General features: G+C 40.3%; 1 protein-coding gene across 1 annotated transcript; it reads right to left on the reverse strand.

Moving 5' to 3' along the window:
* Positions 1–93,770: 93,770 nt before the first annotated feature.
* Tmtc2 (transmembrane O-mannosyltransferase targeting cadherins 2) lies at positions 93,771–450,148 on the reverse strand. The gene is made up of 12 exons (XM_051206397.1): positions 449,934–450,148; positions 294,429–294,999; positions 263,131–263,959; positions 250,542–250,656; positions 224,888–224,973; positions 224,257–224,441; positions 223,015–223,093; positions 208,935–209,056; positions 178,503–178,584; positions 160,700–160,814; positions 147,849–147,912; positions 93,771–93,965 (listed from the first exon to the last, which is right to left on the reverse strand). The coding sequence occupies exons 1-12, from the start codon at positions 450,014–450,016 to the stop codon at positions 93,786–93,788; spliced, it is 2,511 nt and encodes an 836-aa protein (XP_051062354.1). The 5' UTR covers positions 450,017–450,148; the 3' UTR covers positions 93,771–93,785.
* Between the last annotated feature and the right edge of the window lie 126,568 nt (positions 450,149–576,716).

Consider the following 576,716-nt stretch of genomic DNA (forward strand, 5'->3'; position numbering starts at 1 on the left):
ACTGAACCTGGAAGTGAATGCTTTCTCAATCCATTCTTGAGACTATAGATCTTCAGCTATGATCAATCTCAGCCCTCCATGAAACCCTGAAGTGGAAGACACAACTAGGCTTTGTCTAAATTCCTTAAATGTAGAGATTGTAATGTAATAAGTGTGGGTGTTTTAAGCTGCAAAGTTTGGGTCTAATTCGTTAGTAATGAATGAATAACAAGACAAATGAGGGTTTTTGTTGTTGTTGTTGTTGTTCTGTTCCTTAGAAACAAAAGAACCTAAGCTGAGACGTGAAGATGCAAAGAATAAACATTTTTCTGAGAAAAAAATAAAAACAAAAACAAAACAAATAAAACAGTGAGTTTTTTTCATAAATAAGATTATTTTACTGATGTTTATTTAATGAGTAAAATTTCCCCAGGCTGAGTAGAAAAAAAAATAGCCATTTCAGGTAAAAGAAATAGTGATCAAAACTTTTCAATTATTTTTTCATTAAGTGATTATTCAGGAAATGACATGCATCCATCAATGCCAAGAACATGGGGAGAAAGACTAGAAACTACAACAGAAGATCAGTTAGATGGAGGAGCGACACAGCTCTGAGTCAGGCTGTGGAAACTAAATCCTTTTTATGACTATGAGAAACCAAACTAAACATATGTTAATAAGGGAAGGAGGGATTCTACCTTAGTTCTAAGGTAGAATTAGAAGGACTTTCTTTTCCTTTCTTTCATTTTTTTCACATTTGCATAAGCAATGTAATAGCAGGATTTAGTTATAACTAGGAATGTCTATTTTGATTCCTAGATATGCAAATTAAAATCAGTCCTACTTTAAAATATCAAGCTAAGTGGTCCTATACAGAAAGCAAGTCAATTCACATTTAGTAGCAGTCAAGATATCAGAAACCGTATGAACTCATTACTGTGAATTAAATACTAAATATGGGATGAATAATGAAATGGGAAGTTAAAAGATTACAATTTTTAAAACAACATGTGTGCAACTCACCAGGTTATTGGGGAATATATGTGTATATACATATATGCAAGTAGCAACACTTTTTAAAAGGGGCGACTATAAGTTTGAAAGAGAACAAGGAAGGGTTTGGAGAGCAGAAATGGAGGAGACAAAGTATGAAATTATATCATAATCTCAAAAAATAAAAGAAAAATGGGGAGATGATGAGAAGAAAATGAGGCTGAAGGATTTGAGGTTGAAATTCACAAACACATTTTTTTTTTACTCTAAAAGAAACTGTGTTTTAAGAAATAAATTGTTCTTCTATGACTAACTTTTCAGGGTGCTATATTTGCCTAGCAAAATTCAAAGAGCTGCCACTCATTCAAAATATATTCTTAAATTTTAGAAGATTTTAGTTGAAGCTTCTGTGAAAAAGAAAGGATTTAAGCATGTGGATCTGTACATGGCAAAAGAATAAATATTAAGGTGTCCATTTGATGCTATACCATAGGTAGAATTACCGAACACTGAGAGATATTTTAACAAAGAGGTCAATTCAGACCTCTGTATTTTGAGGATGAACAAAGGTTGTGATGGACACCACGTCAATTTGTCTTTTTCAAAAGTCTGAGCATAAGTCAGAGAAGAAAAAAAAAAAAAAAAAGAAGCTAATTTGTGAACAAATGTGGGAAGGGGTGGTTTTATGTTATTAAAATTAATTATGTGCAATTTTGTGTTAAGGACAGTCGATTACAGCTCATATCTGAGGAGAAGGAATCAATACAGAGAAAATGGGAAATCTTACAGAAGGAAGGAATCGATAATGATGCAAAGCCACAGAAGAGACGGTGTGGAAGGAACTATCATTTTTTTAGACAGAAATAATAGAAGTCAAAATCAGTAAAGGTGTACTTTGGTGTGGTGGAGTCACAGACAAATTTCAGCCAGTCCATTTTGCTTCAATCAAGACAAGAAGGTCATCCTATAAGAGTGGAGTCAAGGTTGAAAGGAAAAACCTTAGAGCAAACCGAAATGGCTTCTGTCAAGATCAGAAAGGGAATGACATGGCATAAAGCTGTCAAACAAAAGTTTTTGAGAGAAAATAAAGAAGCAGATTTCTCTACCGGGGTTAAAAAGCAGAAGTTATCTGAGACTTTTCACTTGAAATTAAACACATGTAAAATGGCAAAAATATGAAAATGTCAACAAGTCTTAAAAGCAATATTTGCTTTCTTCTCCCAAGGCCTTGAGATGAGTACACAGATCACCGGTGAAATGATGACATTAACGGTGAAAATACTCTTAATGGTATCTTGTTGTGGTTTGAATGGGAATGGCTCACATTGGCTCATAAATCTGCATGATTAATCCCCAGTTGGTGAACTGTTTAGGAAGGATTGGGAGGTGTGGCATTGTTGGAGGAGGTTATGTCTCTGACACAGAGCTTTGGGGTTTCAGTAGCCTATCAGGCCCAGTCCCTCACTCTCTGCCCTGACCAGAGAGCTGGTTATAACATTCTTAGGTATAGCACAGCACTATGTCTGCCTGCCACTGTGATCCCTACAAAGATCCCTACAAAAACACTGACAAAGAACTGTCTAAAGTTGTAAGCAGACCTCCAATTAAATGTTTGCTTCTATAAGTTGTTTTCTTCATAATGTCTCTTTACAGCAATAGAATAATAAGACATTAGTAAAAAGTCTATAATCAGAGATTCCCTCAGTTTCTAAAAATAGTACAAGTTTAAAAATACATTTGAGAAAATGCATTTATCTTCAAAGAGACACATCTTCTCTTTGAATCCCTTTGTATTATCAGCAGACTCATAGCAGGATCTTTCTAAACCTATTTTTTATACTTAATTCTGTCATCCATGTTTTATTCTGATAAATAGGGTCCTAGAAGTTCTAAAAATGTATAGGTTGGAAAGGAAACAGTTGTCATCCTCTTGATTTAAAACAACATACAGATGTTTCTATTACAGCAATCTCAGATTTGCGATGATGTCGCTACAGCACTAAAGCAAAAAACATCCATTTCTCCCAATGCCCAGGAAAAGTCTTAACAAATCCATTCCACAGATACAATTGCTAAGAAAACATCTAAGCATTCCTCCAAGTACACTAGAAGCAATTATGAGTGTAAAAGCACAGTCTATCATAATTACAATCCATAGCATCTATTGATTAAAACTGTTCCCTCTATATATGTTTTCAGAAAGGATCATTTACTTTTGGATAACTAATCGGTGTGTTCTCCCCTGGGCCCAGCCCCCTCGACATTCCTCAGTTGCCTGCAGTTCCTTTTGTAGAGTTGAGCCTCCTTGGCCCACTTTTTTATTGTCCTTGTTCGGCTCATATTTAGGTAATCATGCTGGTGAGACTTTATGGGTGTGGCTTCTGACAGACTGAGTAGGTGTATTCATGTATCTAGGAATACATATGTACATACACAAACTGGAGACAGACAGGAGTGGACCTGGTATACACAGTAGTGAACTCTAACAAGGGACATCTGAAGTAATATACATGAATGTACATACACACACACACACACACCCAGAGAGAGAGAGAGAGAGAGAGAGAGAGAGAGAGAGAGAGAGAGAGAGAGAGAACACAGAGATAAATAAAATAGTAATAATCTTTAAGAAGTTAGAGATTAGGGCAGTATCTTCCAGTTAGTTCTGAGACCCAAAAAGTAACTTTGTAGTTTGTTGTTACCCTTGACTGGTTTTAGATATTCATGTCCGAAATTACCAGTTAAGGTCACAACTGAATACTTTCAGCTCGTCCAGTAAGAGTGTCTGGGTTAAATCTTCCAAACAATTAAATTCAAAGGTGGAATGTTGGCATCTTCAAGAAAAGCTTAAAAGTAGAGACAGCCATGCATCCATGCCTCACAAACTGATAGCTGCTTTTCTTCAAAACAAACAGATCTCTCCTCATGGGTCCAACGGGAATTTCCAGGGTAGAAACCTGTGCTTAAGAATGTGGCTAGTGAAAAGGCCAAATGGTGAGGCCTCCTGGAAGAATGCCATCTCCAGCTGGGGCCTGGAAATCAGCCCTCTTCATATAGAATATATTTCGAAAGAGCAGGACAATCAGGCTAAATGTCACCTTCATTAGTCATCCTCTGGTGTGAGGGACGCAAGTGTAAAAACTGTATTAAGTCTAATTTCCTGTGTAGGTGAGCAGGAACTGCGATGCTCAGGCACCTCTCAGACCCACATGATAACTAAAGTGGGCTCCATCCTCATGTGCTCCAGCTAGGTAGCATTTTACAGCTTCCCCGTCCCGCCTCCTCCTTACACACACTATCCAGAAGGAAGAAAACATGAAAAATCCAATGGCCCGTAAGAGGCTAGTTAGAGAGAAAAGAGCAATCTGACATGTTCTGTCTTACCAAATGGTTAGCAGAAGCACCTCAGGCACCATCTAAAAATGAATTCATTACAAATTATAATTGCTTAATCCCCCCACTCTGAAATAGAGAAAGACTCTAATGGGACACACGAGAATTATATACAGCTTGGGAATGGACATTCAACCCCCACACCATGTTTTCAGGATTGCAAGTTTTGTTTTTAATGGTCCAAGATCATTTATAGATGGAGACAGAACTATTACCCATTCATTAACAGATGGACAATTTTGACTGAAAAGGCAAGTATATGTTTTACTTGTAAAGGTGATTGTGTTCAGGGACACTATTTGTAGGAATGTCTGATTGGATTCAGAACTGACTGCTATCTTAATAAGCAAATTAAAGGCTTCAATCTGTTTGTGATTTTCTGTGCACACACCTGCAATTCAGAATTCAGGCTGAAATTCTAATATCGAAAGACATGGAGTTTGGAGGCATGGCCTCCAAACTAGGTCATGAAGCAATCCTGAGTGGGATACTGCCCCCATAGAATGATCCCAAGGGAGCCCAGTCAGTCTCCTCTTCCATCTGATGTGGGAAGATACCATGGTAGAGATCAGAAAGTTCTCCCTCACCAAACACCAGATCTATTCGTCAGACTTCCTAGCTTCCAGGACTATGAGAAAGGGTAGCTTCTGCAACTATAAGTGAAGAATTTCTGTTGCTTTTCATCCCGGTTTATGGTTCTGCAATAGAACCGTGAGAAACTTTGCTGAAATATCCACTCTTGCCAGTCTGAATACTCAGAACTTCAGAACAAATCCTGATGTGAGTCTCTCCTCTCAGCCCTCTCCTGCCTCCCTCCCTCCTTACCCCCACAATACACACCTTGAGCCAGTAAAGCCAGCATCTGCCCTTAAATATAAGAGTTTCTGGTATTTTGGCTTTCTGACTCTAGGACTAATAAAAGGAGTCCCCTCCCCTATTGATTCTCAGGCCTTTGGAATAAATGATACCATTACCTTTCCCATGTCTCCACTTTGCAGACAGCAGATTGTGAGACTTCTCAGCTTCCATACTTTGGCAAGCCAATATCCATAATTGATCTTTTTTATACGTAGCTATAAACCTTGATTGATTTTGTTTGTGTGAGACCCGTGACTGATTTAATCTGGTACCAGCGTTTACTCAATGCAAAGCAAACTTAAATCGTCACATGTAATGGAACAGAGTGAAAATCGAGCATAACTAGTTGTGATTTAAGAACACACACCACTACCGTGATCACAGCCTTCTAAAACAGACCTTATAATAGTGTAACTAAGGAAAATCAGTGAGAGTCAGTGAAATATATTTTTGTTTTTCCAACATTTTTCCTTCAAATTCTAGATACTATTAAGCCTGGGGATACTAGGCTTTCTCACGACTTCTAAATCCTGTACTCCAGTGTAAACGCAGCCTGATAAGACAGGCAAACACAAAGCTATGGCTATGTTGTAAACTTTTCGAAGAAAACAGGTGACTGGTCATATTTAGCCTAGGGCCATGTCTTGCCAAAGACTTACACCGGCTCTCCAAAGCATGAAAATGTCCAGATTGCAATATGTACTCTCCAAAAGACATCTTCACACATGCAAACACATCTGTATGAACAGGTAAGCATTGCTACTTGTGGTGTTACCAAATAGAATATGACTCAAGGATTGAAAGTAAGCTGGGGTTGTAACTCAGGGGTAGTATTCTCTCCTAGTATCTGCAAGCTCCTGGGTTCAATTTCCAGCACTTAAATGAAAAAGAAAAAAGAAATAGACATACATACATTTGGGCTGGAGAGATGGTTCAGAGGTTAAGGCACTGGCTGCTCTTCTAGAGGTCCTGAGTTCAATTCCCAGCAATGACATGGTGGCTCCCAACTATCCTTAATGTGATCTGGTGCCCTCTCCTGGCCTGCAGGTTTACATGCAGGCACAACCCTGTATATCTAACAAATAAGTAAATACCTTTAAAAAACTGAAAGTAACATTAGAAATACCCAAATACCAACTTGTGAACAATGATACAATAGGCATTAGCTTATGTACTTTGTGGGGTAGCTTTTTAGATTTTTTTTTTTAGCGTATGAGTGTTTTGCTGACATGTACATGTATGTACATGCAATATGTCTGCAAGCCTAGTGCTTGCAGAAGTCAAAAGAGGGTTGGACCTCCTGGAGGTTGTGGATGGTTGTAAAATAGCTCGGTCCTGCTGCTCCATCTCTTTAGCCTGCATAGTTTGTCCAAAAAAAAAATTAAAAATGTTTTTGTTGTTTGTTTGTTTGTTTGTTTGTTTTTTTGAGACAGGGTTTCCCTGTATTGCTTTGGAGCCTGTCCTGGAACTCAGCTGTAGACCAGGCTGGCCTCGAACTCACAGAGATCCACCTGCCTCTGCCTCCTGAGTGCTGGGATTAAAGGCATGCACCACTAACACCAGGCCAGAATTTTAAACATTTTGAAGAAAGCAATAAAACAGAAAACTAAAATAATCCCCCTCTAGAAGCATTTACTGAAGCAAGAGAAACTGATGGGATTTTATCCCTTGTGGTATGGGAGGAAGGAATGCCCTCACATGCCTCTGTTAGTTTTATTGACCAACCACACTTTACCACCAACTGCATTACTTACAACTATGGCTTTTATAAGAAAAATCAGCTTAAGTTCCTGTCAATTAATTGCGAATAAAATCATCAGGTACTACAGAGAGATAACCAAGCTCTTTATCTGAGACATCTAAACCAGGTTCAAATATACTTCTACAAAAAGGTGCTCCTCAATGAATATCTTCTTTGATTTCCAGTTACATTTTTCATTCACTCTACTACCCGTTTACTGTGTTAGATACCTTGGTTATTGCGGCAAGCAAATGCCTCATAAGCCACCTTGTCAAGAAGTATGGGCTCTGTCTCACAATTCAAGGGTACAACCATCCATGAAGGACACGGCGAGGTACTAGGAGAGTCATTGTAGACGCAGTAACATAAGAACGCTTACGTCTCAGATCTGGAAGCAGGCCGTGGACCACAACTACATACCTTAAGATACGAACCACAAGATCTACTCCGAAGTAACCCACTTCTACTAGGTAGGTTCCACCTCCCCAAGATTTCCCAACTTCCCAAAGCTGCACTGCAAGCTGGGGACCAAGCCTTAAACACAAGAGTCTGTGGGGGAAATAAATACCAGATCCTAACCTTATCATTCTGCCTTCAGTCCCTTAGGCTCATTGGCATCCCATAACGTAAAACTTAATACGAGTTCGAAAATCCTCATGGGTTTACAATTCCAACCCTCTCCGGAGTCCAAAGCCTCTCCTGTGATCAAGACCATCTCTCATCTACAAGCCCTGGTATAACGAAACTAGTTACATCCCAACAGGCAATGGTACACAGGACAAAAAATGAGGAAGCAGCAAAGACAGCTCTGACCAAAGGAAAAGAGAAACACAGTGGGGGAGTGGCCAAACCTTGAAGCTCCATGCCCTGCATCTGGGGCTTGTGATAGAATCACGTGGGCTCCAGCGTACTTGCATAGACCTGCCCTTCAAGTTCCACGGGCTGTGGAAACTGTGGCCTCTCTCTTGGGCCAATCCCACTTGGTGCCTACAGATTTCCTTGACACATGTCCAGAATTTCTAGCATTTCCACTGTCCTGGGGTCTCGCTGCTACCGAGGCTTCCTTTGAAACTCAACACAATGGCCTCTTGTTGCCTCTGCACAGAATCCAACCCTGCAACACATTGGTCTGGTCAGCTTCCTGGAATGTCAGAGCAAGCCTCCGAGACACTGTAACTCAAATATTTTGCATGCCTGAAAATCTAGCACCATCTGGGCAATGCCAAGTTCTGCCACCAGCTTCAGATGTTGGCAGCAATACCGTCTTCACAGCAGCGGCGACGGCTTCCTTGTGTCATTGCCCACAAGCAAGAGAAAACAATGATCTTGATGACCCTGCCTAAGCAGGATGCGCTGAGGTTCTCCGTGTTCACACACTCATTTTCCAAATACCAGTTTTCTAATATGGTTGCGTGTTTATGCCCAGAGTTCTCAGTGGAAGAGGCCTTGCCTCCAAACACCTTACATCTTGTGCCACTGCGTGTTAGTCCTGGATGCATATTAGTGGTGCTAATCTTTCCCAATCCGTCTTGTCCTTCACTATGCCTCAGAAGATTTCTCACACCTTTTTCATTAAATTTCACACTATTTTCCCCATCTTTCTTCAAATTCCCACTATAAATCTCACCAAAGACAGTAAGGAATAACCATTCCACACCATGTATGTCTTAAAATCCCCTTAGCCAAACAATGTATTCCGTTCCTCTTTAATTCAGGCCCATGAACTTTACCAGGGCACAGAAAGGATGCTAAAATGTTGTCTAGCTCATTGTTTCCCTCTTAAATCTCGTGAACCAGGCTTCCTCTGTCCACGGTTTCCCCCAACATTTTGGTCTTCAGTGCTGTTACCAGTATGACCCACTATGCTCTATTTATTCTGTTCAGGAGCTTTGCTAGAGCACAGCCCCAAAGCTTCTACATCCCTCCCCCAAGGCGCTCACAAAGGCCTAAGAGCCACAGAGTTAGGTTTCCCAGAGCAGTAACAACAGCAATCATTGCTTGCTAGCAGTTTTCTGTGTCAGTTACTTTTCTCAACATTGTGAACAGAATGCCTTCGTAAGAATCAACTCAAACTCTGCCACCAGCCAAAGCAGTTATGATGTCACCTGTCACCAGATGTCTTTCCACTGTCAGCTATGAGACTTGCACACCCCTCCAAAGTCCCTGCCAGGCATAGCCCAGTCCCCTGCCTCTTGTTCCTCTCTCTCCTCTCTTCTTCCTCTTACTTCTTCCCTGTATGTCTGTCTGCCCGTCTCTCTCATGTATCCACTTTGACACTGCCCTTTACTCTTTCATGCTCCCTCTCCCCCAATAGACCTCTTGCAAGAAGGAGGAGGAGGAAGAGGAGGAGGAGGAGGAAGAAGAAAAAGAACAAGAAGAACAAGAAGGATAAAGAGAAGAAGAAGAAGAAGAAGAAGAAGAAGAAGAAGAAGAAGAAGAAGAAGAAGAAGAAGGAGAAGGAGAGGAAGAAGAATCAACTAAAAAGAGTTGCCATTTATCTGAGTTCGTGATTGTTTGAGAGTTCAGTCTATAATGGCATGGAAGGTGTAGTGTCATAAGAGGGTTGAGGCTGAGAAAGCAAGATGGTGAGGCTGCTTAACTGCATCTCAGATTGTGGAAGAGAAAAGACCAGAAGCAGGACAGACTATAAACCTCAAGGTCTTCCATCTCCCTCTCCCCAACCCAGAGACCCATTTCCTAAAGTCCCATTCCACCTCTCAAATGCTTCAGTCTTTGAAAACAGCACCAGCACTTGGGACCAAGCATGGAAACATATGAGCGTGTCAGGAACATTTTATACCTAAGCCCCAGAATTTACCTTGTTGGCTCACCAAAGAGGGTCTACATATAAAGTAGGCATTTATTAATGAGCCATTTACCTCGACATGCCTTAATGATAAAAGAGATGGCTTATATTTCTGTTCATATTGGAGGAATCTTAATGACGCAAAAGAAAGCTTTCTTGCCTTGGTATCAGTATAGTGTCATATACCAGGAAGAATAAAAGAACGTCTCAGGAATGCTTGCTGGAGGTAGAATCAAGCAAAGTTCATTGTGGTCAACAGTCAATCGATTCATAAGTAGAAATTGTTGGCCACTCCCCTAAATAACCATCTCTATACTTCCTTTTCTCCTTTAAGAGTCCCTGTTGGGATACTGGGATACATCAATGTGACAAAGAAGAACTAATTAAATACCCAAACAAAAGAAAATGCAGTCAATAAGAAGCCTAGGAATATGTGTAAACATTTGTAAGCTTGTTTCCCTAAAAAAAGAAGTAAAGTAAAATTTCCCTACCGCTCCATTGTCTCGTCATGTCTGCTTGGAATTTTCTAAATCATTATTCAGCCAAGTTCATTATCATCTAAACTTTATGACAACCTGAGATTCTCGAGCAAAAAGACAAGATTCTAGTGACCATTTCACATTTACCTTTCATAAGAAAAATGACATAACACGAATAAAATTCAACAAGAACCTTTGTATTGTAAATGGAGTGACAATTCAATTCAGCATTTAAAGGCTTTGAATGATTTAATCGTGTTTGAAATTATCTTTTTTTTTTTTTTTTTTTTTAAGGGAAAAAAGTTCTCCTTTGTGAAGTAACACACTTTTCAAATCAATGTGGCCAAACAGCAAGGGAGACATGGCAGGAGGATGGAATTCTGTCCCTTCACTCAAGTGTCACATTGTCATTGTGAATTAGAATAATGGATTCAAGGGAACTCATCTCAGAAAACTGCTATAGTGAATTCCTTTTCACTAGAAAAATTGTTCCCTAGCCGGATTGTCGGTACAGGTCTGTAATGCTAACACGTGGGAGGCATAGACAGGAGAATCGGGAATTATGAGGTCATTCCCAGCTACATAGTAAGTTTGAGGCCAGCCTCAGTTACATGGGACTTTATTCAAAAATACAAACTAAGAAGAAAATGACAAAGACAAAGCGTTCTGCCTTTGTTTCGCTGTCTTTGTTTGATGCACTTTCAAAGGTCGACTCAAGCAAAGGAAGTATAAACTTCTAATACCAATTACTATAAAGAAAATTCAAAGTTGTTAGCTGGTTGGTTTCTCTTATATAAATTAGATAGCTTCTTGAATTTGTGTTTATTCAGTGACGGTTTCCTTGATTTCTAATTTTATTCGTTTTATGGCAAGAGAGAATATGAAATTTGTATCGCTTAAGCGTATCTATCAGAAAACTACATGGCTGTAGACAGCTTTTGGGTTAATCAGAAATATTTCAACAGTGCCCCCTCCTTTCCTGTGATTAATAGTTTTTCCTTTTCCATTGATATTGTTTCTGCTAAACACGGACTTTAATTTATGGTCTTCAACCCTTAGGTGGAGAATTACAACCCTGCAGTTGTAGACATAAACTTCTTTGTGCTGAGGCACATCAGAGGATGCTACTATCTTTGTGCTTTGGACCTTTGAGTCAAATTTCTCAGTTTCTCTTACCCAGAATTTTTACATGGAAATAAAAGGATCCATAATTCTTGAATCCACCAGTCACCGTACCCTGGCTTCTCATACATCAAAGTTGGCAATGAAAGGGACCAAGGTTATAAAGAAACAGAGAGGGTGGAGACTATCCTAGGTGTTGGTAAATAAATGATGTTTGCAACATGGTCTCCCTTGGCATCTTGTGATGTTGATTTTTGTAGTGTTTATAATGGATGAAAATATGGAAGCTGAATACAAGTGTATCCAAGCATATACCAGGTCACGCACATCAAAATTAGAAAGAATGAACAGTGTAAGAAGTAAATACATAAACATATAAACTTGGATTACTGACTATCATTTTTGCCAGGGAAACATCACGTACAAATATACAATGCATCAAAAGTAAGAAAGAGCTGTTGTTAATTATTCTAGAATTTATTCTTGCCTGATTTTTATCTAAATCAAGTACTAGTCTGGTTTATTATTTTAGATGCCCTTTCTCCTGTAGAGGAGGTACATATTATAAAAAGGGAGGCTTTTATTCTTATTTTTATGAAAATGAATGTTCTTTAATCACAGTAAAGAGGGGTGAAAATATATTTAAAAGCAAACTTTTTCTTACTGAGGTTAAGAATGATTGACATTTTATGGTTTTTTTTTTTTTTTAATTCGGGGTGTCAGGTAGGGTGAAATAGGTAGACTCTAATTCAGTCTGTCCTGGAGTTCACTGTATAGGTCAGGCTGACCTCGGTCTCATAGTGATACTCCTGTCTCAGGTTTCCAGTTTTATTTAATTCATAACTTTCTTAAAATAACTCTTCTCTAATTTGTAGAAAACAATGGTAAAATAAATAAGATTGAGCTCGTGACAATCATGGCAACTTGACAATCATTAAATAGTAACTACCTGGTAAAACAGAGCTATCTTGGATTCTGATTTTACTTATGATTTAGCCTCCAGTTCACAAAGTGAGTGACAGACAAGGAGAATGACAATTCCAGTCTCAAATTACTGCAGACAGCATTTTGGTAACAGCTGAACAGCATGTTGGGTAATTTAAGGTTTGTCTCTAAGAAGCCTGAGAGCCTTGTAAGGTTAATATCAATCTTCCGCTTTAGCCAAAATGTGACAAGTTGCATTTTAACCCAAATTAGAAACAGTTTGAATTAAGAACCACGTGCCTCCTCTCTTTTTCCTTCCTTCCTTCCTTCCTTCCTTCCTTCCTTCCTTCCTTCCTTCTTTCTTTCCTGCTTCTTTCCCCCACCCCATCCCTCTGGAATTAGGTAAACATTAGCAATTTCCTAAAGCAGTGTTGCTTCTCTCTCCTGTGTGCCACTGTCCTTTGAATCTGATGCCCTGTAAAACACACTCCTGTCGGGACAGCAGCAGATGACAGGCCTGCTTGTCAGTCCTTCTCACAGCCAGGGCGGGCTTCCTGGAAGACAGTTCCATTTAACCCTCTCCTCTGTCTCTTCAACTCCTGCTTGATTCTGTGTATTATGTCTTTGTCTGCTGGATCGTTAGAGGTCAGCCACTGTCAAACCACTGCTCCAGGCCTTGTGGTATCTAATTTCAACCAGGTTCTGTTGTTCTCCTTGGGGATTATTTCCTAATGTCTGAAATTATTTGTGATTATGACAATTAGGGGAGATCTAATAGCATCTAGCATGCAGAGGCCCCAGGATGCAGCCAGGACTCCTACAATACACAATAAGAATCATCTGACTACAATGTCTGTAAAAGCCAAGGGAAAAAAAAGTCCTGAGCATTTTGAGTACTGAGTAAATTTCAGAAAAATACGAAGTTCTATGCTTTCCAGGCTGGTAAGATGGCTCTCAGTGGATAAAATCGCTTGCCACCAAGCCTAACTTCCTGAGTTTCATCTCTGGCTACCTGTCACATCTGGGAGGAGAAAAAGGACTCCTTGCAGATTGTCCTCTGACCTCCATACATGTGCTGTGCATACAAGTGTGCAGGTATACACACACACACACACACACACACACACACACACACACACAAATGGACATAATTTTTTAGAGATGTATGCTTTCCTAAAATCACAAAGCACAAGCTGGCTGCAATTGAAATGTCCTTTGTCTGGGGCTGGATGGATAATAAACAGATGGGCTGCAGCTTATTATTTCATTCTTATGGAAAGCTCTGACTGACAATTGTCTTTTGTTATTCTATTTAATGAGAACTAATCTATTAATAATAAGTACAAAGGAGATGTAGGTCTTTTCCTCCAAAGTATGGTATGAATGGGAGAGCAGACAAAGACAGCAACAGCAGTGACTGGTCCTGAGTAGGCTGAGCATCACTGATACAGGGTTTATTTGTCACAAAGAATGTTTAATCTTATATAAATAATCATCTTCTATTCGAAAAGAAAAAATAATTTCCAAGTGAGCTTTTCTCTTTCTTCTTAATCCTACACGAAGCTGTTGATGGCTTGGAGTATTAGCTTGTGACCTGTCAGCTTCGTTCTTATTTTAATTGCTCATTGGCCTCCCTGCTCAGTTCTTACCCACAGTGTAGACCTTGACGGACTTTTGGATGCGAAGGCATTTTCTCACTTTCAAATTAAGAAAGTCATTTCTTGACACAGCTGTGCTGTTCTCCTACTTTCCATAAGAGTGTTAGAGTGGAGTGCCTTTTGTGCTGTGTTTTGATTAGCTGTCTCCTCTGCCCTCCTATGGAGTGAGACCAGAAATAGATCTGCCAGAGCCATTGTGACCCAAGTCAACAGAAGTGACCCTGTGGCTATGATGGAGGGTTACTTCCTTTTGACCTGTCTGGCTCCATCAGGCAGGAGATGAGAGGTGGGAAGAGGATGGGAAGCTGGTGATCCAGTGTTAACAAACTTACCAGGCAGTATTGCTCTCTTCTCACGGTACTGAGGGCTGCTCTGCTGCCTCATAACCTCTGCTAGCCCCATTCCCGTTAAGATTTTGATACACATCCATTTTTTGTGCATTGTATTTTATAAAGCTTTATGACATATAGTGTATGTGTATGCATCAGTGTGCCTTCCACCCCTCTCCTCCCTCCCCCGCCCCTCCATCTACACTATTGTAAACTTCTTGCAGGGCAGGTAGCCATGTTCTCCTTCAAAGATAATTCTAGAAATTTTGTGTCCGGAAAGTCTATAAATCTGGTGGTTACAGAATAAATAATAAAAGTATGCTTTTGAGGGCTTGGGGAGATGACTCGATGGCTAAGAGCACTACCTGCTTTTCCACAGGACCCATTTCAAGTCCCAGCATCCACATAGTGACTCACAATTGTCTGTAACTTCAGTTGCCACAGATCTGACCCTTTCTAGCCTCTGAAGGCTCTAGGCACACACAGATATGCACACAGCCAAAACAATCATATATATGATCGTGTGTGTGTGTGTGTGTGTGTGTGTGTGTGTGTGTGAAGTAGATGATAAGATGAAGGGCACGGCTAATGTAAAATTTGTAAATCTTTGAATACCCAGGGAATAAATTTGCTTTGAATCACTTGATGAACTAGCTAAAGGTATCAGAACCCATGTAAGGTGCTAGGGAAACAAGCATGGCCCTCTCTGAAGAGGGCCATGATCTGTTAGAGAACACAGATAACAAACCATCACTAAGGAATGTGCCACCTGATGAATAAAGATAAGTACTACCTACAAAGGCACAGGGCATCATGGGAATGCACATGACCAGTGGTCAGTCCTGCAGAAGGAGTAGGAGAACGAAGACTCGGTTACATTGAAATTGGGCCTTTAATGGGATGGGAGGTGTAGCTCACATAATCAAGTGTATCCTAAATTCTCGGGGTTCACTGTGACAACACTGAGAGACGGTGGAAATTTAGGACAAGGGACACATCGCATGCCAGACACAAATACTGTGAAATGTTTCCATTTGCCCCAACACAAGTCTCTGGCATCATATGCTCCATCATCCTTTCCAAGGCCATACCACAGACACCACCTCTGCTCAGTCCTGAACTTCGAACCTACGACTAAAACTAAGAGCCAACTAAACATTTTCTTATGAGTTAGCCGCCTTGATTATTTTTACTATGTAATAGAGACCTGGACAAATGCTCAAGGAAAACAGTACTTTAGTCAAAGAGAAGACAGAATTCCATTGCGTGTTCTTATTTCAAAAACACGAACATCTTACAGTCTATCTTTCTTTTTTTTCCAGAGAAAACTTTCTTTTCTCTGCAAACCAAAACCTTTATTTACCTTTATTTACCCTTTTCTGGGTGTTACTGCCCTGTCAACCTCTGCAACAGATACAGTTGGCCCCCAAGAAGTACTTGAAGGGACCTACACACACAGCAGGGTTGCCACACCTAAACACCTGTTTTCACAGACAGATTCTTTATTAAGTGGGGAAGGAAAGTTAAAAAAAAAAAAAGTGAATGCTTTCTGACGCTTTCTGACTCAGGCAGAGAAGCAGCAGCAAGTGATTTTTGCTCACGTGATTTTTAAGAGGACAAAGGGGAGGGCTGGGTTAGCTGGAAGGGGCTAGGGTGTGTGGTAGGTTTTGATTTGGAACATTAATTAGGTGAAGCAAAGGGGGATTTTGATTGCTGTACGTCAGTACTTTAAAAGCTGGACCTTGGTAGTCAGTTAGCCTCAGGAAGAGGAAGTGGCCAAACAAGGAAACAGACTTAGGTGGTCAGCTTCAGGAACATACTCTAACGGTTTTTGTGTAGCAAGGCAGGCAGAATGGCGGAGAAAGACAAGACCTGCCAGAGCCATGTTTGCCAACATCAGGCTGCCTAGACTCCCTTTGGTACCTACAAGGACGACTGCTCCATAGTCCCCCTTCTCTGTCTCTTCTATATTCTTTCAATTGTTTATTTTCTTTCAGCCCTTTCTTGACTACCCGGCCTCAATTTCTCAGAGATACCTTTTGCTGTTTTTAACCACTTAGCTTCTATCTCACTAATAAAACATGGCTGTTGACTCCTTAGTGCTTTTCACCAAATGTCAGAGAAAAATCCATTTAGTTTGGGGGAAGATCTTTGTTGTTGACCATTAGTTCTATTTCACAATAGAACAAAAAAATCATAAAAAGATCCCAACTTTCTAACTAAATATTTTGTCTCTGCCTGAAAAAAATGACTTAGAAAACTCGAATAGAATAAAATGCATACATTCTAGCCAAGGCAAATTTTCATTCATAAAATAAGGCTTTCTGTGAATACCAATATATCTATAATTTTCTTGATTTGCATTTCACTAGTCAACCTAGTTTTTTATTTTTATTTATTTATTTATTGTCAGCTTGACACAGCTTTCATCATCCGGGAAGAGTGGACCTCAATTGAGAAAAGACGTCATTTAATTTGTCCTGTAGGCCAGTCTGGGGGCATATTCTTTTTATAATGATGGAAGTGAGAGGATCCATCCCACACTGGGTTGTCCCAGCCCTGTAAATGTGGTCCTATATTGTATGAAGATGCAAGCCCAGTAAGCCATGGAAAGCAAGACAACAAGCAGCATTCTTCCGTGGTGGTTTCTGCTACATGTCCTGCTTCTAGGCACCTGCCTTGAGCATCTGCCCTGGCTTCTTTCATGATGGACAGTAAAGTTGCTTTGGGACATGATGTTTGTCAAACAATATTGAAAAAAAAAAACAAAAACTAAAACACACACACACACACACAAAACTAAAACACACACACACACACACACACAAACTTAAAAAGGACATTGCCTAATTCAGTATCATAAAGCTTCCTATCTTTATTGTTTCCTAAAAAGCTAATATTATTATCTCATAAACTTAGGCCTTTGATCTCTGATGGTACAAGGCAGGGGCCCACTATAAAGATATATACTTTGATATAATTGGATCAGATACTTAAATTATGCTTATGTACTCACATTTGTGATACATTCCAATCCAAGGATCTACAAATGGCTCATTCATAAAGGTACTTGCTGACAAACAATGACAGCAATCCCTAGGACCCACAGAGCATAAGGGAAGGACACACTCCTGCAAATATGTACACGATGGTGCACTCACACACACACATGCACATATACAGACAAAGGCACACAGACAACATAAATAAATGTAACTTAAAACTTAGATCTGGGTTTGGTGCGTGACCTTTCAGTTTTAAGGGGAATATTTGTAGCCTAAATTTTGATGATGAGTTTAACACTTATGTCAAATGATGGAAGGCACTACACTGGAGGGTTATGGCTTCTCAGCCCATCTCATCTGAAGTGAGGAAAACATTTTTGGAGTCACAAAGGCTTGAACAGCTCACAAATCACTCTCAAAAGCACCAGTGAGCATGACTGCAAAGCAGGAGAGATGACAGGGAGGAACTGTCAAAGAGACATGAGCACAATTGGGTCTTTAGATGGCCACTGTCAACGAACCATATGATCAGTATCAACGGCATTGATATTTGAACAATTACAAATGTCAAAAACCTGTAAATAGCAATTTAGTCCCAATAACAGAAAATAATACCCTTGGCTAAATCAAGCAAGGCACATTATGCACCAGCAAAATGTAGGCAGTTCTCAAAGCTAATACGAGACAGAACCAACAGAGAGCTCTCAGTCTAGACAGATGGAAACTTGACCTCAAGAAATCTTACTAGATATTGTTAAAGTTCTGTTTCTAGTTTTAAGATTTGGCAAATAAGCAGCCATACAGAAGATACCCATCTCTAAAGGGAGGTTAATGTGCCTGCTTATGTATGTAAATGATCCACAGGGTAAAGATAAAATTTAAGCATTTCATTTCTGTTGAAAAGGAGAAAAAGCAATGCTCACTTGTGTTTAACTATTAATATGACTACAAATAGATCCTTGCATTCAGTCTATAATCAGGTAATTTTATGTCTTGTAGCAAAATCATCCCAAAGAACAAAAATGGAGAACTTGACAAGAACGTTGCATTCTTCAATTAACTTCCAATTCTAATACAATACATGCATAATCTGGACATGGGTTGATGGAATATATTACCAAGTTCTGAGCAAACTGACAAAGAACACCTTTATACACGCCACTGCTAAGGAAGGGGAATTGAAAGCTGAGGCTTTTAGAACTGTTTCTCCTAATCTCAGAAACAGCATCTCTTCAGCCACATTGAAGAGAAACGAGGATAAACTGATGAGCACTGACAAAAATAAATAAATAAATAAATAAATAAATAAATAAATAAATAAATAAAAATAAATAAAAAAAGAAGCTGTGTGTGACAAGAATTTTCCTGGGGAGATGCTACATACATCTACTCACCCCAGAGAAGGAGTGCACACCAGAATGAAGTACAGACACCAGCAATGAACAACCTGGTCAACTATGATGAGTTTTTTAAGGATTCCTTACAGGAGTATGGGTAAAGAGTTACTTACAGGATCAGAAATGACCCAGAGACAGCTGTACCACCAAATCCCACCGGAGCAAGGGTGACAAATGGCACAGCTGTGAACCTGGAGCACACTGCATGGCTATAGGCAGCTCAGCAGACTGAAGGCTGTCCTTTCTAAGACACTCAGTTGCTCTAGACCTCTTCCAGGTATCCCTGCTGGTATCTGATTCTTCCGGGGAGCTGATCTTGTCTCGGAGTCATTGCAGCTTTGCTTATGTGAGAATGCTCTTTGTAGCTTAGCTCGTCTAAGAGTAGCTTGTTGTAGAAGATTATTTTAAGGTGTGCGAATTTTGTTTATGCTGTGGACCGTTGTTTAATGTTGTAAAGATGTGTTGCTTGTGTTTAGGTTGTATGTGTTTAACTCCATGAAGCTGTGACTCTGCCTGTCTAAAGCATTGGATGGTGAAATAAAGATCCAAACAGACAATAGCGAGGCAGGAGAAAGGATAGGTGGGGCTGGCAGGTAGAGAGAACAAAAAGAAGGAGAAATCTGGGAGAGGAAGAAGCAAAATGGAATGAGGAGAGGAGGATGTCAGGGGCCAGTCACCAAGCCACTGAGCCACGCAGCCACTGAGCCACACAGCCACTGAGCCACCTGGCCACTGAGGCACCCGGCCACTGAACCACCCGGCCACTGAGCCACCCAGCCACTGAGCCACCCAGCCACTGAACGACACAGCCATTGAGCCACCTGGCCACTGAGCCACCCAGCCACTGAGGCACCTGGCCACTGAACCACCCGGCCACTGAACCACCCAGCCACTGAGCCACCCAGCCACTGAGCCACCCAGCCACTGAGGCACCTGGCCACTGAGCCACCCAGTCACTGAGGCACCTGGCCACTGAACCACCCAGCCACTGAACCACCCGGCCACTGAACCACCCGGCCACCGAACCACCCAGCCACTGGCCACTGAGTAAGAGTATAACTAGGACACCCACTTCCAGGTTTGCAAACTTATCAAATGCCACCAGTCCCTGGGCTTGAAAACTTACCAATCTCTAAGGAGAAGAAGAAAACAGTAACAACAACAACAACAAACACCAATCCTTGGGCTTGGCTTGAAACCTTACCAATGCCCACCCTGGAAATCTCTACCTTGGAACATTCCTCCCCACCAAAAATCCCTTTATAAGCCTGTCTCTTGCATAGTTCCATGGTGCTTTCCCCCAGAACAAAGGCAGCCACCCTCTTGTGTCTCTCCCAATAAATCTCTTGTGTGAGGTTTGTTATGTGGTATAACTTTGTGGTATTCTTTGTCTCACAACTGCCAGAATATCTTTCTCCTCAGAGCTATAACACTTCATTTGGGGAAACTTCCCCCCAGGACTCTAACATTTGCATTGGGGAAACCTTCCCTCTCACAGTCAAATGCCTACATGCCTACACTGGGAAAAGTTTACCCCTTCAGAGCTGTAACTCTTCAGTCTGGGAAGCCATTCTTGGAACTGTACCATTTACAGGCTGTGGCACATATGTGCATATGGGGGGGGGGGAGGGAAGGAAGGAAGGAAGGAAGGAAGGAAAGAAAAAAGGGAGGGAGGAAGGGAGGGAGGAAAGAAGGAAATTTCTTTTCAAGATTAGGAACCATAGGAATCACTGTATTGGAGAACATTGCATAATAGAGATTATTTCCTCTCTTAAATAATATAGTAGAAATTCACTGTTAAGGGGGAGAGAGACAGATGTGGGGAGATAAAGAGAGACAGAGAAGATTTCTCTGTCTGTGTATGAGTATGTGTGTCTGTCTGTATCTATGTAGGGAACTCTGTAAAAACCCAAGAAAGGCAAATTCATTTCTCTTGCATTTTTGCCCATTTATAATATAAAAGCAAGGATGAAGTGAATAATTTCTAATGAATTACCAACTCAGTGACAAAATCCTGGTTTCCGATGTTCAAAATCTCCTACTGAATAACAGCTTTTTTTTTATTGTATTGTAATAAAATGACAAGGAAAAGCACATTTTTATAAAATAAATTGAAATGTATATTAAAGGCCACATCTCAAGAATAAAAATCTGATCACTCATTTTACAAGCACTTACCACTGGTCAAATGTTAAGCACGCTGATCTTGATCTCAGATCGACATAAAGATGAATAAAATGGTACCACTGATGCTCAGAGATTCCCAATTACATTCATACAAAATGTTGTAAATAAACAATGATAGTACTGGCTGTTGTTATAAAATGATGACAGGAAGCTTCTATTATTGTTTCTTATTTCTCAATGAAAGTATTAATTTTCATAAGCAGGTACAAAGGGAAGAAATTAAAAAAAAAAAAACATTCTAATGATGACCCCCCAACTGAGTGCATGAAGATGTTCTTCTAACTCTTTAATGGTTGTACTTTTCTTGGTCAGCCTGACCTTGGTAGCCAGGACTACAAAATGTCAATCACAAAATGGTAATCTGCCTAATTTACCATATAGTTCTTTATCATAGACATGCTGTAAGAGAAATATTCCTCATAAAAATAGCCTGAAATATAACATTACTAAACAATATAAAACACAATTTTAATAAATCGTATAAGCAAAACTATAACAAGCTTTTAGGGGTTAGAATGGTTCTAACTTACATTGGGGCTTTTTCAACAAGGTAGTAATAGTTTGACCCCTAAGATGAACTTAAAAGATATTGATGAAGTTTAGAATCAGAGATTTTTTAGGAGACACAAGTGCTAATCCTTGGTCTTTGCAGGCATGAATAGAGCATACCTTGTATGTTTGGGATGAACTAATGAAGTCTGAAACGAAAGGCATAAGATAGGCCAATAACATGAATACTTGTCAAAGGAGAACGCTGGTGAGGAAGTGTAAGACAGGCGACCAAAACTGTCCGCAGTTGCATAAGAGTGAAGACTGAAGAGAACCATTTATAAAATAGACAAGCGTAACTGGGCTGCATTAGCATGGAATAATGATTTTTTTTAAGGAAAAGATGAGAGAACAGTCATTTCTTCATAACCATTCAAAAAGTATTTTTGAAAAGACAGTGGGGAAGTTGAGGCAGGGGGATCATGAATACCAGGCTAAGCTGTTCTATACAGGAAGAAAACATCTAAAAGTGTGTGTGTGTGTGTGTGTGTGTGTGTGTGTGTGTGTGTGTGTGTGTGAACTGATCTAGAGATATGTAAAAATATAAGAAGTATGAGTCTGCAGGGAAATGAGCAGCATTAACTGGAAGGAACTAGGTGTACTTAGTGTCATCAAAGGACAAGTTCACAGAGTCAAGGAGAAAAGAGGTCACAAGCATGGTCCAAAGTCAGGAGGATTCCGTGACGACATGGAAAATGGATGGGAGAAACAGAAAGAAATGACTAAAAAGCTCATAATAAAGTGGTGAATTTTGGTAGAAATGGAACCATACAGCCAAGTGCGGATTAAAGTTCTTAAGAGGAAAAAAAAAATTAAAGGAATTTGTAATGTATGTGTATTCATAAATGACAGGATGTAATCATTACAAGGGGGTAACCATAAACCAAATGCAATAATCAGACACTGGCGGATTTGCATACACATATATAAGTACAAGTCCAGTACATATGTAATGTATGTACTACTTAGCATAAACCATGTATCTTTCTTCCTTGGTTTGAAAGGATTCATTCCATCACTCATTGTTTCAAAGCTGATCTTGAACATCACTTTTTTTTTAATAACTAAAATTCCAATCAGGAATATTCAATTGAACATGAACACTAGAAGGAGTATCACATCTGATCTCAAGACAACTGTGCTAAAATGAGTCTTTCTCATTAAAAGGATTTGAGCAGGTTCCTCTTCTGATCCTTCTTTACTCATTTCTACCAGAAGAAGTTGGTAGGAGTTGACAGGTGTGTACTGATGAGATTCAGTTAAGAAAACTTTTGCTAAGTCCTTAACTTTAGATGCTTATCCTTGAGGTGAGCTAGTCAGGTTGAACATGTGTATGTGTATTGCTACTCAGTATAGCAGCTCTATATTTATTTTTCCATTTTTTTCTGTGTTGTAGTTTAGGAATGTGTTCAAAGTGTCTCAGTGTTGTATAAATGCAAATGATTTTCCCCAGTCCAGATTGCTGCCTTGCTGTGACTAAAAGCCTTTTAAATTCTGATATCTTTATTTCCTGAGTAGTTTATTATTTAAGTCTATTCTGAAAGTTTTCCCTGTAGATGTTCACAGCTTGTGTATGTGAACGATAATAACTCTTTTCTCTAATTTTTTAGTTAAACTTTTGGTTAAATTTTGATAAAAGTTAATGTTTTATACCACATGATATAAAGTGTTAAAAGGAAAAACTAGGCTCTTAATTGAGGCTAATAAATATTCATATGGCCAATCCACACCACTACAAAATGTTATTGATACGTTCTGAATCCCTGGTTATCAAAAGTCTGCTGCCGCTGGTGTAATATGCCAATCAACCCAAGTTATTAAATGCAGGTTTAATAACAGAGCAAAGCAACCCCTGGGTGACACTCTGGATAACAGTACAGGAATCACAAGACAGACAAGGCAAAGCTATTGACCAGGCTTTAAATAGCTGGTAGGCCTGGTCTCTGGCATCTCTGGGGGAGGAGTTATGTTTGTCGGGGGCAGGGTTTGGGAGAGAGAGAGATGGGGGAGAGGTATTGAGGTGGGACTCCCATCAGAACATTCCAGACTCTTTGTGTATATGTCTGCCAGGGGCTGGGGTAGAGCTTCCACCAAAACAGTTATGAAAGTAACCAAGGCAAAATTAAATCTCCATTGAGTAGGTATTTCACATGCTCTCTATTCAGATGAATGGATAATTAAGAAATTATGCCAGGTAGTGGTGACACATGCCTTTAATCCCAGCACTTGGAGGCAGAGGCAGGCAGGTCTGAATTCAAGGCCAGCTTAGTCAACAGAGTGAGTTCCAGGACAGCTAGGGATACATAGATAAACTGTGTTTCAAATAAGAAAAAAAATTCTGAAAATGAACCAAGTAACAGAAAATATTAAATTGGGCAATTTCGTTATTTCTCTCAACTCAGCTTTAATAAAAATACCTGACTCATTATTTTGATAAAGCTTATACTTAAGTTAGTCACCATAACAAGAATATTTTTAACACCTTAAAACTCATGTATCTATACTGAAATCACCATATAATACACATAATTGATATAATCACTGCAAAACATTCTGGACACTTACATTTTTACTGGATGGGTTTAGGGATGGGTAAAGAGAGGTAACCTATTAGAACAGATGACATATATTTGCCCTGGAGGATACCTGAGGTACATAGCTTTGACTAGGACGTAAAAAAAGATAATTTCTTAGTCTTTCTATTTTTTTCCATTTGGCTTTATTTCACTGAAAACCAAACAAAACAAAACAAAACAAAAATCTTGAAGAAAAAAAAAACTGAGGTAACATTTCTTTAGAAAACGTCTAAATAATACAACGCCTCTCTGTGCAGCACCATTGAACTCCCAATATAAGGCCTTTGTGTCTTAGAGGAAATTTTACATGTTAAAGAAACCCACTGCTAACTAAATTGCCTCATGTGCTGCATTGTGGAACAAAGATAGTGAACCGGAAAGAAGAGATGAATTTCCTGGGGCCATTCCCTCTTCACCGAGCAGTCTCCGCCAGGATGTTAGCAAATACATCATCCTTTTGTTAACTGTGGGTAAATCGTTGGTCCTTTTCCTGGCTTGTCTTCCTGCCCCCTTCTTCTGTCTGGAGGGCTGGGTTTGTTTTTCCTGACAGCGCTTGGTGATTTCTAAGCCACCACAGTGGTGCCAGCCCACACTGTGAACGGTAAGTGAGGAAGAAACAATCTGGCTGTTTTAACACTTTGCAAATAGTAACTTGTTTCTGCCGCTTGATTTCTTGCCCCTGGACATCCCACAGTCAGTGTGATAATCAATACAGCAAGAGAGAGACAGCCCTCTTCATCTCCTCCTTGTGCAAATTTAACTCAGATAGATATTTCCAATCCAAAGGACGTCCCAAAATAAAGCTTTGGGATTTTGTTTCTCACAGTGAGAAACCCATTATCTTTCCCAAAATTTCCCACCAAATGCCTGTAAATCCCCCCTTAAAACGGAGATGCAGACTATAGACTGTAACAGCAACCCAAAGGCTTGCCCTCCCTTGCCAAATCCCTTCTTCCATCCACCCCATCTTTTGTTTTAATGACTCCAAATTGAAAAAAGTCAATCAAATAATGTAAATTGCAGATTTGAGAACCCAACATCTTCTTCTTTCATGGCTTGGATATAGTGGACATATTTATTTGAAAAATACAGAAACAATCCTTTTTGTGTTGCACATGATTAATAAGTGTTCGGTAAAGTCACCTCTAGAGTAGACATTTTCTAACAGCCAGTAACTCTTTTCTAAATATTTTTGTTAGGAGTCTCAATGTCTGATGTGCAATTCAGTCACCTGTGATCTTATTTGAATAGACATTAATGTCCAAAGACCACATGTGTTTCTAACAGCTTGTATGTCAAGTCATCTTACTTTGGGTTTTCTTGCTGTAAGGAGACAGTATGACGATGATAACTCTTATAAAGGAAAACATGTCATTGGGGCTGGTTTACAGGTTCAGAGTTTTTGTTCCTTATACTCATGGAGAAAAGCATGGTGGCTCACAGGCAGACATGGTGCTGGAGAAGTAGCCGAGAGTTCTACATCCAGATCATCAGGCAGTGGGAAGAGAGAGAGAAACTGGGCCTGGCTTGATCATGATCATCTGAAACCTCCAAGTCCATCCCCAGTGACACACCTCCTCTGACAGGTCCATACCTACTCCAAGAAGAACATAGTTCCTAATACTGCCACTCCCTGTGAGCCTATTGGCAGACCATTTTCATTCAAATGACCACAGAGCCTTTAGCTTGTAAGAGCTAGAATCAAGCACTTCTATGAAACACTTTGCTTCAAACCGCATTACTACAAAACACACTATCAAAAGGTCAGTTACTCTGAGACTTTGAAAGCCGTCTCTGCCCTGGGTTTCTCTTCCATGAACAGCACAAAGCAGCCCCTGGACAGTCACTTCAGAAAAACCCAGGGAGAGTGTTGCAAACTACTTCACCGAACAGAAGCACTGCTCTCTTTGTACGCTATCTTCTGAGACTCAATACAAAGCAACAGCTCTTGAATTACTGTACTACGATAAGCACTAGCTCTTACCCTGGGTTAATGGATAAATTCTAAGAATCTCAATAGGATTCACTTGTGTGCTTTCCCAAGGGTTATAAAATCCAGCTTACTTGAATCTTGCGGGGTTTTGGGGGGGGGTATCTCATGCGAATAAAAGTCTGCTTTGCCAACTCAACTACTAAAACTATGCACACACATATACATATGCATATACAAGCATACATATTTTTCTTTAAATAATCTATACAAAGTTTAGAAACTCAAAACTTGACACAAAAGTGGTGGGGGAATAAAATATACCATTTCAAGGTGCACCTCCTTCTTGAATAGTCCCTGGCTTCCCCATTCAACTTTTCTCAGGTCCTCTATGATTTCATTGGCTTGATTTAAAAACTGTATCTACTCTGCCCATGTTTTAAATAAAGGTAATCTTTCCTTTGTAGTAACTATATTCCAAAATGGGAGTTGGAACCCTTTCTGAAATTGTAAATAAAATAAAAATATTTTGTAAGATCCTATTGCTGATGATACCACCAGTTTGCTTGATACAGAACAAAGAGAAATCAGGCTAGATCTGCATGGGTAGCCTCTTTTCTGATGGCTAGCATTCACAGTCCTTGAGAAATCAATGGTCACAACAAGCTGTAGACACCAACCTGACAAGCACACTGGGACAATAGTGGTATGACTGTTTTGCAGTAACCAACCACTACATTTGGATTTGAAACCCATTCCTTGGGAGCAAATATACACCAGGTACTGTACATCCTGTCAATAGCCAGCATCTAGAGAGGTCCCAGGCTCCACAAGAAAATTTACCTCTTATGTTTTGCTTGAACATGAATACACTGAAAATGCCTTCAAATCATTTACAGTTAAACCTATAGAATAGTAATTCTCTCAGCCTGAGTCAGAGAAGCCTCATTCTGCAGAGGGTGATGTTTAGTGTTAAGAGTCATAATTTGCCAAAGAACTGAGAGTGTTTGCTCTTAAACAGGACATCTGCACTACCCCCTCAAAGGCCTAGAGAACATCAAAGAAACAAGGGGCAGAAAGATTTTAAGAGCAAGAAGACAGAAAGAAGAGTTATAAAACATTGTTTTCTGGAGATGGCATGGCCATGTTAATCATGAACACACAACCAGTGTAGCTATATGCACAACACCCCCTTGCACACGCATACACACACAAACACGTGCACACACACAAACTCACACTCATGCATGCATGCACACATATCTGTAGGAGGGGGATTTGGGGAGAAGGAAAGGAATTAGAAGGACTTGGAGGAAAGAAAGAAAAGGCAATAGGAGAGGAAGAAAGGGCAAGAAGGAATCAATATAATCAAAGAACATTGTATTCATGTGTGTAATTGAAAAACATTAATGCTTTTATAAAAGAAGATAATCATTTTTGGCAAACAGAAAAACATACAAGTGAGCATTAAATAGGATCTTTGTTAACACAAATATTAATAAATAATCTCTGGTGAAAGTTGAGTTATAAGTGTTGTCTATAAACTATAGTCTGCCTTATTTATGCATCACTCTTTACTGCTGTGGAGAGAGATGTGTGAAACAAGGGAGTATGATCTGTCACATATACTGGGTGGTGGTGGGTGTCTTTAACCCCAGTACTTGGGAGGCAGAAGCAAGCAGATCTCTGAGTTAACTACAGGGTAAGTTCTACAGCAGTCAGGGGTACACAGAGAAATCTACTCTTGAAAAACGAAACAAGAAAAGAAAGAAAAAACAATAATCTGTCAAATCTGAAAGACAGTAAAAAGTTTCAAGATTGGTAGTATTGGAAAAGCTATAATTATATAAGCTGAAGGCTTCAGCACCAGATGTATAAACCAAGGACATGACCAGTCCAAGGTATGGTTGAGGGAAGGTTTTTTATTATTATTATTTTTAGATAAGAGGAGAGTACAACCAGAGGCATCTGGAAGTATCTAAAGCCTGGAGAGAAAATAATACATTGAGCATGGCCAGCAGACTCTACTGAACCATGAGAGGAGAGAAGTGGGTTGAGGCGGAGGGGGGGGGGTATAGAGAAAGACAGAGAGTGCAGACAGAGGAGACCGAGAGAGATGGGCAAGAGAGGGAATCAAAGGACGGTGTACCGTGAAAGCCCATTGCTGAAATAGTGGGGTGACATGAGAAGGAGAAGCCTGGAGAAGGGAAGTCAATGAGCTAGAGAAGTTTAGTGCAGAGGGAGGGTGACAGGAGCTGACAGGATCCCCTGATTGTTGTGATACTGAGTGAGCCTGGAGGCCAGCATGCTCTTTGGTGTGCTAATAAGCTCCACAGATAGCCATTTGTCCTGACTGACTTTCTTCTGGACCTGACAATCATCATTACCATCTACAACCGAACTAACTAGGGTATCGTACAAGCCATGAATTTTAGACTGCAATTGGTAGCAATTTAATAAGCTCACAAAAGTCATCTTTTTCTTAGCGGTCATAGGAGGAGGGTTAAAATATTCACAGCGGGTAACACAGAAAGTAATATTTAATGAGATATGTCAACTTGTTCGTCTAAAAAGGTGAAAGATACGATTTGAGAAAACACTTGGAAAATCTTGAAACTCTCTAGCTGGGGTAAGTAATTCTATTCTACAGGAAACATGCAGAGTGAAGTGCTAGGAACTACTTTAGCAAAAGAGAAGACTGTGACCAAAGAAGTTTGCTAAATTCAAATTATTTTTAAAATATATAGCAAAAGCAACAGAAAACTTATTCAAGACTGAATTTGTCTTGATACAGCATTAAAATGCAAAATGGTATTCAATCAGATCTTCCCTCCTAAAATATATGAGTGTTTAAAAATTATAATAATTTCTCTATTTTTTTTATGTGACAAACATGGATTCACTAAATTGGCTTACAGCACTTAAGGGTGAGGTCATACACCAGTGGCTGTCTGCATAGTAGACAGGCTGAAAAATAAGTGGTTTCTCAGTCTATACATCTTCTGTACTCTCTGTAGTCCCCATCTGGCACTAAAAGCCTGGAAGATTCCTGTGGAAGATGTGGTCTTTAGTACACAGAAGCTGGGATCTGAACCAGCCAAGGACAGAAACACTCACGAGAAAAACCGGAAGCTAGGTGTCAAGCAACAGTGTTTTTTACTGAGATTTGCTTGGATTTCTTTACACTTACATGTGGGCCAACCATCAGAAGATGCCACTCACTCCAGCAAAAGGATTTCTCCCCACAGTTAACCCTTCCTATCAATGGGAAGGGTTTGTTTCATCTTCCAACTTTCAGGCAAGATTCCAATACTGAGGAAAGTCAGGACAAGAACCTGGAGGCAAAAGCTGATGCAGAGACCATAGAGGAGCACTGCGTACTGGCTTGCTCCTCACGGCTTCTTCTTCAGCCTTCATTCTTATACAGCCCGGGACTACCTGCCCAGGCTAGGTACTACCGACAGTGGACTGCATCTTCCCACATTAATGATAATTACTATAAAAAAGGATAACCACCAGACTTGCCTATAGGTCAATCTTATAGATGTATTTTCTCAGTTGAGAATACCTCTTCCCAAATGACTAGTCGTGACATTAATTAAACCAAAGAAGGCTTTCATCCCAGGACATGGGAATACCAAGAGACACCTTAACATAGTTTCTGCCTCCAGACACACCCTTCCTCACTTCCATTAATCGTGGACTCTGCCTTATACCAAAAACATTTACTGGTTGCAATGGTATGGATGTGGTGTTTCCTTCGAGAGTTCATGTGTTAAACATTTGGTTCTCAGTGTGGTGTGATGATAGGTTGGTAAGAGGCAGAGCCTGGTGGGAGGTCCTTACTCAGATGAGAACGTGCTCTCAGAAGCCATGTGGACACCAGAACTCTTGTTTCACAGATGTACGTGACATCTTATTGCCTAACTCCTCCTGTGAGTACCACTGCTTGCAGCCATGAGGTCCTCACTAGTAGAGAGCCAATGCCAGTATCAAGTGAGCCTTTGAACATGCAGAGCTGTGGGCACTTTTGATATACAGTTAGCCTGCCTCAGATACTGTTATAGTCACAATAATAGAAACAGATGAATACAGCACTCCTAAAAAATTAATTAGCAGCTAGCTTTCATATACATTGAACTTAAGTGAAACTAGAGAAGATGAGATTTTTGATGTAGTACTTAGTTTAAATGGATGCTGGTAACGGCAGTCCCAGCGCCTTAGTTCAAGAAACTCAGTCTGAACGTAACAGCTCTTTCTCCTACAAAACATGGAGTTGAGAGAGCCATGCTTAACTGAGAGTAAGGAGCAACTATCTGATAGCCCAAACACTTCAGAGCGTTGTGTACACGAGAAAAACAAGACGTTTCCTTTTCAACATCAGAAACCATGGTCGAGGCAGCCCAAGAGAAGCATTAACCGCACATAGAAACTGAGATTGTTTTCCTTTTCATTCAATGCAGAAGGCTGCTTTTCCTAGACACACCGGTGGTAAGAACACCTAAGACCAGCATGCAGAATGGGGAATGTAAAAACAGAGGGGGGAAAAAGCACCAAACGAGTTGGCAGGAAAAGAAAGGAAACTCTCAGAGGCCAAAACAGCTAGCAAAGTACAAACCCATAAAGCAAAGCACTAAAAACCAACATTCTCCAGAGTTTCATTTTAACGGTCCATGAGCCTGACTTAGTAGAGAAAAGGAAAGAGGGGAGGGGGCAGAGAGAAGGAAAGAAAGGAAGGCCTGTTTCTTGCGAGTTGCAAAATTAGAACAGATATTCCCAAATAACCTTGGACACTTGAAACGCTTCCATTCCATGGGAGAAAAAGACAGCTTGACCTGTCCAACACTATTTCCTCTTCCTGAACACTGAAAGAGGCTATGCTTCCCACTCCCCTCTGTAGTCAGTCATGGGCTGTGAGGTGGTACTCTGGCCAGCAGACTGTGGGTGGAAATGCTGAATTCCATTTCCTGTCATGGCCCTTTGTAGGTAATGGGTTCCAGATAGGACCGGAAGGTAGCAGGACGGCCCACTCTACCTCAGACTTGGCCTAAGGAGATGGGCTTCCTTTCCTAAGCTGCTAACAAGATTTGGGGTTTATTTTTTATTTTTTTTAAACTGGATTTAGTCTATCTTGTTCACTATACTAAATGAACCAAGAAAAACAAAGTGGCTCACAAAGAGAAATAAGAACAGAAGCAACTGCCCTCACACTGGTGGGAACAGTGTTGATGGAGTGGAAAACAGTAGCCCATACAGAAAAAACGACAGGGTAGAGTGCCCCAAGTCCCTTGCAGAATCAAATTCAAATTCTCCCCTAGGGGACAAATGTTAAATCTGGGCTCACAAGCTCTGAAAGATAAGATTGCAAGGATTATGATATAAACAGAAAATAAGCCACGGGAAACACTAGAGAAAGGAAAGCACTATTCTTGGTAAGGGTTCCCACAGTGAGAACATGAAATCAGCATATATAAAATGGCTTTTATGGTTATTTTAAGAAAATATTTAATCGAAAATACATTTGAGCATTAAAAGCATTAAGTCCCCCCCACCCCCAAATTAGAAACATACACACATAAACAAATCTATCACAGTTGAATTCCGGAACTCCCAATGAAACACAAGTTTGACTCATGAGAGAACCAAGGAAGCCGAAGGCGAGAAGTCATGACCTAGAACCCAGCATGGGGAGACAGGCAGGCTGGAGGAAGGAAAAGGAGGCAGTACAAACCTAAGGTCAATGTAAACCATAGAGAAGTGTTTGGATTTTTATAAAATGGAATTGGCCAAAAACGAGTTCTAAAACTCATATAACATTATACATTTATTTTTTTAAAAAATAGATTTGACAGTAGGAAAAAAGTAAATAGAGAACTATTGAGCTTAAAGGGGAAGACGTCAGCAAAGTTCTGAAAAATGAACAAAGCATTAGAGGAGATGATGAGGATTTTTTTTTTTTTAATTTATTGTTTTACATGTCGATACCAGTTCCCTCTCCTTCCCTACCATCCCTCCACCCCAATTCCACATGTAGGGCAATGCCATCCAGGTGGGGTCATGTAGATCTGTCAGGTCATTTGAAGTAGGGACTAGGGCTTCTCTCTCTTGTCTCTAGGTTAAGGCAGTTATCCCTCCATGGGGGATGCGTTCACAAGGTCCTTTTGTGCACCAGGGATACATCCTGGCTCCACTGTCTGAGGTCCCTTAGACTGCTCAGTCCTTCTGGCTGAGACCCATATTCAGGGGGGCCTGAGTCAGTCCCATGCTGGATTCCCAGCAATAGTCTGGTGGCCCGTTAGCTCCTCCTTGTTCAGGTAAGCTGTCTCTAAGTGTTTCTGCAACCTGGTCTTGTCTTCTCCGTCTGCATCTGGATTCTAGTTCCACTCAGTGTTTAGTTATGGGTGTTTGCTTCTGTTTCCAACAGGTACTAGATGAGGGCTCCATGGTGGTGGATAAGTTAGTTATTGATCTCACTATCTGGGAAGGACATTTATGGTAGCCTTTCCATGGTTGCTCAAATTGCTAGTTGGCGACAGTCTTGTAGGTCTCTAGACCTTTTTTAGGTTCAGTTTTCTCTTCAAACCAATATTGGCTCCCTCTTTTATGTTCTCTTTCTGTCTCTCTTCTGTCTTCTATTCCTACCCTGACTCAATCTTCCTAGTCACACGTGTTTTCCTCTCCTCCCCCTCTCTTTCTCCTACTTCTCTCTCCATTCACTGATGATGAGAATTTTAAACTGTTGTTATTGAGGGGTTTTGCTTGTTCACAGCAGTGAGGAATGGAAACCATGGCCTTGCAGGTGGTAGGTAGGTCCTCTGCCACTGAATGTTCCCAGACACAAAGCACAGAGTGATAGAAACCTAAAATTAATATTTAATTGGCCTTCTAGGACGAGGGTGACAGAAAAAGAAGGGTGGATGACTAGAGACAATTCCAGAAATGATAAGACTAAGTTCTGGATTAAGAAATCCAAATATACCCTAAACACAATTATAAATAAATAAATAGAACAGCTACACCACCCTACAGTAAGATCATTCCAGAGAAACCGAAGAACACTAAATATAAAAGGAAGATAATTAAAAACCCAACATAAAGGACACAACTACTACAAAGAACTGACATTTAACTAACCATGTATTTCTTAACAATGGAAGAAGAGAGAGAATTAGATTAAGCCTTCAAAGCCCAGACAGGAAAAACAATTTTCAGTATATACCCACTTAGACCATATTTTAAGAACTGGGATAAATTAAAGACATTTCGTGCAAACATTTACTGAAAGTTCTATGACCAACAAATGTTCATTAAAGGAACTTCTAACAAATGTACTTTGAGAAAATTGATCTAAGAAGAAAAGCTAAGATGTAAAAAAGTCCTGAGTGAAGAAAATGGTAAACACATGAATAAATCATTGAAATATTGACTGTCAAACAATATGTGGATATGTTGGGAGGCAAAGGCTAATGGCAAAAAAAAAAGTTCCCGATTTAGAATAAATTTAAGATAATGGGCATTTTTGCTGCCATAAGTGGACAAAACTGGATAAATTATATATGCCATATTTTTAAAGGATCAGAAAACTTCAGAGCAACAATATGAAATTCCAGAAAAAAGAAAAAGCCTTTCGTGGGAGGTAGAGGCTTATCTTTCTTTGCTCCGGGGGCATTGCTGCTGCCTTGCCTGTGTGCAGACGCTCAGGCTTGACTAATAGAGAGCTGGAGGCTGGAGGTTGGAAAAGAAAGGAGACGTTCTATGAGTTTGTGGGACTGCTAGAGACAAACCACATCCACAAAGGTCTGCAAATACTCTTACTGATTTTTCTACAGGACAGTGGTGGAGCACGTGCCTTGCAGGAGGCTGGGGTTGGGGACAAAGCTCCCAGAAGATGTCTAGAAATCTTAGGGAAATGCCCGATGCCAAGCATGTCACCAGTCTTACTTTTAAAGGAAGTTGCTCTATTTTAGTCACAGAACGTATATTTAAAAACAAACAAAAGCCTGGTTGCAGTGTTCACAGCATTAATAACTACAAGACAGAGCTTCACTAGCTTCAGAGGCAAAGGCCTCTGCATGGAGATGGGAAATGGCCAGCCTTAAAAGGGGGAAGAGAAGTAGACTAAGTGTCTAAAGAGGAAACCCAAACCCACTTGTGTGTGCCTGAATGGACTGAGACGACAGCTCCTCCTCCCCATCCCCACCTGCCAGCCCAGGAAAAGGAGAACCTCCCTGGTATCTAGGAAATAACTAAGACTGCAAGTGAGAAAATAGGAGCATCCTTCATTGGAAAGGGAGAGATGACTCAGACACTTCCGTCAGAAAGAGATTTAGAAACCTTAATACACTTTTTTTAAAACTGAGAAATGTGAGACCATAGAGATCAGAGTATAGAGAATTTGAGAGAATGGAAAATATTAAAGGAAACTAAGAATAGTCTATGTAAAAGGAGAAGCATACATGAAGCTAAGGAATTAATAGATGAGTCCAAGATCAAACAACACATCTGGAAATAGGACTGTCAATCATAAAATAGGTGTGAAAGTATGAAGAAAAAAGACACAGAAAGACAAACATGTATAAACGTGAAAACAAAACAAAACAAAAAAACAAAAACAAAAAACCCCCGCAACTTGTCTTTGCTCTGGTATTCCACATAAAAGACCTTACAAAAAATTTTTTCTCATTCAATTTTTAACATATTGTGATATTGTTTTTAGTTTCTACCAACCCTTCCCAGACCCACCCCGTTCTTTCTGTTCTCTCCAAAAACAGAAACAAAAACCAATAAGAAGAAAGAAAAAGAAAAGCCCAAACAAAACATTACCAAACCAAAACCTGCACCAAAAAAAAAAAAAAAAAAAAAAAAAAAAAAAAAAAAAAAGAACCAAGCAACAACATGAAACATGGAATTTCATGTGTTGTCCAACTATTTTTGGACATAGAACCTGTTCTTGACAGTGACAGATGTACCCAGGGACACTCCATTTAAAAAACAACAACAAAACAAACAAACAAACAAAACTGATTTTCCCTTTGTCAGCAGTTATCAATTGCGAATGGGATTCTATGTCTTGAACCTGTACAGGTCCTCTGTGTGCTGCCTTAGCCTCTCTGTGTTCCGATGTGCACCAGTCCTTTTGTGGGTGGAAGAGACTGCTTCCTTCTGGTGGTCCACCACCTATGAGTCTTAATATATTTTTACTTTCTCTTCTGCATAGACCCCTGAACCTTGAAGGGAAAACTTTAGCAAAGACACCCCATTTATGACCAAGTGTTCCAAAGTTCCTCACTCTGTATCCATTGTCCACTGGTGGATTTCTGCGTTAATTTCTCTCTACTGCAAGAAGCTTCTCTGATTAAGGTTGAGGGATGCACTATTTGTGGGTATAGAATATGTCATTAAGGGTCCTTTTATTGCTATGTTCCTTTAGCACGATATTAACAGCAGACAGTCCCCTTGGCCCGCGACCAATCTAGTCTGAGATTCTTGGTCAGTTTAGTGGTGTCAGGTATGGGTTCCATTTCATGGGGTGGCTCTTAAATCCAGCACAAAAAGTATGGTTACCAGCATAACATTTGTGATACTAGCACTCCGGTGTATCTTGCAGGCAGGTTGTTCTTGTAGGTTCCAGGGTTTGAAGCTGGCAGATAATGATGATTCCTTCTATCTTTTGGTAGCTTGCGGAGTACGAATAATAAAAGACCCAGAGACTGATACTGAAGTCCAAACTTCAAGCTGAAGATTAGCAAAACAAAGCAGCCAGCCAGGAGCTCTTACCTCTGTGTCAGGCTGAAATGGCAATCCTGGCTCCAGGAATCCTCAGAGTGCAATCCTCAGAGGCAATAAGCATATGGATTCAATCTTCTGTTTGCAGACTTCAGAGATTTAATTAGGTCAGATTATTTCTTTTCTTGCTAATTTTTTTCCCAGGTAGTCTCCCTTCTTTGTGTGCTTATTTGTCCAGAGGTCTTTAAATTATTCAAGATGTTGTTTTAATTTTCCTGGAAAGACAAAAACCAAACCCTTCCCCAAACCTAACTTTGGGGAAATTTCTAACCTAATCTTTATCAGTTTTGACTTCTGGTTTCTCCTGAAATTTTTGTTTTACATTTTAAAGCTTTTCTATCATCCAGAACAGTATATTTTCTTAGATATTGGGTTCTTTAATTGCTCTGAGAATGGATTTCCATAATGACAGGTGCTGACCTTGCTTTTAAAGGCCTAATTATCCTTTTGCATTGAGAATTAGCATTTTTAAAAGCCACAGTTTCAATTAGAATTTTTCTAGCTTCTGTGTCTGATATCATTCTATTTAGTGCTGAAGCCAGTCTTTGTAATGGTGAAGGATTCCTTTGGGTGCTGTATAATTTTTGTAAATGATTCATTTTTCTTTCTGACTTCTCCATTTCTCTCCCAAGCATTCAAACCTACTGCACAGCATAAAGCCTAGAGGTGGTCATCATATGCACATTGCCTTTCTAAAGTAACACATGAGCAATAAATGAAGTTACCCTATAACGGAGGAGACAATGCCCCAAAGCAGAAATCTTAATGCTAGTTTAGGGGTGGGTTACATAGTGTTTAGTCATTGGCCACAGGAATCCTATGACTTCTTCAAATATCACAGGCTATTTCCAAAGATAACAGTCACCCTCCACAACTTGATGTTGACAGCCTGTTGTTGAGGATGACACTCACATATGTCATCAAACAAGAACTTTTTATTAAAAGAGTTTGCAAATTTGCAAATTTCAGAGGCAACCATGTCAGGGAATGAGGTACAGCTGTGATGTAGGAGAAGCTGAGTTGAGCGGCAGTTGAAAGACATCTCTGAGTTCTCCAAGATCCTTGCAAGGATTCTGGAACCAAAAAGGCCCTTCAGAGATGTCTCAAGTGAGGCCAGAGAATTGGGCATTTTTACTCTTACATGTTCTGTTGTGAATGCAGTTGCCTCTAGGAGGAAGCATAAAAGCAGTTCTGTTCTGCTTGGCAGAAGGCCCTGCCATGCAATGGATTCAGCTGTGAGTTGTCAGCAATCCACATTCCTAACAGCTGGCAATGTTAGGAATAAGCGGGGCATCTGGGTGTCTCGCCACAGCCTCCACTATAGTTCACACCTGTGTACTCAGAGCCACCCTTTAAAATAAGTTCACCCAGCTGGGAACAACTCCCCCAGGAGTCTGGTCTATCTCTTTTTCCTGTATACATTTACAAGAACAAAGTTCATGGAAACATTGTGGCCCTCACCACTGCAGCTGCTCCCAGAGCTATAACACTTTCATTGTCTCCCTCTGTTAGTGGCTGTTTCAGTCACCCTTGGCTAGGACTTCTGCTCTCCCAGGTGGCTTCAGCAGTGAGGCGATACAAACACTCATTGCTGAGACCCCCTCACCAGAACTGTTTCAGGGCCTGGAAGTTCCAGAACTGGGTAAGAAGGAGCTGAGAAGACGGATCGGTAGGTAAGGGTACATTCTGCTCAAACATAAAGGCCTTAGTTCAAGTTTCTAGAACCCACATAAAATCCGGGCATGGTTACACAGCACTGTAGTCATGCTGAGGGGTGGGGAAGGCAGACAGCATGGTTATTGGGGCTTGTTAGCTACAAGTACAGAACCAGGTTCAGTGAAGGCACCAAATACCCTCCTCTAGACTCTGCAGGGTATACATGGCTATGTACACCCACATGCAAACATGAACACATACCACACACATACTACACACACACACACACACACACACACACACACACACACACAGAGTTCAGAGACATCAAAGGGTCTGAATCTGAATCTGAATCCTTAGGTTCCAAACTGCTTTTTCCCTCATTTACTGAGCTCTTCCTTCAGAAGACGGGGTCAGCCATTCCTGCCACTGTGAAAGATTTTTTTTCTTGCTCAGCAGTCTCCAGTCTCAAGACTCAAAGTCATCGAGAAGAAATCACAACATAAAGTTCCATCGGGGTCAAATTGTGTGGCCTATTGGGAGCCTTCTTTCTCTGGGAAGGCACATCTCTCGCCTTTCTTTGGTTGATCCCAAAATAAAAATCTGTGTGTGGATCACACAGAGTGATGGGATGTGGAGTTCTTCCCATATCCTTGGATGCTGGTTCCTTGTAGTCTAATTATTAGAGACAGAGTAAGTTTTAATGGCTGATAACTAGGGTGTATATGCATACTGTGTCTTCAGTTTGTACCATGGATTCTGACAACAGGCTCCAAGCCGTCATCTCAGCTGCTACATCTTTAGAATCTCCTTTTATTGCTTTATGCAATTTGGGTGTGGGTTGTAGGTGCCAACAGTGAGTGGATCCTAGGTTACATGCTCACTATGGCAGCTCCTCTGTGTTGAAGGAGCTTATAGAACTGGGATTATTGTGCCACATACCCTGGCAGTGAATCTAACAAATGCTAACACTCACAGTGGTGATGGCTAAAGCTCTGCAGGCAAGTATGACAAACAGTGTGTGTGTGTGTGTGTGTGTGTGTGTGTGTGTGTGTGTATTCCTGCCACTGTACATCAATACTTCTGGGATGTAAGGAATATGATACACTCAATTTCCTGATGGCTAACGGTTGTATTTGGTATCCTATTTGGAAAGAAGTATTTGGAGGCACAATAGAATTTTTTAATCCGGCAGGTTATACATCAGTAGTAGCACTGTGAAGAGAAGTCACACAAACTCCACACACACTTTCACTGTGATTTCATCCAGGAGCAGAATGAAGAATGATGGAAGATGGTTGACGGGGATCAGCAAGGGTATCCTGTTTTAGTTATATGCCATTTCTGTTATTATATTGTGCATTTCTTCTCGATCAAATGTAGCTTTCAAAGTATGTGCCCTTTTTGTGAGTGCAGTGTTAAGCTTTCTCAGTACAGAGACCGCAAAGGACATTCAGTCACACAAGTATTCCTGGGGGACTCAGGAAGTGGGTGTGAATTTGCCTGGGGTACCAGCCAGTATATCTTCCCTGAACTGCTTCAAAGCTACTTAAGTTCTCATAGCATCTGCCCTCATCATCCTATACACCATTTGTCTACCATGTTATCATGTACTGGTTCATTGCTTGGCCACCAACAGTGCTGATAGGATCTGATGAGCACTGAGGGGTATGACCCTTGAAAGATAATCAACACCACGATATGACACATACCATAAAATCTCAGAGGCTAGGCAAATTGTGAAAAGTTTGTGAGATCCACTGTAAGAGTGCCAGGCTATCCTTTCCAAAGAAAATATTAGCCCAACCCACACCTAATGAAAGAGTTGCAGGTATTAGTAGGCATTTTCAGAGTTTCAAGGCAAAAGTCATATATTAGCAGTCTGTTCTAGGTGTCTATAAACCTGAGAACAGTAGCCTGAAAGAAAAGCTCTGCATTAGGTCCGACCATGGTGAAGTTTGTTCCGATTGGGTGAAGTTTGTTCGGATTGAATGTTATCACCTTGAACATCCAATGATGCTTAAATTTTTCAGAGCGAGTAGAGCACTGACCAGAAACTTTGGGCAACCTAACTAACTACAGGCACCACAGGGCAAACCCACAAGCAGCAGAAACAAAACCACCATTGTCTTCAGATGACAGTTCTCATTGAGGCACTGCCCCTGATTTCTGCTTCGCCTTGGGGGGGAAAATGAGCATCTGACCACTGAGCATCAAGGGAACTTGAGATGGGAAGTGAGCTATCTTTTAACTGACCCACAAAGTCATAGTTTGGGGTTGCACAGCATCCACTGAGGAGAAAGTAAAAATGGACAAAAGCTATGATGTAACTGGAGCTTTTCTGTCTCACCTGCCAGTCCTGCAGCGACTTATAAAAGAACCATTCAGAGGCTACATATTAACTTGGATTATTTGGCCAATGGCTCAGTCTTATTACTGGCTAGCTCTTACAGTTAAACGGTCCCATTTCTATTAATCTATGCTTTTTTGCCACATGGCTATGATGTTACCTCATTTACTACATGTCTTGCTTCCTCCATCTACCTGGACTCCATCTTCTTTCTAGTTGTATCTCTGCTTGGACTCCCCACCTGGCTAAATTATGCCCTGCCGTAGGACAAAGTAGCTTTATTCATTGACCAATTAAAGCCACATATATTTGCAGCACACAGAAAGATATCCTGCATCACTATTGAGGCTATAGCAGGTCCTCGTGGCAAAGAGAACGGAGTGAACAGCTGTGCAGATGCCCTAGCACCTGCCCGGCTGTGTTGCCTTCTCTGCCACAGTTCATTCTCACAAAAACTTCTCTGTGATCTCCGTTGACTGTGGAGATGCACAGAGGCTTTGTAAAATATTACAGGAAAATAGTACATAGTCATTTAACAGGATGCTAGCCAACAAAGGAAATGAATGGCTTAAGGAATGCATGCATTACATAGATCAATATGTAGGTGAACACATCTGTTGTGACTGTTTATACAGAAGGGTTTTAACTAACAGTCAAAATGAAGACACCTAATAAGAAAACAAATCAAAACAAATGACTGATATAAGCACAGGATGTGGATCCCTTACCTAGATCAGATGGGGTGAGAAATAACAGGAGATTCTTTTAAAGATATGTCAGGTTCGAGAAAACCAGCAATATTGTATTTCCCAGGCTTGTGATGGGCACATCAGTCATTACTATTTTCTTCCACATTATTATTTTTTTTCCCAAAGGGTGAAAAGTTTGCAGATTTCCAAATAAACTCTTTGAGAAGCTTAAGACACAAACGAAAACAATAAAACCTGATGCTGAGTTTGAGGGCTATCCTTGTTGCTTCTAGGGATAACTATGTTGGGGAGCATTACTGTGCACCCTCACTGTACTCCTTTGTACACATTTTATATTTTCAAAAGGGAAAAAAAAAAAAAAGAATTTGAAGGCCAAGTAGGAAATGATTCCTATTCCAATTTTCTACTTAGCGCCACTCTGATGTATGGACCCATTTGGTTTTGGCGCTTCCTGCCGGCCGGCCCTATGTTGCTTTATGGGTCTTTAGAGACGGTCATACTAAATGTTCTCATGAGGTAATGACTATTCCCAGCCCAGCCCTGTCAGCTCTATTTGGCCTTTCTCTTTAATCACCCCGTCATCTACAGATGAATTCCCTCTGCCCCAGCAACCTTCCTGCTTCAGAAACTTCGAAGCATTTTTCTTCAGGGTTTATTCTCTACTTGCGTTACTCTAGTTCCTCTTACCGTTTGCTGTGAGTTTTCAGGCCCCATCACTGTTTCTCTCCTTGCCTCTGAGACAATCCCATTTACTGTTCTTCTTTCCATTACCTTCCTTCATGGGTGCATCTAAGCACAGATGTGGGTCTTTCGACTATACAAGAAAGAGAAAATTGAGACGCTATGTGAGGACCTCCTTGATGGATACAAAAAATAAAAGTCCATTAAATGAGAAAGTTAACTCTGACAGCTCCCACTGGCTTTGTTCTCATTTCTGTTGTTGTTCAATCACCTATTTCTGTAAGCTTTTGAAGATACAGAGCTTGGGGCTGGACTAATGGCTCCACCAGGAATCTGCCTGGTCTTGTGCATAAAGTCAGTCATGGTGGCAAACTCTTATAATCCCAGCACAGGGGAAGTGGATTCAGGAGTAGCTGGCCGGCCAGGCTAGCCCAATCCAGGAATTCTGGGTGTGTTGTAAGACCATATCCCACAACACACACACAGTAGAGAGCAATTGATGGGTGGAAATAAGTCACATTTTAAAGTATGTCACTTGTTCATTGCTGTGTTTCCACATCCCTAAGAAATGATGTATTTGAATATTCTTGAAGCCAAACCAAAGATAGCAAATGTGTTGAACTAAAAATATGATTATTTAGAATAAACCAAACCAAATAAGGGCAATAGTACCTTTGTATGATGATGTCAATACACCATAAGAATTCAAGCAAGGAACACATTAGGGGAAATCTGAGGCAGGAAACATTTCACATCCACATTACTGAGTGTAAGATGCTCAAAATTACCAGGGTGCTGAGAATAACTGCCATGTTTTTGCCCATACTTTGGAGAATTACATGGGACCTATCAAGTACTTCAGTATTAACAGATACTGCAGGTGTGGTATTTCTCTAACACCATTGAAAACTCATAAGTATTCAATAAGAATTAAGAATAGAACATTTTCCAAAACATCTGTGATTCCTCAGATGTTACCTTTTCCCCAAATTCCAAGTATCTTAAAAAGAATAAAATATTTATTTCTATTTATGACATTCTCCAAAAATATTTTCTCAAAATACTTTGTTGTTAATAGAGACAATGTTTACAGATAACAGTTATGTAAATACAATAGCATACCAAACAGAAAGGTTTTTAATTTTTCTTATAAGAAATATATAAAAGCAGCTGTTGCTAAGATACTAACATTGTTATGTGAAGGCAGCTGACCTTAGAGATAAGGCTGATTATTTAATTATATTTCAAAAGATCCTCACTTCCTGCCAGGAAATTTGTATAGGTCAAAATAGACTTTTCAGGAAAAGAACTATGATTAGGCAATTAACCTTTTAATCTGTTTAATAGTTCAAATTCCTCTCATTTCAAAGTTATGCATGCAGTATGATGAAGATAATTGTGAATGTTTAGAGGGTGTTTGTGAGTGATAAAATATGGCGTGGATGTGTTCGTGTTTATCTGTGTGTGCCCATGAGTATATATGTGTGTGTGTGTGTGTGTGTGTGTGTGTGCGCGCGCGTGCGCGCGCGCGTGTGTTCATATGAGCACAAGAATATGATAATTAAAAATAAAAAAGACAAAGCTTACTAAAGCAGAATAACTCGAGATATTTTTCATTAACAGATTTGAGTTCATTACTATTAAATGACAGAAGTTCAAAGTAGTAATGGATATTAATGTATCTGGGATTTTTAAAAGAAATATATATTACACTTTGATAAATAAAATTACTAACCTAATTACCTCATATAATCTAGCTAGTATGTGTATAGGTTTACTTACGACAGAACTAAAGCACAGTGTGTCCTCTGGAAGTGAATGAGAGAAGAGGTGGACACCCCAAATAATGTCAAAACAGAGTGACAACCTTTATGCTCCTCTACATTAAGTCATTTTTTTCCAGCGTAGGTAATACTCAAGTGGGAATTTTCTATGCCAAGAAAGTAAATAAACCGAATCTTTTCCCCATATAGCATGGCTTAAACTTAGCGTTAAGAACTATATTTATTGTACTATGTGAAATTAGAGGAGTTTTTATATCCACAAGAAATGTAAACTTCAGACAGGCAGATTCAATGATCAGGTTTTAGTCTGTCTTGCAGAGCCTATCAACGAGATGGCTGGATGTGACAGGGGTTAGGCACAACCCAAGCCATGAGTTGAGGAAAACCAGAAAGCACCAGTTCTACTTTCCTTTAGGGATTGGCATGTAACATGAGAAAAGATTGTTTTTAAAATTAAAAAAGAAAATGATAAGATAAAGTTAAATTTCCATTCTGGTTGATTTTCTTAAATATTTCATGGGCAAGAATGTCCACACCTGTTTCAGAACAAATCAGCAATAAGGGGTAATTCATGGGCAAGAATGGCCATACCCATTTCCCAGCAGATGAGTGATGGGAGGTAATTCATTTCCACTTAGCTTTTGGGGGCATAGAGAACATTATGGGGAAAATCTGTTAGCCTTGCTGTGATTTAGCTCAATGCACAAATTCCTATACATTGAATGCAACACTAAAATTACAGTTAGAGCAAAGTAGTTGTAGTCTTTAATGTCATGTAACTGTCTAGCTGTAAAGATGAATGGTTTAAATTTTATAGAAATAACTCAGTGGATATTTTAAAAGACACCATTGGGTATAACAGACTATGTACAAGATCTACACAAGGAAAATTATACATTTTAATGAAAGAAATAAAAGAAAAATAGGTGGAGACATAATCCGTGTTCATACGTAAGAAAGTTCAATATTTCCATAATGTCAGTTATTTTTATTCATAAATTAAACAGAATCCCCAGACAAATTCTGGAAAGTCGTTTTGTGATGATGGGACCAACTGGATGGAAAGCTAATATGAATAAATTAAGGACACAGAAGGTATCATAACTAGAAGGAGCCACATATGAACATATATACCCAGCTTTCCCCCAGACATCAAGTTCACTGACACTTTGATCATACACTAAGCAGTCTCCATGACAGCAAAAATAATGGTTCTTTATAAGCATCTGCATGTACATTATTTAATCATAGTATCCCAAACAAGCTAAAGGAAATATGATCTGTGAAATGGCTGATAAACTGAGCACCCTTGAGATTCCAAACTGCTCTGTAACAGGCTATAAGAGACTAAAGAGGCAAGACACAAGCTATAAAAGACTGTAATCTAAAACATAAAAACAACTATTCAAAACAAAACACTGCATTGCATCATGTTTTACTCTTTTGGCTTTTGTGGGGTGGGGGTGGGGAGCTGCCACCTACCACCCAAATAACTCACTCACTGAGTCCTATTCTTGATTATGCATGCCCAGCCTTAGCTTAGCTTGGTTCTTGCCAGCTTAACTTAAAATAACCCTTCTACCTTTTCCCCCCGGGATTTTATCTTTCTCAATTTTGTGTATCTTACGTTCCTTCTTACTCCTTGGCTGGCTGGGTGGATGGGTAGCTGGCTGCTGACGTCCTGTCCTCCACTCCTTGTGCTCTCCTTCCTCTCCCCTTCCTCATTTCTCCTACTTGTACTCTGCCTGCCAGCCCCGCCTATCCGCGCTCCTGCCTCGCTGTTGACAGTTCTGCTCTCTATGAGATGGCCAGGTGTTTTAGACAGGCACAGTAACACAGCTTCACAGGGAGTTAAACAAAGGCATCATAAACAAAAGCCACACGCCCTAAAATAATATTCTACCACTGCAACGAAAAACAAGCATTTTAATAAACCAACTCATTAAAAAGTGGTCCAGACACCTGCATAGATGACTCAACAGAGAAGGGACTGAACAAATGGGAAGCATGTGGAAAATGTGCCACATCTTTCAAACATCTTTTACAATTTCAGTAAGATGAATGTCTAACCCCGAGAAAAGACGCAAATAAAAAAAAACACTGACACTTACAACTGGTAAACATGTGGAACAGTGAAAAGTCTCCTTCGTTTCTGGTGGGGGGGGGGCGGGAATGGAAAAACAATGATGAAGCTCTGGAGGGCAGTTTGCAAAATTCCTACAAAACAAACTCTCGCTGTAAGAGCAGCAATTGGCCCGTTTGTGTTTACTCAAATGGGCTAGATTCTCAGAGCAGACAGAAGCCTGTACATAAACTTGTAACAGTCCCACTCACAAGTGCCAAAACATGGGAGCAATTGAGATATCCTTCAGTGGGCCAATGTTCAGATCAAATGCAGTCCATCCAGACGATCAAATACTATTCAGTACTAAAGGAAAATGAGCTAAGGGTCTGGAGAGTCGACCCAGCAATTATGAATCCCCTTTCAGGGAGCCCAGTTTTGGTTAGCACATCCATGTTGGGTGGATCACAACCAACTGGACACTCAAGTTTCAGAGGACCCGATGCCCTCATCTAGCCTCTGATGCAACTGTATGCATGTGATACTCATAAAGACTAAAAGTCACACACATGCACATCAACAAAAATAAATAATTTTATGAAAGTGAGTGATGACAATTATAAAATAAGCTTAAATGGAAAGGGACTAAGTAAAAAAAAGCCAAGGGGAATTTATGTTAAGTAATATACTGATTATATTCACCTCCCATAAAAGGAAAAACTCTAGTGAAGTGGTTAAGAGAAACGACAGAAAATGGGAAGGACTAGCTCAGTTGACAGTGTTCTTGCTTAGCATGCACAGAGCCCTGGGTTAGGTCTCCAGGACTGCATTAAACTGGACATGATGGTGCATTTCCATAGTAGTCACTTAAGAGGTTGAAGTAGGAGGCTCAGAATTTCATGGCATCCAGAAAATAATTTGACACCAGCTTGAGTTATATGAGATCCCACCCCAAAAGACATCAAGGGAAAGAAGGAGGAAAGAGTAGAGCATGTAGAATTATTTATATCTGAGAAATTATTGTGTATTGTGTACTTTTTTTTCAAAGCAAAATGAACTCTAATGTAAATTATCAGGCTTAGGCAATAAGGATTTATCAATGTGGATGCCAATAAACGTATCAGTTTGGCTGAAGGAGTTACAGTGTTTGAAGATGCAGGCAGGAGGAAACAGGGAATTTGGTCAGAAAACTGTATTTTCATCAATTTGTGTGTGATTATAGAATAACATCTTGTTGATAAACACTACTGGGGAGCTAAAGAGATAGCTCAGCAGTTAAGAATGCATATGGCTTTCACAGAGGACAACATTCAGTGCCTAGCACCCATTTAAATAGCTAATAGTGAACTGAGACATTAAATGCTCCAGGAATCTAATGCCCCTCTCCTGGCTTCCAAGGGCACGACACTCATGTGCACACACACACACACACAAACACACACACACTCACACACACACACACACACACAATTAAAAAAAGAAATAAAATAAAATATTATTGGAACACAAGTGATGAGGGGAACACAAGTTTTCTTAAGAAGTAGTTTCAAAGCGAAACAAAAGAGATAATGATAATTAGCTAAGAAGGGTAAGCACAGAACACAAGTGATGAGGGGAACACAAGTTTTCTTAAGAAGTAGTTTCAAAGCGAAACAAAAGAGATAATGATAATTAGCTAAGAAGGGTAAGCACATGGCGTGGGGGGGCAGGTAGAAGAAAGTACATGCCCATCTTATACTGTGTCTCATATCCATCTGCCCTTTTTTTTCCTCAAATAGTAAGATAATTGTACATGTTTAGGTGACAGATTCAGACACAGGAACATTGAGAGGACAAGAAGGTGACTTTTGAAGTAGGTGAATTCAAACTTTGAGCTGGGTATTTGCACTCCAATCAAAGGAAAAAAATTTCCATCCTTTCTAATAAATGGGTAGTGCCAAAGTGTCATGAAATTTATACAGGATAATATTGACCAAATAACATTAGACTGGGTGGACCATTCTGTATTTAAGAAAGAAAACTTGACTATTTTAAACATGAAGTATTGATGTGGAGATAATGAAGGATACCATAGAGAAAATTGTGTGGACTATTCTTATTCTGCCTTCATGAATAACCTCATTACTGTGTATATTTTAAAAATCATACATTGTACAAAACCGTGATATATTCTTATACTTAGATATGTCTCCTGGTAAACTAATTCCACGTTACATTTCATTCATTAAATTATACTGAATTGGTCCTAGATTTTTTATTTTCATAAAATTCACTCTGACTGTTTTATAAGATAGAGTGAGTTGACTATTGTAGTAGTGTCCCATAGTTGGGATGGACATGACTACTTAAGCAAAAAGAAGACCATTTCGTAAATCCGCTTGCTACACTGACAGAAAATATTAACATTAGCAGTTAACATCAACTTTTAAAATCTTTGTAGTAGATCCAGCCTATAACCCTACAATATCCTGGTTAAAATAAATAAAAACAAAATAAATAAAAAAGTTCTGAACATATGTATAGAAAACAGATATTCATGATTTAATTCCCTGCTTAAAGAACTAAAAGTAATGCTTAATCCTGCTTAAAACCTTATTTTGACATGGAACGTAGCAGATTAAAGAATATAGGATTCAGGATTAAAGAAAACTTGGTTTAGATTCTGGCTTCCTACCTTATTAATTTTATGGCTGAGTAATTTATGCAATTCCTCTGAACCTTAGTTTCCCGTTAATATTTAACTGAGGAACATTAGTATTTATCTCTGGGCTATAAACCCAGTAGAGACATTGGTACATAATAGATGTTTAATAAGTCATAATTACAATTTTCTTGCACTGCTTCTAAGTTCATTTTGAGGGCAGATGAAATGTTTTTCACCATATATTTTCTGCTGTGAGTTCCCTCTACTCACAGTGAATCTCCAAAACCACACTAGATTTCATTATCAGCTTAACTAATCAACGTCCTTAACTTGGTAGAAAACTTAGGTAACCATGCAGAAGTGCTATTTCCAAAACAAATCAGTAGGCTATTTTATTCTGGGGCAAAAAAAAAAAAAAATAACCTCTATGCATTTTTTCCTAAGTTGTAAAATGATGACAAAACATTCTTAGGTTATCATTAATAAGGGTGAAAACTAAAATAACTAATTGCTTCAGGTTCTCAGTGCAGTTCCATGTAAGACATAATTTGTCTTATTTTAATAGAAAGCAGTGCATAATGGAATGATTAGTTATATTGAAATGTTAGTTTTTCAACAGGCTTCTGACAAAAGGTAGAAATGTGAAAGGGACATGTTGGAGACAGAAGAATAGCTCCAATCTCTCTTGCCTTTCTTCCCTTCCCCTCTGCCCCCTTCATCTCCTATATTCTCTCTATGTTGCCAGAAAAGCAAACTTGAGCTTGGCAAACATAGAGACTAAGGCATGGGAATGAAGTATGTGATCAGGAAACCTCTCCCCTCCTCCCCAGGTAAGATATGAATAAACCTCCCCTGAAGGTATTACTTGAGGAACCCATATGACTTACAGAGCCTGGATGAAGAGTTATTTACAGAACTGTGGATGTCTCTGAAGCAGTGACACCAGCAGGGAACAGTCAGTCAAGAAAAGTAAAATGGATTTTTTTTAAACCCATTATAGATTCTCAGGGTCTTTCCATGTGGAAATGCATGTTGCTACTTTCCAAGAATCTGGAAAGTATTTATATACTTGACAACTAAACAAAACAAAAACAAAAAACAACCCATTTTTTTTTTTGCCAAAACATTATAAAGTACCATTATTAATAAAACACATGCAAAAATATTGTGTCCTACATTTCAGAACTTGAGGTCCATTATCTCTTTTTACAGATAGAATGGGCTTAAATGAGTGAAGTATCCCAGACCCAGAAAGAAATGTGGTCTATATTCATTTTTATGTAGATATTAGCTATTGAGACCATAATAACTGGAAGTAGGAGAGATGGATCAACTGTTAAGAGAATTGTTTGGTCATGAGTTCAGTCCCCAGCAACCACATGGTGGCTCACAACCATGTCCAGTGGGATCTGATGCCCTCTTCTGTCATAAAGGTATACATGCAGATAGTGTACCAATATATAAATTAAATAAATCTTATTTTTTTTAAAAAAAAAAAAAAGGCAATGATAACTTAGGTACAGCTCATAGAACCACAGAAGTTAGGTATAGAGTAAGGGCCTGGTGGGGGGGGGGGGCAGAGATCTCATTAGGACAGGAGGAAAGGAAAACAGAATTGATAATTATGGGGTTAAACACAGCCCCATCTGTCCATCTCTTGTCACAGAATGAAGCTTCCAGTACCAGAATGGGATTAAATCCATCCACTCGAGTTGTTGGGCAAAGAGGTCCCACAGGAATCCCCAAACAACCCAGGCTGTTGTCAAGACTATAGTTTGTGGCCTACAAACTGATGGCAAGGACCCATTGCCAAAAACAACACCTACACAACTCAGTGAATGTGGGAAGGTCAAGCAGATGCCTACAAAGAGCCTTCCCACTTACATGGCAGTGCGTTTTGTACAAGAAAATACTCTGCATGCTGCCAGAAGAGAAACATAAACACCCACTCAGCCACAAATCCTTGGGGTGACAAAGGTGTCCTGCCTGCAAGACAGGCTAGCGCAACAATGGCACAAATCTTGTGGAAATAAACAACTGATGTCTCATTTGACTTAGGACCCACTCACAAGCTGGAACTCATTCCTGAAAGTGCTTGGGTGACTGAGAACCAAGACTAGGTAGCTCAGGGATCTAAGGAAAACCCAAATACTACTGTGGAGCAGCAACAACAACAAAGCAATAAAACGACTCCCTATGACATTCTGCTATACTCATAGATCATTGTCTTGCTTGGCCATCTTCAGAGAAATTTCTTCCTGTAAAGATGGGAACAAAAACAGAGACCCACAGCCAGAAATCATGCGGAGAATGAAAGACCTTGGAACAGTCAGCTTTAAAGAGGATGTCTCCATCAAATCCCTCCCACGGAGCACTGAGGAAAAGGAGGCAGGAAAAAATGTGTAAGAGCCAGAGGGGATGGAGCGCACCAAGAGAACAAGGCCCTTGAAATCAACATGAGCAAAGTTTATATGAACTCACAGAAACTGCAGCAGCACATGCAGGGCCTACACAGATTTGTACCAGGAACTCTGTCTATGTATTATGGCTCCCAGTTTAGTGTTGTTTTGGTATTCCTGAGTGTAAACAAGTGGGAATCTGTTTCTTGTGTCTGCTCTTGGGCTCTTTTCCGCCTGTTGTTTGTTTTGTCTGATTCCAGTGCATTGGTTTTTGTTTTATACATACATACATACATATATATATATATACATATATATATAGTGTATGTATATACACATACTATATATATATATATATATATATATATATATATATATAGTTAGTTTTTATTTTATTTTATTATGATCTTGCAGAAGCCCTTTTTTTCTAAAGAGATACAGAAAGGGGGTGGATCTGGATGGGAGGGGAAAAGGGAAGGAACTGTGAGAGCAGAGGGAAGGGAGACTGTAATCAGGACATGTTATGTGAGGGGAAAAATACATTTTCATTAGAAGGCAAAAGTTTAAAAACCAAGAAAAGATCTCAAATGCTCTTATGAAAGAAAATGACCTTGTTAAATATTAACTCTGCTCTTGTCAATTAGCACGTTCTTGGGTAACTTTCCTCCTGTCTTCGGACTTGAGTAGCTCCCTTCAGTTTTCATCTCCCGCCAACATAGTCTTTTGTTTTAAGGTTGATTACTTTCATTAAAGCCATACTGAAGTATAATTGGCCCTCTATACCTATACAAAATATACATCAACTTCAAACTGGAATACTCAGAAAACCAGCAAAGTACATATTCAAATAAAAGCAATTGCTTTTAAAAAAATGAAAGTATAAAATGTAGTTTTCTAAGGTGTGGCCTTAAAACTTTTCTTGGTCAGAGAGGAGCTCTTGTCTTTGAAAGGCAAACCACAGGACACTTTGTAAAGTGTAATCGTTTTCCATTTTAAGACATCCAACCTCATGCATTTTAAGAGAATAAAATAACAATAGAGAAAAGCTTGTCTGCTGTGTATCACAATATAGAGGGAAGAAAACAAGTTGTGATACAGAAACACGGGCATTTTTCCTAACTAATCTATCATGTACATGCAATCAGGGAAGGCAATACATTTCAAAAGTCAGTGTTTATCTCATGAGGCATTTGGATGGGAAGAGGCTATGATGGATGCACTATTCCTATAATTAGAAAATTGAAGAAATGCTTATTCCAGACTGCCTTCTGCTTATTTTATTAGATAAGCTGATTAATGAAATTATAAAGAATTAGTTCAGTGCAGATATTATATTAAAAATCGGACATTGCAATCAAGCTGCAAGTAAAAGCACATTGTCTTCCATTTCTCTGACCTGTCCCCAACTCATTACCAAAACCACAGGGTTGTGGATAATTACAGTATAAGAAACCATTGGATTAGCATCATCCAAACTGAAACAAATAGCTTTTGTTCATGTTTCCACGGCTGCATGGTACATAGGAACACAGCCCAACTAGTTACACACACATAAATACTTTTTGCCAAGCTCTTTGTTCCTCAAAATGTATCTGAGCGTTATTTCACAAATAACTCTTTGCATGCACATTCTGGGATTCCTCTATTTGAGAAGCATTGCAATGATGCATTACCACTATTGCTCTGTGAGAACTATTGATTCTTCTTTTCCTGGTCAATCCTTTCTCATGTCAGGGGTCTTTTGATACTAAATTCCCACTTTTGGTTCTTTAACTACATTCTTGAGACAACTTCAGAAGAGACAACTCCTTATGAATGAAGGTTTTCGCTCTATGTGTGAGGACACCTATGTTTTATTTTTGAAAAAAAAAAAAAAACGTTGTGAAATTGAATTCTAGGATCACAATCCTCTCTTAACAATTGAAAATAATTTGTCTGGACTTCTCCATTACATTGTTGAGAAATTACCTGGTAAATCTAATCCTGATTGCACATTTTTTGTAGGCAACCTCTGTCACTTAAACTATATCCCTTGTAAGCTGTGTTCTAGGTTCCCTCTACACTGTTTAAGAGGAGTTCTTTCATTGATCTTATGTATGATTGGATGGAAGTTGTTAAATCTAAGGTTTGACATTTCATCATTTTTTTTTTTTTTTAGAAAATGTCAGCTATTTCTTTCTTCAATACACTTCTGCGCATTTTCTCAAAAGCTCGGTTGTATGGGAGTATGTCACCCACTATTACAGGTATGAATGCATGTTCTGTAACAGCCTCAAATCTGTTATTTACTATTTCTCCCACGTTTATCATTGTTCACTGTGTTGCTTCACTTCAATTTCTCTCACAAACCCAATTTATTTTAAAAATTCAAATTTGCATATAGGCACGACAATATATATCATAGTGAAACTCTTATTTATTTGGAATGTTAATTGTAAAAAAAATAGTAGAAGTAACAAAAATGGGCTGGATAGGTGGCCCCAATGAAGAATATTTGTTGCACAATCATTCCAATCAAGAGTTTACATGTCAGCACCTGCATTTTAGTCACATACCCCACAAACTCCACCCATGGATACACAACAAAATAAATCATTCCTTAAAGTAAAAATATATTCAGACTTGTCATGTTGGAATATCAGAACCAATGGTTTTGGAAAACTGCCTTTATGGCCTAAGTGACAAGAACGTGCATTTAATGGAATTTTTAGGGGAAGCATGGTGACACACATCTGGGATCCTAGCACTTTGGAGGAAGAAGCAGGAGGATGAGGAGTTCCAGGCCAGTCTTGGTTATTTAACAAGTTTAAAGTCAGCGTGGGCTACTAGAAAAAAAAAAAAAAAAACCTAAAAAATTCAGGGGGGAAAGCACTGATTATATCTAATAGCAAATATATATGTTTTAAAAATAATCTTCATGTATTTCTCTAAGATATTAGATACTTACAATTTTTATTCAGGGAATATTTTTTTATTACTTTCTGTTATCAAAACCATGTAGCTAAGACCTTACATATTTAATGTAGTGTGTTACCTCTGTACAAATGGAAAGAAGGACTTTGAGACCAAGATCACTGGTAATTGTGATATAGTGCCAGCTCAACACAGCGAGCTAAAATAGTTTTTCCAAAGTTGATAGTACAACTACAGTTTCCAAAACTTTAAATTATACATGGACATGCTCAGATTGGGGAGGCAGGAAAAGAGAGGGGTTTGCATATATGGCCAGAGAGGGAGGTGGGAAGAAGGGAGCGAGGGAGGGAGAGAGGGAGGAAAGAAAAGAGGAAATGGTTCTTTAGGTTCTACAGTCACCTGAACAAAATTGTACATACATCTAGCATGCTCCATTTTATAAAGAGAGGTAAGAACTATAATATGAGTTCTTAATCTGTCTAGATAATAAAAAGCTGGAGTCACATACAGAGGGAAATTCTGAGAGTCCAGAGAGAAGGAGCAAGCCACAGCACACCTTATCTCCTAAGTAATGATAGATACATGGTTAACTGATTCCATGCCTGACAACTTTAAGACAATTGCCTTGTTGATACAGAATGTGACAAAAATCAAGAAATAAACCCAGGTTGATTTTCTCCATGTCAACATTGATACAGTTCAGTTGCCATTATGATTTTTAGAACTTCACTTTCACTAAAGATTTTGCTTGCCTACCTGAGACTTGCAAATTTTAATGGCCTAATTAACATTCCTTGAGCAGAAGGATTGAAGCCATCCCATAAATGCCTTCCAAGGTCAAGGTGAAATGGATTCAGTTCTCTTGTGTTATTAGGGACCTCTATCACTAAGTAGTGTTCAGGCTAACTAGAATTTGGAAAGTGTTTAGTCCTAGATTGTTGGCACAATTTTTTGGCTTTGTTCCCAGTACTTGGGCTCTTCCTGAAAACTTAAAATCAGTAATAAGATGGTCCACTGCTGGATTCCCTCCGTCCTTAAACTTAAGCTGTCTGCTCCATGAAACAAAGTTTGTTTTGCTTTTAAGAAGCAAAGCTTATGATTGTGTGTTTTATTTGTATCCCACCTGAAAAATTTACAGCCATCTTTGTGCAAGAACAATAGATTCTTGTGGAACCAGTCAATTCTTTGTTCTGTTTCCTCAGAAAAATCAAGCCTCTGGCTCAACACTTTTTTTTCATTTTTTTTTCTTCCTGCATAGCATTCTCTATAATACTAAATATGTTTACCATGATAAGAGGATTCCAACAAGGACTTGCCACAGGCAGTTGTCGTAATTTGAGTGAGTTTAAGTCTGTGGATGTGGATTTTGTTCTTGGCTTCATCTCCCTGCTAAGTTGCTGACAGGAGTTTGTGGCTATTGTGACTTTGGGAATAGCCAGCTCTGAGATACTCTATATTTCTCATTTCGATGTCTGGGGCACCCACAGGAGACATTGCCTGTACTTTCAAAGTTATTCTTTCCCTTTCAAACTCGTTTCTTTTCTCATGTCATCCCTGTAATTTTTCTTCCTCTCACTGTTTCTTATTGTTTGCCTTTGCTGTATTTTCTGCAAGCAAAAGCATAAACTTTCTCTCCATTGTGACTCTTAGATGTAATTCCACAGAAAAGTAAGCAAGCATGATGAGATTGCATTTTCCACAAAGTCATTTAAGGATTCTCCCCTGGTTACATTGAAGGATGTGAGCAGAGCCATCCCTCTGTCCTCTTTTATGTGAGTCTCAATAGATAGTTTCCTGCCATTATTCTTGAAATCCTTTGTGGAAGTGGGCATGCCTAACGTATAAATAATAACAATAATTGGTCATTTCCTGGAGTCTTCAAAGAAATTATCTGACTTTAAAATACAAGTAATATCTTCTTATTGTTAATATGAATACTGAGACTTTCATAAATAGTTCTCTTGTACTTTCCTAAACTCAGAATTACTTGTTATAATAGCTGTTAACCAATGTCTAGCAAACTTTAACAAGTACACTAGTCAACTCAGAATCTTGATTCTTATTCTACAGCTCTGGATTGAGCCTGAGGTTCTAGATTTTTCACACATTTCCAAAGGACGTTAACATTACCGGTGTGTAGAACACACTTTAAAAGGCAGGTGTCAGAGGGTCAGAAGCAAAGCCCTGGCTCTTTGGGCCATTAATACCTTCTTTTTGGGAATCAACTACATAGATATGTGCTTTGTGATATTTCGTTTATGATCTAACAAAGCTTGCTTGAAGATCAGAGTGCAAAGCTAGCCACACCAGGCAGTGGTGTCATACACTTTTAATTGCAGCAACCACACTACTAAGCCATAGAGGCCAGGCGGTTGGTGGCACATACCTTTAATCCCAGCACTAGAGAGGAATATGACAGGAGACAGGACTCAGAGAGTCTGCAGTCAACACTGAAGACAGGATCGCCCCCTTTTGGTCTGAGCCTTAGTAGAGGTAGGGTAAGAACTCTCTAATGGTTGGCTGCTTTGCTTTTTCTGACCTTCAGTTTGAACTGTAATATCTGTCTCTGGGTTTTTCTTATTCATGCTACATATATGGCTTTCACATGTTGCCTGTCTGTAAGTACCTATGAAGATGTTGTTAACTTCAGACTTGATGACATAGCAGTGCTAGGAACTAGTTCCAGATACTACTGGTCCTATTTTACAGAGGTTCTCAAAGGCAGTGCTTTTGTTGATAATAAGAGCAGAATCAAGGTTTTCTTTGATTTCTGTGAATTTCTTACAGAAGTTGTCTTAGAGGAAGGAACTTGCTTTTCCCATAGTCATGTTGGGCTGGTTACTCTTTTAATGACAGGGTATAGAAATGCCCTTTCAAAGGAAGGGAGATGTAAGAGTCTAATTTTAAAAAACAGAATCAAATTAGCATCACCTTGTCCATTTGCCTAAAACAAAACGTAAATAAATTCAAGGATACAGTCACCTTGTTAAATTGGGAAAGGCAAAGTAATCAGGAAATAAAATGAAGCTTCTCTGTCAACACTGTGATTTAGTGGCTGTCATTACTGGCCTCTGAAGTAGCAGGAGCAAATCATTTTTAAATGTAGAAAGCCAATTATCAGTAATGAAATATAGTTGAATAACAATTAGTAATTCTTCTTCAAGGTATGGTAATGGATTGCAAATAAACTTCTCGAAGAAGCATATTCATTGTGTAGTTCATTAAACACTCAAGCACACGCGTGCGCGCACACACACACACACACACACCACTTTAATTGTCAGATCCCTTTTGAGTCAAGTAGTTCTAAGTGATATTTTAGCAGGAATTCTGACAGCTGGGGAAAAACCACCTGCTGAGTTACTACCTCTTACCCAAATTGAAAAAACAGAAATGTGAAAGTATGATAAACTTGACTCGAGAAGCAAAATTTCAACTTAAGAAATCAATTAAATTAGATTAACTCTACTACTGATGAGAGAAGAAAACCAAGTTTATTATTTACAACCGCCGTCCTTGCTCCTCTCCTATATTTCTCTTCATAGAGAAGAAATGTTAGGAGAATTCACTTGCCCTACTGTGCTGAGTGATAAACAAGAATTGTTTTGGAGAATTTGGGGGAGTAAGAAGGTAGGTGCACAGCTAAATCATAGCTAAATTGTTCAAAACAAAGCATCACACAAGAGCATGAGGATGGAGTTGTTTTAAGATAACAATTGTGGAAACAGATGTGACAGCTGCCAAAGACAATGAGGGGAAGTCATTAAGATAGACATCAAAGAAGGTTTTGCAAAGCTATGGGTCATGGGAGGCCATTTCCGCCCAGTCTAGGGATTTCAACGCAAGCATCATTGATATCTGACCCAAGATGAATCCTCACTGGCCATTCCTCTCGTTCAACAAGTTTGATGGGAGTACCACCCACCATTATGTTTGCCATCCAGAAATGTTTTCAGCTATCCGTCAATGAGGAGATGGCAAAACTCATTCTGCTTCTGTAACTGAAGACAGAGCCTCAAGATGCCTGCTAAGGTCTACATTAGTCATTTGTGCTTAGCCAAAAAAATAAGGTGGGGGGAGATGTAGTGGAATATTCCCTTTTTCTCCTTCTGTGGCACTGACCACACCCATTGGGGGGTGGAGCCAGGGACAGAAGTGACTGGTGGAACTAGGTCTGAGGAGGAGCCTGAGAATGCTCTCTTGCTGGCTGAATGCGGAGAGGAGACATCCAGTGGAACTTGCTAGTGTTCATCTGTCTAGGTTGTAAGTTATTTCTCCCTGAATAAACATCTGTTCGGCCTAATTGTTTATCCTGATCCTTATTAAATCCCAATGGGGGTGTATTTTTTTTAACTTACTGTTATTTCTCAGGAGAGGTATAAACAGATGAGTAGTGTTAGTTAAATGGCAATGAGTTTCTCATGTTTAACATACATGTGTCAATATCTGCAGTGTAAATACACCCCCAATGACCAGTTTCAACTTCAATATTACCGAATGGGCTAGACTCCAGAACCCTGAAGACGAAACATGAATGACTGAATGATGTAGACACGTGTTTTATTTCACCCGCCCAGAGTCATCCACTAGTGAAAGAAAAGTCAAGAGGCTGGGGGTATATTATCAAAAATGTTTTGAAAACACTAATCCATCAGGGACCAGCCATCTCAAAATCATTCCCTTCAGTTCTTCTCATCTTTTACTATGTAGACTAATGCCTGCCACTGAAATCAGTACTATTAGACATAGCCTGGCTGGAGACATTGTGGCTTGAACAAATAATTACTTTAGGAAAATAATTTACCCATATCTCATTATATTATTCCTCTAAAAGTAATAAAGCCAAGGAATATACACTTAGATTATATGTTATCATCTGAGATTTAATGAAAACATGTCTCTGAGTATTATATTGGTACAATAAGCCTCACATTAGACAAGAGAGATAGCCCACAAGTTTATAACAATTCGTTACAGTACGTATATAGAGACACAGTGTGCCAGACCCAGATATTTATGGAAGCATAATATATTTCATCAAAATGAACTTACTAAAAGTATATGTGTGTCATATTTTACTCTATAGTAAAGTTTTTAAAAAATTAAAATATACTTTCTTTTTTTGTTTGGTCCTTCCTGGTCCCTCCAACCCCCCCCCCCATGTCCTTCATCCTTCCCTTGAGAACGTAAAATTTCCATAGATTCCTTGTCTTTAACTTATCGCGAGAAATAGCCTATGAACCCTATTAGAGATATTAGGAAATCTAAAATTTCAGAGGATTGCAACACACTTATCCCAGGGCCAAAGTCTGCAGTCTGTGCCTTACTAAATTACCCCTGGGGGTCTCCATAGAGAATGGGGAAGATGATTCCTTGCTAAGGAAACAGTGTTGGAAAAATATATTCCACACCTACAAATATGAAGTTGAAATGCAGTTATGACACATGGAATGATAAAGCCCCACCCAAAGCCATCGGCTGTCTAACAAAAATCCCGGGTCCAGGCAGAGGAAACCTCTGTTCAACTTGTTCATGGGAGTCCACGAGACTTGCAAACAATATAGGATATTGTCATTGCCCTTGCTTGTCTCTCAGAACTTAAAGGCAAGTCCCTATTGCTGAAGACAGGACTTGGATAAACAGAGCTGAAAGTGACCTAAGAGTCTCTTTCCTGATTGCTAGGTCTCCTTGTGTCAGAAGATGCTCTACAAACTGCCAAGGGAGAAAAACCATCAATAGCTCTACCAAGTTGTAATGCCTATGAATCCTAACAATGGCAGACAATGGAAGATATCCCCAAAGGCACAATAGCAGCACTTTTATCTGAATGGTAACCAACAGCTGTCTGATTGGACTTATGGCTTGCTTAACAGGTGAGAGGTCATGCCTAGTACTATAATGGGAGCCAAGGATCAGTGACCAGTGAATTCACAGGACTTAGAGGAGAACTTTACAACCTCTGCTTTCTAAGCCAGTATAATTCCTAACTGCATTCTCAATACTTAACCTTTACCCACAATAAGTGTAGCTCTCCCCTCCATCACAGAACTACTTGCTTTTCCTTTTGCCTCACACAGAAATCTACAACTGGTTAAAATGAAGAGAAAAAATTAATCGTAGAATGCCGTACCCCAATTGACTTATAAAGCTCAGAGAATTGTGTGAAGAAGACACAGAAAGACTGTTAAGAGCTGGAGAACCAGGAAGGCTGCTGGTAGATATTGTCTGCTAGACATATAAGGGCAGCTGCCTCTGTGAAACCTCAACAATATGGTTGTCTAAGCAAGACCTGTTGGCATGCAATTGTTGGCCTCAGTACTAGATGATAAGCTTTAGGCAATCACTGAATGCTGAGAGTGGTAGAACCATATTCTCCAGGGACAAGCCCCATGACTTACTTAGGGTTTCTATCTCTGTAATAAAACATGATCCAAAGCAACTCGGGGAGGGAAGGGTTTATTTTGTTTATGCTTCCACACCATTGCTCATCACTGAAGGAATTTAAGACAGGGACTCAAGCAGGGAAGAAAGCTGGAGGCGGGAGCTGATCAGAGGCAATGGAAGGGTGCTGCTTACTGGCTTGCTCCCCATGACTTGCTCAGCCTGCCTTCTTATGGCACTCAGGACTCCCAGCCCAGGATGGCATCACCCACAATGGGATGGGCCTTCCCATATCAATCACTAATGAAGAAAATGTCCTACAGGCTTGTCTACAGCTGGGTGCAATAGAGGCATTTTCTCAATTGAGGGTCCCACCTCTCAGATAACTATACCTTGTGTCCAGTTGACATAAAACTAGCCAGCACACTGCCAATGTTCAATCCCAAGCAGTCATGCCTTAATACACACACACACACGACCAACATTAAATGGAATCAGTAGATTAAATATATATGTATATACACATATACATATAAAATAAAGAATAGGAGGGCGACTGTTCTGGAATTGATATATAAAATAAGATTATTTTAATTTAAATAAAAAAAAGGTTACAAACTTGAGAAGAATTGTGGGGTGAAGACACAGGAGGCATTAGATGGAGAGAAGAAGGGATAGGAATTATGTAAATATAGTAATCATATATAAAATTCTAAAAAAGCATTAAATCAAATAACTTGAAAATTTGTTATTAAAATTTTTTAATTTATAGGCTGGTGATATAGTTTAATTAATAAAGGTGCTTGATGCCAAGCCCATAGACCCGAGTTCACTTGCAAGCACATCCAATAAATAAATGCAAAAAAAAAAATTTAGTTGTTGAGTTTAAGGCTATTTCAACATATTTCATGACACATAGAAATATCTCTATAATGGATCTAAGTAATTTTTCAAATGAAGCAAAACAAAAAGCAAAGATATACTTTGCAGGATATTTGTCTGAGGTTAAAAATAACACATTTTAAGACAGAATGGGTTGAATTGTGGTTTACTTATGGATAGAATAATTTGTAGCTATTGAAAAGCATAATGATCATGCCTAGGGTAATTTGGAAAGAAAGATGGTAAAATTTTGCTGTAGGATGATCCTAACAAAATAAAATACACCTAAAATAAAAAACTAGAAGTACGAAAAGTCACAGTGATACTGACGAACTGTTGCCTCTCCCCTGAAGCAATGACAGTAATTTTTGTTTGTTTTGTTTTGTTTCTATTTTTTAAAAAAATCTTTTAAATTCTATGGTAATTATTCAACGAATACAAATGTGAGCTAAAATTCCCAGAACAAAAGCCAAACCTACATTAAATATTCCCAAGGCTGTCTATTTAAAGGCTGTAATTATGGAGAGTTATAAAGCTACGGAACAGAGTCAAGTTCTCTGTTGTAGTCTTGGGTGGGTGTCTTTAACAGTCTTTCATTCCCTACTGCTGAGTCAGACCCAGTTAGAGTCCTTGTGGCTCACAGGTAAACCCTGGACTATGTTGACAACACTACTTCCCACAGAACCAAAGGCTAACAATGTCATTACATATAGTCTAAACACCATGGCAGAAACAGCTCAACTTTGCTGAATCCTACTTCCTTGATGGTTCCCCTAATATGTTTTCTTTTAAATGCATTGATTTATATGGCTCTGTTTTGTTTTATAGGAAGTCCATGAAACTCCACGTCGAAATATTACTAGGGGCAATCTGAATCCAGGCCCACTTATATATAACTCAAGGATAATCTCTTGTTTTCTTATTATTTTACCTTCTTTCTCCATATATGTATATTAAAAATGTGTATACAACTTATATATAATCTATCTAATGTCCATTCTAAAATAAATTTCATAGGGACAGTAAAAGTTCGCAGCAAATGGTTTCTGTGCTCTCCAACATTTGAATATAAACTTTTCAAATACAAGCAATATACCATTGATAATTCCTTTCAATCACGTAACACTATGCTCATTTAAATAAACTGCGTAGTTGTTATTCAGTGATAGAACACATTAATATGATTCAATATATGAATTGTGTAGAGCTGATAAAATACTGCTGTAAAGGATTCTCATGGTTTGCATGCCATGTAGAATTGTTAATATGAAAAGATATGTTCAGAAAAGGAAAAGATTACATGTGCATTCCCAACTCTGTTCATAAACTAATCAGATGCTTGAATATGATTTTAAATATTTTCGAGATTTTCCTATGATTTATGAACTAGTGAGATGCAGAAGACAAGTGCTTAGCTATGAACTTCAAATGCTGAGCTATTAAATGGCTTTTTGATTGAAAGCCACTACTGTTACCATCAGTAACACATTATACAGTCAAACCCATGCCAATACAAACCTTAATTGAGTGGTTTTTAAGAACTGATGGTATGATAGTTCCTGTGAATATGATAATTGGGAACAATATGAGAAGCACTCCTTTAGTTTGCAAGAGTTTAAAGTAGTTAGGGAAAATGGATTGAATTTCTCTGTAGATAGTAAATTTCTCAGTGAATCGGGTTTGAGATTTATCTTTGCTTCATATCCTCTACTTTTCCTCACTTAGACACGGACAGCCATATGCTGCGAGGCACCAATGGCCCCAGGTAAACAAAATTTAAATATATAGATACAGCATCTTTCCAGGTCTGAAAAAAAATTCAGACATAGTAAGTCCAAAAAATCATAAAATTTTTTCTTCTTTCAGATTGATGTTAGAATGTATAGCTGGAAATTTCAGGTCAGCACCAAAAGTGTGCTGTTATTATGATGATATCCAATGGGCAAATATTAAAATTATGATCCTCAGTTTCTTGAAACGTTGGGGGTTCTTGCAGATTTGTAGCCACTATGTAAAATGACATAATTAAATCTCTGGTCTTCTTTACCTGGTTTGAAATGCTATACATAGCATTGACACAAAGATTCTATTTCTATGTACCTAGATATGTGCTTGTTAAGTTAAACATATCCATATGTAGGTAAATATTAACTCCATACATTTTAAAATGTGTAGTGAACATAACTGAAATGTTCATTATATCAGACAAGTTAATATAATATAGCATCTATAGTAGAAACTCTACACCAAAGTCATAAAAATGAATGAGGGCTATATCAATTATATGCTATCATAAAGGAACTGATAAGATACATTGGAAATCATAGAAGAAATGTTTTTCAATTTATGTAAACCAGAATTACACATCTACACATCTGGTTGAATTTTGTGGAAAACACCTGAAGGCATAAAGATACAGTAGAAATCCCAAGAGAAAGATAAGAGAGACCTATGTGGATGAAGACAGGGTATCTCCTACTGTCTTCTCATTTGCATTTTGACTTCATTTGATGTATGGGTGTTACCTAATCCTGTAATAGAGCCTATACATATTTAACACTGTAGTGGTTATCTTATTTTGTAACACAAACCAGAATTCATACTATGATCATTCTTAAACACCAAACACAAACACTATAGGAGATACAATAATTTGGAGAAACATTTCACACTTCAGGTCAACAAAATTTTACCAGTCACTTTGTTGTCAAAGTCTCTATTAAAAACTAGTGACATTACAGACGGAATGTATATTTCTCACAATGAGAACTATGACCATTCCAGGAAGTAAGTGTAGCATATCCAGGAAGTAAGTGTATCATTTACTTTATTAATTACTTTATTAATACACTTGTATGGGTGTCTATTATGGAAAATATAATGCTGGGCTGTTGGAAGGTCTGACTTGTTCACAGCCATATTTTTCAACTAATTTTGCTTGTATTATTGTTTAATAATTCAAATGGCTGTGGAAATTTAAACTAACTTTTTTCTCTTTTTCTATCTTATGAATTTTTGATAATTTCATACAACATATTATTCTTATCACATTCACTCCCAACTAACCCCCCCCCCAACTTTGATCAGTTCCATCCTCACCTTTTAGGTCCCCCAACTTCTTGTGCTTTTTTCTTGTTTCATGTGTGAATAACCCATTGACTCAAAATTTTGCTGCCTATATTCTCCTGGGTGTGGACCATCCAATGGAACATGTTCAACCTACTAGGGGCCAACCCCTTTCCTTAGAAGCCATTAACTGCCAATAGCTCCTGTGGAGCGATTGTGAACTCCTTCCTCCTCTATGCTAGAGTGTTAACTGGCTTGATCGTGTGCAAGAAATTACAGCTGCTGTGACTTAGTGATTCCTGCTATATACAGAAGACAACTTTTCCCTCTGGTCCTTCCTGATCTTTGGCTCTTACAATCTCTCTCCATCTGGCCTCTCTTCCTTGGTGGTCCTTGTGACTTGGAAAGGAGGTGAGAAACAAATGTTCCATTTGTGCCTGAACACTCCACTATCATTTAACCCCTGCACTCTCACAAACTGTGAGGGTGAACCACTGCCACCATCCACCGCACAAAGGAACTTCTCTGATGAGTTCTAAGAGCTACACCGATCTGCAAAGTTCATAATTTCATTTCTCATTGCTACTGAATAGAATTTCCGTTTATATATATAAACGTCACAGTTTCACTGTCAGGTGATAAACATCCTCAGCTGATTACATACCTTAGTTATTATGAATAGGAAAGCTATGAACATGGATGAGAATGTGTCTCTGTTATGGGGACTAGGGTCCTTTGTATATATGCCCTGGCGTGATATAGTCGGCTAATATAGTGGCTCTATTTCTGAAGAACTATAATACTGATTGTCACAGTGTTTGCACAAGTTTTGACTCCCACCAACAATACATGAGGGCTCCCCATTCCCCACACCATTGTTTATTGTATTTTTGTTTTCACAATCTTAGTCACTGACTATGGTGAGACAGAATCTTAAAGTGATTGCAGTTCACATTTCCCTAATGGATAAGGATAGCAAATACTTCTTAAAATGTTAAAACATTTTCATTTATCCTTTCTGGTACCTTTGTTCAGGGCCCATTTTATAATTAGGTTGGTTGTTTTCTTAGTGTTTAGATTTGTGTGTTTCTTGCATCATCTAGACATTAATCCTCTGTCAGCTGTACAGCTAGCAAAGATTTCTTCCCATTCTGTAAGCTGATTCTTAATTCATTTACATTTTCCTTTGCAGTATAAAATTTTTAAAATTTAGTTTCAGGAAACCCAGCTTACATAGGTCTTACTTTGTAGGTAACCAGGTTCCCATGCAGAATATCTTTATCTGATCCTACATTCTAGGTTGTACTCCCTGCTCTTTCTTCTATGTTTCAGAGTTTCAAGTCTAATGCTGACATCTTTGGCCCATTTGGAACTGATTTGTGTACAGGGTGAGAATTACAACTAACAATTGACTAAACCAGTGTGAGTCCCAACTGCATTCTAAATATTTATCCTTATGCCCACAAATAAACGTAGCTCTCATCCCTCAACAAAGAAACTTCTTTTTGCAACAGATGGAGGTGGTTACAGTCAAACAACTGATCAAAATGCAGAGAACATGTGGGTATGCAGAACCCAGCCCCCATGATCCATCTACAACACAACCCTGCAGCATCTGATGCTCAGAGAACATTATATATCATATACATTATTCTGTATTGTGCATCATATATCATGTATCATACACATATGTATACATGATGCACAATTGTGTATATATGCATTTAATTGTCTATATAATATATTTGATATATATACACATATGTGATATAGAAAGAATTAAATTATGTATTACATATATACATACATACATAAAGAAATAAAAATCAATGACCATGAATTTGAGAGTAAAGGGGTATGTACATTTTAGGGGGTGAAGGGAGGAGTGGGAAAGGGAATAATGATGTAAATATATTTTAATTCCAACTAATAAAAATTTAAATCTAATATATTTCTGTTTAGAATGTGATAGCAATTTTAAATTAATAATAGGGGAATTAATATAAAGAAAACTATATTTACTTCAGAAGTAACTGCCAAAGTATTTTAACATTTTTAGAAGATAAAATCATTTATGCCCTTTCCTATATAACCAAAATTAATAAAATCTATATTAGATATTTATGATAAATTTAAATTTTAGAAAGCAATACATTGACTTTTAGGAGTGAAAAATTACAAAAGGAGTATCTCATTATTCTTTCAATTTTTAAAATGCATGTTAAAGGTTGAATTGCTCTCACTATGTGAAAATTGTATTGTTAACTACTAAGTGCCTTATTACTTAGATCTCTTCCTGAACTTTTACATGACAAAATATTAAAACAGAATTTAAGTTTAATTGAATTTTCTCCTTCCATGTTCTTGATAGATGTTTAGGTTTGAACACTAAGACTATGATAAAACTAGCAATTGTGAAATGTTATTTAAATCATGCTATATTTGTATAATTTAGATACTGCTTTAAATATACCATTTATTTTTTTTAAAAAAGTGTTAGGAGGTTGGAGAGATGGCTCAGCAGATGTTCTTGAAAAGAAACCAAGATCAACTTCCATCACTCATGAACTGGCTCAAAACCATCAGTTCACTCTAGTTTCTGATCCCAAGTGCGCAGCCCTGAAATCATAGCTGGCCTAATGCCCTCTTTTGACCTCCAAAATCACTAGGTATAACTTTGGTGCACACACATGTGTGCAGACAACACACGCATGCACCAAAAATAAAATAATTATAAAAACTTCTTTAAGTTCAAGCACAAAATAGAAAAATGGTTATAATTGAGCTGATTTCTTTCTTAGTGACTTTTAGGACTCACATATGAATTATTGTAAAGGTCAACTGAATAAGACTTAAAAATTCCCCGCAACAATGGCAATGCAATTCTACTAGATAAGCCAGTAAGTGAGGGAATAAAAATATGATGAGGTTAAAATTATGGCGAGCACTGACATGATGCTGATAAAATGGAAAAGAGGCACAGCGTCTACTTAGGGGGTAAGAGAATCTATCTCCAAGATGAGGACACAAGAAATGAAAATTGAAGAATAAGAAGCCAGCCATGATAAAATTTGAGAGATGGATGCACAGAGTGAGCAGAGGAGAATGGTGAGTGAGGATGCATTCCTGAGATAGAAAATGTTGGCAAGGCTCAATTTGTATAGTTGAGAGAGGGAGGACACCATGGTGAGATCTGAGACATCCAGAAGCATAGGTCAGATCTCAAGGGCATCATTTAAGATACAAGGAAACCCATGGGAGACCTCAAGAGAAGTCGTGTGATTGAATTTACACTCTGAGGTTGCTCTTAATTGCTTTTGGGGAAAAGATAGTATGGAGCAAAGGGAGTAGGAAAGATGGTAAGGAATCCTGGTTGCTTTATACTGTGATCATAGCTGTGGGATTTGAAATTTTTCTTATGATAATTTGACATGGATTGTTGGTGGGTCCTTTGCACAGATGTTGAGGAAGAGGCTGAAAATAGGCCAGGCTCAGATTTCTAACTTCAAGGAGGTGAATGATAGAGTCATGTACAAACAATAAAGTGAATAGTTCTAAAAGAAAGGGTTGGAATAATCCATTGTATCTGGGTTGTGTGATGTTTAATGCTCTGCAGGACAGCCAAATGAACGTGACGCTTAGGGGATGGTTTTGAGGTATGCGTATTGTTGTAGGATCATTTTTAGGATCTCTCCTAATGATCAGGCGACATGCCTATTATCACCCATGTCACAGTGTGGCCACTTGAGTGTTGAAACATTTTCATGTTCATGAGTTTCCTCCAGGTTTGACAATCATCATGGAAGTCACATATACACATGTGACTAAATGCTGGGAACTTAAATGCCAGGATTGAGCTTGTACATTTCCAATATTACTATATAACCTTATTATGATATTCTTGGTATTAATAATCATATGATCTTTATGCCCTTCTCATGCTGCCAAACAGCTGTGTCAACTACCAACATTGAGATTATGATCTGCAAAGCCTTTTGACAATCACCTAATAAAACCCCTCTATTCTCTAGGATCCAGACAAAGTTACTTAGAATATAGTTGTGTCAAGGCTTGGACTAGAACCTAAGTTGTCTGACTCCATGACTAAGTGATCATTCTATTGCTTGATATTCTTCAGATCAAAATCCAATAAAAATTGTTCACTTCACTTGCTTGGCATAGATATAACTAAAACTTTCACAAAAAGTCACACTGTTTAAATTACAGACTTGCTTATGAAATAAATTCTCTTTGAAATTAACAAAATGTGAAATACTATAACACTACTTTTTAATTTACTCACTCAAAGGACTTCATAAATTAAATAGGAAAAAAAATCTACATACACTCAACATTACTAAATGTTCTTTGGTTTCCAAGGAATTCTCTCACCAGGCCTTGAAGCACAAGCATTTATGGGGGAGAATGAAGTCATGTTGCAAAAGAAAACATTGGGTCTTTTGAATTCACAGAAAAGCAAATGTGTGTCAATATGCTGCAGAGTCAATTGGACTGCGGTAACCATGGTAGAATATTCCTCAGTGTTCTCAGACTTCTGAATACATAGTTTCCCTGATTATGATTACACCTAAGTGAGAGTAAGGAAACTGATACGCCATAAACTGCCACATTTAAAAGGCACTGCTCTCTTTCTAGTGCAGCATTAATGAGATCTATATCATAGACAACAGGAGCTTTAGTTTGGTTTGATGGTGTGTGTGTGTGTGTGTGTGTGTGTGTGTGTGTGTGTGTGTGTGAATGTCATGCATACAGGTGTTCTGCAAGGCCAAAACAGAGTGTTAGAAGCCCTGGGGCTGGAGTTACAGGTGGTTTTGAGCTACCTGTTGTGAGAGCTAAGAACCAAACTCTTGAAAAACAGCAAGAGCTCTCATCCACTGAGCCATCTCTCCAAACCTATGTTGTTCTTAAAGACTTTATTGTTTAGTCTTGAATTGTAATTTACAGCCCTACAAATTCAGTTCTTTGTTTAGGCCTTAGAAAAACACAACAAATCACAAAGTCCGCAAATCCCTCACCACACTTACAATAGTGCTGCTTCATAGTTCTGATCATACTGATGTCTGTTAAGAAAGGACATGGGGATCCTGAGCCTACAGACTGTAGATTTACACATGTGTATGACATCTGGATTGTAACTTGTTTGTATGAGGAAATGAAGTGTCTCTTATGAAACAATTAACCCAAGGGGACTAGAATGTGGATGCACATTTGTGGTCCAAGGATTTTTAATATCACCATGAGTTGAAAATTCCCAGCCTCAAAATGGAAGTAAACTAGAACAGAAAGCCTATTATTTTCTTATCCAGAACTCATTCTGAGTCTACAAATGCTGCTTCCCAAACCTTGGGACCCTCTCCCCTCTCTCCTTCTCTAGAGGTGGTTTTCTCTTCTATCTCATTGAGAAAATGAAACATTATCTTTCCACTACCCAATTTAGTAAGCATACTTTTCCCCACAACCATCACTCCATCCTCTGTTCTTACAGAAGTGTTCCTTCCCATTTACTTTTCAATCACTTCAATAATGACCCAGCATTGAATACTTAAGAGAGATTCCATCTACGTTGGGGAAAACTCGCCCATTGGTTGTTTTCTCCTTTTATATTTAGTTTCTCCTTTTTTAATTAATCCTTCCCAGTGGTATTTAAAATTTTCAATCTGGCTCATATTAAAAAAATAAATATAAAGAATAATAATTCTTTTTACCTTAGGCCCTTCTTTCATGGTTTCTGCCAACTTTTGCTTCTTCTTAAACTTCCTGACAAGTTCACTCATGACTCGTTCCCGGGCTATCTTTTCCTCTCACTCTGTATATTCATCCTAATTAGTTTGAACAGCGCTCTCTTCCTGCCTTTAATAACACATTCTTATGGCTCTCCAGTTAAAATTTGAATTCAAGTTTCAGCATTCTATATGGATTTTTGGTCTCTTTCCTATACATCCCTGAATTCTTGAGTTGGAATGCTATCCACATTAATTTTGAAGACACTAGATTTATTACCTCTGTTTATCCACCAACCACGCCTATCTTGTGCCCTTGTTAACATCAACAAATAGATACCAGGTGACCAAGTTTTCCCGGAAACTTGTGTTATGTGTTTTCTTTCCACTCCCGTGCCCTTATAGCCAAACATCACATTCTTAAAATTTTTTTACCTTATAAGGAGCTCTGAAACTTGTCTGATATGCTTGTTATTCTCCTCAGTCAAAGTTGCGAGAGTAGTATAAGAATTTCACTTCCTATCCACCTTCATGGGTACATCGTGATGCTATAGCCAGCCTGCGCTTTTACAGTGCCATTTTCTAGCTCAGAAATTTTTAGTATTTTCTACATTTACTACCCATATTTGCTTCCATAAATAATAGATAGTATTATTCATTTAAAGTCTATGTGAGATATATACTACGCATTCCCTTGTAATGAGCCTTTTTAACTAAGCATGTTATTTTTTTAGTGGTATGTTCATCAAATCATGTGTTCCAAGGCATTTTCCCCAAGCTAATGGATAGTGTTTTATTATGACTAAACCCAGGTTTCTCTATTCATCCCTCTACTGAGAACTATTACATTAGTCCTACTTTTTCACTGCAATAGACAGTGCTGTGATTAGGTTGCCTGGAAATGTCACTTGTGCAAATGTCTGAAAGATTTTTTTTTTTCTAACATAGATATCTAGAAGACAAGGTGAAAGGTCAGGGGATTGCACAGTTTGAGTTTCAGTAGATACTACTGTTTCCTTGCACAGGAATGGTATAAACTTACTATAGGATGGTGAGTACCTCGGGGGAACTGAGGGAGGGAAAAGGGAATATGCCTTCAACGTTTACATAAATGGTATCTCCATGAGCCAGAAAGCAAATATATCCTATGAGGCTCCACAAATGTATAGACTTGTTACTTTGTGCTTTTATAGTATTTCATCATTAAATTTTTTAATAGGACTTGCAATGGCTTCTTTTTATCTAAAAGTGAAATCAAGCCACTTATCACAACTTCTGGGATTTTGATGTGGTCGCCTGGCCTTTTCAGAAGGTTGTTCTCTCTAGGAATGCAAAGCCCACCACACTCGGCTTTCGCTTCAGGCACCGTTCTTTTCCCTTCATTTCAACACAACCATTTGTTTATATAAGCCCTGCTCAGCTTTGAGGCATCTCAAATACTACCTTCTTAGAAATCGAAGTTCCACTCATTGTTCCTGTCCACAGTCATTACTTTCTTCTTTTCAGTGACCCTGTACGCTTAGCTGTTTCTCCCACTTAGCTTTAAATGGCAATACTGTGATTGATCAATTATCTATTTCTATCATCCTTTTAGACTTTGGTCATTTAAGGGTAGAAATTGTGCAAGTTTAAATCAAAACTGTTTCTAATCCTTAGAATAGGCCTTGTCCATAGTGCACAAGGAAGCATCTGTAAGTATTTCTAGCTGGGATATGCTGCATCCTCTACCTGCTACATCTCTGCTTCTGTCCTCTGAATCATCTACTGGGTGCTTCCTCTACGAGCTGCATCCTCTACCAGCTGTATGCTCTGTCCCTGCTCTCAAGCTCCAAAGGCCTAGGACAGCTAAGGAAGGATTAATGGGACTCTTTTTTAATCAATAAAAATAAAATAAAATAATCACATTACACAGATTTACAAGAATCTAAAAGCATAACACAGCAAAGCCTTGTAGTACATGTAACCTTGTGTGCTTGAGTTAATACAAATTTAAACTACTACATCTGTTGTCATAGTTTATAGGGTAAACATACATTGAACACAAGAATTAAACCACAATTGGACAAATTAGATCTTGAATCGAACACAAGATTATTTAGGGGCAGAAGTATCAACCATGGCAATCAGAGAAGAGACCAGAATGACAGGTTCATGAGCCTTAATTTGGGAATTCCATTTCCAGGCTGGGGAACAGAAGTGTAAGTTGATCATAGTGTGTAGGGGCATGGACACGGTCATATTATACAAGAATTTGAATGTTTTGTTAACAAATCAACACATGAAAATTAGAAAAACAAGATATGGTTATGAGGTGGTAGGATGGGATATCTATCTGTGATAATAATTTACCTAACATATAAAAAATCTGTTAAATCTTCAAACAAGGGTGGGTATGTGGCAAAATATTAAAAGATGAGTTTTTGCAAACAATTTGTGGGTTTCAGTAAAAGCCATCTGTGGCTGCACTTTAAGCAACCTAGAGAATACACATTAATACTGTGTATGTACATGAATCTGACTAGATGTGTCTAGAGACACCTATCCCATGCACCTGATGATAACAAAATGGCTTTCATCTTCATGGCAAAACAAATCACTAAATTCACCTATTTTAGCTAGTTGCTTTTGCCTTTCTGCTAATTTGATCATGAACAGAAAACCATTCTTGGCTATAAGGCTGCATTGGTATTGGAAACATATTGAGGCCCCTACCTCTGGCTTCTCTGCCTCTAGTGCTGTTATAAAATATATTACTTTCCTTGCCCTCCTCAGACATTCCCTGGGGCCAATGATCTGGACCCTATAATTCACTCAAGAACTAAAGTTATTGTCATGGCAGCAGTTATATCCCTGAGTGTTTCAACAAATAATTCACTGAGTGCATCTGTTTCCAAAAGATCTGTTCAACCAGGAATCTGGTTCTTCTTGAAGACAGGGCAAATATTGCCTCAAAATTGAAAAGGTAGTTTATCATGAACCAACTGTTGGGATAGCAGAAACAGAAAGACAAATTTTAGTATATAAACATTGATGTTCCTTGTAAATGTCTGGTCACTGGCAAATTCATTGCTCTCTTTCAGGGAGCAGGAGAGAGAGAGAGAGAAATCTCAACTTGGAAATAAAAATATTCTGGCCTTTCAAGTGATTCTTGCAATCCTCTAAGAAAAAGGCACAAATTCCAGGTTAATTCTGGGGATGATAAAGAGATCCAGGCTTGACACCGGATCTCCACTCAGTCAATGTGCATCCACTTTTTCTTTATGGAAACTTTATAAGAGTATGAAAGTAACAGTCCTCAGCATGTGTCACTCCACCAAGCCAAATCAAATTCAATGTGACATTTGTAATGTGAGGAATAGCATACCTTTCAGCAAAAATAGCGTCTACCCCTGTGGTTTTGGAAGACTTCTAGACTTTTTAATCCAAGTAGTTCCTTCTCTTTGGCAATGCTGTCCCATCATCTAAAAGATGCCATTTGTCCCTCAGTTTATTGAACAAACAAACCCACACTAGATCATTCCAGGCAGTCAGTCAATGAGGCCTGGAGACTTTGATCTCAGAGTGAAGCTAGAATAAAGGAAGCATTATAAACATTTTAAGGCATCTAGATCACTGTCTCCCAAGAGAAATCTTTGCTGTCACTCAACTCAACAAAGTGTCTGTCAAATGTACCTACTGAACTGTCCTTTCATGATGGTCTTGTCCACTTTGAATATAAGTCACACAAAGGAGGAAATCATATCTTGTTCACAATGTCCTCGACATATGGAAATATTTTGATAAATACTTGTTGAGGTACTGGAGATGTAGGTCAGTTATAGATGACATGCCCAGTATGTGCAGTAGTCTAGGTTTTCTCTCCAGCATTACAAAACGAAAAATAGAATATCTATTGAGTAAATCAATGTCAAATAATGGATGCCTAATAGAATTACACAACACCTATAATCCTAGTACTAAATAGACTGAGGATGGCTGTTGGTGGAGAATTAAGGACCAGGTTGGACTGTAGAACAAGACTCTGCCTAAAAATACAAGTATTTCTACAGCTTGATGGAAGAATTTCAAGAAGATGCTTTCTTGAGAGACTTGGGGTACCAAATATTACTTAAAGCAAAAAAATAAAATAAAAAACAATAAATGAACCAACATTCTTCAAAACCATATAAGGATATATTCTGTATCAGGAAGAGAAAGAAAGCCTTGTGAAAAGTTCACTTTGATTCCACTTGGCACAGCTCCCCTGTTTTTGAAACACACCCAGGTCATCTAAACACGATGTAGTCCTGCAGGATAGTCCCCTTGTTAGTCTATATGCTGCTAATTTTCAACATGGTTCTTCCACGTCTTAAGTACAATTACAATAACTAGCATTTTTTTTGGTCAATTGATAGTTCTACTTATTGCATAAACTGTAAAATACATTACAAGCATTTCAAGGGTGAGGTTATTGCAAAGACTCATAAGTAGTAATTTCACAGTAGTGTGTGCATACATAGGAAAGAGAGGGTGTCACAGTGCTACCAGACTTTCACACCCTGTCGGTGTAGTGGCAGAATAATTAGAGACATGCCTTTGAAATTCTAAAATATAAATTGATTGGTTTTCAGATGTTTTAGTGCTAGTACCATATTATATTGCCTGACATTTGGAAAGAATAACGTCTTAGGCATTTTGTTTCTATTAGTCTAGAGCAGTTACATAAACACAAATTTCACTTTATATTTATTTTTTAATGAGGAATCTCTGCTAATATTTAGACAAATAAGGCTGTGTTGAGGAAATATATTCTATGTTTAAAGAGTGGACATAGACAACATTCCAGGATGGTCAAGGACACCTTTATTGCTTCTTAATGTTAGTATTATTTTACCAGAAAACCATAGATACTGAATCTATTCCTTATTCAAGAACTAAAGAAAAAAGACCACTGACTCTGTTCATCTCATGAGGTTACCAGTACTTAGAGTGACAATCTTAATTTTGAGGGTTTGTTCCTACCAGAGGATATGATCAAGCTTATTATGCTTGGATGCACAGAAGGAAAACAATAGGATGTCAATAATAATAATAATAATAATAATAATAATAATAATAATAATAATAATGACATGTACAAGACTTCAGGGAAAAAGAAAAGGATATAGAAGACTAGAGGTCTGATGAGATGTGGAAAAGAAGATGTAGTGTTGCTGGGAGTTTGATGGAATTTGGTGGCAGTTCCTCCCAAAAAGAAACAAGAAAATGAAGGGCGTGGTGGATAACAATATTGACCTTTGTCACTTCTGCTCTCCAAGAAGGCGAAGGATCTGTTCTCCAAATTTCTATCCTCATTTCCAAGTTTCCAGAAGCCTCCCAGGATTCCATTTTATGCATAAAGTTATTATCCCCGTTTGTATCTGGTCTGTTGTAAATGCTTGTCATAATGACTGCTTCTTAATTTAGCAGATGGTTGGAACTGTGTAATCTTTCTCAGAGGAATTAAATATGGTTATGTCATTTCCCAGGTTGATTTAAAAGATGTAACTTGAGATCAAGTAATGTTTCAATTTCAGTATTAGCTCAGAATCATTGACATAAATATTTTCTTTTCTCTGCTCCTGCAATTTTAAAAATTGGGGATGAACTGGGTAAGTCTTCTAATATTTCTGTGTTTGATGTATTTAAATAAAGAAATAAAAATAAATACCTTGTTGTACTCCAATCCCATATTTTGCTACAAGATTCATCAGAATTCCTCCAAAAAGATTGTCCTGTATCCACACAGAACTGTTTCTCACCTACGGTCACCCAGTATACAGTGTGTAGTAATTATTTCTCACATGGGACTGGTCTATGTGAGCTCTACAATGAATGCCTTCCGCTGCACTCAAGACACAAGTGGTGGATTAAAAACAAAGAAGCAACAACCGACAAACATTCCCAGAATCTCCTGTCTACCCAAAATGCCACTGGTGCATTCTGGGCAATGGATATCTAGTTGCCATCAACTAGAGCACACGTTTTAAAAGACAGGAAACTGAAAAGGGAGAGATTGTTCAATGTTCCAGATCTGTTTCTAAGTAACAATATCTGGGGGCTCTTTCAGAAAGCTAGCTTTTTCTAAACCAATATTTCACTGAACCAAAAGGCTTATGTTTATGTGCCATGCAACTTTTTCTATTTCCAATTTCTAGGCCCTTCCAACCCCCTACTGTTCCTGTTAAACTTTGCTATGGATACAGCAGGAAGCAAGTGGGAGGGGGCTGAATATTTGAGGGTATGCAGAGATGGTTAATTTAGTCAGGGAATCTCATTATTATGCCATTATGCCTTGTGTACAAAAGCTTTCTTCTTAGGGAGTAAAGGATCTTAAATTCAAATAGGAAATAAGCTGTACAATCCCCCTGTGCAACGGTAATTATATGAAAAGAGACAGCCATCTTCTAGGCAACACTGGCATTGTAATGCAAAGTTGTTAGGGCACGTGGGTTTGCCTTTCTGTCTGTTACTTGCTAATCTTTTATGGCCTGATGTAGTACTTGCTTCACAATTACAAATTATTGTCATGATGATGAATGGGATGGTGTAAACACACACATATATATATATACACACATAACGTAAGTATGTTGATGTGGGGGGATAGCTCTACATTAAGGATGTTTGTATACAAGGCATATTTATAATGTAATCAATAACCCATCCCTTCTCTGCAGGAAAGATATCACGCACGGCCATCCTTGTGTCCTGCTTCAGACTTGTCTATTACACTGCTTCCCACCTTGGTACCCTGGGGAGATACAGTCATGGAGGAACAGATGCACTCCTCTCCCTGTGTAGGGTGAGCTAAATGTCTGTGTTACATCATGAGGATGGCAGCTATCACTGTGGTGAAAATTCATAGCCAAGCTTCGCTGAAATTGGTTTTCAGCTAGCGTTCAAGGAGAGAAGTTTCTCTGAGCCTAGCAGACAGGTGGGGGTGTAGGTTCAACAGCCATTCAAACTATTGTTTTCTCTTGATGTTTTGTTCATACCTGCCATTAAATCCTGGGAATTTTACTGGTCCTTGCAATTGTTAGAATTCTACCACTTTAGGAAGACATGGACCATCTTTTGGGGTACTGAGTGACTAAGTCAGAGAGTACACGCTTCTGCTAAGCTTTTGGTGTCTTGGTAGGGTTTTAGTAAGTGTCATTTGCTGTTTTTATATGATCCCATTTCTTTTTCCCTTCAGGTAGTAGCCAGGAAGCAGGCAGGGTCACCATGGGAAGGTCCGCCTGTCCCGATCCATTGATCTCTACAGGAGCCACCCCACACTTGAGCATTTCTGCAACAAAAAAGGATGTTTCCTCCTATAAATTTCAATAATTAATTCTAATTTGAAAATAAATATTTTTTTCTGATACTTTCTTGTAAGTTAAATTTGCTTTTTTTTTTTTTTTTTTTTTTTTTTTTTTTTTTTTGGCTGCCCCTTAAGAGAATTCCTATCCTGTTGTGAAATAATTGGGAGGGAGAAAGAACATTTTTGTTTGTCCCAAATGGATATGAAAGCAAGGCAGAGCTTTTCGTCTCCAGCATGTTCTTTTCTACTGGTTTACACACATCTACATCTCTGATGGCGCTTTCTATGCACTTCCCTTGGGTTTCTAGTTGTTTTATACAGAGAATGCAATCAGCTATATGATTTACAGATACATTCTAGCAAGCATTGGTAAAAAGCTTGATGGTTATTAAAATGCCATAAAATGAGTACATCTAAAGAAACAGTAGGTAGCAAACCTTAAGGATCACTTTTCTTCAGTGTCTTGTTCTTAAGCAGCAACCATGGTAGAACATCTTCACAGAACTGTGGCTACTGTGGCTACTGTGGGTATATATGCATTATACTGGTTGATATCTACATTTTGTTCATCAAACAGGTAAGGAACCTAAAGAGGAAAAGAGCTTAATGAAATCCCCAAGGTAGGGTGGCAGAAGGGGCCCCAAGCTACTGATCCTGGGCTTTAGCACTTGATGTTCAGCCACAGCATAGAAAGGTAACCTGAAACCTACTTTGTTTCAAGTATGACAAGATGGGACAAAGACAGCTGGAGGTGAACATGAGCATAGTATACTGATATCTATGTTTGAAAATGTCAGAATGAAATCCATTATTTTGTTTGCTAAGAAACTGACAAGAACTTAATCGTGCAAATTAAAACAAGTCAGAGCTAGAAGAGAGCACACAGAGAAACCTAGACTCTGGGAAACCCTCTGGTCTTCACGCTGCTCTTAAGGCAAGCACACTACCATATTGTCAGATGGGTTCCTGTTTTTATTTGGGGCTCCACACTTAATCCTGGAGTGTTAAAGAAACCCAGCCAGCCTCATTAGTATTCCTTTTTCAAAATTACCCACTTTTATTTCCCATTGTATAACTTAATTCTTCGTCTGATATAAAGTTCTTAAAAATCTTCTTTGTTTTTTGTAAGACAGAAAAAGAAAGACCCCAGTGTGTAGCTCTGTAGAAAAATGAAGAGAGTACAATCAATCTGGAATAACTTGAGGTCATAAAAATGCATGGTATTTTGAATATCAGATGATGGGATTGGTCTAACTATTTATAGTTCAACCCATTTTGTTTATGCTAGTATTCTCTTACTTAAAGGAAAAGCAAAAGGTGTATACCACTTAAATTCAGGCTTTCTGTTGTTTAGCTAGCAAATAAATTCAAGAATAACTCCCAAATCTTATTTTTTTTTTAAAAAAAAATGGGGTTATAGTTTAATTAATTTTTCCCTTCCCTTTCCTCTCATCAAGCTCTCTTATATAGCTTGCCCTACACTCCTTCAAATTAATAATCTCTGTTTATCAATTGTCCTAAACATATGCATATTTGTATATGCATATATATTCCAAAGTATCACCTGCTCATCTGTGCCTATATAATGTCATTTATACATATGTTTTTAGAGCTGACCATTTGGCACTGAACAACCAATTGGTATGCTCTTCCCTGGGGAGGACTACCTTACCTGCTCCTAGCTTTCCTCAGTTGCCTGTAGTTCTTTGTGTAGGGCTGAGGCCTCATGATTTTTTTGTTATGTTTGTTAGTGTCCATGTTCGGTACATGTCTGGGCATTCATGTTAGTAAGTAAGACATTTCAGGTATATAACTTCAGATGTTACTAAGAAACACAATCTCACAGCAAAATTCCAGACCCTCTGGGGTGCTCTACTTTTCAAAATACCACAGTATACTGAAAATCCAGAGAGGTAGACCCAGGCTATGGCGATAGGTGAAACCCAGGGTCACTTTGAGTTCTGTTACAGGACTGAATAGCTTGGTTTGCTCTGATGTTTCTATTCACTGTACCATTGTGTGGCTTGATCCCAGATTGATTCCAAACCCAAGACTCTGCTCACTTCCTTTTTGTCCATGTGTTGTGGTAGCAAGGTTAACTCTCTGAAAATAGGTTGTCTAGTTTTCTTAGGCTTTGACTGAAATACTGTTGGAAACCTCTGCTCTGTCTCCAAAGTCTGCTGTTTTACTACCTCAGGTGTACCCTGAGCATCTTAAGTTCCTGAACAATGGAAGGGACATTCTGAAGGGCAGGGTGGATATCTCAATACAGTCCTCCTTCACTTTTCCTCATGCTGTGATGTTTTGATTGTTGCCTCCCCTTCATCACATGGTTTTCATGCAAAAGCAAACACTAACATGTCACACCAAACTTGATAAATCACAGAAGGTCAGAGGATAATGAATGTGCCAACAACAGTAAAGTAAATGTCTTCTTTTTAGAAGCAGAGACTTTGACATGGGTGTATGTTACAGTTTGACCATTCACCATGGCTCCAGAAGACAAGTATGTTCCTTGGCTCTTGGATCCACCCATTGAGGTGTAATTGGATCATGAAGGTCCTGACTTAGTAGATTTATCACTGATGGGCTCCTAATTTCATGACATGTCTGGGAGGGGATGAAAGATTCTAGAAATTAGGACCAGTTGGAGGATACGTCCTTGTTGTCTGTATCTTGTCCTAGATCTAGTTCCTGTTCTTACTCTGGCTCCCCTCCCCTCTCCATGCCTCTCCCTCTGCTTCCCACTCTCTCTGTCCTCCCTGTCCACCTGGATGTAGGTTGTTTTCTCCACTACTTGTTGCAGCCATGAAATTCACTATTGCTTCAGGCTCACAGCAATGGTCCTAGCAGACTGCAGACTGAAATCCCTGGAACCATCAGCCCGAGCAAGTTCTTTCTCTCCTTTTAGTTTTGTTTGTTTTATAAGAGCCAGAGTACCATATACCCTAGACTAGTCTCAGAGTCATGGATACCCAAGAATGAACTTGGACGCCTGATCTTCTGCCTTCACCTTCCACATGCTAGGATTACAGGCAAGCACAACTACACCCCGAATATGTGGCTCAGGGGATTCAAACCAGAGCTTCATGCATGCTGGATACGCCCACTGCTGCCTTACACCCTCAGCACGAACATCTGATAAGTTTAACAATATATTTAATGTGTTCTGACAGATGGGCTGCCGATTTCCTTTCACTAAGTCTGTTGTCCCCAATAGTGTATGTAGCACTGTGACACACACTAGAGTGGCGAGTGTGAATGAGACATAGTTTCTAATACCCTTAGTCATGAGGGAAATGTAAGTGAGAACTCTTTTGAGATTCCATTTTACCTTAGTCAGGGTGGCCATCATAAGAAAACCAGTAACAAGAGATGCTAGTAAGGATGTTGGGGAAAGCAAACATTTACTCACTACTGGTGGAAATGTAACTGATGTAGCCACTGAGAGAATCAGTAAGTAGATTTCTGGGAAAAAAAAAAAAAACCCTAACTAGCTACCATGTGATCAACCTGTATTATTCTAAATAGATGTTATGGTGTATCAGGTATGGACTAATATACTAATCATCACTAGAGAGATGTTATGGTGTATCAGGTATGGACTAATATACTAATCATCACTAGAGAGATTCAGGGTGTAACGGGTATGGACTAATATACTAATCATCACTAGAGAGATTCAGGGTGTAATGGGTATGGACTAATATACTCATCATTACCAAATAGGTGTTAGGGTATAATGGGTATGGACTAATATACTAATCATTACTAGATGTTAGGGTGTAACGGGTGTGGACTAGTAATATACTAATCACTTCTAGAAAGATGTTAGGGTGTAACAGGGGTGGACTAATAGAGATGAGGCACCTGACTTGGTTAAAGGTATATGGGGATGAGAATGCCCTGATAAATGCAGTGAGGCTCTCCTGCTTTGAACTATTAGAGATGACAAAGAGAGTGTGCTCATAAATGCTTTTCCACATATCAAGGTAATACTGCTGAGGATGCTAATGGACAGATTCAAGTGTGCCTGCGACTGTGGAGAAAGACCATCAGGATGAGTATGTGGGACCACCCTCCTTCCACAAGTTCTAACAAAATTACAACCAAATACACTCTGTTCCTAAAAGAAGGGAAGAGGGAGACAGATTAGTAAGGAAGACATTTTCTCACAAGCCACTGAATGCCCAGGGAAAAACGCCGTAGACATGGAGGCTAATATTTCTCATGAGCATGGCATCTGGCAGCCAGAAGTTCTTGGCCTTGATTCACCCACTGAGCAATTCTTTCAGGGACCCTAGGGTGCTGGCTTTTACTTTTACATCCCTCACTTCATGGTTGCAAGAGGACTGATCTCACATCCATATTTCACTTTCATATTCAAGGCTGGAGGGGAAGCTGAGATGCCAGCCTTTCTAGAATTCCTCTTGGTGGGCTACTGCTTGTATTTTATTGTCACATGACCAGTGCCAGCTGGAGCAGAGCCTGGAAAAGCAGGAGACAGAAGTATCACAGTTGGCTTAGACCAGGGGTCATCACACTTTCTGTAGCAGGCAGACAATAAAAATTGTAAGCTCTGTGGGCCCGGAAGTTAGTCACAGCTATAATCATCTAGTCTCGCCATGGTAGCAAGACCATGTCTGACCATGTTCTCATAAAACTTTATAATAGTGAAATTTCACACAATGTCCACTTACTGTAAAATGTGTTTCATCTGTTTTCAACCATTCAAAGTGTTTTGAACAATCTGAGATCAAAGGCGGGGGCCCTGATTTGGCCACATGCATGTCATTGATAGACCTCCAGCTTACACTTATGGCAACCTATCTCTGGGCTCCATAGCACGATACGGAGAAGTTCATCACACAGTCGGTATGTGAATGGCTGTCTGTAGTGGAGAAACCTCTATGGGAAAGACAAATAATAAGGCTGGAAAAGGAGGGGGCAATTTTCATTTTCTATGTGAAATAGAACTTCTGTAAGTCACCTGACAGCCAATCTAGGCTGATGGGAGATGTCATTGTGTAAATATGTTTCTCATGCTGGTTAATGAATAAAGCACTGTTGGCCAATAGGAAAGCAAGAAAGGCAGGACTAGGAGACAAGGAGGATTCAAGGAAGTAGCAAGGAGGAGTCAACATAGAGAGACTGGAGAGAACATAGGTCCTGGTCCAGTAAGATGAGACCACGTGGAAATACTTAGATTAATAGAAATGGGTTAATAATTAAGACAGAGCTAGCCGACAAGAAATTAATACCTGGCCAACAGCATTATATCAAATACAGAGTCTCTGTGTATTATTTAGGGCTGGCACCGCAATGTGACCAGGCCGGCAGGAAAAACTACTCATAACACTAGGCAGAATATTTTATTCCATTCTCTTCCATCCACTTTAGCATAGAATCTTTTCTTACACAAAATCATATCTGCCTTAAGATCTGTGGGGTCTATATTCTGTTTCGCTGACAGTGAGTTATCAGTGACCATCTTTTCATAGAGTAAATGTTTTCCAATCAACATGGCATCCATTAATTCTTGTGCTATATTTTATGAAAGAAAACCCTGAAAATAATGAGTGAAACTACATTCCACTTTCATAAATTTTAGTTTCCTTCCTGAATTTGAGTAGTGAGGAAATACAAGTGTACTCCTGACATAAGAAAAGATATTCTGTAGTTGAGTTTGGCTTGGACTCATTATGCACTCACTTTTTACAAGAGAGAAAGGGGGGAAAGATTTGTAGGCAGAAAAAAGTTTCCCTCTATATTTAATTACAAAGACAATTTTCATTATAGCCTACTTACAGGAATACCTCTTAGCATGTTGCCAACAGTATCTCAACTTGTTTATCCAAAGGTTATGTGGGAATCAGAGCCTTTTGATATTAATCGAGTAATTTGCAAGTGTTGCTAGGGAAAAAATGTGTTATACTAAGAAATGAAACAGCTCATTAATCAAGTTTGCTCTACTGAAGATAACTTTAGGGTAGAGAGGGGGCAAGAAGACACTTCAGATAAGAAATGGACCTTAAAATCGGGTTTGCCAAAGTCTTCTGCCCAGAAAGTACTTAAGTAAATAGACTTTAATCATGTTACACATTGTGTGTGTGTGTGTGTGTGTGTGTGTGTGTGTGCGCGCGCGCGCGTGCGTGCGTGCGAGTGTGTGTGTGTGTGTGTGTGTGTGTGTGTGTGTGTGTGTGTGTGTGTATTATTAACTAAAAATCCTACCCAGCATGCCAAATTCAAGTTTTACACATGAACTAATTTATCGGTGTTCACTTAGTGTCTCAAGGAAAAGATGCTAGGTAGACAATGGGTTTTCTTAAACATGTTTCTTTTTTATTTCGATTTTTACTGTTGTTACCACCAGAGCATACTTTTGGTAGCTTTGGGACTTGTTCTCTCACAACTAGAATTAAATTCTGCCTTAGTAGGTTTAAGAGGTATTTGTGTAAATCTAATTAAATAGCACAGGTTGTAAGATCAGGATGCAAAAATAACTCGTTTTTAAAGGAGTAAAGGATGTAAGAGTGGAACTTTTTCTTTTGCAGCATGATGAATTGCAAAATTCCATTAGCCAAACCCAATGAATAGGGTGGGGGCAAAAGAAATGAATAGTTAAGTGTGAAGAGCCAGGCATTATCTGACTCTGTCAGTATATTAAAGATTAAAGTGACATGGAAGAAAAGAGAAAGGTTTTACAATATTGTACCTTATTGTTCATTCATTTAAAGTCTTCACTCTTATTAAAATAAAGGCTTTAATACAGGGCACAATAGAATGTTTAGGTCTTCAATAACTTTGAAATATTTTAAAATTCCAGGAAGAATATTGGTCTTGAACATGTTCAGTACATCTATCTACACTAGGGCATGCTGCTGAGAAACGATATGCCTTTTAGAAGATCTCAGAGTGACTCTCAGTGTGACACCACCTTTAATAACAACAGAAGACATATTTGTAGATGTCTCTGGAGGCCGAGTAGAAGATAGATGGATGGTGTACTGGCTGGTTTTGTGTGTCTACTTGACACAAGCTAGAGTCATCAGAGAGGAAGGAGCCTCAGTTGAGGAAAAGCCTCCATGAGATCCAGCTATAAGACATTTTCTAAATTAGTGATCAACGAGGGAAGGCCTGGCCCATGGTGGGTGGTGCCATCCCAGGGCTGGTGGGAGCGGGTAAGAAAGCCAGTGAAGCAAGCCAGTAAGCAGCTCCCTTCAGTGCCCTTTACATCAGCCACTTGGGATATACTGCCATTTGAGTTCATGTCCTGACTTCTTTCAGTGATAAATGACAATGTGGAAGTGTAGTCCTAATAAACCTTTTCCTCCCCAACTTGCTGTTTGGTCATGTTGTTTGGTCGCAGCAATAGAAACCCTAGCTAAGACAGACAGTTTGCCGGAATAGCGGCTGGTCAGCCTATTCTTACAACCTCCATGAAGAAATGGTCAACCCCCCACCTGTCAGATATTTTGAATTTCAATAAAAGCCATACTTCCATTCCTAAATACCTGCTCTTGTTTTCCAAAATATGTATGAAGGATTAACCTAGCCCAAAGGCTTCCAAGTTTTAAGAAAACATCTGGAAAATCCACTTTTCATGGAACAGGTCTGGGCTGAGAGGCCTTTGTAAAGCAAATTAGAGACTAAGCTAGACAGTGGAAGAGATCCATGGTGTTTGGTAGAAGATTAATGTTCATGGCAACAGGTAACCAATGGAAAATTTAGTATGACCTGAGCAACCAGAGAGAATTAGAAGAGTAAGGTGATTCAATATTTAATTTTATGGCATATATATTTGAGTAAAACTACCATCACTGAAAATCTTTCAAATCAGTCCCACACTCATAGCCCTGGAGAGGATACTTAGTAGTATGCTTGCTATGTGAGCATGAGGTCCTGAGTTCAGGTTGTAGCATTTAGTTCGACTTTGTGACATGTGTCTAGAATCCTGGCACTGGTGATGACAGAGACAGACTGATCCTTAAAGCTCTTTGGCCAAGGAGTCTAGCTAATCAGTGAGCTCCATCAAAAGCAAATAAGATGGTCAGTTATATAGGAAGACATCCCTATATTAAGTACTCACCTCCACACCCATACGCATACACACTCATGTAAAACAGTGCATATATACAAATAACATACACACAGTACATACACGTACACATATGCACACAAATATGAAAAGCGCCCACTAAGGCCACTGCAAATGACTTTTTGGAATATCAGAAACATAACCTCTGGACTAGGAAAAAAGAAAGAAGGGAAAGTCTAGAGAGAACTTCAGAGTTCCTTTGTCAGAGCTACAGGCTACGGGAGCATGGAAGTCACAAACAACAAACAGCTTCATGATCTTATTGAATATGTGTTGACCAAAAATCTAGGTCAAGTTCAGGTAACTCATGCCTGTGAAAGAAAGCCTCAATAAGGGTAGCAAAACAAGTAGAAGCAACTGGTTTTGTATCTCTGGTATGGTCAGAAAAACAAACAAAAACAAAAACAAACAAACAAAAAAAAAAAAACCCAGTAACAAAGTAGTTAAGAAAAACGTTATTTTTGTGTACTTGCCTTTAAAAATAAACACCAAAGTAATGCTCATCTCCTTTATTTTTCATCACCTAAAAATATAGTTGGAATTAGTTTCCAGTTCAGGATGAATGTCTTTCCTATGGAAACACCTTTCGGTCATATCCTTACTTCAAAGGTGAGCCCCTAGAGCACATTGCTCATGTCCACGTCCCTCTGGCTTTGTACTGAAACTGTTACAGTCTGAGTTAGAGTTGCTGATTCTCCTAGGATATCAATTGGGTCAAGCCAGGGAGTCATTATGACCCTTTGATCCCTCACTTACAAACTGAGAAGTAACCATGGCCCTCTATACTCGCTCACATTGCTTTAGAGCCAAATAGAAAAGAGATGGAGATTTCAAAAGGGTAAAACACTCTGAAGGAAAAAAAGTGAAACAAAAGTCTTACTGTAAGGGGGAAACTAACAGTCTCCTGGCTTGGATTTACAACTGTGGAGGCCCCAGAGCCCCAAATCCCAGGAAACACACTCAATGACGCTGTGGTGGGTGGGACAGATCCCACCCACGGTTCAAAGCTCAAAAGCAAAGGAAGGTAATATTGCAACATCCCGGTGGTTTCAATTTCGTCACTGTCTCTGTGTGTTCCTTCCTGTGTTAGAGAACCTCTGTTTTTTGATCAGGCTGATCTTCCCGACGCAAAATGAATTTAAATCCAAGATTCTTGAAAAGCAGTTTAGAATTTATACTGAGGAAGACTTACGAATACGGGTTTGTCCCATCTCTCTCTTTTTTTTTACCCCCCACCCTTGACAAGCAATAAGAACAAAAGAGATGATGAAGGGGGATGAGGATGAAGATGAGGAGGATGGTGGGAGAGGGGAAGAGGAAAGCAGGGCCACCCAATCACAGCACCAGTGTGTTGTGTCAGGAACAAAAGGCTTTAACAAGATGCATCAAGATGCTCCTAGCATCATCCAAAGTGTCTGGTTCCATCTTCTTTGGATTTGTCTGGATTTAGCTCATCTAAGGACAAAAAGCTTTGCTCTTACACCAGGCCTCTGCTAATCAACACATTTCAAATGATGTCTCTTTTCATCTCAGTTTCAGCTGGGGGTGTGTCAAGGGTGCAGACACTTAAGTTTGGAACTGGGTTCAGCTGTAGATTTCCTAGACACATAATGAGTGTTGGGTGCACAGCAGGGAGGGAGGGAAGCCAGGCAGTGGAAAGGATGGAAATGAGCTAGTGACCACAAAGACGGGAAACAAATGGATTTTCCATTATCACTTTGCAATATAAAAAATAAAAAAAAAGATGACATACTGCTTGGATTCGAGCATTTTTGCCTGGCTCCCAGGGAGCTCTAACTACTGTGCATAGTCCCCAAATCTTTGATTTCACAAAGAAGAGTCTAACATACGGCAAAAGGGGATTTTCAAAAATAACCAATCATGCCCAGCTTGGTTGTGCCACTAGAATGCCGCACACTGAATCTGTCTTCTGCAGCGACTGAGTCATGGCCGCCAAGCCAGTCAGAAGAAACTGACAACTACGCCATCACAAGAATGGGATCTAATAAATGGGTGATCCACCCAATGGGGTGATCCACCCCAAAGCCGTCTGTTCCATTTTACTGAGGCCATCTCTACTGATTACAGATAACTCATAAATTTATCCCAAAATAAACATTTTATGCATCCTTCCAGACTAGAACTGGCTTTAGTTAAAACTCTGGGTCTCCTTCTAGGTCAGTGGTTCTCCGTTTGGGGGTTGCAACCCCTTAGGGGTCACTAAGATGATCAGAAAACACAGACGTTTATAATAACAGTAGCAATTATAAAGTATGAATGCAAATAATGTTATGGTTGGGGTCACCACAATATGAAGAACTGTATTAAGGGTTCGCAGCAACAGCAAGGTTAAAAACCAATGTTCTACTTCAAGATCTTCTACCGGCTGTGCGAAGCTCAGGCTCTGCATTATTGGGGCTAGCATGTCAGTACTTCCTGCTGCCTGGACTCATTGTACATGTGCCAGCTTAGTCAACTGACAGCTCTAAACAAAGATGTCTTCATAAGTACACTGCCCAGGCCTCCTGCTCTGAAGATATGACTGAATTATCAGAGCATCCTTTTGGAGCTAACTGAGAAAAACTCAACTCATAGTCACTGCATCTTGAGCAAAAAAATTATTGTAAACAAATACAATCCCAAATAATAATTGGCCCACCAAAAAAGAATTAGAACAAAGTAGCCCCAAGTAAGTGAAACTAACTAAATGAATATAAGCCTGCTGGATCTAAGGTAAAGAAAGAAAAGGACTGTTATAAAAATTGCATTTCATAAATATTATCAAGGTAATTGGGAGAGCAACTTAATGGAATGCAGTAGAATATAGTACAACCTGCCAAAGCATAGAATGAGTAAATAACACAATGGTACAGGTGCCAGAAACATATTTGATAGCACAGGATAGCTTTGCTCTGTGTGCATGTATTCGTCCGTGTTTGGATACAAGCGTTTCTGCACATAAATGAAGGCCCAGGACAACCTCTACAGCCAGTCCACCCATTTCTGTTGTTATTGTTAAAGGCGTATTGGGTCCTGGTGATGATAAGCAAGGATGATGCTTGCTTTACTATAACATCACCAACTCAGCCTTTCCAGCAAAACACAGGCCTTTGAAACTGAATTTTAGTGAGCGTTCATGAATTATTATTAGTATAGAATAGGCAAAGTAGAATATAATCTATTGCAAAGAAAAACAAAATGTCCACATACAGGTTATCACAAAGTATTTGAAAGAAAAAAAAGGGATAAAGTAAATGAAATATACCAAGATTTTTCAATTGGTCCTATTTATTTAAAAGTAGGGGTTTTAAAGAACTAAAATTAGAGCGAGAGGTGTCATTAATTGCGAAATGAGACTACAGAAAGGAAATGACCCCAGGGTTAAAATCAAAAGTAGCCATTTTGCACATCCACCCCCATCCCCCCCCAAACCCCACCAACACACATCATCCACTCCTCTATTCCCTTCTGTATCAGTTCCTGATCTTCTGGCTTTATACTACATTACATGAGAGCATGACAGATGTGTCCAGAGATGACAAGATATTTTAATTCATTTGTGCTGCTTTGAGTATTTATTTATTTATTTATTTATTTATTTATTTATTTATTTTGAGTAAAACTGTTTGGTTTCTCTCCCAGTACATATTGAAAATTACGATCACTAGGTGCTCAAATTTGCACAGAGAAAATTCTCAGTCGAGTTAGTTACTATGAGGGTTCTAGGATGGAAATGGGACACCATGATAATTATTACAAGTCTTGAACTACTACTTGAAAAACAGACCCTACCCTCTCTGTATTAACGGACAGCTTTATCTTGAGTTGAGTGATATGCCTGTCAGATGCAACAGAGGTAGGAGACAAATGTATTACCAGTCAGATTGGATAGCCAGCTCTAGTCTAGAATTAAACAGGTTTAACACTCCAGCTTCAGCTACAGTTGTGTGGTTCATCCCCATCTTTGTCCTGCAGTCTCTCTACATCAGCAGCAATGCAGACGTGGTAGATGATAGGGCAAGTAAACTTCTCTAGTGCTGTCTCCCAGCTCTGTCAGAAATGTATATATGGCCAATGCGTGCCACCCCAAGAAACTTGTGCCAGATCACATTTTAAATATTTCCTAACCTTCTTAGCTTGGGATCAGTGCTAACAAACTTATCACATTCATTATCTGGTTTGTGTGTGTGTGTGTGTGTGTGTGTGTGTGTAGCTTTTTCACTTAAGGTTTTCCTGACACGTAAAATCCTTTTCTAGAGAAAAAAAAATTAAATAACACGGAACGCCAGAAGTCAGTTGTAGGAAGTGGAAGGAAGGTCTGAGAAACCAAGAAGAAAGCTTTATAGGAATTTCAGGAAGTTCACAGGGAACTGAAATCCCACTAGTACTCTGGGGGAAGAGATTCGGGTGGGGTAGGATGTAGCTCAAGCCTCTAGCAGCAAGAGCCCAAGGCCAGTATGGGATTGAGGGGCAGACAGACTGAAAACTGGCTCAAGGGCTTGTCTGCATTCTGCAGGAAGACCACCCAAAATGACAAAGCAAGATAAAGTCCCCGAACACTTGCTTCTCCTTTGCCTTGCAAAAAAAGCATAAATTAGCAAGTTGCATTGCAATTCAACCCTCTCTCCTTAAAGTATCATAGCCCACACATGCATAACCTCTTTTCCTAGAAATTTTCCTTCATTAATTTTTTAAACGGTAGGATGCAAATGCTATACTACCGGATTGTTACAGCACTATAGTGTTTAAGTGAAAAACCATATTCTAAAGGTGTATACAAATGAGCTGCCACTATTCTAACACATTAACTACCCACAGAAACCATTTCTTCCCTTGCATTAGGAAGAGTAGTCAAGACTTAATGTATTTCCTTTCTTTTCACTGGAAACATATACTATGTGAAAACTGTCATCACCCTGGTAGAAAACAAATGGAGAATCATTTATTGCCTACATCAGAACGCTTTACAAGGTGAGCTTTCAAAAGGTATCAAGTAGCTTGAGTAATTAGATGGGATTTTCATTTATGTATTTTATGGTCTTCTACTCAGCAATAATGTGCTGGGCTGGAGAAACAATGTCAGAAGAGAGACATGGTCTGTGCCTCCAGTAGCTTTTCAGTACAGATGAACTGATGTTGAGACTAAAATCAATTGTGCAGTTATGCCATTTACTAAGGAAAGACCTCTTAGCAATCCAGTGTTTTATAGCCATTTGAATGAAGCTACTAACTAGTTTGGGGAATCTAACACTGTTTAACTTGTAAGCCTTCTATTCCTGGGGCAGAAATTAAGTGGTGCCAGTTACTGATCACTGAATTCTCACAACTCATTGCCACGATACTGTCCTTTTGTTACGTCTTTTAATCCTCACAGTCATCTTCAGCGACAGTGGTATTATGAAAGGCAACGAAATAGCTAGGAGAAAGCCAAGAGCTGGAGAATCTGAGTACCAGTTTTGATACAGTGCCCGAGTGCAGAAAATTATCGACAGAAACATGGAACAACTTGGGACAGGCTTGCTGCTTGTGAGGGTAGTGACACTGGGCAAGCTAATTGCTGAGAGATGATTGACACCACTCATGCAGTTTCCTGAGCTGTAAAAACTACTGCCCCACATATCCATTGGATGCTCAGCACACAGTGCTTTCCAGAACAAGACTCATCAGATGATACTGCAGGAAATAGTTTATATACATCCATGCTGCTGTAGATGGAATAACATGTTCAACAAGACCACAATCCTCTGCTTGTTGGCCCTTGGTCACCTCAAAGCTCCTTACCATTGATGCTTGAGTGTGCTGTACCTACACTTCTTAGCAGAATAGGGTTGTACTTTTGCAAAAGACAAGACCTGGATAACCAGGCTTCTCACTACGGCCATTTTTTTTTAACCCAATGATTTAACTGATAGAATGAATTCTCTTTCCAATGGTTCTTGTTTTTTTTTTTTGTTTTGTTTTGTTTTTTTGTCATACTCCATTAACCAAAACAAAACAAATATTGTCATCTTTTCTGAACACATAAAGCTAGGTCATTTATTATTACTAGAAATTATTGATTATATGGTATGTGTTTGTGTGTGTGTGTGTATGTATGTATGCATGTATGTATCTTTGATGCTTAAATTTGACTCTTTTTAACCCTTCTTCTATTACCTAAAAATTCCAAAATGTATAAATGTATGATGAACATCTTAGGGGCTAGAGAGATTGCTCAGTGATTAATAGTGCATCTGGCTTATCATGGTTTGGATGAGAATGTCCTCCCTGGGCATACACATTTGAACACTGAGTCCACAGTAGACGGCGCTGTTTGGACAGGGCTAGGGGATGCAAACTTGATGCAGAAGGACATCACTGGAGGAAGGCTTTGAAGTTTCTAACCCTCTTGCCATTTCTGGTGCTCTCTCCCTCTCTGCTTCCTGTTTGTGTTTTAAGAGGCGAGCTCTCAACATTTCCCTTCTTGCCACTGTCATTCCATTCACCACCATGGCATTTATCCCCATGGAACCAGAAGTCAAAAGAAATACTCTCTCCCTTAGGTTGCCTTGGTCACAATGTTTTATCAGAACAACAGAAAAGTAACCAGTGCCCTATTACTCTTTCAGAGGCCCTGAGTTTGAGTCCCAGCTATTGGGGCTAATGCCTTAAGTACAGTTCTTGGTGATACAACACCTGTAGACTGAAGGCACCCGTGCTTGCATGCACATAATGCTTCGCACATACATGCACACAGACTAGAACATGAATGAATCTTTAAAAGATAAGTGTGGCGGCGCAAGCCCCTTGGGAGGTTGAGGGAAAATAACTGCTTCAAGCTTAAGATCAACCTTGGGAACTTTGTGAGATCTTGTCTCACACAAAACCCAACAAGGACTGTCAGAGTTTAAGTGCTCTTGAAATGGAAGGCTTCTGAAGGAGGGATACACAATGCCATTTGTTATCAATGCTTTATTGTTCAAAACAAAATGGAAATTCTCTGGCACATAAAACAATTATTTCTACAAAAGGAAAGCCTACAAATCTTGATAATTTATACAAATAACAGTTTTTCAAAAAATAAAATTTTAATTTAGTAAACTTGTCTTGTGCTCTCTGTTTTTAGCACTGTCTGCAATGATTCCCCCCATAAATCCCTGAGCAGAGTCATTTTGATCATGTTCTAACAACCCAACCCCTTCCCTCCCCGAGTCGGTCAGTTACTACGTCCAGCCCTGTAGTGAAAAGTGTCGGAGACATGTAGGTATTAAAGATCCATGCATTTTATGATGCAGGCCCAATTATTGACACCACTTGGAAGCTGAGTCCTGTGAAGTGTGGCTACTGTGTATTCAGTGACCCTACAGGAACCAATTGTTGGAAAAAGAAACAGTAACAATAAAGATATAAAATGTAAAGACTAGAATGCCACAACAACTATTTAAATAAATAAATGTTAGACACACTGAATTTATCTTTATAGCCTTATATTAAATTCTTTTTTCTTCCTTTCATCCTAATTGCCAATGCATTAGAAAACGGAATGTATACTTCAACCCACTATTTTGGTTGATCAGGGGTTTGCTGTTGTTAATGCTAAATATTATTCTGACAACATAGTGATTTAGTTATAATTCAACTTCTGGTCCTTCAGTGAAATGTTTACAAAATATTATACACATTATAGAGGATCTTCTCATGAATCTCATCAAAAACTCCCACTACATTTGTCCTTCTCACAGAGAGACTAATGTCATAGGACCACTACAAATTCTTTACCCACTGTATTCAGGTACATGACACAATGTATAATATAGGGAAAAAACATAGTACTTTTTGCAAGTCCAGTTTCCCTTTAATAAAATCACTGATCATATATGTATGTATACATAAATTATAAAAGGGAAGGAGAAAATGCTAAATTTTAGTTGTGAAAAAACTGGCTTAACAAATCCTTTTTTTGTTGTTGCTATTTTGCTATGATGGATAATAAATAAATAAATATGTAGGGTATACAATAGTTAATTTCTCTACAAAGAAGTTGCTAATGAACTAGTATTCCAGGAATTTAACTTTTAGTAGCAAATTTTATGAACAAGCAAAAAATTTTTTGTTTCATTTTATAGTTTTTAACTTATAAAGTGGTCATTGAAACACCTAATAGTCGTTAAGGAAATAAAATACTCAGTTTTCTATTGGAAAATACCTTTCGAATGAGAAAAACATTCGGCAGAAGACAAAGATAAATGCAGGCTGATGCTTACCTCCATGGCATCTCAAAATAATTTATTTGTGACGTTTTTCAGAAAGAATGAAATAAGGTAATCTAAAAGGACTTAACTATATTGCTGTTTAGGCATCTGTTAGGAATTGATGGGCATTTTACACCAGCTCTTTCCAAAACACAGAATCATTGAAACCAACTCTTCTTCTGTCTGTACTCAACCTTCACTGACTCACGATGACCACCACTGTCTAAGGAAGCACCAAGGACTTTGCCTTATATAGTCACTATCAGGTACCAGGACTGGAACACTCACAGTGTCCCTTTGTTTCGGCCTCAGTGAGCATGTGCATTAACCAGTAACAGACACTGTAAATGGTAATTGCAAAGGAATGAAGAATACAGTGACATCCACTCAACAGTTTTGGAGGAAATACTGCCAACCAACATCAAAATGAAAATAACCGGGACACACACCAAAGGCCTCCCCAGGCCCTCTCATGTCACCTGCTGAGAGCTTGACCCCCCCACCCCCACCCACCGTGGTGTTCTTTCGGAGACACAACAAACCAAAGTTCAACAGTGGGAAGGAAGCCTAGGTTAGTCAGACCATAATGTGTTTACGTGAACGAAAAAGGAACGACTGCGGATTCTGACACAACGTGAAAACCGGAATTTGATAAGCTTCAGAAATCAATATGCAGGCTGTCCCGGAGAGGGAAGACAGCAGAGTAAGGACAACCAGAGGCCCACTGGGATTCACACTATGCTTTACTCATCCCCTGTTCACACTTAACCTTAAGAGTTCACTGTGGCTGGGTGGGCTCTCTGACTTCCTCTCACAGTGTTTAAGGAACGATATAGTTTCACGATTCTCTTTCAAAAGCCAACAACCTCTGCAACTGAGATTTTCTCTCCCTTCTAAGAATGCCAGTACAGTCTACAGGTAACAATGTAACAATTAACATCCACCAGGAGGTTTTCAATGTTCCCCTTTTTGGTGTTAAGGGCTATGCCCAAAGCAAAGTGGATTGATTCTCCCAACAGTGGCAGCAACCGTGACGACCTCTGTCCTGGGCTTGAAGTCTGCCTTGAACATTTATCACAGCACTGCTGGGAAGTTCTGTCCGTTAACAAAGTCAGCTTTGACAAGCATAGGAGAAGATCAGTCCTCATGGGTCAGGTTTTGGAGGTCTTCAAACCTTGTTTTTCCATGATGTTCCATAGCTTGCGGAGATTGGACTGAGTGATGGCATCGTCTGGCTTGAGTCGCAGAGCCCTCAAGTAGTTGGCCTCAGCCTTCTGGAGCCGGCCATTGAGGTGAAGAATGGCTCCCAGGTTCATGAGGGCAGCTGGGTACTGTAACAAAAACAGAGGCGGTGAGTGAAAAAAAAGGCCATTTCAAGATTTCCTTCAGGGAAGACAAGGGGCTCATGCAGTGAGCCCCATTTACAGGGGCATCAGAAGGAAGCAATTTTCCAACTTATACCAAGAGAGACAGGGCTGGGTGGTGATGGCCACGCACGCCTTTACTCCCAGCACTTGGGAAGCAGAGGCAGGTGGATCTCTGTGAGTTCGAGACCAGCCTGGTCTACAAGAGTGAGTTCCAGGACAGGCTCCAAAACCACGGAGAAGCCCTGTCTGAAAACAACCAACCAACCAAACAACCAAACAAACAAACGAATGAATAAATAGAGACAGGAAGAATATACATCTCCAAAAAGCTGGACAGGCAATTAGGAAAAGCATCATTTTTTTTGTTTTTGTTTTTTGTTTTGTTTTGTTTCTTTAATAGCAAAGCATAGGTAACATAAAAACACTGAATAACCTAGTCAGACTGATTTTTGGGAAAAAGAAAAAAGAAAAAGAAAAGACTTTCGATGTTATGAGGTCATGATGGTGTATCCCCTCATCCCTGTAAAGAGTTGGTGGATGTCCTTGGTGTGCTGGTACTTTGCTTGCACATTAACAAATAAAGCTTGTCTAAATATCAGAGTGTGGAGTTAGCCACTAGTTAGCTATAGGAGCCAGACAGTGGTGGCCAGCACCTTCAATTCTAGTACTTCGGAGTTACAGGCCTTTAATCCCAGTGCTTGGGAGGTGGAGACAGGAGTGATATGGCTGGGCAGAGAGAAGACTATAGGGTGGGAGGAGACACGAGCTCAATGCATTCAGTCTGAGGATTCCTAAAGACAGGATCATGCATTCAGCTTGAGGATCCTTAGGGACACGATCTCCCCCTGTGTCTGAGGATTCAGTAGCAGTAAGAACTAGTGGGTGGCTGTTCTGCTTCTCTAATTTCTTAGAGCACAAACAAAATATCACATCTTGGCTACATTGTGAGAGCTGTAGGCTCCATTTAAAAATAAACAAATTTAAATAAATGCAGTTTTAGAAAGAAATGATCTTCTGAAGAATCCTCAGATATAGGTTAGTAACAGAATGCTTGCCTGGCATGCTTGAAACTCTAGGTTCAAGTCCCAGCACCTCAACATAAAAGCAAAGCAAACCAGCCAAAAATATACTCCAAGGATGAGTCAGGAAAATGAGTGAAAAGTGAAGAACCTATGTCCATACTGTCCATATTCTTGGCCATATTCTAGGCTTTCTACGTGTAAACATTCATCTATGAGATTTACTGATATTTTCAGAGTAGAAGCCCTGAAAACAAACAAACAAATAAAAAAAAACCCTAAATTTAAATTGAATATCTTTCCCAAACCTAAACTAAAATATTTCCCAAGATAAGGATGTTACATTTGAAATTTTTAAATTGAGTTTTCTAATGGTGAATGTTGATATAAATTTCTAAAAAAATTATGAATTTTAAAAAAATCCATTTTTTATAACTTGTTGAAAAGTATTTATGGAAGAAAAAATATATCTTAAGTAATGGTTATACCGTGGCAAGTGAAATATAAAAAACTGGTAAGAATTTTTAAAAAACAAAGATTATGGTATCCATAGTTTACTGCAAAGATTTGTGTGTATATGTGTCCAACTTCTCAGATATCTGCTAATGAAAGTATATAGTATTGGAGAAAATATTTTGCTTGCTATCTACAAATATAGAGACTGCTTCCCTGTTTGTATCATTAGGAAGTTCTTGCTAATGGAAAGCAAACTTTCTGGCAGCTACATAAATGCATATTTCAAATATCAGATAAATAATGTTTATATGCTATGACTGTGCATTCATTCTGAAGATAGTGTCAACCATTAATTGTCCTTCACTGTGCAGAAGCCAAAGATAATTTCCAAACATTTTATGATTTAGTATTTTTACAATGCATGCATTTTTTTAAGTTGAATTCATTTGACCCTACTGTTTACAGTGAAAACAATTATGTCTAAACCAAATCAGTGCTGGGAGAGTAGAGCAGCTAAGAGCAAATAAAGGGAAGAAACTACAATGAGATTTCGGTTAGAAGAGATCTGGGTTGAGATCTTGCTTAACCACTGTGATATTGGTGAAGTGGCTAATGGCCCTGTACCCCAATTTTTTATTTTTGTTAGAAATACATGAAAACAGTAAAAAAATATCCATATGGTAGAATATAGTCGCAAGGTAGATACTCTACAAATGTCATGGTTATTTTCCCTAGTCTGTCATATGCTTCTTGGTAATTTTCATAATTTTGGCTTCACTGGCTAGATAATATCTCTGTTTATACATCATATTCTCCTAAATTCTAAACTACTAGCCATTACTTTCAAGCTTTTCTACATTCTTCTTTTCCTTTCCAAAAATAATATCACAAAAATAAGCTATGCCTGACTTTCACCAACCTTTTGGTTAGGATGACTTCATATTTGTGAAGAAAAATATGGTCACTCTCTAATTTTAAGACCAATTCAAGTACACCCAGCTCTAAATTACATGGCAGCATAAAGGTCTACACTGGAAACCAAAAAACCCCACCTACTTCATCTTCTAGAGGAATTTTGTTATCACACCACTGTTATCATCTCAAGCTCCTCGACACCTGAATACATCTCTGAATTCTGTCTCCTCACAGTGCTTGACATGACTATCAATAAATAGCTACTACACTTTAGTATGCATGCATTCCACAGCCCAAAATACTAGAGATGCTAAAATAGGCTGGGAGAATCACTGTTGGAAGCTGCTTCTTGTTAACCAGAAGTAGAAGCAACCCAAGCACTGGGCTGAAAAGAAACCAGATGGCTGTGGGACCATCCGTATTTCTGCAGTGTTAGCAATGTGTCCCTATCTACAGTGTGCATGCCTCAAATGGCAACACAGGGGGATTATAGGAAACACTCGGGGATTATGTATTCTGACAGTTTAGTTCACAGGCCAGCTCTCTCATACAGAAATGCACATCTGGACAAGCTGGGTGTGGTCTTGGGACCTCAATTCTTGTCCAAGTGTGATGACAGAAGTATTCCCTTTATCTGCGTACTAGATTAGATGAGAATAAAATCACAATGCCCCCCCCTTCCCCTGCTCACTCTACCTTATCCCTTCAGAGTTTCAAACCCAGATCTCTTCCTGAGTGTCCCTGAACAACACACCCTGGGGGCCCCCGACTGCTTGTGTCTGCATTCCCTTCCCAGTCTTTTTGAAGGTGTTCCTCTTAAGAGACAGAAATGGCAACCTTTTGGGATGTACATGACCCAAGCTACACACATATATATACTGTATTATTGTTTCTAAACTACAGCCCAGGGGTTTCTTCTGTCCTTAGGAATTATCTTCCTACCATAAGCTGATGGGTACATATTAGTATTTAATATTATTCTCAGAAAACACAATAAGGGAGCTAAATCTGTTTGATGAATGATTTCTGAATGCTAATTACAATGGTGATTTTAGAACTTGGTATTTCACATCATAGCATGTTTTTCATGAAATAAAAAATAACCATAAATCTATATCATGTAGTTGGTGTGTTATGGTAGGTCAAGGAAAGTCATTTTTATATGTTAGTTGCTTTCCTCAAAGAGCAAAAAGATCTGTAAACTAGCTATGTGCATACTTAAGGATACCCATAGTTTAAAAGATCACATATTTACTTCTAATCATAACATTTTATCATGGATATAAATACCTACTTCAATAGGGAAGCTGCTTCGGAAATTAAAAAACCTGTGTAATATACTGCAACACTACATTCCTGAGTAAATGGTAAAACGTGACTGAAGTAATGGACACTGGCACCTAAGTAACTACTTTGAAAGTGTCAACTGTGATTTGGTCATAAATAATCTTAAGTCTTTGCTAAAAGCATATAAATAACAAGGACAAGCGGTTTATTTTCGCAAGCCTGTCATGCGTCTCCTTCCTGTGTGGTGGGCTGCTGTGGCTTATTGCATGCTCAATGTCCTGAGGAACTACTAGTCTTCTGGCCATGCAACTGAGTTCAAGAGTCATCTGGGAAGCACTTCAGTGCTGGACAGACAACCAGAACTGCTGGCCCCACCTATGGAGTCAGAATGTGAATTTTAACGAGATCCTCGCGTTCTTTTAGTTCCATGAACATGCTAGGAGCACTGTCGTCAAGGTCATTTCTGGATCAAAGATGCTATCATTTTACAACACTTACAAAGGAATCGCTTAGGAGTGGTCTACCCCTTAAGAACAAAGTCTATCAGATCATGTATCTATCCCCTTGTAAAGCAGAACTCTCCTTTTACTCGTAAATGTTCAAGTGAAATTTTATTCACAGAGTTGTAAATGCTCCAGTGCTAGCTAGAGAGTACAGAAGCAGAATGTGGTGGATGTCTAAACAGCCTGCAAGCCTCTTCGGTTGTGGAAACAAATGCAAGAATTTCGGGTGGCAGTCCACCTTACTACACACTGGCAGCTCTGCGCTCTGCCGGCTGAAACTCATGGCTTGGGGATGAGACACACAACCCCAAGTGCCAATGTCTGCCCTCACACACATGGTCTTCATTCAATACAGCCGATGAATTTTTCAGCATGTTAACCATGGCAGGCAGCAGCTTACAACCCTGTTTAACACACGGCTCCTGGCTTAATACAACAAATGAGGCCACCTCCTTCTTCACAAGCTAGAACAGAGGACCAGATCTTGGGAAAGCTTCCTTGAAGCGGGCAGATGCTTTCTATCAAATGGGATAGCTGGCTGCCATGTGGAGGCAGCATCGGACATCTTTCTCAAGTCTCTAGAGAGTTGTGCCATTATTTTACTGTGGTCTTTCATTCTCTAATGTTGGTGAAGGAAGTTAAGATGATGGACATCTGCTGAGGTAGCATGGAACAAAGACACAAAGATTATGGAGGTCTAACTATAGCCTTGAGATCCTCGAAAATTCAAAGGGTGCTTGGGAGCATGAGGTAATTTTTGTTTTTCTATCATCAGCATGTCTCATCATGTTGGAAAGAAACTCGTGAAGGAAGAGTCCTGGTGACATAAGTGTGTACAGAATTGAGATTTCTGGATTCTCTTGGGGAAAAGACTAAGGTGTACAAGACTGGGGAGGCCTCGGAGGGTCCAGAGGAAGGAAAAGGCTAGGCAGTATGTATTCCCTTACACCCTGAGGCTAACTCCCTTCTCACAGGAGAAACTATGGGAGTACCCAACATTTCCAGCTATTAAATGCTTTTATTTCTATCTGTTTCAATGATTCATTTCCAAAGAATCTGCTCATGTTGCTAAAACTGTAATTTGTATGTTTACTGCTGTGTGAACTAGACAGCATTTGAGGGAGAAACCCTGGCATCAGCATGACTTCCTCCTCCTAACCCATATACTATGCGATGAAGGAATGTCTATATTTCCAAGACACCTGCCTTCATATTTCCTTTTCAATATAATCTGCAAACAAACAAATTTACATACTGAAAGTTATTCATGGATTCTTGCTCCTTTTTCAAATAGTTACCAAATAACTTAATGATGCCATTCAAATGCATTAGGCTGAAATTGCTTACTCAGCCAATTATTGTAATAAACATTATGAAACACATGGACAGAGAATTCTTGCATAAGCTTTTATGTATATTTAGCAGATATTTAATAAAAAATTACAGATGATTTTAATATAGGTCTTGCTGAAAAGCTTAATGTGGACTGAAATGATACCAGATACAGGAGATATTATTCTTCCTGGTTTTGCCCAACTGGTATGCTTAATGGTCTAATATAAAAGCAGAATCCTAGATACATCATCCTCGATTCCCTACTACTATGTACACAGGCATATCTCAACTGTTAAATTTTGGTAACTTGACCTTAAAATTGCTCTTAACTTCTTTTCCCTTGGAGGTTAGGGGTATAAGTCAATAGTAGAGTGTTTGCCTAGCCTATGTGAGGCTTTGGATTCCATGCTAACAACTACTAGCAAAAAAACAAAACAAAACAAAAAACCCAAAACAAATAAACAAAAAACAAACCAAACACTAAAACAAAAACAAACAAAAACCAAAACAAAACAAAACAAAAAACCACCAAAACAAAACAAAACAATAACAACAACAACAACAACAACAACAACCCCACAAGGGAAACACACATCTATTTTCCTTTCTTCCAGCGTGGTACACTTTTTCTTTAATTCTATACTATGCAATTATTTTGACCGAAAAATATGAATAAATAATGGGTGGTAGAATCAAAGATGAGTCAGCCTTAAGCTTTTTTTTTTTAAATTATTTTGAGTATATAAAACATTCTAAGGTCATAACAAACAGAACCGTGTAAGTACAATTGATGGCCCTATATGCCACAGAAGTTTGTGCTGTCCTCCATTCTCTGTGTTAGGATTCTTATCTGGCTTGAATTTGCACAGGTCTTGTACATGCTTGCTATGAGGCCATGTGTGCAACTGCACTAATATAGTCACCCATCTCTAAATTTTATAGTCTTTATGTCCCCTATTCTGTAATTACCCCTTAGCTTTGGAATGAAGAGATGTGACATAGATAGGTCATTAATGGCCTCTCATTCTTTGCACCTTGATCCATTGTTGGTATCTGTGGTAATCAACTATTCCCAACAGTTTTTCTGATGAAGGGTTGAAAGTTGTGCTATTTTATGGGTGTAATAAGTCATTAGGGGTTTATTTAATAATATGTGCATTTAGCATAATAGTAGCAGATTCTAATGTAGGGTCTATGGGATGTCTAGATATGGTTTATGGTCTGCCAATGATGCTTGGTATGGGTATGTGTTTCATCTTGTGGATCAGGCTTTCAATTCAGTCAGAAAATAGTTGGTTACTCACATGGTGTTCATGCCACTACTGCACAAATAGGCATACATTTTCAGATTATTTGTTATTGGAATTCTTAAGCATTCACCACAGCTGGGTAAGACTGATGGTTATATTTCTTCTCAGCAGTATGTACAGGACATTCCAGACCATGAAAGCTATACAGTACGGATGAAGTTCCCAAGTGAGTACAAGCTTGAGTTCTCCATGTTTTATAAACCAAGTATGTAGTATATTCAATAAAGGGGGTCTTTGTCAAGTCTTGGGAGGTAACCAAAAGCACTGGCAATAACCTGTGATGCTTCAGGGTCTATGGGATCTTAACAGAGAGTAATTCCAAAAGAGGTAATGAAATCCTGGCATTTGGCTTTTTTTTTTCCTAGTCTTTGGGTGCCTGGTAGGGGCATTGCTGACATGTAAAGAGTTCAACAGCACTCGGTGACAAAAAGACGGCATCTTCAACAAATGGTGCTTGTCAAACTGGATAGTTAAATGTGGAATAATAAAACTGAACCTTCTCCTTATACTGTACAAAACACAACTTCAACTGTATCAAGGATATCAACATAAGATCCAATACCAGCCGGGTGGCGGCAGCACATGCCTCCATACCCAGCACTCAGGAGGTAGAGCCAGGTGGGTTTCTGGGAGTTCAAGGCCAACCTGGGCTACAAAGTGGGCTTCAGGACAGCCAGGGCTATTACACTGAGAGACCCTGTCTTGAAAAACAAAACAAAACAACAAGACCAAATGCCCTGAATCTGATAGAAAAGAAAGTAGGGAATATGGTTGAACCCAGTACAGAAAGAATGTTCTGAACACGGTCCCAATAGTGTGGGTATTATGAACAACAATTAACAAATGGCACTTTATGATACTAAAGAGCTTCAGCACAAAGGAAAACATCATTCAATTGAATATACAGCCTATAGAATCTTTGCCAGCTATACATCTAACAGAAAGTTCATTCTAGAGTCTACAAAGAACAAAAAGAACCCTAAATGTCAAGGAAACATACAACCAAATTAAATGATTCTTAAAAGATAAAATACAAATGGTTAGGAAACATTTTTTTTTGGTTGTTGTTCAATATCCTTAGCTATCAAGGAAATGAAGATTAAAACTACTTAGAGATTTTGTCATACTCTGGTCAGAATGGCTAAGCTAAAAACCAAAAACAAGACCAAGCCAAACCAAATCAAATGACAAATGTGCAAAGAGAATGCTTACTCAGAGGAAGGGAGCAATCTGCTATATCCACTGGAAACCAGTGTGGCAGTTCTTCAAAAACCTAGAAATGGTTACACTGTATGATCCACATTGATCATCTTTGGTCATATACCCAAAGGACTCTATATGCTAGTACAGATACTTTGTTGTCCATGTTCATTTCTGCTCTATTCACAATGGCCACCGATGGAAATAGCCCAGATGTCCATCAAACAATGAAAGGACAGCAAAAATGTACTGTATTTTCCCAAAAGGAATTTTACTATTCAGCTATTTAAGAAATACAAAATTATTTGCAGATAAATGGATGAAGCTGGAAAGAATCATTCCGAGTGAGGGAACCTAGATCCAGAAAGACAAACACCGTGTGTTTTCTGTCATTTGAGGATGTTAGATCTGAGTGTTCACATACATATGTTTCATTTGGAATACCCAGTGGAGGCCAAGAAATTAGTAAAGAGCTATGGAATGGAGTAGAAATAGAATCCAAAGGCATGCAGTTAAATTAAAATAATGGAATAAGAAGGGATGAATTGGGTGGGTAGGGGAGAACAAAACAGAGAAGGGAATAAGGGGAGGGATATTTAATACTATATAACTTTGAGAAAAGATGTACTGCCATTATAGCGGTATAGCATCACATCCTAGCAGGGTTTCCCAATGGAAGAGTATGGCCAGGGGTAGCAGCTAAAGTCTGTATACACAGCACTTGGCAAGCTGAGGAGAATAAATTTTCAGTTAGCCTGAGATATAGAATGAGATTCTTTCTCCAAAATATGTTTTTTTTAAAAAAGGAAAAACAAATCATATTTCCATTTCCCAGCACTAGGGCAGCCTGGTCTACAAAGATACACAGAGAAACCCTGTCTCGAAAAACCCCAACCAAAACCAAAACAACAACCAAAAAACAAAACAAAGAAATCTGTCATAAACAAGACAGAGGCTCTTTCAAACAGGTTCACCGTGTGTGTGCATGTGTGTGTGTGTGTGTGTGTGTGTGTGTGTGTGTGTGTGTATGTGTCTGTTTGTATGGGGGAGTGAGTGAGGGTTGGAACGTTGGGAGCCATATAAGGGCCTTTGGGTAGAGAGACAGCCTCTCAATAGCTCATAGTAATCAGGCAAAGTCCCAGGTCACAGGAGGAGGAGACCGGGGTCATTGGCGGTCTAGGCAGAATACAAAATAAACTGTTTTCATGACCTTTGTCAAGTTGCCTTGCTCTATGGCTTCCGGTTCATACCCACTAAAAAAAAAAAAAAAAAAAATAATAATAATAACAACCAGAAAAGAATTCAGGTCTAGGGAGATCAATAATCATCCCATTTTCCCTCTCATGATGCTCACATTTCTGCTGGCATCTTGTCCCGTTTCTAAATTCTACCATCTTCATGTCTTCTCCCTCCTTCAGTTTCTCCTCTACTCCAGTATGTCTCCCACATACACATACCCATTTCTAACTTAAAAGGGGGGGGGGATGTTTCAAAGGTTTTAGGAAAGAATCCAGGAACAGCATCCCTGGTTCTAAGCAGTCTTTTAAAATCCAGCATTCAAAGTGAATCCTCTCTGTCCTTTCTTTCCAGGCTATGTGGACTTCTGTTTCTGTTAAGTGCTCTATGTTCCCCTCATAGAAGACTCCTCTGACAATGGCCCTCTTCCTTTCTCTCAGACAAACTGCTCATTAAAACAAACAAAACCAAGCCAGAGAAGACAGCCATCTCTATTCACCGCTTACTTTGAGGGTTCCCATTGTACTGCCTGCATACATCAACGGCAATATTACCACAATGAATTATAGCTGCTTGTCATACACACCTGTCTTCTTCACTGAAGGGCAAAAAACTCATTGAGTTTATTTCAATTGTCTTTATACTGCGGGAGGTAGGGACTGGAATAAGAATGAAACGCTCAATGAATGCTTGCAGAGATTCCGTATGGTCAAGCAGAGGAAACTGTCTGAGCCATGGTCAATCCTATAGGAGGGTCAGTGTAATCTCACATGCATTTACTGGGCTCCTATATGTCAACTTTCCTGCTAGACACTAGCTAAGAAGCAGACAAAAAAAAAATAAATAAATAATAAAAAAATAAAACACAAAAAACAAAACAAAACAAAAAAAACTTTTATTTTAACACAGATGTGGAATTAGTTCACTTTTAACTTTTAGCATACCCTGGTACTTAACACAAGCAAGTAGGAGGTAAATCTATATTACCTTAATGCTGTCCCTCAAATTTAGGATGTACATAAAACTGCCAGGCATGCCCTGAAGTAATTGCTAACAGGGACCACACTAGAAGGACTCCCCATCCTCAGGTTTCTGTCCTGCTCATGATGACAAACACATCCCTTGGAAGGTAAAGGAAGATGAGTCTAAGTGGAGCACAGAAGATCTCGAGGGAAGTGAGGTGAAAGCTTTTATTTCTGGGTACAAGGCCATGAGACAAGGCGCACTATTTGGCTGCTGCAAGACTTAATACATTCGAAACGAACCTGTGCATGACTTTTTGCAATTAACGGGTGGCATCAAAATCCCTTTCGGTTCCTTTTATTTTTTAAAAGCATTTTTGGCAGACTGCTAAGAGCAGGGGCGAAGCTGGACAGTAACCCTCATATACAGGAGCCTGGGTTTCAATTAATTGGGAGATTAAGCTGACAGCAGTGACAGCTACAATGCTAACCCTTCTGTGACCAAACCAACTTCAGGGGAAAGTGAGTGATAAAAATGCAACGTGAACACAGCGTGCAGAAGGTGCTTCACAAGACAGCATGGTGAAAAGAAAACCATAAGCAACACAGTGTTTTCCATTCAGAGGGAATAGTTCTCTGAAGTAAAATTTTGAATGAAGCATCAAAGCAAAAACAAACAAACAGATCATAGAGGGAGAGTAAAGGCAAATGGCTCTGAAATCCCACAATGGCAAGACAGAGCCTGACAGGTTATATAAATGATTCATTTTGATTCTCAGTTTCGATGTAGTATTTGTATTTATGAACTAGCTTTTGAATAAAACAAAACAGATATGGTTACAAAGAAGATGCGACACTGCATTAAGGGAGTAGTTTCAATCTGTCAGTGACACATTTTATCCTGTGTACTCAATCTGTGCTACCTATATCTGCCCCATCCCACAGGGCAGAACAGGAATGTTCATTTAACTTTTATGACTGGTGTGATTGCCACAATGTGGCACGCTATTCATTTTGATGGCAGTCAAAATGTCAGCAGCTGTGGTGTGAGGGTGAGCAGCAGTCACTGTAACGGAATCATCTCCAAGGTAGTGGTTATCTCTAACACTCTAAGTGCTTCCCTTAAATGAAGAATCTGACTTCAGATATGACTTTTCACTAGAAAAGATGCTACCTCGGAGTTGCTTTTCCTAATGTCCTTAGTTTCAGAGGGATGTTTTTCACAGGTCACGGGGCTTGCAGCATTTGCAAAATGCAACTAGTGCACTGTTTATTTTGATTTGCAGCAAGAACAATGCTCATCGCATGAAGGCGAACTACCAAACTTTTGCTCTTCATGGAGATGAGAGAAGGGATAAAAACAAGGAGAAAATAAGAAATTTAGAAAATAATCATAGCAGACAAGCACCATCAATGTGTCCAGAACAAACAAACATACATACATAAAACCAAGCCCTCATTTACCTAGATAAGTACCCCAAACATTGTCTTTCCTTTAATTTCTTTGCCTATTTAGTTACCTCTATCTTACATTCAATAGTTTTATCATGAAGAGGGAGGAAAAGCATGCATATACATTCTTAATCATGGTCACAGTACAGAGTATTAATTCTAGATGTGCAGGTTGTCTAAATCTGTATTTATAAAATAAAGCAGGAATTTAAATATATGTGAAAAATATCATACTGATAAGTTGGAACAACTCAATAAATAGAATATTATTAACTCATGTTTCAGAAATACGTTGAAAGTTGGTATTTACATCTAAAATTTTTTTAAGAACTTAGTTATCATGAATGACAGGAAAAGAATCTCACTTTGCTGGCCTTTTTCTATGTGAATTGATTATCTTTACATATATAAGACAATCAGATGTGTGTATGAGTGTGGGCATATATGTTTATCATGTTTTTAGACACATCTTATTGACATAATCAAAGGTATGCTAGAGTGAGGATTCAAAAAGCAATCAAATATAGGAAATTATTTAAGCCTAAAAAGGTCACTTCCTCAAATTCACTTTCATGCTTTCAACACACTGATATTATGGTTTCTGCATCATAGAAATGACAGATTTGAGTAAGACTTAGTGTAAATATTCACTGCTTAGAAGTATGGACGTGAACCCAACTAACAATCTAAGCAATAGTGGAGAGGCTACCTTCAATGCCATTCCATGATAATGAGATTGATGACTACCTAATATGCCATCCTAGAGCTTTCATCCAGTAGCTGATGGAAGCAGAAACAGAGAATCATAGCTATACACTGAACCAAACTCCTGGAATCCAGTTACAGAGAGGGAGGAATGATGGGCAAAGGGATCAAGACCATCCTGGAGAAACCCACAGAAACAGCTGACCTAAACAAGGAGAAGCTCATGCACCCCAGTCTGATAGCTGAGAAACCAGCATAGGACCAACCCAGACCCCCTGAATGTGTTGTTAGTTACTGAGCAGTCTATGGGGCCTCTGGTAGTGCATCAGTATTCAGCCCTAGTATACGAATGGACTTTGGGAGCCCATTCCACACAGAGGCATACTCTCTCAGCCTTGACACATGGGGGAGGGCCTTGCTCCAAATGATGTGACAGACTTTAAAGACTCTCCATGGAAGACGTCACCTCTCCTGGGGAGCAGGAAGGGGATGGGCTGGGTTTTGGTGGGGGGGGAACAAGGGAGGATGGGAGGGTGAGAGAACTGGGATTGACATGTATAACAACAAAAAAGGAAAAAAAAAAGTATGGAAGTGAGCACGTCAGTAACTTCAAAACAAGATTGAAAAGGTTAGGCTCATGCATCCTGAAGCTTCGCTAAACCTCAGTGGCTTGGTGTATGTCTTTTCTGACGTCAGAATGCAATGCTGGTGACTGACTGTCTCTCTCCAGGATGTGCCACTCCATGGCCTTCCTTGGGATGTATACCCAGAGGTGACATGGGGAGACCCTTACATCTGTTTCTGAAGGGCTTTATTCACGGTGTAAGGGTCCTACTCTCAAGCGCTAATCAATCAACCCTCATTGATGCTCTCTGATGTTGCATCTCCAGTCATACCAGGTCAGGATTTCAGCATATCTGGAGACAAACACATATTCAGTTCACAAGAGGCAGGAAGCATAACTTTGTTCCCCGTTACGGAACAGACACCGACTACAATGTGAACATGCAGGATTAATTGGGGGTGAGATTCAGTCTGAACAGCCACATTTCAACGCGACACGAAAAGGCAGCAAGTGTCTGCTCACATTAAGAAACGTGTGCTCCTAAGCAAGCTAGCCACAGCCTTTATGTACACAACAACTGGAGAGTATTTCTCATGCTCTAAGTAACAATGAGCAGATTAAACATCAACAAACCCGAGGAAAGCAATTCCTCCCCAAACTACAAATCCTCCTGGGGCAAAAATCAAAGGTGAACACTGCCCGATGCATGGTACTGTATCTGCACGTTCCTAGCACCAGGGCTTTGTTGATGCATGCTTGAAAAATAGTGATGCAAGGTCTTTCTTTCCACATCATTTCAGAAAATATTCCACCAGGACACACCAGTTGAGGTGAAGCCATGCTTCACTTCAAGCCACTACATTTGCCAAAGTATCACAGCTGCTACAGATGTAAAATAAACAGATGTAGCAGTGGATCTACACTCACGAAAACCAACGGGCACGGAGGTAGCAGAAATTCTCCCATGCACAGTACAGACCCAAGCACTACCTTAGGCTCTCTCTCTCCCTGTACGTATTCTGCAAAGTCAAGTGAATGGCTCAAATCAGACAGTATCAATCACCTCCTAAATAAGGCATGTCTAGTTGGCATCGCTTCTAAATCTGTAAGATGTTAATAACTGAACTGATTGACTTGTTCTTTTTCCTCCATTTTCTCATATTATACAGATTTTATGATGGTTCTACAAAGTCAATCTACTAACGTCTCATTGCTTCCTAATTTTTGAAAATTCATGACTTTTTGAGGGGGCCTTTCTTCCTTGGAGGGAAAAAGAATGTATCTATGATCTCAAGGAATAAGCTTTCCACGAGGCAGTCACACAAGCCCAATGTCCTAGCACTTGTTAGCTTCAAATACATTGACTGGTTATATCTGCACCGATCTCAAGGAACTAACATGAACCTTGGAAAGGAAGGCAGAGCCACTAAATCATTTCAGACTCAATTAGAAACTTCAGATTCAGTTTCTATACCAAGTTAGGGAACCATAATGATTATAAAAGTCTGTGTCAAATACATTGCATGTGATACATCCCTACCCTCTGAAGGAAGTAATTTTGTATGTACAGTGTAGCAACCTGAGATCTGACATTTGACTGGGTTACCACTCTGCTACTCCTCATTGCTACCTGTGTGATTCGTGTCTAAACAAGCAAAACACAAAAAGCATGTCTCCAGAATTGTAGGAAGGCTATATTTTTCAGTTCTTGCTACTAGCTATTAGTTATTCTTGAGACAAATTACCTTATGAATACTCGACTAGCTATCTAATTAAATTGTAGGCCATTTATGTCATAAATGTTTAATGTCTGCTGTGCAGAATAATTAAATCCAATTGCAGCATCTTGCAATGGCTTGTAGAAATTAAGCTATGCTCCAATGCCTGTAATTTGATATTTTTATTTAATTTACTCAAAATATAAGTTTAAGAACTTTGCTAACTCCTTGGTTCCACCCAAGGGAGGAATTAAATACTAATTATAGAGGTAACATTCTTGGAAAATTAATGCTATGCAAACCTGACCTAGTACATAAGTGGTCTCCAGCAAAGGGTTCAGGGTACAGGTGAGTATAGGTCCCCTTGACTCCAAAGCTTGTTCTTAGGGAAACAGGTACCATGGACATCTTAAGAATGAGAGAAGTGAGGTTTGGGGCATCTCTTACCACACAGATTATAGGGGGAAAAAAAGAAATTTTATATTGATGGAAAAAATGAATATGAAGGTTACTGAAATGCTGTTTCAGATTGTAAATATTTAAAATCAAGTGTGTCCTGCAGTTCTCTGAGTATGAGTTTCTTGTGGGTTGTGGTATTGCATGCTCTTAATCTCCAGAGGCAGAAACACGTTGCTCTCTGAGCGTTCCAGGTCAGTGTGGTCTACATAGTGTATTCCAGGCCAGCCAGTCACATAGACCCTGTTCTCAGAAAATGAAATGGTGAGTTCTTTTTAATGATTATAGACCATCTGCATCTTTTCCTTTAAAATGCAATGTCTTCACTCACTAATCCAATCACTAATTACAGAGCAGTTTCTACATGGCTGACTCAAACAGTACACAAAGAGTGGAAGTGCCAGGTCTCATGGTGCTTATATTACCTCTCTAATACTCAAATATTATGCGTGAACACCAGAGATACTATAATACACCCTGTCTTAGTTGGGTTTTCTATTGCTATGACACCATGAGCACCACAATTCTCATAAAAGGAACCCTTTGGCTTGGGGTAGCTTACATTTTCAGTGGTTTAGTCCACCATCACCACACACGGTGGTGTGCAGGCAGACATGGTTCTGCAGAAGGACCTGCTATCTGTTGATGTGCAGGCAACAGGAAGTAGTCTGTCCCAATAACTGTGGCTTGAGCATATTCAAGGCCTCAGAGTCCACCTTCACAGTTATACACTTCCTCCAACAAGACCTCACCTACTCCTCCAATAAGATTATACCTCTTAATAGTGCCTCTCCCATTTGGGGGCCACAATTTTCCCCTAACTGCTACATATACTAAGACTAAAAAATGAATTAAGATATGTGTTTAAGGAAAGAATGGGTGGGAAGGCCATAAGTTAGTCTTTAAATCTTGGCTGACTCATCTTTGACCCCCCAACAATATTCCAAAGAAGAGTCCACAATGTACTCTCATACATCCACAGACAGTTAAAAACCACAGGGGATGAGGACTGAGAGGAACCTGAGTTGGAACATACTGGAAATACAGAAAGAACATGTTTCCAGGAGGAAGGAGTAAGCATCAGTCAAATGTTTCTCACAGGACAAGGGATGTAGAACTGAGAACAAACGCATGATGAATGGGCCAAATGTGTGATGGAATGAAGCTCAAATAAGAAGAGGGTTGCCTTAAAATGAACCTGAAAAATGATGCAGTTGTTAGCTAAAGAAATGAGGTCAGGAGCTAGTCTTACTGCTTTTTACAGGTTTGGAGGAAGAATATGCTTTAATGGGAATGGGAACACTGTTAAAATGTGAGGAAGAAGGGAGGAAAAGAGGGAAAGAGAGAGGGAAGGAAGGAAGGGGATGGAGGGATGGAGGGAGAGAGAAAGAAAGAGGAGGAGGAGGCAGTGGCTTTGGGAATGTTATTTATTACCTGCTAATGGAGAGTTTCATTTGAATTATAGGCATGGGCACTTTGTAATACCAAGAGAAAAGTATCATTAAGGATACAGATGATAATGATGGTTAGGTGTGGTAACAGATGTTTGTGGAAGCCCACTGGAGACTTCTGAACATCTAATACTAGAGAAGATAAAGAAACAGCTTCTAATATGACCCCCCTGATGGACTCAGGAGAGAGTCTAGAATTCCGGGCTTGAGAATAAAAGCAGAAATAGTTATCCAAGAAACTATGAGAAAATACCAGAAACCCCTAGAATGATTCCCCAGAATAGAGGACACCTGATATGACTGATAGTGATTTTTCAGGACATATATCTTTATTTATATTTAGCTTTAGAGTGTAGGCATGAAGTACACAGAGATGGTGTTGTCTTGAACAAACATGCGTGATTACGTGAGAGGCAGCAAAGGAGAGGGAAGAAATAAGGCACTGTTATGAGTGAATGAGCTTGGAACACAATGTAAGTACGAAGAGATGGGAGGATGTTCCAATGAAGCATAACGTAATACTAGCCATTTCCATGTACTGTTGCTTGCGTGCACTGAGTCAGTGGTTCACCAGGGAAGATGACGGTTAAGAATGGGAACAACTGGGACTGGAGAGATGGCATGGCAATTAAAAGCACTGGCTGCTCTTCCAGTGGACCTGGGTTCAATTCCCAGCACCCACATGACAGCTCACAACAGGTCTGAAATTCCATTCTAGGGGATCTGGCTCCCTCACACGGGCATACCTGCAAGCAAAACACCAATGCAACCAGGCAAGAGGAATCTCTGGGAAGGAGGAGGCTTGGAAAACATTACATGGTTGTGCAGTGATCCAGGCAAAAAAAGCGATGTAGTCACACACACAGGCAACACGGAATGAGAGAAAATCTGAGCGCGCTGGGAATTGGGGGGGGGTGACTTCTGTAAGAAAGACAAAGAACATGAAGGAGACCAGTCCCGGTGGTGTAAAGGAAGAAAATTTCCAACGGGCTTGACTTGTTCTAGTAAAGTAAAAAAGTTTAAAGGTAATGGCCACTTGTTGATACCTAACTTTAAGCACTGAAGAGCTAATACTTATGCCTTGGAACTCTTCACCTAGGAGGATACTGCGATATTTGCATTATAATTATGTCCTACATGTGTTTATGTACTGGTGAATTTATATATTCATTCTTGGAGAATTCCATATTTGATCACATCCAGCCTCAACTCTTTGCCTATCTCTTCTCAGGTCCAACCTCCCTACCACTCCCAACCTCATGTCCTCTGTTTTGTTTTTAATGACCTACTGATTACAGTTTGTGTTTTCCACACACTCATGGGTATGAGGCTAGCCACTGGAGCATGGTCAACCTGTCGGAAGTCATGCCCTTAATCTCCACCTCTACCCAGAAACGTGAACCGTCCACAGCACCTCCGTTAGGGGTGGGTGATGATGAACACTTTCCTCCCCATGCTAGAATGCTGGATGATATAAACTCATGGTGGCTGCATGCAGGCAACTCCAGCTTTTGTGAGCTGAGGAGTGCAGTAGATAAATGCATTTCTTCATGTTATTATTGGATCCCTCTAGCAGTCTTGTGGTCCAGGGTTTACACTGTTAATTTTCTTTGTACTACAGCAGCTGGCTTAAAATAATACTGATGACATTTTGACTTTGTGACTATTCAATAGCACATAATAGATTTAAAAAATGAATTTACATATCAAGTAAAACAAGTTATATTGTACTTGGGACTTGGTGATCTCACACTCATTAAAAGAGTAAGCTACAATGTTTAGTGGGATGGTTCAGACAGCAGTTAGTAGCTACAGGAAAGGAAGAAATAAGATGAGACTAAGATATCAATGGGAGGTAATTGGAAAAGGTTACTTTTGGGGATAGATGGTATGCTCACATGAATGCCTTTTTTTATTAAGTACATTTGCTTACACATGTTAGTATGTTTGTGGGTTATATATATTCCATTCAATACTATAAATGTTTAATTTTACAATTATTCTTTAGGATCACACTGCCATGGTACTTCCCTGTTGTTGTGAGGTACACTGAAGCCTGTGTTTCTGGTAGCATCCCTACGCTTTTGTCAATACCACAAGCACACCACCCCGGTCAATGTACTCCACAATGTTCATCTGTGTCTGCACCATGCTTACTGCTTGGCTTACTCACCATCTTAGAGTATCCTTCCAGATGATTTTTATTCTGCCCAAGATAGTGCATTTCAAAGATCTCTTCACCAAAGGGCTACTGGTGGCAAGACTTTTCAGTTGTTGCTTATCTATGGCCTTATTCTACCATCATTTTGAAAGATAGCTCTAGCTGGCAAAAGTATTACAGAATTAGGAACAAAATAGTTCTTAATTTCCTAAAGTCTCATCCCACAGTATGATGACTTTCTCTGCTGTCCCTGTTGATTATTGATTCTGGTTAAGTTGGCAAACTCTACAGATATATTTCATTCCTTCTGGATGCTTTTAGATTCCCATTTCTACCTTTGGAATTCTATAATACCAGTCGGGGTAGGTGAAGGTAGGTTTCTATTTATTCACTTTGCAACACATTATGCTGTGTATCATATCACTTTCAACAGTTCACTACCTAATTACACACTCAAGGTGACTGAATAGATGTTAGGCCATTTTACTGTATTGCCTTCTTTTTATCATTCACTACTGCAGATTAGAATCAAGGTCAGAGCATGACACAGGCTAGGCAAGTGCTGAGTCACCATGGGTCACAGTGTCTCTCCAAGCTCTTTTCCCCTTGCTCTTCCTATCTTCTCCTTATACCCTCATCTTCCTTTTTGTGTGGAAACCTAGATAACTGGCTCACAGATGTCTTAAATATGCTGCTGTACTCAGGAGCATCTGATAGCTTTCTAACCCCTGAGTTCTGATAGCACTAAGAATCAAGCCCTGCCTCCAGACCACTTACTTCCCACTTCCATTTCTAGGCCCTGGGGACACAAGTGACCAAGCTCTGTTCTACAGGAAACAAAACAAAACACCAAGATCAAGTCAAGTAATCCCAGGAATCCCTGAGCTTGCCCCAAGATCAGGCCACCCAGGAAAGCTCTGCCTCCCATAAAGACACCCTACATTAGGCTGCCTCCTGCTCAGTTCCTGGCTGCTTCTCTCCCAAGCACAGCAGCAAGCCTCCTGTGTCTTTCCCAGTGAATCTCTAGTGTGGATTTTCTTGGCTCTTGGCTGCTAGGATACATTTTCCTTCAGAGCTGTCATGCTCACACCTTTCCAGATCAGAATTTTCAACGTAGTCACTCACAGATATATGTTTCTGATAATTCCACTTTCTGTAGTCCTTAGGAATAAGAATACTTTGCTTCTACTGACTGAACATACACCGAATATATCCATCTTGAAAGTGGAAAAGATTTTTAGAGGGAACTAGCATTCTACCATCTACCCAGGAATCACAAAGATTTGTGCTCTCCTGACAAAAGTCACTGAAAGGGCCACAATGTTTTGACAATTAAGAGTTGGCTCTAGTGGAACGTTAGGGTGCTGGGCATAATAGTAAGAGGTTAGTCAACAATAATGGAGAAGCTGTGCCTGAACAAAGGGGAAATTCAAAGGGAAGTGGTCTTAAAACATTTTCTAACTCACAGGAAGACTTGGACTAGCAAATACAGATAAGCAACACAAACGAAAACACACAGACAGCTAATAACATGCTGTGACATCCTCCTGGAATGATGTCCACTTTTGGAAGGACTCTGCTTTATTTTGCTTACAACTGAGAAGCCTGATAAACTCACAGTTCATTTATCAGAAGTAGCAAGTGAAAGTTATTTTTTCCCAACAGAGAAAACTTATCCTATGCATGACTGTTTAGCATTTTGACAACACTACTCTGTGATAATACAGGGCAATTTCAAGTCAACGCTATAATTTTAGTAGAGCTATTCTACCTCTTGCCAAGACAAAGTCTAACTCCATCCTTACAAAATGAGAAGGGATATGCCTTCCTTCATCTTGCTTCTTCCTTTATCATCTAGCAGCAAATTATAGAGCAAGGCCTACTGAACCCATAAACTGATATTTAACAGACTAAATATATTTGTGTCTTACTTCACTTAAGGGAAGAGCAAAAACAGTCTACCTTCCCCACTGCCAATACTGATGTCTCCAGGATAGATAAGGGACTCGTGTGACAGCTTTCTTTCTATAGACCTATCACATCACAGCCATTTTTGTACCACAAGTGACTGAAAGCGCAAGCATTTGCACTAGCACAAAGAACCACGGCATTCATGAAAGCAAGCCATGTACACATACCTGCCACTTACAGTAATTTTGAATTATCGTTATAGCATTAATTTGTTACCTCCTTTCTACATGCAATTTCCCCAGTGAAAGCATCATTAGCAGGCTGCTGTTAGCCTTAAGCATCGCAAACCATTTGATTCTCAGGCAATTGTTTATTCAATCAATATTCACGACATTCAAAAGCCATTACATCTTCTCTTGTCATCTGTTTGTAACGGGCTCCGAAGTTATCTCCCATTAATTGAACAACAACTATCTTCCATTTGTTTGTTATTTTCATATTTTCAGATCATGCATGTCTTTGTGAATGAGTCTCATGACTGACCTAGAGAGATACAGGCCCTGAGGGGGATTAAGTAAGTTGTTCAAGATAACCTAACTAGTGAGATGGAAGCCAAGTCCGACGCTCAGTTCTTCCAAACTATTTGGTTGCTCTTTCTCCCTATGATAATATTCTAATTTATTAAGGTAACGATATAGCCATGACTTTCATCTTGACAAGCACTGGCAGTGGATCCTAATATCTGGCAGAGCATTTGGACCATTATCTGAACCTCTAGTACCCCTCAAGCATGATTTAGGGACAGAAGTTAAGGGAAATATACAAGGGAACAAGGAAAATGTTATTTTGTGACTGTGCTACAAAAGTGTCACAGTGTTTGTTGTGGCTTCCAGGCTGAGGACACACATTCCATTTCTGCAGGGGATTTGGGACAATAGGAGAGGGGCACAGCTGATCACACCCCATCGGCAGTCAGCAAGACGATAGGGGCAAAAATTGGGTCTCAGCTATAAAACCCAGGCCCGGTGACCACCTTTGTCCACCAAAGCTTTGTTGCTTGGAGGTTCGACATCATTCCCAAATGGGAGCGCCGTCTGTCAACCAGTGCGGTGTTCAAGCACATAATGAGGGACACATCACAATCAACTCCCAACAGCGAGGCAAAAGTACTGAGACATGGTGAAAATTTGTACCTATATCAATGTTTTTCATAATTTTTCTCAATAGGGACTAAACAGCATTTGTATTCAACGGACTATTCCCAATGTTGCCTTTATTACCTGCCTCCTGCACCCTAAAGAGGAGAATAAATCACTATCTATTGAGAGAAACACAAAAGTAATCTTGACAATTGGCTTGCTGCTCATAGCAGCATCCTTAAAATCATAGTGCTTAGATATGTAGGAAAAACAAGCGTCCAAGAATATTTAATTATGCCAAAACTCAATTCCATTTTTTTCATTAAATATAAAATAAGATCACAAACCGTTAAGCTAAATGCTTGTTATTGTAATTCACTTCCCTTACAAATTTATTTGTTATTTATCAAGTTATGCAGAGCAAAGATTGTTTTGAACTGTGATCAATGTTGTTTATAGCTTGCTGCTGAACTATGAAGAAAGCAAAGATTATAAAAGATGAAACTTGGTACGGTTCAGACATTCCAATAATAAGACATTGTTAAGTAACCGGGGGCATCAAAGTGTGCTGGTTGGACTGTGCTAGATTTCAGAGGTTTTCTACAGCAATTTCAGTGTTTCCTTGAGTCTTGTGGCTTTTAATTGCACCCTAGTGTTGTTAATAATGAAGACAGCTAGTGTTCCAGACAGGGAGGCGACAGAACACTCTCATATCCATCACTGTGTACAAACACTGTGAGATTCCTTCCAAACCCATTCCTCTTCCTAACTGCCACTGTTGTAAGAGGGTGCTCTTGTTGAAAGCAAGAAAAGTGCCTTACCTGAAAACCAGAGGAAAATGTTCCCAGAGACACACTACAACCATACATGTGAACACATTGTCAAACTCTGCTAGAAGGAAGGTCTGTGCTCAGGACGTCCTGGGGTTTCCTTGCCATTCCCTTACTATCAACTTGTTAATTACATTATCATATCAGCTTCCGAATGGAAAAACAGACCAAAGTAAGGCTGTGGAAACACCTGGCCAGCTTTCTATGGCATTATGGGAAAAAGAAAGTGATAGTAAATAATTTTAAAAACTACACATAAAATATGAGACAGCATTTTATAGCACCACTTATGAAGACAGCAAGTATACCCTTTTAGTTGACAAGTATAAGCTTCCAGGTGCTATTCCTTTATTGGAACAAAATCAGAGGGTGCAAATATCAGGGATATAAATATGTGCAAGATAACTGGAAAGGTGGAAAAAAAGCTGACATTATTTATTTGGAGCTATAATGTACACATATTATATACATGTATATTTACATATACATGTATTACACATATTCTATACATGTATATATAACATGTATATATTGTATATTGTACATATTACATTAGTATATCATATACTACATGCACATCTTACTATCTACATACATATATATATATATGTATATATATATATATATGTATATATATATATATATATATATAATATAAACATTTGCTGTGGGGAAAGTATGTAGTATCAGAGAATAACTTCTGGGAAATGGTGTTCTCCTTCCATACTGTGGGGCTCCTGACACTGACTTCAGGCCATCGGGTTTGGAGGCAAAAGTGCCCTTCACACTCAGTGAACTCACAAACATTTGAGGGCATAAGTCTGTATACGTACACGTGTGTCTATGCGTGTTGTGTATTTGAGATGATGTATCTATAATTCCGGGTAGGCTAAATGTGTCTATGTAGCGGAGGAAAATCTTGAGCATCTGATCTTCCTGTCTTCACCAGCATTACAGGCATGTGCCGCCATGAGTAGTACAAGGTTTACTTAAACGTGTGAGATGCCGTTCAATTTTGTGAGTCTTTAAGTTGAAAACCAAGAAGAAAACGAGGGGGAATCTTTTGCTTTGTCTCCTTAACTCAAGAAATACAAACGGTCAAAAATGCCTTTGTGTACGCTCCACGCCCCAAATGCACTCATACACACAGAGGGGCGGGGACAAAGGTATCTCGGGCATTAAAACCCCAAGCCTTTATTTGTAAATTAAACCGTTCTTCCTGGTGCTAGAGGAATTTGGACTCTGGGAGAAAATAAAGTAAATCAATAATAGCATAAGGGTACTGAAAGAGGCACATGTTTGTACTGTAGATCTAAATTGCAATTGTATATTTAAAGTGCAAAGGAAGGTGTGCACACTAGGAATTCTATTATGGCAAAGAGTCAGGTCCTATTCATTTGTTTGCCCGTGGGGTTGCTTCTCGTTAGTTCAAAACTTTACGTTTTCACTATAAGTCTTTACCATGAATGCCAAAGAATAACAGCAATTGTGTTAAGAAGGCAACTGGGTTTTTAATCAAGAAATTAGAAGCTCCCTTGGAAATAGCTGAGATAGGAAAATATCTCGTATTTTATTGTTTTGCAAAGCAGGAAACACGGGCACAAACCTACGTCTTTATGAATGGATGTTGGCAGTAAGCAAATGCAATGATTATGAGGTAAATCTCATTTTTCTCAGGAATGGGGACAGATCTTCCATTTGGTATGGAATGGAAGCTCCTACAGACCTTATCAGCAGGCTTCTGTTCTCCTACCATTAGAAACAGTGCTGACACACACAGAGAAGACAAGTGGTAAACTGATTCTATATGACGTCATCAGGCCACAGTGAAGGGTAAAATATATGGGCAGAAGGAGAATTAACGGAATGAAAGGTTAAGTACATGGCATTCCAGAAGATCATGTACTCAATGTGGACAGTAAATGGTGACGGGAAGTGGCAGAGAGACAGAGACTGATTGACAGAAGAAACTAGCAGTTATAATGGCAGCTTAGGAAACCACAGTTAAGGTGGAGAGAAGTTACAAGTTTTCACATACTTTTTTTTTTTACAAACTACTATTCAACATTAATCTAAGGTGATAAAAGGGCAGATTAGGACAAACTATCACTGCATGCTAGTTTCTGAGTTTTCAGACAGCATCGGAAGAGATGCTGAAGACAGAGAAGGATGAGGTTTAGCCTGAGGCATGAGCAAGCCCGGCAGAGTGGCCACTTAAGTGGAGGCCTGTGTGGTACTTGATGTGCAGGACCAGAAGGAAGAGATGCTCAGACACAGAGGATTGAAGTCACTCATTCTCAATGCATCCACATCTTCTCAGTGAGAATGAACCATCTGCCTTGAGAGCAGAGACTACTGCACCAGCTCCTGTCTCTAACCCATTTCCCAAAGATGCCTCTCCCTCTCACATTGAAATCACTCAAGAAGTTTCTCTCCATACACATAATAAAACTCAAAGCATTTCTGGCCTATCATTCTCAACCGCCCCCCATGTCCCGCTGTCTCTCTCTCTCTCTCTCTCTCTCTCTCTCTCTCTGTGTGTGTGTGTGTGTGTGTGTGTGTGTGTGTATTTGTGTGTGTGTGTGTGTGTGAGAGAGAGAGAGAGAGAGAGAGAGAGAGAGAGAGAGAGAGAGAGATTATGTGCTTCTGCCTTCTGTCTCTAGTATACTCTCCCTGTACAGTTCTGATTTCTATTCCAAATTACCTTCCAGCTTGTCTGGTATTTTCTTAGTCATGTTAAATCTCCTCTTTTAAAGAGGCCAAAAATTGATTATTCTATCCAAAGCAAACCTTTTTTATTGTACCTTTTTTATGTACATATAGATGGATACATGTTAACAAAAAATAATATTTGTGTGTCCATTTACTTATTTGAAACAGTGTCATGTATGCTAGCATGGCCCCAGTTGTGCTATGTAGTAAAGAATAGTCTCGAACTTCTGATCCTTCCAATTCCAGAGGGCTGGGGTTACAGACACATTCTACCACACTTGAGTTTTACACAGTGCAGGAGATGGAATCTGAGGCCACGGGCATGCTAAGCAAGTACTTTATGAATGAAGCTGCATTACCAGGTCCACATCTTATTGCTTATGGCTTGCCTTTTATATCCATTATAGTAGTTACTGATAATACTACATACACTATGGAAAACTGTCTGAATGTGGCAAAAGTATATTGATAATCCAAACTTGAAAAGTATATAGATATATAAGTGCTTCCTTATAGATGTATGGAAGGTACTGGCATAATCTGTGAAGTGCCTATAGGATAAACTGAAACATTGCAATGCATGTTTATGTTGGCTCAAAGAGCATACCTTTGGCAAATGCAAGGTTGCTCTGCATAGCTAGGTATCAATGGCAAACTGCTGTGATATCGAGAGCGCATCAATTGTGACTAAAGATTTTCAAGTAGTCTTCTCCTAACGTCCATTCCTATTACTGAGAAGACAGAGAACTTGTTCAACAAGACTGTGAAAGGGGTTTCATGCAGGCATATTTTAACCTTCTTGGGAGGCCAACTACTTTATAATATATGTCTTAAGTGCAAAGGGGAGATATGGAACATAAATTAATTTGTTCATTAGAGTGGTTTGTTAAGCCTTGCAAATACGGTAGCATTGGTAAAGTCATTATGACAAAACAGCAAAGCTAGCTTTCTCTTCAAAGCTATAGTCATTCATTTGCTCTCTTAAGCTTTGCTTCAGAGTAACAGCCCCCCATCTCAAGGCTATTCAGGCTGCAACGTGTGGCACCCTCTGGTCTCTTCCCCACATTCTCTAAGCGAAATCTTCCTCAACCAGCAGTACAGACTCTCCCTTAACACAGACATAGATCCACCCCTCCACATTCTTGAAAGAAATCCCACTTTCTCACATGTAAAACTCTGTTCTCACTGTACTAACATTTCAGTCTTGGTGTTGCTTTAAAGTTGGAAATCACAGGATATCCTAATACCTCTCCATAGACTCTAGGTTTATATAACATGCTCTAGTTGCTTTCCATGAATTCTAGCCCATGGCCTTAAAACCTGTTTCTCCTATCTTGACTTCACTCTTAATCTTTAGGCTCACATTCAGTTGCCCAATAGGCTTCTAGGATATCAAAGAGTCAACTTCCAATACATCATCTCTCAAGGAGCACACTGGACTATGGCAGCTGAGGCCTTCATCACACTGTCCTTCATCTGCCTGATCTTGCCTCTCTGAACCTCCCAGCTCTATGCACTTGAACTGAGAGCTGCAGTTACTTATAACACTAGTTAATGTCCAGGTCTTTCAAATATGAAAACACTCTCAACCCTACCTTTTCCTCACAAAATGCTTCTCTTCCTTCGGGCATCCTCTTCCCAAAAGGTACTTTCTCAAGACTTCAAACCCCCTCACACCCAAGCAAACCTAATGGTACCCAGTGTTCCCTGGGGAATGGGGATTAGTATGCATGGAACTGCACAATCCATGTTAGACCAGCATAGGTGTAAAGAGTTTCATCTTTCACGCTGTATGTTTGTTTTTTGTTTTTTGTTTTTGTCTCAAAGACAGGGTTTCTCTGTGGCTTTGGAGCCTGTCCTGAAATGAGCTCTTGTAGACCAGGCTGGTCTCAGACTCACAGAGATCTGCCTGCCTCTGCCTCCCAAGTGCTGGGATGAAAGGCGTGCACCACAAAAACCTGGCTTCAAGCTGTATGTTCTTTAAAGGGAGGAGCTATAGCTCCCTTACCATGGCACGGCATCAATTTTCCCCAAGTGACTGGCAGTGCCACCCTCACCTAGGTTCACAAACAACAGCTGCTTCCATAGAACTCTTGAACTTGCTCACATACACTCCAATCTGAGGATAAAAGTACCAAGATGCACCCTTCCAACCCAAAACATCGAATGAACTCACACTCACCTTTTAGATAGGAGAGAATTTATGACAGCCGCAGAAAACTCCTGTCTCACATAGTAGAGCCTCGTGTAAACCTGTCCATTCAATGGTCTCATGGCAACATAAACAAGTTTTCAGCATTCACCGTAAGCCATACCTCAGGAGTGTTCATTTTGTTTCTTTCTCCGTCACTAGGCTCTCTCCACCTACATGCTAACTCCTAGAAGAGGATGTGGCATACAAGTGGTACCCAGAAAGTATTTACTGGTTGAAGGAAAGAAAGAGTTCCTTCTGTCTGCATAGTTTGATGAGACATGTGTCTTTTCTCTCTGACACCGAAAGTATGAGAGAGTTTTCCAGTGACCTGTTCTTTCCATGCACCGTAACTTACCTCCTATGCTGTTCAGGTGAAAGGAAAATGAGAGTTTTCATTATGGAAACTCAGCAGGAATGAGCTTGCCATAACTCTTCTATCACGAACCTTTGCTACCTTTCTTAACTTGCCCAGAAACAAGTGCAGCAATAAGCTGACAACTTGGCCAATACAGAAAGTTTGTAGTAAGCGTTATGAAACAATTTTCATACCTTTTCTTCCCTGTTGTCTAATACATTTGGGGATTCGTTGGAAATACTGTTTCCTTCCCCGAACCTGGCAGCTCCAGGGCACAAAAGAATTGGAAAACTCCAGAAACATCTTGAGGTTTGTATTATACTTTCATTTTTCTTTGCTCTCTCTCCCCCTTGTCCTGGCCTACACCCACTCCCTTGGTCAAGTTCAGAAAAAAAAAAAAAGCAGAAAATGTAAAACTCCAATTTTAAAATACCACTTTATGGCATTAATTTACTGATGACAGGAAAGTTAGCTGTACATCCCATGCTTGGAAAGGGTTTCTTCTTTAGGGCTTCATTGTTCATTACCTTCCTGAACTGTTCCACATGCACAGCCCCAAAATGCAACGCTGGAATGTGGGAATAAACACTGCTCTGAACAGACCAAGAATACCGGATGGGCAGCGGAGTTACGAGTATTTTTCCCAGGCAAGTACACGGGCTCTACTCCAGTACTGACTTACTATCTATCCTGAGATTGTTTCTACCAGTTTCAAATAGCTGTTTGAATGACCACATAGAAAGAATGCTTGTGGACTTTTTCCCCCCAAGGTGGTCCCGCTTGGATAGGTGGGTCCAGTGTGCTCAGAGCAGACCAAGCTCTGAGCAGACCAGGGAAGTTCCCTGGAGATGGAGGGGTTGTTGGACCCGCACTCTGGCCTTTTTTTTTTTTTTTTTTTTTTTTTTTTTCAGACACAGATCGTAGGGATTATACTTGCTTGCTCAGCATTCTGACACTGAGCTACACCTCCATCTCCAGCCCTTGGTTTTTGGAAGAGCATCTCACATGTAGCTCAGGTTAGCCCTGAAGTTGCTATGAAGTCCAGGCTGGCCTCCAGCCCTTGTTTGAAACTGAATTTTCCTCACATGCTTATTTTACAAGATCAGGGCCCTTCAATGCCATATTTAGTCATCTGCAATTGGTGTAATTGGATACTATTTTGTTGCAGGGATGACTAATAAGGTCTACATGACAAAATGTAGTTTTAATCCTGGTTATACTAAAGAGGCAGATGTTATAGACAGAAACCTGCATCTGATAAGCAATGGAAACAAACAAACAAAAAAAAGTGTCGTGGAGACTGTGGGTTAATCTCCTAATCCAGTATGATTTTTCCCCTCTCTCTGGCTACATGCCCACCAGTTAGAAGCATACTTCTTGGTGTCTCTCATGGCTAGTTTTGGCTATTGTATCACTCGGCTGTGTGGCAGTGAGAACAAAGACCCAACACAGACAACATTTGAAGCTAACAGATGTTGATTTTGACTCACAGTTTAGAAGATTCAAGTTCACGATCCGGTGACTGCACCGGTCTGCATTTCTGGCAAGGATGACTCGTTATGTGGCGGAAGCAAGTGCTGGAGTGAGAACCATCATCCAGAGTGGCATAAAAGCCCCACTCCTGGGAATTCTTTATTCATCCATCTATTTTCAAAGCACGGTCTCACTATGTAGATAAGGCTGGCGTGCGTGCTGAGGATACAGGCATGCACCATCATTATTAAGATCCTTATTCTTCAAGACATGCATCATTTCCAAGTATGACAGACTGGGAACCAAGCTTTTCCTAGTGGATGATCAGGGGACACTCGTCCCAACCACAGCAGCCACGCACTGCAGTATTCACCAGGAAAGCATGGACTGGGTGTTCATAATGAATTGACATCTATAACTTGCATAAAGGAGACCTTTATCTGCTAGGCTAAGTCATGACTCCAGTCAGCCCTGTCCATGACAAAGACGGTAACGAACAACCGAAATAATGGGAAGAGCACTTAGGCTCCACCGTGAATGAAAGGAGTGGGGAGGGACCACCCTGGAAAAGAAAGGTGGGTTAGGGGTACCCCGAGGGAGAAAAATGCCTCTACGTTCAAAAGAGGTTTAGTAATTTCCCTTTATCTTGTACAAGCCACTATGTGCATGTGCACAGCTATTACGTAGCTGTTGTTCTTTCTCAGAATAGGCATATAAGCCATCATTAGCATCACAGCAAAGGGATACATCACTTAACTTCTCATTTCAGGTAACTAAATGCAGATGTATTTCCTCGTGGAAACTTACAAACGCTCTGCATGATTCTTACACGGTTGCTCAATGACTTAGATGGGATCCATAGGGAAGCCATTTTAAAGATTCCATAAGGAATTAGAATTTTAAACTGAGAACTAAAACACAAAGTCGGTTGGACAGAGTCTTCTTAAACAAGACAGGTTTCTCAAATGCTGAAATGAAGAAGAAAGACATCCTGAGAATAAAACCATGACAGAGGGAAATGGGAGACATACAGGAAAGACCAGTCTCCCAGAGGAGAAGAGAGCAATACACAAGCATGAACAGACAAGTTGTCACTGCAGCAGCCGAAGACGCAGCCTGAGAAAAGAAACAAGGTTTGTTTTTTGTTTTGTTTTGTTTTGCTTTGCTTTCCAGGTTGATAATAAAAAATGGACATTTTTCATATTTTGTGATCTTTTCTGTGGGATTATGAGTTGCTCTAAATATTTTTGAAAGTTATTTAGTAGCATAGCAACTATTCAAATTTAAAATGTGCATCTTTCCCTCACTAGTCACACATTTAACATTTTATCTTAGGGAAAAAAAAATGTGTCGAAACATACTATAGGAATGTTTTCACAGCACTGCCAAGGCAGTTAAAAAAAAAAAAAAAAAAAAGAAAGAAAGAAAGAAAGAAGAAGAAAAAACAAGTAAAAGAAATGTTCATCACTAGAGAAAACAATTGGCAAAATGATGTCAATAAGTTGATCATCTTACCTTATCGAAAACAGCCTTGGTTCTGCATCTGTAGCTTTAAAAGCTCATCTAACATTAGACTGGTGTTAACTTGTGCACAGGAGAATTAAACAAGGACACCAGGGCTTTCGACCAGGTCAAGTTGGACACTGTTATGTTTTGGTGACTAGCAAGCCACCTAGATCCTTAAGTTGAACACATTCGTTTTCTACAAAACCTCTCGTACACTATGGAAGTGTAAAGAGTTTGCTCAGTGACATTGATACATGAAAGGTGAGGTGACCCTGACAGTCGCAGTATGCTGAAGTCTTGGGGTATCTGCTTTGTAGCTGATGCATTTGATGATTTATAAAGATGCTCCATTTTTTTTTTTTTAAATATTAGGTGCAAGAGCTTAATCTGAGTGAGAGCTGCGGTCTAGAATTTGCTCATCAGACATCACTGTGCAGTGAGCCAGGGAATGGACTTCGGAAGAAAGTATGCGACATTGGGATCATGGTTAGGATCAGGAAAAGGCAACAGGAAAGGAGAGGGAAGAAGGCTCTGAGACATAACAGGCAGGACGCTTCAAAGAAACTGAAGGAGGTGAGGTTGCATCGTGTATCACTACCCGGTTAGATTATGGTCAGGGGCTCTGACAAGCAAATTCAAGATCACAGAACCTTCTCACAGAAAGAGCTTAACTTTGCGAAAGGACTTTCGCTAAGTTAACTGTTGGAATTTAAATGTGAGGCAGTGGAAACAGCGCTTCCTATATTAAATTACAGCAAATGGGTTCTCTCTCTAAAGGGGACGACTGTGACACTCGTAGCAGGGTACGCTGTTAGAAATAAGGGGCTTCGCAATTGTATTTCATTGCATTTCTCCAAGTGTAATTGGTTTCTTTCTCTTCTCCTTCAGTCAGCACACGGATTTTTAGCAATATCTCTGTGATGCAAACCACATCTAGCAAAGTATGACTAGATATAATTTTACTTTCCTAATGCTCCTGAATATTAGATATCTTAATGTCACACTCTAAGCATTCGGGCCACAGTAACCATCTTCTGTAATATTAAGAGTATTCATCACCTTCCTGACTTCATTATTCATATAATGTGGTGTGAAAATGCAGACAGAAAAAAAAATGGTAAGAGTGGAGACAAGAAGATGCTATTTCTCACCATTTCTATCACGCTTCAAATCAGAGCCAACTGCAATCTTAGCATATGAGCATTGAGTCTTGAAAGTGTGGGGTGTGGAGAGCACGGGCAGAAGCCCCCACCCCACCCCACCCCACCCCAAGATAAGATAGAAGTAGGCCAGTTTACCTGTTCTTTCCCTGCCCCTGGCTCCAGCAGACTCCCCCTGCTGGCCACACCTGCCAGAAAACTAAGTAGGCTTCCTGTAGACCTTGCCCTCCCCTCCTCCCAGAGTCTCATCCCCAGGTCTGCAGCAGAACAGCCTTGGCAGACTTCCCTGCTACCACACCACCCCAGTACCCATCTCCTGTGGATCCACACATCTTCCCCTTCTAACCCCCCTCCAGTAATTCTCCCTGTTCCCAACTCCTGCCCAACCCATAGGCCACGCCTACCAGAAATCCAGGCAGGCTGTGACAGACCACCTCTTCTTTCTCTGCCCGGCAGTTCCAATGCCCTAGTCTCATCCCAAGCTATGCAGCAGAGCACGCAGGGCAGGCAGCCCACACTTCCACAGCCATCTCCTACAGATCCCACAGATCTCCATTCTTCTAACATTTCTCCTCCTGCTTGTTGCTTTGCCCCAGCTGTAAGCTCAGCAGCCCCCCCCCCCCCCCGCTAACTCAAGGGCTGCTTCTCCCCGGGCGACAAGTAGGCTGAAGGTGGACATACAGCTGTCCTCCTGTCCCTGAGGACCACTCCCCCAAAGTCTCACACCAAGCTCTGTAACAGGAAACTTGGTGTGGTCTTCCTTTCCCTCCTGGAACCCATCGCCAACCAAAAACAAAGATCCTCTTCCACAGCCCCCATTCTCCCAATTCATCTCATTATCATCCTAGCCTCCATCATTTGCAGGAATTCAGCCAAGCAGAACAAGGATACAGCCCCCAACTCCAGCAGATACTTCTGCTAACCCATTATGTCACAAAACCTGCCAGAAAATCAACTAGGCTCCCCACAGATCTTCTCTTCTCTCTGTTCCCCCAGATCCAGTTCCCCAGTCTCATTCCCAGCTCTGCAGCAGAATACACTTGGCAGCCTTCGCTGGACCCTTCCTATAGATCTTCCCCTTCTAACCCTCCTCTCCATACTTGATATTTTGCACTGGACCCCAACCCCAGCAACTAACTTCTGCTAACCCAAGGCAACAAGTAGGTGGAAGACAGACCCACACCACTCCTATTGCTCCTGAGATCCAATTCCCGCACGTTTCATCCCCAGCTATGGAGCAGGAAAGCTGTGGACTCCCTTTCCTCTCTGACCCCATCCCCAAAGGATCACAAAGACTTTCTCTCCCAACCTTCCTTTCTTGAACTCATTCCAGTATTCCCAGACCCCAACACCATCAGGCACTCCCTGTGAACACATCCGCTGAGCAGGACAGGGAACCAACCAACATACACACTTTATATTCTCTTAAATCCCAGGGAGGAAACAGAAAGCAAAGAAGAAAACAATCAACAACAAAAACAAAAAAAAAAAAAGACAGATCAAGAAATCAGCACCTAGACCTATAATCACCCCAACTCAAATGTCTAAACACCAGTGGAAAAACCACAGTAACAGCCTCAGCAATATATCTCCACTAGAGCCCAGCTATCCTACCATACTGAATATTCCATCAGAGCCAAAGCCCAAGAAAACAACCATAAAACCAACTGTATAAAGATGATAGAAGTCCTTAAGACATTAATAAATCCCTTAAATGTAGTAAACACAATGGGAGGAAATGAACAACTCCCTTAAAGAAATCCAAGAAAACAGACAATTGAAGGAAATTGATAAAATTGCTCAAGACCTGGAAATGGAAATAAAGAAAACACAAACAGAGGGAATTTGGAAAATGAAAAATTGAGGACTCTGAACAGAAACTACAGGGGAAAGCTTCACTAACAGAATACAAGAGATGGAAGAGAGAAACTCAGGTGTTGATAATACAACAGAAGAAATGAATACATCATGCAATTAAAATGTTAAATATAAACAATAACAACAACAACAACAACAACAAAACTCTAGACACAAGACATCCAGGAAATCTGGGAAACTGTGAAAAGAGCAAAACTAAAAAATCACAGGAGTAGAAGGAGAAGAATCCCAGCTCAAAGGCCCAGAAAATGTTTTCAACAAAATCATAGAAGATATTCCTAACCTAAAGAACGAGATGCCTATACAGATACAAGAAGCACACAGAACACCAAATAGATTGCACCAGAAAAGAATTTCCCTTAGTACATAATAATCAAGAAACTAAACATATAGAACAAAGAAAGAATATTAAATGCTGCAAGGGAAAAAATAACTTCTCAATAGAAACTCTAAAAGCCAGAAGGGCCTGGACAGATGCGCTGCAGACTCTCTGAGAGATCACAGATGCCAGCCCAAACTACTATACTCTGCAAAACTTAATCAACGTCAAAGCCCACTTTCTGGACAATTTTAATTGGGTAGTAAATTCCCCACATTGTTTCCAGAAATCATAGAAGAATTCTATGAGAGGCCGTATAGGATCTTTGCAAAACTAAGTTCAAGAGAGATGGTTAACTGTGAAAATGCTATTTGGGGGCTGGAGCAATGGTTCTCTAAGTCCAAGTGCTTGCCTCTAAAGGATGGTGAACATACAGTCAGATACAATGGCTCACATATGCAAACCCAACACTTCTGCTTTGAGATGGGGCTTGGGGACAGGAAAATCAGCTCCGGTGTCTATGGGCTGGCTAGCTGGAGGAAAGACCGGAGACCCTGCCTCAACATGGTAGAAGGCAAGAAACTGATTCTTGAGAGTAGTCCTTGCATCCCCACACCCTCGCCATGCATGCACCCATGCTCACGTGTACGCATCACACATGCATAATATTAAAATTAATTAATCAAATACTTGATGTCTGTCCTACATCACGCAGAACTTTGCTTTTGATAGACGAGTAGGGAGTATTTCCAAGAAATTAGTCACTGCTCTTGAAATAGGTGAATAACACCATTATTTCCAACATGGGTTTGTGAGTCTGATTACAAAAAAAAGAAAATAATAGAACAATAAAAAATAAAAAAAAGGAAACAGAAGTCCCAGAGAGAAACTTTGAAAATGAAACAATCTCTAAAGCGATGGAGACTGTCTGCAACTGAAATTAAAAACAACTTAAAAAGTATCTATGCTGTCTCTCCAGGGCAAATAGAACACTATCAGAAAAGGGTAAGGCAGATAAAAGACAATGCTTGGTAAACACGATCTACTGAGAGGGATGAGAATAAGCTGATATTACAAAGACATTTTCTCTTAAAGGTGGAATTAACAAAAGGCCACCATACTCTGGGATTTCCTGCCCACCCCTTTCTTCAGGATTTTTACAGCCAAGGACCTCACAGAAAAACTCATAGTATATGTAAATTGGGCAAGGGATTAAAGCATAGCTCATTTTCAAAAGAAAGACTGCTGATTCGATGACCTATTAAAGAAGCATGCAAGGAACCCTGGGTTTCATCCCAGCAGCTAAGAAGCTCAGCATGGTGTATTCGAATATTCACAGCGTGGAGACAGGTGGACTGGATGTTCCTCAGGAATATAGAGAATACCAGGGCAGGCTTGGTAAGACTCTGCATCAAAAAGAAAAGAAAAACCCAAAAGGAACAGAGCAAATGATAGGACCTGGAGCTCAGTCGAGGCCATGGCTTCCATTCTAGTCCCTAACACCACACACAATCTGGCATGGTGGAATCTGTGCTTGAATTGTCTGTTGAGGGATCCTTTGAGGGTCAATTGTTTCTTTTGTTTGTTTGTTTCTTTGTTTTGGTTTTTAATAAAAAAGCATACCACTAGCCAATTTCAAATCATCTATGAGAGTAACAGAATCAACCTCTGTTGCAATAAAGAGTATTTTCAAGAGCGGTATGAAGCCTCTAAAGCGTGTTTCCCACCAGACAATGGTTGTGTAGATAATAATAAGTTCAGTCTGTTATGCATGCACATCCCCAAAGAAGGTATCTAGAGACTTCTGTTCACTCTGCTAGATTTGTTTTTATTTTCACCATGGGCTGATTCCAGAATTGGATTTGTGAACATCAATCAGGAGACCTAGCCATATGAACAATTCCAAACCTTACGAAAATGACTTCCTTTATGATTACCCAGGTTTGGTGGCACGAGCCTTCATTCCACCCATTGAGAGGCAGAGGCAGGAGGATCGCAGTTTAAGGCTACATTGAGAGACCTCGTGGGAAAGGAATATTACTTAAAATGAGCAAAGACTCTACATTCAATTTACCATGACAGCTCCTGATGGTGAACGACAGATAAAAACCAGAGACCCAGGGGAAGCATATCGCAGATAAGGAGAGAGGATTTCGAGTTTCTATATCCATCAAGAGTTGAAAACCGACCTCGCTTTTGAAACCCTCTTAAAAATCACTTGATTTCCCTTGAAGCACCCTGTGAAGCACATCTCAGTGTGCTCTTGGCAGTCAGTGTGGCTGTGTTTTGGTTTAATTTCCATCTCTGTAAACGATCACCAAGCTGGCGCTGAGCATCCCATGTTGTGGTTGGCTTCTACTTCCGAGGCCAGGCTTTATTGAGGGACAAGAGGATATGCACAGCATGTTTAAAACGTTACATCTGCGCTCCACACCACAAGATGTCTACACCACGAAGCACAGGAAACCGCACGCAGTGGAGAGAGTCTTCTTATGAGTGCCTCACCGGCGATAATAGAGGAGCTACAGCATCCCAGGTGTATTCTGGGAAGTGCGATAAAGAGAACCAGGTTTCTGCCTTCGTGGACTCATGTGTGAGAGCTGAGTGGTGGATCCCGCCAAGATGTAAGGAAACACAAAGACTCCAGATGGTGGTAATGTTGAGGAACAAAAATAGACAGGATCTTAGGATGCAAAGATTGACTGACATGAGGTATTAACCACAGAGGCTGGGCAAGCCAATCCGCTTTTAGATGGAAGCAGGACTGTTGGGAAAACAGGCCAGTTAAAGGCCTAGAGCAAGGGTTCTCAACCAGTGAGTTGTGACTCCTTTTGGGGGTTGAAAAACCCTTTCACAGGGGTCACATGCCAGCCACTTACATTAGTTCATAACATTAGAAAATTACAGCCACACAGCATCAACAGAATACTTTTATGGTTAGGGGGTCACTACAACGTGAAGAACTATAATAAAGGGTCACAGTATTAGAAAGGTTGAGAACCCCTGGTCTAAAGGGAAGCTTTCTGTTGTTTGTTTTTGTGAGCTTGAGACAGCAAACTCCAACTCCTTATTGTCCTTGGAACTGAGCAGCAGGTACAATTCACTTGCTAATTCATCCTGGGTTAAGAACATATAGACAAATTCCAAATTCCAATAGTGTAAATGGTGTAATGCTTTCTATGGGAACCTATATATAAATACATTCATTCCTGTGACCAACAACTTAGGATAACTACTCTGAGGAAGTAGTTATTACTTCTACTTGTGCAGTGGGCACAGAGAGCCAAGGCACACAAAACAACTCCTGGAAGGACTCAAAGCTAAGGGGAGACGAGGCTTTGGTTAGTACCAACTGAACCAATGAGTCCAGGCTCACCTACTAAGTGCAACTTCCTACCAGAACATCTACATCACATAAGCTCACGAGGAGCTCATGGTACAGACTTGCCTTAAAAAATATGATGATTTAGGCAAACTATAGCAATACTCAGGGGCCAGACATTAATATATGCTGTACATTCAGAAAGGGAACAAAAGGGTTTCGCATGAGATGTCATGCTGGAGGTGGACAGCTTTCATGATGGCATCACACACAAATGCAGCCCAATATTCAGTATATCATCAACTAGATGCCATTCATACATACAGGACAATGAACACTGACTTTTTGAGATGTAGCATAACTGTATCTAAAAGTTAATCTGTACAGATGTCAAGGTTCACATTACTTTATGTACAACTATTGTGTCAAAATGTTTAGTGCAAAAGAGCTTTGATGCATTTGATCCCTGGCCAGACAGACTCACCAAATGGGGAAGAGAAAACCAAAATCGGTTTTGACAACTTGAAGTGACGAATTGCTCTTTGATGGTCAAACTTCAGTGACTGAGTGTATTATAATACTTGGCATTTATTTGGCTCTTACATTCTTGACCCCAGCTTATTCCAAAGCCATCACTCACATATGTTCATCTGGCAGAGCTTTGGGTCTTTTATCGACTGTCATCACATTTTTTTTTTTTTTTGCACATCTTAAGTGATAAGGATGCATTTGAGGAAGTACATTTCCATTGAGACAGATGAAAGTTCAGATCAAGTTTTAAAAGAACGAAAATGTCTGGTATCTTCATGCTATCTGCATCTAGTTCCTGCTTCCCAAACAACCTTCGCCATGCTCAGCAGAACTGGGTTCACCATATGACAACAACTAAGTACCCAGCACTCAAGAGTCATGGTCACTAAGTACTCACTCAGTACTTAGATCAACAAGAGAGTACATGTCAAATCCAACTCAGTGAAATTTTTGGAAAGTGAATTAAAAACAAAAACACTTCATTTAAGTGATTTGAAAGCCTATGACCAGGTTAGCATATTCTAGGGTGGGACAATGGCTTGATGAGAGAGCATTTATCTAGACTATAGAACGTTCTGGATTCCATCTGCAACATCGTAAAAGAAAACCAAAAAAACGTAACAATAACAGTCTAAGTAGGCTGACATTGTCCTTCAGGGGCCAGTTTTTGAAAAGGTAAACGCATACTAGTCTGTCTGCAGTTAAGGGATGTTTGTTATTTATTGTGTATTAATTGTGTATTTTTATATTATTGTGTATTTAAATATTTTATCTCATATATGAAATCACAAAAAAAGTTTAGTGTATGTGCCGATTCTAAAATGCATCTCTTTATTTATCATAACAAACATATGGCACCATAATGTGGTGTGAGAGTTAGGTTATTCTGTCACAACCGCATAAAAAAAATCAGTAACAACCTTTTCAAAGAAAGAGCTAGTTAAGAATCCTTTGTACCAAGTACCCACCTTTCCAAACATTATGCCAACATTCACTAAACCATCCGGTCAACTTCAGATTTTTCTGAGGGTTTAGCAAAGAAAAGGAAATACATTTTCTTTCTAAGAATTCTTGCGAGAAGCATATTTCCTGTGACTGCATGAGTCATTCTAAGGAATAACAAGCAATATGTCTCGAGCAATCCAAAATAATTTAACTGCTAGGGTTTTTTTTTTTTTTTTTTTTTTTGTGTGTGTGTGTGTGTGTGTGTGTGTGTGTGTGTGTGTTTTGTTTTTGTTTTTTGTTTTGAAGTCCTTACTCTTTGAAGATGCAATACAGAGAGTGGTTGAGTTCTTACATTTTTAGGCATTGTTTAAGTTGAAAGAGATGCAGTGGTTCCAGATACAATAATTAAAAAAATAAGTGCCAAGCATTTTGAAAATGGCAAATATGTATTTGTTGTGTATAGGAGTACAGGGACCTCACGGTCTGCCCGTTATGTGTGTAGAGTCTATTTCAGAAACCGACACTCAGTAGACATCACTTTTAGCCTTAAAGTATGTGTATGCCATTTCATTCTCCAGTGTCATTCCCAACAGGACCCATGAACCATGCGCTGTGGGGGTGCAGTGAGGTTTCAACTTGAAATACCCTGCAGAATGATCATGTGTTGGAAACATGTTCCCCAGCGGTGGCCAGTATTGAAAGGTGGTTGGATCATGAAGGTGCTAACTCCGTGAGTGATGAGCTCAGCCGACTAGGCTAGGAAAGAGGCATAGTTAGAGTGGGTGGCTAGGGGAGGTCTTTTGTCAGCCCTTTCTCTTTTCTTCTTTTTTAGCTACAGAGGGAGGTGCAGGTTTCCTCCTCCATATCTTGGAGCTATCATGATGTAATTCCGACCTCTGGCCCATAGCAACGTTGCCGGCCATCTGTGGACTGAAACCTCTTTATAAGGAACCGCAAAAAATATTTCTACATTCAAACTTTTTTTTTTCTTTTGGTTTCTTTTGAGACAGGGTTTCTCTGTAGCTTTGGAGCCTGTCCCGGAACTAGCTCAGTATACCAGTGTGGCCTTGAACACACAGAGATCCACCTGCCTCTGCCTCCCTAGTGCTGGGATTAAAGGCTTGAGCCACCACCGCCTGGCCAAACTTCTTTTCTCAGGTATTTGTAACAAATGTCTAACAAAGATGGATAGATGCATGTGCTAAAGGGGCTGTGAATTAACCTCAAGATTCTGTCAATTTTCTCAATTGTACACTACCCCAAATGGTTAATACCCATCACTGCCAAAACTCAGATCACCACATCTTAGACCAGAACTAATTCACTATTTCAATGCCTTAGATTGTGTGATAGCTATTACATTTTTCATGAAGTCACACATTCTGAAACTAGATTGTTTATATTTTCAGGCTGGCATTATTTGTTTGTTTGTTTTGCTTTTCTTTTCTTCTTCTTCTTCTTCTTTTTTTTTTTTTTTTTTTTTTTTTTTTTTGTAGGAGCCCAGGCACGTCCCACGCCTCACCTTCATTCAAAATGGGGCGTATACTGTTTTTAAAGATAAGATCCTGCTATGTAGCCTATGCTGGCCTGAAATCCACTGTTCATTAAACAGTTTAGACTGACCTTGAACTCCAGAAGTACACTATTTTCACACGACCGAGATCTGAAATTTTAATGCTTTAACCAGTACAGATAATACCAGATTTTTTTTTTTTTTTTAAAGATAGGGCCTCACTATATATCTTTGTCTGGCCAGGAAATCAGAGATTCTCCCATGCCTTTGTCTCCCAAGTACTGGTATTAAAGGCTTGTGCATTACACTTGGTTTGACATTAATGGAAAAAAAGTATTGCTAATTTTCTGTCATCCAGCATACTCACATTTTCTTCTGTGTAATAATTCATAATGCACACAGAAATACATATCTATAAGACTAGGATCAGTCAAACAACCTTCTAAATGATCCCTTTTCTGATACCGAAATGGGGTCTGGTTATGACGACAAGCTGGCCTTGAAGTCACAATTTTCCTGCCTCGGCTTTGTGAATGGTGAGACAACAGCCCTGGACCATCACACTCAGCTTGTAATGTCCTTATTCTTGTTTAGGTGAATGGTCCCTTTTCATCATCCAGTGCTCATGGTTTACATGAACTCAGATGTAATGATAACACGTCTAAAGCAATGATATGGTGTTGCAGTGCGGAGGGTTGTAATCCATCATCTGTTCTTCATAAGCGTTCCCTAGATATAGGAAATGTTTGGGAGTTATGGTGCCAATTAGCATACTGGAAAATGAAATGATAATGTCCTATTATGTGATGAAGGGATCACTAAGCACACGCATATGTTTCCAGTAAAGATTTCCAAGACTGATTAAAGAGCACAATCCTGTTTGGGTAGCAAAACAATTCCATCATCAAAACCCAAGGAATCCATCATTCCCTGTGCTAGCTTAGGAAAACTATAGGAAGAAACAGAAAGCAGCCTGGGGAAGGACAACTCAGAGTAGGTGAGAAATTACAAATTCTAAATATCAACCTCATTCCCCACGGGAAAACTGATAAAGTAAGACAGCCATGTATCTCATCTTTGCTGTCTAAGGAGACTGAACCATATGAATGCATTTTTGAAATGCTTTGGTCCTCTAACATTTACGTGTTAGTACCCTTCACATATAACTTTTATTATTGCTGGTATCATTTCAAAATTATACCCAGTGTCAGTGATTATTGGAGATTATACGATACTGTCATTTTGATTTCTTGCCAGTTTGGTGCATGTGGTTAAAAGAAAGAGGCAGGGAGAATGGCCAAAAATAGCACAGGCAATAGTAGATAAAACCTAAAATTAACAAATAAGTGAGTGTTGTTAAAAAGAAAGACACAGCCACTATTTTCTGGGTCTAAAGTGTTAAATGCACTGAATATGTGAAATAATTTTCCTCAGAGGAAATGACATTGGTATCTGGCAAGGATTCCAGATGCTCATTTGCATATGTCTTATCAGGTTTCACATTCAAATTAATGAAATGAAAAACAAAGTAGAACAAGGAAAGATTCCATAAAGAAAACCCATGGACCTCTTCCCTGCATCAAGACTTCAGCAGCAAGGACAGAGTATCTTAAACTTGTAAGAAAGAAAAGGATTCTTGTTTTATGAGTTTGTATTCTAGATCTTGCTCAGGTCAGTTACGTCACAATTTCAATTCCAATGCTGATCAGCTCCCCGGGTGACTTAAGCAATTAATGTTTAATGAATTATTGAGAGAGAGGTTCATACCTATCATCTGGTAAATCATTCCAACCCGCCTTTTCAAAACTGTTCCTCTCTAAAATTCCACATTACTAAACTCAGCAAGTTATTTTCGAATGAAAGCAATTTAGTGATTAGGAGGCCATTTCAAATTCTTTCTTGTCATGGGGTCTTTAATGGCACCACATTTGCTCTTTTTAACTTGCCATTTATACTTCAAGGCGGAAATGCACACATGTGGTAAAGCTGCATTCTTAGGAGCTATTTCAGTGAAGATCACTTAAGAAAGTGACACACACACAAACTAGAGATGAAAACCCCACAGGAGTAATGGGAGCTGCTCAAAAGACATCCAACAACAAAGACACTGAATTCCCTACAGTTTTCGCTTTGTGACATAAATATAATGCAAGTTCCTGAACACATTTTTCTTTGTGTGCGTGTGCGTGTGTGTGTGTGTGTGTGTGTGAGAGAGAGAGAGAGAGAGAGAGAGAGATGCATGGAGTACATGCACATATACATGTTTGTGGAAGTCAGTGTGCAGGTGTGAGTATCTTCCCCCAATTGATCTCTGTCTTTGTGCTCTGAGGCAGGATCTCACCTCAGACATGGAGCTCAGAGGTCCAATTGGGGTTGGCTGGCTAGTGAGCATCACTAATTTGTCACTGTGTGCCCCTACTTCAAAGCACTGGGGTTACAGGTGCACACCACTATACCCTACTGGGCTCTGAGGAATTGAACTCACATCTCAGGGTCTGTGCTGTCAGAAGTTTAGTAACTGGGTCTCCTCAGCTCCTGACGGGACCTTTTCTCCACATCCATCTTCTGCTGCTTTGATGTCAAAGGACCTAGCAGTTGTGTACAAGCCCAGGATAAACTGCGATAGCACATGCAATTTTAACCTTTCCTAAGAAAGGTAGCTCTTTTTTCTCTTCTAGAAATTATCAAAACTGTAACTGCCATGCACCTAACCACCTCAAGTAAGAAGAGACAAATATTTAATTCTGAGATTGTCCAAGTAGCATGAACTTTAACAGCTCAGACTGGGAAACCAGTCATCCAGCACGACAAAGACTGTCTTGGGCCAAATCTTAGACAGGCGCCTTTAAGGGCTCCCTTTGGATTAAGATTCACCCTTCGGTTTTATCTTCTGCCTGCCCACTCTAGTTGTTGCAAACGGATTGATAAATCTCTGAGGTAGGAATGCTGCCCTTGCGTCTCATCGCTTCAGCATCTGATTAAACTCCTACCCTCACACTGGGTACCAGATCATGAGAACTGCTTTCAGCATCAGTCCCACCGAGTCAGAAGCGGGAATCCTCTTGCCTTGGGAGTTTTCTAGTGACCTTTCATCCACTCACAACCTAACTCTGATGAACTATATAGACGAACGAATTCTTTTCCTGCTGTCCATCTTAATCCACTGGTAGGGACCCTCGCAATGAAAGACAGGTTAACAGTCAAGTCCACATCATTAATTTGGAACAGCCTTTATGTGACAATCATAAATAACTACAGTGTTTTTAAAGCTAGATTTGATGAAGAGAGAAAATGTAAAGCAAGACTGGAAAGGGGAGTTTGCATCACGTCCAACAACACCGTGTAGGCGAAGCTTTGCAAGGCCTGTTTGCTCAGAGGGTGCACACTGCTTCCTCTGTGGAGATGAGGGTGCTCACTCTCCTTCAACAGGGAAGGTTCCTCTCATGAGAACATCTGATGAATTCAGGGCTGGGGTTGTTAGTAAGTCTATTCTACATGTGCCCGACTCGCATTCCTTCAGCATAATGAACTCAGGATAATTAATGGCCTCGTGTTGGGAAAACACTTCTGGAACCACACTGCAACAAATCCTCAGACGTCTCCTGAACCATGATCATCTTGACACCCATCACAACTATCTTGGATAAAGACTTCCTTTCACCAGAGTTGGCACACAATGCCAAAGCCATGTCTTTTAGAACACTTCTCAGAAGAGCTTGCTGAACTATGAAATCAGCCTAGATGTTCACCAGTGGATTCATGGGTTAAGAAGATACGGCACAGCTACATAACAGCATATTGCTCAGCCACAGGGAAGGACAAAATTACATTGTTTGAAGAAAATCAGACAGAACTACAGATCTCATCAGAAACATGAGACATGACATGTGCAGAAGGGACTTTCTGAATCCCCCAGTCCTGGAATAAATTCACTATTTCCTACAATTAATAAATGCTAACAAGGATGTCTTCCTTCACATTTTAAAAGTATATATATAAAAGTATATATATATATATATATAAAAGTGTATATATATATGTATATATAAAAGTATATATATATATATATATATATATATATATATATATATATATTTCATTATCAAGGACATAGGACTGAAAGGGAATGAAGTTACCAAGCTATGGATTTTCTGGAATCTGCTTAGCCAACTGGTTTTTGCATAAAGTATAACTTTTTCTCCAGATTAAGATTTATAGGACCCAGGAAGGTTAGTGAAGGACTCAGAAACAGTAAACTGTTTTTACTCTATACCACATTATGATATAGCATAGAGTTATTACTTGTATATATTGTATAAAAATGATATTAATATTAAATGGTATAGAATTACTACTATTAATTACAAGCAGGATTAAAGACTTTCTAGCAGACGTTTGTTCCTGTTTTAGTGCACATTAAGGGGGAAAGGGCTCTATGCACCCAGGGACACAAAGGATAAATGCCTATAATGAAACAGTAAAGGAGGCAGCTGGGGAGGTGACCAAAGGGAATAGTGGAGGATGTGAAGAGCCTCTGCAGGTGGCAGCCATAATTCTCCCTCATCCCCCCAGGTGGGAATGGTGGCCAGTGTGGTCAGAACATATGAACTTTCAAAGAAAGCAAGAGTCAAATTTCTCAGAGAAGGGACTGGATGTAATTTTAGTGTGTGGTCCCATGACTCACACAGCCACAGCAACAACTCCACATGCAGGGTACCAACCCCAAAGAAATGGCAGTAAAAATAAACATGCTTAGAGAATATAATTAAATGAAATCCCCCAAGGTTGGATGTTCCTTAAACTAGAATACTCAAGTTGATTTTCCTTCTTAGAGCCAACAGCTACGTAAATTCCTACCATTATTTCTTACCGCCACTGAAAGGTCTTTTCTGTTGTGAATCTAACAATAGTTGCACACACACACACACACACACACACACACACACACACACACACACACATTTTTCACATTGTGTTTAAAATTGATTGCATGTGCACTATGAAAAACAACAAAACCTCCTGAACTGTAAAGTTAACTAAGATCATCCCAACTATCTTGCTGCAGAGTGGGCTGCAACGTGCCCCCGTCAACAGCAAACAAACGGATTGCACTTACCACCAGCGTCTTCTAATTATGTGACTTGGAAAATCAGATAAACAAGAGAAAAAAACTTTAGCCACTTCAGAGGTACATTCTTTGTTCTGGTTTATCTAACATTTGCAAAATAGTGTGCAACAAGAAGAAACAAAAATGTAAGCAAAGAGAAATGAATGCACCAGGAAGCTAGACTTTGTAACTTGTCTGGATAAAGTCACAGCACTGTGTAATTTGGAAAACATGATCTCCAGGGAGAAAAGTCTCCATGGAGATATGAGCAGAGTCAGATTAAAAGTGATCCGAACATAAGCAGCTTTCAAAGAACTGATCAGTGATTCTGATCCTGCTGAACTTAGACAAGAATTTGTTATTTGATTTCTAAAATGTACAACCATTACAAATACAGAAGAAAGCTATTCATGAATGAAACAGAATAAAAGAAAATGGCAACTAAATTTGAGAAATGGAAGTGTATCAAAGTCTTTGTTTCATAGTATCTACAGGTCAACTCAATATAACTAGATTCAGATATGGGGACAAACACATAATTTTTTTCCTTAATTAGAATTACAATTACTCCCTTCTTTAGTTCCAGTACTTGTGCTCAATTCTGCACCACCCACCTTCTTCTATAAGCATATTTGCTATACAAAGGTATTATCAATTAAAAGTAAACTATTACAGAATAGGTAGGCCATCCAACCAAATGCACTGTCATAGTTAACACATTTCTTTAAAATTCTCCCATAGATCTCATTCTGAACTCTTGTCATATAATCTCTCTCTCTCTCACACACAGAGAGAGAGAGAGAGAGAGAGAGAGAGGGAGAGAGAGAGAGAGACACACACACACAGAGAGAGAAGGGGGGAATGGCAGTCCTAGCTTAGCTTTTGTTTTTAAATTTTAAGTGCCTGGGAAGGTAAAACTAATACATGATATTTTTGATTCGATAATCCAGGAGACATTTCATTTTCATACAATGAATAATATACTTGTAAAGTATTTATGAAATACTGTACCAATGAGAAATCTAGAGTATGCATAAAACATGCCACATATGTCAGAAGGCTGAGTCAAAAGTCTCCTCTCTCAGTGATTTCAGAGATCCCTTTAGAGGCATCAAGTGACTTATTGCTTAAAAGCACAGCTCAGCAGGCAGCTATGGTTTGTATGACTACCCGAGACCTCAGAGAAATACGACTTCTTGTGTGCCTCAAAGCTTTCAGAAGCCCACAGATATTTCATCTCAAATCCTGCCCTTCTTTACTTAGGATTCACAAATAGCCAAATGGCTAAACTGTATTAATTTACTCTATACCTCCTCCTCCCATACTGTGTGAGCTCAGCTCCTCTCCCATCAAGTTTTGCCATCCAAGTGTAATTCAACAGATCACATTCTTTCCTTTTTGTCTCCCAGACACAAATGAATCCTTTACGGCTTCGGATTTTTGTTACAAGTTTAAGTGTGTGCACTTCCACACAACTGTCTTTATTCTGCAAAGACTTTAACATGTTATGCCATCCTTCCTTTTTTTATATCTCTAGAACTTTCTTACAGGACAATGTTTAATGAGCCTTGTGACTTAATCTTCCTTTTCCTCACACCTGAACATTTCCCCATCAACAGTATGGAAATGGAATCTTGAAGGCCACCAGAAGCATCATATTCTCTGGCTCCGTGGACATCCATGTCCTTGTTTCCCTTTGCCTCTAATACAGCAGCACTGAATTCATCAGCTACGATTTCTAAACCCTGTAACTGTCGTTGATGCTTCTATTACCTTAAGGCCGGATGCAGCAATTCCCAGGGTTGGGAACTTGGCTTTTTCCTTCCCTTCCATGCCTTCCCTGACTTTCTTCATTTTGCTGGTACTAAGTTACTTCCTGCAGATGACTCCCGTATCTTCGCCCTTAACAATATACTTTTCTCTGGATAGCTTCCTGGAAGGAATGTCTAACAGAAATTTAGAACAGGGCTTGGGAGACAGCTCAGTCACGGCAGTGTTTGCCAAGAAGACAGGAAGGTCTAACTTTGATCTTTGGCAACCCTGAAAAAACTTAAGAATGAGTGTGGTCATCTCTAATGCCAGAGCTAGATAGGTGCAGACATGATCTCTGCAACTTGCTGGCCAGCTAGTCCAGGCAGTCCCTCTGAACAGAAGCGCTACAGGTTCAGGGAGGGAATGTGCCTCAGAAATTAAGGTGAAGATTGATAGAAGAGGGTACACAAAGTCAACTGCTAACCTCCAAAACCTCTCCCATACATGTGTGCACACCGGTACTTGTATGCACCACACATATACAATTTCTGGTAACTATCACTTACCAAAATTAAATCAAGAACAGAAAAACTACTTAAATAGACCTATAACCCCCAATGAAATAGAAGCAGTCATCGAAAGCCTTCCAACCAAAAAAAAAAAAAAAAAAAAAAAAAAAGCCCAGGGTCAGATGACATCAGTGCAGAAATTCACCAGAATTTCACCAGGAAGAGCTAATACCAATACTCCTCAAATCGTTCCACCAAACTCTTTATATGAGGCCACTAGGTACCCAAGTCTCACAAAGACACAACTAAGAAAGAAAACTACAAACCAATATCCCTAATGAACATTTATACAAAAATACTCAATAAAATACTGGCAAACCAAATCCAAGAATACATCAGAGAAATCATCCACCATGATCAAGTAGGCTTCATCCCTGATTTGCAGGGATGGTGTAACATAGGAAAATTTATCAATGTGATCCACCATATAAACAAACAGAAAAAGAAAAACCATATGATCATCTCCCTAGATGCTGAAAAATCCTTCGGCAAAATTCAACACCCTTTCATGATAAAGGTCTTGGAGAGATCAGGGATAACAGGAACATACCTAAACATAATAAGAGCAATATACAGCAAACCAACAGCCAACATCAAACTGAATGGAGAGAAACTTAAGCCAATTCCTCTAAAATCAGGAACAAGACAAGGCTGTCCTCTCTCTCCATATCTCTTCAATATCGTACTAGATGTTCTAGCTAATGCTATAAGACAACAAAAGGAGATCAAGGGGATCCAAATTGGAAAGGAAGAAGCCAAACTGTCTCTATTTGCAGATGATATGCTAGCTTACATAAGCGACCCAATAAACTCTACCAGGGAACTCCTACAGCTGATAAACACCTTCAGCAAACTAGCAGGATACAAGATTAACTCAAAAAAAAAAAAAAAAAAAAAATCAGTAGCCCTACTATATTCAGACAACAAAGAGGCTGAGAAAGAAATCAGAGAAACATCACCCTTTACAATAGCCACAAGCAACATAAAGTATCTTTGGGTAACACCAAACAAGTGAAAGACCTATATAATAAGAACTTTGTGGCTTTAAAGAAAGAAATTAAAGAAGATACCCCTCTGATGATCTTATTTCTGTCTATGGTGTTTTGTTTCCAAGTTACCTAAATTCAAAATCTGAAGCTCTTATGTGAACAGTTAATCTTCCTACTCAGATTATGGATGCTGTTTCTATTCCACTCTATTCCTGCTTTTACTCTTGACTGCCATAAGCTTAGAATCATCTTTCATTTGGTCCCATCAAGGCTGGGTCTCTCAATCCTATTTCCCTGAACATAATATACATTGTCATGTCATCTTAACTACTGCTTTCATTATGTCATTGTCAACATCACAGATTTCTGATATTTACATATGATGCTCAATGTTTTCATCTGTTTTACACGAGTTATTAATTTCCTACTGTTCTCTTTGCCTCTTCGTATGAGTATGAATCCATCCCACTGCCAAAATTATTTCTCCTCCTCTTCTTGCTGAAATATCCTACAAAAATTCTATCATTCCAAGCTACTTTAAACATTCTTACTCCAACTTTTAGATCAACTCAAATGAAAGTAATTTCTCCTATCCATTTTTCTTTTAGCACCCAGCTTATATCCCCACAAAACCCTTATTAGGTAGCATTATTTACTGCCCTGATAGTTGAGATCTGAGATTTACATGTTCTTTCCTCTCCTGCTTTCTTACGTTACATTGTATGTTTCCCAAGGTCAGAGTTAAATTTTTGTAACTTGGGAACTCTATTCCATTAGACACAAAGTCGTATATAATGTTGACATTTGAATTAAAATTGACTGGAATGAGTGTAGTCGATACATAAAAAAGTCTGCCCTGAAAACCCAAGCACTGGTAATTTTGTCCTATGGACTCCAGAGTGGATGAGATGTCAAGCAAAGCAAAGGTAGGTGGCTCTGTCCCATACAAATTCCTCATTCCTCACATTCAATCCTTTCATCCCCAAGATAATGCAGATGTTGGCTTCACTCCCAATCAAGGAACAAAGTAGTTTCCTTTAAATGCTCCCGCTAGTTCTTGAGAGTCAGCAGTCTGGGGTGTGCACAAATGGATGGGGGAAGGTAGACAGAAAACGGCTATCACAGAGTTGACTGCATGCAGAGCCCAACTTACTTATAAAAATGAAAACTCACAAACCCTAAAATGCCAACACCGATGAAACCTGTTTTTATTGTTAAAGTGCCTTAACATAATCTACTTTTAGAGAGATTTCCCCAGCTTATCAACTAAGTAAGTTTTTAAGACACAGCATGCCTCGCTGTAGGAAACATTATCTATGGTGTGTGCTGTCAACCATTACAATTCTCTCCTCACGCACGTCAGTAAGGCAGCATAGTGAACACTGCTGAGGCAGACACAGCTAAATATAAAACTATACACTGCTCCTAATCATCTACATTGCTTTCATCGTTTCCCTGTTTCATCACCCGAGTTACACTGTGAAAGGTCCATCCGTTTCAAAATAAATTATGCAGAGCACTATGCTTTTGTAGAATAAAAAGGCAGGGCCTGGTAAAAGGAATGAAATCAGTACTTTATTAAGAAAGACATAGATCTGAGAAATAAAAGTCTTAAAAGAAAGATTGTTTTGTAAATTGTGTGCACGTGTTCGGGTGGGCGAGAGTGGAGGTTGTGGCCACGGGTAGAGTGCCCACAGAGGCCAGAAGAGGGCGGTGTCCCTGGAGCAGGAGCTGAGGTTGTGTTGAAGTGTCTGCTAGGAGGGGAAGTCGTGTCTTTAACCACTGAAGCATTTCCCCGGCCCCACCAATCACTTTTTAAAGATGGCGGTAATCCCAGGCATCACCCAAGCCACCCCCTTTATGCTGCAGTTAGGACCTCAATGTAAGCGCTGTTGGATTTTCAGTTGCCTCTCATACAGCATCCTGACGAGGACCGTGGTAACCGTATTTACTGAAGCAAACACAAGAGAGACTCCATGAAAAGTGAGAGTAAGATTGGCTGCTTGTGTAGATGAGTACGCTTAGAAAGGACAGGAAAAGGGGGCCTTTTAAACAGGCAAGGAGAATTGGTATCCCTTAGCTCTCCTATCGTCAGGTAACTGACAATGGGGTTTGTGTGCAGGGAAGTGTGTCCAGGCCAAGAAAGCTTTGATGAACAAAGGGAAGGGGCAGCAAGATAAATGTTAGGCAGGTGCTTTTATTTAGATCAGATGCAGGCTTAAGTCGCTCAAATAGTTCTCCATTTCACAAGAGAATTGCATTATTGGCATGGTTTGTAATTCCATCATTCTGGCCTCAGTGACACTTTATGTACGTCAACCGAAAAGCCAAACGGTCAGAAAATTAATCGGGAAAAATGCACATCTGTTGACCTATTAATTATAGTATCATTTACTTCTTGTTAAACTGTGGACTTTATAGCAAATCCCATTAAAAAGTATTCCTGCCAGACATGGAAAGAATCATTTGAATAAAAGGCATTTTCAAAAGCAATCTGTAGCACATTTGGGATGAAATATTGGGGGGGGGTCTCTTGGGGAAAAGGGCTTTGCATTGAAGATTAAATATCGATTTTATGATTTGGCTAGTCATAAAAAAAAAAAAAAAAAAAAAAAAAAAGCAAGCCCTGAAGTCAGGCCTGCGGTCTCGGGTACCTAGATGCCTTTTTCTGTTTTAGAGGCTCGTTAACTCAGACACTTGTTTTTCCCTATCCCATCATACTGTAATAAAGACCATCCTTCAACCAATCATACAGCAAATATAAAAGTGACTCCAGTAGTTTGCACATGTTTGGAACATACTGAGCAACATAAATGGAGAAGGATAACCTTGGTTGCTTGCCTTCAGTGCTACAGTGGGGCCTTGAGACTTCCTACTTAACACGCCCATTTAAAATTCTACACAGAGGTATCAAACGTTTACAAAGGTTATGTTCTGTTGCTTTTCTAAGCCCAGGACTGCTTCAGCTTCCTCCAGACACACCCCACTGCCTGAGAGATGATATAGTTTCCTAATGCCTTCCCTTTCTTCTGTCCAGATATTGAGTTCCTGATAGGGAGGCTCTGTGTCCTGCGCCTAACGTAGTACCTGATACTTAGTAAACACATAAAATAAGTAAGCGAGATGACTGCTGTGCTGCTTTGCCGGATAAATGATGTGCATTTCCTCTCATTGTCCAGCCTCCTCACCCCCGCCCCTCTAAAAGTCATTAAGCTTTGCAGACAGTAGGCTAAATGACAAAGTAACTCTAAGCGTTAGCTTCTCCACCCTTCAGCACTGTTGACGCCACCAAGGCAACTGCGAGCTGCAATGGGCAAACTCTCGTCACGTATCTAGCAAAGAGTGACCAGTGTACAAGAAACTTTAGCTATCATTGGACTACTTCCTCCTGTTGGAAACCGCTTGGCAATTCCTCAGTTATGTGGTAACTATGGGAAGTGGTTCAGAACAGCCCTTGCAGAACATGGTGCCTGGGAAAAGTGAATATACGGGCTTGAGTAGCGCGCAGAAGCTCCATGGTCCTATGGCCTGTCCCTGTTCTCTCCCGTGATGGAAGCGCTAAGGCAGGCATTTACATCTTTATCTCTGGAGAGGGACACAGTAGAAGCTGAGCAGTTGGACCTTGCTGTAGGCTGCCTTATGCATTACTTCTCAACCTGCCCTTCCTTCTATTACTTCTGAATCACAAATCCTAGTCTGCCATTTATATTTGAACAACAATGGCCATAAACAAAACAAACAAAACAAAACAAAAACCACACAAACCTTCCTTCTCCTCCTCTGGCCCTCTCCTTCTTTGAGTCTTCATTTCTGAAGATTCCTTTGTCATAAGCTCTTCAATAAATAAGTACGCTTTTGTTCTGCTAATCTGTCTTGTTATTCATTCTCAACCTATTTCACTGAGTTTATATTGTAATATATTACTATTAATGAAACCTGAGATTTATGTGCATGGGTAAGCTCATCATGGTTAAATCTTACAAAAACAAAGAAACATACAGGATCCTCAAAAGTCTCTATTCTCTCAAGACTATACCTCCATAGGAGTCACAGAGCTGTATCTATTTGTTGACTTCAGAGTCTGGAACCTGGGCCTCCTTCTCCAAGCAGCCCCTTTACATGTATTTGCCCAATAGATGTAACACAGTAAAGAAGTAAGACTGATCCCATTATTTGTACTGCACCCACACATGGACTTGCATTACTGTTTGAAAATTGCATTTCTGAAATGCATGGTCTACATTTGGAGAGCAGGGGAGAAGGTTTCGCTGTTGGACAGTGGTTCAGAATGCATATGAGAATAAATGTCCAATACAGGAATTCAGTGCTGTGAAAAATCCTGCTTGTCAGCCTGCTATAAAAGCAGCTCTTGGCTGCCTATAAACAGTAATTCTATTCTAACAGTAATGGTCTAATTTCTATCCATCTTACTTTCTGGAAGTGCGACTACCCAGGGAAAACTTGTAATGAAAACATTATTGATAAACTTGCAAAGCCGAGTTACTTTAAAAAAAAAATGAGGATTTTAGAATATGAAGCAGATACACAGCTGAAGGTTTAAACGTGGTGGAAGACAAACACTAAGTGTTTATCATAGAGAACACAGGAAAAAAAGCTTCCAAGGAATTAATCTGAAGAGTCACCCAAATGAAAGGTATTTAGCAATGATCAAACAAACCTGCATTGAGATAACGAAAGGTAATGGTGGTCTACAAAGGGGGAAAGAGAGAGTTCTGGGGGAGACAAACTTGAACCGCATGAGAGGTGTGACATTAGAAGAGGTGCACAGTGGACGTTCAAACTGCGAACCCAGGGAGGGAAAGGAAAAACAAGGCAGCATGGGTGGCAGTCACCACTGCACGCCCTAGGACCACGCCATCAATGATGGTGCCCACTGGGTAAAGAACTTACATTCGGTCTCAGTCTGGCTGCCAGGTCGTAATACTTCTCAGCCGCTTCGTTGAGGCTAGCTTGTCTGTCAAAGAAAAGACAACGTAATTATATATTAAGATTGAGGTACTGAGCATCAGTGACGCCAACTTAAAACGTATTGCCACAGTGATTAAATAGTATGTTCCCATAAAAAAAATAAAATAAAATAAAATAACTTACCATTATTTTAAAGTATCACAAATGGTATCCTAGCATAATCCCATTTGGGTAGGTACTGCTAATTTGTATCTACATGTTTGTCATAGGAAGAGATGATTTCCTTTTCAAGATAACTCAAATACATTTAGGTTCGCCAGTTACAAACTGATCACCCAGGAAAAAGAATAAAAAAAATCAATTGTCAGAGTATTTAGCTATGATTTAAAAAGTATGTTTATATACATGTATGTGTATTTGTGTAAGTTTGTGTGCACCATGTGCATGCAGGTCCTCAAAGAAGCCAGAGGAGGGTGTTAGATCCCTTAGAACTGGAGTTAAGACAGTTATGAGATGCAGTACACTGGTGTTGGGACCTCAACAGGTCCTTTGCAAAAAGCAATAAACACTCAAAACCACCAACTCTTCAGCCCCTAGCTGTGCATTTTAAAAAGAAACATATTCAACATTTGAAAGATTTAAGAAATTACATATTTATTTTACACACACACACACACACACACACACACACACGACTTGGAAACAGAAAGAGAACTATGCAGGGAGAGAGATGAGGATGGTATTGCCGGAAATGAATATAAACAGAATATGATGATGTATGTAATTGTGTTATGCTAACTAAAATTAGTAACATTTTGAAACAATGTAATTGGGTTTGGAGATGGCTCACTGGGCAAGGTGCTTGCTGTCAGACAATGAGGACTCAAATTCAGGTTCCTAGCACCCACATACCCACATGGTGTGGTAGGGCATTGCTGTATTCCCAGCACGGGAAGTAGGTACAGGAGGATGTTGCATGCTTGCTAGCCAGCCAGCATAGCTAAGAGGTGAGCTCCTGGTTTGGTAAGAGATGCTGTCTCCAACAATGAGTTGGAAAGTGATAGGGGAGGCCATGGGATGTCTTCCTCAGGCTTCTGCCTATCTGCATATGTGTGTACCTGTATGCATACACAGCACACATCTGAATAAATTTGTTTTCACTTCTCTATTTCTCTCTCTCTATGCACACATGCAAACACACCCATGCACACATGCAAGCACGCATACTGATGCTCATGCACCCAGACAGATCTCACAATATTTCTCTCCTTGCTGTATGGGAACCAGTGTGGGCACATGATCTAATCTCAGGTAACTCATTGCTCCCACTTGAAATTTTAACTTAGGGAATTAAAAAAAAAAAAAGAGAGAGAGAGAGATGAAAATAAAGAAAAAGTGGAAATAAAGAGAAAGATCAAGGGACAGTCAGAATTCAATCATAATGGTGCAAGAAATGAGGTTGTGGCCAGGCTAGACTTTTCCCATAATTACAATAATATAATAGTTTATCACAGTTCATAGCCACTGGGTTTAGACTATTTTTTTAAATTAACATCTTACAGTTCATACAGACATCTTTTGGGGGTTGTACTGAACATTACACTAGGGCCTTCCCTATGCTAGGCTGAGACTCTATCCAGCTCCAGTAATGGGTTCTCTAGTGCCCTCTGTAACCAGAGAGAGTCTTCTATCCCAGGAGTAGCAGAGCTGTCATATAGAAACAGAATTCACCCCGAATCTAACAGATAAACTTGGTTGCTGCCAATCACCAAAGACCAGGTTCAGTCAACTTGTTGGCAGGGGACACCAAATGTCAACTAGTCATCAAAACATAATGTTCATTTTCTTCTCCCTCTTTGGACCACGCTGCTTCAGCAGGCCAGCCCACATGGCAGATGACAAGATACAAGAAGCTCTTCGACTGAGCTCTGTCTAGTCAATACATGTGCAGATTAAAGATTAAACACCATGGGAAGATGCCAGGCTTAATTTCAGATGACACAGAAAGCATTAGCAGTGGAAGGACACCAACACTAATGGGCTATGCAGTCTGTTTTAAAAGGCAATCTTCTTCTTAGAGGAAAGGCCCAGTAGGTAAAGGGTTGCTACAACCATGGGGATATGAGTGTGGATTCCCAGAACCCATATGGGTGCCAAGTGGACATGGCAGTCTATTTGTCACCTCAGTCCACAAAAGGAGGAGATGGAGAAGAGCTCCAGAAAAAGCTGGCTAACTACACATACGCAAACTAGTGAGCTTTGGGTTCAGGTAAGATACCTTGCTTCAATATAGAGAAGTCAATTGAGGTAGGCATCCAACTTTAGCTTCTAGCCTTCAAACATGTGTGCACACATGTGCCCACACATATGCAACATGCACGTGTGCATTTATATACATGAAATACACACATACATGGAAAAAAGCAGAGAGGGATAGTGTTCTCTTAAAGCTGTATGGTTAATAAATCTTTCAGACAACAAGAAGACAGAGAAAGAGGAAACAAACAGAAAACACGAGTTAAGTCTCTCAATTAGAGAACCAGAGTCAGGTTTTAAAAAAGAAAGCCAATTGGCCTCTCTTATTAAATTGAATTTGCACTTTGGTCAAGACACATAAAAAGCTAAAGACATACCCCATGCAGACATATAAATTATAGAAATAACTAGAGATAAGATCTCTCTGGAGAATCAAGCATATCATGCTAATGTTTGAAGGAAAAATAATCAGAAACACTACTATGTTTAATGGAAGTTATAAAGAAAGTAAAGAAAAACCTCAAATACAAAACCAAACCTTGAGCCAAGGCTGTGCTAGACTTGTGGCATGTTACAATGTGTCAATGCAGTTTATGTTCTCATAAATGTCAAAGTTCAAACTCAATATGTCAAGAGAAGTACCCAAGTCTGGTACGAAACAGTAAAACTTCCCTTACTAGAGTATTTAATGGAAGAGCCTTCCACCAAATTACAGATTCACTTGGGTTCAGATTCATTTGGAAATATGAACCAGAATTCTTCAGGTCATGCCCTGGAAGGGTTCTCTCCAGAGGAATATAAAAAGCATGGAGGTAGGAAATTAGAGGAATTTGATACTACAAGGAAATACATTGCTCTAAAGTGAGATCAAACAATAGATAGCAAGTATTAAAAACATGGCCACTACTAACAGTTCTTTCCAACCTTCAACTCACAAGGCAGACACTGATTAAAAGAGAAACCAAGGTCTCCATTCGACAAAATGTTTCTAAGGTATCAAAGCAAGTGGATTTTAAAAATGATTATGAGCTTTTACGGCATCAGATTTTTCAATGTGTAAATGTGAAATGTTTCCCTGTCAGCTCATTTGTGAATACTCATTTCCTCCAGTGGTCCCGAGGCTTGGGAAACCTTTGAGAGGAAGAGCCTTTTCTTTAGGTGCAAAGTCCTGGGAAGGGTCTTGAACTTTCCTATTACTGAAGAAGGTCCTGTAAGTTCTCTGCTTCCACATTGTAGAGCTGGTATGTGTGCCTAGCACCACAAACTCCTGCCGGTCTATGCCTTGCCAGCCATGATGGATGGTAACTCTTCAAACTGCAAGCCAAAGTAAACTTTGTCTCCTCTGAGCATTTTACCACAGCAATAAAAAAGTAACTAATACAGTGGTTAATGCTCACAGGAAACACTTGAGTTAATTCAAGCTAGAATTACAGCTGATAACATTCTAAAGGAAATGAAAAAAACAGGATTTATTATATATGTCATGGACATGTACAATTAATTTGCACTGCAGAACTTAGCTTCTATTATTAAAAGGTCTCCTTTTTATTACTAATCAGAAGGTACTTATGACAGCACATGGAAAATCAGGGGAAGGAATATGTCAGTTTTCGGCACAGAACGGCCATTTATATTCCTGATTTATTCTCTGGACCAGAAAGAAAAATCACGAGGAAGTGCTCAAAATCCATTTTATTGTATAGGATATATTTTACACTCCCTTCTGAAAGATAAGTCCTGGGAATACTTACCAAGCCTTAATTGCAAAAAATGACTAAATCATTAATGAGCATTTGAAAGGTGAAGAAATACGCATATTCTGTCCTGCACTTTGTGGAGCCTACTAAATACCATCAGGTACCTCCAAAGTAGGATTGTTAGGGACGGGGTTCAAGACTTGAATCTCCAAACAGTGAATATACACCCATCTAAAGTAGCTGAAAATTACACACTTTTCTTACATGCTTATGATTATTCGTCACTCATTTCTTTAGTGTGATGAACATATACAACGTCTATCTACTAACTTTCAATTTTGTTTAATGTCTATAATGTCTTGAAGTAATTATTATCAACAATGATATAAACATAAGGGAAAGTAAAAATAGTGCCAGATACTTTTTTAATTTCTGATCTTTCATTTGGGGGGATCATAGTTATGTATAGAGGAACCATAATCCCTCACATGTTTTCCCAGAAGTACAAGACTCAAAAAGCAATGTGAAAATAGATGGCTCTATGATATCTGCCAGGCAAGATGCAGACAGCCTTTTATTCTGGCTACAGTACACCCTACAAAGCCAAAAGTGAAGGGGATGGTGAGAAAGAAAATCACTCATCCAGAAACTACACTCAGCCCAGATGGGCAAATCCCTCAGTCTTCACATGAGCGTCATGTGAAGACACGTGACTAGAGAGTAAAGAAATAATTAAAAGAACAACAAACACAATGAAGGGGAAATTCGGAAGGAGGCCCCCAACTCATTAACAATCTCTATTCATCTAACATGTTGAGCACCTCCCAACTTCCTCATCACCTCTGGCCCTTAAGGCCAAAAATGTTAAAGGACTACAAGAAAAACCAGGGTTATCTGTCAACTGGACTATTTAGTGACGGAATTCCCAATAGATGGTCAGTAAAGGTGATTATTTTTTTAAGTCTTTGGAATCATTTTTCTGTCATCAGTGAGACTCTAAGCTGCAGAACAGTAATAGTAAAAAGACCACAAAGTTCATAGTTTGTATATTGCAGAATTCTATTTTATGTATAAGACTGTAAAACTTACATCAATAAAAATACACACAAATTTTACTTCTTTAATTTCTCTCTCTGATGTTATTTGGTAATGGAAACACATTTTTGAAACAGGCTTAAGACCATTAGTCATATATAATATATAAAAGTGATATGGGGATCACAATTAATAGTTGTGAATTAAAAATCACTTAACATGTTCAATGCCCATGGTTTCACATTAAATATATTGCCAAAGGTTACATGAGAATTTTTTAAAAGTGGAGACACATTTGCTCGTGTAACATAAATGTAGTTGGAAATAATAGATCAGCTTTGCTGATTCTTGTCTAGCATGAGCAGACACTTACCTTTACAGCATCCAAAGCAGAGCTACACTTTAGTTTCCGTCTATAAGTTGTATAGAAGGAAAGGAAATAAACCTGAAACAGAAGGTGCATGTGCGCGAATGCACACGTACGCACATATGCACTCACGCACACACAGAGTATGGGACATCTTCAAACAGCAAAGCCAGAGTCTCACATATGTAAAAAATGATGGGACAGGAGCATCTATGCAATGAAATATCTGAAATAAATTGCTTAGAGACTCCTTGGAGAAAAACTGTCAAGACAACAAAAGTAGTTATAAGATCTGTAAGTCTTTGTATTTTAAAGAAGAGAGCAGAGATGAGGAAATGTATTGAGACGAGACTGTGTTTTTGTAAATGATATAATTTTAAGGTTATTTTTGCATTATGCGTATGTCTGTGTGTGTGCATGTATGTTAGAAGACAACTTGAGGGAGCCAATTGTCTCCTGATGTGTCGGTCCCAGGTATGTGACAGATCAACAGCTTGGGCATCAAGAGACTGCCTACGGGGCAAACCCACCTAATCCTCAGGATGTAATTTTAGAAATAGTCCATGTGGGTCACACATCTTATTATGTCCCATTAACCTCTGAGTCCTTCTTTTGTCCCCTCCCCTTCCCATGGTCTCAAAGCTTTCAGGGGCTGCTAAAGACAGACTCAAGCCTGGATATAGGAAGAGTAAATGATGTTTTATACTAAAAATTCCAAGGGAGGGAATGGCTGATAACGGGAACTATTATCTTCATACATAATAAATTATCACTTGTGTTCTAGGTGGATTTCGGGTCAGGGAGAGGTCACTGGCAGAATGAAGAGATAAGTAAGAGGACAAATTGCCCATAGTGGTGATAGATGAAGCAACATTGTAAGCATCTCCTGGAACTTGTTGCAAACATAAAATCTCAGGGTCCAGCCAAACCCACTAGATCAGAACATGCATTTTCTGAAGGACTGTGGGTGATTTCTTCACTCAGTAACATGAGAGAGGCATTGAGTTGGAAGTTACCCACCTGCATCAACTTCATTTATAAAATGTTTAAAGACCTTACAACCCATAACAATGCAGATTAAGTAGGATTCTACTGAAAAATGGGTCAGTGGCACATGCCTGCTTGCAGCATGGAGAGGTATGTATAGGCAAGAGGGTCTAAAGTTCAAATTTAATTTCCGTCAGTTAGGAGAACTCAAGGCCAACCACCTGCATCCAGCTACAAGAGAAACTACCTCAAAAAAAAAAAAAAATGCACCTCACCGGAACCAGCACAATAGAACCAACCTGTTGGCCTAGGTGTGGGTGAGCCAGCCCCTAAGTTGTTAGCATGGAACAGCTGTCCCCGTTACTCATCTGTGGCAGCTGAAGTGAGGGAGAAACATGCTCCCAACCCCGGCATCAAGGCCTGAGTCAGGTGGAGGAGGAGCTGGCCCTGAGGTCATAGAGTCAGGAGAGCAGGTCCTGCCCCTCGCCAGCTACTGCGCTTGAGCGAATAGCTCCTATAGTACTCCTGGACAACACAGTCACACCAGAAGGTGCAGGTGTGGGAGAAGAGACCCTGAGGACATTACAGCAGGAGAACTGGCCCCGCCCCTTGCTCATCATGGCAGCAAGGCATCCGTTTGCCAGGACAAAGCCGGGGAGCTCACCTTGAGGGGTGAGGATTAGGGAGAGGTGGTGGGCTGACCAACTCTACAACAACTTAGTCCCAGAACCTGGATTGTGTAATGGTCCACCCAACAGCCACCTGACTTGTGGTCTGCTGGAGCACAGAGGGGCCCGTGCTACAGACCCAAAGCTGCAGAATCTCCATGACACATGATAAGAACAGGGTAACCGAGAGGAGCTCCAGTGAGGGCCCAGCCTCAATAACGTTGCAGAAACCAGTGGCCTTGAGCCAGACAAACGACTCTCTGCAATGAACACTTGCAAATAAAGATAGATGGACAAAAGGGTTCACCAAGTGTCTCACTGTGTCACACTACTCTCTCTTCAATGTTATTATCTTTGGGGAGAGGCTCTAAGCATAGAGGGTAAATAAATACTAAGGGGTGGGGAAGTGAATGGGATAGAGAGGTACGATGGGAAGACACAAAGAATGAATAAAAAGGGGAAAACATAAAGAAATCCAGCACATAAAAATTGCTGAATCTACAATTTGAAAATGCCATGAACCTGCCATTGATTTGTCTCCTCCCCCCCTTCCCCCCGAAAAATAAAAAATAAAAAATAAAAAAGCACCTAAACAACGTTGAAGCCATACCTGTCTTGGGGAATGATCAAAGTGTTTTCCTTCAGACACCAAAATCTCTATATGCTTGAGGTCTTACTACACAAAGAACCCGTGCAGACCTTCCACATACTTTAAATGACGGCAATGCATCATAAATGCAGACAGAGGGTGCTAGGCTGCATCCTTTGATCGTTACTTTCTAAACAAGCCAGTGTACATATAACACATGTTCCCCTCAGATTTTCTCTCTGTAGTTAGTAGACTCGACAGATGCAAAACCAAGGGATATTAAAGACTAACTTTGCATTGGCCTCAAACACAAATGTATGCACACACATGCTCTGGAGCACCCTCCCTGTCCCCCCCCCCATGCATATGGAGAGAAAGAGAGAGAAAAAAATCCAATATTGTTTCTTTTTCACCTTAGAATTTCCATTTCATGTCCCCTCCAGTAACACTAATAAAGAAGTTATTACCTTTAAATTCTATGTTTGCTATGTTTGTATATAGCATATAATCAGTTAACACTGTGCTGTTTGAGTGGAGAAATTACAATATAATGATTCTTGCTCATATATTCATTCTGTTCTAGAAATTAGGAAACTGATGGGAGATGTCATTCTGTAAATATGTTTCTCGTATTGGTTAATGGCTAAAGCACTGTTGGCCAATAGGAAAGCAAGATAGGCAGGACTAGGAGACAAGGAGGATTCGAGGAAGTAGTAGCGAGGAGAGCCAAGATGGAGGACAGAGAGAGAAGAATGCCAGCCCCTCTCTCCGGTAAGATAAGACCATGTGGAAGTACTTAGATTAACAGAAATGGGTTAATATTTAAGACAGAGCTAGCCAATAAGAAACAAGTAAATAGCCAATAGCATTTATATCTAATACAGCATCTCTGTGTGTTATTCAGGGCTGGTATGGCTGTGGGACAAGACTGGCAGGAAAAACTACTCATAATAGGAAACCAATAAGAACCAGGTATTATAACACAGTTAGGACATCTCACTGCATTGGAAGCTTGCATATATATATATATATATATATATATATATATATATATATATATATGACACTTCTCCAAGTCTCCAAGTCATGTGATTGAAAACAGACAAATATTTCATTGATATAAGGTTGGAGTAATCTTTCCAATGAACTCATGAACCTACATTAGAAAACTTTACCAACAAGGATTTCATTTTAACAGTCCACAAAGGCTTTATCATCTAGGATTTATACATGTGACAACCTGTCAACTTCTATAAGTCTTGCTCCTTTAGTTAGAATCATACTTTCTAGGAAGTCATATAGTTATACAGATGAAGGACCCCCGTGATAATGAAAATACATTTATATGTAGCCAGGCTATACTGCATTCAGATTGCATCATTGCCAGCTCTGAGAAACAATGATGGGACCCTCAGGGTCTGCATCTATAATGTAAGAGTATCAGTGTACCCTCTGCAGATGTGCAGGCAGAAATAGGAGAGTGTCAGGTATGCATGCAAAACACAGTACCAGGGAGGTACAAGACATCAGAATAAACACTACTTTCATCTCTCATCAAATAAGATCAAAAAGAAAAAGGACAACAAAACTCTAATACTGAAGCCTATGCATCAGGAAAAATGTGTTTTCCTTGCTTCTTGACTTCTTCTCAGATACCAAATAAATTCACAACTCTCATTCCAACATCAAGTTCAGAGGGGGAGGGGGGACTGAATATGCCCCTTCGTACAAAATATTTTTAACAGAATAGTTGATTCAATTGTTTCCTCTCACAACTATGTAGACAGATTCCATTGAGTTCAAACATTCTAAGTTCCTTTGATATGTCCCTTTGATGATAATCGATCCGCTTTAAAAACAACAAAAAGAAAAGGTCTCATCTGGAAGCATCTACTAGCTCTCAGGTTTTATTTGAAGACCTAAAAGTGTCACTATGCACTTGGATGTGCATTAAGTGAGACTGTGCATTTGTGATCGCCATCCCTGTAAACATAGTTGATAATTAAGTCACAACGTGGATTCTATGTTCCCAAGCAAAGCAGGAGACCCAGATTCTTTCATCTCCTAACTTCCTTCCAGCATGTGACTCGGGTTTCACCAATGAAATGGAAATCTCAAGAAAATGGAATCCTGGACTCAGAGAATGCTCTTCCAGCTCTGAGTGGTGGTGGCACTGGCCCTGCGTGGTAAACTTTGCTTAGCCTAAGGGCAGACAGGGTAGTCAAGGATTATTTATGGCTATGAAGAATAGTGTTCACCAAACAAAAGCTCTGGAGAAAAGATTTGGTATCAAAATCAGCTCAGAATGTGGAACTCCCTTGGGATACTTCATATATAAAATGACATTAAGCCAAAATATTGATTACTTATGACATATTGTATCAAAACTGTATTCAAGAGGAAACCAAAAACATTTATGTGTACTTTCAAAAAAAAATTCCTGTATAGTCTTTGATACTAAAGACGAGATCAGAAATCAGTTTGTACAGAAAGCATCTGTGATGGCTATTCTTGGTTGGCAACTTGACTACTTCTGGAATTAACTAAAACCCAAGAGGCAGGGAACATGTGCAATAGATTATTTCTTAATTAATCATTTGCATTGGAAACCCTACTTTTAATCCAGATCTTCCGAGGTGGGAAGAAGATCCACCTTTAATCTGGGCTGCACCTTCTGCTGGTGGCCTATATGAAGGGCATGGAATAAGCAAGCATGTTCTCTTGGCCTGCTTGCTCTGGCAGCAATGAAGGAAGTCCATTCCTTCATTAGAGCCTACTTCTTTGGGACTTTTGTGTGTACTGAAGACCAGATGAAATATCCAGTCTTGTGGACTGAACACCCAGTAGATTCTTGGATTTTCCATTGGTACATAGCCAGTATTGGATGATCTACACCACAGCCTAGAAGCCAGTCTAAAACTCGTGTGTGTGTGTGTGTGTGTGTGTGTGTGTGTGTGTGTGTGTGTGTTCTTCTAGAGAATCTCAACTAATTTAGCATACAACAAAGACTGGCAATTCATTGAGCTGAAAAACAGAAACAGTCCCAGAAGCATCTACCAGTTCAGTGGGGTACTGTTAAGCTGCTATAGTCACATGCAATCAATCAGTCCAACAAGGTGTTGAGTGACTGTACCTTAAAAGGAGTGCAGAAAAGTCGAAGGCTCTAGAGATAAAAATGCTGTAAGACAAACTGCTCATTGGCACTAGCAAGGTAACAAAGAAAAATCTACATGTGATATATACATAAACTGTACATGTATGCCGTAATAGTCCTATAATGAGTTTTCATTGATGGATTCTGAATTCCAGGTAGTAATCTTCTATGTAGCAAAGTGTCTTGCAGATGAGTAAGATGATTTAACCTATACCAACGTACTCTCCTACACCGGCAATTGCTTACCATGATTAAGAGGCCAGCATTGCATTCAGGAAGTGCACAAAGAGCTCTCCACCATATCAACACTTAACTTCATCCTCAAATCAAGATTCCTTTAAAAAAATCATTCATCACCCTTACATTGAAGATACCTACACTGGGTATAGTCTAACTCATAAACATATTGATACCTAATTGATTTTTGGTTCCTAATTGCATGTCACCTTTTATTGCTTCTCTTAGAAACAGGGTCTCATCTGGCCTCAGTTGGCCTTGAACTCCAAATGAAGGCAAGGATTACCTTCAACTTCTGATCCTCCTTTCTCCACCTCCAGAGTGCTGAGATTACAAGCTTTCACCAATATCCCTTGCTTTTATGAAGTCTGTGGGACTTTGACAAACATAACTATCACACTCCCAGCCCTAGATGCCAGATTTCTTGGGTTCATCCAATAAGAAGTACTTTTGTACTGCTAACATTAATCCAGAGTGAGTTTATTGAACAGACATTCAATCAGGTTTACATAGCCCTTGAACCAAGGTATTTAAAAACTGTTAAAACCCCAAGGAAGAGCACAATAAGATATAGTTTTAATACAATATAATATTAGTCTTAATCGATAACCCAAATTATCTAAAAATATTTGGCTTTAAGTATCAGTTTCTTGTGGGGTCAATGGGAAATGGATTTGGTCACTAGAAAAGTACCACACCAGTGAAAATGTTGATGATGAGACTCATGACAGATGAGATGATGACAGAACTGCATCTTGATTCCGTTGATGGGCCCAAACGATAAATTTATAGAAACACACACACACACACACACACACACACACACACACACACACACCCCACAGGTACAGATACACAGTATTGCTAGCAGACTATCAATGTCAACATACTCACTCTGAAAAGGTACTGTGGTTTAGGAAGGAATTACCATGAGGACAACTGAATAAACACCAAAAGATATTTATATTCATTCTTACTACTGTATGTGAATTTATGGGGTTTTTCAATAACAAGTTAAAGCGAGGAGTAGTCCTCATTTTCTATGTGTATATTTATATTTGCGGAGAGGACTGAGCACAGAGACCTCTGTGTAGGCATCACTCAACAAAGCTCACTGGTGGGAATTTAAGGAGCAGAAATTCAGAGTATGGACAAAGACCACACACACTAACAAATACTATTCTTTAAATTGTTTGACTCTAAAACAACTCTTTTGGAGGTTCTGATAACCTTTTTATCTTAATATTCACAATGAAAATAGTTGACTTTAAAAAAAAATCCAAGTCTTGCTGCTGTTGTAATTAGCTTTTGAAATAACTCTTCTGAAATGTAAGCCTTAGTGGCTTAACAAAGTATCTCTTCAAAACATCAATAGTGCTGGTTACTGAGCCATTGTATTTTATGTATCTTAAGTATATTTGTATTTGATAATTGTTCCCATGGTCAGATATTACCATGTCACATTCACGAATGCTTATTATAATAACAAATATAAGAACATATTTGATTAATTGAGATGATATTGGTATTTGGGAGACAAGTAAGGAGACAGTTATAAAACTCACACATTTGCAAATCTCCTTTTGTGGTAAGTTTTAGAGGGAAGGGAAGAGGTGGGTAGAGAATCTCGATAAATTTCTGGACCCTGAAGCCCATATTCCTTGCTCAACAGACAAAGAGATTATAATGAATGAACTGGTTCTTATTAATTTTTAGCTGGTTATGCAGTGTGATTCATTTTAAAAATGCAGGCGATAATGGTGCAGTAGGGAAATTAATATAATGGACTGCTTCTTTCAAGCCAAAGCATCATTCATGTAAGATAACAGAAACAAAAACTAACCTGAGCATGTGGGCAGCATTGAAGACGACGTCAAACTCAGTGCTGTCAAGTTCAGCTGCCTTCTTGGCCATCTCGGCTGCTTCTGTGAGGCGAGACTCTTCCAGAAGAAACTGACCTGCAAAATAAAGTAAGCGAGCTTCATTCAAAAACATGACGACTTGCAATAATAAATAAGTGTGATGGAAACAGTGATCTGAAGCCAAGATTTAATGTCCTTCACTTAATTTACTCATGTTTTATATGCCTTGCCCCATAATTATAGGGTATTACAAAGATTCTAAATTCCAGTATGCTCAAAGTATTCTTCTTATAAAGGAATCTTCTATAGTCTATTTAAGCAAGAAGAAAAATGAGCACAAATATAATAAATGTGAGTCCTGTCTATTTTAACTGTTAGTAACTTTACAATAATACACAGACTTGACATATACAACCAAGCAGGTATATCCATCTGAGATAATCACTTTTTTTTTTTTGCAGAAATTATTGAAAAGACATAGAAGGAAGACTTGGAATAACTCACTCTGATTTATACTTTGCAATGGAAGTTGGATAAATATGAAGAAGCCTGAATTTCTGAGACTATGTCTTTGGACCAGCTTTGCAAGGACAAGATTGTTTCAGCTAGTTAGTGCCTAAAGCATCTTAAAAATCATGCAATGCCATCCTACAAACTTCCTATACTGTTAACATGGAAAATAGGTTAAGATTTAAGTTCATGGATATGTAACGAGAGACAAAAAGAATTTCTGAGAAGATGACAATTTATCAAGAGAAATACTAATATAAGATTGATTTTATAGAGAGACTGAAGTTAAGAGTGAATTGAAGGGTGCTACAGCTATGTTGACGCCATCCACGTACCCTCCAGGCTTATGAGTTTATGCTCTACTCATCATTTGTTGTTCTGAGTTTTACTGCTTGCTTGGTGATCCAATTTCTGAAATTAGGAACTAATTATGGAGATGATTAGAAAGTCAAGAACTGCCAATAAAAAGCAGGAATAAATGTATCAAAGGACAAATGCTTGGGTAGCTGTTGGAAAACCCCACTGAGAAGTGTTCAATAGTAACTGCGGCCTTTAATCTAAAATACCTGTCTTAACGTAAAAAGGAGAACTAAGTTTTGAGAAATTATTAAAGATTAATAGCCATTGTTTAGTTGAAGCATGTTTAAAAGTTCAATCATGGTAAATCTAGTTGGGCAGTTGTACTTTCCAGCACTTAGGAGGTTGAGGCAGGAGCATCATCAATTTGAGGTTACAATGCAGAACTGTATTTCAAAATCATTAAAGAGAAAGGTCTAAAAATTATACATAGAAAACATAATACTCCATGATGGTGGATAAGTTAGTCGTTGATCTCACTATCATGGAAGGGCATTTATGGTAGCCTTTCCACTGTTGCTCAAATTGTTATTTGGAGTCGGTCTTATAGGTCTCTAGACCTCTCCCTAGGTTCAGTTTTCTCTTCAAGCCAACAATGGCTCCCTCTTTTATGTTCTCTCTCTCTCTCTCTCTCTCTCTCTCTCTCTCTCTCTCTCTCTCTCTCTCTCTGTCTTCTATTCCTACCCTGAGGCAATCTTCCTAGTCGCACACGTTTTCCTCTCCTCCCCTTCTCTTTCTCATAGTTCTCTCTCCATTCACTGCCCTCCCACTTCCCATGTGCTCTGGGGGATTTGCTAGTGCCTGTTGGAGGCAGAGGCAGACACCCATAACTGGACACTGAGTCAAACTGAAATCCAGATGCAGAGAGAGAGGACAAGGCCAGGTTGCAGAAACAACATAGAGACAGTTGACCTGAAGAAGGAGGAGCTAATGCCCCCCCACCAGACTGATAGCTGGGAATCCAGCATGGGACTGACTCAGGCCCCCCTGAATATGGGTCTCAGCTAGAAGGACTGAGCAGTCTAAGGGACCTCAGACAGTGGAGCCAGGATGTATCCCTGGTGCACAAAAGGACCTTGTGAACGCATCCCCCATTGGGGGACACTCCCTTATCCTAGAAACAGGAATGAAGTCCTAGTCCCTACTTCAAATGACTTGACAGATTTACATGACCCCACCTGGATGGCATAGTCCTACATATGGAATGGGGGTGGGGGGATGGATGGGGAGGGTGGTCAGGGTGCATGTGAGGGGGGGAGAGAGAATAAGAGGGAGGGAGTGAGGGAGAGGGAACTGGGATCAACATGTAAAATATAAAAAATAAAAATAAAAAAACAACACAGTACTCAAAAATGTATTGTATGTACTAACTATATGGTAAGAAAGAGAAGATGTAAAGAATATATTTTAAAAAACACAAAATAAGAATTAAATCATCTGCAGATAATGAACAATATCTCCTCAATTATGGCTTTATAAAGGAACCAGACTAAATACCTGTAATGTGAGTAATTAAGAATGTGGATTTAGATATTGATACAGCTAAAACTACTGGAGATACCCTAGCCCAATTGAAAAAGGCCATTTAATTTTTTATCATGCTTTATTCCTTTAATAGGAGACATTGTAGCCATAAAAGCATACATATTGCTTGGCATCACCAGGCTTGCTTGTGAACTCTCAAGGAAATGTTAGCTCAGAGGTTCATGGCATCAAGCTACACACTATCCCCTAACCTTTTTTTTATTACAGTGGCTGGTAGTCAAAGTCAAGATGGGTAAGATATTTTTGCCCCCAGGCAACCTAAAACAGGTCATGCATGATGGAATGTGTGTTCCAATGATGGGTAAGGCTAGAAGGTGAAAGAATAAAACCTAAGACAGACAAAGTCATCTGTCCTGTGGCAGAATCACAGTTATTAGTTAATTAAATTTAGAAGGGAGCTTGTCGGTGCCCATAAAAATGTCTCTGATTCATCTTGACTTAAGGTGAGAGAGTTCAAACATATCCTTACTTTTTCAAGGTTAAAGTCATAATATCTAAAGGTCTAAGATGTGGCTACTGAAGGATGTTTGGTCTAATGTGTGGATGTCTTTCCCAGAGAACAAGAGATTTGGTCTAAGGTGTGATTACTCTCAATCCTCAAGGGCAGATAACAAGACCAGATTTTGTCTATGGTTTGGTTGCTAAATGTTTGGAGAATTAAGGGAGAAAAGTCTGTTTCCTGTACATGATAAAGAAGTCTTTTGTAATTTTTCTCTTTTTGATTGGGGTATATAAGAATGAAGAAAAATAAACTTGGGGCATTCAGTATTCACTGGATTGCCCTTGTGACTCTATGCTATTTCTATCTTTTCTTTAGTATCTTTACCTACCATTTCCTCAACCCACACTCCCACTTCTCAGGAACAAATCAGGCAAGTAGGCTGGCTCTGACTGAAGCTCCCCAAAGATGGGTTTCTACAGAGGGCTCCTCAATGTGTGGCACAAACAAACCAGGGTAACTCCAGATTGGGACCACAATGTGGGACTACTACAGATGGCAACTACAAATACCTTCCAGTTAGTTATGTAGATTAGAGTTTGTTTTGAAAATTAAGACAAAGTATTAATTTTTACCTACACTCAATATAATATTTAATTTAATAAATGCATAATTGACATTTTAATTATTTATGTAACATTTAAACAAAGTGCAAGGTGTAGGATTGCTAAGTTTTATTTTTTCCAGTCAATCAACTCTGAAGTATTGCATGCATTTATAGGGAAACACACCATTGATTGATCAATGAAGGTCATTGTTTTACAACTGGACAGGGGTAAGAGGAAACAACACATTAGCCCTGCTGAAAAACAGAAAGGAAAGATAGAAACAGAAGGGTTTACAGCCAGCTTTAATAAACACAGTGAATTCAGTAACAGAAAGACTCAGTTTATAAATGATGCTGAATAAAGCCATTTAAGCTTTGACACAGAAATACTCATTGTTAATGTAAAACAACCAAAAATCCAAACAATATATTATTATGTGAATTCAAATGTGCCTTCCTTATTGTTATGTAATAATACTAATCTTCAAATTACTTTTGTCATACATTTTATACTTTGTAAACTGTTTACAAAGTCTATAAACTAACTAAAATGCATAATCTTATCCATATAAATGATTATGGTTAAACTTCCCATTTAAACATTTTATACTAGAATATATTCATATTAATATTAAGAAATAGTACCATAACATTTTAGGTATGTATTTTTATAATTCTGCCTCTTTAGGTAACGAATCCCAAAAGTCCACTATTAGTATTTTGATGAAGAAAACTCATAAATTATTAAATGTGGATAATAGGGATTTTCAAATTAATTAGAATACCTGAGACAAAATTGAATGAAATTAGTTTGCTATGTGACTCAAAATCACTTCTTTGGAACACTGCCCAGAATCGATGGGAAGTTGGGTAGTAAACATTTAAAACACATAGAACCACCACAAAAAGGAAATAAAGTTGAAGCTGGCCTTCTTTCAAATAATTATCCAAACAATCTCAAATGACACATTATTTGGAGCCTTCATAATAGCAGAATTCCCTGGTATCACTTCTGGGTACTTCACCAATTGCTACTCACACTGTCACCTTTTACTCTTAGTTCTATGACCAAACTAAAGACTGAATCCTCCAAACTGGTTCAGCTGCCCATATGGTAATCTATCCCTTTATGTCAGTCATTTATTTTTACCCCTGGAACATCTCACCTCTGTGTTTTCTTGCCTGCGAAGGCTATCCCACACAAATCTCTACTTCTAGCTTGCTTACTCCCTGTATGTACGTCTTTTTCATTTTTATGTCCTAAATATGTTTTTCTCATTGAAGCCTTCTTTGACACATTTCCAATAGTTGCCAAAATTTCTTACGATTTATATTCACTATAATCTAATTTACCACCAAAACCCAAAGAATTTCAAAGAGTATAAAGGACTGATATTAATTATACTGGGACAAGGGCATGCACAAGAATTGTCCCCATATGGCTGCTTCAGTTACAAGGGGAGTGGGTATCCCAACCCTGTCATCTTCTGCACAACTGGAAAGTGAAGCATTAGCAAAATCCTGCTCTGAATTACTGCCAGAGGAGTGATGGTAACAGCAGGAGAGACAGAGCTGCTTTTCTCGAGTCCACCAGGGTGGCGACTGGAGCTCAAACTGAGAGAATATTACCTGATAGAGCCAGCCTGCTAAAGAAGACCAAGAAAGCGAGGAAGGCATTCATTTCAATAAATCTATTTACTATGGTAAATTCTGTAAAGACTGCGCAGCTTCTTACATTTCCACTTATAGCAACCATCACCAGATAGTTTCACATGTAGGAGTCAGAGGTAGACTTTGGAATCTCCATAGCAAACAGGTCCACAATTGATGTTGATGCTGCACACTTTGAGAATCCGTGTGTTACGGTAAATCCAAAGATTGTCCATCACACTGTTGACTCCACTATACATGGGATTAGCTTGCAGGTAGCTTGAGCTGGGGTGAAAATAAGTTACAATAACCTACACCTGGCCATTTCTCCTCTGTTATGGGGCATGATGACCAGCTTTCACATACAGGTACCAATTGGAAAGCACATATATAGGAATGACATAGTCAATAAAGGTATGTTTCTTCTCAATGAGAACAAATGTAAAAACAGATTCTAAGAAATCACTTCTTGTCTACATACAGTAGACAAGCATATTTGGCATTTGATAATTGAGTTGAACAGCAAATAAGTCACAAACACAGGCACAGGCGCTCACACATATCCCTTATGAAAATGCATACTATTCTTATGTGTGTATTCTTCCTATAGTTTTTTTTTTTTTTTACTTCTTTGGTTTGTAAGTCGTCTAATCAAGGTTGACTATTCTCATTTTATATCACTGTCTCAAATCAAAGCAAAAGGGGGAAAAGGAAATGAAAAACCAACTTGAAAATTATAAGGAAAAAGTCTTTGTGTATGGGGAAAACAGGCGATGATTTAAAAAAAGAGTCCGAGTCACCACGCTGACTGACATAGGCTGAAAGAAAAGCAACCAATTGACCCAGTCCCAATGCTTTTAGTACAGGAATTGTACAATTTCCTCTTTGAACATTTCCCTCACATGCGGAACCATTTAAACTATTTGGTAGATTTTGACCAAATTTTTAATATGAGAAGCTTATGAAGATCAATCCTTCATTAATTCCCGGACTTAAAAAGCTCTGCCTGTGAAGCAGAAATCAGTAGAAATGAAAGCGTCAGGATCAATGATGCTTTGTAGAACTTTCACATACAGACGCCCTAAATTAATTGGAACTGGCACTTCTTGCTAAACCACCTTGAAAAGTCCACTTTTAAGATCAATCCAACACAATTAAAGACCCACAAAAGTATGTACTAGGTGTCTTGATGACAATTCTTTTTAAGAAAAGCAATATAGCATGCAAAGATTTTTATTTACTAGACTAAATCACAGCATTTACATTACAATAGTTGTTCACTGAGGAAGACATATAGTTCATGGAATATATTCAGAGTCATTTAATTCTTATTACTGTATCAAAGCATGATCTTATTCAGAATGAGTGCCTTAACTTCTTATGTGGTACCCACATTTCTGCCCATCACTCTACAGAGGACTCTTCAAAACAGCAGTCAGAGCAATACTGATTAAATGGAGGTTCCGCTGTATCATTTCATAGCTGATCACAGAACCCTGAAGTTGGCCTACACAAGATGGTATTATCATCTCTACCCTCTCTTGTCTTACTATTCATTTAACACACTAGGAGGAGAACGTTCCCTGTTCTATAATATTTCCTATGACATTTCCTCCACCAGTATCCTATTTCCTGTGTATACCGCCCCCCCCCCACCTACTTAGCTCCTGGAAGAGAACTATTTAAACAAATTCATGTTTAATCCAAATAAAATAATGACAGGCCTTTGTGGCTAATACTTTATAGTCAATAATCGTTTTGAAGGTATAGTTAAGGAAATGGCCACAAATCCTAGGCATATCACAATATCAATGATGAATGGTCTATGTATATTATGCCTTGAACTTAGGCAATGGGATACAATGACATTGGTTTGTGACCTCTGAATCTCCTCTAGAACATAACAAAGTAGCCCGAGCTTGATTATCACTTGAAAGATGCCTTAGATCCCAAACAGTCTAAACTATGCCATGCATTTCACAGTTAGTGCTATATTATAGTGGGGAAAAAAAGCCTCCATAGTCTGGGAACAGGAAGAAATAACATCTGAAAACACAAAATAGTTTCTCCTGTAGGGTTATCCAAGACATCTACATTATGCTTACTGCCCGTAAGATAGGTAGCATTACTTGAAGAGGAAGGGCCGCTAAGAGGTAAAAGAATGTTTCACTTCGAAACAACTCAACTTCTAGAGGAGGGAGGAGAGTTTGCAGACAGTTCAACATGCAAATAGGAAGGGGATGGGTGCAAAGTGGTAAAGGCTCAATGCATCATCTCTGACAAAGAGCAAAGGGCAGAAGTAATACTACTGACTGGCTTCACCAAGAGAACACAGCATCCAGATTGTGACACGACAGGGCCATCATTCCAGTGGCAGCCATGTGCACCTCGGGATATCTTTTAAAGATTCAGATGATTGCAAAGCAGGGAGAACAGGTGGAAACCTTCAGGTTCACTGATTTTGCTGACATCTAGTGGTAACAAGATGAGTAGGCAGAGGGAACTGAGGCAAGTAAGTCTTCCCTGGGGGTGTTTTCAGTCAGTAAAGGAAAGAAGTGCAGTTCTGAGAGGGGGTTGGTGCTGACACAGTGGCCAGGGTTTAGATTAGCTGTCTAAAGGAGAAGGTGCTGCAAAGATGCTAACAGTGCATGAGAATCAGACCCATCGGAAATATGGAGTCTTTTCTCTTTTCAAGCCCTGCTGAATTATCGCTCTAAGCCACCAGTTGCTCTTTAAAACCAACTGTTCTACCCTGTCTTTGCTAGCTAGCTGTTTGCTTTGTTTTTATGCACTTGGCAGCCTGAGTTAACAAAAGCTCTGTTTACAGAAGTAACGTGATAAATGTGCCATAGTCACTGGCCAAGAACACACGTGGGCCAGGTAACAAGGAAAAGATGCCCAGGAGAACAATCTGGACATCGTAGCATGAGGTTGAGAGGCCCTGGATTTGTCCCTAGGTGAACGCGAGGCCAGGAACCCATCTTTAATTGGACATGTAGCAAGGAATGTGTCCAGTGAAAAAGAGATTAGAGAATTGGCCTGCCAGGGCCCTGGGCTCAACTGGAAAGGAGGTCAGGAAGGTGAAATACATTGCCAGATTAATGTCTCCCATGACTCTTTCCAAAAGGGTTACGGCATGTCCAAAAACTAGTCGTGTCGTTACGACTGTCTGATGGGAAGTGGGGATTAGAGCGTCATAAGGAGTTGAGAGGAGCTAAGAGTGAGGAATGGCAAGAGAGACAGAAGGGAGGGCGGGATTCCCTTCGTGTGTTTAAATAAAAAATACATTCAATAGGGAGTGAGTCGGGACAAAAAAGTGAAAAGCCAAATGGGAACAAAAAATATAGGTCCACAAAGAGCTTTTTCTAAAATCTGCCATATTTTGTCTTGGGAAGATGGAGAAAAGACCATTGCTGAGCAAGGGCTTAGCTTAACCAGAGGTGGTTAGCCTCCTTTTGTTAAATGATGTTACCTATTACTCCAGCGAGCAGAAGGGAGATAATTAAGGAGGATAAAAGAATTCAAAGGCACCTGCTACAGCCACTAAGGAAGTGACCATACGATGAACTTTTCCAGAAAATTCTAGCTTTTATACTTTAAGAATAAACTTGGTGAGCAGGTTACATGCTACTCATTTTATGAAATAAGTGAATCCCCATAACCAGCGAGTAGCCATTATCTTCCCTTAAAAACTAGAACAGGATCAGGCACAGTGGTGCGTGCCTTTAATCCCATTCAGGAGGCAGAAGCAGGCAGATCTCTGAGTTCTAGGCCAGTCTGTTCTACAGAGCGAGTTCCTGGATAGCCAGGGATGCACAGAGAAATCCTGTCTTGATAAAAACAACAACAAAACAACAAACAACAAAAACTAGAAGGGAGTTTGGGATAGGTTGGACCACACCCATGAAGCTTAGACTGCTACTGAACCTCACACAGAATTCCTTCTCCATTCTCTGCCTATCCCTAGCCCAGGGCTTTTCTTGCCTTTCTAGTTCTTTAGCTCCCAGACAAAAACAGATTCAAAGTGATATGGGCACACAGTGCTTAATTCCATCCCTTAGCAAAGCTGGACCTCATGAACCCTTTAAATTATACAAAACCACAATGGATCGTCCCATGAAGGGGGAAACAGAAGTAAATAGGATTAAACAGAAACACAAAACCAATTGAAATTCAGTCTAGACTTTCTCAGTGACTCATGGGTTGGATAAGGTTGACTGCTCCTACCTGTCCTGCTGTGGACAGGGCTGGAATATCCAGTTGGGACTAAGACTCTTAGGTTTTGAGTATTTTCCAAACAGGCTCAAAAAAAAAAAAAAAAAAAAAAAAAAAAAGATAATTTTACTGTTTTAAGAGTATGTGAGATGGTACATATGAATTCCTCAGTGTTCTAGTTTGCTTTATGGTTGCTGGGATAAAACACCATGAGCAAAAGCGACCTAGAGAGGGCAGGGTTTAGTTAGCTTACATGTACCAAGTCACGGTCTATCAGGGGAAGCCAATGGAGGCACTGAGGCAGAGCTGGAGACAGGAAGCAGGAAGTGAATCAGAGACCAAGGGCAAATGCTGCTATAGGCTCCTTTTCTCATGGCTCGCTCAGCCTGCTTCCTTATACATCCCAGGACCACATTTCTAGGGACAGTATCACCCACGGCGGGTGATACAGTAAGTACATAAATATTTTTGTAGTAGTTTTTTTTTTTTTTTTTTTCCTGAAGCATCTGCATAGGATCTCATCTAATCCCTCAAAAGCCACATTTAGCATGGACATGGTTCTGTATACTTAACAGAATGAGGAACTGAAGTCACTAACCATTGTGGACATTACTCCGGAGGATTTCACTGTCACGTCCACATTAATCATCGATCAAGAAAATGCCCCCACCACAAGCCGACCTACAGATCATTCTGATAGGGTTATTTTCTTAACTGAGGTTTCTTTTCTCAAACAACTCTGCCTTGTGTCAGGCTCAAAAAAACCTAAGCAACACACTCAGGAAGAAAAGAAAAATGTACTGTGAATATTTATACAGTTATATAGTATTTTATAAATTAGAAGCTCACACGATATTAATACATACATGATGAATTAATCGTACAAACAACATTTAAACGAGAATTCACGTAAGAGTCTTTCTGTATTCTTAACTTTCTATACAGTACTTTACATCTCATCTCCATTACTTATGACTGTTGTAAATTTTCTGCTGTTTTTTTCTACATAATACCAGGAAAACAGAGAAAATTGGTTGTACTTTGTATACTATTACATATTCCTTCACAAAAGGAACATGGCTATTTTAGAAAAATTGAAAGTGATATCATGAAGAAATCCATTCAGGGTACCTGACTCGAGCCTGTCTGCTTCCTTCTTGATGTCCTTTCCTTATTCCTCTCCCTACTGCTCAGGTTCTCTCCCTACCATGACAACCTCAAGATATGGAACCTTTCCTTGGGGTCCATGATGATACAATAATGAGAACGCCACAGTTTCCTCTTTGTTCATAGTCTTGGCCTTCTGTGTGCAGGCATCAGCATCAGGTCGTCCTGTAATTCTACGAAACCCCCTAGTCCTACTCTAGACAAAACAGTAAAATGCGGTGGGCTGGAACTGGTGTCATCTGTAAATGTTGTCCTATTAGTTTGTTCATATGAGAGTTTTCTCCACTGACAAAGGAGGACATGGCATTTGGCATTTGGTAGCACGGTGATGGGTTAAAGGTATTAACTGGCAGTGAAATCGGCGTAATTTCCCCAATGGCTTGAGACTTCCACTCGCCATTCTATTAAGTGTACAGAACAACCTCCTCGACATGCCTTCCTTCTGAGGGATTAAGTGAAATCCCGCATGGGAATTGCTCAGCACAAACTACTCCAAAATGTTCATGCAATTGCCCTATTTTGACAAATTAATACATAACAATCAAAATGTATCTGATTAATTCATCTTGGAAAATTATTATTTAATAAAGAATTCATTCATGTAAAATAGCGCTCTCTACTTGTTCTTTTCTTTCATGATAAATGCTTATGTTTTGCATGTATGTATGAGTCTGCATACATTCCTGCATGTCTACGCATATGTATGTTCACAGAAGGAGGGGATAAACACAGATACTTTTCCTCAGGGGTGATGAGCTTGTGTCTGTTTTAATTGGAAACAGGACTTCTCACTGACCCAGTGCTCACCAAGTAAACCAGGTTGTGTGCCTTATCCATCACTTCCCAGGGGCATACCTGGCTCTAACCTCCACACCCTCCATGGCTGCACATATTAATCTTTTTAAAACTAAGTTTAGTTTAAATGTAGTTTCTTGGGATCAAACTTGAGTCTCAATGCTTTCAAGTTATGCTTTTCACTGTCTAAGCCATTTTAACTCAGCTATTATGTTTTAACGTTTATGTGCTGAGTTTTTTCAGATTACTGTAGATATTTGTTACTGTAATAGTCTTACCTTGCTTTCGTTTTATATACCATTTGAATGGGAGAGAGAGAATATTTAAATGTTGAACAGCTCCCTTTCCCTCCATACACTTCTTAATAAACAGGAAGCCTGGAGCACAAATGTCTTTTTTACTGATGGGCAATGCTACTTTTTTCCAAGGTTTCAGTTCTACAAATACAAGCCTGAACTTCTTCCAGCCTCCAGCAATGTGTTTATCAAGTGCCATGTTAAATATTGGGGCATGGTTGTAGAAAAGGCACAAATTATAAAAGACAACAGACTTCACTACTGTTATCCTTGATGAGACACAGCTTAATTAAAGGGTGTCAACCTCAAGCTCAGGAGTCAGGAAAAGTTGGCCAATAGGTTCCTGTTTGCTGCAACCACAACAGAGAGAGAGAGAGAGAGAGAGAGAGAGAGCATGAGGTCACCAGATAAAATTACAGAAATCTGGGTACACAATAGAGAACATTAAGCACAGAAAATACTTGGAGGAGGCACCATGTGTATTTAGGGGTGGTAAAAGACAGACTAGGACAATAACTAACTCTGGCTCCAGAGAACAAAGAAGATCCAAATTATGAGACACCAGTAATCAAACGTACCCAGTGGATAGCCCCAAGTTTGGAGATTACAAGGGCAGTATGTAAGGTTTGCCAACTAGGATAATGCAGGCCCTGGGCATTCTGAAGCTGGACATCAGCTGTCTTGCCTTTCTGTTAAACAGAACTTTAGGCTTTTAACAGCTGTGATTATCTTAGTTAAGATTTCTTTTGCAGTGAAGAAACACCATGACCATGGTTAACTCTTAAAAAGAAAACATTTAATTGAGGTGGTTCACGGAGTTACAGAGGTTCAGTCCATCATCATCATGGGGAGCATGAAAGCTTAACGGCAACAGGAAGTTGACTGAGACACTGGGTGGCATCCTGATCAGAAGAAACCTCAAAGCCCACACCCACAGTGACACACTTCCTCTAACAAGACCATACCCACACTAACAGAGCCACACCTCCTAATAGTAACAGTCCCTATGAGATTAAAGGGGGGGGGCAAATACATTCAAATTACAGCATTTGGTTGCACTGTCAGTATGAGAATCCTGAGAACATCCATAAATATATAAAATACTTTGACCTTTGCCTAGTGTTCTCTGGTCCTTAACCTAACATAATCATCATCTCACCCCTGCAATGCAGGAATGCATCTTAGTTAAACTTATATATGAAAATGATAGTAACTAGTTTGGTGACTTCCTTGCTCAGAAATTTCCAGTGTTAATTCCCAGAGGAACAATACTTCGCACTTGTCCAAGTGTTTCAACTATGATGCATTAATTCATTAATTTTACAGTGGAGGTATGTATGATTTGTGTGTGATTATAGAAGTGTATATGTCACATTACACCCTTTGGGAGGCCAGAGGCTACCCTTTGGGAGGTAGGACTCTCCTTCCAGGATGAGAGCTATGACTCAAACTCAAGTCACTAAGCTTCAGTAGAAAGTGCTTTTTCTCATGAGCCTCCTCATTAGCTCTCTTTCAACTCTCAGATCAAGAATTATTTACCATTAATTTCCTTAATCTAGTCTAATAACTATTCTCAGTACTTTTTCTTAAGGTAGGATAGGGTTTCTTTTCTGTTAATGAGTAATTTAAAAATTATCTGGGCAGTGGTGGTACATGCTCTTCATGCCAGCACTTGGGAGGCAGAGGCAGGCACGTGTATTTCTGAGTTCGAGGCCAGCCTGGTCTACAGAGCAAATTCCAGGAGAGCCAGAGCTACACAAAGAAACCCTGCTTCAAGAATACAAAACCAAAAATAATTGAGAATATGTATTTAACAGAAGTAAAAATGAGAACGTACTCTCATGCCTAAAAGTAGAGAGGTAGCTCTCTCTGCTTGCTGCCTCCAGAGGAAAAGCTCTAACACCACGCCTCTTTGCATCCCAAAAGGATGGCTGTGGACTAACGCTCCAAAACTGCAAGCCAGCCCCCAAGCAAATGCTTTTAAGAGAGTTGCCTTGGTCATGATGTCTCTTCACAGAAATAGAACACTGACTAAAACATATATGTACTAGGTACTCTCACACACATACTACTATATTTTAATCATATCATATTGGCTTCTATGTACCCAAGAAAAACATTTATAACATATTTTCTCTCCCTACATGGCTTTTCTAAAATAGCATTTTTGATTTTGAAGAGGAAATGCTTTATGATGACTTTGAGTTTTCTGGAAGACACTTCCTATTGGAGACAAACATATCCATGGAGAGTCCCTTGATCCACAACAGGCATCACCCTAAAGTTTGTGAACCAAACTTTACCAATTGTAATTGACATCACAGGCATGGAAACATTAATTTAGACAACAATATATGAATATAATGCTACACTATAGTTGATACCTTGAAATAGTTTGAAACCCATTTGCTGCACATTTATTTGCACATATAGCAAAACATTGAGCTAATATAAAAAAAACAGTATTTCATAAATTATTTAAGTGATAGAAAATTTTAGTGCTAGAAAACACCTAGGAGTCAATACCAACTTTCTAGATTTTTCAGCCCAGGATGATAATCAAAGTCTCCTTTTCTCCCTGAAAGTTAACATAGACCAACATTAATAACCTTTTTGAACCAGTTAACAACCGTTCAGATAAAACTTTAGTGAAACAGTAGTGAAAAAAATTAATCTACAACTCTTTCCTTCAGACATAAAACCAAATGATCTAAACTAGTAGGAACCCATGGCATATTTAGACATCATCTTCTAATCACCACTGCAATTCTGTCTGTCCAGTTACAATGGAATGGTACCTTCCAAATCATTCATATCATTAACAAGCAAACTAAAAAGCTCACAATTGTCCCAGAAAGTGAATTTCTCATGACATTCACTCACTGGCATTTGAAGCACATCTTTAAAGGACTCAGAACAAACACATTTCATTCAAATATTATTTTCAAGTTGAGGGAGTATTTTTTTACTCATTCAATCTGTGGGTATAAACACCCTAAGAGGGAATGAAAATTATATATATACATATATATATATGTATGTATATATATGTATATATATATATATATATATATATATATATATATATATCAGCAAGTTGGCAAGTAACTGATATGAGAAACAAAAAATGATTTTTCTTGGATAAAAATAATAAAAATTCAAACAGAACATCCTTTCAATGAATTCTGCATTCCAGATTCAGTTCTAACATGGGACACTACCGGGAATTTGACAATATACTAAGTATTGATGGAACAAAAGAGAGGAAACAGAATTCTCCCCACTCAAAATTACCTAAAGGGGGCATACTTTTATGTGTCAGCTTTCCCAATAACTCCCAACCCCAAACTACCATCACCTCTTGCTCAATACATAGCAATCACTCTTTAAGGTTTTCCCTTTTGTACTTTGCCCTCATCCCTGTCTTCTCCGTTTGGTCCATCCCAGTACCAGAAGAAGAAACGCTCCTTCGCTTGGTTTGAAAAGCCCCCTGGGCCTCTATCTAATTCCTCTGCAGCCTCATCTTCCCCTTCTCCATCTAGAGCTATTCTTCACTGCTCTAAATCTACTCTTGCTCTTGACATGGACCCATGGACTTCCCAGCTCTCCTACCACGCCTTGCTCTGCAAATAGTAGGAATGGTCTCAGAGATGGCCCATACCGCATGCTCACAAATGTAAGACAGAGCTACCCTTCTTAACAAATCTTCCACCTTCCACCTGATCACCTTCTGAAGATGACCTCATAATATTTACTCCACAGAATTTTCTGACTAGGTAAGAATGTCTTGTGTCAAGTATATACATCTTATAGGAACAAAACAAATCCTTCTCTAAGAATTTTAAGCTAAGTCATAACATTCTTAATTCTGTACACAAACGCCTACAGATAAAACTGTCTATTTGTCTATCTAACAATGCTATAAAGGAAATAGAACATATGTTATAAAAGGAAAACAAGGAGTAATTGAGGGATGCAGAAGTTGCTTGGCTATACTAAATTTGAATCATCTTTGATTTTCAAGACTTCACTCTATTGTTTGCAAAACAGAGAATTGGTGGTTAAATTTAAAACAATTTTTCAGCACTAAAAACCAAATATTAATACCGTCTCATATTCTTGGTTACAGGCTCCTTTGCATGCATAGACTGTGCCCTAACTAATCTGTCCTTTGTCGCCTCATTTGAACCTTTTCCCATTATATGTAACGGCAGGAAAAATACTATGTGTTGTAAAGTTCTTACAACAAATGACATTGTATTTCATAAAATTATGCTGAATAAAAAGGTTTTCCTTCTCAGAGACAGGAAATATAGTTCTAATTGTTTGTATAATCCTCAAGTTAAAAAAAAATGCTCCAATAGAATTAAGGAGAAAAAAAAAAAAGACCTCAATCTTTACACAAACATTTAAAGACATGAGCTAATCTCTATTTTTCAAGTAACATTAAAAATATAATAAAAACCCTGTTGCACTTTGAGTGAAGTAAATCCAAAATAAGATTCTCGAGGGAGAAATAACATCTCTCACTACCACTGGAACTAAAAACCTCAGGAGCATAACATGCCGCAAAGTACTCATTTTTAAAAAGTATTTCGAGAAGGCGAGTTAGCCAGATCTCTTAAGAATTCTTAAGGCAACTTAAGTCTGAAGTCAGTTCCCTTTCCTTTTTCTTTGAAAGTACTACTAACGGTTGAACATCAGACCTCACCTGTGCTAGGAAAGTGCTGGACCATTGAGCCACAACCCTGGCCGTACCAGGGATTTTTAATAATGGTTATTCAAACACAGCAATAGCGGGGTGTAAAGAAATCCATTGTGTGGACTCCTACCCATCGTGTGGAGTCCTACCCACTATCTGATCATACTGGGAACTGGTTCAGAAGACATATGATGTAGAACCAGTTCGAAACAAAGGAAATGTAAGTAATGAAGTAGGAAAGAGAACATCTATTTCCTAAAACGCCCTGGCAACTGTCATCTCATGCTCTAGCAAAATAATCATGGAGATAATTTGATGTTGGGTAGGAGAACCCAAAATATCAGGTATGAGAAACCCTAATTTCTAATACTTAATACTTAATATAGGAAAACATGTGAAAATAAAAGTAAATTCTGTAGCCAAGTTGAATTACTCAACTATTATCTTAACACCCTAGTAAAAGAGCAAAGACAGAGTGGCCATACAATATGACACTTTTGTATCATGTGTTATCCTCAACCAAAGCATCATGTGCCTAGATTCACAAGCATACAACAATATATACATACAAAATGCACATGTGGTTGGCTCAGTGCCACTCTCCTACACTCCTAAGCCATCAATACTTTTCTTTCGGGCTGAAAACTGGAAGAAGGAATTAATACTATAAAGGAGCATTAGCTTTATTTTCAAATGATTTCACATCTGTCCATGTTAACATTTACTACTCAATAATATCTAACATATTAAACTCAGCAGTAATTTGTTTTAAAAAATTAGTACTTTGTTTCCCATGGGATCATCAGAAGGGAAAATGCTTATTGTTATTGTTCCTTGAGAGATAGACAGCCCATCTGCAAATCTGGTAGACACAGCACATCTTAGGCCACACCAGCCAGATGTATACTTTGCTGGCTAAACACATGAGTCACCGTAATGACAGAGTGTTATGGAAGCCCATTCTGGGCTTATTAAGGCCAAAACTAAACTACATGAAACAGAAATTCCTTATATTTGTTATAGCTTTAGCTTGGCCTCACTCATAGGCATTTATGGCCTGGTATACATTCATATCTTCCAGAAAGCAAGACGTTGAGGCCAAAATGTAAACTCCTAAAACATCAAGTTGGCATGTTCCATGAGCAATACATTACTGGAGAGATGAAAAAAAAAAAAAAAGGAAGCTAATATTGTTATTATAAACGATGCCCCAGACAAAGAGCTATATGCTTTCCTGATGAGAGCTCACTTAATACTCTGTGCTGAACTTGAAAGAACTGGGAACCTGCCTTGTCCTTTAAAGGCCAATGAAATCTGCGGGAGGGTAAACAGTTCAGAGTCCTCCTGTGTGTGGTGTTGTGAATGGAAACGGAAGGATGCAGCATGAGGTTAAATCTGGAAGGAGGAAGCCAACCTGCTCTCAAAGGTCCTGGACCGGCAAAGGACTAGAATTTCACTGACAGCAGATGGGGGCTTATGGGGGAAAAGTATCACCACTCACCATAGTGCATGTAACAGTTTCCTTTGGTGGGATCCAGCTCAATGGCCTTCAAGAAGAACTTTTCAGCCTCATTCTTACGGCCCTTGAAAAACAGAGAAAATGGATGATTCAGCAACGGATTGTGGTAGATTACTTTTTTTATTTTATTTCTAACCCTGGGCACAAACAAAATGCACGAATGTCTACAGGTAAACAGTGTGGGGCGAGGCACTCATTTCTTCTAACTGAGGATAACCAAGAAGAATGGGTTGAGAATAAAGGCTGGTTTCAGGATCCTGGGAAGCGTCAAGAAGAGAAGACTGGAAATGATGCTGAGCCCAATCAATCAAAGTGATCAAAAAAGAGGCTGGGGGACTGAAAGGGCCCTGAAATTTTCATAGAAATAAAAAGGGTTTATAGAAACATCATGGCATTTTAGGTTTCCTTTGAGTACTGTGTGTGCATCGCATGAGTGTGCGTATGTGCACATGGATGTGAGGGCCAGAAGATGATCTCAGATGCTAAATATTTACTTACTCTTATTGCACGAGAATGAGTATTTTGCTAGCACGTGTGTATGTAAGTGCACCATGTTGCACACCTGAAGCCTGCAGGGGTTGGAAGGGAGTATCGAATCCCCTGAACCGAAGTTCATGCTGGCTGCCATGTGCATTCTAGGAATAGAACCTGGGTTCTCTGGAAGAGCAGCAAGTGTCCTTAGTTGTCAAGCTGCCTGGCCAGGCCCCCAACCCCTGTTCTGATAACTGAGCTGAGATACTTGCAACAACTTTACCAACTGAGCTAATGCCAAGCCCTTCCACTTTCTGTTTTGCTGTCTTTATTATTTTATCTTAATAAAGCATTCCCTCAGCTCATACTAGCTGCCACTGCCAATAGGAGGTATGTACTTGGAGGAAAAACGAAGTATACGTTCAACCATCAAATTCTATTCTGCTTGTCTTATACTAATTTCATGTAGAGGCAGATGAGCTAGGAATGGCTTTGACACAGGAATTCTAATTGAGAAAAAGTATTTGCACAGCTCTGTAAAACTGGAGTGAAAAGTCCTAATATGCCTGAGTCTATAAACAAATACTCAGAACACCATTAGAATCTCAAACAAGCTGGACCAGAGGTCACAAACCTATAGTTATAAGAGGTCTTCTGTAGTCAGGAGGCTGGAGCTGGAGGTCCACAAGTTCCACAAGCCTGTGTGGGCTACCAGGTAAACTCAAAGTAAGCTAGGCAACTTAAAAAGTCTTTGGCTGAAAAATGAGTTAAGAGGTGGGGCCGATACAGTTCCATGGTTTAGTATAAGGCACAAGACTAACTTTCAATCACCAGTAGCAAACACAAGCATGCAGGCTTGCATGGAAACTGACTGCCTCTGACCTCCACAAGAGCCATGAACACCTACACACACACACACACACACACACACACACACACACACACACACACACACACACACACTTCTCCTGTACTCACATAACAGCAAAAAACACAGAATTCTGGTCTGTGCCGAAGAGCTCTCTCCCATGGCCATTCCCTTCTCTGATCCTTCAAGTACACATTACGCTTGGGAGATTTAACCCTCAGATACAGCTCAGTGATGCAAAATGTTAAACACAGCAAGGGGTAAATGAGACAACACCAAGGCAATGAGCAATAGGCTTTAAAAGCCTGCACCATTTCCCTCTGGAGTATAGAGGGAACAGACATGGGTCCCAAGTGATGAAGGCAACACTAGCTCTCTTCTAGACTCCCATCCCCACCCTTTACCACTCACAAATGTCCCTTTGTAGGTGTAATTACTACCAAGGAAGAAACAAAGTCATGGCTTGGGGAATTTCCAACAACTATTTCTCATTGGTGCTATCACTCAGCAAAGAAGTTCTGCTAAAACAGGACTTAAATACAATGTGGCAGGACTTAAACACCACTTAGCTCACCCTCTTAGCCTTACTTAGTTTTAAGCAAATAGTGACATCACAGAGAAACAGTAACAACAACAGCAGAGAAGTGTTTCCATGAAACAAGTTTACTTTTCTTGAAATAATGTAATCCAGGCAGCTTATGAAGCAGTGTGATCTTGACCTGGTTATTGCTTCTGCACAATTATCCACTGTAACAAGGGAGAGACCACTAGGAAGATATTTCCCAAAGTTGTCTCTAGTCTGGCCCGGCAGGAATGAAAACCTATGTGGACTCTAAGGGAGAGCTAAGTCCAGGGTATGTCCAGACAGCTTTGCCAACAGTAATCATCTGTGTGTTCCTCCTCATTTATATACTAAGGTACATCTCAGGCAATGATTCATTCTGTGTTCCCATACAACTTTTAAATCAATGCTATTGCAAACAATTTTCCCAAGTTCAAGGTGTATAATCCGGGGGTTATTCTCAATCTATGCAACTTTGACTAATTTCCCTATATCCTCTATAGGACTTTTTTCAGCCACTCATTAACAGAGAAGCCACGGTGTTACTACATTCTACATCCACTCAACTGTCCTGACTGCTACTACATTCTACATCCACTCACTGTCCTGACTGCTACGCATTACCCCTCAGTCTCCATCACTAGTGATCCATCATGAGGTTAAAACTAGTGCTAACCTCATACTCAGGAAAACGGACTTAGGAAGTTCTTTCCTTTCAATAATGGCACTGCATTCAGTTAGGTACTCTCTAGCAGTCAGTTTCATCAACCACCCAGGGACTAAAACTGCAATGTTCCTTCAGAAATGTGTCACGTTTGAACTTCAAAGTAGAAGAGGAAGCCTCAAGCAAATATTCCTAGGTAAGTGTCTGTGGACTTTCCTAAGGTAAGAGCAACGATTTCACCACATTTACATTCCTTCACCAATTCTCTAACTGTGAAGCATTGGGAAGCCGGAGTATGAAACAGGAGAACAGATTCTAGACAAGCAAAGCAATCCTACACTTGTTTATCTGTATGACTCATGCAGAATCATCCCATCTTCTAGCAGTACTTTTCGCTGTTATAGAAAGGAGGATTTAGCAGAGAAAACCCTCTGCATGAGGCTGTTATGATGCTTGTATTCACGATTCATTTGTCTAAACTCAAGTGGACAACACAAAGGGCGAATTACCAAATGACTGCCTCATGCATTGGTAACAAATGAGCACTACCAATGCCAGCCAGGAAATTATAAGAGGAATTACATGTAGGAAGGAAACAGCCTCCCTTCATGGCAATACTGTTCTTTCTGATGAGCAAGTTTTTATAAAGTAAACCCATTCTAAAAATAGAACTATTTTTTTATTTAAAGTAAAAGCTATTTCATGGGTTTTTGAATTACACTATGATGATACACATAAAGTGATAATATTACCTTGGTACATTAGAAACTTTCGACAAACGTTGCCCATTATTTATATATGTACACACACATGCAAATGGGTAATAGGACATTGCCATGAATAACAAAGAACATGCTTTGCTAGATACACAGCTTCAACGCACATGTTCATTCTCTAAATCACAGGGAAAATAATATTTCAAGAATTTATAGAAGAGGTTAATAAAAGCTATCACTGGTAAAGTGCCCATAAAAATGGTATATGTGATTTAAAAAAAAAAAAAAAGGCTTTGAACTTCTTTCCACTTAAGGTTTTAAGGACAGAAAGGAAGAAATGAGCTCATTTATCAATGTCACTATAAAATGAGTAGTAAAAATCCTCATGTAGCATTCACTGGTGAAACAACAGTAGGCAGCTGTAAGGGCATGCATGCATCAGGACTCAAGGGACAGTGCTCTGTGATAGGACTCAGTTACGAAAGAAAACCAAGACCCATCATCTCCAGTCTAGATGATCATGGAGACCCCTCTTTTATGGGGGAAATATTGCACTGCCACTGCAAAACAAAAAACCTATCCGTTTTGGTTACCACTCAATGAAATACTAAATAATAAGGAAAAGAAAAACCTCATGAAAGTATCTAAACTTAAGCCTCAATCAACTGCTAGGCAGACACATTCCTGAGCCCTAAGAAAAAAGCCACAGTCATTTGGGAAGTAATACCGCATAAAATCAAATTTACTATTTCAACTACTATTAGTTTGGGGGCAGTGGGAATCTTAAAATATAGAGAAAAAAAAAATAAATTTGCAGAGCCTGGGATATAGCTCATCTGATCAAGAGCCTCTCGTGCGTTAGACTCTGGGTTCAACCACCACTGTATACAAACCAGGTGTAGTGGTATACATCTGTAATCCTAGTACTGAAGAGGGGGAGACTAGGGGATCATGAGTTTGAGGCCATCCTTAGCTACACAGCAAGTTTAAGCCCAGCCTAGGATACATGAGACCCTGTCTAAATAAATTGCCAAAAACAAAACAAAAAACAAACAAAAAAAAAACCCAAAACCATGAAATACAATAAATTGTATTGTTCAGAAACTAAGAAAAAGTGCTAAGTACTAAAAACACACAAAAAATATTGTTTACATTCATGAGAAACAAACAAAGCAACAAAGATCAGCTCCCAAACCTTGCCCCAATCAGGCCTTCATGTGTTTGTGAGCAATGAAACAAATTAATGGGAGCGAATATTCAATTAAGTTTGGATAGCCTCTTTCACATCATGGCATCGGCTTCTAGTTTATTTTGTTGTCTTATCAAACTGGTAATGCCACTGCCCCAGCTGAGAAACAAGCAGCCAGCTGTGTGGGGGGAGAAGGCTGTGGCATCACTACCAAAGGCTAACAAATGCTTTTCAACTATAAGCTGCATGGTTGCAGTAAGTACAGACATACGTTTTTACGTACAGATATACATAGGCTGCCACAACATTTCTGGAACCTCTTGCTTAGGGAATAATCTACATGCAATGTTAAAATCAGACTATCATCATAGGGTAGGCTTTAGGTTGAGTGATTAATTTTTTTAGAGGAAAGTTAGCCGCTTGGATATGTGGTTCCTAATCTTATAAAGACACTTATGATCCATCTTGTATGTATATGATATGAAGCAGAAGCAAAACTCTCCAGGGGAACAAAGAGGAGTCATGGATGTGGAGAGGGAGTATGGGAGGAATCATAAAACACAGCTGTATGAAAATGCCCTTATGTAACACAAGTCCATGTATAATAAACACAATGAAAAAGTTTTATAAAATAGTAATAAAAATTACATTTAAATTATTGTGCTAATTTTAAGCAACAAATTATCCACGACACAACAGATGTCCTTTACAAGGTGTCCTAAACCATAGTCCACAATAACAATTGCACTAAAAAATCCCTAATGACAAAACTTTGCATAGTTGCATTACATTCTGAGTTTCTTCCAATTATTTCCTGTCACAGAGCTCAAAAACCTTTATACTATTCTGAGCAGTATGACACTCTCAAAGGATACTTTGGAACTTATTATGTGATCGAACCATCTTTTGTTCCTGTAAGGCCACTCACTGTGGGTTCCTACGTAGAGGCCAGTCCACAGAAAGATCTAATAATTATTTCCAGCTTGGAGATTTTGGCTCCACACTTGATACTCCAGGGAAAGTAAAAAGGATGGAGGGTGAATTAATAATTTATTATGCCAATGTGATGCAGACTCAAATTAAGAAAAGCCCTCAATCCTAAACTACAGGGTATGCTTCTACCCTGGTAACCAGGAGGACAGGCAAATAAAACTACCAGTGTTGCTGCCAGGACACTCACTCCAATTTGTTCTCAAACTTCCCCTACATATTCCTTCATCTGGTAGTTTACTTAGGTCCATTAAGTAATTTGCAACTTTAAGAAAGCCATTTTTTCTGAGGGTTCTGGAGCCACTCTATCAAAATAGCTCCCAGGAAGGAGTTATAGGAGCCACCAATTTGTAGTCAAGTAAGACAAGTTGAGGTTGACCTGGGAACCCAAAAGAAAAAAGTAGGTCACAACAGTAGATGTTAAATCACAGGCGAACTGAATGAAGGCATGAAGGAGGATGGATTTATTTACAGAAACTGTGCCATCTCTATGCAACTGAGTCACCAGTCTCAAAATCAGCCACACCATTTGCGCAAAGGGAAGAAAATAAGTAGTTTGCAGGCACCAAGAAATAGAGACCAGAGTGCACATAGAAACATGTAAGACTTTCAGATTTTCACCTTACTTAAAACATAATTTAATACTGAGGGCGATATTATTCATTCATCAATAATGCTGCAAAAATGAGATCTAATCGTTATGGGAGTATATAAAAATAGGCATTCATACAATACTTCATTAAAATATAGTAAAATATAATAAATTCTCCCTGGGAGGCACTCTTGTGGTCATCACAAACTTTTACATCACAATTATATTCCAGAAGGTCAGTTATATTTATAGGCATTAATTTCAGGGAAACAAATGCAAATGCTTGAAGTTGCTTCCCATTTTCCTTGCAGCCTTGTTTATATAAACTCAGTGTCACCACCATAAACTTGAATGTTGGGCTCCAGTTAAAATGATTTCATGGAAACTTCTTTAAGAGAGGGGAGGTCGGGGCAATATTCTACTAAGTGTAGCACGCTGGACATAAACTGTAGTTTATAACCTAATTACAGGGTCTTAATTCTATCACCTCTACCACAGCCTCAATTTGCAGATGAGATTCCAACAGCATGTTAGACCCAAGGATTGGTCCATTGGTAGTACACGACTGATGAAGGAAGACGTACCAGAGTGTTAAAAAAAAAAAACATCAGTGTTATGTTAGTAGTCAGGACATGGGGCCATAAACACAGTCATGTAAAGCTACCGAGAGGGATAAGAGAAAGGGTCACAGATTCTACAGCGACGAGTGTCTGGAGCAGCGTAATTAACAGTAAGGCCTGGCCCTTGTGCCACTCAGTCCGGTAGTGGCATAAACAAGTGGACAGAAAACCCAGAACATTGTCAGATTTGAGTGCATTCGTGAAAAAAAAAAAATAATGCAAGCTAACAGGCAGAATAATATCTAGTTCGGAGCATCAAGTGGTTGAGACCCTTGGTGACACATGAGAAGTTCTCAAAGGGAATAAGGAGAAGGCAGGCCAGACAGAGTCAGCAGGTATATAGACTGTTAGGGACTACCATAAAACAGTAGCAAGAGATGGAGTAAATCCCATGGAAGTCATACAAATGTCCACAAGAGGGGCTGCCTTGCATGGGCCTCAATAGGGTTCCATGTTGATCTTGGAGCCTGTGTGTTCATTATGTACAAAAACCACAGTCAGTATTGGGTGCCATGTGACCTTTGATTTCTACCATTCACTTGATGTTGTTAACTAACAAACATTAAGTAGGCTCTGGAAGATGCATAAAAGGGCAGTTCATGTATGCCATACTTTGACAGGATCCATAATCATCCACTTTGGCTCAGTCCAGTTTTAGTATATGTGTTGATGGAGTCACCACAGGGATATTGTCTGATGACCTATGGACACAATACTGAGTCCGGTAAGATGGCTCAAAGAATAAAGGCACTTACTACCAAGCCTGACAACCAGAGTGCAATCCTTTAGGGTGCACTGTGGTAGGAGAGAAATGCTTTCCACAATGTCCTCCATCTCACATGCACACATGACTTACCCAATTAATAAATTAAAAATGCAATTAAAAAACACTGGAATGTTTTAAGTAGACCATTGGAGATCTGAACAAAGCCTCCAGACTTGGAGTGAAGAACTCATTCCATTCCACTATCAGGATGTTTACCCCCATGGCCTACAGGAGGGTGCCCATAATGGAAGAGCTGAGAAGTAAGGAAATGAAAAACATTTTTTTTGAGACAATGAGTGCTTGATTCATGAGACCTGGGTCCAGTATAGCATGAAAAAACACTCAAGAATGACTCTGCAAGCACTTGAAAAAAAAATGAAGGAATTATTTATTCTTATGGGAAAGATTTGTGAGCACATCAGTAGGAACAAGCATGCGTAGATGACTATTAGAGTTTTATTTGTTTGAGATGCCAAGGCAACACAGCCTCTAGAGGACTACGCCATAAAGACCGGTCATATCAAGGGCCACACACCAAGAGTGGACAGGAAATAAAAAGGCCAGATATCTGATGCTTTATGTTAAAAGAAAGGAAAGAAAGACCTTGCAAAAAGGCCAAGCAAGAGGAAGCCGTAACAACAACAAAAGCAAACCACATCACCTACCTTACAGCTATAAGTTTCTAATAATAGACAAAGGCACATCAAGAACAGCATAAAATGTGAGCATTTGGGACCCATCTTAAGTGTCTACTTCAAACCATTTCAAACTTGCTTCCATCCATGACATGGCTGCCGTGCCTTCCTGAAATCAGTTGTGATCGCCCAGAGCAGACCCACATGCTTGTAGGTGCAGGAGCATCACACAAGAGCCTATCTATTAACAATCCATCCCAGAAGTGGGGAGAGGACAGATACGGTCTGTTCTGACACCTTTGCTCTGCCCAGGACTGTGAATGGTCTGGGGGGGGGGAGGTTAGGTATACAGGAGGGGGGCAGGAGACTGAGGCAAGGACTCCTGCGTTCCAGCATCTGTGAATCATCATCTAGGCTAGGCTAGGCGTGGGACTTTCCGGGGAGGTGGCTGCCTAAGAGTCACTCATGAAAATGGAAGTAACCTCTCACACATCCTACTGTAATTAATGCCATGAAATTCATGCTTTCATCATGTTGAATTGGGCAAAACTGTTTCTTGCTCTATCGGTTTCCTATCTGTTGTGAATAGATTTATTTTTTCATATCTCTCTAGGGAAAAAATATCATATAGCCTTTACCTTTCAAAAACATGTATTCAGGATATCTGAAAATAATGAATATTTAAATTTGTCGCTTTCTCCATGGTTTTTAAACTAGGAGTAAGTAAAACTGTATAAAAATAAAGTGGCTAACGTTTATAAATGATCTATAATTGAAGACATTTAACACAGTCAGACTTCCAGGTGTGTTCCAGTGTCAACTCCCTGTCTACATCAGGTCATTTGTACATCTTCCCCTAAAGCTTAGAGGAATCGTAGATGCATACTGTAGTAGCATTCAGAAGAGATAATTAATCCGACAGGACCCAACCGTAACTCAAACGTCATCTGGGCAAGTGACTTTGTCAATTGTATTGTTAAACCAAACTCAGAGTCATGTTAGACGCAATGTCTCATCTTTAAATCTGATTCATCCATAATGTCAGTTGGTGATAACAGTAATTCAGACATGCCATTAAAATGCCCAACTAAACTCTAGTGATGTAGAAGTTTTGTTTCGTTTAAGTCAACCTTATGATTAAATTGTAGGTAAATATACTCCAAACTTGTACTTTAACGCTATGTATACATATGTAACATTTATATTAAAGAACAAAAATATGCATCTACTTTTAATTAAAATAATTAAAGTTAAGTAACTCATTTAAAAGTTTTATTGATTTCTCTTAATTCTACAAATACTTATTGAGAGCACCCAGCATGTGCCTAGAACTGTTAAATGCTAAGGTTTCTTTTTTTTTTTTTTTTTTTAATGGATTTTAATAGCAGGCAGAACTCCTGCTATTTTATACTTTGCATTTGGCCAAGTATAAAATCGCAGTTGTATTAGGCTAGACTAACATAAGTAATCAACATTGGGTTTCACCTAGTCAAAGCACAGAGGAAACGTGTCCAAAGAGACTGATACTTGACTTAAAGATCAAAGGATGTACGATAGTGTTTGAGAGATAAACAAACAAACAAAAAGAACGGGAAGTAGGGGCGCAGCAAGCAAGGACCAAAGGACCAAACCAGAGTATGGAAATCCGACTGAGAGAAGCAGCATCACACGAGGAAAGGCCCAGCGGAGCTCACCCCCAGCCGCAGTGCCATGGAGACTCTGCCTGTTGCTTTTTCCAATGATCACCTAATGAGGAGGAGGATAAAAAGGTGGGGTGGGAGCAGGAGGGACATGCCAGGGGATGCAGAGGTGAAGGCTGGATGCCCAGCGTGGGAGAAAATGGAACTGAGTATGTTCTCCAGATGGGAGAGTGAGAAAGACAGACAGTGACACCGAAGGGGAAGAATGGGAAAAGCGCAGGTTTAGGGACCAAGACTGAGCGTTCAACCATGGGACGGATAGTGATTATCCAGTAATTACCTATGGATTTCTGAGGTATTAGGGGTGTCATAAATGGGTGCCAATCACTCTGAATCAAACGGCTAAAAGCAAGCTAAGATACATCAGGAAAACTGCAGTCGTAAATTGTGTCAAGTGCTTAAAAATGGATCTAGGGACAGAGACCATTAGTGTAAGATATGTTTAGTAATTCTTGAAGCCAGAGGAAAGGGCGTAAGTGGGGCAGAAGAAAAATGGACAGAGGAAGTGCCGATGGCTATTAGATTTACTATGTGTGGCCACGAAGGGTTAGTGCAAAGTCTGCTATTAGAATGAGACAAGGCACAGTGAGGATTCACAAAAGCAGGAACACAGGAAAACCACAACATAAATTATAACTGGCAAAAGGTAAATGCCAAATTTCCTCAGTTTAACTGAAAAGTAGAAAGGTAAATGACCCAAAAATGTGCTTTGAACATTTTGAGATAATTTCCAACTATAGCCATTGCCAAATTACAAGTGCCTAGATTCTTCAAGCTCTTTTCCTTTCCTCCTAGGTACTCTGACACTTGATGCCTACTTTTGTTGTGACACTTTTGTAATCTAATTGCCATTTATAATCTCCTTTTCAATTGTAAACAACTTTGGAAGAATTGTTTAATCAACAATCCAGATAAAGGAAAGCAATGAAAATGTACAAAGAAGGTTAAATATCTTTGGCGGCGGTGGGGTGGGGTGGGATGGGTTAAAAACCCAAGTCATTTAAAAATAAACAACAGAAATTTGTTTCTCACAGTTCTGGTTGCTGGAAAGCCCCTGAAATTTTATGAAAATACATACCCTTATTGGGAAATATGCTGGATGAGTGATAGAAAGCACAGAGGCCTGTATGATACCCAGAATGGAGTGCCTAAAGCCATCCATGGCAAGAATTCCTCTCCAAAAAGAATAGCAAGAAATTACAAATTTAACCAGCATCGTGTAACCAACAAAATGGTACCAAAAGTTCATGGTAAGAGTGGCTTCCAGTAGGAAGATCTCCATGGCTAAAGAGGAGAATGCCTCTAAGGACTCAATGAAAACGGAAAACTCTCAGATCTTAGCTCATAGCAACAAATCCAAACACCCAGAAGGCCTTCTGGAGTGATGGGTCTGTTTCTTGAGCAAGGCCATAGTGTTTACTCGGCTGCTCCAGCCAGCTGCTTAGCAACAACAAGGGGTGCTTACTTCTCCGCTCCCTGGACCCTCGGGGCCACTTGGGAACCCACAGAGCTCAGAGTTGACACTGGTGCAGAAGTTTAAGCCCTTGGGGACGGTTAGGAAAGCTGTCTTGTGAGGAGAGCAAGGAAAGAGCCCAAACAACAGCTGTTTTGCAGCTGGGTCACAATGGAGAGCAAAAAAAATCCCTGGACACCATAAAAGGTAACGGATGATGGCAAGGCAATCTCAGCGCCTCCATTTGTCACTGGCAGAGTGCCACTTGTTCCGAAACCCAAATGCTCTCCAAGAGGACAAGGCCAGATGTAAATACCTCCCCAATTTCAATTCATTTCTTTCTTTTGGTAAAAAAAAAAAAAAAAATGCTTCAGCAAAAACGGAGGTGGGGGTCACCTAATTTATTTAGACATAAAATTCTTTGATGATTTACCCAGGACACTGAAAGAAAGCACCGGACTTGGAAACACAAAGCTGGGGCCCTAGGAGGCAAACAGCCAGAGGAAGTCAACTGATGTCTATGAGTTTCATCCACTTCGGCTGGGAACCGAAGATCTAATTAATGGAACTTCATAGGTCTGATCCTCACAGAAACAGAATTCATCTCCAAAGAAGCAGTGACAAATTTGGACTGACGAAACCTTTTTAGAGGAAATTTACTTTGTGCCTTGGTTTTGCAAAGCTGTATTTTTATGCGTATGAGGGCTTTGGTTGAATGGATGTATGGGTACTGTGGGTGTGTCTGGTGCCCATGGAGGCCAGAAGAAAGCCACATGGCCATCATACTGGGCCTGGAGTTCCAGATAGTTGTGAGCTGCCATGTGGGTATGGGAACCAAATTTGCCTTCTCTCCAAGAGCACGAACTACTCTTAAATGCTGAGTCATCTCCTTAGGCCCCAAGCTTTATTATAGTCTTGTCTTCTTTGCTTATTTTGTTTGCATGTTCACAATAAATGAGAAAACTGGCCCATTTCTTCGGGTTTTCTCAGCTAACCCTAAAGCTGGGATCTACGATCAAGAAACATTAATTTGGTGTACTAATGAGCTAATGCATAAAACTAGTACATCAGGAATCGAACTACTTACATTCTTCTGAAAGCAATTTCAAGGTACAATATTCTAGAAAAGATCCTAGAAAACTATGCCACATTTATATTGAAAGTATATATTATAGTCCTAAAGTAATTTGCAGTATTCCCAAAAATGCTACTTATGTTCAGTTTTCCAATGTAATTGCACCTACAGCTACTTCCTGGTTTAGACGAATTTTACAATTTTCCTTAACTCTTACTATTCACAAGATTCATTTGAAACTGGGGAATGAACTGATGGCCTTTATAGCATCACTAAGTCACCACCCGGAGTATCCATGAGTTCTTACTGTGGTTAGATACTCCTATAGCAAAGAGGGCATTAATGAAGACATCTTTCACAGCTCAAGACCTGGGAACTTGTCAAGAATAATTAAGTTTTCATTTATTACCTCTGCTTGCCAATCTCCCCCCCCCCTTTTTTTTTCAAATGCTCCACTGTCATGACGTACTGGGATTCTCCCCTTTCAGGCACGGTTCTGAGCATTTTACAAGTAGTGTCTGCCACATGACACCCGTACTACAACACACCTAAGATCCCGTCAAACCATTTTGTAGAAGAAGAGACTGAAGCACAATGCGGCTAAGTACTTTGCCCAAGGGATACACAGATGCGTGGCTTGCAGAGCTGGGTTGAGAGCCAAGGTAACTGTTTGCGCAATGACACCATAGGCAGTTTTGGGTAGATCACCCCAGGGAATCATGTGATGGGGAGACCAGCACTTGGTCGAGTGCCTTGCAAGCATGAAGACCCTTGCTCTATCCCATAGGCATAGTAGTCATAAACACTTGCAAGCCCAGGCCGGTGGGTAGGTACAGGAAGGTCTCTGGTCCAAACTAATTGGCTGTCTCAAAAACAAAAACAACCTGGACATCATGTGAGACAGAAGGCCTGAAGTTTACCTCCTGCCTCCATATGTATGCAAACATACACGTGCACCTGCACACGTAGACATGTGGATATACACGTATGCATATATACACACACAATTCTGCAAACCACTATAGCTTGCAAAGCTAAATTCACACATCTACCCATCTTTCTTCCATACCGTGTTTGAGGAAACAATAGCCATCTGCCTGGTATCACACCATGTACTAGATAAGGAAAGATAAAATTAAACCATTCTTGCTTCCACACATCAACTAACATCACAGTGGTTGTGGAGGCAGGTTCTCACCAACTCTAAGTTATTCTTAGGAGGGCTCTCATTAGTTATGTATATCGAGTATACAAGAACAGCAATGGATGCTAGGACATCAATTCTGACGGAGTGAGTCAGGGAAGGATGCAGGGGGAGGTGGCATAATAAGCTAACAGATGGCAGGAAAGCTGTCCAGGCCCCAAAGTCAAGGACTTTCAAGTCAATGCTGGAACTGGTTGACTAAAAACTCCCTCTACAAAATTCAAATTATAAGAGAGATATTTTGAAATTCCATTAGTTTAGCACATCCTAAGGGACTGGCAACCTACAGAGATTAATTGGGCACAAAATTCTCTGTAATCCTAGCACATGAAACTCGGTAACACGATCAGAAGTTCGGGGCCTGACTTAGTTATACAGTGAGTTTGAAGCAAGCCAGAGCTATATGAGAACTTGTTTTGTTTGTTTGTTGTATTTGTTCTTGGGAGGGAGGTTACAAATCAACTCAGAACATTTATCTGAAAAAAAGAAATAAAAGTGTATCTGACAACTAAATTGAGTTGACCATCTACTCTGCTAGGGATGACTTTTGAGCCACCTTCGTGACGTGACTGACTTTCTGTGACTTACAAAGAAAGGCTCTATTGCACTCAATTATCAGTTAAGCAAAACTAATTTACCTTTCCTTCTACAGTGTGGCATGACACGGGATGGTCCATAAAAGATTACAGGAACCCTTAAACTAGGTGGAAGGGAGAAAACACACGAATGCCCAGACACTGGCACCTTGCCAGCAGAATGGGGCTGGTGCATAAATACATATGACAAGCATATCGTCAGACTGGACCAGTCCCAAGACCAAGAAGCTCAGTGTTCTGGCTGAAGTACACACACACACATGTGCTTTGGTATTATTACAAAATAAAACCCTTCTTTCTTTCTGACAGTAATGTGTAATTCCACTAGAAAATGTGGCCCACTAATAGGAAACTATTGAGTGCAGAGGTATCAGGGCTCCACAGACTAGAAACTCGCAAACTGTTTTCTTCTGGATAGACAACTTAATAGGAATTTGGCTCAGGGATAGATTATCACTGTCAACTTCTAAGACCTTCTTGACCTTGCTAGGGAAAACGTGTGATGTTGGCTGCATAGGGCTCACTAAACATCAACTCCCCATACTGTCTCCATCACACTGTGCAACTTAATTGTCACCTGAATTGGCAGGTTTATCTTTGGGATGCAAGAGGAATGGATATATACCCAACCATTAGAGTACTTTTACAAAAGCAACGAGCATACAGGACGACAATTTAGAAACATGACCTCATTCTTTGCACAGATGCTATAAACAGAGCAAGCTTCATGAGACAAGTGTTGACTTGCTCTGCTTCTTAATGTGTAAGACTGTATATATATACATACATACATACTTACATCAGGTGCATGACGTCATGTCATGGACAGATGTGGAGCTTTGACGACTTGTGGAAAATTCCAAGCCATTAAATTAAATTATGTAAAATCATTTCTGTCTTCAGACAGGAGTGCATGTGTTATAAAAAGAGAGGCGTTGGTTCAAAGAAAGGAATACTAGTGCAGAATATTCCCAGGAAGTAGCCTTTGGACAGCTATGGATCTCCAGGAATTCAGTTCCTTACAGGGATACTGTAATAGCTCACGGTCAGTTCTGTAGCTTAGAAAGTACACAGAAAACTCTCAGAGAGTCGCATGATCTATGTGCCTAACCAGTACTGGCTTTTAAAATCCTCCTGTATGAAGCTACAGCAATGCTTAGAAAGAATTGGATGATGTAAAGGACATTTGGAAAGCATAGCACAGAAACTCTGTGAGCATTCAATCAAAGCCTATGTGGGTTTCCTCCACTGGACCATTTGTACCAAATCTGTTTACCTAAAGGCAAACCAGAGATATACAGGATTAGTTTTTGCTATGTTTGAAATAGCCTTCCTATAACAAACTTGCATGAAGAGCTTTGGGATCAAAAAAGTACTTTTGTTAACCAAATTGTCTCTTGTTCTGGAATGCCTCAGAAGACTAGAAACAGAATTTGCCTGTAAGGTGTAGAAAATTGAAGTCAAAATGAAGAAGGAAGATTACCTAAAGCTCAAAACAGAATTTGGAATGAAAAGAACTAGAGATGTGTTCTTGATTGAACTGGAAATATATATAAATACTCGTGACACTTTAAGGAATCTTCAACCCCTAAAAGAATGTTTTCCAAAAAGTCAATTTTCTCCAGGTTATGTTGACAGGATTTGGCAAGCACACACAGAAGTCATGAGCAGGGTGTAAAATGCTACCAATTTTACACTCAGGAGAAAAGAGTTATAAATTGGTTATGATATTACAATTACTTGCTGATCCACAGAAAAATCTTAGTTAAACAAAATACTCTTTTTCGCACCAATGTACACATCACTACTATAACATAGCACAATCCTTCACTCAAAGCTAATAGTTATGAGTATTATTAATGACTTCATTTTGAAAACTACCATAATAAAGTAAGAAGTCTTGCACAGACACCCGAGGGAAAGTTACGGTTAGAAAACACACAGAAAAGGCATTATAAAACTTTTACAGTGAAGGATAAGTAAGGCAGAATGTTTTAGAAGATGGTATGAGTGGATCCAAACACTAATGAAGAAATAAACTACGAAATTTTGGGAATAGTAAGTTAAGTGAGTAAAGGAATACAGTAACTCTGAGAAGGATTCAGGAGAACTCTTGTAGGTGCTTGTCAGTGTAGAGTGTGTACTTTTAGAAGGGTGTGGCTAAAAATGCCACCCCCAAAATCCACTTGACAAATGTTTAGAGATGTACAACATTATGGGAAATATTCTTGAGATATTTTTCTTAAATTCATTTTACGAGGTAATTGTTTGTATCTCTTTAAATAAGGGATGGAGTTAAGGTTCAATCATGTGAAACGAAATTGAATGCTTTGTTTTTGCCTACAGAAATACTTTATTACTGGTTTTTTTATTTTTGAGATAACAATATATTTAGAACATTTCTCCCCTACGATCCCTTCCTTCAAATCTCCCCATATGTACCCTTTCATGCTTTTCTTCAAGTCTCTTTGCTAATTGTTATCATATTAAATATGTGTATTCATAGATTCCTAAGTGCAACCTGTTAGGTCTGAATAATGTTACTTGTCAAGACCATAATAAACTTCAGCAAAACAACATTTTCAAATCTGAAAAGTTTGCTTCTTTCTTTATCAATTCATACTTAACCTAATTACTTCATATGGAATATACTTCCTATGACTCTTATTTCATTGGATTTATATGCCAACCTAATTTTTGGGAAAACATAAAAATTTTTAAATCCATATATAAAATCATACTATTTCTGGCTGTTACACCTCATAGTTAACAAAATTAAAGCATAGAGAATGATCTGCATTCTGATACACCTATCAAAGTGCATACATTTATTACCATAAATCCTACTCATTCAACTCAATGAAGTGTGGGGGGGGCTCATACTAAACTCATGTGATGTTTCATTCTGAGGCCACTAAAGCAAATTGGACAGCTAGAAAAATCACACTGTACTGCTCAACTGAAGAGAAAACAGTGAGAGATATAATCAATTTAGGGTCTCTTCTTTCCCAATACTGGTCACCGTTTCTATATCCAGAACATCAGTAAATCACACCTCTGATGCAACATATGAATAAAGTGAATTTATTTTATGCCCCAAAGTGTTGCTGTCTAAGGACATGACCTTGGAATTTCACCTTCCAGTCCCTTCTTACTACTTAGGATCTCCACCAACAGACTGAGGCAACAAAATGAAACAAACAAACAAAGAAAACTAACTTGGCGTTTCCTGTTACTTTGTCCCAGAAAGAGCACCCTGTTCTCTTACTACATCATCATTTGCATTCACCTTCGCCTTTGTCATTTATCCCTTCTAGTGCTTAATTTTTGTTTTTCCTTGGCTTACCATGCAACATCTGAATCATTTATTAATTCAACAACTAGCTATTGCTGTTCCTACTCTTGGCATTTAAGAGGAAGAACAGCCTGCATAGCCTGCCTGATGGGAGACACAGGCTCTGAAGTAGCTCACAGTATTCAAACATGATGAAACAGACTCAGACGTGGAATGTGAAACAGATTTTGGAGCTATCAGATGGAAGACCTGGAAAACAACTGTGAATCATAGGTTGGTGGCTCCAATTAAAACCAAGAGAGCACACAACAGCAAATGGGTAATGCCAGCAGGATGATACTGTAGAAAGAAAGAAAAGAATGCTAGAAATCAAAAGCACCAGAAAAAAAATAAATGAAATAATAAAAAAACAAAAGCACCATAAAAGACATAAAGAATACCATGGAAGTGTTCAACAGAAGATTAGCAAGAACAAGGGAAATCGTCAAGCTGGGAGATGGGTCAAGAGAAACTTCACAGACTACACACAATGAGGAAAAGAAACAGAAGTAGGGGAGACCCAAGAAATGTGTGTATATTTCCCACAAGTGGTTAAGAATAACAAATAGCAGAAAGAAAGCACAGCTGACTAGTAATGACACTTTTGCCAAAAATTAATAACACCTAACCATATGCCTAGACATCTCAAAGAACGACAAGCACACACAATTCTGGAAGTACTAAATGTAGGATATATGTATATATATATATATATATATATCCCAAAGAGAGGATCTTGAAATGGGTAACTGTATAGGAGAAGTGTAGTATCCTCCCTATAGTGTGACCAAACTAAGAATAAAAGCAGACTTCTCCTTCAAGTCATTAAAGACAACAGTAAACTATTCAAAACCACAATGTACTCATAAACTTAGAACTTTATATCCAGCCAAATTATCCGTTAAAGGTGGGGAATTCTGGATGCTATAAGACGGTAGCCTGGCATACATAACCCATAGCCAAGGGGTTACTTTTGGTGAAGGACAGCTATGAATACAGCCCAATGTGAAAACAATAATGTAAAACTTATATCAGTATTTGACAACTCATGCTGTTGAGGATGTGGAGAAAGGGGAACATTCCTCCACTGCTGGTGGGAGTGCAAAATCGTACAGCCATTTGGGAGATCAGTATGGCGGTTCCTCAGGAAAATGGGAATTAGTTTACCACAGGACCCGGCAATCCCCCTCTTAGGCACATACCCAAATGATCCACATCCATGCAACAAAGACATCTGTTCAACTATGTTCATAGCAGCATTATCTGTAATAGCAAGAACCTGGAAACAACCTAGATGCCCCTCAATTGAAGAATGGACAAAGAAGATGTGGCACATCTACACAATGGAATACTACTCAGCAGAAAAAAATAATGGAATCTTGAAATTGGCAGGCAAGTGGATGGCACTTGAAGAAACCATTCTGAATGAGGTAACCCTGTTACAAAAAGAGGAACATGGTATGTACATGCTCAAACAATTCCCAAGAAAACAGGGTTCCATGAGAACCACATTTGTTCTGAATATGGTACTGACCCTACTAACCTAATTGCTGCCTGCTAATCCTGCCTGACCCAATGGGCATCTCAAACTCCTAAAATAGTTGAAGCATATCCAAATGATAGCAGCATGTCCCCAGCTTAATACTTACACAGATGATACTGTCCATTTCATTTGGGGGACAAAAAAAAAAAAAAAAATCTGAGCCTGATTGTTGAATCTATACAAACCCTTTCTTCTTCATTATAGGACCTTAAAACGCATGGCTTTATATATGACAGCCAGCCACTACACCAGAAGGTTAATATCAAACCTTCCAAAGGTTCTATTTAGACGTGATTCCCAGGCACTGTTCTTTTCAACCTAAAACATTATTATCACTAGACACTAGATTGCAGTGTACGCTCACTCGCGTACCACATCCTGTCACTTTTAATAAAGAGCCTCCATTATGTCTTACCAATGAGAAGCCTGCAATTTTAGACCCTTAACAAGAATTATGCTTTCTACTGGTAGAAGAAATAAATGACCTGGGAGGGAAGCCCTCAGGTGCTCTGGCTTCAACTCCATCTTCTACCAGGTAAATGTTTACCAGCTAAAGGTCAAGGTTCAATCTCTTTGGTGTCCGTCCCCGTTCCTCACCCTTCTACTTGGAGTTTGCTTTATCATAACACTTCTTTAAAGTCTCCAAATCCCACCAGAAACTGTGCATACCACATGTGCATTCAAAGTGATCTTAAGCTTTACTACATTTTTTGTCTCTACATATACTCGTGTCTAAGCTCATTTATCAGTAGCCATGCTGTAATTATTTTTACTTCAAAATATGCAGACATTTCCTATCCACATCACAACTGCATATGGAATTTTTAAACGCTAAATGATTTACTTTTTAAGTAAACTGTTTACATGCTTTGAATTTAGGGATTTTACCTAGACAATGTGAATGCTTGTGTGTTCCGGCGTAATAAAGAAAACCCCAGGCTAGAGAACAATTTAAACAGTACAGCTGCATTTGAGGAAACACACTGGGACAGTGTAACATAATAGGTTACAGACACAGACCTGCACTCAAGCTCTGTGAATCCCAGCTTCCTCATAATATGATGCTGGGATCTGGTCTTTCTGTAACTTGCTCATATGTGGGGTTGATGGGACAGCGTACACACAATGACTATTTTGCTACATGCTAAAGAGTGTGAGATAACCCTGAAGATACTGGAGCAGATAAAACCACTGAAAGGGCAGGGGATGAGGAAGGAATACATTCACATCCAAACTGATATTTGCTTTGTTATATGGTAGGAAAGCAATCAAAACAGTTTTACACAAAGCAAGGAAAGAAATGCACGGCAAGTTCCTATGGTCCCAGAAACTCAAGATATGAAGGAACATGGGGCCAAGCCCAGAATAAATTGTTCTGGAACAAATGCGAACTCAATGAGTAACAGTCTGCAACTCTATGGGGCTCCTGTTCCAAGCTACTTGGACCAACAGCCTCTAAAGTAATGCGGTAAACACAAGCAGGAAGTTGTGTTTATGAGCATGTTCACAGCTGGGCTGGCTTTGAACCGCTTTAAAAGTCTGTGAAAATGAGGCTTGGGGATGAAGCTTAGCAACAGAGTGTGTGCCTAGTACTTATTACATGCTAGGTACAATCCACAGCAAATCAAAGGAAGGAAAAATAGAAACTACATACAACAAAGGCCTAAGGTGATGAATACTTCAATACTTTGGAACGTATATGGCATCTGTGGTTGGTGTTTTGTCAACTTAACTGAAGTGAAAGTCACTGGGAAAAGGGACACTGTGGTTGAGAAAGTGCCTCCAACATTGTCCATAGCAGAGCCTGTTAGGAATTGCCTGGACCAGTGATTGACATGAGAAGTCCTAGCCCATTCTGGGTGGGGCTACTCCTGACCAGATGGCCCCAAGTTTTATCAAAAGCCCATCTCAGGGAGCCAAGAGGGGCGAGTAAAGCAGCATTCCTCATCTCTGCTAGAGGTCCTGCCTCCATATTCCTTTCCTGCTGGAGGTCCTGACTGGCTTCCCTCAAGGACAGACTGCACTGCGATTGCGAAGTACAAGGGAAATAAACCCTTTCTTTCCCAAGTTGCTTGTGGTCAAGCAATCAACATAAAGAAAGCCATGGTAACAAACTATCTGTGTGTGGTGTGTGCACATACGTGTGTGTGTGTGTGTGTGTGTGTGTGTGTGCGTGCGTGCGTGTGTGTATGTGCCTATATGTATATGTGTGAGTGTGCATGTGCATCTTGTCCCTATCACGTGACTTGGATTGTTCTACTTTAATGGTAGTAAAGTAAGCATGCAGTCAGTAGAAATTTTAGATATTTTGTCTTCTCATGGGATTAAATGTACAATGGCATATTCTCTTACATTATTATGAGGAAGTAACTCAAGTCTACAGAGTCTACTTTGTTAGCTATGATTCTTGATAGTTTAAGTATATTAAAAGCTTTTGAACTGCATTTTTTTCTAGTACTAGTGGTTGTACCTAGGACCTTGAGGAGATAATCACTGCATGCTCTCTATCTACCACTGTGCTATATTTACAACTTTCATTTTAAGCTTTTTGAGATAGTGCACCTCAATAAATTGCCTCACAAGGCTTAAGTGTATAATCTTCCTGCCTTAGCTTCCAAAACAACTGTCAGCCTATCTCAACACATTGCATTTTCAATCTGTGATGGGTTCATCAACAAGAAACCTCACCATGACTTGAAGATTGTCTATACAACCATACATACAACCACAATAAAACAATCTTTTTCTGGGGAAAAAAAAATTGTCCCAACCCCTTAAAATAAAAGATACTTATTTTAAAGTTATGTTGTGTGTGCCACTGTTCCTGATACTAAATGTGTGCTTAGGCCAACACATCATTTTAACAAGCAAGATATTCAGACTTTTACATTTCATACAATTACCATAAAAATGATCAAGATAGGAACTTTTATTAGTTAGCACTAATTATCAATCTGACCCAAACTATAATCATTTGAGAAGGGTATTTCAGCTGGAGTCATGTCTCTGAGGGATTGTCTCAATCAATAATGTTAATGGATGGATGGGTGTGTGGGGATGTCTCTGCCTACTATGGGTAGCAACATTCCCTGGTCACATGGTCCCCTGTTGTCAAGAAAATTGGTTGTTCATAAGTCTGTCATCTCTCTATATATCAATCTATCCACGCATCCACACATACATAGACACAGGGCAGTGAGCATATACACATATATGTACACACACAAACACATGCATACACACACACACACACGCACACACAAACAGCATTTGTTCATGGTTTTTGCTTCAGGCTCATGCTAGAGTACTCCATGATGGACTGAGACCTGGACATAGGATACAAATAAACCTTTTCCTACTCCAGGTTACATTTGGTCAGCATGTTTTATTACAGCCACGAAATACAAGTAGAACGGAAACATACAGTAAGAACTAATGGTTCAGTTGACCTTACACTAATATATTTTCATGCCAGGTTACAAGGCAGAGTCAACGAAAGCCCTGGGAAAGAGCAGCAAGCTGCATGTCGTGAGGCCAAGGCAAGTGTCATTGTGTATGAATGGGACTTAATTAACAAATTTGAGAAATACAAAATGGGAAAGAGATGCCTGCAGAGTGATGTGGAATCTTGTGCCTGTAATAACAATACGAGAGTCTGGATACAGTATAGGAAACTATGTAGTTATGCTTTCAGAAACAAAAGCCATTCCCACAGTCACAAGTACGGGACACTGGCTTTTGCTATTGGTGTCTCATGAACAAAAGTCACCAAGTCTTTTTTTTGGAGCCCTGCAAACTACTGTTCAGTGGGAACCTCTGAGGAACATCTGCCCACTGCACGTTTTTGTGAAAGTTTGTTTTTGAAAGTTCCAAGAGAATGCTGGATTACATTTAGAACCACATTGTTTCTTTATCTCCATCACTCCAAGAAGATGGATACATTCAAGTGCCTGAAGAATTTGGGGGTGGGGGAGGAACTTCAGTTGACAGGTTGTTCTAATTGCATGAAATGAAAACTATAGACCACTACAAAAGACAAGCAAATATATATGTATTTTTGAGCAATATAATCTTCTATGCACATGAATTAAAAATTAACATGAAACAGCACATGGAAAAAATTAGCTGTTTCACATGTGCATACAGACAGCTTTGAATGCAAAAGAATTTCAGTGTTTTGATTTGTATGACTCTTGAGGCTATCTAGCAAAAGGAAACACCCTCACATTGACCTCTGCTCTACAAAAGCAGAGACATAGATTTCAGATTACCATGTTGCCTAGTGATAGTAAGCAAAGCACTTACATAGCTGATATTAGTTCAAAAAATGCTCACCCTGAATTATAGAAAAGGGAACTAATAAAATAACTATCACATTCATTTTGAATCTCAGTTTAGAACAAGACGATGACTGTTGTTTGCAGAATGCTAAATGATAAAGTTTAGATAAGGCAAACTGACATCAAAGTTTCGATGAACATTGTACTGAACTAAATTTTCTTCCATTATGTCAGTTAATGTTTCTGTGGCAGATTATGTATGATATAATGTTTTCCCTTCTCACAGAAGTAATTTTTACACGTGAACTGAATACATTCATATCAATCACCAAATCAGAATTAAAGAACTGCCTCTTACAAGGACTTTTCCACTCCAAACATGGCTGTATACAAATCACAACAAAACAAATCCCACAAGCCAGATGTTGCTCAGTACACAAAAGGAAAGCGCTTTGCCCTGAATAAAGCCAAATGGAAATAGAATTCCCATCTCCACGTAATACTAATAATTGCAAAGCACACACAGGACAGTGTATTGTGCTTCCAGGAGACTCAGAGACACCATGCAGCTGGGCGGATGAGGGGGCACAGGGCTTTCCTAGAGAACATCAAGTACTTTCACAACTGGAGTTTTATGGGGCCCAATTAACTTTGGCTAGACACAGGAGCCTGGCTTAGTGTGTCTGCGCAGTAGCCAAAGTAAAGGTTTTGTATGTCAAAAAATTACTGTCAGAGTCTCCGATGTCTTCCCTTCTTTCCTACTAATCTAAATCTGGAAAATAAGCTAACAGCCAAGAAGGTTTTACTACAATTTAAATCAATATTAATTTTACAGCCTTACAAAAACGGCAAAATATTTGGCTTAAATAAATGGAACAGAACAACGGAGGAGGAGGAGGAGAAGAAGAAGAAAAGAAGAGCCACACAGCTTTAGAAACACCTAGAAAAATCACCTGAAACACAATAAAGGAAATGGTATTTTTTTGTTGTCCCTCTCAGTGCAAGACCGATTTTAAATGCATGGAGTTAGCCCGAGGCAACAAAGTTCAAACAAGGAAAGAAACACAATCTTAAGCAGAGAAATTCAAACTCAGCTGTGTTTTGTATTTTATTTGGATATTACTGTGGTATGAAAGTCTCATATATTTTAAAGTCCCATATATTTTTAAAGAGATGTCAGCTGAGACCTGCTATATTTAAACATGGAGCCTACCAGTCACCTTAAAGCACAGCTGTCCCCTAGGGTACCCTGGGAAGTTGGTATACAGGTATAATGTTGGATCAGAATATGCCAACAGCCTTAAGTCCTCTATGCATGATCAATCACATCTGATATTAAAAATGCATTTAATTGCACAATCTAAACTGACACTTAAAACAAATATCAAAAAAATAATCTTAAGTAAAAAATAGAAAGATATAGGAACTTACTTTTGAGACGCTTTAATTAGTTAAAAATAGCATATCAATAGGAAAATCCACTTAAAATTGAAATTAATAAAGCCTTATAGTTGTATTTCATTGTACTAATCACTAAATGACTTTTAGGGCATGTTAATTAAATCTTGGATGCTCAGGTTCCCCATACACAAAATGGAATGACTGTCTCTAAGAATAGTCAAGAAATAACCTGTCCTAAAGGTACATAACAATAAAATGATGCCTAATCATACACCGTTATAACTATAAGTAGATCATTGCTCAGCCCTCATCACAGGAGCTTCTTTGGCAGCAAACTGTAGTTGACAAAGTGATCTATGGCTGCACAGCATACAGAAAGTTTGACTTTGAAGCATTCTGTCCTGCACAGAAGATCTCTGTAATTCCCCGCTCCTCTAGGCTAGGGAATCAACATAAGAGAAAAGACAAAGGGATGGATTCCCAGAAGCAGTATCTTCCAAGACACAAGAGGCCTGAGAGCCACAGGAACTCGGAGATAGCAGCAGCATACACACCAACTGCACAGGTTCAAACCAGACAACATCCAAGCATGGAGAGGGGGGAGCGGACACAGCCCCTCCCCTAACGAAGAAGCCATTTGCAATTGGCTCATGGTGGGAAAGGAAAATAAAAATAACAATTTTCTCCAATGGAATGTCAATGGTTATATCAACTACACCTCAGGGCAGGCCTTGTGCCCAGCAGTAGTTGGGCAACACTAAACAGACTGCATGCTTTGCTTTGATTTGTATGTGCTTTTATTTTGGTCTGGTTTCGCTTTTTTGTCTTGCTGATTTTCTTTTTCAGTTTGCTTGTCTGCTTTGATTTGTTATTTGTTGTTGTTTTCCCTGCTCTATTTTTGTTTGGAGACAGAGACAGCTCAAGCACGAAGTTGGGTACATAGGAATGGGGGGGGGGATGGATCTGAGGGGAGTTGAGGAAGGGAAAAGATGTGCTCAAAGTTTATTTCAAGAAAAAAGGCTTATGAGATAAAAGAAAATTAAAAATAAAGGAATAATATCCAGCACAGGACTCCAGTGATGGGTCTCTGTCTAATATCACCTCTTCCCTTCGAGTGCTTCAGAAGATTATTCGAGTGTGTACTCTGTAATCATGCCGCTCTCATCCAATTAATCCATGAGAACGAATGTGATGCTCACGGTGAACAATACATCTAAGTGCATGTGTGGACCAAACACAGCCAAGACAGTAAATGTAGAAATACCATACAATAAAAAGATCAGAGTCCCTGTTCTATGTCTACTTTCAATAGAGAGACACATGTTTCTTCATCATTCAATTACCAAGGGATGCTACAAAAATAGAGGGGGGGGGAGCTAAAGATGATCAAGAACTAAAAGATAAAGATTACAACCGCTTGAGAAATTCTGGGCAGACTTTACAAAGGAAATACAATTCAGCAGGCATCAAAAGCCGATAGATGTCTTTCCTTTCCCTTTTTCTTTTCTTTTCTTTTCTGCAGAAGAATAAAATGCACATGGTCTATAGGAGGTGCAAAAGCATGCTGGGAAAGCTTAAATCCCTTTGAGCAGGGCTTGTCAAAGAAACGTGCATGTGTGTGTGTGTGTGTGTGTGTGTGTGTGTGTGTGTGTGTGTGTGCGTGCGTGTGTGTATGTGCGCGTGAGAAAAACACTGTTCCAACTGACTCAGTCCACCCAATATAATCAAAGTAGCAATCACCAAATTTCCCTCATTTCCTCATAAAGCAGGATTCTAACATGAAATCATAATTTACAGTCTTGCCATGATACTGTTGCCAGACAGTTTTCCACCCTTGACCCTTGATGACTTTTGACACAATCAGGAGACACATCATTCCATTTCCACTTCTCCGGGGACTGGTAGCCAGCTCTGTTTAACAGAACACATAAAAATCTCAGAAGTCCCAACGTGTGGCATTTTCCACCTTGCCAGTTCAGAGGTGTATTAGAAGGCCAGGAAACCTGTAATTGGTCAGATGTAACACACTGGACTCAGAATCTGCCAAACTTTTAATTTAGAAGAAACCATTGAAGATAGCCCTGGGATTTGGCTCGATGATTAAGCCATTCCACCCAAGTCTGCATCTCACCTAATCATCAAGAAGGAAGCTATAAAAGTCTTACTTGAAGGAAATTTCAAAATTTAGGGCTGTAACACGCAAGCCTTTTCATTCTTTTCAACATGTTTCTGTGAAGCGAAATCTTTTAAAGCAGCATGCTAAAATGTATTTTGGGAAAGAAAGCCTGAAGTTCTCTGAATTGAAAAATCTAACTGAACAAGACACATGCTCTCTATATCCAGTATAGATATACTGGGTAGGCACATATAGATATACTGGGTAGGCACATATAGATACACTAGCTAGGCACATCAGCACTATGTATAGAAATATGGCCATTTCTGTCTGACCATTTAGGCAGATACAGGCCTTTTTGAGAGTGTTCTTTGAAAAATCTCAAGTTCAATACATCTGTGGGTATGCTGTATGGAAATCTCAGAAGTTCTAAATGTCTTCTTTTACACGTTTGTTTCCCTGCTTCTGTACTTGTAGTTTTGGAGATATCTCCTCCTTCAAATGAAAACAGTTCTGCCATAGTTTCTGCCTGGAATCACTTGGCATTTTCTTCTCTCGGCATTTATATTCTTTCGATAACCATAAATGCTGTATGTTATGTTACCATCTCTACCAAAGAAAACCATTCTTTCATAACATTCTTCGGACTTTTCATCATACCAATTTGTTTTTCATCATAGGACTGATGGTCCAATGCTGACCACCCAAAGCTATAAGTGAGTTAACGGAAGCTTTCATACTTCTCACTGTAGCCATTTACAGAGTGCCTCTTAATGTAGATGCAGGGAAATATTTTCCCCCATAAGACTGTGTTTCTATGGATGGAAATTCAATGAATTCTTCAAAGGGACGAGATGAGGGAAATGGGGTATGAGAAGAGAGGACGTCAAGGCGTGCTGCTGATATTGTGTAGCGTAGCTGAGAAACACTACACATCCTAACACCCCAAAAGTGACACTTGCTCAACAATGTTCATAGCTGCATTATTAGTAATATCCAGAACCTGGAAACAACCTAGACGCCCCTCAACCAAAGAATGGATAAAGAAAATATGATAATTTACATAACGGAGTATTATTCAACTGTAAGAAACAATGACAGCATGAAATCTGGAGGCAAATGGATAGAACTGGAAAAGACCATCCTGAGTAAGGTAACCCAGACTCAGAAAGACAAACGGGGCCCGTACTCACTCATAAGTGGATATCACACGTAAAGCAAAGGATAACCAGACTACAATCCTCAGCTCCAGAGAAGCCAGGTAACAAGGAAGACCCTAAGAGGGACACATGGATTTCCGTGGGAAGGGAACTTAGATGAAATGTCCTTGGTAAACTGTATGAGCTGTACTTGCACCACAGACCTGTTACTCATCTGCTTTATCATCAAAGCCTCTGTTCTTGCCTTAGAGCAGGATACTGGTTCCTAGCATTTGTGTGCACACAGGAAAAGCCCAACTCCTACGGTTATATGATGCAAATTATTACCCTGCTGCACAGCCTTTAACAGCCCTACACTATGCAGGATGCCCCTGGTCCATGTTCTTCTCCAGAAGTCTTTGAAACAAACTGATTTTTCATTGTTGTCAACACAGAACAAACTTTATTTTAACTTGATAGTTAATCTTTTCTTTCTTCTTTTTTTCTTTTTTATTTCATTTTACATTCTAACCACAGTTCTTCCTATCATCCCTCCTCCCATTCCCCACATTCCACCCTGGATCCACTCCTCCTAAAGGTGAGTTCACAAAGCCTTGCACATTAAGTTGGGGTAGGACCAAGCCCCCTTTCCGTTGCATTAAGGCTGAGCATGGCATTCCCTTATAGGAAATGGGCTCCAACAAGCCAGCTCATGCATCCAGGATAGATCCTGGTCCTACTGCCAGGGGTCCCTCAGTAGCCCAACTTCACAGCTGTCTCCCGCATATGGAGGGCCGAGCTCGGTCCCATGGAGGCTCCTCAGCTGTTGGTCTAGAGTTCATGAGTTTCCATAAGCTTGGTTCAGCTGTCTCTGGATTTCTCCATCATGACCCTGTTCTCCCTTGCTCATGTGTTCCCTCCTCCCTCTCTGACTGGAGTCCTGGAGGTCAGCCTGTGTGGGTTTGAGCTAGTTCCTCCAAAATATATAATGAACACATCAAAATATAAAATAATCCAATCAGTGGGTACAGGCAACGTTAGGGGTAAATGCCTTCAAAGTGTCAATTTCCTTCAGTCAGCTAAGAATGTATAATGAAAAGTTTGCCAGAGCCATTCTTCTTAATGTTTTTGTGCTTGTTTGTTTGTTTGTTTGTCTGTCTGTCTGTTTGTTTGTTTCAGACAGCATCTATTATGAAGCCCTGACCGTCCTGGAGCTTTCTTTGTAGATCAGGCTAGTCTTGAACTCACATAGATCCATCCACCTCTGCCTCCAAGTGCTGAGATTGAAGGTGTGTACCATTATGCCAGACTTTAGAGTCATCTTTTTTTTTTTTTTTTAATCAGCTTTATGGTGCAGGTTGACCATGTCCAAGAATTTCTGTATGTCATTTGAGCTCCATGAACTTGAGCACAGCTTGCCCTCAGATTTATCTCTGATATTTTCTTCCCAAGCAGTGGCTTTAAAATGAGTATGTTTAGAAATGTGTTTGCCCACAAAATGCTTTACTTTCTCATATGAATGCGTAGAGCATCCCCAGTACAATCACAATGCTTGAGGACAACATTGCTTTGTACCTGCTGCAGGTAATAACTTTCTCCACATTTTTATTTCTTGAAATTAATCATCCTTTCTTTATCCTTACCAACATTAGAATCCACCTTATTTGAACCCCCAAGTCATCACAAGTTGTGCCTACCATTTGTTGTTATTGTTTTGTTTGTGTGTTTGTTTTGCACATATGGTAATCCTAGGTTTGTGGGGTTTTTTTGTTTTTCTTTTGTTTGTTTGTTTTGTTTTTGAAGAATACTTGCAACAGAAGTCCTAAGTAGAGATTTTGTTTTGGGTTTTTGTTTGTTTGTTTTTCTTAATTTCTTCAAGGTCTAAGAATTGCCAAATTCCCCAAAAGTCTGTAAGTCTCTTATAGACTGCCTTTTGCTAGAAGGAATTCAAAAAGTGATTGACTGATTATTATGTAAATAGCATTCTGTCTGCCTGTTTGCCTGCACACCAGAAGAGGGAGTCAGATCTCATTATAGAAGGTTGTGAACTGCAATGTGATTGCTGGGGATTGAACACAGGACTTCTAGAAGAGCAGTCAATGCTCTCAACCCCTGAGTTCTCTAGCCTTGTAAAACACAAAATGTTTCATCTGGCCATAACTTGATAAAAATGGGCCTTAATCCTACTCCCAGCCAGTTTGATGCTAACAGTGGTTTTGCGGAACATATTAATCATACAAACGTTACTATTTAGACAACATGAATAGGTAACAATACAATCGAGGTTCTCCATTTATGATTGTCTGGCTGATACACGGAGGGTCACTACACCTCATGTCTTATAGGACTGACCTAGAGGTTTGCTTTTCTCCCTTGTCTGCTTAGGTCTGTAACAATATCATTATCACTGATGAACTGATTCACTGGTTCAGAATCAGTACTTCACGCTACTCCCATAGGAAAAAGATCAGTTTCTGAAGACTGAAAGGCAGATGCTTACTGTTAAAGCGAGCAGTTTCCCGTAGGTGAGGTGAGCAGGGATGTGGTCAGTCTTGGATCTCAATGATTCCGTGTACCAATGCTCAGCTTCTGGAAGCTTGCTTAGCCGCATGTATGCTTCACCTGGAGAGAGAATCACCAAAGTCACATGGGTGCTGCAATTCTCGCATGTCCGTGCACACTAAGACAATGAGCAGAAGAGCTTGGAATTTCAGCAGTGGGGACTCATCAGTCATAAAGGACACATATCTGACATGACTTCAACAGCATGATCTATACATACATAATGGGCCACGCTAGAGAGAAATGTTGTGAAACGTGACAATCTCAGCATGATCACAGATCCCCATATGGGGGAAGGGGTCCTCATTCTCACAAGCTGCCCTCTGACCTCCGTATGCACACGAAAACAAATGCAAGAAAAAGAGAAGGAAAAAAAAAAAAAAAGGAAGTTATATAGAATAGCTTTGGGTTTTAAACATGAAAATCCCAAATACAGATCATTCACCACCATTAAAACTGTAGTGGGTATGTGTTTAGGAGCTTTTGTGGAGTCGCCTACATTAAACACTGCTGCTAGGCCAGGTACAACCCTGCAATCTTAGCACTGAGGAGGCCGAGGCAGGAGGATTACAAATTAGAGGTTATGCTGGGTTACAGCAAGAATTTCTCTCAACAAAATCTATGTGGCTAGTGTTCAGTTTTCTTCAGCATTTTTAATGCTGATAAAAGTGAATAAAATTTACCAGTGTCATTTGGAAAAATCAATTAAAACATGACGATTAACAAGTGAGGCCACTTTTTTACACTCACAACATAAATGCAGGGCCTTTCAGGCGTTAGCTTTTATTTTTCAGCTACTAAAAGTCATAGCTAACAACCAAGCAGGAAGGGGGGAAAAGGATAAATAAATCTAAAACTACTAAGTGGTTTTCTTATTATCATCTCTAGCTCCTTTATGCTAGAGTATAAAAAATACTCAATAGGTAGAAAAATTGCACTTTAAGATAACTTACATAATTAAGTTAAATAATATAACTTTAATAGTAATGGCAAACGTAGATGCTGACCAGTTTCAGAGAACAGGAGAGACTAGTAACTTACTTTATTACCAAGCACACTTTTACAATGACCCATAATCATATCACCATTTCCATTGAGAAGCACAGTCAGGGGCTCCCTTAAACGTGTTAGCCACATCAGTTATGCGTCTTTAATTCAAGAGAAGAACTCCACTCCTTATGAAAAAGAAACACGTTCTTTCCTTCTCCACCCTGCTGTTTGGTGGCTTTTTTGCACACTGCTTTCATGACAAATGGGTCTCATAAATTGAATTGGCTCTTGACCTTTGAATGCCCTTTAGGTGGTTGGTTATTAAAAAGCCTTGCCGTCAAGCAATATGCAAAGACTGTGTGCATGTACCTAATCCTATCTGTTTCCAGTTTTAACAGCAGTTCTTAAAACCAACTAGGATGCAAGTGATGACTTGGAAATGCTTGAGGTTTGGAACCATGAAGTTTTAACATGCTGTTATTTGAGATTGACGAGATTAAGTCATGTGACACCCACACCAGAGCCTAGATTAGAAGATGTTGGAATGTTTTCAGTAGTAGTGGCATCTATAAAGGATTTTGCTGCAGTTTCTCAAGCTTCTGAAACAATGACCTTGTTTTTTAAGCTTCAGGAAGGCTGTTTCTCTCTCTCTGTGTGTAGCCTATTCTGGACTGGAACCAACGTTCTCCTAGCTCTGTTCTCCCAAGTGCTGGGATTACAGTTTGTGTGCCATCGAGCAGGCTGGCAAATGTCTAAACTACATTCACTTGGTCCTTAGTCTACACATCCGAGCATGGACAATTCTCTTCAAAGTTAGTCTCATCAAGGACTCTTAACCAACTGGCCATGGCAGGTCTGTAGACAAAACCTACTCTGCAGTTTTAAGGATCCCTCTCACTGACCATAAAAGAATGCCACTACTGGGCTTTACAGCTTAAAGAAACTAAAAACAGAGAAGTAAAATAAATATACAACTGGGAAATTCACACTTAAACCTAGGACTACCTGCCCTCCACAGCTAGTACCGGATAAGCAAACTTGGGAGAAAACAAACCCTTCTTGTTAATGGAAAATTATTTTCTATCTGTAATACATTAGCCAGCAGGTTCATTCCCTTGCCTTAGGCTCATGAATTGAATTAAAAGAATAAAGATGAGCAATAATAAACTATGGTGAACTTAAAAATGCTTCTTCATAGCCAGGTGTGGTGGTGCATGCCTTTTAGCCCAACACTTAGAAGCCGGAGGCAGGCGATCACTGTGAGTTCAGGCCAGCCTGTTCTACAGAGTGAGTCCCTGGACAGGCTGAGAAATCCTGTCTCAAAAAACCAAAAGAAAAGAGAAGAAAAGGAAAGAAAAAGAAAACAGCTTCTTTATACACATAGGTTATTTAATTCTTAACAGAGAAATGTATGGCATATAAGGAACACTTGGTCTACTACAGTAAACTCGAACATACACACACATGCCCACACATGCAGTGTCTACAGCCGATGTTAAAAAAAAATAAATAAATAAAAAAAGATGCAAAACCTAAATGCAAGAAAATTAAGGATTAAATTAGATGTGTTCAAATATAGTAACTCAATTAACACTTATGCAACAAACAAATACTTGCTACATCATTGGCAGGGGCAAGGTTACAGTTTTACAGTTTCCTCTCAAATGAACATGGATATTTATGGAGGAACACCTCATAGGTGATGAATGATTAGTAAAGGACAATTAGTAATTATAGCCCAGGCGAGAGAGATAGCTTAGCTCTTAAAAGAACTCACTGTTCTTGCAAAGGGTCTGGGTTCAAGTTCAACCACCAAAAACTGTCTATAACTCCAGTCCCAGGGGACCCACTACAAGAACAAGGTACACAGACATACATGCAGACATAGCACACATACACATAAAATGACAAAAATAAATACATTATTAATTAAGTAATCTTAGTGGCTGAAAAGCCCAACAGCCAATGTTTTCTATTTCATCAAGCAAGCAGTCACGTTTATTACTTATTGACTGCCTCCTATGAATGTCTTCAGATTACAGCAGCCTTATACTTAACACCAGTCTTGTTTTTACAAAGGTGACTATGACTCAGGCCTTAAAGAACATGGTCAAGGATTTTTTGTTTTTAAATAGTACCAAACTCAGAGGAAAAGGTAAGAGTTTTCTCTGCTTTGGGCTAGACAGAACACACAGGTTAACAGTTCTTACTGCTCTTCCAGAGGAGCAACCTTCAGTGCTAAGCACCCATGGTGAGTGACTCACAAATGCCTATAACTCCATTTCCAGAGAATTCAGTCCCTGCTGTGTGTACCTGTGAGCATGTGTGCACACACGTGTACACACATACACACATACACATATACACGCACGATAAAGCTTAAAAAAAAATCCTCTCTCTTCCCCCTATAACCATGGTATACAAATTGGATAAAAAAAAAAAAAAAAAAAAAAAAAAAAAAAAAGAAAGTAACTACAAATGAGATAAAATAACTGTGAAAAGCACCAGGAGAGGATTTTCCCTAGTAAGGGAGTGGTCCATGCATACGCTTGTAAGCTTGATAGAAATGTTGAAATTATAAGAACAGCTGAAAGACAATGGCCCCAAGAAAGAACGTTCAGGAAATTCAATAGAGAAATAGAGGTGGTAGAAAACGGACTGGTTACAGGAGGGATGAGTCATATTCTTTAGACCTATAAATTTTAACTGACAACAATGGGGGAAAATTGTTTATAGTGCCCAGGAGAAAAGAAGCAACAATGACTATTTTCCTTCTCATTAAAAAAAGAAAAGAAAAAACAAACAAGCAACCAAACAATGACATAATAGAGGAACTGAGAATAAGATTGTCTGTGTGGTGTACTGATGGAGTTCATTACCCACACTTCCTTCTGATTCCACTGCAGACAGAAGGGATTTAGATGTCTCTAGGCTGGCTTCAGAAAGAGATAAGACAGTCTCATATGTAGAACAGATAATGTCACTCCTCCTAACCAGCCTCATTTCTAAACAACCCAGGCAAAGTCTAACTTCTTAAGGTAGACAAATTGGGTTATCAGTGACGTCACGGTCTAGAGCTCACCGATTCCTGTTTCAAATTATTTGGCAACTGCTACTTACAAGTAAGGATTCCAGGAAGAAGGTGGATAAATGATTAAGATTCTGGCCAGGCTCTTGCCGATACTGTACAACTCTTGTGGTCACTTGTAACAAAAGTGATTTCCTATTGTTCAACACCAATGTAATTATTAAAGGCCTTTAAAAAAAATTTGCTATCTTACAGATAAACTTAGGTTACCCAGTGTAGACTACAATAACCCTTTACATAATATAGTGTTAGCATGTGTAATCCACCTAAGTCTAGATCTCTGATTCCAAATCATACCCAACTAACATCTGATGAATAATCGTGTTATATATCAATTTGGAGCTAAGTGTTACTTTTTTTTTTTTTTTTTTTTTTTTTTTTTTTTTTTGCTTTGCTATGTCAGAGCAAGGAAAATTCCAAGAAATTCCTTTTATTTATTTATTTATTTATTTATTTATTTATTATTTATTTATTTATTTATTTATTTCTTCTCAGAATCTGTGATGAAATAGAATTATATGCCATCAGTGGAAACTACCTGACAAGATTAGGTGGTATTCATTTTCAGGGTTTTTATTTCATTTGTTAATGTGTGTGTGTGTGTGTGTGTGTGTGTGTGTGTGTGTGTGTGTGTGGTGCTTGGATGCATCTCTTCATACCATGACATTGGCTCCCCTGGAAATGCAATGACAGTTCATTTTGAGGAGCTATGTGGGTGCTGGGAATTGAACCCAGGTCCTCTGGAAGAATAGCCAGTGTTTTTAACCACTGAGACATCTTACCAGCTCTGATTTTTCAGTTTTTACTTCAATGTCAGAAGTAACAATAGAAGGGAAGGAAATCTGGTTATCATTTTTAATGTATTTATGCCACATCTTAACTGTCAATCTTCATGACTGGTGTTTGTGACTATTTTCATCTGAACTTTCCCCCAAACTTATTCATATAAAAACAACATAGTCTAAATGACCCAGATAGGATAGCCCTTACTGGAAACACTCTCAATGGCTATTGCAACTAGCAAGGAAAAAAAATAATCACATGATTCCAAATTCCTTACTTTCTGACAATATATTTAATAGTTGAGACTGTAATAAAGGACTTGAGAGTATAATCAAACATTTCCAGGTTTCAGACTAAGGGGTCATCCGAACAGGTTAAACATGGAACTAACAGTATTAAATTTAAGAGAACTGTTAAATCCTGAAAAGTAGTTTTTCATCAAAGAAAATATACAGGCGGTATGGGAGAGGTTGGGGGTAGAACTGAGTGTGTATTACATTCGGTTTGCCTAATCATCAAGACATGGGCTAAACTTTAGAAAAAAAATTTTTTAAAGGTTCTAATTTGTAGCATGAGGTTAAATACAGGAAACCTGTGATGTGCCGTCAAAATTGAACTTGGAAAGAAGCCAAGACCCTGTGTCAATATTTCTCTTCTTCCAGCTAGAGCTCCTGGTGTTCTTCAGATTAATCAATTTCCTTTCTACTCTCAGGAAATAAATCACAAAAACAATCAATTCTATTGGATCCAGGCCAATCCAAGCCAATGCTCAGAACCTTCAAAAATCAAGGAGTGTGTGTGTGTGTGTGTGTGTGTGTGTGTTGTGTGAGTTCCTTATGTGTTGAGGGAGGTGAAAATCCTGCCCTTCAGAATACAGTCCCCTTTGGAATTATGCAGTACTGAAATACCAAAATGAAAAAGAAGACAAAGACGAAGACGAAGACAAAGAAAAAGAAGAAATAAAGAAAAGAAAACACAAAAGGGATGCTTACTAGTGTTTTAAAACAAAACAAGATTTACACCAGGACAAAAAGGAAAATAAAATGTGCACTAGCACAGGAAGAGTTAATACATGCAATGACAGTTGAGAAACAGGGTTATAATAACCTCAAGATAATGAGAAAGGATTCTCCTATGGCCTGAAGGGTATCATAAAATATTTTAAAAATTTAAAAAGGAATTTTAAAGACATGTGCTTACTGTATATTCCTGAAACAAGTAACATTTATTGATAATATGTATTATTGTGTTTGTATTAATTACTATGATATAGGGAAAAGGTTTTTTTAATTTATTACTTAAGAATAAGATTTAACAATAACCGCCCCCCAAATGTTCCATAATTAACATGTCACAACAAGTTACTGAATGGAGCAAAACCCAGCTCATTCTACTTGCTGTCATTACTCTTTGTGAATAAGGGAATGGTCTCTATCCATTTTGATAAAACTGGAACTCAAAGAAAAATAAAATAAAAGATCAATTGGAAAGTCAGAGATTTTTCTGTAAGAAGCAACTTTTTTACAACATATTGGTAAAACCATACATAAATATACACACACATCATACGGAGAATTAGTAATGTGTTTTATTTTAACCTTTACTCTTATGACTACCATTGAGGTTTATGAGTGTTGAAGTTTCCACGGGAGAGACTGAGCAGACCTCAGAAGCCTGGTCTTCCTGACTTTCTCCATAGAGCCGACCCTCTGCCTCTGACTCCCTAATCCACAGAAAAACCAGCCTTCCCTCACATGGCTCAAAAACTGACAACAGCTTCTTCCCAGAAACAAGTAAGAGATATGCTTAGAAAGGCCAAGCTCTCTATTCTCCTGTGATCCTTGACGACCCTCACCCCCAGAGAATGCCTGTTCCATATCAAGTAGATGGAAGGAACTGCACAAAAAACAAAACAAACAAACAAACAAAACACCACCAAAACCCACTAAGGATGTAACACATTGATTCTGATCCATCTGTCTAAACTGTTTCTATATGGCTCTCCTAGCTTCACCAAACCTCAGCAAATAGATACTTTCCCTTAGATCTGTGGGCTTTTCTTTCTGAAGCTTTCTACTCACAGACAAGTTATTAGAATGCTTGTTCTGCTTTTGACATACTCTTATTGGTGAGGAAAGGTAAGTAACCCTTATTTCTGTCTTGGCAGACACATACTCTAAACGCATGCAACATGAGCTTCTCATTTCTTTGATCTGAGTTTTCACGATGGGCTCTCTCTCTCTCTCTCTCTCTCTCTCTCTTACACACACACACACACACACACACACACACACTCATACACACCTCTTCCACACACTGGGTCTCCATCTAGAAAAGTGTCATCACACTCTGCAGCTCTTAGAATGCCCAGATTTTGAAAATGTAATGACTTTTGCAGTTAAAATAGTGCTTCAGTTTGTGAGCAGTCAGACCTGCATTTACCACTGGGTAAAACAATTATTCTGCAAAAATTTAAAACTATACTTTCTTCTCATTTACTTCCACTGATATGTCAGAAAACTGATTTTGCAAACAAAGCACATTCTCTTTCCTTTTTTAGAAATCACAGAATACAAAGAATATAATTAGGTATTAATTTGAGTGTATTCATTTCCTTATAATTTGATTTTTCAAAATAAATGAGCATCATTCTTTTTCTTTACCACAAACTTGCAAAAGTATGAATTAATGAAACAGGTGGGCTTCTGTGGTTTTAATAGCAATGAAATATAATCAACTGTCTCATATCATATTTCCAGGAAAGCAAGTGATATTGAGACCTAAGCAAGATCCTTAAGCAGACACACTATTGACATTCAAGTGTTTGGACTCCCCAGGGGGACTATATATCTTACTGTCCCTGTGTCTAATTGAAACTTTAAACAAAATATATTACCTATTTAATGAAGCTGAACTGGATGCTGCCCTTTGTAGTATATAGAATAATGCCTACCAAGTTGAGGGCTGAAACCATAGTAAATAACATGGATGCTATGTCCAGCAGAAAATAAAAAGTAAAACTTAAACTCCTGTAGTAACATGAGAAATGAACATCTGTAGTTTTGTGTTCATAAATTTTATGAATTTATTGTATTGATACACAGCCAAAAGTTTATGACTTCTCCTATTTTGTTGGTAGTTGACATCCTCAGGAAAATTTTCACATCTTTCAAATCTTCACTGGCCTTTATTTGTCTTAAAAATTAGAATATTATTTAGGGAGTTACAGAGATTAATACCTAATCCCATAGAGTATATAATTATAACTAAATATTTAGGACTAATGTACAGATTTCTCAAGAGTGCCCATGGAATCAATCACGAGAAACATCTCCCGAATAAAATACAGGAAAACAGGTAGCAGGAGAAGATGAACAGTCAAAAGGGAGAGAGTTCAAATCTCCTACAGTTGAAAATAGCTCCCCACATTCAGCATGCCTACCATGCTGAGAAATCCCACTTAGGAAAAACCAGTCACAGCCTATGAAGCATGCAAAGCATCATAGGAAGTTATCAATCTGCATAATCTCTGAATAGATTAAGCAACGTGGTAGGGTGACAGAGAAAGTGATAAGCAAGGGGGTGGGGAGAGAAATTAGACTATAACCCATAGATTTTTTTCAATGAAGTTAAAAACACACTATTCGGGAGGATAAGCAGGAAATGAACATTATATATAAATTCTACCGTATGAACTAACATACGGTACATAACTTACAAATTTCAGGAAAATATAAGAGACAAAGTTTGCCATTTGTCACCAGCAGGTCTAACACGACCCTCCTTTGGAGGCTTTGGGATTTTTAGGTAAGTAACAGTCGAATGATCACTGAGAGCTATTATAACACTGAAGTCTTTCATCCCTCAAGTTACCTGCTCAGAAACAGAATTCGAACCTTTGCACAAATGTTCTGTACCCAAAATTTCTCTACCAAATTAACTGTATTTTCAATTCATTGCCATTTCTTCACCGCCCTGTGAATACCCCAATACAACTGGAGATGCAACTCTCATATCTGAAGGTCTACTTTTAGAAGTGGAAAATTAAAAGGTTCCTCTCTGCTAGAAAACTGTTACATGAGGCCTGAGGGTAAAATAGTAATAATAATGTTCTTTGCATCTGAGATTTAAAACAAAGAGGAGAATATATAACACAAAACTGGAATCAGCAGAAGATGTTCTAAACACTATTGACAAAACCAATGGCTAATTGTAAAATACAGAGGCATGACCGGGAAGTTGATGGGAAAAGCCACACACTTTCTCCTAGATGATAAATGCACAAGACGTGTTACTAAGATGCACGCTAAGAGGGATGGAAATTGTGAGCACGTATGGCAAGGGTGACCCCAGGACCACACTGGAGAGTCTAAAGCTGAGTTGTTCTTATTTATTTGGTCGTTCCAGTCAGAATAGCAAAGAGATGTTTTAAGTGATTCTAATTATTCAAACAGTGATTACAGACTGCACTGACTAGATTGTAAGCCTTGTCCTCTCGTACTCCAAGCTGTATTACCAAAATGAAATGGACTAAATCACTTGTATAATTAAACTAAACAATTACTTTGCATTTAGAATGCACAGTAATTTTATTTTCGATAGTAAATAGGCTTAAAATGACCTCTGGGATCAGAAGAGCTCAAACTGATAGAAAAACAATGGGAAGTTACAAGCTAATTGAGCTTTCTATAATCCTTTAGAATCTTTCAACAACAGAGGCGCCTAAGCAGAGATAAGGGGAATGAGCCACTTAGAGGATGGAGAAAGACAGAAGGTGCTCACAACTATGCTGCACTGAAATCTCTAGATGGGCTGCATGACTCATGCAGTGGCTATTAATCACAAGCCGTGGGCACCATGTCCCTTATATCTACATGTTTTGATTTTTGCTTATTTTTAAAAGTGTGGTTGTAATTCCAGCAGTAAGGAGATGGGGGCAGAGAGATCTCATAAAGGAAAGGATGAGCCCAATTCACTGGCACCAACTGGGTACACAGAAAAGCTTCTTTGGATTTAAATCACAAACTTATATTTCTCCCTCCAACATATACTGCAATCCCAACCATAGAACTCGGTTCTCTGGGAGTTAATTTCCTATTTTGAAAAATTAAATAGATTATGTTATCAGAACTTTTTTTCTTTTTCTTTTTTTATTTTATTAATTTATTTTATTTTATATAACAAAGTCCAATTAAATGAAAACAAACATTTATACACAATATTTGGGAATTTAGGCGTTGTTCTTTCCAAAATACTTCCTGCTGGTAAGGGGCGCTGTCATGGGGGATTCGAAGAAGAATCAGAAATCCTGGCGTTATCAGAACTTTTAAGACACGAGACTTTTACCACTGATATCACATGCTACTGTTATTTACCTAATGTTTCACAGACAAAGAAAAGGAATTGAGACCCAATAAATACCTTTAGTGGGTGACAGAATAAAAGATTTTTTTTTTTATTAAGAATAGAGTGAAAATACATCATAACAAAAAAAAGAGAATTAAATCAACAGGAATTGATAACCGTGCTGGTTCACTTTCAATTATTATAGACAATAGCAAAGGGAGGATTTTGACTGTGGCTGCAGACAAAAATGGGATGTGGGCCAGAAAATAAAATAAATTAACAATCACTTGAGTTTGCTTTACTTCTCTGGCTTCTAGCTCTCCACTATGACTATAATTGTCTATGGAGTAATAATACTAAGTTGGGAAAGATCATGACAGTGAATATTCCCATCCACTCTTGGAGGTGGGCGCTCTATAGAAACGATGGATGCTGCGATGGCAGGCCAATGTATAGAGCATGCACCAGGTCAGACCTCCAGGCCAATACTTTTATATTCATAATTTTAATCAATTTTCAAATGGGAACTACTATCACAGTTGGCTTATGAACGAGAACACCAAAGCTGTATAATTAAGTAGCTTGTCAGAAACTTTCAATCTGAACCCAGGCTCTCTGGTTTTAGAGCCTACACTGAGATCTGAACTGCCATCTATCTCAACTTAATATTTCACGAGTCCAATAAGACTCACAAAATTAAAGCCACATACTCTTTATGAGCAAACTTAACATGACCTTTTGACCTGGTCACTAAACACTGTATGTGTTCACATGCCTTATTTATTTAATCAAAAGTTTAACTTTTATAGTATCTGTTTGTTATATTTCTGAAGGTTTGAAGTTCACATAATTCTTCAAGGAAGACATTCCCCTACTAGTTACTACCACACCTTGGTCCTATGGAATGAAAGCGAATAATAAGAATATATTTTAGATTAAATGTGCGCTCATATATGCACATCATGGTAAAATTAAATGAGGGATCTGAAAATACGGAGAACTGATGTTGAAGAACAAATTAGTCAACGCTGCTTTGAATTACAACAAAAGTGGGAAAAAAATCTGTTCATCCGGTGTTCAGAGCAAGAGAAAGGGCATGCAACACATACTTCTAAAATGTTCAGAAGAAGGAAAACTCTAAAGGACTATCTGGGATCTTTTAAAAGAACTTCAGTGAATTTATTACAACAACATTCTAGTACAGTCATATTTTTACATGCATTCTCTTTGCTCTGAAGCAAAGAATAGAAACACACACACACACACACACACACACACACACACACACACACACACACACCACTTAGGGGTAGTGGCCTTGAAGGGGTGAATAAGAGTATAAATATGAATACTCGCTGGTTGAATCTAAGCAGACATTACAATGCATCGCCGATCTGTAAAGGGCACTAATAATATGTAAATGTGTGAATTAGAAAACACAGTCAAGGCTGTTGATAAACTTGATAGGATAATCAGCACATGCTGACAGCTTAATGAAACTGATGAGCCCATAGAGCGGCTTATCTCCCAGGCCATCCCTTTCCGTTGTCAAATGGAGGCTAATCAAAATGTATTAGGAGTTAAAGCAAACACTCGGGGGATTTAACCCATTTGATTAGGAGGTGAATTCACTCTCGGTGAAAATTATAGTTTCCTGAACAAGCAAAACTATAAAACCTGACCAGCTGACAGATCTTCACATAAAATCAAACAGAAGGCAGCCACCATAATTACAGACAGAATCTGCGATTGGAAATTATATTAGGGTCCTCCCCTGGAAAACTGTCAGGGTGATTTTCAGAATCTGAGCAAAGAGACTACCTCCTTCCATAATGGAAAACAACACAAAGAGCCAGACAATGGCTCCAGGGACACAGTTAATCTTCTTCTGTCTGGGAGAGCTCAGCATCAGCGTTCGTGTAACCAAAGGAAAGGTAGATCCCAAGGTAGCAGCTCAAGTCTCAATCCAATTTATTTACATAAAATAATTGAATGAATTTTCTGAAATCACGAACTGTTGAGAATACTAGCACTTCCCATTAGCAATAAAGAGACCACATGCAGTTTCTCACCAAAGAGCTCAAAACCTAAACCAGTTTCATCAGAGATATATTATTTGACAAATAATTAAAAACTGGGGGGGCCGAAGTTATGAATAAAATCAAAGTAAAATCACTCTTTATTCAGATAGAGCTGGAGGAAGCAGTCGTTTTAGTATTTATTTTGTTATGAAAAAATATCCAGCATTAAAACTGAAAATCTAATGAAACCACCCAGTCTAGGCACATAGGATATTCTGGTGTGTATTTCATTCATGTGGACAGATGGTTAAATGCTTGAGAGTAAAAAACACTGTTTTAATCCCATAAAAGCTTGAAGGCAAAAGTATATTTAATGAAGATAATCATCTCTGTGGAGGAATTATACCAAAGAAAGAAATATCCTGTGTCCCCTTTGATGTGGGCATTCAAACACTTTAATGCTAGGTAGACCAGTTGGAGGTGCACCTCCCAGAGCCATGGAGTGGCATCATTAACCTCTTCTCATTTTGTTTTCTTTTTGGTTTACTGAAAGATATAGTGTGCATTGTCCCAAATCTGAACTATGTCTACACTTCCTATCATTTAAAAAAAGAATATGAGGGGGTATTTTTTGTTTTTGTTTTTTGTTTTCAGAAACACGCATTCAAGTCATGGGGCATTTGGGACTTTGTGTGAATGCACAACCAAGCAGGTAGTATTAAATTTCTCAATGACATGATTTATATTAGGTCACACTGCCTAATCCTGGTTATTGCAAATATAGGAGGGAGCTCTGGCATTATCAAAGGACTTAATTAGGTTTTATGATTGGCGGGTCTTATTTTGCAATTTCTGCTTTGGAGAAAGGGAAATATTTGATTGGAGAACAGAAGCTGTCCTTCTCATCTCCAGTTCCTGGGAAAAGTCAATGCTATCCCATCAACATGGCATCCAGATTACATAGACATTTTTCCTAGACTCTCCTGATGCACAGGGAGTTTTAGTCATGCCTACTATCAAATAGCCATGGAAACATTTCCTGATTAGTAATGGATCAATCATAGGTGGTAAGAGCTTGATAAGAATTTCCAGTTCTTCACCTCTGGAACCAACCAGAAAAAAAATCTATATACTAGATTTATATACATTCTGATAGGAAATAGAATTAGATCGATCACTCAACTCAACAGATAAACAACTGAAGTAACATATTTACCACATTCACATTCTCATTCTAGTCTCAAATACTATCTCAAAAAACAAAACCAAAAAAATCCCACAGGGACCCAAGGTTTTATCCATGAAAACAACACAAGACAAGATATATCTTTTACACGCAACACGTTTCATGCATGTCCACATCACTACAGGCTGAGTACTGACAATCTTCTGATAAAGTGAATAATATGCTAAATAAATTATTAGAAACCTGGTAATTCATTGAAGTAAATATATTACTCTACACATACCTACATATAGCCAAAATCATACATGTTATGAGATATTACAAGGTGTTACTTTTTAATTGCACAGTACTACTTAGTACCCAAACGACATTGACAGTCCCTCGCAAAAAGTATGGTATTTGGCAAAATATGTTGGGCATACTGTACTAGTTCATGTCTTTGCTCAAATCAAGATGAGGGCTCTGCCAAAATTTGGACAACACAAAGTGGGAGCATTGCTCGGTGACTGCTAATAAGACAGTAGAAATCCACTGCACGTAAACACAGGTTCTTACTTCTCCACAAGCCCCTGACAATCAATTAAAACAGTAGAGTTGTACTTACCCATCATGTTATATAAGCTCTGGGGGGCAAACTGCCTTGGCATTTTCTGAATTGCATCCTTATAGACACTCAGGGCTTCCTAATTTAGGGAACAAAAAGAATGATAAATCATCATTAGAGGACAGGCATGGGCACTGAAAATAAGATAATAAGGGTTCTTCAAAGTTAAAACTACCCATTTCTGTTTCTGAATGGTTCACTAGAGGAAAATAACTGAGCCATCCTTTGCTATCACACAGCCTTAAGTTCACGCGAGAAAACAGCCCAGTGAGAAATGCCACATAAAAATGCTTAACAAGGAACTGGATGTTGGGAATGCACTTTTAATATAAATTTTTTCAGCTCATACAGACTACTCAATAAGAAGAGCTAAAAAACATTCATACTCAGAAGTAATTCATTAGTCATCTTCCCAAGTCTATGTTTTAACTCAAGCAACCCATGGGGTAGAAATAAAGTGCCAGCCAGCAAATACATCTTCCTACTGACAGGAGTTACTGAAACCAATAAGTGAAATTGTTCTAGAAGGAGAACCTTCTTCATCATATTGAATTTGGAGGTTTGTGTGTATGTGTACATGTGTGTTGGTTGGTGGGCTGGTTGGTTTTTTTGGGACAGGGTTTCTCTGTGTAAAAGTTCTGGAGCTTGCTTTGTAGACCAGGCTGGCCTCGAGCTCACAGAGCTACACTTGTCTCAGCCTCCTGAGTGCAGGGATTAAAGGCATTCGCCGCCACCACCTGGCTCATATAGCACTATTAAGATAGCTAAGCGTATGAGGATGTGATGACAGACGACAGTTTAAGGGAGGAAGGAGACCATTCAGATGTGGTTTCTGTGAGTAAAATGTGTGGGGGATGGGGGAATCATCTAATTGACTAGACAATATCCTGCTTACTACTCCCTCCACATTTAGCTTAAGTTACATTCTTAATATTCAGAGTACAAATAATTTCTTTTTTTCTTTTTTTTTTTTTAATACCCAACATGGAGTAAAAGGGTAATGGCTCTAGAAACTGTATCTTGAATCAAAAAATGGTGAGCTGTGTGTGTGTGTGTGTGTGTGTGTGTGTGTGTGTGTGTGTGTGTGTGTGCGTGTGCTAAAAAGTCACTGCATTTGTCAACATACATTGAAATATGGCCAGGTTAGCTTTGCAGGAGACTGTAAGTGGCCCCAGGAAGGAAGCTGCAGGTTAGACAACACCGAGGCTACCTCAGAACAGGAGCAGGGCCGTGTGGACATACCTCATAGTGTCCTTGCTCATGATAGAGTTTCCCCAGGTTGTACAGACAGCTGGTTACAGAGCTCTTATGTGCATGAGGGTCCTTCAGGTTTTCATCTGGAATCTCAGAACACTTCAGGAATGTTCGCCGGGCTTCTTCTGTCTTCCCTTGGTTCATCAGAATAATGCCCGTATTTAAATACGCCGCTGAGAGGGGAAACAAGCAGAAAGTTGAGGTGATACGCACCGTGGATAAAAGGTATGTTGGCTCCACCTCTGTTCCACATTATGTTTCTTATTTATTAGAAAATATTAAATGCATGTATGGAATGGATGTAGGTAGCAATGATGGCAGCAATATCCCCAAGTATTCCTAAAAACAGAATTGTCTTTTCATTTTTTTTTTTTTTTTTTTTTTTTTTGAGCTCAAAATCTACTTAAAGGGAAGACTGGGCTATCAGAATACTTGGCAAAAAACTGGAAATGGCATTAAAGAATGAAATTCAGAGACAGAGACTTGTTAATGTTTACAAATATTTAGAAGTAAGAATGGCACGCTTCGCTGCTTTCTCTGAAAGGCTCTAACACACAAAGACAATTATTACAAATGAAAGGAGACATCTGAAAGATTCCAAAACGGCAGTTCTACTTACAAGCCAGGGTTGGCCTGCTCCCAATGGCCAGTTTATAGTAATGCAATGCTTCAGTAAACCTGCTGTTCTCCTGTAGCAGCAACCCTCTGCAAGAGAAGAGAAGAGACCGAGAGGGTCTGAATGCAACAGAAAACCACACAGTTTCGTTTTATATTCCAATGGTAAAAGTGGTCAGCAGCCCAATAAAAATGCTGACCTGGCACCGTAAAACTAAACTCTAAATGGAAGGAGATGATCTCCCGGGAGGGAAAAATCCTACACAGGTGTCCATGTAGCCTTCCCTGTTCCATGAGAATGTATTAAGGCAGATTTTCAAACAGACGTCTGTAACCAATAATCCTTGCCCTTGCCAGACTCCTTCCCCTTCCACTTGAATTGCTAGCCACCTGGATTCCTGTTGCCGGCCCACAAATTTTCTCATCCCTTCACCAAGGAAACCCTGGAAGGCAGGGATATATGCATAGAAACATGAGATGCCTCTCTCGCTGGTTGTTGCTTGGGTGATATTTGTTCACGACGCCCCAAGAGGCAAAAGGCTAAAAGCAGTGTGCTTCAATAGCCAAGGCAGCTCCAGATGCCGTAAAGGAACAAGACAAAGAACCGAAGGCCACCGATGTCTATGCTCCTTAGTAGTCAAATGAACTTGAGCTTCAGACTACTCTGCAAATTGCAGTCTACCAGGCTAAAGTACATCTTTCCTCTCCAGACCCTCAGACTCTAGGGACCTCTCGCTGAGGCTCCTTAAACAGAATTTAACCAAGCATTCCCAAACTCCACCCTTATGACATCAATGAAACTCAAGTATAACCATTTCTATGAAAATAAGATGTCAGGAAACAGAACTAATTAGAAAGCCTCCCAATGGGCCTTGGTCTAGGCCGTTCTCTTGTAAACAGTGAGTATCTTACAGACACGAGGTACATGTAGTGGGCCAAGGACTGATGTTAGGATGCCAACTGCAGACTCCACTTGGCAGCTTCCTTGGCTATTGAAAGAGGAGTAAATTGGAGGTCAGAGAAAAGAAAAAGCTATTGTGAAAACATGCGTTTGTTGAGCATCGCCATGGTTAGGAATGGCTGAGTGTCTGCCAAGGACTCATGTTTAGGAATCTGCAACCCTCAGTGAAGCCTGGCTGGCAGGTGATGAGACCCTTGAAGGATGGGAGGGACCTGAAGGGAAGAGTTAATTGTCTCCCACTGCCTTTTTAAATTGCTAAATCTGATCTCTGAGCTTACATTTTGAAGAGGTCGGGTATTTAAAAATCAACCAAATAACACCACCTAAAAGGCTGCCTACCCCCCTGGTTCTGCTGTATTATGGCTCCATGTTTCACCATGTGGACTGCCAACTTATGTAAACTTCCCACTCAACTACAGCCATCAAAATGGCTGACTTCATCTTCCTTCCTGGATTCCATCTTCCCTTAGACTTGGCATCATGTTTCCCCCCAACCCTCTGCCATTCCTGAGATCATCCTGCTCAGAATGAAACGTCTGGCTACTTGGTCATTCATACACTACTTTACAGGAGGTTGGGGTTCCTGCAGTAGGGTCTGCCTCTGCTCTTCAGAAATGAATGGTCTGCGCACCACCAAGCATCAATGCAACTTCTATGGAAGCACACTGCCTTCAACCTTCCAGCACATCTAAAAACTGCAAAGAGTATAGCAGCTCCTGCTCAAAATCACACCAGAAGTGAGACAGATGAAAGAAAAAACAAAAACAAATACCCAACATCCTCTCCTTAGATAGACAGCATCATCAGTATCAGCTGCTAACATCAGAAAGCTGATTGCCATGGCTCTTCCCTCATTGCCTTTCTTAGTTAAATGCTTTGTAAAGTCTCCAGAGCCACTGGCTCTTATACACTATGGCTCTTAGCTTGTCCCTGAAGGTTCATCTTTGTAACTCTGTCGGAACCCTTTTTATCTTTTCTACCACCAGAGTAACTGAAAAAGCCCACTAATTAGTCTCTACATAATTACCTTTCTAAAGGGCAAATATTCTACTAGAAGAGATGGAGTAAATGTGTTGGGGATGTGCATGGATCTGACTCTGCTAAAGCAGACATGCCTACTACAGACTAATGCACTTGGCCTCTTGGGATGAGCTATGCAGATACATTAGATTCTGTCACTTTCCAATTCATAAACTACACATAGGGCACAGGATAGTGTGAAAATAAAACCTTCACAATCCTGCCCTGTATCATACAGGTAATAATGAGTGACTTCAAGTCAGCTAGCCACTGTGATTGATTAGCATGGGATAAGGACCTCGCTGATCGCTATGTATGCTGCATAAAGCAAGCAAGATTCCAGTGCACACAGTGTTCTGAGATAATGAGCAGGGAAACAAATGGCATGACAATTACCACAGGCAGTCTGATAACGTGTCCTAATCAAGAATGCGGAAGGGCAGTTACACATCCAAGTAAGACTGTTAAAGGCTAGTGAGCACACATGCACACAAACAGATTAAAAATAATGTCATCAGCCTGATGTTACACAGGATGAAAAAAGTCTAGGAATTAACAGACTAACTGGGGGTTATTTTGAACGTTAGGCAAGAAGATTTAATATTATCCTTTCTCTCTCTCGCTCTCTCTCTCTCTTTCCCACTCTCTCTCTCATGCACGTAAGCATGCACACACACAATCGACCTCTCTACCTATCAATCTATCATTTATTTATCAAATTATCTATGATTATCTACTACCTATCATCTATCTATAATCTAACATCTATATATTTATCTACCACCTATCTAGTACCTATGATCTTTTTATCCATCCACATCCATACATCCATCCACCCACCCATCCATCCACCCATGCACCCACCCACCCATTTATCTATCTGAGACAGGGTCTCACTATGTAGCTCCGGCTGGCCTGGAACTCACTATGTAGACCAGACTGGCCTTGAACTCTCAGAGATCTGCCTGCCTCTGCTTCCTGCATGCTAGTACTAGAGGTATGCAACCACTACTCCCAGCTAGATAAGAAGATAAAATTTAAGTAACATACAAAGGACTTTGCATATAGTGGCAAGTGCATCAAAATGCAGACCTGGCAGTCTGCACATAATTTAAGAATTAGATTATACTTGATTTTTTACACCAAAGTCTTTTCCATGGCTATTCAAATTGGTGACACAGAATGTTTACATACTGGCCATGACAATGAACCCTTCCAGCTTCCAAATATATTACAAAGAATACATTTTAATATATGACCATGCCAGAAAGAGTTCTATACACACTGTGCAAAGTTGTCTGGCAAGCAGGTGAATGTACTTGTCTGTATGTGACAACATGAACTAAAATACCATGCAAGCGATAAATCAAAAAGAATCATACCATTTATTAGATTACAGACAACAGGGTCATTTTTATATATCTGTTGTGGGGGGGGACTATGAAATATGGCATATTTAAGGAATATTTTACTTCCCTCAATTCTCATATTCTTCCAATCTCAAAATAAGGCCAGTAATGAATTACATACACAACCTGGTGAATGAAGGACGAAGGGAAACTATCTGTTTCAGTCAAAGAAAATGCACACAAATATTTGAGCTACTAGTTCTAACACCTAAATTCTAGAAAATTACTCCTTCAAACACAGATGCCTAAGAGATGCAAGCATGCATACACACACACACACACACACACACACACACACACACACACACACACGCCGAAGTGCAGTAGTAGTAAAAGAATGTTCCTTCCTAAGACATATCAGCTTTTGGTGATGGTGGTTACTGATAATTCTAAGAATTACCAATGTGTGTGCAGAATTTCTTCCAGGAGAAAGCTTTATCCATCTTTTCCTCTAACGTCTTCTAACAGCCTTCCTTCTAAAATGCCACTTAAAAAATAATCACAGGAGTAATATAACTTGATTAATGAAAACCAGTCATAAAAATAACTACAGTGGATTGGGCAGAGTTAAATGCACAATTAAATATAAGTGGCACACAAATCCCTAGTTGGCCCTAAACACTGACAGAGACAGAAGGAAACATTTATTTAGCACAGTGGTTTAAACCAAGGGTGAGTTTTCCACCCCAGGGAGTATTTGGCACTGTCCAGAGACTAAAAAGCATGGTTGTCATAACAGGGGAGCTGGACACTGAAATTTACTGAGTATTGAGCAAGGGTGTTGGCCACTGGCATCAACTGGGTAGAGGGCAGGGGAGGGGGGAGGGGGCTGGCCACTGGCATTAACCCTGGCATTAACTGGGTAGCAGGCAGGGGGCTGGCCACTGGCATTAACCCTGGCATTAACTGGGTAGCAGGCAGGGGGCTGGTCACTGAAATTAACTGGACAGTGGATGGGAACGCGGATACCAACCACTTACCATGAAAAGGCAAGACTGCCTCCCCAGCATAGAAACTGGGAACTACTGTTAGTTTTTAAGGGAAAGTGACTGCAACACATTTCTTTGTGAATAAAATTTCTTTGCATACCTATCCACCAAACACACTGTTTAAAAGTAACATAAAATATAGAAAGGACAATGAAAGGATTTTTTTTCAGTAAAAATACAACCTATCATTGTTTTATGCTGTTTTAATGAGGAAGAGAAAAATTACTTTAAAGTAAAAACTACTTTAAAATAAAAAATAAAACTAAAAACCATGCCCTCCTTACCTCTGACAGTACAAGTGAACAAACTGTCAGTGTCTGTATCTAATCAGGCTGACTTCCAGACACACATGCTGGATTACCCACAGTACATTCATGTATCAACACTTCATACTACCGTCCATAAATACATGGAGCCTAGTTACCCCCTTCGGTGTTAGCAGGGGATTAGTGTAGGATTCCTCTTGGGTACCAAAAGCTACAGAAGCCCAAGACCTTTACACAAGGTGATAAAATATTTGTATTTAATGTGTTCATAGTCCCCCATTTCTATGCGGTATTTGCAATGTCTAACATGATGTAAATGGAAGTAGTTGCTGTACTGAATTTCCTAAGTAAGAATAACAAGAAAATATTTGTTCAAAGCCCGTAACAGTAGCAAACACTTTCCATCTCAATATTCAAGAAGCAGAGAAGGAGGATCAGGAGTTCAAGGCTAGCCACACCTTACACAAAGAGTCAAGGCAGCTCTGGTATATAAGGCAGCCGGGGTAAAATGCTGGAGTTCATTACCATGTGACTTTTTCTAACTGATTTCATCTAGTGGTTGGCTGAATCTATAGAAGGAATAATCAGAAATACTTAGTATTGATTATGGTATGTTCCTGCTATAAACTGAAACTTATTGTTTTCAAAATACCATTGTTTGAAGCCGCAGTATTCTAGAAACTTGATTAAGGAAAGTCAATCAAAGTTGTGACAACAATTCCAAAATAAACCAAATGGGGGAAAAATCCACATCAATGTGCAAAGAGATATCTCAGTGAGGAGAGACACTTAAGAGAAAGTTGAAGGACTTGATTTGATCCCGGTCACTCACATGGTTGAAGGGGAGAACTAACTAGAAGTTTTTCTCTGACCTCTCCAGTCAAGCTATGCCAAGGGCATCCTCCTCTCCAAATAAATAATAAAATAAATGTTAAAAATCACTCCAATCCCCACCTGTGACCTTTTGCCTTGAGTTCTCCAAAGGGTCTTTAGAAACATTTGAAATAAAAGATTTCCCAAAGTTGGAATAAGTAAGATCCATGAGCATCTGAATACTCAAGTATTCTGTAATATGTGGCCTACCTTGTGTGCTGAAGGCTACACAAAACTCAAGGGGACAAGGACCCTGCTGAGAACCTTCCACATTCTCACTGATGAACTAGTACGGACAATTAATTAACTGCCATTTCACTTTTTTTTAAATAATTATGGCAAAATCCAGAGCATTCCTAAACAATGTCAATATATTAAGCTGTGCCAGCCAGCCTAATAGCAAACAGTGAATAGGTAATTTTTGATTTAATTGTTCCATTAGGAAAACAGATATGCAAAGTATCACAACAGTATGTAAATTGTGCCAAGAGAAAGAACAGCCTCTTGGGAACCCACCAAATGAACACTTTCCCAAGATGTCGGATCAGGTGAAGTTCCTAGAGAAATCAGGAGACAAAGAAGAAAGCCAAGAATTTGGGGAGCAGCATTCCAGACAGAACAGGCATGGCTATGAAACGCCAGAGTCACAAAGGGTGGCATTTTAAACCTAACAATAGCAATAATCACGGGCTTTGTGGAAATTACACGACATAATCTATGTGGGAGGAAGCATTCGGGAACACGAAAGGGCAAGACAACTGACAGTTAGGACTGAACAGCTGACAATAAGCTGCAGCTGGGAGCAGTCTTACTCCACCCTTGCCATCAGCCTGGGGACAATATTTACTCACAGTGTCTCACACCAAGTGTTCTAGAAACCCATAGCTCAACTGCGAAGAAAAATAGCATCTTCATCTGCAGCCGAAAGAGTCTTCTGAGAATGATTTCACTTGATCATCCCTTAACACACATAGGAGCTTAAAAATTAATGCTTTGCCCCCCTCTGAGTCGCAAAATAAATTTTTACATCTTTGTTCTCCCCTGAAGCAATTTACACGTGTGAAATGTCCTAACAGTAATTAATTAAGCCATGTTTGAACTTTGCATTAACTCAAACTCCTTAATCAAATTTGCTGATTTAGCTGCCTCTAATAGTGAGACTTCGTATCATTTCATTGTGACATGAAACCAGGGATGAATTTCCTTTTTTTAAAAAACAAAAAAACAAAACAAAACAAAACAAAAAACAAAAACAAAAACAAAAAAAAAACTTCTCACTTTTAGACAATGAGAAAAACAGGACACTCAAAAATGAATCTTTGCCAGGCAGTGATGGCACAGTCCTTTAAACCCACCACTTGGGAAGCAGAGACAGACAGGTCTCTGTGTGTTCAAGGTCAACCTGGTCTATAGAACGAGTTCTAGGTCAGACTCCAAAGTTACAGAGAAACCCTGTCTTGGAACATCCCACCTCACAAGAAAAAGAAAAAAGAAAAAAGAAAAAGAGTCCTTAATCTCTATTATTAAATGAAGTGATAACTAACAGCATGACATATAGTCATAAAACATGAGTGCCTGCATAGTCTCCTAGATAAGCTGGAAAGCAGAAAAAATTATCAAGTTCCTACATGGCTGTAAATGGAAGCAACTCAAGGTCGTCCTTAGTAAACACTGTAACAAAGGGACTTAAGTCATGAAATGACATATTCCCTAAGTTTCTAGGCCATAAGAATGAAGGCACACACCTCCTGTGCTAGGCACTGAGTAAGCAAAAGGAAGTGCAGTCATACTAGTGTGCAGCAAGGTTGGGTGACAGCACTAAACCCCCAAAGCTTCCAGGAACCCACACAAGTGTACCATCTACCCAGCACTTGGCAATACCTTTATGGAAGCTCTGTTAAGTCCTCACTATCCTGCTGGCTATAAGCTAGATATCCAGGGCTGAGAATGGCTGGGAACATAATAACAAGCCCAAGACATTGAGCCACATCTATACTAGCCAGCGGCAACTGCATGTCCCAACTTCCTGTCACGTGACAGAGAAAGTTATTTCTGGTTCCAGTTTCTAATCACCCACCTTCAACTTTTTACCAACTGCAAAGAGGCTATATACATTAGTTTTTCAGTTTTTATAAATTATATGAAGCCACACATAACAACAATATGGCCAGTATAGGAAATTTTAAATAAAATTCTCCATTATATCTGAAGGCATACAAAGCATGAGTTGTCTAGGTTTGAGTAATAACTAGATTAGGCAACAACCAACTATAATCAAACGAACTATGCCATCATAAATACGTAAGTTAAGAGTAAAATAGGTGCATGGAATTGGAATACTTAAAGTAAGCTTTTAGACACAAACATGGTCAGAATTATTACTCTTTGCCCAAAGAATTAACAACACCAGCAATATTTTTAATGTCAACTGATCCTCTCAAATTCTAGAAAGGAGGAAACCCAAGGGAACTATCAGATGGAAGAGAATTTTCTCTACGGGAAAAGACTCCATGTGCTGTTAGTGAGTAACCACGAGCTGAGAACACTACCTGGGCTTCTGGAACCATTCCATCCTCACGGCCGCCACATCAGCTCTAGATAACATTCTATCTGATATCTCAACATGAGGTTCTCCTGACTCAAACTTTTTTCTCCAAATCGAATGTTCCATTTTACCCCCCCCCCCCTTCCTTTAATTAAATGACTGCAAAGACATGGGCAGGGGTGGTGGTAGTGGTAGCATTTTTTAAAGACATTTTTGCACATGATAGTACAAAAGATGGAAATGTATGCCCAAGAATTCTTAACATACACCTTTTTACTTATCAGAAAGTATTTAACGTGGCTCCTATGACAAACGAAATTGGATATTAAGCCACTGTTACTGCACATGGTTATTGTACAGCATATGCATTATGGGCAAAATTAATAGATGAATTTTGCTAGAAAATGTTAAATTCTCCTAGTATGGATAAAGAGTAAATTTTTCTTCTATACTACTCTCATTGAATGGCAAAGAATGTAAAGAGGACACGTAGGAAAAAAACAACCAACCAAATGCCACAGAGTGAACAAACAAAAGCATAGGATTCGATTACATGGTCCTCGAAATTTGGAACATGTGTCAAAGTGTGTCATCTCGAAAGTATCACATAACTGCCAAGTAGGTTCCAGGAAAAAAAAAAAAAAAAGTCTTAGCTTCCTCTTTGAGCTCTTTCTTTTGAAACAGAGCTCTTTATTTATTCTAAATTGAACTTCATTGAGTCGTTGACAGCTCAGTAAAGTACAGTTCTGACATCTATTTCATAAGGAAGATGTTTTCTTATAACCTGTCAAATATGAAGCAGGGGATATCTAATCAAAAGTAATTGTTTAGACATAACATACACAGCCTTTATCAATTAATATTAGAGAAGAAAAGAACAAAGCAGAAACATATCCTCACTGTAGTCCTTCCTTTCAGAAAACAAAACCAAACAGAAAGACAAACCTGGGCACTCTCAAACAGAGCATATCTTACAAAGGTATTTCTGGGTTAGAGTTTGAACAATGAATCTAAACATCTTTATACGCTGTTATAGTAGATTCTACGCAAGATGCTACATGACTACTATTTTAAGTAATTCTTACAGGAAACATAAAAATGCCATCCCTCCTTCAGAAGAGGAGCTCAAGGACCAGAGTAGCTGTGATTACTGTCGGATCTCTAATTCAGAGAAATGTACTATATGCTAACACTGTGCAATATTCTGTATGTCGGTATTCTGAATTACTGAGGCTACAATTTTCCCTTAGATGTCAAAACTAACAGCAGGTATGAATAGCAGGAATGCACAAGCTGGAATCCCAGGAAGAGAACTGATACTGGGTGTATGGTGAGAAGCGTTCCAACCACGCTTGTGATTAGGAGCAGGACAGTTTTATAGCTTTTTAGTTGTTTTCTCTGTAGGGGACAGAACACAATCCTCGCTTTCTACCTCAGCTGAGAAGACTCAACGTGGGGACAAAAAGTTTATCTGGTTTTAAATTCGGCTGTTTCCTTGTTCTTATACATTTATCTCAATATTAAGAAGTTTCTACTCAGCCTTTCTTGGTTCCATGTACTTTGTGCTCCTTAGTTACTGGTGTCTGCTCTTTTTTTTTTTTTTTTTTCCTTCCTCTTGCCTTCCTTTCCCTCCCTTCTCCCTTCTTCCTCCTTCTTCCCTCCTCCACTTCCTTCCTTTCTTTCACTCTCCCCCTCCCCCCCCCTTGTCCCTCCTTACCTCTCTCCTTCTTCCTGCAGGAGCATTTGTGATTTGCTTCATGGGCAGGTAAACTGAACCCTCCAATGACAACCTTTAATTGGTCGAAAACTGAGTCCAAGCCAACACACCCAGAAAGAGATATTTTGCAGGCAGGGGGTCATCGGCACACACTAGACCGATTTCTTTCTATAGAAAACCTCACTCGCCTATGAATGGTGCCTTAGCTTCACAGAGAAACAGCCAGGAAGTAATTGGAAACAGCATAAAATTAACATCCAACAAACTTTTCAACTTTTCTTACTGTAGGGTTGTATCAAGTTTCTAAGCATACTTTATTTAATCCTTCCAAAATAACACTGACATAATCCAATTTTACAGATGAAGAGGACAGATTAAGCAATTTTCCCACGGCCCATCATGGGAACCATCGGCAGAAGATCTGAACCGAAGACTGCATTAATGCCCAGCCAGCATCAGAGTCCCTTCACCAAACTGCCTGCCAGGCATGTGGGTGACAGGGGCTTTAATTTTTATAAAGGGAAACTTTTCCTTCTTCTAGGTCCCTCTTTCCTATAAAAACAAACGCTACTCAGTAAGCCTATATATAGTCAAATGCCCTACAAAAGAAAATTTTCCTACCCTTTAAGATCATTTTGGAATTTAAAACAAAATTGAGAATTGAGACGCACTATGCTCCAATGATTTGATTTAAGCCTCCATAGCGATTCGCTTGTGACTCTTTGCTATTTATGAGGGAACCCAACATGGCTGTTTACTTAGTATGGGAAGACACACTTCTGTCACTTGCAGGGTTCCCATTGATCCCATCGGCATGTAGGAGTCCAAGAGGCACGGGGAAAGCCTGGTCTCCTCAGTAACTCGCGGTGTACTTAGACTATTGGTTTATTTATTCCCTCACCCAAACTGTCACGGAAGGCATTTAAGGATCAGTAGAGGGTATAAATCTTATTTGAAAAGTCGTCACAAAGCAAGGTAATTAGTATTATGATAAAGCATGAAAGAAGACATACATAGCAAAATGGAAGGAAAAGAGTAATAAACTTGTCTGTTTGGATAGCAAGATAAAAAAAATCTAACATTTGTGAACTTCTCAGGAATCAGCATGCTCAAATATATATTTCAGGGAGTAAAAAGCTGCAGGGACTTCTTCCATCACAAACATGATTATAATCTGGGTCAGAGAAAGCTCCCTGAGTACACTGTGATTCTGGGTAATGTGTTCACTTTAATTATGAATGTTCAAGAATGCAAGCGTTCGCTTTGTTCCTTTAACAAATATATGTATGTATACACATGTATGTATACATACATGTGTATATATTATACATTGTATATACAATAGATATATGCACATGCATGTATATTATATGTATATATGTATGCACATATACATATATACATACATACATACTTGAGGCAACAAATTACAAAAGGCGCAAAGGAATCAATATCACACAGAGTAGCAGGAATAGGAGTTATGTCACATGGGCAGGTCTTGCAGGGGCAGATACTAGTGGGGGGGGACAGGTTCCGGTGGGGGGACAGTATGCAGAAATGATAGATCCAAGACCTGTAAGGAAATGGCAGAAGGCTTGAGGTTACAATGGAAAATACTGATTAGGGAAACAGTGGTTAGCACTTATGTTACCCTCTTGCCTTTATTATCCATCCTAATCTCCGCTGGGTGGTGAACCGACCTGCTGCCTAGAACCTCAGCCCAAGAGGAAGGTATTCACTGAGTGTGCACAAAAGGTGTCGTCACTGAACACACGCTCTCTCACTTGCTAGGTCAGGCTTTACCACTTAAATCTATCCCCATTATACTCTACTTCAAAACACAAAATGACAAAGCAACAACAAAAACCAATCTTTTCAAGTTTCCCAAGCTTTCTCCCTACTCTCTATATAGCAGGCAGGCTTTGAATTTGCAATCCTCCTGCCTCAGACGAGTACTGCCACATCTAGCTCCCATTTGAAAGATAAAACAAGGTATGAGAATTGGCTGGTTTTCTCATCTCACTGACTCATCATTTGTTGCTTCATTGTTTCTTCTTATCTTTAGAACATAGGCATTCGCTCTGTAATTGACTCAACTTCATGGTAATCATCTTACCTCAGGTTCTGGGATTAGACGTGAACACTCAGCTGTGCCTGGTCCCATCAATAATTTCTGTTAGAATTGTATTTGCTGAGATTTAGGACCCAGCTTACACCCCAGGCTGGCACCCACCACGAGAGCTCATTTTCAAAGATTGAGAGATTCCTCTAACAGTTTTTACATCAAATGACAAATGAACAAGGAACACTATGGGGAAAATCATAAAAACTACCAAATATCAGGAAAGTCCAGTGTCTCTTTAGAATTCATGATAGCTTGCATATTCCCTTAGCTAAGACTTTTCACTAAGAAATTGTCTGACAGTCACATTATGAGACCCAGACTAGGCTTGGGTACCCCCAGGTGGCATGGCCATCTCCTTACACTGTACTCCTTACAACAGGGCAGAAATGGGATCACGTTCATCCAATCCCTATGACCTGACATCCCATCTTAAAGACCACAGGAGCAAAGCAGAACAAGCGAGAACCATGATTAAAGGTGACGTAGGTGTGGAGTCAAAGGGGCATCACTGAGAAACTGCTGCTATTCTTTCGAGGTCAGAGAGAGAGGAAGGAGGATACAGAGGAGAGGACAGATTCTGAAATAATCTACAGTGTATCTTTTACACATAGGATTTGAGGAGAATAAATGTACCTAAAGCAACTATCGTATGTATACGTATAACTCCAAGTTAATCAAGCACTCACTGTGGGCTAAGCACTGCTCTAGAAAGTTTGTAAATGTACTAAAATGATGCCTTTTGGAGTTCACATGTTCCTAGTTAGGAGTCATGCTTGTGTGTCTATGTGGGTTCAAATGTGCATGCATGTGTATGTGTGTGCATGTGTGTGTGTGCGTGTGCATGTATGCATGTGTGTTTGTGTCTGTGCATGTATGCATGTGTGTTTTCTCATGCATGTGTGTATGTGTATGCATCTGTGCATGTGTGTCTATGTATGTGTGCATGTGTATGTTCCTCTGTGTGTGTGTGTGTCTGTGTGTATGTGACATGCTGGAAATGGAACCTGATATCTTTCACATGCTACACACATATTGTACAATCAGAATGGATTGCAAGTTGATTTTTTAACACTCTAGAAAATTAACTAGGGACCTATATTCTTTTCTAACAGACATATGCATAGTTGCACAGTGTGATTTTTATATTTCATACCAATAAGTGCAATTAAAAAAAGAATTAAAAGGGGGTTGTGAGTGTGAGAAAGGGAGAAGAGGTCTTGCTGTAAACAGAGTCAGCTTCAGCCAGGAAGCTTTATCTCAATAAGGTAAGGGTAATCTAGAAGCAAGTAAGAATATATAAGATAAGAAATATAATCCAGCCTCAGGAGTGAGTGCTATCTCGCATAAATAAAAAAATGTAAGAAATAAATAGCAGATAACACAATATTAGTTTAAAATTCATTATCAGCTACACATCCAGATGCCCTCAAACTTCTATTATACTTTAAGCAACTTTACTATCATGTAAGAAAAACCTTAGTTAGGCTCTGTATAACAGAGAGAATAAATTAAGTGTCTGACAATGTTACTATAATTCCCGGTGTGCCTAGAAAATAATTCTTAAGCCACAGTAATTGGAAATCTGCAGTTGACTGATTGGAACTACGCAAATAACAAATTTACATCTGTTCATTTTTCTTCGAGAGCAGAGACGAAAGACACTGCTTTTCATAATGCAAAACCTCCTTCTGAGAAAACTGAAATTAATTCACTTAAAATTCTGCCGCATATCATCTGCACTCTCCGCATGAACACAATTTTAGGAAGAACAACAATAGAAAGGCTTCTGGCCATGTAGGCAACTTCCAATCAGTTTTACAGTTAAAGTGAACAAGAATCAGTCATTCAGCGTGTGCCTGCAAGCTGCTATATAAACTCCTAATGGGCCCTTCTATTACAGTACCTCAGTTTCACCTGCACAGCTTTGGAGGGAAATGACTACAAAACCAAAGATCTTTTAATGATGTATTTCAGGGGGGAAAAAAAGTGCCCCCATTCATTTTTTTTTCCATTATGGAATCTAGGCTAATGTCTTTTTTCTACACAGCTAAGATGAAGGCAGCACAGCCCAGCCCACGTGGTGCTATTTTGCAACGGCATCTGAAACTGCACAGAACAGGAATAAGCAGGGGCAGGACCCAGGCTCTGTCCTTCTCTTTCCAGGCTCGTGGTTATTAAAAGATTCCAGTTGCGATGCTTGCTGGAGATGGTAAGACTGAGAGTCCAGTAGCGGCTCCAGACATGGGGACTACCGTCTGTACTCAGCACAAAAGCGTTACACGGATGAGTATGGAGTGAGTTGTTAGATACAGTTCTGTTCGAAAGTCTGTGTGGGGCACCAGTGAACTGCCAGAGATGCCGCCCTGTACCAGCAATGAAAATATGAATGATGGACATCTCCAGCTTTCATGGCGCTTTCAGTGGACATGTAAGTTCTTTGGTCATTGTGCCCAAGCATCTCAGAAGATGAAATCCTTCTCCGAGATTCCCTGTGGCTTTCTTTGTGCAACACTATCTTCTCTGAATACTTTATGTAGAAGAATCAAGACCCAGGTATTGACATCACACATCATGGGTATTTTTTCTTCGTATTCTTATTCTATACAATCTGTGTCAAGATGCTTAAATACTGACTTTACCTGTGGTTCCTCAACAGTCTTTGTGTTTAGACTATTATACATTATACAACTGTATCCCAATAAAAGTCAGTTTTTCTTCACACAATTATGCAATTTTGACCCAAAAGTGTACACCCTCCCTCTAAATGTTCTTAGGAAAGCTATAAAAATGAATTCCAGATGCTTGCAGGACAGCCAGGAAACAACTAAAATTACGCAGGCAAAACTCATTTGACCCTTCTACTAGATTTCCCTTGTCTCTCCACTGTGACTCCCATCTCAGTTTCCCTTTTCCTTCCAGGCTGAGTTAGGATGCTGCCGGCCTTGTTACAACACATGGTATCATCTGGAATAGAAGTAACTTTCATCCAGGCACAGTTGGTGCATTCTTGAAGCAGGAGTTCAAAGCCAACCTGCAATTGGAGGCATATGCTACCATTCCCAACATGTCCTCTGTGTGTGTGTGCGCGCGTGTGCGTGTGTGCGTGCGTGCATGTGTGTTAAATGTTCACATCGGCTTGGGTCAATGTACCCATGTATGTGCAGAAGTTGGTGTCAGGGATCTTCCTCAGTTGCTCTCCCATTTTATTCTTCAAGGTAGGGTTCAACAATGGACAGATATAGCCTGTTTCTCCCACTTGACTCCTTCAGGGATCCCCCGTCTCAGCCTTCCACGGTCAAGATTATCAAAGAGCCACCACATCCATGTAATTGTTTGGCAAGGGAATCATCTCCCCAGCACTGACATATGATGTTAAATCCAGACTTCAGGTACAAGCTACTTGAAGACAGAAGCTTTACTTTCCTTGTGAGCTAATTCTTACATTCTAACCCAATGGCTGTCATTTGGAAAACAGTCAGTGTTTGCTGGGTGAAGTTATAGATTATGATCGTACATATGACGAATAAAAGGCAAAGGCTCACAGTCAGCCACTCTTTCTCAAAGAAAAATAGGGTGGAAATCATCGATATTTGTAATAGGTGTTACAAGGATTAGGCACTTTAAGTATTAGGAAAAGAGTTTTCACCTCAACAACAAAACCATAAAATCAACTCACAGGATGGATGTGCAAACTAACTGCAGAAAAAGATGGGTCTGAAATGCATACGTGTGAATCGCAACTTGGCTGACCACCATAAGGCCCCAACAGAGTAAAAGTGAGAATATAGTGAGATTGTAAAGGCAGATTTATAGGGGAAAATACCCAAAGTGTAATCACAGTTCTTTCTGGAAAGGGTTTTACAGGGTCAGGCCTCCTGAAGCTATGACTTTATCATCCAGGACTCCTTAGCCTGATGACACCATAACATACACTTTAGTTTTCAGCATGCTAATATAATACACTCATTAGCAAAAAAGAGCAATTCCCACGCAAACTGCTTACACTTTGATCCTCTCTGCTGCCTGTGACTATACAATGATGGAAGCACAGGTACACAGGACTTATTCATCTGCCTTTTATCTTTCTGTTTGCATAGAAGTCTACTGGAAAGTGATGCTTAGGCAGCTTCCCACCAAGCACTTAGGCACGTCCAGATTCCTTTCTCAGAGCCCCACAAAAACTAACAGAATACCACTGAACATGACAACATGCACTCTCAAGTAATACTCGATTTACACTTTTAACCCATGATCATCTGATTTATAACACCATGAAAACTGAAACAGAAAGTCTTTTATAGTGTGTGTGTGTGTGTGTGTGTGTGTGTGTGTGTGTGTGTGTGTGTGTTTTAGTTGACCTGAATGTTATTTAAGCTCATCTTTTCCACATAATTGACTCTGACTTCTTTGCCACTTGAAATACATATGGGTCATTATATATTAATTCTCTTGTCTGAATCAATAGCTGGTATTTTGACAAGATAGGCTTACCTAAATATTTGAATACTGTTAATCTTTACAAAAACTCAAGAATGGATGACTGAATGGTAAAAAATATACTTAAGAGCATTTCTGGGTGATGCAATCCCATGAAGCATGCCCTACTTTCAAAACTCACTTATTAAAATGTTCAAATTTTCCCAAATCAATGCTACAAATGTGTTTTTATTGTATATATTTCCTATGAGGACAGTTAGAATTCCAATAACTGTACAAATTAGAACAGAAAATAAATAGAATAGAATAAAACTACCATACACACACACACACACACACACACACACACACACACACACACACACACACAAAACTGGATTCTTTGGTGTCTTTGGTGTCTTATTGAATAGCTTCTATTACTAGTTTAATGTTTTACAAGATCACATTTGTGTATTAACTGTGTGAGGAAAAGTATCAAGTGAAACAAAGTGAAAGACATACTTGCTCTTAGCACATAAAAAAGCACGTCTTTATAATTCCCAGCTTATTCTAGGGAAATACCAAGGGCCACCTGCGTTGATCATCCACAGCATTTGCTGACTGTACCACAGAGAAATAATGAGAGTAATCCCCTTCGCAATCTCTTTATGTACAACACACAAAGCAATCCTGGAAACACATTATCAGGAGTCCTCCACCATTGGAGGCCAGTCTCCTGCTCAGGCATGCCCTGGCCATCTCCTCCTATCCCTGTGCCCTCCCACTCCAAAGAAACTTGTCAGGAAATCCTGTTGTGACCTACAGATATCTGGCCACTGTTTATTGTTCTTCTATTCATCAAGTGGCACTTCTCGGGTGCCAAGGATGACTTCTGCATTTATGCCAAGGTATCTCACAAACTGTATTCTACAATTTGTCTTCTGAACTCACAAAGGCTCTCAAAACTTAGCCTTGGATATGCAAACGGACCTCTAATATGTTTGGTATTATCAGATCTATAATGATAATTTGGTGTTCCACTGTAGGGCTTTGAAGATTTCAGTATCTGGTTGGTGGCACCGTTCTGGAAGGCTATGGAACCCATGGGAGGTGGAACCTATTTGCAGGGAATATGTGCTTGGAGGAGGGGGCTTTACCTGTCTATGGTCTCACCTCATTTCCTGTTCTATCTCTCTGCTTGTGCTAGCACTGGAAGATGTGACTGAGATGTGAGCTCTCGGTTTCCAGTTCCAGCCACCATGCCTGGCATTTGCTGCCACGAATCCTTGCAATGGTGGGTTTTTGTCTGTCTGGAACCTTAGGCCAAAAGAAACTCTTCCTTCCATGTGCTGCCTTCATCATTGTATGTTATCACATCAACAGAAAAGTAACTAAGGCCACAATCCCTTTCCTTCACTGCTGTTCCTGCTAAAACGACTTCCTCCTAAGGCAGTTTTGGGCATCATGAAAAACATAAACCACAGAAATCCATGTAAGTATGTTAGTTTCTATGGCCTGCTGAACACTCCTCTTCAAATTAAAAACCATTGCCCCAATGGAATTAAATCTCCTGATAGTGAGATGTGTGGCAAAATATTCTGCCCATACTCCTAAAATGTCTGCAGAGTTCTAATGCATTCCCCAGGATGTGAACATATGTAAAGGTCATTACAAAAATAATTAGTTAACAAGGAAGGGTCTTGCTTGATTATAATGGGCACTTTTGTAACGGGATGGTCACGTAAGAATACAGTTGAGGAGCAAAGATTCCCAGCAATGTAGTTGGAAGCTTTTATGCATTCCACCCTGTCCGCCTGGACCAGTTTCTTTCCCACCTGCCAGGTCCCCACCACCACTTACGAAATAATCACCTAGAGACTAATATATTAAATATAATTGTCTGGCCCAATGTCTCAAGGCTTCTTACAAGCTCTACATATAAATTAACCCATTTCTAATATTCTGTATTATACCATGAGGCTTGTGGCTTGTTACCTCACAGGTGGCTTCCCCTGTGGCTACCTGGCGTCTCCCCGTCTCCACATTCCTTCTCTCTGCGTCTTTGTTTGAATTCCCACCACGCTATATTTTGCCTTTCCATTGGCTGAAACAGCTTTATTCATCAACCAATAAAAGCAATGCATATTTGCAGCATAGAGACGGACATCCCACCTCACAGCAAACCACAGAGAGCGGCAAGAAACCTTTCCACTAAGGCTGTCAGAGGAATATGGTTCTCATCTTAGCTGAATGTGAACTTAGGAGACAATAAAGCTCTATTATTTTTAATCCATTCAGTTTAAGAACTTTGCTCATGATAGCCATAAATAACAAACGAATGCACAAACCAACACTAATATAAATGTGCATGGAAATGAATACAGTTCCTCAGTAGACATCTGATTGTTAGTCTGGTTTTTTTTTTTTTTGAAACAGGGTCCCACATAGCAGACTCATGTCATACTTGCTATGATGTAGAAGACGATACTGAACTCCTAATCCTTCTGTTTCCATCTCCTGAGCGCTAGGATTAAAATACTATATGATCACACTTCGTAAGAAGGTGATTTGTAAGATAGAATTATCTAGTGCCTAATCAAAACACGTATTTCAGAGAATGTGGATATGAACACCTAGTAGTAGTCATATATTTTTTTTTCCTGCTCTCATAGATATTCTATGACTTATCTAAGTAAATAGGAAATATAGTTAGAAATCTTCAGAGAGATTACAACAATGAAGATACTGCCATAACACCAAGAAACTGAATATTAGAGGTGAGGCTACATGGCACAGTATTTTTTCAAGGTGTGTGACTTTCGTTTATGCTACATTTGTTTAACTCAGTGAAGCTGTGATTCTATGCCTGCCTAAATCACCTGATAGTCTAATAAAGAGCTGAATGGCCAGTAGCAAGGGCACGTGTGTGGGGTTGGCAGGTACAGAGAATAAGTAGAAGGAAAAACGAGAAGAAACAAGAGCAGAGCAAGAAAACAAGGAGAGAGGACTTCAGGGGCCAGACACCCACCTAGCCATGGAGTAAGAAGGAGAGTAAAATATGCAAAGATAAGAAAGATAAAATCCCAGAGGCAAAAGGTAGATGAGTTAATTTAAGATAAGAAAAGCTGGCTAGAAACCAGCCAAGCTAAGGCCAGACACTCAAAACTAAGAATAAGCCTCTGTGTATTTATCTGGGGGCTGGGTGGTGAGCCCCTCAAAAAGCCAAAGGAGTAAAACATTGCACAAGAAGGCTACCATACATTGACAGCCATGCTTTATTATGTGTTACAGTATTAATCTGTTCGCAAGTCTTACTTTCTGAGGGAGCTGATCAAATGCTCCTTTGACATACTGAGAGATCCCAGTTTTGTTTTGTTTTGTTTTGTTTTTCCTACTTTTAAAATTAAGACTTTAGTAATTGAATTGCAGTATTAAACATCTTGCCATTAATCCGGGACTGAATCCCACCTGCCTGCAATGTTTTAATCTTTAATATGTGCTACATCTACTATATTAATTCTAAGACATGCATGTATTTGTATTCATAAGTATGACTTGTCTATTGTGGCTTCTAATTTACTCTGTCTTGTTTAGGGATTATTTTAATTTCAGGGTGAGGCTGGCACACCATCCCTTTATATAATGTATTTAATTTTGCCAGGTTTTGCCTTCAGTAAAACCTAGCTTTCGAAAAATAAGAAATGTAATTAGTGAGGAAGTTCTATCTTCCTTGAGGATATGGAAGAATCCACTTGCAAAAACGCCTTGACTTAGTCCTTTCCTAAGAAAATTTTTAATATGTTTCTTGAACTTTCCCAAAGTGGTAGATTCAGATTCCTTTTTATTCTTTGGCCCAAACAAACCAGCTGTATCTTCCCAAGAAAGAATATGTAGAACCTGTATGTGTTTATGTTGTGTCATTTTAAGCATTCAAATGTCTGTTCATAATAACTCTTTATTCCCTTCTCAGAGGTGCATGTGACATTTTTCTATTCTGTCCAAAATCACCCTTGCCACGAGTTTCAGATCTTGTAAAATTCCTGCCCATCGCTTCTCCAAATTCCAGTTTACTGATATTTTCTTTCCTTTTGAATCAGAAAGTTGTTTTCTTTTTCCTTTTCAAGCTTCACAGATGGGATACTTGGATTCTAACAACATAGAACAAAGGCAAAATCTCAATTATCTTCAAACATGATCTCTCCATTAGGAAAGATAATCAAAAAGATAATAAAAAAAAAGACGATACTGCCTTAAATTTATTATCTGCCTTCCAAAACTGAATGAATAAAGAGAAATTCAATGTTCCACTGAATCACCTGTTTAAAGAAAAGGCTGCCTGGGATAAATCTATACCAACAATGAAATGGCATACCTATTTTCAGCCAAAAAAAAAAAAAAAAAAAAGATTATATTTCAGAAACAAGTGAGTCATACAGTAAAAAGGTTGAAAGTCAACTATGTATTAATGAAATATGATAATGTAAAATCACTCAACAATAGCTCAAAGGGTTTTGTCTCTGAAAATAAGTTATACTCTAAAATGAAAGACAACATGCAAACACAGATCTGGTAAAACTAGTTTAAAATAATTTCTTGGGTGAAACATGCAATGTTAACAACTTGGAAATATGAATAAAGAGTTGGCTATAAGCTATACTACATGCTATTGTCTGCTAAGAACAGCACAAAATGACCTTAAACTTCACACTACATGGCTATTTCTATAATCAAGGGCTGACATCGTATCACATGCAATAATGAACAGATACGTAAATGCTTTGGAAGCATTTCTTGAAAGCAAAACTTGGCACAGACACACAGTCCCGCTGCCAATGCAATCATGTTTTTATGACAGAAGGTCAGGAAAGTCAGTCCCTGTGATAGAAGTAACTTGCTGTATTCTATTAGATTTAATTCCAAATAGTTTATTTCTATCTGTAAAGGGGACTTGAATTACTTATTTTTGGAACTTGAAATACGCATATTGAAGGGTTTGTGTGGGGTCGGTCCTCACTTTATGCCTGGCCATCAAGAGTGCAAATGTGGCAATGGCACAGAGTCAGAAGAATGTATATTCAGATGACAGTTCATTATGGGTGTGACCTTACTCATCTCTAAGTCTCACTTGCCTCATCCTTTCACTCCATTCAGAGAGCAATTGGGATGCCATATAAAAGAACTAAACAAGAATGTTGTCACACACCACTGCCACTGCAGGGAGTGGCCCTGGACATTTTCAAATATCATTTTATAAACAGAGAACATTACCCTGTGTGACTAGCTCTCTGATGCCATTTGGTAGCATCCCTGAGCACACCCCCCAAAATTTGTCAAGCTTTTGCAATCTCTTGAGGCAATGTCCACTCAACTTCATACATAGCTCCATGTCACTTAGGGCCTTCTAACTTAATAGTTTCCAAACCACTCTTTCTCTTGTATTCTTACACAAATCAAGATTCAGGTGTGCTAGTTAAGATCATTGGTTAGTATTTTTAAATGAGTATAAAAATAAAATTACAGGAATTAGTAACAAGATTATATCTGACCACCTATAATCATCTTGTATCTGGTAGAGGGGTATTACCTCAGCAACTGCTATTTATATTTTAATGTAGTTATGAAGGCCTGCAGATTATATTGCTAATTAAAAGTTCAGCTGCCATAAAAAGTTTTTGCTAATTTACAATGCAAGTGGAAAGGAACATGTAGATACTGAAGATTTCTCAAAACCTCTAAAGTTCTTTAAGAAACATCAGTATTTCCTTCCAATTTATAAATGTTCATCAGTTTCAATCGGTCAACATAAAACATGTCCCCCACCCTTGTTATGGGGGACTGAGCATGAACGTCATCCATGGTGGTCAACTTGTCAGCACTGAGCATCACATCTCCTGGCAGAATCAGAAAGCATCCTTGAGAAGACTCCCAATCGATGATAGGAAAAGTCGTCAGTGTGTTTCTATGGCAAACCATTAGGTTTGCTTTTCTAAAATGAATGAATGAATAAATGAGAAAATATAGTTTTGCTTTTTGAGTTTTGTCTTTTTCTTCTTTTTCCTGTTAAAGGCCGATTTAGAACAAGAAGTATTCCCTAGACATCAGAGAAAATTATACAAAGGAAATAGATTATACAAATCAAAAGAAAACTATTAATTTTACTTTTGATTGTTTAATAGTTTCTAGACTAGTCACAGGAAAATGTTATTTTTGAACTAGTATAAAACAATAGAAAAAGGTTTGCTATTGCATACACACACTCACACACACACACATACACATTTATTTGTATCATGGGCCATAAAATTATCTTCTTACATTTTATTTATACCTGACTTTAAGTCACAGAAAAAAAATAACCATTTTTAAAAATAATTGTTGGATTTGTTCAACAAGGTAAGTTATATAGCCCACTGTTTCCTAGACATTGGTGGTATGTTTTAGTGATATCTATGCTTCTTCATCTACTCGGATAGTCACATGACATTTTCAAACTATATGCAACTTTGTGTTGAACACAGAAATTATTTCAGCTATTTAGATTAGGAAGAAAATCAAAGAATAACCAGTTCTTCGGGGAAGACAACTTAGTACAGCTTCGGGAGCACTACTCAGGCTCTTTCTCTGTTACACAGGCACCCATGAGTCCTTATGAGATGAACTCTTTAAATTACTCATGAGGCGGTATGCTGCCTACTTTTAAGCTAGCTTGACAAAGGTTAGAATCACCTGGAAAGGGTACCCCAGTAGAGAAAATGTCTCCATAAGACTGAGGTGTGGGCAAGCCTGTAGAGCATTTTCTGAATTAGTGACTGATTGGGCAGGGCCCTGCCCATTGAGGATATAGTCATCCCTGGGCTTGTGTGTCCTTGGTTCTAACAAAGTAGGATGGACAAGCCAAGATACGGAAACGTTAACCAAATAAACCCTTTCCTTTCCAGTTTGCCTTCTGTTCATGGTGTTTCATCGCGGCATTTGAAACACTAACTGAGATGGGTGGGATTGGCTACTGGAGTGCTTTTATGTTACCAGTAAAGCTTAAGCTGGATAAAATGTGTTGGCTTTAAACCTCTGCCCAACAGGGGCCACCGATGAGTAAGTGCCTTATTAACCAGTTGCCTTTATGACTGAAGATACAATATCATGGAGGAAGACGTGCCTAGCACATACCAGACTATATGAACGATACTTGACACTGGTAAGAATAATGAACCAGAGGCTATGGATGTGGCCAACAGAGAAAATAAGCTCAGTGCAGAAGCAGTAATTGGTAAGCTTACTTCATTCTCTGTATATACAAGAAAAATACTCTATCTCAAACTGTAAGGCAAAAGGTCCTTTAAAATGTACCTGTATCCATCCATCTATTTATCTATATTAATATATACATACATAGAGATAGCATGTGTACACAAACATGTTAAAACTGACATAGTCCTTTTTATGAAATAAAACTATTACACAAGTATTAAAGTCAGAAAATCATTTAAATGAAGAAGTATTGAGATGCTATCTAAGTGTAGTCATTCAATATTTCATTAAAAAAAGAGATACACATTTCCACTACTTCAAGGAAGACGATGAAGATGTACCCAAAGAAGCGTGAATCACATGGGGGGGGGCAGATTGTACAAAGGTTTTATTGTATGAGAAGAAATTCTAGATAAGGGGAAAAAAATCAGAGCCGATCCAAGTCCACACAAAATCTTCCTGCTGATATACTCATATCAGACAGCAACAGATTTGTATTCCAGTGTTAAAGTCTAGGAGGGTGAAGTCAATGCAAACATCAGAACACAAAATTCTACAGAGCTTCTTTCTATGTTTTACTTTAAATGCCTACTTCTCTATTTTTATCATTAATAATATGTCATTTACCAATACTTTTAGACTAAAATACCAAAAAGATTTAGCTAACAAGAACATAAATGTATTCAAATCTTCTAGCTTATGAGATTTTGATAACTTCTTATGCAATATTCATAAAACACAAGAAGCACGTGTCAAATTTTGACCAAGCATGGTTACTTTCTTATAAGGAACTGGTCTTCCATGAATCTATAGCAACTCTGAACAAACATTCAGAGGTGTTACACAGTCCTACCCACTCTGCCTAGAATTTCATCCACGAAAGCATATGGCTTCATGAGTCATTCAGAGAAAACTTTCCAGGATGGTCCAGACAAAAAGACAGATGAGAACTGGGAGGTGGGGAGGAGAGGGACAGGACACAAGATTAACAAACTATCCCAGAAAGACTGAGAAAAGCCAGCATGTCGCATGCATAAAGCTTAAGGGGCCACCTTCTGCATATCTCAGAGTCCCACTGAAAACAAAGACCAGAACACTGAAACTGCATCCAATTCCCAAACAGCACCAAGCACCTACTGTTAACTCTTCCTGCATCTGAGCAACCCCAGGGGTTGCATCCAATTCCCAAACAGCACCAAGCACCTACTATTAACTCTTCCTGCATCTGAGCAACCCCAGGGGTTGCATCCAATTCCCAAACAGCACCAAGTACCTACTGTTAACTCTTCCTGCAGCTGAGCAACCCCAGGGGTTCCCAGCTACAGGAGTCAATAAATCAGAAACTCTCCTGTCTTTCAGCTACACTTCTATTACATATAAAAATGCCCCAAATGTAAATGACAAACGGAAAGGATTCGAGTTTAGTTTTTATTTACCAACTCAAACTCAATGCCTCTTGGAAACTTCCATTCACAAGAGATATTTCAAAGTTGAATTAGCTCTTGAGATTTTTTTTTTCTAAGTCAGTACTGAAGGATATTTCAAATTTCACTACTCCACAAACTTTCCTATAATCATAAGTCTCTTTGAAGAAGTAGACAGACAGGCTAGGGAATAAAGAAGAAACTATACCTAGCATCTAGAATCTTTCTGCTATCTTCCTGGTTGACTATAAATTCTACAAATACTTTGACATAATCACGGTTTTAGTGAAAGAGAGGTGTATCATTTAGTATTCAATGTGTCATTTACACATGTCACATTAAAGGCTTAATTTTGAAATTCTGTTATTCAACTCAGTTTAAGTATAACATATATTTTAAGTAAAATACACTTATACTAACTCTTTGTTATATGGCATAGTATTTCAAAAAAAATCAACCACACACTAATATATATTTAAATATAGATGAGGCCTCAAACAGGGAAATCATAAATAATACCATTCACTTACTGACCTCAGAGGCTTAATTGAAAAAAAAAAAAGTTATTCCAAAAAAATAGGTATCAATATCTCCATTCCCATTAACTAACTCAATTGTCCATTCTCACAGCAGGGTTCTAAGCAGAAAAAGCAGGGCATACTCACAAATTATACAGCATGTCGGCCATGTTGCTGCGGTAGTACAAAGCGTTTCTATAGGCGCTTTCAGCTTCAGCAATCTTACTCTGACTCTTCAACACATTTCCAAGGTTACCCCATGCTGGCAAAAAGAAAAAGTAGTATTCAGGCTGAGTGTCAATCCCGTTACATATGGCTTAATATCCATCTATCAGGAAGTACCACAGGAGGTGAGCAGATCCCTCATAAAACATTTTATGGGGAAAATTTATTTCTTCTGACTCTAATATTTCATCAAGCGAGGAGATTAAACACATTTGATGTCTAAAATGATTAAGGCAATCATTATGGCTCAAAGCTGATGCACACACACACAGTTCATCACAGCGCCAAGAACAACGTTATCTTAAGATCACCTACAAAGACTCTGTGTACTTTCAAGTTTCCGTAGGGGTCTTCGTGGTCCGAGATTATTGCGTACTTACTGGACTGGAAAGCAGTAAGACATCATCTTAAAACAACCCAAGATTTCATTCAACTATGAAGGAACTGATAAATGCCACAGAACACTCAAAGATGAAAAGCACAAGAAAAGTAAACAAGATCAAAGCTACAAGGAACCTTCATATGCATCAGGACATATGAGTACAATGTTACACTGCTGAGCATAATTAAGCATACAAGATCTGTTAGAAAAGGGAGAGTAAGATGGGAATGAGAAGGTTTGTGCCCACTGACAAGGTGCGTACTGAGTATAATACTAGAACAATCAAAGGTGTCTGAAGTATCAGATTTTATGCATCAAAAACAGAGAATCTCTCCAACTTTTCTGTGTGTCTCTAACTTAAGACTCCTCAGTTAACCTTAGCTACTAAATATAATGGGCCCTGTGTCCTTTCATTATCTAGAGAGGAAACAGACCTGTCAACCTGCAAATGCTTCCACAGCAAAAAGATGACACTGAACTCATAATTATCTCCCAACAAATGGAAAGGACCACATGTCTTGTTTCATGCTTGACATGTGACATCTCATAAATGTTCACAACATAGATCTACACATGAAGCTGACACTTAATCTACAGATGAGGAAGCATTAAAGAATGTGTCAGGTTAATTCTGAAGCAGAAATTCCAATCCAAAACGGATTGACCTAAGCCTGCCCTATCCTCTAATTAACATTCTCATCCTAGGTTCACCTTTACCTGCAAAGCAACCTTCATGCACTGAAGTGCTCGATGGCATCACGAGTTCAGAGAATTCTATCATTCAGTTTAGAAAAAGAAACATTGGAAATATTACCAAATAAACTGTAAATGAGGACAGAAAAACAATAAATCATATTCTAAGTTAATTGACAAAAATACTCCATTTTTTTTTTACCTAGTATCCTTCATCTTCAAATTAATATAGTATGGCCCTGCAGAAATTCCTAATACTCAGTCTTGTTTCCAAGCCACTTCATCCCTCTCAAAATTCTGCTTCAATCAAGGATTATGAAAATAGGTTACATTGCATTTACTCTTGAAAAAGTGTCCAAATATTAATTTACACAATGAAAAAGCAATTAAATCACATCCCCAAATGAAGATGCTAGAGAAATTGCAGCCAGAATATACTAAATGTGAAGAGTTTAATATATATTACCATAGAAATAAATGCAATTTTCATTAAGTGCTTATGTCTTAATTAAACAATAGTTAACAACTGTCCCTCTAGTCAATAGCAGGCATAACTAGCTATAGATTCAGAATATGTGTATACACATTTGTATGTTCATTTACTCCATCGGAAATGTATTCCTATACCTGTCAATTCCCTTTTATGCCAACAGCATTACTAGGATCGGGCCCACAGGATGGAAAACAATTCAAGGTAATAGTTACTCTAGATGGTCAGATTGATTACACTGAGACACACCCACATGTTACTAAAGCACACTTCTGAGTCTGCCTGCCAAGGTTTCTGGTGATAATGTGACGAGGACTCTGACCTAACCAAAGACCTCAAATGGGAACAGACTGTAGGGAGATGGTCAAAGTGTGGGAGGGGGTCCTCATTGAAAATATATGTTGTTGAGTATTTTGAGACTCTGGTCCCTTCCACTGTCCTCCTTAGCTTCCATTCCAACATAAGGTGGGCTCCTTAGTTCTGTCACATGCCCCCTTTATAATTTATAATTTTCTGCCCTGCCTCAGGCTCACAGCAATGGAAGGAGCCAACCATGGTCTGATACTAGAAGTCAACCATTTAACATCTAGAATTATTCCAGTGTTTATCATAGCAATGAAAACCTAACACGTCATCCTCTAAAGGAGGAGTGATACTAAACAGCAGGATTGTACTGTGTAAGGAAAGTAAGGTTTTAAACAGTACAGCGATATAGATCAACTCCATTGTAGGCGCTTGCTCCCAAGTATGAAGATATGAAGTTGATCCCTGGAACCCATGTCATAGGAGAAATGGAAGTTGTCTACTGACTTCCACACATACATAAGCAGCATGCATGTGGCCCTACCGAAATTATGAGTGTGAGTGCATGTGTACACACAAACACACTCACACACAAGTAAATATAATACATTCTATTTGACATATTGTTAAAATACACAAATAATAAGAGAATAAAACCAAGCATGGCAGCCTCATGTAAAAGCAGGGAAATTGGAGCACAGTAAGAACTAAAGTGTACACACACACACACACACACACACACACACACTTTATTGGAGATTTCAGTACAGAAAACAGAACAATAAATAAACATGGTATTTACCAACTACAAATAACCCTGTCAGGTGAATGGATGCAAAGAAGACAGGATGAAGTTGCAATCACAGAGATGAACAGGATTCCACATACAGGGTCACTAAGCCATAGCATGCAGTCTGGAGTACGTCTCATTCAAGTTCTCAGGATGGGATTTCAGGGAAGGAGTTTCGTGACAGTCTACATGCTGAGACCTTCACAGGATGGGCTCTCGCTGGAGCACAAGAGCAAGAGAGGGAGTTGCAGATGTGAGGGGTTTGCTGCTAGTGTCCTTGCCAAGAATGCAGGAGACCTTAGGTTGGATTCCCAGCACTATACAAATCAGGCAATGGCAGTCTACAAGTAACCCTAGCAGGGAAGACGTGGAGGTCGGGCAAGCAGAAGCTCAAGGCTGGCAGCAGCTATATAAGTGAGTTCAAGGCTGCCTGAGTTTGAGACCCCATCTCAAACAAATGCGTTACTTTATCTGTAAACAAGTGCTAAGAAAGGGACACATTTATCTTCCTGTGCTTCATACGGGTCACATATTTGCAATCTGATTCTGCATGTGGTGATGGACTGTACTGATTTTCAGGACTTAGAATCACCATAGAGACACACCTCTAGGGTGTCTGTGATGGAGCTTCTAGGCTGAGTTAACTTGGGTGGGAACACCTCTCTTAAACATGGTCTATACCATGTCATGTACATGGCTTCTGGATTGAATAAGAAGATGAGTTGAGCATCGGTTTTCATGTCTCTCTCTATCCTGATTCTGGATGTGATGTGACCCAAGTGTTTTAAGTTCCTATAGCATACCTTCACCACAGTGATGGATGACCTCAAACAGAGCCGAGATCAACCCTTCCTCCCCTCAGTTGCTTTTCTTGTGTATTTTATCACAACAGTGAGAAAAAAAATAAGCAATGAACACAGGACAGTATCTATAATTTTAGCTTTTTCTACTAAGTTGCTTTAATTTTGCTAGAAAATTAAGTATTTCAAATATCTGACTATAATAAAAAGAAAAAAAAAACCTCACAATTTTCAAATCTAATTGGTAGCCCAGATGATTCTTTAACAGATTCTTTAGTTTAACAGGCAAAGGATACCCTTTTGCACCAAGTATATGAAAGTACTTGTTTAAAAAATTTAAAGGAATGTTTGAATACACGTATTAACGGTCAGGAAAGTAAGGCAAGTGTAAAGTCCACACACTACAGGAAACTAGGCATCCAGGAAGGCAAACAAATTGTCACTATCTATCAAATTAGTAGATAGAATGGTGTAGACTATCATCAATACTAATTACAAAAACACAGAAGTTCTTAAAACTAAAACGAAGACACATCTAGTGATCAATATTATCTACCGAATCAACTGTGGTGGTTCACACTTTTAAGCCTAACACTTAAAAGTTTGAAAGCTGAGGCAAGAGAGATCAGCCTAGACTACAGAGAGCATTCCAAGCTAATCTAAATTGCATGCAGAATGAAACCCTATCTCAAAACAATGATAGCAAAACTTACAAGTCAGAGTGGCAACAGGTACCTGTAAACCTAGGCATCTGGAAGGCAGAGGTCACACGATGGAGAGTTTAAAGCCTGTGTAATTTAAGCCTAAGTAATTTAAGAAGGTCTTAGAATAAAGCATGGCTAGGATATTAGCTCGGTAGTAGATACTTGCTTAGCACAATCTCAAATAACACACACACACACACAAAGTTATCATCAAGCTTCAGCAGTATAGTTTACACTATGTAATTCCAACATTTTGAGGAAACAGGGACAGAAAGCAAAGTCACCCACAAGGCATAGAAGGCAGTCACACACATTTAATCTCAGAAGCAAGGAACTAGAAGGTGGTGATGCATACACACCTTTAATACTAGGACTCAGGATTAAGAGGTAGAAGGATCTCTGTGAGTCCAAGAACACACTGATCTACACAAGATTGATCCATCCTAAAGAGAAACAGCTCACATAAAGTTGTCAGCACCTGAGATCTCACACCTTTAATTTCTGCACTAAAGAGGCAGACAAGGTCTCAGCCTCAAACATTCATTCTCCAGCCAGGTTGAGAACAGGAACTAAGAGATCTCTGGTAGCTTGGGTGCTTTGCTTGCCTGATCTTCACCTTGAACCCCAATATCTCTCTCTGGGTCTTTTTATTTGTCGTGTTACATAAAACACCTTTGGGCTATGTGCATTGCATCTTATTAGGGCTTGTTAGTTTTTACCAAAAAAACTATACACAGAGAGAGAGAGGAAGAGAGAGAGAGTTCTGCTTGCTCGTCTCTGTATTGTTTACTTCTTAAAGGAATGAAAGGTAGAAGCATTTGAAGTTCTGTGATTCTAACAGAAAATTGCTTGCACTTGATTTTCTCAGGCATCAGATGTTTTTAAAGAGCCCTTACCAATAGTTTGGTCTATCCCAGTCAAGGAGAAAGTTCCATTTCTTCTGAGTCCTGTTGTTGTTACTGTTTTTTTTTTCTGGGGGGGGGTGTTTTGTTTGTTTGTTTGTTTTATAGACAGGGCTTCTCCATGTAGCACAGGCTGTCCTGGAACTCAGTCTGTAGACAAGGCTGACCTAAAGTCAGAGGTCCATTTGCCTCTGCCTTTTGGGAGCTGAGATTAAAAGCATGCTCAACAACTGCCCAGCTGAATCCTATTATTTTATGTTGGTTTTGTTTTGCTACTCAGTAGACAGAGGCTGAGAAGATAAATACAGTCTATCTTATGGAAGCATTTATCTCACATTAGGCTCTATGAGTTACTACCTTCCTTCTAATAATCCTTCTAATAAGGGTGTTCAAAGTTTGTTCAGGTTTTTTTTTTTTTTTTTTTTTTTTTTTGGTTGTGGTGGTATCTTTGTTGTTGAATATGCTATTATTCATTTTTATATTTATATATTCACATTTATCTATAATATCTCTTAGTCTGTGATGTTGCCTTCTTAATAGGAAGTTTGTAAGTAGTTGGGTTCTGAACACAATCATGAGGAGTATGAGATGCTGAAAGCTCCCCAAGAAAGAGAGGCTCTTAGAGCAGGAGGTGACAGGTGACATCACTTAGTAAGTCGGTGACATACTGACACTACCTCCACTCTGCTCACTTACATAGCAAGTTGGCATTCTAGATTCCAGAGAAGGGAAAACAAAGACAGGTTCTAGGGAGGCCTGAAACATAGCAGAGAATGATCTCAAGCTGAGTGAAATGAGAGGCACACTATACAGCCCTGAGAGCCAAGGCAGCTGATGCCCATGCTGTCTAGTTCTACATAGGCAGGGAGACAATGAGCATCAGAAACAGACAAGCCAAAGAGGAAGAAACCCAGCATTTAGCCACTTTGTGATGAATTAAACGTGTTTTGCAAGGAAGTATGTATCAAAAAACTGACAAAATGTTTTGCATTAAATTTAAAATATATCCATTAAGGCCATCACCATAGAAAACTCCCCCTATTTAACACAAAAATGCAAAAACCATTGTCAAGTTGCCAGTCTATAGTAGTCAACCATGTGCAGTAGTTTTTAATATTCTCAACTACCACCACAGTATGAGACAGGACTTTTGGTTTACACTGTCTAAGTCAGTATCCTGTCTCCACATCCAGATACAAAGCATAAATTAGGACAGTCGCTGTGACAACTATCGCCATCCTCATTTGCATCCAATCAGCTAATGACTGGCAGCTGTCTGCAGGATCCCTGAGAAGGGCAGCAGTTTTAATGCATAATGCTTCATGAGGCTTAAAATCATATTCTGTAAAAACACAAGGCAGACGGAAGTACTTGCAAATTTTCAAAAGCTTCCACAGGAAGAAAGAAAACAAACTCAATGTGTTGTCTCGGGAATCATTCTGAGACTAGCTGTAAAGGGTTTCTCATCTTCTGCTAGACTTAAGTAATTCGAGGAATTGAAAGAAGTCTTTTTGCAAAAGATTCTTTCCCATCTCATAATTGCTGAGGAAGGAATTGAAGTCAGAATTACAAGTGCTTTGCAAACAGAGAGAAAATAAAAAGCAAAAGGCCTGGATTCAAAGAACTTTGTTCCAAAACAGAAGCCCCAGCCATGGGCAACAGTCCTCAAATACACAATCAACTATATTCCCAGAACTACCAATCATGTTTGAAAGAATCCCCTAGAATTTGGTTCATCAACAACACTTTTCCTCATTTCATGCATGTACATTCTACTTTTAAACTGAATATGAAACTTAAGGACAATGATAGCAATATTTACTGTTCAATGTATCCTTTACTAAATGCTTTCTCTCTAGGAGGTACCATCATTATTGTATATATGGCATTTTTGTCACGCATGTGTATATGTGAGCGTACATGCCCATGTAGGGATATGCCAATGCATGTGTACATGTACACATGTGATGGCCTGAGGACAACTGCATGTGTCATCCTCAGGAGTACCATACATCTTCTTTAAGACACCATCCCTCATTGACCTGAAACTTACTGATTAGGCTGAACTTGCTGGCAAGCAGGTGCCAGGGATTGATGGGAGATGTCATTTTGTAAATATGTTTCTCTTATTGGTTAATGAATAAAGCCCTGTTGGCCAAAAGATAGGTGAGACTAGGAGACAAAGAGGATTCAAGGAGAGGTAGCAGGAGAGTCAAGATATAGGGACTTGAGATGAACTCTGGACCCTCTCTCTGGTAATAAGACCACATGGAAATACTTAGATTAATAGAAATGGATTAATATTTAAGTCAGAGATAGCCAATAAAAACAAAACAATAACGCTAGTAACAGGCCAACAGCTTTATATATAATACAGTGTCTCTGTGTGTTATTTGCAGCTGGCACGGCATTGAGACCAGGCTGGCGGGAAAACTGCCCACAACAAGGGATCTTCCTGTCGCTGCGTCCCCATTATTACTGGGATGCCAAATGCAATATTACCATGCTTGGATGCTTTGACATGGGTTCTGGGAAAGACACTCATGACCTCACAATCCCAAAACAAGCACTTCACTGACTTAGTCATTCTTTAGAATACTGACATTTTTAAGTGGAAAAAACTCCAAGTTGCTTCCACCTAACGGGCTATATAGATAATACATTTAGAGAGTTAGCAACATCATGATGAGTGCTATGAGAAACATGATTAAAAAAAAAAAAAAAAAAAAAAAAAAAAAAAAAAAAAAAAAAGGCGGGAGGAGCTGTGCAAGAGGCACAGCTGTCGTTGTCAACGGGTTGATAAACTCACCTAACACACCATCCTGACAAGGGAACCTTCATCTAAGACCTGAGGAAGACGAGGGGCACCACACTGAGAGTAAGAAACAAACATCCCATGCAGATGCAATGACAAAGACACACGCTCAGTGGGCAGAGCTTATCAGACGAACAGAAGGCATGGCAGCTGCTTTCAGGACCGGAGTGGAGCGTGGGGAAGCAAAGCATTTGGACCTGCATGCCTTCTCTGTGATTGTCTCTGCTTTGAAATAAATGAGAAATGAGTAGGAAACTGTAGGGTGTGGAACACGGCACATGTTCCGACATGTCTCCTGAGGGTCACCAGGATAATGAATAAGTGAAAATTAAAGGGCTATCACAATAGTGGGTCAGCATGTTGGCCCAGAAAATAACCTAACTGAAATCGTCCCCCCCCCCGCCCCCCGTGTACTGGCAGCAGGAAAACCCAAGCAACCTGAAAGTCAGTTAACATCATAGTCACCCCTTAACTCCCATCACAAACCTGACCACCACCCTGAAATTTGGAAACAAGGCAAAGCTGGAGGGGAGCTTCCCAGGGGCAGCAACAGGAGTCAGGAAACTACTAAGGAGGTATCTGACCAGTTGGCTAACTTGTCACTCTTGTGGTTCTGATATGGGATGTCGTTTTATATTCTGCAAATATGTGTTGTCTCTATTGGTTGATGAATAAAGCTGTTTCAACCAATAGCCAGGCAAAATATAGGTAGGGAAATCCAAATAAGATGCAGAGGAGGGAGGCAGGGTCAGGGAGACACCAAGTAGCTACCAAGGGGAGCATCACCTTTAAGCCACAGACTTGTGGCAATACATAGATTCACAGAAATGAGTTAAATTATAAGAGCTAGCTAGCCATCAGGATGTCACTGGCCAAACAACTGTGATTGATATTACGCCTCAGAGTGTTATTTCATAAGGGGCTGAGGGACCCAGTGAGTGAAAGAGAAACTGGTTTTGTGGGATCAGGCACGGTAGAAAAAACTTCCAACTACAGTGGCTAGGGTAATAGTAGGGTATCCTGCCTGGTTTTATTTTAACTTGCCATAAACTGAAGTCATGTGGAAAGAGGGAACCTCAGTTGAGAAAATGCCCTGTGTCAATCTTTTGGTTCATTTTCTTAAGTAGTGAGCAAAGTGGGCAGGCCCGGCCCATTGGGAGTGCAGCAGGTGGTGCTTGATGTATAAGAAAGCAGGCTGAGCAAGGCTGGGGAGCAAGTCAGGAAGCATCATTCTCCATGGCCTCTGCATCAGTTCCTGCCTCCAGGACCCTGTCCTGATTTGAATTCCAGTCCCAACTTTCTTAAGTGAGGAAGTGTTACCTGGGTGTGTAGAGATGAAATAAATCCTTTCCTCCCCAAGTTGCTTTTGATCATGGAGTTCTATCACCCAATAGAAATGCTAGCTGAAGCAAAGGAGAAGACTAAATCTGGAATTTTACACTCAGCATCTTCTAACCAGAGGTCTGCTTTCTAGTAGAAGGTAGTGGCTAAAGCCTGTCTGGATGGGGACAGCAGAATAGCAGCTGGCTTGAGTCACTTCCAATGTCCCTCTCTTAATAGGATTAGGGATACAGGAAGAGAGGAAGGGCCAGGTCATAGTCATAAAAGCTGAGACTCAGTCGCAAAATAAAAGTATAGCAGCAGAATATTCTGAAATAGTAGTATATGCAAAGGCAAAGGCTGGATCTTTATGGAGACCAAAAAGTAGTGAGACCAAGGGTAAAGAAAGAAACTTGATACTTCTGGGGCCTAAACATTAAATATAATAAAACCCCCATCTCAATGAACATAAAACTCCACGCTGAACTCAACATTTGTGTTATAAAATACAGCACGTCCAGCCTGGAATTTTAAAAAAAAAATTACAAGGCATGATGAAAGAGGAAGAAAACAAAGGCTCAGAATTAAGGAAGATAACTTTTAACAGCCTAGTGCAGTGGTTCTCAACCTGTGGGTCTCAACCCTCAAAGAGGTCACGGCTCAGACATTCTACATATCAGACATTTACATTACAACTCCTAACAGTAGCAATGAGGTAATTTTATGGTCGGGGGTCACCACAACGTAAGGGTCTGCGTTAAAGGGCAGAGGCATTAGGAAGGTTGATCACCATTGCCTAGTGGAAGATGATGGCAGCTATGCCCAAGGGCATGTCAGTTAGACAACGTGGTCAGGTGCTGTTTATACTACCGCAGACACAGGGTGAGGAAATTACTAACAGAATGGATGTAGAATAATGAAAGAATAGGCAGGTGTGAATAACGCTTGGGTCCGGAGTCATACTAACTGGAAAAAATGGGGTTGCTGTCAAGTAACACACAGGACAGCAGGCAAGGCAGCTGGCTGCAACATAGTAGGCTGGCCAAGTCCCGCATTCATTTATTTAACGGCCCTTGTTAAAGTACCTAAGACGTTTGCCACTTGTGAAGTGCTATGAAGAAAGTATGGGGATATACCAAGCAAGTTGCTTACTAGATAGTTAACTACGGTGACAAAGAAACGGCCAAGTACTTTATACCATGAGAACACCGGTTTAAACGTCATAACCATCAGTGTGGTTAAAAATGCTTCCAAGTGCGGCAGAAACTGCTCTCTGGCCCTTTTGCGTCTGAATATTGCCCACCCTGCCTATCGGGGTAATGGTATTTGGCTGGACATTTGTCTTCCATAGAAAACATTTCCCCCATCTTTCTTACAGAAAGATGTAGCCAACAATCCCCGGGCAAACAAAGTATATACAAATTTCTTCCATGTATCATAAGAGAGAGAATGGGTATACCCACATTCTACCCCTCCCCTCCCTCTTCCCATCAGCCAAGTGCTGATGTGTTAATGAGCGATCTTAGACGACATGGGCAGGCTGACCAATTGAGATGGGCAGGGGAACAAACAAGGACCAGAGATTCTGTCAAGCCATGGCGCCATCTTATCAGTTCCCAAGCTGCATGTGTTGAGATTGCCACATGAAAGAATATAGCTTCTATCTTCCGAAGTTCCTCTTATCTGAGCCCTTTGTAATACCAGCTTAGCATAAAATTTAGCCAAAAAAAAATTATTTTTTTAAAAAAAATCCCCAGGGCAGCATTTTGATTCAAGTAACATTCTGGGGATTTTGTTTTAACTCCTTACATGCATCAGTTTGGAATGACACTGGCAACATAGACTTCTTCCAAACTTGTACAGGCAACCAAAGAAAACCTAGCTGAAAAGCATTCTGCAAAAAACTCAAACTTTTTTTTTTTTTAAACAAGTTTTTGGTTTGAGCACCACTTAGAAAAGCCACTGAAAAATTGAATGGCATGGAGGAGCTCAAGCTCAACTCTTCCTTCTGTTCTCATTAGAAACCCAGGTTGGAGAGATAGCTCAGACATTAAGAGCATTTGTTGCTCCCACAGAAGATCTGGGTTCTGCACACACAAAGGCAGATCATACCTGCCTATAATTCCAGTGCCACGGAACCTGATGCCCATTTCTAGCCTCTGCAGTCACTAGGCATGCACAGAGTACACACAAATATAGGTAGGCATTCATGCATACACATAAAATAAACAACTCTTTCAAGGACAACCTCTGAAACTTACTAAAAGTAATATTCAGAAATAATGCCTTGGATGTGTATGAAGTGTGTATGTGCTCAACGAACTCCTGGCTTGGCATGTGACACCTAAACAAGGGTGCCAAAGTCATTTCTGAGTATCTTGATCTATGGAAACATATCTCAAGTTGTTAGTAAGCCATGTCTTACATATTTGGAAGCATTTTGCCTCTTTGGTGTTTTGGGGAGTTTGATGCAGAATTGTGTCAGAAAGAGCAGGAAAATCCAAGTTCAAATGTGTACTCATAGCTCCACCGTAAAGGCTAAGAAAAAAATTACTTCAAAAAATTGAAAACTATCAGGCACCATTTATTGTGCACTAAAATGCATCGTATTTCCCCTTTTCTTTTGTATCCACCACAGTTATTAGTTTGTGTTTCAGCAAAAAGTAGATTTTGCTATGCCTATCAATTTTGAGATTGGGTAAAATAGTGTTTCCACGATAAAAGCAATAAAGGCACAATCCATAGTCTTATTCTATATTAAAAGATTTCTCTCTTAAATTACTTAAGAAACCTTGAATTAAGAACAGACTAACTGCTTGCCAGCCACAAGCACATTTAACCTCTTCAAGTCTTACAGTGACCACACCTACACTGAATGCACAATAATGAGACCCAGAGGTAGCTCACCTCCAAGTCCTGTGGTCTTTTCCTCAGGCAATTCTTTAAAAACCAGACCTACAGTATATTTAAGCGATATAAACTTGACTTTCATTCTACAATGAGACAATTATTAATACTTTAAAGGGAAGATGGTAAGCATTCTTCTATGTTCTTATGACAGTCTTTATTTCCAGTCAATACAAGTTCTGAATCTTCTGTGGAGACATAAGCATGAACACTATTGTTGCTAGCATGGAATGCTGAGTATGTGTCTCAATTGGTTTTGGACTGTCTCTTCAAAAATAAGGATGGAAGGTACAGGACTCACACAAAAGGGTCTCGTCTGTAACACGGTTTTAAGGCAAGAAACAATGCTATAAGAAGGCTCAAATTAGAAATTGTCCAGGCAAAAACATAAAATGAAGCATTTACCTTTGGCTGGGTTTACTTTTATCCCTGACCTATAGAGCATCTCCTCATTTTGCCAGTCTCCATTCCTGACGGCCGTCTTGAGTCCGTAGAAGACAATTAACATTGCTGTAGCATAAAAAACCAGGCTCTTGAGAAACCTCCTTTGGACTTTGACATAAAGAGCTCGGGCACCCACTGTGATCAGAAGGCAGAAGCCCATACTGGGAATATATAACACTCGCTCTGCAATTACAAAGCCAACATAGAAAAACAGGTTCGTGGCAGGAATAAAGGGAATTATCAACAAAGACAAGGACAGAACAACAATGTTCTCTGTGGAAGGGAGCTGAGTTCTCTGCGATATGTTATTTTTAATGCCATTCTCCACTTTGGATGCAAAGCTGGGCTTAATTTCTGAGTTCCGGTACTCCATGTCTGCGTGGCAGCTATGGCCGTTTGCATTCTGTTTGCCATTTGTCACAGCTTTCCCATTGCACTCTCTTTCCAAGCTCGGGTTCTTCAGACCACAGTAGGCGAGGAGGAGAAGTCCAGAATAGAAGGCCACAGTGTGAAGGTTTCTCCAGTCACAAACCGTTTTGAGAAGAGGCACGGCATCCATGGACCAATCAAAGCTCAGGGTGTCCGGGCACAACAACAGCCAGAGGTTCTTGGTAGGCAAGTAGAAGAAGGTGAGTGTGCGGGCCAACAGGCTGTCCGAGTCGGCTGCAGGGTTGTCGGAGTTGGAAAAGCTTGGTGGTCTGTTTCCCATCCAGTATAACCGGGCACCCAAAAGGCTGGTCCCCCAGAAAGTTAACAAGCTAACGCTGAGAAAGAGAGACAAGTTCTTCCTCTGAAAGCAAAAGAGAGGGACAAAAAAGTCAACATCTTCATCAGGCCTGCAACATGAGAGCATTTAACACGTCGAGCTGAAATATGTTTTCAAGCGGCGCTTAGATCACAGCGCCGAGACTCAAATACACAACTTCATTCCCGACTCCTTTGAAACGGGCTTAGGGAAATATTCACCTGAAAAAATGACCGGAATCCTGGCTCGTATACAGCTTGGCCTAAACAGCGTTCCCTTCCCCCCTTTCCCATTCTAAAATATCAATGACCAAAAGCATCTAAGTTCTAAGAACTCAGGGTGTAAGGTCACAAGAAAAGAGCAGGGCTAGGACACTGGCACTGCGTGAGATCAGCCTTCACCTGATGACATCCGCGCTATAATAAGTGCAGTTTCATAGGGAACACAAAGGGCAAACTGCTCAGGTCTGAAGCGCCTGGGCCTTTAGCTGCATCCACGCCAGTTTTTACTGTCTTGAATCTCCTTGCAGGAAGTGCAAATCAGGTGTTCCCTGGCCCGACTCACACCCATCCTACAGGAGTAACTTACAGTGTCTAATTACGCTCCTCACAAGGGTAGTTTGTTTTACCAATCTCCACAGTCTTTAACATTTAATAAAGGATTTCCTGACTTTAAGAGAAAGAAGATCCTGAAAGTCAGAAGACATCCATGTTCTTAATTTCCTGGCTAACTCCTTTAACCAATGTCAGCAATTCAGAGGCGGAGGCTGGAAGGCCACAAGTTCAAGACTAGCTACAGCTACCCAGATCCTGTCAGTGAAGCACCACAGGCAGAGATGCAGCCCAGCAGCAGAATTATCTGCTCTGCAAGTACATGGCCCTGTTCAATCCCTGGCAAGCAACAAGCCAAAGCTAAGTCCACAAAGGCAGTGTAGGACAGAGGAGGGGTAGGTATCACAGCCTCGTGTTCTCACACGTATTCTAGCACAGTGGCGAGGTTTGAAACTATGTTGGGGGGACGGGGGGAAGCGGTACCATTAAGGGGATCCTGAATCAGTAAGTTAATATAAAATACTTCCGTCCAAGGCTGTGGGATTCACTTCCACAGCACATGTGAGCTACTGTCTGGCAACCTGCATGTCTCTGAGTGCCTTCTCAATGAAAGATATAAAAAGGGAGAAAGGGGTTGCTTCTAATAGAAATCTCCACTCACTCACATCGAAACTTTATTCATCTTCTTAACATCTTCAGAAGTTTTAATTCCCTTTTTGGTTTTTGGTTGTTTTGTGATAGAGTTTCTCTTCTTACCCCTGACTGTCCTGGAACTCACTCTATAGACCAGGCTGGCTTTGAACTCACAGAGATCTGCCTGCCTCCACCTCCTTAGTGCTGGGAGTAGTAGAGGTGTGTGCCATGAGTCCCTGATGAAAGTTTTAATTTCTAATTTAACTCCTATAGTGTGACTCATGCATAAGTTCAAAGAAAAGCTGCATTGGACCAAGTATTGATAATAATTTTTTTTTCAAGGCAGTTCCTTACCTTGTTGCTCAGACTTACTTAATAACTCAAAATATTCCAGCCACAGATTTCTAATGTGAAACTTGTAGAAGGATTTTTTTTTTTCCAGAACTACCAAGATGCAGGAAAGCCATACAATGAGAATGCGCTAGGAATATAAGGTGTATAGCTTACAACTAAACCCTAAATAAAGGAAGGGAGCCATAGCTTACTAGGGAAATGTGTGAGACGTATCCAAGACATCAAATCGATCGCTTCTCAACTGTGGCACAAAGGAAGGGTAATAAGGAGACCTTGGCCTGGTCATTGGTGCGGGGACATTTGTGAATGGAACAAGCCCATCTAATACAGCTCTCTCTGTGGTTCACGGGAAACTGCTCTTGAAGAACACAGCTCTAACGCAATCTCCTGATCTCGGATTTTTGGGGACATTAATGGAAGTGAAAAGAAATATGTAAATCTCAATGAGACAAAAATGTAAACATTCTGCCTTGGAGTATTACACCCATCATGAGACTCATTTTTGGCAAACTAATGAGAATGAATTACTTAAGCATAAGGCTCATTTAATTCCAAATTAAGCCCTTGGCGATGATAGTGCGTCTAAGAAGAAAGTAGATAAAAATCATAAGAAAGACTCTGCAGACACAACAACCATATACCAGCTATTTGGTACCCTTCATTTACCACCATAGTCACAACTTTGCTTTTATCCATAATACAGAATTTCTCTTCGCTCTCCTCTGGCCCCAAATTAGTCCCACAAAACATGAATACAAACTCACCATGGCTTGAATATGTGCCAAGAAAGAATGGTTTTAAGTATAATTGGGAATTATCTCCTCCTATAATGTATTTATGTGGTTAGTCAAAGTTTTTTTCTGTAATCAAGCTGTCCATGACGGTAGTCTGTGTCAATTTAAAAGAAAAATGAGTTTCCCTAATAAGGAGCTTCTATATTCAAGAAGAGACATTTTTTTCACCACATAGAAAAAGATAAGATAGAAGAAATTTTAATGGCTGGTATTTTAAAAGATGCAAAAAGAGTCAAAGGATGACCTTAATCAGATTTTCTGAGGTAAGAATTTGAAGGTTGGGGGTGAAAAAACTTTTTTGTATTAAAATAGCATTTATTTATTCTGATTCTGTAACAAACAATAATGTTTCCCATTAAATTTAACAACCAACAGAAGTCATTAGAACACTAGCTAAACATATAACTTGGTATAATAAATCATTTAAGAGATAAAAATTAATTCACCTACAGTAATTTATAGATTATAATTTGCTAACCAAAAGGAGGCAGTCAACATAAAAATCTAGATATCAAACTACACTGAAGGTGTCTGGATTCCAGGTACATGTATAAGCAAATGCTTGTGTGTGTGTACACAGCACAGGCCAAGTCGAATATCCACCATCTTCCTCCATTGCTCTACAGCTTATCTTTTTTGAGACAGTGGGTCACTAACTTGCATGTACTGATGGTCTAGTCTAGGTGGTCAGGGGGCCTCTGGGATCCCCCTATTTTGCTTCTCAGAGCTGAGATTACAGCTGTGTGCCACTCTGCCCAGGACTTATTCCTGGGGATCCGAACTCTGGTTCTCATGCTAACACAGCAAGCGCCTCACCCACTGGGCCTTCTTCCCACCCTTTATTATCCCAGTTATAATCAAACTATTAGCCTACATTGGAATCCCTCATAATCGTCACCAATATATTAGTCACTAGCTGTAACACGATCATTTTATTTAGAGTAGGAAAAAAACAACTCTAGGGAAAAGAAGTCCAAGAGGATCATGCAGCATCTCAGTTGCAATGTCTGAATAACTTATATTCTCATTAAAATTTTCGTTTATGTGTATCTAAGTGACTGTTAGTAACCCTGTATCTGGATCTTTGCTTTTTAATTTAAAAAATCCAAACAAACAAAACAAAGCCTCTTGGAAACATGGGATGATTCTCGAGCTAGGACAGGAAATAGTCAAGAGACACTCAGAGCAACCTGTGTTCAGTATATGCATAGCATAAGACTAATGTCAAGTGTCTGAAGGAACCCAGCTGGAGTAACCTGAACAAAGTATCATAAGTCTATATGGTACATTTATCATGGATCTGCTTTTGTAAGTGAACTCTAAGTAATTTATATACATATTATACCTATAAAGAAGGGGAGTATAATTCTCTCTCACAACCTAAATGAGACCTGTGCATAATGACTTCCTTCCCATCAGAGTATCAAAGTAGGAGTTTTGGAAGGAGACCTCTTCGTGGCTGAGGAACCTTAGAAATCAGTCTTACAGATGATCAAAGTCAACTCTAACGGTGATGTCACACTGCAAGCATATATCCTAGACACGATGTGATGAAACGGTCACTTTTTCCCCTCAAAACTCAAAGCAGTCGAACTCATTTTTAAAAGGCAAATTCAAAATGAAGACAGCTAACTAGGAATCTTCAAAATTCAGCCATCTAGAACAAAGTTTCAGAAACTGTCAAGATCAAGACTATGAGACTAGGACAAATGTAATGTTTTCTCTTGCATGGTATGGGTACACAATCATCATGGGATGTGAGGGTTAAGGCAGGGTAGGGTTGGATGGATAAGGTACAGATTTTTGCTACTATTTTATCTGTTATCTGAATGCAAAATGGTGTTGGCAGGGAAAATAATGTATATGAGGTTGTCACTTTGCTTCTAGATTTTTATTTACGTATTTATTTTGTAGGTAAACTTGTACCTACTCTTAAAACAATGCCTATTTTAAAAAGAGTTGGAAATAAATAAATAAATAAATAAATAAAGCTCTTCAAAACCAAATGAAATTTTATCGTAGGCTTTGTTACGCCAGCATCTAAAAGCTGTCAGCAAAAGAAAACAAGTAATTTCAAATTAACGCTGCAGTAATTTTTTATTTATTTATTTACTTTTAATGGAATAAAGTGGAATTCAGGTTCCCTGACCACAGCCGTTTACATGCATCAAACTAGGTGACAGTGATTTTAAATCATATTTCAGCTTACTGTGACACGCTACAGAATTTGAAGTGCATGATAGAACCCTAATCACAGGCAAATATCAGGGGAAATGTGCTTCTAACCCTATTACTATGGTGTTTTCGTTGGCATGGTGACCCATTCTTCCTCATTAAGCTAACGTGGGGAAATCAAGCGGTTAGCGATTTCTTGCGTACCCATGGCAAGGCCCTTCTGCAGCTAACTATTTGCAACTGAAGGACCTGAAGAGTTCAATTAGTGGAACTGTGCGGGTGTGCCACAGCCCCCTAACCCGATGCAAGAATAGCAGGCTTGTGGATGCCAGCCTCTTGAGTAATCCTGTTTAGCTTCAAATAAGAGGTTTAGTGCTTCCCACCGGGCAGTGTGCTATAGTCAAATCAGGTTAGCTACAAAACAATCCAGCCTTTATGAAGAAAATATATGAAGAAAATACCCTCTGTCGCCTAAGAAACGACACTGACAAAAAAGCATGCTTCACACAAAAGTAAAGATACCTCTTTTTTAAGACTCAAGACATTTTGGTTTGTTGTAGACCTTTTCCATCCATTTAAAATATAACTGAAGGGGAAATAGCAGAATCAAAAGAGCTCAAAATTAATGGAATTTGGGAAAGGAACTTCTGTCTCCTTTCAACTGAGAAAACGCCTGGAAATACATTTCCAGCAGCACCAATGAATTAAACTGCAACATTTAAAAAAAAAAAAAAAAAAAAAAAAAACCTCTGTGTGGCTTCCATGCCACAAACTACCCCATTATGAGATGCGTTCCAGTCTCATTAATGAGGTAAGCATGGGAGACCAGCATTTTGCAAACATAAAGAGACAAATTATAATGAGACTTAACTCAGTGGGGAGCCTGCCATACAGCCCTCTTCTTTCAAAGATATCATAATAGACAGCGACTTAATGAGTGTGGGAGTTTTCCTATAGAAGTACAAAAGACACCATATGCAAAAGAAAGTTTTATACATACAAATACTACTTAATATGCCCATCTACCTGACCAGTGCTCTGAAGAGCATAATGGCCATGCTCTGCTTTTTCACATGAGGATGCTGTAAGGATACTTTGTCTTCTGCTAAAGATAGAGTAATCGCTATCTAACAGGCAAGAGACTTTGCTGTGTCTTACAAAAACAAACAAACAAGAAACACAGGCTTCCACTGGACGCCTCTTAGGCACCTTAGGTAACCCTAGTCTTTATCCAGTCAGTTTATAGAGTAACGATGGTTATCTGGATTGGAGCCACTGAGGCAATCTGAGTTTCTTGAAAGGAGGCTTTTCACATGGGAAAGCATCCATTTTATCATCTGAGTCGATAATGAACTAACAAGTCGTCAACTGAGAAGTTACTGCACAGTGCTCTGACACTTGGGGCGGAGGGCGGGGGCATCACGGCCATAATCCTTCCCAGCAGACTTGGGCAGAACGAAAAAACACAGGGCCACTGAGGACAGGTGAGGAGTGGGCTGCCACCTCCTCGTTGCACCCCCAGCTGAAGAAAATGAAACAAACAAACCAAAAAAAAAAAAAAAAAAAAAAAAAAGGGTTAGGAGAAATCTTCAAGGACATCGGGGGAACAAAGGATGACGAGATTCAAGCTCACAGGAAATAAAAAAAAGTGTAGACCATATGGTTTGTGTCCTCTGATACCAAAAATGCATTAGGAGCAGCAAAGGCCTGATGTCTGGATCTGTGGTGTCCTTGACTAGTCACTCCAGAAAATGCCAGAAAAACAAACTAGGCCTAGCTAGGCATGGATAATCTGGGGAAAGACTGAACAATAATTTGCAGGAAAGGATGGGTATCCTTCAGACAGACACACCATGTTGTGTGTCGAGCCATGGTGCTTTCACAGGCTAAAAGGGTGATCCTAGGTGATAATATTTACATTATGAATAAATGGGATCAAATCCCCAGAGCATGAACATAAACTTCAGTGTCTTACACTAGTCAGAACTAATCATGAATGGAAGGTTACACATTGCAGTTCCTCACTATATAAAGTAGTTACTTATTTCATGTTTACATAGCAATAGGAAATATTAATATAGCTGCCAGGTAGCAATGGGCCAGATGTTTACATACAAATGAATACAAAAAAAAATTGACATTCAATTTCCATTCTGATAGCATTTTTTTGGCCAGAGGCAACTTGGCAATACACATTTTTGGAGCCTGTTCCTGGTAGCTCCTCAATGGATGCAATCTCCCTGAACTGCTGTACACCCAATTCCTCTCCTCTACTTTTTGAGAGGTGAAATTCATGCTTGATCACATGCTCATTTGAAAATTCCCAATATGGAGATTTTAATGTTCAAAAAGCTCAGAGACAAACTTCCCCGAAGCCAGGAAACAGAAAACTTGAAAACCGTGCCATTCCACTAACGGTTGGTGCATTGAGCACAACTTGAATGAGACTTCAGTGTAGTCCTGAAACTTCAACTTCTTCAGACTAACTAAAGAATGAATTCAGCACTGATCAAATACCTATTTTTAGGGCCATTAAAACCCCCACTATTAATCTTTCTTTTTAAGCATACCTTCATAGTTATCATGAAAGCGTGCGATTTCAAGTGATTTCAGATTGAGGTAAAACCTAGTATTTCATCACTAAGATATATAATATATATATATATATATATATATATATATATATATATGTATATATTATACTATATTATATATCTTTTTTTAATATTATCAATGAAATGCCCCAGAATAAAAAGAGATTTACTGACTAAGTCTCTCATTAATGTTCAAGACATATTTGGATAATTCTTTTAGCCTGACAGAGCTCCAATTAGCACTAATCTTTGCCGTGCCCTAATTACTTAAAATTAAATAAACTGCACTTACACGTGCAAACGTTTTGCAAATCACCCCACATGCACTCCTCTTTTCAAGTTAACTCGTAAGATTAGACAACTTGTTTTAATAGATTATTATCATTGGATTAAGTCCAGAGAGCCTTCGGGTAACGGGAATTCTGCCTGCTTTGACAGTTGTGGTCGAGTGGACTCTCTCTAACTGAACTGTCAATCATTTCTTGACTGGCTCACAGCCCTTAGAACCCTGCTGAGAGACAAGCATGAAGTCTTGCCAGGTACATGACTGACACTCCGTGAGTTTGGATTAAGCAAAAGGGAAAGGGGGAGTGGAAGGAATCCGTTTCTTAAACCTTACTGGAACCTATTTACTTAAATGAACTCTTGTTCAAAAAAAAAAAAAAAAAACCCTTAGTTGCCCGGTCCCCCCTGCGCCACACCTTGCCGAGCACCTTTAGCTCAACAACACTCACAAGTACAAACATTTTGTGCAATTCATGCCAAGATCAAGTCAAACAAGAACAAAGGTTGAAAAACATTAACACTGTGATACAAATCCTGATTAAGATCATGAAAATGACTAGACATACGGGTCGTAACCCAAGCAGCGTTAGCAGGAAATTGTTATTTTCACATCAGTTTCCATGATGGCTATTAAACTAAATATACCTGAAATCTTACAGGATGGACTTTATTTCCGAAATCCTTTTCTTCTTCTTTTTTTAAATTTTGTGCCATGTTTTAAATCAACCTGCATGATAAACAATGCATGTTCAACCTGCAAACAAATGCAGCTCATCGGACTGATACAGTAAAGGGAATACAAACTAAGTTCTAGTATATTGTTCAGAGGAACCAGATATGACAGGGAGAGGAAGAATTGTACATAATTGGCTAATGAATCCAAACACCTGTTAAGTCATTTTACACATCCCAGATGATACCCTGGCATCTAGTGGAGACAGGCATGCCTAGAAAACATTTCATTCTATAACTGTATCTCACTGATGTGGTGGGGTAGCAATTACTTATTAATAGTAACAACACTAATTATGACTATCTATTAAAAGTGTAACCCAGTATATTTAGATGGACAACATCTAGCAGTTCTTTTACAAACACTTGTATTTGTCAACTTTGTGAATTAGTCTTTTCATAAAAAGGCAGACGAGGTTAAATGTGTTACTCAAGGTTAAATGTGTTACAGATCTCACAGCTCATTGGTAGAATGAAGAGTTCAAAGCCAGGGCTGGAGAGATGGCACAGACTGGGGTTGTAAGCACTGGCTGTTCTTGCAGATGACCCAGGTTCAACAGCCAGCACCCACAGGAAAGCTCACAGCCACCTGTAACTCATGTCCCAGGGGACTTGATACCCTCTTCGGACCTCTATAGGGACCTCCACAGGCAAAAAGACATACACACAGATTAAAAAAAAATTCAGATAATAAAAATGCAGATTAATTAAAAATATATTTATTTCAACTACGTCCTTCCGTTCTAAGACCAGAGATGTCCGCTATAACCACCAAAACACTAAGTGCCTACTCCACCCTCACCGCCTCCGCTTTTTCCAAACTCTCTTTCTCTGGCTTGAAGGGAATATTATCTGACATAAAAACGCTATCTTCACTATGCAATTGCAAAATCCCTTCGAGTCATATTTTCTTAGCATTCAGAACTTCAAAGTATCTAAAACACTACTTGTCGTTTTTCTAGGTATCAACCTAATTCACATATTTAGACCTAAAGCTGCCAATATCGTGCCGTTCACCCTGGTCTCCAGAATAAACTTCACTTCTCGAGGCTATATTAATCTCTGCTTTCTCCAAGCTCTCCACGTTTAAACTTACACCACTTACGTGAAAGACACCAAATAATGTAAAGGTCAAGTCTTCAGTTGTTACAAGGTCCACAGGGACACTAAGCATATAATCTTATTATCACTTTCTTACAGAAACAAACCTCACTGCTCCTACAAGAATAGTAGCTTTTTAAGGGGGAGAACTTGCTTTCAGTCACCTTTATACTGTATGGAGTAACTTGGCCAGGACCGGCCCATAGGAGACACACAAAAAAAGATGTGTGAGTGCAGAAATGCAAGAATTAACAAATACACAACATTAAAGGAAACGGTTTAGACAGGGAATGAGAACACTCATTGATCTGATGGAACCCAGAGATGACAACAAAGATTCCAATTCTACCTCTATGATCTATGTGACTACCCAAAAGTATTAAATGAAAAACACCACAAGCAAATTTGTAAACTATAAATGCCTCCAGTCATTTAATGGCCAAAGGTGCCTATTACAACATTTCCCTAACATTAGTATGCATTCTGAAGTTCATTTTGTTTCCCTTAATATATTCCCAACAATACTGAGGCCTGCTTTTTAAACATGTCAAAGGGGCGCTTCAAAAAGGTAAACGTCCTTGGCTTAATGAGAAAAAAAAAAAAAAAAATGTCTTCTGTGGTTTAAGTTCAACAATGAATCCTTTACCTAAGAAATCATAAAGAAATGAGATTTGTACGTTTTCCTGTGACCAACCAAAATGGCAAAAGACAAGGCCACAGGTCAAGGGACATTTCCTCAAAGTGAATGATCATTACATGCGTGGATGTATCTAGAAAATAACACAGTATCTATATGGTTTGCTACCATCTGTGCTTTTAGGTCAATCCCCAGGTAACTCATGCATTATCACCTGTTGCCAGGGGAGAAGCCTGTATGAAGAGGCTTCTTTCTCCACATTAGGATTTTGTAAAGTTGACCATGGTTGGGTCATCCTGAAGCTTTGTTTCCCTAACATACAAATTTGATATCAGTTCCTTTAATGTTTTTGCTATTTTCCCCTTTGTGGGTATCGTGTTAACTCGGGATTTACAACAAAGAAAATACGAAATTCCCTTCACTAGATAAATCCTACCCCTTATAGAACTATGAAGCTGAACTAACTTGCTAAACCATAGGACTCTATCTAGTCACTGAAAAGGAGGAAATAGTGTTGCTTTGTTGCCTGGATAATTTCCTGGGGGGGGGACATGAACAAACACCTCCCCCCATCAAAGATAAATCAACAGAAGACCAACGAAATGATTCTACCAAAGGAACAACTTGAGAACAAAGAATTATTCTGGCTCCGGGCTGCAAAGGTCTCTGTCAATGGTCATGAAACTCTTAAGCATACAGGCCTGACCTCAACGTCTTGGCAAGGATGGCATAGCACAGCAGAAAAACTCATCCTGTGACATCCAGAAAGCAGGAAGAGAGAGAGTGGAAGGGTCTAAATAAAGTACCCATTCCAAGGCACTGCCATGCTACCTGGCTCCTGAAGCATGGCTCGACCTCACAATCAAGTCAGCAAGAGACTGAAGGGAATAGCTTGTGATAGAATAGGGGGCCTCATAACCCAAGGAAGCCTCCATCGCAGCCCCTGCTGGGAACCAAGCCTTCGACCCATAGTCTTCTGGTGGCACACTTCAAAACCAAGCCCAGAACAGGACTGGGTCAAGCTCAAGTTGAGCTTTGTAGATATCATTCTTTCAGTTTTAATTCAAAACTTAATTTCCAAATTCCCTATGTTCTAATGCAGTTCAACTGCCCAATTCTTATCCTCTACAGCTGCTGTGAGCTTCTCCAGGTGGTGAGCTAGGCCTGGAAAGTAACTCCTGCTCACTTGGCCCATAGGGGGAAGTCATTAAGGAAGTTTACTTTGATTATTTTGAATACATTCAGGATCCCCAGATGAAACTCAGCGCTCAGTTCAGAGTTAACTCACTTTCAGAACTGTAGAAACGGGTGGAGAATCTAATATAAAGTGTGATTCCCTTAAGAACCTTAAAAAAAAAAAATCTGGAGTAAGAAAATAAAGGTTTGGGGCTTAGTATAACCTAGACAAACTACTGCACTCTAAATCTCAGAGTTCTTGACTATTACGGTAAGAAGAGAGAGGCAAAGCCTCATTTATTCATTTTAATTTAAAACTTAAAACTAAGAACGCCCTCTCAGCAGACATGTTAAAGACACAGATGTAATTAAAAAATGGATGTATGTAAACATCCTTTGTAAGGTGCATGCAGTGTATGTAAAATGGAATGAGGCGTGTCGCTGATCTTGACTTTTTGGGAGAGTCCGATGGCTAACACATGCCGGCTTATCGACGACAATACTAAAAAGGTCGGATGTCTGCAAACTGCAGCCATTCACACTTGCTGGCCACCAGCCTCAGCTGCGGCTCTCAGAGCAGAAGACTCGAACAAGTGGATTCTATCAGAGAAGAGCAGAGACCCCCCCCCCCCCGAGACTTTGCAGTGAGTATGGCGAGTTTTGAAGCTCGTGTTAACATTATTTCCTTGGATAGTTTTAAAAATGGCAGTACATAAAGGAAAATTAACTCCAGCACTTGAGTTTTCACATTTTTAAAATATACAATAGTTTTCATTTGTTTTTACAGTTGTAGCGTTTATACTGTTTTGTGTGAGATTAAAAGATTAAAGTCAACTTCTGGTTATAAACTCACACACCTAATGTAAAAATAACTCATTCATCAAGTACTAGAAAGGGAGGTCCACCCATAAGAGATTACATTTCAGACAACCTGTTAAGTTTTAAATCTACCGAAGACAATAGGAAAAGACATCGCCATGACAAAATGGATACACACGGGACTAACCTCTTAAACACAAATACATTGCTCTGAAACACAGTTGTCCAGCTCACACACAGTTCACACTTGGTTTTTACAAAACTTTATTTCAGGTCTGAGGATTACAGTTCAGTTCGTAGAGTGTGTGCTAAACACGCCACATCACCTTGGGTTTGATCCCAGCACAGGATAAATCAAGTTAGTGTCAGGACCCTGAACCCCAGAGAAAGAAGGAAAATCACAAGTTCAAGTCATCCTTTGCTGGCCACATAGCAAGTCTGAGGCTAGTCTGGGATGCAGAAGACTGTCTTAAGGTAGTGGGGGGGGGGAGGGTACAAACAATAAACGAAACATTGGAAATAGTGCAGGATCTGAAATTTTGCTCCTGGAAATGGTAATGTAATATGCACACATGAAATACATCTTTCTGGTCTGTTTCAAAGACAAACAAAGTTGTAAATTTTACAAAAGAAATCCACTACAATTAGTTTTTAAAAACTGTGATATTAAAAAAAACAAAACAAACAAACAAAAAAAAAAAACGCAGAATGGTATCATTTGTCTTTGAGGCCTCCTCGGGCATGTTCCTATTAGGAAAATACTCTCTTGGAGAGGTTAAAAGACTTGTTGAAAATTACACAATTAGGTAGAGGCAAAGCCTGTGTGAGAGGCAGGGCTCCTGATTAGAACTGTAGGGTTCATGTCATTATGCCATACGGCCATACTTTTCCCAGCATGTTCCCTTTATCTTGGAAATCACAACTTCTCTCAAATGTCTAACATTTTTCAGAGGCTTTTTCGTAATTAATCTAGAAAGGAAAAAAAAAAAAAAAAACAGCTAGAGGTGCAGGTCCAAATGACCTTTACATAAATCTGATGTCAATCAGCTAATGTCTTAATGGCATATTAAACTTTATAGAACCGTTCTGCCATAATCAACTTGATGTTATTGCTCTTTTAAACTTGCTCAGAAGTGATCTGAGTCCCAGAAGGTGGTTTGGCTGTATCTAAGGGTGGCCATTTCTTTAAAGGCCTAAAGAAATAGCCCAAATTCCATCTTTTTTCTAAGGGTGTTTAGCTTGTCTAAAAATATACATTCTTTTTTCTTTCCAAATAGGTAATGAGATGGAAATTGTATCCCAGATTTTCCAACACCTTTCTTCTTTGACGACAGAACACCAAGTCACAGTTTTAAAAAAAAAAACGCCAGTTGTGTGTCTGAAATACACTCTAATTACTGCAGCACATACATGACCCATGTAAAAACATATTTACACTGCACGCCACTGATACTCATTGGAAAACCAAGGGCTACAGGCACCAAATACACACACCCAGGAGAACAGATCAAATACTGACATAAGATTCCTATACTAGAAAATTATATTTACATGGGAGCCCACAATTTATTATTGTTTTGTAAAAACAAATTAAGGATCCAAGCATTCCGACCCAAGCACAACCCCTGAAAGAATACTCCAATTACTCAAACTCCATTACGAATTCGTTAAACAATAAATAAGACAGCCAAGCATATCAAAGACAGAAGTGAGCACATAGGCATTTCACAGGCACTCTAAGCAGGTTTACTGACCCGCATTGTTTGAGGTCAAAACTTTTCCCAATAGGCCTTGTTAGAATTTAAAAGTCAAACAAGAACAAACACAGAATTCTCAGTCTATGAAACAGCAGTACCTACAAGTTCAAAGTTCCTACCCTTAATTGCATCTCAAGATTAAGGCTATGGCAATTGCATTAAAGCCTCAGAATTGCGCTCAAAGCCAGGAACTGGGTATTTAATTAGAGCACTTTGATGGCATTATGAATTATGTCCCGTTAAAACTAATAAAAGCAAACAAAAAGTGCCTGGCGTGAACTAACACGAAGCAACCTATAGTTTTCATTTCATTTACTATAAACATTAGCATATTTTCCCATGGCAAGAGTAAATGTTTCTTACCATAAAGTTGAAGAACTCAAAAGTTTATAAACCCTATTTGAGTAGTATTTTTAAATGAGAATCATGTCTAGCCTCATAGGTTTTACATATGAAGTAAGGGAACAGTTTTAAATAAAGATATGCAGGCAAGTGTGTGGACAGGAGCCATGGCTTGGCATCTCAGAGGAAACGCAGGACACCAAGGAAACAAGGCCCTCTAAATCAGCAGGATCCACACACCTATGAGCTCACAGAGACTGGCTCGGCTTACACGGCTCAGTAACTGTCGGGGTCCTAGAGCTGAAATGAGAGGTGGGCAGACACCCTCATCCCCAACTCAGACTACTCTGCAAATGATATACACTTATGAATTCCGTTCCCGTCAAGGGGGTCTCATTGGGGAAAAAGGACTTCGAAGGGAAGGCTACATGCCCAGGGGCAGATGGCCGACCAAAAAAATGAGGTCAACGGCAACTTTGGAGGCCCCCTGCCTTACAATGTCCTGTCAGGGCGCTTCTTTAAAAAATATCTTATTGTTTTTGGTTTAATTTTACTTCTTTATATTTTTTTCTTCCCTCTTTTTAATCACACAGGTCCTTTGAGTAGACATCAACATCGTGGCTTCTAGTTTAGTGGTTTTATGGGATTCCAGAGTGTGTGAACAAATGGGCCTCGGATTCATGCCTTCTCTTGAGCTTGTCTCCTTCTGTTTGTCCAATTCTGATGTGTTAGCCTTTGCTGTCTCTTATATTTTATTATTGTCACATAGAAGCCTGCTTTCTAATGAGAGGCAGAAAACGGGGTGGATCTGGATGGGATGGGAGTGGGGGGGGTAGGTGTAGATCAAGAGGAAAACATAATCAAGATACATTATGTGAGGAAAAAATCTATTTCTGACAAAAGGGTGAGAGGGAAGTTGGGAAGGAGAAAGAGAGGGAAAGAAAGAACACAAACTGCTATTGTAGAGAAGCTTCCTTAAGACAGATCACAACCGCTATATCTCACAAATGCACGTACAGACACGGAGCTCACATACACCCACTCAAAACAAAGCAAATCTTAAGTCTTTGCAAACCACACTAAATAGGGTTCTCCATGGCACACATACTATATGCATCTCAACAGTGCTATATATTGTGGGAAGTAATAAGCTAATGGCACCTTGGGGCGATAAGTAGTTTCCAGCAACTCACTATACAGCCCAACCAGCGAAAACAGCAAACTCCAGGGTAAGTGAGCCATTCGGTCTCACATAAACAGGAGAGGAATGGAGGCAAACATTAGAAACTGATCTCTGGCTACCAGGAGGGGACATGCATCCACGTACATGGATTTGAACACATGTGTACATGTATGTATAAACTATGCACACACAAGAAAGCATGTGACAAATTGGTCAGTCACAATTAAAAAATAAAATTAGGAGTGATGGTGCATGCTTTTAACCCGAGCATTAGAAGGCAAAGGCAGACGGGTCATTGTGCATTGGAAAACAGACTCCATGGTATGCAGAGTGATCTAAGGCCAGCTAGTACAGCTACATAGGAGATCTTGTCTGCCCCCTTCCCTGACACACACACCACAAACTTCGATGAGATGTTTAGATGCCATAAAGGCTTTCCTCTAATCAAGCTAAATTTGTCTGCCTTACATACGTGTTTCTCTAGCACTTTAAATGAGGGTCTGCCAGCACTTAGTGTTGTAGATATGCACAGAAACTGTCTACTGCAGGTAGGTATTGGAATAAAGTAATAACCACCTTTACACTTGTAATACCCATACAATGATCTGTTTGCATGTGGAAGAACAGATTATTTATATTTGAATGTAATGCAGGCAAACAGCCCTGATCCCAATGCCTAACGAAGAAATCATTTATTTTTGTGATACCATTTAGCTCTTCTGTTTTCATTAACATTGTGCAAAAACTGTGCAATAAAAGCCCATGAGCTTTGGGGGGGTGAAAATTTTGCATGGAACTCTTCTTCACTGTGCAGAATCTGTGAATTTGTGGACAAATCACTTCACACCATTAATGTTCCGGTCTTTATCTATCCCTGTATGTGCAGTAGGTGAATAACATATTATAACACGATGTAACAGAACGACACCTAGCACACAGTCAGACTCATGGTGGTTTTATTACGGCAGGCAGCGAACTTAGAGTGGTTATTTCCATTCCTTTGTAAACAATACAGATCTAAGCACCTCCATGGAGATTACACTGCACAGTGCATGGGGATCGAATATCCTGTCCAAGAACCAGAAACTTCAGACTCCTGCTTTGACAACTTCAATTCAGCACCTTCTTGTGTTTTACAGATAAAAAGAAATTAAAGTCACACACTACGAATACAGGAATTTTATAAATCCTTAAAAGTCAATGCTGTGGGAATTACTTTTACGACATTTGTTTATGCTGCATTTCTTTAAATAATTTGTTTAATTATGTAAAGATGTGTTGCATTGGTTCACCCTCCCTGCCTAGTGCACCCGACTGGTCTAATAAAAAGCCAAATGGCCAATAGCTAGGCAGGTGGGAGACAGGAGGGAACTACAGACAGAATCAATAGAGGAATCTAGGCTCCAGATGCAAGAAGAACTAAGAGAACAGGGAGAAAAGAGAGGGACAAGCCTGGGGCCGGAAGCCAAGCAGCCAGACACAGGAAACAATGAAACGAAGATATACAGAAGGAAAGAGAAGATTTAAAAGCCCTGAGGCAAAAATGTAGATAAAGAGAAACACGCTAATAAGAACTAGCCAGAAACAAAGCTAAAGCCATGCGTTCATGACTAATAAGAAGTCTCCATGTGGTGACTTGGGAGCTGGTTGGTGACCCAAAAAGAAAAAGAAACCCGCTACAAGTCAAGAAACCCCACTACAACCCTGGAGCTGCAATTTTCAGCAGGAAAACAAATAGACTTCAGTAATGTGTACTGAGCACACTTTGAATGTCCAGTCCTGTGAGTTTGTGTGGTACTGATGTGGAGATCTGGAAAGAATAGAACAGACAGCCTACTATCAAGTAAGTTAGTTCTGAACCTGTCTAAAACTCAGCATCATTATAGGAAGAGGCCTGTATTGTGGGGTGAACTAAGCCAAAATTAAAAAAAAAAAAAAAAAAAAAAAACCCAAGAGAAAAGAAATTTGAATAAGCCCATGACAGCTACTAGATAAACCCCCAGTTTGCCAGTGGGTTTAAGTCAAGCTGGGGTACCAGGGTAGAGTGCTGAAAAAGAAGCGAAGACTCCTGGTGCACCCAGTATGGGAAGGAAAAACCAGGAGCTAAAAAGAACTAAACAAGAACAAGCCACAACCACCAACCTCACAGGAAACGGAAGCCGGGAGTTACCAATCCTGTAAAGGAACCTACAAGAAAGTTTTTGGGGATTTTATGATTTTCTTTTAAATGGCAGAATTGCAACTAGTGATGATCTAAAATGACAACTACATGGAATTTTGCTAACCCATCTCGAATCTAGCTGAAGGCCAACTGGCTGCATGGAATCTTCCATAGTAACAAATCTTTAAATATTAAAAGAGGCCAAGGAAGACATTTGCCGCCAAAAGCGGGAGACCTAAAAGGGACATGAAGACTATTCACTGTCTCTAGTATTAGCTACCCAAGTACCAACAACCTTCTGTGGACCAAAAGTTTACCCAGAGGGGAGATAGCTAGAGGCACAGGCTTTAATATTCCTTTCCTGTCATTAAACCTTTTGTTTTAATGACACTTATATTAATTTAATAATAGTGAGTAGGAGTCTCACTATCCAGAAGTGGTTCTCATATAGCCAATCATCAAAATAATGGAACACTGTTAAGTTTTCCCACCTGGCCCCCACCAGCACCCCTTCCAACCTTTCAAAAACAACAATTAATGAGACCATATCTTCTCATCCAGGAGCATTCAGTTTCATGCCACAATCTCTGGTTTAAAACAATGCACCCATGAAATGGCTGGTGGCCATCCAAATTTGATGTATCCAGTAAAACTCAGGCTGAACCCTGAAGTCTTTTCTAAAACAGTCCTCCATCCCTACATCATCTTCATATAAGATGTCCATTAAACATCAATTTTAAATAACGAATTTCCCGAAGCCCGAAGCCATTAGGTTCGTCTCAGCAAGCCATACATACGCTCTACTGAAATTTAAGTTCCTGTAAAAGGAATTTCATTTGTATGGTGTAACATTTTTAAGGGGCCCTGTGTTATCTGGAGAATTTTTCCACCGGCTAAAAACTGCCCTCGCTCTACACACCCAAGCCCTCCCTGTGAGGAATCCAGTAAAAGACTGAACACCAGCAACAAGAGGCGGCTTCAAAGCGTCAGGGGAAAGGTCTGTCATAATGGAGGGTCTGGAGTAGGCTGCTACAACATAACCTGGCAGGTCGGGGAAGAGTAGGAGCAGAAAAGAGATTAGCATTCACCTCCAGGTGATAACACTACTCCCTTCCCTCAAAGCAATGAGACATGAAGGCTGCCAGCTCCTGCATAAGGCCACCGGAAAATGTAGAGGGAAGAGGATTGGGGGGGGGGGAGCCTGGCTCCCTATCAGATACAGAAGCAACAGCACCCTCCTGAGCCCGAAGGGGAAAAATCAGGCTGCGAAATTGGGAGATAAGGGCAAGACAGTCACAACAGAGGGAAGTTAAGCACAGTCAAATAATAATAAATAAATAAATCAACTATCAAATGATAGTGTAAAGCGAAGCACAGTCAAATAAAAGAACAATCAACTATCAAATGATGGTGTTCACAACGACCCCTGAAAGGCTCTTTCCTTTTCCTTTCAGACATCAGCCACGGGGAACAGGAGGACAAGCGTTCCATTCGAGTTACTGTCAGCTCAGTGTCCATCCCAGTAACCGTTCCCAGGAGGGTCGAAAATGGCCGCAGCCATATTTATCAACAGGTCCCCAAAATAGCAGATAAAGCATTCATAGATGCAGGGGGAAATGGCAACATCTATTGCATTAGTTACCTGTGCACGCGCGCGAGCTCGTGTGTGTGTGTGTGTGTGTGTGTGTGTGTGTGATATGCATGCATGCCTGTCCATGTGTGCACCCTCATTCATGCAGTCTCCTCCCTTGTTCGTCCCTTAATGTTTCTGAAAAAGTGTGCGTCACTGAACCTGGAGTTTGCTGACTGAGCTAGGCGGGGTGGCCAGCAAGCCACGTACCTATGGATGGCTACGTTCCCCAGCACTAGGGCGGGAAACATGGCTGCTCTGGATCCAAAGCCAGGTCCTCCTCCTTGTGTGGCCAACGCTTTACCCACTGAGCCATCCTTCTGTCCCTACTACTAGCTACTTTTGGCCATCTTGTCAGAATAACTGGCACAAGCTTCAAGGAACAGTGTACTTAGTTGGCTTCTAGAGGTTTAGAGAAAAATGATCCCCTAGGTTTATACACTGGAATGCTCAGTCACGAAGGACTAGCAGGTGTGGACTTGCTGGGGAAATGTGCCTGTGGGGGTGGGCCTGGAAGCTTCAAAAGCCCACACCCAGCTCAGAGTGTCTTTCCCTCTTCCCTTCCTCCCTCCCTTCCTCTCCCCCTCCCCCTCCCTTCTCTCTGACTGTTGCCTATGGATCAGGATGTAGTTTCTCCTCTTGGAGTGCAAGCCCAACATGTGCATTCTCACGCATATATTACACAATGGAAGGACTTCCAGGGAGCTATAAGTAAGAACACAAAACATTAACTCTCAAATAGCTGACCTAGTAACACTCCACAACTCAGCAATTTCAAATTCACAAAATTATAAAGCATTTTCATGTTCTTACTTCGTAAGTAGACAAACATTTATATTTTTGGGTCTGTGTTTGTTTGCTTTCTCTTTTTGGATTTTTTTGATGCAATGTCAAGCTGCTTCAAATATCCAGTGACCTTCCCAAGAGGTAGGATTACAGTCATGCACAGCTACATCAACCAAATGATACTGCATGTAGCAAACATCTCCACATACCCTGTACCTGGCAATGTGCGTTCTGTGCAGCCATAGCCTAAAAGATTCTTGGGGTGTTTTTCTGATACTTAACTCACTGAAAACTCCCTCATCCTTAATTTTGTTTGTCTTCATTTTCTCCATGTTCTCCTTGTTGCTTTGTTTGCAACTTTACTATATGGAAATGAAAACCATGTATGTAACAAAACGTAGGTGTCATGGGTTCTCTATCAGCTCAGTAGTGACCGTGACGATAGCCGTGGCTTATTTTCCTGAAATGAAATGAATAAACATGTAGGGAAAGGAGAGGGTGGGGGATGTCCTTTGGAACGGAAACACTGACTTCACTAATCAAGGCTATAATTACTGAAGAAACACGAATCAAATTCTGAATCTATGCTAGTTCCCTTGACGCAAGAGTTCTAATCAGACCAGCAGAGCATACGGGAGCCATCTGGACACCACAGCGTTGCAAAGACACATGGAGAGAGGAACAAGAGCTCGGTGACCTTCCTGCCACACTACCATCACACACATAGGCACTACACGAGGTTCTGCTGTCCCCTTCTGAGTTCTCACTATCCTCTCTGAAGAAAGGACACTGACCGATAGGCACAAAACCAGACTGAGAACACAAAACTAAAACCCGGATGCACTCCACTGTGTCACATACCACACAGAGTATATAACATTAATGTATTTGCTGGAACAGTTTGATCAGCTCCACCCCATTGTATCTTTTAAGGACTCTATAATACATTCCTGATTCGGGCTTTCTATAGCTCAATTTTTACTGGCAAAATCAACATGAAATTAGCATTTTCATTGTCTCGGGCATGTACTGGGTGATGACAATGGATCTGAAGTCTTTGTAAAGCAAATCAAGTCTCCTGCGAAACTGACAGTCCTAAGTAGGAGTAATCCGATATCCCTGTCAGTTAGTTTGATTCCTCCTAGGCAGGGGGTTATCGGAAACTGAGCTGAATGATGTAATAGGCACCCCAGTCAGAGTGTTAGGAGAGCAGCAAAGAGGGACTTCAATGAGACGCACTATTTATTCATCACAAGATCCAATCTGGGTGTCATTTTCACTGCATACTTAACTGGATGAAATTCCGTGCTGATAGAGAATTTATTCTGTGATATAAAAAAGGGGGGAGTTCTTTTAATGCTTTCTTCTTTTCTATCTCCCTCTTTGAAAGCATCCAAAACAAAGAGGGATTCTCGTGGCCATTCCTGAGCATATCTGCACACGTTTGCCAAGGCTGGAAGAACAGACCTAGGAGAACGCCCTGAAGGACACCCTGTTTTTCTCATTAGGGGTGGAGAACAATATGCCACATACCACTCAGTAAAAAGCAAACTAATACTACTGGTCAGAAGACAAGTATTTTTATATAATGCTGAAGAATGAGGTCTGTGCTCTGACGGGACACCCACTGAATAACTGAAAGCCTCAACTCCAGAGGCTCATTGGAAGAGGACCCTTCTTTGAGTTTAGAGAAAGCACGGCCCAGGGGCCAAATGGAAGTTGCTCATCCTACACTCCTCCTGTGGACCAACCAAAGTTCGAATGCAGATAAAAATCATGAAGTGTCCACCTGCATCTGGGGAACCACAGCATGTTTTAAATGTCCCCTATCATCAAACACACTGGGTCTTAAACTGTTTTCTTCACTCATTTTCCTTTGTAAACTTCATACATCCCATCTCCCAAAACACGGCTTAGCATTCCTGTGACTTTCCTTCTGCATATGGCTCACACTGAGCCCCCCACCCCCACCCCTTTCTCTGGCTCATTTCTCCACCATGAAACGCTTGCTTCTACCTATTTCATGTAAGTCTGCTCAAGTATCTCCTCTCTAGAAGGATTTTGTTTTGGTCAGAAAGCAACATTCTCCTCTTCTATATTCCCCTGCCTCTCCCAATGTACACCATCACATTCAAGCATGAGTTTCAGTTAGCACTTACATCCTCTACTTCCAACTACACGCTACTCTTCAAAGTCCTTCAGGGCAGACCCGTATAGTGCATCAAAGTTCTGTTCCCACATCATCAAACACACTGTCTGGCACACATATGAAACCCTCTTTCATAAGTAACGTGTGGGCGTGTTCTGCTCCAAGGACTAAGACTTAATGGAAGCATTAAAGAATGTCGCAAAGGTAGTCACTTCCCAAAATTAAATCATTCAACATGAAGCTATATGACATCTGGAAGGCAGAATCATTGTAGCTGACCAAAAGGGCCCACCTACAGGAATGAAATGCCTTCGCAATCTCTGACTTTCTCAATTGCAAACTATTTCTGAATCTTGACCTTATTTGTAGTATTATCTGGTTAGCAGTGTTGCCAGCTGTTAAAGTTTTAGAGTACCACAGGTCATGAATATTAAATGCAGCAACAAGTAGACTGGGAGAAAATCCAAACTCATTTGTAAGTGCATGACAAATAGCCCTACAGTTTCAACAAGGCTAGGAAACACTGTGGCTAGATGCAGATACTGTGCATTATCTGGATTCTCACAGCACTAGGAATGGGAATAGATCCTACTGATGTCATTCCCCAGCAGGTAATCAAATAAAAATGCACACGTAGACTCAATATGCAAATACCTGCAGGTTCTACATCTCCCTTTTGGTATTCTTCTGTTCACAAAATGAAACGGTCAGATGTGGACACATTTTATACACAGAGTGTTTGCATAGTAATGTACACAGTTCTTTAATGGAACATACTCTCCTTTAGGGAATCTCATAACCCTTCAATTCCTGGCAATGAGGGTCATTTGTCACATTTGTCCTCAACATCCATCCAAAGTTTAGGTTATGACTAAAGCAAAAATGAAGCTCATACACCATGGACAATCTCAGTAATACACATGCTCTTTGGCATTAAAAAAAAAAAAAAAAAAAAAAAAAAAAAAAAACTCACTCCTAAAAATGACTCATTTTTTCAAGTGTCAATAGCTCCCATTTCCCATATAATGACTTGGCCTTTTATCCTATGCCTGTGAAATAAAGACACAAATTTAAGTTAAAGATAGTGCCCATTTTGGAAAGTGCTATCACAAGGCAAAACTAGCCATGTGTCTTAGCTAGGGTTTCTATGGCCGCGATGAAGCACCTTGACCAAAAAAAGCAAACTGGGAAGCAAAGGCCTTATTCTGCTTACACTTCCTCACTTTAGTCCACCATTGAAGACAGGACAGGGATGCAAACTGGACATCAACCTGGAGGGCGAGAGCTCATGCAGAGGCCATGGAGGGGTCCTGCCTGCTGGCTTGCTCCCCACAGCTTACCAGTCTGCTTTCTTATTTAAGCAGGGACCATCAGCCCCAGGATGACCCCACCCACAACGGGCTGGGTCCTCCGCCATCAAGCACTAACTTAAAAATGATCTACAGGCTTGCCTACAACTGAGTCTTAAGGAGACAATTTCTCAGTTGGGGCTCCCTCCACTTACATGACTCTAGCCTGTCTAGCCCAGCACACTATGTTCTAAAAGCCCAAATTATCTCACGCTATTACGAGGATTCTTACCTTGAGGTTTGATTGCATGCCCCTCTTATTTATTGTTCTCACATTTTCCACCTGTAACTGAGAGACGAGGAAGCTAATGATGAGACAAAGGATGTTTCCACTTTAAAACAATCCCAAAGATGTTAAATAGGCACAGAAACTCGCTCCGAGAATGTAATGGCTAATGCTAGTTTGTTTTTCTGTTTGCTTACTGGCTGTATCTGAACCTAGTGACATTTTAACTACCTTTCTGAGGCCCTGTGGCCCTGAAGTCAGGACCGCAATCTCTCACACCTTGGCCTGGTGGGATTTGCTGGGCCAGCCGACACTGGCTCGGCCGAAGCTGCCAAATGTACTTTTTAACTAGGTCTCAAGAGTCAGATGGGGGGGGGGGGGGTGAAAACCTGCTAGGTCAGAAAGGCCAATAAGCAACCAGCTGACCTTCCTTTTTGGCCAGAGACCCAGCAAGAGAGCCTCTCTCCAGCTGTCCCAAAGCAAAAGACCACAGAACTCCAAGTCCCTTCCTGTGTATCTTATCCATCTTCCTGGCTTCTCCATATTCACTCTGGCTAATTCCTGTCACCAAGTTTCTGCCCTAATCCAAATCTTCATTTTATTAGCACAGACCTGTAAATTCACACAACAAATTCTGGATTTTAAAAAAAAAAATTGCTTTTGCTGATTTTTATTTACCATACACGTCTTAGGATTATGGAAGGCTTCAAGACAAAAAAAGTGGGCAGGTAAATGTCTAGTATTTATCTACACTGTCAGTTTAAGCATACTTCGAGGTCCTTTGCCCTTTATTTTTGACCACACAAAACTAAGTGACAGTAACACAAGGAATGCTAAAATAGTCATTTGGTAAGTGGTCGGGGAAATTTACTTTTCTGGAATGAATGGTTTGTGCTCTTTAATTCCAGACCACCCAATGTGGGAATGGAGTCCTCATTGTGTAAAAGTCAATGTTTACCCAAATTAACTTCAACAATACTTTTAAAGGTTAGGTGTAAGTGTGAATTCCATAACTGCATACCTAATATGAGGCAGGCATTACACACAGGGCATGGGTAACAAAGTAGGTTCATAAAGCAGAACCCCACTGCTGACAACTAAAAATGATTGTTCTATTTCTGCAAATGTTTTACATTTAATATCTTCTGATCTAACTACTAAGTTATATGTTGTTAGTATTCAACCATATTATGTCATAATCACAATAGTTCTTTCAGTAAGAATTTGTAAAAATAATTTAAATGTGTTAACATTTGTAGTGCAGTAAGAACAGTGCCTGGCAGGTGGAAATATTAGGTATTTATTAAACCCTAACGAATATCTACTATATGCCAAGAATTCACACACTTACATGTGAAATGGTGTTTTTGTAAAACTGCAAAAACCACATAAATAATATGGACAGGTACCTCATTTATAAGCAATTTTTTGAAGTCAAAATGACCAAATTCAGCTATATCAAAGATTTCTGTTTGACTTACAAAGCCTTTTCATTTTATTCATTAAGAAGGGGATATGTGCACGGCACATATATCTGCACACATGTGTACACTGTGGCCAAAGGATAATCTCAGGCATCATTTTTTCAAGAGTCTTCTACCATGTACCTTAAGACATGGTCTCTCACTGGCCTGGAGAATGCAAAGTAAGCTAAGTTGGATGATCACAAGAACCCATGTACCTCTACCTACCCTGCACTATAAGTACATGCCCTGTGACCAGCTTTTGAAACATGATCATACCCTTAAGCCTTCGCCCTGGCCTAGCATTTGTTTTTAATAGTAAACAATGTTAAACATGACATCAGGTGTCACACAAAATATTTACGATTTCTTTGTTCGTAAACAAAAAAATCTAAGGCCCTACCAAATAGAAACCCGAGTGAAGGGACAGAGGAAAGAGACTGGCAGAATGTGATACTGAATTTACCTGGTTTGGGAAGGGGGCCAGGAAAGGATTTGGATATGAATTACAGAAGCAAACAAACAACAACAACAACAAAAAGCACAAACATGCCGGTCTTGCTGCTTCCAACAATCCCGTGCTTTACAAAGACAACCCTTTTCAGATTTCAGGGTTTGACTACTTCTCTAGTTTGTGGTATAGAACTGAACATGTGTTTATGCGTGATGCTTTAACATGGCCAAGGCATGTATGTCACGGAGAAAACCACATGGCTGTGATGTAGAATTAACTGATAAGATATTAAAGGCGGGGGAGAGATTATTCTTCTGGATGAAAAGGATCCTGCAGGCCATGGACTGCATGTTCTTCCAGACAGTTAAGTATATGCCCAATATAAAATTATGAATTTATTTTAAAAACGTACACTTCGGACTGCGTGGTTCTACAGAATGATTTCTGTAGGTGGCAACACCACATTTCAATGCCATGAAATGGGGGAGGCCCTGAAATCCATTTGTGTCATTTCCTCCAAAAGGCTTTCTCCTTAGAAGCATAGAAAACTATTGCGTGTCAAGGTTATAATTGTCCATAGCCTCCTCACACAATCTATGACCGTATTTACAGAGCTCACGGTCAAAGTGTGGGGGTTTTCCTCTGCATGGTATGGTTTGAGTGCACTGCTCAAATCATATACCATCAAAGCACAACTGGTACCTTAAAGAATGACGATTTCTATCACTCTTAGTTATTTTCACCACCCCACCCCCACCCCAGCTCACATTAACACCTCAAAGTTCACCACAACTACTCTACAGAGAACAGAAACTGACTCACCTAACAGAAGAGCAAGCCCAGGGCTACTCGCTGGCCGCTAGTCAGCAAAGATTGACTATCATTTCCCTTTCACTGTGCGGTGGCCTCACTGACTTGGCACTTTGCTCATTTTCTGCCTTTCCCTACAGAGCAAAGGAAACTAGCCAGCTTCAAAACTATGCAATCTAACCCTAGTGACTGTATCGTTTTTCTTGGTGACGAAAGAAGCAGCCTGCCTCCACCTTAGACTTAAAAGCAACCTTACAGAAAAGGCAAACTAGGTTCATTCCTGTTTCTCAAGGACTGGGCTATGCCCCACCTGTAACCTTAACTACACATGGTTCTGTACTGCCCGTTCCAGGAATTGCGATCGCGGTTTCGTTTCAAAAACTTGTTTATGACCATCTTGCAATGGTCATAAACATTGTTACAGGAGGTTATATGACCACTCATGACTACCTTTCCATATTTCAACCATGTCTTGGTTTCAGGAGGCCCTGTAGGACTAACGTATGGTTATAGTCTGCCCCTGTAACCCCGCCTTATTATGCCCACTAAATCCCCCATTTGGAAACTCCCTATATCAAAAGAGCTATAAAAGCTTTGTGTTCCTTATCTTATATCCAGTGCTGACTTCTTGAACTCCATCATAGGGAGAGGCAGCCCGTGTACATGAATAAATAAAAGCTGGTTTAATTGCTTGCTTGCTTGCTTGCTTGCTGTTATTTGGCCATGATGATTTGGGTCTCGGTGGTCTTTCTCTTCCCATCTTTGGAATTAGCTCTTCTAGCGTTTCAATGGATCTATCAATGAAGTTTCTTGATTCATGGATTTCTTTCTTTAGTTAATATAAAAACTTCATGAAACTGCTTCTACATTGGAACACTGAATCTGAGGGCAACCGAAATCTGTGTTCAGGGGACATGGACATTCAAATCTGGCTCTAGAATAAACCATCCTTTTATTCCCTTTGAGGAGGAGGGAGGTGGTGCACAGTATGCACTTTCAAAACAAGCCAGGGCAGCAAACCATCAAAACTGTGAAGTCCTTTCCCAAGACCTCTGCAGGAGGCATTTCTTTCCTCTTCAGTAGCAACTGCATGACTCAAGGTCACCAGAAGAGCTGCAGAAAGCTCAGATGAATTCTAATACAAATAAGTTTGTCTAGAATATTCTTAAAGTAAGAATAGTCAACAACTCTGCCCTTGAAAATATGCTAGGAAAAAGGAAATTTTTTCCAAAGAAAACTTTAAAGGCCCTAAAAGCAAGCCCTGAATTAACATATCAAAATAAGGAGCTAGTGAGATGGATATTCTGCACAGGAGACCAGGGTGTCTGCTTCACAGGCTGTCAACAGGGGGGTTGGGGAGGTCCTAGAAGCTGCAGCATCTGCATCCTCAAAGAGACTGCTATGCCCATAAAGACAAGAACCAGGAAATATATCCGTGCTTTCTGAATTCCAGTACAACAACAAAGTTTGTTATTGCTGATGACATCATATTAACAAAAAGAAAAAAAAAATTGTCTCTGAAATAAATGTCCTTTGTAAGAATGAAAATGAATTTGAGAACTCTGCTTGTAGACTTTGTGTTGTTGTCCGGCATCAAACTGTGTGCAGAATTATCCTTAAAGTGACAATGTTTAATACAAATCACAAAAGAACTTCATTTGGCTTGAATTCTCGAAGTCTAAGTGAAAAGGTCATGGTCTCCTCAGAGCACAAACAAAAGCGATGACCACACCCACTGCCTCGTAAGTAAAAAAAATTATATAATTTTTTTAAAACAAAGTAGACGATTAATAAATAATTAGAGGGCTGAGGAGGTGGCTCAGTGGTTAAATGTACCTGCTGTTCAATCTTAAAGACCAGAGTTTAGGACCCACTTATGCCTGTAACTCCTATACTCTGAACTGGCCTCTGGAAACTCACAGGCATGGAAACCCACACAGATACATACACGTACATAAACAATATTAAAATCTTACATAATAGTAGGCACCCACCCAGACACACATATACATAAATGAAAATAAATCTTAACAGTAATAGTAAATAAGTACTTTGGATTACCTCACATCCATGTTTCTCGTGCAATTCAATTTTAAGCAAAAGGGAATTTGGGGGAGGAAAAACTGGGGGGGGGGGGGGAATTAAGCAAAACAAAAAAAAACCTGCCATCTTCTTTACATGGATAAAACTAGAATCTGCAGCTTAGTGAGTGCCATAGAGCAGACTTCTAGTCCCAGCTACTGAGCAGGCTGAGGTGGGATCAACCCACTTAAAGGCTGGCCTGGCAACACAGCAGAGTGTCTCAGCTCAGTGGGTCAGCTTTGCAAAATTCTCTTCTCTCATGCCCCAGAGGAATGTGGGGGCTGGCCTGGAACAGGTGACATTTCCACACCACAGCTGAGTGCATCAAAGTCTTCCCTTTAATCAAACCAAAGGTGGGTTCTCAAGGAGAGAGGGTAAAGAGATAAGAAGGCGGTTTCCCGAGGCACCCCAACCCCCCCCCCCAGAGCGGCCCTTTATGGGAAGTTTCTTCAACTGTGAGGGTTGCTATGAGCCTGACAGGAGGGAAAAGTCTGTGACCGCACAGTGGTCAGACGTGACTTCCGCTTTATATACAGAAAAACGGGGTGTATTTACCCCACCCCCTGTCACATCACCAGTGTTGAACCTTGAGATTTCACTAGAACCTTATTCAAGTACACAGCATACTCACTTCGTACAGTACAAACTGACACCACCCGATACATCCCAGCTCGAATCTAAGGCTACCTTATGGAACTGCAGTGTGTTCACTGCACATACAAAGTTTTATTGCCCTTCCAAAAATATAACAGTTTTATTACAAAAAAACAACTACTAAAATTTTCCTACACTCATTACTCAGCACACAAATATGTCTTAGCATACTTATGTACTGGGCAGTGGTAGAAAGTTTGATTTTAAAAAGCTGCTGTCTGGCTGGGCATCGGTGGTGACGCACGCCTCTAATCCCAACATTCCTATTCCAGAGGCAGAGACAGAGGCAGATGATCTCTGTGAGTTCGAGGCCAGCCTGGTCTACAGAATGAGTTCCAGGATAGCCAGGGCAAAACCCTGGCTCAGAAAGTTAAAACAAAAAACAAAAACAAACAAACAAAAACCCTGTCGTCTGGGCTCAATTTCATTTAAAAAAAAAAAATTGCTATAGCCGGGTGTTGGTGGCTCACACCTTTAATCCCAGCACTTGGGAGGCAGAGGTAGGTGGATCTCTGTGAGTTTGATGCCAGCCTGGTCTACAGAGTGAGTTCCAGGACAGAATCCAAAGGCATACAGAGAAACTCTGTCTTGAAAAACCAAAAAATAAAAGAAAAAAAATTGTTATAATTTTAGCATGGTATTCAAAGAGTCTGTAACAATTCTTAAAGTAGCCTTGAATATAATTCTGTCATTTTTTACTAAGTATGTATATAGTGTTTTTCACATCGACAATAAAATCAACTTATCAAATCTGAAAAACACTCAGGATGCTCTGTATTCTATCATGTCATATCAGTCAAGGCTTAACACTTTGTATAAAAAGAAACTAGCACACCTCTCTCATTCCTGTGTAAATCCACTTTCCTTATATAAATGGTAAATTATCTGCAGTGAATGTTTGCTGTGTATGGACTGTGTACCTGTTTACCCACAGTCACTTAATCAACCAGGAAAAAGGAAAGGAACCCCCAGATCCTTCCATAACCTTGGAGCAGTGTATCTGAAGTCACTAAGGGAACACACAAACACTGAACCCAGAAGCAAAGGTCTTATTTAGCCTCAGGGAAAAACTCAACAAGTATACTGCTTTTGGCCTCTTCTATTCTTATCTACTAAAAACAAAGGGAAGGTGAACATGAGTCATTGTCTTAGTACCTGACTTCCCAGGGCACTACCAAAAGGGATGTTTTCAAAAACTCAGGAACAGTCATATTTACAAAAACAAACAAACAAACAAAAAACCCCACAGGGTTTCCCCTCCATGGAATCCAGCATCTAGCTCCATTGTCAGCTGCGTTATTTTTACACATACACATCGCAGGCAATTACTGGATTATATGAAATTTGGCACCAAACAAACAAAAATGAGGTGCAGGCAATAGAGATGCATACACTTTGCAAGGCAAGATTTTTCTCCTGCCACCTTAGAAACCATGGAAAGAAGTTCAGAAACCGGAGAAAACATGTTTATTTCTCCACTTGGCAGAGAAAGGTCAAAAAGGGAGCTCTATTTAAGGGAAGATCAAAGGGTCCTCATTTTAAATTCTGCTTGAAGAAGAACGAATCTGCTCTTTTTTTTGAAATGGTGGCAAAGGACCAGAGGCAATAATCACTTACTTTGTAAATGGTAGGTAAGATCTGCTTCATTTTCAGCCCATGGAAGACAAAGACATCGTAAACAGCCGAAACTGCCAAGACTGTTACTCCTTGCTCCTTCCACAACATACTGCACCCTGCACACAGTCCGGTCCCCAGGAACCAGCCCCAAGTTCTGGCCGAGTAGCCTCTTGTAGAACAGTGCTTAATGTAGCACAGCAGGGAAAGGAGAAAGAAGAGGCTGGCGCCCACATCTGCCCGTCCCACGATGCCCGCTACGGCCTCCGTGTGGATGGGATGAGAGGCAAACATCAAGCCGGCCATGAAAGTCCAGTATCCGTCCCCGAGCAGGACCTTGGAGAAGCGTGTGAAGAGCCCGGTGACAGCCGCGTGCAACAGGACATTGACAAGATGGTAGCTCCAGGGGTTGAGCCCACCCATGGCGTGGTTCAGTCGGAAAGACAGCGTGCAGAGCGGCCGGTAGGACTTGTGGCTCCCACTGTGAGTTAGAAGGGTCCCCCAGAAATCGTTGTAGAAAATGTGTGTCCACGGGGTCTCTGGGAGCAGGTCCTGATTAGTCTTGATAGCACGGCTGAAAAACAAAATACATCCATCAATCAATCAATCAAATGTCAACAGAAAAAAAATACACACTTAAAAAAAAATACAAAGGAAATTGACACTGATGAGATCCTGTCTTACTCAAAGACTTGCTATTATACTTGACAATGGCATTCCCAGTACACAGAGGTTGAACCCAGGAGGTCCTGTACCCCCTTAATGCCTGCTAAGGCTACAGTGAGGCCTCCTTTGCTACCCTGGCAAGCTGGCCCCTTCATAAGCACTGCTTTTGAAGAACAAGGGAATCCAAGGGCTCCAGAAGGGTTTTCAGCCACCTGTGGCAGCTCCCAATTGATCTGATTTCTCTAGTGGAACTCTGGTTAAATAAAAACACCGCCTCGGGGCTCCTGATTAGTGGCTGCCTGTGACTGTGCATTTTTCAGATGGCCCGACGTTGCTCCTCTTTGGGATGCATCTAGACCTGCCATCAGGACCTCTCTTTTCTCCTCTCCTCTCTTCCATCCCCTCTCCCCCTTCCTCCGGGTACATAAAAAGAACTTAAATGGAGTTACAATGGCCAAACCAGACCATATGCTACCAAGCAAAATCCCCAGCACTAGGAATGGATTGCACCCCTTTGAGTCCTTGGCCAAAGGGTTCCTATAGCTCTGTCGTGCTCCCCCAAACAATGCAGGCTACCTCCAGTGCTCCTGAGCAGACCTGACAAGAAGAACCAGTTGCTGAAAGCACTACATACTTATGTCTTCCAACAGAGAGAAACAGAAATGGGGTTCAACTAGGAACCTGGCCCCTACTGACCAGCATTCAAAAATGCTGGAAGGTACCTCCATGAACCTCTCTGAGCTTCTGTTTTTACAATACACTTTCACCCTGAAACCACTTAAGGAACACTTATATTTATCCATTTATCTTCAACACAATGAAGCAGAGGTCATAGCTTTATAGACCCACGAGCATCATGGGCACGCTGGTATAAAGGATACCTCTATATTATTAGCTGTTACTACCATTGCACAAGGATCAAGGTAAAGTCTCAAACTCCATCATAAAGTCTAGTGAGTTCTGAAGTCAGGTAAATGCAGAATTTAGAATTTAAAAAGGCTGTTAGTTATTGGTAGTTATCTACTCTCCGTCCATTACTAGTGCTTTGTACTATCTATTTATGAGAACTAATCAACATTTCTAGATGTTTAATAAAAAGACCAATCTGTTCAAATGAGATCTTAAAATTGCACAATAGGAATAGTAAAATAGTTCGTTATTCCACCAATGTATAAGCTTTTCCTCTTTTAATGGAAGGTTTTTTGAGCTGGGGACATGGTTCTCTCTCATATTTCCTTTAATGTTAATTACGATCATGTGACTAACTGTGATTTATTCTTTCCAGAAAGTATCCAGACGGAAGTTTAGCTCCCCCTCTCCCAGGCACCTCCTTCTACAATATAGACTACCACCGGGTTGCAGCAGCCACCATGGCCCAGAATAGAAGTTGCACACAGCTGACCAAAGTCATCAGAGGACACTAGCCCTGTTAACTGTCCCACTTCCCCGAGCCTACATTGAATTTCTTCTAAATTAGGAGACTGTCAGTGTCCACTCGGAACACCTAGCTGAGCCTAGATGCAGCCAAGTCCTTTGTTAATGGAAGCCTGACGACATCACAGTTGTTTGATTTTTTCCATTTTGATTTTTCAAGTCTCCGTGTATTGACTGTATATTAAATGAATTTCCATATAAACTGGCTCTTAAAATATTAGAAACAGATGTTTTTCTGGATCCATTAAATTAAAACACCCTGCTATGACATTCATCAAGACTCTAACCCAGAAGTAATTGCTTGAGACTTGATGGGTTATAATTAAAATTTAAAAGAAATATGAAAAAACTGACACACTTGCCAAACAGTGTTGTCAGAGAGCACAGAATAGAAGAAATTCAGAATGAAGCTGAAATGGCTTATGCCAGATCTTAGCCTTCACAATGATGTGCACATCTCTGCTACTGTTGTAAAAACACTAACGTGTTCATGCCAGAGCCTCCGAGCATTGTAGGATGGGGCCCTCCTGGTAACACGGTGAGGAAAGCTGGGCAATGCATTATTTAAGATAATGCTTCACCCTTGAAATGGAAGGCCCAGGAAGGATGGAAAATGTTCTTCCCTGACCCAGTTATTCTATGTCATTTGTTCAACTCTGTAAAATCATTCTCAGAAAAAAAAAAAAAAAAAAAAGTAAAGAAAAAGTAAAGCCACCTGAGAAATGTGTTCAAAGCAGCTGAAATGTCTTCTCATGATAGCAATAAACCTAGGAATCTGCAGCAAACAGAGGTAAACTACATCCACCCCTCAGAAAATGAGGATTTTGGAAAGAGGAATAAGATTAATAAACCTTATCTTACACTTTCACTGCCCGGGGGGGGGGGGGCGGGTATAAGAGTCTGAAGCACAGCAATAAATTTATACCCTGTAATGAAAACAAAAACAAAAAGCCCCAAAACAAACAAGCAAACAAAAAACCGAAAGGCTATCAATGTTAATAAAGTAAAAATGGAAGAGCAAAGGCATACCACAGCTCTGTGGAGAACATACTAGAATGAGGGAGGCATCTATCTATCTGTATGATGAAATTCTTTGACATGTGCTATGAGCCTGGGCACGAGTTTTAACTGTTGGAAATTATGACAAAAGAATGAATATGGCACAGGACAAAACTGAATTGGGCTTCAATAAATAAAGTCATGTCACACAGTCCAGTCGGTGATAAGGGCTGCGTTACGACACCACTCAACATCACATTAGGGAAGACAGACCAAAGGGGCCTTAATGGAACTGAGTGATCTTCAAACTCAGAGTACTCACTTGACACTGAGCAAAACAGATTTTGATCCATTTGCATTTTCTCCTACGAGTCTAAAATAGAAACGGTGAAAATGCCTTCTGCTATTTCTCAGCTAATGAAACACCTTAACGCAAACCTGAATTGCACGCTGGTCTGACTCCTGAGGTTGTTTTCATGAGCTGGCATCAGAAAACTGAGAAGGATATTAAAGAATCGGGAAAATTTCCACCTGGGGAAAGAGGGCGGCTGGGAGGTGGGGGATGAAGCCACACGGAGGGGAAAAGCAACACTTGGAGGCAGAATTCTCCAAAGACGAAGGGACTGGAGAGTGCCTCTTCAAGCAAAACACCCCAGTCTCTCCAGTCCACACAGAGCTCTTAACCTGCTCTCAGCTCTGGTCACTTGTGGCTCTCGGTTCTTGCTGCCTTGCGATTCCCTCGCCCCTTAGGAAATGGTGGCGAAGGCCAGCACTGCTATAAAGCTGGCGGTGGTATGTCTCTTATCACCTCAACTGTTGAGAAGTATGTGTTCACACCACTATTTCTCCCTCTTGCTGACCTTTTCAGTCTCAAGCATCCTCACAAGAGATGACCTAGCCATTACTGTGCTGAAGTGTAAGTAAAGGCCAAGTCTTGAAGCATGGGGCAGGGGCAGGGTTGGGGTTGGGGGGAGGCAACTTTGCAATGGGGTGAAATTGGTTTTCCAAGAGAGAAAGACAGAGAGAATGCCTGTTGTGAACTAAACCTGCTTTGGCAGCATGCAAACAGAAAACAGCTACGCAAGGCAACGTGATGCCAAGCCCAAGAAAATGATATTGGAGAAGCATGTCAGTGGCAGAGCCCTTGCAGGGTACACACAAGGCCCTGGGTTAGACTCCGGGATGCTGACGAGAGAGGAGTGAGGAGATGAAAACAATGCATTCTGGACCCAAATGAACACACACTAAGATGGGAGTACAGTGTGCCTTAATCTCTTCGTTCCTTGGTATTCTCTTTTGTAAACTAAAAGTAACTGGACCTGCCGTGTCAGGTCACCACGAGAGATAAGCAAAAAGTATATTCCTATATGCAACCCAAAGTGTACATACAACACGTGTGTAAGTGACAAACGTGCACATACACCCCACCACGTACTTGTGACACGTGTATGCATAATACAATACCCATACACACATGCAGATATAGGTCCCCTGTGTCAGCTGTCATGGTCATGACCGCCACCAACACTAAGAACAAACCACTGTTGCTAGTAACAATACAACCAACACAAGTGCTTTCAACACTTACTTGCATTTCAACTCTTCCAACCCTAAGGTTCAAAGCTGTGAATATTGTACTTCAAGCTCCTTTAGGCTTGAGTTGTTGAGATGCTTGCTTGCACAGAACCGACTACCTGAGTTGGACTCCAGGATTCCGCAGGGGAAGATGAGAACCTGCCTCCCAGATGTCGTGCTCTGGCCAACACACACACACACACACACACACACACACATTCATGCATGCACGCGCACGCTCGCACACACACTCACACACACACACACACACACACACACACACACACACACTAAGAGATCAGAGGACAATTCGGGGAAGTTGCCCTCTCTTCCCACCTTGCTTATGAGACAAGGTCTCTCTTATTATTGTTTGGTTTTGGAGAGTTGCTTATCTGTCCTTTGCCTTTGCATATGCCAAACCAGTTACCCAGCAAGCTTCCAGGAGCTTCTCCTGTCTATGCCTTCCACTTCCCAAATGACCGCTTGGATTATAGATACATTCTACCGAGGTCCCAGGGATCAAATTCAAGGCCTCAGGCTTTTACAAGTAAGCCATCTGTCCAGCCTGATGGCACACTACATTTCTTACTGCCCACACCTATGGGGAAGGACAAATAATGGAATCATGATTTCTCTACGAATACCAATAATATCACCTTTACTTCCTGATGGATAGTTTGCAGGTAAGAATAACCCTTCTTGGCAAAGTCCTGGTAAGGAGTACATCACACAATGTCACATTAATGTGTCATGGAGTTGCTTGCTGTTTGGCAGACCTACCCTTGCTAATACAGGTGTCTCATCATTTCCTGTAGAAAACAGCTCCAACTTACTCTCAGTCTTTAGGTCAAGGCCATCCTCAACCTCAGGAAAGGTCTTGGAATTCTGTCCCTCTGTATACTATACAGCTCTTCATCTCCACCCCTGACCGGACAACTGAGTGAAAGGTGAGCTAAACAATCACAGCCAAGATGATACCAATAACTTTGAGAATGGGATGCAACCTTGGGGTGGTTTAAAGACACGGTCTGTGAGAGTAAGGAAGGTCAACACATGTTATCAGTAACCAGAGAAAACAGGAAAACACACACTTCTTAGTACAGCTGGATCCACGTGTGCCTAAAGCCAACAGATGTACCTTTGTCATAGAGATGTTAGTCTAACACATGCAAGCAACAGTGCTATGTAGCACAGCATTATACAGTTCTCATACAACACTGCAGTTGCTCTTTTCATGCCTTCTACTTGGTGAGACTGAATCCACACACAATGTTCCCACCAACCATCTCCATCTTTCTCAGTGCCCACATCGAGTAGCATCATTGAGCCACCGCGGAACTCAAGGTTGCACATGAGGGCCCTTCTTCCCTTGTCTCTGCACCTATTTTTCAATTGTTTAAGTATATTTTGAGAGTTTTAACCACATCAGAAAGTCCCATAAATCCACCTTTTGTCCCTTTCATAAAGTCTTTATTCAGACTTTCATTATTTCCTGCTTATGCTGCTCGGCAAGCATTCTAGAACTGCCTAGCCATTTGTATCCTTATTAGGCTATAGGTTCCCGCCCCCATAGGAAAGAAATTAATACTTTTCTCCCAGTGACCATTGTATCTTAGGCATGTAATAAATATTGTTAAACTGAACTCAATAGCAATGCCTATTGCCTGCCTTAGCACTTTGATCCATTATGCATGCTATGAGCTTTAAAAGTTCCAGAAATATAACACCAACACTTCCTTCACTCCCTAAAAGTCGCTGATCATTACCTATTTGCTTTCTCAAGAGAAAGAGAAAGAAAGGGAGGGAGGGAGGGAAGAAGGAAGGGAAGGGAGAGAGGGAGAGAGGGAATGAGGGAGGCAGGGAGGGACGAGGGAGGAAGGGAGGGAGGGAGGAAGAGAGGGAGGGAGGCAGGCAGACAGACACACAGACTGACTGACTATAGCTACCAATTCACAGCCTCCTAGGTTAATCTCTCATTACTTCTACACATAAATATCCCAATGTCATTCAAAATCTACAGCATCTTTTGATGGAGGATATCCTTCTTGTATATATGTTTCTCTTATTAGTTGATGAATAAAACACTGACTGGCCAGACATGTAGATAGGCAGGACTAGCAGAATTCTAGGAAAGGTAGGCAGACAGGTACTGGAAGAGGATCCCATTTAGTAACAAGTCTGGGCATTCTCTGATAAGCCACAACCACATAGAAATACATAGATTTATAGAAATTGGTTAATAATTAAGATAGAGCAAACTATAAGAAGCCCTAGCCATCAACCAACAGTTTATAAAGTCTCTGTGTGTTCATTTGGGGCTGAAGTAGAGGGACGTGATAGAACAAGAAACTGCCACCATCAGTCTTTTCCTTGGCTCAAACTATTCCTTGTCTCGTAGGCCATATGCATTGCTTTCCTCCAATCATTACATCTTTCTAAATATGCTTCACTGCATCACTGCAGCGAGAAAAGTAATTCCTAGTTCCCTGTGGTTGAATGTATTTGCAGTTGTCTTTAGGTACCAGTGCATTCCCGTTAATAATACTGACTTCTTAGGAAGACTTCCAAGGATCTCACGTGGGATGATATACAAGACAAGTTTCAGAAGGAATGGGAAGGAACATGCATGCTAAAGAGTGGCATACAGGTGTGTTAAATATCCCCCTTCCCTTTCCCAGCAGAATAGCATTGCCCTTTAAAAAAAAAAAAAAAAAAAAAAAAAGATTGACTCTGTCAAAGAACCTATTATTCAACAGTCAGGCTATTCATCTACCTGGTAATGGTCTAGGGACATCAAAGGGCCAAACAGAAAGAAGGTTGTGCAAAATAGTAAACAAAATTCCTGACTTTGAGTAATACTCAACCTCACAGAAGCCGCAAAAAATCCACCTGTAATAAAAAACACTAACAGCTATAGTAGGACATAAAACGGACCCATGCCAATTCAGAAGGTCAGAAACTTGCAGCAGGAATGCAAGCCTACGCTCATAGAAGGGAGTCTGAAGCCGCGATGGAGCTCAGGCTATGTTGCCACAAAGGCAGTCAGTAGTTCCAAAGACCAAAGAACAGGAGAAATGCGCTAAGTTTGAAAAGGCAGCAAGAAGGAAGACTGGAACAGCATAAGTAACAGCCACTACCACTCCTGGTGCCACTGTCCCCAGTGACCCCCAATAACCTTTACAGGTGAGTCGCTTTCCTTCTTCGAACGTTCTTCTCTCCCCAACCATACTGTTAACTCCTCAAACAGAAAACACATCTTATTCACATTTTGGAAAGTAACATATAGTAGGTATCCAAGACATAACCAATAAAGTCAATTCTAATTAGACATGACTAGTATGGGAAGCGCTTCATTCACCTTTTTGGGGGAAAAAAAAAAACCGCTCAATTGTTTTTAAGTATGGAGGGAATTACCACTCTCATCTAAAAGGAGTTCACTCACTCTGAGCACTAACCTCCCCTCACACAATGATAATTAACTGTGAGAAACCATCAGGTTAATTGGCTTACCTAAATGTCGTTGGCACTCATTTGCCACTTAACCTATAATCCCTTCATTAAAGTCCCTCTTTAGGGATAAGCCATTAGATTGAGAAAGCTCTAGTTAATATGCAAATACTTGGGCTAATAGGGCAGGGGAATGAAGAAAAATACTGTAACATCTCGATCCTGTCTTGGTTTGAGAAGTGGTGTTCAGAATCACACAGAGCAAGGACATTGTCGAGAAGGGAACTCTGCTGCTCGTGCAGAGATGTCTGTAGGTCCAGGGGCAATGGGAGGCACTAGAATTAGGCTGTCATTTGTCATTACCCTTGGAACTACTTGCTCATTTGCTTCTCGGTCTCCTCCAACGTGACTGTAAACCTGTCAGGGTCAGAAATGATAACTTCATAAGCAACTACCACCTAATAAATCCTCACCATCTTGCTGTCTGGGAAAAAGGTCACAAGATGTGAGAAAGAGCTTCTTTCACAGTGAAATACAGAAGGCTAGGTGGTGAAGGGCCTTTCACACAAAGCGCATGTGTTTGTTTTCTGCAAAGGTAAATCCTGCAACTCAAAGAGTCATTTTTGGCAAATTTCCCTTCCATCCCTTTGAGAGCTTTTCCCATAAGCCATTACAGGACATTTATGGGCTGGAAAGAGAACAGCAATCCTCTCCTACCCCACCACACAATCCTCCAAAACAAGGAAAGGAAATCCATTTAAAGATGGGTCAGACAGTGACTGAATCAAAACCCAAACTGCTAGAGATTATCTTCCCATGGCTAAGGCAACTCTGTCCTCATCCTCAGAAACCATCACTCAGCACACTTTCTTCTTACAGGGCTAAGGGTGGGGGAATATGCTCTACTAAATGTTGAAGAATCCTTAACTCTCCAGATACAACAACGTCACCATTTCAAAACTTCATGACAGTGAAAGCTGATCATTTATGTTCGAACTGTAGTTAACCTAATGATGTTTCTAAATGTTATTTACATGGAAGCTATTTAGCAAGATTAAAGCCAAAGCAAGCAGAGGGAAGATATCAGGGATACTTTACCCCAGAAGTTTAATTCCACTGATTAAAAGAGTCCTCAGCTCAAATATTATCTCATGTACATCTTGAAATATTTTTTCTACTGCTTTGAGTTTTATATGATGAAGAATACTTCCTATTTAACTATTTGGTCACAAGATGCATATCACACCATCCTAATTTATCAAGGGATGGTAAGTATATGCATTTCTTTTACGGTTTTCTAAACTGATTCAGCCTCAATTAAGAGGTTTAAAACTATGCTGCGAGTTTTCAAGAAACTGATAGCTGCTTTGAAGAAGCACTTTGAAATGTTCTCATTATCAAATCAAGTAAAAAGAAAATAAAAAGAAAGAAACAAAGAACCATTTGAGTATACTAGTTTATAGCCATCATGAATTTGTCAGTAGGTTTTCATAAAAAGAAAAACTAGGGGAAGCCAGGCATATGGTACCCACCTGTAATCTCAGCACGTGAAAGGCTTTAGCAAGAAGAACACAAATCTGAGTCCACGCTGGACTAGCACTCTGCAGCCCAGGCTGGCCTTGACTTCACTGTCTTTCTACTTCTTCCCCCTGAGTAGCTGGATCTACAGGTTATGTGGCATGCGTAGTGATAAATATCTAGTGTTTTACTTGCTTGATTTTATAAACCAATAGTATGTTTCCATTACAAATGGCCTTTTAAAAGAATGTATTACAAAGTGTAAATCAATACTTGTAATTTTTCTAACTAAAAATTCCTATAGTTGAGCATGGTGGGCCATGTTTAATTTCACTATTCTGCCTGCTGAGTCAAGCAGAACACAAGTTAGAGGACACAGATGATGCCCTGTCTCAAAAACGTGTGTGTGTGTGTGTGTGTGTGTGTGTGTGTGTGTGTGTGTGTGTGAATTAACTTCATAAAATGTATTTAATACTTTCTATCAGGCACAATCATTTTTAAGACAGGTATAAGTTCAATCAGTAGGCTCCAACATCTCTGTTTTGAACTCATCTTGTTCCATGAGCTTGTGAAGAAGACAGGAAGACTCTTTGTACTCCAGGATGTGGGCATCCAGATACATTCTAAGCAAGCATGTGTTGACCACTGAGAACAAGTCCTATCACTTACAAGCCTTAATTTCCACACATTAAGTTGCTGTTCAATTTCAGAAAAGTTACACAGAGATAACGGTAAATGCCCCAATCTGCCAAGGATGGTACTGCTTCCTATTGCAAAGTCACATGTTTGAGGGGGTGTCCCCTCCCACCCCAGATGAAGAGGAAAGAAAAGGGCCTGCTGCTTAGGGTCAGGCTCAAGAAACTCCCACCCTAAACCCAGCCAGATCAAAGTTAGGAAGTTACTAAAAGGAAAAACAAAAAGGCCTTTCAAATAGCAGTGTCACAGAAGGGAAGCCATTCATATTAAATGATGCAGATGTTTGACTCATCCGCTCACCTTCTTCTTGTCTTTTCTGAATTGTGTCTTAACCCGGTCACCTTCCTTTATCCTCACCTCTCCTTCAGCCAAAAGGAGCAGCCAAGAAGCTGACTCCAGCCAAGTGTCTGCAATGAGCCTTCATATTTTACAGTTTCAACTCTCCGAAAGCTGCCAATGTATCCTCACAGGTATTCTACTTACGACATTATTTTGTGTTTATGTCATTTTACACATTACAAAATGTGCTCACGCTCGACACTACAGTGCCCACTGTGGCTCTGAGTCAGTGGATTCCAAAAGCTGTGATGTGAGAACTGAAGTGTCCTGCCTGAGACTTGGTTCAGCAAAGATTAGTGCTGCCTCCAGATTCCAGGAGGGAACCCTCTTTTCTACATACAGCTCTGCCTAATATGGGTTAGGTGCTATTCCAAGCTCCCCTAAATACATGAGAATCTCAATACTTCACAGAATCACTCACACACACACACACACACACACACACACACACACACAAAGAGAGAGAGAGAGAGAGAGAGAGAGAGAGAGAGAGAGAGAGAGAGAGAGAGAAGGACATTAAAAATGGTTGTTAAGTTAAAATGAGACTCCACAAGTCATTTCTAACAGAATCTAACTGGTATTCAAATTAAGAAAATTTGAACACTGATAGACCCCAGGGATTGGGGGGGGGGGGACACACAAGGAAAGACTAAGTGAAGATGCATCCAGAAATAATCCTTCTACAAGACAAAAAACTTCAAGAGGAGGCAGAACCGTGGGAACCTCGGTCTTGGGTTCCAGCCTCCAAAACGGTGGGGAAATACAATTCTGTTGTGAATGCTACAGGTCTGGGTAAATTTGTATTGGGAGCACTTGCAGACCACGACAGTACTTCAGGACAGGGACGCTCAGGTGCATCTCCACTCACTACCCTTTAAGTTGTGAGTGTCAATATTCATATCCAAGCTTTATTTCTCTGACACTACACCTATAACCCCCATCTCTGCTGGAAAGTTAGTTGAACTTCTTTGTGAACACCAATAAGGATTTAGGAGGTGTTTTATACTCAAGTTACACCAGAATTGACTAGGGCCTCTACCAGGGACAAAGGAGAATCTCCATCCTACCTAACGTGGGATCAATAACTCAAGGACACAAATGCTGACCAAACAGACATAAGGAAATGCCAGCGGCACTTACTTCATATTTACAGTGCAAATAACAAAGTTTACAGCGTGCGGAAATTATCTCAGCTCTATATAAAACCCTCCCAATAAGGCTAGAAACCAGGAGCCTGGAGTGGGAGAAGGAAGTTAATTCAAAAAGAGACTCATTAACCGAGAGGCAGAAGAGGACAGGAGTGTGGCTCTCCAATCTACTCCATCTAACTCTCAGACAGGCCCTGTTCCTCTAGTCGTGGACATAAATCTCCAGTAAAAAGGACATCTGAAAGTAAAATCCTGGCCTATTATTGTGTTTTGTCTGGAATCCATATATCTGCCCTCAAGAACTCAATAAAGCCATGAAAATGCTTTGTGCCATATTCTTTTAATTTCTGCGTTTCAAAAAGAAAGTCCTCTTAACACTAAGGAATCTTGGAAAACGTGAGTCGGAGGAAGGTGTTAGCTGCCTTCCAGTAACGGGTGCGAGAGAGGCAGCCTCATGAAAGCCCCATGCTAACCCATAATTTCATCTCACAAAATCTAATAGAAAACATATTCTGGCACAGAGTTTGCTGCCTGAATCTCTTTTCAGCTATAAAACAGTTGCACACACTCACACATACATCTGAGAGAGATCAGACTTGAACATATTGCCACAACACACACGCACAACATGGGAAGTTTCACCAAGACCACTTGTGATGACAGGATACACAGACATCCCTACAATAAAATCAGCCTCACGGCGAAATCAGAGAGTCTTTTGGACACAAGACTATATGAGCCCTGATGAGAAACAGGCAGGGAAGAAAACACTCTCCTTTAAAACCAGCACAGATGAGCCTACACAAAGGACCCAAACATTTGGTCCACAAAGCACCAGCAATTCTGTAATTTGTCATGCAAGGCAAGAGATATTTCATGCAAAAATGAAAACAGAAAGAGATATTAAGTTCATCATTAAAATTTACTGCCATTCCAATATGAGTATTTTCTGATCTGGGATGTCAGTCAGTCCTTGATGAAACTTTAATAATCAAGGAATAAGTTCAATTCCAAGAAGCTCTGATGCTTTTTGTTTGTGGCCTTTTAATATAAATCAACTGTAGCCGCTCAATATACATGTGCTAAATGTTATGGGAAAATGATCAGCAAGCTGCTTTAGATCTCATGTTACCAACAGACAAGTTACGGAGTGCAAGCACATGCCTTTAAGACTAGCAGAATGAGAGGCATGAACCCTTATACACTTTTGTTAACTTCAATTGCATACACAGCCTTTCGAGGAGCACCTATTTAGCATTTCGTTTTCACTGCTAAACCAGTAACCTGGTCTCTCAAAGCAAGACCTGAGATCACCTTTACTCACACCTGACCACTACTGCCATCAGTGAGCACAATCTGGACCACCCCCTCCACCACACACACCATTGCCAATAAAACTTTTTCAACATACAAGTAACCATGCTAATTAAATGAATACATGAGGCATGAAATGAACAGTACAAGAATGGAAGACGGTATTCAATCAGAGCAATCTAAGCATAACAGATCTAATTTTTCACTCCAGCCTATAAAAAGGAAACTACATTCATCTTTTATCTGAAGCAACTTCTAATATTCATGTTCAGTGTTAAAAATGCACATCCTCAAACACTGCAGAGGTAGCCAAGTCTTGATTGAAATCATTCGTCTTGGACGAGCTCGCTATGATTCCCTTTTCTCATTATAAACCATTGCTGATGAAGGTTAAATAAGATAACTAGGTTAATTCTGAAGCCTGAGGCCTGATACACAGGGAAGACCTAATAAATGACTAACTTGGGGCTGGGGAGATAGCTCAGCAGTTAAGAGCACTGGCAACTAACTCTTCTGGAGGGTTTAATCTCACTGACCACAAGGCAGCTGGCAGCCTTCTGTAAATCCAGCTCCAAGGTATCTAATACAATCTTCTGGCCTCCATTGGCACCAGGTATACACATGGTGTACTGACATACATGTAGGCAAAATACACATACATGTGTGTTGTTTTTCTGTAATTGCCCTTTAAGCTACAGCTATCCTATCCAGCGTCTCCACCGCTACCAGTGGCTAGGCCTCAATAGCTGAAGCCTGAGGAAATTCTGTTGCCTCAGACACCAACTCTTTCAAAGATACTAAGGAAAGTTATTTAAATCTCTGTCCCACTAAAGAATTCAAGATTCAAAGTTTGAGGTAGAATCTTGCTTCCCAGAGAGGCTGAATAGCAAGCAGCTTACCCGAGAATCCCAAGAAATCCTCTTACTAAGTTCTGACCCCTCCTTTAAACCCGTCTCCACCGGGCTCCTCCCTAATGGGAGATGTCATTCTGTATATGTTTCTCATACTGGTTAATCAATAAAGGACTGTTGGCCAATAGGAAAGGAAGATAGGAGGGACTAGGAGACAAGGAGGAAATCGGAAGTAGTAAGGAGGAGCCAGGATGGAGAGTCTGGAGAAAGCAGTATGCCGCCGGCTCCCCGGTAAGAGAAATACATAGATCAGCAGAAATGGGTTAATAATTAAGACAGAGCTAGCCGATAAGAAACAAGTACCTGGCCAGCAGAATTGTATTTAATACAGAGTCTCAGTGTATTAATTGGGGCAGGCATGGGGTGGGACAAGACCAGGTAGCGGGCGGGAAAACCTTACTCCTTACACCTCCCTACAACTTGTCAGTTACTTGCTGACACAGCCTGCTGACCGCAGGTGAATTTTATTTAATCAAACACATCTTCGCATCATTAAAAGCATGTTCCAGAGCGTGAACCAAAGTTGCATACCTTAAAGTAATATTCTACAACATAAGCAATTTCTAGAAAAATCAAGGACTATCATAAATGTATGTATGTATGTATGTATGTATGTATGTATGTATGTATGTATACTTTCTTCACTGCCAAATAAGAGAACTTTTAGATTATGGCATAGCCCTATAATCCAACAATTATGGAGACTGATAAAAGATGATGTAAGTTCAAGACTAGAGTCATCTTCATTGCAGGATCTTGCCTCAAAAAAACAAAACAAAAACAAAACAAAAAAAACACTACTTTTCCAATACAACTACATGGAGCATCGATTTAATGACACCCTTTTACCTTCCTCTCAGCATATTCCTATCGTGGTTTAATAAGGATCAAATAGGTGAATAGATATTTATTCAGGGAGAAATAACTTACAATATAGACAGATAAACACCAGCAGGTTCCACCAGATGCTCTCCTCTCTGCACCCCACCAGCAAGAGAGTGCTCCCAGGCTCCTCCTCAGACCTAGTTCCCCAGGTCACTTCCGCCCCTGTTCCCAACCCCCAATGGGCGTGGTCAGTGCCACAGATGCAGACAAAGTGAATATCCCACTACAATTCCCCTTTTAGTCTAAAGAAAAGATTTAGGCTTGATACAAAACTGTATACAAAACAGTGAATAACAAGTGTGCTCTAAGAAAAGGAAAATAGAGAACATACAAACTTAAGACCCACATATCTAGTCCTAGGGTGAAGTCGAAACGGGGGTTTACAACAGAGTTGTCCTAAGCTGGAAAGCTTAAGTCTAGTACCTAATATATCTAACTTGGAAGAGAGAATAATATTTGTGATAGTTTAATCTTCAACCTTATCAAGACCTGAGAAGGAAAATAACAATACTAGGGTAGACAGGAAGGTCCTTGCTACTGCCACCAAACCAGTTGGTGGTGATAAGAATGGTGGTACCCGGGTAGTTAAGCTCCGAAAAATGCCCCAGTATTACCCTACTGAAGATGTCCCTCGGAAGCTGCTAAAAGCCCTCCAGTCAGCATGTGAGAAAGCTTCCCACCAGCAAGAGATCTCCCAGGCTTCTCCTCAGACCTAGTTCCCCAGACCTTCTGCCCCTGTCTCCACCCCCAATGGGCGTGGCCAGTGCCACAGATGTGGACAAAGTGAATATCTCACTACCTATCCAACCAACACCTTCGATGTTTGTTTTTCCTACTGAACTCATGCGAAATTATCCTTGTAGTAAAATCATAAATTAAGCCCATTAAACCTATGTCAGAGCACAAAAATGATACCCATGGCCATCTAACTCCACCAGGAAGATGAATGCAAAGTTAGGTGAAGTGATCAAAAAAAAAAAAACAAGTACAAAAGAAAAAGGAGAAAGTCACAGAGTTTGATGTCACAGACTAACTAACTAGGATATTCTGGGAAGCAGCCTCGCCATAAGGATGACAGTTACAAACTATCTGAGATCATCTCTTCTAATGAAACATGATAAGAGTGCTCTATAAATACTGATTTTCTTAGGCATAAATTCAAACTGTATCTTTTCCTTTCATGAAAGCAGAAAAATAGTGCAGGCATTTCAAATCACACAAGACACCTATTTTCAAAGACAGCGCACAAACAAAGAAGGATAACATACATTGAAAATCCTCTGTATTTGAAAGTAAAAGCTGCAGATACCCAATCACATGACCTAAGCCTAGACATGGTCATGATGGCTTAAACCACAGCCTCAAAGAGTTTACAGTCAGAAACAGATCTGTGCCATGAAGGGCAATGCCATGGACTCTACTGTGGTCATTCTAGGCAGAGAAAACAGACTTTTTACATGGAAAAACTAATATTAACAGTTGCTTGGGAAGGACTACACAATAGGGCTTCCCAGATGCTGTTTTTGGCTGCATCTTCCAATGGTTTCCTCTCTGAGGGCATCCTGGGGTGACGGTCAATGCTTCTAATGGGACTAAAACTGTACTACAACTCCCCAAGGGCACTTAGCACTTTCCACAGGCACTCCTAACTCTGCTGCCTTTAAAAGGCAGGAGGTCATTAGGAAAGGTCATTTTTCAAAGCTCTAGTGAAACTGGCATTGGGCTTTTAGCTAGCCACAGAGATAAGGCATGTAGTGTTCGTAACTAAATAACCTTTCTTTAATTTTTAATGCTTGTCCATTTCACAGCTCCCAGGAGAAGTCAATGGCTTACTTATGGTATCATAAATGGCTTAGACTGTGAGTTTGTATGTGTTCTGACATGGCAGGAAAGAAAGTCATCCGTCAACTAATCACTCTGCTGAACATTTGCTAAAGGTTACAGAAGTTAAATACAAAGGCCATCTTCCTCATCACCCAAAGGGAAAGACGAGTAACAAGCTCACCCCTGACACCCTGCAAATGAGTTTAAGTGAAAATAAAGAGCATGGAGGGGGACACATGTTTTTTATTTCACATTCAGAAAGTGCACATAGGTATAAATGAGTTCAAGTGGCAATGGGTTTGCCTGGAATGTCAGAGACCATGAGGTTCACACATCTAAAGACCAACAGTTGTTTTAGAAATTAACTACACCGTATCTTAAACTTCTACACAAGTTCTAAACTGATCCAGGTGTTATCACCAGGATGGGAACAGATGCAGGGTTAGTAAATTGAACTGTGAAGCCAGCTCCACAACAGGCTAATGGGCTCCACATGCTGAAAGCCATCATCTTGGTAGGAAGCACACTCCACAAAAGCCGAACTTCCCAACAAAACAAGGGTTTCATTATCAGCATTACGACTCACAGGCGACTACTTGGGGACAAAGGCTGTTTCACACTGATTATGATTTTCAGGGAGGCAAGGATAGTGGGAAAGTAATGCAGCATCAGGACAACAAAGCGTTGGTTGTCACAGGGCTGTTGATGACATGACACCAATTCTGTCTCCATAATAAAGTCAGCACTGTCTGAATCAGCCAGGCTTGGTCTCAACATCCCATCTGGACTCAAAGGACAGTATAAATAGAAAACTGGAAGAGAATCATATAATATACAAGTGCCATGTATTTCTTTCTTGTCCTCACAGTCAGAGAAAGAGAGAGAGGGAGAGGAGAGAGGGAGAGAGAGAGAGAGAGAGTGTGTGTGTGTGTGTGTGTGTGTGTGAGAGAGAGAGAGAGAGAGAGAGAGAGAGAGAGAGAGAGTCATTTCTCCCCTATTTTCTCTGATGAAATTAAGTAGTCTCTGAAAGGTTGCAAAGAAAGGAGGACAGGGATAAACCCCATCATTGAACTGGTTGTCACAGAGCTGTTTCTGCCACTGCAGAGGTCTCCAAACAGGAAACCTTTTCAATTTATAACTCACGATGTCTTTAAAACACACACACAAACTTTGTCTAAACCGTAAGTAAGATATTGTATAATAGACGAGCGCAAACTTCAGCCAAATCCCCTTTGGTCCATTTCTTTTGCAACTACTGGAACTGAATAAAATGTCTAAATGTCGTTAAATGAGTGCAACATTCTGGAGTGTGGAGCAGAAGGGCTTTCACTGAGCGCTCTGCACCAATGGACTTTTCTAGCATCCAAAAGCCACAGAGCTTTTAAAATAACAACTTCAAAACACCCCCATTGAAATAATATCAAATTCTTCATTTTCTCTTCCAGAACTCAACTCTACTGTATTACCAAAGGAGAGCATGACATGCAGTATGAGACAAACAAACTCCATTTCGCACATATGAGATAGACCCAGAGCTCATACGCAAAACACACAGAGAATGGGCATGGGGACAGTGGTTCAAGGGCTTGAGCTATGCTCAGTATTGAAGGCTCAGAAGGTGGGTCATGGAGGGGGGGAGGGGTTATGTGACCCCAGGTAAAATCATAGGAAGGTCAGTGAGGAGAGGGGCAGCAGATGACCAACTACAATGTTCACACTAGGGAAGCTATCTAAGTACCAGGTACTATGACAGAACACATGACACATATGACTAACCACTGCTACAGTGAGCGTGACTCACATTCACAATAGGGGGGATGGAGGGGATGAGCTTACGAATGCCCAATCTTTAAAAATGTACGTTGATGATCGCTGAAGGGTAGGTGAGGTCTACCGGAAACCATAACAGAATGAAGTAACCAACACACGAAAGTTGAGTTTAGTAGGACTAAGGATTGGAGCAAAATAGAAAACGGTTCCAAACTCAACAGTTTCAGAAGAACAGGCGAGTTAGCACCTCAGACATCGGAAGGGACTAGGAACATGGAAGGACAAGGAAGTGCCAACGAGGAAGGCAATGCAGCCAAGTCCGCCACCAGGCAAATGCACTGCAAACTCAAGACTTGGGTAAAAACATTCCCAGTCAGTGATCAGGCAGTAACAGTGTAAGCTCTGAGTTTTCTCAGTGCTGAGATGCATCTCCAGCAGTTATTATGAATACCATCGCTGACTTTCTATACACTAAGAAAAGGATGCTGAAAACCTATGTTTTGCAGACCATGAAACGGACCGAGTAAATGAAGAACATTGAGTCCATCAGCCACTTCAGGATGTTTCTTGGAACGAAGTCATCACCCTCATTTTCAGAATGACTAATTAGTCAAAGTCACCAAAGTGTAGAGACCACAGTTTAAAAAAATACAAATCTTAAAAGTAGGAAACAAATGCAACCCAAGTTAGACAAGACTTTGAGCTGTTCTGAAGAGAACACTCATCTACTCTGGGGGGGGGGGGGAGGTGGAAGGAGCTCAGGAAAATTTATTTTCTTCAAATTAGTAAAACTGGACCACACCAAAGGGAACTTCAATGTATTCTATAGTTACTAAGAAGGTAGAAATCCTGGAAAATCTACAGCAGGGAGCTATATGGAAGCAAACTTAAGCATTTTTCTCTTGTGATACAACAGGGTTTCAGACCTCAAGGAGTTCCCTATCACTGAAAGTTAAAACTCAGAGACTGGATGAGTGAGACACATCACACACAGACACACACACACACACACACACACACACACACACACACACACACAGAGAGAGAGAGAGAGAGAGAGAGAGAGAGAGAGAGAGAGAGAGAGAAACTAGAAGCACTCCAAATCTTCAGCTGCAACATATTTGTAATTCTAAAGGATAGTACTTTTGAAACAGATAGTAACCCACTATTGATCACTCAACAGTTATACTGTGTGTGTGTATATGTGTGTGTGTGTGTGGGTATATATATATATATATATATATATATATATATATATATATATATATATGCACAAATTAGAATTATATGCCCAGTGAGGTGGTACATGCCTTTAACCTCAGCACCCTGAAGACAAAGGGCAGACAGATCTCTGAATGTGAGGTCAGTCTGATCTTGAGAAAACTATAAAGAATTACACTACATATTTCTCTACATATTTCTTAATTATCCTCCTTTAAAGAATCACATTTTGGGGTGTTTTCAAATATATATTTTGCTCTGCTCTTAGCATTGATAACATGGATGATATGGCACACTGTAATGGATAATCATCTTGTTGATTTGACTTGAAACCATCTAGGAGATACACCTGAGGGTCTGGTCTGTGGGTTAGTTTCCATGGGGCTCTGAGAAAGACCCATCCTCATCACTGTAGTACCAAGCCCATGGCTGGGGTTCTAGATGAACAGAAAGGGCAAAAGGAGGAGCCACCTGCCTCTGGTCACAACTGCAGACCAAGTGATACTCAGCATCTCATACTTGCTTCCACCACACCTGTTATTGGTTGTTCTTTATTTTCTCTTTACTCTTTTGGGGGCTCACCATCCAGCTCTTGAATAAACACCTGGATGCTCATTACTACTTATAAATGCCCAGCCTTAGCTTGGCTTATTTCTAGCCAGCTTTTCTCAACTTAAATTAGCTTGTCTACCTTCTGCCACTGGGCTTTTTCCTTTCCTTACTTCTGTGTATCTTATTATCACTCTTACTCCGTGGCTGGCTGTGCACCCGGTGCCTGGCCCCTGAAGTCCTCTCTCATTCTCTTCTTGGTCTTTGATTTCCTTTCTTCCCTTCCCAGATTTCTCCTCTTTTTATCATCTCTGCCCACCAGCCCCGCCTATCCTTTCTCCTGCCTCGCCATTGGCTATTGAGCTCTTCACGAGACCAATCAGGTGTTTTAGGAAGGCAAAGTAACACAGCATCACAGTTAGACAAATGCAACATAAGAGAATGCAACATAGCTTTGCACCATTAAACACATGCCCCATGGCATAAACAAATGGAACAGACCTTAAAATAATATTCTACAACACCTTCCAGCCTTGAATCACCATTCTGAGCCTAAACAAATCAGGAAGTTGCTTCAGTTGAACAGTGAGAACAGGAGCCAATACACACACCAAATATACTAATCCTTCAAACACTAAAGTGTGTGTGTGTGTGTGTGTGTGTGTGTGTGTGTGTATGTGTACTCCCTAAAATCATCACCATCTGTACCATTCCCTTAAAAAAGTTTAGCTTAATTTTTGATAATGATATCCATGCGCCCCAATCTCTTCAGCTCTCAAGTCCTGTTTTAAAGAGGCCCTGTGGATAATTCTGTTTGTACAGTGCTGGAGCTGTTGTGTTTGTTTTGTTTAGGAGCAGACAGTGGAAATCCCTTCCCCGTGCTTCCTACTTATTTGGCTGCCTTGCCCTCACGTTTTGGAAAGCAATTATGTATTTAATGGATAACAGCCTCGAGTGTCAAGATACAGCTCTGGACAACATTAAAATTTCTTCAAACTTGAGCACAAAAACCTTGGATGCATTATTGAATTTGTCAATATTCCAATTAGCCGACAGATTAGCAGCTGTATATCTGGCATACTTGTTTGGGATTTTCCTTCTCCTTACAGATCTATTTGGCAACAATATACCACACATTTTGTTTGAAGACCTCGACTGAATTGAACAAAGCCGCATTTTGAGAGGTGGAAAAATAGATGTGCCTAATTTTTTTTTTAATTCCACAACATCCTCAAGAAAGGGTCTCAACAAACAGCAGAGATCAGTCAGAGCCCCAACTACCGAAAATGTACAGCATGGAGGTTATTCCTGGCATCTGTCCATTTGACACTGCTTTGTAGGTCAGTACTAACCTGGCAAATAATCTGCCAGAACTGTAACAAGGCTCTTAGCACATGTTCAAGCTGCATAGAGAGATTCACGCCTGGCTTTAGCACCTACTTTGGTGGGTAAATGTTTGTCCAGCTGGCTTTATTGGTTTATTATGCTGCGGTCAAACTAAACATTTTCCATCTTGCTACCTTAAAAAATAAACAACTTTGTCCTTTAAAACACTTCAGAAAATATGTTAACTTTATATGTTCTACTCCATAAAGTTTATTGATATTTTGGAAAAGATGACCCCACCCCCAAAAAAAAATGCCTAAAGGGACCGTCTTAACTGAGACAAAGCCTCATGCCTAATGAGAGTAAGACTGAGAAGGAAGCCATCTTGGATGGTGCCTGGATAGGATTCTGTGATTCTGTGTCTTCATTGGCAACTTCCTTCAACACAGCCCAAACTTCACATTAACTACCCAGGGGGGCAAAAGCAGCAAAGAAGTGGGAATCTAAATCTGAACCAAAGCCTGCTCTCAGGCCTGAAGCATTGTACTACGTTCTGTCAGCCCACTTTGCTGTCTTTAAAGAAGTCAATTTCATTTCCTCAGATGACAAATTAAGTTAGAACTGTAATTCAGATAATTTAAAAACTTTCTGCCCAGATTCAAAAGCTGCTTTGAATTAGTGGCTGCCAGTGGCACACAATTTATTTGTAGTGAAGACTTGTGCCTTTCAGTGATCATTTTTAGTTTCTTTGGCTAAGCATTATAAATTATTAAGAGTCTAATAAAATTTCACTGCTGTTCTTCCAAAGACATTGTGTTGGGATTATAGAAGATATATCCCAGGCCAGAATATGTAAAAGAAACTATTACATAAGATAAAACTTAAAGCTCTTCACTAAGGAAACAAGTTACAATATAAATAACTAAGGAAACAGTACATAGTAGATTTTTTTAAGCCTAAAAGTGACACAATAAGTCCTTATAAAAGAACTGCAGACATAATTAAAAACAGCAAGTACATTTAAAAACACGAAACAGAACTGTTCACAGTATCTGGCCATGGTGTGTGTGGGATGGAGGGGAGGGACAATTCTCAAGCAAGTCTAAAAGTATAAAATATAACTATGTAACCAGTCAGCTAGATATATCAAATTTTAGGATTTTTTTTTTAAATATAGAGTAAGAAAGTAATCAAAGATACTGAGGATATTCTAAGAAAAGAAATGCTTATTCACATCGGTATCCAAGAAAAATTCACCCAGGTCTTCAGGGAACTTCCAAGTGGCAGCAGCATTGTGTCATCAAGGTGGGCCCTAGCTGAGAACACAGACCAGACACCCAACTGTGTCTGCACTTTCAAATGTTTGGCATGCCATTCAGATTCGCCAAACGTTCTTAACACAACCCAGAGCAGGACCCTTCAAATAAGCCACTATGCTGATGAGACAATTTTACGATCATTGAAAAATAATGTTCATCAACACTGAAACAGGTACCAAAGCAAAAAAGCAAGGAGTCAATTATCCCCACCACAGAGCCAGAGGACCCATTTGAAAGAAGAGGAAAGGATGCGTGTCTTCACCAGCCATTATTATCATTTCAGAAAAACAGCATCATTCTACTTAAATGAGATTTCCTCCTTAGGGCTGACTCCAGTTTGTGTCCAGTGATATAAAATTAGCCAGGATGTGACTTACAGTAAGAACTTGACATTTATGGCTACAACCATTTATAAAGGAGATAAACTTCTTGTGGACAGGAATTGACAGGTAAGTCCCTTACATTGAATTCAGGTTGTAAAACCAACCCTCACACTGCTTTCCTATAAACTACTTATTAATACATAGTAAACACATTTTTTACATCTTGTTTTGGTTTTCTGAGATGGGGTCTCACTATGTCTTTCGTGCTGGCTTTGAATACACAATATTTTCCCACCTTAGCCTCTCAAGTGCTCAGAGTAGAGACACATAGTCCCTCAGGTGCCATTTGTTTGTTTGTTTGTTTTGATTTGGTTTTTTAAGACAAGGTTTCTCTGTATAGCTTTGGAGCCTGTCCTAGAACTCACGCTGTAGACTCCGCTGGCCTCAGACTCACAGAGAACCAGAGAATGTGCCATTTTTTTAAAACAACTTTTAATCAGCTGTCCTGTATCAATTCTCTTCTTAAACATTCATTTGAATACACTTATAAGTAGCCACCCTCTAGGACTGGCAAAGGGTTCCACACTTGGGTAGTAATTACTTCCAGTACACTTTTATTTAAAAATAAATAAATAAATAAATAAAAGATACATTAAATGTTTGTTCTCTAACCCAGCTAAGCATGCCTGGGTTAAAAGAAATTACCATCCTTTTAAGAGTGGAATGACTTTCTGCTACACTGTGTCTACTAATAAAGCATAATAAAGCAGAAATAACTTTCTGAAATCTATCCCAAACTAGACATCAGTTTGTGCTATTGACAATCTTTGAGATTCATCCACACCCACACATCTTTTCCACAACTGCTATCACCAAAGATTCTAATAAATGAAGTTCCATAGCCCATTTCTCTGTACACCTTGCTGAGCCTCTTCCCAGCAGTTAACATAAAAACTAAAACTGAACAGCCATTGCCCCACAGCCACAGAGACTATCATGACACAGTTAAGATGCTACAGCAAGACAAACTCCATAATACTCAGAGTTATAGTAATATCACATCTGGCTATTGTGTCATAAGTGTCACTGTGAACAATAAACTAAAATCAATACGAAAAGACAAAATGTCACATATGCCAGTGAATCCTATGGCAAAATTCACTCACAGTGTATGTATGTATGATGTATTGGGTCAAGGAGATACTAGATCAATAAATATTTTGAGCCTACTGCTAGACAGAGGCATAAAGATACAACTATAAAAAAAATGGTAGAATTCAACTTGAAACAAAAATATGAAAACGTTGTTTCAAATCCCCCACTTATGTACTGAACGTTTAAAAACCAAATGAAGAACCCCTGCAGGAAAACAACAACAAAATCTTTGTCGGGCTGCTTTTTCCACACATGGACAAGCATCTTCTAAATGTTTTTAAGTGAACTCCATTGCTCTTGGGACAAAAAAAAACCCAAAAACAAAAAACAAAAAAACAAAAAAACAAACAAACAAACAAACAAAAAAAAAAAAAAACCTTTCACACTGGTGATCCAGTTCAGCATCATCTGATCTCTGCTCACCCTTATGGCCACTTCTGAGTCTACTCCTCTTCTAATATCAAACCACCACACACAGAACTTTCATCATCTGCCTCAAGGTCAGGCTGTTCTGACCTCCCTTCCCTGGGTATCTGTCTTTGTAAAATCCTCCCTTTCAACCATCTGCCCTCACCGGCTGACACCCTCTGCTTCTTCAAAGTTCAAGTTCCAATTGGCTTCAAGAAGCCCTCTGAACACTTTGGAGTGGGTAAGCTCCCCCTTGTTTTGCCTCAGTGAGGCCTCGCTCAATTCTAACCATTTTAGAGTAACACCTCAGCTTCACTATTCAGGCTGTAAGATCACACTGTCTTTCTTCATTCTGCTTCTGCAACCTGGAAGAGAGCCTGGCCCATGATAGGTGCGCACGTGCACACACACACACACACACACACACACAAACACACACAAACACACAAACACACACACACACCTACCTTCAAGAATTGTAAAAATGTCCCAAAACAAATTTCACAGAATTTGCACCTCATCAGATACCTTCCAGATGCAGGTACTAACAAAATTTCAAATAATACCAATCACCATAAAGGACACAATTTGAAACAAAAGTGACAAGCTTTTATCCTCACAGAAGGAAAATGACACAGAACACATGTGGGTCTTTTCTACCTTTGGGAACATGGGTGTGACATTGAGGACAATCATCACAGTGGAAGAAAATTACAGATGCTCTCATTCGCCATTTCATTCTGAACAGCTCTTTACTACAATGTGCACAGCTGCACCTGCACTGAAATCTATAGGTATTCCATCGTCAAAGAGAATCTGACCTACTCTTAGGAAGACTAAGGGCTAAGGGCAACAATGTCTTAAAAGATAAATGATTCAATGTTCACAAATGACATTTTGGTAATTCGTGATACAAAAATAATTTAACTCTTCTCATAGTTCCTTTCCCTGAGGAATAACAAAGCTTATTCATAGTCATCCATCATTAGCTATTATATGCCTAATAATTATTTACTTATTTGTTAAAAAAAACATTTATACCACATAATATGTACCAGGCACTGCCCTAAATCTTTACAAACATGAACATTATGACGTGCCTTCAAAGTTTAAGAAACTGAAAAACACAAATATTAAAAATGAACGGCATTATATACATCGTAAATAGCCCTCACATTACTTTCTAATTAATAGAAGAGGGAACATGTGACAAAGATAGTTAATAGTTGAGGAATATTTGTTTACACTGTGTGGAGATGTGTATTGCTGTGATTTGTTTAATAAAGAGCTGATCAACAGCTAGGCAGGAGAGAATGGAGGACTTCTATGCAGAGAGAGGAACTTGGTCTGAATCTAGCTGAATTTAGGTGGGTGAGAGCCAGACACCAAAGAGACATTAAAGTCAGTCAGACACACAGTACAGAGGAGAGGTAACCAAGCCATGTGGCAGAACACAGATGGGTAGAAACAGGTTAATTTAAGTTATAAGAGCTAGGTGGAGGAAAGCCTAAGCTAAGACCAAGCTTTCATAGTAAGTCTCCTTGTCATTATTTGTGAGCTGGAGGCCCAAAGGAAAGTCTCACTACAGTTACCAGCACACTCATTGCTACAAATTCTTAAATGGTGAAAATCCGTTTAAAAAAAAAAAAAAAATCACTCACACAAAGCCAAATCCTCCATAACATGAGTACTCAAATAAAAACAAAAGGCTACTCTAAAGCCAAAATTCAGACAAAACAGTAGCAAATAATCCCAGATCCAATACTGGCAGCCTGGAATAGAAGACTATTTTTCTTGGATCTAATGGTAAACATTGGTAAAAGCCCTAAAAAGCTTTTGTTCTCAAGTACATTTCTGATCTTTGAGGGCAAAGAAAACCAAAACAACCATAGTTTGGTACAACCATAGTATAATCAGGAAATGCTATGTGTTTAACATACTATCGGTATTGACAGCCCTGGTTCCATGGACAAAAACATGACTAGATATTTTATGTATGCATTGTGGCTTCTCAGTGAGAGTAGTTATAATTTGCTCTTATTATGATGTCTAATTTTTCTACTTTTGTTTTTCTGAATATGTTTTCAAATGCTATGCTTTTTTTTTTTTTTTTTTTTTTTTTGGTGAATGTTAATATTTCCACATGGGCTCTATCACTATGTCATTTAATATGGTAGTTCCCAAATACTGATCCTGAAAGTAAGAGTCTTCTGGTGCTTATATTGGTTTATTATGGCAACTCACAATCTGTAGAGCAACTCCAGCTCTAGGGAACCCAACACTCTCTGCTGTCATCCATAGACACTGCACATGTAGTACACATACATGTAGTATACAGACATACATGCAGACAAAATACTCATATATACACATATATACATATATATACATATATATATAATCATTAAATTTTTAAAATCACAAGCTTCTGAACACATAAATTTTATGATACTACTTTTTCCTCTATACAGCCTAGCAAAGTTTATTCACCATAATAAATGCTGAATATTTGTCTATTTATAAAGACTATTTCTTCCTTGATCATATCAAAGCCATAAAGCTGAGTGTCTGAGATGCCTGTCCCAGCTTTACATTGAGTGTGGTCATTGGTTGATGCTGGCCTTACATGTACCTTCATGTCTTCCAAAACTCTAGCTATTTTAAATTAATTCACTAATCTAAAATATAACTTGATAAATTAAGTCTTCAGATTTCACAGAAATTACAGTAATGTTTCCTTCTTATATTTAAAAGGTCAATTTGTGTGTGCGTGCTTGCGTGTGCATGCTTGCGTGTGTGTGCATGTATGTGCTTGTATGTGTATGTGTGCGTGTGTGCATGTGTGTGCGTGTGTGTGCATGTGTGTGCGTGCGTGTGCGTGTGCATGTGTGTGCATGCGTGTGTGTGCATGTGTGTATGTGCATGCGTGCGTTTGTGCATGTGTACCCCAGCAGGGCCTGGAACCTGCATGACAGCCTAGGCATGATCCTTCTACCTCTGGTCTCTGCCTTCTGCCTCCCAAGCGCCAATATTACATTAGTGTCAAACTACATCCAATCTCAAAAGAAAACAGTCTTTGGTGCAAAGAACAATATAAGCCCTGAATGCCAACAATCCCTAGTCCGATTGCAACTTGGCTCTGCATTATGACACAAATTCGGTCCATTTCCTTTTTGTGGCTGTAATTCCAACTGTTTCATGGCAGGTACGTGCTTGGCTAATGTGGCTTTCCTTCCTCCTGCAGTGCTAATGCAAGAAAGGAAAGAGAGAAACATTTCGCTATTGAGCTCTAAGTCTACAGCGAGCAAAAGCAGCTTACAGTTGCTACTTCAGGAGTCACAGCGAGCTTTCCAGCCTTCAATGATTTTGCATCTCATCATTGTCATTCCCTTTTTAACTTACATTTTAGAATCCATATGATCACCATGTATGACTACAGATTACAGAGACTGGAAATCACACAGAATTGGCTTCAAGTCATAATATTGGTAACTTTTAGATAAACAGGGCACAGAACAATTTGCCTCACCCACCTATAACCTCCACATCAACAGAAGGGAATTAGAACTCCCGGAACTGTAAAATGCTAGGTGTAATATGCTGAACAAACATGTCAGTTTTCAGAGGAAATATGACCAAAGTTGAGGTCTTGATACTTCACAAATATGAGTAGAGCTCTAGACAATGGGTGTGGAAGCTCCCGGTGAGCCTGCTCATCACAGAAATATTCCAATCCCCAGTTAGCAAGTGTGCACGTTACATGGTCATGTCAGAGCATTTCAAATAGCTCATCAGAAAGGCCACATACACTCAACAAGAGGGGGTAGAGAAAAAAAATCAGTCCAGCCAGTAATTAAGACATACTTTCTATCCCCACCAAAGATGTGCAATGATTTGAAGCAAATGTTGCTGCATAATTACATATGAACATAATTGAAGCTCTCCATCTCTGCAAGTCCTTTTATGTGAGTAAATGATTCGAAATGGAATGCAAAATTAAAAATATCTTTCTTTAGGCACACCATTAAAATCATACTTTGGACTCTAAAACTTTGTAGAGGACAGGCAGAATCTCCAGAAGCACAGAATAAAGGGGGAAAAGTTGCATGAAGTCATAAAGCAGAAGCACGCTCTCTCTCCATATACAGCAGAGCCATTATTGGGACATTAGTTAGCACAGCACTCTTGGGCTCAAATGTGTAAAAGTAGCATGCCAGTGTGCTCACTCACACACTTCTATTAAAATCATGCTTTTCATCTCACATCTCTGTAAGAATAAAGGGAACACCTGGATGAATACAAGATACACATCCCTGATGTCGAACCCCAGGCCACTGTGAAGAAGATGTTCCTACACCAGACTCTGCCAGTCAGTGAAAGACATTGAAAGTAGACTCGGAGGAAAAGTGTGTTATATTTAAAGATTCCTTTTGAAGTTCAAACAAAAACAAACCCGATAGGAGCAAGTGTTCCTCAATCCAAGATATTTTCTGTCCATTGTCAACTCAACTGACGACAGTCCCCACTGGAAACCATGTGTTTTGAGGCTATGGTAAAATTTTCAATTCATTATTATTTGCTCTTTTGTTAACTGAAATTGAAGAAAACCGAGATGATTCCAGCAATTAAGTAGAGAGTTATGTGTGTGTGTGCGAGGGGGGGGGGAGCATGTAAATATGTGTGTTCTATGTATGTATGTGTGCATGTATATTATGTGTGCAAATGTGTGATCTGTGTATACATGTGTGTATTTCACTGTTACCAAATGTACAAAACAAGATAGATATGTTAATGAAAAGGAATAAAATTGCGAGAATTAAAACAGAGAAAATCTTTTCTGAATCTGCTGGTATTTACACAGCTCAGTTTCCTTTCTTTTCAAATAAAGCTTGCGTACGATGTCTACTTAGAATTAATTTAAAGGTGTCATCTTGGGTTCCCACCTGTGCGGTCAAAGTAAAAGCTAAGTCAATGAGACAAGTACACACACTCCTCAACTGCCTGCACATCTGGGGTTTATTTGCTTGCTTGTTTCTAAAGCTATTTGTACACTTTTCATTGTATGGGGGGGGCAAGCCAACGGGGTACATGGGAGGCCAAAAGAATATCCCAGCAACTTCCTCAAATGCTCTCTGCCTTGCTGCCTTTAGACAGTGTCTCGTGCTATGTGCTTGACATGATGATGAGCAAAAGATTCAAACAACTGCCAACCCTTTTTAAAAACTCAAAAGCAAAGATTCTCACCAGTGATTCAAGGTTCCACTCTGACCTACCCTGGCCACTAAATTTCCTCGAACTCAAGGATGACTGTGGACATTCCCTGTAAACTAACTCATCATTATCTGCTCTTCAAAGTCCACGATACTGTGATATAACAGAAATTATAATATCCAGCCAAAATATCCATTTTAAGAAAGAGAATAAGTCACAGCATGACCAGTTTGTCATAATTATACATAAGTAACTTTTTTTTTGGGGGGGGAGTAGGTGGGAGAAGTAAGCAGAAAGGAGACTAGAAAACATACAAACAAAAAATAGAACTAGCACCAGAGCACAAGATCAGTACAATAAATGTTCACCCATCCCAATCTCAGCCATAGAACTATCTGGGTTTTCCTGTGAAGATAATGAATGTCAACCAACTGAATAAGAGTCATTAAAATATCTAAATCATACAATATTTGTATGTTTTCCAACTATAGAGCTTTACCTACCTTTCACTGAATTGATAATTATTATTAATTCAAAGGTAAACATACGTCTAACCTACATACTTTCATTTTTTTTCAAACCATAGTGAATATTACTCAACAAATCAGTAAATATTGGAAAGCCACACAAAGTACTCATGAACAGCATGAAGCAACACCTGGTAGCCTAATTATGGGGGGAAAAAAATCCTTACATTTTTTAAAACCTTTTCCATAAAAAGAAAAAAAAAAACTTAACAGCTCCTAAGTATGTAAATAAACCACAGCAAAATGCCACGCTCATCATCACCATGACACTGAGTCAATAGAAAATAGAAAAGCCAAGCCAAATCAGAAGCTCAGTGTGAGAATAGTCATGTGCATAGAGCAAAGCTGGTGGACTATGGCATCCAAGGGATGTGGATCAGATAGATATCAACTGTTCCCACTGAAGTCATGTGGTAGCCATGTTGTTGTGACAGCCTAACATCTCTGGGACTCAATTTCTTCTTCCCAAACAGGGATGACAGACTCTTCCTAAGTTATTGTGGGGTGGTAAATAGAATCCTATGTAATAAAATTTTGGCCTGGAGTGGGCAGTCAACAAGTGATATACAGCTGTTGTTTCCGCTCTATACTTCACTACAGACAAGCCCTCTTCTTTCCAGTCTGGTATTTTATAAAACTGAACTCCTGGTTTTGGCAGTTGAAATCATCACTAAATGATTCTGATCCTAATTAAAAAAAGAAAAGAAAAGAAAATAGAAAAGCCAAGATTCTTCAACCATAGAGAACCCCTACAAACTTATTAATTAGAGCATTACCTCATATCAAATTATACTAAGAATTTATGACAGCCACCAAGAAGACTCAGCAGGGAAAGGCACTTGCTGTGGAGCTCACCACCTCAGTTCTACTCCAGGCTCTCACGTGGTGAAATGAAATATGTTGCCCTCTGACTTCCACACATGAGCCATGACACGTTTACATAAACACACACACACACACACACACACACACACACACACACACACACACACACACACTGAATCATTAAATCAATGCTTTGTGTTGTTTTTTTAATGATGCTGTAATCATTTAAACTAACAGGATAAGCTCTATCCCACAATACCGAAGAAGGTCATGCACACCTTCAATGGCAGCACTTGGAAGGCGCAAGTGGGCAGAGCTCTCTGAGTTAGAGGCTAGCCTGATCTACACGGAGAGTTCCTTCCCAGGAATTTTGTTGGAGTAAGAGCCTGCTCTCAAAAGTAAAATAAGAACTAAGAAATTAAATATATATAATTTTAAAAAGTAATAAGAAAAGGTACTAGAAAGACACACGTGGATCCCTCGGAATACTGAGCCTGCATTTCCTTACCGTGTACCCTCTACACACTCACTTTTTTGTCTTCTCTAGCATTTTCCTCGGCACCTGCTCCCAGACTGTGGAATCACGCCCAGGCTGCACAAAAGGGAGCAAATGTGTCTGACCACAGGCAGACCACCACGAGGAAAAGGAATGCCGTAAACTGCAATGTGCCCAGATGCTCTCAGGACAAGGCAATTATGACACATCAGGAGAGTCACTCATATCTGCATAAATCTATTTCAAGAATATGGCACCTCCTTTTAGTACTGCTGCCAAGTCTCCATTTGTTACTGAGAATTTAAAGGAGACACATGTACTGTGAAAATCAGGTCGGCTGCATAGACACCCAAGGACACTCGGCTTCAGAGACTGATATGCTTAAATACATACACAAATGGAATACAGTATTACCTAGATCAATTATTACCATTATTGCTGATATCATAAAGTCTTCATGATCTTTGGAGATAATATCCCTTCAAAAGAGGAAGGAAAATAGGCTACCAAAAAAAAAAAAAAAAAAAAAGTGGGCATTTATAAAAAGAATTTTAGAGCATGCTCTGACTCACAGGAAAGAACAAAAAGGAAAAACTTAGAAAGCACCCCGCATCCTCATCTGCCACCTGCCCTACACATGCACACTGAAGATCTCACCACTACAGTGGCACTTCTGTAACAATGGATGAGCCTGAGGCCCGTGGCTAATCTTGGAGCTCACTTTTGGTGTGATGTGGTATATTCCTTTGGGTTTGGGTTTAAAGAATCTACTGCTACAGTATCACTCCCACCCAGTAAGTACCCTGCCCTTCAAGTATTTGTCTCCCACTTACTCCAGTAGTTTTCCTTTACTCTGGCAAATGTTAATTTTACAGCCATCACTCCTTTGCCTCTGACAGTTTATTAGATAGATGGAAGCAGAAGATTCCTCAGATTGGAACTGTGGCATCTACTTGCGCATCTCTACAGCTCCTCCATAGATGCTCATGGCTTCATCACTCATTTCTTTTAGCACTGATAATGCCCCACTGTACTGAAGACTGCTTGGGTGGGACTTTACAGAACCTTGACAGATGTCCAAGACAAAAATCAACCCCATCCTATCTGCCTCCATCTTCCCGCCCCATCTTTAGGGATGAAATGGAGGTATGTATAAACAAGCATACTAACCATTGAGCTACACCAACCATGTCAAACCCTACATCTATTTTTTAATACACAATACAAGGGTGTATCAAACAGCATACAGAATACATACATTATCAAACAAATAAACATGAAATTGAGACTTCTTAATTTATTTGAGCTTCATTTTCCTCATCCATAAGGGGAATTCTTATAGAATATTGATTAGCCTAATCCTTAGGAAAGGTTGAACTCAACTGTTACCTTGTATTGAATTCAGTACATGAGTTACATTTAAAGAACAATTTTTAAATGTGATTTACTTTACTGTACTTTACTACTGAGCTAAAATTTGTGCAGTACATATTTTTGGACTTTGGGGTGAAGCTTAAGGCTACACATAATTGCCCATCAAGTTAACAGCTTAGCATTTTAACCTTAAATGAACTCATGGTTAACATCAAGGAGGTTCAGATGTACCTCTTTCAATATATTACAATAAATTCCTAAATATAAAATTATCATAAAATTCTACAAGGCTCAGAAAGAAAGTCAAAGATTGTTGAAAAAGCTAGAAAATAAGCAATACTATTCATTTAATGTCTCAAGGTATTCACTAAGAAATACTGCTGGACAGATCATTTCTAGAAATTCAGAGAACACTCAGAATGTTCATGGAGATGTCTTCTCTCTTATACACAAATAATCAGACACCTCACCCATATCCACTCTCATTGCGACCAGTGACCTAGAAAACCCATTAACAAACATTGTCATGTCATAAAGATCTATATCCCTGTCACTCGGCCAATTAGACAGATACAGTTACACAAAAGTATGTTTCACATTACAGCTGAGTGCTCCAAAGGAAAGACTTCATATGGAAAAACTTACCTCAAGAAAGAAAAGCAAGATGATTAAAAAGAAAATGCAGTATGAATGTAAATATATATGTATGAATTATTTCAAATAGTGGTTTTTGCACCTATTAGCTTAAAAGCATTTTAAAAGTCAATGCTTCCATAGAAATTCATATTGTAAAACACAAAACAGGAAGTATGAAAGTTAAAACTAGATTTCCAAAAAGTGGGAGGTATTTTCATGACTTAAGAAAAACGAGAAATAGATGCCAAATGAAATGACATCCATGGAAACCTAGACACTTGACTACCATCTTAAAACCAGAAGTCCAGTTTCTTTTCTCAGTCCATGTTGAATATAAACTTGCTGGCTGCTTGATAGCCTCCAAGAAATACCAATCTTGGTGGAGTAAATAGTTTCTATTATCTTAAAGGTCAACACAGGCATTCAAGAACAAACGGTGTGTGCCATCACGCTTGAGCTGGCCGGGGAGAAAATGAAGATAGGCAAAGTATACTGACCCAGAGCTTAGATGTCTAGTTACTGGGGGTCATCTAATCAACGCCACAGCTTCCTTGGGAGGACAATGGAGAAGCTTTGACTCTCAAGTAGCTGGGATGCTTTTATTGCCTCACTGTGCCCTCTCTGAGGAAAGGAGCAAAGTTCAATGACTAGGGACACAGATGACCTAATGAGGAACAAGTTCCACAGGACACTCACTCAGTGATTCTTCTATTCCTTTGCCAAGAGCAATGCATTTTAACCTAACAAATGGCCTTCTGTCACTACATGCTGAAAATTACAGGATATATGCAAAACCATAACCAACAGAAATGCTGAGCCAAGTGCTGCAAAAAATATAACAACAACTCAAACAGATTCTAGCAGAAGATAGATTCTTAGACACTAAAAGGTACAAAAGGGGATCACACATAATAAACAGCCTTTATTGATCAATGGTTGCCAGTTAGAGAGAAGAAATCAGGTCTGTCTTATGTTCTATCAAAAAGTAAAACAATGTTGATAAAGTGTCACATATTAAAAATAGCTAGAGGAAAGACTTAAAGTGTTTTTTATTACATTTAATTATGTGTGTGCACAAACACAGAGAGAGACAGGGACAGAGACAAGGTTAGGGACAGGGTCAGGGTCAGGGACAGGGGCAGGGACAGGGACAGAGACAGGGACAACACAGTACAGAATGCATGCAAATATCAGGTAACAACTTGTCACAGATAATGGTCTACCTCCACCATATGCTCCTGGGAATAAAACTCAGGTCATCAGGTTTGACTACAAGCACCTTTACCTCTGAGCCAGCAAAAAAAAAAAAAAAAAAAAAAAAAAAAAGAATTCTAATGCCCTCACTCAAAGAAATGTTGGGCCTGAAGACACAGGCATGCCCCAATTTGAGCAACATACAACGTATACCAAATGGACAGAAATCTCACATGCTATAAATGTGAACAACTATTTGTCATTTGAAGTAAAAAAATTAATAATAACAAAAACTACTGCAATGCACAGTTTAAACATACACATATACAAACAAATGAAATAAAAGAAGAAATCTACTTTCCAAATTTGTCCTGGTCAGCAACAGTGGCACACAACTATAATCCCAGCACTGGGACGGCTAAGACAGAGAAGATCACAGCATCCAGGGAAGCCTGGGCTACACTGTAAGATACTACTTCAAAAATAAACAACGAAACTAAGCAAGTACCTCCACTGTTTTCTGCCCTTTGGCTCCTCCTCCCCATGCAGCATGTTGGCAGAGAAAAGGAGACAAAATCTACAGCCAAGTGTGTGGTCTACACTGAGCTTGGATCACATCTGCACACGTTTAGTTGCTAAAGGTCCTGGTGCTAAATATGACTTTGAGAGACTTTCAGAAATGGTGTGATTGAGTCTAAGACCCGAAGTATGGTCCATTAGATAGGAATTCACTCACACAGGCATTACAACGCCGGTGACTGACAGAAATTCTGATACTTCCATATCAGGTGGCAATTAAGTGGGGCAGCTGAGTGGTAATTAAGGGATCTGATTTATTTTCTTTTGTCTTAGCCACTCTGTGATGAAGTGGAGGATAGACAGCTTCATTTAGAGACTTTTTCATTCCATGTAGAAAGGTCCTAGCTCCTGTTTCAGGAGGTTTAAGTTGGGGACTAAGATGCTAAAAGTACACAATCTTTCATAATGGAATCTCAAATACCCGAACACCCCGAAATCAAGTGTTACCTGCTACATGAATTAAGGGTTGTTTATTCACGGACCCTCACCCTTCCTTCCAGGTACCTATTAGCAGTCTCAGCACCATGACTGATTCCTCACCATCCCTTTCTCTTAACGGATGTGAGATCCTTAAAGCACTGCTACAAAAATAAAAAGACATATACATGGTTTTCTACCGAAGTGTTTTGTGGACAGAAAATCCGTACAATATCCACTTGACGAAATAATTTTATGGCCCAATTCATGATCACAATTTGCAAGAATAAGCATCCTTAAATGTTGACTATAACAAATCAGATGGGTTCTGTTGGGTTTTGTTCTGATTCTTGTCAACTCTAGTGTATCTAGTTCAACAGTCGACCTAAGCTATTTCTAAACTCTGGGCTAGAAGGTGCAGAAGAAAAGTCTGATATTTCCCAGACACAATGAATCCCATCTTCCTCTCAATGGAGGATCTTCTCAAATTCTCCCCATCTATACTAAATATTAACATCATAAAGACAGTGGTTAAAAAGCTACCGCCCTATGGACTCACCCTTCCGATTCTTAAATGGATTTCCTCTCCGTGAAGTAAAAACGGCATATTGTTGGGGGTCCCAAGGTAATGTTCTACCTGTTTATACATTCAGGAAGATTCTAAACAGTAGCTGTATCATTTTTTAAAATATCTATTTATTTATTTTCCCCTCTATGCTCTCCTTTCAGTCCCTCCCCCCTCTGCCTTCTCCTGTCCACCCCTCCTCCCCTTTGCTGTTCAGAAAAGTACAGGCCTCCCATGGATATTAACAAATACGGCACATCAAGTTGAAGAGTAAGACCTCTCCTTATATTAAGGCCAAACTATCCTGTATGGGGGATAGGGTCACAAAAGCCAGCAAAAGAGTCAGAGACACCCCTTGCTCCTACTGTTAGGAGACCCACAAGACGACTAAGTTACACACCTGTCACACCATGCAGGCTCCCTGGTTGTCGTTTCAGTCTCTGAGTCCCTAGGAACCAAGGTTAGTTGATTCTGTTGGTTTTCTTGTGATGTCCTTGACCCCTCTGGCTCCTACAATCCTTCCTCCCTCTCTGCAGCAGCATTCCCTGAGCTTGGCGATATTTGCCATTGGGTCTCTGCACCTGCTGTATCTTAATGCAGACTCATGCTGTAGTTCAGAGGATATGGCAGGGAAGGGGGAGGTGCTACAAGGGCCCTGTCTATGCATTTTGGAGGGCACTTCCTGGCACCTGGCATTCTCCCAACATCTCAGAGGTGCTCAGAACTGCAAATATTAAAATAGGCCCTGACCCAAGGGTGAGGGACATGTGTATTGAATGAATGTCCCTCTTTTAAATACATTCTGTACTGCTGGAACTTACCTTTGGTGAATGAATTTTTTTAACGACTGTCATATTTGGTCATTTTTGAGCAGATTTAACCTGATGTCCTGAGGTGAATATATTTTATGTACAAAGAATAAGAAAAAAAATGGCATGGGGGTGGAAATGTGTGTTCATTTATAGTCTCACAGCTATCAATCTGAACTGTATTTACTCTAGTAGTCCCATGGTCACTTCATGCAAGTGCGCAGATAGCCATCATTGGCTTATGTAGAAGAGAAACACTTAGCTGAATAGATCTGTGATTCTCCATCAGAAGAAACAGGAGAAGAGACCAACTCTCCCCTACAACAACCTCAGCACATGCATGTATGCAGAGTCTGTCTGAACAGAGACACTAACGACGACGCTCCTCTCTCCTGAGGATGGACAGTATTGCCCTTCATTCAGATTGATTCCACATGTCAATCTCCAGCATACTAGACACTTCAGACTCGCTGGGTGACACCTTCACCGTGCAGCAAGTTAAATGTTTTGGCCTACAAACTCCCACTCCTTTTTCCTTCAGGGATAGAGCAAGCAAAAATGTATCTGTCTTGAGCAGAGCAGATGCCGGCATCAATAAAACTTGAAGCGGAAGATTTCCATGAATAAAACCACAAAGGGACTGCCTGGTGTGATCCCATTAAAATTCGAAGATAATAGAGAATTCAATTCCTGACCCTAAATGCCAGAGGAGCTGTATTTACTCCTTGAATGTTAAACGTAAGGTCAGATCAAGCCCCAGGGGAATTCTTATTTGTTTCTCTAAATTTTTGTAAAAATTAAAAAACGTGGCATTTAAAAGCAAGTCTGTGAATGCCTTCAGATGTAATAATTAATAAACTGAACACTAATAAGCCTGATACATTGCCAAAAGCATTTTAGACTGTAAGTTGTGAACCCTGTAAAGACCACACAAGACTCCCAAATAAATCACTACAAACTACACTAAGTTGAGCTAAATTTTATAATCGCCAATAAATAGCATTTTAAACCGCTTTAGAGCAACACTTGGTGAGTGTCAGGACCTGGCAGTCACCCTTATGTGAGACTGACTAAGTAAGATCACTAAATGGGACCTTTAAAAGCACGCAGTGAGAAGTGGGACTTGTCAGGTCAGAGAAATGACCATGATGATTTTAAACCAAATGGAGCAGGGCATAAAAGGCCAAGAGGGTGATTGATAGGTTTAAAGTAAATCTAAAACTTAGGCACCGATAGTAAAAATCAGCATCTTGTCTAAGTAACCAAAGTGTCTGACTCTGACCCACACAAGGAGTATTGTGTAAAAACCCAGGCAAGGCACAAAGAAATTAAAACTTTAGATGTTTTAATTAGAAGAATGTTCTCAACGTTCTTCAGAGAACAATCAGGTCAGTCAGTGCATGCCACAGTCCCTTCAGAAAATGCCACTAGTAATCAGCCAGCCTCAAAGTTGCAACTCCAACATTTCACCCTGCTTTTGTGTAGGTGCTCTGTCCTCTCCCACTGAGCACCTGTCACTTGCTTCCACATGCACTACAGACCTTTCTTTTACGTAACTAATACTCACACCTCTGTCCCTGTTCACAAGTTTCTGCAGAGTTCTGGGGTGGGGAGTTTCAAGTGGGAAATGCTACAAGGCCAGCCATCTTCCCAGGGTGAGGCACCTATGTCCTAAGCAGCCTGTTGGTTTCCATTTGCAACTCTTACTTAATCCCAACCCATTTGAACTGAAAGCCAAGCCATGCACACAGTGCTGTCTTTCGTCTCTGTTCTTTGCCCTTATTCTAATATCTAGTGATGCTGGTTCTTGGGCTTCTGAGTTTGATTATCTGAACCATCCCCCACTCTGTTTTCCTTCTTGGTCTGATCTCCCTTTCTCAGAATTTCCCCTAAATATCACTGGGATTTGATATTGAGAAATGAGACAGCTCCAGACAACATCGACTCAAAAGCCACTCGTGATTTTACACTACGAGCCAATAATACATGCTCACTCGGTGATGACCCTGCACTAAGCAACACTGGGGGATGCATCTGTTCTTACATTCCCCGCAGGCTCATGGAGACAAAGGAAACAACGGTATTCAGTCCGAATGCTTTTACCTCAATCTCTACACAGTGAAGAGTCTCTCTTCTAGAAAGATCTCCAAAAGCCCATGTCACCTCTGCTGAAAACAAACTTATCCCCCACCCACCCACCCACGCCTTAAATTCACTGTCCTGTTATGCCCTACCAGGGCTCATAATAACAGTGACTTCGCAAGCACATTAGTTAGCTTCCAATGCTGGAGACCCAGCACAGGACGTCACCATGAGCAACTTACTTTATCTCTGTAAGCCAGACTGTCTATACTTGTGAGGTGACAGTTCCTGTCCCTTACATACTGCTGTTGAGAGTCAAATGTCAATGTCTCATAACCCTGTATGAGGCAGAAATGGTCTTTATCTTTTCCCCTCTGATACATCATCAGTGTAGCATGAAACCACATGGAATACAAGCTTTTGTATTACACGTGGGTAACGAGTATTAACCAGTACCGACTGGGCTATAACTACTGGCAAATAAGAGCTCAACCAGTCTTTGAGGAAACTATGAGTTGACCCACCCATTACCATGGTAGCTATAAGATTTAAAGTAAAGTGAATCTTAAAACTATGGCAAAAAAAAAAAATATATACAAAAGATAACGGAAACAGACTCCCGTGCCCAGCAGTGTAAACTGTCTGCCAGAATGCTTTATGAACCTACAGAAAGACAGATCAAGGAAGGCGGGAGTCCCACAGTGGGGCTCAGTTTAGATGTGGCACTGATAAAACTTCATACCTCAACAAAAGAGTGGCTAGAATGGCTAGGCGTCGAAACGAATATATTATCTGAACAAAGAAAACAGAGTATTCGTCCAAAACCGAAAAACTTCAAATGGGAATGAGATCTTTGCCTTGAATGCCTGCCTGAAAGACTGTTAGCTCTATAGAGAGAGTGGCTGACTTCTCTGTGGGATCCCAAGGAAGAATATAAAGGAAGATACTGTAACACAACAAATGGATACCCTAAAGATGCCTGGAGATACAGGCTGCCTTTACATTGTGCTGGATCCTCGCAAACATACGCTTCCACACAAAAACTACATCGCCATCTGCCAGACATGTAAGGAAAATTTTAAACATACATCATCTTGCTGCAAACATTATATGGCTGGGATTACAAATATGGGGAGAACAAAATAACTTCTTGTAAATACTATTACACGACAGGGGAATGTGTGAATACATTAACCTTTTTTTCTTATAATCTAAGTTTAAAATGATGAAAATCCATCCAAACTTCACAATATCCCAGGAAATAAGTTAAATATACACATGAGCAAAATCGACTAGGAGAATCAAATCAGCTAATTCTAGAAATAGAAGACGTAAGTCATTTCACTACTTTTGAAAATTTGTCTCTAATTCTTTAAAATAATTCGATCTGCCACATTGCTTGTTTAAGGAAAGGGAATTCTTAATATGTTTTTATAGGTTTTCAAGAACTTCAGAAAAAATAAGGAAGACAAAAAGGAAAGCACAACAAGAATAAATAAATAAATAAATAAATAAATAAATAAATAAATAAATGGTGTCAAGGAACTAACCAAGTCAGTCAAGACTTAATATCTCACCTCACTTGACTTGGAGTTCAGTAAGCCTATGGAGACGAGCTTTTTATCATATATAAAGAAGAAAGGAACCCTATCTTAACTGTCTTTGACATCACTATTCCACAGGTACAGGAAATGTTCAGTAAGATAAGTTAATAAAACTCCATTTGGTTTTAGTTCTTTCTCCATTTCGGATTGATTCGATGACACCTTAAATACCTGCTCTATTCAAGCGGCTGTCTGTCCAAGTCTCCCATTAAAGGAGAGGTTGTACCACATACCAATTCCCAATTTGGCCATTACTGTAAAATAAATTCCTTACTTCCCATAGGATTTTTTTTTCAAATTCCCAAGAAATGTAATGATTCACAATCAATTTCTCTGCATAATGGATATTACAGAGAGAAGTGGTTAAAATAGCACACAATGACAGCTGGTCTTAGCCAGCTGTAATTGCTGACTTTACACTGTGTTTCAGTAAGTAAAATGAAGTGGAAACCCAGGAAGAAAAGGTAAAGCATGTTTTCCTAAAGTTTCATACGAAGATATGTTGCAGCGTAATACAGAAAATGCAAATGAGTTTCAAAAGCACAGTAATGTCACCTATACCTGGTAGGTCATTGTATATTACAAAAGGTTCAGTGATTCATAGGCTCCTACCTCATGTTTCTGCAAGTGCTTGTAAAAAACTGTATTCTGAATTCCTAAAATAATGCACACTATATGAAGCTCACTATTGAAATCAATAAGGCCTTGACATAGTTTCTTAAAATAGTCCTCAAAATAAACAATGTGCATTTTTACATTTCTACTTTTGTAATGACATGGATTATAAATGCAAAATGACACATTATGGTGTATAGGGAACAATCAAAATCAATGAATTCTCATTAAATATAAAATGTGCTACCCAAAGTCATATTTAGTTCAAATGAGCACAGTCCTTATTAGGAACAAGACAATCCCTGCCCACAATGAATGCCCAATACAAAACAGATGGTCAACAAGTATTTCCTGCAAAATAGATAAGAAAAATTACTTTCTAGCACATTAGAAATCCCACTAGAAACTATAAAGGTTCCTATTAAAAGATATCACAAACTAAAATCTGGAAATCAATCTTTTTTTGTGAAATGCTGACTTTCTTTTATAATCTTTCTATTAATGTAAAGTATAATTAGTTTCCATGCTCACATAAAAACAAAAAGAAAAAACAAAAAAAAAAAAAAAAAAAAAAAAAAAAAAAAAACAGCCTGCAATGTGAACTCATGGGACCATTGCATTTACATGAAAGACAAATGAAATCTCACCTACTAGAGATTAAAGAAAATAAAGATCTAAAAATAAAGATCTAACATTTGCCTGTAATCAATACATGCTTCTTTGACCACAGCACTTGGAAAAGCACTGACTATGTTATCTATAAGCAAGTGATCATATGTGGGTGATATATTATTTATGATTTATTAAAGTTTGCTTGAGGGTACAGAAAGTAAATCTCACCACAAACCATAGATAGAGCCAAGCAATAGTGACACACACCTTTAATCCCAGCTGCCATATCAGCTGGCCATAGAGCCAGGGGGGTGGTGGCACGCACCTTTAATCTTAGGGCTCAAAAGACAAACAGATAGTTTGTTCAATGCCACCCTGAACTACATGAAATTGATCCAGTCATAAAGAGAAACAGCTCACACAATGGTGATCTCAGCACTTGGGATCACTCGCCTATAACCCCAGCACTAGAGAGGAATAAAAGGAAGAACCAAACGGTCTCAAGGGAGATTTGCGGAGGACAAGACAGCCATTTCAGCCCGAGGTAGAGGTAAGAGCTAGTGGCTGGCTGCTTTGCTTCTCTGATCTTGAGCTTCAAACTTGAAGCCCCAACATCTGTCTCTAGTTCTTTTCCTTTCCATGCCACAAGCATACGTGTCTTCCTCATTAACTACCTACAGACGTCATTAGCATTCCCTCCCAATATCCAGACCAAAGTGTCTTAGAAAACTTAACACGGGCTCGTCCTGACCAAAATTCTGTACCCCAGTGTGGCCATCAACACCCCATTGCACTGCTTCCGCCCCCGACAGCTGTATCATCAGGCTGGACTCAGTGAAGCCCTGAAGACCCTCTCCATTCTAAATCTATCCTCTCCCCTTCCAGGACTGAACAAACCTGTGTGACTGCTGCCTATGCAAACTCATGACTGGTGCAAATGCAAGGTCTGTAGCTGGTAGAAACGGGGGCTGTGAACATACGAGGGGGAGATGAGTTAGGCAGGGTCCAATCCATGTGCAAGGAGGACACGCCCCTCTTCCAGTTTAAAAGAAAAAAAAAAAAAAAAAAAAAAAAAGCAGGTTGTTTCTATACTCTCTGGGCTGGTAACTAACTGGAGGCTTCACCCCTGAATTAGCATCAACAGAGTCTCCCAAACGGTCTTCACCATGGGAAGAGACTGGGCTGCAGTAGTGCAGGTGGAGATAAGGCCTGGTGTCATGGCAGCATCGGGTAGGAGCGGCGGCAAGGAAGCAGTTAAGAATTGCAGAGGGACCCACGGAGATAAGGGCGGAGCTCAGAAAACAGAGGACACAGAGGAAGGCAAAGGATCAGAGCCCCTCTGAGAGCCACAGGCTCTGAGTTCCGGGGTGTAACCCTGGAGCACTTTTGGAGAACTTCCAAAAGCAGAAGCTGGGACTGGGAAGGATCTCAGAAGCATGGACAAGACAAGGGGCGGGGGGGGGGGGGGTGTAGATTTCAGGACTATGGGATGCAAAGGGCTGTGAACAATCAAAGACCATGAGGGCTGCAAGTCCCGGTCACTACAAAGCCTTTCAGAGGGAGGGCAAGCTGGAGGGTTAGCTGAAGGTCCTGACACAGGAAGCCTGGGGACTTTGGGGCGTTAGCATGCTAAGCCCAGGGCAATAAACTGCTGCCTTAAGCACTTAGAGCAGTAAGCCTCTGACTCAGAACGCGCGAAGCCATGACCCTCTGGGTCTGCACAGCTGGGAACTTCAAGCTTCTGTGTTTGGGATTCAGCACCATAAAAGACTAATGGGGCTGCTACCTGACTTCTTCTATTATTTCCACACAGATGGAACAGAGTGCCCCCCCCGCTGCCCCCCACACACAGATAGAACAGAGTGCCCCCCTGCTGCCCCCCCTGCCCCCTCCAACCCCTCTGGCCACTTGTGACAAAAATAGCCAGGTCACGCTGCAGCTACTGCCTTAGGTGTCTGTGACTGTGTCTCAAAGCAATAGGATTTCCTGAATCTACCAGTAATAATATTTAAAGCCTGCACTTTCCTACACTTCCTTAAAAATTTTGCAACACCGTTGCAGATTCACCATCTCCCTACATAAATCTCTTGATCCTCAACACAGAGGTTCTCATCCTGTGGGTGGAGACCCCTTGGTGGGGGTATCCAATAACCATTTCACAGGGAGCCATCAGAAAACACAGATATTTACAATATGATTCAGAACAGTAGCAAAATTACAGTTACGAAGTAGCAATGAAGTAATTTTATGGTTGGGGGGTGGGGGGTCACCACAACATGAGGAACTGTATTAAAGGGTCACAGCATCAGGAAGGTTGAGAACCCACTGCCATGGAGGAAGTTCTCTCTGTGCAGCCAGGGAGGCCTATCTCTCTCTCTCTCTCTCTCTCTCTCTCTCTCTCTCTCTCTCTCTCTCTCTCTCTCTCTCTCTCTCACTTTTACTCCCTCAATAGCTGACGCTCTTGTCTTTTCCCCAGCCAGGTCAAATTCCTAGAGAAAGGCAGATCTGCACTTTGCTTGGTTTTCTCTTTCATGCTCTTTCTAAAATCCCAAACACAGTAATAAGGTAATGCTCAAAACTTCATTGAGTAAACGTTTGAGAGGTCTCCCCTTGGATCCAGCACAAATTCCTCGTGACCGGCTGTAAGGTCTTTATTTCCACACCGCCAAGTGCGTTCATTCACTTGCTGTTACCAAACACATGCCCATTTTAGAATACTGTCTGAGGGCTGGAGAAACGGATCTGTGGTGAAGAAGTATGTGCGGTTCTTCTAGAGGACCAGAGTTTGATTCCCAGCCCCCACATCACGTGGCTTACTGACACTTCTAAGTCCCTGTAGCCTCTAAGGGCAAAAGGCATTCACATGCACAAACCCTAACACACACACACACACACACACACACACACACACACACACACAGTTTCACTCAGGATCTGGTGATGATAAAGATTTTCTGCTTTCTCTTCACCCCTACCCAATTCACTTTCTTTGTAATAGATGGGGAAGCAATTCTTTAAAAGAAATCAGATTTTGAAAGAGACTAAGAGCTAAGACCCAGCATAATAAATTTAACACTTGTGTTTAGATCAGCCCTATTTAAAATTATCTAATGTTAAATTGACAAAGCAAAGAAAACCAAACTTTTGCTTATGCAAATTTGCACTTCCAACAATAGGCTCATGACAAGATCTATGCATTGGGCAACCCTATCCACCACAGCATGTGTTCAATGATCCTCACAGGACACCCAAAACCACAGACTGCACCCAATTATATACAAATATGTACACATCAATGAAAAACCCATAAATGATTACTCTATATGCATACATCAACAATAAACTCAGAATGATAAGTCTAAATGCACTCATCAATGCTAAATTCACAAATGATAAGTCTACACGAACACATCAATAATAAACTCACCTTTCCACTTAAAAGGAATGCTTTAACGCCGTGGTTCTCAACCTGTGGCTCACCACCCACCCCTTCAAGACCATTGGGAGACACAGATTATGATCCCTAATAGTAGCAAAACTACAGCTATAAAGTGGCGATGAAAACATGTTTTATGGTGGGGGGGGTCACCACAACTTGAGGAACTTTGTTCAAGGGTCACAGCATCAGGAAGGTTGAGAACCGCTGCTCTATGACTTCTCATAAATGTATTCAATGCCCTGTGATCACAACCTTTGGTTCCTTAAGGCTGTGAGCAAGCACCATTGGGTCACATGACCATAAGCACTGTCACCCATAAGGTCTGACAAAACCAAATTGGTACTGAGTAGCTCAAGGAGAAAAGCACACAGAGTGTGAACATACTGGGCAGAGGGTTGATCTACATCCTGCCTGGGAGAATTTGGATGCTCAATATTTCATTGTAAGAACTCAGAATGGCACATAATTTAAAACTTCACCATTCGCTTCTGGGATCTTCCATATACTATTTGGACCACAGTCTGTCTAGGTTTGTTTGTTTCTCTTTTTTTTTTTTTTTTTTTCTTCCTTTCTTTTTTTAAAGAGCTTACTGTAATGGCTCAGAAAATTATGAACTATATTAAGAGTAACAAATACTAAGGGGAGGCACACTGTGAAAGAAATGAAAAGATAATAATATGGGTTTGAACTCCTGTATCAATAGAGCACCTTCAGGCATGTAAAGGTGATCAATAATTGTCTGAAAAATAAATGAGCAAAATGAAGGAGTGGGGTCTATACTACTTAATCATTAACTTTCTTAATGCCCTGCTTCACTCTTCAAGCTACACACTGACAGCAACAATTATTTATACTAAATGGTCATTTTAAAGATTAAGTAAGATTATAAACATTAAAAGGGGCTTTGAAAACTACAAAGCACTAAGCAAGCATGTTATCTGTCATTAACATATTATCTTATAGAGAGAAATAAAATTATACTGCTGAGCATTTTTCAAGAAAACAAAACAATTCTCAGAAAAAGTTTCTGAAATGATGCATTGTGCACTAACAATATCGCCATGTATTTTCCACTTCTGAAACTTGTCCAAGAAGTTCATGTTGTTTTTAGATAATCTAGTTAATAAATTCTACTGGGAAGTATCTGGAATCTTAATGAAATTTTGGCTCAACTTTTATTAGTATTCTCTATTGCTTTTTATTCCCCAGAGGAGTAGCTACAGGCATTTTTTTTTTCAAAACCTGAATCTAGAGATGCCAATTTCTGCATCCAATTAAAGTCCATGAAAGCCATTAGTAAACAGCCTCCAATAGGACTTGAAGATTTCAAAAGGATACTCTATAAATGGCCAAATAAGTTGCAGCTAGCTATAAGTAAGAGTCAGATAACTCTGCTTTCAATTATCCATCCAGTTCATTTAAGTTTCATTTTACTTTCATTTACTTGTAATTATTCTTTCACATACTCTTTTTTTTTTCCACACTAAATTTCTATTTAAATCAGTCTGCTAGGAGATGCCACCATCTATAGTGTACTAACACCCTGTCATTTGTCTACTTACGTCAGTGGTGCTCAACCTTCTTAAGGCTGAGGCCCTTTAGTACAGTTTTCATGACTTCACCATAAAATCACTTGTGTTGCTGCATCGTAGCTGTAATTTTGCTACTGTTATGAGTCATAATGTAAATATCTAACATGCAAGACATCTGACCCACAGGTTTAGGACCACTGACATACTTTTCCAAACTTATTAACAAAATTCTGAGATGGCAAATTCCGTCCCGCACTTAATTTTACCTCACACTCACAGACATAATCTCCTAGGATTCAGAAATGGATTCATGAACACTACCTTGTGCCAATCACAGAAGCTGCCATTCCATGATGGGTTCCCCCCCTTGGATGCATCTGCATTCATATTTGGCTAATAAATATGTAACTATGAGCCTCAGTGGATATTCTTCCCCATAGAAGTACTCTCACCTGATATGAAAACTCAAATGGCATTCTCCCAACAACCCATGGTGATTAAAGGGGAATTAGCTGCCTTCCTTTTGGCTCCATTATGAACAATAAAATTTAGAGGTTTGTTTCCAACACTGTGGTCTAATAAGCTCTCTGCATCTCCAATCTTCTGTCAAGGAGTTAATGGTCTGGAAACAAACACTTAAGCACACTGGGTAAGCTACCTAATTAATGGAACCCTGGGTGAATCCTTTTATAAGGAGAAAAACTCATCTGGCAGTGAACACAAACTTCTTTCCATACCTACCCAACAGACTCAAACCTCCCTCGAGTGAGGTGTGGAGCATTTGTTTCTAGGCTATTTCTGAAATTTCCATTAGTCATTTAGAATTGGAAGACCTACAGAATCATCCCTTCAAATCCAACAAGCCTCCATCCAGAAGGCCTCAAACTGAACATGGCTGTGTGCAGAGCTGTGAAATGTACGTTCTTCAAGTATAAATAAAACACGTATACAACCCGAGTAATAGAGAATATCTATAGCCATGTTCCATTGCTCCACTTTACCTGGAATCAAAATGGATGTAAATGCTAAATGCTACCATTGCACTGCTTAGCTGTCCCCTCTGGGCAAACTGAAGAGGAACTGAACTGTGGTGCTCATTCCAAAGCAGTCACAATTGTCCACTACTTATGTCATATTAAGTTTGACACATGTGACTAGCTGAACTGTTCCTGTCTTCACCACCAATGTGCTGTCATGAAAAAAAGAAGGGATAGTCGCGAATCACACTGGTTGCTGCCATCTGATGTACCTTAAACTGGACTCAGGGATCCTGGGTTCCCTGCAATATCCTCCCCCTGCAGAGGACTTTGGATCACTGTCTGCATATCCAGCGGTGGTTGGATTTTGTTTTGCGCGCTTACATTCCTGTTTCCCCATTACAGAGCCTACATCTCAAAGATAAGAACTGTACCACTGACATTGATGCCCCCAGAACATCAAATAGCTGTGTCATGCATTAGTGGAATTAAGTCTCTCCGCCTGAAAACGGAGATCTCCATTTTAAATTGCTATCAGTTGATCAATAAGCATATACTGGGCAGTTAGTTTATAAAACATCTTCCTATTTATGTGATGATAGTCCCCAAAAAGCACTGCTCTACCCTATGTCATAACCACTTATATCCCATACAGAAGTCTTGTTCCTTGTTATTAACACCAGAATTTAATCATCATTGCTTCATCAAGTTTCCTGGGACAGTTGAGCATCAACAAACATAGTTCCGGTTTTCAGTACCAACAATTCAGGAAGTGCAGGCTATTTAGGGCAAGCGATGTGGGGAGCATTGTAGGTCTTGTAATAGCCTGCACTTCCAGACTAAACTTACAGGACAGCACATGCATGAGCTCCGAGTGTCCCATCACAGGGCTCAACCCCCTCTTAGCTCACCATTCCCAACTCCATGCAACAGACTCTCACTCTGCCTTTTCAACACTACCTCAAGTCAGGTGATTCCTTCGGGGATATGCCATGACTTTCTTGGGGAGAAATTCTTTTGCCAGTTTCAGCCTTTAAGATGGATTGGTCTTTTATTTCCTTGAAGCCCCTAATTGAGGATCAATTCTTTAGCCCCATGTCACTAAACCCTTCCTCTGTGTCTCCAGGGGATGTCTAGTACACAGTAGTGCACTTAGAGACCATGAGTAGACTACCGTGCTAACATTTTAAAGTTGTCAAAACCACTGTCTCCCTTTTAAGGGGAGTTTAATTCAACTGATAAACAAATACATAAAAGTTATCGATGTTCAGATCTGGAGCCAAACGTCTACTAAAATGCCTTGTGAATATGCCAGTGTGTGTTTCTGACTTATCCTATCCCCGTTTCTGTTATTTAATAATGATCTACAACCAACAGGGAAAGCTCGAAGCCAAGCCAGGCAGAAATATGTACCACGTTTCCAAGCAAATGCTAACAACAACAAAAATGTGTTTATAGTGGATTCTATTCTACCAGGCCCTCTGCCCTTTTGCACCTAGCTTCTCTGGGTTGTGTTTTGTAGCCTGGTTACCCTGTGCTTTAAATCTAATATCCTCTTATAAGTGAGTACATACCGTGTCTATCTTTCTGGGTCTGGGTTACCTTACTTAGGATGGTTTTATTCTAGTTCTATCCATTTGCCTGCACATTTCAAAATGCATTGTGTTTTCCAGCTGAGTAACAATCCACTGTGCAAATGTACCACCTTTTCTTTACCCCTTCTTTGGTTGAGGGGCATCTGGGTTGTTTGCAGGTTCTGGCTACTATAAATAATACTGCTATGAACGTAGTTGAGCAAATGTCACTGTGGTATGATTGTGCATCCTTTGGAGGACCCTAAGAGGGACACATGTGGAAGGCCCCAGGAAAGGAAAATAGTTAAGATCTCCTAGGTAAACTAGGATGGGAGGGGATGGAGGATGGGAACACGAGGGATCAAGAAGGCCTAGATGTGAGAGGGACAGAGCGGGACAGCAATGAAGAGATATCTTCATAGAGGGAGTCATTGTGGGGTTAAAGAAAAACCTGGTGCTAGAGAAATCCCCAAGGAATCCACAAGGATGACCCCAGCTAAGACTCCTAGCAATAGTGGAGAGGCTATTGCAGAATGGGCCTTCCCCTTTAATCAGATTAATGACTACCCTAATTGTCATCATAGAACCTACATCCAGTAACCGATGAAAGCAAATGCAGTGACCCACAGCCAAGGACTGGTCTGCAATCCTGAAGTTCAGTTGAAGAGAGGGAGGAGGGATCATATGAACAAGGGGGGGTCAAGATCATGATGGGGAAAACCACAGAGCCAGATGACCTGGGCTAGCTGGAGCTCACAGACTCTGGACTGGTACCTGGGGAACATGCACGGGACCAAACTAGGCATTCTAAACATAGGGGATGGTTTGGGGACTTGATATTTTGAAGGAGCAGAGTCCTGGCAATGGGACCAGGACCTATCCCAGGAACATGAACTGACATTTTGGAGCCCATTCCCTATGTTGGGATGCCTTGTTCAGCCTTGATAAAAGGGGTGGCGCTTGGTCCTGCCTCAATTTGGTTATGCCAGACTTTGTTCACTCCCCAAAGAAGGTCTTGCCCCCTCTGAGGAGTGGATAGAGGGTGGGAAGGGGGAAGTGGGGGATGGAAGAAATGGAGGGAAGGGAACGGGTTGGTAGATAAAATTTTAAAAATTTTAATTAAAATGTTACATAAAAAAAAAAAATACAGAAAAGCCCTGCTTTCTCCCTACACTCTAGGAAAGAAAACAAGGAAAAGTGTGGCTAAGATGCTTTTATTATTTCACCAATGAGATTAAATCATACATTTCCAAGTTCCCACATTTGAAAACACTAAAGCTGCTCCAATTGTGTTGGTTGGGGGCTGCTAGCTAGCACCTGAAAGAATTCCTGTATTTCCTCCAATGATACACTTTGAGGATAAAAATGAGTTGTCTTCTGAAAGCACAGTAATGGAAACAGCTTGAATGAGAAGAAAGCTTTCTGATGTCCAGCTGGGAGTCAAGTACTGAGACCAACTGCTTAGACAAAAAACAAAACAAAAAAAAACCAAAACAACAAAAAACTGAGTAGAGAGAGAGCATGGAGGAAGCACAGTTGTGGGAGACATGGATGAAAGAAATACTTTTTAAGGTAAGGAGCCAGATGGGTCCAGAGATGCTGATAAATGCGTGCTTCCCATCATGCCACGGGCAGCAGATCTTTTTGTTTACTGTCTTGCTAACCTATTTAGTGACTCAGACAAAAGGGCCAGATACTGTCTTTAGGGCTTTGAGAGTATCATCTCATTTCCCTCCCAAGCAGCTCTCTATAGAAGGCAGCATTATGGCTGACCAATGACCAAGATAAAGGTAGGAGATCTAAGTGCCTTGGCCAGGGTCACGGGGTTAACAGAGACAAAAGTAGATACCAAGTCAGACTCCAGAATTCAAATCCATAAATTGTCTGCTTTATATCCACAGGCATTGTATCATTATGAAATTATGCTTCAAACAAAGTGGGGCTTGGCACTCGGAGTAACTACTGCCGGGCACACTGATCAAAGATCACCAAGAGGTTTCACCAAAACCCTCACTGGCACAGATAATGCACCATAAGAAGGCACCTGCAAGACTTATTAACAGTTCAACCATTTCCCTTTTTAAAAAAAAAAAATAATCAAATAATAATAATGTCTGAAAAATGTGTCTTTGATTACATGCAGTGTCTCCAAAGAAACAATCAAGTTCAAGTGAGGTCACGGGTGTGGGCCAAGGTCCAGCATGGCTGACATCATTACAGAGCAAATGTGCACACCAGCAATCAAACGGCACAACCAGAAAAGATGGCAGCCACGACCACGGTAGTGATTCTGCAGCCTAGTAACACCAGCATTTGCCAGAACACCACCAAGATATGGTGGATGGAAGGGCCTGGAACAAAGTCTCCTCAGCCCTCAAGGAAGCCAGTGCTACTAACACTGAGTTCAGTAGTTGATTTCAGACTCTCTGGAAGATGAGTGTAGTCATTTATGTCACCCATTGGGTAGCACTCTATCTTGTATGATCAATACACTAACCACACTCCTTCCAAACTGTGGAAGACCCATGGAAACCATGCTTCTTCCTACAGATGACCTGACTGCACAATCCCTAGGAAATGCCCTTGGGTACACAAGGGGCTCACTGCTCACCAAGAAAGAGCAAGGTACAATCCCTCCTCCTTCAGTGTGGAGGCTGAATATCCCTTCAAGACAGGCTTTGCACATTTGTTCTCTAACTACCAGATCACTGCCCTTGGACTGAGATGCTCATCTGTGTTCTCAAAAGGAAAATTTTTACAATTAGAAGTAGCAAATACAGTTAATTCTCTGTAATGGTTCTCCCATGAGGATACCCTACCATAAGGATACCAGACAGATAACTACACTGGATTGAAAAAAGGGAGTGTTGCATGTTCTAAAGAAAAAGCGCAGCATCTTCTACTAGCCTTTCAAAGGAAAATGTGGGTTTTGCTTAGCATATCAACTACAGGTCAAATGACATGAAATCATTCTAGCAAATGCCATCCTCATTGTTGGAACATGTTTAAAATGTTCTTCTTACTATGTTCTTTAAATACTATTTCTCTGAAGTAGCAAGACTAACACATTTTAAAAAGAAAAACTGGATCAGTTACATTAAATGTAAGGACTCAATCACATAAGACACTCTGAAGTTTTAGGGACATCCAACAAGTACAAGTTCTACAGCATTTTACATAAATCACGCAATCAAGTCATCCATCATAATGTTGGCCCGGCTGTTTTCTACATAAGCCACTTCAAAACCATTGATTAAAATTGTGATTGAGTCAGACAATGCCAGGGCTGATAAGCACAGCGTATTATCTTAGGAAATGATTCACTATAGAATGTACAGAATGTGGAAAAGGAAGATGCCAGGGACATTCCTACCGAGGCTTTTCAAATGCCTTTTGTTTCTTCTGTCTGCCTTGAACTTGCTTTACACAGAAGCTAAGAGATATCAAGCTACTCAAAGGAAATGGTGCGTCCGAAATTTCACACATCACATCATGACACTACAGAAAGAAGCAATGCCATGTGGTCATTTTCCTGAGGAATTTGTTTCATGTCACTTGACAATCATTGTAAGACTATGGGGAACAGCACACTGCTCCACAGTAGGGTCTCGGCTAAGTGGAAAAAGTTCTTCAAATGTATGGTCAGGAAAATTCCTTGAAAATTGGGTGGGATGAACATTGTTGGTTAACATAAGCACTTAGCCAAATCAGGGATGGTAAAGGGTAGTAAAGGTATGAAATTAAATGTTTTCAACTGCCTCTACACATGTATACACACTAAATACCAACCAAATGTTGACCATTGTGCTCAGTGCTTTCAAACACATTATTAATGGGAGGGAACTTTTTGCAAGTGGGTTCTTCACTCCAGGTAGTAGTGAACAGTTAACAATGTTGAAGTGAATTTAAATTCTGTGAGACCACATACCTACTAAGAACAGCAGGATCTGAACACAGCCTTGTTTGATTTTCTCTTAAGGGACTGTGGTGACACCCAGGTGTGAAATGGCATCCTCGCCATCATCACGGCTGTAACTCATGGAAGGGCCACAATCTTAAAACACTGTGTTATTAAAATATATTGCCTTAGCAGATTAAGGAAAGAGTAAGCAAAATAAGTTAAAACAGAGTTAGCATATGCTGCAGGGGGGGTGGGGTAGTAAGTATCAGTTTTCGCTTGGGGAAAAAAAATTGTTTTCCTTAGCAGCTAAATGTATAATGAAGTAGTTTCTAAAATTCTTTACCATGTATTTATGAAGCCATTCCCCAATGGTTACAGAGATCACTCCTGTGAAATACTCTATTTTTCTTTTTTAGGACAAATAGGACACTTCCTAATTCTAGATTCAGAATGGCATGTTGAACTTGACATGTTGCTCACTGAGAGCACCTGTACTAAATACACTCTCTAAACTCTATACTTTTTTCCATAACATTAACCACCCTAACAAAGTGATTTTAGGACAATTTCTTAATTTGGCCATGGAATAGGATGACATTATTTCTCTTCCCCTAGACACACACAGACACACAGACACACACACACACACACACACACACACACACACACACACACACACGGCACTGAGTTGGTTCAAATATACATAAAAGACAAGAAATAACTGCACAATGGAGAATCACCATTAGCTTCTCCTGAAACTTTTTCGCATCTAAAACTTGAAGCAAAGGGGCACAATTTTACCATGAGAGCCTTCAGCTGGTGTCTGGATCTATTACAAAAACTTTTTTTTTTTTTTTTCCCCAGCAAACAAAACCATTCTTCAGACCTGTTTCCCGATACCTTAGTAACCAGCTCGGTCTCTCCCCCACCCCACCCCATCACTCCCCTGGAGTTCTTAACACTTTTGCTGAAATAGAAGGCTGAATTAATGTGGCCAGGTCTTTGGCTGCAAACATCTCCTCTTTGCAACAATGCCCCTGAACTTCATGTTATTAAAACCCAGCATTTTTAAAGGCCTATAGCCAGCCTCTCCTAGGCACCCCGGTACACACACTGCTCCGTGGCTAGTACCCACCTCAGTCTCTGCTGCTCAGACCAAGTCCGGTGTTTTCACTCACACATTACCTCTTAAAGGTCAAAACTGCTGACAACATATAAATCTACAGCATTTAAAAAAAAAAAAAAAAAAAAAAAAAAAAAAGCAGAGCAGGGACAATCACTTTATTATGATCTCTAGATGATCTCTAGCTATAAACCTGTTGCCTTCGTCTGTGTTGTGATTTACACAGAGAGAAAATCATTTTATCACAGTGCTAGAAAGCGAAATGTCAAGGATCCGAAATAACAGCTTCAAGCCAAGAGCAGACCCCCTCCTGCATGGATGCCCTCTTGGCCTCATTCTCGAGGCTCAACTTGTAATATCACCGTGCTGGCAACACCTGAGTTCTGAGGAGATGCACAGAAAGCACAGTCTCCTCAAAAACCATCCTCATGTAAAGCAAACCTTGCTCTAACCCCCAGAAACTAATGTCAGGCTAAATAAAGGCCATAGTATCACCACACAGCTAAGAGTTGTGTACGAATGGTAGACACCCTGCCGTAAATAAACAGGCTGCCTCACCATAAAACTGCCTTAGCTTCTGTGATTCAAATAAGCCATGAATGCTTTCTATTTCCTGAAATCCTGGGCATCTTTTGTCTATTTTCCATAAAGTTTTATTAGCCTTTCTTCGGCATTTAGTTGATTGCTTCCAACAATACAGAAAATGTTACCAAAGGCTTTCTATAGGTATTTATAAGAGTTCTGGGACCCTCTCTCTTTTCTACAGGTTGCAAAGACTATGATTTAGAGCAATTAAATAGCATCCTGTAATTAGTCGCCACTGGGGTTGATGCTCCATCTTCACCTACGAAATCCCTGAAATAGTTTTTCAAATGGTGGCTAAATCCAGCTTTACAAACTGGAATAAAAGTGGAGTAGATACGCATAGGTAAAAGTAAACATAGGTTTAAAAAAATAAAAGAGTAAATAAATATATGTGGAGTACAATCACTTGAACATGTGAATGGAGTCCCGCAGCCCAGATCTCAGAAGCAGGACCTCCTTTGACCTAACGTGGAATAGAACCAATGACATGAAACAGCCAAACAGTCAAGATGTACATTCTACTCCCTTGTGAAATGAACATTCTGTAGGTTTACAAGGCAAGGCCTGCCAGCCGCACGGAATGTCACTAACAATATGTCTCAATTTACTGTCCCCAACACAAACCCTTTTCCTTGAGTGACTTGAGAAAGACTATGGGGGAAGTGTGCATCATTTATCCTTCCCAAGAACAAAGGATGAACCAAATTTCAATGACACGTCGGAAAAGTCTAGAAGAAAGGAGTGTGCCCCAGGAATCCACACTAGCCGAACAAATTGCAAGGCTGTGTTTCTGTCCCACACGAGCTGGGGCAATGCAGCAGGGCCCCGGGACCAAGTGGCATGTGTCCTCTTCTCACATACCCACAAACCCCACCCATGCGAAAATATACAAACAACCCCAAGACTGACAGCAGACCCTGAAGCCATCAGACTGTAAAGAAGGTTGTCCTTTGAGCTAAAGCTGAAAATCAAATACGTGAGGTTTACTTTGTGGGTACAAAGGATCTGACACTGAAAAACGTCCCTGGGGATCAAAGAAGCATAAAAGTTAAGTCATTTTCCCACGTCCCATATACAGTAGATAAGCCTATTAAGAACATTGTAAGCTATGCTAATTAGTTCAAGGGTTACATATCTCTTTTGTTTCTTCCAACTGAGCCTTCAAACAGTGCAGTGAATTGTAGAGAAAGACAGTGTAATGAATCTATCTGAAAGAAAACAGCATTGGGGTTTGAAAGATGCTAATGAGATCCAGTGTTCCAACTTGAGCCCCCACTTCCCACCCCCACACCATATTACAAACTCCTAAGTCTTCTCCAACTGGCAGAGAAAGACGGCATTGGAAAATTCTTCATATGCTCTTAGTAATTCCTTCTTACAACTAATACTTTTAAAGTCAAGTCAAGTGTCATTTGAGATAGCAACACTAATTGAGTCATTTAGAAGGAAAGCACATTCTTCCACACAAAAAATATTAGGGATAAATTGCATTTGCATTGTGTCATTGGAAAGCTTAATCAACATTAATTTAATAGTGGTTTAAAGGACATGTTAGTTTCAGAGTAAAACTGCACCAACACGTAAAACCAATGATATTCTTTTAATTGAAAGTAAGTCTGAGTCTTACTTAGGATAAAAACTTAGGATAAAAAAGCTTAGGATAAAAACATTGAAAATGTGAAATATTTTATAGATGATAAATACCATTTTGAGGTCTTATGAGCCCAAGACCCACCCTGTTACATACAGCAGTGGTGTTCAAATTCTCCAGCAGGCTTTGTCTTGCTCGGATTGCTTATTTGGCCGAGTGAAGCACCTGAAAATGTACATTGCTAACAACTGTCCGAGGACCATGTCCATGGCAACAGTGGCTTCTGAGGCTAAGCATAGTGCTATGCCGATTCAACGCCACCACCAAGAGGCAAGGCAGCAGGATAGGGAGGTTAATCAAGGCCACCCTCACACATATACCAAGTAGTCAGGCTGAGCTACAGGACACCGAGCTCCAGAAAAAAGAAAAAAGAAAAGAAGCTCCAGTTGATAAAATACTGAGGTTTCAATTAGAAGAGAAGTATACAAGGAAAGATTTGGGCTGGTTGTAATGGGGTGATCTCAGAATTTTGGGGGCTGGGGTAGCAGTATCTCAGAGGCTGCAGGCCAGAAGAAAACTAAGTGAACAAAACAGTCCTGAGAATGTGAAATACGTCCTGGAGAACTGGAAATCCATAGTGTGGGAACAGACATTTTCAGGTGGTGACTAGTTACTTAGCCACTCAGACGAAAAGCCAGAGAGAAAGCACAGTCAAAGAGTCCTTATCCATAGAACAAATGGCTCACCTAAGGCCAACGCATACTCCTACTCTGAGAAACCAGTCCTATAACCTACACAAGCAGGAGTTACGCCGCTTATCACTAAAGAAAAAATTAATTAAAAGTGATGCCATAGCTTTTGTTCCTGGTACATGTCACTTCAGAAGGGAAGGAACTTAGTGATTCCTATGCAGACAAACCTCCCAGGACTGTGGAAGCAGCTACCTAACATTAGTTTCTTCCACTAACTGTGGCTGAAAGTTGGAACCAAATACAATGTTTTGACTGGCATTTGAAACATGTATCTTGAGGAGGTTTCCATCCTCCACCAGGAGCAGAATGTGCCCTGAATTCTGCCACTAGTTGCAGTGAGTGTCCTCAGAGCCCAGTAACTGTCCCTGTGCTCAACATTGGAGGTTATATGTGTCCACTCCTGTCCCTCAGTGCTAGGAAGAGTCTCATTCCACCAGCTCTCCCAAACTCCAATTTTGTGGAGTTCTACAACCCAGCCATCACTCACTACATCCCAAATATACTAAGAGGAGGAACGAGCCAAGAAACAATGACATGATTTTTTTTTTTTTTTCAAGCACAGCAAGCATCTAACTCAGCAATTTATTTCTTTTGAGGAAAATTACCACCACCCCTTCTTCTAAAGGGAATTTACATGGGGGGGGGTGTGGAACACCAGAAGGAAAGGGCAATCAAACAATACTCCCATGCCCAATGAGAACAAACAACTGGCAGTAGAGAAATCTCAAATGAAGACTCTAAAATGGCAAAGAAAGAACCAATTCCTATAGATGAAACCCTGCATCCCACCAACAAACGTGTGTGTGCGTGCGTGTGTGTGTGTGTGTGTGTGTGCGTGTATACCTATGTGTGCATGCAAACGTATGCACGTATGCATGTGTATGCTGGTATCCACTGAGGTAGAGCAGTTTTACATCTCCTGCACTTGGAGTACAATTCCTTATAAGGCATCTAACATACTTACTGGGAACCAAGAGTGGGAGCGTAGAAGAGCATCAAGCACTCTTAACTGCTAAGCCGTCTCTCTTAACAAACTTATTCTCTCTCTCCTCATAGCACACTCAAAGCTCAATTCCAGAATAAGGAACCACATGCCCATCCATCAGGATTTCTGGATACCATTAACAAACAGGTCATGTTTCTCAAGTGTCCAGGTGATCAAGAGCCTACGTTTTTTCTGACCCCATCAGAGAGTAAATGTTGTCTCCACTCCATGGAAAGTAAACTTTATTGAATGCATCTGCTCAGGGTTCATATGGAAAAACTCATCACATGAAATCCTCACTGGCCCTGGGACGGCTTATTTTCCATTTGAAATACTTTCCTGCCCAGTGTGGCATGTTTACACTTACTTGTTCTTCCCTATTCGTGACAGTCCCTAGAATTCAGCAGAGCCTGCATTTGTGCCTGCAGGATGCACTACTTTTGCCATGACACTCTTTGGAACGATCCCATTTGCTTGGCCACGCCTCCTATGCCTGGTGGCTGCAAAGCTAGAAAATTCACTGAACACCGCTTATCTCTCTGGAGACTCAAGTAAATCACTGGGGGAAAAGAGATGCATTATCACCTCCAAAGGGCAAACCTGAGCGAGCCAGCTAGGGACAGCTGGGGACAGAAATCTGGGACAGGCTCTCCTTTCAAGTCAATTTGAAAGAAGAAAGGCAGCTCAGGGGTTCAGCACTTTGGAAGGAGCCCCAACCAAACAGAGACCTGAAGAGCAGGGGAGTGCTTCCAGGGACGACCTAAGATGGGGGAGATCCAATTATAACGCAGTCTACAGTGATGCTCAAGAGCCAGCACAAAGTATGGGACACCAGTCCTTGTACATGAAAATGGCATGAGAAGGCTGTAGGGGAGAGAAAGAGAAGTAAGCAAGCCAGTGATTGTTTTCCCCGCCAAATTAGCAAGAATGCAACCAAGTAGATGATAAACAAGGGTAGAGACAGGTAAAGACATCACAAAGACAAGAGGGTGGATTGCAGGGAAACAGATTGCAAGCAGGCACAGGCAAAAATAACTGAGAGGAGAGGACTATGGAAGGAAACTTATAATCCTAAAGGTGTCTACCCACCTGCCAATCAACCTCACTGTGCTCCTACTCAAGTCCCTAGACTACCAAAGATGGCTGTAAAAATGTAAAGCCATGCATACATAAAAATCCAATAAATCAGGGAAATGCCCAGAGATCTACAAGGATGAACCCAAGTAACAATGTAAGCAATAGTAGAGAGGCTACTTTAAATGCCCTTCCACAATAAGAATTGATGACTACCTTATTTGCCATCCTAGAGCCTCCATCCAGTAGCTGATGGAAGCAGAAGCAGACACCCACAGCTAAACACTGAGCTAAAATCCTGGAATCCAGTTGCAGAGAGGGATGAGCAAAGGGGTCAAGACCAGGCTGAAAAAAACACATAGAAACTGTTAACTTGAACAAGGGAGAGCTCATGGACCCCAGTCTGATAGCTGGAAACCAGCATAGGACTGACCCAGAACCCCTGCCTGTGGGTGTTAGTCATCAGGACTGGGCAGTCTATGGGGCCTCTGGTAATGGATCAGTATTTATCCTTAGTATAGGAATGGACTTTGGGAGCCCATTCCACACAGAGGGAAACTTCCTCAGCCTAGACATATGGGACAGACTTTGAAGACTCTCCATGGAAGGCCTCACCCTCCCTGGGGAACAGAAAGGGGATGGGATGGGGTTTGGTGGGGTAACAGGGGAGAATGGGAGGGTGGGGGAACTGGGATTGACATGTAAAACAACTTTGTTTCAAATTTCAAGAAAAAAGAAACAAAAACAAAATAAATCCAATAAATTAATGAAACAACAGTTTCATTAACACATATGGATTCAAGGGTATGCAGTTTTTTAATATTCCCATGAAATTTACAAAAGCACCACTATTTCCTTTATTCGGTAAAAACAACAATAATAAAGTGTCAGAACTACCGTCTTGCCATCTTTGGAATCGAAAACTGTTGTTGTTACACTAAAGCCAACCCCTCTTCCCCATAGGAAGCAATTACTCAAAAGACACATCCAAAATGTTACATTGTCACTTCACATTGAAGACACAGCAACTCTAACTTTATTTAAGGAAATTTGGGATGGACTTTTCATGAAATAATTCAAACATTAAGAAACTAAAATGTTGGCTCCTATCTCTTGTCGAATGTTACTTCTGAAAATTACACGATCACTTAAGACTGGAGGAGTACTGTCACAGGGAAACAAGGCAAAATTAATAATAATACTTAGCCCACTGTTACAGGAAGGCTATTATTGAGCAGTTAAGAGAAATACAGAAACACAAATTCATACCAACAAGGTAAAATGGATCAGGTCAAAATTAACTGCAAAGGATGATTTCAGGAAATCTAAGTGAAGTCTGAGAAAGTTTCCCAAGTGCCAGCAGTACAGGGGATCCTATTAATTCATTTGCATGTGAATGGGCTTTGTGTTATTCAAACCCTGGAAGAAGGAAGCCTAAAGCATCACCTATGATTCTGTAACCCCATTTCCAAATAACAGTTAAAACAGCAAATAAGTGCTCATACACTGAGTGAAACACAATTCAGAAAACATGCCTAATGACCCTTTATAAACAGGAGTCTTCGCCCGATCCACAGCACCCAAAATCAGCAAGGAAAAGAAAACAAGACGCAAGCTACAGAAAATAGCAGAAGCCACCTAAGTACAGCATGAACATAAAACCCTAAAGGCAATTATACCCATTGCTACCGGGAATGGGAACCAAAACATACAGCCCCACACCTCAAGCAAACATGACATTTGATAGAATAAACTGACTGAACAAGCTCACTGTACAAACACAACAATGGGTGTGCTGAATGCAAACTGCATTTACTGCACCGTCTTCTGCAGTGTGATGAAGACAAATGCAGCAAATTAAGCACTTTTCATTTTCTCTACCTTGTACTAAGAGGAGAGCTATGCATGAGAGACTCACTTTGAAACGTTCTACATAAAAGAACCATAGCATAAATCATGAGGAAGGATGTCCTTACAAAGAAAATTGAACAACTGCTCTAACAGCATTCCTTGGCGTTGGAGTGTTTCCTTGGCAAGGTATTTACAAAGAGTCTACGGAGAAAAAAAAAAAAAAAAAAAAAAAAAAGCACTCCCATGAGCAGCTCTCAAGGGCTTCAGAATCTCTGCTCAAAGACCCCAGTCCTAGAAACTGCTGGAGACAAGGAGGTATGAGCAACATCCTGAATCAAAAAAAAAAAAAAAAAAAAAAAAAAAAAGTGCTGGTAAGAGAGTGTCTGTTTAGACATGCAAGACTATACTATCTCATTACCACTATTTCAAAATATCAGCAGATCTATTTTCCTATAAAGAACAGCAGCCAGAGAAAATGCCCCAAGTACATACTGAAGGAAATTAACATACAGAATCATCCCTGGTCTCTATGTGAACTTGAATCGAGTGACCAACTACAATAAAAGAAATCAGGTTTCCCACTTCTAGCGCAGGAAATCACTGGCGTTTCCTGAGAAGTATAGAGTTCTATACCTTGTCCACTTTACATTCGTCAGGCAAGAAGCAAGTAGCTGTGGCAGGCCAGCTTCCTGCATTATTTATATGCAATGAAAAGCATTTGAAGACAGTCATTACTGTGAGCAGAAGCTGTGACAAAAGCCACAAACCCCAAGAGGAGGCGCGATATGAACTGCGGTCTTCCTCAGTGAGAATTTCAGTATTTCCTCAAGTTGACTCAGGGAGCTAAATCCCTACTCAATACATTTGTCTGAGCAAATTGTAGCTAAAACCTGCAGAAATGAGCCAAATCGTTTAAACGGAGGGAATCTCTAGGATCAAAAAGATGAAAATTCTACAGCAGACATGGAAACAATCCTCAAGCATCAGTCCTCCAACTTTAAAGATAATCGGGATTGCAAAACAAAAGACAGACTAGGATTTAAGGTGAAAGCCAGGGCTCTGGTAGCCCCAGCAAACTCAGCTCATCATGTGTCCCCAATATGCTGAAGGAACAACACTGAAGGACACAGAAATGCAGTCCATGTGGCCTCACTGGGCAGACAATCAGAAAAAGTGGTCCAGTGATCCCAAGCCCTTCTTCAGGATACAAAATGAGATTTAGGTTTAAACAAACTGAGAACCTGGAAAGGGGGCAAAAGTCATGGTTTTTGTTGCTGTCATCGCTTTTGTTACTTTTTTCAAGGCAGGGTTTCTCTGTGCAACAGCCCTGGTCTTTCTGGAACTCTCACTGTAGAGGAGGCTGGCCTTGAACTCAAAGAGATCTACCTGTCTCTGCCTCAAGAGTGCACCACCACAGCCTGGCCCAAGGCATGCACTCTTCTGAAGCCTCGATGCAGGCATGGTCAGGCAAGCAGGTCTCAGTTCTGGTCATATGAAGTGGTCAAAACTAGCCCTTGTCACTGTCATAGGGAGATCAATCTGGCTCTAGGGTGACTTTTCTGCTGTGGGGCATCTTCACCCTCACCTGGGGGACAGTGTGTCCTATAAAGGTTTGTTCCTACTGAAATCAAAGGTGAGTGTAGGTTTAGGAAAATGATTTATCTCTGTGCCTTCAGGCTTGGGGGGGGTGGGGATTAAATAAGTCAGATACAGATTGACATGCGGACATGAAGATGTAAGGGAGACAAAGAAGGAAGGTAGAGGTGTTAGGTCTTTATCCCAGGCTTAGTTTACCTCGTAGACCCAAATGATGTGTTGTTGACTCAAGGGTCTTATGCTACTGCCCTGTCATGAAAAGTCTGCTTTACTTATCCAGTGCAACTGCCAGAAATACATACATGTAATATACACACATACATATAGGCACACATATGCATATATGTGCACTTATATACAAGACCACAAGTATTGCTTTTATTAAAAAGAAAAACTTGTACATCTGAGAGTGAACTTCCATCATCCACCAAGTAAACAGTTCTTTCCATCAAATGACTAAGTATTAAGTTTTCAACAGCTTTAAGTTTATCGTGTATGTTAATAGTTTCAAGTTTCCCTCCAAAAGATTAAAAACAGTATAAAATGATACCAGTAAAGACAAACAATGGACTGTCTTAAGAAAAGAAACTTCTAAAGGTTAAGTAGTAGTAACAATTCCAAATTATTTAGAAGATTCCTTCATTCCACACATTTTTTTTTAAGGCAAATGTCCAACAGACTATATAAAATGTATTTTCCTGTTTCACAAGCAAGAGGTCAATTGCCATCAACAGGGCAAATTAAACAAAGTAACTGATTCCCATGCTATAGGGAAGCTCTGGGCTAAGCAAAAGCTGGAGAAATCCCTTCCAGTAGCATCCTGCAACTCTGATGAAATCAAAGCAAACTAGAATTTTCTCCTCAAAGTCTGCCTCAGATAATGTTTTGCTGCTTAGAAAGCTCTTCCTCAGGCCCTAAAGACAGCTTCAAAAACAAAACCCAGTTCTTTGATTGATGTGAATCCCATAAGGATCTCCCAACTTGCTAGATCAGAAAAGGAGGGAAAAAAAACTACAAAAAGAGAGGACGCACTGCTTCCCCTCAGTGCTAATAGCCCTCAATTATGCACTCTTATTATTCCCAACTGGATGCTCAAGAAAAAGGAAAAGAAAAACAAAAACAAAAAAGACATAAAAATTACAACCTAGGGTATTTTCTGAATACACTCTCCAAACAGCTGAATCAGAATATAAAAATTAAAAACCCAACGAAGAGAATCGATAATGCCCAGAAAGCCTCAGGGCAGAATCCATCGAGTGAAGGGGCAGATTCTCCACTGAGACAATGAATATGTTGTTAACTCGCATTGGGGATAAGCTGGGAAAATTAAAAACCAAAACTCTAAAAGCTGAAGCGCAGAATTACTTGGATCAGACACTAATGACCTCTCCACATTTCCTACCCTGGATGAAAGCCCTGGCCTACAGCTAGAGGTGGCCTTATTTTAAATGTCAGAGAGAAAGCATAGACTTCAGCTCCCACTAGCCTCTGGCAATAGAATAGGGGGCCATGGTCAGAATCAAAAAGGCTAATAGAGATTAGCCTTTTTTTTTTTTTTTTCTTTTGGAGACAGGGTTTCTCTGTGTAACTCGCTCTACAGACCAGGCTGCCCTTGAACTCAAGAGACCCCCCTGCCTCTGCCTTCCAAGCACTAAGATTAAAAGTGTGTGCTACCACCACCTGGATCCTCCGTTAACCTTTCACAGCTTTGAAAACCACTATTATCAAGCCCTGGGAACAAAGCAGGCATATTGACACCCAGCACTGTTTGTCACTTGTAATCTACATCAACTGCATGTACCTCTACCAGTGTCAAAGAACACTGTGACATAGCCACTGCTCTCCAGTTGCTAGCACATGCCTTTACAGGGAGTATCCATGCTCCCAAAGAGAAGCTGACACAAAGAAATCAATTGAGGTGCTGTTTCTGTTTGGTGCATCATTTATTTTGTTTCTATTTTTGTAAGCAGTGTAAAAAAAAAGAAAGAAAGAAAGAAAGAAAGAAAGAAAGAAAGAAAGAAAGAAAGAAAGGAAGAAAGGAAGAAAGGAAGAAAGGAAGAAAGGAAGGAAGGAAGGAAGGAAGGAAGGAAGAAAGAAAGAAAGAAAGAAAGAAAGAAAGAAAGAAAGAAAGAAAGAAAGAAAGAAAATGTTACTAATGTTACTAGTTTGGCGGCAACCCAAATTTGCATCACCCTCATGCATCCTGCTCTATAAAGTGCCCAGCACTTTCAGCAACAGCTCGGTTTCCTCAGCCTGGTGACAAAGCAGAAGGACGGAGGTGTCCTCCTAGTACAGTCAGGATTGGAGAGATTCTGGTAGGTAGGGCTACCTCAAACTATGCCATTTTCCTCTTCCCTTCCATCAAAAGCTTAAACTTTAAACACGAAACCACTCCTTGTATTCTGTGGAATCTACTGAAACTGCACAGATAGTATCAGCAAGGCCCCAGAACAAAAGTCATCCCTTGAGGGCCCTGCATCTGGATAGGAAAAAAATAAATTCTATAGTTAGTGGCTATTCAAGTAGTGAGCGAGCTCTTTTTTTTTCCCTTAGATTTCCTCTTAACTCTTCTCCTGACAGATCAAAATCTTCAATGAAATCCTAAAAGTCCCCTGCTTTGGAACACACACAGTCATTCAGATACAAAGAAAACCCAGTGACTCATTTAAGAAAGTCACAACCATACACTAGACATAGTTGTGAAGCTGTGTCTCTGTCCTTCCTCATCTATGTAAGGCACATTCTGATTGGTTTAATAAAGAGCTAAATGGCAAATAGCTAGGCAGGAGAGAATAGGTAGGACTTCCTGGCATCGACAGGAACTCTGGGAAAGAATCTAAGGTGCTAGAGATTCACCAGCCAGGCTTGGAGGAAGGCAGACACAGGTACTGAGGAGAGGTAAAGAGGCATATGACAGAACATAGACTACTACAAATGGGTCAACTTAAGTTTTAAGAGATAGCTGGGAACAAGCCTAAGCTACGACTAACCTTTCATATTTAAGGAGTCTTCATGGAGCTGGCAATCCAAAGAAAGACTTGTTACACATGGCTTTACTGGCTGTGTTACAAATCTCCTAGTTTCCAAACAGTGGTAAAAAGACATTTACCTCCATCCAGCTCCTTCATGGTTATGTGTGAAAGAAAGATAAAGAGAACTAGGGAAAGATGAGAGAGGACAAGGAAGAACCCTTTCAATGGCATAAAGCCAATCTGACCACCTGCATCTGTGTCTCTCTGTGTCTCTCTCACATACTCAATGTGCACGAGTACCTACAAACACTCACATATCAACTTCTTGTAGAAAGAGCTATGAAAACGATTAAGACAGCAGTCATCAAAAGCCTTCCAACCAAAAACAGTCCAGGGGCAGATGGATTCAATGCAGAATTCTACCAGACATTCAAGGAAGAACTAATATCACTACTCCTCAAACTGTTCCACAAGATAGAAACAGAAGGTTCAAACCAAACTCTTTTTATGAGGCCACAATAACCTTGGTACCCAAGCCTCACAAAGACACAACTAAGAAAGAAAACTACAGACCAATATCCCTAATGAACATCGATGCAAAAATACTCAATAAAATACTGGCAAACTGAATTCAAGAATACATCAGAGAAATCATCCACCATGACCAAGTAGGCTTCATCCCTAGAATGCAGGGATGGTTTAACATACGAAAATCTATCAACATGATCCACCATATAAACAAACAGAAAAAGAAAAACCATATGATATCTCCCTAGATGCTGAAAAAGACTTCGGTAAAATTCAACACCCTTTCATGATGAAGGTCTTGGAGAGGTCAGGGATAACAGGAAAATACCTAAACATAATAAGAGCAATATACAGCAAACCAACTGCCAACATCAAACTGAATGGAGAGAAATTTAAGCCAATTCCTCTAAAATCAGGAACAAGACAAGGCTGTCCTCTCTCTATATATCTCTTCAATATTGTACTTGAAGTTCTAGCTAAAGCTATAACACAACAAAAGGAGATCAAGGGGATCCAAATTGGAAAGGAAGAAGTCAAACTGTCTCTATTTGCAGATGATATGATAGTCTACATAAGCGACCCAATAAACTCTACCAGCAAACTCCTACAGCTGATAAACACTTCAGCAAACTAGCAGGATACAAGATAAACTCAAAAAAAAAAAAAAAAAAAATCAGTAGCCCTACTTTTTTTCAGACAACAAAGGGACAGAGAAAGAAATCAGAGAAACATCACCCTTTACAACAGCCACAAGCAACATAAAGTATCTTGGTGTAATGCTTACCAAACAAGTAAAAGAACTATATAATAAGAACTTTGTGGCTCTAAAGAAAGAAATTAAAGATGATACCAGAAAATGAAAAGATCTCCCATGCTCTTGGATAGGTAGGATAAACATAGTAAAAATGGCAATCTTGCCAAAAGCAATCTACAGATTCAATGCAATCCCCATTAAAATCCCACCACAATTCTTCACCGACCTTGAAAGGATAATAATCAACTTTATATGGAAAAACAAAAGACCCAGGATAGCCAAAACAACCCTATATAATAAAAGAACTTCAGGAGGCATCACCATTCTTGACTTTAAGCTCTACTACAGAGCTATAGTTCTGAAAACAGCCTGGTATTGGCATAAAAATAGACAGCTAGACCAATGGAATCGAATTGAAAATCCTGATATTAACCCACACACCTATGAACACCTGATTTTCGACAAAACAGCTAAAATTATACAATGGGGCGAAGACAGCATCTTCAACAAATGGTCCTGGCACAATTGGATGAGGGTGTGTAGAAGACTGCAGATAGACCCATGTCTGTCGCCATGCACAAAACTCAAGTCCAAATGGATCAAAGACCTCAACATCAAGCCAGCCACATTGAACCTCTTAGAAGAGAAAGTAGGAGGTACCCTTGAACAAATTGGTATAAGAGACTGCTTCCTGAACATAACTCCAGGGGCACAGACACTGAGAGAAACAATTAATAAATGGGACCTCTTCAAACTTAGAAGCTTCTGTAAGGCAAAGGACACAGTAGACAAGACCAAATGGCAGCCTACAGATTGGGAAAAGATGTTCACCAATCCTATATCCGACAAAGGGCTGATCTCCAAAATGTACAAAGAACTCAAGAAACTAGTCAACACAACACCAAATAACCCTATTAAAAAATGGGGTACAGAACTGAAGAAAGAATTCTCAATAGAGGAAATCAAAAAGGCTAAAAACACTTAAGAAAATGCTCCACATCTCTAGCTATCACGGAAGTGCAAATCAAAACATCTTTGAGATACCATCTTACTCCTGCCAGAATGGCTAAAATTAGAAACACCAATGATGACTCTCATGTTGGAGAGGATGTGGAGAAAGGGGGGAACACTCCTCCACTGCTGGTTGGAGTGCAAACTCATACAGCCATTTTGGAGATCAGTATGGCGGTTCCTCAGGAAAATGGGAATTAGTTTACCATAGGACCCGGCAATCCCCCTCTTAGGCATATACCCAAAGGAGTCACATCCATGCAACAAAGACATCTGTTCAACTATGTTCATAGCAGCACTATTTGTAATAGCAAGAACCTGGAAGCAACCTAGATGCCCCTCAATTGAAGAATGGTTAATGAAGATGTGGCACATCTACACAATGGAATACTAATCTGCAGAAAAAAATAATGGTATCTTGAAATTCGCAGGCAAATGGATGGCACTTGAAGAAACCATCCTGAATGAGGTAACCCAGTCACAAAAAGAGGAACACAGTATGTACTCACTCATATATGGATTTCAGACCTAGATTAAAGGATCACCAGCCTATAATTCACACCACCAGAGGAACTAGGATACAAGGTGTATTCTAAGAGATTCATATAAAGTCCCTCACAGAACTGGTAATGGACAAGTACCCCAGAGCCCAGGGGAAGGGGGGGCAGCGAATGGAGAGAGAAGTAGGAGAAAACGAGGGGGAGGAAAGGAAAACATGTGCGACCAGGAAGATTTAGCCTGGTTAGGAATAGAAGACGAGAGAGAGAGAGAGAGAGAGAGAGAGAGAGAGAGAGAAAGAGAGAGAGAGTGAGAGAGAGAGAGAGAGAGGAGAGAGAGAGAGAGAGAGAGAGAACATAAAAGAGGGAGCCAATATTGGTTTGAAGATAAAATTGAACACAAAGAAAGGTCTGGAGAACTACAAGACTGCTGCCAACTAACAATTTGAGCTTCCGTGGAAAGGCTACCATAAATGCCCTTCCCGGATAGTGAGATCAACAACTAACTTATCCATGGAGCCCTCATCTAATACCTGTTGGAAACAGGAGCAAACACCCATACATAAACACTGAGTCGAAGTAGAACTCAGATGCAGAGGGAGAGGACAAGACCAGGCGGCAGAAACACATAGAGACAGCTGACCTGAACAAGGAGGAGCTAACGGGCCACCAGACTGATAGCTGGGAAGCCAGCATGGGACTGACTCAGGCCCCCCTGAATATGGGTCTCAGCCAGAAGGACTGAGCAGTCTAAGGGACCTCAGACATTGTCCTTGGAGCACAAAAGGACTTTGCGAACACATCCCCCATGGAGGGATAACTGCCTTATTCTAGAGACAGGAGAGAAGCCCTAGTCCCCACTTCACATGACCTGTCAGACCAAATGACCCCTACTGGATGACATTCCCCTACATATGGAATTGGGGTGGGGGGATGGGAGGGTGGTTAGAGTGCATGTGAGAGGGCAGAAAGGGTAAAAGGGAGGGAGGGAGGGAGGGAGAGAAGGAGGAAGAAAGGAAGGGAGGGAGGGAGAGAAGGAGGAAGAAAGGAATGGAGGGAGGGTGGGAGAGAGAACTGGGATGGACATGTAAAATAATAAATTAAATTAAGAAAATGCTTTGACTCCAAAATTTAAGTTCAAGGACAAGTTACTGGGGAAAAGGATTTCTATTTTGTTTCCACAGAAAATGAAAAGATGTGGATTCCTTCCAGACTAATGTGGTTTGATCAAGCCAGACCACCTGAAACAGAGTACCAGGTGATCCTACATTCAAAACAGCTGGACCAAGCAGCCTGACAGACTACAGCCAGGATTTCTAAATCTTCTTTGAATCCCCCATGACATGACAGTGCCCCTTACCAGCAGGAAGTAGTTTGGAAAAAACAACGCCCAAATTCCCAAATATTGTCTATAAATGTTTGTTTTTATTTAAATGGACTTGGTTATATAAAATAAAAAAAGGGAAAAAAAAAGAAAAAAAGGGCAAGAATTATAATAGGCCATCCTTCAGGTTCTTATAATAAAGGAGCTTTCAGCAAAACAAACAAACAAACAAACAAAAACAAAAAAAGAAAAAGAAAACGATTAAGACTGAAACACAATAGCAGCTAATCTTCTAATACCATGTATTGCTTTAAGGACGTTTATTAAGTAGCCAATCTCACTTGCTTTCTGGTATTAATCCCACCCCCAAGAGCAGGTGGTTATTTAATGAATTCAGTTCTAAGCTCAGTTGATCTTATTGAAACACTTGTAACCAAAAATTCTAATACACTCCATTTTCACTGTTAGAGAAATTACATAAATAAGTTTACCAAGCCAAGTACCCTACCACCACAAGATTTATTACAGCCATGAAGGACAAAATGAAGGCATTCTCTCCATAAACTCCATGAACCATAACGTATAAAGAACATATAATACATTTGCTAATTTCTCTGCAGTAAATGTGCCACACAACAAAATTAAAATGGGGCTACTGGATACTGACTCCGATTTGAAAGCTGTGTGATGCTCAGTATCCTAACTCCACAAGCAGCTACACACACTGTACTTGTTTATGAAGAATGGAGAAGATCAAGGTCAACAAAGTGTGAAGACCTCCAGGCCCCAAGATGTCAAAATAAAATGATGGGGGGAAAGAGTCTGTAAAAGCACCCCTGATCCCCAGTTACCCCAGAACCAGGAAGGCTGGCAAAGCTTTCCTCCAAAAGGTTGCTAAAATTCCATACAGATTAGAGATGATAGGAAATCCTAGGGCATCATGTATGAAGGCCATGGAATTGCATTGCTTTTTGTTGTTGTTGTTGTTCAATTAGTTCACAGACAGTAAATAATGACCACATAAATAATTTCTAAACTATGTAACCGGCCCTGTGTATTTTAGCATCCCCGTTCAAACTTTATTCACAGTGGGAAAGGTGCCTGAGATGACCTGTTTCTTTCAGACCCCAAAGTCAAGAACTAAAGCAATTCTAAAGAGCACCCAACCATTAGCAAACAGCATCCAGGTCAAAAACTCAGTTCTTCATTGTTTATTTATTTATGCTAATGATGTGATTATTACATATTTCTAAGTAAAAAGAGGCTTTTCCCTGGGGCCCGGAGGTCATCACTCTTAGCAGTTCAGTTGAAGACCACCAATGTGGTCTTTGGAGAGAGCTGTGCATTCTAAAGCATAGTTGTAAACAACAACCGGTTGAAGGCCTAATTAGCATTAAACAGGCCCAGGAATGAACAGCAGGATGACAAGGGTCACTTCACTAAGGAGGGGGGTCAAGCTGCCAGAGCCCAGAAATACAATGGCCAAGGTACCCATGCAAATTAGGAAAGAAGGGCAGACTTGTAGGGATGAGCGGCAGGACTGAGCTCTGCAACCTCCCTTCCATTTTCTTCTAAAAAGACAAGGGAAAAAGAAAGGAAGGAAGGAAAACCAAATGGCCCACTTCTTTGGTGCAGTGCGGCATGATATGCAATTAGTAGTCACTTTTTTCCTAGAGAAGCAAGAAATAAAAGGCAGCTAAGAACATCGCAATGGCAACCAAGAAGAATTACAGAGTACAATTAGCATCTGTGTTAGGATGGGCAGCGGTTTTCTCCCACCATAACCCAGTATTTCCACCACAAAGAGAAATCTGTACAACCAACTGCCAACTTAATTTTTTTTTCCCCACTGAGAAAAATAATAAAAGAGCAAACTACACACACATACTCTATTCAAATGTGACAAAGACCCCTTTTCTCAAGACGGGCTCCAGGACTGTTGATTTTTTTTTTTTTTTCCTTTCTCCCAGCAATTAAACTCCTGCCTTCATCACCCTGCAAGATAATTGCAGAAATTCAATTTGGAAAAGTTTGTGGGAATATTTTCAGAGTTTTGAACCTTATTAACTTTGATTTGATCATCAACCCAACTGGTTGCAACTCGTCCTATTTTTGCCGCTGGTTTATATCACATTTGTTCATGTCCAACTTGACAATTTTTTTACCCTTCATGAACTTAAAAAAAAAAATCTATATTTATTTACATCCAAGTTACTTTAGTAAAAATATTTAAAACTGTAAAGTCAATATTTTTCTGTGATAATGCAAAAAGGAAAAAGCAGTTCAAAGAATTCAAAATAAAATCTAACATTCATTATCCTAGTTTTACTTTCCAGAATAGAAACTGTCTTTGTAGCACAAGATACAAGCCAATTAAGTTCCCCACACTGGAGACTGAACCTTGAGAACAACAATGTTTCTACCTGGGATGTCTACTAACTCTACCTTTAAAAATCTAAAAATATTCAACATGTTCGGAGATAAATAGTAAAAACAGGAAGACAAAATAGAACATTTTTATTTAAATAGTCAGCTCTATTTTATGCTCCCAGTTGTCTTTACAACTTGCCTCTGAGAATACGAATTCATTTCTATCACAAACTGAACATGTTAGCTTCAATTCCTCATAGGTTAAACAACATATTTTCAATTCATATTTCAAAACAAAAAACAACTTTAACTCACTTCTTAATTTTTCTCTGTCACCCTGCCTGAAGTATAAAAGCCAATTTTTAACTTCTCTTAGAGGATGGTAAGCTTTGGATATATCGTATCGCAAGGCATCCGTATGATACACGCCTCACATATGGATATGCAAATTCTGCATGTTGTAACCTGTACAAAAGAGATGCTTACTACTGTCAAACAGCAACACGGATATTAAAATATTCCACAAAATTAACACAGTGCTATACACTCCATTTTATCATTATTCATTTGAAGCTAAAACTTATATATAGATTTGAAGCTAAAACTCATGATTCATAGACGTTTTAGAGTTCAATTAAACTCACATAAAAATGAGAAGAAGTAAGACAGATTAGTTCACTCTCAGATTGTCCCAGGAAGTCAGCAAGCAGCAATTCCCTATTATATGCTAAAGGGAAAGGTTTCCCAAGCAGAAAACAACTTGAAGTTTAGATGAATACTAATCATATAATGGGCAAAGAAGTGCTAAAAGGAAGAGAAAAGATTAAGAACAGAGAATTAGAAAAAAATAATTGCCCCTGTAATCTAAATATTTACAAATAAATGGTACTGATAAGAAGCTAAGAAACAGCTTAAAGTCTCAGCCCAACTCTGAAAGTAGCATTGTAACTAAGGGGTCCAATCAGTGTCCCTACTCTTAAGGAAACACTGTAACTAAGGGGTCCAATCAGTGTCCCTACTCTTAAGGAAACACTGTAACTAAGGGGTCCCATCAGTGTGCTTACTCTTAAGGAAACACTGTAACTAAGGGGCCCCATCAGTGTCCCTACTCTTAAGGAAACACTGTAACTAAGGGGCTCCATCAGTGTCCCTACTCTTAAGGAAACACTGTAACTAAGGGACCCCATCAGTGTCCCTAACTCTTAAAGAAACACGGTAACTAAAGGGTCCCATCAGTGACCCTACTCTTAAGGAAACACTGTAACTAAGGGGTCCAATCAGTGTCCCTACTCTTAAGGAAACACTGTAACTAAGGGGCCCCATCAGTGTCCCTACTCTTAAGGAAACACTGTTACTAAGGGGCCCCATCAGTGTCCCTACTCTTAAGGAAACACTGTAACTAAGGGGTCCCATCAGTGCCCCTATTCTTAAGGAAACACTGTTACTAAGGGGTCTCATCAGTGTGCAACTCTTAAAACATTGTAACTAAGCACTCCCAACATTGTCTCAACTCTGACACAGAACACCACAACCACCATGAAAAACCTTGCTGAGGGATCTCATCTATTGTCCCTACTTCAGCTCAACCTCTACTCGCTAGTTCATAATTTTGAAAACACAGGGACTGTAATCTTAAACTTATACTAATAGGTTTTTACAATGTTCAGCTGCTCCTGGGATATCAAATTTTTCATAGTAAATATAAGTTCATTACACTGAAAGTCTTGTCATATGAAACTTTCTCATGTGCTAGCTTTCATAAGTAACTACATTAGCATTATCTATTTAATAGATTCTATTTTATAACTGACATCAGTTGACTAAATACTTCAATCTCTCTCCATCGTCTACGGGATGGGTATCTGGCTTTCTCAACTACCTCTTCCTTGCTTCCTCCCATTACCAACATACTACCATCCAGAACTGTAACCATTTTAAATCTATTTATACTTTCTATTGTGCCGGGAGATTAGAATTCCTCGGCTTTCCACACATGAGACTCTGGTTGGGATGTTCATCTTTGTCACATTGTTTAATCAGAAAACAACTCAGCCGTTAAGTGTCAGCCAGTGTAAGAATTCCTAATCGACAGACAAGACCCATGAAAGAAACTGTCCAGACTGATGGTTTAGCAGGATGGAGAGGGGAAAAAAAGCTGAGGGGAACAAAATGCTCAACATTTAAATTCTCTTAAGTGTCCATCAGAGATAAGGGTGTGAAATAAGGGAATGTTACACGATAGTGTTCGTTAAATTCTGTGGACTATTGTAGGGGTGCTATTGGACCATATTACTAGGAAAACCTAATAAAACTTGACCAAATAAAAGACATGTGATGATAAAACTTCAACAAAAAGGTAATTCTCCATCAATCAAATGCAACCCTTGTACGCTGAAAAGCAAAAGGATTCTGTTTCTTTTCCAATTTGCTTACATAACCAGTACTAAAGGTGGATCCCACACATGAATTTGTGGGGTTATCACAACTCATTATCACTTTCTCTGATGCAGACATCACAAGGAGAAAAGGGGCCTTGGCAAAAGCTTGAAGGAACGGGAAGCAGGAGCAAATGGAGTGGGAGGCAAGACAAAGCAGGGGAAGAGGTTGTCATGCTGAGGACACAAGGGAAAGCAATGTGTCGGGCACTGATGGTGTGAATGGGAAAGGAAGCCAGTGCACACAGTGCAGAATCCACAAAGAGACATCTGGAGAAAGAGAATGTGAAGCCTGAAAACAAGACAGAAACAAGCTGAGAGAATTCGAGAAAGACATCTCTCGAGAAAGACATCTTCTCTAAACAGTTAGGACAGATAAGAGGGACATCCTCACCAGCATGCATGCAGTGTGTGTTGGCTCACACCTGAGATCTCATCAGAGGTGAATGCCACAGGACTGGACCACATGGAAAGATCAACACAGGGATGCATGACCAAAGTGCAAACCTATAAGGGAACAAGCCTCAGCACCCACGAGGCTAAATTATGAAGCAAGAGGACCACGATTTCAAGGCCAGCCTGGGCTACACAGCAAGACTGCACCCTGAAAAGCAGAAATAAAACAACTATGGACCATTTTATTTGTCTTCCATAAAGAAAAGCTCACCAAAAACAAAAGGTCTCCTGTGAAGATTTAATCTAGAAAGCACAAAGCAGAAGGAGGAGCATTTGTTCTTAGTGTAGTTCATTTCCTTCCCTTCATTACACCTTCGTTTCAGCAGAAATGCTTGAAAAATAAAACCGTCTATAACTAATTCCAATACCCAACCAGATTTTACTGATTTCACTGAGTACAACCATCATGCCCACTTTTCCAAGGCAGGCAGATTTACATTTATGCTGTTCCAATTTGGCTATTGCTGGGAACCAGCAGTCTGATGACCCCACCCCTGACGATGGGCAGGGCGCTCATGGTCATGTCATTGCTACATCAGCCTTACCTGGCTGCTCAGAGGACTCAGTTAATCAAAAGAACAACATCTATTATGTCCTCTTCTGCCCTCGTGATCCATATTCAACAAGTAATAAAGTCATCCTAACCATACCATACAACTCACAGAGCACATCGAGGCTGTGACCACAGACCTCATTCAATACAAGTCCAAATGGCACCAACTGCAATACGATATATAAATGTGACATTCCCTGGGCTTGTACAATGCTAAGGGTCATCGAGATGTCACAGTGGATTGGCTGCCCCTCTACCAGGCAATTGAAGATACGCCTTTAAAATTGTACTTAATCTAATAAATATTTACCCACCAAATTTTATTTCCCCAAACCAAATTTCCTGCAGGACGTAAAACCAAAACTATACAGTTGGCTTGAAATCCAGCCTACACTACTGAGAGGAGTCAAGATGCTTAGCTACCATTCCCTGAAGAAAAGTACTGCCACCACCATGCCATCTGGTGATGCCAAGACCCACCAGGAAGGCTCACAAGTTAGCCCTCCCTCTCTTCAGTAGCAAAAGTAACCTGAACTCAAAGCAGGTACTATTCAAAATGTGACATGGGCCAGCTGGATATCACTGGTTCTCATCTGAAATCCCAACCGAAGCAGGAGGATTAGCAGGGGACAGACTACCCACCCAGGCCAGAGTCAGAGAACCTGTGTCCAAACAAACAAACCAAAATGCCAACAGGAACAGGCCAAGATATGCTCATCAATATCTGCAATTATATCTGTAACACTGTAAACAATACACACCCTATACACAGATAACACTTCTCTCGGGAATCAGAAATTGGGTTTTATGCCTGTACACAGACAACCCAGTTCGTGTTTTATCCCCTAAATTATATTTCCTCTCCAAGTGAAAGAACATAAGACTTTCAAAAAAGAAAAAGAGGAAGAAAAGAAAAAAGAAAACCTGCCAAATCCACAACTAGAGACTTAGGAAACTGCGAAGTGTATCAATGGGACATAGAAAAATCAAAACAAGAATAACTGGAAAACGGGCTGAATTTTGACTCCTTCTACTGGCTGGTACATTTGCTCTCCCAATCCCAGTATACTGTGAGTGGGAGAAATGTGAGCGCCGTTATCTATCCCAGCTCTTATTGCTGCTGGAGACCAAAGCTGGCCTTGAGCAGAGTGCTTTTATTCTCTGCTAACAACATTTTTCCTTTCTGAAATTATGAAAAAAAAAATTGTCAGTGAGCATGATTAGTTCTTTAGAACTCCATGCATGGAGTTGTTTTACACGCCTTCTTTGAACAGTTATTTCCTGCACTGGCCTCAGTGTCCTCTGCATCAGCCTTTATTACGGCTTCTTGACAATGAGATTCTTGTTCCATTTATTTCACACAGGAGCTCTGCTTAGCCTGCCCCCCCCCACCTTAGGGTTCGCTTGCATTTCTTTCAATAGGGAAATAAGTTCTGGTAAAGTATGGTTTCAGTGCCAGTGTGGCCAGTGGGAAGATTCACAATGCTCTGTGAGTTGAAGGTTTACCAAGCGCTTGACACAGCGGACACGGGAGCTCTCAACACCACGCGTGCGCACTGAAGGCGTCCTCGTGCACACTCAAGGGCTGTTTTTCAGTAGCCCCTGCAATTCTGAGTGACCACACTCTAGCCAGCAAGAGAGGCTGTCAAAGCAGGAAACATGCTTTTCAGGGTCCCTCCTTTAAAGGGAAATTGGGGTCACCACTCCCTCCCTGGCCAAGCTTCCAGTTGCAATCACCCTGGAAGGCAAGACAGCCATCCAAGACAGACATGAGACGAACACCTGGCCTTGAGAGTTCTCAGACAGGCCTCATCAGTCCCAGGCCAGAACTCAGCCATGAGAGGCTAACTTCCGGCGTGAAACTAACTTCCAGCATACTTGCGTCATACTGTCCTAGGGTTTTCTGTTTTGTTTTCCTTTTTCTTTCTTTTTCATCACTGGCACCTCAACTGAGAGGGTTTCATTTTCCTTTCTTCATAGTTTCTCATTGTCCATCATTCAGAAAATAAAAGAAGTATAAATATCTTACTCAAAAAGGGTTTCTTAAAAATTGCCAGGGCAGCAGTGATTTTAACCAATATCTAATAGTTTACAACATACCATTTATAAATTTTATGCCACAAAAAGATGTAGGCACTTCTTATTCTTACCCAGAAAATAATTCCCTAAAGTTCTCATCTCTGAAAAGGCCAGGGGAGAAAAATTACCCCTGCTTACAAAAAATGGGGGTCTCTTGAGACCACTTTGGGGCTTAAGCATTAATATCTTAGCTATAGAAATATCCTTTCTCATTTTGCTGAGCATAAATTACAGGCCAGACAAGTGTTCTTTAGTTCTCGAGACATAAAGCACTACCTAGGAAACTCCAGCAGTCCTAAAAGATATTAATTATTTATCACATATCAACAGATATTTTATCTCAAACTGCAATACAATCAAATAACATGGGGTTGAACAGTAACAAATCACTGTCAAGCTCCTGCCTGTACATAATTTGAAACAAGGCTCTAAAACTGCCACAAAGACATAGAAGCTGCTCGTCCCTGGTGACAACCAATATAACTAACTCAGGAGTAACTGTGAGGAGAAAAGAGGCAGGACAAAGTTCAGAGGCAACAAAGCAGCATATAAATTTTCACTTGGACTCAATTTTCCCATTGAAATAACCATACAACATATAAATTATAGGAAGAAAAACTATAGACTGTATACACAAACACACACACACACACACACACACACCCCAAAACCCAAAACCACGCTTAAAAACACACAAAAGCCCCCAACTTCAAGTTTTTAAAGAAAATAGTATAAGGTACTGGGGACACAGCCCAACTGGCAAGAGAGTTCGTATAGCACACGCACAGGGCTGGACGGAATAATTTGCCTGCAACTCCAGTTGGGGCAGGAACATTAGGAATCCCAAGTCGTTTGGTATACATGAGACATTGTCTCAAAAATAAGGCAGGGTAGGAAAAGTCTAAGGGGGGAGGGGGAGAAAGGAAGGAAAACTGGAAGACTGGAAAGGCAAACAAACACGGAACAAATTTTGAACTAATTCTTAACGTCCCTGTTCTTTTCTTTAGACGTCACAGCTATCTCTCCCTTTCCCACATTGTTTCCCAGTTTGTACCAACAGGTAGAGGGCTCACTAACACTTGGCAAAGACTAAAAATACTTGTAGAATCCCAGACTTCTCTTGAGAAAGTGCATGATTTGGTTTAGCTTTTGGTTCAAGTGGGAACATCAGCTTGTATTTGTTCTTAAAGGGAGAGTATAATGTGCAAGTTACCTACCTACAGTTCACCTCCCAGCAGTACAGAATGTTCTTACCTCCTGCAAAGTCATCAGCTACCCCCTCTGTCTACAGTACCATCAGTAGGACCGTCTCCAATGATGGAAATGCTCTGCATTCAGGTAGGGTGCACACATCCTAAGAGCACCTACTGAGCTCTTGACATTTGTTTACTATGAGGACTATATTTTCTTATTTTAGTGATTTTAAGTTAGATTAACTCTTGAGGCTCCCAGCTAACATAATATATGGGGGGGGGGGGAAATAAATCTCTGGTTACTGGGATCCCTGGGCTCAAGGGTGTCGTCCCATGAAGCAGTCCCAAATTTCACGGCCGAGGACTTACACGCTGCTGGTCTAGCTTACTGTGGCAACTTAAACAGATGAGAGAGGCTGTGGGGATTGTATAAGCAAATAACAAACATCCTGATCAAAACTCACTCTCAGAAAATGCTTAAAATAGAGGTACCAATTCTAAGGCTATCTATCCAGTTTTTCTTTCAAGTTGAGAACAAACTATTGCTGTGCAATGACACACCAAACGCCGTTGCAGATATGTATATGAGGGCCACGACAGCAAAAACCCACCTCACCGTATCCAAAGGACATCTGGGGCTTTTGTTTGTTGTCGATGCTGTTGTTTTAGTGTGGCTGCTCCTGTGACTACCTGGGGGCACCTGTGGGGATCTCAGGACATTTGGCTGGAGTCAGTTCTCCCTTTCTACCATGTTGAGGTCCCGGGGACGGAACTTGTCAGGTAGCCTGGGACAAATAGCTAACTGTGGTGCCTCTTAGCATCCCCAGCACATGCTGGCCTCCTGGCTCCTCTCGACTCTTCCTGTCCCACAGCTACCCTGAACATTTCCAGCTCATGGGCTTCCCTTCCCCCAGCTTCTCATCCCTGACATTTCAGCTCTGAGCCCTCTTTGCCCTCTTGATCCTCTCTCGTTTTCCTTTGCGCCCTCCTCCTTCTCTTCATTTCTTGCTCTCCCCCCCCCACCCCCTTCTCTCATGACCTGGTTCAGTCTACTGGCCATGTTCAGTCCTCTATTCTGTCAACCTACACTGGACTCTTCCAGATGCCTCTGGCTCTACTCTCCCTCGCATCTGTAAGAAAAACCTTACCTTCAGCCACACTTCAGAGCAGTCACAACCTCAGTTTATGCAGAACTCACGTCAGAAGAGTGAGCAGGAAGCATGCTTGCCTGCTGAGACATCTCTACAACCTCAAACTATTCATTTCTGACTTCTCATCCAATAAATGTATTTAACGAGTCTACTGCATATCCAATTATTCATATTTGGGTGATGGAGACACTTGTCATTCTCTCTAATACAGCTCAGTTATATAATGATGATGGAGGTGATAATGATTAGAGTTCAGAAAACAGGCAACAAGATACAAGAAGGGGATGACTAAACTAGAACATTATAATAAGATGCTCACTTAAGTACTAAAGACAAACCAACCTTTCCTATGGCTTGTTCTTTCAGAAATGAAGATAAAACTACCTTAGGGTGGCCATGAAGTGAGTGCCTACAAAGGCTTTATGGATTAGCACAAAGCTTATGCATGCTAGAGTCTACTGAAAATATTATAGACCCTCCATACAAATGGCTAAATCCACCATGCATAGTTATCATTTTCTGTAATAGAATGAACATCTGAGAACCTAAGGCCCGTGAGACGTTCTTATCAACAATCGGCCAAGAGCCACCAAAAGAAAGCCAATTCAAATGCATATGTTTAAAAAAATTAATTGCCTAACTATTTATCGCCATCATAATAATATTAAATGGGTTACCAAATTTCACAGACCGGAGAGTTTATGATTTCCTAAGCAAACTGGAGGAAAAGTCACAGTTTAACTTGCAGTCATCCATTTTATTAAGAGTATAATGGTAAATTACTCAGGGGCACTTAAATCCTAATGTGACTGACATCCTCAGGCAAACTAAACCCCTGTTCTAGTATGGTATACTACAAGGACACACCAATGCTTCAGACTTTGAAAAATGTTACATCAATTTAAAAAAAAAAAACAAAACTCAATCATGAAAAAATAAATATAGTAAGAGTTTATATATTTCTCCTGACTTTTATGCCCTAGATACATTTAAGGAAGATGCTGCTTTGAGCACAGTAAATTCCTAGGTCACTATCATAATTTCACGGTAGTTCAGTAACTGCACTTAATCCTTCATGTCAGACTGCTACAAAAGAAACAGTCCAGGGCTCTCTTGACCCCGCAATTGGTCCTTTGTACACAAGGGGCAGCCTGCTAGCTTCAGCTGGAACTGACCTGGGCATAATACCTCAGTTCCTTCTTGCCCTCACAAGGGACCAGATCTGCACTGTGACCAAGACAGTTACCATAAAGCAATGTGATTCCCTACATCATTTTTTTTTTCCTCAGTTGACTTGACAATAGCTTCCCAGAAGGCTAACATTAATAACCAACAAACACAGAGGCAAAGGACAGCCTTTACCAACATGGAAAGTTCTAAACTAAAGAAGAATACCAACATGCCAAGTTGACATATTTCTTGAGGACATAATTACATGTAGAACCTAATTAAAAAGAACATTGGGGCCCTTAAACGGGCCCACCATCGGAAAAACTTCCAGCATCGTGAGAAGGAAATAAAGGGTGTTTGGCAGAATTCCACTAATGCAGCTTGCTTTGCAAGACTGAGAGCTGGACGTGAGGACAGGCCAGGGGAGATGGGACACACACGATTTAGCAGCACTCAGAACAGCTGTGCTGTAAGGGCATTCACACACCTCTGTGCACACACTCTGAAAATACAGTGTTCCAGGGCCTTCTCCTGTGTTACATGCAGCGACAGCAGAGACCAGGTGTTAGGGTCGGAGCACCAACACAGTCGCTGGGTGTACTTGTGGTAGCACGGATGGAAATGGAGAAGAGCAGACACAACGTTCTCCTGCCACACTTTGCCCAGCTGTGTCTTCCCCACCGCGGCCTCCTCTCTTCCCGTTCATAAATTTCAAACTAAAATGTTGGTATCTGTCAACTCGTACTCTAGCTCCTAGAGAAGGAAACACATGAAGATTCTCGGGTCAGCTAACTCCAGATGTGAAGCCATCAGAAGGGAATGGGGGCTAAATGGTAACATTTTTAAAACACACACACACACACACACACACAGAGAGAGAGAGAGAGAGAGAGAGAGAGAGAGAGAGAGAGAGAGAGAGAGAGGGGTGGGTAAAAAGCATAAAGAATCAACTCTTACTGACAGAGTCCAAGGACTGGACACCGGAAGCCAGCACTCCAGTGAGTGATTCCCATGTCTGTTCCAGTAACAAACTTTTGGGAATCTGAGAAAATGTTTTGTTTTTTTTTTACTCAGCTCAGATCTATCAAAGACAAAGAGGGGACATAAAGCAACAAAATGAAGAAGTTTTTTTTTTTTTAAGTAATAAAATGTTACCCACTGTTACATCTTAATACATTACCCAGACTCAATGGCATGAATGAGGCAGGGGTAAAGAAATTAATGAATTAGGGGGGATTGGGGGGAGAAACACTGAACAGATTGACCGCCACGAAAACAATAGAGATGTCAATGAAATTCCTTATGAAGAGGAGTGGGCTAATGTGGTTACACAGATAAACTCATAAACACCCAAGGGATACATATTCTGCCATATAAAATGTCTCTGAGAACATAAAAGCATCCCAAATCATTTTATGATGCTAACATAATCCAGAAGACATAGCCCAAGAAAACTAAAACCTAATTTCATTCATGAAGTCAGCTACAGAAATCCCCAAAACTCACAAAAAGAATCCACAAGGTATTAAATACATCATGCTGCATCTACCATAGCTTTATTTTCTTGTGTGAAATTCATTTAGGTACAGGAAAATAATTAAGAGTAATTCTTTACATCAGTGTATGAAATCAGGAAAGCCCAGAAGTAGGCAGACAGCTATGCATGCCTTTCTTCTAAGTGTAAGTTCTGTTAGAAGGGCAGAGGTGTGAACACATAAACTTATCTTTGCTTTCCCACTGAACTATTTTTAAATGTTTTATGTCGGGTTTTTTTTTTTTTTTTTTTTTTTTTTTTTTTTTTGAGACAAGAACCAACTACTTAGACCCGGCCTACCTGGAGCTCACCCCTCATTTGGCAACCCAGGCTGGCCTTGAACCCGTGTCTCTCCTTCCTCTACCTCCCAAGTGTTTGGATTATATCACAAAACCCAACCAAGGAAGGAGTATTTCTTAAGCAGCTTGAGAACTTGAACTTTGTTGAAAGACCAAACTCTGTGTACCCGTTGTACCTTGTAGCAAACTGAGCACCTTTTCTGGTGCTCAACTCATTCAATACAGGAGTATCAAGTATGTAGTCTGCATTACACAGCATGATGGACGTTATTTTCCCTGGACACATCATAGCAATCATCATCGTCTCATCCTGGTCACACCCCTACCCCTCCTCCTCCAACACTTCCCCCCTCCACAAACATACACTCACACCAGAAACTGGAACAAGAGAAAAAGGAAACCCCTCAAGAGAGAGTGCTCACCCACCTTCACGGTGGGTGGCGCATGCCTTTAATCCCAGCACACAGGAGGCAAAGGAAGGAGGATCTCTGCGAGTTCGAGGCCAGCCTGGTCTACACAGTGAGCTCCAGGACAGCCAGGATTACGTAGAAAAACCCTGCCTCAGAAGAGAAGAGGTGGCAGTAGGGGTGACAGACTTAGAAAGAGGGGATAGAGGAGAGAGAGCGGGGGGGGGGGGGGGGGGGGGAGGCTGGAGATGTGGCTTACTTGGTAGAGAGTTTGCCTAGTATTCAGATCTTCAGTAGCGCATGACTATAATCCCAGTGCTAACTAGAGAAGTGGAGGCTGGAGGGTCAGAGGTTCAAGGTCAAGCTCATCCATATAGCCAATTAGAACTGGCTGGGATGCATGAGACTGTTGCCAAAGAGTGCTCCATAAAGAGAAAAGGTCTGGTGTATAGTCTGGGATGTGGCTCTGGCATCTCTGTGGCTGAGCTCCATGATAGGAGTGGAGGGGGGGCAGGTACACAAGATCATTTTTATTAATTCATCTTTTATACGTGTACATAATACATTCTTATACTCACCACACCCTCTTATCTCCCCTCACCCCTACAAATTCTCCATTTACCATGGAGTCCCCACTCACTCTCGCATCTTTTTGTTTCGTTATTAAAGCCTTTTTACATACCTAAAGCCCTTTACGGGTCAGCATGACAGCTCAGAGGTAATGGCGCTTGCTGTGCAAACCTGAGGTCCAGAATTCCAACCCAGCAACCTGTGTAAAGAACTGCCTCCACAGATCTGTCCTTAGACCTCCACACACATGCTGCTGTGATACTCATGTACACACACACACACACACACACACACACACACACACACACACACACATACACGAGCGCGCGTGCACACGCGCGCGCGCACACACAGTAGGTCTTAGTATCATTCAGTTCCCACCCTATAAGGTTTCTCTGGGGCGATTTAGAAAGTATTTCAAGCATTTTGAGCACAAGTTAAACAACAACAACAACAACAACAAAAGGAAAAACAAAAAACAAAACCAAACAAACAAACAAACAAAAACCACTTCAGTTCCTGTCCCAGCTCTGCTGGCCTAGCTTGTGACTAATGTAAAATTAAGACAATCGCTGCTTTGGATCATAAAAGCATAGGTGTCTCTCATTTTCCTTGCTGGCCCTTAAAACACTACCTGCTCCCGGATCACCCACACAGAATAAGATACTGCTGCTGGCTCTCTGCTCCTCCCTTTGGGGAGTACACCACAGTACTTAGCTTCTTATCTGTGACCACATACACCCATCCTTGAGGTTACCTACCCTCTTCCAGTTTCCTGTTTCTCATCAACAAAAGACGGTGCTGACTAAAGCCAGGAAGAGGGGACATCTGCCCAGTGACTCAGTCCATTTCCTCCTCCTTGGAGGAGCCACAATCGACAGCAAACAGGATTGCAGATATCTAACTGCCCACAGTAGCATCTCTTTTAGCGCCTGTATTATGAGGATGCTTATTCTAAATAAGCCTAATATAAGGGTCAAATACTCAGCGTAGGAGAACATACATCTTTGGTCCCTTATCACATGTCAATTTCCCTGACAGGAGGGAATGATATAATCATATCATAATGTCAAAAAATATAGAAGTACTGCTTAAAAGCCCACTTTCCCTCTCTAGATCATATGATTCTATTTCCCCATATGCAGAAATTCTAGAATGTGTCCATCCATCTGTGTGTGTGTACGTATGTATATACATTTGTATTTATATTTTCCCCCAGTACTAGAAACAAACCCAGTGGTTTGGATATGCTAGGCAAGCATTTTAGCACAGAGTTACATTTCCAGGCTTTAGTAGTAGTCGTCGTCGTTGTAATAGTAGTAGTAGTATTACTTTGAAACCAGTTCAGCAAAGTTGACTAGTCTACCTTGAAGTCACTACAGCTCAGGAGGCCTGGAACTTGGAATCCTCTCCCTAACTCCAACTTTGAAACCGGCTGGGAGGAGTGTGCCCTTTTGCAAACCCTCACTGAGTACATCGTCAAAGGGAACAACGCCTCAAGTTAAAGTCTAAAATCACAGCCTTCCCCACAGACAGAAAACTGCTCGGGGTTTGTAAAAGCCTGTGTTATATATACATGAGGAGACCAGAAGGTTTGGTGATCCGCATTTAACAAGCTGTGTAGAAGAAGGAATGGGAAAGGGGATGGATATTGGAGTCAAGCTGGACAGAGTGGCCAGCCGTGTGGCAGAGCATTGCTATCTGAGTGCAGAGCAGAAACAATCAATGAACATTTCCCAGAGCAGTGAGAGCCACTGCCTCTGAGAGCTGAGATGCTGAAGGTTGTGTTAAACTGTTAGTGTTACACTGTAGACCTCTAGCTTACATCAGACCTTCATTAAGCCTCTGTAAACAACACCAACTTCAATGGGATTCTTACTGAGAGGTCAGTTCAGCCAAGCAGAGTCCCAGGGAAAGAAAAGGAAAGATCACAAGCAGGAAATGCAGTGGGTAATAGGTATCAAGACCCGTGCAATAGGCAGAAATTTATCATCTCGGGTCTGTAGTGGCAAAGAGAAATGTAAGCTTTCTGTGAATCCATACGGATAGGAAAGTCTCACAAAACGCCATGCTTTTGTGCACAGGAACTCAAGCTAATGCTTCCTGAGCTTGAAGACTTGCATGTTGGTTGGTGGCTTTGGACCCCAACTAACACCATACTCCTCCCAACCCTCACCATTCTTCAAACTTCAGCTGTCTGAGCATCCTTGAGCCTCATAATGACCATTCTTTAGTATGCTTACCTACCAGGCAGGCCCGGAAGAACTATATACACCTGAGGTCAGCATCAAAGGTAACCTTAATTATATCACAATGAAAACTGAAAAAAAAAAAAACAAAAACAAAAACAAAAAAGTACTTCATTCTTTCAGGGAAAGAAACCAGACCTTGGTATTCCCAGACTTGAAGGAGATGGCAGAGCTTAGGGGAGGGGAAAAGAACATATCTGCCCACTGAGACTTGGTCACACACGTCTTCACTGTCCACCGTACTGCACCCTCGAGCTACAGCGCCCCTTTCTCAGTGTGAAGGCTCGCAGCTTCTAGGTGTCAGTGGGACACCATTTTCAAAAGAAACCGAAGTCATGCGGCAAGCCAAAGCACAGGAGGGCTAAATTTTACAAAATGACTGAATATTCTCCCAAAGCTAAGAATATACAACCCATTGAAAGAGAACCTGGAAATAGAAATAGGCATGCCCCTTTTCTGGTACTTAGACACTTTATCTACAAAAACCTGGTCAACTGGCTCACCTTGACAGCAAGATGCTGAGCATGAAGATACGCCCAGACTCAAAAAAAGTTCCTTTAACATTATGACTATCCATTTGAAAATCAAACAGCCGAAAATGACTCTAGTTAATTTTTCATATGTAAATTAGTTACTTCCCAAATTATAGGCTTAATTATCCTAATCCTACAGATAACTAGATAAAAGTAACAGTATTAGTCACAGAACCAAGAAATTCAATTTTAAATACAGTCACGTTTATCCTTATCACTTTACATCTTAACTCTTGAGTTTCTAAGCCACAGGCATTAATTCATTCAAGTTGAAACTTGATGGATATTTGCAATGTATTTACAGTTTACTTGCTAGCCTTTAGGCTGCCATCTATGTTGGAGCCCACAAAGATGGCTCCACTTCATCTTGACTTAAGGTCAGAGAGTTCAAAACAGTCCTTAGTCTTCCAAGATTAAAGTCATAAGAACTGAAGGTCTAAGGTGTGGTGGCTACTATAGGATGTTTCATCTTGGTCGTGGATATCTTATCTAAATAACAACAGACTTCATCTCAAGTGTGGTTACTTTTTGACCCTCAAGACTAGATAATGAGAGATTTAGTCTAATGTGTGTTACCAAATGTTTGGCGAATTAAGGAAGAAAGTCTGTTTGTTTCTTGTACATGATAAAGAAGTCTTTTGGGTGGGGTATTTAACAATGGTGAAGAATAAACTTGGGGCATTCAGATCCACTGGATTGACCCTCTGACTCTATTCTGCATCCCTGTCTTTTTCTTAGCATTTTTACTTGCCATTTTTCAATCCAGACTCCCCCTCTCAGATACAAACCTGGCAAGGGGGCTGGATCCCACTGAAGCCCCACAAAGACGGGTTAACAACACATCTTTAAAGGTGCACTGACTTCTACTTCTAACTGAAATATAGGAGGACAAAAAGTCAATTATCCCTAACTTCTCACATTCCCAGATTTTCATAAAGGAATCACAAACTAGAAATTGTAATTACCTTTTCTCAAAACATTTTACAGAAGGCTAGAACTATACTTCACTGGTTATGGAATTATCTAACATAAGAAGTGCTAATAAAAGCAAAACAAAACAAAACAAAAGACCTCAATATCACAGTGTCCCCTTTTCACAAAAATGTATCCTCATTTTTAGAAATTTGTCAATCAAGAACCAAAGGGTGGATGGAGAGTTTGCTCAGCAGTTAAAAGCACTTATTGCTTTTAAAGAGGACCCAGGTTCAATTCCCATCACCTTCTTAGCAATTCACAACTGTCTGTAACTCAAATCCTAATGGATGTAATGCTATCTTCTGACCTTCCTGGGAACCAGATAAATACATGATGCACTTACTTAGATGCACACAAAACACTCATATACATAAAAAAAATAAGCCTTTTTTTATTTTGGAAAAAAGCAAAAGGAACATTGAACTGACATTTATAATACTACTGCCTTAAAGATTCATACAAAAGATTTAAAGGGGGAAATTTGATTGTTTTGATCATTTTATATTATTCAGGTATTTAGGGATTAAACTCCAAGATGCTTACGGGGTGGAGCATTGCACAGAACCCAGCACTTGACATCCAACCTACCTACAGTTATATATAGCTCTCTGCTCCTTCCTACAGTGGTACTGAGTATTGAGACCCAGCTTTAATATTCTCAACCCACGCTAGATGTTCAGCAAATGGCTAAATATTAACATCCAAATGATAAACCAACTTACACTATTTTATGATAACACTAATGTTTGAAATACTGTTAGAACCCTTTCCTAGGCAAGTTTGATGACAGTCATCTATAATTCCAGCACCCTCGAGGTCTTGGGAGGAGGACTGAGAGTGTAATACTACTAACAAACAGGTAGTTTGAGTTTAACTTGCCACGTGAATAATCATTCCACAGCTGCATGTGCAGAGGACAGTTTGGGGACCATCTGTGGAGGTTTGAGTAAGAATAGCCCCATAGATTCATTTTTTGAATATTTGGTTCCCAGCTGGAAAATTATTTAAGAAAGTTTAGATGTTACTCTGTTAGAGTAGGGATGGGCTTTGAGGCTTCAAAGGCCCAGGCCAAGCGCACACATTCTGTCCAATCTGCCTATCATCTGTCCTTCTGCCCTTCTCTCCATCTATAAATTTATTAATCGTGTATCAGCCATCATCTACCTGCATGTAACTTATGAACAGATATGAGTTCTAAGCTACTCCTTCATCTTTGTGATTTCCAGCCTACCATTATGCTCCCTGCCATGATAGTCATGGGCTAGCCTCTGAAGCAAGCCCCCAGTTAAATGTTATCTTCTATATGTTGCCTGGGTCATGAAGTCTCTTTGTAGCAATGGAGCAGTATCAAAGATACCATCTATGAAATCTTACATATATAAAAGGTACACTGTTGCCACCAATTCTATGACTTATAATTCATATTTTCTTTGTACATCCAATGCACAAATATCTCTACAGGCTAAAGCCAGGTTGGTCGTCAACATTTTACCTCAATGTTCATTTCACACCGGATGCTCTATGTTGATTCCTCATACTGAATGTACTAGTGCAGAAAAATGGCATGGCAGAATAAATAAAACAGAGCTGCGGGCAGGATGAGTATTGAAAACATTAGATTGAGGTTTTTTTTTTTTTTCTTAAGTAAATGGCAGAAGATTTTTAAAGAGCACAATTGTATCCCTACAAAGCTTAAAACTACATAAATCTAAATATACACATGCATATATGGTAAAAAGTACCTTTTGATAAAACAAGATAAACATAGAAGTCCAGAATGTTCTTCACTATTGACACAGACATGTGAGATTTATGTAGCAGATATTAATGTTACATGTATCCTGAAATACTATACAATTCTTCAGGAAGGGGGGTTGTCTGTCTGGCCCCCACCACCAGCAGATCTAGGAATTCAACCCAGGGTTCCATGATTGCTGGACAAAGTCACTACCACCAAGCTAATACCTTAACCTGGGCTTCTTTGTTTGTTCACAAACAAAGTTGTTAGGACCAGTCTTGGGTTCACTGTATGTTGTGGAGATATTTCTGATTGTGTTTTAACAAAACTTGCCTGAAGATCAGAGAGGCAAAGCAGCAGCCACTAGTTCTTGCCTCTACTGAATCCTCAGACCAAAGCGGCCATCCTGTTCCTAGGAATCCTCAGACCAAGCCATCCTGTCCTTAGGAACCTTCAACCTGGATGCAATGAGCTCCTGTCTCCTCCTGCCTCACATTCCTCTCTGCCCAATCATACCATTCATGTGTCCACCTCTCTAGTGCTGGGATTAAAGGCATAGGATCCCAAGAGCTGAGATCACCTCTGTGTGAGCTCTTCCTCTTTTAGACTGAATCAACTTCATACAGACCAGAGTGGCCTTGAACTCAAAGATCCACCTGCCTCTACCTCCTGAGTGCTGGGATTAAAGGTGTGTGCCACCGCTGCCTGGCCTCTATGGCTAACTAGTGTGGCTAGCTTTGCACTCTGATCTTCAAGCAAGCTTTATTTGTTAAATCACCAATAAATTGTCACCACAGTACAGCACACATAAGTCTTGGATTCTCACACCCCTGCCTCAGTGTCTCAAACACCTATCATTACAGGCCTGCATTAAGGGAAGATAGAATTTTCCATTGTTGATGATAATGCCACATTGGAAAGTCAGAGAAGAGCTATGCCCATGGGTCCTTCGCTGAGGCTTACCACTCCCAGGGGAGTTTCACTGTAAGAGGGCAGGTGCAAGGACCCTGCCAACTCAGAGGTCCTTGGGGACAGACAGATTGGTAAGTGGGAGCACAGGTCCACAAGCAGGCAGCAGAAGGTGGCAGTCTCCTGCTCCAGTCCCAGCTCCATGTCCAGAAGCCATTAGTACACCTTCCTGGTTCCACCACTCCATGTCAGCTGGGCTACGTGTTCCGTCTCCATCTGCCGGGCTCCATCATGGCCATCGGTCTCTGTGTGCCTTACAGGGCAGCATTCAGTGTGAACTACAGCTGTAACTCCAGCTCAAAAACCCGAGCACAGGTCATAAATCTGACCTCCTGCCTGCTCTCCTGGAGCTGTCTGGTATGGGCCAAGTTTTCCAAGTTCAGCCCCTCAGTCTGGATGGTGACCCATATTGCCATGGTTCCTGCCCTTCTCTGCTAGAGGTTGAATTGGCTTCTACTGCCACTTGGGATCTTGGCTAGGTCACTGCTAGGAACTGCAGAGTCCACATCTATGCTAACCTGGCCGCCCACTGGGGTTCTGATTTTCTCTTCTTTATGTCGGCGAGCAGCATCTTCAAGCTTCATTCTGCATGTCCAGGGAAATACCTCCAGCATTCTACATGCGTTATTGATGTCAGCACCCATACTAAAACACAGGACCTGCCCCATCTCAAGCTTGTTCTAGAAGTTGGATGCAGCCAGATAAACACTGTCAACCTGAAGAACACTCCTGGAGTTCCCGGCAGTGGCACCAAGCACCTTGTCACATAAGTCACTGATGTTACTAAGGTAATGGCAGTAGCTGCAGAAGGGTCTGGGTTTCTGCTTCTGGTAAAGCTGGAGGCCCTCACCTCCAGCTCTTCATAGGCCTGGTCCAATGCACTTCCTGGAGGTCACTGAGATTCTATACGCTCTTCTTCCTCCTCATCTGCACTGACAGATCCGGCCATGACCCCACCATTGCAGCCCCTGAAGCCCCAGGAGCAAGAGGATAACAAATGGGTGTAAGGACATGGACACAACCAGCTAGCTACCTTGGCACGGAAAGTGTGAGGCATACTTTCTGGACTCCCAAAGGATGGCAGAGGCAGCGTGGTGAGAATGTGACAGAGGGCACGGGGAAGCAGAGGACAGAAGTGATGCCATCCTGAGAGCTACAGATCATAGGAGGACGATGCTTCTGTTGTTGCTATTCGGTGATTCTTAAAGGACTATACGCATTTTATGTCACATGTTAACAGAATAAATGCCTCAACCTCATCTCTGCCAATGGAGGGGTGACAGTCATGGAAATTTTAGTCGTACTCTTTGTTGAGAGTCACTTTGTCACTGCTCATGGTCACAATCTCCCAGTCGACTCTTGTCACGCTTCCCCTTTGTCTTCAGCATTGCTGCTGACTAAGCTTTTACTGAGCGACTTTCACCGACGCCACGATATTTCACCTGAGACAGGAAAACGTGTGCGTGCGTGCTTTTTGTATTTGCTTTTGAGCTTTGCGCGGAAAATACCAAGGGAGTTAGGAACATCAGATGCTACAGAGTCAAGTCACCATGCCAGTAAGTGGAAAGATGGGGGGGGGGGGGAGAACAAGGAGCAGCGAGGAGAACCAATGAGTTCCCTGTTTACAGAGAACACTCCTAACTAGTGAGTTGTGAAAATAAATGCTCTGCGAGCAGGGCTCCTAAGGGACATGGAGTATATTCCCCCACGAGCACAGAGCCTTAGTTCACTCTTCAACGGCGTGACCAAGAAAAAAACCACAACACACACTGCCAGAGCGTGGCTACAGAAGAAATGAGCAAGGGCTCACATGGAAACCAAAAGTGTCAGGGAGCCAGGAACAATGGGGCTCAGGTCTACAGCCCCAGCACACAGAAAGCTGGGAGAGAAAACCTGTTGGAAACTGGAGGTTGCACCGCGTTACAGTGCGAGTTTCAGCATGAAGGGGGAAAGGAAAAAAAAGCAACAAGGAAGCAAGGAGAAGAGAAGGGCAAAGGACCGTCAGCAAACACTCAAATATGCCTAACAAGATGGTAGGGTGTTTACAAATAGATAATTTTATCCAAAAGAAAGTTACAAAAGAAAGCAAACTGCAAAAATTGATGCAGTGTTTACTCTGACTTTGAACTTGCTCAATGAAGCAGAACAATGGAAAAGCAATGCCTCACTGAGCTTGACCTCAGGGCACGGCAGGAGACTCTCCCTTGCTCCCAGAACGTCCCCAGTGGAAGTTGTGCAACTACCTTTAAAGTGGGACCCACTGATCTACAACTCCACCAGACTGCCGTCTGCTAAAGAGAACTCGGGCTGTCTACACGCTTTAGAACATGTCAGACCTGAAAAATATTAAGGTTGCTGGGTTTTTTTGGGTTTGTTTTGTTTTTTCCCACATTTTCTTTTTCTCCCTGGAAAGCAGAGTTTTCTTCTAGGAAAACAACCTGAACCAAAATACACACGACGTCTAAAAGTCCTTCTGAAATAGCGATATTTTTATTATTGCCCCTGGGACACCAGTTCAAATTTTCTTCACAGGAAGGAAATGGCCTCGAGTGAAAGGCTCAGCGAGAGCCATTTGGGTGAAGGCTGTGTGATGTTTGGATGGGTAAGTTGCCCATCTGTGTATACAGCCGGGAGGCTGCATATACTTCTGCTATGTGGGAAGCACCCTCCAGAGCAAGAGGATGCTGCTAGGCCACAGGAAATGCTATCCAAAGGCACAGATGCTGCCGTATTCAACAGTCAGTCATCAGCACTCAATAACTCCCCCAAAGCGAAGTCTCCTCCAAGGTCTCTGAGCTGGCTTTGTTTACACCCCATCACTGTTCAGGACCCTATGCTGATGCTAATTATTCAAAAGCAGACAGGAGGCCTGTATATTCCTTCGTCTCGTGCTGTGACCAAATCTGGAAGCAGGATTCCCTGCCAAAACAGCAAGGTCACATCAGTAAGGTGAGACCCTCAAGCTGCTGAGTTATTGGCAACCTCTTCCAGCCGCTTCCAATGTAAAGAGAACGCATCCACTACAACAAACAGATGGCTCCACCAGCCAAGCACCCTTCCTGTCCTTAGAAGAGGCCTACACAATGATGCTCCTGCTGGAGATAGAGCTGACACTAACCTATTAGGAGTGTGTCCTTTAAGTCTACTTCCATCACAAGGGGTAGAAACACAACCCAAGCATAAAACAGAACTCATCAGCTCCCACAAATCATAGGATAGTCAGAATGGTTTGCGCAGCAAGGCTCACAAGGACTTCAGTTTGTTTCTTTGTTTGTTTGTTTGTTTGTTTGAGACAGTTTCTCTGTGTAGCTTTGGAGCCTGTCCTGGCACTTGCTCTGTAGACCAAGCTGGCCGCAAACTCACAGAGATCCTTTTGTCTCTGCCTCCCAAGTGCTGGGATTAAAGGCGTGTGCCACCACCGCCCAGGGCACAGGACTTCATCTTACAACTGACAGGAGGCAAGACTGCAACCATCAACCTCAGGCAGCCAGCCTCGTGTACAAATGGGCAAAGAAATCCCAGGGGAACAGTCTTTCAAACACTATCAACAGAGGGGAGTGGGGGAGAGGAGAGCGAGAGAATGGGTGCTGGAGAGGCCCAAGTAATAGCCACCCATCCCAATAAGCTGCCGCTCTACACTTTCAAGATCCAACAAACTAAGCACTAAAACAGATGCACTAAGGGCTCCAAGCACCTGCTGGTGTCCTGTTGAGTAAGATTCCCAGTAACCAGAACTCAGGCTACATTTGCTTAAGTCACTGATGAATCTTAAAAAGATTTGCTCCTGCAAAGTGACTGTCAGTTGGAACACGGGCCGCCACTGCAAATACAATGGTACCCAGATGAACTCTGATTATAATCTCTACTCCACGGAGCTCTGATTGGTGACTGCTGCTCACAGACACTTGGAAAATAATTAGGCCTTGCGTGACACCTTTTTCTCCGAGATGCTTTCTGCAGCTCATTTAACTGATCACAAACACGGCTGTTCACCAGGAAATGAGTGTGGTTACAAGGTGCTTCTCAGAAATCAAACATCAGAGTGCCAATTTCCAGGCCATATCAAGGTGTGAGCACTTACATCCCAAGTGGTTGCTGTGGCATTGACTGACTCAGCGAAAGTACTTATTCAAAGCAAGTGCCTCTAGTACAATCAAAATGTCACATTTGTGGGGTTCTATCCTATAAATAAACTAGCACAGCACTTCTATTATCTTAACTAAGGGCTGCTAACTCCTTACTAACACAGGTGCCTAAGCTGTAAACTATCCCTAGGTTTTTCTTTTCTTTGTTTTGTTTTGTTTTTTCCCCCTCACTGAATTAAACTGCTGCAAAAAAGAAAAAGGAAAAAAGGAAAAAGAAAAAAGAAAGAAGGAAAGAAAAGAAAATCAATAATGGAATATGTGTTCTAGAAGACATAAAGAAGGAAATGCATTTAAAATAGTGCAGTTGCTCTTACTGTTGCAGAAGAATGTCTTTTGTTGTACCTCTGTCAACATATTTCTGACCAACAAAACGCAACGTAATGAGAATGCTAGCAGGCGCTGGGCCTTTGTGTATCTTCCAGAAAAGCAGGTGGAGATGCACCCATAAACCTCAGTCCCTTCATTCTGGTGACATTCCCATTAGTTCCTAGTGCTGGAAGATCCCAGGGATGTTCCATGATGCAACAAAACATGACCCACCCACATGCCCTAGAGAATCCATTCAATGTGTCCTCCCATCGATACTTCCTATTAACACAGCGCAGTCCCTTTCATCCACAAAGCCGGAAGAAGGCTAACCACTTTCATCACCGTAAGACAAAGGCTGGCATTTAAAATCAATTAACTTTCCCATCAAAAAAAAAAAAAAAAAAAAAAAAAAAAAAAAAAAACTAGAAAGCATTTCAGCGCTTTGAAACTTTTAAAGAGCTTTGTAAATTAATCAATTGAGCCTCCCAGAGATTTGATGCCTCTAGCTATCTCCTGTGAAAGACCTAAAATTCCCAAGCTATCCATCAGGTTTTCATACCTCCCTAGAAAGAAATGGGTTTGCATAATTTATTTTCTTTTACGGGTTCTCCCCAACTTGGCAAACAGAAGTGACTTACTATTCCCTTCTCTATTTCTCCTTTAGAAACTATTAAATCATCTAATATATAAAAATTAGGCAAAAAAAAATGTCAGTAAGCCCTTGTTAGGACAACATTATTTATTTGTACTTTTGAACTATGGCCCTCCACACAATAAAACCAGGAATGAGAAAACAGTTTCCACAAATTTCCCAAAACAACGACTCTAGGGGTCCCTGATTCCTTGGACCTCTGGGGGCGCCTACATTCATAAACACCTATAACCACGAAGACATGAATACATACATACACATGATCTTTTAAAAATTTAAGGGTGGGAGAGATGGCTCAATGGTTAAAAGCACTTGATGCATTAGCCAAAGATTGGAATCCAGCTATCAGAATCAACATAAGATGACTCATACCTCTTTTACTTCTAGCTCCAGAGGATCCAAAAAAGTCTTCTGGCCACTGTGAGCTCCCACTCACACAGACACAGACACACAAACACAAAAACAGACAGACACATACACACAGACATACCAGCACACGTACACAGACATACCAAAATTCTAAATGTTTGTTCTAAGACAACGTTGAACTTCTGCCTCAGAAGTTAACACTGTCTTATAAATTTTCTTACTGAAAATTAGCTCTCGGGGATCACACACATTGTAGGCTCTGAAGCCACATTTGCTGGGTTGCAAATTCTAGCTTTACCATTTCCAGTTACTGTACTTTTTCATTTAGAGGTTTCCCATAGATTAAGAGTTTGCTTATTTAATGATGATTCACTAAGCATCTGCCATCCACTAAGCACTGTATCTTTTGTAATTTATGTGTGTGCATGTACACACTCATATGTATGTATGTGCAGGCGTTTGTGAAGGCCAGAACAGGGTACCAGATTCCCTGTAGATCTTTTACAGGCTGTTGTGAGCCATGCACAGTAGCAAGTGCTCTTAATCCCCGAGCCAGCTCTCCAGCCTCAGAGGTATTTTATTTAACTGTTGTCCCAAGTTTCAGGCCCCCCAAAAATGACAAATTCATAAGCCACATAGTGATGATATTTGAAACATTATTTTGATGACAAGTGAGGAACCGGGGGAAAAAAAAAATCACACATATGAGAAGCACTTTGTGCAACTTTTTAAACAAAAGTAGTCAATCGCCACAAAGTCATAGGATTGATAAGTTATTTTTATCTCCTAGAACTGACTATAGCTACTATTATCTCATTGCATTCTAAAATTCAATAAGCCAGGTTGTACAAAGCACTTAGCCTTAGGTTAAAGAAAAAACCTGTACCTATCAGCTATTATTAAAATATAATTAACATCCTGATTATTTCTCTAATCTCTTTTTGCTGAAAGTTGTGGGTGGGAAGAATAGAGTAAAACAAAAAATAATAATAATAATAAATGCCTTTAAGAAGTGCCAAGTCCTATTCTGTTTCAGGTCATCTTTCGAGAACACGAAGAGAAGATGTCAGAGGCCATTGTAAGCATTATAAAGGGTGCTCCAAGTCAGTTGTTCCTTGTTTAGAACAATGGTTTGCAATTTCCAAAACTTTCTTCTTTTAAAACAAAGAGGAGTTCTGTAACTTCTTTAACCGGATAGGGGTGAGGATTGGGATGTGGGGTATAGTGAGCCACCACACAAATGCATGAACCGACTCCTACGTGTTTTCGTCTATGAACTGTTCTCTCGTCTAACTTACTAAAATGATCTCAAACTCAGGTTTCTATCTATACGGGTAACCCTAAGATTAAAAACACCAGCCTAGCTACTGCTTTTATCTGCTCCAAGGCGCAAAGGGGGAACCAGTGGGCTGAGCCCGGGACCAGCAGTCAGGAGTTTGCTCTCTACTAAACCAAACAGGAAACGCTTTATTAAGGTGAATCTGGGTCCACATACTTTTAGACATAAGAGGGACCACACAACTATATTATAATAACCCTACAGGGACAGAGAAAACTTGCTGCTGATGTGTCCCTTAGAATGTAAGTCTGGGAGGACACAGATTTCATTTTCTTACCACGTGAATACAAATGCGTGAATGTTTTTCTAAAAGGAGGAGCAGTCCAAATTAAAAGAGGCCAGCACATTCAGGAGAAGCCAGAGTGATGCCGTGGAGACAGGAGTCCCCAGGGGAGGAGGAAAGGTTAAGAACAGAAGGAAGAAGCCCTCTACCTCCTCCAGCTGTTGGAAAACACACCCTGGACCATCGTCTATCTCAGCATAACCCTGCCATCGCCATCACACACCCTGGACCATCGTCTATCTCAGCATCACCCTGCCATCGCCATCACACACCCTGGACCATCGTCTATCTCAGCATCACCCTGCCATCGCCATCACACAGATTTACTACAAACTGTACAGAGAAAAAAAAATGCATCAAGGAATTCAAATTCTGGGGTCAACTGAAATAAACTATCCTTATTCATCCAGTCCGGATATAACAACATTTAACCAACACTAAACAGAATATCTTTATCTTATAGGAAAGAAGAATAAGGAGGAGGAGGAAGAAGAGAAGGAGGAGAACGAGGAGAAGAATAAAACTACTTCATACAAACTGTACTAGACTTGAGAAAACGAAACACTAACATGTCTTTTTTCATTCACTAAGTTCATTTATGCATGAATTTCTTGTAACAGAAATCAAATGAATGCTGTTAGTCTCTGCACTTAGTGTAACTGGTCCATGGTAATATAAATAATCTGTCAAGGCTAATATTCGTCCCCTCCAAATTTCATGTATTTAAATCCCCAGCCAAAGAGCCTATATTGTGTTTTACTAGCTCTCCAAACATGCTACTTTATTTTTAATGACTTTTGAACTTTTTAAAAAATTATGGCCAGGTAGATTTAATTTTCTACCATTTGATAATGGTATTTTCTTTTTATATCAAGACAACGAAGTTTCTTGGATATAATACAAACTAAATTGCACTATATTATTTAGGCAGACCCCAAATCTGATTCACCATTCATTTTATTAGAGTTATACAAAACCTACTTTCAAACAGTATCAAGTTCATCTTCAGAGGTCTAAGGGTTGCTAATACTGAGGACATTTAAAAGAAAACTTAAGAGACAGGAGGATCTCCAGGGCTTGCTTCAGCTTTAGTCACAGATTCCGTCTCAAAGGATAAGGTAGAGGGGCTAGCAAGGTGGCTTGGCAGCCAAAGTACTTGCCCCTTAAGCAAGAGGACATATAGTTCTGGTCCCTAGAACCCATGTAGGTTCTAAATGGATGTGGTGGCCCACCTGTAACATCCTGAGAAAACTGGCTAGGCAGACCTGCATATTGGCAACTTCCGAGTTCATAAAGAGATTTTTACCTCAAAAAAAAAAAAAAAAACAAACAAAGCAGAAGAAACATCAACCTTTAATCAACATAGACATGCACACCTATACAACACACACACACACACACACACACACACACAGAGAGAGAGACCACACAGGCAAATCCACACACAGGCATGAACACCTGTACAACACACAAAGGCACATATATACACACAGAGACATGCACACCTATTTAAATTTAGCTAACTTAAAGGCCCCCAACATAAAGCTATCATTCATTATATAGCATAGTGAGAGCCAGCTGAGAAAACATTAGCTCCTACATCCAGGCGTTGGTGGCACTTACCTTTAATCCCAGCACTGGGGAGGCAGAGGCAGGTGGATCTCTGAGTTCAAGGCCAGCCTGGTCTACAGAGCTAGTTCCAGGACAGGTTCCAAAGCAATACAGAGAAATCCTGTCTCGAAAAGCAAAACTAAAAACAAACAAACAAACAAACAAAATTAGCTCCTTACATAAGGAGACAAGATCACAATCCAAGCTCTTGAGTGGAACTTGTACCACTCTTGACTTCTATCTTCTCGTGCCTACCATGAATATATTATAGCAAGTCTATCATTATGCTAATTTCAGCTAGTATTTACTTCTGCTCCTTGTAGACAGAGTTTCTGTCCTGCCCAGTCCTGCCATCACTTGGTCTCAAGTAAACACCTCGAGGTTTGTATTAATTAGAAACTGTTTGGCCAATGACTACGGCTTCTTACTGGCCAGCTCTTTCTAATTATTAACCCAAAACTATGTCTTGCCACGAGGCTGTGTCTTACCCATAAATGTTCCAGCATGTTACTCTCTTAGCGTCTACATTCCTCTTCCCAGAATTCTCCTAGTCTGGTAGCACCACCTACCTATACTTTGTGCCTGGCTACTGGCCAGTCAGGATTTGTTCATCAACCAATAAGAGAAACGTACATCCACAGCAACCAGAAGGACTGTCCCCATCAGATCTTCAAAAACTAAAGGTCAGCATATGCCACACATTAGCTGGCATGGGGGAAATAGGCACTCTCCACATGTTTGTTGGTTTTCTATTGTGGTGTAGCATATAGCCACAGAGAAGACTGAGTGTTGAGTACGCACTCCACTCCACAGGTTAGACATAGCATCAGATGATCTGCTAGGGACGCATAAAGCTAATAGCTGAACCCGGCTCATACTCGGAGACTCCAGGAAAATAATCCACCTCCATGCTTACCCTTCGCAGGTTGACAAGCCACACATTCCCCTCTCCACTCGAACCCCGCTGCCCTCAGCATTGCCAAGATGAGCAGAGTCTGTCTGTCAAGCCCTGATTCTGCCTGACTGCCTCTCCCTCCAGTGCAGAAGTAAATTCTAAAGGACTCAATCATCATTTAGGAGAAGCCCATTTGGATGGCGTGGGCAACTTAAAAGTCAAATGCCTTGGGACTTGAATCACATGTGCAAAGTCCTTCCTGGATTCCTGTGTGACTAGATAGCTGATGGCAGGGTCCTTGCGGGGGAACATTCTGAATGATGCATATCCCTATGTGAGTGCCCGGGTATACATCTGTGCTGGTTTGAAAGGAAATGGCCCCCAAGGGAGTGACATCACTGTGTGTGTGTGTGGGGGGGGTGAGCTTTGAGTTGCCTTATGCTCCAGTTGCTGCCACAGGTCACTTCCTGTTGCCTGCGGTTCAAAATGTGGGACTCTCGGCTTCCTTCCTCCTCCAGGGCCATTCCCTTCTGGCATGACACCATGATGATAGTGGACTAAAACCTTCCAAACTGTAAGCCACCCAAATTAAATGCTTTCCTTTGTAAGAATTTCCAAGGCCACGGGGTCTCTTCACAGTGATTGAAACCCTAACTAAGACAATGCCCCTTCACAACACTCAATGGCAGAGCTATTTTGTACCTTTATTACACACATGTGATGAAATAGGATGCATCCACCCATTTACACTTAATTCAATGAAGTCCTACTCAGTTGATACAAATATACAGTAGAGCCCTTCCACTCATGGGGGAATGAAAATGAATATACTCATCTCACAGCATGTGCTTCATCAGACTGATTGATAAAGTTCTCATCTTAGGAGTTTCAATATAAAAGCACTAGGGTTCAAATCCAAATCAGAGTTAGAGAAAGAATTTCAGTTTGTTTTTTCAAGACAGGTTTCTCTGTGTAGCCCTGGCTGTTCAGGAACCAGCTCTATAGACCAGGCTGGCCTTGAACTCACAGAGATCCTCCATCTCTGCTTCCCAGGTTTTCAGATTAAAGGTATATGCCACTGTTGCCCACCAAGAATTTTTAAATGTGCACATAGTTCTCGGTGACTCCCAAACTTATCTTCTGCTCTAAGCTATACAAAGCTCCTGATAACACAACACACACACACACACACACACACACACACACACACACACACACAGTTTCTTTCTTCTCTCTCTTTCTTCCTCTCTCTCTCTCTCTCTCTCTCTCTCTCTCTCTCTCTCTCTCTCTCTCTCTCTCTCTCTCTTCCCCAACCCATACAAAGGCACCTACGTTAGAGTTCTTAAATACATTTCCCAGGGCTTTCATTTATACAGTAGACAATGCTCTCTCCACTCTCCAGCCATGGCCAATCAATAGTATTCTAATTTAGGATCTGTACCTTGAAGAGAAACAAGAGCAAACAGACCGCCCACATGAAGAACACAACAAAAGAAGCAATTCCTTCTGCCTCACTTCCTGATGCAGAAGGCTCTAGCATTTTGCAAGTTTTTTTTTTTTTTTAATTCGAAAAAGAGACAGAAAATTGTTGAAAATGTGTACTGTATTCCTATGTGCTCTGAATAAGTCACCAAATTAATAGCAATTCAAATAACTTATTCTTTAACAGCTATTTGCTGGCTCTGCAGCACCATAAAACCAAATTGGTATCTTTCCCCAAGCATAAATAACCCAGGCTCTATGGAAGAGTGATGTTACATCCGCATTCAGATAATTAATTCTCATCTTCCACTACCATCCAGTTGTCCGTTACCAAAGGGTAAGTGATGTTTCCTCTAGGCCCGGGTGTGCTAATTCACAGTGTTTATTGGCAATAAGCATTAAAAGCTTCTGAGGAGCCGTTTCAAGAGATCTTGAAATTAGCTATACACACATCACAAACAAGCCTGGTATTTTCAGCTGGCTCCCATGGATAATGAAACTTCACTTAGGGCAAGGCACTTCAAAAACCATCCCAAGGATCGCTACCTGTGATGGACGTCAGGTGCACATTGAGTGCAGTCTTCTATGTGACAGGTGTCATTCCAGATACTACAAAAGGTTTGCTCTTGTAAGTGCTGTTGTCCTGTCCATCTTTGGGACAACCAAGTAAGATAAAGCATCATGTGATTCACAGTAGGAACTGCTCTAACATGGGGTTACCTGAGCTCTCCTTGAGGAAGAAAACAAAAATTAAAGAATACATAGGCAAAAAAGTAAAATAAATCCCTGGTGTGTCTTTCAAGACATTAATTGGTGGCTTTTTTGTTAGTTTGGGGTTATTTTTTGTTTGTTTGTTTGAATTTAGTTTCCTTGCCTCCTGTAATGAAACAAGGGTCTGGATTCTGAGCAGTTCTTGGATCCAAACTTAACATGGAAGATCCTTTACTATAAATAGGCCTTAACCACAAAGAAAAGCCAGTAAGCTTTGGAATGGACCTCAAAAACCAGAAGTTCTTCCTAGAAATTAAATTAGTAGCTTTATTGGCCAAAACAGATATTTTTCTGGCAAATTTATAATTGGGGGCATTTTCAAAGTAGGGATACTACAGGAAAATTAGCAAACTAAGCTGTGCTTGGTGTTTGTAGAGGATGCCATTTGTAGTATACAACAACACTTCCTGGCCACCATCCAGGCAGGGGTCAAAATATGACATTGCTCCATGTAAGAAAATAGTTAAGAGATAACAGATAACAGTTGTTAGTCTGAGTTCTGAAAAGGTTTACACCTTTTAGGGCCAAGGGGATGGATTAGCAGGTAAAGGCACTTGCTCCCAAGCCAGACGACCTGAGTTCAATACCTGAGATTCAATGTGATTGAAGAAGAGGACACATTTTAACACACACACACATACACACACGCACACGCGCAAGCACATGCATGCACACATGCACACATGCACGCACACGTGCACACACACACCACATACACACATACACCACACACACACACACATGCACGCACACACACACACACAAGCACACACACACCACACGATAAATAAATAAAAAAGGTTCCTTCTTACTCTTTACATCACCTGTCTTGCTTCTTTCTGCCCAGAATGTAGACCTGACAGTTCATCAGACAAAAATAACACAGCATGCATGAGGACACCAATCAATATGCTTTGGGCACTGGGGGAGGAAGGAAAGAGACCCTGGTTTCTTGCACTGGCTCAACAGTGCCAGACTGCTGGCCACCAGACTTCTCATTATGTGAGGGAAACAAGGCCTTGTTTGTTAAGTCTCCAGAGTCAGGTTTCCTGTTACTTACAGGCTAAAGTTATTTCAAATTCCGACAACACCTCATGCATATTCTTTCTAAGGACAGTATTGGAGGTTTAAATTCCAAAAGGTTTCCACAAGGTATGGTCCAATACAAAAATAGGACAACAAAACCTCTGTGCACATAGTATATGGTTGAAGGGGATACAGAAAATAAAGTGGGAAATCTATAGCAAAACACACACACACACACACACACACACACACACACACACACACACACACACACACGTGCCTGAAGGTGATAAGCACCACCAAATGCACTATGTCTAGGGTATTAAAAGAAAGATCAAACTAGTGAGAAATTAGGTATTAAAAGGCACCTTATAAAAATAGATTGGGTTCTGAACAATAATTAAACATAAACCCTAGTAAAGGGGCTGGATCAGTTTGTTCACCCCAATAATTCCAGCACTATGAAGGAATTCCATTAATGAAGGAATTTCACAAATTTTTAAAGGATGTATCTTGGCTAGTTGGATCTATGATGTGCTTTAGGTATATTTATATTAGAATGTCTATATTAGGGAAAACTCCCCTGGATTTGAAGATATCCTGGAATAAAACAGTGAGTTCTGGGTTAGCCTGGGCTACAGAGTTAAGACCAGTTTCAAAAAAATAAAGATTTAGTTAAAAAAAGATGTTGTTAAGGGAAGGGGGGGGGGGAAATTCAAAAATAGAATGTAAAAGCCCAATTTTAAAATCAAAATTGAAGTTGGACATGAAATGTTTAGGAAAATAATGTTATCTCCTTAACTGACAGCATGGCTCATGTAAAGGAAAATTTAATGACAACCATTTACTCTCAGTTATCAACTGCCTGGTGATTAATGTTACAAATCTGCTCTTTCATTTAATACCCAAGATAACTATGAGAATTTGTCAAGGACGAATCCAAGCATCAGAAAATGACACTTCTAAAACCACACAACCACTACAGTAGGTACTCCAAAGTGACATCTGACTATAGAGACAGCCAAAAAGACAAAACAAAACTGGCCATAAGGAATGAACTGCCCTACATCTGAAGCAATTGTGATTAACTCTCACTCATAAAACTGAGCGGTAAGGAGGTCCCGTGACCCAGGTATCAGAGGGTGAAATGGTGGTGTGAAGAGCAGGTAATTAAATGTACCTGTTAAATAGATTGGCTTCTAAAGAGTATTTAAATATAAACTTGGAATGAAGAATTATAGCATAGGGTAGAATGTCTTCTTTAGAAGACAAGTAAGCTTATGAATTCTCATTTCTTCCGATTTGAATACTTCTTGTTACCAACTATCATATGGTGGTAGTATATAATAGAAGTGTGTATGTGTGTGTGTGTATACATACATACATACATATCAGCTATATATGCAATAGCTATCATAATTTGCTTGAAAGTCCTCTGACGTAGGTCCACATCTCTCTATTACCTGGCATTCCCATCTACCAGGTATACTGAAGATGCAAAAGAGGATCCATGATACATATAAGTTCATGTAGTTCTTTCTGAAACCTTGTGTCTCTATCTTAAAAGACCTGGCTCATAAGAATGCAAAACACAGAAAGATTCACGAGGAGCAATGCTTCAAGGGGATTTTTTTTTTTTTAAAGTTCAAGAGGGCTCCCCAGGCTGTACCCACACAGCAAAGGCTGACAATTAACAGCCCCCCAAATGAGGTATAACAACATTCTTGGCCACGGTCGGTTCATGAGGCCCTCTATACGGCATGCTGTGGACCTAGAAACTTTTAGATGCTTGGTAGGAATATACATGCTAAAAACAATATCGGGTATGAGGAACAACGCCTGCGATCCTGTACTGCAGGGGCAGAGGCAAGAGGGCTGACAGGAATTTGAGGTCAGGTTGGTCTAGAGTGGGAAGTCCCAGCCAGGCTGGGCTACAGAGCGAAGCCCGAATGACCGGAAGAAGCTTCCTGGGATGCTATCATGCGGGTTCGTATAGATTTCCTTAACAAGCAAACAGAGCCAGCCCAACTCATCTCCTGAGACTGCTTGACCTGATCGCATCAACAGAGCAGCAAATGAGAAACTGCACACACTCCAGGTAGAGAGCCACCCTCCCTTTATACCACAGGGGCCCCCCACCCAACCCCTGCGGGCACATGTGTCTTGACATTGCAATGCCAACAGCAAGCAAACCGTCTAGCCCCCATTTTCTACCTAAACACATCATTTACACGACTGCCCGGGGTGGCCTTTCTATTTCGCTGTACACAAGTCCCTGTCTCTACTATCAACTGCGGAGGAAGGGTTAGATCAGCTAATCATCATTTGTTGACTTTCTCAGTAGCTTTGAGTGATTTAGCCAAACCGTAAAATTCAAGGCGGAAAAAAAAAAGCTTAAGACACGATTTCTACGACAGCCTTCTTGAGAGAAAATGCACATAAGCAATGATTATAGCTGAAATATGTATACCTAGACATTAAAGTCTGATTTAAGGCCACATGGAGATGCAAAACAACATGCAAATTTGAAAGTGACCATTTTCAAAAGCATGTGACAAGTGCCAGATTCCCAGGAGGGGCTCAATGCCACATCAAGATCTCATTCTATTCTGGAGCCTGGGGGCCACATTTCACTGGTGACTCCCACCTGAGAATTCCTACATAATGTGTGTCAACAACCAGTCTGCCCGTGACACACCTTTTGGTCTCCTCTCCAGATCAGCTTGGGACAGAGTATGTCCCCTGTGATTAGCTAACTCGGTGAACAACCAGCACATGTGGGACCATTCCAAATCCTTCGGGAGTCTGTCGCACAGGTAGCCAAACAAACTAAGGCGAGAAAGGGGTGTGGGGAAAACAAACTCGGCATGAGATTTCCCCAAGGGAACTTCGAGATAAATTTGAACGCATTAAGTGTAAGAAAACCAGTCCACTCTGAACATCAGCTAGGTCTTAATTACGCAAAGCCAGATTGTATCCACAATACAAAAGAACAACAAGAGGGACCCGTATGAGCCTTTCATACATTCTTACACTTCAAAAACCTCCAGGGTCTATGGTCCGTGTCTGGAACTACAAGAGAAAACACAGCAGTTGCTTCATAGCATTCAACATGCAGGGGTCCGTGTCTGTAACTCTGTAACTCCATGGAAATAAAGCCATGGCCGCTACACAACAGATTCTCAGCTTAAAGGGACTGTATGGCTTTCTCGTACCTGTCATTTTTAGAAATTGCTAGAATCTTCACCAATTGAGGGTATAAACTTCCCTTGCTGGGTACATAATAGTTGCGGGGTACACGAATAATAGGAAGCACTGGGCAGATCTGTACTGTAACTTCAGCCACAACCCCTGCATGTTCAAGTGTGTCGATTCCCAGAACAGAGTTCATAAAGCACTGCGTTTCTTCTTTAGGACAACCAATGACACTTGTACAGCCTAAGAAACGAGGGCTCCTGTAAGTCGACAGCAACACTGGTTCTGCTGGTTTGCTGAGGTGGAAGCTAGAATAGACCTCTTTGTTTCCCTTCAAGGGTTTTCCTGAGTCAGCCTTTGAGTGTTGCTATCTGCATTTTTCTACCTAGATAAAGGTAGAGAGCCTTGGCCTTAATTATATCCCAGCAGCTCCCAACAGACAGCTCTTTCATGGATTTTCAGTCATAGTGCCTTCCTCGCTTCTTGACCAACCTTGATAAAATAGGATTAAGTTCAGCAACAACAACAACAAAAAAAAAAAAAATCACCTAATATTAATAGTGACTTAAACAAGAAGGAAATTCATCCCATTACCTAAACATGGAGCCAATGCGCAAGAGGGCAGGTCCTGATAGCAAGAAGCCCTACCTTTGGCCCTCTTCTGGCTCTGCTCTGTTTAACTGGAGGCATTTGCCTTCTGGCCCACCTTGTCCCAGTCACTGAACTGCTATCCCAGCCAGCAGAAAACATCAATCATTTACTTCTCTCCCATTTACGTCCTACTTCTGAGGACAAAATCATATGGCCACATATTGACAACGAGGCTTAGGAACCTGACACCTCAGAAAGCAGATACGGGGCCACCCCAACTTCCTGCACAATATATGTTTGGGGCCCACTTAAAATACTAGGCATCCCAAATTCATCACTACCCTGTTTATTCCAACAACAACCATTTATCTGACATCAGCACATTCATCATTTCTTAGTTCATTAGGACAATTATTGTGTTGCTTTGATCAGTTTTGCATCACTATAAAAATGGCCACCGTGACATTAATAATAGTTGGCTCTGGTTTCATACAATAGCCTCACAATGTTCATGTAATGGGTATAATAAATTAGAATTCCCATTGCATACAAATGAAAGCCAGAGGTCAATGGAGGGTATTTTTTTCAATAGCTTTCTACCTCTTTTAAGACACAAGGTCTTTCTTTGAAGCTGTAGCTCATCCATCTGGCTAGGCTGGCTGACCACTGAGCATCAGGGATGTAACTACCCATCTCTGGCCCCTCAGCTCAGGTTGCAAACATGAGCCCAGCTTTTACGTGGGCGTTAGGGATCCTGCACCTGTGGGCCAGGCACCGTACAGTCTAAGCTTTCCCCAGCTGTGTACTGTGTCTTAAGAAAAGTATTCAACCCCTCCCCCAAGGCTAAGGAAGGGAGACTGATCAATGCATATCGCCAGATCAAGAAAAAAAAAGTGAGAAAAAACATGGATATTAAACTTAAGATTCATGACAGTAGCAAAAATGCAGTTATGAAGTAACAATGAAAGTAATCTTATGGCTGGAGTCTCCACAACATGAGGAACTTATGAAGGAGTTGCAGCTTCAGGGAGGTTGGGAATCATGACTCTGAGTTCTAAAGCTTTTAAGGCTTCAGTAAGGCAGCCCATCCATCCTGGCAGAAGTGCATTCTAGAATAGACGACCTCATGTACAGGAAGCAAAGGATAGGGAAAAAAAGGCTTCTCCCTTCAAGCCCACGTACACAGTTATCTGAAGGGTCCATCTCCCACAAAAGCCCTAGGCCTTAAAGGTCCCCTGCCATAGCGCCATGCTGGGGACCAAGCCTGTGCCACTGCCACATGAGACTTAAAGGACAATTACGATTCAAATCATCCACGTAGTACAAATGTCTATCATTCAGTGAGAGATCACAAAATTTAAATGGCAATTATTGATTTTCTATTACATTTACTTTGTATGGAGTATGGGTGTGTTTGTGCGAGAGAGGGGAGACAGAGACTTGCGGATGGCATCGATGGCTTGTAGGGGGAGTTGGTTGTCATCTCCCACTACCGGGTTCCCAGAGATCAAGCTTAGGTCTTTAGCCTTGGCAGCAAAGGCAAGAAGACCCACAGCCGCCTAGTCCACCCTAGTAAACTAACATGAAGAAGTAAAATATGAACAGAGATCTGACAATGGAGACTAAAAGCCAGGACCTGTGACGTGACTCTAACAATCCATCACAACTAAAAATACTCGTGTTTTGTTACTGCTGTTCTTGTTGCTGTGGAGGGCAAGGGGCAGCTGTGGGGCCTTTTTGCTTTGTTTTGTTGAACAGGGTTCTTAACTCCATGGTTCAGGGATGGGCTCGGTGTTGCTGAGACTGGCCTAAAACTCAAGCTGATCCTTCTGCATCAGTCTCTGATGTGCTGGAATTCCAGACATGAATTCCATGACACCGAGATTCGGTAGAAATTACTTCTATGGCTTCAGACATAGCTCAGTAAGTAGAGTGCTTGCCTAACATACACAAAAGCCTTGTGTTGGAGTCCAAGCATCCAACACAACCAGGAAATAAATTTATAATACCAGTGCTCAAAGGTGGAAGCACAAGATTAGAAATTTCAGGTCATTCTTAGCTACAAGCTCAAGAGGCTAAAGGCCAATGTAGGTTAAAAAAAAAAAAAAGCTATCTATGCTATATTGAATAATAAATATATTCTGTTCAGGATAATACAAAGAAGTCATATAAGTTAATTTCCCAATAATTCCTGTATTTTGTCCTTTCCAAACTTGTAAATCAACACAATAAAAATGAGTAAATGATTTACTAACAAACTATAGTAGGCAAAAATAACTCACACTATTTTGTTTCACTTCAACTGTTAGAAGTCTCTAAGGAAGATAAAAATAAAAATACCACAGCAAGCCAACGTCAGCCAGAGAATGAGTAGTAGGTACTCTGAGGAAGAACTTAAATTTTGTTTTCTCCATCAATGAGTTTCCTGCCTTCCTCCTCATGTACTCTTGCTCTTCCACATCAAGGCCCAAGCAGCTTTCTTCTAAACATCGTCCTTAGAGAAACATCAAGGAAGTGTCTCCCTTTGGGGACTGAGATTTAGGCATTAGAAAATATTCTCCTTCCAAAAAGCATACAAAAAAAAAAAAAAAAAAAAAAAAACAGGAGAGTCTTTGTGGGTTAATATACATGAACATGAATTCTGCATCTCAAATGTCTACAACAACAGTCAAACCTGCAGGGAAAAAAAGCTAGCCATTCATACTCCCTACATTATTTGCATATATATATATATAAACAAAACCAAGCTACAAGCCCATTATGTTGCTTACAGTAGCATCTAATTTCTGCTCATTTCCTGAGGTAGACAGGGCAGCCCTGCCACTCTAAATAAATATCTTAATAATGTGTGGCTATTAAAAGTTCCCCACAGGGTAGCTGCTTTAAAACAGTCAACAAAACTGTTGAGTCTCATGGTGTAAAAAGCCTATAGTATAGGTTCAAATTCATGTCTAATCAGAACTGCAAATTAAAGTTTTAATTATTATCATTACTCACCCGAAAATGTCACTGAAGACCTGACATTAAGAAGTTGGGAAGGTAGATATACCTCAACATAATCTAGGAAGAAATTTAGATGACACTTTTCTCTTATCTTAAACCATTGTCCAAATAAATTGATACATCTGTGTGATGAGAATTCCTCAAGAGAACAGAGAATAAATATCATGCTATCATTGCAGTTAAAAATTTAATCAAGAAAATGGCTAATGCCATTTGTTATTTAATGTTTATACTCGCTAAGTACAATTTCTACATGAAACCACCATTTCCTCTAGTCAATTAATATTATGTCCCTGATGGACCTTTTACTTTAAATATTTATAAATTCTATCTAGCCATTGGTTGCTTACATTTTATATGACAGGAATATCGGAAATCCTGGGTATATATAAGCTTATAAATGTGGGACACTTATTAGTTTGTAAAGAAAAAGAAGAATGATCTCCTGTTATGTAAAAAGGGAACATTTATGAAATGTTGGTGGCTTCATTTCACTTCAGGTTAACAAGACAAACACTTCCAATATTTTCCTTTTCCAACTCTATTCTTCGCTCAAGTCTACAGTTTGGAATACATTCTAAATAGCAAAGAGCAGTCTTGATTGGTCCTTCTCAGAAATGTTTAAATGGCAGCAAAATTTAGCAATCATGGCACTAAATATCCATCACGGGAATGCTGCCCAGACCATAGAAATTTCTAGCTTTTTCTGACAAGACTGTGTAAGGAAAACATAATGTAGTAAAGGTTTGAAATAAAAAAAAGTCATTCTGATATTATGTTGCAATTACCCTAGCCACTTACTGAAAACATGCATAATAGAAGGCAATAACTAGGGAAATAAATTGTTATAAAGCCACTGAAATCAAAAGGGAATTAAACCAAAGGCAAAACCTACAGCATGATTATTCTATGAACACTATAACAGAATTTTATTAATACTGGAAGATGTTGAAAGCAACTTCAAAATAAAAAGGCATTCTATTCCTTAAACAAGACTGCTTTATAAGATAATCACCTAGACAATTGTTGAAAATCATTTTAATAAACAAGGGAATTAATAACGAAAGATCTGCCAGGAGGGGAACCTAAAATCATACTTAGATTAATTCAAAATAATACCCAAGTGAAGGCTACCTTTGATCACATTTTCTACCCATTTATCTAACACTTACACCCTAATACTCAAAGGTCCCGCATGTGAAAAGTAAAGTTTTATGCAGATTTTCAAGGCAAACGTGGGTGACATGAGGGAGGCAGTTACTTTGCAAGAAAAATTTACAAGTTAGACAGCAAGATAATTAATTGGTACTTTTATAGATCAAAATTAAGGCAAAACACTGACTAAAAACAGGGTATGATTGACTTTTCCCTTTGCTCAGACTCTAGTGAGGCTCAGTGGTGGGTACTAATGATGGATGCACTTAAGTAATTTCAGTTGCTGTAAGTTTTTGTACTAATTTCATTTTAAATTTAAATGTGTACATTACATGACTTTATTACTGATGTTCTGAAGCCTTCACCCCATAAACTTTTGCTCCTCGCCCCCCCATTCTAGTCCCTGCACAGCTGAGTAAAAAAACCAATGAGCATCTGTCGAAGAGAAAGACATGAATTTGCCAGCTAAGCTATGTCAACATTTCTGTAAGAATCGCCCTATCACTAAAACCAGGTTTTTCTTCTCTCTGTCTCTGTATACCACAGAGGCTCTGCTAACTGGAACCTTTTTATCAATTCTATTATGCTCATCTCTAAATTCTTCAAGAGTCCTTTGAATAAAAAATAACTCTCTCTGCTGTATAGTGAAGGAAGTCCAGCCTCCAACAGTGCTGAAACTGGACACTGGTCCTCAGAAGGTACTAGGCAGACAGTAACCACAGAGCAAGCAGATCACAAGGTTTTATCCCATCTGCTTAGCCATTGTCTCCTCTGGGAAGCCATTTTAAATGCATGAAGCTTGACTTTGGTGCATACCTTCTGTCTCCTACAGAACTTGTCTTTGGTAGTTAGAATTTTAACACTACTGTGTGATATTTGCCTTTGGTACTACTTGTGTGGTTTTAGTAAAAGGATTCACAGTGCCCTGCATAACCTATAGTTTCAAGTAACTGGATCTCACCAACAACATCCACTTATACATGAAGACATAGACACACAGACAAAAACTCACAGAAAAATTGAAACCACTGAGTAGACACTAGTTGCTTAATATTGACTTTCCCCATAATCCTCAACCCCATGAGGGAAAAACACTAACGCGACTATAGTAATCTTTGAATCCCAAGCAATAATCATAAACCTTGGTTCTTTATAGAGTCAATGCATGCCATTTCCAGTAAACATGAAGCTATTTTTGTTTTCTTTAGACATAGACCCTACCCTGACCTCATAGCAATGCATTCATTATTTATCGTTCATTGGGTTTTAAATCCCTGATTTTTTTTTCCAAACCGAACCCTTTCTTAATTGTGCCATTCCTATTATCCAACCTTTTTTCTCATCTGTATTTACAAATACAACTGAATAGAGACAGTGCTGCACAAATTAATGTATTTTGAAGAAAATAAAGAGATGCTCTCGAAGAACAATTAAAATCAAAACCCTTTTCAAAAGATATCTTACATATTAGTCAGTGCCTGAAATTGTTATAATTATGCAAATTTGACCTTCTAAGACACCACAGTGGTGTCTGGTGTTAGTGTTCATACTTTGGACCTTCCCTATGACAAGGCCCTTTTAAAGCAGTTAAAAAGCTACCTGGCTGACAGCCTATAGATATCTATGTCCTCTCACAGTCTGAGCTCCAGCACAAAGGGTAGATGCTAGAAAATCCCCAATTAACAACTACAGGACTTAAGCATGTGGCCTACAAATACACAGAGCAAACAACACTTCTGCACAATGGAAATCTAAATGAGTTTGCATCTGTCTGCCCATAGCTACTGCGTCTAGGTATTCACTGAGCCTTAAAGATGAGAAGTACAGTGTGAACGGGTTATCCCCATCTCTCAATAAAACAATAGCCATAGTGGATGAAGTAACTCAGAAGAATCTATATAAAATCAATAGTAAGGCACCACCTAGAGCTGCAAAACTCCCAGAACTTAAGTGTCAATTTGAAATTACTTTCGGGGGGGGGGGGGGAACAACCAATAATATTTAAATGCCCAAATACCTAATTCTGAAATTTAACACCAGTAAAATGTTTGAACAATCTTTAAGTTCCAAAAATATCAACCCAGTAAATTGCCATCTCCCTCCCAACCTCAAACCGATTCTCAGCCTCACTTCCAGTTAGCATAAGAATGAACAGGGCTGGAAGAGGCAATAGAGGAGAAGAGAAAGGAAAGCTCTCATGACTCACAAATTAGATACACTTCCTAGTAATCCCAATTGGCTGTATATTGCTTTTGCATATATTAGCATGATCGAAGAACCACCCAGAGCCATGCAGTCACTCATTACACGCACCATTCCTTGTAAAAAAGAACCCAGTCAGTTACACATTCGCTTGGTTTATCACTTCCTAACTACACAGCCATCTAATTAATTGCACTGCACCAAGTGGAGTATCTTAGGTAGCATTCTTATTATACACACACAGCAACCGACAACAAAAGAAATACTGATTTTTCTCTCCTCTGACAAAAATAAAGCCTTAGTGAAGAAACCTAAAGCTTTGAATAAATTGATAAGTAAGAAAATTAAAAAGAAAAAAGAAAAAAAATAAAAACAGTCCATGCATAGATTTGAGTGTCTGGGCCCTTCAGACTCGAGCCAAAAAGTTTCCCACTGTTCTAAAATTTGTACATGGCCTACTAAATACTTCTCATAAATTATATCATGACAGCATGTTATTTCTGCATGCTGAAAATATTGCTGCACTCAATAACATATAATTTTCTTTCTTTAAAAGTTGAGAATAAACCCTGAACTCATACATGCCAAATCTTACCACCACATGGCCAGACACTCTGGAGCCCCACATTGGCAACCTACGTGGCAACATTTGCTCAGTTCAGTGATAAGCCAGCAATGCTTCCCCAGAACAAGGTTGCATGCCCCATCTACACAACAGAGTTTGGTTGTGACAGTTATCAAATAGTGTGCTTCACACACCGAGACAATGTACCTTTGTGTGGGTAGCAGTCAATACTAGATTCTTCTTATTTGTTCAATGTATAAACACCAATGAATCTGGCACTTTGAGTCCCAACTCTTCAACCGTAATTACAAACACATGTGTGTGTGTGACAGAGCTACAGACACACTTAAAATGATTACCTTATTGAAGATATCTGCCTCTCCAGAAGCCACTAGAAAGAGCTGCTCGCCACTCCGAATGCAAGCAATCGTTTTCAACATGCACGCACATTTAATCAAGACAAGTTATATACACAAAAAGGGGTATTAAAAATCTATCTCATTTCTTCAGTTTACTGCCCTACCCAGTTTTTCTATAATTCATTTTGATTTTATGTGCACTGATGTTTTGCCTGCATGTCTGTCTGTGTTGGGGTGTTAGAAACCCTGGAACTGGAGTCAGACAGGTTCGAGCTGTCATGTGGGTGCTGGGAATTGAACTACTGTCCTCTCTCTCTGGAAGAGCAGACAATGCTCTCAACCACTGAGCCATCTCTCCAGCCCCCTCCCCTAGACAATTTTGTCCCAGATTTTCTAAGTAGATCCCTGCATGACAACAACAGTAGAATTCTAAGGAGGCGAGGCCGAAAATAGGCTAAAAGTAACATGGATAGCCACTCTCTATCCAAGATGGCTCCATCAAACCTGTTTTCTCATGTCACAGCGTATGCTGCTGAGATGGCTCCCATCTCTCTCTCAAGCCAGTGCCTTTCACAATGTTAACATTGTGAGACTGCACAAGACAATATATTCAAGCTGCCAGGTATACAGGATACTTACTCCTCACTCCTTACCCCATTACAGTGTACGCTTTTCGACGCAGACACAAGTAGAAGACCAGGTATACAACCTCCCTTTCTTGTCTAAGGACATGTAACTGATGAGTGGCAGAGCCAGGGAGACCCGAGGCTAGGGGTCCCCAAGCACCTGTTATACTCCAGCACTGATACTCACAACAGAGGAAAAGCAGTTCTGAAGAACGATGAGGTGAGCCCAAAGTACTCTCGACTACTCTGGACTTTTCCCATTAGGAAGACTACTTAAAGAAAAACAAAACTCTTTACAAATCCCTAGTAAAGTAAAACCTAAATAATATCAACTTGGGGTAATTAGATTTCTATTGTTAATCAGGCTTTGGAGATACAAATAAGAAAATAGGCAGGCAAGACAGAAAGGGGAAAAAAAAAGTTAGGGAGAAATGAGAAGGAAAAGGAGCCCCTTACTCTGGAATGTAGTTGGTTTCTCACCAGCAGACAAAGAGATATAATTCAGTTGGTAGAGAAACTGTCTAGTATAAAAAGGCTCTTGGTTCAAGTCCCTATTGCTTATAATCCCAGTACTTGAGATGGAGACAGTAGGATCAGAAATCCAAACCTGTTACACTGGGTTTGAGACCAACCTTGGCGCCATGAGCCTGTGTCTCAAAACTAAACAAGCATTAAAAATCCCAGTAGAGTGAACACTACTTGCAGTGGAGATTGCCTGCATAGAGACAGCATTCCTTTTTATAAACAAATATTTTCAATTAAGAATGTTACAACAACAATAAACCATGCTTAAGGCTTCACTTAAGTTGACCTTCAACTGTTGTTTCTTTTCCTAGGTGTGAACTGTAATTTCCTAGGCATCTAACAAAAAAAAATGGCTATAAGATTTGTTTATATTTAAAAATAAACAAACAAAAAAAACAAGCTCAGCTCCCTCAGGCAACACTTTCGATGAATACTTTTTTTTTTTTAACCTTTTTCAGATGTGAGCCTATCCAATCTATCTACCTTAGGAACCACCTTGCCTATGATCCTCAGAGACCCTTTGATTCTTACTTCAGAAGCCATCAAAATCTATGGTAAAGACACTTACTTGTGTCTCCTGAAAAGCCCAAGCTTAGGTGCATAATATCCTTTTCCTAAAGACTTTGTGTTGTTTTTCTTTTTTAATTATTGTTATTTTTTAAGTTAATGCAACTCCACCAATACCAACAGCCACTAGTCTGCTAGAGGAATTCTGTTCCCTTAGACACCAACTCTTTCAAAGATACTAAGGAAAAAAAAAAAAAAAAAAAAAAAAACCTCAAGATTCAAAGGTTGAAGTAGAATCCTGCTTCCCAGAAAGACTGAATAGTGAGCAGCTTCACGTGAGTATCCCAAGAAATCCTCTAAATAGTTCTGGCCCCTTCTCCACCTGGCTCCTCCCCACAACTTCCTCTCAGCCAGTTGCTGAGGCAGCCTCCTGACCGCAGTTTAATTTTATTTAATAAAACACATCTTTGTATCATTACACAAATGTTCCAGAGTGTAACAAAAGTAATACACCTTAAAATAATATTCTACAATGACTTCGATTTCTATTAATTCTGTGCTTGCTTAAATCTATGCTAAGATTTTTGTTTTGTTTAATAAACTCCATCCAGCTTGACTTCATACTGCCTCATTCTTTCAATGGTGAAGTCAAGAAACCCAGCTTCACCTGAATGAGCATCTCTGAAATGAACTTAAGGTGCAAGAAACAGTACAGGTCTATTTCTCTGACTTCCACTCCAAGACCTCATCTCCATTACCAAAGTTCTCACAGCCAGAGAGTCGGAGGAGCTAGGCATGTAGCCAGAAAAGGTAGGGGAAAACAGGGTGAAATCTAGCATCCCCAGCTATTCTATGGGGGCATGGCAAATGCCACCAGAACAGCGAAGGAGGAGCAGAAGCCAGAACACTTGATCGTGGCTCTGCCACTGGGTGAAGGGCATCACACACTTGATTAGCCTCGCAAAACTATATACCCTTGAGGGTGGAAAAGGATACATATACTCCCACCAAACAAACAAAAAAGGAAGATGGAGAAATAAACATGGCATGAAGGCACTTGGCTTTCAACCTACCAGCTAGTAACTCTACTTCCCAGCTCCCCAAAGACCCCTCTTTTTCTTGACTCCCCCCAGTGGTAAAATTGTAAGTGGAACTGTCTACCTCAACCATCTCTTCCTCTACTCCTAAAAAAGGTTTTGTTTTCAGTTGTGAGTTCCCTGGTGTTAGGAATGGTCCTGCTCTATTTTTTTTATTTAAGGTTTTATTTTCTTTATTATTACTTAGGTATACGTGTGTGTATGTCTGTATATGTGCATGTGCCTGAAATTAGAGACACCCCCCCCCAAGCTGGTGATATAAGCAGTGGCAAGCCAACTAATGTGGGTGCTGGGAATTGAACTCAAGTCCTCTGCAGAAACAAGACATGTCCTTAGCCACTGAGCAATCTCTCCAGCCCCCCAGCTACTGCTTTCCTCCCCTCCCCCCAAAATGGTAAAGATTCAGCCACACTAATAACAGATCACACAGAAAACCCTAAGTATATACAGCAAGAGGAAAGCCAATGGTTAGAAGTAATTCCATCTACCTCAGTTAAAGACATCTAACAGGGCCTGGGTGGTGCTCAACCAGGAAATATTTGCTGTGCTAGCATGAGGAGAGTTTGAATCCTAGATCCACATAAAAAGCCACAGGTATTACCCTAGCACCCACGAGGCACTAAATGGAGGGTTCCTGGAGCTTGCTAGGCAGCCAGTCTAGCCAAATGACAGTTTCCAGGTTTATTAAGAGATTGTGTCTCAAAATATAAGGTAAAGTAGGTCTGAGGGAGACATCAGACATAAACTCCCCATCCACACAAACACACACACATAATACACAGAGTTATGACTAATGATATACTGAAGTGGAATAATTGCTGTTGAATTCTTTTGTTTTCTATGGTTTAATAGGGCTACTACAGCGGAGGAAAGAATCAATGTTGCAAGTCTGTTTCATTTCTTAATAAAACTGGTTTTTCAAAGTCAACATAAAAGACCTGAGGTAAAGAAGGAACAAAGTAAATGTCTGGTCTTCCTTATTTAAAAGGCCAAGCAAGCATGCCTTAGGAAAGAAAAGAGGCTTTCCAATGGCACCATGAAACTCATGGTCGAGTGTCCTCCTCTTCTGACACCAGCTAAATATATTTGCTGCCACAGATGACAACCGGAGTTCTACCTCAAGAACCAACCAGATGGAATAAGAAAGCCCACACCTGTAAGTTATCCTCTAACACCCAAACATGCAGCAGAGTGTGCACAGACGCGTGCTCACGCGGGTGCTCACGCACGCACACACACGCACGCACGCACAGTCCCCTACCTACTAATGCTTTGTCCAAATCTGGATACCTAAAAAACATCCAAACTATTCTTTGTTGATGGTTAAACCATTTTTCAACTTTCTTAGCATTACTAAAAGCTGATCCTCCCATTTCAAATCAAGTTTCTAATGTCTTGCTCTTTTGCCTTTGGAAAGGAACAGTCTTCAATTTTGAATAACTAATAGGAAAAACTTTTAAGAGCTGGAGGCAATCAGCTTACCATCATCTGCCTACACTGTGCCTTGTTGATGTTCTCTAGTTTACACATCCTTTCTACCACACCAGGAGCCGAGAGGTACTGACTGGACTCAAAGAGACTGTCTAAAGGTCATGACGTCACTCATTATTTTCCCAAGGAAAGTATAAACGGATACTGCTTCCTGCAAGAAAATGTATGAAATAACAGTGTTCAACGGTGGCCATGTGTTATCAGCTCTAATGGTGAAATGCCAAAGATTGACGATTGATTATAAAGCTCACAATCGATTATCTATCTTCTTCAAAGTTTCTACATAACAATTTTATATTCTAGCAAGTTGGCATAATTTTTACATTCCTTCTATTTTAAAAGTGGCAGGTGGATTTTTAGCCAGACAGGATCTTCCTTTTTTCCTCATAAATTATGAAGACTCTTTTTAAGACATTTTTAAAAAACATTTACACATAGACACACATTTTCTTTCCCACATGGATGTAGTACCACATGTCCACAGAAGACAGGAGTATGTCAGATTCCACAGTAGGAGGAGGAGGAAGAGGAAAGAAAGTTACATATGGTTGTGAGCCGCCATGTGAGTAAAAGGATAATCTGGGTTCCACAAAAGCAGCAAGTCTTCTCAACCATGTAGCTATCTCTCCCGCCCAACCGATGGATTCTCGATGCGTGCTGGATACCCAAATCTAAAATTCCACAACTGTTAAAGTCATTTCTGAAATCCCAGTTGACTTGTTTGTTCTCAGGGCCCTCTGGCCCAAACTTGAGCTAGACAAGACTTTCTATATTTTCTACATCTTTTTTTTTTTTTTTTTTTTTTTTGCATCTATCGTTATTAACACTTACACCAAATCGGATGCTGTTTGCAATCTCATTCTATTGATGAGAAAAATCAAAACTCAAGAGAAACTCAAAAGTCATTTTTGCACCCAGTTGGAAGGAAAAGCCTGCAGCTGGCACTAATGGGGTTCCTTAAGCCAGAAACACACACTCAATCGTCACGCCAGCTGTCGCACAGCGCAACACAGACAAGATGAGCTTGCACAAGTTTTCAGGAGTGGGCAATGATCGTTAGCCCATGCTCTGGTCTGGTAATGCAGGAACAGCCATATCACATTTTAACCACCAAAAGTCTTTCCACAGCCAAGGCCCTGAAAATAAATACAGTGGGTGGCTGGAGAGAGGGCTCGGCTGTTAAGAGCACCGGCTGCTCTTCTAGAGGACCTGGGTTCAATTCCCAGCACCCATATGGCAGTTCACAACTGTCTCTAATTCCAGTTCCAGAGGACCTGACACCCTCGCACCAGACATACATGTAAACAAACACCAATGCACATAAAATAAAAATAAATAAATCTTTAACTGAATAAATACAATGGAGGCCTGAGTTGAAATAAATTACAAATTGCTATTCTTCAAGCTGGTGGTAGAACAGCTAAACAATGTCCATTATTCTCAGCATCAAACATCCCCAGCACCAATTTATATGACTCGAGGTGTGATAACCTTCACTTAATTTCTCTTTACTTCCAGTGGTTAGGTTCCTTTTTCCCATCAATGAGATGATGGACAACTGAACTCGTACTCATCCATTCATTTAGTCATTCAGCATGTTTGGTGACTGCCTAGTCTGACTGAAGCTAGACGGTAAGTAATGGTTACGAGTAAGCATTTGCAACAATGGAAAAAAGTCTACAGCCTACAGCCTTCCAGTGAGTTAGGGTGGACACACCAAATGATACTCACACATGTAGCCACGTAGGATCGATTTAACTGACAGCACAGAGAGATGTGGTGAGGCTTGGCACTCTCTAATCCCCTTGAAGCTAACGTTTTTTCTCTCTCTAAAGCTATCTCTACTCCACAGCTTAGTAAATCATGTATTCTTGAAGCAACAGAATTATGTGAGCTTTCACACTGGTATTGAAATCATCCTTCGCAAACAATTTCAAGGGAAAAGAAAAGCATGAAAGAGGTGGTACGCTTCTGTGTCAGGGTTCTACTTAATCCCAAATCCTTTTGATTTTGTTTTTTTCTGTTTTACGTCAAATGCTGTTGCATAATTCATCAGCAGGGTCTTCATAATGGCTGGAGCAGGGGAGAGGCTGAACAATTTGAAAAATACACTAAGGAAGACGCCTCCCAGTTACTCCAGAAGCAACCCAGCAGCAGTATAGCCACCACAGAGCAGATGAGAGAAGGCACTGAGAACATTGGGGACCCACGGTCTCGTCTCTCAGTCATCAAAAGGGAGATCTAGGTGGGTCACTGCCACCTCAGGACTTCCATTTCCTCATTCCCAGGAGGGTGCAGCCCGACTTATACTGCAGAGCTGCGATGAGGCGAGGCCAAGCGTGGAGAGAAAAGAACTTGGGAAGACACATGATAGCCCACACAAATGGGCACACAGAAGTCTTAGAAATTTAGTCAGAGAGAAAGCATGGCTTTTCCATAGATGTTTAAACAGTGTGCCTATTCCAATTCTAATTTCCATCTTCGTCTCCCAGAATCCACTGGGAATGTCTGTGAAGGAGCTTGCTCCATCAGCCAGTTGTCCCCTTACTCCACTGTTTCTGGGGACTGCATCACAGTGAACTTGAATACAAAGATTATTTTGCTGACAATGGGCCCATTCCATGATGGGGAGATGGGGAGCCCCGCCCGTCCTCTGTGGCAGGCCATTGCTTTACAGTTGTCCTTTCCTTCCGCCCTCCCTCCCTTCTCCTTCCTTCCCTCTCCCAGATCCTTGCAAGTCCACAGTCCCCTACCTCCCCTTAGAGAAAGAAGCCACACCTAAAATGGCTAAAAAGTCTTCCTTTAAAAATACCACTTCTCCAGAGGCTGAAGCAAAAACGACTGCAAATTTTGACACTAGTGTGATCTATACAAAGAAACCACGTCCCAAACTAAATGAATAAACAGACAATCTTTAAGTTCCGCCCCACCACCACCACCCCCGGAACCCTGGACATCTGATACAACCTTTGTATAATCCCGCCTTTATTACTAATTCTGTACATTAACTGTGACGTTTACTCACAGAAAAGCAATTTCAGAAAGTGTAAGAAATAGCCCCGCAGTCCCAGGACCTGGGAGGGAGAGGCATGAAAAGTTCAAGGTCACTCTTGGCTATCTGGGAAGCTCTTGGCTAGTGTGGGATAAATGACAGCCTGTGTCAAGAAAATGAATTTTTAAAGCAGGAACCAGCTTCTGCAGGTCGGGAGAGTTCACTCTATGTTCCAGTCAGATAATAGAGATGCAGACCGGGGATGACAGACAATGAACAGCAAGTAACTCAGACGTCCTGCATTCTTTCCCCTCAAAGAGCTCTTTGTGCCTCCCAGAGCTTCAACGTTCACTTCCTTTTGGGGGGGTGGCATTTTTGAGACAAGGTTTTTCTGTATAACTCTCGAGTATTCAGGAACTCACTCTGTAGACCAGGCTGGCCTTGAACTCAGAGAGTCACCTGCTTAGGCCTCAAGATTAAAGTTGTACACCACCACCCGGCTCAAGCCTGCCTTCTTAAACTCTGCCCGCTTTAACAAACCTGATTTCTCCCCCAACAGCTCTTTGCCTCCCAAATATTGACAGGTAGTCCCAACTTATCCCTGTAATGTATTCAGCGGGAAGCTACAATAAAAAAGACTTCATAAATTTTAATAGCAAAATTGAACCAACAGAACCGTTTAAAAGCAGAATTTAAACATTTCTGAAAGCAAAAGAAAATATGCATATTTTTAAAATATATATGCTCAGTCAAATGCCACTGTTTTCTGGTCTATAAAAAAAAGGAAGTTCAGACTGGGGATAAGCTTCATTTGGTAGAGTGCTACCAACATTCCTGAAGTCCTGGGTTTAATCCCAAAAGATACATAAACCAAGCACTTGAGAAATGAAAGCAGGAGTAACAGAAGTTCAAGGTCATGGTCATAGATCTACGACAGCCTGGGCTTGAGACTGTCTCAAGGGAGGAAAAAAAGTATCTCAGTATTTTCTCTTCCCTTCCTTGAGAGCGGGTATCCTGAGCTTCTCAACTCACCTAGCAGCTGCCATCACAACCATCCCAGGAGCAAGGAGGGGACATGCTCTCCTGAAGAGTGACTTTGATTTACAAGAAGGTGGAGGAGGGGGGATTATAGCTATTGTGGAGAAGGCACACAGATTAAGCCCAATGACTTGTGTGTCCTTTCAAATTAACTCCATTTAGAAACCCACTTGGTAAATGTAATCTAATTTAAATGCGTATCCAAACCACTCATATTTGTTCTTCGTCTCCTGATGAGCAATTAGTTCTATTCTTGCTTTCTTTCTGGATACATTTACAGCCAAAACACAGCAGAGGTGAGACATTTTATTCAATCGCCTTGTTCAGCATTTTCTACACTCAAACAAATCTCTGTCACCCCACTACACACACACACACACACACACACACACACACACACACACACACACACACACACACACACACACACACACACACACACACACACACACACACACACCACACCACACTTACCTTCTGTCTAGTCACCAGGTGTCAGGTGTGACACATACCAAAATATAAAACCTCATGTTGTATTTCCCATTTGGGTTTGGAGATGAGTTTCTCTGAAATTGGTTTGCTAAATAGAGTCACCAAACGATCCACCACTATGTATATACCATCCAAAAGTCAAAAAGAGATGTTTAAGCGTTATAATATATTATTTACTCTCAAACAGTTTTCACAACAGCCTAAACAACACTACTCAGTCTATATACCTATCATTAGCCAGGCATTGGTGGTGCACACCTTTAGTCCCAGCACTCAGGAGGCAGAGGCAGACGGATCTCTGTGAGTTTGAGGCCAGCCTGGACTACAGAGCTAGTTCCAGGACAGGCTCCAAAGCAACACAGAGAGACCCTGTCTTGAAAAACCAAATAAATAAATAAATGTCTACCACTAACAGTAGATAAAATGTACAAAGACTACAAAGGGACATTGTTTGCTTATAAAGAGAAATGAAGTGTGGATGCTTGCTATGTAATTAAACCTTGAAAACATTTTCTGATGTGAAAGAAGTCAATTGTGAAGCCACCACTTAAATATTTCTACTTACATGGATAGTCCACAAAAGGCAAGTCTACAGGCAGGTCTGGCATTGCTGTAGGAATAAGGATAAGGAAGAGAGGGAGAACAGAAAGGAAAGGGAAGGGAATACAGGACCAGGTGGGTAACTCCAGCTCCTGGGGGCACACACATCCCTGGCCTCGATGGGTGTTCATGTGCACAGGGCCAGACACAGATGTGCATACAGTACATATAATTAAAACTGATAAAATAAATTGATGAAGCAAAAGAATTCCATCACAAATAGCACTTGCTGTTAAAGTTACTGACAGAGGACAATAACCCTTCTACAAACAGAAGAATGGGAAAAGTGTGATGAACTGTGTTCAATGTCTAAGCACATACCGTTAGATTTCAAACAAACCGGATAGGTCTCACACTACCTGTGGCTCCTCCTAGAATGTCTCTCTTACCCCCCTACACTAAACCTCTCCCCACCCAGGAGCTGGGCTTCCCTATCTCCGAACCCTATATAACTCAGCCATTTTTGTTAGGAACCCTCTTTGTCTCTTGATTCCCAAATGGTCTTCTCTCCCCTTCCCTCTCTCTCTTCCCCATCCTCTTTTGCTCTCCCCACACTCTCTCCTCTCATGGGCTGGTTCAGTCTGGACCCTTCTAGATTTTCTCTCCATCATATCTACAATAAGACCTTCACATCAATCATAATCAGGACTAGTCCTGTGATGGCGAATGTTCTTCTGTGTATATGTTTCTCTTATCGGTTAATGAATAAAATACTGATTGGCCAGACAGGAAGTGATGTAGCCGGGCAGAATCAGGATATAAGCAGGGACAAACAGGAAATTGCTCTCTTCTCTGCGGAGACGCTGAGCAATCATGTAGCAGGCAAAGGAGTTGCAGGTCCGGCGTTCCCCGGTAGGACACAGATTAGTGGTTATGGGTTAATAATTAAGACAGAGCTAGCCAATAAGTAACCCAAGCCAACAGCCAACAGCTTGCTAGCTAATACAGTGCCTGTGTGTTCATTTGGGGCTGGCGCAGCTATGGCACCAGGCTGGCGGGAAAGAATGCTCATAAAAGTTCTACCCTCATTGTCATTTACATATTACCTTCAAACACGGCCTAAAATCATTCCTTTGTATTATAAGGGAGTATCAGAAACAAGACTAAGCTTCTACTTGTATAAAACAAAACAAAACTTACATCCCTTATGACCTAGGGTTCTACTTTGTTAACTGCAATCCCATTGGAAACACCCTAAGATCTCATTTATGCAATCACTTAAGATGTGCTTTAAAAAGCCAATAAAAACAGTACATATGGCTACTTTAATGACAAGTATGACACTCCCTTGAGAAACTCAGGCCCACACATAGGTAGGTCTTAAACTTTTCGTGAGTAGCTCTCCACTAGTCCCTGTGCTTGGACAATATGTCAAAAGTATTTAGATAAACTCCAACACAGCTTCACACAGGCTGTTCCCCAAATGCCTTTCTGTGGCAAAGACAAGGATCCTCAGGCTTTTAGCAGAGGTGTGGCACAGTACCTCCACCATGTGCTCCTGGAATCAGTGGCAGTTAAAGGACTGGGGGTTAGGTCAAAGCTGTGTTTTCCTCTGAATTAGGACCTCATGCTAAGTGACCTGGAATCATTCCTTCTCACTCGAGTTCATGACCGAGGGAAATCACTCAAGCGAAAGTAAGTAGGTCTAGAAGACACGGTGACCTAAGCGTAACAGGAAAGTGCCATCTGCCCAAAGCTGTGGCACCTGGCATTTGTACCAGGCAGTGTTTGCCCTCATGCATTAGATGGATCGTTTCCCAAGAGTTTGTGATCGGCAAAGCCAAGATGTTTCCGTCTTCCCTTATTTAGCTTCTACATTTTATGACTCTGGCTTATTAAAATATAACAAGCAAAGATCTCTATACACATGGATTAATCTCAGAATGCAATCACAATCAGGGTCATGCATATGCTTGCCAAAAGGAGAAAGCCCTTCTCTTCCATTATAGTCAACAGGACTGAACTCCAGAAGCCAGAGGCGGCATCGGTGTACGCCTATTCCGCTTATTTGGATATACCATTACTATGTTGATCATAATAAACCCTCTCCAAACTTCAGTAAATACCATAAGCTAGCTTCCGCTTCCATTTCCTGGTGAAAATTTAAGCCTCCAGAAAGTAAAACAGGCTGAGAGTAGGTGGGCGGGTGGATCAAGCAGGAGCTAGCATCCTTAGAGATAGTCAGCAAATCCTAGTACAGGTGCTACTCTTTGTCCGGTCCTCAAAACAAAGCTACACTGCTCATAAGGTCCATCTTACAAACAGGAAATCCACATTTTCAGAATGCAGATGAACACGGATGGCAAAGCGACTCAATCTTCTCGTTATCAAAGTCCCAGCCCCAGGGCCCAGGGCCAGATCAAATCATTTCACAGGTATGTGGCCACCAGTAAACTACTTGAAGCTTCTGTGGCTCCCTGGGTAAAATCTAGGAATTAAAACCCAGCTTTGCTCTTACTAGCATGCTCTGGGATTCATAGAGTTCAAACTCCTCCACACCTCAGCATTATCAAGTTTCTGTCTGACCTGGTTTGCAATGAACATAACGCCCTGCAGGAGAGAAGAACACAAAGGTCATTGTTTGGATGTTTTGTTGTTGTGTTAAACGAAATACGAAATCAAACTCAACGATAACTGCTTGCATCTTTGGGGAATGTGGACTAGCTTCTGTGTTCCTTAAGTTGCCTCATCTATGAAACTGGTAATGGAGGGACAATTTTGCTCCTGCTAAGTAGCCCCTTGCAGGACTCTAAGCCCACTGTTACCAAACCCTACAAAAACCTTTTTTTTTTTTTTTCTAAGAAAATTGGAGGGCCTGGGGAGAAGGCTGAGAGCATAACATGTTTGCTGTGCACTCATAAGTACTTGAGGTTGGAGCCACAGCATCCATGTAAAGGCCAGACAAGGCAGTGTACGCCTCTAACCCAGCACCAAGGGGAACGGAGCGAAGATGCTTGGATTTACTCCAGCCAACCTGACAAAAGCAAGATCTCTGGGTTCAGTGAGAGACGCTGAGCCAACAAATAACGTGTTGAGGGTTAGAGAAAGACACCTCAAGTGAACTTCTGCTCTCCATACTCGTTTGCACGGTTTAGCACGTTCCAGCAAATGTGCACACACACGCATATACTGCGCATGTGTAGGCACACACACAGAATGGAAGAAAAGGGCATACATATGGAATATGAATCAGGTAGTAAAGCGTTTCACTACTAATTTCTTAGATATTTTTTATTTTGTCAATAATATACAATGTAGGATAAGTTCAAAACTGGGATGGCCATTTGTGATTTCAAACCCAGCACAATGCCTGACATGCTGTCAGTGCTGAACAATCTCCTCGGCAAATGCCTTCTAGATAATTAATAGTGGTACTTGGGCAATTTCTCAAGTATTCTGTGCCGTTCGTTTCCTTTGCATTCTCTGAAGGTTTCCAGGGTTTTCAAGAGCCTCTTTTCATTTGTTCAATTAAGATGTCTAAGATAAGCCCCTTGCAGCACACGCTATACAAATGATCCTTCACCTGTTACCCCCACAAGTAATACCAGCCAACATAATCTGTCTGGAAGCAGGCTCACACACACTATGAGGCTCACATCTCACTGCTGAGCAGCTGCAAGAGTCGCGGCCACACAGGGTGGAGGTGAGAGAGAAACCCCTCATCGCCACAAACACCCCAAGGGGACTCAATCAAGCCACCAGCTTCTGCCCCTTAGGATACTATAAATGCGACACTGTACTCCCATGTGCAGAACCAGAGAGTACCGCCTCCTCCCTCCTCTCTCTGCTCTCAGTGTAAAACTGTCTCGGCATTGCCAGAAGGGCAGTGCATGTTAGAAGCAAAACGACATGGCACCATACTGCAGGGTCACAGACACACCTCTTAAATGCCAGTCCACGACATGCATATGCCTGCACACGTGTCTAACTCTCCTACGGTTTGGGGGTCCATGGAGTTCCAAGGAGGACTCATCCAAAAATGAACTCTCCCTCTGCCCCCTCTCCACAGGCCCCCCCTGTGTTCCCACAGAGCAGATAACGCAGATAGCTGTGAGTGTGGAAAACCCTTAAGGACGTTCTTGCTGTTTTCCATGTCCAGTCGTCAACTTCACAAGACTAAACTTGTTTACACCCTTGGGGACTTCCTTCTCATCGTTCCACAGCTCTAGCTATAACTCCGGGTTCAGCACAAAGGAGCCCTACCTGCCCCCTGTACCACCGACTTAGTCTTTCCCATCTATTTGATAGCTGTCTGAGAACTCTTAAAATTCAAGTCTTGAAGGACTGGAGAGATGGAGCAGCAGTTAAGAACACTGGCTGTTCTTTCAAAGGACCTGGGTTCAATTCCCAGCACTCAAATGGCAGCTCACAACCATCTATGAACTGGATCTATGAATCCAATTCTAGAGAATCGGATACCCTTTACTGGCCTCCTCAGGCACTGCACACACATGATATATATATATATATATATATATATATATATATATATATACACACACACACACACACACACACACACACACACACACACACATATATATCTCACACCTACATAAATACAAATGGAAAAACAATGTCCTATCGTCTATCTCTCCTTTAAGAGTTCCCTTCATGGAGCTGGAGAAACAGCTCAGCAGTTAAGAGCAACCAACTGCTATCCCAGAGGACCCAGGTTCAATTCCCTCACAACTATCTATAACTACCAGGGGATCTGATACCGTCACAACAATGCACATAAAATAAAGTTTAAAAAATTATTTAAAAAAAAAAGAGTTCCCTTCATCTTTTAATTTAGTTCCTTGGCTAAGAGGCTACCACAAACTAATTTCTGCCTACTTCTGTGTATTTCTACCCTTCCCTCTTTGGTCACCCGGAATAACTTGCAGTTTGCTAAATTTTCTTTTCCAGATGGCCAGCTCACAGTATTGCTAAGACTGACTTAGCCCTTCCCAGGTCTGACCACAGATGTCACTCTGTCCATCAGATGTCCAGGGCCACCTCTTCACTGCTTGTGCTGGCTGCGAAAATGTACAAAAGCCTCTCCTGTAAGCATGAGGCGGCTCCTCGGGAGCCCAAGATTGGCATCAGCTGTCAGCAGAGGGGGAGGAAGGGAAGAAGGGTACAGAGAAGAAATTGGATGAGGAAGAGAGAGCTAAGCAAAAGGGACAGAATGGGGAAAGGAAGAGGCCACGCTGAGGGCAAACAGAGACAGGACAGAGGAAAAGCAGGATTCAAGTGTTTGTGGGAGGCTCTCTGCTAGGATTCAGTTTTAATAGAATTCTGAACCCTTCCTTCTCCTCATGGAGGGCAGTCACAGGGCATTTATTTCTTTGGTTTGCTTTTCTAATACTAAGGATTCAACCCAGGGCACTCACTGGGCAGGCCATCCATGTGTCCTACCACTGAACTACGTCCCCAGCCCTCCAAAATATCCCCTTCTATTCTTGAACCCACAGCAGTGCCCTCACAGTGATTCTAGACCTTAAGTGGGAATAAAATTTTTCTCACCGTCATCAGCTGGAGTCAAGGCATCATTTGGAACATTTTCCATGTTTACTAACAATCACTCACGTGTGGCCTTTCCTATTTTCCATCATTTTCAACTTGTGTATTGCATCAGAAGATATGGAAAACTGTATTAACTCCAGTGTGCTCGAAATATCAAGGCTATTTAAGTGAAAGGCTCCAGAAGAAAAGCAAAATTAGAGATCATCCAAATCAGCTGTTTCTGACATTTTGTGCACAAACCCATCAGAAATTTTACTCTAACTCCCCTCAAGCCAGTGCCAGACTTTCAAACCATTTCTTGGGCAGACTTCTTTTCAGAATGTTTTTCACATTCACTAAAATCAAGACCAACAGTGATGTTTTCTCATCTACGGAATATACCCAATTGCCAAGACTTGAGTTAATATTTACCAAAACCCAACACAGAACAGACAACATCCCATCCTTCAGCCTGGGTTATCTTGACCCAGGTGACTCTAAGCTCTGGGGTTCTAACAAAGTTGATGGTAGTTGCTGACCTTTTTGTACATTTCTCAGATGTTTACTGACCTCAATCCAACTCATCACAGTAATGGTAGTGAAAGCCCAAGAAATCTATTTGTATGTCCTTATAGCCTAGTGTTTTGTGCTGCTTTTTAATAAATGCATTCTTGGTCCTGCCAGGGGTCCTCATCCTAGTTTCCACTAGAATTCAAGGAATTCACACACTTGGACAGAAAGGGGAAGGGCATCACATCTTTTTCTTTGTCTCCGACGACATTCATCACTGTCTTCATCTGCAAATGAAGGTAACAAAGCATGGCAATGATTCTGCCACCAGTTAAACCACAGATGTGCACCCATCACAAGACAGGTGCTACAGTGCTACCAAAACAAAAAAATTATGTACGCTTATGAATACTTCAATATGACGGTTGCTAACAGACCTGCCATTTTATTCTGCTATTGCATAGCTTAATGAAGACGAGAGTACTAGACAATGTATCTGACTTCTAATCCTTTGGTAAACGCATTTCAATATATTTATTTCTACGTGTTTTGTTTCATGCATTTAAAATATTTTTTTCCTAGAGCAGAGGGCTCAGCTTTCACCAGATGGCCACGGGGATCTGTGACACACACACACAAAGCTGCTTTGAAAGCAAGAATTCCCTTGGATTCATTTCTGCATACCCTGCAAAAACAAGTTGGGCAGTACCAAAGGATACTTGCTTGAGTAAATGCACAAGTTACTTAGTGGAAGAAAAGAGCCATTGCAACTCAGATACCCTAAAAGCGCCTCCATCCCTAGCCGTGATAGGGTGATGTCCAAGCCTTAGCTCTGCAGACAGACTGGAGTGGGTTCACACCTGAGTCATCATTAAATAAATTCACAATTTAATGGACTGACAATGTTAGACTAGTTACATAACTTCATAGAATGTTATTTTCTTAATCATAGGAGAACTAATGAAAAAGAAATATGACAAGAACTTAAAAGTTATTTCCTATACAATATAAAAGCATAATAATCCAGTTTGCATATATGTTATAGACCTCCTTGATATTATAACTTGTATTTCCATAAACCTTTAGCAATCTCTAAAACTTCTGTCAGTCTGAATTTGTTCTTTCCCATGATCCCCAAAGTCCGGGCTTACTTATTCTTAGAAAACTCATAACCCTTGAATACCTGTGGCTGGGAGACAAATGCCATCAATTTTTGTCCTTATTTTCATTTGACCTATTTTTTTCCTCATTCCCCTATTCTCTAGACAATTACAGCACAACATACAACTTTTTTTTTCTTTTCAATACATTTTTGTTGTTGTTCAGTACATTTTTATGTACCATGCTCATGGTTCCTATAATCCATTCAGCTCCTGACTCTGGCATAAACTATACACTGGAAATGACTATAGCTAGAAGCCGTGGGCTGCCTGGGAGAGGACCCATCACCCTCAGAGAGCAAGCAACGCAGCCTGCACCTGTGTCCTGCACATATCCTCAACTCCAAAGAGATACAGTGTGATGGCAAGATGAGAACAGGAGCATCTAAACCAGGGACCGTGGGGGACCCTGAACCTGAGTTGGAAGGCATGCCTCTCCCATGATAGCTCAAATTGGTCCCTGTGACCAGAAAGCCCGAAGGATTTTTGAATTCCAGACATGAATCCCCTGGAGAGGAGAACTCTACCCCAACTTATCACATAAAACCAAGAGTACCAAGCAAAACCTATAAACTGGCAGCATGACTTCAATATAAACACTGGTTTTATGGGTACGATTTCAACAGTGCATACTTTCCTATTGCGCCCATAAAGTAGTTTGCTGATATCAAAGTGCCTCCAAGGGTTCTGTGATATAAGTGCTTCCCAGAGACAGTCAGACCTTTGGCTTCTAGCAACATCAGCAGTTCACCCCAGCAAGCTGAGTGAGTAACTAGAGAATTACGACAGGTCTTGAAAACACCAGAACCAAGTTTATGGCCTCTGTGGGATTCCTGCATTGACTTTTCTCCTTTGACTGTGGCAAGTACAGAATTACTTATAAACACATGTAAATATTATGTATCTGTTCATAAAATTTACTGTTGGGGTTGAACTGTCACAAACTGAGAATATTGTGGTGCCCATTGAATAAGTATCACGATATATGTTGGTTTGTGATATGCCTCCTCTAGCTTAGTCTTTTTAAATTGTATTTACTATCTCTAAATCAAAAGCTCATCACTTAACTGTATGCCATTATACACATTTCTTGCTACATCTTAGAAATTAAGATTTTTAATGAACTCTTATCAAAAATTGAGCTAATTTTTTTTTTGTCTTATTGTTTAGCAGTTCAGGTAGCTAATTGCTAAATGTATTTACTCAACAGTATATTTTTATTCTGTATATTTAAAAACCACTTATTTTTAAAACTCATCATTGAAAATCCTATATCTGGCAATACTTTCCAGCCAGTAAGGGTTAATATAATCCAGGTATTATCCACAAACCTACATTTGAGCTACGGATTTTACAAGGCCAGCTGCTGCTGTTTTTCAAAACTTCTATTTTTAGCTATGTACGTTAACAACACTCTTGAAAAAACACAAGAATCAGACACAAGTCTTGCCTGACACTGACTTTTCTACTTAAGGACAATCATATACAAACTGTAACCTCCGAGTATGGAAGTATGGGGCCTCCGAGTATGGAAGATCAGAACAAAGCCACATGGCCTTTGACCCTGACAACAGAGGGACAGAACCATCACTGCAGTGCATTACTCGGTTTTTCTCAAGGACACCTCTCAGGTTACCCAAAGAACAACGAGCAGCAAGAGGATGATGTCAACAACTAAGCAATGATACAGAGTCACTGTGTCGGTGTGAAAACCTCCATCACAGAAAAATCGAGCTAGTGGCCTGACCTCATAAGGCAATGGGCACCAGAGGAATACCAAAGAGCTGCTTAGAGCTGAGCAAAAAGCAAGGCAAGGAGATACCCAGGGGGAGGTCAAACTGGTCACTTGTAGAGCACACTGAAAACCAGTCCAGAACAACTTAACCACTAAGCCATCTCTCCAGTCCAGCCCACAACAACTTAACAGAGCCACAGACAGCTGGGAGACGACTGCTTGGAAACCCAGGCTTGCTGGGGAAATGGGGAGCAGGTAAGCCACCAGCTATATGAGAAGCATCCTAGAGGCTGTGCTGTCTGCGGGAGGCGGCAACAGGGGGCATTTTCTGCAAGGCAGAACAAGAGCCAGGACCACTGACAAGCAAAGGAAACCAACAGACAAAGACCTACAGCCGCATGACAACCATGATCATTGGGTGCACTTGATCAAAGCATTCGCTGGGGCAAAAGCCTGCAGTGTCCACAGTAGCACGGATGGGTGCCTTGCAGTCGCTCACGCCTTGCTATCCTGGTCCCTTGGGCATCATGTTCAATAAGGTCTGTAACTCTGTAACGGTTTCTGGACAGTGAAGGGAGGAAAAGTTGGTAAAATATTATAAGCCTGACCTTGAACTTCAGCTCCTAAGAATTATCATGGTCCTGTTTTCTCGGAGAGTCGGGGATGGTTAAAGGGGCCAGATGTGCTCTCCTCAGAACATCTGCCAGGAGAGTTTTCAGACTATTTCCATCAGAAAGCAGGGGCTAGCAAACTTTTCCCATCAAGGGGCAGACAGTAAATATGTTACGTTCTGTAACCCCCAAAGTTTCTGTTGCAACTACTAAATCTCTGCCATTAGGGAGAGTAGATGCAGCCAAAACATAAACAGAGACTGCGGAAAGGCTGTTTTTAAGGGGAATGGCTGCAGGGTAGACTTGGCATATGGGGTATTCATCCCAAATTAGATCATAACCCAAATACACACCTATATACGGACATGCATATTCTTCTTTATATAGATAACCACCTCAGCTAAGTCCAGCTACATGATTTCCAGGTGACATTTGTGTCCCAGCTGGCTCAAAAGAAAATGTCATTGTCAAGGATGAGAACAGAATGGATGTACTCCACACTTTCAAGAGCTTCCACGGTCTTCTCCAAGAATATTTAGCCCTTCCTTCTTCCAAACCTTTTCAATACGGTGTCAGATCAGGCAACCTGCCTCAATTCTCCATTCTTATGCCACACTACACATGCGTACAAGCCCATTACCTAAACACTCCCTGCCAACAACCAGGTTTCACTGCTGATGACCTGAGCGAGGCCATTTCTGAGAGAACTGTTACCACATGACTATAGTAACTAGATTAAGATACAGAAGGGGAGCCGGGTATTGATGGTACATGCCTTTAATCCCAGCACTCAGGAAGCAGAAGCAGGTGGATTTCCATGAGTTTGAGGCCAGCTTGGTCTACAGAGTGAGTTCCAGGGCAGGCTCTAAAGCCACAAAGAAACCCTGTCTCGGGAAAACAAAACAAAAACAAAACAAACAAACAAAAAAAACCATACAGGAAGGAAGTCCTTATGGCTTGGAGGCATCTGTTCAGAAGTCAGAGGCACCCAGTGTCCTGAGCTGAATTTAAATCATAGCTGCAGAATGAATGGTTACAATGCCCCCCTCCAATTAGTGTTCTGTCCTCATGTCCCAGATGACTGCTGGGATTTTGAGAAGTAATGGACCCCAAGACAAGAGTCCTTCTGAATTCGATCAGTGACCTTATAAGAGACCTCAGCCTGAACTACAGGAGGATTTGTTGAGAGCCTGTGCCATGCACACAGACATTATCCAAAAAACAAACAAACAAAACCCAACACTTCGAAGAGTTGCTTTGCATCTTCTGATAAATGAGTACACTGTGGGGGGGGAAAAAATCATAGGCCCTGGTCTTGGACTTCCCAGCCTTCAGAACGAGCACACTTGCAAAGTAAAGGAACACTAGGAAATAATTCAAATTATTGCTGCAACATGGATATGCTGAGCTCCGATGCAGCTACAGAATGTTCGAGTCTGACGCCAGAGTCTCCCATCTCAGCTCTCCCCTTGGTAAGGTCCCTCACCAAGCACAGCTTTCCCAGTGTTTCCTGTTCTATCCACTTGCCCAAGATGGATAGCTAAGTGAAGCTGGATTTTCTCCCAACTGTCCGTTCCTAATACTGCTAACTTCCTTTTCCATCTCTGTTCCCACCTTACTTTTAATACTCATCACCACTAGGGAATACAAAGCTGCCAACAGAATACTATATAGTCAATATAATCCTCTAAGAAGCCGTTTTCTGGTCTGTCTGTTTGGGATTCATTTAAACACACTACAGACAAACCTTCAACTTTCATCATGGAACAAAGATCCTAGATCACCTGGCTCAATGAACCTGTCCAGAGAGCCCTTCTGTTCCCCAACACCATCCTCTCTGGCAGGTGGAGGCCCCACTGTAAGACAGCATCTTCCAAATATCCTTCCTTTACTCTCATCCTTAATAAGTTGATTCTTACTTCAAGAACCAGTTCAAACAAAAGCAGCCTGGCAAGTGGTCCTCTTCCTCCAGGTGGGGGTCAAGTGTCCTCTCCCTCCAGGTGGGCTCAAATGCCCTCTAACATGGTCTACCTAAGAATGGCCATTCAGACTTTCTATTTTGTTTTCTTCACACCAGATTCAGAGTATCCATTACACCTTTCTCTGGGCCTGGGCCCCACACCTAACATGGTCCTTGGTTACAGGAACAAGGAGTGACATGGAAGGAAAGCATCCCACACTGCTGCTTTCTTGGTACCAGTGAGTTTTCAGATTTAAAAAAAAAAAAAATGATTTGCCACAGAAATCAAAGGCCAATGCCTATTGAAACTTATTTCCTGAATTACAAATCAACTAAAAATCAAACCTCTCAAACTTTGAATAGAATTATCATATTTTTACACCATCGTCTGCAAAATCAAACCACTTAAAATGATAAACACATCCTTACTGCTGCATCAATTGCGAGTAACAACAGCCTCTCTTGGCCCTGACCCAAGCGCAACACTCAAAGAGCAATCAGTAAGTCTTCTAGTCCATGTTTATATGCACACGTGACTATCTCCTTAGCATTTCTGTTGGCCTTCTAATTTCCATTCATCTTTTTCCGGTACCAGTATTGACAGAGGACAGACATCTGTTGAGGAGTCCCAGTGAACTAGCCACAACTAACATAACTTACTGTGATAAAAATCTTTAGGAAGCAAATGATTTTCAAGGAAGCAAATAATCTTTTTACAAAAGATACGTCGATTCCTTTCCATTTGGCCAAACTCTCATTCCAATAGCTACACTTTTCAAAAAACAAACAAACAAACAAACAAACAAAAAACACAGTATAGTCTTACTCATTTCTACTAGTTTCATTCTACTCTGGAAATGTTTAATTTTAGGGCACTCTTTATTTAGCCCAAACCAGCCTTGTTAGTCAAGTAAGAATCACCCACATTCCAGAACCAGATTCCTCCCAGTAGCCGGCGACTCAGTGCCAACAGACAGCTTTGGCTGATGGCCAAAGTGACAGGTTTCCACCGTTCCTATAAGCTCGCTCCATACCCTCCATGAAGCCTACTATCTTGGCCTGGCCTGTCAATTGTCTTCACCCCTGCTCAGAGGCAGATGCTTTGTTCCCCCACCCCAATAAATCTCATGCATGCCAGTCTGCTGGACGCTGTGAGTGTTAGGGTATTCCTTGGCCCCCTATTTCCAAGATATTCTTTTGCTGCAAAACCCTTTCAAGCCTTAAACTCACTATAAAGCTAAGGCTGGCCTTGAAATTGGGCCTCCAACTCCAGGAAGTTAGGTGTTTACCACCACATCCACTTTCTCTAACAAACGCCTTAGGAACACACATACGCAGAATTTAAAAGCAGTAGGTAAGCCATATACAAAATATTTAACCTATACTTTCACAGAGGTTCAACGAGTTTTGTATAAATGCCAACAGAAAAATAGGAAAAAAAATACAAAGTTAAGATCACGTCATTTAAAATATTATTAACTGTTAAATACCATCCAAGTTTGTGTGTGAGCAAACTATCTGATTCGAGTCTTGGACTACTAAGTGAGAAATAAAACACCCTTCTCTCACACATGAAATTCACTACTTCATTCTCAGAACTCAATTTCCGGATGAACAAAAGGGCATTCGGGATGCTAACCTTTAAAATAACCAAGCATGGCCACCAGAAAAGGGGTCCACGAGCAAGAAAAGCAAGGCTCTAAGAAAGCAAGGTTGAGGCACAGCTGAACAGGTTAGAGCAGTTGCTGTTTCTTGCTTTTCTCTTTTAATCGTTGCTGTCTTTTAAGCTACAGGCTATTCTGTCAAGCAAATGCAATTGCCCTGCTAGCGGCAGCTACGCCACAAGACCCAAAACCTGTGGAAGTTCTGTTGCCTCAAAGACTCTTTCAAAGCTACTAAGGAAACTTAGTTAAATCTCTGTCCCGCTAGAGAATAGAGAACCCAGAGGTTGAGGTACAGTCCTGCCTCTCGGAAAGGCTGAGAAGCAAGCAGCTCACCTACCTCCCCTCCTGAACTGCAGCTTCATCTGAGTCTCTCAAGAAGACCTCGTGCTCCTGTTCGTGGTGCTCGCCCCTCCTTACAGACCCTTCTCCACTCGACCCCTCCTTACAACTTCCGGTCAGCCAGTTGCTGAGGCAACCTCCTGACCGCAGGTGAATTTTATCTTTGCATCATTAAACACCGGTTCCAGAGCGCCGACAAAAGCAACACACCTTAAAGTAATAATCGACAAACACCTTAAAGTAATAATCGACAACGGCTGTTCTTGCCAAGGATCCAGTTTTAGTTCCCAGCGCCCACGTGGAGGCTCGCAGCAACCTGTAACTCCATTTCCAGGTAACGTGGCCTTCAGTCACGAACCATGCGTGCGGCACACATACGTACATGCTGGCAGTCGCACATACATATAAGATAAAATTGAGTAATCTTTCCCCTAGAAGAAGGAGACAAGAATGGATGATAATAGAGACATGGAATATGAAAGGAGCATGGTAGGACGACAATGGGGAGGAACAGGGAAGAGAACAAAGGAGATGGGGGATCAACCAAGTTAACGTATATGAAAATGCCAGCAAGTTCCAGCACTCGGGAGGCAGAGGCAGGTGGATCTCTGTGAGTTCGAGGCCAGCCTGGTCTACAGAGCAAGTTCCAGGACAGGCTCCAAAGCAATACAGAGAAACCCTGTCTCAAAAAACCCAAAAAAGAAAATGCCAGCAGGAAACCTGCTGCTTTGTATGAGTTCAAACAAATAAAATAAGATACACAAGGAGAGAGGAAAGGTATACATAATATCACTTACCTAAGGATACAATCCAACAACCCAGCATGAGCTCACAATACTCCAGATCTCTTTTCTAACACACCAAACAGGCGATTCCACAAACAGCCGGATTCAGCAGATTTTCATGGGAACAGAGAATCCTGAGTTCAATTCAGACGCTTATTTTCTGTCAGCTTCCAAATCCACAAAGGTAGCAATCCAAACCTGATGCCTTCCATCACACTGCCTATCGTTTCCTCCCACAATGACCCAGAACCACCTGTCCCATAAACTACAAGCAAGGTACCCTCAGCAAGAAAGTGGCAGGGCCCACAAGCCAACTGCACTCCGTTCTGTTGAAGTTCACTGGCGGGAACGTCATTCTTGACCTCCCATCGCTATAAACAACCAGCCCTCCCCACCCTACTGAAGCCTCGAAATCAGACCTTCGTTCTTTGTTTAGTTCTCAAAACTAACTGCAGGAACATGTTTACTGAGGTCTTGAATGGCTGGCTTGATGTATCAATTTAAACTAAGCCCACAGAATTGAGAGTCAGCTTAGGAACCGCTGATCTTTAGGTTTCATAACGACTAATATTTAAACCTTAAACCGTCAGGACCTGGCTCATTAAAATACCAGATAAATTTTCACCTGAACAGTCTTTAAACTGTTCCAAAGAACAGATGTGCACCAGAGAGAACCAGGCTGCTAGCCAATAAGAACCCAAACTGCTCTCACTTCTAGAAGCTTGACACTTGCTGTTACAATTTAGTTATCAACTGGAACAAAGCAAGCATTCCAACCACTAATGCCCAAAACGTGAAAGAGATTACGACAGAGGTAAAGCATCTACTGTTGATGGGGGCTGTTGTATGAAAGTGCCTGTTTAGAGTTCGAAACAGTGCTCCGTGGGTGGGTGGGGGGGCACTTGCTGCCATGCCTGAGGACCTGAGTTCAATCCCAGGGAACCACATGGTCCCGACTTCCACACATGTGCCATTGTGCAGGTATAGACACACACATAAGCACACACAAATATACCCTGCCCAAACAGAGGGAGGGTGGGCATGAGAGAGAGAGAAATGTAATTTCAATTAAAAAATAAATAAGAACAAGGTGCCTAAATTTAGCACTATATGTATGCATTAAGGCCACAATTTTAATCACAAATATTAAATGTTTCAAAGCAATTAACAATGTATTTCTTAGACAACTGAACTCAAAACCATTCTGACAAAATGTGACTTATTTCAAGCTCAGATGGAAGCCAGTGAATAGGAAACCACACCACTATGACAGAATCACCTTGCCACCTTCCACATACCTAGTGTGCCTGAACTTGGGAGGGACATCTTTTTCTGTGCACAAGTTAAGTACCAAGGAGAGACGAAAGCAAGAAGTGTTCGAGTCTGGCAGTAATATACTCTTTCAAACGGGTAATGTTAGTAAAATGTGAAGTAAACAGATACAGGGTGTGTTATAATTGGGAGAGAGATCGATATTCTTAGATGCAGAAACTGTTTGCAAACAAATTAATGAAAGTTACGACTCTCAAAGAGGGTGGGATCTAACGAAGATGCAGCAAGTTGCAGACAAAGCTTTATATAGAGTTCTGCACAGGGAAAGCCCGGGAAGAGAAAAGCGCCATTGGGACATTCGGTAGCATTTTGGTCATCATCTTTTCAAACAAGCAAACAAGCAAACCTGTAAATAAGTCTGTAGTTCCATTACTTCACTGTGTAAGCCACACATCAGAGAGCACTAACATGGATGTAAGCTGTTTGAGAGATCAATGGCATTTTTCAATGACTTCTTACAGATCATATTATCTAATTAAAGAGAAAAGCAATTACGCCAAAGAACATGAAAGGTGTCTAGTGATTTCACATTGATTTTCAATTTATTATTCACCACAAACTATATACTGGTCAAACCACCAGATATGCACATGCTTAAAGAGGGTTACTGGTATCACATCTGCATCACTGTGCCACATTTAAAAGCAAATGTAAAAACTGAGTTTCAAGACAGATCCTCACTGGTTAAGACACACGGTGGTCCTTGAAGAGAACGTGAGTTCGGTTCCTTGAAACCAATTCTATCAGATAACAACTGCCTATAACCCCTCCCTCAGGGGTATTCTTGTCTCTGGCTCCTGCTTTATGGGCATCCACTCTCAAATGCACACCCCCATACACAAATAAATAAAAATGAAATACAACTTTAAGAACATTTATATAAAGTAAATACACAATCATTAATTAGTATGTTTCATTGAACTTTATCAATTATCACAGTCTACTGGAAAAATTAAGTTAAATGTGAACTAGAGATAAGTTTGAGTTTGACATTTTCTTGCTGTGTAACACAGGCAGGCTTTCAATTCCCAGTCTTCCTTCACCAACTTCCTAAATGCTGGAATTACAGTTGTGCACCACAACTGGCCACAGACTGACTTTCAATAACTCTCTAAATCTTCCAGAGTCCACTAATATACTCTTATACATTGTTTTTAAGCTATCAGCAGTGTAATTAATGAGTAATTTTCACTGACAAATATTTCATAAGTAATCCCACAAACTGTGCATTGTACAAGACTCTTTACATAATATAGCTGACTAAATCCCCCCAAAACCCCCAAGTGGTAGACATCACTGTTATTACACAGAACCAGAAGTTTATTCACACAACTGAAATTACAACTGTAGGCAATAACAGTCAGAACTTTAGGTTTTCTGCTCCTAAAGCTCTTTAAGGTCTTTACTCTTCTGTCCCAAGATTGAGGAGCTCTGGCTGAGAAACATACCTCATGGGTGCTAACCATATCCTTCCTGGCTTGGCTACAGCATGGTGCCATCCAGCACGTGTTCAACATACTCACCTAGAATCCTCCACACAGTTGAGGACCACAGACACGTTAGTGCAGAAAATGTCAGCTTTTCTCATGCGTGAACCATACAGTTTTTCTCCTCACCAGCCCAGCAGAAGTGCTTCAAACACACATGTACTCCAAAAGGGATCAAGGCGAAGCCCATTAGTGCTCATTGACACTCGTCGATGTCGAAAACTGAAACGTGAAAGGTGCTTTATGCCTAAGACACTATAACGAGTCACATTATCCTCCACAAGCGAAGAGTTACATAGACTGGTCATGTGTCTATTCTAAATAATCCTTACTTCACAGAGAATAGAAACATGGGCCAAGCCAGAGGAAAGAAACAGAAGTTACCGATGGAAACAGATGCAGAGACCCATGACCAAACATTAGACCGGGCTCAGGGATTTTTGCTGAAGGAGAGGGAGGAAGGGTTATAGGAGACAAAGGACTCAAGGACATCACAAGAAAACCCACAGAATCAATGAACCTGGGCTCATAGCAGCTCAGAGACTGAACGACAACCAGGGAGCCTGCAGGGGACTGACCCTGATCCTCTGCATATTTGTGAGTTTTCTGTGGCATGGTCCTCTTGTGGGTCTCCTAACAATGGGAGCAGGGGCTGTCTCTGACTCTCCCGATGGCTTTTGGGACCCTACTGCTCATACTGGGTTGCCTTGCCCAGCCTTAATGCAAGAAGAGGAGTTTGGTCTTTGCCATGTTTTGTTGATATCCGAGGGAGGCCTGCCCTTTTCTGAGTAGAAATGGAGGAGGAAAGGACTGGTGGGGTTGGGCTGAGGGGCAGGAGGGAGGGGAGGAGGGAGGGGGAACTGCAGTCAGGATGTAAAATAATTACGTTTTTTTAAAAATGTAAAGATTCGTAACAGCAAAAAAGAAAGAAAGGAAGAAAAGTGCAGTTGCAAAGTTGCAAGAAGCCACTGATATGACGGTGCTGAGGGCTCACTTCTCAAGAGCAGACAGACAGACAGACAGACAGACAAGGAGAAGGGGAGGGGGATTCGGGAGCACAGGGGACAGACAAGCCATGAAAGCTTGGACAGCAAGAAAGCAACTCTAGGGCGCAAGAGAAAGCCTCAGCCACTGTGGGGAGAGATGTAGCTGTGTTCCCGGAGAGGAGAGAACAACATACAGCAGGGGCAGTGAACTAGTGGCTCACCCCACCCCCTGCTGCAACACACTCTCCATCTAAGTACAGAATGATGCACTTCTTAAAAACCGCAGAGGACATCGCCCATACTACTTCATTTGATCCCCGCTCTGCGTGAACAGTTATTATTTTCACTTCCTGACCAATTAAAGTGCTGAGTTCATGAGAGCTGAGGAGCTCGAGTACTCAAGTGGGAAAGCGGTACTTGAAAAAAAATCTAAAACTCGCGTCTCTTTTCTTCATCCAATATTTGTTCCCAATGCTGTATGATACTATTTAATAACATGCAACTAAAAGAACAATCTAGCTCATTTTAGAACAGGTTTGTTCAAAAGATTCTACTGGACCCGCTCAAAAATCTTTCTAGATGCCTGACAGCTGAAGTGGACCAAATTCAATATCATCATTTAAACCCAAGTCCCGTTTTGTTTACTTTCATTCACATGGTACACGGCACACCAGGACCATACCGCTGAGCCCTGTCTACCCCAGATGGGAAATTTTATACTTACTGTAGGTTCCCTCTCCCTACATCACTAGCTATTGCCTGAATATCACTAATCAAGTTCTACTTGACCTACTCTCAGCTGCCTACTTGTGTAATCTGTTGCATTCAGAAAGTCTACAAAGTTGTCATGCATTGAAAGCTACATTTTCTCCAAGTGCATTTTTGCTCTAGAGACACGGTTTGGGTATCAAGATCCTTCGAGTAATAAAGTCCCTCCACGTAACTGAGGGGACATCAACCCTCTAGTCTCACTTACTTTGTTTGCATATAAAATGCCTTCATTTTGGTGACAATCATGCTGAGTGGTCTTAGTCTCCGTCTTAGGGTTTCTATTGCTGTGAAGATACACCATGACCACGGCAACTCTTATAAAGGAAACATTTAATTGGGGTGGCTCGTTTACAGTTCCAGAGGTTCAATCCATCATTATCATGACAGCATGAAGGCAGATGTGGTGCTGGCTACATATTAGCTTGCAGGGAATAGGAAGTTGACTTAAACACTGAACAGTATCCTGGGCATAGGAAACCCCAAACCCTAGGCGACAGTGACACACTTCCTCCAACAAGGTCATACTCACTGCGACAAAGCCACACCTCCTAATAATGCCACTCCCTATGAAATTATGGGGCCAATTACATTGAACCTACCATGGTCTTCTACTAGCTTCAGTGTATATGACAGCTCAGATTAACACTCCTAAACTGAAGACTGTTCTCTAGTGAAAGTTACCTTTGCCCCCCTTCCCTGTCTAGACAGTATGAGCTCAGTTCTTGACATTTTTTTTTTTTTTTTTGGCATTGAAAACTGACAGCATTTGACGCCTTTCAGACGCAGTTACAGCCTGCGTATCAGAAAACAAACCCACCCAAGAAACCTATGGCCACAGGCACACACATCTGTCCCAAACTGAGAACAGCCCTTTTCAAATCCCTATAAAAGCCTCCTCTATCTACAACACCTAAGAAAGAAATTTTGTTTATAGGAGGAAAATCCCATGACTCTAGCTTGCCGGGTTGTTGCCTCAAAACTTTGCCAGTCTCTGGCCTCACTGAGCACCAACATGGCAGCTCACAATGGTCTGTAACTCCTGTTTCAGGGGATCTGACACCCTCATACAGACATATGTGCAGGCAAAACACCAATGCACATAAAAGAAAAGTAAGTAAATTATTTTAGAAATGATAGTCTAGAAACATATACACATAGATAGGAAAATGCTCAGTAGCTGCCCATCTTGGGTTCTCCATAGGAGAGGCACAGAGATCCATCTAATTGCAACATACTGAAGATTTTTGCTGACCGAAGAGGATTTTTTTCTTGCCTTGCTTGGGATAATGACTCATGTCTGCTATGCCCAGCACTGAGGATTCTGAGACAGGAGGATTTTAAGTTGGATGCCTGATTTGGTTACACAGAAGACTCAATCTCAAAAACAAAAAACAACTCCAATAGAGGCAATTGCCTCAGTAAACCCAGAGAGGCAAGCTGCAAACCTACTTCCCTGCCACAGGCATTTGCAATATCACAACCCAATTGCATTTAAAAGCAGTCACCATAAAAAATTGGTTCACAGAATTGGCATTATTTTGTTGATGACACATAGGACAGTGTAAAACAATGACATTTCAACTTCAACATATAACAAAACCCATAAAGACTATTATTTTTTAAGGAAAAAAGATTCCCAAACATAGGAAAGTAAATTTTAGCACATGTATCAAATCTCAAATTCAGGTGCTTCCATTAAACACACACACACACACACACACACACACACACACACACACACGCGCGCGCGCGCCTTAAAGAATGAATTAAAATATATGTAACACCTTATTTCCTTAAAATAAATTTAGCAACAATTCAGCACCATTGTTCTTCCAACTGAGTAACAAGAACACCTTCCTATTTCGAATGCAGTTTACCAAATAAACTCAGGAACACCAGTTTTTCACATCAGCTATAAATAATCGCTTCCCCCTAAAGGGCCTATTTCAGCAAATAAAAATGTCTTTTTTGCCTGATTAAACTTCTTCCTCATCTGAGAACTTTTCCTCTACAAATCTGTAGTTGCAAAAAAAAATTTTTTTGTTGTTAGAAGCTTGCTTTGTCAGAATGAGCTCTCTTACAAAGCTTTGGGAGAGCAGTCCTATAGGTAATTAGAAGGAGCAACCAGCGCCAAAGGAAACAAATTTAAAAAGATATTTGGAACCAGGTATTTTGCCTTCAGATACCTTTTGCAATCAAAATCGGCAGGTTCAGTACTTATGTGTGGAAGCCTGAAGACAGGAAGACACATGTAACCAAAAAGCAGTTTACAGAACAATGAGAAATGCCCCAAAGGGTCCCATACAGCCTCTTGCAGCACTAGCTGAAGAAGCCCTTCTCCCAGATGGCTCACTAATGACAGTGACCTCCCCACATAGAGAGAAGGGCATTCAGCCAGTGAGAAGCATCTCCATGGCCACCACCTAAGGCACCCCCTGCAGAGGGTACAATTTGCAAGGGCTGTCACTTCAACAAGCAGGGCCATCAGCAAGCCCTTGTTCTTTGGAAGGAGTCTTCCCAAAGCCTCTAACTACTGACTGTGCATTCATCTCAGGAGCTGCCACTGAAGGCAGAGAAAGCCGAGTAGGCATGCTTTCACTGTGGAACAAATTGGAAATTAACAAAAGCAAGATGCTGACTTCACTCAGAGTCTCTGTGTATCCGCCACTTCTCCAACACCACATTAATAACCGTGGCAACAACACGCTCTACAACAGTGTCCTTTACAGAAACATATATCATGATAGAGTAAAAACAAAACCAGGGCTGTGGTTTTTAATCCCTTCAGCTTCTTTGTAAAATACTTGCAAGCAAATGCAAGACAAGAAGAAAACATTGTTGAAGACACAGCTGGAAGGTCTCCTTTGCCTGACCCATCCTTAAAAAAAAAAAAAAAAAAAAAAAAAAAAGTCAGAAATAAACTTGTGAACTGCATTTAAAATTAATACCTAAAGAATTTCAAGTATGTGGGATTCTATGGACTGCCATTTTTCCCGCTGGATTTTCAAACAATGTTGAAACAAGGCTATTTGAAATACTAACGTCCCATCATTTAACACTGTTCAAAATGTCAAGAGCCATATTATGCCCCAGTGGCCACTCTTCAGCAAATAACATCTATCCTTTGAAGTTAAAATACCCATAAATGACACCGAGAGAGAATCCCTACTCCTCCAGAAATCAATCAGAAGTTACCTCTGGAATGACAAGCCGGAGAAATGTACATCACAATTTCTGAATTTTGGAGTTTCAGACCTCCATCGTTTCTTTATCCAAAGACTCGTGTGTGTGTGTGTGTGTGTGTGTGTGTGTGTGTATGTGTGTATGAATGTGAACCTACTAGACCATACCATGCATTTACAAATCACAGGACAAGCTGGCTGGAATGTCAGCCTCGACTTCCTACCTTATTTGAAACAGGTCTCTTTGTTTTCATTGTTGTTGTGTTTTATGTGCTAAGGACTCTGCCATCTCTGCCTCCCATCTCCTCAGAGAAATGGTCCTCTAAAGGACAGCAGACAGCCATGTTATACATCTGATCCTGGAGATTCAAATTTAGGTCCTCAGGCTTCGGTGCCAAGTGCTTTTATGCACTGAACCATTCCCTCATCCACCTGCAAAGAAATGTTCCTAATATTTCCTAACTGCATAAACCAAGATTGAACACGATGCTGATTTTTTTTTCAAGTAACCACAAGCTAGAATTATATGTGAAGAGGGTACTTGATGGGGGATGTCATTCTGTATATGTTTCTCATGCTGGTTAATGAATAAATCACTGTTGGCCAATAGGAAAGGAAGATAGGAGGGGCTAGGAGATAAGGAGGAAATAGGAAGTAGGAAGGAGGGTCAAGATGGAGAGTCTGGAGAGACTAGAACCACCAGCCGCCTCTCGCTGGTAAGACCACGTGGAAATACATAGAAATGGGTTAATAATTAACACAGAGCTAGCGGATAAGAAACTAGTAACTGGCCAACAGAATTATATCATATACAGAGTCTCTGTGTGTTAATTGGGGCTGGTGTGGCGGCGGGACCAGACCAGCGGCGGGAGGAAAAACCATACACCTTACAGGTACTATAGTAGAAAAAAAGAAAAAAGAAAATGTGTCCATCAGATTGTCCTGTACATCTGTGAGGGCATTTTCCTGATTAAAACTTGAAGTGTGAGGGCCCAGCCCACATCTGTAGGCTAGTGGTCCTGGGTGCTATAGGAAAGCAGGTTAAGCAAGCCATCGAGAGCAAGCCAGCAAGCAGCATCCCTCCATTGATTTGCATAAGTTCTTGTCTCCAGGCTCCTGCCTTGAGATGCTGGCCTGACTTCTTCAATATGGACAGTGACATGGAAGTATAAGCCAAATAAGCCCTTTCCTCTCCAAGTTGCTTTGGGGCAGAATGCTTTATTGCAGCAATGGAAATTGACCTAGGACAAGCACCTGTACTGATCCCTTTTTTTTTTTTTTTTTTTTTTTTTTTGAACTTGATGCTTCTAAAGAACAATTGCTAATGTAATAATTTAATAATTTCCACAGAAATGGAGATTAGTCATCAGAAACAGAGATCTGACAAAAATTATTTCACTGGCCACAACACACAGCACACAGCACAGAGGTACCACTAGTCAACAGGTAGGACTAAGTGTTTTGTTTGACAAATTGTGAGTTTAGCCTTGACTGACAACAGTCTACATCATACCTCACATCCTGTCTCACACTGATACCATGAAGTGGCCTTGCAAAGGGATCAAGAAATAAAAGCTGACAGCGAATTATAAGTGAATAGCATTTCCTTTGCCAAGTGCTGAACAGCTCTGTCCTCAAGCCATGTGGCAACTGCGTACGCATCAGAGAAGCACACACACACATATGATCAGATTTAATTACACAATGAAATGGGAGCTAAAGCCCATTAGAAGTGTCAGTCCTTGTCTTGGTCACATACTAAGCTTCTGGACATCTCATCTTCAATGCAATAACTTTTGGCTATGAAACTGAACTACATTTATAAAATATTCCTTCTGTTGTCGGTGGTGATGGCTTTTTGTTTGTTTGTTTTGTTGGTTGGTTGGTTGGGTTTTTGTTTTGTTTTGTTTTGGTACAGTTTGGTTTTTTGAGACAGAGTTTCTCTGTGTAATATTGATTTTCCTAGAATTCACTCTGTAAACTAGGCTGGTCTCGAACTCAGAGCCACCTGCCTCTGCCTCCCAAGTACTGGGATTAAAGGTGTGCCCCACCATCACCAAGCTATAAGCTACTTTTAAATAAAGCAAGGTTCTCTGGAAACTTGACAGCAAGGTGTAACTGTTGAATTTCAAAAATCATCTCAATGTCCCTGTCTATTCACACTACACCTACCAGATCCCTTGTTTCCCATTGCAAATAAGACAAACAAACAATAACAACAACAACACACACACACACAAAAAAAAACATAGTGGTAAAGATTTAAAAAAAAAAAAACCCTAAAATTTCTAAAAGAAGATAAAATAAATGTTTAAGGAGAAAGAGTGATCGATGTGAATATTACAGTAGTCTTTCTTAATGATGTTAATAGCCGAGGAAGGACATCTTAAACTCTCTGAGGCAGAAGTATTTTAGACCAATGACAGGATGACGTGACTCTAGTTAACATGAAAAGTTCCACACAATTCCCCATGTTTCACCACCAATACAGGGACTATTCAAAATTTTTCTGGGCACAGTGGCCTGCACTACCAGCACACAAGACCTGAGATAGAAGGATCACAAGTTTGAGGACATCCTAGGCTACAAAGCAAGACACTGTCTCTACATAAGTAAGTAAGTAAATTAACACTATGACAATGAAAATAAGTATTAATATGGCATTAAGTGTTGAGAAAGAAGTAAATTTGAGTTCAATTATATCTACCAAATGCCAGTCTATCCACACATCCACAGACCTCCCAAATTCAAGTAGGTTTACCTGCGATGGCGTGCTTACCAAGATGAACAGCTGCTGTAGATGCTCTGCAGCATGGAGCTCAAATAAAAGAAGCTGCTGTCTGGACGTATTTGTAACTAGTGACTTAGTGGATGTCACAGACTATGCCTAGAATTGCGACAAAAGCTACAAAGTGGCCCACCAGCACTGAACCTAGCTATTCCTATACTGACCCAAAGTAGTATGCCTTCATCAGGTAGGCAATCTTGATGATGTCATTCCATAGCATTTACTTATTTGTTATGTATTGTTACAGCTGAACTTCTAAACAAGCACAACTGTTCAGACAGGAGAGGTCTTTACACTCAATTACTCATGTGTCCTTTTCTTCAAGGGCTCAACGCTTGTCACACTAGAAAATCCATTAAAGGAAAGACGTAAAGTTACTTATCAAAGGCCCCCAGAAAAGTATTAAACAGAAGTGATAATTACATTCAAAGTAGTTCGTGTAGTGACAATAATAGGGACATAGGCTCTGTCAGCCAGGGAGTTTTGAGACTACAGTAAGGGTAAACTGTGTCCTCTCTAAGTATGAGACGATGGTAATAAAAAGCTGGGTCTTGGACAAGCACTTTGAGTGCACTGAGCAGCAGCAGACATTGGGACAACAAACATGCTCCTAACACATGCTGGAGTCCAAAGGCTGTACACCTTTTAGAAGTGTAGCATAGAACAGAAGATAACTCTGGAAAACAACATGCCCATAAGACAAACAGCTCCCGGACTCGACAACGTAGTTTAATCATCGTGTCTGTGTCAGGATATGTACATGCACTTCTATGCGTGTGTGTGTGTGTGTGTGTGTGTGTGTGTGTGTGTGTGTGTGTGTGTGAAAAAATGAAGAGACAGATGGCTGCCAAGCAATTTCCCCTTTGGCATTTGTGTATGTCCTCTGAGTGCTTGTATCGGGTCATCTGCTATGATAACCACCATGTGACAGGCTCGGAGGCAAAGCGGAGCGATCTAACCCTGGCTGTACCTAGCTGTAATTTTAATTTGCCAAGAACGAATGGACTTGTTCAAAATGAGCCATTTCCAAATAAATTGGATGAAACAACCAAAGCTTATACATAAAACGTTATATAAAATTGTTCATAAACTATAAGTTGTTTCCAAATGCATTTTATCCGTGCTATAATTATACGGGGAAGGGAAATAAGAGGTAAAACAATACTCTTGTGTTTGATTTCTGGTTATAATGACCTGATGAAAAAAAAAATTTGTGATTTATAACACAGCAAAAATTTCCTTTGGTCATTGTTTCTGTCATACGCATGTACTCCTTTATTTTGCTAACAGAAAATAATGGGTTTAACTATGGCATTTTCAACAAATGAACCAGTATGGTCTGTTTTGAGATAGGTTCTCACTATGTAGCCCAGGCTAATCTAGAATTCACGCGTAGACTGGGCTGGCCTGGAACTCCCAGAACCTTCCTGCCTCTGCCCCTTGAGTTCTGGGAAGAAAGGCACACCACCTCATCAGTATCAGCCATAATTTCAGATGTCAAACACACTGGAATCTAAAACCTCATCATTTCATATCCAAAGCAAACCTACTAAAACAATCCTTTAGAAAGAAGCTAATAAAGTGATCAGTCACCTCCCAAAGGGTCCTTGCCATACCATATCAAAGATCACACTAACAATCCTAACAATCAAACAGGAATACCTGAATACTGGCAGATGTAAAGACTAGCTTCTAAAACTGCTTCATCTACTTTCTCTTAACATTACGAAGATTCTGAAAAATAGCTAATCTGCCTTCTCCTAACATTACGAAGATGTCTGTTTGAGAGATAGCACACTCAGCCTATGATAAACAGCTACTCTGCCCTCCTAAATGTCATGAGCAAGAGCTTTTAGGGCACTGAACAGCCATAAACCTTTTCTGTTATTTGAATACTGTCAATCAAAATCATTACAAACAAAATTCTTCACTGTGTTTTCATTTACTTTCGTCTCAAGACAGGGTTTTTCTATGTAACAATCCTAGCTGTCCTGTAACTTGTTCTATTGACCAGGATAGCTTGGAACTCACAGAGATCCACCTGCCTCTGCCTCCTAAGCACTGGGATTAATGGTGAGCGCCACCACCACCACCTGGCTATTCACTGGTGTTTCCCATTTATAGTCATATGAAAAACCAAACAAGCAATGTGTTATTTGAGGTGTGCTTGGATGACGGCCAGATGTAGTGGCACAGGCTTGTGATGCCGGCACTCATGAAGCTGAGACAGGAAGTTCAGGAGTTCAAGGCCAGCTTGAGCTACCACAAAGCAAGACCCTGAGGTCTCATAAGTGGGCAGAAGCAGAAGGAAGAGAAGAAAGGAGATGTTGTTTTCAATAAAATAAGGAGGGGACACATAATTAATGTTAAGGACCATTCTGGGCTTAAGGAAAGCAAATTGTGGAAGCTTCAGCAATGGCTAACTGGATAAAGTACTCATCACATAAGCTCAAAGACCCAAGTTCACATCTCCAGATCACATATTAAAAATGAAACAGGTGTGGCGATGCTTGTAATCCCACTGAAGAAGTGGAAACAAGGGATCCCAAGGGATCAGTTGGCTCGATGGGATTCAGTTATCCTCACATTCAATGAGAGACCCTGCCTCAAAATATAGTGCAGGAACAGGGAAGAGAGCTAACATCAACTTCAATTCTCCACATGTGTGCACATATGCACGCACACACACACACCCCCGACAGAGAGAATGCAATACACTCATCAGTGATAGAAATCTGCAAGTGACACATACATGTTCCAATATCAAATCTCAAGTATTCATGTTTGCTTCCCCTCCCCAAATGTAATGAATTACTTTTCTCAAGTGATAATTGAAAAGCTGCAATGTTCATACTCCCCTGCCCCTGTGTCATAAAAGGGTATGCCACCCACTGCATGATGCAAACACATGCACATCGGCCTCCTTTCCAATGACAGTCTACCTTTGCTTTGAGCTGACTCCTCTCCGTGTGACCTCTGAGAAACCTGTGCTAGTATGTTAACAGGGACGATGTGTAATGACATGCGGTCACCCTCAACAAGTACGTAAGAGAGCAAAGAGTCTGCGGTCACAAAAGGTGCTTGTTTGTATTTTTCCCTCTCTCATAAGTAGCAAGTTTCTCCAGAAAATACTTTAAGAGGATCCTGCAAGGAGTCACAGGCAACTGAAGTGAAAATTTGGCAAGCATACTTGAGATACAATGTACTCATTACACCATGTGAGAGAATATAGCAGAAAGAATGTATGTTTTCTCATCAGGCACTGTGAATCCTGCCCTTGCACTGCTCATTAAAACACATCCTAGACATAATCTTAAGTTTAGCACCGAAACACTTGCAAGACATAAAGTTTTTACCAGAGGGAACGGAATTTTTGCTTTAAGAAAACTTCCTGTTACCACTTAACTTCCAACAAGTTACATAAGACATAAAAAGTACTTATACAGATATGTAAGTTTATAAAATAAATTTGATCATTATACTTAAAGGGTAACTTTGCGAAGTACCACAGCCATAATGCTCGGACTACAGCAATATAAAGAAAGCCCTTCTAAAGGCCAGATTCTTCAGGCTCTACTGCAAGCTTCTAATTTAGTTAAGCAAGCCATGCATAAGAGCCATCTCTCTCCTTGTCTATGGCTTTCTCTACTTCCAGAAGCCTGTCTTCCAGAACAGTGTCCCACAGAAGTTCCTGGAGGGCATCGCGATACACAGACCTACGTACATACTGTAAGCAATGTTTTAAATGTGACTCTTTGCCATCAGAAATGGAGCAGTGGAAACAAGCATATCATCATCATCCTGCGGTTCCCACTTGGCTCCCCTCTCCCATCCCCTCTTCACACACCAGTGAGTTGCAGTACTTACATGGAACGTGTATTTGCATAGCCAGGGTTTACAGCACAATTTAGCAGTGGGTCACTCCACATGCTGTGCACAGGACAGGTAAGTTCAGTACTGCATAAATATGCACCTTCCAGTGGGTTTCTATGAAACCCAGGGATGAAGGCTGCTCTGCACACGAAGTTTTATGAGAAGTCAACAGAAAAGACTTCTGAAATGCACAGCAAAGCACGATTCACGCTTAATAATGGCCCTCACCATTCTATAAATGTGTGTCTAAATATCACACAGAATGTGCTATCCATAACACGGGGAGGGGGAGACCAGCACACTAAAATTCACCTATGCAGACAGAAAACAGAAGACAAACCAGTGTAACACTCAATGTGACCCGGAGCAGATGAGGAGCTTAGAACAAATTCCAGCCGTCAAGGACAAATCATTTATCATCACAGACACAACCATCTCCCAGACTCACAAAGTCCAAACACTTCGGTGTGAGCAGTAGGCCTACAGAAAAGGGTACACACACATTTATGTAGATTTTAGCTTCCTTTTTTTTTTTTTTTAAAGAGAGTGGCCTCTTTCTGCACATCTTCCTTTAAGAACTGGACAGCAGTCATGAATAGTGTTCAAGAGGAATGCTTGGTTTATCACAATGTTCTAGAATGTGAGGGTTTTTCCCTGCTCCATCCCTTCATAAGCTTCTTATTTGTGGTTTCAGTTCCTGCTCCCCCCCAGCCCCCCCCCAAAAGCCAGCCAATGCACTGACTCATCCCTACATTTATTTTAGTGAAAACGAATTAATTTGAAAGGAACAAATGCTTTCTCCACCAGTACTCTTAAAATAGCAGGTGCATCATGGCAGAGACCTGGAGGAGGAGGACGGATGAGCAGGGCAGCCTCCCTTGCTCTTAGCCTGTTCCTTAGAGCAACAGAGGTCACTGCAGAAGTCAGTACACTGTTCTCAAAGTGCAGTAAAAGTTTGCCAGAGACTCTATCAGCTAGCCTCTGCTAGGCACAACCTAAAACATGCCAGGGGTGTGGGGGATATTTTCGAAGGTATTATCAGAGAATTCCACAGTGGACCCAAGGGTGTGGGCCAAGATTACCTGATTAAAGACATACATCCACGAACACTCTCAGCAGGAGAGTGGACACAGCAGAAGACACATTGTGGCTGATTAGCAGAAGGGTGCAGCCTAGCTTCCCTCACTGCTAGCAACCACTTTGCTCAAGTTCACTCACTTCCTCGCCCTAGCCCTGGGGATCCATTCACTCCCCTAAACCCAGAGAGGCTGCTGAAAAGTTGTCAAAGTAAATCTGTGTTCACTTTTTGGATGGTTTAATGTCAATGGAGCATGAAACACCCCAGGACGGTTAATAAGTTCAGCCAGGCACGCTGCTCTGACATATTTTAATTATGCATCTGTTTTAATTGTAATCAGATTAAGTCACCGGAAGAAGCACAAATTGGAATTTTCCCAAATGGCTATTGGAGCTTTTCATCGGTTTCTAAACACTAACAACATTAAAAAAAAAAAAAAAAAAAAAATGGTAAAGACACCACCACAAGGGTGATGTTTTCCAGGAATCAATGCAGTTTCTTTGACAACAGACCGCGTCTCATTAGCCACCCAAACTAATCCAAATACAGAAGACAACTTCAGTGTCTAGGGGCGTCTTCTTCCCCAATTAGCGTCAGAAAAAAAAAAAAAAAAAAAACCACTAATGTCTAATACAAGCCTTCCCAACAGAACTGAACTGAAAGTCCGTGTTTCTGTAAAAGAGTGCCTCGTGATGGGTGAGCGATGATGTCAGCTAGCTCCAAGTTTACTACCATACACCTCAAACAGAAAGTTGACGCACAGTATGCGCGCTCTTTCTACTATTTTGGCAACTATCAAACGTGCATTTAACTTCAGGAAATAAGTGTCCTATCAATAAAAGGAAACTACACAGAGAAGATCTACTAAGGGGTGAGGAGCGACTTCCTTCCAGTCCTCAAGTAAAATCGCTTAATATGCATTTTTTTTTTTTTTGCACCAAGGTATACCTTGGACTGGTTTTTTTTTTTTTGGGGGGGGGTTAATGTAGGTTCATTAATCAGTTTTCCAAAATGCAGGGATTTCCGGGAGGAAAAAAAAAAATCTTAAGCGTCTGCCAACCGGCAAGAAGCAAGCAAGAACCTGCAAAGTAGGAGCGGAAACTCGCTTGGCCCGCCCAGCGCGCCGGCGTCCCGGCTGTTTGCTTTGGGAGTTACGGTTTCCACGTCGCCTAAGCCTTCAGGTGCTGATAATACCTGTGTCCTCGAGACACGCTTCAGCCTGCCAGCAAGCAGTTCCAGAGGCACCGGGGAGCCCCCCCGCCCCACCACCACCCCTGACGGCGTCGCAGCCACGGCCCCTTCCTGCCTCCCACTTACCTGTCATCGTAGCAGAAATCCGCACTCAGGGTGTTGAGATACAAGGCGAGCCCCAGAGCGCTGCTCACCAACTCTGCAATCATCTCTCCACCGCTTTCCCTCGGGCTTGGCTCCCAGCGCGAGCGCAGCAGCGGCAACAGAAACACAGAAGCATCAATCCCCACCTTCCGCCGCCTTCTCCTCCTGGCTGCACTTTTGCCTGGCTTCCCCGCCCGCCCGCCCGCCTCCTCGCCCTTCCGATCCCCGGGTTCCTCTCGGTCGCCGGCTCCTCCTGTCGCCTGGCTCCGCTGCTCCCGAGTGTTCCCGGGGTTAGCGGCTCACACCGCGCTCCCCATGCCCGTGCCCGCGGCGGTCCGGCTTCACGCCCCCCGCCCCCGGCGGAGGATCGGGGCAAGAGTCCTCTTGGCGCGGCTCGCGGTCCCCACCCTAACCCATGGCACTTTGGTGCGCCTTAGGTAGAGGACTGAGGAGGTAGCAGAGCGCCCGGGAAGGGGGATGGAGGGGTGGAGGGGTGGGGGCAAAGGGGCCGGACCGAGCAAGGATCCGGGACCGGCGGTGAGGAAAGCAGAGAGGGAGAGAGACGGAGAGAAAGGGGCGGGTGGGAGGGACCAGGCGAACCGCCTCTCCTCTCTCCGCCGCCGCCCGCCCGGGCGCACGACTCCGGGATCGCCCGCACCCACTCGGCCGCCACCGCGGCTGCAGCACGTTCACTCTTTATTGGTTCCCTCCCGGGCCGCCCTCTCCAGTGAAGTGAGAAGCGGCGGCTGGGGACTGGGAAAGCTCCCGCGTGGGGTTCTCGCCGCCGCCCCACGCGCCTGCGTGGCCAGCCCTCCGGCCCGAGATAGCCCCGCCCCTTTCCCCACCCCGATCAGATCCTTTCCGCCGACTCCTCCCGGTCCTACCCCCCCCCACCCCACCCACCGGCCGGAGGCTCCGCCCTCTCCCCCAGCTGCTCCAGCCCCCTCCTCCTCCAGCCCCCTCCTCCTCCAGCCCCCTCCCTTCTTCCTCTTCTTTCACCTTCCTTTTCACTCTGGAAAGCACCCCACCCCCGTCCCAGACCCCCGCCCTCCGCCCCGGGACAAGGACGACTTTTGGAAGATTGCCCAAAACGATAGCCAGAGTGCGCTCTGGGCGGGGCGATGGAGGAGGAGAAAGGCGACAGGAGGCGCTGATGATGGCTTGCCCAGTGGTGCCTACAGCCGCCTTGCACCCACTAGATTGCTAGCCAAACGTTCGGTGCCGAGAGCTGTCAGGCAAAGGTCTGGTCAGCTGGGGAGGCTTCTGGTGACACTGAGAGAGAGAAAGAGACAGGGCAGGTTCGGCGAGCGCTGGCAGCCTCACTGGCCACTAAGGGTGTATTGCCCGCGTGTACGGTGTGTGAGCTGAATTAGAATGGGAGGACCAGTTGAAGAGCTGGGGTGGATGGGGGGGGGGGGGGAGAGTGTTAAGATGCAGCGAGCTCTACTCTGAGGCCACAAGCCACCTCCGTCGACATCAATGTCAATGGAGAAGACACGTGTCCCGCGGTGAGATTATGGAAAGGGGTCCAGAAAATGAAAGAAGGGAGGCTAGAAGCACACATTGGCTCCTCAGAGATTGAGAGCGTTGGGGGGGGGGTGTCTTTCGTGGATCAGGATCGTCAGGCTGGCTCCGAGAACATAGAAGAGACCCCACGCTAGCGCAACCCTCTGCAGCGCCATCCTTCAACCCAGCGAAAGGGAAAGCTGATGCCCCTTTCCTTTCCGCCCGGATGCAAGACTGGAGGGAAGGCATCCAACATGATGAAATACGATGTAGAAGAATGGTCTGGGCAGGAGGAGCTCTGGGAACTAAAGTTGCGAGACCAAAGAGGTCCGAGGTCTGCCTGCCACACCTCCTTCCTGCCTGGTTCCCTTTCTTACTAGGCTGGTGGGTCACTTGGACCATGAACACGACTGCAGCGCCCCCTGCTGCGAGGAAGCTACAGGGCACGGAAAACAAGTCCTTCGTGCAGGACTGACTTGTCCCCTCTGGAAGAGGGAGAGCACCTAACCTGCAAGCCCCCAGAGGTACTAAAAGAAACGGAGCCCCTGGGTGTGTGGCACCGACCCGAAAAGATGTCTGGTTTTGCAAGGAAATCTTTTAGACAGTGACAAAAAGTGTTCTACCTCCAACAGGCAAATTTGGATTTGACCAAAACATACGCATGTAGGAAATTCTCAAATTATACATTAAAGAGGGTGATTTCTATTTTGCATACTCTCCTGTGTACTTTCCTTCTTTTAAAGTTCTTAATCGTATCAATTGATCCATTTAGATCCTCTCTGTCTCTGCCCTGGCTTATATATTGATAGTGGATCCCGGGGTCCAATTTGGGGTGGGACAAATACATACTGGAGTCTGATACCTGGATTTGAATATCAACTCAGCCATTCATTATTTGGGTAAGCTGGGGCCAATCACCCTCCTCATACCTCATTTTTACAAATATTCTTTGGGTTAGATGAATTACCATAAAAAGCATCTAGAAGGAGACTGGCGTGGCATGAGAAGTTAGCTGTTAGTGTTTCCAACACGTTCTTTTTTCTTGTTAATGGAAAAACAGACGTTCACCTCCAAAATAAATACCACCACACCCAACTGCTCCAATCTTAGTCCAAGCTATTGTTATCTCCCGCGGAAACTAATTTAATGGCCTTGTAAATGGGTCTCCCTTCTAACCTACAGCCCCTACTCCAAGCATTGACTTGAGGCACCAGAGAAGCATTTTGAATTCAATTCCACCCCACCCCCACCCCCACCCCGATTCGGGCTCTTTTTTTTCACTCTTCCTCTTCTGTGTACCATACATGCATCTTCTCTGGAGCCGCCTTTTCCTGGAAATGTTTTCTACCCAGACTTTCTTTGGCTACTTTCCACTGCCAAGTAGTTTGTTTGTTTGTTTTTTCAAATGCTATTACTTGGAATTTGCCTTTTTTGTAATTCATAAAGCAAGCAAGCGCATACGCACGCACGCTCACACACGTGTACGCACACCTACCTCTATCTACTACCCCATATTACTTCCTTCTTAGCATACATTCGTATCTTGAATTACCAGTTGAATGGAAGCTTCATGAAGCTAGGAAACTTACCCAGAGCCTGTGGCATCTAAAAACAAATTCGGATATCAAATGAGCAAGGAAAGTATTTAGGTGAAATTATAGAAGAAGTGAAAAGCCACAAATATTCATCAAGAAGAAGAAACAGATATGATGTCTGTGTTAAAGATGACAAGGACTTAACAAAAGCAGGAGGGAAGAAGTAAGTTGACATTTCTTAAGTGCATCACTTCCTTGGGAAAACCCATGGTGGGAAGTCATAAAAGGGCAGCTTTTTCCCCTAAAATTAATCGACATAAATGACATAAATACTAGAGGGCTTTGGGTTCAGAGTGCTAAAATCTTGTGAACACTTCTCCATTACAAAGGTACCATAGTTTAAAAAAAAAAAAATACTCGTGTCTTCCTCCACCACCACCTCAACCCCTCTGAATTGCAAGCCTCAGGAACTGAGCTATGTCATGTAATAGTACATCTCCAGATTCTTAATAGAAGGAAGACTGGACATCCTGCTGTGCTTGAAAAAGAATCCAGTTACTTGTGACAAAAATTCTATTATACCTTAACCCTGGGTCTCTGTATCCTCACAGTGCATTTAGCTCTTGTGGATTGCTCCCCAATGGCTCAAAAGTAGCCAATGCTTGCATTTTCTACCTTCCTCCAACAGCTACAGAGTGAAAATCAGACTAAACATGCCATCACTATCCCTGATGATCATTTAAGATCACATAGCTCTTTTTCATTTACCTGGTGTGAGTGGGACTTCTGCTGTCTCAGTTCTGAATTTATATATCGTTTATTTGAAGCTACTGTAGCTTTCCACAGTTGAAGGAAATTAGGCTGGTTGGCTTAAGCTTTCTACCTTAGACACAAGATTGGCCCAAAAAGTGCTAAGCCCTTATTTTCCTGAGTAGGTCCCACACATCTGCTACCCCACCACTTCCTCAATGAATTCTATTTTATAGTCGACCAGACCTAGCCTACATTTGTTCTGCATTCCCGGTCCTTTGTTGTATAATTCATACCTTTGCAGTGCCAGTCCCTCGGGGTAAAGATTTCCTTATTCGCCTAAGACATTTTTAGTTTATTGTGCAATCCCATCTTCCCTTTGGGTGTTGCATAAATATTAACTAAAAAATCCACATCTGGTGTTAGTCGTCATTTCTATTTGTCCTAATATAACTTCTCTTTGAACAATCCGTTTGGAAAGTGTGCCAAGGGTGAAATGTGGCACATAAATTCTCTTTGCACTACACAGAATGCTCTGTAAAAATGCCCACAGATTTGGTTATTTATGAACAGAAGATTTGCACCTCTTCCTTACTCTCTCAATTCCAAAGTTGCAGCAAGCTAGAGCAATTACAGCCCCTGCATGTTTTCTGTAAAGGTATGCAGGGATCTCCTGCTAAAATCTTAACAGATTGACTAGGTAGCAGCAAAATACTAGCCCAGCATGTAAGACTGCCTCTGCTGGGAGCACTCACAAGCTCTGGGTTTTGCTCAGGAAATAATGCGGCAGGAGAAAAACAGCAGAGCGTGGATGAAATGTGGGTCAGGGAATAGAAAGAGGCACATAGGCTGTGTGGTTAACTAATGGCAGTAAAAGCATTGGCTACACGTGGTACCATGAGATGCTTCCCAGCGTATCCTAACGCATTGCCATGTAGATGTGACAGCATGGAACCCAGGTTTATCCTCAGACTTGTGATCCATTAGGAATATAATTAGGACAATGCAACCCCACAGAAACAGATCCTGTCTCCTCCGTCACAAACCAAGCCTGTTCAGAACCAGCTGCTACCAAAATAATGATTGCTTTAAGAGATCCCCCCTTCTCCCAGCCTCCAGTTCAGAGAAAGTGGGGGTGGCGCGGAAGGGGAGGACAGTATAAATTACATGTTAATAATCAGCCAGGAAAAATTACAGAGATGTTGGAGAGACTCATAGGATTCAGAAGCTATCAAAGAAAGCAAGGACAGACAACCTTCTTCCTATAATTTTTCCAAATGCACTCATGTGCACCAGTATAAACAGTGATAAATAGAACAATAACAGTTTGAAAATTGCTTAGGTTCTTGACTAACAGTTTCAACTAGTCTCGGTTTCAGGAAAAAAAAAAAAAAAATATATATATATATATATATATATATATATATATATGTTTGAATGAGAATGTTTAGATTAGATTAAGGTTTTTCAAGAGTTTTGCCTTGATGTTCAGTCCAGTATGGGCCTATTAAGGGAACATTTTTGCAGACAGCTCTCTCCAAAGAGGAATTTCCATTTGTGCTGTCCAGCATGGAAGATATTGAGATATACTATCCAGGTCTCAACTCCATGCAGCTATTGGGTAGTTGAGATCTGGACAGAGCAGGCTATGGAATTAAACTTTTAGTTTGGGTTACTTGTTAAAATTGCAAGTGCTCTTACACAGTTACAGATTTATTACAGTCTTCTGCCATTTATGGCATTCGTATATCACTTCTTGGTGAAATGATGTGACCAAGGTCTACTCTTTTAGACAGACAAGCCTAGGCTGTGAGGACCTCCAGGCTGTAGACTTCCCTCCTGTATGCCTTCCCAGGAGTCCCACATGAAAGCAAGTTGGCAACATTCTCTCACTGGTCAAAGCTTAGTCATGAGTCATTTCCTCTGACCCGCATGGATTCTGCATAGCTTGCTTTTATTTATAAAATAGCATCCAACTACAGAGTATTTCAGTTATCAGACATTGTCCTGAGCACCTTATGTTTCTTATCTCTCCAAGAGAGTTATATAAGGGAATAGAGGCCTTGCAGCCTCTGAGTAGTGACACTACATTTGCAAGTCACAAAGTCCCTGTATTTGTCATTTCTCAGTACAATATAGTCATATTGTTGCTCATTCACCCACGCAGGTTGCCACACCTTTCTTTTGCATCAAAGGAAGAAAATCTTGACAGCCAAGATGCTAAAGTATATTAATTTTCTACCCCTTCTACATTTCCTCAGTTCATTTTGGATAATGTATCATGATTGTCTTTTTGGGGCATGGGGGAGATCCAAGACAGGATTTCTCTGTGTAACATCCTGAGCAAACCAGGCTGGCCCTGACCTCATAGTGATCCAGGTGCCTCTGCGTCCCAAGTGCTCGGATAAGAGGCGTGTGTACCATGCCTGGCATGAAGGTGTTTTTTGTGTTTTTTGTTTTTTAATGAATGTCTCTTTTAAAAAGTCATTTTGTGCCATTTTCTCCCAGTCAAATACAGAAACTTGGAAAGACTATACGTAATACCATAATCCATGCTGCCTCTAAAAGCTGTATATGTTATCATCATGTATAAAAATTATAAATTTATAACTAAGACATATCAAACCAATCTATTATAGGTTAACTACAAATTGGTAAATTACTATTATTTGTATTATTAGAAAGGCTAAACTCATATTTTCATACATTTAAGCCCATTATAAGCAACAGAAAAATCAATGTATTTAAAACACAATAGATTTACTAACTTCCCCATTAAAATCTTAAGTGTTCTAATTTGTAAAGCTGTCATTTGAATTTAGCAATTAAGTGAATTACTGACTTACAGATTTGCATGGACTTCTCTCATCTTGTATTTTTCCAAATACTTGCATCTCTTTTGCCCTGTTTGGTCTATTCCTTTTGCAAATTTTATGAGTATAACGGTTTTAAATACAAAGTAACCTTTGAAATAAAATCACCTTCATCTATATTATGAAGACCTGTTCCAAAATATACAAGTTAATGAAACAGATTGTGTACAATGAAAGATGCGAAGTTAAGATCTCAATTTTCTCAACACTGGGTCACAGAAAACTCAAACCACAAATTCAAGCGAACAAATGACGAAGAAAACAGAGTTTGTCCTTTGAAGCTAAGCACCCTTGAAGAACCTGGGACCGGGAGCCCTCTTCCTTCTATGACCTGTGTTTACCCCTGCCAGCACTGCCCGTAATGATTACCACTCATTTCCACTGACGACTGTGCCAAATGTCTCCTCCGATTTATATCGTAAACACGGTACACAGACAACCACAGAGGAATTCCCATGTAGTGGCCTGAATGAGAAAGATTCCTATAGACACTGTCTTAGTTACAGTTTCTGTTGCTGTGAAGAGACACCATCACCACAGCAACTCTTATAAAGAAGACATTTAATTGGGGTTGGCCTACAGTTTCAGAGGCTTCGTCCATTATTGTCATACCGGAACATGGCAGCTTTGCAGGCAGACATGGTGCTGGAGAAGGAGCTGAGAGTTCTGTCTTGACCCACAGGTATCAGGAGACTGTATATCACACTGGGTGTAGCCTGACTATATAAGACATCAAAGCCCGCCTCCACAATGACATACTTCCTCTAGCAAGTCCACGCCTCATAATAGTGCCACTCCCGATGGACCAAAATGCATGAGGCAACAGGGCCATTCCTACTCAAAGCACTACAGGCACATAGGTTTGAATACTTCTCACGGTTCGTTCGTGTAACTGTGTGGGAAGGATTAGGGGGTACGCCTTGTTGGAAGAAGTGCATCACAAGGACAAGCTTGAAGGCTTCAAAGACCTCCTCATTCCCAATTTGCTCTCTCGTCTTCCTGCAGTGGATCAAGACGTGAACTCTCAGGTGTCCCTGCTGCCACGGACTCTGATCCTCTGAAACCATAAGCAAAATCAAAGGCTTTCTTTAATGAGTCGGCTGGGTCATAGTATCTTGTCACAGCAATAGGAAGATAACTAGTACATGCCATTTCTAGAACTTTATACAAAAGGAAGTGACACAAAATGTATTGTTTCTCTTGTTTGCATTATTTTAGTCTATACAATTATTTTGGGATCCAAGAATAGAAACACTAGAGAAATGGTAGTAAATTCATTCTGATAATATGAGGACTCTCTGATGCAACCAGGACATGAATTGCCATTGCTGAATTTTTTTTTTCTTCCTGCAATCTAGTACAGAGAAGCAATAATGGTGCCATTAGCCACAGACAGACATCAAGAGCTATCTTCTGTAATTTTTCTTTGCATTTTTGGTTACAATCTGTGATCTATCTCTCTATTAGATGTTATCTCATTGTAGATGCTTTCTAACTTGAGAGCCCCTGGATTTCATATCTCTATTCTGACAAGCATCCTCTTATGTAGCTGCAATACCACTCCTTTAGCCAACTGTTGAACATTATAATTTCCAGTCTTCAACACTACAAACAACAATGCTATGAAAATTTGTATAAATCTTTGTACAGACATATGCTCTCTTATCTCCTGGGGAAATATGTAGGGAGTGGAGTGGCTGGGACGTTTGGTCAGTAGTGTTTACTATTTCCAGAAACTGCCAAACTGTTTTCCTAAGCAGACCATGTCACACTTCCACAAGCATCTGCAATTCAATTTTCAATTTTAGGGTTTTTTTTTTGTTTGTTTGTTTTGTTTTTTTTTTTTAGTATTTGCATGGTGGCATTGCATTATTGTTTCCATTTTCATTTAAATAACACTTAGGATGTTCAGCATCTTGCTTCAATATTTGATCCAAACATGCTCCTTGGTGACTTGTCCATTCAAATCACTAGCATATACTTTTCTTCTGTGGCTGTGTACAATAGGACCGACTTCTTAGCTCACTAATCTTAAATCAGAGAGACACCATGATTCATCAGACTTTTAGCTCAAGGTCTCACTAGATTTGAGTTAGAGTCCCAGAAACCTAGAGAAGAACCCATTTCTAAACTCACTCATTTTGATGGCAGAATTCAGTTCTCATGATTGGACAACTGTGGTCTCTGCCTCCTTCCTTCTCAGATCTTAATGGCTGACCACATCCCTCTTTGCATGATGATTTCCATATAAAATCCACAATAATGCATGGGGTCCTTAAGCTAGAATTATCCCTGAGCAAATTAGTGCTGCTGCCCCAACCTGGGTTGGGGAGTCTCCTTTCTGTAGTAGGGCAGCGGTGAATACGGTAACTCACACCGACCCAACGTGCAGAGAACAAAGAACTATCAATTGCTAGTCCCTAAATGACCATCTATGTCACACTCTGCAAGGCCCAGGAAATATCACAGAAGAATAGGCAAAATGAAGGTTATGATCTAACAGATAGGGAGAGGGCGGTGCTATGAAACACTGTCTTATGAATAGAACACGGTCGTTGCACCCCAAAACTCACAGAAGTGGTGATAATCTACTCAACTGGGCCCATCAGCATTCCTTCTGTGGCCAGAAGAGAGATTTTTAGGACATACCATTCCCAGGAGAACTATAGGTAGTTAACATTTGCTAAAAGAAGGGAAGTCATAATCCTCCAATGAAGCCATCGTAAGTTGTCCTTACTCAAGTCAGTAAGTAACTCCTCATCCTTGTCCATGGAAGCAAGTCTGATGAAATTCAGTGAGCCACACACATACAAAGAAAAAGGCATAAAAATAAGCAGGGGGGATTGTGCAAAACAGGGGTTTGGGTATACGAGCGGGAGAGCTACAAGAGAAGATAAATGGAAGCTATGACCTAAGTGCATTATACATGTATGAAATTGTGAAGTAATAAATTAAAAGGAAAAGGTAATACGGATACCAGGAACTTTTTATTTATTATTTATTTATTTTTGAGACAGGGTCTCTTTACGTAGCCCTGGCACTCCTGAAACTTACTATGCACAACATACTTGCTTAAGGCTGAAAGGATGCAACTGCTTCTGCCTCCTCAGTGCTGGGACTGATATTATTGCTCGTTTGACAATTTGGTTTCCATTGAGGCAGGGTTTCATGTAATGCAGCCAGGCTTCAAAATCCTCATTTAGACAAAGATACTTTTAAATTTCTTATCATCCTGCCTCCATCTCCAGGGGCTGGCTGATTTCTTAGTATTGAGTTTTGAGATTTCTTTATTCTACATTCATCTTTATTATACATGTAATTTGTAGATTTTTTTTATTATTATCCCACAGATTCTTTTCACTCTTTCAGCAGGGTCTTCCAAATATCAGACATTACCAATTTTGGTTAAGTCCAATGACCTTAATTTTTTATTTGGTGCAAGCTCTTTGTATTATATGGGAGAAAATTTGCCAGATCCAAGCTCACAAAGGATTTGCACCCATTTTCTTCTGTTTTACAGTTTGAAGCCGGAAAACTATACCTCCTTGACCTACTTTGACTTCATTTTTGTAAAAATAATGGATGTGATTTAAAACATGGATATTTAATTATTACATCACTAGTTGAAGAACAGTTTCTCCACTGCCTTCCTTTGCATCATTGTTGATTGACATATATATGCCTATTTATGCATGCATAACCTGCTAGTTGATCATGTTGACTATTTCTAAACTAATATAAAAATATTTTTTAGTTATTATTTTTGAGACAAAGCCTCACTGTGTAACCTAGGCTAGCATTGAACTCATACTCTATAGTACTGGCACTTCAGGGGTATGCCAGAGGCCTAGGTCAAAGTGCCTTAATTACTGCATCATCGTAAGTATTAAAGAACATGCCTGAAATGCATATAGTAATATCCTGTCCTAAAAAAAAATCTTAAAGGCATTATGCAACTTATTCTAGGTCATCTAGTTAATAAGTTAAGACTGTTCAATACTTTGTTTCAAAAGTCTTTTTTTTTTAATGTATATCCTTACACAATATTCATCTTATTAATAGTGTTAGGGATCATTTTTTCTAATAACAATTTCTTCTTTAAATATGAATGGAATCTTGTTTCTTCTTTAAGCCTACTGTAGTGTATCAAGGAAACAAGTTGTAAGAGTTCCAGGTGGTTTTTCTTGGCCTCTTAGCTCTTGGGAGCTCTTTTATGAGACAATGGACTGGAAATTAGACCTGTGGACCATGCAAATGGAGCCCGCGTTTAGATTCTTCATAAATGAGTGGAAGCAAAACATAGACATCTACTAAATTCTGACATAGCATTAAAAATCTGAAAGATTTTGAAAATATAGACTATTGCAGATGAAGCCATCAACCCCAGATGAGAACCTATAATTGTCATTTTCCTAAATCAGTATAATTTCTAACAATATAGATGCTTATTCTTATGTTGACAGATAAATGTGGCTCTCATTTCTAATTATCATTAATTATTCCTGTAGATAAGAGTGATTTTCATCTCTAATTATTATTATTTCGGCAACAGAAGATTATCATAGAGATCTTCGGCTGCTAGAAATGCAGAGAGTAAGTGGCTATGGGTTAATCAATTCCAGTTGATATATACAATGCAATCCCTACACCGAAAGCTTAGAAAACATGGTAGAAGAGCCAGTGAAATGTTTGCAAGAACCAGAGGAGCAGCAAACCTGCTGCTAGGTAGTATCCTCTTGACACAATAGGGGAACAAAGCCCATGAAATCTTACTTGCATCATCACTCCACATCTGACATGTGGACAGGAGAATTCTACAAGATGCCACTTTAATGAAGATCTACAGGCAATCAATGGCTGTTGGGAGCTTAAAAGAGAAGAATCAGTTTCCTACTGGGAAGACATCTCTGATAGGTTATTCAATCCCAACTGGTCAACCCTAAACACAAGTACATACAAACAACATTGAATAAAGTCAGTAGATTACATATAGGTGTGTATGTGTGTGTGTAAAGCAATAATAAGTAAAGAAGCTGTCATAAATTTGAAAAAGAGTTGGGAGAGACACAGGAGGAGTAGGAGAGGGAGACGACTGAAGGATGAAGCTGATGTAAGTACAAGACTCATGTAAAAATTTTCAAAAAATTTTAAATATTTGAATTGAGAAATTATTGATGTGCTATCTTAAAGGTGTGAAAACCTTTGTAAAACTATCAAAAAGATGTAAATATTAGAAGAATGGTAGTAAATTCATGCAGATCAAATGAAGACTCTCTTATTCAGCTAGCACATGAACTAACACTGTTGGAAGTTTTTTTTTTTTTTTATCCCAATCTAGTACAAAGAGGCAAGCAGGGGGATAGGGATGATGCCATTAGCCACTGACAGACATCAAGGGTTACCTTATGAACCAAGTTACATTGAGAAAAATTAGCCTTTTGCCTCCAGACCAGATAATAGAGATTAAAGAATATAATGCACGTATAAAAACATAGCACTTACATGCCTTATCTGTTTGCCTGATTCAGGTTGTCTCTTAAAATATGTTTTATAACAGTAACACCTGATAACAAAGAAAGAAAAATGGTTATCTATGTCTGGGAAGCTTGCCAAGGTTCTGGAAACAATTATTCAGTAATATTAGTTCAAAACATTAACAAACCAATCTTCATACTGTGGATAGTTTGGTTGTTGCTGCTGCTGTTGCTGCCAGCAATGGGCATTGAACCCAGGCTGCAGACATGCTAGGGAAATGCTTCATCACTGAAACTGTATCTCCAGTCCTTGTCTCACTACTTTTTGTTTTGCCTGGAACATATATTTGAGAATGTCATATATATAAGTATTGTATTTACATCATTTCCATCCCCTCCATTCCCTTCTCTCACTCTTCCAGTGCCCCCCTTTCTCAAATTCGTGATCTTTTCTTCAACACACATCCTGCTGAGTCCATTTAATGTTGCTCGTGTGTGTGTGTGTGTGTGTGTGTGTGTGTGCGCGCGCGCGCGCGCGCGTGCGCACACGCGTGTGTTTAGGACTGCTTGCTTGAAACTGGATACCCTATCAGGGGACTTGACCCTAGAAAAGCCTGATTCTCCCTCTCTGAAAAGCCATTAATTGCCTATAACTCTTCATCTGGGGTAGGTGCTTGTGATATTTAACCCATCCGTGTTGACAATTTACCCAATGTTGTCATTGGACGTGTCTTGTTTAGGTGATCATATTTCTGAGATTTTATGGGTGCACAGCTTCCCTATCTTACAGCAAGTGTCTGATCTTCTGGCTCTTAGAATCTTTCCACTCCATTTCCCCCAATAACCCCTCAGCTTTGAATGTAGGGTTTGCAGTGCATGTGTATCGACTGAGTTTGGGCAACGTACACCCAGCTGTTTTCCATATTTTTTAAAATTGCAGGTTTCTATGACGGTCTTTCAAATGGTGAATAAAAATGTGGTACATGTACAAACTGTAGTTCTCTATGGCTGTAGAAATACTGGAATGATGACATTTGCAGGCAAATGGGTAGAACTAGAAAATATTACAGAGTGAAGTAACCAAGACTCAGAAGGACAGACAGTGCCTACTCATTTTCAGATCCTAGCTTCTAATCTTCAGAAGTGAGTATAAAACGTGCAATAACTGCAATGCAGGAGAGTAGGAAGGAACTATGGTGGCAGATAGGGGCATAGTAAGACACAGGGAAAGTAGGGAAAGTCGGGGGATGCTTATTTTTAACAGAGAAGGCAGTAGGAACTCAATACAGAGAGTAGGGAAGTAAGGAGAGATAAATGGCACTAAGGATGCTTGAAAAAGAGCCCCAAAAGAACATATTTAATGTTTACTTAGAAATGCATATGATATGTGTGTAGATGCCCCCAAGAGAAAATATTTAATGTTTACTCAGAAATGTATATGTGTGCATGCATGTAATTTGAACGAAGTATGTCACTTGGGGGTGATGATGTCCCCCCCATGATCTGTCTAATGGAAGCCCCAAGGCCAGGCATCTGAAACCACCCATTGAGTTGTTGGTGATAGGAGCTGGAGACTCTCAAAGCAATATGGCATATTAATGTCCTTTCTTGCCTCCTGAAACTTGAAGGTAAAACTCTGTCGCTTAAAGGACTTAAAGGAATTGAGATGCAACTGAAGCTGAAGCTCCCTTCCTGACTACCAGCTCTCACAGTATCATCCAAAGAAGCTATGCAAGTTGCCAAGGGAGAAAAGCAATTATTGTCCCAATCAGATATAACGCTATAAACCACAACAATGATCAATGTGGCATGATATGTGCAAAGACGCAATAGTGGCACTTATATCTTAGGGGTAACCAATAGCTGTCTAATTGGACTTAAGGCCCACACAATAGAATGGAATTCATGTGTGGTACCATAAACTTAGTCACCCAACCTTGACTGATGAGGTCATGGACCCTTCAGGAGAGCCTATTACTCCATTCCCCTACTCTGGTATAATTTATAACTACATTTGAAATACTTATCCTTATACCTGCAGATATGTATTCCAGCACCCATCAAATAAGCTTTTTGTTTTACTTTCGGGAAGTAAGTTTCTCTTTCCCTCCTTTCTTCCCTTCCTCCCTCCCTCCCTCCCTCTCCCCCTGCCTCTGTTGCTCTCTCATTGTTGCTATGATAAATAATCTAACAAAAATAGCGGCATGAAGGAAAGGTCTATTTTAGCTCATTGTTCAACATACAGTCCTCCATGGCAGGAAAGCAAGGTAGCAGTAGCTTGAAGCATTTGGTTGTATTATGTCTGCAATTAAGGAAGAAGAGAACAATGACTATTTTTAGTTGCTTTAACTACTTTCCTCCATTCCCACAATTCGTGATCTCACAAAGGGAATGATGCCACCCAGAGTGGGCAAATCTTTCTACCTCAGTTCAAAAATCAAGATAATCCCCACAGGCATGCTGAGGGGCCCATCTCCCAGGCAATTCTAGATTCTTTCAAGTTGGCAATTAAGACTGGCCTGGAACTCTATACTATAGATAAAACTTAAACTTGAGCTTTTCCTGCCTTAGTCTCCTAACTCTCTGGGATTATGGGCATGCATCACCAGACTGAGGAATGAATACACAGTTTTGAAGAATTCTGAAAAAGTGTGTAATATTAAACAAAGGGCCATTGCTAAATGTGATGTTATAAGTGGTTGCCACAGACTCAGAATAAGGGAAATGGAAAGCTGACATACAATGGGTATAGCCTTTTAGTCAGGAAAGACAGAGACTTTCTAGGCAGCCAATGTACAACAGTGTCTCTACAATTAACAGTACTGTATTCCACACTTAAAACTTTGCTAAAACACATTCTCATAGTGTGTAATTTTTGCCACTGGGAAGTGAATTTTAATGGATCGCTAAGGAATACTTACAGAGTCCTCCTTTTATGTCATTTTGCTATTCAGGTTGACAGATATATTGGGAATTAAGAATTACCACATATAAGTATATATATTTTTGTTATCATACCAAACATACTTTTTAAAATATGCACAATGGTCTTCAGGGCCAACACCTATTTCAAGAAGCTGACTTCTAAAAGAATAATTTCCAGAGAATGCTGTATTTGTAAAGGAAGATTGAGTAGTTCTTTTCCAACGGATACAGTCACAAAATAATAGGAAACAACACTTGAAATCAAAGTGTTTCCCCAAATATCAAAAATATATCTTCCAACATAGCATTTTCCTAAAATGAGTCATTTCCTAACTTGAGTCAACCATTGGATCCAAAATATTATTTGAGGGAAGGAGTAAAAATGTTTACAACTTCCTCTGGTTCACTTATTGTCACTCATTTTTAAAGCACAAAGTCCCCAAATCTAAATAATTACACAGCTCCCACATATATAAATACAACATTATTGATTTGGTAGTTAGGAGTTGTACTTACACCTGTAAATTTGGCACTTGAGAAAATGAAATAGGAGGATTTCCAGGTTTCCAGACCAGCCAAGGCTACACAGTGAGAATTTGTCTCATAAAAACAGAAACCCACAAGGGAATATAGGCTACTGGCATTACTCTTGGTTGTTTATCAGAACTGGATGGTAAGATGCTATTACTGAAGACACTGTACACTATGGAAGCAGAATATCATCATAGTAAAAGTTAAATTGAACTCCATCCACATATTTGATCTATGGATTAAAAGAACAAGTCATTTCCCCAGATATTCATATGTGTATTTAAAAGATTGGTCCTATCGTAACACCATCATAATGCTCTTCAGCCACGTCTGCCTGAGTACTACTCACCAATAATCCTTGATGCCCTTTACAAATGCAAAGATCAATCTTTACACCAAACTAAACACAAATCTCACCATGCTATCAACATGGCTAGACCATCTATAAGTGGGATCAGGGTCCACGTGCTTCTTGCCACTCCCGTATTACCCACTGAATCATGGCGCCGCTCTCACTCTAGTTGTACTAGTTGGGTGTATGTCTATATTCAGGCATCTGCTTTGTTTTCCTTATTTTAATGACCATATGGATGTAGAGCTTTTCTCTGCATCCAAGCCTACTTGGCTGGATACCTAACAGCCTGGCTTGCAGAGTTTTGACAGCGTTGCCTATGAGGTTGAGCTCTGGTACCTGGACCATCTCACTGCTTGAAGAAGCCCTGCTGTATATAATTTTAAACCATGTTCCCCCAGTCTCTTGACTTTAGCGTGCACTGATGCCTATGGACTTCTTTGGCTCTCTTCCCATCCAGCAGATTGAATTTGCTTGGGTTGCTCTAACTCCTGGAAGCAAGCCCAAGCTCATTGCAAATCTTTGGATGCTGGAAGTTGCACTACAACAGATTCTCTTCATGAAGTCACCCAACAGCCAAGGTAGTTTTCCCTTCCCTGGTAACTTCTTTTTCAGCACCCTCAGCAATATTATGCTGCTGCAATCTCCTGGAGCCTTGCTCCTTCCTGTGTTCTCTTTTATGAGTGTATCGCTACTCAAAAATTCAGTATAGCCTTCTAAACTAGTGTTTACAACAACTGAAGTGTAGGTCTAATTTTTTTTTCATTTGTAGGCTTAGTAATAAACTGTGGAGTTCTTGTTCTTTCCATTGACTTAATACTTATAAAATTATTTAGTAATATTTACTTGCTTTTGATTGAAATAGCTACATTTATTATTGATTAGATATATATTTTCTAAAGAATTATAATTTTGTATAAAAATAAATTCAAACTTTGGGTTGGAGGTGAATATATTTCAGTTGGTATGGTACCTACCTAGCATATATGAGGCCCTGAATTTGACCTCTAGCACTGTATAAACAAGGTGTGTGGCACATAACTGTTGGTCTGTAATATTAGAAGTCAAAAGTTGCCAGAGGATCAGAAATCCTTCACTTCTCCATAAGTTCCAACCCAGCCTGTTCTGCTTCAGATCCAAAGAAAAGAAAAACAGAAAGTGAGGAAGGAGGAAGAAAGGAAGGAAGAGTAAAGGAAAAGAAGAGAAGAGAAAAGAAAAGAAAAGAAAAGGGAAAGGTGAATGGAAGGAAAATTACTAAAAAATTCACATTTATATTTTAGATATAAAGACATATTTAGTTCTTTACTCATCAGTATTTCAAGAAGGAAAACTAATAAACACCTTGGTTTCAAGAATATATTCAATATGTTTTGTGAAAATTATGTAGGAAAATAAATTTTAGAGAAATTGTATAATTGTAATTGATATGCTAAGAAAGTGTATTTGTCACAATAGAAGAAAAGGCCAGTTTGTGAAGAAAGACCTAGGCTATATTGCTTTCCACTGAACCCTTGCTTTGGATTCTCCACAAGTAAGGGGCAGGTTTATGCTCCATGTATTACAAGTGCTGAAAATGGATTTGTTCAAAACCACAAGTTAACACCGATTCTTTTTTCCTTAGTCTGAATTGCCATTATTAATCTTTGTCATCTGTGATGGTTCCATTTGGAAGTAAGATTTTCTTTTCTAGGCTAGCATCTATGTGTACTTCTGATTTCCAATGTTAATAAGTATTTTGAGCTGGTGGCTATAGGGTGTCACAGAAATGATCGTTTCTTTTCTTGATTCTTCCACAGAATATAATAGTTCACATGAGATGGTTTCTCTTTGAGACTATATCTTCTGCATTTGAGTCATAGAAATGTTGTGCCTGGTTGGGGTGGCTGTGTGGAGGCTGATGTGTGTGTCACCATCTGTGAATCCTCATTTCTTGGCAGCTTCATTGTCCAGTAGAGAAAAAAGAAAAAAACCTCAAAAGACAGCTGATATCTGTTTTTAATCATCATATTTTCCAGAGAAAGGAACAAGTCCTCTTGTCATCTCTTGGCTCTATATCCACTTCACTTCTAGCTCCCGAAGATTCCATTGAGATAAAAACGTTGAAAGAAAACTTCATTCATTTCCTGCCCTAGTCCTTCGCACGACACCTGCTGTATAAACGCACATTGTGCAAGCCAGATTGTCAGCTGTCCAGTTCTCAAGTGGTGCGCTTCAAAACTTTAAGTTCTAAAATAAAAATCCTTTAATCCCCTTATCATCTGATAATCCAGCTATCTCGTCTGCTCTGCTCTTTCTCTAATATGCATTCTATATAAATCTAGTTATATGAACAATGAAAATTCTTTTCACAAACCCTATTTTTTTTGTTAATGTTGGCATTCTTATATCTAGCCGTAGATTCCTGAAATAAATTGAAAACATGGTGATAATGTGAGGACAATCGGAGGGGGACAATCAGAGGGCTACCGGGCAGAAAGAACCTTCAGGTAAGATGCAGCATCACTACCGAGTGACACACTCCTTTCTCCAAAAAGGAGTGTGAGCTACAGTATCCTGGCTGTATTCCAAGTTGCAGGATGGTCTCCCTCCTGCTGCAGTTTCAATTACATCCATTGTCCTAATAGCTCCTGTCAGGAATGACTGTGTTGATGAGCCGGTTAAAACAGCCCTTACCTCTCTCTGATGCCTGAGAGGCTTCAATCAGAAGAGCAAGGTGACTTTCGTATCCATCACCAATGGAAAAGCTCGGCGCACAGCAAATGAATAAATGACATCACTTTGAAGAATCGCCACCTGCTCCGACTCCTTGTTAAGGTACTCCATCACTCTGCCACGGCTCAGCCAGGAATGCGAAGGAGCCAACCTGATTATACTGACCCTGAGTGTTTAGGATTTCTCACACATTCCAGACCCCTCTCGGTGATAACACAGAAGACCAGTGGCTTTTGCTACTTCTTCCTATGTGCCAGAACAGTACACCCTGAACACTCTTCGTTAATGCAATGCTGTTTTGCTTCAAACACAGTTCTTGCATAGGAATACCAAAACCTCTTGCTTCCCAGTGTATATGCGGATGCAAATGAACCTTGACCTCTTATTGTCCTGAGATAATAAGATGATATATTTTCCATATCCAGGCATAGAAGAAACAAGAACACTTGTTTTGCTCAGAGTTGAGCTGTGCACACGGCTGGAATTTTTCTGCAGTTCAGTCTGACTACTAAGATTTGTTTGGAGCGCACACAGTCTGGAAGTACTCAAGCAGATTGAAGGAAAACGGAGCAGGTTTCCCCCACTCACAGTTAATTCCACAAATAGTACTGGCACACACTAGGTGCATCGTGAGTGTTTGCTGGACTGTACAATGGTACTTATTGCCACGGGAGGTAGTTTAAATCAAAGTGCCAATTTAAATATTGACTTAAAAAAAAAAAAGAAATGAAAAGGAAAAAATTGGCTCCAATGATAAAGTTCAACTTAGTAGCATATGTTACATCGTTAACTATTAGTAAGCGATGAGTACCAACAGTTGGGGGGGGGGGAGAAACATACTAGTTCCTTATTTACACAAACATTCTTCCTATTTTTATCTTTTTTTTTTTTTTGTTTTGTTTTGTTTTTAGTAACAGAAATGGAACATAAACCAGAAAGCGATGCATTCCTTTTCCCTACCACCAGATGCTGGAATGGAACCATCGCTCACAGGGAGGACACTTGGAATTTCATATGAGGTCAAGAAGCAGATGGAAAGCACCCATGTGCTCCGTGTCCTGCTGGCTGCTTTAGAGCAAGCAAAAGTTCATCTGCTTCTTTAGGTTTTGGTTAATAAACGGCAATCACTCAAGAGAAAATGAGCGCAGCTTTGGAAAAAGCATGGTTCTCATAGATATAAAATGACTTTGGGAGATTGGTCTCATTTAATCCTGGCAAACAAATTTTTCATGGAAACAAGAAACATAGCACAGTGTATAGGGAAATATCCATAATAAACATCCCAGAGTTATTGTGTAATGTAGCATTAATTCAAATATTCAATCTATGTTGTGTTCAGGAAACTGTACTGGACAATGGTACCAGGTGTATGCTGTGGTTAATCTCTATCCTCAACTTGATGTGATTTAGAAACAACATGGAAATCAATCTCTGGAAGTGTTTGTGAGGAATTCCGTACAGTGGGTTAACTGAGGTGGGAAGACCAGGGAGAGAGTGTGTGTGAGGAATGGAATTCCATACAGTAGGTTAACTAGGTGGGAGGGCCCAGGCTACATACGGATGGTACCTGAGCATGGGCGGGAAGCCCAGAATGAATAAAAATGGAAAAGCAAAATTAGCACAAGAATTCATCACTCTGTTCCTGACTATGGATGCTGAAGATTTTCGATCCTGAAGTGGATTATTTGTTTTGCTTTGTTTTGATATCTAGTTTCTTGAGTTTGTTACATATTTTGGCTATCTGTCCTCCATCAGATGTGGAGTTGGTGAAAACCTTTTTCCATTCGGTAGGTTACAACCTTGTCTGAATGGCAGGCTCCTTTGCCTTATCAATTTATTAATCGTTGATCTTAGTGCCTGTGCTAATGGTGTTCTGTTCAGAAAGTCTTCTCATGTGTTGTAATTTGAGAAAAGCAACGCACTAGAGAAAGATGCCCTGTGACAGGGTTCAAACAGAGGGGTTTTTCCTAGGGAGAACGATCATAAGAAGGGGAAAGGGGAGGGGGAGACCAGCCTTCAGAGACAGGAGCAGCTGAAAAAAAGAGAAAAGGAGAGAGGGGAAAAGAGGAAGAGAGAGAGAGAGACAGAGAGAGAGAGAGAGAGAGAGGTACAGAGGGAGAGAAAGAGACAGAGAAGGATGGGAGGTGGGCAGGGCCCTTTAAAAAGGGAACACAGTGAATACACACAGGTGGTGCTCTTAGTGGCTGCAGCAAAGATGTAATCTGTCAGAACCCCAAGGGCAGGCCAGCACAGCTGCCTGAATATTAACGTCATATAGGAAGAGTTCAGTGTAATTATCCACAGTCTCTTCTATTGGGTCAATGTATCTAGTTTCATGTTGAGGTCTTTGATTCTATTGGAGTTGAACTTTTCAGGGTGATACATATGAACCTATTAATAATCTTTTACTTGTAGTAATACAATTTGACCAGCACCATTTTCTGAAGATGTAGTATTTTCTAGTGTATATTTCTGGCTTTTTATTAAAAAAAAAAAATTCAAGTCTCCCCAAATGTGTGAATTTATGTGTGGAACCTCAATTCAATTTATTGATAACTGTGTCTGTTCTTCTGATAACACCACCATGGATTTGTTACTTTTATCACTGCAGTACAACTCCAAGTTGAGGATAGTGATAACACTAGCAGTTATTTTATTACTAAGGATTGTTTTAGCTATCCTGGGTTTTTTTGTTTTGTTTTGTTTTTTGTTTTGTTTGTTTGTTTCCATTTGAAGGTAGAAATTATCACTTTCAAGATCTCTTAAGGCTTATGTTGAAACTTTGATGGAGATTTCATCAAAGCTGTAGATCTCTTTTGGTTTGGTGGTCATTTTTCTATGGTAACCCTACTAATCCTTGAGCATGGGAGATCTTTCCATCTTCTGGTATCTTTGTCACTTTCTTCCTTTCTTCCATTCCATGGTAATATGTGAACTATCTCATATGGTAATCTGTGGGGTAAACTTTCCTAAACATTACAGATTGTTTTCTGGAAATACATCCAGAAAGCTCAATATGCCAGAACTGGTTTTTTTTTTATTACATTTATATAATTTTTTTAAATTTAAATTTGAAACAAGCTTGTTTTACATATCAATCCCAGTTCCGGCACCCTCCCATCCTTCCCTGTTCCTCCCCCCAACCCCCATCCCATCCCCTTTCTGCTCGGCAGGGGAGGTGAGTCCTTCCATGGGGATCTTCAAAGTCTGTCATATCATTTGGAGCAGGGCCCAGGCCCTCCCCCATGTGTCTAGGCTGAGAGAGCATCCCTCTATGTGGAATGGGCTCCCAAAGTCCATTCGAATACTAGGGATAAATACTGATGCACTACCAGAGGCCCATAGACTGCCCAGTCCTCCCAACTAACACCACGCTTAGGGAGCCTGGGTCGGTCCTATGCTAGTTTCCCAGCTATCAGTCTGGGGTCCATGAGCTCCCACGTGTTCAGGTCAGCAGTCTCTGTGGGTTTCTCCAGCCTGGTCTTGACAGGGAGTATGGAACATATAGACCCAGAAATAGGCCTTTTCTGGTCTATTTTTTGTGTCTGCTAATATAATAATTTAATTCTCACTCAGAGTTAGCCTTATAGAAATTTTGAGAAGTCAATGTCATTAATCTCACCTCACATTTAAGGAAACCAGAGAGCAGACAAGGAAATTAAAGTAGTACAGAATACTGAAGTGTTTTTCTGCTTAAAATTTTCCAAGGAGTTGATGTTGAGCTGAAAAGAATGTTCTATGTGGAATCTGTGTTTCCAAGTTACCGTCCTAGCTCCTACAAAGACCTTGATGGAGTTGAGCAGCCTCTAACTTTGCTTGTGCAGAAATGGAGCTACTTGCTGACAGAGGGTTTTAGATGGTAAATGATATGATGAACGATAAGCTATTTTTGTGAAACTGGACGCACTTTGTAATGGTGGCCTCTCCATGCTTGGCTTCACAACTTGCATATCCGAGGTAGTTATTATTTGTTGTTATTACTTAAGTAATTGAGGTGCTTAAATTAACCTTGGAGAATTAGCCAAAGAGAGTCCCCCCAGTCGGAAGACTGGGGATATGGTTCCAAGTGAACAAAAGATTGGAGAAATGGTTCAGAACACCAGAATGGTAGAGACAAAGAAGAAAACGACAAATTTCCTCTGGAATAGATAAGAATGTGGAGGCTCTTAATAGAGTGAGCAAAGCACTAAAAATGATGTCCTGTGCTCACAGGCTGCTAAGAGAGACAAAAGGAAATCTGTAGGCATGGCTGATCATCAGTTAGAAACACACAGAGACTGAGTAGAGAGTCATCTATGAATCAATGCACATTAAATTCAGATTTTAAAATCTAAGCATCTTGATGGAGCTGGTCATAGACTACCAATGAGATTAGCATGGCACTCTGTTCTGAGACCATACACAGAACAGAGTACAACCCTCAGATCAGGCTCCAAGTTGAGAACAATAACAGGTAAACTCTGGCATTTCCTTTTTTATCGTATTTCCAGCACATACCAGGAACAGAGAAAATATTGCAGTTTCAGAATAACCATAAATATGCTTCTATTTTCTTTAAATTTCAGCTCAGTTGAGAAACTGTAGACGGCAGCCAGAGAGACATTGAAACAAGACCATTTTTCAGTTAGTAATAAGACATGTTCATTTTCATTGTCTATTTGCTAAGTGCTCTTCAGAGATGTAGTACACCAATATCCCAATAATTCTATTACTATAGTCATTCCACTAATGGACAAAGAGAAAAGGGGCAATTAGGTGGTAATTGAATGAAACAAAGACTCATAGTAAGTGGCAGAACAGTAATTCAACTCAAGAATTCCAGCTCTACTCTGAGGTACACTGGAGACCTACTTTTAGCCTTGAAGCCAGAAGAGGCCTCTGAATATGATGGCCTAGGTGTAGATTTTGGACCCACAAAAAATGAATTTAGAATTAAAAGTATAGCATGGAAAATTACGTCTCTCTTAAGTCCCATGAAACATGAGGCCAAACAAAAGCTAAACACCCGAGAAATGATTGATGTTCACTAGTAATCTCTGAAATACAACTTCCTGAACCAGGATTTAGAGATGGAGTTTGGTCCCTTGGCATTCTCTTTCTAACAGGGGGCATGCAGGAACCTCTATGAAGCATGATGCTAATTGGTCCTATCAATAACAATCCAGAGTCAGATATTGAGGTAAATGCTCAAAGTTCAAAGACACAAAGGAGCTATCACTTCTTATATCTCTGAATCCTCAGACCAAAAGGGGCTGGGATACCTCAACTCCATGTTGTCACTTCCTGACTCCTCTCTATACAGACTCCAGACCTCCATGGTTAACTGGTGGCTAACGCCACCCTCTCATCTCCAGGCAAGCTTTATTTGGGGGAACAGAAACAAAATATCCCAATACCTCTAAGAACAGGGACCTTCAGAACCACAGATGAGAATAGTCTCTGCCTCCAGATCACCATGTGGAGAAAATATACCCAGCCACCAGAAATTTCTGCCTGATGGTTACTGAGCCATTGTGTACATCAGAGGTCCAACAGCACTGATTATAGCTAGTGTCTCCCATCCAAACCAGAGGAGTAAAGGTGGACACATGCCATGCAAACACTAAGGTTACTCTATCTGCCCAATAGAGACACATGGATACGATTAATGCTGATAAATGTTGGACCTCTTCATTTCTCATTCTATGGGGACAAGTCAGACAGAAAGGTATTTAGAAGAGGAGAGGAGTGGGGGAGAGGTAGAGAGAGAGGGTGACAGAGAGGAGAGAGAGAGAGAGAGAGAGAGAGAGAGAGAGAGAGAGCAGCAAAGAGAGCACTTTATTCCATTTCGTAAGAGGGAGCAGTTTTTATTATGAGGCAGACATGCTATTTTGAGAAGGTTGTTTATCCTTTCTGAAGGTGTAATTGTTTGAGAGATGAGAAAATTGTGTTGCAAAGAGGCTAAGCAACTTGTCTGAATTTCCTTCTATTTATGCTTTTACTTGTGAGACATAATTTGATTATGTGACGGCAAAACAAAAGGTCTGAGGAGGAAAATGTGTCAAATGTGAACATAATTATGGAGATGTGAACACACGCTCATTTACTAACAACCAAAATTGGGCAAGATGCTTTTGAAACAAAAGGCCTTTGATGATAAAAGCGTAAAGCAAAGTACAATAGGTTCTCTCATCCTGTCTTACTGCTGTAAACATTAATCACAGTTAGATGTTTATTAAATGCTTCTCTCTGAACAAAAGAACATCTAGAGGAAATGATAAGAAACCAAAGCTTGCCTGCCTGATTTTGAGGAGGAAACTGCATAGAAGTCCAAGTTGTCTACAAACCCAGAATTTCCAGCTTTAGTTGGGTTTTTACGGCCACAGAGTTACTAACTCAGGCAATGTGGGTTTCCTAGACTCTCACAGACACCTATTGCAAACCATGCATGTGCTTTGAGGTGAGAGCGTTTCCAGAGTTCCTGAGTAGTATGACTTTGCTATCCTGTCCATAAAGTTTGAAAGGTGGAATATAAAAACAAGTGACTGGTATGGGGGCTGTCAATAATCATCCCCGTAGAAGGCCATTGGGCTAGATCCAGTCCTTTGGAAATTACAAAGACTTGAGACTCTATTCTGCGACTCTGAGAAGCAGACTTACCATATCCGATATTCATGAAAAAGAAAGATAACAGCAGAATACCAATGTAGACATTTGCATCACAGAATGTAATTATATCACTCACACAACTTCTCATGTGCAGCCGGACGTGAGAATCTGAATTCATGTTTGAATCTGTGTTGTAGCTGACATACGGATGAAGATACATGATCTCCCAGGATGCATGCTTTTCTTTTTTGTTGCTGAATCATCCCAGGAGCATCTAATGCTGCTGGGAAAGCAGAAATAGATAGGAGGAGGAAAGAGGTTGGACCTTTCCCTGCTGGTCTCACAGTAACTCTTATCATTGGACACAAGCAGGTGGTTTACAAATTTACTCCCCCTTTATCTTCCTCCTTGGATTTAAAATAATACATCTACCTGATTACTCAACAATTCCATTTGGATGGTTCACAGACTTCTCCAGATGAAGATATTACCCAAACCAATGTATCAATGTTTGTCTTAAAGTCAAGTCTTCTATGTTCTTTATGTCAGTCAATGGTACCACATTTATCTGGCTAAATGAGACAGAATTCCCAGAGTTATTTTTTAATACATCGTCTCTCTAACCATCCTCAATTGATTTTTCTCAAAAACTCCACTAATTTAGCTTAAAAAACAAACAACAAACAAATAAACCTCATCAAGTCCTATATGCCAGACCATCAAATGATCAGCCTCTGTCATCTGGCCAACTACAAGACCCTCTAACTCATCTCCACACTTCCACTCTCTGATTTCTTCTTCATATGGTGTATTAAAACTACCTACCAGCTTGAATTTCCCAGTATTATAGACCAAAAGAACCCTGATCTCATAAATGCTAATTGAGGTTTCCTATGGTCTAAGTAGCCCTCCCCAACTTCATTGTCCCCCATATCATGCCATGTGAAATGCTTTAATGTTTGGTGTTTCAATCTCTCTGATCTCCTGTACTTCCTCCAGCCACCGCCTCCTCATGTAACACCCTTCTTGTCTACCACACTCTTCATCATCTTCTCTTCAGGCGCTAATTGGCTACTATTTATCTTTCAGATACTGGTCTTTCTGCAGTCATATTAATAGTAAAAGCCAATTTCCCAACTAGGCATAGCCCATTCCTCCCATATTTACATCAGTTGGAATAACAGACTACTTTAAGTTTATTTGCATATTTGTTTTGATCTGCTTTGTGCTCCTCTAAAGAACTCCTCCATATCCAGATTCTCAGGGACCACCATGCACTACTCCTTAGAACCAACCACAAAGAGAAATGTCATAGGATCTGCCACAGATATTTGTGTAAAAGCATGGGGTTTTGAGGACTAGTCCAGAGGCCTTTTGGAAACAAGGCAACATCATGTTCCTTTCATATAACTCCCAAGTACATACTTTAAGAAAACTGAAGCACAGACCAATATACAAACTCTCTTGCCTTGTCCTTTTTAGGGGATTATCAAATTAGGTTGCAAATGTAAAGTGTGATATATGTGTGGCTTGGGTCTCAAGCACCGTGCTCCGCTTGCTGTGTCCTCCCTTTTACGCCTTTCATCACAGCCTCTGCCGGAATTACCTTCTTCTTCTTGGCAGTTCTATCACGGTCTCCCCACCCTTCCTTTTGTATCTGTGGCCATGGAAATATTGCTGTCTTTATTTCCATTTCCAAAACAAGACTCTTTCCCCAAGGAAATGCCTCCAAGATAGTCTCACCAACCAGCTGCTCTTCAGAGTGTTGTCTTCCCATTGGGTGAAAGCCAGGCTCCTTCTGTGACCTGAGTTCGATTTTTTTTTTTTTTTTCCTCCCATCACAGAGTTGAAGGTTGCTTGTGGAGTCATCCCCAATTACTCATGGAAAGCCTGCTATCTGGCAAATATAGGTTGTGGTAATCAGTTTCTTCTTCTTATTCAGGAACCCAGGACCAGCGCCTAAAGCCCTCAGGGGACTTCTCCTGAGTAAAACAAATTGGACTGAATATGTATCTTGAAGAATCTTCTACATCTCTAGCAACATTGTGGCTAGAAAGTCAGCATACATTCAATATGCTGTTATAAGAGAGATGCCAAAAACTAAAACCCACAATAAAAGTGAGTGGCTTTGTAGGCTCCGCAAGGGACTTTCAGAAGGGAGACTCATAGCTATTAAAAAATTTCGGCAAAAGCATAGACATTAATTTTGCATGTCATACATTACTGTGTTTACAATGTGTTATGTTTTAGATAAAAGTCTAAAAATGATTACTCCTACTTTGTATTCAGCTTGGTGTTACCGAACTCTGCCAGGGGAAAAAAGAAGGAAAAATCAAATAAATATGTTTGTGCACAAGGAAAAATAATTTGGTGGCCAAAAGAACAATTTATCAGTTTGGAAGTGACTCGCTGGAGATACAGTGTTTGGGAAATTAAGGCTTCCTTTCTTCTGCTCCAGAACCCCTTTGATCTGCCCTCATGGCATGTGTGCAGAAGCCCAGCACTGGGAAAAACACATAACCATTAAAAGCCACGAGTTTTAAAGCAAAACATGTGTAAAATATCAGTAATTGAAGACTTTCAAAAATACCTAATGTAGCCCAAATCAAAGCAGTCTGTCATGTCATTAAATTTAAGGGAAAAATGGCAAAAGTTCTCTTTCTGTGTTTGTTTGAGGAAGAGGAGTTAATATTGCTTCTCTTGGGAAGCCACATACGGATGATTGATGTGTGTTGGGGGGCGGTGTTGTCTATGGACCTCATGAACTTCTTTAGTACATAAACTCTCTTCTGAGACATGGATTCTCAAAGACCCAAGACATATCAAGCTCAAGACCCATTACCAATTGATCTGATTACCAATTACCATTTTCAAAATACTCTAAAATAGAAACTTGCACTTTGTCGACAGGATTGGTGTTACTAGAAAATGAAAACATTCGTTGTATTTGAAATGTGAGGGGAAAAAATTTTCAGGATGTTTTAGCTTAATTTGTTTCAGAGGAAAGAATACTTGCTTTGAGTGAGGTAACAGCGTAGATAAAGGAAGAGGAAGCAGAGAGTGGAAGGCTTGAGCTTCAGCCACTGAATGCAAAGGCATGGCCTCCATCATGCACACCTGGTACACCACAATGCCTACTCCTGCTAATCACTAACCGTCTTTAAACAGTCTGCTGTTACCCTCTTCTCTACCCTGCTTCCTCTAAGTGTCAGCCAGGACCTTTTGACACCTTCCTGTGAGATCTACATGGGCATCTAGTCTAAATCCCATTTTAAGCCAGCATGACTTCAAAGGCACATGACATGGATTTCAAAACCCAGACTAAGCCTGTGGTTCAAGTCCTGTTATGTTACTGAACTTGGGGTTACCACCTATGCCCCAACAAGCCAAGGTTGATTATTCATCCCCAGTGAGCCAATTAAAAGAATCAAAATTAACAGTGAACAGGAGAGAAAGGAAAAAAAAATTTTTTTTTTTCCAATATGGCTTTACTGGGTTTCTAGACCAAGAGGAACCAATACCAACTCAAATCCATCTTCTGTATCCTAACATGAGGATAAGACTTAAACAGAAGGCAAGGCGTATACAAAACTAGCCAGGCAGTGGTGGATCAGACCTTTAATCCCTACACTCATGAGGCAGAGACAGGCAGATCTCTGTGAGGTCGAGGCCAGCCTGGTTTACAAAGCGAGTTCCAGGACAGGCTCCAAGGCTATAGAGAAATCTTGTCCCAGAAAAACACAACAAAAATAAATAAAGAAAGAAAGAAAGATACAAAACTAAGCAATCTGGTCATGGTATGGCCTTCTGCTCACCTCTATCTCAGCTACGACCCTGTCCTGAACGGTCACCTGACAAGCTGGAAATCTTTCTCCAGGAGACAAGTTACTCCTCTGGTTGGCCCATTGAGATATAACTTCTCTCTTCCAAGAGGGAGACTCCAGGGAAAATTCTACTTTCTTGAGGTCCATCTTTGAGTAGTCTGATAGCTGAAGAGGGAGCATCAAGTGTTTCTAGAACATCCAGACAGGGTAACCACTCTTTCAGTTACAGAGGCTTTAAATCTAGTCTCACTACTTTCCTTCCTATTTTCTGTTTTTAATCAAGTTGTTCCAGTACAGCATGGGCTGGCTTTGAAGTCAACATAACGGGGTCCGAAAACATAGGGCCCAGAGTCCACTCTTGATACACCGCTCTTCGCATGCTCAGCCCCTTCTCTGTTATGACAGATCTAAACTGTTTATTTGCATTTACTTTTGTGATAAGATTTTATTACTCAGCCCAGGTTGGGCTCAAGTTAAACTTTTTATTATTCAATGGCTGTCAAAAGGATGACCTACCTGCTTAACACGCATCTTTACTCTATAACACAGCTGCAAAGGCTTCCAGATACCTCAGACGTGTTCAATTCTGTATCGGCTCAGGGCCTGGGCACTCTGGGCTCTGCTTCCGATGTGCCCACCTCATCAGCAATTGTCGCTCCTTTACTTCCCCCCCCCCCCCGCCCCGGGAATCTTTCTGTGAACATTTCCTTCAGATGTGCTTGCCACGCCTTCCCACTTTGGTGTTCTTTATATTTACATATATGTTATGATTGGGAACTGTCTCCTACCACCCTCTCCTCATCTAAAGCGGCAGTCTTCTCTGTTTGCACAGCCACATATACACGAATTCATTTCAAAGACATCGAACAAGGAACGGGTAAACAGCTGGTTCTAATCTCCATGTGGAAACTACAAAACAGGAGAGAGACCGAGACAGGCAGGAAAGGAAAGAAGGAAGGAAGGAAGGGAGGAAGGAAAAAGAAGAAGAAAGGAAGGAAAGAAGGAAGTGAGGAAGGAAGGAAGGAAGGAAAGGAGGGAGGGAGGAAGGAAGGAAGGAAGGAAGGAAGGAAAGGAGGGAGGAAGGGAGGAAGGAAAAGAAGAAGAAAGGAAGGAAAGAAGGAAGGGAGGGAGGAAGGAAAGGAGGGAGAAGCCATGAAACAAGAGTACACAGAGACGACTCCTCACTGCCTACCTCCCACTGATCTTCATAATCATTTTTATGTGTCGTCACAAGTGAGCTGAGCGCCACACATTTCTTCTCTCATCTTCTCTCAACAAAAGAAAAAATAAAACCCTAAACTGCACTTTTGGAAGATTTTCGTGGGGTGGGGGGCAGGTATTATGTCAGAGTCCTGGCAAGAAAACGAGCTTATTACACATGGGGACAGTGGAAGATCTTCTATAGACATGCGGGCAAATGAAGGAAAGAAACGGACTGTGCAGGTCAGGGGGGCTGGAGGAAGCTCTCAGTTACACGGGCTATGGAAAGGGGGTCCTTCCGCCGACATTGTGGTCCCTCACGTTACCTTGTACCCTTTCCTCTCATTGGCTGAACTCAATTAGAGCCAGCTGGTAAATGTGCCTGAAATTTCTAACGCACAAGAGTGAGCTGTGCAAACACCAAATCACAGATGAGGGCAGAGAATGAATCTGTAGACTAGGGGGGGTCAGAGTCATGGATTTTCTATTTATTCCATGAGAGAAAGTATCTCCATTTATGGACACTTTTGCTTCACTACCGAAAGCGGAATTTCAAATGTCAACAATTCTGAAATGTGCTTGATACTATCCTCATAGTGAGTAAATGTTGGCCACAAAGATGTGTTAAAGCCAGGCATGATAGCACACCCTTGTAATCCCAGTACTTTAGAAGTAGAGGCAGGAGGATCAGGGAGTTCAAGGTCAGACTCAACTAGGTAGCCAGTGCTAGGCCAGTCTGGACAATGTGAAACCTATCCCTCCAAGGCCTCAATAAAGCAAAACAGTGATAAGAACAAAAATCTCCCAAAGCAGAGCTAGCAACACGGGCCTAGCAGGAATTCAAATTGTGTTGTATTGAGGCTACTGCCTAAGAACATTTTCATTTTAAGCAAAAGCCTGACCACCCAGTCACCTATCTGTAGTTTGCAAATTCTATTTAAGTGGGGGAGATTCTTGTGAAGAGGGAAATGGAATGATCTAACAAATAATGAATAACTCAATGATGGATGGCAAAAAAAGCAACTCTGTGGGATAAATCTCAACAGGATTAATGGCAAATTGGCATCTGAGGTCATCAGGGATGGAGTAATCCTATCCCTCCAAAGGTGTCAGAATCTAAATGGCGGAGACCTATGCATGGACTAGGCTACTTGATAAAGGGAACTGAGCTGGCAGATGGATTGTATTTGTTAATCAAGTGCACTTAAAAAGGAAGATCATCTAACCCAATCATAAGAGTCCTTGGAAGAAGAAGTGGGAGGTGTGAGAGTTGGAATCAGGTTGCATAAGGACCTCAGAGATGCTCTCACTGGGTTTCAGGCTGGAGAAAGGGAGCCATGAATTAAGGGTTATAAACACTCTCCAGAAGCTGGAAAGCAAAGGTAACAAATTCTGATCCTGAACCTTTGGAAAAGACCTGGAGGCAACAAGATGTAGCCTGGAGAGACTAAATCAGATTATCTGACCTTCTACAGAGCTCTTCTGATTATAAACCATAAATACCTGTCATCCAAACCACCAAGTCTGGGGCAGTATTTTTACAACAGCCACAGAACATTTGTGCAGTCATCTCCTCAAGAATAAAATGGGGCTAACAATGCTAGAATTGAAAAGAAGTTGAAAATATGATTGAGTTCCCCAACACTGATCTTATTAAAGGTATGAATGGGTCTTATGACAGGGGAGATTAATTCTTAAACATACTGCATTTATTTCTAAAAAAAAAAATCCATTTGTAGGTGTGTGTGTGTGTGTGAGAGAGAGAGAGAGAGAGAGAGAGAGAGAGAGAGAGAGAGAGAGAGAGGACAATTTGTCTGAGCTGGCTCTCTCTCACCAGAGGTTCCAGGCATTGGACTCAAGTCACTAGGCTTCTGGCAAGCTTTGCTATACGCTGAGTCTCCTTACCAGCCCAATACACCTCTAGGGTAGAAGACTTCTTTAATAATCTAACCAATGGAATTACAGGGATGTCAGTTAAATTTTTTTTTTCACTGCTTATAGAACATAGTTTCTGGAAAGCCACCAGCTAGACAGATCTTACGTCAGAAATTAACTAACTTATTTATTACTAGTTGTTACTAGGGGTAAAGATGAAAAACAGCGCATATTTATACAACTTCATGTAAAATATAAGCTAACTCTCTAGTATATTCACTACTGGGGGCAGGGTGGAACGTTGTGACAGAAAGGGCCAAAGATGTGCCATCCTAAGATTTTGCCAGATTTGTGTTGTCTTTTAAGGTTTCTATTGCTGTGAAGAGACATGACTCCAGCAACTCATAAAGGAAAAACATTTCATTGGGGTGGCTTACATTTTCAGAGGTTTAGTCCATTGCCATCAGGGCAACTTAGTGGCTGGCAGGCAGGCAGACATGGTTCTGGAGAAGGAGCTGAGAGCCCCACACCTCAAAGGAAGTGTTCTGTCTTACTATGTGTCCTTGGGTATATATAAGACCTCAAATCCCACCTCCACAGTGACACGCACTTCCTCAAACAAGACCACATCTCTTAATAATGCCACTCCCTTTGGGGGCCATGTTCTTACCAAAGCAACACACCACCTCATGCCTTAATTACCTCAAGTTGATATTTTCTTTTTACTTAAAACTAGAATGTCTAAAGTAACGCAATAGGTATGTAATATTTTTGAGATCTTGATATGTTTCAAAGAAATCTTTTTCTAAAAAAAAAAAAAAAATTCTTTGCTACAGAGGATAAACATCTACTGTCCCAAAAGAAGGGGGAAGTGTGATACAAACAGTTCTAAACATCTACAGAGGAGAGAGCTAACTTCCAAGGGAAGGAACAGAAAACTGGAAATTGCTTCAGGAAAATCCTAAATTGCCAGTTGTTTGTTAGTGTTGCACTAACTCTTGTTTCTGCGGGATTAACAATATGGAAAAACAAGACAAAGAAACATCTTACATTGCCTGTTGGTGTCAGCTGGCATTTTATGAGTTCTTAATATGTAAAAGAACAGATTTCAGGTCCTGCCCCTCTCACTTCTCCTGGGTTTCTGCAAACAATACTAAAACTAGAAAAGTAAGAAGAATGGATAGTTTATGCACTGGAAAGCCTATCCCAGATGACCCCTTATGAATAGAGCAAATTATTCAAGTTTTCCATGGCAGCAGCCTGGTAAGGAAGAAAGAAAAGCAGAAGTTTGTGCTAACATTTGGGCATAATTAGGCAGTGGAATATGTAATTAAACTAACAACAATGAAGATTATTCTAGAACAACTAAACTTTTCTCCTTGGTGGCCTCTACAAGTAAAAATGCTGCCACATTAAACATGTTACCCATAGAGACCACCAACACGATGCTCTGTGGACAGCACAAGGCCGGTTTGTAGTCTGTTTTTAGTTTCAGCTTCTCTTTGCACCAGTGCTATGAGTTGGAAGGTGGTAGCCCACTGATGGTCTTTGGTGTAAATGTGGACCTACCTGTGCGCTCACAGACCCAACCATGCAGTGAGTGAGGATTTGTGTTCAGGGCTCAAGAAAATATTGGACTCACATCAGATTACAAGCATCCACTCACCTTTTCTCATTCGATAGTAGTCTACATGTAACATTTACTCCAGGCTATTTAATGAGTCAGAAATACATCCCAGTGTTTATATTAAGTTGGATTGTTTCAATGGAAAGTGGTGGTTACTATTTATAGAAGTTATTCATTTATTAAATAAACCCACTATTAAATTCTGAATTATAATGACTGAGTGCAACAAGATTTTTAAGATACATAAAACTCTTAGTGACTCTGGATTAGAAAAAAAAAGTACTAAATTGTGTCATTTTGGATCCTGGGAATTTATGAGAATTTTACTTACTTTAATACAGACAAGCCACCTATTTATTTTCTTGGCGCTCCCCCCTACCACAATTAGTCTTTGGGGGATGAAATTATAAAGTTAGGTTTCTCCCACAGCATCGTGCAGAAAGATAGGGAAATTCTTGTCTGCAGATATTTCAGGTCTATGATCTGCTTGGAAACATATGTCAGCAAAACTAGACCTCTGTGGATTTGTGTGTCTCAGAGAGAAATGCTAATTTTAAAAAATGGCCTAGTGCTTATCCACAAAGTCGGAGTTTCCCTTTAGGCATCTGCCTACAGGAAATCTAAAAGTGACATATGGAATTTGGGGGGCACTGACGGGAGGGAACATCACTCTGGGGACTCCACCTGAAAGCCAGAAGAACCTTTCGCCCCATGATCTAAGATGGGATAACTTGACTTTAAATACCTTGGACTCGGTTTGTCCTGCTGAGTCACTGGGCCGTGTCTACTGGGAAGAATTCTGCTATTAACTTCTTAATTAGTGTTTCCACTGTCAGTCATGCAGATGGAGGTTAGACTGGGGACAGGAAATGAGGTAAACTTTCATGTGAAGCAGGGTTAGAGAAAAGCATTTCTGTCTGGGGCCTTTTGGCAATTTGGTCTAGCTTCCTGGAGCCTGAATAGGTTTCTGCTGAAGAGTTCGGAACAAAAACTGTTGTAATTCAAAGACTCTTCATGGGCACTCAGTGAGGAGTTGCTGGCCTGTGACCTCATGTCCGCCAATTAGAGCTGGCCAAAAAAACATGCTGAGTCAGCAAGGGGAAGCATGGATGTGTAACCCTTGAAGTGGATTGCTAATTTCACATATAACCGTAAATGAATCAAAGGTTGTATTTTTTTTATAGCTTTTTTTTTCATGTTGTTTTTCTTTTTTACTTTTTAAAAATTTAGGATGTACATCACCAGAGGAACTAGGATACAAGTTGTATTCTAAGAGATTCATATAAAGTCCCTCACAGAACTGGGAAGGGACAAGTCCCCCAGACCTCAGGTAAAGTGGGGGAAGACAGCTAATGGAGAGAGAAGTAGGAGAAAATGAGAGGGAGGAGAGGAAGGCATGTGCGACCAGGAGGATTGAGCCTGGTTAGGAATGGAAAATAGGAAAGAGAGAGAGAGAGAGAGAGACAGAGACAGAGAGAGAGAGAACATAAAAGAGGGAGCCAATATTGGTTTGAAGATAAAGTTGAACAAAAAGAAAGGTCGAGGGAACTACAAGACTGCTCCCAACTAACAATCTCAGCTTCCGTGGAAAGGCTATCATAAATGCCCTTCCCGGAGAGTGAGATCAACAACTAACTTCTCCATGGAGTCCTCAACTAATGCCTGTTGAAAACAGGAGCAAACACCCATACATAAACACTGAGCTGAACTAGAACCCAGAAGCAGATGGAGAGGACAAGACCATGCGGTAGAAGTACATAGAGAGAGCTTACCTGAACAAGGAGGAGCTAAGGGCCACTAGACTGATAGCTGGGAAGCCAACAGGGGACTGACTCGGACCCCCCCTGAATATGGGTCTCAGCCAGAAGGTCTGAGCAGTCTAAGAGACCTCAGACAGTGGAGCCAGGATGTATCCCTGGTGCACAAAAGGACTTTGCAAACATATCCCCCATGGAGGGATAACTGCCTTATTCTAGAGATAGGAGAGAAGCCCTAGTCCCTACTTCACAGGACCTGTCAGAACTACATGACCCCAACTGGATGGCATTCCCCTACATATGGTATTGTGGTGGGGGGTTGGGAGGGGAGGGTGTTTAGAGTGCATGGGAGAGGGCAGAGAGGGCAAAAGGGAGGGAAGGAGGGAGGGAGGGCTGGAGGGGAGGGAGGGGGAGAGGGAACTGGGATCGACATGTAAAATAATAAATTAAAAAAAAAAAAAAAAAGCTTTGACTCCAAAATTTAAGTTGAAGAACAAGTTACTGGGGAAAAGTATTTCTATTTTTGTTTCCACAGAAAATGAAAAGATGTGGATTCCTTCCAGACTAATGTGGATTGATCACACCAGACCGCCTGAAACAGAGTACAAGCTGATCCTACATTCCAAACAGCTGGACAAAACCGCCCTACAGACTACAGCTAGGATATCTGAATCTTCTTGGAATCCCCCAAGACAGTGCCCCTTACCAGCAGGAAGTAGTTTGGAAAGAACGACGCCCAAATTCCCAAATATTGTGTATAAATGTTTGTTTTCATTTAATTGGACTTTGTTATATAAAATTAAATAAAAAAAATAAAAAAAAGAAAAAAAAATTAGGATGTAAAGACACACACACACATATCATAATTCTTCATTGATTTTTTTTGGAAATTTCACATCATGCACCCTAATCCTGCTCACTCCCAGTCACTCCATATCTGCCCCTCACCCCTGCAGTATGCACCCCCCAGATTAGTTAAAAACAAAACAAAACAAACAAAAACCTCACCCTGCTCCTACATCTTTCCAACACCTCTCCATTCATCCCAGTGGCACTGAGAGCTGCAGTATGTCACACAATACACCCCTTATGTCTAACTACCCCAACTACAAAATGTTCATCACAATGAAACACTCAAGGCCTCTGGCCTCTGGCCTCTGGTATGCCATCATCACTGAGCACTCACTGAAACTCCTCTTGGATACCCTGCTGTTGCCTGAGTCATGGAATAGGACCAGTCCCTTCACACACTCCAGGAGATCATAGAAGGGGTAGATGTTAGGGTGGGTAAACCTAAGGCCTAAGATGTGGGTAGGGTGTTAGTTGACAGGCTTGGTCTGGGACATTGGGAACACCTCCTCAGGTGAAGGGCAGAGCCAGCTCCCCCCCAGGCATGTGGTGAGGGGTGGGGCCATCTCATCCAAGTTCTGGGGGACACCAGCTCTCCTGCTACAGTGTCCAGGGAGGGACTGGACCATCTATTGTGAGGCCAGAGAGGGGCAGGGCTAGTTCATTGGCTCAGGACCTTTGGTGGCACCATAGGCCATAGACATCACAGACTCTAATGGTGGTAGGACCATGGACCTAAACATGGTCCTAGGCAGCATCCCAGGCTTGGATGTCACCATGGCTCCAGGTGCTATCCATGACTGGCACGGCCCCCGAAAGCAGAGCAACCCTGAGACACCAACATAGCCCAAGGTGGTGGCCCAGATCCCTGGCATCAGCATGGACTTTGGTCATATCAGGGGGCATGGACATCAACTCAGAGCATGGCTGCTACAGAGCCATGGACTCAGACATGGCTCCCAGCAGCAGCCCAGGCCTGGGTGTCATTATGTCCCCAGGTGGCAGCACAGGCCACACAGATTGACCTTGCCCAGTTATCAGCCATGGCCTTTTCACATCAAATGACTACAAGTGGCAGCCCACACTCCATGCATGGCCTTGGTGGCAACTTAGGTCGTGGATGTCAATGTAGACTCTAGCTCTTCCAGACCCAGATATGGCTGTAGGCAGCAGCCCAGGCCCAGACACCACCCTTGTACCACTGGCCAAGCAGGCTGCGAACATCAGCCCATTCCTCACAGCCCTCACCTCTTCATATCTGCCTCTTATGACAGCACGTGAACCATTTCTCTTATTCTTTATCCCATCGCACCACCATGTATTTGATCATCATATTGACACCCAACTGCCTGGAACCCTGAAAGGCACTGTGTGAACCTATGGATGCTTCAGGCAGGGTAGAACATGAGGACCCAAGCTGCCCCCATGGGTGCCTTTTGCCCACCTGACTCAAATAGCATGAGGATGGGGGCTGTGGATACGGAAGCTTTTGCTAAATAATGAAGCAAATTGGTCTTTTAGCATAGTGAGAGAACATATGCATTAACTTCTAGAAAATGCCAAGTATTTGTTGTAAATAATAAATGAGATTTCTGGAAAATGCTAAACCCAACCCCCTGAATCTAGTAGCCAATTGACAGGATATTATTTTCACATACAGAAATTATTACTAGTTAAATTGGGACTTGACAAATGAAAGAAAATGGGCTGGTGATGGGAGATGCCATTCTGTATATGTTTCTCATACTGGTTTAATGAATAAAGCACTGTTGGCCAATAGGAAAGCAAGATAGGCGGGACTAGGAGACAAGGAGGATTGGAAGAAGTAGTAAGGAGGTGTGAAGATGGAGAGTCTGGAGAGAACAGAATGCCGGCTGGCTCCCTGGTAAGAGAAGACCACGTGAAAATACATAGATCAGCAGAAATGGGTTAATACTTAAGACAGAGCTAGCCGATAAGAAACTAGTACCGGGCCAATAGCATTGTACCTAATACAGAGTCTCTGTGTGTTATTTGGGGCTGGCTCGGAGGTGGGACAATGACAGTTTATGCTGGGGAGGCTGTGGAGAAAGGGGAACACTCCTCCATTGCTGGTGGGACTGCAAACTCATACAGCCATTTTGGAAATCAGTATGGCAGTTCCTCTGGAAAATGGGAACCAGACTACCTCAAGATCAAGCAATTCCACTCTTAGGCATATACCCAAAATTTGCACATTCATACAACAAGGACATCTGTTCAACTATGTTCATAGCAGTATTATTTGTAATAGCCACAACCTGGAAGCAACCTAAATGCCCCTCAACTGAAGAATGGATAACGAAAATGTGGTACATTTAAACAATGGAGTACTACTCAGCAGGAAAAAAAAAAAAAAACATGGAATCTTGAAATTCGCAGGCAAATGGATGGAACTAGATGAAACCATCCTAAGTGAGGTAACCCAGTCACTGAAAGACAAATATGTACTCACTCTTTAGATATTAGACATAGAGCAAAGGTTTACCAGAATACATTCTACATCTCCAGAGAAGCTAGCAAACAAGGAGGACCATAAGAGAGACATACACTGTCCCCAGGTAAAGGGGAAAGGGAAAGATCCCATGAACAAATTGGGAGCATGGGGAGGAGGGGGAGGGAGATAGACAAAAGAGGAGGGGAGAAGAGGAGGGAGAGGAGAACATGAGGGATCAGGAAGATTGTATGGGGAGATGAATAGAGGAGACCAAGAAAAGAGACACATCAATAGAGGGAGCCATTATAGGTTTAAACAGAAATCTGGCACTAGGGAATTATACAGAGATCTACAAGGATGAACCCAACTAACAATCTAAGCAATACTGGAGAAGCTGCTTTAAATGTCCTTCCCCTATAATGAGAATGATAACTACCTTATATGCCACCCTAGTGCCTTCATCCAGTAGCTGATGGAAGCAGAGATCCACAGTTAAGCACTGAGCCAGACTCCTGGAATCCAGTTTCAGAGAGGGAAGAAAGAAGGTTAAGAAAAGGTGAAGAAAACTTACCGGGTGAAGAAGGTAGGAGTGAGGGCCATCGGGTGAGAGGGCGGAGGCTTTATAGTAACATGAACTTATGAAAGGGCGTGTCAATATAGCTGAAAGCTTGAAATACACCTTAAAGCTCCCAAATTAAAATGTATGATTGTGTTCATTTTTTGTCTACTTTTTGTCTACGGATTTCTTAACAAGGTGTGTGTGTGTGTGTGTGTGTGTGTGTGTGTGTGTGTCTTTATGCAAGTGCATGCATTTGTGGATGCATGGAGGCCACAGGACATCACAGCTGTTGGAACTAGATTTTCGGGCATTTTACAGGTGTGACCAATTTGTTGCATGGGTTCTTGCCTCCAAAACTCAGGTCCCGCTAGTTGCACAGCAAGTGTTCATGTTCTTAACCACTAAGCCATTGTTCCAGCCTGTGTGTGTACTGGGATTTGACAGACAATCTTACTTAAGAGTCAAAACTATTCTCTTCAAAAGTCATTTTTAAAGTCCTACCCAAAACTCGAAAACCCTTGGCTCTTGATTGTTCCTAATTTTAGTTCTGAAAATATGGCTTCTCTGCATATTGCTTTTTCAACACTCTCCCAGGAGTGAGTATACACTATGGTAAATGTCTCCAAATGCAAAATCAAATGTGTTTAAAGATGGTCTGGGACATATCGGATGCCTTTAAGAAGATTAAATGTTTGAATCCTACCATGCTTTTCATTAAAGCTGTATCTTCATTACAAACATTCCTAAGTTACAGACTCTCCCATGACCTCGGCTTACAACTCTGCTATTCATTACAGAAAGTGAGAAAATGCATTAGGAAAGAAGCGATTCTATGTCTGCATAGACAGTCCATTAATGGAACCATTGTTCTGAATTGTTGGGGTGAAAAGAAGGATTACTTCCTGCTTTGGGAAGGGTCTCAGTCGGGTTCCATCAGGCTCTATTTGATCTCACAACACTGCTATGATGTAGCAAGATGTAGCAAATGAGCAGTATTCCAATGGCCCTGTAGCCCTTTGGCCTCCATAGTTGTACAGGGGCATGCACCTGCACAAATGTATGTACAACCACACACACACACACACACACACAATAAATAAATAAATAAATAAATCCTTGTTTAAAGTTCCAAGATGAAGACTGGTCTCAACCATGTTTTAGTTTTAGGACCTTGACCTATATAGTCAAGATTTTAGCCATACTGCCTTCATAGCACTATCACAATAGCATCCCAAATGATGGGAAATTAACACAAACAGGATTCAAACTTCTGGTTCTTAATTTTTTTTTCTTCTCTGTCTCCCTGCAGAGACAGCATGCCTGACATTTCTGAAGGCAAGTTTCAGCTGCTCTGTTCATCTCCCCCTTTCTAATTTAGACTTTCATCTCTTCAAAAACATGCTCTCATTTCATTTTTAACCAAAACCAAACAATACTTCATTCTCGCTAATGAAATATGGGGTGTAGCTCTAACGTTAGACAGTGATCTTCTTACAGTGAATTTCTAACAGCGGAGTGAAGGGTCTGATAGTGGCTGTTGGGGTCTGGTCTCCCTTCCATGGCATCACGGTTGTGTTGTTTGACACTGTAGAATTGGCATTGTTGTCATGACAAAATTGGTACTGCAGATGGTGGGCAGCCAAACCTTGTCTAAATGGGCAATTGTGGGATGGAGCAGGTCCTGAAAAGCCCTCTGCCAGTGTGGCAAGTTGATCATATTATTTTATTGGGAAGCAAAGAAATAAGTAAAAAAAAAAAAAAAAAAAAAAAACAAAATAAAATAAAAGATAGTGATTTGGGTTCAATCGATTTGAATGATAAATCAGAAGTGACCCTCATCTGTACACAGGCTTTGATAGGGACATTTTTGCTAGACACAAGATTGCAAATTGTCTGCTGAATTAAAATGATGAAAATTAAAGTGGCCAGATAAATGCAGATTGTCACAGTCACCAGGCAAGGTACTGACTGATCAATCTGTAAGTCATGCTTTGATGCTTGCAGGGGTAATTTTCTCTTCGATTCAAACCGGAATGTAGAGAGACATCATAAGCAATGGTTGGTGTCGTGAACTGGCCAGCTCCCTGCTGGAATGAAGTATAAGCTGTCCTTTTGTTTATGGCAGGTTTCTTTCGGTTTAGGCTTTGCATGACTAGCTCATTGCCATAGGTTTTGCACGACTAGCTCATTGCCAGTATTCTAGTTCAAGCCCACACGGCCCCTCTGTGTAAGCTCTTTCCAATTCATCCGAAAGGGCAACCCCTTGCCTGGAATGCTTTGCTGTCACTAGCTCCCACCACTGTGAGATATTATCTCACTTACATCCATTATCCGTTTTCTTTAGATAAAACACACATTTATGGGAATTCGGACCTTATTTATTTAAAGTAGTTCTAATCGCCGGCTCAGTAAGGGCTTCAAAAATTTCTGTGGCTAAGTAAAACAAAATTAGAAGACACCTGTTTAAAACAAAATTCGACCTATTTTTTTGTAACCTTGATAAAAGAAAAGCTTTCAGTTATGCAATAGTTTTTCATGTTCTTATTATATTTTTAATTATGTATATGAGAGAGAGAGAGACAGAGAGAGTTTGGTATGTACACACATGGAGGCCATAAGCAGATGTCAGATCCCCTGGAACTGGAATTACATGAAATTTCAATCTGCCTGACATGGGTCCTGGGAACGGAACTCTGACCCTCTGCATAAACAGTAAGTATGATTTCCTATAGCTCCGTCATCTCTCCATCCCCTAATATTTTATACAATTGTAAGAGGTTTAAGCCCATGCCCACTTTCTATCAGTGAAAAACAAAAAAAGTCTCCTACACATATACACATGTGTAATAGGTATGCCTTTCTATATACATAAAAAAATTAAAAGATAATTGTCAGGAAAAACAAAAAGGATTTTTATAAACAGGCAGAAAAAAATATCCATGAACTATAAGGTATAAACAATGTGTATTTTTTTTTCCTTGCATTGTTTTCCTACATTGGGATTGTAGGCATAAAATGTTATTATTAATTCTAAGACACATGGAATCGGATGATGCCATGATCATGCAATACTATTCTATATGTAACAGCCCTTGTATTTCAGGGTTGGTCTTGAGTCACATCCTGGTACTCAAACTATTCAGCTTAAATTTATCTTTTTGGATTTGCTTTTATAAAAGGAGAAAAGTCAATTTTGTATTATGTTTGTTAAATAGTTAATGTGAGATTGCCATGGGGAAGGTAAATAAAGCAAGTGGTATTATTCACTGGGGTGTTCAATTAACATATTAAACAGAAACTGCAAATAAGATGACAAATCATCACTGATCTTATCTACATTTCTATTTATCCCAAACATTGCAAACCTTGCATGTGAACTAGAATGTGGAAACACATTAAAAGTCATTTTAAAAAGAGAAGCCACGCATCTTTTAAAATATTGGAAATTTGAATTTCTAATTTTACTTTTTTACTTTGCCTGCGGAGTTTCTGAACTGGAAAACAGACGGAGGACTGGCACTAAAAGATACTAAATTAACCCAAGGAGTCTGGCGCTCAAGCTAAGGTTAACTGCCTCTCCCCACCATTTAAATAGAGTGCTCCCCAAGCAGCCATATTTCAGGTTCTGTCGTTCTCATGTTTGGGGCTTATCTAGAAACCAAAGCTTATGTAATTTTAATGTGAAAGGATTTATGTTATTCGTTACTTCCAAACTCTGAAAACAACACAGTGCCGAAAGGAGTCTGTTGCATAGTCTTCACATTCTATAACTAGACTTTACTTTCTCCAGTGTGGAAAACAAAAACAAAAACCCTACCCTTCTTTAGCAGGATATTATTAGGCTGAGGCCATTTGCATGCATTTGTTTTATGTACCTGTAAAACTTCCATTATGGGCAGATTATTGTAACAGTCGCTTGAATGCAGGGTTATGAAAAACAGATCACTTATTTTCAGAGCTTAAATGCAAAGGGGATGATGACATATCTGTGAACCCTTTGATGACATATGTGATGCTTAGGAAAGAGGCCCTAAAGCCTCTCTCACAGGAGAACAAATTTTATGAGAACATGGAGTTTCTTGAGAAAGTGATCTATATGGGCATATAAGTGTCTGGCAGAATTAAGCAAGCAGGATAGGGTAAGAACACGCACATGGGAGCCATTTAAGAGCAACAATGAACTTCGTTTATAATGATACCCTGCCTATTATTACAACATGGACAGCATTAAACACAATTACTCGAAAATGTGGCTACAAGTAACACAGTCTAGGCCTATCATTGCCCTAAGCCTGTTAAATAGGATATACTGTGACCTCTGGGTAATTATACCTGCAAGAGCTGAGGTGGATGAAGACAAAGTCAGTAAATCTCAACTATTCCGGTGCTTAAGATAAAGCCTCCTCAGACAATGTGGAAAGCATAAACCTTGAGCGTCTTACTGAGTACCATGACATATAAGGGTGCCTCTTTCTGCCGGAGGCGGTTCATAACTAAAAGCAAGCTAGTATGAGTAACAGAAAAGCCTCTGTCATCTCCAAGAAAGTCATAGAGCACACCCTAGATAAGCTGTCCCGTTAGTTTTCTCTGTCAGATTGACATAGCCTAGAGTCACCTGACAGGAGAGCTTCAATTGTGACATTGCATAGATCAAGTTGGCTTAACTTCTGGACCATTAATGACATAGGACAGCCCAGCCACCTGCGAGAGGCTCCATTCCCTAGGCAGGTGGGTGGTCTTAAATGATCTTAAAAACTAGCTGGGCATCAGCATGTCTAAGAGCTAGCATGCAATCTCTTTCCATGGTTCTTGACTACACTTCTCGAGCGGCGTGTGCAGAGTTCCTGGGTTGGAGGGAATATCTGGTGGCATAGCAATCAGGTCCCGCCTTTGAATTACCACCCAATTTCCCTCAATGGACTGGAAAGACAGAGCTCTAAGCTAAAATGAACCTAAATTGCTTTCAGCCAGAGTATTCTATCCCAGCAACGGGACAGAAGTGAGAAAAGCAACCTCGATGGAGTCGCCTTAGAATCATCTGGCCACGTGCAGATGAAGGCAGACGTCGGTTTGTATCCATTCTGAATTAATGTCATTGCTTTGACATAGAGGTCTGGGCATTGGTTTGAGTTTGGAAGCTTCCAGGTCTGAGTCTAGTGTGCAGGTAATGTGGTTACACATCTTCTGAGACAAAGAAAGGAGATGGATTTTTTTTTCCCCAGGCAAAGCACTGCTTGAAAAACAATCCTTTGGAATGGTGATTTCATAAAATCCCCCTCTCCGGTGTCATCTTATGCTTTATCTCACTCTGATTGCCTAAAGTAAATGGTCAAGGGTTTGGGGTGAAAGGGAAATGCAATATGTGAACTGATTACCATTTATACTGGACTTCATAGCCCCACGTGAGAACTAGTCTTGACCCAAATGCTCAGCCTGGAAAAAAAAAAATCAGGACGTTATCTATGTAATGGTAGAAAGTAATAGAAGGCATGAAAATTATATATATACATACATGTATATATATATATACATATACACACACACACATATTAGTGATTGACAATTTTCATTTTTGTAATATATGTTATCAACAGAAATCTTTGACGTACACATTTATTTTCATCTGTCCGAGAAGAAGAATGTATACATTATCAAATATGACTGGTTATCTAGCGTCTTGCAGTCTGTAGGATTATTCTGGATAACAGAGGTTCCCAGTGAAATCCCAAACGGGAAACACATTATAACAGAGAATCAGAATGTTCCAAGCACATGTGTCTGTGATCTCGTGCAAAGCCTTGGGAAGAAAAAAAAATAAAGCTACAGCTAGATTTTCAAGATGCTTAGATTAGAGATCTGGAAAGTATTAGCAGACAGGAAAATGAACAAGAGCGGTTGTGTACAGCAGGGCTCTGCCTGTAACAGGCACAGCTCACTCCTCCTAGACATCTAGGGCAGGTCACCTCCACAGCTGTGTGTTTGACCCTTGTCAATGTAGATCAGCTAGGCACATACACGCTCAGTGCTGAGGAGCAAAGGAAAAACCTGCTCCTACATCTCTAGCTTTGCCTTCTATATTGATAAACAACGTCCCTAGCAATTGCAATGGGGGGGGGGGGATGGATTGAAGACCTGGGTTTGGATCTAAGGTCTCCTTACCTGCTAAGGAAACTCTGCCATCTTGATTAATTTTCTCAAGTGTGAAATGAAACTAATTTAAAATTTTGGCCAAGGCACTTTTCAAGTTTATTGGAAGAAGGAATTTAATGTCAGTATCAATCTGGTTGTGGTATCACATGCCTGCTATCCAAACAGTTGTGAGGCTGAGACAGGAAGATTCTAAGTTGGAGGTCAACCTGGGATTTCAGTGTGAGTTCCAATCTCACCTGGAAGTTCATAGCAAGATGCTGTCTTAGAACAATACTTCCCTCTCCCTGGGCCCTCCCTCTCCCTCTGTCTCTCTGGTGCTTTTGGAGAAAGTTATTGCACAACTCGCAGAGTACTACGAGACATCATTACCTGTCTATGAGCTAGTTAGCAAGCAATCTCTTCTATGCGTCTTTACTTCACAAACTCACTTTTTAAAAACATCATTAGAGTAGCAACCAAGTCAGAAGGTAGCTATTGGAGGCTGAGGCCCAGACAACACTGTGATTTTGCCCGGTTTCTCTTGAGTACCAGTCATCCTGAGTCTTGACTTGAAATATTCACTTCTTGTCAAGTTTATTCTCAACATTAGAAAGTTGGTGGCTACTGTTGACAAGGGCACCAAACTCAAATGTAGGCAAGAGAATTGCTTGACTGTCCTTGGAGAATAAGAAAGCCCTCTATAGCAACCACTCCAAGAGACCATGGAGAACTTGTGTTGCTATTTATAACCTAGCTTTGTGGGTCCATGGAGAACTTGTGTTGCTATTTATAACCTAGCTTTGTGGGTGGCGTGCTATCACTCTGACTTTGAGACTTTCTTCAAAAACAGAAGACATTCTGCAGGAGTGAGTTCCAAAAGGTGAGAATCACTGGGGCTCATCAAGAAAACAGGCTGTCACTCGAAACTACCTTCATCTTTCTATGAATTAGCTTATCGTGAAGTATCAAATGCAGTTTCACAGGGAGAAGGGAAGGCGGTTCTGTGAGACCTGCTTGAAACAAGACAGACCTGTATGTGCTGCTGCAGTGTGAATGATTCCAGGACAAAATGATACCCACAGGAGAGGGGAAGCAAAACAGAAGACCTGCAAAGCAAAAATGCAGCAGATAGAAATGCCCATGATTTGGCATCATTTTAGGGTGATGATAGCTCTCAGATAGTTCAAAAGTGGTCCCCATATAAGGATGTTGAGTTAATTGGGCTTCTCACTGAAGATAATATATTTGTAAATTCAACAATTAGCTCCAAGGTGAATGGCATGTGGATTGCATTATTGACTAAGACGCTGTGAAGGTCCACTTTCCACCCTTCCGTTGCTTTGTATTTTAGGTAAGAAAACCTTGCCAACTGCATTTCTCTGTCTCTGGCTTGCTGCCCCTGGCTTCCACTTATTAGAGGTCTTGGCTGGAGACTATGTAGGGGGAAACGAAGAAACCAGGGTGTTCAACGTTTTTCTTTCATTCCTTTCCCTTTAAATGTGAATCATCCGGGTACAAGCATGCTCAGGGTTGAGAACCAACTCAAGGTCCTAATGCTAAGTGTTTACCTTCCTCTAGTGATCAAAAGAAATCCCTACCACTTAGACTGGTCCAAAGTCATAGGTTTGGGTCCAGTTTATAAACTGAGTAAAATTAAGCACTGGGATTAAAGCTTGAATACCAATTTTTCTCAACTGGGAGATATAACTGATTAAAAAGCCCGTCATGTTGAGCTGGCCAGACGGACACACGTCTGACAACCCAGGAATTGTGAAGCTGAGGCAGGAGGACTGTGAGGTAGGAGCTGCCTGGGATTCATAGTGTGTGCCAGGCGATCTCTCTTCTCTCATCCTCCCCACTCCCTGGGATTCATAGTGTGTGCCAGGCGAGCTCCGATGCCTTCTCTCTCCTCTTCTCTCATCCTCCCCACTCCCTCTGCTCCCCTCCCCTCCTCCCTTCTTTTTCTCTCCTTTCCTGGAACAGGGATTCACTGTATACACAGATGACCTTACAGTGGCTTAATCATGGTTTTATGATACCACAGTCCAGTTCATTCCTACACCATTTCAAGGACCAGCCTCAGCAATAGCTACAATTTCTTTTAATTTATTTTCTGTTTGTTCCTGTTTTTTTTTTTTTTTTTTTTTTTTGGTAAGGTCTCATGACATGGACCAAGCTGGCCTCGAACTCACGAACATCCACCTGCCTCTGCTTTCTTGGAACTGGGATTAAAGACATATGCCACCATGAGTGCTACCCTCCCAGTGGTTCTGGCTCCTGTTGGGCAGCCTTTGTGCAGCAGTGGTGTCCACATGGATATCTTGTCTCCTGGCCCACGTTTCTTCCCTTGGCCTTCTTGCTTCTAGTGTTTTCTAACAGCCTCACACTTTCCAGGAGAAAGTTGCCTCTTCCAGCACCAACTTTTAAACTCTCTAACGTTGGCTCTGCCTTCCTAGTCTATCTGCTGATAACCATAAATAACACATCAGGGGTGGCTCCGATTACTGCTCAAACATGACAAGGAATGCTTAATTTCAGGAAAATGTGATACGGTGACTACTCAGTCTAAGATCTAAAGTGGCATGTAAAGACACTGGTCAACAAAAAAATGGAACAACCCTTACTAAGGTTGATCATGCACATGTGAGATTTTAAAGATGTTGGAGAAAGTAGGGAGAGGTAAAGTCCATATATAAATAAACCTAAGTTACCTGTTATCCAGCTAAACAAGTTCCTGTACACTCTCAGAAGAAGAAAAAGCATTTCAACCCAAAGACTGCATAGAGGAAGGAGTTTTGAACGGGACTTTGGCAGACGATGAGATCCTGAAATTTTAAAGATGGGATAATGGTATTCCAAAAGTAAAGAGGCATGGAGAGAGAAGAGAAATTTACTTTTTAGAAGAAATTTAGGAATAAAAATCCCCGAATAGTAAATTGTGTCCAAAAGCCTGAGTGGTTCAGGTGACATTTTTAGAGCCACAGTTCCTACTTTCCTCACAACTATGGCTTATAATTGAAAGCAGGATTTCAGGTGCACGTGCTCCAATATGACAGCAGGGACTCTATTAACTCCCTGTCAGACATGCCTAATTATGTGCTCGGCAAAGTGTGTGCTCGGTGTTTGTGTAACAGTCAACGGGATGCAGTCTTCCTGTCTGTCACAGGGGCCAGGGACCCCACAACTAACTGCCCACTCCTTTCTATCAGCGTCAGGCACCTCCTAAACGCAGAGCATTGTTTAGGTGTCTCCAAACATTTTACAGGACAAAGCACAGCAGTAAAACCATTCCAAATACGTTATCATAACAGCTGCCAACACCTCTCAAAATATGAACTTCTAAGCACGACAGTGTGTGAGACTATGAAGATTTCTGAGTGCAACTTTATCTTACCGCAGCCTGGGCTCGGGGCTCTGTAGGATTCAACACTCAGCCTGTAAAAACTGTCCATGTTAGAATGCAGCCCCTTGCAGGGGTTAATGGATCTTCGAACTGGAATGTTGTTCCAAACTTACCCAGCTGCTCTGAGTAAATAGACCGGATTCCCAGATGCCAGGCCCTGTGACAGAGTGCTGGCACCAGCTGACTTTGCTGATCATTATTCTATTGTCCCTCAGCACACCCAGAAAACAAAGCCCCATAGAAGGCTGCTCGTTTTTCTGGCTCATGGAAGAGTAAGGACCCGAAGGGCCGCACTTGGAAGGAGTCCACCTGTGGGTAGGGACTTTTAATTGAAATCTCAAATCCGCTCCAGAGCTCTGGAATGCCACTTTTGGAGGCTATTGTTATTCTCCCCCAAAGGCACATTTTGCTCTGACTTGTAAGGATGGGAAGCCATTCCATGTACGCCGCAGCAGCGTATCCACGGCTACGGTGGGACATTAACAAATGGTGCCTTGGGGAGAACAGACACTGACCACGTTTGTGACTGCCGGTACTTGCTCTAGGCCCGTCCATTTCAATTAGTGAGATTGAGGTTCAGTTTTGTCTTTCTTTCTGGGTGTTTTTTATGCTAAAATAATAGCTCAGAAAAATGAAGCTGAAAATGATTTACATTCTTTATTTGTAATGGGGATGGCCAGCTAGGAAATGTTATTTGAAGCAAGCATTTTCTTTTCTTCTTCTTCTTTTAATTTTTTAATTTTGGGGGAATTTCACATCATATACCGTGATCTAGCTCATTTTCCAGTCCCTCCATATCTACCCCTCACTCTTATAGTGTCCCCCACGAAGGTAGTAAGATAATAAAATAATAATAATAATAATAATAATAATAATAAAAGGCAAACACTTGACTCTTCTGTCTTTCCCGATTCTCCATCTCTTTTTCATTTATCTTAGTGGCAATGGGCGCTGCTGTGTATCATGCAAGCAGCATTTCTAGCATATGTTCACCTTAATGAATTGTTGGTGTGGTTCAAGGCCTCTGGTTTTGGCACACTATCAAAACTGGACCCCTCACCGAAATTCCTCTCTGACATCCTGCTGTTGCTGTAAGGATTCAGGCATTATGCAGGCCCGCCTTACCACCTGGCAGAATACACTCAGGCAGTACCCTGTTCAGCCCAGGGTTCCATGACTACTAGTTTGCACACAGGTGCAAAGGGACCCCTTTAAAGAAAGAATCTTGCCCACTTCCACTCTCTTGCCTGCTGTTCCCCTGGGGCAGGCGGGACTTTTCTGTTTCCCTCTTCTCTTCTTCTGTCCTGTCTCTCTGCCTCTTTATCTTATTTTCTTACCTCCCCCTCAATAAAACTTTCAATATTAATCACATCTACAGGTCTCTGTTTCTGCATCTGCTCACTGTCCGTCACCTCGCCCCCCCCCCCCACTCCCTCATTAGGGACTCACCACCTGCGGCCTCAGCCCATTATTCCTAACAATTACACAGAGTCATGTAGATCCTGTGCCCAGTGTTCTTCAGGATTAGCACTTTCAAACACTCCAGAGGATCATGGATAGGTCAGATATTGGGGTGTACCAACTCCAAGCCTTGCAGGTGTGCCTTGGTGGCAGCCGAGTTGGTCTGTCCAGGCCTCTGGGACTGCTCCTCTCCAGTGAGGGACAGAGCCAGCTCTTTTAGGCCTATGGTGAGGGGTGGAGCTACTTTTCCCTAGAGTGTGTGTGGGGAGGGCAGCTCTGCTATTAGGGGTGTGGGGCCAGCTTTCCTGGGGTCCAGACCTGAGCATCTGCATTGCTTTTGGTAGTAACCCAAGCCACAAATTCAGACATTGCCCGAGGCAGCAGCTCAGGCCCTGTTGACACCATGTTAGCAGTGTAGACCACCCAGATCACCATGGCCTCAGCCATAGCTAGTCCCTTGGTCTCCACCATGGCCACAGGCAGTGACCCAGAACCCAGGCATCTGTTTGACCCTTGGTGGCCACATGGGTCATGGACATCATCAACAGGCTCAGGCTGAAAAGGACCACGAACCCATACATGGTTCTCAGAAGCAGATCAGGCCCAGATGTCACCAGGGTCCTGAATGGTATAGAATAGGCCACTCAGATCGGCATCACCCAGCTATAGGGTGGCCCTTGGACCCCAACAGGACCCTCAGTGGGGGACCCAGACCCTGTGCCTTCAGTGCTAATAGGAGCCACTGACACTGACACAGACCCCTGGCTGCAGTTGAGTCACAGACCCAGACATGGCCCATGGCCAAAGCTCCAGCCCAAGCTAATTCATGACCCCAGGTGGCAGCCCAGGCCACTCAGATCAGGATAGTCCCTGTGATGGCACGAACCTTGGGCACCTGCATGTCTATATGTGGCAGCCCTGACCCCAGGCATCCTTAGGTCCCCTGTGGTAGCAGGGTCCATGGACATTATCACTGACCGAGGCTGATGGACCCAGACAGGGCCCTTGGCGGCAGCCGAGGATGGGACAATACTATGTCCCACGTGCAAACAGGCCTCTCATGCCAGTGTGTTCTTCATGGCCATCACCTCTTCAGGTCCTCTCTCTCTGTCTCTGTCTCTCTGTCTCTCTTTCTCATATATGAGAATCTCTCTCTGCCCCTCTGTCCCTCCCATACCCCACCATTTAGCTGCTCACCACAGTGATGCCCAATAGCCCAGCCCAGCCAGTTCACCCTACTCCCTGAGCAGGGGGGTGCCAATAATCTCCAGCTCCAGCAACTCTGTCTCCATCTCTTGTTGCTGCTTCTTCTCCTTTTTTCTTTTTTTCTTTTAACTGATGCTTTCATTGCAAGAGAACTTCAACTTCACTCTTAACACTCTGTGCAAGAGAGGGGACAAAAGGGTCACATTCATACTTGCACCTGTAACGAAAGAAAGATGCTTGAACGTTGTTTCGTGGGGCGGCTCTGAAAGTTCTGCATTGTAGCTGCATTAGTTACTTTCCTATTGCTGGGATAAAAATCCAGGACCAAAGCAACTTATATGCAAAGGGGTTACAGCTCCAGAGTCATAGGAGTCCCTCACCAGGAGAGGGGGGAGGCAACAGCAGGCTGGTAGCTGGAGCAGCAAACTGAGATTTCACATCTGAAATCCAAAGCCATAGATCATTGACAGTGAACTGGGGCTAGAATATAGCTTTGAACTCTCCAAATGACATACTTCTTCTATTGAGGCCACTCCTCCTGCTGAAGCTACCCAAATAGCACCATCTGCTGGGGATCAAGTGTCAAAACACCTAAGCCTGTAGGGGACATTCTTATTTAAATCACTACAATTGTTCCCAGAAAGTAAATTCTTTTTTTTTTTTTTTTCTTATGAAACAAACGGGACCACAAGCAGAAAATGGGAGAGAACTGTTGAGACATTCTTAAACTCTTACTCTCACGGATTTTATTTGCTAATCACAATGTTTGGCTTAACAAATGACATGGAAATGTTATCATGCTGAACATGCATCCTTATGTCATGGATCCCAGAGCAATCTGCCAAGGATTTGCAAGTCCAGGCCATAAGAATGTTGTGACATTTTGACCATGGCTCAGTTCTCTCTCTCCATTAGTTTTTTACATGTGATAGGAACTAAATCTGTCAGCATCTGAGATTTGACTTAGTAAAACCTTCACATAGCCTTATATAATATCATATGTACTTGTAAGCATTTCCTACAAAACAAGGGAATAAGTATGGTCTTGGGTAAATCATTCCTCTTCAAAATAATGGACATTCACAGGTATGCAGGGTAGGATGTGTATAACTACCAATCTGAGCCCTCTCAAAGCCTGGGCAAAACTTGTTTTGTGAATATAGAGAAAAAAATTGTACTCTGCCACACTTGAAAACTTTAAAATCCATAGCAGCTTCCTGCTCGCCTCCTCTCTGTGATGGTATAAGATATTTCTGTATGTTGCTTCAGAATGTGTAATTTATCAAAGCGCCTTCAGTATTAGACACGCAATGCAAAAAGAAAAAATGTTGGAAACAATTCATGGCAGCCCCACAAAACTTCTAGCTATTGTTATTGTCTGGAAGAAAATACATTTTGGGGCTGGAGAGGTGGCTCAGCAGTTAGAAACACTTGCTGGTCTTGCAGAGGACCCGGGTTCAGTTCCCATGGTGGCTCACAACCATCTGTAACTCCAGTTCCAGGGAACCCGATGCTTTCTCCTGACCTTGACATGTACCAAACACACACACGGTGCACATAAATACATGCAACCCAAACACCTATACACATGAACTAAAATGAATAATATGTCTAAAATTGCACCTTGATTCTGATTTAAAACGTTCTACTGCTTCTCCTTTGCTGTCTTTGTCCCATTTTGCCCTCCTCCCCTCGTTATATTACCAGTACTATTATTTATTTGTTTTTCTTGTTATTAAGACTGTTGACTAAAAAGTATGTACTTGATAAATATTTTTGAAGTACTGAAACAAACAAACAAAAAACTTCAGGAAAGGTCTGCTGTTTGTTTGGCAATTCTCAGAGTTGAATCTAGGACCTGGACGGTGCCAGGCAAGGAATTCCAACAAGCCTCATCCCTCACTATTGATAGAATATGACAAAGTGTCTGCTGCCCAGAATTAGCTATTATTAACATTGAAATGTACATTAATTATTCTGTCTTTATGTGTGGTACAGAGAGATAAATATTTCTAAATTAATTCCATATGCACAAGTCTGGGGTCTCTGAATGCATATGGTCAGATGGTATTTGGGATGGAAGATATTTTTAAAAGAGCAAATGCATTTATAAGGGCATGGGAGGAATCATCACTGGGCAGAGGGGAACAGCATACTGTGATGTAGACTCAGGAAAAAAAAAAAAAAAAACCCTGACCAATCCATTAGGAAATCCTGGGACTGGCTTGGAAGATGCTGTCTGGGCCTTTATGCTCCCACCTATTTGTTTACATGATGAAAAAATTTCCCAGAGAAAGTGTAATGCAGCAAGGAGTCGCATGTACCTGTGGCTTTACTTACAGGAGTAGCAGCCTCAAGTTGGCTCGTGGCTATATTTCTTTAGCTGAGCCTGAAGTTACTTCTGGGAGGAGAATGGGATAGCTTATCTCCATGCCCACTAATGATGCTGGGACATCCATGATAATCATGAGTGTGTGTGTGTGTGTGTGTGTGTGTGTGTGTGTGTGTGCATTCTAGAAATATGGCCACAAATAAATTCTACAAATAAAACATCTATCAGAGTAGCTTGCATGACATGTAGCACAGCAGAGCTAGCTTGTTCTATCCTCTTTCCACTACTCAAAAAAGATTCTTTGGTAACTTGATTTCCTTGCTTCAGAAACTAACCTCTACTTGATTTGGCTTATGGGGGATTTTTAATCATCAGCTGGTTCCTGTTTGCAAGTATTTCTTATGGTACATTAAAACCTGGACTCAGAATTAGGGGCAAAAAACCAGCAGCTCTTTTTGTCCATTTTCTACATCTTATATATGAAAGAACCAGCACTTAAAGTAATTCTTTCGTGCTTATCTTGTGGCTAAATGGGAGCAAGACTCTGCCCCCTTGATCCTAGAATAATTGATTTATTGTAAAACGTCAAGTGTTTCTTGGTTATTTTTCTATCTCTGTGATAAAACACCATGCCAAAGGCAACTTACAGAAGAAAGCATCTGTTTAGGGTTTAGGGTTACAGAGGGCTAGAGTCCCTGACCACTATTGTAAGCCCTGTGGTGGTAGGCAAACAAGCATGGGGTTGGAGCAATAACTGGGAGCCGACATCTTGAGAAGCAGCTGCAAAGCAATGAAAGACAACTGGGAATAGAGTGGGATTTAGAAACTCAAAACCCACCACCCTTCGTGACATACCTCCTCCAAGAACGTCACACCTCCCAGTCCTTCCCAAACAGTTCCACAAGTGGTGACTAAGGATTTATATCTATCAACCTATAGGGGCCACTCTTACTCAATCTATCATAAAGTGGTATTTTAAAAAGACACCATTGAAAGAGGTTAATGCTAAAATGTACCCCAAATCTTAACCTTATAATATGTATTCCTAAACACATGGCACTTTAGAGCTGATGATTAGAGAGAGTTTCTAGCCATGGTGCTGATACATGGTCACAAAGAATTAGCACACCTTAAGGACAACCTGTCCCAAAAGAGGGCCCACTGGACTGCTCAGGGTCAGCAACATTTAAGCTCTATATAAATCCAGTTTGACATGTGGTACTTGATACTCATTTCAAGAGTTCCTGTGGGAAACTCCTAGAAAACTAATGAGAAGTTCGAATTCACCTCTTGATTTTTTTGTGTTAGTTCTGTCAGGAGTTCAAGTCTTTGTCATTGTCATTAGTGTCTGAAGCAAGGTCTTGCTACACACCCCAGGCTAGTACTGAACTTTGCAGACTTCTCCTTTGGCCTCTTGAATGCTGGGGTTGCAGGTGTGAATTATCAGGCCCAGCCATGAATAACCTTATTGTTTATGTGTTGTTTCCTTTTCTGGCTATGAAGTGAGGGTGCTGCAGTATATGTATGATGAGACACAGTACTCTGGAGTTTGAGGGTTAAGGCAGTATCAACATTTAACTCTTCTCTAAATAGCACCACCCTTTGAATTCCTTGAATATCATGGAGGGTCCTAAGGGCTATGTTTCTCCAAGCATCTCAGCGGGTTATGTAAGTGCAGCATTCTCAGAGCTGGGTTAAATATGTCTCCTACCTTGGTCAGATTTTACATGCAAATGTTTCAAAATCCTCATCTAGTATCCACCTCCTCTTGTCACCATGACAACCAAAAGCATTTCCAGAGAAACCAGCCAATCACCAAAATCTTCTCAGCTAATTCTGAGACATGGGAATTCAGAAGCAGTGACATCTGACACAACCCTTGAGCACTATACATCTTCACTCCAGTGTATATTTAGACTGAATTTGGTAGATAGTGTAAAAAAAACCCAATCTACACCAATTTCAGGCAGGGAGAAAAAAGTATGGCGGCTTCTGGGAATGCAATCTAAGGGATGAAGATGGATTTGTTGGAAGACCATGCTAATATCTACATAAATATCTATATAGGGTTTTGTCTTCCAGTCTTTCCTCTGGTGTGACTTCAATCTCATATGGGCTGAGCTTGCTTTCAATGTTGTCTATTGGCAACATTGGACTTGGAGTTATGTTGTGGGTCATTATTTTAAGGTGTGTTATATTTCTTTATGCTGTGGAACATTTGTTTAGAGATGCAAAGATGTGTTGCCTCCCCCCCCTTTTTTTTGTGTGTATTTGTCTGACTCTGTGAAACTGTGTCGCTTTGCCTGTCTAAAGCACGTGATTGGTCTAATAAAGAGTGGAATGATTAACAGCTGGGCAGAGAAAGGATAGGCAGGGCTGGCAGGCAGAGAGAATAACAGAGAGAAAGAGCCGAAAAGGAACAAGAAAAGGAGAGGAGGAAGTCAGCCAGTCACAGAGTAAGAAGTAAAGAAAGAATATGGAAAGATAAAAGCCCAGAGGCAAAAGGCAGACGGGATAATTTAAGAAAAACTGTCTAGAAACAAGCCAAGCTAAGGTTGGGCATTTATAAGTAATAATAATGTGTGATTATTTGGGAGCTGGGTGGCGAACCCTCCCCCCCCAAAAAAACCCAAAATAGTAATAAAAACCAACTACAGATTTGATTATAATTACAAATCCCAGATAGAATAGAATAGAATGATACAACGATCTCCTATAAAATAAAATAAAATAAAACAAAACAACAAAGCTCTAGCTGAAGTCCCAAGTGAGTTTCTGATTGAACTGCTCTGAACCTCATACTCCACAAAGCCAGAGAACAAGTACACCACTCAAAGCTGACCAAAAGCAAGGACAGAATAATTCAACAAGGAGGCATTGAACATCAGTAAAAAAAAAAAATTGCAAATTCTACCTATCAGATGGAGAAGGAAGGAAATGTTCTAAACCAAAGGAATGCAAGTTGGGTGACACAGGGCTGAGCAATACTACGCCCAAGTAATGACAGTGTTATCTTGTATAGCCGTGATGTCTCGTTCGGTAATCACAGCTTGATTCTCTGATAGTATTATGTCACATGTTACTTATATTAGTCAGATTGTAGTTCATGGCAGCTTAAATGAGCCTAACTAAAACATGCTTAAAGAATACATCCAATTTATTATCTTACATTAGTGACAGAAAAGTCAAGGCCCATTTTTTTAACAGAATTAGGGTGCAAACCTTGCTGTTTGAATCTCTCTCTCTCTCTCTCTCTCTCTCCCTCTCTCCCCCTCTCCTCTGTAACTCAGCTCTACTTTCATTGTATTAACTTCAATCAATTCCTGAAAAAGATTCTTATGACCTCTGGCAAGCAAAGCTAGACCTTTACACCATTAAGAGGCATGGTAGTCTGCCTAGACTTGAGTTATAGCCGCATCTTGAGAGTTGGGAGTTGAAGTCAGTTTTGTTCACTTCACTCCACAAGGCTTTGAAATCTCACAAAAGAATAAGAGGAGGAAATATCCCTGACAGCACAGGCTCCATAGCAGGGTATTGTCCACAGTAGCATCCGGGACATGACAGGGAGAATCACAATATTTAGTCAGAGAGCTTTTGTAAGATAACTCTTTATCCATGGAAGAAGGAGAGAACTATACAGCCCACACCAGAACGGCACAGAAACACTCTTGAAGTGACAATGACAAAATTAAGAAAAAGCTCCAAACAGTTCCCATCCTTGACTTTCAATTTCTTTATCGTTTTCTATAAAAAATCATTTTGTCAGCTTTGTTCTTATCCTACAAATTCAGATTCGGTGCCTCTCACTAAGAATTCATTAGAACCTGTGGTTCATTCTTGTCTCTAGGTTAATACGACATCCACATCTATCCATTGGCTTACCCCCACTTCAGAATATCAGCCCTATAGTTAGTCCCCAAATTCCTCACCTTGTGAGGGCAGGGATTGGTCTTCTTTTCGGAATATATTCATTTCTTCTGATTCTTAAGTCAGAAAGGCCTCGTGGTTTAGAGTCCAGGCAAAAACAAAACAAAGTTTTAGAAAAGAAGACGCTTCATTTTCATGTGCACAGAGTGTAGAGGCAACAAAAAAGATACAGAGGAATATTGATAGGCAGGAGGGAAAGCACTAAGGTAGCACAGTTGGTGTCTTTGGAGACAGCCAGCCGTGTGAAAAAGATGCCTGAAGAAGTGAGGAACAGTTTGCCAAAGCAGCTGTGGAGAGCATGCAGGCATCATCCCGAGAAATAAATAGACCGCCAAGATGCCATGAGATACCAGATGAGGTCACAAATACAGAAGCACGACTGACAAAAAAGAAAATAGTAGTTTTCCCCTTTTGGTACAAAAAGATATTTTAAATATTTGTTAGCTTTTATTAATCTAAATATCAGTTGAATAGCATCATTTCTTTCCTTTTGGATCAATAAGATCATCAGCAAGTTCTTGATGAATTGAGCATAAAAATATTCTCATTTGCAAACATTTTGCACAAACCAGAATCCTAGTAAGAAAATTCTAATGAATATCTAATTCATAATCGATTATCAGCAATTGTTTTCAACTTTGGCGTTCCTAAATGTCACTAGGATATTTGTAAAACGCATATCAGCAAGATTTGACCTTAGAGATTTTGATCTATGAGGTTGTGTGTGTGTTTGTTCGTTCTTGTATGTTTGCTATTGATAGCATCTTATGATTCTGATCTTGGGCCAGAGGGAAAATCCATATAAAGGGTCACACTTAGCACCTGTCATTCTCTATGTTCCCTTCATAGAAACTGGACTTGTGGGCCATCTTTTCCAACAATGTTAATCCTGATGCTGAAGGGTCAAAACTTCCCCACCACACTGCTGAAGTTTTATATACTTAGTTTGTAGAAATAGGATATGGTCCTGAGTAATTGTCAAGGCAATCCCAATGGCACACTGTACTTATAAAAGAATCAAAAGATGCCAATCAGCAAAGCTAAAAGCCCCAGGCATCACATTTAAATGGCCAGATGACAGGAGGCCTCTGCTAACTGATTACATTTTATAACCACAATGTAATAAGAAAACCCATCTTGAAAGAATGCCCAAATTCCTCTGTAATAATTTCTTAGATGCGCTAAAGTGAGAGTAGAGATAATGGTGCGTTTTTACACATAGGAGCCTATGATATATGCGATGCTTAGAATACGAATCTGGAACACTCAGTTATAATTTAACAATCTAAGAGGAAAGCTGCAGCTGTGATGAATGTGCCATTCGTTATAAACTTGGAAGAGTTACTCAGTCATCTGTCCAATGTCTCTGGGTGAAATGTAGCCAGGCTCAAGGAGCTTTGACAGCATAGTTGTGGAGCTCAGAACTCACAAGAGTGATGCCCCCTTTCCTCTGCAAGGCAGAGGTGGGAGGCAGATGTTAGACAGGTGGAAAGGAATGAGACATGAACTGACTCAAAACTTCTATTTGTTTTTTTTTTTAGCAGATACAAAAGTGCAATTATATAGCGGCATAACATTTTAATACATCTGTACAATGTAAAGTTTTTAAATCGTACATATGAAAGTTTTATAATTTGTCATAGTAAGTACTTTGCACATCCTTTCGTTCAGCCTTTTGAAACATACTGCACCTTCTCTAGAGCCAGCCTGCTGCAAGAAAAGCACATGGGAGCTTTGTGTTCTTATCCAACTGGGACTAATCACACCTGCCATGTTAACCTGGATTGCCAGTTTGATGGAATTTAGAGTCTCCCTAGGACTGCATCTCCAGGTACAACTAAGAAGGTATTTTCAAAAAGGTCTAGCTGACAAGGGGACACCACCCTAAACATGGGTGCATTACAGGAGTCTTGAACTGAAGGAAAAAAGAGAAGGCAAATTGAATAGCAACATTCATGGGGCTCTGCTTCCTGGGTGTGGCTGCCTCTGTCTTCTCTGCGAAAGTGTGTTGCATCCTCAAGCTGTGAGACAAGACGAGCTGCTTTAAGCTGCTCCCACCAAGTATTTTATCATAGCAAAGGAGAGGAGAGGAGCCATACATAGCCATCAATCACCTTCTCTCTACCCAACTCTGCACAGCCTTTGTCGTCCAGCACTTATTATCACGTTCTATGAAATCCGCAAATGTGGGAGATGATGCAGCCATTTTTTCCTGTGCCTGACTCATTTTGCCTATTATCTCCAGTTCCATCTCTGCTTTCACAAATGATAGGATTCCATTTTTTGATGGCTGACTAGTATCCCACTGTGTCTATGTATCATGTTTGCTTTATTCCTTTATCAGATGGGCACTTACATTATTTCCATTTCTAGGTTCGTGCAAGCATCGGTGTGATTAACATAAGAGTGCAAATGTCTCAACTTGATACACCAACTTCATTTCCCTTTAACACATCCCAATAGTGAGATTGCTAGATAATAGGTAGTTCTATTGTTATTTTTAAAATAATGTTTTGAATTTGTTCTTCAAACATTTTAAAATGCTTACAGGGTATCTTGGTCATATACACCATCTGCTACTTTTAGTTGAGGTTTGTGTTCTTTTGGTTTATTTATTTTATGTTTCTGAGCTGTGTCTGAATCTATTTATATATACCATGTCTGTGTCTGATGGCCACAGAGGTCAAAAGAGATAATCAGATGATTGTGAGCCACCATGTGGGTTCTGAGACTCAAACCCAAGTCTTCTGTAATATCAGCAAGTGGTCTTAACCACCAAGCAATCTCTCCAACCCCCTCCACTATTTTTGTATATACAAGTATTGCTATGGAGTGCAAAGATTTCCTTAACTGTAAAGAATAAAACAGGCAATAAAGAAAATAATAACTTACTAATAAAACAATTCTAAGCTAATAATTTCTTGCAAGTTAAGAGATTACAGTTATAGACAAAATACAAAAGTATTCTTGAAAATTAGAAAGGAAAGTATATTAAAAACCTGTGGGTAAACAAAAGTATCAAAATATTAAATTAATAAGATAGTCTAATTAGAATGAATGGGCCTAAATAGACAGCATTTTAAAGAGCAAGGCCCATAATGAACAGATGATGATAAATACTCAGGGAAATGATGTTCTATTTTAATCGGTTACATTTGAAGCTTTTCCCGGACATCCACATAAAGAAGACTCAAACCAGATCTCTCTTTTTTTATCCTGTATAAAAATCAACTCAGAATGAGTCAAAGACTTCAATTTAAGACTTAGAACTCTGAGAATGAAGCAGGGTAAACACTTCACGACATAGACATAGGCAAGGACTTTCTGAGAAGGACTCTGAGAAGAAGTCAGGAAATAATAGTTAAAAGTGACAAAAGGGATTGCATGAATTCAAAAGCATTTGCAAAGGAGGCATTAACAAAGGGACAGTCTCTGGAGTCTGAGAAAATGTTTGCCAGCTATACAGAGGATGGGATGCAGGGAAAAAATTCTCCAAAAACTAAACCCTGAAAGAATAAATGTTATCCAATCAACGTTAGTAAATGAACCAGACAGACACTTCGCAAAGACGTGAAAATGGCCAACAAATGCAACAAAAAATTTCAACATCTTTTTCAAATTTTACATAAATAAATATAAAGACTACATTGTGATTCCATCTTACCCCATCATAAAGACAGAAATCAGGCAAACAAACAAACAAACAAAACAAGAAACAAAAGGCTGAACTTGGTGGTAAATGTTTTTAATTCCAGATGACCAAAAGTAGGTGGACCCATATGAGTCTACTAAGGCCAGTCAAACTAGTGACTTCTAGATGAACCAAAGCTATGTATTGAGAATATATATATACATATACATATAAACATACATATATACATATATATGTATATATGGAGAGTGATAGATTTAGAGATAGAAACATATACATATAGTGTGTGTGTATATATATATACATATATGTATATATATATATACTATATATATACACACACACTATATATATATATACTATATACTATACTATATATATATACTATATACACTATATACACATATATATGAATGAGATATAGATTATGGGAGAGCACCAAAGCAAATGCTGATAAGGGGGAAAGGGACATTTATACCTGATGGTGGGAATTTAAATTATTGAATCTACTAAGGAATAAGTATGGAGACTCCTCAAAAATCTGAGAATTTAACTATTACATGCCCTTGCTATACCACTCATGGGTAAGCAAGCACTCATGGGAACTAAGTCAGCATGGAGTAGAAGTAGCCACCCATCCACATCTATGGAGACTGAGACCATTATATAGTCTGTCTGTCTGTTTGTTAAGTTGTTTACTTATACAACTCAGGCATTTTAAAATAGTCACACATGTTTACTCAATAAATTCTGTTCTGTCTGGTAATCAAGTGCAAAGAAATAGTCCTAATGTGAAATAATGTGTATGTGTGAAAATATCGACCTCAGTTTTGTTCCATGGTATGAGTAATCTAAATGAGTAATAGTCCCAGAATAGTTGGGCAAATTGTAATCTTCCAAATCAACATGGTGTTATAAAGCCATAAAAACTGACGAAAACCATAAATATCATGAAATTTGCTGATACTATAGAAAGTCCAAATGTAACACCACTAATAAAATACAAATATGAATTGAAAGGGCTCTGAAATGAAAGGAAATTCTGGGTTTGGTTGTGTTTAGTTTGGAAGAATGATGAACATTAATATCTTCTATTCTTCCCTCCTATTTTTAATGTATTTCTTCTTATGAAAGCAGTAACCCATACAAGAAAAATAAACAAATAAAACTATCATCTTCTAGGGAATATCTTCACTTGGGTAAGTTAAACAAATAGCACTGAAATTTTGATTATGGTTGATAACAATTATCAGTGTCAGATCCTAGCGCTGAGTTTCCTCTAGCTTTTGAACACAAGTGTTCATAACATATCTCTATTTATTGTTTGTGCACATGCATGTAAGCAAATTATCCTGTGATAGTTACTTAAAATAACAAGGGAGAACCACAGATCAGCAGCAATCCTTCCTTCTCTCTCTGGTGCTGACCTATTTTGTTTTGAAATTCTCACTTTAAAGATTACCTAAGAGCCCCAAATCAAATCAATTCTTCTGGGAGGCTTTTGAGATTCTTGAATTAGCCAGTGTTTGTGGTTTAGTGCATGGTTTCATGATATGAATGAGAATATGCAGAAACATGTTTCTCAACAAGTATTCATGGGATGTGAATCATAGTAGAGTGGTTGATGAGCATATCTGGCTCATAGCCTTCTGACTCCATCCTTCATTTACTATTCTGTTCGAGAGGCGAAGTTCTTTGCTTACTCTGGGACTGTAAAGAATAAAATTGCAGGCGCCGCTACTGATGGAGACAGCAAGCAACTTTGGTGACTCTTGGCAAATCTGGACATCAGACAGGACTTAGCATCTCCTAGATACATTTTTTGTTTCATTGTGCTAGAGACAGAGCCTGGGTTTTGTACATGTCAGGCCAGCACTCCACCACTGGCCACACTGAATCCTTTGTTTCCCTAAGACTGGGTCTTGCTACGCAGTCAGGCTAGCTTGAACCCACCATCCTCCTGCCTCCGCCTCCTGAGAGCTGGGATTACAGGTTTGTGCCACCACACCTGGGCATGAGTACACTTCATATGGCGAGGAATCTCACTCCCCATAGTGGGGAAAAAAAAAGAAATTAAGTTTGACTCTGAATGTTCTCTGTTAGAATTAACAGAAGAATAGCATTAGTACTAATCATTTAGGGATCCATGAAACCTCAAGGAACATTTTTAGGGCCAACAAAATGAATGAAGTGGGAACTGTGTAATGATCTTATTTATTTGTTCAGGAACTGTTGAGGGTTTACTCATGGACAATTAGTTTAGGAGTTGGAGACACCCGTCAGTGAGTTGAACATCACTATCTAGCCCTAGTAGGACCACTGAGGACAGACAGCTCTGAGGATCCAGTGCCAAACTTAGACATGAATGGGTTATGCTAATGTTTTCATCCTGATCCCGTGGAAAGGCTTCTCTGAGGATGCTCGGCAATGCTTCCACTGTGAGGTCTTGTTGCCTCCAGACATGGCTGACACTCTTATTCTTAGTTTATATGTTTCTGTACTTTTCATTCCTTCAGTGTAGGATTAGATTGCCTACAGCCCTGGACTGGAGAGAGGGTTCAGCTAAGAAAAGCATTTGTCCGTGCTATCCAATACAACTTGAGTTTGATTGCCAAAACCTGGGGGGGAGGTGGGAGAGAACCAACTGGAAGATGTATGTTAATGTCTACATACGTGCTGTGGCATTACATACGTGCTTTGGCTTGTAGACAGACAGACAGACACACACACACACACACACACACACACACACACACACACGTTTTTAAAGTTAATTTTAAAAAGGAATACAACAGTCCAGGAAATAGGTAGTTTGTGAGACACTTTCACGTTTATGCCCTCTGGGGGGGGGGGAAATCTTGAGAAATTAAGCTGGCATTAAGGTTTTCACTAGGAAGAAATTCATTAGAGAAAGTGCGTGGACTAAGAAGGGAACGTTAATTTGTGTGTTAACGAGAAGCCTGGGACAGGAACATGGTGAGATCCTCAGAGCCCATGCCCTCCCAAAGCCTTTCCACTCTGGTTTCCTGAGGAAGTTATATCTTGCATAGCCTGAGTTTAAGAAGTTGCCTGTAAGTTTGTTTGTTTTTTAATAGACTTAAGGATGAAAGGTCACATATTATAAAGGTGATCTGGATTTTCACAGTCATGTCACTCTGACTCTGATTTCTGTAATATGATCCAAAGTAAAAATAGACAAACCAGAAACATTCTGGGCATTCAGAGTCAATTTTTCCTGTTTCTCATTTCCCTTACTTGCTAATTCCTTATAATCTGGACACATTGAATTAAATAGGGATTGAAACAATTGAATGTGGAAGGTAACATTTACATTGACTCATTTAAAAAAATATATTTTAATAGAAAGGTCCATTCAATCACTGAGATAAAGGAAGATACAAAAACCACAGGGAATCTCAAGGATGGCTGATAGAGAGGGCTTTCTCTGATCGCTTTGCATTTACCTTGAAAAGCTAAGATTTGGGGTTTTAGAGTCACTGCTTATTTGAGAGTCTAGACATCAACAAGCCAATGTGAGAAGAAATGTAATTTGGTCTTGAAATGTTATAACAAATAGTAATGCAGGTAAGTGAAGGGTACAAACTGTAATTCGAACAATTTCCTAAATCACCCTCACAGCTAGTCTCCTGGAACATGGCACTGAGCTCTGATTTCGGGCGGCTTTCATGTTTCTATACTGCAGTGATTATTGATCACTCAAATCTGAAACCTTTCACTGGTTTCTGGTTTAGAAGGAAGCCTTGTGAATGACTACAGATCTCTTTCTGACAGACAGAGCATTCCAGCCCCTTCTCCACTTCCTGTTTTGTTTGTTTGTTTCTTTGTTTGTCCCATGACCAATGAATGCCCCATTCAAGTGTCTTTCTTACCATGATTGGTAGAAATCCAGTTTTCACATGAAGATGTCACAGGGATAGTGCATGAAAACAATAAATATGCCACTAGTGCATCCCAAGAGATGGATGAAGTAAAAGACTTGTTTCTCTCAACCGCAAATGTTGATACTCTCCTTTAAAAATGGAGTTTCAGCTGGGTGGTGGTGGTGCAACATTCGGGGAGACATAGGCAGGCTGATCTCTGTGAGTTCAAGGCCAGCCTAGTCTACAGAGCTACACAGAGAAACCCTGTCTTGAAAAATACTGAATGAGGTAACCCAGTCACAAAAAGAGGAACATAGTATGTACTCACTCATATATGGATGTTAGACCTAGAGCAAAGGATCACCAGTCTATAATTCACACAACCAGAGGAATTAGGATACAAGGTATATTCTAAGAGATTCATATAAAGTCCTTACAGAACCAGGAAAGAACAATCCCCCCCCACCCCAGCACAGGGGAAGTGGGGGGGGCAGCGAATGGAGAGAGAAGTAGGAGAAAATGAGGGGGAGGAAAGGAAAACACCTGCGACAAGGAAGATTGAGCCTGATTAGGAATAGAAGACAGAAGAGAGAGAGACAGAGACAGAGACAGAGAGAGAGAGAGAGAGAGAACATAAAAGAGGGAGCCAATATTGGTTTGAAGATAAAATTGAACACAAAGAAAGGTCTAGAGAACTACAAGACTGCCGTCAACTAACAATTTGGGCTTCCATAGAAAGGCTACCATAAACGCCCTTCGCGGATAGTGAGATCAACAATTAACTTATCCATGGAGCCCTCAACTAATGCCTGTTGAAAACAGGAGCAAACACCCATACATAAACACTGAGTCGAACTAGAACCCAGATGCAGATGGAGAGGACAAGGCCAGGCTGCAGAAACACATAGAGACAGCTTACCTGAACAAGGAGGAGCTAACGGGCCATCAGACTGATAGCTGGGAAGCCAGCATGGGACTGACTCAGGCCCCCCTGAATATGGGTCTCAGCCAGAAGGACTGAGCAGTCTAAGGGACCTCAGACAGTGGAGCCAGGATGTATCCCTGGTGCACAAAAGGACCTTGCAAACACATCCCCCATGGAGGGATAACTGCCTTAACCTAGAGACAGGAGAGAAGCCCTAGTCCCTACTTCACATGACCTGTCAGATCTACATGACCCCAAATGGATGGCATTCCCCTACAAATGGAATTAGGGTAGGGGGATGGGAGGGGAGGGTGGTTAGGGTGCATGTGAGAGGGCAGAGAGGGTAAAAGGGAGGGAGGGAGGGAGAGGGAACTGGGATCGACATGTAAAATAATAAATTAAATAAAAAAAATGCTTTGACTCCAAAATTTAAGTTCAAGGACAAGTTACTGGGGAAAAGGATTTCTATTTTTGTTTCCACAGAAAATGAAAAGCTGTGGATTCCTTCCAGACTAATGTGGTTTGATCACGCCAGACTGCCTGAAACAGAGTACCAGGTGATACTACATTCAAAACAGCTGGACAAAGTAGCCTTACAGACTACAGCAAGGATTTCTACATCTTCTTAGAATCCCTCATGACAGCGCCCCTTACCAGCAGGAAGTAGTTTGGAAAGAACGATGCCCAAATTCCCAAATATTGTCTATAAATGTTTGTTTACATTTAAATGGACTTGGCTATATAAAATAAATTATTAATTAAATAAAAATAAAAAATAAAAATGGAATTTCCATTTGAAGGCACAATGACTCAGCAGACAAAGTTGCTTGATGCCAAGCCTGAAAACCTGAGTTTAATCCCTGAAACCTGTGTAGTGGAAGGCACATACCAATTCTTACTTGCTGCTAACCGCCTCATTACATGCAGGTATCTACACATACATACATACATACACACATACACAATAAACACATGTGTAAAATTAAAATAAATGTCTATGGAAAACATTATCTGCTCTGGAGTTATTTATATGTTAGTCTTTTAGAACCCTATGGATATGGATGTGGATACATCACTAACACTAAATCTGCCATGGTAATTTCTGGTTAGTAACAGGTAGGGTTTCTGGTTGGGTCTAAATTCCAATAGAAGACATATGCTATGAAAACAGTATATCGATAGTAAACTTGCCACTGGGTAATTATTTCTGAGAGTAAACCTTTGCTGGAATCTGGCCTGTATGTAAGCTTTTCTTAATTTTTTAATAAACCGATTTGCCATTTCTTACGTTTATTTTTAAGTGACTTAATTAGTGTTTCCTCCATCTTCTATGATCAGAGAATGAATTTTCAAATCCTCAGTAGAAAGGAAGGAAGGAGGGGATGAGGTGCAAACAAAGAGTGTGGTTGTATCCGATGCAACACACTTTCTAGGAATCTCCATAAGTTTTGGCTATATGTAGATCTGTATAATTTCAGTTTGGGGTATTTATATCTTGCAAACTTGCTTTGAATCTGAGGTCCTACAAATTTATTGGAATCTAAAAAAATCAATTTACATGTGTAGGCATACCAATCAGTTCCATGTCAAAATGACCCAGAATTAATGGATGTGAAGCAATTGACATAGGTCATATTTTCCTCTTCAAAATCATTCTTAGTCATTCAAGTACTGACTTTCTTTTCAAAGGCTCCACTATTTATAAAACCTAAATAAATAATATGAAATTTTGCATCTAAAGTATGACAAAAAAAAAAAAATAAAGTATGACAAAGGTAAGCTTTTCCTCTATGGTAAGATAACATAATGCAATGAGTTCTTCTTGGGCACCAGCAATTATTATGATACTATACCAATATTTCCTTCCCTGTATGTTCTTAGAAAGAGCTTCTTTTACTTACAAAGAGGAATTAGGGGCCTTGTGAATATCAAGATGCAGTCTAGGGCTGTCAAACTCTGAAATTCATGCACCAACATAAGGTATCAGGTAGCTTAGATGTGAATATAGCATTGAGGTCATAAATGGAGAACAACATTTAAAAATGTAAAAACCTATAGGCTTGTGCTTATGTAGTTTAGGTCAGGCTAATTCTTAACTTAAATAGCAGGAGCTCACAGTTATTCAAATCCAGGCAAAACAGATACTCAAGGAGAAACCTAGAGAGAGAAAGTCAAGGATAGGATATTTATATATTACTCATACCTGGTGAGGAACATAAGGAGAAATAACTAATTTATTTCCAAAACAGCCATTGAGACCATCACACGTGCCAAAAGCGAGGCACATTCAGGGATGCAGTGATAAATATTGTAGGGAGAGACAGTTGTCATTTCAGATACAGACAAGCACTGGAATACCTGACCCATACTAGTTCTTGGAAAAGATATGGGACTCAAATCTTATTTGAAATACTTGAGATGTTCAAAGGCCACTGGTTTCTGACATGAGTTGATTTGGACTCAGATAACATCACAATACAATTACTCCCATCTCCTAGCAATGTCAGGCTTATGTTTGTTTTTTACCTTATCTTAAAGAAGATAGATTCAGAGAAACAGTTTAAAGCCCTAGAAGGGCAGCACTCTCGAAATGGCTTTTATTGGCTCTGCTCGCCTGGCCATGGAGCAGTTACTGGATGAGGAGACGGAACACTGATGGGTTAGCCGGAAGCTGGTGTCCTGGCACATGAGTCAAGGAGTCGGAGATTGAACAAACCAAAACTGGGCTGCCAATGTCACAAGAAGATAATGGCCTCTGGGTAACAATGAAATGAAGTAATAAAACACATGCATGAAACAAAACTTGGGTCTTAGAGATATGTGGAACTATGGAGCCAAACGGGGATAAATAAGAAAAGTTATAGCTGTGAAAACAATGAAAAAAAAACTGGACAGTTTTGAGTAATAGTTAATTTTAAATATCTGGAAAATCTAGAGACAGATGTAGAGCTGCTTGGGTAATTCTAACAGTGGACCAAGTTATTTAATCTGATGGAATCATTAAAATCTATTTTTAATGTAAATTTTGACTAAGCCTGCAGACTTTAAGTAGATAGTAATAATAAGGTCAGGTTATGGGAAGGGTTATGGGACTTCGAAGCATGTCTACTATCATTGAGTGATGTTTTCCTAATAGCTTTCTAAGATGAATTTTTCTGGTAGTATTCTAAGATATTTGCTTTAGAAAGCCAGATAGTAAATATAGCACATGTTGCCAGCCATATGCTCCCCAACTCTGTACTTGTAGTATAAAAATAGCCAAAGATCACACACATGCAAACAAGCATGGCTGATCTCAATAAATGCTATGGTTCTGCAAAATTGAATTTGATATGTCTCTTACATGTCACAATGTATTTTTAAATTTATTTTGTTGTTTTGGGAATTGAGCTCAAGTTCTCACACATGCAGTAAAAGGGTGTACAATTGAACTGCATCCCTAGGCATCATGGAATATTCTTCAGTTTTAGTCATTAAAATTGGAAAATCATTCTTATCATGAGCGATTAAAAGAAGAAACAAAGCAATAAAGAAACAAGTCTTCACCGTGTATCTTGACATACAACTGTCAATCATGTTCTAAAACAGTAAGGTCTATGCCTTTGGAAGGTTCACCAAAGAATCCAAATGAAAAAAGACAGGCAGGAGACAAGGTAAGAGATCATTTAAATGAGGTCAAAGCAGATTCATTGAAAAAAAAAAAAAAGGGAATAGAAAACCCTTGTTAATAAAATAAAGGGGAGCCATATCTTCTTAGAAAAGGAAAATAGAAATAGTTATGAATGGATGCAGGGGTCGGGGCTGGAGAGGTGGCTCAGCTGTTAAAGGCTAGACTCACAACCCAAATTTGAATGGATGTGGAGCTATCATGGGGAGATCAAGTTGGGAGGGAAAGGGAAAAGGGGAATGAGACAGGGAGAGACAGCTAAAATTAAGGGTCATTTGCAGGGTAGTATAAAAATATAGTAGAAGCTTCCTAAAATATATCCATATATGAAGGGGGTCTAAATGGAATCACCAAATAACGGGGGAGCAGAGCCCCAGCTGGAATCTCTTGTCATCAAATCAAGCTCCCAGTATAGGGAATAGAGTACATCTAATTGAGTTGTTGGCCAAAGGGGCCCCAGGGGAACCACCAAACAACCTGTTATCAAGACTATAGGTTTCTCTCCACAAACAGATGGCAAGACCATATTGCTGAAGACAACACCTACACAACTCATTGAACTTTTCCATAGAAGTCAAGCTGGTGCCTGCATTGACCCTTCATCCCCACTAGCTAGCGTGTTTGGTATAGGAAGGTACCCTGCACACTGCCAAAAGAGCAACATAAACACAAACACAGGCACAAATCCTTTGACCTACAGTGGGGTCCTGCCTGCAACATATGCTAACACAATGGAGGCATAAAGTTTACGGGAGTAACCAACCAATATCTGATTTGACTTAAGGCCTCCTCCATGAGAAGGAACCCATACCAAATACTGCCTTGGTGACCAAGAGCCTGAGACTAGATAACCCAGGGACCCAGGATAAGATAAAATACTACTTTTCTCAATGAGCAAACAAAACAACAATAAAAAGAATGACGGCAAAAAAAAAAAATGAAACAAAAAAATAGCAATAAAATGACAGCTAATGATATTCTGTTCTACTCGTAGATCAGTGAATTGCTCAGCCATCATCACTGAACCTTCCTCCTATAGCAAGCAAGAACAAATAGAGAGCCACAGCCAGATAACATGTAGAGAGTGAGAGACTGTGAAACACTCAACCTTAAAGGGGATGTCTCCATCAAATCCCTCCCCTCAGAACTCAAAGAACCCTGCAATTAAAAGAGTGTTAGCAGCAGAGGGCATGGGGGACACTAAGAAAGCAAGGCCTTCTAAAGCATCAGAATATTCACATTTGAACTCACAAAGACTGAGACAGCACGCACATGGCCTGCACGGCTCTGCACCAGATAGGGTCCTAGAGCTGGAAGAAGTAGATACACGCCTTCATCCTTAACTCAGAAGCCATCTCCAACTGATAACAACTTGCAAATGAAATTTTAGTTCTCTCCAAGGGAGTCTCACTGGGGGAACAAACTACTCCTAAGGAGAGTCTGCAGGACCAGCAGTAGATCTCTCTCTCTCTCTCTCTAAATTTTATCTTATTTTTTTAAAATTTTAACATAAATTTCTCTCTTTTTACCCTACAGGGCCTGCACATAAGTATTTTTGTTCCAGTTTAATGTTTTGATGAGATTTCTGAGTGTGCAAACTAATGGGTCTTTATGTCTTTATTTGTTTCATGTGCCTTTTCTTGGGCTCTTTCCCTCCTGCTTGTTAATTTTGTTCTATTTCAATATCTTAGTTTTTCTTTTCTCTTACTGTATTTTCCTTTATTGTATTGTTATCCCTTAGAAGACTTTGCTAATGAGGGACAGAAAGGGAGTGGATCCAAATGGAAAGAGATGTTGGGAGGAACCGGGAATAGTAGAAGGAGGGAAAAATGTAATCCAGATATATTATTATATGAGAAAAAAGATATTTTCTTTTCATTATTAATATTATTGTTATTATAGTTTTCTGAGACAGGACTCCTGTATGTGACAGCCCTGTCTGTCCTGGAACTCACTTAGTAGACCAGGCTGGCCTCAACTCAAAGGAGATCTGCCTGTCTCTGCCTCCCTAGTGATGAGATTAAAGGTGTGAAAGACCATGCCCAGATGAAAAATAACAATGTATTTTTTTTCAATGAAAGGAAAAAAGAAAAGAAAACTGAAGTCCATCAAAGAATTTATTTGGTGTAATCAAGCAAGATGAAGCCTGATGACTCAAGCATAGAAAGAAGAAACAAAAACTTAGTAGTTAGAATACGTCACCTGGGATGGGAGGACCCCGGAGCAATACAGATCAACTCTCTGTTGAAAGCACAGAAGGTATTACAGCCTCAAGACATATTCTTTAGCATTTTGGAGAAGCATCCTCTCAGTGGGTCTAGGATGGAATGTCAGTTCCAGATTACACAATTTATAGATACTAGAAATTTATTTCTGACAAGTCTATGATCAAGGAACAGCAGGGTCAGTAGTGGATAAAGACTGTGTCTCTTTTTCTAAGATGGCGCCTTTAACACTGTCCTCACACAGGAGGTGGAAAGGCAAAGGCTAATGCTGTATGAAGTCCATTTCCTTTTAAGGCCTCAATTGTATTCAAGAGGAGGGGAGGATCGTGACTTGGTCTCCTTCTAAAGCAAGTCTGACTCCTTTCTTAACATAATACATCAGAGATTAAGGGGACTTGGGAGAGGACATAAGTATATAACCATAGCAAGGAAAAAGACTAAAAGACTTCCCTTTAGACTTTATAACTCTCTGTATTCTTTAATGAGAGAACAGGAAGTACATTTGGAAAAGAGTTGGGCTTTCCACTTTCTGATTGGGTAGATCTTGAGCCAAGTAACTTTTGGAGATGTAAGCCCCCTATAATTATGATGGTGAGGGCAAAATTGCATCAACATGAGGTATTAAGGCAGGTGAATGTTGCTGTTAAGTGTTTAATTTAGAGATTGCACCTCATCTCTACTCTCACTAAAGTATGCTGGAATATCCTAGGAGTCAAGCTTTCCTTTTCTCCTGTGTCACAGTTGCTATTTCTAGCAGCAAAGCAGCAGTCTCACTTTTCTGAACATTTAGTGCCTCTGGATCAATTAAGAGAATGAAGGTTCCTTGATACAAACTTGATCATCCTGGAAAAAGAAACGCTAAGCCTGAGTCATTCACATTTCTGTCCAAACAGAATCCATTCAAGGGAAGGATAGTCTGGAGCATTCACAGAGTAGGTTACAGCATACATCAATCTACAAAGACTGCAGATGTTCTTTGTAAAATAACTTATCAAATAGAAAAGAATTTAGAGACACAATACAAGGGAACACCTGCTATCAAGCATTTTGATCCTTTATTCTATGTGCAGCATTCATTATATTGAAGTTGTAGTCAATAGGCTTTATATTAATAATTTTCTCGGAGGCAGTTTTCAAAAGGTTTATTCAATGGAGTATTTCTAATGGCCACTTTAGCATTTAACTAAGGCACAGATAAATCCCTGTGGAGAGCACAATGGCCCAGTCAAGGCTACTATGTTCACATGTGCACCACAAAGCAAATGAAATCTGAAGATTCCTGACCAAGCTCCTGTCTGCCCAATTGTCGTTGTCTTTCTCTTCAGACTCCTATAATTCCTATTAAGATATTTACCTTTGCTATTTTATGGAATATGTTATGGAAGATGGGAAAGTCATTTTTGCTCAATACATATAGTTCTTTCTATACTTTGAATTTCCCATTCCTTCAATTTTTAAGACAGTTGCATTTTGAATGTCAGGTATTGGAGAAGATACATAGGAAACAAAGGCAAACATTCAGAAAGAATCATAGTCTAAAGAAGTGGTTTTCTAAGGATAACCAGGACAACACTGCAGTCACCAGCCAAGAGCATCTCAGAAATGCAGATTCTTAGGCATGCAACTCTATCTGACACCTTGTAGTCAAACAATCCTTCCAGATGATTCTGATCTATACTCACATGTAAGAATCACTGACCGAAGGAAATGGAGAAACCAAGAATCTCAGAGCACTTTGATCCAGTGGAAGAATTATAGATTAAGTCTATAGATTAGAGAAAGGGAAACATTGTCTTCTCTCCATGTGGTAGAGAAAGCACATCTCCATAAGATGTGTGCATCTTCAATGTCCCTTCTTTGCACAAAACATTTCACTACTGTCGTTTCCTTCAGGATGATGTCTATCCAGGCTTCCTAGCATGTCCTTTCAGGGCTTTCAGGCTTTGGGTTGCCTGTCTCTAGCCCCTGTCCTTTGCCACTTGTCAACACTATATCAAACCATTGCTTATTAGATGCTGACTTTAACCAACATTGTACAGGAGCTTAGTCCCGTTTTCTTGTATTGCTTTCAACACAATCATTTATGAGGTGGTTTGCTTTCTGGATATTATTTGTGTATTTTTTTTATTCTTTTGCTAAGTAACAGACTAAATTTTTGTTTATAGCATTGATATATTCTCATCAGCCCTGGGAAAGGCAGGCCAGGCATGAAAACAGAATTTCAATCCATTATGGTAATTAGAACTTCTGTGATTGGTTATGGCTTAATAAATGTAGATTTCTACTTGTGTTTCAGATTTTATGCATAATATGAATTGGGTATGTGTATCTGGAAAATTGCTCTTATAAGATTTTTTTTCTTTTTGTGGATGGTTGCAGTATATTTTCTAAATATTTTTACAATATGAGCAAAAGTACACCCATTTCGTATATCTGATTTTCTTTCTTCTATCTATCTTTCTTTCTTTCTTTTTCTTTTAATGTGTATTGATGTTTTGTCATGAGTGTCAGAGCCCCGAGGAACTGGAGTTGCAGACGGTTGTGATCTGGGAATTGAACCCAGGTCCTCTGGAAGAAGAGCCACTGCTCTTAACCACTAAGCCATCTCTCCAACCTATGTCTCTGATTTTCACGGATGCTAAATTTGCAGTGCACAAAAGTCCATCTTGTTATGAGTAAGGTTTTTTCCTGCCGACCTGGGCCCACCACCATGCCAGCCCCAAATAACACACAGATACTGTATTGGATATAACGCTGTTGGCCAGTTACTAGTTTCTTATCAGCGAGCTCTGTCTTAATTATTAACCCATTTCTATTAATCTAAGTACTTCCACATGGTTTTATCTTACCGGAGAGAGAGGCCGGCATTCTGCTCTCTCTGTCTTCCATCTTGACTCCTCCCTACTACTTCTTCTTTCCTCCTTGTCTCCTAGTCCCTCCTATTGTCCTTTCCTATTGGCCAACAGTGCTTTATTCATTAACCAATAAGAGAAACACATTTACAGAATGACATCTCCCATCACCATCTCACTTCAACATTTGCAGTTAGGTAATAATCATTCCTTGGTCCATTGTACAAAGGACACATATTACTAGGCTCTGTTTTATACAGACAGAACATGTTGAAGAACACTTAAGTCATTAGACAATTTGCTTTGATGCAATTTTTAAACTACTAATTCATTCCATCATAAATGTTGATTAAACAACTTATATGTACAGATGTACAAATAGGTGTATGGTTTGAAGTTACACAGAGAAAGGAATAAGGTGTTTTTGGCTTTGTTTTTTGCTTGCAGAGATTATAAGTGGCCAAACACTGGCAGATAAGACACATAATCTCGATGCGGTGTGGTAAGTATCTTAGGGACATAGAGTGCTGCATATATACAGCCATGAAACACATCATGACCTGGCCTGGGGGCTGGGGCAGGGAATGAATTCCTGGAAAAACCAGAAGGAAGATGCACGGGGCAACGGGGGATGCTACACTAAGAAAGGAGATTTCTCTGCATGGGAAGAACTCTAAACACAGATCTGGAGGTGAAAGTTGACCTTCATCGTGCAGATGGAAGGCAAGGCAGAACAGAGTGCTGGAGGTCTTCAACTTCCCAATAACCCTAGTCCCTCATGAGGAGACAGGAAACTGGTGAAGACATTTAAGGAGAATGGCAGCACGTGTTAAGTTTTACTTATCCTTTTGTTTTTTGTTCTGAAAATTCAAATGGCTAAAAGAATGGTGGCAGGAGGGGTCGCTCAGGTGGGTACGGCTTGGGCCCAGCAGTCTATGGAGGCAGCATAGGCTTGGAGGGACTGAGTCTTGAAGAGTGATGAAAAGAAATGGATTCACTGGAAAATAGGCTCATTAAAAATTTACAAATATTGTGGTGAGCGGCAGACAGGGAAGAGTTGGAGAAACAAATCAGAGATAGCATTCGGATTTCCAACTTAGCTTCACCAGGCTAGAAAACTCAGAATGTGAATGCTTTTCTAATAGGAGGACAGTAAATTCAGGTTTTTAACAGGCTGAGCTCATGAAACGGGTAGACAATCTAAGAACAGATCTGGACTCTCAAAGTCATAAAGAAATTTATGGATTCTGCCTTAGTTGGGTTTTTTTTTTTTTTCTTGTTGTTGTTTTTTTTTTTTTAAATTACTGTTAAGAGACACCATGACCACTGCAACTCTGACAAAGAAAACATTTCATTGAGGTGGTGGCTTACAGTTTCAGAGGTTCAGTCCATTATCATTGTGATGGGGAGCATGGCAGCGTGCAGAAGACAGCAGGAAGTCAACTGACTGTCACACTAAGTGATGCTGAAAAAAAAAAAAGACCTCAAAGCCCACCTCCACAGTGACACACTTCCTCCAATAAGGCCACACCTCACAATAGTTTCGAAAGGCCACAGATTCCTTAAATAAAATGTCTATAAGGAATCCACGTATACAGAGGCAAGTAGTTTTTAAACTTACATCGCCAATTCTAAGTTGATTCTTCTTGATGTTAGTGCGAGCTCATGGTTCAAACTTCCTCATAATTCTTAAATAACAACTTAATAACAACAAAAGCACAGTTTCACTCGGCATGATTCCAGCTACCAAGATATGGAATTAAAAATATACCCCCCAAGGTCTGCCACACATCATGTTTCACAGGCACCATTAGAATAGAACAGAGCAGACCCAGGTCAACCTTCTAACAATAGCAGAGATTTATGGAGAGATACTGCCAGTCTGCCGAACTCCAGTGTTCAAGTTTTTCTTCTAAGTTTTATTAGTTGGGATATATATATATATACATATATAATATATATAATATATATATAATACTCAGAAGAATATATATATATAATATATGCAATATATAATATTTATGAACATTTTTCCTTTTGGTTACTTTCATAGAACCTTAATCATAGTTGACCCCATGTGCTCTCAGCCACCCACAGTGAGGTCTGCTATTGTTAGTGTTGACCCGGGTTTCTGTGGCTGTAGAATCACCCTCCTGGTGAACACATCCACGTGCGTAGAATGAAAACAGGAACAGACCAAATAATTCCAGTCATGAAAATCAGCCAGTCTGATAAAAATGATTTGAGTCAAGTCCCCTAACAAAGGCTCTATCACTGATGAATCAATTGAAGGCTATGTTTTCTAGATCTTGAAAGAGCTTGAATCTGTTTAAAAAAAAAAAAAAAGAATGCACTCACTCCATAGGAACAAAAAAGAAAACTTGAGAAACATTTATGTTCACTGGGCAGAGTTAGTTAGATTAAAGCAAACAAGTGAAAAGCAGAGTTCGTAGCAAATGTCATTGAATTTGACATCTTCCTGTGTTTCATCCTAGTCTTTTAAAATTCCCTTTCAGTGCTGTATCAACCTGATACTCAAAAATGTCCCAGAGAAACAAAGTAACATAATCAGAGAAGGTATTAAGATATCTTTTAACAAAGTGGTTGAGGCACATCAGCTGAAGGGAGACAGCTGTGAATGCCAACACGCTTAATAAATTAACCGCCACTCCTTACTATTTATAAAACCTCTCTGTCATCATGCTTGTTGTGTCTGTTATTTGCACCTGGTATGAGGTTTTATGTAGCAATCACATATCATTTACATGTAGCCAAGAGCCATTGCATTGAAATCATTATTTCTAAGTGCTGCAGCCCTTTGCACTTAAGAAAGAAAATGCTTAGATACACAGTTAAATAGATAATACTACATTTAAAACTAGGAACTGGAAGATAGCACAACTTAAAAATATTTACTGAGTCTGTGTACTTTGATTGATGATAACTTATTTAACCCTATTATAGCCGACCATGATTTAGGATGCCATTCAAATATATGCTTCTGCTCAGACTGAAAACTGTTGATCACGATTTACTTTTCTTCTCGCTGATCTTAATTTGTTGTTGTTGTTGTTGTTCAGAAGAAGGAGATGTCTGCTCTTTTTCATGTTCTGTAGGGTATTGTGGTTTAAATCTGAAATATGGTAGAACATTTAGTTTCTAGCTGGAAGCATTTGCTTGAAGCAAACAAAATTATGGAATCTTTGACATAACGTCTAGCTAGTTGCTAAAGGACTCTTGAGGTGGCCTTGAAGGTTGGTGCCCAGACCTGCTTCCAACATTGTTCTTCTATACCCACCAACATGTGAACAAACCATGCTACAGACTCCTACTGCCACAGATGTGGTCATTCCAGCTTCCAAACTTTACCTAATCCTCACTATGATAGATGGGCACACCCTGAAACCACAAACTAAAATGAAGGCCTCCTTCCCTAAATGGCTGGAGATCTATTATGCCAGTGAGAAAAGTAACTAATGCAAAAAGCAATCACCTATCTGATCGAAGAACAGCCAAGTTTTCCTGGACAATATGGTAATTTTAATGCAACCACAGATAATTAGGTTCTCTTTCCTGAGTGCTTCCACTTTTTGGTAAATGTTTATTGGCCATGTATAACTGTTTCACAGAAGGTGTGACCTGTTCCTACACTGAAATTGTGTACAAAAATCAAACAAAGGTAGAGGGAGAAAAATCACAGTTGAAATCACCCAGCCCCACAACACCGAAGAATTTCAGATGCTGCAACCACCTGCACTTCTCGAGAACATTCTAGCACAGAACAAAAGGATTGGTGTCCTCTGAGATTCAGAGTAAGAGCTGAAGCAGCCTGAGAACTGCATAGTCTAGCCATGAGCACTCAAATTCCCTGTGGTTATAGATAGGCTTGCCACGTGCGCACATGTATTGAAAATAGAAATAAGGATCCTGGTGGATATAGGAGGTTTCCTCAATGGAAATCCTTTCCAGTTCCAAAGGGCTTCAGACACACGCATGCACACACATTTCTTAGATGTCCTTGCAGTCAGAGTTCCTGATACCAACTAGATGCTTTGATGCAAGACTTTGGGATAGAGCCTCATTCTGTGAAGGGAGAAGGCGGCTTGAGTAGGGCGCTTTGTAAGAAGGGACCATGTCTGTCTGCGGTGGCTTTTTCTGGACCAAACAGATTATGTAAGGTAGATAGTATACTGCCTTTGTTATCTTAATGGTGTGAAGTTAGCTTTTCTCATCAAAAAAAAAAAAAAAAAATGAAACCTCACCCTCGGTAATGAGAGAGTCTGGGATTGAGGGCAGTTCTGCCAAGGCCAAGAAACAAGTTGTTTTTAAATTGCTCTTGATTCATTATTATGCTTCAGTATTTATAATTCTAAAACATTACATATCTCTCTAGACATTTGAAGAAAGCAATAGAGGATTTGGGATGAACTATTGATGACCTTATGCATCAGTGGCACCACAGTATAAACATTTCATTGCTGCATCAATTGTACCTGTATTATGCTAGTCCATGTGTGGTCTGCACAAATAAGGCTGGCTTTGGATTAGTGGCACCAGCTCCTCCAGTTTGCTTAATTTTGTTACTACTTTAAAACTGAAAGTAGCACATCTCAGGAAACCCCTTGGTCCCGGACAAATAGTGATGGTGGTTACCCCACTATCTTGTCCGCTTATCAGCTGTGGTGGTTTGAATGAAAATGGCCCCCGTAGGACCATAGGAGCGGCACTAGGAGGAGGTGTGGCCTTCTTAGAGTAAGGTCTTGCTGGAAGAAGCCTGCTGTGGGTGGGCTTTGAGGTTTCAGATGCTCAAGCCAGGCCCAGTGTGTCACACTCTCTTCCTGCTGCCTGCACATCTGAGTGTAGAACTCTCATGTAGCTCTTTAGCAGTGTGTCTGCCTGCATGCTGCCATGCTTCCCAACAAGACAATAATGGAAGAAACCTCTGAACTGCAAGCCAGCCCCGATGAAATGTTTTCCTTTATGAGTTGTCATGGTCATGGTGTATGTTAGAAACCCCCACTAAGACACCAGTCTCCTTCACATTCCTGTCTACACCAACAGCATTTATGTATTGGGAATCCAACCCAGTTAGGGTTTCCCTAACCACCATTCATTTATTTCATAGAGCATTATGCCTGTGAACTTTGTCTCTTAATGGGTCCTATTCTATTGGGCAGTGACGTGTTCACTCCAACTAACTCCACTGGGACACACATACACACACACACACAGACACCCACAGACACCCACACACTGGCATAAAATACCCCACAAAGTATAAATACTTTTGATTGTCATGCAAACAGTGCTGACTGATTTTGAAGCTTCTCGTTGATATGAAAGTTAAAAAAAAAAAAAAGTACTTGCTAATCAACTACCTAAAATAGACTGGCTTTCCTGTGTATTATATTTTCTCTTCAGAAACCTTTATGATCCAAGGGGGCTGGCACATAAACACAAAGAACAGGGAACGAGTACCTACTAACACCCTTCCATCCTGAATTATTGTAGATTATTTCTTAGTCCTGTGACTACAAATTACAGAGAACAAAATGTATCCAAATATCTTCTTCCTTCAGTTCAAGATAACAGCTTGCTCTCTGCTCACAAAGGAAAGTTACAATGAAATTGGAAAGGTATTCAAGTAATTTACTTACTTCAGCTACTCTGATCACCAGCAAAGCAAAACATTACTGGCTTTGAAATTTGCATTGTACCCTTTCACTCAGATTTACTTCCCATTACTTTCCCGCCTTGCCTCACCTTAACTAAGTAAAGCCACTGACTCAAAGGTCAGGTACTCTCTTAACTAAGTAAAGCCACTGACTCAAAGGTCAGGTACTCTCTACCGTTCTCTGGACTCTGCATCATGTTGCCAAGCTATCTTCTCCTTTACTCTTTGCTGGTACCCACACCTGAGCTCACAGAACAACTGCCAAGAATACCATTCCTGCTACTGTGGAGGTTGTGATGACACTGACAACTGTGAGTTCCAGTCTCCCATCAGCTGACGCCATTGACAAGAAGACATGTTAGGGCGCACCTTACCCTGTACTGAGCACTTGGCAGCAATTATCTCCTCGAAGTCTTCATCACATCTCATATTAGAGACTATTGTTTCTGTTTCATGGGTGAAGAAATTAAGGCATGACATTGTAGACAACTCTTAAATTACAAAGAAAGTGAGAGACAGGTATCTATAGGAATTCAAGTCCTAGGGTTCAAAGACTCACACTCACATACTTCAGAACTTTCTAATGTTCCTTCAAGAACCTGACAATCCAGAGGGGAAAACCAGTGAATAAGAATAGTAAAATGTGATAGGAGAATTGGTTTCTAGTCACTGTGAGAGCAGAACAAAGGGACTGCATGCCTTGCAAAGCAGTCTGTGAAATGAAATGTTTTGATGCTTAGAAAAATGTTTTGGCTCATATATATATATATATATATATATATATATATATATATATATATCAAATTAACATCAGTAAATATCAACAAAGATCACAACCTCCACAGTAGCAACAATGATACCCTCTTGGCAGTCTCTCTCTCTCTCTCTCTCTCTTTTTTTTGAGTTGAGGTATGGGTACTAAATGTCTACATAAAATACCATTTGCCATATAGCATAATGCTAAGCGCAGGGTGCTTGCATAATATTGCTCTGCAGGTTGAGCCCTGATTCTGTTATTCACTATTAGGGACAGTCTTTCCTTTGTTCATGAAATGTGAATCATCATAGCACTCACCCTGAAAGGTGGTGGTGCCAATTACATAGGCAGGAAACATTCTGATTGTTCCTGTCAAGTATTCATGTGTAAAGTGAGCAACTACTAGTCAGCTTTATGGGATGTGGGTGTATTTTAATGCTAGGTACACTGCAGAACAGAACCAGAATATATAGGCATGACCAGGACCTTCATGGTCTTAGGTGATCTCTGCCACTAGTCACCCGGGTATGTGTGTCATAGAAGGAAACTAAATTGTGAACTCTGGAAGGGACTAAAAGACCAGAAGCTCTGGCTTCCTCTTCGTTGGCTACCATTTGCCTATGGGAACTGTGTGCCTGGTTGTTGCCATGCCAGAGAAGTGAGACTGTGATTCAGCGTTCAGCATTCAGTAGACTGCTGCTTTTCTCTCTTCATTGGGACAAACTGCGTTTCCACCATAAGTTTGGACTTGTTCCTGACTTACTTTAAAAAAAAAAAATTCTTCCAAGCAAGGGGTTTTTTTTTTTTTTTTTTTACTTAGGCCTTTGCCTCATTAATTTGCCTTCTTGGGTCCTTTCTGAGAATATAAATTAGAAAGAACTTTTTCTTCTTTCGTCAAAAGTAAATTCACTTTAACTTTTAACACTTTCAAATGTAATTGCTTTTGTTTCATAACATCAATTGGCAAAACTCCTTGGGGCTGGAAATACTTCAGGGCAAACACACTTACACCTCTTGCTACAGATCACTAAGGCACTGTAAAACCTCAATTTTATGTTCTTTTCATTGCATGAAAGATGTTAAATAGTATCATGTCACTAAGTGTTAGATGATTCTTAACATCTAAAAATAATTTCCACAATGCACCTTGTTGTTTTTCTACCATCACAGAGGCTGCATCTGAATCTGCTGCTGTTTCAGCCAATGACTGCAGCTCTGCAGTTACTGACCTGCAGTTACTGACCTGCCTACCAGATCTGCCTCCTTCCACCAACACCACAAAATGCAGTTTTAACAAAATCTCTGGAGTCAGAGGCTGGGGTGAAAACCTCTTATCTCAGTGAGATTGAGGAGCAACTAGCTGACCTTCCCTCTTCACCAATGTCTCAGAAAGAAATCATCCATCCTCCCCACCAAACCAAATCATTTACCACCTCAAAGTCCCTCCTTACTACTTCCTGTGTACCCCTCTATCCATCTTCCAGGCTCACTCTGATTCTCTATGATTACTATCTGTCAATTAGTTGCTAGCTCCGCCTCCTTACTCAAGGTTGATTTTAGTTAATTAATGCAAATGCAAACTCAGGTGTGATTGAATATCCTGCAACAGTTCTATGTGCCAGCTAGGGTGCTTAATAGATGGAGATGCTTGCCAAAAATGCTCACAACCTGAGTTTGAACCCTGGTTGGGACCCAGTTGGTGGAAGAGTAGAATTGACTCCTGATAGCTGTTGGCTGATGTTCACATGAACACTGTGGCATGCACACGCTCATGGCATCTGAATAAATAGATATTAAAGGAAGAAAATTTAAAGTATCTTGTATTCGTTACCCTTCTTAATTATAAATCTTAATGGTAAGCTAAAAGTGAGTTGTATAAAGTGAGGGTATTAAGTGTTTTGAAGTGTTGTTTGTGTGTGTCTATCTTCCTGCATGATTTATCGGAATGATTGTTTCACTTTTAGAATGTGAATACTATGATAGTATGATATTCATATCCTCACATTCTGAAACAACCCCATGCCACGAGGGCCCTACCAATGTCAAAAGCTCATTTGGCACTGAAATATGAAGGTCTTCTTACATTGTATACAGAAAATCCTATACGATCATTACTCCTGTATGAAGATTATATTGAAGTCTAAGGAATGTAGGGGAGCATAGTCACATTGAGATTTTGTTTTTGACACTTTGAGATAAAGTCTTAGTTTGTTGCCTCTGACATCCATGAACTCACTATGGTGCCTCATTTCCAAGACAATCTCCATTCCTCAGCCTCCCACGTGGTGGGACTATCTGTGTGCAACATCATATAACCTTATAGAGATATTTCAAATAATTAGTTAATAAAATGCATTACTTTTCAAGATTTCACAATATTTTCCAGATTTTATTTTTAACTTAGCCATTATTTTCTCATTATAGCTACCTATGTTTCTTCCATTTTGTAGCACAAGTTTAGCCCATTTTTCTTAGAAGATCCCCCTAAAGCCTTTAATCTCAGCACTCGGGAGGGGAAACAAAGGCAGGATCTCTGTGAATTAGAGACCAGTCTGGTCTACAAGAGCTAGTTCTAGATCTAGGACAGCCTCCAAAGCCACAGAGAAACCCTGTCTTTCAAAAAAAAAAAAATCCCCCTAAAATGTTATGAAACTTCAAACCTATAAAATCTAATATGCTGCCACATTAATTCACAGGCAATTTCCTTATATTCAAGACTTAAAATAGTTTTCTGCACATAATCTCTTAGGTATTTCAGTAATTGTGTGGTATCAACATGGTTTTAGACCAGTGGATCCAGTTTGTTCTGTCTATGTCTTTAGATTTTGATGATACGAAGGTTTAATTCATACATATGTGGGCATACTCATTGTCTCTAAATAAATAAATAGGAACTGAGATGTCTCTTAGGATCATTCATATCTTTGCAGAAGCAAAATTACTTCAATGAAATGACTAAGGCCTGGCTTGATCTCATTCTTTTCTAGTTTTAGTAATTCATTTCTCTCAGGCAGTCAAGAAGGAAGGAACCAGAGCTGCTTTACTACTGCCTTTCAGTATAACTGTCAGAAGGTCAGCAGAAGAGTAAGAACAAAAAATTGAGGTGGAGGAGACTGAAAAGATAAATGGAAATATGAAATCTTGAAGGCTTGAGAGAGGGAGATAAGGCTGCCCTGGAGAAAGATAACATCCTATTCCGAACACTCTGGAAATACATTTGAAATGTTTGACTTGTTGACAGAATAAAAATCCTGATAGCTACTAGTGGAATCTATCAAAGAAATAAAAGGTAAATCTCAGAATGCTTCCTGGAATAAACCCTGGAAGGAGAGATACAGGTATCTTAGAAAAATACATTACAGATGGAAATTGCCATACTAGTATGCCTGTAAGAGTGTTCTGGAAATCACCCCTTAATGATTATGACACTTTTCACAGTACTTTGAATAAATTGGATCAGTCTCCAGGAGGAAAACCAGGGGATCATCACAAAATAAGCACAGCATTACCGATGATCAAAGTGAGATGAAGCTCTCTCTGCATGGAGAAGAAAATGAAATTTCTTATGTCCTGAAACCTGATTACAAAATCTAGAGAATTCAGATTCCAAGAAGAGTTGTAATCAATTAACTAAAGAAAAACTGGGCAGGAGAACAATAGACCAACATTTAGCCTTAGTCTGATGTTGGCTTTGTGGGAAAATTCTTCCCCAGTAAAAACATTCAATTTATAACCATGGAGGCAGACAGGGGTTTTGTTTGGGGGGGGTTGCTCTGTGAGGCTCACAGATCATTTTTCTACCACTTTTTACCATCAAAGATCTTAACTAGGCCATTTTTTTTTAAGTTAGATAAACAGATGTTTGTCTCTGAAGCAAAATTAAGAGTAGAGTGAAATTTTAAGGCCCTTGTAAAGTGGCAATAGGTTTACATTGATTCCATTTAAGACTCAATGTTCTTAGGGATGCTGTGTCAAAAAGATATAATGAGAGGGTTGGTGATTGGGACTTGGACAATGAAAATGAAAGAAAAACGGTGTCATCAGATGATATAGTGAGATATGAGTCTACACCCTGGCCCTTTCAGGTACAAACTGTGGAAGCCTGAAGAGAAATTAACACTAACTCTTGTCCGTGACTTTTTTGCTGAGAGACATGTAAAAACAAAAGCAGATTCTTTGGATTCAAGAATTCCAAAGAAGTGATACTGTTTTAGGCATCTGTGGCAACTGAAAACACTGAGAAATTATAACACACAGTAGAGCACGTCGGGACATTAGGCACAGCAATATTTGGTGCAACATTGGTACCCAGAAGACTGTGATCAACAAAGAAGTGTAGAGTGAGATGTACTCAGTAAATAGAAACAACACCTTGAGTCACAGTTTGATGACCAATGCCGCCATCGTCAGACATTTCTATTCCTTCAAAGGACAGCGATTAAAAAAAAAAAGACATTATTGGAGAGGTTCATGTACTCTGATGAATCTGCCTGCTAATTATGTTATGATCAATCATAGTGCCCAAAACAACCTCTTGTCAAGAATTTTCTCCCAATAAAATTTTGAAAATCTAGGTCTCAGACCTTGGGTAGAAGAAGCCCTTAGATTGGCAGGTGCTGTTCAGCATCCAAGTGTTCTCTGTCTGTCTTCCTTCATTTGGAAGTGAGTGAGATTCTATTATTTGTTTTCATTACACTTAGGACTGGGGTTACAGGACTTGAAGAAACAACATTAGACTCATTTTCTGAATTTTGCAATACCACGTGGAATTGTTGGAATATTTTGTGTCTTGTTGGCTGTTTGGACCCGCCCCTCCCCCACACATACACATAAACACCCTTACAAGCAACCTAAAAGAATGTCCTCATATTAACACAGCTGCCTGTGACCACCATGCAACCCTCTAACTGGCTCAGGACAAAAGGTCAAGTTGGGGATGATAAATTCTCGGTCCTATTTGTGATTTAATTAACGAAGACAAGTACATTTGATTTTAAATTTTAATTTCTTTGAATTTCAACTTGTAGATTTTATAACTTCAGTTCTTTGATGATTTAGCTAACAGTGGCAGACAACTTGATTTCTAAATTTGTTTCTTTAGAATATAACTTTCAGCATGATTTAATATTTAAAATTTAATTTTTCCCCCATGTAAACTTGTACTAGGAGAGCTTTATATTGAAACTCAGGTAACGTCTATGTTATTAGCAGTTTTATTTTATGCTGTATTTTTATCTCATTGTCAAATCTTTGACTAGTTGGCTAGAAAACACAGCTTTACATAATTTGGAATAGACTATTGGGTTAAAAAAGAATTTCCACCTCGGGGGATCTTGAGGTTAGTGATCTAATTCATTGTTTAGACAAATGAGAACATTAAATGGCCAAACCAGCCCTAGCCACCAGCATCGCCAGGCAGTGGTGCTATTAAAACAGTGGTTACTTGAGCTTGAAAACATAATTCAGAATCAGTTCTTTCCCGGAGAGAAATGGCCACGCCCATGGTCAATCACAGGCTTGAGCCAAATGTGTTAAAGGAATAGAATTCTGCTCATCACTGCAAGGAAAATGTTTATTGCTCCCGGCCTCATGTATTTGTCTAAGAGGAGGGACATCTATTAGTATGGTCTGTGTGGAAACTCCCCACTCTGCCGTTTAGTTTTCCACAGTGGGAAGGTAACTGATGAGTGCAGGGGTCTGGAGTAAGTATGCACAGCTCAGCTTCTTCCCAACTGCCATGTTCAGCCATGCAGCTAACTTCATTTAAGTGTGATGTTTGCTGGAGGAAAGAACATTGTTGCAACTTTTTGGACTTTATTTGGTCAAAGAATGAGAGACATTCCATAAAAATTGTACCTCAAGTGTTGAAATTTAGTTAAAGCTACCGTGTTTGGCATATGAAGGGTATTTGTAACTTAGGATGAGTTTACATGGGAAAATTCTGTCACAAGTCAAAGAGCACACAGGAATTCACAACAAAAGAGTTGAAGTGAACATATACATTCAAGAGAACCTAATGCTTACAGTTCCTTTCTATTAGTTTTTTTTTTCCCATTTATTGTACACCCCAGCAGCAGTTTCCCGACCCCTGCCCTCCTCCCCAACTCACCCCAAGCATTTCTCCTCTGTCTCTGTTCAGAAAGGGTAAGGCCTGCCATGGGAGTCAACAAAACATGGCCTCTCAGGTTAAGGCAGGACCAAGCTCCTCCCCTGAATCAAGGCTAGTTGAGGCAACCCAGCATGGAGAACAGGTTCCCAAAAGTCAGTTTGTGCACCATGGACAGGTTCACTGCAAGTTTAAATTTCTTCCTTCCTTCCTTCCTTCCTTCCTTCCTTCCTTCCTTCCTTCCTTCCTTCCTTCCTATTTTTTGTTTTTGTTTTTGTTTTTCGAGACAAGGTTTCTCTGTGTAGCTTACCCACTCTGTAGCCCAGGCTGGCCTCGAACTCACAGAGATCCTCCTGCCTCTGCCTCCCGAATGCTGGGATTAAAGGTGTGCGCCACCACCTCCCAGCAAGTTTAAATTTCTTTATACGATTTTAATATGGTCTCCTCCTCCCCCTCCTCCTTCTGCTTTTCTTTTGAGGCAAAGCCTCATTTTGTTGTCCAAGCTGGTCTTTGATGATAGGAATATGACACTACACCCAAGTTCTTGTAAGGTAAATTCTCTGGAATCCTAAGAAAATCAAGAAGAGTTTTTATTCTAAATCAGAATCTATAACCACAAAATTCAGATCATCTTGAAACATCATCAGTACATAATAAATGGTATAAGATTATAAATGTCTGATTGAAAAAAAAATAGTCATTTTTGACTGATTCTTAAGGATATGAATGATTTTGGAAATGGTGCCTAAAGTCATACCATTCTAGTTAAAATGTTCCTTGCTTCATTTTTTCCAGAATCACCTTTCCTGGCTGATTAAGGTATAGTATATTTGCTATCACGGAGGTGGTAACATTGAGATGTAAAACAACTCTGTCAATGAGAAAACCTGGGAATTAAAAATGTCTGTAATCTCTTGCAAGGACCATTCTACCAGCTACAGGTAATCTTAGGATGTGCTATAGCATAGTCAGCTGTGGAGTTAAAACACAGACTAGAGTTTTCCAGTATAAATTACTGAACAGAACTTCAAGAAACAAATACGTCTCAGCTGAGCACAGTTTATAATCTAGATTTATGGCTCTTCTGGGTACAAGACGTTTATCCGCAGAAATGAGATAAAACTTTTCAGGGAACACATTTCAGGACAATAAAAGTTCAACAATTTGAAATTGTTAATGAAGCTTCACGCTATTTCACAGAAAGTGTTTTAGTAGTTGACTTACATTACGGGGTTTATGATTTAAGGCAGAGTTTAGGGTTTTTGCTGATCTTGTAGCTCTAGGAAGAATGCAAGCTAAACAACACTTCCAATTTTAGTGCTATCCCTTAGAAAAGTAGTTTTGATGGGAAAAAAGTACATGAAAAAATATCATCAGGTTTTTAGAAAATTTTAAAGATATTTATCAGTTTTTCTTTTCTTTTTTTTTTCCTCCCTCCCTCCCTCCCTCCCTCTATTTCTTTTGCCCCCTCTTTTTTGAGACAGGTTCTCACTATGTAAGCCAGCTGGTGTAGAACTTTGTACTATGTAGCTCAACTTAGCCTATCATTCCTACTGTCCTGCCTCTAGTCCAGTTCTGGGACCCCAGGAATATAAACTGCCACACCAGACTTCCAGAGGTTTCAGGTTAACGCTATTGTTCACCCTGCAAACTTATCACGCCATGGTCTTTGTCATGCCTTTGGGGGCAGTAAGCATCGCACAGTACACACACATACATGGAAGGAAAACAAACCTGTAAAATAAAATAAATGCATCTTAAAAATAGCAAGGAGGACAGTGCTTGTAGAACGATCCCTGAGGTGTAATGAGCATATATGAACACACACACATGTGGGGATGGTGTTGTGGATAGTCAGGGAATATTTTCTATTTATTACATGTCACACAATGAAGTGGAGAAGTCAAGGAGGTCGAAACTCCAAGGTCCTGCCCTTGAAGTGAGTATTGTGTATCTATTTACAGCTCCATGATATTACCAACAGTTTATAAAATAAGAACGGAAAACTGAATTGCCTGAAGAATGGTTTATATTACAGGCTACCAATCCTTAGCCTCTTATAACATAGCACTGATTTAGAAAATATAAGGATGTCCGTTTCAAATGTTGATTTTATATTATCAGTGAGACTATTACAATCTTTTCAGTATCACTCTGAATGAAAGGGACATTCACCTTCCCTGCCAGTTTCATCTCATTTCTTAAGAAGTCCAGAACTGGGTTCATAATCTGTGCTCATGGCTTTGCACATGTCAGCGATCTGGCCTCAGAAAGGGCCAGAGCATCTAGTTCCCAGATGCCTAGTACCCCCTCCCGCTCTCCCATCCCCCTCCCGGTCTGGCAGCCCCTCTCAGCATCTCAGAATGGAATAAACTACTGTACAATCTATCGCCGAGAATGGAAGCATAGTTGCCCTCAGCTGTAGCTCTTACTTGATTACAGCATCCTAATAGACTCTGCCTAGTCGTGATATGGATACTGTACTGGTTTCTCCAATAGGCTTTTAAATAGTCTTCTCTTCTCCTTGGGGTTCAGTGTTGCTGGTTGCCCTATAGTTCCTGCCACTGGTTCTGTTTCCTCTTTAATATTGGTAATTATTGAAGCTATAGTTATAGTTTCCAGGATGGATGGATGTATGTATATTCAGGAAGACTCCGAGATTCCTGTTGCATTTCTGTGGTCATTTTTATTAAGCTCCATCCCTGAACTCTGACATTCTGCCGATCACAACCACATCAACTCTAACTCTGCCCTTAATGGTTTTCTCTCATTAGCATCATTATTAAACTCCCTTATCGGTTTGAGGTGGAAAATTGCTTCTACCCCACCTCCCATTGTTTCTCACTTTCTGATTTATGAATAAACATTTCAGTGTGTGAACTCTGAAGACCTCACAAGCTGCAGACTATCTATTCTTTTATCATTCACAAATGCCTGGCTTCCACAGTAACCTTTCAAGCTCATACAAACTATAGAAACAAATCTATTTTGAGCTCAGAAGAAAAGCCATGCTTTTTGTTTTTTGTTTTTCTCTGCTTTGCTTTCTTTATGACCTTGAAGGCATTCTTATACAAAGCTACTGTGGTTGCCTGGATTGTAGGAGAGATAAGTGATGTACTCACAAGGAAAAACAAAAACACAAAACAAAATACCCCAGCTACTTGATATCAGCCATCCAAATTTTACATGAGGAAACAACACAAAAGTTCAATTAATGACTCCTTTGCTCTAGAATAAGAATCAACTTATTATGTAAATATATATATATATGTATATATATATACATATATATATATATAACACAAATAACTAAAATCCAACATGAACTCAGTTTATTTACAACACAAAGCGAGGGGGATGGAGAGAGGGGGAGGGGGAGGGAGATGATTTTCTGGCTTCTCAGCCAGCTGTCACTGGACATGTATATGCCATCAGGATCTTTGGTTTACTCGAAGCTGACATACCAAAGTCAATTGTTAAATCCAAGAACTTTGTGAGCAGTTGCAAAGCAGCAATTATTATTCAAAATTAAAATATACAAACTTATTAATAAATGCATTTTGTTACTAAGAAATCTGATTTCACAATTAGTATTTGTGTTGTTTATCTGAATACTAGCTACTTTACATTTGACTATTATGTATGTTGTCTGTCATTGCCTTTCCTATTATTGTGATAAGATGTTCTGACAAAAGAAACATAAAGGCGAAAGGGTTTATGGTAGCTTGTAGTTCAAGGTATAGTCCATCATGGCAGGAAAATCAAGGCACCAGAAGCTTGGAGGAATTGGTGACCGGGAAGCCATAATCAGGAGAGAGGGGTGAAAGGAAGCTGGCAATCAGCTCACTGACTCCATTCTCCACAGTTCAGGAGCCCCAACTCACAATTAAGATGTATCTTCCCACAACAATTAATATAATCAAGATAATCCTCCACAGGCATATACAGTGACTCTGCATTGTGTCAAGTTGGCAATTAACGCCATCACTGTGTACATTTTAGATTATCTACATTTCTTATATTAGGAAATACTGTGCAATGGTGGGCTGAAACCAGCCATAGTAGAAGAATTATGCCTCAGAAATTGGCAAGAGCATGATGAAGCATTAAAAAAAATTATGATATAATGGTTAGTGTTAACAACTTGACACAATCTAGAATCCCTGGCCACCTCAGTGTCCCAAGGAGGGATTGTCTAAATCAGGTTTGGCCTGTGGGCATGCCTGAGGGGGATTGTTTGCATTATGTTAACTGAGGTGGGAACATCCATCCATTGTGGATGGCATTCCCTAGACACGGGATCTGGGATCTTATAAAAATGGAGAACGTTTCTTTTAATTTTGTTTTTATAGTGTGTGTGGGTGGGCATTCTGACAGAACACTGATAGCACAGGCACTAAGATCAACAGTGAATAAACCTCACGAAATTTACAGGCAAATGGGAACTAGAAAAAACTCCTAAGTGAGGTAACCCAGACCTAGAAAGAGAAATATGGCATGTATTTGCTTATATGTGAATATTAGTTGCTAAGTCAATGAAAACCAAGCTACAATCTACAGAGTCATAGAGGTTATTTATAGAAAAAGGGGCTAAGTGGGGACAGCTAAATCTCCCTAGGAAAAGGAAATAGTTATTGGATGAATTGGGGAGGTGGTGCTGGATCAGAAAAACAAGTTGAGAGTCCTGTGAAGAGTGGAATGAGGGATGGAATGCAGGGAAAAACAGCTAAAAGTGAGGGCCATTTGAGGGGTAGTGTGGAAACCTAATACGGCTTCCTAAAATACAAACATATACGAAGGTGATCTAAATGAAATTGCCAAATAGTGGGGGAGACAGAGCCCCAGTTGGACATCTTGCCACCAAATGAAGTTTCTAGTACTGGGATTGGTTTATATCTAATTGAGTTTATTGGTCAAAGGGGTCCCATAGATACCCAGGCTATTGCCAAGACTAGAGGTTGCTCTCCACAAATTGACAGTAAGACCCCATTGTTGAAGACAACACCTACACAACTCACTGAACATGGAGAAGTTGAGCTGGTGCCTACATAGAGCCTTCTCTCCTATGTTCTAGCTTCGTGACAGGAAGGTACTCTGCACTCTCCCAGAGGAAAAATGTAAACGCCAACCCAACCACAAAACGTTTTAGAGAAATGGTGGCACAAACCTTGTGGAAGCAACCAATCATATCTGATTTAACTTAAGGTCCGCTCTACAAGACGGAGTATAAGGATGGAAAAATACAGCCTAACTCTCCAATGACCCTAGGAAACTAGAAGTCTAAAAAAGCCCTAAATACCTTAAATTCCAGACCCTGTCCCCTGGCAGTAAGTAGGCAAAAGGTCACATCTTTACTGTTTACAACAGGGCCTGTGAGTACATGAGTACAGGAAATGAGCTTTGTCACCCCACCCAGGAACTCGCGCAAATGCCGACCTCCGGGACTATAGAAAACTGATTGGTCTATAAAGTGCGGGCTTGGATGGTTTAAACTGATTGGTCCACACCGTGCAGGCTGTGGATGCTATGAGATGCTTGATTTAAGATGTGCGGGCTTTGTTGTAACCCTATAAAAGCTGTCTCAATTCTGTACTCAGGGTCCTCAGTCCTCTACCCCTGCATGGCGCATGACTGTGGACCCCAGTGCACTTGGAATATAAAAGACCTCATGCTTTTACATCAAGACGGCTTCTTGTGAGTGATTTGTGGGGGGGGGGCACCCTTCCTGAGTGGGAGCGTGAAGGTCCATGCTCTGCGGGTCTTTCAGGAGCCCACCCCTGACACTGCTTGGGTAGTCAAGAACCTGGAAAAAGGAAAATACTATTGTTCTACGAAAATAAAAACAAAAACAACCAACCAAATAAGCAAAGAAAAAAAAAACAGCAATAAAATGACTTCTAAAGACATTTAAATCAGTGCCTTGCTCAGCCATCATCAGAGGAGCTTCTTCCTGCAGCAGACAAGAACGAATAGAGACCCACAGCCAGACATCGTGCAGAGAGTGAGAGAACTTGGAGCACTCCATCCTAAATTGGATTTCTTCATCAGATCCCCTTCTTGTAGGGCTTAAGGATCGCTGTGGTAGAGGCCGTGGAAAGAGTGTAAGAATCAGAGGGGATGGAGGTCACCAGGGAAACAAGGCCCTACAGTGAAGAGCATAAAATGCACATGTGAACCCTCAAGAGTGTGCAGTAGCATGTAGAGGGCCTGCATGGGTCCACACCAGTTGGAGTCCTAGAGCTTAGAGAAGCGGACACATGTCCCCATCCCTAACCCGGAAGTAATCTCCAGCCGATACCCACTTGTAAATCAAAGTTGAGTTGCCTCCAAGTCTCTCTAGGAAAACAAACTGTTCCTAAGGATAGGCTGCAAGCATTGTTTGTAATAGCCAGAATCTTGAAATTCGCAGGCAGATGGATAGAACTGGAAGAAAACATCCTGAGTGAGGTAACCCAGTCACAAAAAGACAAACATGGTATGCACTCACTCATTTATGGATTTTAGACGTAGAACGAAGGATCGTCAGCCTACAATTCACACCAGAGAAGCTAGGAAACAAGGAGGACCCTAAGAGAGACATATGTGGGCTCCCGGAGAAGGGGAAAGGGACAAGATCGCCTGAGCAAATTGGGAGCATGGGGGAGGGGAGAGGGAGTTAGAAGAAAGAGAAGGGGAGAAGAGGAGGGGAGAGACAGGCATGAAGGAGCAGGAAGATTGACTTGGGGACAGAATAGAGGAGAGCAAGAAAAGAGATACCACAATAGAGGGAGCCATTATAGGTTTAAAGAGAAATCTGGCACTAGGAAAATGTCCCTAGATCTACAAAGATGACCCAAACTTACAATCTAAGCAATACTGGAGAGGATACCTTAAATGCCCTCCCCTGATAATGAGACTTATGACTACCTTATTTGCCATCCTAGAGCCTTCATCTAGTGGCTGATGGCAGCAGAAGCAGACACCCACAACTAAACACTAAGCTGAACTCCTGGAATCCAGTTACAGAGAGGGAGGAGTGATGAGCTAAGGGGTCAAGACTAGGCTGGAAAAGCCCACAGAAACTGCTGACCTGAACAAGGGGGAGCTCATGGACCCCAGACTGATAGCTGGGAAACCAGCATAGGACTAACCCAGACCCCCTGAATGTGGATGTTAGTTAGGAGAACTGGGCAGTCTATGGGGCCACTAGTAGTGGATCAGTATTTGTCCCTAGTATATGAATGGACACTTTGGGAACCCATCCCACATAGAGGGATATTATTTCAGCCTAGTGGGAGGGCCTAGGCTCTGTTTCAAATGGTGACAGACTTTGAAGATCCCCCATTGTGGGTTCCCATAAAGATGGCTACACTCTATCTTGGCACAAGGACAGAATTCAAAGCTGTCAGTAAGTCATAAGACCTAAAGGTCAAAGGTGTGGCTACAGAAGGATGTTTGGCTGTCTTAGTCTAAATAACAACAGACCTGAATCTGAGGTGTGGCTACTCCTGACCTCAAGGCCAGGGAACAAGAAGTTGGAGCTAAGGTGTGGTTACTGAATCCTTAAAATAAGTGAGCAAGAAAAGTCTGTTCCGTATACATGATACTGTGTTCCCCTTTTTGGATAAGGTATATATAAGAATGGTGAAAAATAAACTCGTGGCATTTCAGCATTGACTGATCTGCCTTCCTGACCTTTATTCTGTCTCTCTTTAATGTCTACAGCTACTTTTCCCTCATCCACACACTCCCCCACTCAGGTGCAGACATGGGGCCGCTCAGCTGGCTCCAATTGCAGCCCCACAAAGACTGCTCTGATACCCCATGGAAGGCCTCACCCTCCCTGTGGTGCAGAAAGGGGATGGGATAGGGAATGGGGGGGGGAGGATCAGGGGAGGAGGAGAGGGTGAGGGAACTGGGATTGACATGTAAACAAGCTTTTTCAAATTTAAATTTTAAAAAGGGGGAGGCTAACACACACACACATGAGCGCACATACACACACACACATGTACACACACACACATACACTCTTCTTCTTCTCCTCCTTCTCCTCCTCCTCCTTTATTCTTCTTCCTTTTACCACTACAGGTCCTTTGTGTGTATATTATGGCTTCCAGTGTAGTGTTTTTATGGAATTCCTGAGTGTGCAAACAAAAGGGTCTCTTGGTCTGTATCTGTTTCTTGGGACTTACCTTTGGCTCTTTCTGGTTCCTTTAATATGTATTTTATTTTATGTGCATTGGTGTTCTGCCTGAATGTGTGTCCATGGGAAGGTGTCAGATCCCCTGGAACTGAAGTTACAGATAGTTGCGAGCTTCCATATGGTTGCTGGGAATGGAACCTGGGTTCTCTGGAGGAGTAACCAGTGCTCTTAACAGCTGAGCCATCTCTCCAGCCTCTCCTTTCTGGTTTTTTGTTTTGACCTCTCTCCCTGTGTTAGTTTTGTTTTACCTTAGCTTATTAATTTTATCATTATCGGTCTGTTTGTATTCTAACAGGAGACAGAAAGGCGATGGATCCAGATGGGAGATGGGTGGGGAGGGACTTTGAAGAGTAGAGGGAGGAGGAAACCAAAGTCAGGAAAAACATTTTTAATACAGGAAAAAAAAAAAAAAAAACTAAGCACTTCAAGAGGCACAGACATTGAGAATTTTGAGAAACACATTTCTAATCGAGGCACTCCAATGCAGTCTACTTCTGTGATGACAGATGGTGAACTGAAGTAGTAGGGGATTTCCAGCATGTGGAAATGCCATAGATAACCCAACAGTGCCTAGCATCTTACCATAATCACCTTTCCCCAGGACTTTCCCATGAAAGAATTAGCCCAGCAGAGCTGTGGGACACGCCCATCAGTTTCCTCCTGGGTGGACTTTCATGTGTGCTTATTCAAGCTTCTAGCTGCTATCTACATTTAACGTCAGGGAGTTTTGTTTGCCAGGCTCAAATGGCTAGCTTGGTCTCTCCCTGTGAAATGGGATTTAAGGGTAGAGGTATTCCTTCTCGCTGTCCAGAGAGAACCAGCAAAGTGGGAAGATTATATTTTAAAATGGGTAGCTCTTCAAGGCAAGCTACACTCTTGCTATCCCCAAGAAGTTTAACAAAACTATTTACCCAGATTCTCATAATTCCTGTTAAGTTTTTGAAAAATGCATTTTATAAGATAGGAAATGTTCCTTTTCAAAATTCTTATGAAAACTAAGGACTCTCTTGAGATTTCTTCCCAGGCAAGATGTTAGAAAAAAATGCTCACAGTACAGAATGATGTAGCTAAATTCCTTTGACAAAGGTGATGTATTATTCCAATTACATGACAAACCTAGCTGTACCCATGCCTTGATGATAAGAATAAAGCAACCTTTGCTGGGATTCCCATTGGGTTCTGTCACAGAAAAATGGCAAGCCATACATTCCATTCTTTTTCTTTTTAAAAGGAAATTTTTACATTTTGAGAATTGGCTGGCTTTCCTGGAATTCTATGGATGAATGGTCATACAATCTCTGTTGCTCTTCTGCTTGGCTTTTTATTTAAAATCAACTTTAAATAGATCTATGTACTGATATTTCTCCCATTTCATGAAACTTTATCTTTGAACATGAGTTTTCTAACTTTTCTCAACAGTCCAACAAGGCTATTATTCTTTATTTTCAGATCAAAGGAAACAGGAATAAGCTGAAAACAGATCATGTGGTGATGTAATTCAGCAATATCCCTCTTAATTGACAGCATCACAACTATTCACATTTTCGTTAATATGGTTTTTGTTCACACTTAATGGCTATTCTTTCCATTGTGAGGTATTTGGGTAACTACTACCACTTTCCAAAGTATCTACAGTTGATATAGCTAAAAGAATATAGTTTCATTAGAACAACAATGGAATCCAGGACAGATTCCCTACTATGTTATTTCCAGACGAGAGTCGTGTCAGGAACACTTATGGCAGTGTCCCATCTATAGTGAATGGCTGAAACCCTTAGTGGATCATGTGAGTAAAGAAAGGGATCCAAGATAGGAGGAACTAGGAGACAAGGAGGATTCTAGGAGATGTAGTAGAGAGGAGTCATGATGTAGTCCCTGAAAGAAGAGGTCCAGACCCTTTCTCTGTTAAGATCACAGTAGAAACATGGAGATTGATAGAATTGGGTTACTATTTAAGACAGAGCTATGCAAGAAGAAACGCTAGTATCAGGCCAACAGTTACATAATTAATACATTGTCTCTGTGTGTTACTTTGGGACTGACACAGCTGTGGGACCAGACTGGTGGGAAAGTGCTGGTAACTCAAATGGTTTTCTTCGATTAAGGAAAGTGAAAAATGGAATTTTAGAATGGCTGAATTTGATGTCATGTGTGAATCTTTAAATGTTTCCTTTAAAAAAACAAAATACTTAATTTTGAGAGACTTAATTAAATTCATGCTTAGAATGTTTTGTTACATAAACATGTCATGAAATAGGGCAGTGTACCTATTATTCAGGCAGTTTAGGTAAGGACATTGCTAGGATTTCCGTTAGCCATATGAAGTAAGTCCCACTCAATCTATCCTCTAGAAAGTTTCTCACCAGCACTTCACCCAGTCGGTGGAGACGTCATTCATGATCATTGGCCAGATCTGTCATTTTGCTGCATTGTAAAATGCTAACTTTCCGATGTAATGATCTATTACAGTACAAGGATTTGAGTGGTTCAGCTACTTATTACCAGTTGCAGTTGGAATGAGAGTGATAAGTAAGGGAACATTTACCCTATCAATTTTCAGAGCAAAAGGAAAACAAAAAAAAAAAAAAAAAAAAAAAACTATACCTTGGCAAACCAATAAAACTTTTTTTTTTTCAGTTTTAGGAAAGATTTATGGATTTCTTCATATCTAATCTACTTTGTACAGTGCAGTCACACTCTTTGGTCCTCAAATTTTCTATTTATGTGATTTTTTAAAAAGTTGGCTCCTAAGGCATTTTGGCATAACCTTAGTAGCTTTAACAATCCCTTTGCTCTTAGCCTAAGGAAGTATCCCAGGATCCCATGGTATATTTGCCTTCTTAGGTCTAAAATCAGTATTAGAGGGATTTAATTGGAAACAATGAGTATTAAGAGCCAAAATGTGGGTGAAAGACTTTCTGATGACAGGAAACTCCAGAAAAAAGGTAACTATTTTTACTTTTATCAAGATAGATTTATAAACTATGTTGATAAGACTGGGCGGTGGTGGTGCATGCCTTTAATCCCAGCACTAGGGAGGCAGAGACAGGTGAATCTCTGTGAGTTCAAGGCTAGCCTGGTCTACAGAACAAGTTCCAGGACAGGCTCCAAAGCTACACAGGGAAACTCTGCCTTGAAAAAATTAAGAAAACAAACCCCCCCCCCAAATAAACTATGTTAATACTCAAAAAAAATTACATACCATTGACTTAATTTCATGTATTTTATGTTTACCTTTTATTATTGTTAGTTTGTCTTTTAACTTTTCAAGTCTTACCCTTGCCCTAATTTCTAGCAGTTTTACTTTCAGATTTTTCACATTATTTGCATGTATAACTGGATCTACAACTCAGATATTTTTTCTTTATTCACAGGTTCACTATAAATTTGTGAGAAATCACAAAATCACTAGGAAACATACATTACACTAGCTATATAAATGTATTTGAATTGGGTTCAATGTGTAGCATTAATACCATGACTTTCCCTGAGTTGATCAAATTAGAAAACTAATTGATTCAAAATTGAACTTATCCTGTTATGTTACCTACGTATCACTCAGGATTATTTCATAAGTAATTTGCTTTATATATCACCTCAACGTTCTCATAGCATTTTTATCTTGTTTCAGTTAATTTGTCTTCTAGAGTTTTAATTGTCTTTGTTTTCTTTCTTGAGTGACTTCATCACATCTTAAACTGGTGTATTTATGCTTTTCTGAAAACTTTCTGTATGGAAGTTCCATTGTTCCACTCTATTGCATAAGGCTTGCTGCCCAGCCACATGCACAAATGGCATCCTTCCCTTCACTGATCCCCAGCTTTGCCTTTGTGTTCCCTTTTTCTCCCATTTATTTTCTTCTTTTGCTGGGCTGAAGTAAATTCCTAAAAGAACAAGGTTTAGGCGGGACACTTTCTGCAGGATCTATGCAATGACCCCTGCTTAAACCTTGTGCCCTGAGTTCCCTGGCATCTTTGTCACTGCAACTTCAGCAACTGTGATTATTATTCAATCCTGTGGCCACAGAGCCAACGTTCTGCTCCGGTCACTGCTATCATAGGTTTGAAGTATTCCAATCGTGCTCAAGTACCTGTGCTATATAGTTCTATAAGCCTACAAGGATTCTAGAACCATCAAAAGAGGTGGGCAATGTATAAGACAAGGAATGTATCAATGCTATGAGATGCAGCAGCCTTGACAATGGGAGACAAAGACTATGAAGAAACCAATGAAATAATTCCTAATTTCTCCACTAGTGTAATTTTCCCCCCTGAGGAGAGGGATTCATATGAGAGTTCTGAAGACTTCTATTGCGGTAAATAAGGATCAGGATAAACAAATAGGCCGAATAGATGTTTATTCAGGGAGAAATAACTTACAACCTAGACAGATGAACACCAGGAAATTCAACCAGATCCTCTCCTGTCCGAGTCACGCGAGAAAGAGAGCGCCTTCCTGGCCCCCTCCGACCTCCTTCCTCAGGTCACCTCCGCCCATCGCTCCACCCCCCAATGGGCGTGGTCAGTGCTACAGAAGGACTACCTCACTACAGACTTCCTTAATAAAAGGGTAGAAATCAGTCACATAGGGTAAGTAAAAAATCTGCTCTTTATTTCTATAATTTTACTTCTACAATATAAAGATTCTAAATACAGGACTCTGAATGAACCACAGGTGAACTTCTCCAACTAGCTTGACTTTCTAAGCAGAATGCCAATGATACTTCTTTCAAAGAAATAAGTACCAAACTGCACAAGCATTAAAGCAAGTATAGATCAGAGAGCATCCACCCTTAATGTTAGCAATTAGGAAGCTGAGATCACAAGCATTTGAGATCAGCCTGAACTACAGACACATACACTACATACACACTAACCCAAGCCGACATGGAATACACAGTGAGTCCCACATCTAACAACAGCAATGACATAGGTATTCACAACTGGGCCAATGTAAGAATAGTTCTTATTTGTTCATTTATTCAGTAAATGTGCATTGCGATGGCTAGTTTTATGTCAACTGGACACAAGTTGGAGTCACTGGAGAGGAGGGGGCCTCAGGTGAGAAAAATGCCCCTGTAAGATTGGGCTGTAGGCAATCCTGTTGCCATTTTCTTAATTAGTGATTGATGTAAGGTGGTCCAGCCCATTGTGGATGGGGCTACCCCTGGGTAGGTAGTTCTGGGTTCTGTAAGAAAGCAGAGTGGTCCTCTTAAGGCTCACAGAACCCTACAGAAGAGGAGGCCGGAGGAGTGTAAGGGCCAGAGTGGATGGAGGACACCAAGGAAACAGTACCCTCTAAGTCAACAGGATTAGTATACATCCGAACTCAGAGAGACTGTGGCAGCAGGCACAGGGCCGACGCAGTTCTCCACTAGAGAACTGTGGGGTCCCAGAGCTGAGAGGATATATGGACACACACACTACACACACACACGCACACACACACACACACACACACATACACACACACACACACACACACACACACGCACGCACGCACGAAAGCACACCCATCCGTGAACCAGAAGCATCTCCAATTCATTACCACTTGCAAATGAAAATGTAGTTTTCTACAAGGGAGTCTCACTGGGGAAAGAAACTACTAAGAAGTATAGTTTCTACTACACTACTACTACTACGAAGTGCTGCATTCCTAGCAGTAGATGATCAATAGAAAATGAACTCAACATCTTTGAAGGATCCTTGCCTAATAATATTATGTCAAGCAAAACTTTTATCTTAATTTTTATTTTATTATATATTTTTCTCTTATTTGCCCTACAGGATCGATCTATCTACCTATCTATCTATCCATCTATCATCTATCTATCTATCTTTCTATCTATCTATGCAGCTTAGTGTTTAATTGGGATTCCTTAGTGTGTGAATCTGTTTTATGTGCCTTTGCTGGGGGCTTTTTCTTCTGTTTGCTTGTTTGCCCTATTCCAATGTATTAGTTTTGTTTTTCTATTGTTTCATTATTACCCCTGAGAAGCCTGTTTGTTTTCTAATGGGATGGATATAGATGGGAGGAGACACAGGAAGGAACTGGAAGGTATAGACAGAAGAGGAGACTGTAATCGGGGTTATATTATATGAGGGGGAAAGACCTATTTTCAATAAAAGAGAAATAAGAAAGCAAAAATTATTTCAAGCCTGTATATATATGTGTGTGTGTGTGTGTGTGTGTGTGTGTGTGTGTGTGTGTGTGTGTGTGTTTGCTTTTGGTCACGATGTTTCATTGCAGGCATAATAACCCTGACTAAGACACAGATCCATGATGAACCTATCCTAGACACATGGGATTCAGACGGTAGAGCTAAAATATCACCTAAAGGAAATACTCTAGATATATTTATGGTAAATTCTCAAAGTAGATGCTTCTTGGACTTTATTTGTCAAAATTCTTCCCAGAACCTCTAGTTTGTCCTCATTTCTGGGAACTGCCTAACATAAAAGCTGCCACAAGCTCCTTTTCCTTAGTATGTTTAGCAAAACGAAAGGCAAACACCAAAATTCTCTGTCTGCTATTGATGAGAAATTCCTGTTCATAACAGAGCCTAGAGACGGTGACAAAGAGCAAGCAGGACTTTCCTGTTGGTCTGTTTCCTCCGTTCACTCTGCTATTGCAGTCTTTGCCTCCTGTGTCTTTTTGAAGACCACAGAGGTAAGCTGCATGAGTTGTTTCTTCATTGTACGGAACAGGAAACTGGCACAAGAAGAATGACTTTACTAGCTCCGGGTACTAAATGCAAAAGCACCCAGACACATTATGTGGACCATTTAATTTTCAACCCCTCCCAATGCCATCTTCACAGAGTGAGACAGGACAGTATAGAAATCTCATTGTGTCATCAGTCCTTAGCTCATCCTAGGGACTCAGTTGTTCCCTACATTAAGAAAACAGTCCCAGAATTCTCAGAATAGAGGGAAGAATCAACAAGCCAGGCCAAAATGAAGTAGGTCAGAGTACACAGTCTTCTCGCTAGTCTTAGATGATAGCTTCCTACTTCAATTCTTCGCTCTTGGGTCCCAATTTTTGGCTTGTGGCTCTCCAGGCTTTGAGGTACCTGGCATGTGTCCCTGCTAGATCTCTTTATGTTTATCTATTTAGTTCTGTTGACTGCTATTTCCCTAGAGGAGATATCTAGTGAAAATAATTTTTTCTTCTTTTACTTTTTTGTTTGTTTGTTTGAGACAGGGTTTCTCTGTGTGTAGCCCTGGCTGTCCTGGAGCTTGCTGTGTAGACCAGGCTGGCCTTGAACTCACAGAGATCCACCTGCCTCTGCCTCCAGATTGCTCGATTAAAAGCGAGCATCATCATGGCCTGGCCTTAGCGAAATTTATTAAAACAATCCATAATAAATGAATAGCCATAATCTGAAATTCCCCTCCATCTTATCCAAATAATTTCAGTTCGCCCATCTCCGATCCCCTTTCACCTTTTAATAAAAACTTCCCGTCTTGCATACTAATACGTTTGTGCTCCGAGAAGCATAGGAGCAATTTGGTTGATTTGCTGTAAATGATATGAAATACTTTTTCCATGCAAAGAAGAACTTTGAAGAATTAAATGTGAATAGTGTGGAATAATTCCAGAACAGAAGGGAGAGTGAAGGGAGGAAACTCAACGGCAACAAGAGCGAGGTGGCTCGGGGGATCCAAGTGGCTGAGCTTAAGTGACAGGCTTGTCAGCGTGCTGTCACGCTGAAGATTCAGATCCAGTCGTTTTCCCGTCCTAGAATCAATGTGTTTGGGATTCAGAGTCCCAGGGAGTGGATGTGATTTGTTGAACATTTGAATCTCATTTGTCATATTCTCAAACGCTCCCCAGGGAAACCCCGACCTGTGCTCCCCCCAGGACGGCAGACGAGCGTGTAGAGGGCTATGTCAGAAATAAGGGAAAATGGATCATAATCATCCAATTTTCAGCGAATATTGGCAAGACCAATGCATTGGAATTAAGAAGCTGAGTTCAGATTTCAGTTATTTCATTGTGTAGCTGTGTGACTCAGGCATGTACTCTCTTAGTTCTTGTAGGGCAACTTCTGCATTCAAAAACTTAGAAGCTTGGAGTGGGGGAGATAATCTCTTTCCCTTCCCTCCCTCCTTCCATACTGTCTCTGTCCCTCCCTTTCCCATTTCTTTCTATGCTTCTTCCTTCCACAAAATGTTTTTTTCCACCAACTTTAGGAAATACTTCCTAGACTCCAAACCAACAAATGTATACCTTAATGATTTTACAGATGATAATAACTTTTTTATTTTTTTGGAAGCCTTTTTTTTTTTTTTTTAATGTATTAGCAGGCCTGGCTTTAGTCATCTATGCTATGGTCTGTTTTCTCATGCATGCTCATTATCCTCTGGTGATTCTAATACATATATAACCTTCCTTTACTTAGTTCACTCTTTTCCAAATGGGACCATATTCTTTTTCTCCCACTGACATTCTGTTTGGGATTGATGTCATTTTATGCGCATCAGTGTTCTCCCTGCATGAATGTCTGTGTGAGGATGTCAGATTGTGGAGTTACAGACAGTTGGGAGCTGCCTTGTGAGTGCTGGGATTTGAACCCAGGTCCTGTGGAAGAACAGTCAGTGCTCTTTAACTGCTAGCTAACTCTCCAGCCCTGGGATGTGCTTTCTTAATTTCTTTTGTTTTTTGGCTTTTGGTTTTCCATTAGTGTTTGTTGCACAGGCAGAAGTTGCTCCCTGATGCTCATGTAGAAGCCATCTGTCACACCAGAGTTATGAAGGTGAGGACACATGGATACTTGGAGCTTGCTAGCATGCCAGTCTGAACAATGAGTTCTACATTCCTGGAAGACCACGTCTTAACAATGGGGAGAAATTATGGAAGACACTCAATGTGAGCCTGTGGTCTGAAGACACACATACACATATATACATACATACATACATACACACACACACATATCATAGAGAATAAGAGAGGGAGAGAAAGACACACAGATACATATATGCACAAAGTATATAGAACATGGAGGGAGAGAGAGACAAAGACAGAGAGATACACACACAACAGAGATAAGAATGTGCACAAAATATTTCTAACCTCATTGCTGCTTTCTTCTATTTGTATTTTCACTAAAGAACTTTGTCAAAGTGACAGTAACATTCCCAGCCAAGTTAATTAACATCATAAAACCTTTTTGTAACGGTTATTTTGTCTATTCTACCCAAACAGACATCCAATGGTCCTTAAAAATTAAGAGACCCACCCTTTGCTCACATTTAATTAAATAATAACTTCCACTTATCTTTAAATGTATTCAATACTCATGTGAGCTGGAGCTGAATCATGTGTACCTATTGTTACTGTGAAAAATAAGCTCTTCGTCCTACACCTTCAGGTAATACCCGTCTTGTATGAGCCACTGAATTAAGCTAGGTTAAAAATTTGTATACGTTATAATCACATATTTTACAGTCCCTGTCCTTTAGGATTCTAAAATCTAAGATTTCTGAAAGATGATGAAACACAATAGGTCTCTAAAACATAAAAGACTGACTACAATGAGTATCATAAGAAAAATGACAAAACGGTTTTATCGCTGTACTATGTAGATACAGGAAGTTATATCCAGACATGTGAATACAGAAGGCTTCCTGGGACCAGTAGTATTTGAATAGGAACACAGGCAGAGAACTTGTCTCCACCTTCCATTTTTATGCCTACAAATCTGTTCCCTGAATAGATACCGTGACTACTAACAAGGATTGATGTTCATGCCTCCTCCGATTCCAACCCTCTGATGGCTTTCTGTACCTGGAATAACATCCCTGTGATCTATACAGTTGCACCTGACATGTCTTTTCTGGAATTCAGCTGTTATTTCCCTAGGATCCAGCAAAGGCTGTCTGAGCTTTCTGTCCGTAGATCACATGACCAATACTTTCTTGACATTTAGGTCTTATTCCAAACACCATGGTAGCAGCAAATCTGTGCCTGAACCTAACCTAAATTAATGCATCTCCAAAGATCTAACTCACAGCTCTGGTTTTCACAAACTCCATGAAATTCCCTTACTTACTTGTTTAGTTTTAATATATCTTTTTCCTATATTAGATTTTTATTAATAGTTTTCCAGTGTGTACTGGGCTTTTAGCAAGGAGATAATACTATAATTTGACTTTATTGGGGTCTGTTTAATGAATATAATGCTCTCACATTTTAGTAAACAGTAAGTTTTAAAAGATGATCTTAATATAATTTATACAAGATTTATGAATCAAGCAAAGTAAATTTCTCCAAAGCATTTGAAAACTTTTTAACAACAACAACAACAAGATTCTATACAAGTGTTTTAGGTTACTCTCAGTGCTCAAACACATATTTAAAAAGACAACTATTACAAGTGTTATAAAACTGATGAATGCTTTTACTATAAGACCAGGAATGAAAGGATTTTATGCCATTTTTGTTATTTCTTATTAGCTCTGTTTGTCCTTTTTGATTATCATTAAAACCTTTGCCAGGGGACATTAATAATCTTCAGTCTCAGAGACCATGGTTTCATTTCAGATTACCTAGATTTGGGATAAGGGTTACAAAGAGTTAAATCCTTTGTTGGGACAAGATCCTGACTGGGTACTCTAAAATAATTTCTAGGCTGCTAAATTACTTTGCTATTAAAACTCTAATCATTTCCATAATGGAACTTTTAACTCTTTTTGTTTGTAAAGGTTTTAATTTTTTTGAGCGTTGGATGCTTTCCAACGTATGAAGAATTCTTTTAAGTTTTACCTATCCATTGTCCTGTCATTTTGATGCATTGGTGCAGTGTGGTGGTACTATTAAAATCTTATATATTTCTCATTAGTATTTTATTATAATTAGATGGACCCTCAAGAATTGTCAACTCCTGGGAGAGGAGGGATGGGATCTGCATAGTCACTTTGCTCCTTTGTGGGATTGGTTCATTTGTCACTGTAGGACAGTCTGTGAACATTCTTTCTTCTTGGTTAGTGTGTATGATCAGTGAGGCGGATTAGCTGGAGACGCCCTTGGAATCTGATTAATTGGGATGTCTTAATTAGACCTTCCCTTCCTTGCCACTGAGTCTAATTTTGCTGGGATAACAGTCTCCTTGTGTCCTCTGTAGTGATTAAGGAAGGGGCATACCTAAATTTTATGGAAAGATAATTTAGTTTTTAAATCTTTTCTTGCATTTTCAAATTAATAAAATTAAACATATTCTTTATATATATGTTCTTCTTTGTAAATACAAACTTTTCTTGTTTGAAACTAATTAAGAAGTTGAAAGCTTTCTCACTTTCAACCTATATGAAAGCTAAATAGTATGTGTGTCATTCATTAGCATGTATTTTAATGCTCATATACATCTATATAATACAGGCCTCAGTAATTTCTATTAAAATCAGTCCCTAGCAGGCACTTTGTAAAAGCATTCTTGTGTTTAGCTACAAGTTGTACTTCAACTTCTTCATCTAGATTAGCAGTAGCAAATAGATATTACAGTTCCATACTGACTTTTTCTGGCATAAAATTCGAGCTCATCTACCTTTCAGGAAGTATTAATTGTATGTGTATGTAAGGGAGGGTGATCATACATGTTGTTGTATTTGTGTGCATGTTTTTATGTATGTATTAGAGATGAAAACATGGATACTAAAATATTTGTAAAGTGAAGATCCATGTTGTGAATTTAATTTTTCACAAATTAAATTTGAATTTAAATTTGCTCCCCTTGACCATGCCATGTACCTTTTTCAACACCCACATGTTTATATGGATAGATAAGCAAGTACGAAAAACAGTGTATATTAGGAAGAATAAAATATAAAAGCAGCAAATCAAAGAAGCAGACTATAAAATGTACAGCCATGGGAACTCCAGGAAAATGGTGTCAGGAATGGGAAGAGTGAAGTCCAAACTACACAGACAATATATACGACTGAACTAACACTAGGACAATTGCAAACCCAATATATAAGTAGACGAGAACAAATCACTGACACCGATTAAAAATCGCACAACAGCAGCAACAGGGCAAAAGAAAGACAATGCCAATGTTCCTAAGTTGGTACCCACAGAGGCACTCATGAGGATGTTCAAAGCTAGCAGGTGGAGCACAAAGGGTTTTTAAGCTGGGGTGCTGTGTAGATATGCCCAACAACCTCAACAATATATTTTTACTCATTCAAGATTTGAATATTCAGGGTTTGTGGAGATGATTGGGCCTATAGAGTGGTTATGAGGCAAGCATTAGGAACTTAACTTGGATTCCCATCATCTGCTAAAAATTGGGATGCTGCAGCATAATCTAGATTTCAGTGCTGAGGAGACAGACAAGTAAATTTCCAGGGCTCACTAGCCAGCGAATCTAGCTGAATAGGTGAGTTCCTGCTTCAGTCAGAGACTCTGTCTCAAAAAATAAGGTTGAGGAAGACTCCTGATTTCAACTTGTGGCCTTCACATAAATACATATGCACATATGAGCTCACATATGTATGCATGAATACATAAACATGCCCACACATATGTCACACACAGATCTGCATATTCAAATTAAATTGTGACAAATTCTGACTTAAGGCACCATGTTTTTAGGCACTTCACGAAAGAAAATGATCATTTATTTTTGTTGTCAAATTGTAGGATTAGGCATAACAGCCTACTACCCATGTTGTGTGGTTTGATATCTGAGTGATCTTTCATTTCATCCAGGTCCCTACTGAACGATAATCCTCTAATCTCTACCCCTTTGACCTATGTTTTTTTTTTTTTTTTTTTTTTATCTTATCAGCTCATTTAACAGTATGATGGACCTCAGAAACTACCAGATGCTCTCACTTTTTAAAGAAGGATCTTTAGATAAAAATAAGAATTCCGAAACATTTTAGTCAATCCCTGAGGACATTCAGCTTTCATGGTATAGAAGTTGGCATGTATGCTTCCAAAAGAGGTAGGCAACCAACAGTTTAAGATTTAAGACGATGCCTTAACAACATGAATGATAAACAAATGACACACAGGATAAAGAAAATAATGGGAAGATTTGAACTCTGAGCTCACAAAACATAGGGAATTGGTCATAAAATGTCATAATTTCTGTATCAGGAAGGATAGACAAGGAGATTTGGTGAAAGCCTTAAGAAAGATTTAAGAAAAAAAAAAAAACCAAAAGCATAAACAAAGAAAGTATTAAAACTCAGCAAGTCACAGAATCGGCTTTCCATGCTAGGCCAAGGCCCAACATTGACACAAGGGCAGTGTAAGCACAAAAACTAAAGTAATGGAGTAGAACAAAACTACAGCACACACATCACGAGAGTGAGCTAGCTGGCAGGGACTCCAAGTCGAAGGAGCACACTGTATTCTTGCTTGTGAAAGAGCCGATTCTGTTTGAGTGCCTTCCTTGCAATACTTGGTTTTGTCAAGCACAAGACATATAGTTGGCACTTATTACCAACACTGTCCCTTTAACGCTTCCCCTAAAGGTACGGGGAGTGCCTCTCAGTTGCTTTTGGTGGACCATATTAAGATTTAGTTTGCTACTGTGTTATGTGAATCTGTATCCCCCTGGCTTATACAAAGGTTTCTTTCCTGACTAGACTCCCACTCCTATATCAACATGACACATTTTTATTATTATTATTTTATCGTTGCAACAACCTAAACCTGTCTATGTCAACAGGATATCCTAGTTATACCAAAGCTAATAGTCATCCTCCAGTCTCAGGAATTCAAACAGGGTTTTTTTTGTTTTTTGTTTTTTGTTTTTTTTTTTTTTTCCTCTCATGTAAGTCTCTATTGTAGTTTGAGGGGGTAATGAATTATTTTTGTATTCTGTGACCTAGACTGCCATCTGGGTCATTATCTGAAGCCTGAAAAAGGAGAGTGGGAATACATAGGAATTAAGGTCAACATTTATCTGTCAAGATTTGGAAGTAACTCATTTCTTATTGTAATTCAGTTACAAGTACTGTAGATTAGCCCAGTCTGAACAAAAGTCAAGAACATTTTATTACCATAGACCTGAAAGGGCCTCAGAACAGAAGCCCTTACCAAAAAAACCCACTAAATATTTTCAAACACAAATAGAAACAAATGCTATTTTATATATCTATTTTGTCACTCCATAATATCTTAGAATTCTTCATATACATGTATTTGCATCACTTTTTTATAGAATTATATTAACCCACCATTTGGCTATATCATAATTTATTTAGCCTTTTTGACACCAATGAATTATTTAGAGCAGTGATTCTCAACCTTCCTAATGCTCTTTAACACAGTTCCTCATGCTGTGGTAATTTCCAACCACAAAATTATTTCATCGCTACTTCAGAACTATAATTTTGCTACTGCTCCAAATCATAATTTAAATATCTGATATGCAGGATATGCGAAGCCCCCAAAGGGGTCACAGTCCACAGGTTGAAAACTGATGATTTATAATATCTACTCTAAGTATTGATGTAAGATTCATCTTTATGCATAAGTATTTTTATATGAGACTACATATCTGTGATATAAAATAGAGAAAAGAAGCCCTTGGCATCAGTTATAAATTGATTTCAGTGTTACTTGAAGTTGATCTGGGGCTCACAGTGAAGGCTCTGTTGGCCTGTGGATAGACTTAAGCAATCTCACTGAGACTAACAATACACAAGTTCATTCTGAGGCCATGGACAAATTACCTTAAATAATGCTATTTCATAATTGATCTAAGCACAAACAGAAAAGAAGGTCAGTGTGCAAACCGCCACATATTACCAAACATCCTCTCCTCTCCCTTTAAAGACTGGTTGCTATTTGCTTATTCATTTCTTTAGGCTCTTTCTAATTTGTTGTTTCCCTGGATAGGATTGAGACACTTTATTATAGGAGTGTACCCACTCTAGAAGAAAAAAAAAGATATGTTACCTTGAACTTTACTGTATGCCATCTAACAAACAAACAAACAAACAAACAATAGCAGGAGGTGTATAAAGACATCTTATGGAGACATTATTTTATAATTTATTTGGATTTGCTCCTGCTACAATAAATAACAAACCCAAGCAGTTAAACTGCAGGTGTATTTTGGATGTTCTGCAGGGACCTAAAGTAAAATTTATAGTCACAAGTAGTAACTTTTTCTGTGGAGTTGTCATCAGTTGTCTGATTAAGACATTACATGAATTTATTCTTCCATGAATGGTACATGAAACCATCTGTTTTCTCACACCTTTGCCACCACCATGTAATTTCAAATTGTTTGATCTTTTGATTATCTTTTGATTGAAATTTAACTTATTACTAAAGCCAAGCATTTTTCATATTTAAGCCATTTCTTCTTGTTGGTAATTTGCCTGTGACTTCTTTTTTTGGTTTTTCGAGACAGGGTTTCTCTGTGGATTTGGAGCCAGGCTGGTCTCAAACTCACAGAGTTCCACCTGCCTCTGCCTCCTAAGTGCTGGGATTAAAGGCATGAGTCACCAATGCCCGGTCTACCTGTGACTTCTTAATGAGTTTATCTTTCCTCTTGACTTATGGTAAGTTTTTCAAATACGTACTTCTCGTATTACATTATTTCCAAATAGGCTACAACTCCTAATTCTAATAAAGTTATATTACTGTAGGTATACATAATTGTTGTTTCATGTTTTCGAATTGACACAGCATCTCACTTACAATTTCCACATTTTGAATCTTAACCAGAAAGATCTTAGTTTAAAATGACAAGAACAAATATTCCCTCATTTTCTTTTTGTCCTTTTACAGTGGGTAGATTCCACTCTGACGCTTTACCAAATCTTTGTGTTTGTTTCCTTCCTTTTACCACTTGTTTCTTCCTTTCTGTTTCCTTAATTGACTGCACATAATTGTGTAGACAACTAACGTTTACATCTGTGAGTTTAATTCCCTTCCTCTGCAACAGGAATCCTCCGGGGTTGGGAGAAGAACGTACTTTTGCTCATTTAAATATATTAATAGACAGAAAATTTCCAGGAGGTCCCCCAAATTGAATGGTTTAAGCTAAATGCTAATTACTTCACCTGGCTATAATGTTTGAAGACTGGGTCTACATCCTCATAGGAAGTAGTTACTAGGAGAAAAATGCAAAAGACACATCTTATTCCCGTGGGACATACAGTACTTCTTTTCTCTTAGTAGGTAGAGTGTTAAATTGCCACTCTTCAACTGAAAATAGAAAATCCTAACTCTCCTGAGTATTGCCATGTGTAGGCTGAGAAGAAGGTACCTTGCAAGGCTGAGGGCAAGGAATGGAGAGAAATGATGGGGATGGCCCATGGACTGCAGCTCCAGCCCTCCTATGCCTTAATGTGTGTCTGGGCTTTTCCCTTAATGTGAAACAGTAGTTCCCTCCCCTGTTAAGGAGACATTTGGAACTGAATTTTCTATTTCTCAGAAACCAAACAATGTTTGATACCTTTTCCTATTACAGCTCATGTTTCTAACAGTCTGTCTTCTGATTTAATTGCTCTCTAGTCACAGGGTGTACTTGGATAGACTATGGCCTGATTTGGCTCACTGCTTCTCTCTCTCTCTCTCTCTCTCTCTCTCTCTCTCTCTCTCTCTCTCTTTCTTCCTCTCCTTTTCACACTCCAGGAAAGACCTACAGAATACATCTTTTAAATTACTTGCTAACACTTGACATTTAAAAAGATTTCCCTGAGTAGGCATATTTGTAAAAAAACGGCTCATAAAGCCAACCATAGGTCAGAGAGCATCTTTGGCACGTGGAGGTAAGTCAGACTGGACGCAGTTTTCTGTTCTACCACTGCTGCGTATGTGTGTGCACGACCTTGTGACTGTTTTCCCATGTGGCCTCACTGAACATGTGGGATCCTGCTACTACCCAGCGGTCACCAGCAATGAAGAAAAATAATTTCTAGATTTGTTTCCATGAACAATGAAACAACAAACCCATGAGGACTTCTTCGCTAGTTGGATTTAAGCTCTCCCACCAAGTATACAGAGAATGGTCACTCCTACAAGGAGGTGTTGCTATTGTTTGGAACATGGGTGCTGGACTAGCTTAGGCTATTCTACACACTCAGCCTTGCTGGCTGCCTCTACTTCGCAGTGATGATAGAGGGGTACCATGACACCAGGTTCATATGGGATAATGCTCTTGTATATTGTATTCGTATAATAAAATGCTGACTGGCCAGTAGCCGGGCAGAAAGTGTAGGAGTGGCTACCAGACTAGAGCATTCTGGAAAGCACAAGAAAGCAGAGAGGAGTCACCAGCCAGATGCAGAGGAAGCAAGATAAGAATGCCTGACTGAGAAAAGGTACCAAGCCACATGGCTAAACATAGATAAGGATTATGGGTTAATTTATGTTCAAAGGGTTTGATAGTGATAAGCCTGAATAATAGGCCAAATAATTTATAATTAATATAAGCCTCTTTGTGTTTATTTGGGACTGAAAGGGGACAGAAACTTCTGTCTCCAAGAGGCTTCGAGAGAAGGCTAAAAAAAAAGTATTATTTTCCTCCAAAAAAACTGAACTTCAGAGGCAGTTAAAATAAGAAGGATAAAAGTTCTTTTCTTCTGCATAATTTGATCTATTATAGGTGCCCAAAGCCCCCTCTCATAACTGAATGAGCATAAAGCTCTTTAAATTAAAAAAAAAAAAAAAGCTAAAATTATTGCTCTGTTTGTATCTCCAACTCCTTGCCCCCTATATAAATCCAATGTGACTGAGCCTGGAGGACAGCCAGTGACACATTTTAGTTCCAGGTACAAGGCTGCTCTAGCAAGCAAATGTAACAGCAAGGTGTTATCAGGCCTGCTTAGTAAGACAATGAAATCAGTCCAAGGCTAGTGTCAAGCCAAGGAAGACAAATTTGCATTCCTAAGTCAAGGCAGACAGAACATGTTCTAACAAGGGTCTATATTCTGTGCCAGTAAACCACACTACAAACAGAGACCCGATGTATACTAATGGACTGTAGGGAACAGAATCATACAGAGTACTGGTTTCTTCAAAACGAACTCACACTTAAAGCTTTATTACAATATGACATGGGCATTTGAATGGCATGTAGATCTAGTAAGTATTTTAATATTTACATGTATTTATTTTAGGGTGTGTGTCACGCCATTTATATGGAGGTCAGAGCGTAACTTGGAAAAGCTGACTGTCTCCTGCTTCTGTGTGGGTCCTGGGGGTTAAACTACAATTGTCAGATCTGGTGGTAATTATATTTGCACAAGAGAATATTTGCTGGTCCCATATATTTTTCAGATATGGTAACATTATACTTCAAAATGAACTTAAATGTTACCTACATGTCTTTTAAATGTTACTCCTGACTGTTTTTCTTCCATAGGAAGTAATGAGAACTCACTGGATTTCTTTTAGAAGATGTCTAAACCATAAGCAAAAATATTCTTTTCTATATAATGGTATTCCTGAAAGTCAAGGGTTAGTAAAGCCAAGGGCCAGGTGTGGGATACTTCCTTGTGAATTGCTAGTCACAGAGACTCCAGAGTTTCCCAAAACAAGGCAGCCTCTTGCCACTCTTTTTGGTTACCAACCAGAACTAGAGGATATAACCCTGCTGCTGAAGACACAGCATACCTTGTTTGCAATGTGCAGACAGATCAAGCCAAGACTGAACTGGAAGCTTCTCCCGGCTGGCTGTTTTTCATAATGCTACCCAGGCTACTGCAGGAGAAGGATGTCGATAGTTTTAGCTATTTGTTAGCCCTACATTCTAATCTGTGGGGCAAGTTGAATCCACTGATACAGCTGTGGGACCGTTGTAATGGGGGTAACTGATGTTGCTCTACAGGAAGGAGCTTTGACCCAGTCATAAATTCATGGCTGAGGATGTTGTAGGCCCTAGGGGCAAACTTAATTCTGATGCTTTAGTTAAATTGTCATGGTGCCAAACTGCTTCCTACATACTTATGTTTATACCCATAGGCAAACGTTACCCTTGGCTTTAATCAGAGAAGCTTCTTTGCAAAGGAACAGTAGTGGATGCAATGCATGACTGCCCAAGGCGCTGAGAGCAAGTGATGGTTGAGTGCTTAGACCTCAACGTGCCATTACTGTAGAAGATGGGGCAGAAAGAATTTAAGGGCTAGAAGATATGAAGAAGGGCTGTGCATGGCATTTCATAGGCTCAGCCAATGCAGCCATGACTTCACAATAGCTGTACATGCCTGCACTGGGCATACACATGACTCATGGATGACGAGCTTATTGGACCCTACCCCTCCCTGCAAACCCACTGGCCATGGAAAGATTTTGGGAAAGGGCATTTTTTTTCTTTAATATTGCCTCATTTTATACCCTTTTAGGACCTGGCCAGGTCCCAGCAGATAGTTCTAAACCCATGGTCACACACATTGTGGTTAAAATCAACAGGTCTCAATACAATGCAACAACGATGTCATGGGTGTGGGAAGGGGACATTTGTGGGGCATATAATAGAGGTGAGAAGGTTATTAGGGCTATAATAATCAGAATTCACATTAAACATCCATGAAAATATCAAAAGGCCAACCCCAGTTGTGAGAATCCCTTTCCTGGAGAGGTATAAACAACATCTAACCCTCTCATCATCAGATACCAGTGACAAACTGAAGTGCAATTCTATCAAAGTTTATGCTAATGTATTAGTGAGAGTTCTCACAAGGAACACACACACACACACGTATATATGTATGAGACACACATATATGACACATATACATGGAGAGAGAGAAGGGAGAGATTTATTAGAGTGAAGTTAATTACAGGCTGTGCTATGAATACCCCATCTCCTGCACACAAGCCAAACATCTGGTAGGTCTATGTTTCATGAAACAGGATGTCTTAACCATCTCAGTCTGGTGATGCTAAAATCCCAGGGAAGCCCTAGAAAACTTCTGTAGTGGGCTTTCTCAGACACAAATACCTCTTATTAGTTATGAAGGCTCAACCTAGTTTACACTCATTTGTGGCTAGCTTTTTTTCTTTAACTTAGATTACCTTCCTTCTCTTCATCTAGGTTTTGCCTTGGGGTATTTTACCTTACTTTCATTCTGTATGCCCTATTCCGAGTCTGGCTGACTGGCTCCAGTCATCTTCCTCATTTTCTCCCTAGTTCTCTCCCCTTCTCCCTTTTTGAGCCTAGATTCTTCCTCCTATTTATTCTCTCCATTCACCAGCCTTTCCTCTCCCTATTGGCTGTTAAGCTTTTTATTAGACTAATCAGGTGCCTTAGGCAGGCAAAGCAACACATCTTTACATCGTTAAACAAATGCACCATAGACAAATGTAACACATCTTTGCATAGTTAAAGAAAGAAGAAAGAAGTTGTTTCTAACATCAGCGAAGAAATGCCTGAGCAACAAGTGAGAAGAACTTACAACCTAGAGTGAGGGCAAGCAGGTTAAGAAAAAAAAAAAGGTTATTTTTTTTTTTTTTAAATGTAGGTTGCCACCAGAAGGTGTGGTCGAGATTTAGAGTGGGTCTTCCCACCTTAAATGATCCAATCAAGAAAACCCTTCACAGGCATTTCTTACTGCTTAGATTTTAGTTGGTTCCCAACGTAGTAAACGTGACAACCAATAACAGCCATTAATTTGACATATAGTCGCATCCCCTCATGCTATATTAATTTCCAAATGAAATCAAAATTATGCCTAGTATTATTTAACTACCATGCATAATCACAAATGCAGTATAGATTTCAGACTAAATGGCGATTTCCCTTTAGGTACAATCTTTTAGTGTCTTGTAACTTAAGTACGACATGTGCTGATATTACTTCAGTGGGCAGAAGAACTCCTGTCAACTGTAAACCACACCTCTGCAACTAGTTATATGGCCTTCGCTGATATTTATAACTACCGTTATTTACCGTCCATTCTGTATTCCCTCCACTCTCAGCAAGCACCTCAGCAGGACTTGGTTCTTTTCCTGGAGGAGCAACACCTACTTTCACTTATGAAGTGTCTGGACCCTTTGACATTCTGCTTGGATTTGGTTGCTGTAGTTTTCCCATTGACTATAATAATCTGAACTGGCAACATCAAGAGACCCCTAAAGGAGCTCCTGAACTCAAGACATAGTCTTCTTTACTTCCTTTGTGGAGAAGCAACCAAATTTCTCCTTGTTTTTTGTTTCTTGTTTTGTTTTGGTTTTTACCCTGTTGTTTTAACATCAGAAGCTCAAAGTGATCAGGAGGAAGTCTGAAGTCCAGGTCAATGTAACGTTTGCTGTGTCTCCTGATAGAAGCTGTCTTCCCATCTAGAACCAAACGTTCTAGGGCAACAGAACTTAAGGTTGCACAAATAGGAAACAAAAATTTCCCTACCTTGGTGGGTCATTAGGAGTGATACATAGTGGAACCATTCCTATGTCTGGTCCTGGATTCCTGGACTTGTAAATCCTAGCTTTGGGAGAAAATGGGCCATATATTGGATGTTGATCCAAAGGATAGACTGTCTTCTGGAGAACCCTGTTCCATCCCTCCAGGCTACTGCCATATAATTAACACTGTAAGCATGTCTTCAAAAGGCCATTGCATCATTCTGTCAGGCCAGCTGCCTCAGGGTAGTGGGCAACATGGTAAATGGAAAACATGAACACAGGCTCATTATACAACTTCCCTGGTTGGGAAGTGACCTCTTCAGTCAGAAGAAAGCTATGTGGGATACTGTGCACAAGATGTCTGTAAGCACACAGATGGTTGTTTGGGCAGAAACATTACCTACAGAAAAGGCAAATCCATAACCAAACCAGGCATCTATTCCAGTAAGGACAAAGCACTGTTCTTTCCAGGAAGGAAGTGGTCCAATGTAGCTAACCAGTCATCAAGTTGTGTGGTCATCCCAGGGATTGGTTCAAAGTGCTTGCTACCTCCTGCCCACTTGGTCCAATCAGCCTAAGGTACTCAGGAGGCAGAAGCAGAAAGGAGGCAGTAGTCTACAGTGTGAATTCCAGGACAGCCAGGGCTACATAGAAAAACAATGTATTAAAAAAAAAAAAAAAAAAACAACACACACACACACTTGACTTGTGTGTATTTTGTGTTAGAGATGATCAAGGTCCTGTAGAACTCAAGTTGTGACACAAGGCTGGAGAGTTAACATATCCTTGAAGAAACATTGTAAATGTATGTATGCTGGTGGCCTTGACAACTAAAAGCTAATGGCTTCTGATGGTCCTTATTCTCAGGTACTGAGAAAAAGGTACTTGCTAGATTAATTGCTGCACACCATGTAGCAGCAGATGTATCCATACGCTCTTATAAGGAAAGCACATACGGTGCAGTAGCTACCTTCAGAGTTACCACTTGATCATGTTTGCACTAGTCAACTGTCATTCTCTATGATCCATCTTCTGCACAAGCCAAATTGGATAGTTTAAAGAAGTGGCAGGAAGCACTTGCCTCTTTCAAGTCATTGATGTGACGCTAGTTTCTGCAGTTCCTTCGGGGATTCGATACTCGTTTTGGTTCACTATTTCTTCTGGGAGAGGCAACCCCACTGGCTTCCATTTGTCCTTTCCAAACATAACAACCTACACTTCTCAGGTGAGGAAACCAATGCAGGAATCCTGCCAACTTCTAAGTATTTATATCGCAATGAAACACTGCAGAACTGGGTAAATAACCACAGGATGTATAAGCAGCAACTTATCACCTCTTATCACCAGATTCCAACAACAAACCCACTAAACAATCCCACTAAAGCTTACTCTGGGGAACCAGTCAGTATTTGGGGCTTACTCATAGAACATGAATTCGGGTTAACTGGTAGGACTATGGACGGCTACACAGCAGCCACATTAGTGGCTTCATTGAGCATGGATGATGCCTTCCCTATAGCTATACAGAGGCAGGTCCTCCTACACAATCTCCTCCTGTTTATATATACTCTGCACTCCCAGAGATCCCTGTGCAGTTAGAGCAAAATTGAATACAAACGGCTGGACGGAGTGATGGAGAACTCAGATGAGGTTTCCAATGACCTTTCCTTTTCCAACTTTCTATAAATGAATGCCACAAGCAAGTGGACACAGCTGACCTAATGAAGATGGTAGCTGTTTGGCTCAGAGGATGGTGTTCCACAATATCAACAAAGGTTTAATTAAGGAAGCAGAAGCAGTAGTTGACACAAATGCAAGTCATGCCAGGTCTTGGCCATGAGACGGGATCTCCCCTTACATTTTCTCATAGAAACAATGTGAAATAAATAACTTGAAGTCAGAGCTGTGGATTCATGCTTTGTTTGCTTCAGGTGATACTTTAAAAATTTATTTTGGATGAAAACGGACCATTTAGTTTCACATTTCTTCATACAGCTGTGCATCATCTTTAGGGATTAGATGTTCTCATTTGTGTTTTCTTCTTTCCTGGCTGGCCTACAACCTGCTGCATAGAACAAGCTGGTCTTGAACTTGTGGCGATCCTCTTGACTTTGTCTCCTGAGTGCTAAGATTACAACTATGTGCCCACGCCTAGCACATTTTTTAGAGCTTGCAATGGCCTCCTTTCGTAGATCTCCAGAGAAGCTGTACAACACCTATAATCATGACAAGGTCAAAATACATTCTTATTTGTTATTCTTTGCTGGTTCTATTTGTATCAACAGAGATTTTGAGTCCCCAAATCTTTCTACTTTCATTGCTTTCTAAATAAATCAAAGTAAGTTTTTTTTTTTTTTTTTGTTTTGTGCTTGGTCTCAAACCGAGGGCTTTGCACATGTTAGGCAATTGGACTTCCACTGAGCAAAGAAAGTAGTATAAAAGCATTGGATAATCACTCTTGAAGAAAATATAAAAGAATATTAAAAAAAAAACACCAATTTTGAAAATACCATGGGCTTCTGTTTTTCTCCTTACTCTTTTAGCCCAAAGTACATTAAACTTTACAATAGGTTAACACATAATTATCTAAAAACATTATATTCTCGAAAGATGTCAATTTCCTGAATACAAATAGGTGACAATTTTCTCTTTGCACATGATAGACAGCTTTTTAATTGTGGGCTTCTCATAGTAGTTTAGCATTCTTATGTTAGATTCATAAAATAGCATTCCCAAAAGACAGACTTTATTAATCCATGTTTTGATAATGATTATTTTCTTTTGTTCATTTCCATATTTCAAAGAAGGACAGAGGTGACAAAATAAACCTTGTGCTATTAGTGAACCTGGAGGGGAGGTCGGAAGAAGTCGTAGTGCTGAAACGTAGCATTTACTTATTTACTTTAAAAGCTGCAATGGGAACTCCCGAGGAAGAACTGTTTGTTTGTTTTTTTAAGGTGTAAATATGATTTGGGAGGTAAGTCATAACAGTGGTAAGGGGTTACCCCTTTTATGGCAGGCAGTACCCTGGCTCTCTATGCTGGCACAAAAGGTCCCTTTAAGAGACAAGCTCCACCCTCTCCTGCTCTCTCTTCCCTCTGAAGAGGCAGACAGGTCATTTTGCTGCATGTCTCTCTCCTCCTCTCTGTCTCTCTTTTTTCTGTCCCCTCTCCCTTCCCTTCCCCTACTCCCTTCTCTTCCTGTAATAAAGCTTCCCGCCTAATCTCTGTCTGCATGGCGTGTTTGTCCCTCACCCGCCATGGGGCTTTGCCTCTAGCACTGTATTATAACACTGGGGGTTGAAAAGGAGTTCTTGCAATATTGCCTCTCGACAGTGGATAGTTAATCACTAGGAGTGTAGCCTTGAAGGCTTAAATAAGAAAAGGACATGGAAAGATAAAATCTAGTCAAAGAAATCAGTCTTGGTACCAATGAAAGCTGGATAGACCAGACAGATTAAATAAATTTAAAAAAAAAAAATGTACTGGGGCTGGGGCTGACCTAGGGGATAGTGGCAAGCATGGACAGTTTTTGCGGGTAAGTTATAGAGACTTGGAAGAGCATCTAGTGGAAAAAATGTCTACAACATCATCTATGTAGAATCCAGGTTCCATAGAGAGTTCAATAAGGCATTTCTTGGACTCAGAATGGGAATTGAAGTTGCATGCCCTAGCCCAGATTCTAAAACTGCGCCTGCAGAGTAAGGGGATCAATACGTAGAGAAAATAAAATTCTTTAATGATGGAAATGACATTAGTCCCACGGCCGTCACAATTCTTTGGGTACAGTTTATTTCCTTAATAAAGGCAAAGGGTACAAAAACCCATGCTTGGAGGTGGCGGTGCCCGCCTTTAATCCCAGTACTCAGGAGATACAGGCAGGTGGATCTCTGTGAGTTCAAGGCTACCCTGGTCTACTGAGCCAGTTCCACAACCACCCAGCTACACAGAGAAAAGAAAAACAAAACAACAACAGGCACAAAACAAACAAACCGACAAACAACCCCACCCTCAAAAGCCGCATCAAAACAAAAACCCATCCCTTAGGCTAGAGTGTTTTGTAGTGTGCAATCAAACACTTATGGAAAATTCTGATAGATTTTTATTGTGTACACAATATCATACCAGAGGTAATGTTGACAGTATCTGGAAGGACTTATTTATTTATTTATTTTTGGTTGTCACAACTGGGACAATATTTGTGGAATTTAGTAAGCACAGGACAGGGACATTCTAAATAGGTTCCAATGAACAGGGAAGGCCACCATAACAAGAGTTTTTAGTGGACATCCCTATAGTAATGAGATCAAGAAACTCTGCTTGGTGGAGGAGAGATGGCTCAGTGATAAAGATTACTTTTCTCTCTCATTAAAAATAGATTTTTTTTCTCACATAATATATCCTAACTACAGTTCACCCTCTCTCTACACCTCTAAGTTTCTTCCCACCCCCACCCCATCCAGTTTCACCCATTTTCTGTCTCTCATTAGAAAATAAACAGATGCCTGGAGGTTGTGTCACACACCTTTAATCCCAGAGGCAGGCGGATCTCTGTGAGTTCAAGGCCAGCCTGATCTACAGAGCCAGTTCCAGGACAGGCCCCAAAGCTGGAGAGAAACCCTGCTTCAAAAAACAACAACAACAAAAGGAAAACAAACAGGCTTCTCAGAGATAATAATAAACAATAATAAGATTAATAGGTAAATAAAACAATAAAATAACATAAAACAAAAACTGACACACCGGAATAGGACAAAACAAACAAATGCAAGAGAAAGAACCCAAGAAAAGGCACAAGAAACACAGAGTCAAAGACTCACTTGTTCATACACTGGAACTAAACTGTACACAATGCGATATATAAACAAAGGACCTGTAGGGAAAAATGAGAGCGTGTGTGTGTGTGTGTGTGTGTGTGTGTGTATCTATATAATAAAAATAAGATAAAACTTTTAAAAAAGGAAAGGAAAAGCCATCAGACAAGGAACCTCCAAAGCTGCCATTGTTGACATTCTTCTAGAGGAGCTGTGTTTAGGTCACAGGACCCAGGGGTCAGCTCACAACCATCAGTGACTACTGAAGTGATTGCATTTCCAGGGGAAATCTGACACCCTCCTTTGACATCACAGGCACAAGCCACACATGGGTATGCATACGTACATACAGGCCAAACAATGACGCCCATGAAATAAGTAAGTCTAAAACAACAGAAAGGAAGAGTGGGGCTCCCCAAGCAATACCGCAACAGCGGTGCTACTGTGGAGTAGGGAAATACACTGGGGATGTGGGGGAGAGGTGGGGTGGGGTGCTACAGAATGCTGAGAGAGGGAGAAGTTGTCTTCCCTGGCGATGAACCCCTTAATGGATTACCTAATACCAAGTGGTAACCCTGAAATCGCACACGTATAATCGATTCCAAATGGACTCATTGGGTTGTGTTTGCATATTTATGCATTTATATTATAAAACAATAGCAGAGAGAAAGAAGGCCAGGAACTTGTGAGATAGTCGGGGGGGAGTACTTGGGAGGGTTGGAGATGGAGTAGACGAACGGGAGAAAACGGTATAATCCTATTGAATTAAATAATAAAAGTAGAAACGAAACCCTGCTATAGGTCAAAATACCTATGCCTCACCTCTTGTTTATAGGTCAGTTCAAAGCCCTTTTTAGTAGAAAGCAAGCTATTTTGTTAGAGGGAATATTCATAAGCTGAGATCAGGGATTTCTGTTAAAGCATGAGCTTGGAAATAGCTAATGGAAGAACGTTGTTGCCGTATTTGTCACAGAATATGTATGGGGAATAGCTGTGTCCTCAGCCCTCTAAGGGGCTCTTCAGCAATAGACATATATCCTGGGTCAGGATATGTTGATTATAGCATGCTTGATCTTCTGCTATGAGCCATTTATAATTGCAGTACATAATTCAATTATGGGGACTCGGTAGACAGAAAGAAAGATTTAATATTTTATCTTTATTCCGTTCATTATGGAAATCAAATATAATTAGATTTTCAGTGATCTGGAGGGTAAATGCACCATAATATCATAGAAACTCATTCCTTTTTACATTTAGAATGTGCTTTGTAGGGGCCTGGGGAGATGACTCAGTGGTTAAGAGCACTGGGTGCTCTTTCAGAGGTCCTGAGTTCAATTCCCAGCAATCACATGGTGGCTTACACCATCTAGTGGGATCTGATGCCCTCTTCTGGCAGATAAAGCACCATGTATATGAAATAAATCATTTAAAACTGTTTTGCATTTGTGAGTGTTTTGCCTGCATGTACGTGTGTATAACACATTCATACTTGTTACAGGTGGTTATGAACCACCATGTGGGTGCTAGGAATCGAACTCAGGTCTTCTGGAAGAACCAGCCAAGTGCTCTAACCCACTGAAGGGGCCTTTCCAGCATCAAAATTCATGTTTATATTTCACGATATTTAAAGTATTTTCTTATAGCTACATTTTGTATATATTAATCTAATAAAACTTGGAATTCCAATTTTGGAATGTAAAGAATTAGCTACACACTGACTGTAGACAAAACAAAACCAAGAAAGATTCTGTTAAGCGTCCCTGGCTTTGTTTAGCAACAGTTTCAGTTGTCTGTGACCCTGATAAGGCTGCATAATAAACAATTACAAAACCAGAGTGTCATAGGACATTACACATTTTATTGCACAAGTGTCTAGAATCAGCTGGGGACTAGCCAGGGGACTCTATCTTGGATTAGTTTACTCATATATCTTGAGGTTGGCTAGTTGTCAACTAATGTAAGAGGCCTTGGCTGACATAGCAGGCTCTGGATCGTATCGTCTGTTTTTCTGTGGTGATCCATGAGCATGTACTCACGATGACAATCAGAGTGAGTTTTTGCTTATATCATACATGCTAGTTAGCATTATCAGTGGCTAAAGCAAGCTACGTGGCTAAGCATGGGGTCAAAGGTTGGGAGAGCAACATTTGTTTTCATGGTAAGTGGGTACCAAAAAGTTACACAACAAAGGCTGTGAGAAGACATGGCAAGATTTGGGATAATGATGCAGGACAGATGAAATATCAGGATTGGACATCATCAAGAGAGTCTGGAGTTTTAATTGAATAAATTTATTGTTTACCACTCTAAGGCTATGCCTTTCTAGAAATAATGTATTCATTTTGTATATAGTTAGAGGGATATAGATAACTATTTTGCTGTCAGGACTGTGCAAACCATGTTTCAAAGTTTGTTTCCCTTTTTCACAGAATGCATGTGATCCCATAGCAGGTTTCTCCCCAAGGGATATAAGTAAGCATAAGTAAATGTACCATCTCCAGGAAAAGGCAATTCCAGGTGTGTGTTCTCTTTTGTATCTTTCTCCTTTCTCCTATCAAGCACAGGGGATGATAGCACCATAAGCTAAGAAGGAGCTGGGTCCCTGAAAGTGCACAATAATACCGGCTACCCATTATTAGCTTTGTCAAAGACACTAAAAGCGTTATCAAGGTAAAGTCCATACCGACAATCTTAGCAGTCAGGAGGCTTAGGCAGAAAAAAATGTGAGTTTGAGACCCAGACTGAACTACACAAAAAGACCTTGCCCCAACCTCCCCAAGTTTTCCTTTAATTTTAGAATCATCATATTAGAATAATTGAACGCAGTGTTGATAACAGCAGTACCACCTATTTAAAAATGTAAAACCCAAGAATGAAAAGTGATCTTCCTAGAATTACCATGTATAAACCTATCCCCTCTTGTAAAGGACACATCTCTCATTATCTCCAAAGATGAATAGATTTCTCCCTCCCAAATAGAATTGTGTTTTTCTTTTCAGTTAAATCATGCTTGAAAGGAAAATAAATTAAACTTTAAACTTCCTCTGGGCAAACTGGACAGAAATCGTTATGTATCAAAGCTGTGCTTTGTTAACTGTGATAGCCACAAACCACATTAGCCCTGTGTCGGTTTAATCCTCACTGTGTAGCTTAGAAAGCTAATGGGGAAGAGAGAGAGAGAGAGAGAGAGAGAGAGAGAGAGAGAGAGAGAGAGAGAGAGAGAGAGAGAGAGAGAGAAAGGAGACCTAAAACAGAGATCAAAAATCTCAGAGTCAATCAGGGCAAAAACAAACATTTGAGCCATTTTTTAAGAGCTCTAAACACATACTGGTAGGAAGAGACCACAAAGCCATTTTACAAACACACAAATGTTACTGTTTGGGGGGCGGTTTGATACCATTTTGAGGTTTTCTTTCCAACATTTCGACATAAAGAAGGATTTGTATTAACTAAAGTCAACTAGAAGAATTTTTATGCAATTTCTAAGAAATTCTGGTTTTTGAAGTTCTATAACACCGACATCTTGTATTCATTATTTTTATTTATGCTTTTTTATATGACTTGAATATTGGTTCAATTATGCAAAGCTTCCAGGAGGAAAACTTCATATTGAAAACTTCTGACCCCTTTGTGCATTTTATTAACCAATCAAACATACAGGGTCTTTTTGGGTTATTATGCCTGTGAAATTCTAGACTGTGGTAGCTGACGACCTCTACTGGTTATACGAGGTATAGACAAGGCATTTGAAGAAGCTTCTAACCCATCCATCCCATATAGGGAGAACTGAGAAGTAAAGGCCTTGGAGAAGTGACAGTTTTAATGCAGTTTTAAGTTCTACATTCAATTATTCCTTTAGCTCAAGAAATGGATTTGGGGGTCTCAATCCCATCTGTGTTTATTTAGCTTTTTAGAGGATAAAAATGTATATTTTCTATAGAACTCATAGACCATGTATAGCCAATTTTAAAAGTAATATGTGCAGTTGTAGTTTTGCAAGACGAATGAGCTCTTGAGTTCTCCTGGATAACACATGCCTGGGGTTTATAGAATGATGTTCTACCCTTCAAATCTTAATGAAGGTAGACCTCACAACAGGTCTTACGAAGACATGTTTGATAGATGATTACTTATGGCAAAAGCTATGGCTTGTAATTAAAAGCCAAGCGCTCCACGAGTGATCAATCAGTAAGAGTGATTATCTCCATCATTTTCTTTACCCTAGTTTTCCAGGATTTGTATTAATTTATCATGAGGTGAATTTTTTCTTTTCTCTCCAGTTTTGGTCCTTAAAACAAGGTTCCTGCACATGCTAAGCAAACACCCTACTGAACAACATACTCAAGCACTCTAGGTTAATTCTTATTTTGAGATAGAACCTTGCTAAGTTGCCCAGTCTGGCCTTGAACTTGCTCTGTAGCATAGGCTTCTCTTTCTCTCTCTCTCTCTCTCTCTCTCTCTCTCTCTCTCTCTCTCTCTCTCTCTGTGTGTGTGTGGGGGGGGTATAGAGGCCCATCTACCACACATGGACACCATCACCCCTGGCAGTGCTGAGAGTTTTCTAGGGATTGAAACAAGGTCCTCACACCTGCAAGGCTTGTTTATGTTTTACTACCTGAGCCATCCTCAAGTCCAGGCCTTGAAGTGCAACTCTCTTGCCACAGTGTGAAGCATAGCCGGGAATATGAGCTAGCAGGCCTGGTTGTAAGAAAATATACTTTTTTGATGTGTTGATTATTTAGTTTGAGATTTTAGGCTGAGTTCAGATAGATGGAATTTAAGCACATAATGACTTTCAGGGTAACAAGATAAGGAACAAAAGTACTCATTAAATAAACAAAGACATGATCTTTACAT

Source organism: Phodopus roborovskii, unplaced genomic scaffold (assembly GCF_943737965.1).
Source record: "Phodopus roborovskii unplaced genomic scaffold, PHOROB, whole genome shotgun sequence".
Lineage (NCBI taxonomy): Eukaryota > Metazoa > Chordata > Mammalia > Rodentia > Cricetidae > Phodopus > Phodopus roborovskii.

Coding starts and splice junctions, on each gene's coding strand:
- Tmtc2 (XM_051206397.1), bottom strand. CDS start 450,016: ATGATTGCAGAGTTGGTGAGCAGCGCTCTGGGGCTCGCCTTGTATCTC. Junction 224,974..250,541: donor GCCGACATGCTGTATAATTT/GTGAGTATGCCC, acceptor CTTCTCTTGCAG/AGGGTTGCTGCTACAGGAGA. Junction 147,913..160,699: donor AATGCTGCCCACATGCTCAG/GTTAGTTTTTGT, acceptor TTTCTTTGACAG/ACAAGCTAGCCTCAACGAAG.